The sequence below is a fragment of the Dama dama genome, chromosome 26 (assembly GCF_033118175.1).
Source record: "Dama dama isolate Ldn47 chromosome 26, ASM3311817v1, whole genome shotgun sequence".
In the NCBI taxonomy this organism is placed as follows: domain Eukaryota; kingdom Metazoa; phylum Chordata; class Mammalia; order Artiodactyla; family Cervidae; genus Dama; species Dama dama.
The window spans coordinates 42,952,262-43,398,121 of NC_083706.1; the positions used below are offsets into that span (position 1 = coordinate 42,952,262).

Here is a 445,860-nt window from a genome sequence, read left to right on the forward strand (position 1 = left end):
AGTATTCTTGCCTGGGAAATCCCATGGACAGAGGAGCCTGGGATGCTACAGTCCATGGGGTCACAAGGAGCTGGACACAGCTGAAGCGACTGAGCACAGTGTTATTTCTAATGTAGACTACTTAAACAGGGCCTTCCCCAGCGGCTCAGTGGTAAAGAGTATACAATGCAGGAGCCACAGGAGACGTGGGTTTGATCCCTGGATTGGGAAGATCCCCTCAAGGAGAGCATGGCACCCTACTTCAGTATTCTTTCCTGGAGAATCCCATGCACAGAGGAGCCTGGAGGGCTACAGTCCATAGGGTCGCAAAGAATCGGACATGACTGAAGTGACTTAGCATGGCATGGCACCTTAAGCAGAGAGATTTTGGGGTGCCCTGTGGTAAGATCCAGGGTTAGACTAGCTTCAGCTTGGCTAGATCCAGGGACTATACATTGTTTTCTGATTCTTTTGGCTTTTATCCATCTTTTGTCTATGCTTGATTTGTTTGTCTTTGTACATTGGGCTCACTTGCTCCTTTTGGAGATGGTTTCTCTAGGCTGCCAAGAAAGATGCCCATAAGCAGTTATAAGATCTTCATAATTGAGAAACTGAGCTGAGAAAGGGAGATTCTCTGCCTCTAACATTCGTGGAAGAAATCTCAGGGAATGGTCTGATCATCTCTTCTTAGTCATATACCTACCCCTGAGTCAACCACTGTAGCCAGAAAGATGAGTTCACTGACTTGCACCTATGCCAGCCCCAGCAGTGAGGGTGGGGCGAAGCTCCAGGATAATCTGTTCAACAGGAACCACATGTGAAAATAGAAAGCTCCCCAGAGAAAGAGAAGCTGGAAGGAAAGAGAGCACAATCCATTGCACATGGCCAAATTGAGGACCTTCTAATCACCTAGAACTTCTCCACCTCTGAAATCTTAAGTTCTCCAGAGCCTCTTATATCCCAGAACTCTGTCTTTTACTCCCAAATAGCTGTTCTTTGTGATCCCTTGGTCCTCATATTTTTTTCTTCCTACTAGACTTGCTAGTCTTCACTTCATTTGGAGCCAGCCATTTCCTCAATCAATCATTGGGGAAATGATTGATTTCCTCAATCATTCTCTTCCTAATACCTTAAACTTCTTGTTCCCTTGCCCTTCTTCCCTTAACTTGGAATTAATCCCAACCAGCAATGTTTTTGCTGCTTTTCCTGCCCCACTGAGTGAGACAGGAAATCACACGAAAGCACGGCTAAGTGTTATGCTGGATCCATGGCCTCTGATCTCACTTGAGCCCTTTGCACTAACTGGTAATCCTTCACCATTTTCCTGGTTAGATCTCACTGCCATTTTCCAAAATGACAGTTGCAGATATTCTCCATTCCCTCAAGGCTCTTATCTTGTGTCCTCCTTCACTATCAGCCAATAATCTTGTTTTCTAATTCACCCAGAAAATAGAAGCCATTGTAGGAAATACCTTTACTATCTGATCCTAACACAGCCCAGTACATGTGCCCAGCCATCCTTGCCTCCTTCTCTCCTCCTGCCTTGGGTGGTCTCTTATATCTTCAGCAACTTACCCCTGTTAGTTGTTTTCCTCTCTCAACTGTTTTCAACCTCACCATTAGTAGCTTCTTTCCATCAGCATTTGAATATACTCAAATCTCTTTGTCTTAAAAAATGTCACTCCTCCTACTCCACCACTTAGAGCCTTGATTTTCTCTCTCTCTTCACAGTTGAACGATTTGCAAGTGTGGTTTTTACTGCTGTCTTTCTGGTCTTATGTCCCATTCATGCCATCATCCATGGCAACCTGGCCTCTGCCTCCCCTCAGGTAGCTCTTAGATTTTTTGTTAACAAATCTGTTTCTTTTGAAGTGTTGTCTTACTTGATCTTTCTGAAACATTTGATGTAATTGACCATTTCCTTCTTGAAACATTCTCTTCCATTAACTCCCATACCGTGACATTCAACTCCCTTTCTTTCTGCCTCTCTGGGCACTTGAGTTAGGTTATTTTAAGGTTATCAGACACAAATGAGAGATCCGTGTAAGGATAAGTGTGGATATAACTGTGAATGGGAATCTTGACCTCACAGTCAGAACTCAGTGGGGTAGTCATGCATCCCATCAGCTGGAACAAGTTGTTAATCCAGGCACTGGAGTGCCAGTTTCTGGGTACCGTGTGGCTGCCATGGCTGGATTCTCGTCGCGTGAGTGCTGGTGTCCTTCGATGCCACAATGATTCAACCTCTCCTTCTGCTCATACCGCCATCCTCTCCTTGTTCTCCTGTCAGCCTTTAGCATCTACTTCTGCTTCTTCCGGGCTTCCCCTTGTCTCTCTTTTCTAGTACTTCCTGGCTTTTCAGCGTATCTTCCCACCTCGGCTCCCACCATCAACTCCCCTCATTCTCTCTCTCTCTGATTCGCTTCCTAGGGAGAGCTTGGTTGGTGTAGTCAGTCACTCTTCAGTATGAGGAGCACGTTTACACAGGGACAAGCTTGTAGATCGGTTTCCCCTCAGATCAGGCCCCCATTTCTGGTCCATGTACTGTGGTCACAAAAGTGGGGTCTCCTTGTCTGTCTCTTGGATGTAAGTGTTCCGTCAGTCCCTAGTCTCCTTTCCCCGTAGTTTATATACTCTCCGGTGCATTAGCCACTGGCCTCAGGCAAGTTACTTTTCTCTTTGTGCCTCAGTTTCCTCATCTGTAAAATGGATATAAAATACCTGCCTGCTATGGGTTGACTGGTGTTCCCCACGTCAGAGATGTTAAAGTCGTAACTCTCAGGACCTGTGCATGACATCTCATTTGGAAATGGAGTCTTTGCAGATGAACAAGTTAAGATGAGGTGATCAGGGTGGACCTTGATCCAATGTGATTGGTGTCTATGAAAAGGGGAAATTTGGGCACAGGAAGACACACACACAGGGAGAACACCAAGTGAGGATGAAGGCAGAGATTGGGGTGATGTGGCCACAAGCTGAAGAATGCCAGACATTTCCAGCACAACGCCAGAAGCTGGGAGAGAAACATGCAACAGGTTGTTTCTCTCAACCCTCAGAAGGAACTACCCTGCCAACACCTTGGTTTCATACTTCTGGCCTCCAGAACTGTGAGTCAGTGAATCCTGTTGTTTAAGCCACCCAGTTTGTGGAATTTTGTTAATGAAGCCCTAGGAAATGAATGCACTCTAAAACTGCTATAAAGAATAAATAACGGAAAGTCTTTAGAAAATATTCTGGAACGTGGGGAATACTTAATGCATGTGAGTATCACTAAGCAGTTCCTCCATTTCTCATGGCTTTAATGATCATTTACGTGATGATGATACCAGCTTTTATCTCTCTAGATAAGAGCTTTGTCCTGATCTTCACACTGACCTAGGCAGCTGAGTGGTGTGAAGCGTATACATACAGGATTTGAGCAAAATAGACTTGGATTCAAATACAGGCTCTCCTGAATGACTTGAGCTCCTTGATTAAACTCTGAGCACTATGGTGCTTCAGGACTATAATAGGAATGGCAAGCGTAGTTTCCTCATAGAGTCCTTGTAACAGTACAATGAGTTGACATATGTAAAGTGCATAGCTTGGAACATGGGTGTTACAAGAGCTCATTGAATGTGATTAAATCCTGTCTGTTCCACCGCCTACCTTCTCCCTCATCTACCCATTATACCCCATTAACACCACAGTTGTTTACACATCATTATCTCTTACTCAGTCTCTGCTTTAATGTTCCTGGCATGAGGCATTTCCCCCTCCCTTCTCCATTGTAGTCTGAGGGATCTCTTAAAAAGTACAAATAGGATCCTGGGACTTCTTGCTTTATGCCCATCAATTGTTCTAACTGCTCTTTGGATGGAGGCCAGCCTTGCTGACTCAGCACACACGGCTCTATTCCTCCTCTTCTTCTCTATGAACGTCTTACTTTCTATAAAACCATGCTTCCAGTCCCCACAGTGCTCTTTTCCCTCTAGGGCTTTGCAACTACTGACCTTTGGGACTGTCTTTTCTTCCCTCACTTGACTGATTCCTGCTTATTCTTAGGGTCTCTGTTACCCCCACCAGAGAATTAGCTCATCTGCCTATGGGTTTCCGTGGTATCTTGTGCATAACTCTACCGGCACTTAATTACAATAATCCTTATGGTTACATCTCCTTTCATGGACAAAAGAAACACGAAGACTTAGAGAAGTGAAGGTTGTAGCCACCTCAGCTGGAACTGAAAGCTACATTAATCTTATTTCTAAATCCACAGTGTTCATTTTCAGCCATGCTGCCTCCTGAAGGCTTTTTCATTGTATGTCTAGTGTTTGGCCCAGAGCTGACAGTCAATGAGCATTTGTTGGATGTCTGAGTGAATCAGCCAATGGAATGAAGTTTGACTGTTAAAGTTGGCTGGCTCTTCTTCTCTTTACATACCGAAACATTAACTGTATGCTGATGGGATGGGTTCTCAATGCATGCTGATTTGAATGAGTAATTTTAAAGTGGGCAGATGACTATTACTGATAAGAGTCTATAGACTCATGGACACAGAAAATAAACTCCAAGTTATCCAAGGAGAAAGGCAGGGGGAGGTACAAACTGGGAATTCAGGATTAACAAATACATACTACAGTATGTAAAATAGATAAGTGACAAGAACCTATTGTATAGCACAATTATTTTCAAAATCGTATAATAACCTATAATGGAAAAGAATCTGAAAAAGAATATATATATATATATATATATAAATGAATCACTTTGCTGCCTATACTTGAAACATTGTACATCAACTACAATTTAAAAAAGAGCTTTCAAAAGTACTATAATTCTTGCCACACTATTTCTATGTGCAGTCTGTTGTTTTGATGTATACAGTGTGGCAGGTATGGTTATTCTTAGGAAATGAGAGAGAGACTGAGACTCGGCCTTCAGTTTTCCTGAGTCGTAGTCCCAGAATTTTCCCTGTCTCGTGGTTAATTCTTAGCGGAAGGTAGAGTAGAAGATAGCATAGAAAGATGCTGCTACCCAAAATTGAAATGGGCCACAAATAAAAGTGGAGTAATCATATCTACAGTTGATCTGGAAACAGAAGATATGACATAGAGCTTACACTCATGCTTTCTGGCTCCAGACACGAGTTCTATTTGAAAAACATGCTTAGTTGGATAATAATAGATTTTATTGTTACAGTCATGCATGCTAAAAGTCATTTATATACTGAAAACATACTTTTCCTGTTTTCTTACATGGACTGGGCTGAATGTCTTGACAAGACATTTAGGAAGCTGCAGGACATGATTAAACTCCCCTGGGTTCTGAGCAAATGCTTACCACCCGGGTCCCCGCTTCAGAACTGATACACTCATTCTCCAGCTGCCCAGAGCTATTGGCTCCTGACAACCAAGGCTGGGTCCCTTGCGAGGACCTGACCTTGGCTGAAAGGATTCGGCATCCCGGGTCAGAGGTCCTTTCCAAGGGCAGCCTGAATCCTGTGACTGGTCAATGTGGGGCTGCAAAGACCTGGTCTCCTGTCCTCAATACAGGGCCATTCTGAAGGGTCATCTCAGAGTCAGAACTCCCCCAATAAGATCATTGACGAAGGTCTTTGTTGTAACCACATCCCAGTGCAGCTACTTCCTCTGCCCAGTTCTGCTTTCTTATTTTCTTACAGGCTTTGTTCTAAATGTGCAGTTCAACAAACTCCCTGCATTCCCATTCCCATCTCAGAGTCTTTTCAGGAAACCTGACCTAAGACAGATTCGTTCATTCTCTCTGCAACTAGTTATGAAGATACTAAGCCATTTTGGTATTTTCCATCATGTAATTTTTATCAAGCAATCAGTCAATCAACAAGTATTGATTACCTGGTGATATGGAATATGCAAAACACAAAAACAACAAAACAAAATGGAAAATATCTATGACTTTCAAATTACTTGTTTTTCTGTTTCTTTCCAGAATTCTCTATAGAAACTTATAACTAGATTCCAGTATAATGTTGAATATAAAAATATTTTATTTTTTTCCATTTCCTATTGGTCTCAAATTAATATTGATGCTTTTGAATTGTGGTGCTGGAGAAGACTCTTAAGAGTTCCTTGGAGTGCAAGGAGATCAAACCTGTCAATCCTAAAGGAAGTCAAACCTGAATATTCATTGGAAGGACTGATGCTGAAGCTCCAATATTTTGATTCCACCTGATTCAAAGAACTGACTCATTGGAAAAGACCCTGATGCTGGGAAAGATTGACAGCAAAAGGAGAAGAGGGTGACAGAGGATGAGATAAATAGATAGCATCACTGACTCAGTGGACCTGAATTTGAGCAAACTCTAGAAGACAGTGGAGGGCAAAGAAGGCTGGTATGCTGCAGTCCACGGGGTCACAAAGAATCGGACACGACTTGACGACTGAACAACAATCAGTCTCAATAGGGTACGGAACAGACACTTTTCCAAGTAGCGTAAGCAAGAAGGGATTTATTATAAGATGTTAAGTTGCTTGTAGAATCATGTGGAGGCTGAAGGAATAGACTTGAGGTTGAATGTCCATAGCAATTCCCAAAGGCCCATCACAGAACTAAACCACCAAGAGAGCTGCTGCTACTGCTACAACCAGGAAGTCAGATGGAGGCAGAATCCCGTTGCTGTCTCCAAACTCTGGAAGCCACCGTTTTCAGGTTTTCAGAGTGCCTCCCCCACTGCGGTTAACTCCAGAACCTCTCTCCCCTGCAGCCGTCTGGGCCAGGAAGTGGGTGCCTTGTGTCCTTCCTCTTACTACCCAGGGATCTTGTGACCGTGTGCTGAGACCTCTGCTAATGATGCCCCAGAAGATGCAAAGTGTCAGGGACATGCTTGATAAGGGAGACAGTTGTGGCAGTAGCACTCTGACCACTGCCATCTTCCACATCTCACCCTTGGGCATCTGGTCGACCAAACCCAAATTATACCCGAAATCTTTTATTTCGGGGCACAGAGTACTTAGCTTCCCAAAGCTGGATGTATAGAAAGACATGTCAGGACAACGTTTTTCACATTTTGGACATACTCTGCTGTAAAATTCATTTGATTCACACATATACAAAATCACATTCATGTCTAACTGAAATAAAAGATTCACAAGACAATGTGATGCCCCCAATGGCTTCTATTCTAGTCTCTGCTGTGCAATTCTATGCTAATCTAGGCTACTCCAAGAAATGCTAGTCTTGACCCACCAAGTTGATTTCATGACCGACTAATGGATGGCAACTGGTAGTTTGAAAAATACTACACCATAAGAAGGGACAAATGGATGTTAGAGTCAATCCACAGTATCTACTCTACTCTACTGTTCCCTCCCTTGCCTCTGAATGAACAGAATGGATTTAAGGCTGCTCACAGAAGGGATTTAGTAATCTGATACAGAGTACAGTGGGTTGAGAATCAGGAGAGCAGGTTCTAGTCTTTGGGGTAGCAATTTCTCCTTTTGTAAATTTGTACTTTGCAATAGCTCTGTGTGCTTAATAACCTGGTTGACACTTGTCTGGAAAAATAGAGAAAAAGAGTGATTGGTCCCTTGTAATTTTTCAGTAGAAGCTGGATTAAGCTCACAAGGCAGTCTTTTTTTTTTTTTTTTCATTTATTTTTAGTAGTTGGAGGCTAATTACTTTACAATATTGTAGTGGTTTTTGTCATACATTGACATGAATCAGCAATAGATTTACACGTATTCCCCATTCCGATCCCCCCTCCCACCTCCCTCTCCACCAGATTCCTCTGGGTCTTCCCAGTGCACCGGGCCCGAGCACTTGTCTCATGCATCCAGCCTGGGCTGGTGATCTCAAAAGGCAGTCTTGATGGCACTTGTGGATCAACCGTTGTGCTACTAAAATTTAGTAGCAGTTCCAGCTTTAATTAAGTTCCTGGTTATACATGTAGGTGTAAAATCTAAGGATTTATTCTAAGAGTATGATGGTGTGTATTGAATGTGAAGTGTAAGATTAGTTCACCTGTGGCATGTTTGAAGGTGATTGTTAATTTCTGTTAAGGTGTGTAAAGAACTTAATCCGTTAATGTAGAGCTTTTAAATAAAAGCTCATATTTGCCCGTGACTGAGGCTTTCAAGAACTTTTTTTCTAATTCAGTGTAGGTTGGAAGGTAATTGATTTTAAGAAAGAAAAGCCTATTGAGAAGACAGAACAAATAAACATTTAACAAATGCCTATTCTGTGCCAAATAGTGTGCCAAACATTTCATTTGCAATAACTCTTATAATCCTTGCAACAATCTTTAAAGGAGGAATTATGATTCTCATTTTTTGCATATGAAAAGAAAAAAGGTTAAAGTGATTAAGAGCGGCTCATTCAAGGTCCTTAAACCAGCAAGGGAAAGAATGTGGAATTTGCATTCAGTTCTGGCTGAGGTACGGCTTTTGCTTTTCTTACTGTACCAGAATGTCTCTATTGCTTTCATTATTTGTTCAAGGTGAGTGTAAGTGAAAAATACTCAAAACATTTTACAAAGCAGACTGAGATTTCATGTTTTAGAAAAAGAGACATTCTAATGGGTGCTTAAACTGCCCGTTTTATCCAATGCTTTCTAAGACATACTTTGCTCTTTCCAGGGCATCGATGTCCAAAAGCAACTGGGAATTGTGAAGATTATTTGCAAGCATTATTTTAGCATCCTTTGGTTTCCTTGTGTTTGTGATAGTGTTTAAAGAAACTAACTGGGAGAATTTATCATGCATGCTTAGTCACTCTTTGCTGCTCTATGGACTGTAGTCCACCAGCCTATTCTGTCCATGGGATTCTCCAGGCAAGAATAGTGGTGTGGGTTGCTATGCCCTCCTCCAGGGGATCTTCCCAATCCAGGGATCAATCCCAGGTCTCCCACAGTGCAGGTGGATTCTTTACTGTCTGAGCCACCAGGGAAGAATTTGTAAGTAACCTAAAAGATTTCCCTAGGAATCTCCATTTTGTGAACTTAACATGATGGCTTATCATGTGTATGGGACTTTAGTTGTGTCTGGTTGTAGCAGAGTGAGGAATGTCAAGCTTGTAAAACATGGGAAAAACATCCACAAAGTGTTTAGGCCTCTTTAAATATCTTAACTAAGTATTTGTTTTTGATTTTTTCCTTTTTTAGCTAAAATACATAAAATTAAGTAAATATTCGATTAAGAAGAGCACATTTCAATGTGATTCTTCACCAATGCAATTTAATTTTTATTACCCTCAGTACAGAGGTTGAGATGACATATAAACCAACAGGATATGTAATACATGGCTTTGGGACATGTGATTCACATGCTTTCAAGAATCACATGGCTATTCCCCCCCACCCCAGCTAAGTGTCTTATTTAAAAGTTTTCTTTGATTATTTCTAATAAGTAAGCTAATGTATAGTCCAAAGGACTCTGCTGTTAGTTCTGAGGAGGTCCTCCACAGAGGTGATAAAGGCTCTTGGATGCTCTCTTCAGAATATGTGATAAGTTGTAAAGAAGTTCTGAAAAATACTTAATCTTTAAAAAAATCTTTTTTTAATTAAAAATTATTTTTGTTATTAAATTTTTTAATTTATAATGGAGTATAGTCAATTAATATAGGGATTAGATCTGATAGAGTGCCTGAAAAACTATGGATGGAGGTTTGTGACATTGTATAGGAAATAGGGATCAAGACCATCCCCAAAGAAAAAGAAATGCAAAAAAAGCAAAATGGCTGTCTGAGGAGTCCTTACAAATAGCTGTGAAAAGAAGAGAAGTGAAAAGCAAGGGAGAAAAGGAAAGATATACCCATTTGATTCCAGAGTTCCAAAGAATAGCAAGGAGAGATAAGAAAGCCTTCTTCAGTGATCAGTGCAAAGAAATAGAGGAAAACAATAGAATGAGAAAGACCAGAGATCTCTTCAAGAAAATTAGAGATACCAAGGTAACATTTCATGCAAAGATGGGCTTAATAAAGGACAGAAATGGTATGGACCTAACAGAAGCAGAAGATATTAAGAAGAGGTAGCAAGAATACACAGGAGAACTGTACAAAAAGGATCTTCATGAACCAGATAAACATGACGGTATGATCACTCACCTAGAGCCAGACATCCTCAAGTGTGAAGTCAAGTGGGCCTTAGGAAGCATCACTACGAACAAAGCTAGTGGAGGTGATGGAATTCCAGATGATGCAAGTTAAGCTTCAACAGTACATGAACCAAGAACTTCCAGATATTCAGGTTTGTTTAAGAAAAGGCAGAGGAACCAGAGATCAAACTGCCAACATCCATTGGATCATAGAAAAGGCAAGAGAGTTCCAGAAAGATATCTACTTATACTGCACTGACTACACTAAAGCCTTTGACTATGTGGATCACAACCAACTGTGGAAAATTCTTCAAGAGATGGGAATAGCAGACCATCTTACCTGCCTCCTTGAGAAATCTGTATGCAGGTCAAAAAGCAACAGTTAGAACTGAACAAGGAAAAACAGACTGGTTCCAAATTGGTAAAGGAATATGTCAAGGCTGTATATTGTCACCCTGCTTATTTAACTTATATGCAGAGTACATCATGTGAAATGCTGGGCTAGATGAAGCACAAGCTGGAATCAAGATTGCCGGGAGAAATATTAATAACCTCAGATATGTAGATGACACACCCCTCATGGCAGAAAGTGAAGAAGAACTAAAGAGCCTCTTGATGAAAGTGAAAGAGGAGAGTGAAAAAGCTGGCTTAAAACTCAACATTCAAAAAACAAGATCATGGTATCCGGCCCCCTCACTTCATGGCAAATAAATTGGGAAACAATCGAAACAATGACAGATTTCATTTTTTTGGCCTCCAAAATCACTGCAGATGGTGACTGTAGCCATGAAATTAAAAGGCGCTTGCTCCTTGGAAGAAAAACTATGGCAAACCCAGACAGCATATTAAAATGCAGAGACATTACTTTGCTGACAAAGGTCTGTCTAGTCAAAGCTATGGTTTTTCCAGTAGTCATGTATGGATGTGAGAGTTGGACCATAAAGAAAGCTGAGCACAGAAGAACTGATGCTTTTGAACTGTGGTGTTGGAGAAGACTCTTGAGAGTCCCTTGGACTGCAAGGAGATCAAAGCAGTCAATCCTACAGGAAATCAGTCCTGAATATTCATTGGAAGGACTGATGTTGAAGCTGAAACTCCAATACTTTGGCCACCTGATGTGAAGAATGAACTCATTGGAAAAAATCCCAATGCTGTGAGTGATTGAAGGCAGGAGGAAAAGGGGATGACAGAGGATGAGATGGTTGGATGGCATCACCAGCTCAATGGTCATGAGTTTGAGCAAGCTCCGTAAATTGGTGATGGACAGGGAAGCCTGGCGTGCTGTAGTCCATGGGGTCACAAACAGTCGGACATGACTGAATAACTGAACTGATAGTTGACTAACAATGAATGTTGTGATAGTTTCAGGTGGACAGCAAAGGGACTCAGCCACACACATACATGTATCCACTCTCCCCCAGACTCCCCTCCCATCCAGGCTACCACATAACATTGGGCAGAGTTCCCTGTGAAAAGCACTTAATCTCAACCCCAGTGGTAATCATTTATTTATGTATCAGAGACTGCTGTGTAAGCTTTATCTAATGTAATCTTCCCCTAAACTCTCCGAGGCAGACACTGTTATTGGCCTCACTTTAAAGCTGAAGAAATGGTCTAAAGCTCCTTAAGGGACTAGGGTCAGGGGGCACTGCTGGGCGCTGGGTGGTCTAAGCATGCTGTCCCTCCTGCACTTTCCTGAATTCTCCATGGAGGAGCCCCTTGCCAGTCCAGAAGGTGGGGGTCTGGCTGGTTGTGTCCTGTTCTAAAGGACAGTGAGAGTGGGTGTGTCTTGAAGGCAGATTAGCCAGAGAATCCTCTAGGTGGATTAGCCTAGAGGAGCGGACAAGGTAGAAGGGATACGCTCAGCAGCGATCTTTGTGTGGATAGGAGCTCACGCGGACTCACCGGTTAGGGAGTTGGGACCAATGACTTCAACTGAGTGTTAAACGTTAGTTTTAAAAGACATGCTACTCTAGCAGTTATGTTCTATTGTTGTTGTTGTTCAGTTGCTAAGTTGTGTCCGACTCTTTGCGACCGCATGGACCGCAGCACGCCAGGCTTCCCTGTCCATCACCAACTCCTGGAGTTTGCTCAAATTCCTGTCTGTCGAGTTGGTGATGCCATCCAACCATCTCCTCCTGTCTTCCCCTTCTCCCTTTTTCCTTTCACTATGTCCATGCACTGTATTTGAATTGTAAGAGCTAAGAGCTACTCTGAGTACATTTTGGGAGAATAGTGAAATAAATCCCCAAAGACTCCTTTCTCATGCATTAAGACAGAAAATCCTATGGAATTAGATCCATGTTTACTTCCTAAATTATAACAAAATCTCAATTTTATTAAGTATAATCTGCCTAGCCTTGCATAAAATTAAATACTTAGATGTTAAAAAAAAGACATGCTACTGCCACTACCATGGGGACCTCTGGACCATTTGTTTAGAAGTCTGATAACATGGGGATTAATAGCTTGGACTTTGGAGTCGTACTCATTGGACTCGCAACTGAACCATACCTTTGACTCTTTGCTTCCATATTCAGGCATCAGTTCTCTCCTCTGTAAAATGAGGAATCACAATGGCACCAAATGTTCTACAGTTGCTATGAAACTCAAGTTAAATAACAGTGCAAACTGTTTAGTCCAATGCCCGGTATAGCATAATAGTCTGTATATTTACTAGTTATATTAATTAAATTACTTAATTTAATTAAAATACTTTAATTAAAATACTTACTATGCCCAGTTATCATGTTTTCATATTTAATACTTTTGTTCCTAGATTGAATCATTGTCATCAAAGACTGGTTTTTTTCCCTCCCTCTGGATGACGTTATATGGATGGCCACCCATGAATCATGTCTCTTGATACTGATGCCCTTGTACAATATTCCCCCTCCACAATGACTGTGGTCTTGGCTATGTGACTTGCTTTGGACAGTGGGGATGTCAGCAGGCATAATATAACCAGAGGTTTGATATACACTCGCATATTGGGGCCCATCCTCTTGAAACCTAGTTGCCATGCCTGAAAGACCAGATCCTGCTAGTCTTCTTGGAGAGACATCCTCACACCCTATGAGGAGAGAGGCCCAGCCATCCCAGTGTTCTGGGTGAGCCAATCCTGAGTCCATTTTCCAGCTGAGTGCAACTACCCAGGGGACCCTAGTGGTGAAGAGAACCCACAGAATCAGGAGATTAATAAATTAGTATTGTTTTCAGTTACTGAATGTTTTAAAAATAGCTGAATTAATTGATTTTATTTTTGGCTGTGCCAGATCTTCGTTGCTGCGTGGGCCTTTATCTGGTTGAGGGAAGCAAGGGCTACTCTCTAGTTGCTATGCCTGGGCTTCTTGTGAAGGTGGCTTCCCTTGTGGCAGAGCTTGGGCTCTTAAGCACGTGGGTTCAGTAGTTGCAGCTCCTGGGCTCTAGAGCTCAGCCCCAATAGCTGTAGCACACAGGCTCAGTTGTGCCGAGGCACGTGGGGTCTTCCCGGATCAGGGATGGAACCCCTGTCTCCTGCATCGGCAGGCGGATTCTTTACTGCTGAGCCCCCAGGGAAGCCCAGCCACTGATCTTTTGGGGGTTGATTTGTGATGGAGAAATAGATGATTGGCTTATCCTCTGTGACGTCTGCATAATACTGTGGGACCTCACCTTTCATGAAACCTACGGTGATAAGCATGCAGCGCAGATACTGTGATCCCAGTGACGAGTGAACAGCTGTGGGGAAAGAACTCAGAGCAGCACCTCTTGCGTCCTGTTGCCAAGGAGTCCTCAGGAGGTGCCCAGGCAGTTGCCAGGACACGGGCCTGATGGGAAAGCCGTCCCTGTGGCCTTGGGCCTGTGGAAATATGAAAAAACTCCACCGGCACTCCAACTGCTTCACCACAATAACTGCTACTCACATTTCCATTTGCCGACAAAACCAGTGTTTACAACAGAAAAATAAGACAATTTATATTTTCAGAAATGCATGTTTTATTTGGAAAATGTCAGTGCTAGTTGCCCCCTGATGGTGTTTTTCCAAAACATGTGGTTAGTATGGAGAGTGGAGTAAGGACTTGGGTTATTTTAGGGAGCTCTAAGAAGTTGACTAAATAACGTTGAATGTTACTGTATTTGAAGGGATGGGAGCCTGTTTGTACTGTGGCTGCCAAATAGATGTGACATGCGACTTACTCTTTCTACGTGGGCCAACCGAAATATCCACACAGACGCCGCTGTGTTTCAGTGACTCAGCTTCCCTTCCTGGACCTCTTTTTATTCTTTTCATTTAGATGAAATGAATTGAGTGGTTTGGACATTGGAGAGGATGATACATCTTCAGGGGAAAATACATTTAATCCACGACTAGGATGGAATAGATAGAATTAATTTTGAATGGATATTAAAAGAAAATTATTTTTAAGAGCTGTTTTAGGTTCACAGCAAAACTAAGGGAAAGGTACAGAGATTTCCCGCATAACCTCTCCTTTCTACATGCATCGCCTCACCACTGTCAACATCTTCTGTCAGAGAGGTCCATTTGTCACAACTGATGAGCCTACATCACCCAAAGCCCCGTTAGCTTTACAACTCGTGGTGTTGTACATTCTATGGGTTTTGACAAATACATAATGACACATATCCATCAGTATAGTATCATTTACAGTAGTTTCACAGACCTAAAAATCCTCTGTTTGTCTATGCAAACCTCCTACCTCTGAAAATCACTGATCTTGTTAGTCTCCATAGTTTTGTTCTTTCCAGAATGTCATACAGTTGGAATCACACAGTATATAGTCTTTTCAGATTGGGTTCTTTTACTTAGTTATCTGCATTTAAGTTTCCTACATGTCTTTTGGTGGCTTGACAACTCATTTCTTTTTTAGTTCCGAATAATATCCTATTATCTGTATGCACCAAAATTTATTTACTGATTCATCTACTTGTAGGATATTTTGGTTGCTTCCAAGTTTTGGCAGTTAGGCTACAAACATCTGTGTATAGGTTTTTGTGTGGACATAAATTTTCAACTCACGTGGGTAAATACCAAGGAGCATGATTGTTAGACCATATGGTAAGAGAATATTGCTTAATTTTGTCAGAAACTGCCTGTCTTCCAAACAAGTCATATTGTTTTGCATTCCCACCAGCAATAAATGAGATTTCCTGTTGCTCTAAACCCTCGTCAGCATTTGTTGTTGGTGGTGTTCCAGATTTTGGCCATTCTATTGGGGTATAGTGATATCTCATTGTGGTTTTAAATACAGTCTCTTAATGACAAATAATGTGGAGCATGTTTTCACATGTTTATTGGCCACCTTCATATCTTCTTTGGTGAAGTTTCTCTTTAGATCTTTTGCTCTTCTTAAAATTGGGCTGTTTGTTTTCTTACTGTTGATTTTTAAGAGTTCTTTGTATATTTTGGGTAATAGTATTTAATCAGATATGTTTTTTTACTAATTTTTTTTCATAACAATTTTTAAGGTAAATAATCTTTGGGAGATTTAAGTTAATCTTAGCATTGTATTATCAAATTAAAAAAGTTAAGAACAAATAAAAATACATTAGCTATCATGATCAAATTTGGGGCAAAAGATTGGTAGATTGTTAGTTCTTTAATGAATCTGATAATTTTATGTGCAGGAAGTATTATAATAAAAATCTTTGTGCAAAAATGTAGTTTTGAAAATTATGAAAGAATAGGTGATCTGATTAAGGCTGAGAAATAGGAAATGTTTGTAGAGAAGAGGGGAACTGTCAATGTCTTTCCATAGCGTCACTTCTGTCTAATGTATTGTGGTTATTTATGTGTCTGTCTCTTCTGCTTAGCCTATGAGCTCCTGAGATAGTATCTTCCTAATATGTGAATCTTTGTTGCAGCTGAAATGACACATAGCAGAACTTAAGTAAATGTTTCTTTGATGAATGAATGTATGAATGAATGTAAACAGACTTAATATTCTAAGATTTCCATGTAATTGGATTTGTCAGAAATAATCTTAAATGTCATTTGATGACCATCTTGTGGCACTAAAACATTGGAGATCTTATTACACAGGGGTTGAGAGCTTGGGATTTAAAATCAGAAAAATCAGAGCTGAGTGCTGATTCTCCACTTTAAAGTTGTGTGATCTTGGACAATGTATCGCTATTATCCTTAGTAAAATGGGACAAAACATAATGCCTGTCTCATGGAGTGGTTGTGAGGATTAAATAAGAACCTGGCTGAAAAGTGCCTGGCAAAGGAATGGGACTCAGGAGATGTTAGTCAAGCTTATGTTAAATAAACTAAGTGATGCACAAACAAGATTGTGTTTGAATAGCAAAGGGAGGAATGCCAAGTCCTGCTGGTAGAGACAGGGCACCCCTGGAATCCAGAAGCACAACTAGATTAAGGTGGTGGTGCTGGGCGGCAAGAGTGAGCCTTGCTTTGGCACAGGGTGCCCTGGGCTACAGTGTCTCTCTGTTGATATTCTTTCTCTGTATTGTGGTTGGTCTAGGCCAAGGACACTTACATTTAAGGATCCCTACAGGCACATTCAGACTGTAGACAGGTCATGAGTGGGTAAAGAGATGAGATTCAGGACTGACTCCACGTCTAGATGGCCAGCCTGTAGCGATCTGCTAGTCCTTATAGACCCTCCACAAGGCTCCTACAGGGCCCCAAGTCCCCAGTCCTGGGATTCAGATTGATTCATAACAACCGGTGGTCTCTTGGTTTGCTATCAACAACCATAAAACTGCAAGCACTAAGAAAACATTGTTGCTGACATGATTACTAAATCCTGCTCTATGGTTTACTCCAAGGGCTAACACGGAAGAGGGCGCTAAGGGTGACAAGAACTTAATGAGGAGAGTTACTGTTGTTCTTGAAGGGAAAGCAAAAACATGAGCTCTGGCTGCTCTTAGGAACTGATGTCCAGCTCATGTAGTATTAAAAGGTTTCACTGGAGAGATATTAGGAGCAGATGGATAACTGTGGGTAGATAAATAAACTATCCCATCTTTGGTAAACAGTTCCTACAAAAGTGAGGCTAAGTGGAAAAAGGAACAGGCTCTTGGCCGGGGTGAGGTTCTTTGGTTCCAGGCTCAGTCTTCACAAAATGTTTTATCCAGTTCTGAGTCTTGAGGACAGAAGTAGTCACCATGTTCAAAGGAAGATGGTTCTTAGAGCTCTTGGTAATCTGTCAGTTCCCTTTGTAAAACCTCCTCTGAAAATGTAGCAGATTTTTCTCCTTGATGCTTAGTCACATTGACTGCAAACAGCAAACAGTAGTGTGATGTATATTTTGATACATCTAGGCAATTATTGAACATATGTATGTTTATTTCTTCTTGTGTATCTATCAGTCATCAATCAAGCTATCCATCTATCATGAATGAGTTCTGTCTTATCTGTTAGAAAGTTTACTGGAAGTAATGTTTTATGGACTCTTCTCCAATAATTATGCAATGCTTTTCTGTGGAATTGGTAGAAACAAACCCCCCAGATAATGTGATTTCTTTGTAACCTTAATCTTTGGAGGCATTTCTAGATCCTACCTATATAATACATGCCAGCATAGCCAATGTTTAGGGGGCCTCAGATATTGCCCTGTGGCCCATAAGGAGAAAAAAAAAAAGAACTGTTATGATTTGAATTTTTAAAAATATACATTTTTCCATGAAAAAATATATGAATAGATTATTTTCATGGATATTAACAGAAAACCAGGTAAAGCTAAAATTTCTTTCACCACTCCTAATTGCATTCTTCTATCCAAATACAATCAGTTGATAATGAGTTTATAAATATATGTATGTGTGTGTGTGTATGTGTGTGTGTATATGGAGATATAATGGGAAAGAGAAAAGCTTTTGGGAGTTTTAAACATAAATGGTGTTACATGGTATGCATTACTCTAGATCTTGTTTTTATCCCTTACTAGGATATCTAAAGATCTTTCAATACATACAGATTTATCTTCCCTCCCATGATATCTTGTGTGGTATTTCATAACATGGATATTTCATAATTTATTTAATCATGCTGTTGGATAGTCTCAACTTTTCACAATCATAAACAGCATTGCAATGAAATACCTTATATATGTGTTACGGTATATATTTCAAGTATTTCTTCAGAATGATTATATGAGCGTAGAGCCTACATGCAAATGACAGGGCATGTGTTCCAACACAACTTTATTTGCAAAAGCAGATGACAGGACAACCTATGCTGTGGTTTCCTGACTCCTGGTCTGTGAGATGACTGGTTATATAGATCTGGTTCTTGAGAGGTTTCTAAAATTTGCCTGTAAAGATATTCAGACACAGTACTTCTCTTAGGAGAAAGAGTTTGACTAACTTTCTAATTTATTTTATGGTTACTGGTATAGTTAAGTTCATTTACCTTGCACCAGTATTGATACTTCATATTGTTCTTAGAAGATCAGACGTATTATGTAGATTTCACTTTCCTTACTACCCATTTTTACCTAGTTTGCCCTTACTTTTCAAAATTTCTGTATCAAGTTTTTTATTCCATGTTTTAAAAATTGATGTTTTATTTTGGATAAACTACACGAGATTTTTTAAAAAGCCTTTAGACAAATAAATAGAAATCAAATAACTGTACAGAACTCAAGGTGATATCAATTATTTGTCTAAATCTTGATTGTTCTATAGATAAGGAAGTGAATAGCCAGTTATGAGGACATCTTACCAATCTAGCCAGATTTGTTAATACTTTTCTTTTTAAGAGCCATCCATAAATAAAATCATTTACTGAGTCAAGGTATCCACCCAGGTTGCCACCCAGACTCATGTATTAAAAAAAAATATTATAGTGGCTAAGGGCATAGATTCTGGAGTTAGAATGTATGTGTCCAAATACTCCACCATTGATGAGAATTGTGAACAAGAAAAAAGAAACTCTTCTGCCCCAGCTGCTTATTTGTATAGTGTTGATCGCTCAGTCGTGTCTGACTCTGTGTGAACTCATGGTCTGTAGTCTGCCAGGCTCCTCTGTTCATGGGATTCTTCAGGGCAAAATAAATTGGAGTGAGTTGCCTTTCCCTTCTCAGGGAACCTTCCCAACCCAGGGATTGAACCCCGGTCTCCTGCATTGCAGGCAGATTCTTTCCCATCTGAGCCACCAGGGAAGCCCAATTTTTGTATAAAGGAGTTCATAATATTTGTACAATGGAGTACAAAGCACATATTTGTATAATGGAGTTCATAATCATTCCTGCCCTGCAATACTGTGATAAGTAAAAGAGTTATGCATGTAGAGAACTTAGAAGCATGTCTGACACCGGTAAGTGGTACTTATTGTCAGTGTATTATTAGTCCTAGGTGATTATGTGCTCACTTTGTTCCACAGCTGTGCTTGTAAAGGTTTTACTCTGAATGGCTTCACTCCCTGGAGTCTGTTTTTGGGAATTTTTTAAAAAAATTGGAATGTAGTTGCTTTACAGTGTTGTGTTGGTTTCTGCTATATAGCAAAGTGAATCAGCTATACATTTTTTTTAAATTACACCATTTTACTATGAGGAAATAGTTGGACTATTTCCCCCCCAATACCAAATATGAATTATTATAGCTTGTATATAGACAATTTTTATATTTGTATTTTCATTTATTTTTAAAATACCTTTAATTGCTTTGCTATGTTGCGTTAGTGGCCACTGTACAGCAAAGTGAATCAGTTATACGTAAACACATATTCTCTCTTTTTTGGATTTCCTCCCCATTTATGTCACCACAGAGCGTCGAGTAGAGTTCCCTGTGCTATACAGTAGGTTCTCATTCGTTGTATAGATTATTAAATGACACAAGAAAGGTGATAGAAATGGCACGATGTAGAGACAAAATTCATATTCTGGATTCCAAGTCTTGAAAGCTTTCTACCATCTTACTTACTGTGTCTTCATGGGCTTGGAAAGCCTGTTCATCTCTCTGACCTTCAGATTCATGACCTAACAATGGGTAAAGGGGATAGTGGTTAAGGTAATCATTTCTAAAGTTCCCTCACCAAACATTTTATGACTACTTGGGTTGGGTTAATACCTTCACTTACAGATTAAACATTTTGATAAGTTCACTATGGGCTTGTAATTCTATTATTGAAATTGTGATGAGAGCCAGCTGTATTCTATGGTAGAATGTGTTTCCATTCATTGTTACAGTTTATTGCAGTGATACATTTGATAGAATTATTTGCTTTCTCTACCCTATATTGGATATTGTCAAAATCATAAAATACAAAATATGGTGAGAGGTTTTTTTCTTCTTCTTTTTTTTTACAAGACCATGTTTTCTCTAACAGAGAGAAAGAATAAGTCAGATTTTGTCCTATCATAATACTGTCTCATAGTCAAATGTCTGTGTTGATTTGAAAGCTGTTGCAGCTCATAATGATACATCATAAAATACATATATTATTTTGTCCTGGCCTGACACTGTCCCATGGTCAAATGCCAGTTGAGTACCACTGCAGTCCATTAGGTGACATAGTCTGAACTATTTTGCAGATAGCTGTCCTGATTTTATGACTTGATTTAGGGAACAGTTCTCATATCTGTCACTTTTATGCACATATAGTACTTTTTCTCTTGCACCCCTAGCCTAAATGATTTTTCAGGTTATAACACCAGTGACAGTCTTATTTTGATTTTTGGCCTGGGAGGGAGACAATTCTGAACCAGGCATTGTTGGTGGCATCAATAAATATTATTAAAAAAGTGGATCAGGAAGAGGAAATCACAGGGCCTGGGTCAGAATTTTAGCTGTTGGGCCTGGCACCTTCCCCTACTCAGCACAATGCCTCAGTTTCCACTTATTACAGCAGGGGAAAGAATATCGCTTTGTCGATTTCATCAGTCTGCTGTGAGGATACAAGGAGATGATGTATATAAAGTTATACAAAAACATAAAGCTGTCTCCATCCTGTTGTCTTTACAGTAGAGGAAGGAGCACAATTCTCCCCTTCTTTTCTTTTCCCCTTCTTCATCCTCTTTTTCTTTTTACTCTTCCTTCTGTGGTTTGATGCACAGCCGAAGGCTTAATGACTCTCTTGCTTTGTGCCTGACGCAATTTCAGGTGTAGTACAGAAACTGTTGCTTAATTTTCCAAATGATCCACGACGCAGTGATACTGTCTTTCATTTTTGAAGGAGAAAACACAAGTTCAAAGAGGTCAGCTAAGTCACACAAGCTCTGAACCACCAGCACACAATGGAGAAAAGCTTCCAGTCAGCTCAGCCTGATTCCAAAGTCTATAGTCTTACCTGCAATCAATTTCTTGATGTCCTTTGTCTAAATAATGTTCCAGAGAATTGCGAGCACAAGTCTTTTAGTTTTGACAGAGAATTTCCCTGAGGTGAAACCAACTATCTTAAGACTGTCTGGCTGAAAAATTGATCTGGTAGACAAAATGCTCTGTGAAAGGATCAGTCTGGAGACCAGAGACAGAGATGAGAAGAATCTATTAAATTTTGGCAGAGTTGGGAAAGATTTTAATTAGAGCTATTATTCAAAGAAACAAGAATCTGTGAACACTCGTCCCTAATTTGAAGTGAGTTCACAGAAGGACACATTCACTTGAGTTTATTTAAAATGTACATGGATGAGACAGCATTTATTGAGTTATAGTTCTTTGTTTACTGGCTTCAGTAAACTCAAACACAAAAGGATTGTATTGGTTCAGTGCCACGTAGATCATAGAGTAACAAGCCATCGGACCAGGACAACAAGAGTTATTTGGGCACTTGGGAATGAAGAGTCTCCAACCATCTTCCTTTTTTGCGTCACTCTGGTCAGAAGAAAAGTCCCTCGAGAGAGGATCTGATGAGACCAGCTCGGGCTGTGTCCCTAGGCCTTGGCTATGAGAGGAATTTTCTTGCTGAAGTCATCTGTGATGGATCTTGTGGATGAATTTGGCTTGGAAATTCGAGTCTCCTGCATTAGAACTCCAAGACTGTCTGCACACGGTGGGGGAATATTTACACTTTTATTCTCCAAAAGGAAATGAAGTGATCCTAGAAAGGACGAATGGCTGCTAAGCAGGATTACCCCCACCCCCCGCCCCCTAAATTCTGTTGCAATGTGTACTTTAAAATAAGTTCAGACTCATAAGAAGTTACAAACACAATACACAGTTCCCATGCAAACTTCACCTAGCTTCCCCCAATGATAATATGTCATATAACTATTATTAAAATAAGGAAACTGACATTGGTAAAATACTATCAAATGAGCTGCAGACTTATTCTGGTTTTGCCAATATTTACATGCATTCTGCTATTCCTATTTGTATGTGAACATGTGCTTGTGTACATATGTGTGTATATATTTTATATATATATATACATATATGTGTATATATATATATATACACGGAAAGAAACTACAGATAGGCAGAGAGACAGAGAGAGAATTCAAATCATATTGCAAGCTAGTTTTGTAAACTGGTTTTAAAAATTTAATCAACTACTAAAACTGCTTTCCCACACCATTTGCTGTTTTTTCTACAATATAATTTAATGGCTACTTTGTGTTCTATCTTACAGATACATTAAATCTATTTATTTAAAAATTTACTATGAGTTAAAAAGAAAACTGTTTCAGTGTTTTAAAGATCCTGTGATGGACATTTCTTTCTTTTTCTAAAATATTTATTCGGTTGCACTGGGTCTTAGTTGTGGCACATGGGATGGTCAGTCTTAGTTGTATCATGCAGGATTTTTAACTGCAGCATGCATCTCTTCGTTGTGGCATGTGGGATCTAATTCCCTGACCAGGATTGAGCCCGGACCCTGTGCATTGGGCGTGCAGAGTCTTAGCCACTGGACCACCAGGGAAGTCCCTGTGATGGACATCTCTGTACATTACTTTTTCTGAGATTTGAGTTCTTATACAATGCTGAACTAGCAGAGATTACTGGTTCTCATCTTCCACATCTGGACAAATTATAGAAGGAAAATATTAAGATTTAGAAAAAGAACTGAGAACATTGCTTTGAACTGGGGTGTGTGTGTGTGTGTGTGTGTGTGTGTGTGTGTGTGTGTGTGCGTTAGGGGTGGTGACTGCAGCCAGGTTTGTCCGTGGGATGATTAAACAGGAGATGAGATTTTGGAGTTCTGCTTTAGCCTGGAGCATTTAGTGTCTGCCCCCACGGCTGTGGCTCAGACTGCCGCAGTGTGTATCCTCAGAAGCAAAGTCTGGGCAGTGAGGAAGCATCCTGGGAGAGCAGGAGGTTGAGAGAAAGAGGAGGTGGTGGGCTGTAATTTAAGGACTGCCTCATTTTAGTGCTGCCTGCCCGTAGGTAGCTGAGGATGAAACGCTGACACGAGGAGGTGTTCAGTGGGGCAGGAAATGATTGTAATTTCTGGTACCCAGACTCTTCGCCGTCACATGCACACAAGAGATGTGTGGAATAAAGATGATCAAGTGTCTCAGTAAAGTTTGTTAACTTAAAGATATAATCAATAGCAAAGAATACAAAACGGGAAACTTTATTCTTGATTTCCCAGGCTTAAAATGCTAGATCAACATAAAGAGAACTGATGAAGATGTAGGGAAAGATAAGGGATATCAGATCTGTTCAATTCTTAACTTGTTGGGAGAAGAAAAAAATAAGAAAGGGTTAAAAAAAATGTAAAGCAGAATCAAATTGAAAGAGTAAAATAAGATGATAGAAAGATACACAAATGTATCACTAATTACAATAACTACAAATGGATTGAGTTTACCAATTCAAAGGAACTATTGGATTATAAATATGTCAGACCTATGTTTTTCATATGACTATAGCTGGAGGATAAATACACACAAAACCAGAAAATAGGAGGTTGGAGTAAATGAACAATTATTAACCAAAGGAAAGCTTCTAGAGCTACATTAACATCAGACAAAACTCATTTTTAGACAAAAATCTTTATTAGTAATAGAGAAAAGAAATAAGTTTCAACTCACCAGGAAGATGTAGTAAATTCTAAACACATATACACCCAATTAACCACCTCAAAATATATGAAGCAAAAAATGTGAGAACTATAGATTTAAGCATAAGGTTTGCAAAGAAAGAAAGAAATCTATTTTCAAATTATATTCTTATTTACATAGCAAAAAATAACCTTCCAAAAATTACTAACATGGCTGAATATACAAAAGTCACTATCATTTCAATGTACTAGCAAAACTGACCAGAAAAAAAGACTCTGACATTAGAGAATACCAAGAATCTGAGAACAGTATACAATGCTAAAAGTTCTTGTAGAAAGAAAAAGTCATAAAACTTCATTGAGATATTAAAAAGACTAAGAAGGTTCATATCATATTCATCCATGAGAAGATAATATTTTGAGAATGTCAATTCTCAAATTGGTCTATAATTTCAATGAAAGTCCAATAAAAGTCCCAACAAGGTTTTTCATGATATGTGATAAATTAATGAATAAATTTTTGTGAAAAAGTAAAGAGGTAAGAGTAACTAGAACATTTTAAAGAAGAAAAATAAAAAGAGAGTCTTGCCCTATTAGATATTAGGATTTATTCTGAACCTATCATAAAAAAGCCATAGAAATAAGCAAATTGACAAACAAAATATAATACGCTTGACAGCCCATGAACTGAAGTTTGCCATATAACAGGGGCGATATGCTAGATTATTGGGGCAAGGATGGGTTATTCTACTGGGTAAAAATGGTTAAATATAATAGGAAAAGATAAAACTGAAAATTGAATTCCAGTGTCATGAAAGTGAAAGTGGCTCAGTCTATGTCTGACTCTTTGCAACTCCATGGACTGTAGCCCACCAGGCTCCTCTGTCCATGAACTTCCCCAGGCAAGAATACTGGGCTGGGTAGCCATTCGCTTCCTCAGGGGATCGCCCCAACCTGGGGATCGAACCTGGGTCTCCTGCATTGCAGGCAGATTCCTTACAGTCTGAGCCACCAGGGAAGCCCCGTGTGTCATACCACATACAAAATCCAACTCCAGACGTCTCAAGGGCTTAAATGTCAAAAACCAAAGTTTAAGTTTTTTGCAGAAAATTCTGTGACTTGTATATTGAACTTTTGGTAGGGAACAATATCTTTTTTTTAAAAAAAAGTGCTAAATATGAAAGAAAAGATTATCATTATTATTTTTAGAAACTCTTTGCTAGTTTGATGAGTACAAACTGTATCTCATTCATTAATTTGTATTTTCATTACTGCTGTGAAGTTGAATCTTTTTCATGTCCTATGGCCATTTTAATTTCTTCTTTTGTCAATTCATGGCTACTTTTTGACTGTGATATTTGTTTCTCATTGATTAATAAGAACTCTTTACATTAAAAAAATTCTTTGTCTACTGTATATGTGGTAAATATTTTCCTTCACTTGTGGTTTTACATTTAGTTTTGCTTTTTGTATTTTTTGTTATATAGGATTTAATAAACAGAACTACACATGAATTGAAGTTTGGTAAATGAGACAGATAAGATGATACATCAAATGATATTTTACTGCTTAGAAAACTCTCCCTTCCCTCAAGGTTATATTTATTTTTCTTCTTTTACTATAAAAATGCTTTTCATTAAAAGTGAAGACGAACCAAGGTGTTCTAGTTTATGCTTTACAATACAGCTACAAATTATGAACTCAAAATAATTCATTTTCTCCCAATATGTGAAAAGTGAAAGTGAAAGTAGTCCAACTCTGTGACCCCATGGACTATACAGTCCATGGAATTCTCCAGACCAGAATACTGGAGAGGGTAGCCTTTCCCTTCTCCAGGGGATCTTCCCAACCCAGGATTGAACCCAAGTCTCCCGCCTTGCAGGCGTATTCTTCACCAGCTGAGCCACAAGGGAAGCCAATGTTATTCCAAAATAATTTGTTGAACTAATCCTTTCCTCACTGAGTTGATTAGGTCCCATTTGATTTTTTTTTTTTTTTTTGCTTTTATTTATATTGCCTTGAAAGGCTGGTCTAAGAAAACACTGATACAATTTATGTCAGAAAATGTTTGGCCTATATTCTCTTCTTTCCTGAGTTGAAAGGCCATTTTCATCACGTACTAAATTATCAAATATCCTTCATCTTTGTATTTCAGTTTGCTGGGGCTACTGTAACAAATGCCACAGACCGGCCACAGAAATTTATTTTCTCACAATTCTGGAGGCTAGTAGACCAAGAAGAAGTTGTCAGCAGAGTTTGTTTCTGTTTGAGGTCTTTCTCCTTGGCCTCCCTGTGTCTTGGCATTGTTTTGTGTGTGTGTGTGTGTGAATTTCCTTTTCTTGTAAGGGTACCAGTCATTTTGGATTAGGGCCCACCCTAATGATGTCATTTTAATTTAATTGCTTATTTAAAGACCTGATCTCCAAATACAATCACATTCTGAGGTATTGGGTAGATAGGAATTTTGTGGGGGCGGGGAGACACAGTTCATCTCATAACAGTGCTGTTTTAGAAGTCCAATGGGTCCAAGAGACTGTTCTATACATCTGTGTCTCTTTTGCTGTCAATGTATGGCAAAACCACTAGAATATTGTAAAGTAATCAGCCTCCAATTAAAATAAATAAAAAAAAACATAAAAGTGACTAAAAAAAAAAAAAAGAAGGAGTCCAATGGGCTATACCCATTGCATGACAGAGCCTGACATAGCAGTACTGTTTGAGACTTGTAATTTGGTGTATTAATGAACTGTTTCATACTAAATCAATATTAGTTTTAAAATAATACTTAGTAAAATGTGTAGGTTAACTTTTCTCCTTTCTTCTTTGAGATATATCTAGGCTACTCTTATGTGTTTATTCTTCCAGAAGACCTCAATGCAGAGACTGATTTTGGAATTAAGATTACATTTGCAGTATTAAGTTTCTGAGTCTGTAATATGATGGATACTTTAAGATCTTTTATTCTTTAAGGAAGAATCCTGGAGTAGGTAGCCATTCCCTTCTCCAGAGGATCTTCTCCACCCAGGGACTGAATCCCAATGCAATTCCTGCATTGAAGGAAGATTCTTTACTGTCTGAGCCACCAGGGAAACCCTATAAAGATTTTTGTTTGTTTGTTTTCATGAGTGGGATATTTTTTCAATTATTTTTCCTGAATTGTAGATGAGACAATCAGAAAGGTTTTCTGATTTATTCTGCCCCCAGCTCTGTCCCATAGGGCCTATTTCCTGCATCGTCAGCACTATAAATATTATTTCAAAGCTGTTAGCATATGGTTTTAAAAATTTGTAGGTCTTTGATTACCGATGAGGTAGAGCTTAAAGAATTATATTTATTGGCCTTTAGTATTTTGTCTTTTGTAGATCTTTAGTTAGTTTTCCTGTTCACATATTCCATTTAAAAAATAGATTAAAAAAATTAATTTTTATTGGAGTATAGTTGATTTACAGTGTTGTGTTAGTTACAGGTGTATAGCAAAGTGAATCTGTTATACATACACACGTATCCTCTCTTTTTAAGATTCTTTTCCCATATAGGCCATTATGGAGATTTGAGTAGAGTTTTAAAGAACTCTTTATATGTTATGAATATTAACTCAGTGTTTATTATAATTAGTATCGAGTTGGCCAAAAAGTTCCTTTGGATTTTCTGTCACATTTTGGAAAAACTTGAACAAACCTTTTGGCCAGCCCAATCCTTTACAGGATCTCTTTTCTAAATACATTTGTTTTTGCTTTTAGTTTTTAGCTAAGGCTTGGAATGCAAGCTGGTTATTTGCTATATATAGCGCTTTTTCAGTAACTAGTGATATATTGACCATGAACACCAGCGACAGTCAATAGTCCCTTCACTGCGAATATTTGCCAGATTTTGGAAAAATTACTGACGGCTTTTGAGACACTTGTTCTGTGCTTTCTTTCAGTAAACGAATTTATCTTAAAGCAGAACTGACTCTGCCAGACATACTATCAATGCCTAAACAAACTGTGAGTTTTGTCCAAAAAAATTTTGGTTAATAGATTTTATTTTGGTAGCTCTAAATTTCTGATAGGTAAGATAAATGAATGTCTAGCTTCAAATGTCTTCAGAATCTGATACCAATTCATTTGATTGGGAATTATATATACTCTAGCTCTCAAAAATGGTTGAGTTTTAATTTTCCTACTTGATGAGATAATAGTCTCCAAAAATCTAATATACTAGGAAAAGATATAATCAGATCAAGACCTCACATTATGGGTTACAATCATACAAGACAGAAAGAATTTGGTTCTTATAAAGTGATGCCAAGACACGGATGTGGGCTGCGTTTGGTGTCTTCAAGTGCTTGAAAATGCAAGGTTATTAGACTTTCAGAGTCCTAAATTATAATGACAACCTTTCACATTAGGAGAGTTTTTAGTTTGTCAGCAAATGATAGAAAAGTAACTCTTCAATTACATTAGTCTGTCTCTTATTTACAGGGAACACATTTTGACTGTTTTTTTAAATCTTTCTTTGTGTATTCAGATCAGGTTATCATGTCTTCTTAATAACTTGGATTTTAGATGTATGGTTGTAAGTAAGTTTAATGTTGTGTAGGAATTAAAACTTATTTTGAAAATACATGGCAAAATATAGATGCATTTCAAATTTTGAGATCCCCTGTACCATGACAAAAGGGACTTTGGTTAGACTGGACAACCTCTGAAGACATAAAGCTTTAAAAATAAAAATTTCTCCATTATATTACATTGAAATTATTTATAATCTGTTGTGAAGTTAAATATTTTGGGTAGAAACAGTAGCCCACAAGTGTTTGCAATCTGCATAATCTTCTAAGCAAAACAAGTCCTTTATTGGGGAAAATTATTCTTAAATCTGATTGTTAGTTAATTTCACTCCATTGTACTGTGTCAATAACTGGAGTTACTGAAGTGACTCTACCAAGCACATTGGCACTTTTCCCTTTAGGAAATGTATTGAGTGAAACTTCATGCATCACTAATCAACTTTTTATGCTAGTTCATCAATCCCCTGAGTTTAAATATCATGTAATTTTTTTCTCCCCAAATTTACTTTGAATCTGAAAAAGCCCCAGAAGAAATAAGCAGGAGTTTAGAGTGGGTAAAATTTATGGGTTACACACTGGCCAATATATATCTGAGTTTAAAGAATGGCTCACTGAAATTAAACCATAAAAAATTTCTGGTTATGCATCTTAAAAAATGGTTGAATATTGACATTTCCATATCATTTGATCTAAATCTTTCTTTTTAAGGTTATTGGCCAACATTTTGTGAAAATTAGAGAATTCTTTACTGTCTTCCCTCATCATAAGCTTTGTGTTTTAAAATATTTTTCAATATTAGAGTAATCTGGCCACATTTTAAAAAAAACGGAAAATTTTGTAGGCTATTTTTTGTCACTTTTTAAAAAATAGATGTATGTTTATGCTACCTTCTGTCTGCTCAATTAGATTTTAATCATCCAAGACAAGTACCCTATTGTATACGCCTTAGTAATTTTTCATATCAGTTAGCCATGAATGCAACCCACACTGCAGTGCCTTGAGTGTGGTAGGCACTTTGGTAAATATTTGTTGATGGTTCTGATTACAGTGTAATGAAATATGCTAAAAGTAACTTAAACTCTTGTCAATAAAATTGTGCTTCAGGTTAGTTTGACCTTTTTGGTTTCTCTAAATATTTTCTTTCGTGGAGATGAAATGACCCACATAAGTACTTATTGATTATGAAATCCTTTTTCCCTTCTATATTTTTTTTAGGAATTAATTAATTTTAAATCGAAGTTTAGCTGATTTACAATGCTTTGTAAGTTTCAGGTGTATAGCAAAGTGATTCAGTTATATATATCTATTCAGATTCTTTTCCCATACATGTTATTACAAAGTATTGAGTATAGGTCCCTGTGCTATACTGTAGGTCCTTAATTATTATCTATTTTATATATAATAAAGTACAGTATACATACAGTAAGAGTATACACTATTTTATAGTTGTATGTGTATGTTATTCCCAAATTCTTAATTTATCCCCACCCCCACATTTCCCTTTTGGTAACAATAAGTCTCTAAATTTTTGAATTCCGAATTTAACAAAGATTTCATAATCTTTACTTACAAACACAGTTAGTGCTGTTACTTGCTAATTTTATTAAAATCGTGCTTATTGACACCCCTTATCTAATAAAAATAGTTGATTCCCAGTATGCACAAAGCACTAGTCTAAGGACCATTAGTTTCAATGAGTCAGCAACCTCGCACTATTTTCCCTTCCATGCAAAATTCAGATGCCAATATTAAATATGTGTTTATAAATAATATGTGCTTACAACATTTTTATTTAAAATGGTAATAGATGTCATATAATAAGCACCTCCTATGTGGTAGGCACTGTTCTTAGTGCCTTAAAGTTATTATCTCATTTAATCCCTACATAATCCTGAGAGAAAGGAATATCAATCTCACTTTACAGATAAGGAAACTCAGGCTTAGAGAATTTATGTCTAACTAAGACTGCAGAGCTAGGAAAGCAGCCCAGCCTGGGTCTAAATCCAGGTTTTAAATGCCATAGAACATATGTGCATAAGTCTACTAGGAGAGGTTTCCTGAAAACAGCCCACCTAGGCTCCCAAAGGAAAGTCCCAGGAGTCTGTTCCAAGACTTGAAGGCAATGGCAAAGCCCTGACTGGCAGCGGGGGTGACTGGAACCCCAGACTCATTCAGCCCCAGGGGGAGTCTTTCCTACATAGAATCAGCCAGCAGCTCTCTCCTTTTTTGGTTCCATTGTTTATCCTGCAAACTTCCATTTATAAAATGGTTTGCCCAGTGATGCGAGTGTCCCAGCCCTTTTTACCATCGAGATCTTATGACTAAGGAATAAACTGGTGGTTTCCAGGCTAAGCTATAGGACTCTGTGAGCTAGCCTCTGAAACAAAGCTCCACGTTCTGGTTGTTGGCAAAGTCTAGGGATTGGACCCTTGATAGGGGTAAGTCATCAAGGCCAGCGTCTTCCTTACCAATACTCCAACCTCACTAAGAGCTTTCTTTTCAAAATAACAGTTAATAGTGTGAATCTCAACTAAGCTAAAAGACAAAGAACAGAAAAAGAACGTGTGTGATATACATGTTAATTCAAAATGTTTACCCCTAAAATTTATAGCAGATTTTGGCTGATCATTAAAGCCAAATTAAGGTGACAACAGGTACGGAAACATAAGAAACTATTAGGCATAATTTGTCTTGAAAAATAACACATTTCTACTGACAGTTGTTTGTGGGAAAGACATCTTTATTTATGATGGTGAAAAGAATAAGAGAATTACTAGCTTGTTTCTATGTGCAACATGCCCATTTTATAATAGATGTGTCTGCATACTCATAAGTTCAGCACTTTGGAGTTCAATACTTTCAAAGAAATCAGAATGGAACCTCAGTTCTGTATACTTACCTAGTTCAATTTAGCTCAGTGCAGTCGCTCAGTCATGTCTGACTCCTGTGACCCCATGAACCGCAGCACGCCAGGCCTCCCTGTCCATCTCCAACTCCCAGAGTCCACCCAAACCCATGTCCATCGAGGCAGTGATGCCATCCAACCATCTCATCTTCTGTCGTCCCCTTCTCCTCCTGCCCCCAATCTTTCCCAGCATCAGGGTCTTTTCAAATGAGTCAGCTCATTGCATCAGGTGGCCAAAGTATTGGAGTTTCAGCTTCAACATCAGTCCTTCCAATGAACACCCAGGACTGATCTCCTTTAGCATGGCCTGGTTGGATCTCCTGGCAGTCCAAGGAACTCTCCAGAGTCTTCTCCAACACCACACTTCAAAAGCACCAAGTCTAGGAGCAATGAATGTACATAATGTGAAAAATGTATATAAAATGTATTTAATTCCCTATAATTTCTGCAAAGAACTTTATGACGTGCTCTGGCAACTTCAGTGACCATTGCATAGCTAAGGATGATAGAATCGTATAAATCTGTGTCGTTCTTAAACTCAACCTGGTTATCCCATGATTTCATTTCTCACATTTTTTATGAATCTGTGGCAAGTTCAGTATAATGGCTGGTCAGTATAGCTCAGTAGCTAAACTTTGAGATGAACAGACCTATGTTCTGAACACACTGCTGTCACAGAACATGACTCTGGTCAAACTCTTTTCCCTTTTAAGTGTGTATTTCCTCATCTTCCAAACCTCATTTATGGGGTTATTTGTGAGGATTAAATGAAAAAGGCATGTAAAATTCTTCAAAATATGAATTTGAGCTAAAAGTAGGAAGTCTTGTAAGAATGTATCCAGTAGGAATTCAGTCATAGCTAAAAACTCCATTTCTTTAGCTGCCAGCATACAGTTTATGGGCAACAACCCAGTTTTACTTCCACTCTAGGAAATAATAGTGGCTAATATGTTTTGAGAACTGATTTTCATCTTTTCATATCGACCTTGGGGATAAGCACCATGGTAAAAGACAAGGAAACAGAGGTTAATAAACTGTCCTCAATCAATGGTTGCGAAATGAAAGAACCAGAATCCAAACCCAAGTCTGTCTGAGTCTTGGGCTGAGCTTGACATCTGTGCCATATTGCCCAGGACTCCTGCTACCAATTCTCTCCATCTCCTCATCCCTGACTTCTGCATCAGCAAATCCATGGATCGTGACTTGAAAAGCAGAGAAGACCACAGGTGAGCAAGTGGCACCAACCAGAGGATATGGGCCACGAGAAAGTGTTTGGAGGTTCTGCTTCCTCTTCTGTGAGGCAGCTCTCAACCCCAGGGTCCAAAGGAGTCCCAAGTCCACCAGTTCTCAGTTTCTGTTCCACATCAATTGCAAAGAAGAGTTTTAAAAGTTTTTAGTGTGTTATTTGGAAGATGAAGGAGTTTGTTTATAAGAAAAAATATGTGGAGTGTTGTTCCATGCTTCTCTGGAAAATTCTTGTTAAACTTTTGTGCAGCTAATAAATTAAGTCATTGTTTATTCTATAAAGGAAAGCATGCCTCAAGTGTGACTCAGGAGACCTGGTTCTAGGAATGGTTTGGCCCTGAACCCAATGTAATGGTGGGTAAGTCTCTAAAACTACCTGAGAGTCATGATTCTCACTGTTTAACAGATGGTTTGGGCTACTCCACTGGAAAGGTGGATTTTGGCTGCATGCTTTTGAAGACATGTTCTCACCTGTTTGAGCCTCAGTTTCCTTTTTGGTGATTATTCAATTACATGTGGCATATTTTGTATAGCACCTGGGACACATGGTGTCTGAGATTGTGTCTCTATTGCAGGAAGGCGTTGGTTTAGAAATTAACTTGGGCCTGTAGATCTCCCAGTGGGTTGGGTACTTCAAAATCTCATTTATAATATTCTACTCAACACTTTTATTTTGAGACCTTTTCTTCCGCTGTGACTAAGTGAGATTTCTGGACCTCAGTCTAAATGTCAGCACTTTCCTCAATACATTTAGTAAGAACTGAGGAGTATAGACTCAGGGTTAGTACTCGCCAGTGGATTGGTGTCGTTGGTTTCGATTGTTATTTTTTTTTTTCCAGATTGATTGCCCATAGTAACTGAAGGATTAGTGCCTTCAATTGGTGCCTAACTACCTCAAATTGTGGTTACTGTAATGACGGAAACGCATTGGTTTCTTTGGGTTATGAATCACTGACCTGAGAATTAGGTTTGCGTCCCTTCTTTGTTCCATCCCATCCATTTCCTGGGAGAGCTTTCACCATGTCCCCAGGACTGAGAGGGGTGCTACAGTGGCTCAGAAACGTACAGTCTGATATTTGGGGAGACAACAGTCTTTTTGGAGAAAAAGGCTTACACAGGTGATGATTAGAGGCCATAGGAGAACAATACACAAGGGAAGCTCTGACTATGTGTTTCATGGCTGTGGTCTAAAACAAAGCACCCATTCTTCCAGACAGTGAAAAAACAAGACTGTGAAAGAATCAGCAACATAAAAGTGAAGGAAGTGAACTCCAAAGGGAACTCAGAGCGTGTAGGTTTTCACCGAAACCCTATTACTTGGTGGGGTTCTCTCTGAGGTGGTGGTTTTGACTCACTGCCTCAGACCCTGTTCGTCAAAGATGTCCACTCCAGGAAGGATCCTGGGTGTATTTTAGCATCTTCCAGGGCTTCCCTAATAGCCCAGTTGGTAAAGAATCTGCCTGCAAGGCAGGAGACCTGGGTTCGAGTCCTGGGCTGGGAAGATCCCCTGGAGAAGGAAATGGCAACCCACTCCAGTACTCTTGCCTGGAGAATCCCATGGGCAGGCTACAGTCCATGGGGTCACAAGAGTTGGACACGACTGAGTGACTAAACCACCTTCGCTTCCCTCTGGTTGCCTCTGATGTCATGCCAGTTGCATCACACTCTTGGTACGTGGATAAAGGTTACCATGATTTGAAGTAAAAAGAAGAAAAGATTGAACTGATGATTTAGCAGTGAGGCAATATATCCTGCAATAAGCCATAATGGAAAAGAATATTAAAAAGAACCTGAATATATGTATAACTGAATCACTATGCTGTATGCCAGAAACTAATACAACATTGTAAATCAACCATACTTCAAAAGAAAAAGAAGTGTTGAGATATAGATCCCACAGAGAAAACCATACTTAGATTGTAGGACACGCTGAAAACTCCTGTTACCACCAGATGGAAGTGAACACTGCTTTTACGGATTACTGGGAGAAGGTCAGACTTCTCTGAGAGCACATTAAACCAGGACGCCATTACCGTATGTTCAAGTAAATTAATTTAGAGAACTTAATACTGGTATTGACTTAGTTTCAAAATGACCTACTATTAAACCCAATAACATATTTAAAAAAGGATTACTAAAGAAATAAGTATTAAAAATGTATCAGGTATGATAAAGATAATGTTTCAGATAACACGAGAAGGTAGTTTTTCTTTAGGCAGAAAAATACCAGGCACAGATTTATCTTTGCCGGTGTGACCTGCCAAACACCCAGCTCTTCAGCCCATCTGATAAAGGTCAGTGATGGAGCACCCAAACAAGTCCATACACACAGCACCTGCCTGACAAATACAGTGAAATTATTTTTTTCAACCCGAGCTGCACCATTTTCTTAAAGTTTGAAAAACAGTCTAAATCTCCCTTGCCCGTCTGTAAAGTTTTATTTTCTATTTTTTCCATGTGTGAAACTGATCAGTGTGGTTGCTTAAAGTCAGTTGAGAGAAATATGATGTCTTTTTTTTCTGCCTTTGAACCCTTTCTTTCCCTCAACAAAACTCTCTCACTGCTAAACTTAGAAGGAAATAGGAAAGGAAGGCAGAGTTGCCTTGAAGATGGTCTTAGGAGAAACAACGACAACACTCAGAATCCTTTTATCGTAACGATGAGTTTGGGTTTACAAAGCAGTAGAGGAGCTTGTCGGGCTCCAGTCCATGGGGTCGCAAAGAGTCGGACATGACTGAGCAGCCAAACACAAGTATTTTCCAAGTTATTGCTTTCGATTATAGATTAGGTAGAAGCCATGCCAAATCTAACTGCCAAAAACTTGTAGTCCTCAAAATATGTTTTTCTTGTATTACTATTATTATTATGAACAGAAATACCAGTGATAAAAATCAGAGCGAGCTTCACGAACATCCAAAATCCTCTTTGTGGGAGGGGGTGTAGTTCAGAATGAGCAGAATTAATATTCTCCCTTGCTTGCAGCTGTGTCCTGCGCGGTCGCTTTTATGCTCTTATTTTCCTGGCTGGGAGCCTCCTCTATTAAACAAGAAAATGAGGTGGGTTGGGTCAGAGAAATAGCAGGGTAACAGGGAATTGGACTTGAACCCAAGCTCCATCCAGTCCACTGATTTTTTTAAAGTGGTTTGTTTTTTAGAAGCGTCTGTCATGACACATAAATCATTGTTAATTTCATCATTAAATCTGGCCTCGGAGAGATTTTTGTTTTAAAGAGACAATGCAGGAAAAGGATTGTGAACTCGGAACTTGGATGCCACTGGACCAGCGAAAGCCCGCAGCCTTCCGTGGTCTGGTGGAGGGGGGGTGGGGGCGGCTTTTGGCTGCTGTCTGTGTGGCCTCCTCTGTCTTCTGCATATGAGCCTGCTCATCGCTGCCCTTTCTTCTCCCCTTTTCTTTCTTGGGCCACTTGGAGCTTACTGAGAGTAAACACTGATATTTTACTTTCAGGCTGAACTCTGATTTTGGCAGATATGGAACAAGTCCCTTGATGCCCTAGCTGAAGGTGAAGGGGCTGGGGAAGGGGTGACAGCTTGCTGATCCCAGAGAGAGGGATGAGCAGCCTCACAGTAACTGTGCTAGGCCAGCACTATTCTTTCCATCCTTTCCTCCAGCCTTCTCTTTCTTCTCCTTTTAAAAAACAGATCTACCCTCCCTTTTCCCATGCCAAGACTTAAAAGGTTTCAAATACTTCAAGAATAAATGATTTCTAAATCATCTCACACAGCTAACATAAAATGTTTTATCACATTTTCTAAAACAGAATGGCATATTAAGAAATGATTTCATTCTTACCCGTATCTTCTTTTAGGGTTGTAGAGATATTATCTCAAATGATTACTCCAAAGGGACAGAGACAAGAATTTTGCCCCATTTTAGTTCTCAAATCATTTAGGTTATTTTATTTCAATTCCCCTAAATCTCTTGGACAGTTATTTCCTGCTGTATTTCCTTGTATCACTTAAAAATTACATTTTACTTTGTCAGGGTCTAAAGAATTGCATTGAAAAACTAAGAAATTATTGAAAAAATTCCATTAGTACAACTATAGTCATCAGAAGAAATTGGCTAATTTCAGTGTCTTTCTTTGGGCTCTTCACAGAAAATTGTTGAAAGGGGTCCGCCATAAGTAACTGGCATTCTGGAATTGATTTAAAGCTGCAATGGGGAAGAAAAACTGCACTGAAAAAAAATTAAGCCTGAGATTTGGAGATACTATAAAAAATAAAGTCCCTTTCCCAGGGGATCCCAAATCCTGGTCCTCTTTTTTTTTTACCTGTTAGAAATGAAGAAAAGAAGTTGCCCAACTGGCCTGGAGGGAAAGGCAGGTGCATCTTCTGGCCACCATCGTACTTTAAGAGCATCTTTGGTTGACTATTAAAGAGTGTCAACTACTTCTGTGGTGAAAACTACGTGCTCCCCCCCATCCTGTGGAAGCAGCGATCATGTTCCCAGTAGATGAGTATGACAAAAGAGCCCACAGCTCCTGGACCACTTGTCCCCTCATCCAGTCTCCACTGAGCCGGCCAGGCCCACTGCAGTATCCTCCTTGACCTGCTCCAAGACCCCTCAGTTCTATAGGAGTCAGAACAGATCTCTGAGCAGGGTGCTGGTACCAGATGCACTCCAGAGACATTCGCAGCATTGGTGGGGAAGTTGTATGGGAGGTGGGAAGCCTGGAGGGGTTGCATTAGTGGAGAAGCTGCTGTCCTGAGATCTGGGTGTGGTGCTAATTTCTGGAGATGGGCTTAGTGTTCCCAGGAGGAGAGAGCAGGGGAGAGGAGACAGAGGAGGAATGAGTCCCACCACAGAGAAGGTATTCAACACTATGAAGTTGACAGAAATTTAGGAAGGTAGAGGAAGAAGGGACAGTGACAGCCTTGAAAAAAATTGCTTGAGGGACCCGAGGAGACAAAAATTTGCTTCAAGGAGCAAGCCCCAGGGGCACCGGGTTCAGATTAAGAGGGGAAGACGCTGGAAGACTCCCACTCAAACCAAACGTTTGAGTGGGAATCTTGGGATTGCCACTTGTTAGTGGGCTGAACTTGGGTAAGTTATTAACTACCCCCACCTCAGGTTTCTTCATCTGTAAAATGGGCATCACCAGATAACCATTGATAAAGTTGTTGTGAGGGTTAAAATAGTTAATAAAGATAAGGCTGTGAGAACAGAGCCTGGCATCATAAGTATTATGTGTGTTTGACATCTTTAGGAAGTTTTACAGAGGTGTAGTGAAAATGGATATAAATGAGACTGGTTGGAGTGAGGAACAGAACCCAGGGAAGTTTATTTGTTCTAGTTAATGGGAGATTTTAAAGCATGTGTCAAGTTGAAGGAAAGGGCATGTGAGAGAGGGAACAAATGGAAGATATTGAAGGTAAACTTAGACCAGAGGCTATAGAACAAGTGCATTGAAGGGTGTGTGTGTTGGGGGGGGGGGCAGTTAGTATTGCAGGGAGGAAAAAAATGGCCTTGCTTTGCACTTGGCCTTGCTTTGCACCTGGAATAAAATCTAGGCTCTTTTCCTGGACCTCGTGAACTGACTCCTATCTGTCTCTCTAGCTATACTTCCCCCTATTCTCTCTATTGTCTTTTACACTCAGCCCTTCACGTCCACAGGTTCTGTATCCATGGATTCAACCAACTGCATACCCAAAATGCTTTTCAAAAGTTTCCAGAAATCTCCAAAAAGTAAAACTTGAATTTTCCCTGCACTGACAACTATTTGCATTGTATTAGGTAACCTAGAGATGATTTAAAATATACAGGAGGATGTGTACTTCCAGATGTGAAAATTTGTTTTAGAAAAGGCAGAGGAACCAGAGATCAAATTGTCAACATCCGTTGGATTATCGAAAAAGCAAGAGAGTTCCAGAAAAACATCTATTTCTGCTTTATTGACTCTATGCCAAAGCATTTGACTGTGTGGATCACCACAAACTGTGGAAAATTCTTCAAGAGATGGGAATACCAGACTGCCTGACCTGCCTCTTGAGAAATCTGTATGCAGGTCAAGAAGCAACAGTTAGAACTGGACATGGAACAACAGACTGGTTCCAAATAGGGAAAGGAGTACGTCAAGGCTGTATATTGTCACCCTGCTTATTTAACATATATGCAGAGTACATCATGAGAAACACTGGGCTGGATGAAGCACAAGCTGGAATCAAGATTGCTGGGAGAAATATCAACAACCTCAGGTATGCAGATGACACCACCCTTATGGCAGAAAACAAAGAAGAACTAAAGAGCCTCTTGATGAAAGTGAAAGAGGAAAGTGAAAAAGTTGGCTTAAAGCTCAACATTCAGAAAGCTATCTGGTCCCATCATTTCATGGCAAATAGATGGGGAAACAGTGGAAACAGTGTCAGACTTTATTTTTTTGGGCTCCAAAATCATTGCAGATGGTGACTGCAGCCATGAAATTAAAAAACGCTTACTCCTTGGAAGAAAAATTATGACAAACCTAGACAGCATATTAAAAAGCAGAAACATTACTTTGCCAACAAAGGTCCATCTAGTCAAAGCTATGGTTTTTCCAGTAGTCATGTATGGATGTGAGAGTTGGACTTATATAAAGAAAGCTGAGTGCTGAAGAATTGATGCTTTTGAACTGTGGTGTGGGAGAAGACTCTTGAGAGTCCCTTGGACTGCAAGGAGATCCAACCAGTCCATCCTAAAGGAGATCAGTCCTGAATATTCATTGGAAGGGCTGATGTTGAAGCTGAAACTCCAATACTTAGTCCACCTGATGTGAAGAACTGACTCCTTGGAAAAGACCCTGATGCTGGGAAAGATTGAGGGCAGGAGGAGAAGGGGGTGAAAGAGGATGAGATGGTTGAATGGCATCACCGACTCAATGGACATGAGTTTGAGTAAAGTCCGGGAGTTGTGATGGATAGGGAGGCCTGGCATGCTGCAGTCCATGGGGCTGCAAAGAGTTGGACACAACTGAGTGACTGAACTGCACTGAACATTTTATTTTGTTTATTATTTTTAATTGGAGTAGAGTTTCTTTACACTGCTGTGAGTTTCTACTGTGCAGCAAAGGGGATCAGCTCTACATATACATAGATGCCCTCTTGTTTTGGATTTCCTTCCCAATTAGGTCACCAGAGAGCCCTGAGGAGAGTTCCCTGTGCTATACAGTCGGTTCTCATTAGTTATCCACGTTATACATTCTGGCGTATATATGTCAATCCCAGTCTCCGAATCCATTATTCCCTTTCCACCCCCTTCCTCTCTTGGTGTCTATACATTTGTTCTTTATGTCTGTGTCTCTATTTCTGCTTTGCAAATAAGTTCATCTTTGCCATTTTTCTAGATTCCACATATATGCGTTGTTACAGTATTTGTTTTTCTCTGTCTGACTTACTTCACTCTGTATGTACCATTTTATGTAAAGGACTTGAGCATCTGAGGATTTTGGTATCCATGGAGGTCCTGAAATCAATCTTTCACAAATCCAAGGGATGACTGTGTGTTTCTTGCATTATTTCACCCCCGCCCAGGCTGTGCTCACCTGGATCTTTGCTCCAGCAAGTCCATCTTCCCGCAGTTCTCCGTGCTCAGACCCTTTCTTGGCTGGCTCCTTTGTAGCACCCAGATCTCACTTTAAATTCATCAAGGCCTTCCATGACCATCCAACCCAAAGCAGCCAGTGTCCATTCCAATACCCACATATCCATGTCTCATTGCATTTATTACCACCTGATGTTCTCTTGTTTATCCATTGTCCGCCTCTCTCCACGGGCGCACAAGCTTCGCCGGGGCAGAGACCCCTTCTGCTCCATCCGCACAGTGTCCTTTGCTCCCGGCACACAGTAGGAGCTCAATGAAATGTCTGTTGAATGAATGAATGCTTCCTTCTGTAACAGGTGAGAAAAATGGGAGGCAAGTCCAGGTGAAGAACATACATATTGGAGAGGAAGGAGTTGAGGAAATGGCTCATCTTACCCGTCTTTTACCTTTTTCACAGAAAAAAGTGTAGTAAAATAACATGTAGAAAGTGAGGTGGGATGGAGCTCAAAGTAGATCTCAGAGGAATGTGTTAAGGACTCAAGCAGGAAGCGGAACAGAGACAAGAGAAGAAGATATGGTATAGCTATGCCCCCAGGGAATGGGAGAAAATTCTTGGAGAATTCCCGGCACAAGGTGAGCAGGAGTTAGAAGTCCTTGTTCTTTTAAATTTTTATTTATTTTTGGCTGTCCTGGATCTTCATTGCTGCGAGCGGGCTTTCTCTAGTTGCAGAGAGCTGGGGCTACTGTCTTGTTGCTGGTGTGGGCTTCTCAATGCAGTGGCTTCTCTTGTTGCGGAGCATGGGCTCTAGGGTGAGTGGGCTTCAGCAGTTGTGGTGCATAGGTTTAGTTGCCCGGTGGCATGGGGCATCTTCTCGGACCAGGGACCGAACCTGTGTCCCCTGCTTTGGCAGGTGGATTCTTATCCACTGGACCACCAGGGGAGTCCAGAAGTTCTTGCTCCTGACGGCAGCTGTTCTCTTGTTACTTCTTGCTCTCTTTTATTTGTGAATTTATTTTTGTAGTTTTCTACAAAATAATCGTTAACACTTTCTGAACGTGTCATGTGCCTGGCATGGTGGTAAATCTTTGCATGTGTTTACTGCTCATCTCATCAACACAGTAACCCCTGAAGTGGGCACCTCTATTAGTCCCATTTTATGGATGAGAAATGGAGGCTTTGAGCGGTTGTGGGAACACCAGGAGCCAATCCCAGGCCCAACTACTGCACCTACTGTCTTAACCACTCTGCTCCACCAGCTAGCTGTATTTTTCCAAAAGTGGTCGGGCAGGCTTTCTGGCTGCTCCTCCTGGGGGCCTGGCTTCAAGCTTCACTGCTGCTTTGGTGCCACCAAATAAAGATGGGAATGTAGGAGTGTTTGCTGTCTCTGATCCCACCAGACCCCAGCTCCGTGCCTCTGGCCTGCGAGCCGTGGGGAGCTGACCAGGGTTTTAAGGGAATGAATTCGTGTTTCCTTTATGTGTTAAATAGGACTCAGCTCCTTTTCTTTTCCTCTTTTGTCTGCGCTGGCTCTTCCTTGCTGCGCTCAGGCTTTCTCCAGGTGAGGAGACAGGGGGTCACTCTCTGTCGCCATGCGTGGGCTCCTCAATTCGGCGGCTTCTCTTGTCCTCTTGTTGCGGAGTACGGGCTCTAGGGTGCTGGGCCTTCAGTAGTCGTGGTGCGCAGACTCAGTGGCCCTTCGGCATTAGAGGATTTTCCTGGACCGGGGATTGAACCCTGGGTTTCCTGCATTGGCAGGAGGGTTGTCGACCTCTGAGCCCCCAGGGAAGCCCCTCAACCCCACTGTATGTTAATTGGCCTACTCAACTTTCCCACAATTTCTTGGGTCAATTTGAGTAATTTATATTTTTCCTAGGAAGGCCTGCCAGGACATTTTTTATATTGTTTTAGGTTTGTATGTGTAGTTCTTTTAAATACTACTGTTTTCTCATTGCTAGTTTGACATATTTTAATTCTTTCTCTCTCTCTCTTTTTTTTTTTCCAGTATCAGGTTTACAAGAAATTTATCTATTTTATTGGTCTTTTCAAATAAACAGCTTTCAGATTTATTTATTCTTTCAATTTTTTGGGTCCTTGCTTAACTTCAGGTTCTGATTTCTCTTAAAATTTTGGATTTATTTTGCTCTTCTCTGATTTCTTAAAATGAGTATTAAATTATATATTTGTATATCTATATATAATATATAATGATTTATGTTTGCATACTGATATATTGTATTATTTTATATTATTATGTATGATTATATATAATATAAAATCACATATATAATTATAATGTCTATATAATATAGATATAATTATACAGATAATTATAAATATATTATATAGATATCATTATAATTATGTATGATTTATAATATATAAAATATATCATTATATATGATATATAAAAAAACTTCATATAAGTCAGATATTTTTGTGGCCCATAGGTTTTGGTCTGAAGCATCTTTTTGATTGCCTTCAAGATAGTTTGAAGTTTGAGTATCAGCTTTGATTTCCTCAATTCTAAAGGTCAGTTAAGCTTATATATCTTAAAAAGTGAAAGTGAAATTTGCTTAGTCATGTCTGACTCTTTGCAACACCATGGACTGTATAGTCCATGGGATTCTCCAGGTCAGAACACTGGAATGGGTAGCCTTTCCCTTCTCCAGGGGATCTTCCCCACCCAGGGTTCAAACCCAGGTCTCCCACATTGCAGGTGCATTCTTTACCAGCTGAACCACAAGGGAAGCCTTTATATATCTTAATTTTTAAGTAAAAACTTTATCTTTTTTATTCCAATTATATTGGATTACTATCAGATTTATTTCTCCTATAGACCTATACTTTCTCTGAAAAAAATTTTTTAGCACATTCTTTGTGCCTAAGTTCATAATTAAGTTTTATAAATGGTTAATGGGAAAACATTCTGTAGTTGAATCTCGGGGTCTCTATATCACTATCAAATGTAGATAATTGAATGTAACACTGATTTTCTCCTACTAGAGATCTATTGACATCTTCCATTATAGCTGCATTTTAATAAAATTCTTACACTTCTAAAGAACTTTTGCTTTGTATATTTAGCTATTACATTGTTTGAGCCCTTCAGTCTACTGATTGTTATATATCCTTTATAAAAGTATACCATTTATGTTACATAAAATCTCTATCTTTTTTTAAATCAGTTTTCCCATAAATATTTAAAATGCCATGGTATTAACATTGCTTTTTCAAACTAGCATAGGCAGCTCTGCTCCCTTCATGTTGTACTGGGCCTTTGGGTTATCTTCCTAAGACATACAGACTCAATCTTGAGCCTATCAAAATAAACTGTAAAAAATTTCATGTTACTTTTTGCCATTTAAAAGACCTATCTATCACTGATGTACTTAATTTGGATGTTAATTAAAGCCAAATGGTTTTTCTCTGTTACAAAAGATAATGAATAATTTTCTATTGAACCTAAGTTGCAGTTCTGTCCTTATCTAAGATCATCAGACTTACCAACCCCACTAAATACCTTCTAGATCTGCAAGGTCTTGGTGCAAGGACCTGCCAAATGCAATATTAGTAAGACTGCATTAGATTTCCATTGAGAAATACTATGCTTTCTAAAGGACAGGAAATGTAGAGATGTATTTTTAGATCACTGTCTTCTGAGTCACTGTCTTCTGAGAACACTATCTTTGAAATGCTTTGGTGATTTATAAAAATAAATATTTTTTCTACTCCTAGGCCCATTTTTTTATAATTGAAGTATAGAGTTAATGTATAACACCACATAAGTTACAGGTGTACAATAAAGTGGTTCACAAATTTAAAGGTTATACTCCATTTATAGTAGGGCTTCCCTGATAGCTCAGTTGCTAAAAAAATCTGCCTGCAATGATGGAGACCTGGGTTTGATCCTGGGGTTGGGGAGAATCCCTAGAGAAGGGATAGGCTACCCACTCCAGTATTGTTGGGTTTCCCTTGTGGCTCAGCTGGTAAAGAATCTGCCTGCAATGTGGGAGACCTGGGTTCGAACCCTGGGTTGGGAAGATCCCCTGGAGAAAGGAAAGGCTACCCACTCCAGTATTCTGGCCTGGAGAATTCCATGGACTGTATAGTCCACGGGGTCACAAAGAGTCAAGACACGACTGAGTGACTTTCACTTTCCATTTATAGTTACTATAAAATATTGACAATAGTCTCCATGTTTCACAATGTTTCCTCGAACTTATTTTATACATAATAATTTGTACCTCTTAATCCTCTACCCCTGTATTTCTCCTCTCCTCTTTCCTCATCTCACTGGTAACCACTAGTGTTCTCTCTCTTCATCTGTGAGTCTGTTTCTTTCATGTCATATAGACTAGCTTGTTGTATTTTTTAGATTCCATGTGTAAGTACAATCATACAGTATTGGTCTTTCTCTGCCTGGTTTATTTCATGGAGCATAATAACCTCCAAGTCCATCCATGTTGTCTTAAATGGCAAAATTTTGTTCTCTTCATTGCTCAGTAATATTCCATTGTCTTCTTTATCCATTCATCTGTTGATGAATGCTTAGTTTGCTTCTACATCTTGACAATTGTAGATAATGCTGCTTTGAACATTGGGGTACACATATCTTTTCAAATTAGTGTTTTTGTTTTATTTCAGGAGGGAAACAGATGGGTCATATTGTGATTCCAGTTTTATCTTTTTAAGAAACCTCCACACTGTTTTCCACAGTGGTTTTGCCCATTTACATTCCCATTGACAATGTAAGAGGGTTCCCTTTTCTCTACATTTTTGCCAACATCTGTTAATTGTATTTGTTTTGATGATAATCATTCTGACAGGTGTGAGGTAATATCTCATAATGGTTTCGATTTGCATTTCCTTGATGGTAAATGATGTTGGGAATCTTTTCATGTGCCTGTTGGCCACCTGTATTTCCTCTTTGGAAAAATGTCTGTTCGGGTCTTCTACCCATGTTTTAATTGAATTGTTTGTTTTGTTTGCTGAATTGTATGAACTGCTTATATGTGTTGGATATTAACCCTTTATCAGTCATCATTGTTGTTCAGTCACTCAGCTGTGTCCGACTCTTTTCAACCCCATGCACTGCAGCATGCCAGGCTTCCCTGTCCTTAACCATCTCCTGGAGCTTGCTCAAATTCATGTCCATTGAGTCTGTTATGCCATCCAACCATCTCATCCTCTGTCATTCCCTTCTCCCCCTGCCCTCAGTCTTTCCCAGCATCAGGGTCTTTTCAAATGAGTTAGCTCTTCACATCAGGTGGCTAAAGTATTGGAGCTTCAGCTTCAGCATCAGTCCTTCCAATGAATATTCAGTCATATCATTTTCAAATATTTTCTCACATTCAGTAGATTTTCTTTCCATTTTATTGATGGTATCCTTCTCTGTGCAAAAGCTTTTAAGCTCTAGGTCCATTTTTGACTAGTAATAGAGAATGTGAAGGTAGGAGTAACTAAGGCCGTAAGATGAAGGATCACGGTGCATGTAACTGTTGTGCATTTGTGCATATGACAGGTAGGCCCGTCATTTCCAGGCTATATGAATTAACAAATAGAGTTTACTAAGTGAAGGTTTGGATTACAAAGTGCTGCTAATTACCTATGAGTTCATCGATCTGTTCATTTACGTATGAGTTCATCGATCTATTCAACAAATACTTGTTCAAAGTCTACTGTGTACAAGACTCCAGTCACATGCTGGTGATGTGTCGGTGAACATGTTTATGCTCCCGCTGTTCCTCTGGTTGTGAATAGTGGTGTGGTTAACTCAGTGGCTTCAGATGCTGAAAGTTATTCTAACAAGTGTCTGAGCTGCTTCACAAACCAAGAGTCTTTCTTCCTCCTCCTTTCTCTTTCTTCTTCCCACCCTGTTTATTACTATCATAGGAAATTTGAAGTACAAGGAAAGAAAACCCCAATGTTACATAAATGTCCCTTTTTGGAGTTACTCTCCATTTTATACAGTCTGTCCTCATGATTTTAAAAAAGTCATCATTTTAAGCTGGACTTTTCAGGGTGTTCACCACGTTACTGGTATTCAGCTGTTACTTTAAAAAATAGAACACTTCCCCTAAAGTGGCTCACTCATTTAACATAACTTGTCCATTAAATATGTGATTCCCTGGTAGCTCAGATCGTAAAGCATCTACCTGCAATGCAGGAGACCTGGGTTTGATCCCTGAGTCAAGAAGGTCCCCTGGAGAAGGCAGTGGCTACCCACTCCACTATTCTTCCCTGGACAATTCCCTGACAGAGGAGCCTGGCGGGCTACAGTCCATGGGGTCACCAGAGTCAGACATGACTGAGCGAACTTCTTGGAGCCCATACATTAAGCCAGGTTATGGTGAATAAGATGAAAACATCTCGAGTTGGTGGTCAGAAATGGATGAAGCCTGTGTTGGATAAAGGGCCAGTTCGTCAGATTACCATCTGCGTATGCTGCTGTGGACCAGATGGGGGCAGCAGAGAGCTGGCTGAGGTCCAGAAGCCCAAGTCGCAGGTGGAGGTGGCAAAGGGTTAGAATACAGAAGCAAAGTTTTGACCGTGCCTAAGAGGAAGGGAGGAAAGCAAGAGAATTGGAAATGCCACAGAGGTCAGAATTCAGGGAAACAGGGATTGAACAGGGCTGATGTAAGTCAAGAACTGGGTGATGAAAGCCAAGGGAACAGGTGAAACAAGAGGGTTAGAATGGGTGGGTAGACAGTAGGTGCCGCTGGGAGGCCAGCCTGCTCCCCAGCAATGCTTCCAGAACCTTCTCAGCACAGGTCCCCGCTTGGTCCTGCCTGGTCTTTCAAGGGCAGTGGCTCTTAATGGACTGAGATATGGAGGCACCAGCCACTTACCTTTCTGGAGCTGAAATGGTAATTAAATTTTTTGTTTTATTAACAAAAGCTAAAGTATGTTGAATGCATCTGGGGTGATTTGGGAGTGATCAGAGCATCTTCCTTTTGGCTATTCCAGAGAATGGAAGCCCTCAGCATCCTTCTGTCCATCTTTTGGAAGATTTTTCACAAGCACCCAGGAAACAGGGTTCCATACTCCTGTTTACTTAATGGTCTACTCTGCTTGAAACATCACGCTCTCCCTGTGTGGTCATGTCATAATTATCTTCAAATGGCGCTAATTAACAGAGCCAACACATGGGCACCATTCCCGCCCCTGACTTGGCTCCCTCACACACTGCATTTAGCACTCCCTGTGGGAAGGCATTCTGGAGACCCCTTATCTGCACCCTCTCCGCATTGACCCCTCACCACTCAGGGAAGCTGCCTCTCCAGGGCAACCACTAGTCAGTAAAGAATATTACTAAGCCCTAGCAGATGGCTGCTTATCTCAAGACACATCTATTCACCAAAACCCTAGCAGAAGAAAAGCCTTTTTGATCGTCCCTTAGAGCTAATTATAACAGAGTTTGAGCCACAAGAGGCAATTGGGAAATGGAGATGGAGTTTGGAATTGGAGACAGAGTATGGAGGAAGACCAGGGGAGAGAACAGGAAAGAGCTCCTCGAAAAACAGGAACATTGGAGCGAGAATGTGAAATGATAGGCACTGATTTGCTTGGGAAAATGGATGGACATTTTTTGGTGTGTGATGATACCGGGAAACCATCAGAAATGGGCGCCTCCCACTCTTAACTGTGCTGAAGGCTAAGCCACTCAGTTTGATTGGATCCTGCCTTTGTCTTGCTTTCTGTAAAATGGGGATGTGATTGCTTGCTGACAGTGTTTCCAAAAGTTGTTTTAGAGGACAGGGACTATCACTGACAGCCCAGTGGTTCTCGGAGAGGCTGCTGTGAGTGGGTAAAGACACGCCGAGCGCTCCATTAATGAACGTCAGGGTGTCCGGCTTTCCCTTGGAGAGTAAACACACACACCGTGGGATCCACTGGGTTTGCATTGCATTGTTCTGTCTTGTTGTTTGTAAATCTTCGGAGTGATTACCCAGTATTTGTTCTCTATTGTTCGAAATACTCTTTTAAAAGCTGAATGTAGAACTTCAGTCCCTGCTGGTTTGTTCTTTTCCACTTGGCAAGGATTGATTGATTTTATTTTTCTTTTGGCCTGTGTTTCTCAGTGGCTTGAAATGAGCATGGCTTTTTTTGTTTATTTCCTTACCCACATTGTCAATAAGAGAATTGCTCTTGCTCTGGGAGCGGGGTGCGCCATGTAATTTCTGCAGCATAGTTTGCAAAGGGAAGAAGTCTTGGCATAAACTTGGAATATTGTATTGTTCTAGTTTTCTTTTTTCAGGCACTTGGATGGTTGCCCAGCAGGTATTCTCTTCGGCTAATGAAAGTTCACACGTTCTCTTAAGCAATACTGTTCAACATAGCAAACTTGTAAAAAAAATAATAAAAAATAAGTTAAAGCCAATATAATGAAAGAAACAGGAAGTAAATGTATAAAAATAGTAATGGGAGGAAATGGCGATGTCATGGTCTGGTTGGATTGTATGTCTGTGAGACATAGGAACGGCCTCGATTGAGACAGATTTATAGAAATGGTGACAACAGATTAATCTAATCCAGAGGAATCAATCCTAAAGGAAATCAACCCTGAATATTCATTGGAAAGATTGAAGCTAAAGCTCCAATCCTTTGTTCACCTGATGTGAAGAACTGACTCATTGGAAAAGACCCTGATGCTGTGAAAGATTGAGGGCAGGATGAGAAGGGGGCAACTGAGGATGAGATAGTTGGATGGCATCACTAACTCAGTGGACATGAGTTTGGGCAAGCTCTGGGAGATGGTGGAGGACAGGAAAGCCTGGCATGCTGCAATCCATGGGGTTGCAAAGAGTTGGACACAATTTAGCTACTGAAGAGCAAAGGGGTTTGATACTTTTGCATCATATTGAATTCACCTGGAGATTAAAAAAAAATGATGCTCTGGTTTTTCTCAGAAATGAGAACATCTGAGGGTGTGGTTTAGGCGTAGACATCTGTAAAGACTCCTTAGTTGACCGTCAAGTTTGCAAACTACTAGTAGCCAATGGAAAAATGCTTCTTAGAAGTGTCTCCAGGCAAGGCATAACAGCCTAGTACCAGACACCTGTCTGGGCCGACACACATTTGTGATTTTTTTTTCCAACTCTCAATAGGCCTCTTCTTCTGGCACTGTTCCCATGCTATCTGATTCTTCCCAACTTTCAAAATAATAAGCTTTTCTCCATTTGAATTTCTGAAGCATTTAGGATGCTATGAAAATGCTGAATGAAATAGTATAAAATAGTATGGATTGCCTTTACTTAAACTGTGGTTGGAAATATATATATTTCAAAGGTCCTGATCTAGTTGCAGAAAGATTGTTTTTGAGAGTGGATGCAATGTCTGTTTTGTGTCTCAAGGGCAATACCTTCATCCTTGGAGCCAGCTGTCTTCCCGTATGCAATTCAAAGGATGCCACGTGTCCCAAATGGGACTTCTGACATGGCCTAAAGTTCCCTATTAAAAAGAATTCACATTCGCTTGAAAGGTGATTTCCAGACATTTAGACCTATTAATTTAGTTTATATCTGCTGGCCTGTCGCATCTTAAAAAGAGCTCTCTGAGGGCATGGGGTTCATGAAAAGCAAATAAATACATTTAGGATGAAGAGGGAGGTAACAGCCAGGAGTAAGGAAAGCAAACTCAGCTGAAGACATAACAGGGAGATTATAGGCAACTGAGAATAGGGAGGCTGGGACTCTGGGAAGCTGAATCAAAGAGAAGAGATGTCAGGTCCACTGTCGCCAACCTGGAGCCACTGTATTCAGAAAGTCTTAAATACCATCTATGCACTGATGAGCCCCTTATTTATATGTTCATCCAAGCACTTTCTATTGACCTCAATTGTCAACATATCCATTTGTTGTTTTTGTTTTCAGTCGCTAAGTCGTGTCTGACTCTTTGTGAGCCCATGAACTGCAGCACGCCAGGCTTCCCTGTATTTCACTATTTCCCGGAGTTTGCTCAAACTCATGTCCATTGAGTTGGTGATGCCATCCAACCATCTCATCCTCTGTCTCCCCCTTCTCCTCCTGCCTTCAATCCTTCCCAACATCAGAGTCTTTTCCAGTGAGTCAGCTCTTCATTTCAGGTGGCCAAAGGATTGGGGCTTCAGCTTCAGTATCAGTCCTTCCAATGAATATTCAGGACCGATTTCCTTTAGGATTGACTGGTTTGAGCTCCTTGCTGTCCAAGGGACTCTCAAGAGTCTTATCCAGCACCACGGTTTGAAAGCACCAGTTCTTTGGCGCTCAGCTTTCTTTATGGTCCAACTCTCACATCCATACGTGACTGCTGAAAAAACCATAGCCTTGACTATACAGACCTTTGTCTGCAAAGTGATGTCTCTGCTTTTTAATACCCTGTCTACATTTGTCATGGCTTTTTTTCCAAGGATCAACTGTCTAAATTGGCACCTCAAACTTAACATGTCTGAAACTGGACTCTAGAGCCCTCTCTTACCCCCAACCTGGGCCTACCGGGGTCCTCCTTGTCTGAGTAAATGGCTGGTCCATTACTAGGGTTCTGGAGACCACAGCCTTGGGGGTGGTTCTGGCCTCCTTTCTTTCTCTCACTCCTTGGACATCAGCAAACATGTTGTACCTTTCAAGTTCACCCAGAATGTAACCACTTGGCCCTCTTACCATCACTGCCCTGGTAGAAGCACCCTGGCTTCTCCCCTGGACTCTGGGGTGGCCTCCTCCCTGGTTCCTGGCCCTCCTGTCTTCTCCCGCCATCCCCCCCACCCCACCCACAGATCTATACTAATCAGGTACGGTCGGGCCTTATAAAACGAGTCAGATCATGTCACTTCTGCCCAAGGATCTCCAGAGGAAGCCAGTCCCCTTTGGATGGTCCTTCACAACGTGGAGCTCCTATTTCCCCCTCCCACCTCTCCTCCTCCTTCTACTCCTGTGGGTACCAGTTCAGCCCCTCCAGCTCCACCCTGTTCCCCAGACGTGTCTGGGGCACTCCTGACCTTGCACTTGCTACTGCTCGGGCTGTGGCAGACTCAAGATGCTCATCCCTCCCCATCTTTGGGTGGTTGCTTAATGTCATCTCAAAGGTCACCTGTCTGATTGCCATGCTTAAAGGTCAACTTTGCTCTTATACTCCTTGTCCCCACTCCCTGGTTAATCTTTACCTTTACGCTTGGCAGTGTTTGACTGACTCTATTTTCTTTATTGGGCTTCCCAGGTGGCTCAGTGGTAAAGAATCCACCCGCCAATGCAGGAGATGTGGGTTCGATCCCTGGGTCAGAAAGATTCCCCTGGAGAAGGGAATGGCAACCCACTCCAGTAGTCTTACCTAGACAGAGGAGCTTGGGGGGCTACAGTCCACAAGCTCACAAAGAGTTGGACACGACCGAGCAGCTAAACACACACGTATTTTACTTATTGGAGAAGGGCAAGGCAACCCACTCCAGCACTCTTGCCTGGAGAATCCCATGGACAGAGGAGCCTGGCAGGCTATAGTCCATAGGGTCGCACAGAGTTGGACATGACTGAAGTGACAGCATACACACACACACACACACACACACACATTTTACTTTACTTATTGGTTTATTGTTTTCCTCTTCTTCTTTCTCCACTAGAACATACACTCCATGAGGTCAGGGATTTTGGTCCATTTTGTTTACTAAATACAATGTTCCCAACACCTAGAACAATATCTAACATGTTACAGGTGCTCAGTAATTATTAGATGGAAAAAAAATGAATGGGTTTCCTAACTAATCTCTCAAATTCTGCCCAGATGACTGGCTTTGCCGAGCTTTGTGGCCGAGTCTTGGCCTTCTTCCCCAGCCTCCCCAGGGGTGGAGCGGCCCACGTCCTGGGTAACCCGAGGCTCCCTGGCCTATTGTGTGACTCCGCACCTGTCCTGCCCACCTGCGGCTCTGCCCACTGCCTGGGTCGGCTGCTGGTCACTTGCTTGTCTCCCCTCCTCCATCAGCCAGTGGGGGTCCCCCTCACTCACACTCCCTCTGTCCCTTCCTCTCCAGACCCATCTCCCCGGCTGACACCTCACTTAGGCTCACAGTTCTTAACTTTTTCCTTCTGCAAACCATCTCCGGCCCTCCCCAGCCTGGAGTTTTGGTATGTTGGTCAACCTCAGGCTTACTGACGCATCCCTTTTAATAATTCTTAATGAGACTTCAGACTGACTCTGTGCAGCAGACCCATAAATCATGATTCTTTCTAAGGTTGCGTCAGAGTGTGAGAAGGTGGGAAAAATGCTTCCGGATGATTGGAGCGCGGTTGTTCTGGAATGACTGCTGAAGGCGTGTGGTCAGAGGTTCCCACGGCCCTGATGAGCTCCAGACGGGGGAGGGGGCCGCCAGAGATAGGGGGAGGGTCCTGGGCCCACCAGTTCCCTGGCTTCCCCTAACCCTCGCCCTAACCCCAGAGCCCAGGGCTCTGACTGTTGATCTGGTGATATAGAAGCTTCTAGGGGGCAGGAGTGACCGTGGAAACCGAAGGCTGTTTCTGGACTATTTCGCAACACTTTTCTCCAGGGGAAAGAAAAAAAAAAAAGCCTCATTTTCTTCATCCCCAGGGTTACATAACCTAACATTTCCCTCACTGGCTGAAATGAATATCCTCCCTTTGCTTGAATAAATAGGACACAAACTCTTCGGGACGGGCGGCTTCCTCTGCTGAGAGCTTCTGAGGGCTCCGCTGCTTCGGCTGGCTTAGCGGTGACCCACAGCTTGGTGGGGGCCGGTTCTCCTCCTTGGAGTGGGAATTCCACCAAAACACCTTTTAAATGTTTCAATAAACAAAGACCCTCCTGTGGTGACTCTGGAAGACTCCCCGTGAGGTGCCCGGGGTGGTGTTTGTAGCTGGAAATCTACCGTCGCTCCTCACACACATCTCCTAAGAAACACCATAAAAGGCACAGAACAAAAAAGGAAAGATTAAAAACCCCGTTACAAACCCTCACATGCATAGCAATTTTCTATCCCGCCTTTATTGAAAAACTATTTACCTGCTAGGTTATTATTCAGCCTTGATCTCCCAGGGTTCATTCTGAATGCCAGGAGCGGCTCCATGTTACTACTTGGGAATTACTGGGATGGATCCAAGGTTTAAAAAATCAAGATTTCTTTGGACCTTTACAAGTAAATTGTTCAACAGTGAGAAGTGACTCTTCCGATTTAGTTTAGAAGAAAGGTACAAACTATAAAACTTTACTGATTTAGTAAAAGGTGTTAGTTTTGAAAAGAAAAGTAATCTTAACGGCAATGTTAAACATTTCAAGGAAACTTAATAGTATATGCGACAGCATGTTTCAATTTACAATGATAAGTCCATGCCTTTAGTAGTGCTTAATCTTGTTAGGCTTCATGAAGAATCACATGAAGTTTCTGTTTTCCTTTTTTTAAAACTTTTTATGTTGTATTGGGATATAGCTGATTAACAGTGTTGTGATAGTTTCAGGTGAACGGCAAAGGAACTCAGCCGTACGTGGACATGGATCCATTCTCCCTCGAATTCCCCTCCCATCCAGGCTGCCACATAACCTTGAGGAGGGAAAGAATCACATGAAAGTTTCTAGACTCTCTAGAATCTCTTCTAGACTCTCATCAACATGTGTGGATGTAGCTAAAAGGTTGGCTATGATTTCAGAGGATTCCAAATTCCCTGGAACCATCCATGGGGATCTTTGCTTTGAAAAGTAGAGGAAGCAAACCAGAAAAGGCTAAATAATTTTATAAGAGAAAAACTTGATATATAGTGCTCAAACAAAATTTGATTACGGAGAAAATGATTAAACACATTCATTGTCCAACTGATGGCAACACAATTATATTCATATTAGTATCCATTTTAAGCACATTTCACACTTACAGTGATCTAGTAATCTAAATGTTGTCTTATTGTTGCCCCTTATCCTCTCATTTTACTTAATGCCAAAACCAAGTAATTTAAACAATCTATGTCTTATCTCTGATGTAATAATCTAGTTTTGTTCGTTGGTTTCTATGTTTTATTTTTGCTTCCTGTCCTTACCTCAGAGACCTTAAAGGTATTAGGCCTTGAGGGAAAATAGTTTCCAGTGCAGATTTTTATATTGTAGAGGAAGTTTTGGAAACCCCAACAGGGATGTCCTTGGGAGTTGAGACTACTCGGTACCCATGTGCATGGTTAAGCTGTATGGTTTCTGCTGCTTGGAAAGCCAGATGAATGTAGGTCTCCTAGGCCACTAGGGATGATGGAGGGTTGGGGAAATGAGGATAAACAGACCTTATGTCTCTTCTACTCTAGTTGAAATTCACTTGAATGAAAAAAAAAATGTGTCTGGTGCTGTGTGAATTATTGCCATGGATCTAGGTGGAGAAGACACATTCCCAGGTAACCTGCAATTGACTGCAATCAGGCGGTGGTAGGAGGTGTGGGAGACACACAAGGAACTCAGGACCAGACTGAATTTCATTTCCCTAAGAGTGTTATCTAGTGTTCAGTGAGAGTGTGTTTCAGTTCTGAAGCATCAGTTATGCTGTCTTACAATTCATCTGTTGACGTGTCTGTTCCTTCCAAGCCTCCTGCAAGGCTCTGTCTGTCCATCCCTGCCTGGCACACAGGAGGTGCTTCCTCTGGGCTTGTTCCTGGAGCGGGGAAGTGCAGAAAATACACAGTGGGGAATGCAGGGGTGGGTGAGAACAGGGCAACGGTGGGCAGTCAGGCAGGGCTCCATGGAGAAGGTGTCCTTTGAGATGAACTTTGAAGATGTGATGAGATCATAGCTAACCCAGATGGGGAGGAGGTCATTCCCTGGAGCAGGGAGTGAGGCCGCCTGATCAGAGCTTGAGTCTGGAAAGGTGGGCTGGCACTGGAGTATCAGGGAGATGGTGAGTGATTTGCAACTTAATTTGCATGACGGTGATGGTTAGTGAGGAAGGTAATCTGGGGAAGGAGTGTTCGATGGATTAGAAATAGGAGAGGCTGGAGGCAGCCAGACGAGATAGGACGCTATTGCAGTTGTCCAGTTCAGAGTGGAAGAAGTCTTGAGTAGTAACATGGACAAGGAAACAGAAGTGGGGGAGGCTAGGGGAATTTGGGAGATAGAGTCTGAAGTTCTTGTAATCCATAGTTCCCTAGAATAAACCAGCCCAGGGAAGAAAGTACGATAAAAACAGTAACAAAGCAGTACTGTCTCACTCCACTCTCCATCAACTCTTTTTTTTTTTTTTTTTACAACCTGAAGGCCTTTCAAATTCTTCCTTCCTGTTGTGTCCCCAGGTGAGTAAGCAGATGCTGCTGAACTTGCCCTAGGGGTTGAGAATCACTGCAGGCCTGCTAAAGCCACCACTGTCTGCCAGAGGTGCCAAGGAGGGCAGGGTTCACTTGCCGCTAAGTGGCCCACGTCCTTAGTTTGGAAGGGCTGCTCACTCCTGATGGTCATCTGGTTTAGGAATCAAGGCTTCCCTTTGTTCTGTTTTTCTTCCGCTGTTCTTTCACCGAAGTTGACAAACTTAGTGACAAAAATCTGTGCTGTATTTAAAAATTGTTTTTCTCTGGCACTGGCTCCTTGGCCTTGGGTGACATTTGTGGAGTTCTTTCTTCCCCCCAGAAGTTCTCCTAATAGGCCATGAAAATCAGCTCCTGGAAGGGCCCACCACCTCCAAATCCTAGTTCAGACCTTGCTTCCCACCAAGAAGAAGAGTGTGTGAGTTTGTGTGTCCAGCAACTGAGATGGATGGAGTTGGGCAGTGGTTAGGGGCTGGTGTTTTGGGAGAAGAGGGGAGGTGCAGGGCCTCATGGGAATGAGGAGGATCACAGGTTTTCTTCGCTCAGCAGAAAGCTTTGCCACTTTATTTTTTATTTACTTTTAAAGATTTGTTTATTTTTGGCCGCGTTGAGTCTTTGTCTTCGCTGGGCAGAGACTTTCTCTAGCTGCAAAGAGCAAGGACTACTCTCTAATTGGGGTGTGCAGGCTTCTCATTGCAGTGGCTTCTCTTGTTTGGGTGCAAGGCTCTAGGGCATGCAGGCTTCAGTAGTTGCGGAGTGTGGGCTTAGTAGTTCAGAGCGTGGGCACATAGTTGCATCTCACAGGCTAAGTTGCTCTGAGGCAAGTGGGATCTTCCCAAACCAGGGATCGAACCTGTGTCCCCTGCCTTCGGAGGCAGATTCTTAACCACTAGACCCCCAGAGCTTTACCAGCTTAAATCATGGTATCCTTCAGATGTTGTTCCCTTTGTCACCCTTATCAGTATGAAACCCCATTGATTCTCCTAGCAGAAGTCTTTTCAATAATTACTTCTTCACGTGGGATGTGTGTGTCTTGCTATATATCTTATTCTAAAGAAAGAAGAGGCATGTGATTTATGCAGGGAGGTTTTAAAGGCCTTTCTGTAGGTGAAGTGTAAGGTTTAATTGAATTTGCTATCTTTTTGCATGAGTGTTTTCTGCCTAACATCTTTGTTATCTAAAGGAAGTTAGTCCTTTTATTCTTTTTTTTTTTAAGAAAGAGACTATCTTTATCCCTGTAAGCTTCGACTAGAGAGTTTCGGTTGGAGTCACTAACCCTGGGAAGAGTCACCAGATGTTGGTGCTATCATGCTGAAAACAGGACTCCTTGTGCGTTGTGACTTCTGCTGCAAGCTCACACTTGTGATCCAGGATGAGTGTCTTAGTTACAGTTTTTGATGGCAAAGAACAGACTCCCTTAAATACCTGGTAATAGGGTTATGGGAGACTTGCGTGACTTCACAACTGCCCAGTGACCAGCGCAGCTGTATATCCTGCCGTGTGCTCATGGGCCCAGAGCCCCATATTTGTTGATCTTGGTCACTCTCTGTTTTCATGTAACTTCCTTTCCGACAAGCCTTTGCTTGTGATGGCCTCCAGTCTACCCCAAGACGTTCTTCCTCCCTGTGTGTCTCGATAGCTTAGTTGAGGTTTCCAAAATTCACACTCCTGAGAGCTTGAGCGTGATTGGTTTTGTTCATCCTTTCATATTAGGCATGTCCTTGGTCCCTGCCTATCTGGGTTAAATGCCTATCCAATGAGCTCTGATCTGAGGTGGGGACTGAGGGTCCTATGGATGTAACTTGGTTGTCTAGGCAACAGGAGCTGAGCACAGGGCAATTTTCCTGAGAGAGATGAGTGAGTGGGTGCTCGGGCATTGACTGGTATCTCAAGGCAAGCAGAGTTTCAGTTGTGATTGCTTTCATTAAGCAAACAAAATGCAGAGCTGCCTTCATAAATGTGATGAAATCATACTTAAAGCGGTGCCCAGAGGAAACATCTTTGCTAATAAGGACAAAGAATTTGGGCAATTAACTGTGTAATTGAGTTATAAACTCTGCTATAGCCTGGGGCACCAGACAGAAACACTCCAAATCAAAAACTTGGGTTTTATTTTAACCCGAATCAGCCAGAACACAGCAAAATTTTGCTGGAATGACCCAGACAGATTGCATCAATTTTCTGCTATACTTTGCTTGTGAAGACCAGGCTATTAGTGATCACTTCTGGAATGAGAAAAGTACTAAAAAAAAAAAAGTTGGAATCTGGAAAGATTCTAGAATTTTCTTGTTCTGTGCTTCTGAATAAACAACATGCCACTATGAAGGAATGTGTATGTTGGCTTAAAAAATAATAAAGATATTGTGGGTGATATGATTTCAGTGAAATAAAAGGCTTTATTTTTCATTTACAAAATGAGGGAATTAGACTTAAAGGTATGATACTACTCTTTGAATTATGTGATTAAATTTGTGCTGTGTTTGTTTCAACTACACTGTTTCACTCTGCTTCATTAATTTTGTTCTGTGTTCATCTGTAGAAACATATTCTTACCCATTCAATGATAACTTCTCAACTTTCCCTTCCAATGATACATGTAAAACATTTGTGTCCTATATGGATGGATCCAGAGATTGTCATATGGAGTGAAGTAAGTCAGATAGAGAAGGAGAAATATTGTATGACATCCCTTATATGTGGAATCTGAAAAGAAACTTTACAAATGAACTTCAAAATAGAACAGATTCACAGATTTAAGAGATTGAATTTATGGTTGCCAGGGGGAAGGATGGGGATGGAATAATTAAAGGGTTTAAATACACTGCTGTATTTAAAATAGATAACCAGCAAGGACCTACTGTATAGTACGGGGAACTCTGCTCAATGTGTGTGGCAGTCTGCTTGGAAGAGGAGGTTGAGAGAGAATGGATACAGTAATATCTGTGGCTGAGTCCCTTTACCATGCACCTGAAACTATTGCAATATTGTTAATTGACTATATTCTAATATAGAAGAAAAAGTTAAAAAATTTGTGTTTCCAAAGTGTGCTCCTGTATGCTGATTTTGATTCTGTAGTGGAGAATTAAAAGTTTTGGTGATCGAGTCACACCACCTGTGTTTGAACTGTGACTCCAGCTGGTATCCCATGGTTTCCTCATCTGTAAAATGGGTCTTCAATAGCACTTACCTCACTGAGTTGTTGTGAAAGTATATAGAATAGTCCTGGCCTCTAGTACATGCTTGGAAGGCAAAATAGCAAAAGCTATTATTTTCCCAGTTAAGGAAGCACATGTTGGACTGCAAATATATGTCAATAATAGTCTTTCAAGAAGGATTGGTTCAATTTTTATTTTATCTGAATTGTATACTACATTTATATTTCTAGTGGGTAGAAAATAATCTATAACATTCAGTTCAGAGTTCATTGGATGTCTAATTTTGAGAATTATTGCTCTAAATAATTTTCTTCTTTGTCATGATGTGCACAACTGATTTTGACAGGAAACTAAATGCTGTTTGAAAAGTGTACTTCACCCATTCTGGCAAATCAAATAATTGAAAGATTTAATTAATTTAGAAAAAAATGTTTTGCTTTCAAAATGTTCTAAGTGTTCAAAATATTTTAGTAAATGATTTACCTTTTGCCACAGATCATAATAAAAATGATAAAAAACTAATAAAACTGGGACAATGCATCAATATATATGATGGTTCTTTTTGTGAGTGAATCTTGTTACAATTTTGTTTCTTTAGTCAAAATGAAATACTTCACATACTAGCTAAAATATGTCCTGCTCTATGACCAACCTACACAGCACATTAGAAAGCAGAGACGTTACTTTACCAATAAAGGTCTGTTTAGTCACAGCTATGGATTTTCCAGTGGTCATGTGTGGATGTGAGAGTCGGACTATAAAGCGGGCTGAGCACCAAAGCATTGATGCTTTTGAACTGAGGTGTTGGAGAAGACTCTTGAGAGTCCCTTGGACTGCAAGGAGATCCAAGCAGTCCATCCTAACAGAAATCAGTCCTGAATATTCACTGGAAGGACTAATGTTGAAGCTGAAACTCCAATCCTTTGGCCACCTGATGCGAAGAGCTGACTCATTGGAAAAGACCCTGATGCTGGGAAAGATTGAAGGTGGGAGGAGAAGGGACGACAGAGGATGAGATGGTTGGATGGCATCACCAACGTGACAGACATGAGTTTGAGTAAATTCTGGGAGCTGGTGATGGACAGGGAAGCCTGGTGTGCTGCAGTCCATGGGGTAGCAAACAGTCGGACATGACTGAGTGACTGAACTGAACTGAAATGTCCTGCTCTATGTGGAAATTAATCTCAGACAATTTGCATATTCAAATCACTTTACAGGCTAACTCGCAAGTATAGAGAAGACAGAAGCAATCCTGTGTGTGTATTCAGTCATGTTTGATTTTTTTGTGACCCAATGGATAGTAGCCTACCAGACTCCTCTGTCCACGGGATTTACCAGGTAATAATACCGGGAAGGGTTGCCATTTCCCTCTCCAGAGGATCTTCCTGATCCAGGGATTGAACTCCTGCATCGGCAGGCAGATTCTTTACCACTGAACCACATGAGGATGATCATTAAGAGCCTTTATTTCAAAATGTTTTAAAGCATGGACTATGAGAATTTTGATTTTCTTTCTGAAGCTGATTTTGAGATGCATGGGTTGCCCAATAGATGTCAACATGCACTTGGAGATTCTAGAAGGCCCAGGAGCAAGACAGAACTCCTCCTCTTACCTGTCCTCCACCATCCTCACTTGCAGAAAACCAGCCTTCTTCAGATTTGAGTAGAAAAATCTAACATGCTTTTAAAAGATCCATTAAAATACATATTACATATGCAAACGAAAAAATAAACACTCCTCATGGCTCAGACAGTAAAGCGTCTGCCTGCAATGTGGGAGACCTGGGTTCGATACCTGGGATTGATTCGTGGGTCAGAAAGATCCTCTGGAGAAGGAAATAGCAACCCATTCCAGTACTCTTGACTGGAAAATCCCGTGGATGGAGGAGCCTGGTAGGCTACAGTCCATGGGGTTGCAAAAAGTTGGACACGACTGAGCAACTTCACTTCTTCAAACTCTTAAATGGCTGGAGGAAAAGCCGGCTGGGTCATGGGATGATCAGATAGCAGAGGAACGGCTTCAGAGTCAGAGAGAAGCTAACCTTGCAGGACACTGAAGTCAAGAACCTAACTGATCAGGGACCAGTAGTGCAGAGCTGTCGAGCCAATGCTGAATGAGAAAGTTACTAAAACGCTCACTGAACACACATCCTCACTCCTGCTCTGAGCTGTAACAAAATTTATTTGCCCAGTGAATGCTTGATTATTATTTTTCCAACCCAAAATGCCTGTCTAGACTTTAAGCTTTATTAGTAGTGAAGAGAAGTGAGCTGGTATTCATAAAAAAAAAAAAAAATCCAAGCAGATTAACAGATGACTTATACCTTTGTGAAATGTCTGTCTTGACCCAAGTGCTAGGACAGTGAGAATCAGGCCTCGTGGAGAAAGAAAGGCCACCCCCTCCTCTATTTTGTACAGAAGATTTTTCCACTCCTAGTCAAATGGTGGTGCTAGTTCTTTAGTTTTGAGTTTCTGCATTTCCTAATTTCATGGTCATAACAGCCTCTTGTCTACTGCCTCAGAACGGATTTCACCAAAACTGAAAATAAAGGCTCCATGCTCAGAAGTTCCTTAACGGACTCAAAAGGTTAATGTTCCTTTTCCTTGCCCTCCTATAGCATAAGAAGACAGTCTTTCAGGGACATTCTTCTCCTCAAGCAGGTACTCCTATTTCTTCTTCTCAGTATACATGTGTATATATATATACTTCTTTTTTTCTTTTTGTTATATGTGCTACTATTTACAAACGTGATGTAACTTTACAGCTTCCCTCTCCTGTGAAAAGATGTTCATTTTTCTCTTAATGCTCCAGGGATGCTTTGCAAAGCTGCTGGCAAGTATTAAGTATGACGTTAAAATGTTAAGTCTAAACTTGGTACAGTGAAAATTCACTTTTCAAATAATATTCAGCTGAGTCAGAGGGCAACCCGACTACCCTTTTCTTAGCACTGCACTGACAGGCTGTCTGCTTGCTCCAGATAACGCCTATTTATTTGATCCAGCTCTAGCTAGGAGGTTCTGGATTATCGAAACGTGGCAGAATTTCAAAAATTATTAATTGGACTGATCACGGGCTAGCATGAACACGCTACCTGTTTTCGTCATCTTTGGGTGCCGTAACTTCTGTGAGTTGAAACTAAGCAATCTGAATAAGCCATTACTTGTTTCCTGAAGGCAGTCAAGTTTTCTGAAAAGCTACGCCATCTAGCAATCCAAAAGTCAGCCACCCTGTCTTGAAATTGCCCTGTGATTTCAGGGCAAGTTCTCTTGGGTCTTTCTGCCTCAGTTTGTTCTCCTGTGAAAAAAAACTCCTGGGCACTTTTTACAGGGGGTTGATGTGTATATAAGTGTCTCCCCCCACCACAAACAGAGTGCTACTTAAATAATGAGGTGGCAGTCACAAAAGACAGGGCAGCATACTTTCATTTTGGCTAGAGGCATGCCACATGTTTTAGGAAATGCGCGTTACGTTCTAAGTTCTGTGCTGTGTTAAGAGGGTAACCAGTCTTCGCTCTCCCAGACAGGCCCATAGTGGCCAACCTGATTTTTTTAAAAAAATGTTAATGTAAGGATTGAGCTTTATCAGGACTTGGGATCATGGCACTGATTTCTGTTCAAAGAAGCCAGATTTTTATTGGCTTTCTGGGCCAGATATAACAGACTTGCAAAGTAACTCCATGCACAAGATTGCTGGGAAACTCATGTGGTTTTGAATATTATATGTAAACACACACACACACATATATATATTTATCTCACATTTGTGATGTAATATTACACATCACACATTGTGATGTATATATTAATGGTGTAAGTGAACTTATCAATATGAGGTTGCAGTATTTGAATTTTATCTTAAATTACACCGAGAGAAAAAAGAAATGAAATTAGATGAATACTTATGAGATGTAGGCTTCAGAACCTGTTTCTACTCTATATAATCCTTTCCTATTTCTCCAAAGCAAATGTTTGCTCCAATTTTGTTAATATCCTATGAAGATTGCCCACTAGGCTTTAGTACATGTGACTATACTATTCCAGTGGTTAGATATAACACTGTACAGGGTATTAGGTTTCAAAGAAACTAGCAATAAAAATAACATAATCATTAGAGACAACAACATGGAAGGAAAAAAAGCAAAACTTTTGAATATGAATGTAAGCGCCATATTTCCTAGCAGGATATTTTTTCTTAGACTCTTGGAGATATTGGTTTTGTTTTATGGCAATGACAGTCAAGGAAAGGGATAAAGCTCATGTTCTCAAACTTGTAGCAAGAACGAAGTCAAACACTTATCTTTCAATTAACTCGGTATCTTTCATTCAGTTTAAGATTTAGAGTTATCGACTCTCTTCCTTTCTGCTAACATCCACTCTCAACCTCTGTACAAGGTAAATATTTGTACTGCAGGTCTGCTAAACAGTTTCATGGTTTTCTGTGGCTTCTCTCAGCATTTGTCCATATTCATTTAGTCCAGTTGATCAGGACAACCGCAGAGCCTCAGGGCCTGCTGCTTAGGCTTTAGTTTGCCCAAAACAGAGACCAGCACTGGTTTATGGTTGCAGGCTGGCTACAAAGATTAGTAGGCAAGAATGAGAGTGACCCAGCTCTGAGTAAGTCACCCATATTGGTTGTAAAATATTCATAGCATAAGTTTCCCCCATAGTGGTTGAGAAGTGGTCCTGCCATTCGTGTCCATCATGGCTGTGTCTCTGTCTTTCATCCCCCTGTTGGGCTCCCTACACAGAGTGTAATAAAGTGCTAGTTTTAGAGGGAGATACTTGTATGTATCAGTTGCTCAGCTGTGTCCGACTCTTCGTGACCCCATGGACTGTAGCCTGCCAGGCTCCTCTGTCCATGGGATTCTCCAGGCAAGAATACTGTAGTGGATTGCCATACCCTTCTCCAGAGGATCTTCCCAGTGCAAGGACTGAACCCTGGTCTCCTGCAATGCAGGAAGATTCTTTACAGTTTGGGCTACAGGGAAGTCTTAGCAGCTGGCTTTTGATGAAGGTGATGGTGAGGAAGGTGATCTTGTCTTCTAGGCACCAGTTCAGTTGACTTCCTCTGGATCATTCCCACTGGACCCTGACAACACCTTGCACATCAGTGAGTTTATGATTCTTTCTAAGGAGTGTAAACTTTTTTTCCTTTCACACTCTGAAACAGAGTCAGGATGCAGAGGCTTGCATTATCCCTGCCTGCATGCTAAGTTGCTTCAGTTGTGTCTGACTCTGTGAGACTCTATGGACTGTGGCCCACCAGGGTCCTCTGTTCATGATTCTCCAAGCAAGAATATTTGAGTAGCTGGCCATGCCTTTCCTCAGGGGATCTTCCCAGCCCAGCGACTGAACCAGCATCTCTTACATCTCCTGCAATGGCAGGCAGATTTTTTACCACTAGCACCACCTGGGAAGATCCTTGCATCATCCATTTGCCCCTAAAAATATGTTGCTGGAAAGCATCTGCTTCTGCTCAAGTCTCCTCTAGCAGACCTCTCTGGTGAAGATTCAGATGTTCAGCAGTTTTGATTCAAAACCACAGGAGATGGCTGAGTCCAAGCCAGCATGCCCATCACTTTCTAGTTGTGTGATTTAACCTCTGGCCTCAAATTCCTCATCTGCAAGGTAGGGATAATAGGAGTGGCCCCTGGATTTAATTGTGTGGAATAAATGAGATTAAACCACTTAATAAACCACTTGTAGTCTTCACATGTTAGAAACTCCATAGGATGAAGTCATTTTTATTCCAAGCTTAATTACACTGCCTGATAGTAAATGTTGGTGGAATAAGTGACTAGACCTCATGGTCAGTATCACAGCCTCTAGGAGTTTGCATCCATTGGGCCAAACAAGGAACTTGACCTAGAAAAAAAAAAATCAAAAGCAATCAGCTGAGCCTAACATGGGTGCAATGCTGCTGTGTCTGTAATGAGCATAAAGTATTGGAAGAGAAGGTGCAGAAACCCCTAACCTCCTATCCTCCATTATGACTTCTCCTTTGTGACCCTAAGGGTAGTTACATCCATTTGTTTTTTTTTAATATAAATTTATTTATTTTAATTGGAGGCTAATTACTTTACAACATTGTGTTGGTTTTGCCATACATTGACATGAATCAGCCATGGGTGTACATGTGTTCCCCATCCTGAACTCCCTCCCACCTCCCTCCCCATCCCATCCCTCTGGGTCTTCCCAGTGCACCAGCCCCGAGCATCCTGTCTCCTGCATCGAACCTGGACTGGTGATTCGTTTCACATATGATAATTTACATGTTTCAATGCCATTCTCCCAAACCATCCCACCCTCGCCCTCACCCACAGAGTCCAAAAGACTATTCTATACATCTGTGTCTCTTTTGCTGTCTCACATACAGGGTTATCGTTATCATCTTTCTAAATTCCATATATGTGCGTTAGTGTACTGTATTGGTGTTTTCCTTTATGGCTTACTTCACTCTGTATAATAGGCTCCAGTTTCATCCACCTCATTAGAACTGATTCAAATGTATTATTCTTTTTAATGGCTGAGTAATATTCCATTGTGTATATGTACCACAGCTTTCTTATCCATTCGTCTGCTGATGGACATCTAGGTTGCTTCCATGTCCTGGCTATTATAAACAGTGCTGTGATGAACATTGGGGTACACGCGTCTCTTTCAATTCTGGTTTCCTCGGTGTGTATGCCCAGCAGTGGGATTGCTGGGTCATATGGCAGCTCTGTTTCCAGTTTTTTAAGGAATCTCCACACTGTTCTCCATAGTGGCTGTACTAGTTTGTATTCCCACCAACAGTAGAGGAGTAGCAAAGAAAATGGGCAAATTCTTGCTGAGACAAGTATGAGTGAAACTTGGTACAAATGCTTCCCATTCATTTTGCTGTCAGGAGAAGTGTTTGGTTTGGTGGTTGGGCCAAGCCTGAGTCTGTACATGTGTACAGTTGTACCCTGATTTCTCATTCAATGTGATGCCAGAGACCTGGGGTGATTTCGCCCTCCGGCTTTATAACAAACATTGTCCATGAGGCGGAAGGAACAGCAATTGTATTAGCATTTCCATTTTAAGGAGCTCTGATTTTGTACCATGCTTTTTATAAGCATGATCACATTTAATCCTAACCTCCCCACATGGTAAACAACAGTATGGTTCCAGTTTTACAAATGTGGACACTAAGGCTTTGCAAAGTTAGGTCACGTGCCTAATGTTAGGTGTCTTTATAAATGACAGTTCTAAGACTTGAAGATAAGCTTCTCTGTTTCCCAAGTCCACGCTTTCAGCCATTCCTTGATAGAACATTCATCTGTAAAGTTTTGGATCCATATGATCCTTGCCTAGGAGATCTAACCAGTCCATCCTAAAGGAAATCAGTCCTGAATGTTCATTGGAAGGACTGATGTTGAAGCTGAAACTCCAATACTTTGGCCATCTGATGCGAAGAGCTGACTCATTTGAAAAGACCCTCATGCTGGGAAAGATTGAAGGTAGGAGGAGAAGGGGATGACAGAAGATGAGATGGTTGGATGGCATCACTGACTCAATGGACATGGGTTTGGGTAAACTCCAGGAGTTGGTGATGGACAGGGAAGTCTGGTGTGCTGCAGTCCATGGGGTCGCAAAGAGTTGGACACTGAACGACTGAACTGAACTGAACTGATCCTTGCCTTGGAGGAGCAAGCTGAGCACCTAGGCTGATAAGAGATAAGAGCACACAGCCTCCGAGTCAACGTATCTTCATCTGCTAAGGGAATAATGATATCTGACTCATAGAAGCTTAATGGCTCTTCATGGGGATTAAATTAAATAATGTAAGTAAAGCGAAAGTGAAGTTGCTCAGTCCTGTCCGACTCTTTGCGATCCTACGGACTGACTATAGCCTATCAGGCTCCTCCATCCATGGGATTTTCCAGGCAAGAATACTGGTGTGGGTTGCCATTTCAAGAATTTTGTAAAAAAGTTCAGCTTTATGAAGCATAAGTGTTAGATGCAGAATGCATAATGATTTTGTTGCATGTCACCACGTGAGTGAGCGTGGCCCTGGTGTTATGCCATGAAATGGGGATGAAAGGTGGGTTCATTTGTGCTTTAAAGACCTGAGAGTGTGTGCAGTGGTGGAGGTGTGGGCGGAGACGTTGGGGCCCCCCTCCCCCCTCCCCCCCGCCCCCCCACCGCCCTGGGGCAGGTGGGAAAGGTTGTAAGTAGGGCAGGCAGAGGGGTAGGGCTCTGGCGGGATAGTGGCAGACGGGCTGGGAGTCAGCCTGTTCCCTCCCTGTAATCCTGTCCTTGGGGCATCCCAGTAGTCCTTGGGATGCTCTCTGACTTGTCTGAGAAGCCAAGCGGCCAGGAGCTGCCCTCACAGTTCTGTTGTAAAAAAACCACAAACATGGGTTCAGCCTCACACCTGGCGCTTCATTTTACTAACCCTGGCCGTCAGGAGCTTCAACTGGCTTCTCTCTTCTATTTATAGTCATCAGCGACTCTCGGTTCTTTGAGGTTTCCTGCTAAGAATGAATGCAGATGGAGGCACAGCCTTCCAGCTTCCCTTTCTCACTACCTTGAAGACAAGACACAGCCCTGGGTGGGAACTGGCAGTCATGAGGGGGAAGAGAGAGACCCCGACTGAAGGACAACCTAGGGAAATGGACAAGTCTCTGCAGTCACGGCCCCTGGTCTGGGTCCCTGCCCTTTGCTGGGACAGTAGATTGCCACTGGGGTTTTGGCATTTCTTTTTCCTCGGGTCCCATCAAACTGTCCTCTGATCAAATAACCAGCAGCTGAGCTCTCTAAACATGCTTATTTCCCCTAGATTCATTCAGAAGACCGGAAAGCCTTTCTGCAAATGGATGAACTACATTTCTGAGACCCTTCTTCCCTCTGCTGTTCGTAGAAATAGTCTCAGTGGGGTATTTCCTTTCAGAAGTTCGAAAAAGGTGCAAAGAAATCCACAAGAAATTTTGAGTTTATCTCAGAGAAAGCTGTCTTTTATACTCTCATCTTTACTTACTTTTGGGGCTTCCCTGGTGGCTCAGATGGTAAAGAATCTGCCTGCAATTCAGGAGACCCGGATTTGATCCCTGGGTCGGGAAGATCCCCTGGAGAAGGGAATGGCAACCCACTCCAGTATTCTTGCCTGGAGAATCCCATGGACAGAGGAGCCTGCTGGGCTACAGTCCGTGGGGTTGCAAATGAGTTGGACATGACTGAGTGACTAACATACACTTACTATAGCCAATCATCTCTCAACATTCATTTCCTTAAAACTATGTACTATAAAGTAATAGAGATGATGACATCATATATGATAATCCATTTTATTATATTTCACTTTAAAACTATGTGACAAATATAGATTTCTTTGAAATTTTGAAAATTCTACTTACATTTTTTTTTTTTTTTTTTTTTGCTTATTTTTGTTTCTACAGTCACCAAGTGAAACTGGTGCCACTCGAGACAAAAGGACATGCACTGCTGCCCTGGTACCTTTTTAGCAAGAAACCCAAAGCCCTTCCCCAAAGCCTCTACGCCTGCCCTGCCCCCTGGTTTCCCTGCATCAAATTTTACTAAAGGATATTTAGAGATTACTTAGAATCCAATATATGTCAACTTGACACACACTGTTCAGTTTTTTTTTTTCCCTGATTTTATTTAAGGAATGAGTAATATTTACAAAGGCCCTGCTGTGGTTTATTAAGGTCTGTCCAGAGTCTCTGCTCCCAACCAGACTGAAAGTGTCTCAAGTGCAATGACGGGCTTTGTGCCTGCCTCACTGTAGCGCCGTGGGGGTTCTGGGATGCCCTGGGTGGTGGTGTTGTTTAGTCCTCAGTCGTGTCTGACTCTTTGCTACCCCGTGGACGGTAGCCTGCCAGGCTTCTCTATCCAAGGGGATTGTCCAGGCAAGAATACTGGAGTGGGTTGCCATTTCCTTCTCTAGGGGATCTTCCCAGTCCAGGGATCCAACCTGCATCTTTTGCATTGGCAAGCGGATTCTTTACCACTGAGCCACTTGGGAAGCCCTGTACTAGGTGTTGGGGACATAATTGTGTGTGACAGAGCCTAACCTATTCCTAGATCCTGGGACATTCACTATAAGTTATGGTCACTAAGGCACGTGATAGGATATATGATTATTACACAATGACCATCATGTCACATATTATAATGTGGCAAAGTAGAATGTGATGAGTGCTTCATGAAAAGTCAACACGCGGTGTGGGAGCAAAGAAGGGAATCTATTTCTGTGGGAGGGGTAAAGGGAAGGAGGGGTGGAGAGGGAGGGGATGGTTAGGGATGGTTTCACATAGGAAGTAACATTTGCCCATGGCTTAATGGATGGGTAGTGTTTACATAGGAAGATTTGAGGGAAGACAAGCGCATAAGTAAAGGCATGGGGATAAAGGATTTGAGGACTCATTAGCCAGCTTGTGGGAACATGGGTGAGAAGGGTGCAGGGGAGTGGTGTGAGATTATTTTGTAGTTGAGAGGTAACTCTCAGACTTCTGGACTGATGGTGTAGACATTCTAGAGTAGGGTTGGAATGAAATGAAAACTTAACCTTAGGAAAATGCTGTGTAAATTGTAGTTCTCAGATGAAGGGTGAGCATGTCACTTTGGAGGTGATCAAACCTCACGCGAAGACTTGACTCATTGGAAAAGATCCTGATGCTGGGAGGGATTGGGGGCAGGAGGAGAAGGGGACGACAGAGGATGAGATGGCTGGATGGCATCACCGACTCGATGGACATGAGTTTGAGTAAACTCAGGGAGTCGGTGATGGACAGGGAGGCCTGGCGTGCTGCGATTCATGGGGTCGCAAAGAGTCAGACACGACTGAGCGACTGAACTGAACTGAAACTAGTTCAAGAGAAAGTGAAAAGTGAAAGTGAAAGTCACTCAGTCGTGTCTCTTTGTGACCCCATGGACTGTTATAGTCCACGGAATTCTCTAGGCCAGAACACTGGAGTGGGTAGCCTTTCCCTTCTCCAGGGGATATTCCCAATCTAGGGATCAAACCCAGGTCTCCTGCATTGCAGGTGGATTCTTTACTAGCTGAGCCACAAGGGAAGCCCAAGAATACTGGAGTAGGTAGTCTATTCCTTCTGCGGCGGATCTTCCCGACCCAGGAATCGAACTGGGGTCTCCTGCATAGTAGGCGGTTTCTTTACCAGGAAGCCCCAGTTCAAGAAAGGTGTGATACAATTTAAAAAATCTTGATTGTTTATGGCTGTAAAGAATATTTTTGTTCCCCAAATGACTAGCGGAAAAAGAAGAAGGTTAGGCTTCAGAAGATATAACTCTGCCACTGATGTACTGAATGATCTCAGCAAACAACTTGCTTGCTCAGGGCTCTGTTTTCCCAACTGTAAAATGGGCATAATAACTACCAAACTGATTAAAGATGCTCCTGGTGATACAATGAAGATTCAGTGACAGAACTTGAAAAGTTATATATATGTGTTACTCATATACGTGTAAAATGCTATTAACTTGGAATATTTTTCTAGTAAAATTATTTTATTTAAACAAAATGTAGATTTAGAAGAGAATGGTTCATATTTCTATTATATTAGATTAAGGTTGTTTTAATGTGTTTGTAGTTATTAAATAGGTACTTTGTACTAGATACTGAATAGTCTTTTAAAAAATATTTTATTGTGGTAGGAACCCTTAACATGAGGTCTATTTTCTTAACAAATGGAAGGAAGTCCAACAGGGAGGAATACATGTATATATATGGCTGATTTACTTTGCTGTGCAGTAGAAACTAACACAATGTTATAAAGCAACTCTATTCCAAAAAAAATTGCTTAGCCCTGCATATACCTGTATCCATTTGTGTGGCTGAATCCCTTCACTGTTCACCTGAGACTGTCACAGCATTGTTAATTGGCTATACCCTGATACACAACAACAAGTTAAAAAAATTAAGTAAAAAACATTGTTGTCAACTATAGGTGTTGTTCAATAGATCTCTCGGCTAAGTCGTGACTGACTCTTTGCGACCCCATGAACCGTAGCACGCCAGGCCTCCCTGTCCATCACCAACTCCCAGAGTTCACCCAAACCCATGTCCATCAAGTCGATGATGCCATCCAACCATCTCATCCTCTATCGTCCCCTTCTCCTCCTGCCCTCAATCTTCCCCATCATCAGGGTCTTTTCCAATAAGTCAGCTCTTCACATCAAGTGGCCAAAGGATTGGAGTTTCAGCTTCAACATCAGTCCTTCCAATGAACACCCAGGACCGATCTCCTTTAGGATGGACTGCTTGGATCTCCTTGCAGTCCAAGGGACTCTCAAGAGTCTTCTCCAACACCACAGTTCAAAAGCATCAATTCTTCAGTGCTCAGCTTTCTTTATGGTCCAACTCTAACATGCATACATGACCACTGGAAAAACCATAGCCTTGACTAGATGGACCTTTGTTGACAAAGTAATGTCTCTGCTTTTTAATATGGTGTCTAGGTTGGTCATAACTTTCCTTTCAAGGAGTAAGCATCTTTTAATTTCATGGCTGCAATCACCATTTGCAGTGATTTTGGAGCCCAGAAAAATAAAGTCAGCCAATAGGTTTCTAGAGTGTATTTAATTGAAACTTTATGTCTATTGATTAATAACCCATTTCTTCCTCTCTCAAGCCTCTGGTAACCACCATGCCAGTCTTTAATTTTATTAATTTGACTAGTTAAGATATCTCATATAATTAGAATCATGCAGTACTTATGTTTCTTATGTTCTATGGAACATAAGTACTTATGTTCTATGGCTTATTTTCTATAGCATAATGTCCTTTTGGTCCATCCATATTGTCACATACTAAAAAATTTACTCTTTTTAAGACTGAATAGTATTCCATTATGCATATATACCACATTTGCTTAATCAGTTTATTTCTGGATGCACATTTAGGTTGTTTTCACACTGAACAAACTACTTTGAATAGTGCTGCAATGAACATGGGAGTGCTAATATCTCTTCCAGATCTTGATTTCAGTTCTTTTGGATGTAGACCCAGAATTGGGATTGCTGAGTCATCTGGTAGTTTTATTTTCAAATTTGAAGAACCTCCTACTGTTTTGCATAGCAGTTGAACCCATTTTGCATTCCTACCAACAGTATGCAAGGGTTCCAATTTCTCCACATTCTCACCAGTACTTGTCTTTTTAATAATAGCCATCCTGAGAGGTGTAAATGATATTTCATTGTGGTTTTGATTTGCATTTCTCTGTTGATTAGTGATGATGAGCATTATTTCATGTATCCATTGGCCATTTGTATATCTTTGGAGAAACGTTTATTCAAGTTCTTAGCCCTTTAAAAATTGGATTATTTATATTTCTGATATTAAGTTATATGAGTTCCTTACATATTTTGTAGATTAACTCTTTTCGGCTATATGGCTTGCAAATATTTTCTTTCATCCTGTAGGTTGTCTTTTCATTTTGGTGATTTTTTTCTGTGCAGATGCTTTTTCGTTTGATGTAGTTCCACTTGTTTATTTTGTTTTTTGTCGCCTGTGCTCTTGGTGTCATAGGTGTTAAATCATTGGCGAGATCAACGTCATGAAGCTTTCCCCCTTTTCTCCTAGGAGTTTTGCAGTTTTAAGTCTTATGTTTGAGTCTTCAATCCATTTTGAGTTGATTTTTGTGTACTGTGTAAGTTAGTATTCAATATCATTGTTTTTCGAGTAGAATCCAATGTTCCTAACACCACCTATTGAAGAGACAATGCATAAGACAGTACATCATTGTGTACTCTTGGCACCTTGTTGAAGACTAATCAACTATGTAAATGTAGATTTATTTAGAACTCTCTTATTCTGTTGGCCTATACATCTGTCTTTATACCAGTACAATACCGTTTTGATTGTTATAGCTTGATATTATTTTTTTGAAACCAGAAAGTGTGATGCCTCCTGCTTTGTTTGAACAAGTCCAATCTTAAGATTCCATTTCCCTCATCAGTTAAATGAAGGCATTGGATTAGGGGTGCCCTGTGCTCCCTGTTGCTATGCCACTTTACGACTCTATAACTCTTGCCCTCAGCAATCTCCACTTAGAACAGTGAATTGAGATACTTATATAAGCACAATCAAACCCATGGGCATCTATGCTGGGAATAAAAGACATGTCATCATTCTATTGATTTAGGCCTCTAGTCAGACAAAGAAGACTCTGATATCTCTTGCAGCTGCCTGACTTGCTTTGTGCTTATGGATCCTGTGATTTGAGGATAAAGGGAAGGAGTCAGTTTGCGCTTTCTTTTTTGCCTTGTTCTAAGGAGAAATAAAAGGAAGGATACCAATTAAAAAAAAAAGGAAAAGGCAAAGACTTATTGGGGATTGGGAGTTGGGGGGGAAGGCCAAGCACACTAAATAATTTAATTTCAGTCACAATTAATCTCAAGTGATAATACTCCACTCCTGAGGATGCTCCCTGGTGGGCAATGTTGGGGCATTTTATTTTAAGCATAAAAGTACAAGGACAGGGTGACATCATAGCATTCATCATGAGGAACATTGCTCACATTGGTCTGTGGGTCTACCCCTCCAAATTATTTAGGCTTCACAAATCAAGCCAAGAGGTATTTCCAAATCTAGTTTGTGAGGGAAAGGTTTCATAGAAGAATGCTGTTTTCTAGGAAATGAAAAAGCAGAAAGCAAAGGTCTCCTGCTTACTATGGCACTCATGTTGCATAAGCAATATTAATAGAGTTGAGTATTAATCATTCAGAGCAGCTCACAAATTATCTATGTTCAGACTATACAGGGCCCTTGCTTCACTTTCTTCTCACCATCTGGAGTCTGTCCATTTGAGTCCTCCCTCGGCACTTGGAAGAGAAGCAAAACTAAAGTGCTTGCCAATTTTCTACTTGTTAGCAGCCATGGTAAAAAGTTCAGTAGGGGAAGGGATTTATACTGTTAAGCCAAAGGAAGTTTTTGGATTGCTTAAGGCTCTGATTTGTTGATGGGATTTCTAGAATTCACCATCACTGATATTTGAGAACTAAGTACTCTAGACAAGTTTGTAGATTTACGAAAGTGTAACAACAAGGGCTGTCCTTAAATTTCTTATCCAGCTCTTCAGTTCTAAATTTATTGCCAATTTTGTTTATCAAACTTATTCTCAGAGGAGTGGTATTTGCTGTGGCCACAAGGAAACATCTGTGAGCTTAAACCTTAGAGGCAGATAGCCAGTTAGAACATTTGGCATTTAAGGCTTAGATTGCAGAAGAGAAAAATTATTCAAGGAAACCCTTAAAAATATTGAAAAGGCAACTTAAAAAAAAGTCTTATCACTGATGAACTGAAGTACTGAGTTCATGTTAATTAAGAAATGTCAGGATTTATAATGAATCAATGAGGAGTGTCATATTATGGCAAGGTTGGAAGTTGATGTCAATCTCTTTTGCCAGGATTTATGGCAGATTATATAATGGAATCCTGAGCTCTGTAAGATCAAAGGAAAATGCTGGCTCTTTCTTCATCCATTCTCTTAGGTCAAGCCTACCCAGCAAGAAGCCAAGTCGAGAGTTGAGCAATTATCTGAAGTGGGCAGTAAAGACGGCCAAAACCAGATAATACATAACCAGAAAGTCACCGTGGAGGGAAAATGTGGACTGAAAATAGAAGGGAAGGGGGTAAAATGTCAAACAGTTTGGTCAGTGTCCACAATCCAAAGTCACTGGAGAACAGCCAATTCCTGGCTTCATGTAATTATCTAGAATGAGTATAAAGACTAGAGTTAAAAAAAAAGATGAATTCATTACCAAGGTTGTTGTATATTTGTGCAAAATTTCTCTGTATCTGTATTACTATCTGTGACATGTCGATTTCTGAGTATTTCCAGGGACTTTACTATTTTAGATTAGTATGTCGAGGTGACTGAGGAAGCCCATGCACTCTATTGTCTTACATGGAGAACAAATTTTAGATTAATTGAACGTTATATTTAATTAACCTTTTCCACCTACAGCATAGGCTTATGAATTTTCCATTGAAAGCTTTTGATTCTCTCTTACCTTTATCATTTCCTTATGTGGTAAGTTTTGTATCTCCTTGATGTTCATAGAATTTATCAAGGAATTGTATAAACCCACTGGAATAGAGTTTGCATTATCTTTGGTTAAAAGATAAAAAATAAAACTACCAAAGTCTTAGATCAACGCCATTTTTTTCTTCTATTTGAAATGGAAACCATAAACTACTTACTCTGAGCAGATGTTTCCTAGACCTAAAATATAGTTGTCATTCCTTGACCCCTATAAATCTGTCATTGTGTACCTGCTAATCTTGAAAACTCCTTAATTCAACATTAAATTTTCCATTTGTTGTTTCTTTATTGAGAAAAAGTTCATAAATTAGATTCTCTGCTGCTTAGAATTAACAAAAAAACAGAGTCAGGCTAGTATTACAGAGAGAAAAACAAAGTTAAGAAGTTAATATTTTTTTCACTCTATCATGTCTTGTACTTTGAAAGCCGTAGTATACAGCATTTTGAAAAAAAAAAAAAAAAAAAAACCCAAAAAATAACCCAGGGCCTTTTTTCGATAGCTCAGGCTGATATTTGAAATTCACAGTGAAAATTGCCCATGGAATATTCTTGAAGTACTGCTAGGGAGACCATTGGAATACCTTATATAAAGTAAAAATTCAAGAAGAATTTTGCATGAAGTAAGGATTAAGAAAGTTTTTTTTTGGAAATAATATGAAAGTATGTATTAAGTGGATTGTTAAATTTCTCACCTACTCTGTGTAGTGGCTGCTTTTCCTGTTATAGAGCAATGTCTGAATCTCTGGGATAAACCCATACAACACAGCCACGACAGGTTCAAGTCTGCTACTGTACTCATGTTTGGAGATGCTGTGGGCTAGCACTTTTTGCTCTAATAGCAAAATTGATCTACAAAAACAGAATTCATCCTATGGACCTGAGTTGGTAGGGTGGGTGGTAGTCTATGAATTTTCATGTGATTGCTTGCTAATGGCATCTATGGCAAATATCTTATGCCTTCCTTAGCTTTGTAAAAAAATACAATCAGGGAGTCATGTGCAAGATGTGAGAGTTGGACCATAACGAAGGCTGAGCACTGAAGAATTGATACTTTTGAACTGTGGTGTTGGAGAAGACTCTTGAGAGTCCCTTGAACAGCAAGGAGATCAAACCAGTCAATCCTAAAAGAACCAACCCTGACTATTCATTGGAAGGACTGATGCTGAAGCTGAAGCTCCAACACTTTGGCCACCTGATGTGAAGAGCCAGCTCACTGGAAAAGAACCTGATGCTGGGAAAGATTGAAGGCAGGAGGAGAAGGGGATGAAAGAGGACAAGAGATGCTTGGATGGCACAACTGACTCAATGGACATGAGTTGGAGCAAGCTCCGGGAGTTGGTGACGGACAGGGAAGCCTGGTGTGCTGCCCTGCAGTCCTTGGGGTCGCACAGACTCAGACACGACTGAGCAACTGAACGGCATGAGCAATGATTAGGGAATTTTGAGCTGAACAGTCATATGAAACACTGATTCACCAAAACTTACTGATAAGTGAGACTGCTTTTATCTTCAACCACCTTGTTTAATTTATGCAAATAATCAAACCAGTTTTAATTATGAAAATCTCTAGAAACCACCCACACAAGCCTTTCCCTCCCTATTAAAAATAAAATGAGGAAGCAAACTAGGAGACTCAAGCATACAAACTTCTTCTCATTATCTAGGATTGTAGCACCACATCTTAGCAAGCTCTTTTTGAGAAAGGATGTAGCTATTAATCTGGATTTGGAATCACCACTGAGACATGTGAATATTTTAGTTTTTTTTTTTTTCTCTCTCCTGTCTTCTTCCGTGAATATGTTAGACCTAATTCAGCCATTCGGTTTGAAGAAGGGTTTTTCATTTAGTTTATTTGATTACCAAATGTGTTTTACCAGGGGCGGAGCAGTAACTGATCAGGGTAACTGATGTGTTTCTTGAGACCAGGTTCAGGATACAGTCTATAAGCTACATCCCCTGTATGCACTGTGTGATCCAAGTTTTTTTATGTGTGATCTGGGATGTTAACCAATGTATCTACAATGTTCAGTAGTCCACTTTACATACAGAAAGTCCAAACATTTTTTTTTAAAGCTCTTTTATTTTTCTTTTCCTCCTCAGAGCTCTACCATAGCTACTAGTAAGTAAGAACATTTCCTGATTTGAATTTCACAAACTCCTTTTTCTTTTGCCAGTTGTACTGTGCTAATAGGAAGCAAAATGTGTGTGTGCTTAAATGTTTTATTGAAGCGTAAAACATTTACAATTTTGTGTTGTTTCAGATGTATAGAAAGTGATCCAGTTATACATGCAAATATATACATAGAAATTATATATATATATATTCATTTTCAGATTCTTTTCCCTTATAGGTTATTATAAAATATTGAGTTTAGTTCCCTGTGTTATACAGTAGGTCCTCATTGATTATCTATTTTTATCTATTTTATATATAGTGGTGTGTATATGATACTCTGAAACTCCTAATTTATCCTATATCATTTCCCCTTTATTTGTGAATAAACTTTATTTATTCAATTACCTACCTCAAAATAGAGACATGATTCTTATATTCTCAGTCATTGACAATCCTTTCTACTGAATTCAGTTATTCAAACTGTCAACTGGCAGGTTCATAAGGGGAAAAAACAGCTGATATTAGGTGGAAAGTAACCATTTCAGTTTATTTGTGATCACCAAGTAATTGCATTGTGTTTTATTTAAAATTTAAAAGAAAAAATAACTGGCTTTCCAGCCCATTCCTCATTTTTTCCATGGAACATTTCTAAACTAGTTAGCAAACCTCTTGAAAAGCTGTGCATACACTACGGTGAAAATACAAATTGTCACCATTGCCTAGAAGCCAATCTGAGAGGCTATTTATTTAGCAGTTTGTGAATCCAGTTCAGTTCAGTTCAGTTCAGTCGCTTGGTCATATATGACTCTTTGCGACCCCAGGGCCTGCAGCACACCAGGCCTCCCTGTCCATCACCAACTCCTGGAGTCCACCCAAACCCACGTCCATTGAGTCGGTGATGCCATCCAACCACCTCATCCTCTGTCGTCCCCTTCTTCTCCTGCCTTCAATCTTTCCCAGCATGAGGGTCTTTTCAAATGAGTCAGTTCTTCACATCAGGTGGCCAAAGGATTGGAGTTTCAGCTTCAACATCAGTCCTTCTAGTGAATATTCAGGACTGATCTCCTTTAGGATGGACTGGTTGGATCTCCTTGTAGTCCAAGGGACTCTCAAGAGTCTTCTCCAACACCACAGTTCAAAAGCATCAGTTCTTCAGCACTCAGCTTTCTTTATCGTCCAACTCTCACATCCATACGCGACTACTGGAAAAACCATAGCCTTGACTAGATGGACCTTTGTCAGCAAAGTAATGTCTCTGCTTTTTAATATGCTGTCTAAGTTTGTCATAACTTCCCTTCCAAGGAGTAAGCATCTTTTAATCTCATGGCTGCAGTCACCATCTGCAGTGATTTTGGAGCCCCCAAAAATAGAGTCTGTCACTATTTCCCCATCTATTTGCCACGAAGCGATGGGACCAGATGCCATGATCTTAGTTATCTGAATGTTGAGCTTTAAGCCAACTTTTCACTCTCCTCTTTCACTTCCATCAAGAGGCTCTTTAGTTCTTCGCTTTCTGCCATAAGGGTGGTGTCATCTGCATATCTGAGGTTATTGATATTTCTCCTGGCAATCTTGATTCCATCTTGTACTTCCTCCAGCCCAGCATTTCTCATGATGTACTCTGCATATAAGTTAAATAAGCAGGGTGACAATATCCAGCCTTGACGTACTCCTTTCCCTATTTGGAACCAGTCTGTTGTTCCATGTCCAGTTCTAACTGTTGCTTCCTGACCAGCATACAGATTTCTCAAGAGGCAGGTCAGGTGGTCTGGTATTCCCATCTCTAAGAATTTTCCACAGTTTGTTGTGATACACACAGTCAAAGGCTTTGGCATAGTCAATAAAGCAGAAATAGATGTTTTTCTGGAACTCTAATCCAGTACTAGCATGTGATATAAAAGATCAAAAGCTCCTCAGGTCTGTAAATACCATGCTATCCTTCAAAATGTTTAAAACCACAGGAAGTCTGAGTCAATGGAGTAATAGTGGAAGGTTTATTTTTATGTAACCTGCCCAAATTACAAGGGAGGGCTGGGGGGCGGGACCCAGGTCTGTCTGCAAATCAGCTAGAGATGCTGGTGGAGTAAACCCTGATTTCTCAAAGGATCAAACCGGCATATACTTCTTAGTGAGGTCACTTCTTCTTTGTAGAATTGGCCTGTTTTAATGAAGTATTTCAGGAAAATTTTCCATTGGACCGGCTGTATAGGAAACGAAGGTTTCTGGGTGAAGACTTTATTTCGTGACTAACCAAAGTGTTAACATCACCAATGCCAGGCTTGGCCACTGTCCTCAGAAGTGCAGTGGGACTGGTCAGGCCAGTCTTCCGAGAGTGGGGGTGCACTATCGTTCCTGGGTCCACGGAACCTACCGAGCCTGTCTGCAAGGGCCTGGCTGTTTACCTGCTGCTGCTCAGACACTCAGCTGTGTCGACTCTCTGCGACCCCATGGACTGTATCTCTCCAGGATCCTCTGTCCATAGGATTCTCCGGGTGAGAATATTGGAGTGTCAATTCCTCCTCCAGGGGATCTTCCTGACCCAGGGATCAAACCTGAGTCTCCTGCGTCGCCTGCATTGGCAGGCAGATTCTTTACCACTAGCCCCACCTGGGAAGTCCACTGCCTATTTAGAAGCCCTGAAAAGCCTCCTCTGGCTTTGGAATTCTAAACAACTATAGTTCTAATCCTTTATTAAGAGTCTGAGTACCTATGAAGGAACTCTCATGTGAATCAGAGAACTGAGAACAGGACGAACTGCTGGAGCCTCTTACTTCCAACGAGACAGTGCTCATAGCTACTCGGCAGCCCAGTGCCGACATCAGTTTGGAGAACAAGGGGATAGACAATGAGGAGGAAGAAAGAAAAAGGTTTTTAACCAAAAAAATGAATCCTCTACTCAGCTAGGGCTGTAGAAAGTAGAGCTAATGCAAACAATTGAGTATTTGGTTCCTACACAATTTTCAAGGCTATTACGTCTTTCCGTCTATAATTTTCCAGGGCTTCCCTGGTGGCTCAGATGGTAAAGAATTTGCCCACAATGTAGAAGACCTGGGTTCAATCCCCGGGTTGGGAAGATCCCCTGGAGAAGCGAATGGCAACCCACTCCAGTATTCTTGCCTGGAGAGCTCCATGGACAGAGGAGCCTGGAGAGCTACAGTCCATGGGGTTGCAAAGAATTGGACACGACTTATTAGTGACTAATACACACACACACGTTCCTTTCCTCAACTGTTGTATTTCTACATGCTTGTCAGTCTCAGAATGGTCTTGAATTTCTCTTCACACTTTGAGGTCCTGGATCAGAAGCTGATTATCTTGGAAAGGCCTGAGATTGTGCCTTTGCTGGGTCTATGAAAGCAGTCTGAACAAAACCACTGAGGTTCTAGAGGCCGTGAACCTGGGGCTTATTATTTGCATATCTTGTGTCTCTTGGGCAATAACACCAAAATCACTCCTCCCCATTTTTTATTGCCTTTCTAGTTGTAAACAACATAGAGTATCAGTGTTTCTCCCTCTCCCAAAGTTATTTGGCTTTATGAACAGTAAATGTTGGTCTTGAAAGAATCTAAAGCCTAAAAAATAAAATGCATAAAATATATTAGTAGGTTAGTGTAGTGCCCACATGTGGGGTTGTCTGCTACCATTGTTTCTTTCATTTTTAGAAATTTTAAAATTTTCTTTCTTTATTTTTGGCTGTGCTGGGTCTTTGTTGCTGTGTGTGGGTTTTCTCTAGTTGCAGTGCTCCAGCTCCTCATTGCAGTGGCCTCTGATTGCCGACCACGGGCTTTAAGGCATATGGGCTTCAGTAGTTGTGGGGCTCAGGCCTAGTTGCTCTGCTGCCTGTGGAATCTTCTGGACCAGAGATTGAATCCATGTCACCTGCATTGGCAGGCAAATTCCTAACCACTGGACCATCAGGGAAGTCTTCTTTCTTTTTCTTAAAGATCCAACTCTCCAATTTAAGTAATCAATTCTTTAAAGGCTTGTTTCTTTTATGATCTTCTTTGCTCATCCCTGGGGTCAGTCAATCAAGTAATAGTAATAGTGACAGTAATACCACCTATCCATGGATGGATCCCTTTTTCTGCCCATCATAGTGTTTGCACCTTAACAAGAATACCTCAGTTAGTCACTACAACATCTCTAGGAATGGGTATCATTACTCCCACTTTCTAGGGAGGGCTCGCTCAGAAACCAAGTGATTTGCCGAGGATCATCCAGTTATTAACAAGACTTGAACTTATAAAAGTAACTCCAGATCTTGACCACTATAAACATGTCTTTTCAGACGATGCTTGCAGGCAAAGGGCTTCAATACTGACGGAAGTACAGAAGCAGTATTTTAAAAAGTCCCTTCCCTTGAGAACCTTATAATCACTGAAATGAGGAATTCAAATTTCCACTGTGAAATATCTGTTTCCCTATTGCCTGGAACAAATTCTTATGATTTCCGCTTTTTTTTTTTTTTTTTTTACTGTTTAGAACCCATACACTCACGTCAAGAGCTCTGAGTGTGAGCCTTTACAGGCTTTGGGCAGTGACTTTTCTGATTTTCATCAACCATGAGAATGCTTTCCTGCCTATAAATAACACTTAATGGAGCTGACTGATTATATCTGGGTCAATTTAACTTAGCAAAGAGACAGTAGGCGAGGATTAGTTGACTGGTATCCTCATTTACCTACTTCAATTCCCATTCTGACTTCTCTCTCATGAGTGAACATGTGTCATCAGATTTGATTTCTAGAGAAGTGAAGGGGGTCTTTGGTCAGTAAACCACAGCCATACCATCAAGTTTGCTTTGCTAAGTGAGTTTGAAGTAGGTTAATGATAAACATTATTTTGGGGTCCCCTGGGCATGTAGGAATTAAAGATGGCAGGAGATTACTCAGCTGCATGTATGAAGACTGGCAAAGGAAAGGATAATCCACAAAATTGGTAAATTATACATGAATAACCAAGAATTGAATACCATATAAAAATATGTGCTCATTTTCACTATCAAATAAGCTACCTTTATCCTCTCTTCACTCTCCATTTGGGTCAAATTACTTTTCTGCTCTATTTCCATTCTTACTGGTACCTATTTGCTATGATTTCTCTTGGTTTTGACTCAATCTTTTGGCTTTAATCTTGTCTCTAAGTAAATTGCAACCCAGTAAATATACTCTAGTATCGTTCATTGTAATTCCTGGCTTTATGCCAGGAGCAAAGAGAAGGGACTTCTTTTATTAATTTATCTGTCTGGATATGTGCTAACAAGAGCCCTAAATACACACTTTGATTATGGTTGGTTAAGTCTAAAAGATCCAATTTGGTTCATTCAATTTATTTTGACCTGTCTACATTACAATCTTACACAGCTAATTATAGTAGTTTTCTATTCATATTGTTGACCTGACACACAGTAGCAAGTAAGATGAATTAGAATTTTCTATCCAGTGTGAAGCTATATGTATACAACAGAAACATGTTCTCATAAGAAGTGAAAATCTTAGTCATATAGAAGTTTGGGTTCTATGATACCAAAGACAGTCAGATGCTGGGGGTTAGAATCAGTTGAGGAAATATCCATTTCCACATTGTCTTCCCATTAAAACATGTAGCCATTGTTTGGGCATCTATTTAAGTTCCCCCAGAGAAATGAATGGCTACTCACTCCAGTATGCTTGCCTAGAGAATTCCATGGACAGAGGAGCCTTGTGGGCTCAGTCCATGGGGTCACAAAGAGCTGGACACGACTGAGTGACTAACTTTTTTTTTTAAGTAGTGATGTTATTGCCCATGAAAGTGTAAATATTTTGGTATTTTGTTGTTCAGTTGTTAAGTCATGTGCGACTCTTTGTGATCCCATTCGCTGATTCCTAAGATGTTGATGTTCACTTCTGCCATCTCCAGCTTGACCACGTCCAATTTGCCTTGATTCATGGACCTAACATCCCAGGTTTCTAGGCAATATTGTTCTTTACAGGGTCAGACTTTACTTTCACCACTAGACACTCCACAACTGAGCGTTGTTTCTGCTTTGGCCCAGCCACTTCCTTCCTTCGGGAGCTATTACCAAATGCCCTCCACTCTTCCTCAGTAGCATATTGGACACCTTCCAGCCTGGGGTGGGGGGCTCATCTTCTGGTGTCGTATCTTTTTGCCTTTTCATACTGTTCATGGGGTTCTCCCAGCAAGAATGCTGGAGTAGTTTTCCATTTTCTCCTCTAGTGGACCACGTTTTGTCAGACCTCTCCACTATGACCCGTGTATCTTGGGTGGCCCTGTAGAGCATGCCTCATAGCTTCAACTGAGTTACACAAGCCCATTTACCACGACAACGCTGTGTCATGAAGGGGATTTTGCTACTAGTTGAGTACTAAAAAGATTTTCAAAAGAGTTTCTTGAATTTGCTCAGCACAGGTATGTCGAACACAGTTCTTACAATTGCTTTGGCAACAGAAGAAATTGGCTGGTGTGTTTTAAAGAAATCCACCCGTGTTTCTGTTAATCTTTCTTCAATCCTGCTAGACCATGGGAACAAGATGTAGCCTGGAATCTTTGTCAGTGTCTTGGGTTGATGTTTATCTTGTTGGCCTGTTAGGGAAGATTTTCTGGGATAAGAACAGAGCCTATTGGTTGTCCTTGCCATGACACGAGACATCACTAGCTCCTTTTGCTACAGGCTTGTTTGTCTTAACACCAGGGCCTTTCCCTTATGATTCAGCTGAAATCTTTCTACCCAGGAGGAAAACCAACGGAGAAAGAACAGAGGAAGTGTTCCCAATTGTGAGAGCTCAGATAGAACTAGAGATATCTGCTCTAACCGGAAATCTGAAGAAATAAACTACGAATGTTATTCACTAATATCCAGTCGTGTCCAACTCTTTGTGACTCCATGGACTGTAGCCCACCAGGCTCCTTGGAAATTGAACCTCTCTTGTACCTCCTGCATTAACAGGTGGATTCTTTAGCACTGAGCCACCAGGGAAGCCCCCATACTACATTTTATCTTAGCCAAAAGGCAGAGAAGTGAGAAGTTCAGTAAGGGTAGTATAAAAAATGACGTCACTGGTTTTTCATAGGAAGGCTTTCTGCGTAGCATCTCTGGGCACTGGCTATGTGTGTGATTCATCCTCAAAATTTGAGCATGTGTAGTATCCTCAAATCCTATAGATGCTACCTGAGGGGCAAGTAGGGGACGCTGGGCTTTGACTTTTGTCCAGGAAATGTAGACTCAGGGTTAGGTTGCTGAGAGCCTTGGCACTAGTTTCTAATGTTGAGGAGCTTTGGAAGAAGGTTATGATTCTGAATGTTGAATTGTCTAGAAGTGCCATTTTTCATTTTTCAATTAATTCTTTGCCTTTCTTTTGCTTCCATTTAAAACCAGCTCTTGTGTGTGCATATTGTAGAATGCATGTTAGTTTTAATCTGCTTTGAAAAAAAGAAAGAATAAAGTTGTATTTATAAATAAGAATCACCGACTCCCCAGCTGTAGAAATCACTAACAATATTTTGATATGTTTTCTTGTAGTCTTTGCTTAGCGTTTATGTATGTGTATATGTACATGTAATTATTTGCATATATTTGTATATTAAATAAGAATTTTAAAATACCACAGTGTAATGTTAATGTGTGTGTGCTAAGTTGCTTCAGTTATGTCTGACACTGTGCAACCCTGTGGACTTTAGCCTGCCAGGCTCTTCTGTCTATCAGATTCTCCAGGCGGTAATACTGGAGTGGGTTGCTGTGCCCTCCTGCAGGCGATCTTCCTAACCTAGGTATTGAACCGGTCTCTGTTATGTCTACCTGCATTGGCAAGCAGGTTCTTTACCACCAGGGCCACCTGGGAAACCCCATAATGTTAAAAAAAAACACCAAAATACAACACAAATTTCCATTTGCAAAAATCATACTTATTACATATACATACACAAAGTATATCTTTTATGGATTAAAATTATGTTGTATCTTGGATTTTCATTAACATATTTGTATAGTATTTGTGTATAACATATATACAAAATCTGCACACATATGTATAAACACATACACAGAGTATGGATTTTGCAAATTGAAATTATGTTTTATCTTGTAGAATTTATTTAATTACTCAGGTGTTGCAGCATGCATTTTTTCAACAGCTCTCTTTATTTCCTTAAAAGTAATTCCTAAAAGTGAAAATATAGGGTCAAAGATCCAAGCTACTTTTAAGGTTCTTGAAGGGTACTGCCAGATTTCTCTTATTTCCTTCTGAAATATTATTTTATTTCAGAAACTCTCCTAAAAAATTCCAAGCTAAAATTGTCTTAATCCCACCTAGAAATCAAATTATTATTTTGTTTGGCCACATTACCCCTGGTCCTTGTCCATGAGCTTACCCTATTATTCATTATTTCTATTAAGATAATGGATAGAATTTTATTTCCTACATTTTCTTATGTTGTTCTGTCATGTGTAGTTTCTATTATTTTTTGTCTTTCTTCTTTCCTTTTTCCTTTCTTTTTTGCTTTGCCTACACTCCTTCAGAGAAACCAGTAAATACAGCGTGGTGTGTTCTTCTACGCATTTTTCCATGGTCACACACTGTAATATACACGGTTACACAAGGGAATGTTTCCTACTTATCTTAAAATGTGGATCAGGCTATATACACAGTACATGCATGTGTGTGTATGTGTGTGTGTATGTGTATGTGTATTACTCTGTCTTGATTTTCTCACTTTGAAATACATCTTGGAGATTCTGAGTCTGAGAAAGATACCTTATTCTTTTCCATAGTTGTATGATGTACGAATTTGCTAAAACTTACTCAGGTATTCTGCTATTAATAGGCAGTCTGTTGTGACTAGTGTTCAACACATAAAAAATGTTTTCACTACAAATATCTATAGACACATATTCTTAGCTCTTGGTGGTTTTATTTTTATGGTCTAATTCCCAGAAGTAAAATTACTGGTTCAAAGGATATGTGTATTTTTAAATTTTAATGGGTTTTCCCATATTATTTTCTAAAAATATAATAGCAAATCACATCCCCACTAACAATGTTTGACAATATAATTTTCCTCACATTTCCACCAACTCTCCTATTTCTCTACTTTCTAAGTTTTGCTAGTCTAAGGAGTAGGCCTTATTAATTTAAATTTTCTTGACTTCTAATGAGGTTGAGCATCTATTTATACTATTATGATTCCTATGGATTTCCTTATCTGTCAACTACGTAAGTGTATCCTTGGCCCCCTTATATGGTTGCTTTTTTTCTTATTAATTTTTAAAGCCTCTTGAATATTATAGATTTTAAAGATTATGTTAGTTATTAACATCTTTCCCCTTCAGCAACTTGTTCTTTGATTTTATTTTTTAATTTTCTTCCTCCACAGAATTTTTAAAAATCTTATGATATCACATTTATCTCTCTTTCTTTACAGAATCTGGATTGCCTATCTTATTTTATAAGATCTTCCCACTAATTTTCTTAAATTTGCTTCTAATTTAAATTCTAAATTCTATTTTTTCTATTTTAAAATATTTTAGTATTTTCCCATCTGGAATTAATTTTTCTATAACGCTTGCAGTTCTAACTGTATTTTCTTTTAGATGGATAGCCAATTGTTTAAACACCACATAGTCAGTAAACTGTCTTTTCTCTAGTAAATTAAATTTTCACATATACTAGTATGTGTTTAAAATTTTTTTCTCTATTTATCTATTGCCAGGCCTGGGACATATTGCTTTGTGTATAATAGTTGTGTAATTTGTTTTAATGTCTGGCAGGTTAAAGCCTCTCCCCTACATTCTTCTTCTTCTTCTTAATTTGGTCTAGTTTTCAACATGTATCATTTTCCATATATATAGAGAGAGTTCCATATGTATTTTAAAGGAATTCTATTAAAAATAATCAAATAAAAGCAAAATATACTGATTTTTAGTTATAATTAACTTATATATGTATTCTAATTTTCAGTGATTTGACAGTTTTGTGGTCTTTACATTTGTTTAGACCTTGTGTTGGTTTCTTTGACAGGATTAATTTCTTTATACAGGTTTGGCCTTATATCTTTCTTGTTATATTTCCTTTTAGAATAAAAGTAATCCAGTAAGAGGAATAAAACTGGAAGGAAATGTATCAAACCATTGACATTAGTTGATCCTGGTGGACTACGGATGAATAATTTTAGCTTCTTCCACTTTTATTTCCCAACTTTTCCATGTTGATCATGCACTATTTTTATTTATTTATTTATTTTTCATTTATTTTTATTAGTTGGAGGCTAATTACTTTACAATATTGTAGTGGTTTTTGCCATACATTGACATGAATCAGCCAAGGATTTACATGTGTTCCCCATTCTGATCCCCCTTCCTACCTCCCTCCCCATCCAATCCCTCAGGGTCTTCCCAGTGCACCAGCCCTGAGCACTTGTCTCATGCATCCAACCTGGGCTGGTGGTCTGTTTCACCCTTGATAATATACATGTTTCAGTGCTATTCTCTCAGATCATCCCACCTTCTATTTTTACAATGGTAAGAAGTCAATAAAATTTATTTTTTGAAAGGAATTGAAATAATAGTGTCTTGGAAAAAATCTCTTTGTTAGAAAGAGTTTTTAAGAAAACATTTGCCTTATCATTCACCATCTTAACCATAGCATCTAACTGGTATCTCGAAGCACTCTGAATATTTGGTGAATGAATGAATTTTATAAAACATTATAACAAAATGTTGTAACACTTTTCATTTGCAGAAGAAATGAAAAATCTATTGGTTTCACAGTATGAAAAGAGAAAATGAAATTCAACAAAAATGTCTTGGTGGTGGTGAGAATATACAAATATACGTCTGCACTTCTATGAATCAGTAATAGGATATACAGAGGAGGCCAATTCTTTCCAGAGCGTTCTATCTGGAGAGGAAGCATGATATCGATCTCTATACAAAGGATGAGAAACAACATTGAATTGCAGCTAAAAGTCACATCTCATCATCTTACTGCTACAACACCTAGCACAGAGACTAGCACTTAATAAGGGCTTATGGAGTACTAGCAGAGTAATTAAAAATATTGGATTGTTTTTGGTGAGCAAAGAACTGAGCATTATTAGACTGCTGCTTAGTTGCTCAGTCGTGTCTGACTCTTTGCGACCCCATGGACTGTAACCCACCAGGCTCCTCTGTCTATAGGATTTTCCAGGCAAGAATACTGGAATGGGTTGCCATTTCCTTCTCCAATTATTAGGCTTCTCTTTTTAAAAACATTGATGAGATTTCTATCTATTACTAATATATTATACTAGTGAGAAGTATTATTCAAAGACTTGGAGAAAAAGTCCTCATTTGTTCTTGCCAGTGTGTTGAATGTAGAGGTGATGGAGTGGTTTTACTATCTAAATGACTGAAAAATAGGTTATGGTGCCCCAAGGACGTTTCTGTTGCTTGCTGACAGTTAGTGGTGTCTGTTTAAATCACACAGTTTTATTGGGCCTTAAAAATATCTTTCAGTTTCATTTTCATCAGAACAAGAGACAAGCTGAGGAGGGTGGATTGTGGCTCACTATTTTGTTGGAAGATTTCAACTTCACTCCACCCCTTTCCAGATGAGGGCTCTTTGTAGTTTTTCCTTTCCTCTTTCTCATCCTACCATTTTGCTTCCTTCTTCTTCCTTATATTCAAGCTTCTTTCCTTGTTCCTCATTTTTGGAAGGGTGAAGAAGCAGCCTGAATCAGGAAGGGGTGGGAAAAAGAGAAAAGAACCCTAAACTTGCTGGTTCTTCATTCCTCCCTCGTTTTCATCAAACTCTGCCTTTATCTACAATCTCAGAAAATCCAGTTTATAGTATTCAATCTTTCATTCAGTAGGTATTGAGCTCCTACTGTGGTGGGTGGTGTTTTGGAAGCTCAGCTCCAAGAGCAAGACAAAGATCTTGCTTTTATGGAGCTTACATTTTATGGCAGAGGGAGGCAGATGATAAACAATAAGCTTGACAATCGGGTATAGATGTCAGAGGTGGTAAGTACTCTGGCAAAGAGCAAATAAGGAAGGTAGAAACTAGAGGGGCTAGGTGGGTGTGGAGGCAGGATGTGGCAAGTTCACTGAGAAGGGAGCACTTGAACAAAGACATGGATGAGATGAGGAAGTAAGATAGTGAGTATCCAGGGAAGAACTTCCCAGGCAGAGGGAAGAGCTGGTGCTAAGCCTTGAGGAGTAGCATTCTTCATCAGAGGCCAGTGCGCTTGGAGTCCAAAAAGGGAGAGAAGGTCAAAGGAGTCAGGAGAGGATGGATAGGTAAACTGCTTTTCAACTGGGGAGCTGAAAGAGTAATGCTTTGGATAAATTTAAAAAATAGGTTTCTTAAATTTATTTTCACATTATCTATAAAACTTACTTTCATGTAAAAACTTGATTAACAAGCAGATGGCTATATGGTTGACCTTCCTTCAGAGCTCCTCTTGATGAAGGTGAAAGAGGAGAGTGAAAAAGCTGACTTAAAACTCAACATTCAAAAAACGAAGATCATGGCACCTGGTCCCATCACTTCATGGCAACTAGATGGGGGGAAAGTGGAAACAGTGACAGATTTTATTTTCTTGGGCTCCAAAATCCCCGAGGACAGTGACTGCACAAATTTAAAAGACCCTGCTCTTTGGAAGAAAGCTTTGATAAACCTAGACAGCACATTAAAAAGCAGAGACATCACTTTGCTGACAAAGGTCTGTATAGTTAAAGCTAAGGTTTTTCCATTAGTCGTGAATGGTTGTGAGAGTTGGACCATAAGGAAGGCTGAGCGCCAAAGAATTGATGCTTTTGAACTGTGGTGTTGGAGAAGACTCTTGAGAGTCCCTTGGACTTCAAGGAGATCAAACCAGTCAATCGTAAAGGAAATCAGTCCTGAATATTCATTGGAAGGACTGATGTTGAAGCTGAAGCTCCAATACTTTGGCCACCTGATGTGAAGAGTTGACTCAATGGAAAAGACCCTGATCCTGGGAAAGATTGAAGGCAGGAGAAGGAGGTGACAGGGGATGAGATGGTTGGTTGGCATCACTGACTCAATGGGCATGAGTTTGAGCAAATTCCAGGAGATAGTGAAGGACAGAGAAGCCTGGCGTGCTTCAGTCCACAGGGTCACAAAGAGTCAGACACAATTTAGCAACTGAACAGCAAAAACAAAGCTCCAGGTAAACTTTGTTTTGTAAATTTCTCTTGCATTTTTATTTACCAATAGAATTGTAAGGGAGTCACGAAAAACCAAAGCTGTGTTCTCCCAGAGCAACTGAGATAAAAATGTGTTCAAGTTATCACTGACTATAGTTCTGTATTTCTCTTTAATGTCTGAGGGGGTAGAAGTACAGGACCTAGTGATTGTTCAGAAATGTGACTCACCTAGTTTCATGACTCAACGAGTAGCTTTCAGGGAGAATTTAAGGTCAGAATCTAGTGGTTGATAAGAGGACAGAAGAGAGCACAGATGCACACATGTCTAGCAGGAGGACCAGGGTAAAATACTAGAGGTGAGTTTTCAAGGAAGAGGCAACAGGAAACATGTCTGGGTAACAGGATAGTAGGGGTTAGCCGGTGGTTCATCACAGCTGGAGCTCAGGATTCTGTTAATAGACTGGGAGTAAGCTGATCACTCAGGGGCTTGTGATGACCCAGGAGGTTACCAAAACTCAAATTAAGAAAAATCAGATACAAGTCTAGAAAGAGCGCTCCACCTGGAGTATGAGCATGATGGAGTAGATAATTGATGGAGTGAGATTCTTGAGGAGACAGGAGGAGATTGGACCATTTAAGTTCTCCTGCTGATATTTTAAAGCTATGAAAAGAAATTTTCAGCAGCAAAATCAGAACAGACATACCAATCCTTTGGAAATGAGGAGACTAGAATGTTTGGAAAAGAAGAAGTCAGATCATTCACTTGTTTATCGTCTATGCATTGAGCGTCTCTGCTCAGACCCAGGTGGCTGTCCAGTGCTCCGAGTATAAGTCAGTGTAGAAAATGCTGGATTCCGACTGCTCCTTCATAGAACCGCAGTTCAGCTGACTCAGTGGTTTAGAGTTGCAAATATGGGCTTTTGGTGTATCCATGATAACAGGAATGCACCCTTGTTCAATAGCGATTCATTCCTCCAACGAGTGTTTGTTGGATAAATGTACATGGCACCGAGGTAGGTTTTCAGGGAGCTAGCTGTATATGCCAAGGATGTTTCACTTTATTTGAAGTGAGTCACAGACAGAAACTAGTCAAGTATAATTCCAGGCGAAGTCTGATTTGCTTTCCAAAAGAGAGTGACACATTAGTTTCCTGAGATTGACCTGCCCTGGTGGCATTGGGAGAGTCTTGTTTGGGAGACTGATCATAGTGAGGACCTTGGGAAATAATTGGGAATAACTGAGGCAGAGGAGGGGTATATCTGAGAGGATGGCGACAGCTCTTGAGCAGGAGATGGGTAGCTTTGGGGTGAGCACAGAGGGTGTAGGGTACTAGGAAGGACGCGAGGAGTGAGGGCTTATTCTGGAGCAAGTACATGGGCTCTGATTGTGGAAACTTTGACAGACCTGCCTGCTGAGACGTGTTGACTTCCTCTGGAGGTGACAGACAGTCATTAGGGCTCCTCAAACAAGAAAGTGACACGCCAAAGAGCCAGCATTTCCACTGAGTAGTCCCCAGATATAGGGAGGGTGAGATTAGAAAGAGCCGGGCCTCAGGAGAAGGCAGGGACGATGTGGAGAAAAAGACAGATGTGGATGAAGACAGAAGAAAGAGCAAAGCTCCGTGAGTCGGGAAAGCCTTTGGTAGAAAAGAGAGTGAGAACATTTGAATGAGCCTGGCCGAGAGGGAAGTGCGTTCGGATGAAGCACCCTAGACCCTCCACCAGTAATAGCTCTGGCACTAACATGCCCACGTGTCTGTAAATCCCAGTTTATTTCTGGGCTTGAGCAACTTCAGAGTCTTGCTATATTGAAATGCAAATCTTGAATTCTCTAAACCCATTGTCTTTCTGTAAAGCAGTAATATCTCTTATAGGTATTGTGTATCTTCACCTGAAACCACTGAGGCGAAATCCTGCTGAAAATCAATTCATTATCTGAGTGACATGTCACTTTATAGTTGATGGGCAGGAAGCTTGGGAGGCAGAGTGTTAGGACTTTTAGCAATGTATGTTGCATGACATTTATTATAGGCCATTCTCTACCCTGGAAAGCTCATATAAATGTGGCAATAACATAAGCTAACATATCACACTAATGTAGAAACAACATCCACAAAGTGTTAAAGGTTAGATAGTTCCAGGCTCTCAGTGATAAAGAACTTTGAGTGTGTGCATGCTCAATCACTCATTCGTGTCTGACTCTTTGCAAACCCATGGACTGTAGCCTGCCAGTCTCCTCTGTCCATGGGATTCTCCAGGCAAGAATACTGGAGTGGGTAGCCATTCCCTTCTCCAGGGGATCTTCCCAACACAGTGATTGAATCCACATTTCCTGCATCTCCTGCATTGGTAGGCGGATTCTTTACCACTGAGTCACCTGGGAAACAAAGAACTATGTAGTTCTTTGAAAAGGTGCTTTTCATATCTTGCCAATGTCATACATTTTTGATCTATGGATTAGGAAGGGGATGAAGGAAGGGTGTTGGGCGTATGGAGCTGTTTCAACAGATAGAAGCCCTTTAGATTACATAAAATGTAACTAGGAGTTTTTGGCTTAATTGAGAAAATCCACTTCTTGAGAAACTGCTAAAACAACAACAGAGGGTTGAGAAAAACGCACAAATCCATAAGAACAAAGATTATGAGAGAGGAGATAACAGCAAGCTGGAGTGAGACATGAAATTCTAGGATGTGAAAGCTGGTAGATGACTGGTAACCAACCAAGCCTGTCCAGGGGCAGCCACTGAAAAGCAAGTCCATCAAATCATGAAATCCCAGAAAGGGATGGGATTTGGAGGCAGCCATTCTCCCTGAAGATGAGGGTTGGGATGGGGCTGAAAATAGAACTGGTTGAAAATCTTCACAAGGAGAAATGAGAGCCACAGATGCCCTTCTGATTTCTGATCATTTACAGTTTAGTGGAGAAGGGGAAAGGTCTTCCTGAAAATAGAGTGAAGGCTGTCACATTGAATGTGAGACCCTTCACCCCTTACATCTCAATACTGACAGCAAGGCTTGTACCATCCAGACAACAGTTTGTAGGAGTTGTCTCTGAGGGAACAGTCCAAGAGAAAGTACCCTCAGAAACTGACATCAAGAGAAAGGACCCTCAGAAACTGACATTGAGTCTCTCTATGAGATGGTGACGCCCCACCTGATTAGAGATGCACATGTAGAAATACGACTTGGATAATCAAGGAACACCAGACAACACTGGTAACCTGAAAAATAGACACCCAAATACACAAATAAATGCACACACACACACACGCACACACACACACACGCACACACTCCAGTTCTGTTGGAGGAACTATGTAGGATGAATAAAGTCTTGTATCTTTCTTGAGCTACTCTATGCCCAGAGGAATGGTTGCATGTTTGTGGCCAAGCTAACTGTAAGACAGATCTTTGTGAGGCAGAGAAAATCTGGTTGGTTTGAGCAGCATCAGTGCTTGGACTGGTTTCTTCCTGGTCTCAGTACCTGGCTCCTTCTCATCTTTTGATTTAAATCCAGAGTTATTATGGGTGGTAACACCTGGAACAAATCTATGGATGTTTTCGTAATCCGTCTTCTAGGAATCCCAGAAAACCTAGGAGAAGGCTTTTATTTTGTTATACTAAAAGCTAAATTTTCTGATTTTAAGTATTTTATTCTGTGTTCTTGACAAATGAAGTGAGAAAACACATTGGCTGTCATCCTACGCATTTTGCCTCATACTTTATCATTGTCATTCTGAGTATTTGTGTAATGGATCATATTCAAAATGAAGGATTTAGAAGGATGAGCTTTCATTTTGTGTGTGTGATCCCATGGAAGGCTTTCTGCCATAAACTTATTACAATTTTCCACTTCTGGCCCCTGATTAAGGAATTGTAGGCTCTTCATGACAATTCTTCGCTGAACAATATTGCTGTACCACCATTCAAGTGTTTTGAGGTCATGAGGAGGTGGTACACTTAATTGGATCCCTCTAGTATCATAAAACTCTAAGAACACAGAATTTATTCAAAAGTCTTGAGTCTTTTTGTTTGCTTTTCCAGGAAACCTTATGGCTATATCCTTTGATTTGAGACTATAGAATTTCTGGGTAAAGTCTCTAGTTCTTAGTTTTCTGGGTAAATTCTTGGGAGTTGGTAAGACTCCCAAGACCAGTCTTTATCATACTTTTCCAATTAACAGGGGAAAAGTTATTTATATAAGGATTATTGCCTCTACTTGTCTATTTCTTATCCACTAATTGTGGCAACATACTGTGTTTAAAACAAATCACATTTTTACATGTGCATCGAGCATTTCCTATGTGGAAGGCATTATCAAGAGGAAAGCAAAGAAATATAAATTAGGAGTACTTGTTGTCTTAGAGTGAGTGTTCTAGTTGGGGAGATGAGTTGTGAAAAGTAAAATAACAAATATTTACATAACACACACAGTTGGTAAACATTATTAAGACTAACTATATGTCAAAAAATATTATAGAATTCAAGGCAAGAGAAATGAACTTAAATTGAGTTGCATAAAGAGACACTTATGAAAGTGTGTAATTGTGTTGGAGGAGTGGATTTGGGTAGCAGGAGAAGGAAGGGCAGAGTAAAAATAAACAGGTGGAAGACCTTGCAGTGTATTTGATAAACAGAGGACAAGGAAATCAGGTATATGGGGGAGGGGCACCCTCAATCCTAACCTTCTGGACTCTTCAGGGTGCTTCTGTCTTAAGAAGCTGAAACCAAATCTGACTCACTTGGGCAGAAAAGTAATTTACTGTATTGGACCTTCCAACCCATGAAAATGATATATCAAAAGAAGGCTGAGCACCGAAAAATTGATGCTTTTGAATTGTGGTGTTGGAGAAGACTCTTGAGAGTCCCTTGGATTGCAAAGAGATCAAACCAATCAATACTTAAGGAAATCAACCCTGAATATTCACTGGAAGGACTGATGCTGAAGCTGAAGCTCCAATATTTTGGCCACCTGATGGGAAGAGCTGACTCATTGGAAAAGACTCTGATGCTGGGAAAGATTGAGGGCAAGAGGAGAAGGGGGTGAGAGAGGATATGTTGGTTGGATGGCATCTTCGATTCAATGGACATGAGTTTGAGCAAACTTTGGGAGATAGTGAAGGACAGGGAAGCCTGGTGTGCTGCAGCCCATGGGGTTGCAGAGTTGGACACTACTTAGTGACTGAACAGCAACAAATCATTTATTTAGGTCTCATTTAATTTCTCTTTAATATTTACAGTTTGAATATTTTCTATAAACTAGAAGATTTAAAATCTTTTAAATCCTTTCAAAATTTATTTTTATTGAGGTCTAGTTGAATTACAATGCTGTGTTAGTACTGCTATGCAGCAAAGTAACAGTTCTACATATACATACATTTTTCATATTTTTTTCAGTTATGATTTATCACAGGATATTGAATATCCTGTGTCCCCTGTGTTATATACAGTAGAACCTTGGTGTTTATTCATTCTATACATACCAGTTTGCATCTGCTAATCTCAGACTCTGACTTCTACCTTCTCCCACCCCACACCCACTTGGTAACTGTCTATTCTCTGTGTCCCTGCTTTAGTTTCTGTTCATAGATTGGTTCATTTGTGTTATATTTTAGATTCCACATATAAATGATATCATATGGCACTTGTCTTTGTCTTTCTGAGCTACTTCATTTAGTATACTAATCTCTAGATGCATCCATGTTGCTGAAAATGGCACTTTTTCATTCTTTTTTAGTGGCTGAGTAATATTCCATTGTATATATATATATATATATATATATATATATATGTATATACCATTTATACTTCTTTATCCATTTGTCTGTTAGTAGACATTTAGGTTATTTCCGTGTCTTTGTAATAAATTCCTTCTTGATCCTCTGCTTTCCTGCTAGTCTAGTTTTTACATCCTGAATTTTTGAGGACCCAGACATTGGGCTCCTGCCTTCTCCCTGTTCTTTTTCCTAGGGCCAGGGTCAGGCATCATGGTGCCCAGCTCTGTCACTGGAGCTTCTCTTCCTGCTCCCTTGGGGCCTTGATGCTAACCATCTGCTGGTTCTGCCCCGCCTCCTGCCTCTGTTCCTGTTCCCCATCTCAGATTCTGCCTGCTCATCACTCTTGACAGGAACTCCCTTCCTTGTCTTATTGGCCTGTTCTGGCCTGTTCCCAGGTCCTGCTCTCCCTGGCCATCTTCTTTTATTCTGGTCCAGCCTTTAATTACCCACAGCTGATCTGTCCTCAAGGTCTACCTTCTCGGAGGGACTCAAGTTCCGGCTTCAAGTCCTGTAGCTGGCACCTGTCTCGTGTGCATCATCTGAATTCACTACTACTGCCTTTTTGGTATTTCTCTCCTTTCTTGATGTAGATTTGGACTTACTGCATGGATCATTAACAAATAAATATGTGTCTCCACAACTAATCACTTCCAATTTGGAATTCAGTCTAGTGGATTACAAGGAAATAACAGCTCATATTGAATGACTTGACCTCACCAACAGGAACCAGGATCCCTGTGTTTCATATGATGTTTATTAGAATAAAATGTGGCACTTAAAACATTCCTACTTGTCTTCCCTGTTGAAATGTTCATCCTAATCTTTTCTTTTATCTCTGAGACCACTTTTACACAATTTTAATAGGTCATTAAATTAAATAGATTCAATTTTCTCTGTCTAGCCAAACTGCAAATAGAAGAATCTTTGTATAAAACTAATAATGAAGGACATTTTGCTTGCCTCTTTTCTCTAGAAGGGTGCCTGCATGTCACCCATAAACGAGGGGCACATTTTTTCTTTGTACTTTCTTTCTCTGTTCCAGGGAAATTGATTAGCAGACACAACTGTGGGTGCAGATGTGGTTTTTAATTTTTTTTTTTTTTAAAGAAAGAATTGAGCTTGGCTGGCACCTGGACCCATGTGGAAATGGAACAGCTCCTTGCAGCATGCACATGGCAGCCTTGCACAGAGTCACACCAGAGGTGGTTTGAGATGTTTTCAGGTCTCTGCATCTTGGAGGCAGTGAATCCCATCCTCCCTCCACTACAACCCACGGCCCCCGCCCCCGCCCCCCGCCCCCTACCTCCGCCATCACAATCTTTGTATAAACTCTCTGGGAGTTTACTCAGCAGCAGTGCCTCAGTCAGGACTTACCCATGATGGAATACTAACTATATTTTAGCCAGACTTCATGGGATAGTGCGCTTCCCAGGTGGTGCAGAGGTAAAGAATCTGCCTGCCAATGCAGAAGACACAGGAGACACAGGTTCGACTCCTGGGTTGGGAGGATCCCCTGCAGAAGGGAATGGCAACCCTCTCCAGTATTCTTGCCTGGAGAATCCCTTGGACAGAGGAGCCTGGTGGGCTACAGTCCACGGGGTCACAAAGAGTCGGACACTGAGTACAGACACACACGCACACGTGGGATACTAGCCATTAATCCCTGTAAGATAGAGTTGCAGGGTCTTTGGTTTTTAATAACCTTTACCTTCTGCCTTCTTCCTTTATCAGGGAGATAACATAAGGTGTCTATATTACCACGGTCATCATGCAACTTTAAGGATGGGATAGAAGTTAAATCTCCAGTTGTGCTTTGATAGGCTGTAGTGGGTATCTGTGGAAGATGCTGTTTTCCCACTCATCAGGCAAAGAAATCGCCAGTCCTAGTGAAATGGGCCCTCTGTGAACTGGAAGACAGGAAACAGACTGGTTATGTGGAATTTTGAGCGATGAGAGAGAACCGCCCCCTTCATCCAATACATTAGACCAGTGTTATCAGCTGGGCTGCTGTTTACTTTGAAAGGGAAATTGTCGCTCAGACATGTCCAACTCTTTGCAACCTCATGGACCGTAGTCCCCCGGGTTCCTCTGTCCATGGGATTCTCCAGGCAAGAATACCGGAGTGGGTAGCTATTCCCTTCTTCAGGGGAGCTTTGAGAGCCAGGAATAGAACCTGGGTCTCCCGCATTGCAGGTTGTTTACTTTGAGCTTTTTCATAATTTCTTTTTAGAAAGATAAAATCTAAAAATGTTTATATATGGTAATGTTTTAGAGCAGAGTTTTAGAAAGCTATGCTTCTTTTTATAGGATATTTTTATTTCAATTATAAAATTGTCACTATAAATAGCCAGTCAAGTTCATAGGTAGTCAGTCTCATCAGGCAGTTAATTTACATTGTAAAAATAAGTGAATCATTAACCTAAATTTAAAAAGTAACTGATATCTCCTTGTCACATATTGGATATGATACCTTTTGTCAGAGAGGTGAAAAGTGGTTTCACAGCTTTGCCAATAAAATTCCAAAGAAGTAAGAACTTACTTATGTCTGCTAATTGAAGTTATTCTGGTTATGACCAAGAAACCATGGCTATGTCTCTGAGGAAAATAGAAGGATTTTTCACTTTCAGGATTTTCTTAAGGGTAAATAGGGTTCCCTTGATTTTTCTGGTGTGTAGATAACTATATGGGATGTATACAACTCATACTTTTATGCTGCTGCTGCTGCTAAGTCGCTTCAGTCATGTCCGACTCTGTGTGACCCCATAGACGGCAGCCCACCAGGCTGCTCCGTCCATAGGATTTTCCAGGCAAGAGTACTCGAGTGGGTTGCCATTGCCTTCTCTAACTTTTATGCTAGTGAGTGTTAATTCAATTTGGTTATCTTTTCGGTCTGCTTATTGCATTTAAAGAGAATTTTTTCATAGTGCCTTAACCCAGAAAATTAATTCCAATGATAAAAAAAGACTTGGGTTTTCACGGAGGTTGCTGCTGCTGCTAAGTTGCTTCAGTTGTGTCTGAGGTTAGCCGGGGGCATATTTCGGGAAAGGGATTTTTTTTTTAAGGCATCAGGTCCAATTTTGCAGATTGTGGCTACTTGAAGCATGACCTGTGATGGACAGTATTAAACATGATACTGAGCTTGAAAGGGATGACTGCCTTTGGATAAGAGAAGAGCTAAGTCTGATGTTCTAGCCGCATCTCCCAGGGCTGCCCGCCCATAAGCCCTGTGCTCCAGGCCAGCTTCCTCCTCCTGTGAACAACACCCTTTGTTTCTCTCGTTCCTTCATCTTGGCATTCTTATCTCCTCTGGGCCTGTGAAAAGCCTAGATAAAAACAGCAGACGACATTCACTTCTGAAGCATACTATATATTGTGAGGTGTTCCAGGTACTTGACACATACTGATTCTTGCAATCTTCACAATAACCCAGTGATAGAGGTTTGAGTCACACCCCCATTTTACAGTTGAGGGAGTTGGGGCCTAAAGGGACTAAACAATTTGTCCAAGATCACATGGTTAGCAAGTAGTGGAGCCAGGACTTGGACCCCGGAGTCTAACGCAAGAACCCATGCTATTGGTCACCACACTATTGTGCACCTTGAACTCACATCCAATATATAGCACCATCATGGCATAACTAGCCAGCAGCATGTTGATCTCTTCTGCTTAATTGTTCCTACTTATGATGAAGAAGAGGCACCATTTCCAGTACCTGGAGTCATACACATAGTAGCTGCCATATAACCTTAATGTCATTATTGTCATCCTCCTCCTCTTCATCTCCCACAAGTTCGATTTAACTTTCACAATGAGGTTCATCTTATCCCTATTTTATTGTTGAAAAGATTTTGCCTTTAGGAAGTGGCAGAAATAGGAGTTTAAGACCCCTCTGGTGAGTTGCAGAATTCTTTCCCTTAACCATTGTACATTATATGCTCAATAAATTAAGAAAATTAAAAAGGAACTGAGTAGGTAAGAAAAAAGCCAACGATGTGACAAGTTTTGCTTCCCCAGGTTTTAGGATTTCTTCCTTACTTGTGTTAGATTCCAGAGCACTCAGATCATGTGTAGCTGTGTCCCTCAAGGGATGGGCCAGGGTATTCACCCTGGCTTTCTTGGACTCATGATCCTTCTGTCCTCACTGGATTCTTCCACCTTACACAATTATTTTCTTCCACACATTCTGTTGATTACATATTCACCAGAGATAGCTGGTTTACCCCTTCTATTTTGGAACTGTAAGGCAGTTTAGTTTCCCACTTAGTATGGAACTTTTCAGTTAGACTGTTTTGCTTATAACACCCTAGCTTAAACCAGTGCAGAAATGTAAATTTTCATTGGTCGTAGAATTAAGAAGTTATTTTGGAGCATGGGGGTACTTTAAGAAAGACAAACAGGTATTTAAATAATGAAGCATTTCCCTGGGCTTCCTTGGACAGCCAGCTGGCCATATAAGAAACCTGACTGCTCATGAGGGGTGATCGTGTACAAGAGAGATGCAGAAAAAGACTTAGGCGCACTCCAAAGTCAAGTTCCATCTTCTTTGTGGTCCAGAGTGGCAGCTATGACTCCAAGGGTCACTGAAAGGCATTTTCCCCTGAAATGACTTAAGATGCCAAGTTGTGACCACCTCAGCTGCTATAATAAGGTTAACCTATGCAAACTGAAAAGGAATTGCCTTGCTTCTAGCTCACCAAGTCCCACCTGAAGCTTGATGCTCCCCTGGTGTCTGAAGCAGTCCACTCCTACCCTGCCAGGGGAGGACCTCAAGCTAGATGAGAAGGTCTGGGGCTTTTTGCTGCACTTTTGGCAGCTTGTTGCTCTCTATTTAGGGACAAAGCCAAGTTCTAAAAAAAAAAAAAAGGAATAAAAAGAAAAGTGTAAACTGAAATAAAGTCTAGGTCCTAATGGGCTTTGGGAGGATATAACAAAAATTGTCTAAAATAAAAATGTGTATAAAGCAGACTGTGAACAGACACATTATCGTCTTTGGCCATTATTTCTTTAGAGGAGAATCCTAGTTTCCATGATTGTGTTATTTTTGGGATTGCTGATAGCTAATAGAACAAATGTAACATCTACAGGTTTTTTTTTTCTTTTTTTTTTTTAGAGTTCTGGACTAGGTTTCTTAGCATAATGTGTCGTGATGCTCATGGTCTCTAATTCTTTTGTGCCAGGCCTATTTTATCAGTCCCCCGGTGTCCCACAGATTTTTGAGGCATTGGAATCCTAGCAACGGATTTTTCATTTAAGTAGGATCATCTTGATCACCAGCCTCCCACAGGTTGGTAAAAGTTTTGTGCTGCTTCCTAGCACTCACAGAGCATCCCTAGAGCATATTTTGTTGAGCCTCCTCTCACACCAATTTAGCAGAAAAATATAACTTGCTTGTGAATTTACAATCATGTGTCAAAACAAGATGGCCTTCTCGGCGACAACACTGCCTTAGTGGGGAGCTGGTTTTTGCTGGTTCATTTGTTTGGGAGTTGATTTTGTATAAGGATATGAATAATAGAAAAGCTTTTAACTTTTTAAAATTGGGGAGGCCAAATTAATAGAAGTCTGTTCCATTCCAAGAATTTTCTGATTATTTTTTATTCATTGTCCCTCAAATTTATATATATATATATATACAAAATTCTCAGCAACATAAAATCAAGTGAAAGTTGAAATGTATACTAAATCATACAGAATGAGTTTTTGAAAGATTTCCCCAATTCTAAATGTAGAAACAATATTAAAATTATGTTCCACTTTCCAGTAGCAACAACAGTATTAAAAGCTTATAAAGCAGTTCACTTCTATTAGCTCACTGAACTCACAATGATGTTTTGTTCTGGTAACTATTATTATCCCCATTTTATAGACAGAAAAGTGAAGCACCCTGAAGCACAGAGAGGTGAGGCACAAAATCTCAACACAAGTAACACTCCCTGCATCTGAATCCTGGGAAGTTAATCATTAGCTCACATTGCTAATAATTGATCTGTGTTCAATGTGGAGAACTTCAAAATCTTGAAGAAACTGCCCATTTCACCACCATTCATAGATCTGGTGAGAGTGGAAGCCACTCAGTCGAGTCTGACTCTCTGTGACCCCACGGACTGTATCCTGCCAGGCTCCTCTGTCCACGGGATTCTCCAGGCAGGAATACTGGAGTGGGTTGCCATTCCCTTCTCCAGGGGATCTTCCCAACCCAGGGATTAAACACAGGTCTCCCGCAGGGCAGGAGGATTTTTTACCATCTGAGCCACCAGGGAATGGAAACAATGAAAGCTTAGCTATAGATACATGTATGAAACCATCACGTTGTATTCAGGGAGCTCACACAATGTGTTACGTCAATTATATCTCAATAAAGCTAGTAAAAGACTGAGCTACATTTGCTTTCTGAATTTTCATGTGCATATAACTTAAAAAAAGATAGTTTATTTGCACATACTGTTTTGTACCCCACCCATACCTCTCCATGTCAAAACTCATTCTTCTTGACCATGAATTTTTGGCTGCATAATGATCCATTGTATATAAGTACATAATTTGTATAATTAAATTTCTTATTAAAAACATTTATGCTATTTCTTCAGTGACCCTTTCTCTTTTTTTGTGAGTGTATCTATTATAGGTTTGTGGTTTCCATGAGGTTCATATATAAACAACATCCATAAATAAATGTGAATATTTTTAAAAAAATTGATGATCTCAAGTTTGAACACATTCTAACAACTCTGCTTTTTTCCTCTGCCTAACCCAAATTTAATGTTTTTGCCATAATATTTACATCTTTTTGTTTTGTGTTCCCTTAGCTACTTATTGATGATTTTACCATTTTTGTCTTTTTAACCTTCCTGCTAGCTTTATAAGGGGTTAATCCATTACTTTTACTTTATGCTTGCCTTGATCAATGAATATTTTCCTTTCTTAATTTTCCCAATTCTACTTGTGGTCCTTTTCCTCTGAGAGAAGTCCCTTTAACTTTCTTTTTTAAAAAATCTGTTTATTTTTAACTGGAAGACAATTGCTTTACAATATTGTGTTGGCTTCTGCCCTAGTTTCCCTGATGGCTTAGACAGTAAAGAATCTGCCTGCAGTGCAGGAGACCCAGGTTTGATCCCTGGGTTAGGAAGATCCTCTGGAGAAGGGCATGGCAACCCACTCCAGTATTTTTGCCTGGAGAATTCCATAGACAGAGGAGCCTGGTGGGCTCCAGTCTCGGGGTCGCAGAGTCAAACATGACTGAGCAACTCACACTTTCACTTTCTGCCATATATCAACATGAATCAGTCAAACGCATACATATATCTCCTCCCTCTTAAACTTCGCTCCCACTTCCTACCCCATCCCACCATAGTATTCTAGGGTATATATGTACCACAACTTCTTTATCCATTCATCTGTTGATGGACATTTAGGTTAATTCCATGTCCTAACTATTGTAAATTTCTTGTAAAACTAGTTTAGTTATACTGAACTGTTTTAGCTTTTCCTTGTCTATAAACTCTATATTCCTCTTTCAAATCTGAGTGATAGCTTTGTTGGGTAGAGCATTCTTGCCAATAGATTTTTTTCTTTTATCACTTTGAATGTATTGTGCCACTGTTCCCCGACCTTCAATGTTTGCTGAAAAGTCAGCTGATAGTCTTTTTTTTTTTTTTCCATTTATTTTTATTAGTTGGAGGCTAATTACTTTACAATATTGTAGTGGTTTTTGTCATACATTGACTTGAATCAGCCATGGGTTTACATGTGTTCCCCATCCCGATCCCCCCTCCCACCTCCCTCTCCACCCGATTCCTCTGGGTCTTCCCAGTGCACCAGGCCTGAGCACTTGTCTCCTGCATCTAGCCTGGGCTGGTGATCTGTTTCACCCTAGATAATATACATGTTTCGATGCTGTTCTCTTGAAACATCCCACCCTTGCCTTCTCCCACAGAGTCCAAAATTCTGTTCTGTACATCTGTGTCTCTTTTTCTGTTTTGCATATAGGGTTATCATTACCATCTTTCTAAATTCCATATATATGTGTTAGTATACTGTATTGGTCTTTATCTTTCTGGCTTGCTTCACTCTGTATAATGGGCTCCAGTTTCATCCATCTCATTAGAACTGATTCAAATGAATTCTTTTTAATGGCTGAGTAATATTCCATGGTGTATATGTACCACAGCTTCCTTATCCATTCATCTGCTGATGGGCATCTAGGTTGCTTCCATGTCCTGGCTATTATAAACAGTGCTGCGATGAACATTGGGGTGCACGTGTCTCTTTCAGATCTGGTTTCCTCGGTGTGTATGCCCAGAAGTGGGATTGCTGGGTCATATGGCAGTTCTATTTCCAGCTTTTTAAGAAATCTCCACACTGTTTTCCATAGCGGCTGTACTAGTTTGCATTCCCACCAACAGTGTAAGAGGGTTCCCTTTTCTCCACACCCTCTCCAGCATTTATTGCTTGTAGACTTTTGGATAGCAGCCATCCTGACTGGCGTGTGATGGTACCTCATTGTGGTTTTGATTTGCCTTTCTCTGATGATGAGTGATGTTGAGCATCTTTTCATGTGTTTGTTAGCCATCTGTATGTCTTCTTTGGAGAAATGTCTGTTTAGTTCTTTGGCCTCAGCTGATAGTCTTATGGGAGTTCCTGATTGGTTGCTCTTCCCTTGCTGCTTTTAAGATTCTTTATATTTAATTTTTCCATTTTAATTATAATGTATCCTGGCGTGGTCCTCTTTGGGTTCATCTTCTCTTTGTGCTTCCTGAACTTGAAGTCTGTTTCTTTTCCCAGGTTAGTGAAGTTTATAGCTATTATTTCTTCCAGTAAGGTCTTTGACACTTTCTCTCTTCTCCTTCTGGGACACAAATGTGAACATTAGTATGCCTGATGTTGTCCCAGTCGTTGCTTAAGCTATCCTCATTTAAAAAAATTCTTTTTGCTTTTAAGCTTGGGTGATTTCCAGTACTCTTTCAGTTCATTGATCTGTTCTTTTTTAACATCTAATTTACTATTGACTTCTTCTTGTGCATTTTTTATTTCAGTTAATTTTTTTTTTTTTTTTAGCTCTGTTCAGTTCTTCTCTGTATTTTGTTTGTTGTTGTTGTTTAGTCACCAAGTCATGTCTGACTCTTTTGAGACCCCATGGCTTACCCACCAGGCTCTGTTGTCCATGGGATTTCCCGGGCAAGAATACTGGAGTAGGTTGCCATTTCCTTCTCCTGGGGATCTCTTACCCAAGGATTGAACCTGAGTCTCCTGCATTGGCAGGTGGTGTCTTTACCATTGATCCCCCAGGGAAGCCCCCTGTGTTTTGTAACTCTTTGTTAAACCTCTCATGGCATTCATTCATTCTCCTGAGTTTGCTGAGCATCTTTATGATTAGTGCCTTGAATTATATATTGGGTAGATTGCTTGTCCCCACTTCACTTAATTCTTCTCTGAATTTTTGTTTCATTCCTGTGTTTAGGACACATTCCTCTATCTCCTCCTTTACACTAATTCTCTGTGTTTATTTCTATGTAATATGGATGTCAATTACAACACCTAATTCCGCTGAAATGGTCTTATGTAGGGTCAGCAGCACACATCCCTCTAGTCACCAGAGCTATATGCTCTAGGGATGTCCCTGTGTGCGCTGCGTGGGTCCTTCTGTTGTGGTTGGCTGCCTGCTGCGGGTGCACTTGTTGGCTGCCAGGCCCTACCTCGTGTGGTGACTGCTGGACTGCTGGTGAGTGAGGTGAAGTCCCAGCATGGCTGGTTGCATGGCTTGGGGAATCCTAGGACTGTTACTGGCCTGGTGGTGGGCAAGATTGAGTCCAGGCATGACCGGGTGGGTGGGCAAGACTGATGTTGGCTTGCTGGTGGGAGGAGGGGCAAGCCCCCAGTGCTATTAGGCTAGAGGGAAGACTCCAATATGGTGGCTGTTAGCACAAGTGTCCTCGGGGTAGAATTAGCCCCCCCAAACGGCTGCTTCCAGCTTCTATGTCACCAGAGGAAGTTCCAGTTACCTCCTGACTGTCTGGATATTCTCTGAGATCAGCAGGTAGGTTTGACTCAAGTTTCTTTCAAATTAGTCTCTGCACTGGGACACAGAATGTGTGTGTGTGTGTGAGGTTTTTGTGTGTGTCCTTACAGACTGGAGTCTCTCTTTCCTACAGTCCCTTGGCTCTTTCATATTCAAGCCCCACTGGCTTCAAAGCCAGTCATTCTTGGGGCTTGCCTTCCTAGTGCAGGACCTGTGGCCTGGGGAGCCCAATGTCTGGCTCTAACCCCTTGCTTTTTGGGACAAGCCTCTGCAATTGTAATCACCCTCCCCTTTTATGGCTGGAGGTGTGGATCTTGACTGTACTGCAGCTCTGCCCCTCATACCCATTTCATTGTGTATCCTTCTTAAGTCTTTAGTTGCAGAAAATCTCTTCTGCTAGTCTTCAGGTCATTCTCATAGGCAGTTGTTCTATAAGTATTTTTAATTTTAATGTACCTGTGGGAGGAAGTAAGATTAGGGTCTTTCTACTCTGTTGTCTTTGCCAAACCTCAGGATAAGCACATTTTAAGTTTCTTGATTTGTATTGTCAATTATCCTCCAGAAAGATCATCTCAAATTGCATTAATCCTAGCAGCCAACAAGAGAGTGTATTTGCCTGGACACTGGATACTTCTGGGCTATTATTCTTCCTATTCTTCTTATTTAGTAGACAAAACAAAAGAAAAAAAGATTTCTCATTTCAGTGTGTATTTTTTTGTTTGATTTGCAGGAAGTACAAAAATTAATAAACATTATTCATCCCTTGAACAAATATACATGGTTCAAGTGTTAAAGAAACAAAGATTATTATGCAGGTTGTGTACCTATAACACCTGCTTCCAGACATCTATCAGTAATCCTCTCAAGGGGCAGCCACTCTAGCATTTCCTTGAGTGGCCTCCCCAAAATAATTATGCACATATAAGGAAAGGGGGGCTTCTCAGGTGGCTCAGTAGTACAGAATCTTCCTGCCAAGCTGGAGATGCAGGTTTGAACCCTGGTCAGGAAGATCCCCTGGAGAAGGAAATGACAATCCACTCCAGTATTCTTGTCTGGGAAATTCCATGGACAGAGGAGCCTGGCAGGCTACAGTCCACAGGGTCGCAAAGAGTCAGACATGACTTAGTGACTAAACAACAACAAGGAAAGGAACATGAGAGCAAACATGTGTATATGTGTGCTCATGTTTTCCTCCACAAACAGAAGCACATACCCTATACATTGTTTTTTTCCTTGTTTTTTTTCACTTAGCAAAATATCTTGGAGATTTTTCCATATTAGTAAGTGAAGAACTGCCTTACTACTTTTAATGTCTATACACTATTGCATTATAAGGAAAGAGCTGAAAATATTAACATTTTTTTTATTGTCTATAGGCATTTCTTCTTTGGCAATTGCCTGTCAATATTTTTGGGGCCTTTTGTTATTGTAGTTTTATTATTTTGGTTATTGCTAATGATTTGTAAAACTTCTATGTGTAAATTGATTACTAGTCCATTTTAACCAAATGATGCAAATTTTATTTCACATTTCATTGTTGGCCTTTCAGTTTCATTTTATGATTATGGGTTTTTTATTGTTTGTTTTGGTTTTTGTTTTGGTGTGGATAGAGAGAATTATTTTTATATAATCAAATCTATCAATCTTTTTGGTTTTGTTTGTGAATAATTTCCTGGATGATCAAAACCTCCCACTGTCCCTTTGTTTACTTGAATTCTTTTGACATAGTATCATAGGATTTGCACTAGAAAGACCTTAGAGGTGATGGAGGAAAAATTTCCAGCCAGTGCAAAAAGCCCCATAGCAATACTGATAGATACAGGTCTATCTTTGCTTGAATGAATCAGTGACCCAAAACTTACCATCTAACAAAACTCATTCCATTGGCCAGCTCTCATAAAACTCTTTATTGAATAAAGTTTTAAGGTCTCTCCTTGAATCTTCTAATTTTGTCTTAATGAACATAAAACAGATTTATTTTCTCTTCTACATATAGTCATTTTATCATTTTCTCATGATTTACTCCTTTTTATTATTTTTAAAGAATCCATTTATTGAATAAAGTTTTAAGGTCTCTCCTTGAATCTTCTAATTTTGTCTTAATGAACATAAAACATTTATTTTCTCTTCTACATATAGTCATTTTATCATTTTCTCATGATTTACTCCTTTTTATTATTTTTAAAGAATCCATATGTTAGATGTATTGTTTAAAATCCGTTTAAGATAATGCTACAAGAAAAAAAACCTCCAAATAGTATGGAAGTATTACCTTATGATATGTGTGTGTGAGTTTTCGCCATCTTAACAGTTTTGAAGGGTTCAGTTTGCTGGTTTTAAGGGCATTCACACTGTTGTGCAGTAGACCTCTAGAATTTTATCGTCTGGTAAAGCAGAAACTCTGTACACATTAAACAACTTACCTTTTCCCCCTCCACTCAGCCCTTGGCAACTATCATTCTACTTTCTGTTTCTATGAATATGACTCCTTTGGAGCCATAATATAAGTAGACTCATACAGTTTTTAAATATTATGATTGGTTTATTTCAGTTAGCATAATGCCTTCAAGGTTCATCTGTGTTGTAGCATGTGACAGAATTTCCTTCTTTATTGAGGTCACATAATATGTCATTGTTGGTCTACATGACATTTTGTTTATTCCATTGCCTGTGAAAGGATACTTAGATTGCTTCTACCTCTTGGCTATTGTGAATAATGCTGCTATGAACATGGGTGTGCAAATATCTCTGAGATCCTGCTTTCAATTATTTTGGATATGTACTCAGAAGTGGGATTTGTAGATCATGTAGTAATTCTATTTATAACTTTTTTTGAACAACTACCATTTTGTTTTCTATAGAAGTTTCATCATTTTGCAGTCCCACCAATGGTGACTAAATGTTCCAGTATCTCACCAATACTTGATATTTTCTGGTTTTTTGAATAATAGTCATCATAGCAGATGTGAGAAACAATTGTTTTGAACATAATCTGTTAGAATCTGTTTTTTTTTTTTAATAGTGTGCAACTAGCAGTTCTCCAATTTCGTGTATTTCATAAAAACAATATCATAAATTAGAATGGGTCCATGAGCACATATTGTTGGAGGACTTTTGTCTTTTGTGGGTTAGTTTTATTTTATATATGCCTCACTTATACAGTAATTTATATGTGCAGAAACTAAAATTCAGTGTCTGTGGTCAAAGTGGGCTTGATTTGACTTGGACTTGATTAAGATGAAATGACTTATAAGCTTCATATTGACTTGGGAGTTGGAGGTGGCTGAAGAAGGTCCTGGGGCGATGTTGAAATCTGATTTACCTCCTACCTCTGTTAAGTTGGAATATTAGTACTGCTTTCAGCACTCAGCAGTTATTTCCTAGCCTCTTTGAGCAGCAGGACACTTCCCACCATTTTCAAAATCAAGGAATACAGACTGTTGGTAGAGATTTCTCTATCCTCAATCCCTTCTAGTATTTCATGTTTTATCTTGTTTGTAAGATGAGGTTTCACTGAGTCCCGGCTTAACTGTCTTGGCCTGAGCACTAGGTGATTGGAAATGAGGTTTCTCAATCTTGGTAATTGTTAGATTTTTTAAATCTTTTAAATAACGTTAGAGATACTTGTATCTTATTCACAGAGTCGTTGTGAGATAAAGTGAGTCTTCACAGAGAGATAAAACATGGAAAGCATTTCTCAAAGTCCTTGGCATGTAAGTTTTACATAAACAGAGTGACTGTTGATATTTGTTTTATCTTGTAATCTTGTTGTTTAGGCCACTCAGCCTTTATTCTCAAGATAAAGGTCTACAACCATGATGTGGCTCTTTCTTTAGGGTAATTTTGCTAGCTAGGATATCTTCTATTTATCTTCTGTGTAGAAGCTTTTTCTTTCTTGCTTCTCATGAAGGTGAAGGGATCCCCAGTCCAGTTTCGATTGCATATTGTCTAACAAAGTGAATAACAGCTGTTTCATCAGCAGAGTCAGGATAATAAAAGTCTTCAGTGTTGCCCTATGCAATGTATCTCAAGGATTTTTCACTGAGACACTTTCATTTACTCTCAAATGATAAAATGTCCTTATAGACTATAATCCCAAACCTCTTTGATCTCATTGGCCATGAGATCAAAATATGGCCATGCCATAGATTAAAGTAAATTATTTATTTCACCTTGTTGTTCATGCACTGACTTGATTTTTGAACATATATCTTTATAGGCACCATAGTTCAATTTCTTGGGGCAGAAATCCTTTCCTCCTTATCTTTTCATTTCATCTGTTAGCAATCTACCACAATCCCCCATGACGTGGTCCTCATTAGCTGTCTCTTCCCTCCCTCTCTCCTTCTTTCCCTTCATCCCTCTCTTTACCCGCCTTTTCTCCATTCTCCATTCACACATTATTATTGAGAAGCTGCTGGGTGAAAAGCACTGTGCTCCTTAAGATGTGGACCTGGGTTCAGTCTTTGCTGGTTCTGTCGCTGCAGATCTAACAGGTCAGTTGAGATTTATGGCTGCATAATCACTAGATTGGGCTTCCCCTGTGGCTCAGCAATAAATAATCTGCCTGGAATGCGGGAGATGCAGAAGACGTGGGTTCCTTCCCTGGGTTGGGAAGATCCCCTGGAGAAGGGCATGGCAGCCCACTCTAGTATTCTTGCCTGGGAAATTCCATGGACAGAATAAACTGGCAGGCTACAGCCCGTAGCATTGCAAAGAGTTGGACACGACTGAAGTGACTTAGCATGCATGCACATCTCACTAGGTCTCCCTGTATTTGTTGAAACAAATATTCTCTGAAGATAGATCTATTTTCTGCCTCGTGTGGACAGGCTGTGTATTCGCACCACTCCCCAGGCCCCTAATCCCCTGTGCTGTCTCAGAGCTGATAAGAGGGTCCCCCACCTCTAAACGCTCTCACCTCGGTCTTCACCTCTGTCTTGAACTTCCCTCTTATTCTCCAGCAGCCATTCTTCACATTTCATACAGCCTCCTTAGTTATAAAGGAATAAACTTTGATACTTTTCTATTTTTAAAATGAAGCAGCGTGTCACCGGAACTTGTTTCTGGACAGCGCACGATTGTGGCTGAGTTAACAGTTCTTTTGTAGTTGGGTGCCCAAACAGAATTTGGTTCACCCTGAAAATTTCTCTTCAGTCATTTACTTAGCATTTCTACCTCTTTCCCTGAAAGCCTAGGCTTTATTTTGAAAATATTGAGGTCTGTGTTCTGCTCTCAGCTGGGTGAATATGCCTCGAGGTCCAGCAGCGGGTAAGGTTTCCTCTCCTCTGCCCACTTTGACCACCTGTCGCATCCCTAGAGGCCACGGGCAGCAGGCATGGGGCTGCTGCTATGGATTTGCCTGGCTCTGGCTGTGTTTGCCTCTGGCGAGCCAGGTCTCTTTATCGGGAGAAAAGGGTTCCATTTCTGATAGGGGCGTGAGAGGTGGTCTGTCGCTCACCGCTTTTACCTAGCAATCCACAGCAATGTCAATTTTCTCTCCTCTGTGTCCTGGTGGTAATCTTTCCATTATCACAATCATTTCCTCCACCTCTTCCCTTTCTCTTCCTTTTTCTCTTTTTACTCCTTTTCCTCCCGGGGCCTTTATCAAAGCTTACCTTCAATGTGTCTCACTCTAAAGCCTTCGCATTTTTAGAATAAAATTCATTGACTCCTCCTCTGTGCTTCTACACTTACTTCTCTGTTATAGCACTTATCATTTCATATTATAGCTCCCTCTCTACCCTGCTCCCCCGTGAGCTCATTCAGGCTAAATGCAGGGTATTATTAATATCATTTCCCTTAAACATAGCCAAGTATTCATGCTGAGCAGATAGAGTAGTTGTGAGCACTGACTCTGGAACAAGCCTGCGGAGACTGATATCTTATCCTTGCCAGTTCTTAACTGTGTAATCTTGGGCGAATTGCTTATCTTCTCTGTGCCTCAGTTTCTCGACTTACAAACTGGAGATAATGATAGTGATGCTTAGAACAGTTCCTGCTGCACAACACGGCCACTTTAATGTCTGCTACTGTGTGTTGAATTCAGTTTCATAGAATCATTATAATCAAGTTCACTAGTCATGTATTTAGTGAAGGTGTCTTTGTTGTACGCTGGTGATCATTACACCTAGAATAGGGCCAAGGATGCAGGCATTCAATCAGTATTGTTGAGTAAGTGCATGAATGTGCTGGGTGTTATAGACACAAAGAAATCTCAGTCCTTATTTCTTTCCTTCAGGTCTCACATACTGGGAATACAGAAAGGACATAAGACAGTAATTGAGAGCTGTGTGAATGTACCACTTATCTGTCTGTGGACATTTGTGTTGCTTCTTTCTCTTGGTTATTGTGGGGAATGCAAGTATGGACATGGGTATGCAAGTATCTCTTTGAGACCCTGCTTTCAATTCTTTAGGATACATACCTAGAGTGGGATTGCTGGATCATATACTAATTCTGTATATTTTGCTTCCTTTTAGACATATCCTATTAGGATAATCATGAACAAATTATTGATACTACTTGAATTCCTGCCTGTGCTTTCTTTTTTAAACAGTGGAAATGCTGAAGTTAATCAAACTTGTGAACCTCCAAATACAAGTAGATTGAGCACTGTTGTTGCTGATAACCTATTGGCTAGTTCTTTATTACTCCAGGAACACACTATTCAGTTCAACAAAAATACATTATTTCAATGAAAAGGGAACAATGATCACTACTCCCTTTTTTTTTTTTCTCTTGAGAAGTACATAGACACAATGTTTGATTGATTTATTTTTTGCCTTTTAAAATTTGTGAGGTTTGTATTATTTTAGACATAGGTCCCATAGAGGATGATTATTTAAAATCGTCCCTCTACTTCCGTGGTGGTCCAGTGGTTAAGACTGCACATTTCCAACGCAAGGGATTGGTGAGATTTGATCCCTGGTCAGGGAACACTGGGAGGCCAAAAAAAATTTTTTTTTTAATTAAAAAAATTGTCCCTGTAATGACTATCCAATACAGGTTCCAATAATTTTATTAAATGGTTCGTGATGATTTTGTGTTTTCCTGTTGTTATTCAGTCACTACGTCGTGTCTGACTCTTTGCGACCCCATGAACTGCAACATGCCAGACCTCCCTGTCCTTCACTGTCTTCCAGAGTTTCCTCAAATTCATGTCCATTGAGCCGGTGATGCCATCCAACCATCTCATCCTCTGTTGTCCCCTTCTCCTCCTGTTCTCAATCTTTCCCAGCACCAGAGTCTTTTCCAATGAGTCAGTTCTTCACATCAGGTGGCCAAAGTATTGAAGCGTCAGCTTCAGTATCACCCCTTCCAATGAATATTTAGGGTTGATTTTTCTCTAGGATTGCCTGGTTTGATCTTCTTGCAGTCCAAGGGACTCTCAAGAGTCTTCTCCAGCACCCCAGTGTTGTCTTTTATAACAAACACTAAACTGATATGGTAACTCAGCTGAAGTGCTTTATGCGATGTAAATGAATCCGGTTGAGGAAGACTCAAGGTGATGAAAGGTACAAAGTTGGGTGACTATATGAATTTGATTTTCAGTTTTATTTTGACTAAAAATATTATTGGAGAAAGCATAATATGTGGCAGATCTTTTCTATATCAAACCTGTATTTAGATGAGGAGTGGGTAGACGAGGTCAAGGACACAGTTTCTGGAGCCTGAGTGTTTGGTGCTGACCCAGGCTCTGCTCCACTTGTGAGCTGTGTGACAGAGCAAGCTACTCAGAGCCTCGTGTTCTCATGTGTGAACTACAGGTAATAATGGGTTGTTGTGGCATTTATTGGAATTAATATATGCAGCTTGCTAGATCTATGCATTATGAAGAAAGTGCTATATCAGATTTTGCTATTGGTTTTCTAGCATTGGCCACAAATTCTTAGGTTGTTCAACATTCCTCATATCTCAGGCATCAATGTTGTCATCTGCAAAAAAAAAAAAAAATTTTTTTTTTTTCTTTTTACTGAATGGCTGTAAAACGTAGATTAACCAAAGGTCTAAAACCCCCTTTCCTTTTTAGTCAATTAGTAGTGCATAAATTGAAAGAGTGATGGGTGGAACATTTTGTTCCCTGAAAGCTCTTAGATGGTGGATGTGCTGGGAGAGTCAGCAAGCGTATCACAGATATATTCTGGGTGACTGCAAGAGTCTTTAATGAATGAATCACTGAACAGGCAGATGGGCTGTGGGAGGCAAACCCCTAGTAACTTTTTTCTTTTACTACAGAAATATTTCTGAGTGGTAAACACCCAGACTACTATTCATGACTACAGACTTTACATTTTAAATGTAGCTGCTATTTTTCTTTTCTGTGTTTTGTTGTATATAGTATCTCATCTGGTCTTTACAGCCATTGTTTCTGAGGACACATTTGAAGATCCAATATGATAATGTATGTGATAATGCTTTAAAAATTTTTTCACAGCTTTGTAGAGATTTATATTTATATAGTTTATGTATATTTCACATAATTTTTATTATATTTAACATAGTATAAAATCCACCCATTTAAAGTACATACAGTCAGGAGTTTTTAGTATATTCCATGTTTTATGCCACCACCTAGCACATCCACAATCTAATCTTAGCACATTTTCAATTCCTTTATTTCTCTATGGAGTTTTATTCTGAACATTTTATATAAATGAAACAGTATAATATCTGATCTTTTGTATCTTATTTCACCTACCGTAATGCTTCCAAGGGTCATTCATGGTATATCATGTATCAGTACTTCATTATTTATATTGCCAAATAATATTCCATTGTATGGATATAGTACATTTTGGTTTTCTACTCATCAGCTGATGGATGTTTGGGTTTCCACTTTTTGGCTATTGTAAATAATGCCACTATGAATGTTTTTATACAAGCTTTTCGTGTGGATATATGTTTTTGATTCTCCTGGGGATGTACCTAAGAATGAAATCGCTGAGTCATGTGGTAGCTCTATGCTTAGCATTTTGAGGAACTGCCAGATGGTTGCAGAATTTTACATTCCTACTGTATGAGGATTCAAATTTATCCACATCCTGATCAACACTTGTTATTGTCTATCTTTTGCGTTTTAGCCATCACAACTAATATGAAGTGGTGAAAATATTTTTTTAATTGAAAAAAGTGATGGGATGGGGGCAAGGTGCTGTGAGTTTCTCCTCTTTACCTCCTTCCCAGGTTTGGGCATATGTTCCCTAATAACACTGATGAACATAGAGCTTTCAGTCTTATAGGTGGACTTGCTGTACTTCTAGGTATTTTAGAAGGGATGTTTTGTTATTTTCCTTTAGAACCAGCAGAAAGATGTCTCAGATGAAGAACTTTTTCTGGGTTTCCACTGAAAACTTTTTTCATGATCAGATGCAATTTTACCAAGCTTTTCAAAGGGCTTTTCCTTCAGAGTTAAGAGATAACCATCTTACCTTCTTGAAGTAGAAGCCCTTCCTTTGCAACTCTAACCCTAAAAGCAAGACCTCTCTGACCGGTGCTTTATTTTGGCATCAGATTAGAAGACATGGGATTTGAGAAGCCATTGAAGCAGGTCAGCTCTGGTCTGGAAATCACGGCTAATTTTTGGGACCACTTTTTTTTTTTTAATCATATTCTCTCAACAGGAGAGCAAAAGTCAGAGTTCCAACTGTTCATCCTGCCTCTAGGTAGGATGGAACCAAGATGTGTTCCAGAAACCCAAGACGTTTTGAGAAGAAATCTGGAAAACAAACCCAAGTGGAGAAAAAAAAGATTTTATATGAAATGCAGTAGAAACAGGCAGTCTAGATGAACTGCAATATATTAGTATAGATGGTCTCAATACCAGTCTTCAGACACTTAAAGCAAGGTCCGATAAGCAATTAAGTTTTAAAGGAAGCAGGATAATCTGCTAGGTGTCAGTAATGAAAGTCTTAGTCGTTCTGTCATACCTGACTCTTTGTGACCCCATGGACTGTAGCCCACCAGGCTCCTCTGTCCATGGAATTTTCCAGGTAAGAATACTGGAATAGGTTCCATTTCCTTCTCCAGGGGATCTTCCCAACCTAGGGATAGAGCCCGGGTCTCCCACACTGCAGGCAGATTCTTTACCATCTTAGCCACTAAGGAGTCAGTATTAGTGAGCTCAATTTTGGCTAACCCTGACTTCATCATATGACCTTGGGCAAATTTGCTTGAAATGATGATACTAACTTCTTTAGGGAGAGGGTTGGAATTTCTTGTGAGTCATGATCTATGGGGTCCCAAGTATGAAGTAGGAAGAAGCATAATATTTATTTGTGTAATATTTGTATGTGTTTGGTCCATAATCATACTGGCCATTTAAGAGTTAAAGTCTGATTATTTTAAAGTCACTACTTCTGGATTTTTCTCTGTTCACTTATTCACTTCCGATAGCTCAGTTTATTCCTATAGACTGGGTCTAATGTAGACAGTAAGACAAAGAGAGTCTTGGAATAAGAATAAGAGTGATGATGTACCTAGGCCATTTTTATCTGACCTTGATGTTTCATGAGATTATTGTTGGATAGTATAACTGGTAGAATGTACTGAAGGTATAAATTTAGAAAAAAAATGGAAAGCATTAATATTTAAACCAGGAGATTTATGTGGTACTGGTAAATGTGGTCCAATTTTCAAAATTTATTTTTAATTGGAGGATAATTCCTTTAAAGTGTTGTGTTGGTTTCTGTCACACAATGTGAAATAGCCATAAGTATACATATATCCCCTCCCTCTTGAACCCGTGGTTCAATTTTTAATGAAGTAATTTTAGTCTTCTCAGAGCAAGCATCCTACATATACACAAATGATGATATGAGACACAGGTATAACTTCACAATATTTTTTAGAACTCAAGTCTACCAGCCAGTTGGTACAGCACACTAGAGGGAAGATACTTAAGAAAATACTAATAGCATTTCCTTTTGTAGCCCACTCTACAAGGCATGAGACTTGAAAAAACATAACAAGGAGATAATTTACTGTAATACTGTTTTAATAGGAATATGTAATGTGCATTAAGAGGCTCACAGGTTCTTGCAGTACCCTTGTAGGTGGCTCTTCACGATTTCTGTCTCTATGCATGCAAACGAAGAAGTTGGCTCGACATTTTGGTAGGCAGATTTTGCCGATGTGCCCCGTTGGCAGAGGAGAGACGGATGGTGTTGATGAGGCAGCACTACCGCGACAGTAGCTTTTAGCAGCTACCAGATTTGCTAAAAGCAGCCACATCCAATTAGCAGTAAGTGCCATACACCTGCAGTTACTAGGAATTCAGCCTCTCTAGAGGCTGAATCTTAATATAGCTTTATTTTTTTTAATAACAAAAACCTTGCCCTCTGGGAGAATAAAGAAAAATCAGCAGTGGCAAAACGGAAGCAATCTAAAATGTTTTTATTGATTTAGAATATAGAGGGAAATGTACAGCTAATGATATTTTCCAAGCTGCTTTACTTTAAAATATTGTTTTCCTAAAGATTACTTCCAAATTTTGAATTTCCTCTTCATATTAATACTGCAGTTGTTTCCTTAGAAATTTATAATGTTGTTGCAGGTCCCCCATGCATGTTTCCAAAGTATTGTCGTCAGGATAATAAAAATAACAGTTTCAAATTGCAAAGACAGGAAAAAAAAAAAGATGTTCAATTTCTTTTCAAGGTGTCAAATTCACTGCTGTGGAAAAGACTACAATATACTATTAAAATACTATTTTAAACATGGTACTTTAAAATGTTTTCAGCATTTATTTCCTTGAACATTTGATATCCCTCCTTTTTCCCTGAAAATATTTGTTTACATTCAGAAAATATTTCTGCAAGTTCTAGCAGTATACTGTTTCTTCTTTGTGCTTCACTGCTTTCTCTTTTTTAAAGGGTATCATAGGAAAATGACATCTGTTGAGTTCAGCATTTTCTGGAACTGCTAGGTTCTAGTAAGACTAATGGACTAATAAAGTAATTAATTCATTGCAACTGTAGGGTGTACCTTTCCTTTATTTTTTTAATCCTTTTGAAAGTGCCAAGAACACCAAGTAATCAAATCTATTGTAGGGCATGGTAACTTTTATTTGCTGCTCATACTATGAGATTTACCATAATGAATAAATGAGAATGTTAAAAACGCACTTTTGTAACATACTCATTAACTACTTGACATCTTCAACTGCTGATGTGCTTTAAGATTTAGGATTGTGATAACATAGCAAGAAGATCCTACAGACTCACTATTTTGGTTTGTATTGCCAACCCCTGAGAATGAGGCAATTTCTGTATACACAAATCAGTTTGAAAAATTATGCAAATAGGAAGTGTTTTTCAAAATTATTTGAGTGAATTTTGATGTTAGTTGCCAAACTATCATTATTTAAAGTGCATAGACATTGCCATGTGTGTGTGCATGTAATCACTTTGGTCGTGTCCGACTCTTTGTGACCCTACGGACTGGAGTCCGCCAGTCTCCTCTGTCCATGACATTCTCCAGGCAAGAATATTGGAGTGCATTCCCATATTCTTCTCCAGCAGATCTTCCTGATCTAGGGATTGAACCCATGTCTCTTATGTCTCCTGCATTGGCAGATGGGTTCTTTACTACTAGTGCCGCCTGGGAAGCCCTAGATATTGCCATAGTGCTTATTTATTAAATGTATGCAATTATTTAGTTTGTGTATGTGTGGTTGGACTTTATCAACATGGAATTTCTAAATCTTGCAGTTTCTGGTTTAACCTGTTTTTGTGGAAAATGATGAAAGCACATGGTCAGTTAAGCCCACCTCCTCCAGTTTCTTCTCTCTTTTCCTCTTATTCGTCTTCCCCTCACCTGCCTTTCTTCTTGCTGTCCTGTTCTTTGAATTATCATATTCTGTCAGTGACATCAATCTGCTGCTCTGAGAATATGCAGAATTTTATGATGCTCAAGATTAAATTGACTTTGATAGTGCAGAGGAATCAGAGAGTGGGAAGGGTGAGAAAGGGGAGAATTCTGAGATGCTCACAAAAGCAGAAAACCTTCAGAATTACCTGAAAGAAGAGAAAAATGGAAAAAATATCCCTCAAATCAAAATAGTCAAAGGAAATATACATTTTTTTTTCATTCCAGGTATGATCTGGAAAAAATTGCAATTAAGGAAGAAAACCATCTGTGATTTCCAAAGTCTAGGAGGCAAAAAAAAGATCTGTACTTCACGTGAAATGAAACCACCCATTGTGAATTAAGAAGTTCTACTATTAAGTCTGACTGTCACTGTAGAGAGGATAAAACTCTCCTTCTTAAGTAATATTTATGAAGCAAAGGGCCACTGAAGATGTTAAGGGTTTTTCTCCTGAAGTCTAATTAATTAGCCAAAAACTTGATCGATTTCTTTTGTTCAGGCTAGTGGCCATATTATCACAGCAGCACTCAGTCCCCCTTGACCTGACTTGGCACAATTGCTAAACCCAGTATCCATTTTCAGTCCTTATTTATTTGACCTGTCAGCCGAACTTGACCCAGTTGATCATCCCCTTCCTCTGGAGACTTCCCTTCTCTCCAGTATACTCCACTGTCCAAATTTTTTTCCTTCTAAATTGACTGCTCTTTCTTAGTGTCCTTGGCTTGTTGCTCCTAATTTCTAGTCTCTCAAAGTTGGAGCTCCTCAGGGTCTGGTCCTTGGACTTCTCTTCTTGGTGTCAGTCACATTTGGTGTCATGGCTTTAAACACCATCTATCACCTTTTCTCCCCTTGAACTCTAGACTTGTCCCTGCCTACTTGACCACTCCACCTGGATGCCTAAGAGGTTGCTCAAACTTATCATGTCTAAAAACAAACATACCTAAGCCTACTCATCTCACATTGTGTCCCATCTTAACTTAGAGCAAATTCTTCCTTCTGAGCCTGTGCCAGATATCATGGAGTAATACTTAATCCCCCTCTTCCACGCTCTCAATCTAAACACCCGAGAATCCTGTTGTTGTTCAGTCACTCAATTGTGTCCAACTCATTATGACCCCACGAATGGCAGCACTCCAGGCTTCCTTGTCCTTCACTATCTCCCAGAGTTTACTCAAACTCATGTCCATTGAGTTGGTGATGCCATCCAACCATCTCATCCTCTGTTGTCCCCTTCTCCTCCTACCCTCAATCTTCTCCAGCATCAGGGTCTTTTCCAATGAGTTAGCTCTTTGCATCAGGTGGCCAAAGTACTGGAGCTTCAGCTTCAGCATCAGTCCTTCCTGTGAATATGCAGGGTTGATTTCCTTTAGGATTGACTGGTTTGGTATCCTTTTGGGTTTAGGATAAAAGCATTTCTGAAATATAACCACTTCCTATCACTTTCATGCCCATCGCCTTGGGTCTATCTACCATCATTCTTACCTGGAGTGTTGGAGCAGCCTGGTAACTCATTTCCCTGCTTTTTTCTTTTCTGCTCATTATCTGTCAGTCCTACAACTTAAAACAGAAGTAACATAATGTCATGACTTTGTTCAAAAGCTCCCAATAATTTCCATTTACACTTACTAAAAGCCAAATTTGTGTCCCATCCATCCTTACCTCTTTGACTTCTAACTCTTACTTATTCTGCTTCAGGCATACCGAGGTCAATATTCCTTGAAAGATTGAGAACTTTGACATTTGCTGTTTCCTCAGTCATGTGGCTCACTCTTCATTTTCTTGAGGACATTATCCAAACTTCTCTGGGGAAAGGCTTTCCTTGACCACCCTATTTGACACTGCGGCCTTCTCCAATGTCCTCCGCTTTTCTGCGTGTAGCACCCTCTCCTCCTTACTTTATTTTCTCTCTTTATCCACCTTCAAACCTACTGTGTACTTTACTGATTTATTTTTCTGTCTCCCTACACTAGACTGTAAGTTCTGGGAGGGCAGGGTTTGGTGTTCTGTCCATTGCTGTATATCCAGTACTTAGCACACTGTCAGACACATTGTAGGCACTCAATGTGTTTTGAAAGAGTCAAGAATAATAAATTTTGATTGGGCAGAATCAACTAGGTGATCTCATAGTATATTGTGCCTTGATTGGAGGAGAAGCTGGGGGTGTGTGGAGGGAGATGCACAGAGTGTACTTGGCTTTAAGGTGGGAGTTCACATCAGAGTGATCGAACCTCCCTATTTGGTGGGTCCTATTTTCTCCTCCTGAGTCAAATCAAAAAGACTCTTGACTAGACCTTTTACTAGTGCTGAGGCTATTTTAGCATTCCACTAAAACCCATTTAAAATACAAAAACATGGCTGTATTACTTTAACTCTGACCTTAGAAGACTCTCAGTTTTATAACTGTTTAGAGAAAATGTGGAAAGGTTGAATATGTTTGCTGGCCTCAATCTTTTTTATTACTCATCTCTATAAAGAGGCTTTTAGGGACATATTAAAAAGTTTCCATCCCTCTTGTCTCTTGCTTCCCTTCTCATCTTTCTTCAGTGCACCCAGATGGTTGAAAGTAAGACCCCAAGAGTCTGGAGGAAATCTGCTATGGTCAGAGCAGATGGGGGTGAAGCTGGCCTAGAACCTTGGATCCTGCCCTCGGGTCAGCTACTCGAGTTGTTGCTCTCGAACAGAGTGAGCTCATGTTATTACCAAGAACTCATTAAGCTGCTTTTTCTCCAGAAGGAGAAGTTCTCATCTGGAAGCTTCACTTGTTTATGTCTTTTCCCACGTGTTTCTCTACGTCTGACTAGATCAAAGATGAAAGTTTTGGTTCTGAAATCAGGTGCCACACTAAGGAAGCAAAAAAGAGAGATATGCTGGCGTGTGGTGTATTAAACTGAGAAAGTAGGTAGTTTTCTAGACAAACTGAAAGCCAGAAATGACATCATCTTGTAATAACTTTCCTATAATAAGGCAATGGTCTGACCTTGAGGAACCTATTAAAGTCTGCTTCAAAACACAGAGGCCACTTCTAGGGCTAGATGTAGGATGGTTTTTACCCTCAATTCTATTTGGAAACAAGGCAGTTTATAAACATTAGGAAGCTTATAAAACCTTAGGAATAGAAAGTTGTATGCCATCTCTGAAATCATGGAGAGTTTTGAAGTTCAATGTTCACGCCCTGTGAATTCTTTTTCAAAAATTTCTTTTACCAAAGTATTGTTGGTTTATAATATTGTATTAATTTCTGCCATATAGCAAAGTGAATCCATTATATGTATATATACATTTTTCATATGCTTTTTATTCTGGTTTATCAGAGATATTGAATATAGTTCTTTGTGCTATGCAGTAGGACTTTACTGTTTATCTGTTCTATTATATTTAATAACTTGCATCTGCTAATCCCAAACTCTCAATCCATCTCTCCCCACCCATCTTCTCCCTTGCCAATCACAAGTCTGTTCTCTATGTCTGTGAGTCTGTTTCATAGATAGCTAATTTGTGTCATATTTTAGATTCCACGTATAAATGACGTCATATGGCATGTCTCTCTCTTTATGACTTAACTTCACTTAATGTGAGAATCTCCAGGTTCCTCATATTGCTCTAAAGGGCCTTATTTCATTCTTATTTATGGCTTAGTAGTATTCCTTTGTATATATGTACCACATCTTTTTCTCCCCCCATTTATCTCTTTTTTAAAATTTATTATTATCTTTTTTGAATTATTATTTTTTTCCATTTATTTTTATTAGTTGGAGGCTAATTACTTTACAATATTGTGGTGGTTTCTGTCATACATTGACATGAATCAGCCATGGATTTACATGTGTTCCCTATCCCGATCCCCCCTCCCACCTCCCTCCCCACCCGATCCCTCTGGGTCTTCCCAGTGCACCAGGTAAATTTATTTTTTAATTAGAGGGAAATTGCTTTACAATGTGTCGTTGGTTTCTGCCATATAACAAAGTGAATCAGCCATAATTACACATATATCCCCTCCCTCCCCTCCCCTCATCCCACCCCTCTAGGTCATCACAGATCAACAGGCTGAGCTCCCTATGTTATATAGCAACTTCTCACCAGCTATCGGTTTTACATATGGTCGTGTATATATGTTGATGCTATTTTCTCCATTTGTCTCACTCTCTCCTTCCCCCACTACCCACAAGTCTGCTCTCTATGTCTGCATCTCTATTCCTTCCCTGCAAATGGGTTCATTGATACTATTTTTCTAGATTTCATATATATGCATGAATATGCAACATTAGTTTTTCTCTTTCTGACTTAATTCACTCTGTATCGTAGGCTCCAGGCTCATCTACCTCACTAGAACTGACTCAAATTCATTCTTTTTTATGGCTGAGTAATATTCCATTGCATATACATATTACATCTTTATCCATTCCTCTGTCGATGGACATTCAGATTGTTTCCATTTCTCGGCTATTGGAAATAGTGCTGTTATGAAAGTAGGGGTCATGCCATGTGAATCATTTGTAGTTTCATATCTTGGCTATTTAGCATTCTGTAGAGACACCTGCATGATAAAAATAGGGCAGGAATTTTTGGACAGTTTTGTTAGTTATGGGCTGGTTTTTTTGTTTTTCCTGATAGAGGTGGCAAAATAGATGCTAAGAAGCAAACTACTTTCATTACTATATATGCCTCACAGGGCCTTCTTTCATCAGCGGAACTTAAAGACAGTCTTATCTCTTCAATTCTTTTTAAAGCATTTCTTTAATAGTCTTCAACCTGTTTTTTTCTTCATAAATTATTCCATAATAATTGAGCAGAAACAATAATAATTGTTCATTCAGAATCATAAAATGACAGTATGTTTAAGCTCCAGGGGGCTTAAGAGAAAGCCTAACCCAATCCTTTATATTATAGAGGAAGAAAAGGGAAGATGGGGGGAGAGGTTGACTCACCCAAGGTCTTACACTGAACTACTGGCAGAATTGGGCATTATAAAAGCTGCCTATGCTAATTTCTCAGCTGCTGTCAATATTAAATCACAAAGAGGTAATTTTTCAAAATGAAAAAAAAAAATAACATAAGGTTACTTCTCAAAGTAGCCTTTCTGTATTTTTTGGTCATATGGAAAAAATAAAAATTATTATGTATTTTGGAGTAACAACAGCAACAGTGAAAACTCAAAATAAAACCAGAATATTCCTGTGATTTCCATTGCATGAGACAGTATGATTCTGTTAATACAATATATTAAAAATCTATTTATAAGTTAGATTCTTTTTATTGTATTTAAATATTCAAATATTTCCTTGGCATGTCCAGCCCTGAGCGTCAAGCTATGGAGTTTTGCTCTGCAGAATACCACCTGGTGGCTGATATCTAAACAACTGATATCTTGGGACCCGTTTTTTATAAAAATGGCACATGTGGTTCCACTTGGTAAATGTTTTTGATGATGTGAACCAGGCGACATACCTCAGTAGGAATGGTCCTTACTCAGGGATCCTTCTCAGTGATGTGCAACCTCATTCCTCCCATCATTAGGATGCTGGGTCCTTCTGGGACCTTTCTTTATCAGAACTGGAAAAGGTTGGTGGAAACCTAAAAGTTGTAAAATCAATCAAAGCTTAATCAAATGTGTCTGAATCTATGCTACAAGTCAAGCCATGTAGAGTTTACAAAACGCTGTAACTGAATCATACATGCCTATGTGTAAACCAAGCTGTGATCAGGGTTCATTCACCATGTACAATCTAGGTAAGATTGGCTCAACTCTCAGTTTGTAAAGACCAATTTTCCTATGTCTTCAACAGACACATATTCTCAGAAAACATGTTCAATTACTTCATTCCATGCACATCATTGTACTTCCTGCACCTCTTGTCCACTGAGTGGAGTCAGAGGGAGAATTTATTCTCTTCCTTTGATTTCCACAAAAGGCCACCCAGGCAAGACCTGGTAGTTAATGCCAGATTTTACCAAAGAAAAAGTTTATAGCGCAATAAACAAGCATCTTGAAACAGAATAGAATATTAAGTATCCCTCTTCTTAAGAAGTTCTTGAGCAATTCAGACTTCAACATTCCCGGTGCTCTCAGCTTTCCTGTCTTCTTTTCTCCTTATTTCCATCTTGAGAACAATTCCAGCCTCTGTAATATTGTTTCTGGGATTGTTATTTTCTGAAAATATTCCAGCTCATCGTTTGGTTTGTTTTCTGCTTCCTGGTCTTGCTTGAGTCTATGAATTTAAAAAAGCAAAAAAACAACCCAATATGCCATTGAGTTATTTTTTTTAAGTGAAGAAAATTTTCCTTCTGCAAGGTGCCACTTGTTAAGATTTTTATAAATATGTAAATAAGTTATTTTACACAAATATACATATACAGCCCCCCAAACTTCATAGTCCTGCTGTTAATTCTAGTCCTGCTTTATTTAGAAGTGATGAATGTTTTGGCTCCAAGTGGCAAAGGGAAAATCAACTGCTGTATTTTAAATCTGGGTCCTATTCTTTTAATTGCCTAACTTCTACATCTTAAATCAACCTCCTTTGGGTTTCAAATATTTTCTCTCATTTAGTACATTTCTTTTCACTTTGATGATGGTGTCCTATGCAGATGCTTTTGACTTTGATGTAAAGCCTACTTTTTTTCTTCTGCTTTTGTTTCCTTTGCCTCTGGAGCCAGATCCATAAAACATCACCAGGACTTATGCCAGTGAGGTTATTTCCTGTGTTTTCATTTAGGAAGTTTATGGTTCAAAGTCTTACATCAAGTCATTAATTCATTTTGAGTTAATTTTGTGTATGGTGTAACATAATGGTCTAGTTTCACTCTTTGCTTGTGGCAGTCCAATTTTCCTAACATCAGCAATTGAAGAGAGTGTTCTTTCTCTATTGTACATTCTTTACTCTTTTCTTGTAAATTAATTGTCCATATTAAAAGATGCTTGCTCTTTGGAAGAAAATCTATGACCAACCTAGACAGCATATTAGAAAGCAGAGACATTACTTTGCTAACAAAGGCCCAGTTAGTCAAAGCTATGGTTTTTCCAGTAGTCATGTATGGATGTGAGAGTTGGACCATGAAGAAGGTTGAATGCTGAAGGATTGATGCATTTGAATTGTGGTATCGGAGAAGACTCTTGAGGGTCCCTTGGACAGCAAGGACATCAAAGCAGTCAATCCTGAAGGAAATAAGTACTGAATATTCATTGGAAGGACTGATGCTGAAGTTGAAGCTCCAATACTTTGGCCACCTGATGTGAAGAGCTGACTCATTGGAAAAGACCCTGATGCTGGGAAAGATTGAAGGCCAGGAGAAGGGGACGACAGAGGATGAGATGATTAGATGGCATCACCGACTCAATGGACATGAGTTTGAGCAAGCTCCAGGAGATGGTGAAGGACAGGGAAGCCTAGCATTCTGCAGTCCATGGGATTGCAAAGAGTCGGACATGACTGAGCAACTTAACAACAGTTGCCCATATATGTGGGTTTATTTCTGGGCTCTCTATTCTGTTCCATAAGTCTATGTGTCTGTTTTGTGCTAACACCATACTGTTTTGATTACCATAGATGTATAGTATAGTTAAAAATCAGGATATATGATACCTCCACCTTTATTCTTTCTAGATATTGTTTTGTCTATTCAAAATCATTTGAAGTTCCACATAAATTTTAGTTATAGTTCTGTGAAACATACCTTTGAAATTTTGATAGGAATTGCATTGAATTTCTAGATTTCTTTGTGTCGTATAGACATTTTAACAATATAAATTCTTCCAATCCATGAAAATGAAATTTCTTTCAATTTATTTGTGTCTTCTTTAATTTCTTTCATCAGTGTCTTCTTATTTTCAATGTATAAGTCTTTTCCCTCCTTGGTTAAATTTATTTTTAGGTACTTTATTCTTTCTGATGCAATTGTAAATGAGATTTAAAAATTTTTTCTGTTTTAGTTATTTCATTATTAGTGTACAGAAACACCATGAGTTTCTTTATATTGATTTTGTATCCTGTGACATTACTCAATTCATTTATTAGTTCTAACAGTTTTTTTATTTTTTTTGTGTGGTGTCTTTATGGTTTTTTGTGGATAGCATAATATCATCTTCAAATAGTGGACCCTAGACTAATTAAATTATAATCTCTGCAGGTGATAATCAGATATTATTAGTTTTTAAAGTTCCCAAGTTTCTTATAGTGAGCAGTCAAGGCTGAAAACGACTTCTAAGGTGACTTCCAAGTCAAAAATGATGATTCTAACTTAAAGGAATAAGAAACAAATCTGTCATGAAGACTCTATTGTTTACTCTTCCATGGATGGGTTTATTCCTCTAGAAATAACCATTTTTTAACTTATCTTTGGAGAATCCATTGGGACACATGTTGTGCATCTTGTGCCAAAACAGTGTGGTATAAGCTGAAATATTGCTTTGGACTTCATAGATTTTCATAAATTATTTTATAAGTTAGTTTTTCTGATATGTTAGTTTTACTTGATTTTTTGGGGGGAGTAGTGTGGGCATCTTTCTTTGCAATCCAGGGGATTGCTATCACATTTTTTAAAAAAACTGGTGAATTCTACCATTTTATTAAACATAATTTTTATAAACATTTTTAAATTGAAGTATAATTGATTAACAATGTTGTGTGTTTCAGGTATATAGCAAAGTGATTCAGTTATGCATACACATGTATATATTTTATATATCTGTATTCTTCTTTTAGATTCTTTTCCATTGTAGGTTATTACAAGATATTTAGTATAGTTCCCTATACTATAGAGTAAGTCCTGTTGTTTATCTATTTTACATATAGTAGTGTGTACATGTTAATCCCAAACTCCTAATTTATCTCCCCCACCACTTTCTCCCTTTGGTAAGTTTGTTTTCTATGTCTGTGAGTCTATATCTGTTTTATAAATAAATTTATTTATATCACTTCATTTGATATGATCATCTCTAGGTCCATCCATGTGGTTGCAAATGGACTAGAACTTTTAAGGTGTGATAAATCTCAAGTGCCAGCTCTTCCATTTACAAATCCTATGACCTTGGACTAATGTCCACACCTTGTCTGGTTTTCTCTGTGATAGGGATAACTATAAAACTAACTTCATAGGGTTTTGAGATTTATACAGCTAAAGTTATTTTACATAATTAGCACTCAACAACATTTACTTCCCAAATAACATGGGGTTTTAAAAATATGGTTGATATTGGTTTCTCATTTTGGTATTAATTTCTCATTTAAATGCTTTCTTCTCTGCAATCACTCTCTGTGTTTCTTTCAGTCTCTTAACTCTATTGAAGCTTACAATGACTAAGTCCAAGATCTCTCTTGGTAAATGTCATATTTGCACTTAAAAATATGTGGGTTATTTTTTTTTTTTTCTTATTAGTTGGAGGCTAATTACTTCACAACATTTCAGTGGGTTTTGTCATACATTGATATGAATCAGCCATAGATTTACATGTATTCCCCACCCCGATCCCCCCTCCCGCCTCCCTCTCCACCCGATTCCTCTGGGTCTTCCCAGTGCACCAGGCCCGAGCACTTGTCTCATGCATCCCACCTGGGCTGGTGATCTGTTTCACCGTAGATAATATACATGCTGTTCTTTCGAAACATCCCACCCTCACCTTCTCCCACAGAGTTCAAAAGTCTGTTCTGTACTTCTGTGTCTCTTTTTCTGTTTTGCATATAGGGTTATTGTTACCATCTTTCTAAATTCGATATATATGTGTTAGTATGCTGTAATGTTCTTTTTTTTTTATTTTTTTTTATTAGTTGGAAGCCAATCACTTCACAACATTTCAGTGGGTTTTGTCATACATTGATATGAATCAGCCATGGATTTACACGTCTTCCCCATCCCAATCCCCGCTCCCACCTCCCTCTCCACCCAATCCCTCTGGGTCTTCCCAGTGCACCAGCCCTGAGCACTTGTCTCATGCATCCCACCTGGGCTGGTGATCTGTTTCACCATAGACAGTATACATGCTGTTCTTTTGAAATATCCCACCCTCACATTCTCCCACAGAGTTCAAAAGTCTGTTCTGTATTTCTGTGTCTCTTTTTCTGTTTTGCATATAGGGTTATCATTACCATCTTTCTAAATTCCATATATATGTGTTAGTATGCTGTAATGTTCTTTATCTTTCTGGCTTACTTCACTCTGTATAAGGGGCTCCAGCTTCATCCATCTCATTAGGACTGGTTCAAATGAATTCTTTTTAATGGCTGAGTAATATTCCATGGTGTATATGTACCACGGCTTCCTTATCCATTCGTCTGCTGATGGGCATCTAGGTTGCTTCCATGTCCTGGCTATTATAAACAGTGCTGCAATGAACATTGGGGTGCACGTGTCTCTTTCAGATCTGGTTTCCTCAGTGTGTATGCCCAGAAGTGGGATTGCTGGGTCATATGGCAGTTCTATTTCCAGCTTTTTAAGAAATCTCCACACTGTTTTCCATAGCGGCTGTACTAGTTTGCATTCCCACCAACAGTGTAAGAGGGTTCCCTTTTCTCCACACCCTCTCCAGCATTTATTGCTTGTAGACTTTTGGATAGCAGCCATCCTGACTGGCGTGTGATGGTACCTCATTGTGGTTTTGATTTGCCTTTCTCTGATGATGAGTGATGTTGAGCATCTTTTCATGTGTTTGTTAGCCATCTGTATGTCTTCTTTGGAGAAATGTCTGTTTAGTTCTTTGGCCCATTTTTTGATTGGGTCATTTATTTTTCTGGAATTGAGCTGTAGGAGTTGCTTGTATATTTTTGAGATTAATCCTTTGTCTGTTTCTTCATTTGCTATTATTTTCTCCCAATCTGAGGGCTGTCTTTTCACCTTACTTATAGTTTCCTTTGTAGTGCAAAAGCTTTTAAGTTTCATTAGGTCCCATTTGTTTAGTTTTGCTTTTATTTCCAATATTCTGGGGGGTGGGTCATAGAGGATCTTGCTGTGATTTATGTCGGAGAGTGTTTTGCCTATGTTCTCCTCTAGGAGTTTTATAGTTTCTGGTCTTACATTTAGATCTTTAATCCATTTTGAGTTTATTTTTGTGTATGGTGTTAGAAAGTGTTCTAGTTTCATTCTTTCACAAGTGGTTGACCAGTTTTCCCAGCACCACTTGTTAAAGAGGTTGTCTTTTTCTCATTGTATATCCTTGCCTCCTTTGTCAAAGATAAGGTGTCCATAGGTTCGGTGGGTTATTTTTAAAATATTTTTTATATTGATTTCCAACATAATTCCACAGTGATAAGAGAACAGATGCTTTATGATTTCAACACCTTCAGACCATGAAATTTTTGCATCATGTTTTATGTCCCTGGATATGTTCCAGTGTCTCCTGGTGTATAGTGTATTGGACCTTGAATAGAATTTGTATCCTGCTGTTGTGTGAAAATTGTATAAATATTATTATGTTGAATTGGTTCATAGTGCTTATCAGGTCTAGTATCCCTCTACTTTTCTGTCTATTCATTCTACTAATTTTTGAGGGTTTAATATTAAAACTCTAACTAAAAATCTTAATTTATCTACTTAAAATTATTGTAATATATTGTGGAACTGTATGTAACTTAGTTCTGTATTTTTGAAGTCTCCTGTAAATGTGGTAGCCTACTTTCATAATTTAAAAAATAAAAAAAGAGAATAAAAAAGATTACCACTCAAAAATGAGCACCAATAATCTAGTGTTTTAAAACCTATTTAAAATGTATTTAAATATATTTTGAAATGCTGCTATATATTGCAGGCAGACGCTTTATCCTCTGAGCCATCAGGGAAGCCAAGGTAGTGGACGTCACTCAGTCGTGTCCAGTTCTTTGTGACCGTGGACTGTATAGTCCATGGAATTCTCCAGGCCAGAATACTGGAGTGGGTAGCCTTTCCCTTCTCCAGGGGATCTTCCCAACCCAGGAATCGAACCAGGGTCTCCTGCATTGCAGGCAGATTCTTTACCAACTGGGCTATCAGGGAAGCCCTGCTATATATGTTTGCTTGCTTGCTAAGTCGCTTCAGTCGTGTCTGACTCTGTGCGACCCCATAGACGGCAACCCACCAGGCTCCCCCACCCCTGGGATTCTCCAGGCAAGAACACTAGAGTGGGTTGCCATTTCCTTCTCCAATGCACAAAAGTGAAAAGTGAAAGTGAAGTCGCTCAGCCGTGTCTGACTCTTTGTGACCCCATGGACTGCAGCCTACCAGGCTCCTCCGTCCATGGGATTTTCCAGGCAAGAGTACTGGAGTGGGGTGCCATTGCCTTCTCCCCCTGCTATATATAAAGGTATGCAAATCTGATTTTACTATATTAAATGGATATGTTAAAAAAACATAACAAAATAAGTTAATACATTAACATATATTTAGTATATAACTTATTCATGTATTTAAATTTTTTGTGTATTTCTAAAAGCAATTTATTTCCTTAAGTGTTATGTAGTACTTTGGTTCAGTTCAGTTCAGTTCAGTTCAGTGGCTCGGTCATATCCGACTCTTTGCGACCACATGGACTGCTGCATGCCAGGTCTCCCTATCCATCACCAACTTTCAGAGTTTACTCAAACTCATGTCCATTTAGTAGGTGATGCCATCCAACCATCTCATCCTGTGTTGTCCCCTTCTCCTCCCACCTTCAATTTTTCCCAGCATCAGGCTCTTTTCAAATGAGTCGGCTCTTCGCATCAGGTGGCCAAAGTATTGGGGTTTTAGCTTCAACACCAGTCCTTCCAATGAATAGTCAGGACTGATTTCCTTTAGGATTGACTGGTTTGATTTCCTTGCTGTGCAAGGGACTCTCAAGAGTCTTCTCCATCACTACAGTTCAAAAGCATCAATTCTTCGGTGCTCGGCTTCCTTTACAGTCCAACTCTCACATCCATACATTAGTACTGGAAAAACCATAACTTTGACTAGATGAATCTTTGTTGGCAAAGTAATGTCTCTGCTTTCTAATATGTTGTCTAGGTTGGTCATAGTTTTTCTTCCAAGGAGCAAGCGTCTTTTAATTTCATGGCTGCAGTCAGCGTCTGCAGTCATTTTGGAGCCCAAGAAAATAAAGTCTGTCACTGTTTCCATTGTTTCCCCATCTATTTGCCATGAAGTGATGGGACTAGATGCTATGACCTTCATTTTTTGAATGTTGAGTTTTCAGCCACCCTTTTCACTCTCCTCTTTCACTTTCATCAAGAGGCTCTTCAGCTCCTCTTCTCTTTCTGCTATAAGGGTGGTGGCATCTGTGTATCTGAGGTTATTGATATTTCTTGCAGCAATCTTGACTCCAGCTTGTGCCTCAACCAGCCCAGAATTTTGCATGATGCACTCTGCATAGAAAGTAAATAAACAGGGTGACAATATACACCCTTGATGTACTCCTTTCCCAATTTGGAACTAGTCCTTTGTTCCATGTCTGGAAATAAAGTTACAGATCTAGAAAACAAATGTATGGTTACCAAGGGGGGAGGGAGGGGAGGGATAGATTGGATGATTGACATTGACATATACATAGTATATAAAATAGATCACTATTAAAAACATACTGTATAGCATGGGAACTCTCCTTAATACTCTGTAATGGCCTATATGGCAAAAGAATCTAAAAAAAGAGTGGTTAATGTGTATGTTTAACTGATTCACTTTGATGTACACCTGAAACTAATAAAACATTGTAAATCAACTATACTCCAATAAACATTAAAGAAAAAGAAATTACCCAAAGCTCAAGTGCCTTTCTAAAACACACCAACCTTCATCCACTCACAAATTCGGCTCCAGGGTGAAGAGAAGACACAAATGGATGTCATATCTGGCTGGTTGTGGCTTCAAGCAGCTCACAGTTTATCAGGGCCCCAGGGGATGGGATAGAGGATTAAAATACAATGTTAACAGTTCACCTCAGCCTGGAGGAGTAGGTAAAGAATTTGGAAGAGAAATGATTGCCTGAAGGATTAACAGAAATCAGACCAGTTAAGGGACTGGTAAGGAGAAAGGTGAATGTATGGTTAAGGAGAGGCTGGACACTGCAGGAAACACACGCAGGGAAGTGTTCCTGGAGCACAGAGCTGATGCTTCCCTCTCTCTTGCTTTTGCTGTAACAGGTCAGACTGGCAAGTAGGGTGACCAACCATCTTGGTTTCCAGCAAGGTGAGACTTTCAGTACTAAAATGGGACAGGCTTTGCATATCAGGAAGATTGAGCTCCATATCTCTGTGTGGGTATCTGCCAGCCGAATCACTACCTGTTGTTTTGTTTTTGTCTTCCAAGTAACAAAAGAACATGTTAAAGATAGGGTATGGAAAAGAATGGAAGGGGAGGTATGATTTTTGTGGCTGGGAAGAAGATATCCTCCATGAAGGATAGGGTTAGGCTATGGAGGACTACTTCCCAGCTAAAGACAAAGCAGAGACCATGGAGAACAGTCTGTGCCCTTGTGAGAAGGAAGACCAGTAGAAGATTGCTGTGGGACGATGCTTGGAATGTATAGACTGGAGATAGTTAATGGAAGAAATGGAACAGAAGACAAACTTAATTGAAATTTCTTTAAAAATGTGTGGTTTTGGTCATCAGTTCTTTCACCATGGTAGAGACGGTTCTTTAATTATACTCATCAAGGTCTACAGTGTCTACCATGTTAAGATATTTATCAATCACAGTGAGGGTCACTGAAAGTGATGTTAGGTAAATTCCCCCAAAGTTGTGTTCTATTCATACATACAAGCATCAGTGTCTACTGCATGCTTTTTATTAATCTCAGGGCCAGACAGGAATTAAACACTTACGACCTAAAAATATTTTAAAATATAGCATTTCATGTAACTCCGAACACGTTTACTTTTAAAAACAATCTCCATCTGTAAATCAGAACAATGCTGAGCAGTAGCAGTAATAATATGAGTCATAGGTGTCACTTAAAATTTTCTAGTTATCAAACTAAAAAGTAAAAAGAAACCAATGAAATTAACTGTGACACTTTTAATCTAACATTTCCAAAATGTCATAATTTCAAAATGCTATTGATCTAAAAATTATTAATGAGATAGATTACATCCTTTCACTTTGTACCAAGTCTTCAAAATTTGCTGTGCATTTTTCACTTACAGCACATCTCAATTTAAATGCTAAATTTTTATAGAAATAGTTTATCTGTATGTAAATATCTTAAAATTTACACAGTTGAAAAGGTAGATTAATATACCTAAGTAGTCACAAGCATACTTAAAAGATTCCCAATGGTTGACTTGAATGTCAGTTTTAGAACTGAAGTCACTTGAGTTAATTAAAATGAAATGAAATTAAAAAAAAAAACAACCCTGTGTTCCTCAGTCACAGCAGCTACATTCCAAGTGCTTCCTAGCCACAAATGGCTAGAAGCTGCTCTACTGGACAGCAAAGAAGTAGAATATATTTAGTAAAAGAATTGGAAAGTGGGGACGTTTTATTACTCTCCATTGTTATGCTTTCCCCTCTCCCCCTTTTTAGCTGTTTACAACTATAAAAGCCAGAAGACTCTCTCCATCTTTTTTTGTAGGCTTTAATTCCATGTACTTCCTGTAGATGGCAGCACTTTCTTCCCGAAACTCTAAGGGGGAGGAGTTGCTAGGACCTGTCACTCAGATTCTGGCATTTTTCATAGAAAGAGTCAGTTCTTTGGAAAATTCCTTGGTGGCACAGGTTAGAATCTTTTCAGCTCTATTGTCATTCTGCATAGATGGCTGCTGATTATGAAAACAGTCTCTTAGCCTCTAATCTAGAAAATTGCACATTCCTCAAGCTGAGGAAAGAGAAAAGCAACTTGAAGGTGAAAGGAGAAAGCGATGCAATTATGGGACTTTTATCAAAATGCTTTCATTTGCTCAAATCCACGTTTCAGAAATGGTGGTTCCAGGTGCCGCTTAATAAGACTTTTCTAAGCAGATGAGGGGTAGTTTTTGTTTTACAGACTGTCGGTAATGTTAATCTATTTTTTGTTTTTTTATTTTCTGTCAACTTTGTAACTGAAATTTTTGGAATGCATACATTTCATATTTCTTTTCTATGGAAGACATTTACATCTACTATTAAAAGAACTTAACAAATAAAGTTATATATATCTTTTTAAAGTTCATGGTTTAACATTTTAGCCTCCCTCTCCTCCCTTTCGCAATGTGTTTGTGATAATGGACCACAAGATAAGAGGGGTTGGAGAGATTCTGGTGTGCATTTTTGTGTAGCTCATGAGAATTCCCTGGTACAAAAGCCCAGCAAGTTGTGGTGTGTTTTTTGATTCTCTTTGAGTGGCATTTAAAAATCACAGCCTCTATTTTCTGTAATTATTACCCGGTCTATTTCCCAAAGAGAATATCAAAATATGGTTTGAATTCTCATCGTGATTTTGCTTATTTTAGTTTTATAGGTGGAATATTTGTAGTGTAACTAATATAATACATCTAATAGCTATACTTTTGATGCAAAAATTTTATCATTTTCTTAATATGCTCTTTAATTTTCAAATTCTAACATAAGCTGTGAAATGGTAGAATAGAGAAGAAAGCTTGAGGACAGTAAGAGGCAACTTTATTTAGTGATAGGTATGTGCTGGAAGATGTAATAGATTATTTTGTATGTGTTTGCTTATATTACCTTCTCTAATCTGAATAGCATTTTTTTTATGGGTAAGGAGACTAGACTTGGAGAAGTACCACATCTGTCATTTAGCAAATCTCTAGGTATAGTTCAGAAAACGTGCTGAAATAGTTACCTTTCTTATCTTTTTAGCTGAGACCACATATACAGACTTACTCTACATGAAGACATCTGAGGAATTAAAACATGGTATCATTTACATAATTTATGGTATCATATATTTCTGGTTATCTTTCTACTATTGCATTTCTCCTATTCTGTCTGCTTCCTTAACAGTTTTTTCATCTTTTTCAAAATGTAATAATTACTCAAAGTTCAGCACTTAGTTTCTTTCTCGTTTTTCTTCTTCAGTTATCATGTCCAGTCCCAAGGCTTCAACTCTCTTTCTATGCATATTAATTTCCAAATTTGCGACTTCATTCTTTCTGTTAGTCAGAATAGGATAATTGCTGAACAAATAGCATCATAAATCTCGGTGGCTTATTTCTCTCACACACAAGTTTTAATGCAAATATTCCCCACCTGCTTTCCTGTGCCTCCCCACCAAGTGGTGACTCGGAGATCAGTCCTGTCCAATTTACCCCATTTTATGTCTTGAAGCCCTTTAACAGATTGGTGATGCCCACGGGCCTCCTCTTACTGATTTTGATCAGAGTACTGTGGTTAAGTAAAATAAAATAAACACTTTTGGGGGGGATGTACATCCTGATGTTGGCAACTTGCTCCCAAATGTCTCAGGAAAAAAAGAATAAATAAGTAGATAGGTAGACCAGTGGTAGAATGATAGCAGATAGGAGACAGGATGAAAAAGTAAGTGATAAATTGTTAACATTTGAGGAATCTAGGTAAAACATACATGGGAATATTTTATAATATTTTTGCAAAATTTTACTTAAAATCTGAAATAATTTCAAAATGAAAATATTGTTAAGACCTTATTCTTATAAAACCAAGAAGAAAGGTCCAAACTTTTGTTTGCCTTGTGCTTTTCTGTTTATTAAAGGACTTAATGTAGTGACAAGCCAGTATTTTAGTTAGCATCAGAGTATAAGTCTAGGAGTCTCTGAGCCAAGTGGAAAGAATATAGTTCTGCATATTTTGATCCCTTTTCCTAAGAAGAGAACACTGTTGTGCTTTAATGTATGGATGTGTGTGCATTCATGCTTTGTCGCTTCCATCGCAGCTGACTCTTTGAGACCCTGTGGACCGTATAACCTGTCAGAGTCTTCTGTCCGTGCGGATTCTCCAGGCAAGAAAACTGGAGTGGGTTGTCATGCCCTCCTCCAGGGGATCTTTCTGACTCAGGGACTGAACCCGTGTTGGCAGGCAGGTTCTTTACCGCGAGTATCACCTGGGTATGGCCTAATGTGTGGATACTGTCTATTAATTTGCATCCCAATCCTGCAGATTCTGAAACACTTTATTATCTTGCTATCCTCTTACACATTTGGGTAGGTTTGGATGTCCAAATTGTCAATGGTTTTCCAAAACTTCATTGGAAAATCTGGTCTTGCAAGTTTACTTCCACAAGGCATCTCTCCAAGCATGTTTTCTTGAACCACAGAAGAAAAGATCTGATCAAATTAGTTTATTAACAGGAGCTTATAGTACTGAGTGGAGCCTCTGGGAGGAAATATCTACTTTCATTTCTTGAAAGTAAATGATTACCATTTTAATCATTTAACATGCTCTGAAAGTGATGATTACTATTAAAGTAATTCTGGTCCTTAGTATTACTGGTCTTGACTCTGACTGTGTGCATGTACCCACTGTGTTTACACACACATGCTCACGCACACACATACACACACAGCGAGGTTACAGTAATGAAGAGATTAAAGTGGAGTAAAGATTCCTATAATTTTATTTTATTTTTTATTTTTTTTTCATTTATTTTTATTAGTTGGAGGCTAATTACTTTACAATATTGTAGTGGTTTTTGCCATACATTGACATGAATCAGCCATGGATTTACATGTGTTCCCCATCCTGATTCCCCTCCCACCTCCCTCCCCATCCCATCCCTCTGGGTCATCCCAGTGCACCAGCCCCGAGCCCTTGTCTCATGCATCCAACCTGGGCTGGTGGTCTGTTTCAGCCTTGATAGTATACTTGTTTCAATGCTATTCTCTCAGAACATCCCACCGAGATTCCTATAATTTTAAAAGATTTTTTTGATGTCTCCAGATGTTAGATTTGTTGGAACCAGTCCGACTGTCATTTGCCATGGAAATCAGGTGCTGTGTGGTAGGAAAAGAGACATGCCTAACTAAAAAACCCTCATATATTTGTCAAGGCTCCAAAGCAAAATAAAATCAAGTTGAAGGTATGTGAACCTTATTAAGGTTAGATCCTCATATAAATAATTTGTCTGTTCAAAACATGTATCAAAATAAATGCCCTTGAAAGGTTTCAGGTTTATCTCTTAGATGCAGTGCTCAAGACTATTTTAATATACTTGTTCTCAGGTGTTATTTCAAGAGGAATTATAAAGATATAAATTTCTATTGATGAAGATTGATTGAACTCTGTAGCCCACTGGGGGTTCCTTTGATGAAAGCCAATTATATTTCCAAGCTAAGATATGATCAGCTAGTTACTAGCAACTTAAAAAAAGTTTCCAGGAAATGGTTTGACCCTCAAATTGTTTTTAAAATGTTTGCAAAAAAATAAAAAATCTATTTGCCATAGTAGATCTCATATAAATGAAATAAGTTTGACTATAAACAATACCAAAGAAAAAAGAATTTAAACCCTTGCAAAATCACACCATCTTTATTTTCTTTCGAACTTTTTATTTTGTACTGGAGTGAAAATAGTTCCAGGTGGACAGTGAAGGGACTTAGCCATACATATATATGTATCCATTCTCCTCCAAATCCCTCTGCCCTCCAGGCTACCACAAAACATTGAGCAGAGTACCTTGCACTGTACAATAGGTCCTTGTTGGTTATCCATTTAAGGTATAGCAACATGTCCAATATGCACATTTCCAAACTCCCTAAAACTATCCATTTCCCCTGGCAGTCATAAAGTTCATTTTATAAGTCTGTGAGTCTCTTTCTGTTTTGTAAAATAAGTTCATTTTCATCATTTCTTTTTAGATTCCACATATAAGGGATATCATACCATATTTTTCCTTCTCTGTCTGACTTACTTCACTCAGTATAACACTGTCTAGATCCATCCATGTTGCTTCAAATAGCATTATTTCACTCTTCTTAATGGCTGAGCAATATTCTGTTGTATCTATGTACCACATCTTCTTTATCCATTCCTTTGTCAATGGATGCTTAGGTTGCTTCCATGTCTGGGCTGTTGTAAACTGTACTGCAATGAACATTGGGGTGCATGTATCCTTTTGGATCATGTTTTTCTCCAGTTATATGCCCAGGGGTGGGATTGCAGGGTCGTATGGTAACTCTATATTTAGTTTTTAAAGGAAACTCCATACTGTTCTCCATAGTGGCCAAACAACTGAGGTCACAGGCCTATGGAATAATGTTTTCAAATTCACATCAATAATGGGACGGAGAAAAACTCTTTATAAAAGCATGGAATGTTAGTTGTTCCCGTCAATTTAAGCAGTATACTCACCCCTGAAGCAATGGATTGGCTTGGATTAGTTGGAGTCTCCCTCTGAAGCTGGGATTGTTGGTGCTAAGGGTGGGGGAATACATAATTTAAGTTGTGAGTCTTTTAAACTGAAGGAAAAGGATTTTGAGTTGGCATCAGCAGTTTTCACTGCAAGGAAAACATACATTTCGGACACATTAATCACTATTTGCCATGTGATGTGGAATTTATCAACTTGAAAATTTTGCCCAGAAAACTTAAAGCTATTCTCAACGCCCACTGATTTTTTTTTTTTCCAATGGCTTTTGATTTCATTGCTAGAAATAATTATGATTCAAACTATTACCTTGATTTAGAATTATTATTGATCCTTTGGAGTTTGCATCACAGTATAACCATAAAGTGAAGAGACAATGGAGCTGCGCATGCATGCATTCAGAAAATATTTACTAAGCTGTAATTACATGCTATGCTTGGTGTTAACTGCTAATGATGCAATGGGCAACAAGTCAGGGTCTTTGGTATTTCAAAGCTTGTAATTTAGTAGACCAATAAGTTCCTATTTTCAGTGGTATGAGACAGCATTCTACTGACTTCTTCATAAGCTTATACTTGAACACTTTGAAGTGAAGTGAAGTGAAGTTGCTCAGTCGTGTCTGACTCTTTGCGACCCCATGGACTGTAGCCTACCAGCCTCCTCCATCCTTGGGATGTTCCAGGCAAGAGTACTGGAGTGGGTTGCCATTACCTTCTTCAGAAGATCTTCCTAACCCAGGGATGGAATCCAGGTCTCCTACATTGCAGGCAGACGCTTTACCATCTGAGCCACCAGGGAAGCCCTGAACACTTTAGTATAGTAATAAAAAAGTTTAAGTGTTAGTTACTCAGTTGTGTCCGACTCTTTGTGACCCCATGGACTGTTGCCCGCCAGGCTCCTCTGTCCATGGGATTCTCCAGGCAAGAATACTGGAGTGGGTTGCCATGCCCTCCTCCTGGGGATCTTCCTGACCCACATCTCTTATGTCTCCTGCTTTGACAGGCCAATTCTTTACCACTAGCGCCACCTGGGAAGCCCCTTGGGCTGTAATGTGCTCCCTTGCTCAGCCGTGTCTGACTCCTTGTGGCCCCATGGACTGTAGCCTGCCAGGCAGCTCTGTCCAGGGGAGTCTTCAGGCAAGAATACTGGAGTGGGTTGCCATTTCCCCTTACTGCCATGCAAATGGCACATTCCATCTTGTTATAGGAAATAGAAGACAAGCCCTTTTTTTTTTTTCATACTAGTGGTATAAATTTGTTTGTCTTGGCTAGATATTTTGCCAAGAGGTGATTGAACTCTAGCTAATTGTTATCAGAAGGAACAGTTCAGTGTAAATTACCCAGACTTAAACTCTTAGTTTGGGGTAGATGTTCCCCAACATTTAAATGAACAGTGCCAAAACAGTTTTAGCCTGCAAGTTAATTCATTTAGCTGCACTTATAAGTATTTCAGCTGGTAAAGAATCCACTTGCAATGTAGAAGACCCTGGTTCAATTCCTGGGTCATAAAGATCCACTGGAGAAGGGCTAGGCTACCCACTCCAGTATTCTTGGTCTTCCCTGGGGGCTCAGCTGGTAAAGAATCCTCCTGCAATGCAGGAGACCTGTGCTCGAACCCTTGGTTGGGAAGATCCCCTGGGGAAGGGAAAGGTTACCCACTCCAGTATTCTGGCCTGGAGAGTTCCATGGATTGTATAGCCCATGGGGTTGCAGAGTTGGACAGGACTGAATGACTTTCACTTGGTAAACCTGATACTAATAATAGCCTCATCAATGGATAGTTTGTAACATAGACTGTTGCACAAAACCATCTTTATTTCTCCATGGGTTGTCATAATGGCAGTTGAAATTGTGAGTAATGGAATAGTGGGGAGCATTTAGAATCTGTAATTGACAGGCTTGGTGACTGATTGAATGGACAGTGAATTTCTAGCTTGAAAATAATTGAAAGTGGGGGAGGGCATGTAAAAACACAGAGAATTCTGAAGGGAAAACAGATTGAGATAGGCTGAAGGTAGATTATGAATTCAATCTGGGACGTACCAAGTTTGAGGTTTGTCTTTGTCACCTCAGGAACGCCTATAGCAAAATACCGTAGGCTGGGTGGCTTAAACAAGACATTTGTTAGATGGTTCTGGAGTCCAGGAAGTCCAAGATCAAGGTTCTGGCAGATTTGGTTCTTGGTGAAGCCCTCTTCCTGGGTTGCTGATGGCCACCATCTTTCTTTGTCTTCACATGACCTCTTTGTGTTCTTCCTCTTCTTATAAGGGCACTGATCCCTTCATGAGTGCACCACACTTGTGACTTTAACTTCCCAAAGGCCCCACTTCCAAATGTCATCACACTGCCAGGTAGGACTTCAAAAGATGAACTTTCAGGAACATTCAGTTCATAACAAGGTTTCTATAAAATGTCCATGTGAAGATGTCAAATCAGGAGTTGGTTATTTTTTGTCTGCATTCCCATCAATCAATAAGCTTCAGGGAAAATGAGCTTTTAAGCCTTCTTCGGACAACAGAAAAATAAGATCTTAATAAGATATGGTGGCATAATTGGCTATGAAAAGTTTTAAAGAAAAACATTGAAGATAGGTGGTGTAAGTCAGGTTGTATTAGCCCGGATAAAATAGAAGGGTGTAGGGACAGGGGCATGATAGCTGAGTTAAGATGGAAATTCTTTACCTCAAAAACCAACTCTGATTGTTTGTGAACCTAAATTATGTGGTGATAGGAAAAATGACTTCAACATGATGTGGTCTTAATTTTTCATTTATAAGTAATAAAAATGAAATGGCATTACCAACTCAATGGACGTGAGTTTGAGCAAGCTCTGGGAGAAGGTGAAGTACAGGGAAACCTGGTGTGCTGCAGTCCATGGGGTTTCAAAGAGTAGGACACGACTGAGCACCTAAATGACAAAGTAATAAAATATTACATACTTGCTATCCTTTTCTAAGAGCTGAAATGAGAGTGTTGATGCAATTGAAATGGAAAAAAAATCTATTTTGCTTGGAAGAAATTTCATTATAATTGTTTATTAAATTAGAGTATAATGCTCTGGAAATATTTATAATGCAGCATTAAAAATTTAATCATCACTAACAAAGGCAGAATTTTGACTGTATTATAACAGTGCAGTTGTTAAATATAATTGATAACTGTAACTAATATTTCATTTAACTCTAACATTTAATTTAATATAAATGTGATGAAATGTGATTGATAAGTATAAGTGAAAAATGTTAAAAGTAAACTATCTGAAGAGTTTTAAAACTGACCAGTTCTTTACAAGAAGTGATGATGATATGAAATTAATATGTACAAAACAAAGAAGAATTAACCCAATATAGATAATCTCAGGCAGTGTTTCTTATATTATTGATTAGTTAGTAAATAATTTTGCTATTATAAATTAGATTGAGTCTATTTTTTTCACAAAGATTCTGCCACGAAAAGTGTTAGTGTTAGTTGCTCAGTCATGTCTGACTCTGGGTGACCCCATGGATTGTAGCCCACCAGGTTCCTCTCTCCATGGATTTCTCCAGACAATAATGCTGGAGTGGGTAGCCATGCCCTTCTCCAAGGGATCTTCCTGACCTGGGGATCAAACCTAGGTCTCCTGCATTGTAGGTGGACTCTTTACCATCTGAGCCACCAGTGAAATCCAAGATTTTGCCGTAGTGGGAGGCAAAGAACGGTTAGAGAGATGAAGCTCTAAAAGTCTCTCTGCACCTCAAATTAGATCTGAAGATGATTAGCTTGCCTAATTTAGTTGTTGCTCTGAGCTTAAAGAAAGGATAAAGGAAAAGTGTTCAGATCAGAGGGGGAAATGTTTGAAGGGGGAAGAAAAAAAGAAGAAATACAAAGGATGCATCTGGATCAGTTAAAGATGCCAGAAATGCACCAGCAGCATGGATTATACTAGAATTTTCTATGAGAGTCTTGTAAATCACTGAGAAATAGTGCACAACTTATTTGCTTAAAATTTTCAGTTAATGTACCTTCAGAGTATTTTGCAGGTAACGATCCTCACTCTCTACCTTATTACAGACGCAGAGCTGTTTCTCTTTGTCTCATTCTCCATTTGTGATATACTTTTTATTGCTCAAGAGCTATAGAATCATGTCCATGCTATTGTTGTCTGCCTGATGGGAATTCACGTAATTGAAAGCGTTTATCCTCTCTTAGTAGAAAAATTGGGCATTTGGAAGTAATGAAATCCCCCACCTTTGACAACAGCCCAGGAAATACTATTCACTCAGGTTTGTTCTAAAGTTTCCACTTTTTCCCAGTATAACCTGTTGAAAATTTAGTCCTGTACAAGAAATAAAGCTGGAATTTCTTGTGGCAGGCTAGCTGTCCACCTTCATGTAGTTACACCTTTGGTTGCTATTTCACCACTGATCAAAAAATAAAATTACATTCTTTGAAAAGAAACATGGAATGACATGAAGAAAGTCTATACTATATTGTAAAGTGAGAAAAAGCAACTTATATTGCAAAAGTTGAATAAACTCTGATTTTTTTGAGTAAGCTACTTTATACATAACATTTAAGTATATATGTTCAGAGGTTTGCTTAGAGAGTGATTACCTCTGGGGAGTGAGATGAGGAAACATAAGGAAAGATGTTCACTTTTTACATTATACTTTTTATTTTATTCGCTTTTGTATTGTTTGAATTTTTAAAATGAGCAAGTGTTATGTTGTCATTAAAACAAAAACAACTGACAAAAAAACTCCAGGGAGTAAGAAATTACTTGGAATGGAATATGTTTAAATAATTGATTTGTCGATACTGCTTGACTATTATTTTCTCTTGCTAAATCAAAACTCCCCTGCTTTTCTCAGGAGGTTGCTTTAAAAAGGAAGGTAAATGTTTCTAATTAAATCAACAGCTCAACCTTCCCACCTCCAGCCTAAATTCCTCATTTTGGTTTTGTTAGTGACAAATGCTACATGCAGATTTTTTTGAAGGTAAATCAAGGAATGTGGGTGTTCAACAGGGCGGTGCACACCACCAGAGTCAATGGGAAACCATTTTGTAACAGCTGCTTTATCAGACTGGAGCAAGAAGGGAGACATGGGGCAACAGGGAGCAAAGTCTCAATAGGGGTCCCAACTGCTTAACTGTACCGGGTACTATCACATGCACCCACAAATCATGGAAGAGTGGCTCTTTGAGCTTATGTGCCAATCTGAATCTTAGCTCTACCACACATTAATAAGGACAAATTAGTTGTTATTAACTTTTGCAGTAACTTTTACATTATATAGAAAGGATGAGTTGTATCTTATGTGGTCATGTGCAAAACAAGCAACCAAACAGGAAGTTAGAGGCTGATCCTTTTTTGGTTTTAACTTTTAAGGCCAGGTTTAGCAAAATATGGGCTTTCCTGGTGGCTCAGATGGCTAAGAATCTGCCTGCGGTGATGGAGACCCGGGTTGGGAAGGTCCCCTGGAGAAGAGAATGGCTACCCACTCCGGTATTCTTAACTAGAGAATTCCATGGACAGAAGAGCCTAGAGGGCTACAGTTCATGGACACGACTGAGCGACTAACACTTTCACTTCACTTAGCAAAATATGTGGCAGATTCTCCGACTATTTGCCAAACAGACAGTATCTGCTTTTCAGGGGATTTACAATAGAGGCCCGCTTTGAGGGAATTGTGAGAGCAATGAAGCCAGAGAGATAGAAGGGTGAAGAGTGATGATTGCCCCATGATAACCTCCAGACAGGTGAGATTCAAAACAGTTCTGCCAACTTGAAAATTCAGATTTGTAAATCAATGACTGCCAACTTTGTATTCTTATCAGATGGACAGTCTTAATGCCCAGTGATTGTAAAGTCACTCTGTGGTGCTTCATTATGGTGGGCCTGGTAAACGAATATACTTTCTCCCCTGTGATGACACTCATTCTCTGGAACAATCCTTTCTCATTCTTCTGTAGTAGCAGAAAGTCTATTGATGAAGGTGAATTACCTTTGCTCAAGACTATGTTTGAAGGCCGCTACTGGGCAGCCACCCGGTGACTCCGGAAAGCGAGGGTTGTTTCCTTGCTTCATGGATCTTCCACAAACAGGAATTGAGGCATTTTCTCCTTTTCACTGATTTAGGGGGAGACCCTGCTTGTAAAGTCAAGAACAGAGTTTTCGGAAAGAGTCTAATCGTCTTTTAAAAAAGGTACAGGGATGCCTGGTGTGCTGCAGTCCATGGGGTTGCAAAGAGTTGGACACGACTGGGCAACTGAACAACAACAGTGTCTTATTTCCTCTGTTGGCAAATTATTGGGCTGTGGAGGTTCCGGTTGGAAAACTGATCCCTGGGTCGAGTCCAAAGGGTGAGTTGATTTTGGGGGTTGTTATCAGTAGTGTTACGGTGCCGTGTGTGCACGTGTGCCAAGTTGCTTCAGTTGCGTCTGAGTCTTTGCGGCCCTATGGAGTGTAGCCTGCCAGTCTCCTCTGTCCACGGGATTCTCCAGGCAAGAATACTGGAGTATGTTGCCATGCCATTCTCCAAATAGTGTTATGGCTTTCAAATAAACATACATAACATCTCTGGTAAAGAGAAAGCTTTCTACGATAAGAAAGAGGAACAGATTTAAACACAATGCTTTGCACAAAGTAGGTATCTCATTGGATGGCTCAGGGGGTAAAGAATCTGCCTTCATTGCAGGAAATACAGGAGACTCGGGTTCAATCCCTGGGTTGGGAAGAGCCCGTGGAGTGGAAATGGCAACTCCCTCCAATATTCTTGCCTGGAAAATTCCATGTGTCTAATAGCTATTTGTGGAGTTGGAATAAGTGAATTAAGCAGGGCTATTATAAGGAACATTGTCATTAGGGAGTTAGAGAAAGTTTCTGGAAAGGTTTGGTCAGTTTTGGTTCATGTTGCAATGGCGTTGTATTGAAACCATTTCACTAGCTGGTAAAATTTATTAGCAACAGGAGATAGAGACTTCCGCTCACTTGCTCTTGGTTTACTTCCGTGAGGTTGCTTTGGTTCCATTTTGGGAAGCACAGCATCTCAGAGGAAACAATGAAGTCAGGGTTGGTGGGGATGTTGAGGACAAAGGGCTGTTCTGCAATAATGAATGACTTTGACATTTTGTTTGAAGTTAAGTTGTGCTGTTTGAACTTCTCTGCCTCTGAACAAAGCATCATATGCCAAGAATGGGTAATGGTTTCTGGATCACTGGGGGCCAGTTAATCATGGCTGAGGTGTGGTGCCACTGCATGGTGATCCTCCTTCAGTTTCTGAAACCACAGGCTGCTTGTGAGGGACCTTCTGCTTAGTATTTGCACAGTATTAGGAAGGCTGGATTGTCTTTGCCTTTTACCACTAAGGAGCATCTTCAGGAGTCTGTGATGATTATAGAGGTTAGAGATGATCAGTTGACTCCGTCTGTATTTAGGAAAAATGTCTTCCTATCCATGGTGTTTAATATTTTCAGGTGTAACCAAAAGAAAACAATGCTTCTCTAGACATTTCAGTTCAGTTCAGTCGCTCAGTCGTGTCCGACTCTTTGCGACCCCATGAACCGCAGCACACCAGGCCTCCCTGTCCATCACCAACTCCCAGAGTCCACCCAAACCCATGTCTGTCGAGTCGATGATGCCATCCAACCATCTCATCCTCTGTCATCACCTTCTCCTCCTGCCCTCAATCTTTCCCACCATCAGGGTCTTTTCAAATGAGTCAGCTCTTCACATCAGGTGGCCAAAGGATTGGAGTTTCAGCTTCAGCTTCAGTCCTTCCAATGAACACCCAGGACTGATCTCCTTTAGGATGGACTGGTTGGATCTTCTTGCAGTCCAAGGGACTCTCAAGAGTCTTCTCCAACATCACAGTTCAAAAGCATCAATTCTTCAGCACTCAGCTTTCTTTATAGTCCAACTCTCACATTCATACATGACCACTGGAAAAACCATAGCCTTGACTAGACAGACCTTTCACTGGTTAACATAGTTAGCTGATTAGATGGGTAGAAAAAAACCTGGGCCTCAGTGAAGTCACTGGTAACCATTAAAGAACTATAGATTGACCCAAACTGCTTTTTTCTTGGTTTATCATTGACTTCATTTTAATGTTATTTTAATTGACTTTTCCTTCATCTTAACACAGGGAAATAAGTGAAATAATATGGCTATGATAGATCTAGAGCCAACATCTCGTCCAGTATATCCCACTGGCTTCAGGGAATGTCAAACTTCAAAATGTTACCTGCTTGACTACTCTGTAGGCATCCATTTCTGTCACTGGACAAGGCCTGACGTGTTAGGAGAGGTAAAAGGAAAAGTCAATGTCTACAAAACGTAGACATTAAAAAGAACACAATCTCTTATACAGAGCAGACATACCCAAAAACAGCAGAGCTGCTCATCGGTGGAGAAAAATACTAGCAAGTTAAAATAGCCCTGGAGGTTACAGTGTAGAGCACTTGGCAAGGGAGGAACAAAATCTCCTGCAAGAGATGGATGTTCAAGACCTGTTGATTTAAAGCCTCAAACAACACCAGCAATGGGTGGGCCAAGGGAAATCAGTCGCAGGCATCTGGTCTACCCCGAAGATGTGCTAAATTTTTATGGTTTAGAGAGCAAGGGTGGGATCAGGAAGTCAGTCACTTAAGAAAGGATATGTAAGGCCCTTAAATTCCAAAAAGGAGGCCAAATGAAGAGGATAAGGGATGGAAGGGCACTTTTAGTTGTAAGTAGAGGAGTTCTGGCCTTCCCTTGTGGCTCAGCTGGTAAAGAATCCGCCTGCAATGTGGGAGACTGGATTCGATCCCTGGGTTGGGAAGATCCCTTGGAGAAGGGAAAGGCTACCCACTCTAGTATTCTGGCCTGGAGAATTAGATAGACTGTATAGTCCATGGGGTCACAAAGAGTCAGACACGATGGAGCGACTTTCACAGAGGGGTTCCAGACTTTGGAGGCAGGGACGAACAGGTAATGCAAATTAAGGAAAGAAGCTGGGTCAGAGTGGATTTGGCAGCAGGAATCAGATCCATTAATAGTAGGATGCCTGGAGAACATAGGGGAGGATTGGAGACTAGTTTGAGGAAATAGGCAGTGCCCGGGCTGACAGAGGCCAGCACAAGTAGTTGAAACCCCTACTGAAATATTAGGAAAAGGAGCCCTGGGAATTCAGCTCATGGTGGAAAGGATTAGTAGGGGCAGTACCAGTGGTTATTGCAGCAATTTTACGATGAGAAATACCAAAGCAGAGTCTTGTCTGTTCTCTGTCCTTCCTATGAACAGACTGGCAGGGTTATTTGGCAGCTAAGGCAAACCATAGAGCTGTGGGTGCTGGTGGCTATTAATTGCAGGAGCAACAGCAATGAGTTCTCACTTACACAGATGGAGGAGAAAACGTGTTCTGACCACCGAGTGGGCTTGGTTGGAGAAGGAACTGAACAGGGAGAAATAGGGAGTCAGGTTGATGGATGGGCTAGCAGGTAAGTATTTGGGTTTTATGTGAGAGACAAAACAGTTAAAAAAAATTATTATTATTATTATTTTTGAGGATGAAAGTGGCATTTCAGAAAGGTTCATCTAGGCTTGTGGGGAAACTAGTTTGGGGTATGAAAACCCAGAGAAAATCATGTACAGCTCTGAGCTTTGAGTTTGTTTTTTCCTTTTATCTCAGCTAAGGGTTTTGGTGAGGATGGGGACTGTGGAAACTGTGCAGAAGAGGTGAAACTAGCTGAGGTGAAGAGCAAGAGGTTGTGGTCAGAATGGTGTTAATATGAGAATGGGCACATGAAGATCAGCAATCCCTCTGGTAAACAGAGGCCAGAGTGATGGGTGACTGTGTCTGCTTAAAATGCATAGTAGATTATGCAAAAGGCTTCCCCGGTGCCTCCGATGGTAAAGAGTCTGCCTGTAATGCAGGAGACCCATGTTTGATCTCTGGGTTGAGAAGATCCCTGGAGGAGGACATGGAAACCCACTCCAGTATTCTTGCCTGGAGAATCCCCATGGACAGAGGAGCCTGGTGGACAGTAGTCCATGGGACAAAGAGTCAGAGATGAGTGACTAAGCATAGATTATGTAAAACCAGGAAACCCACGTGTTGGCATTCAGCTCCCCAAGATAAGAGGATTAGAATGAATTAGACAGGTTCATTTCTGGTCTAATTTTTAAAAGTAGTTTCCACTTTCCTCTAAAATTTATGGACAAGCATCATTCTTGAATTCTACTTTTTTTGTCATGCAGGTTCCCATTTTTTTTCTTGCTTTGTGCACAGTTTATATAAAAAATCAAACACAACCAGGGCAACCCAGTACATTGCTGAGAAAAGCTTATTCTTTTTCTTTTTTTTTTTTTTTTTTGAGTTTTGGCAGTTCTCATTCCTTCCTTTTCCTCATATGATTCATTGTTTAACCCAGTGATTCTCGACTGGCAGTACATTGGAATCACTCTGATTCTAAAGACAGTGCCTACAGGTGACTCCCCAAGACTCTGACTTCATTTCTATGAGGTGGGTTCTGGCCAGGAAAATGATTAAACAGCTTCTCTCATAATTCTAAGGTGTAGCCAGGATTGAAAGCCAATGGACTTTCAGGTTTTCTCTGTTCTTCTGAAGAGGGGAAGCCCAGACTTGGGCAGAAGTCAGATGAACATTAGGCTGGCGTTTGATGCCATTGACTGTTCACGCTCGGGCCCCTCAGCGCCTTCCAGGAGGGCATTTGCCATCAAAATCTTCAGATAAAACTACCGACCCCCCGGTCAGCGTCCAACACTTAACAGTCCTGAAAGTGTTTCTGCTACTTTGTGTATATAGTCATGGTGCAGTGGACATTTCCAGCTAGATACTGTCTCATTTTTTAATGTGATTTTTAATCAAAATCTAATAAGAGAGTTCTTAAATATAAGTGGGTCATTAATATTCAGATTTTGGTTATCATTGCTTTAGGAAGCAAATACTAGCAAAACTAAGTCTTTGTATTCTTAAATTTATTTTTGCTTTTAAAGCTAGACATTTTCTTTCAAACTTCCTTTGAAGTAGAATTATATAGGTGAAAGAATTCTTGAAGATGATTTTAATATAACCTCTTAAATTTATAGATGAAGAGACTGAGAGCCCAAGAGATGAAATGATTTCTCTAGGGCACGCAGTCACTACACCAGAACCCCGATGTGCTGGTTCCCAATCGAGAATTTTCTTTCTCCTATACCTTTTCTTTCCCTTTTTGCAGTCCTTTGTTTTCATCTATTTCAACATATATTTACTAACTGATACACACACAAATTGTGTAGACAGGTCAGAACAACTTTAAGATTTTTTTTTTTTTTAGTGGAGAAAATAAAATGTTTTTCTAGTGAACAGGGGCAAATATTTGTTTAAAAAGTACTGTGCAAGAGATACATATTCAGGATAGAATTTAATTTTCCAAATAAAATTTTAGTGGAAACAGCAGAACTCTTAAAAGGAGCTGATATAACTGATTTTATTGTTACTCTGCTTTTCTGTGAGAGTCTGAAGCAGAGGTGAGTAGTAATGAAGAAATAATAACAACTAAAATCCTAAAAGATTAAATACACATGGGCAGATTGTAATATGCTATATAAATGGTATTATATGCTATATCATTAACTGTAATATGCTATAGAAATGTATATTATAGTCATGTAAATCATAAAAAAATTGAGGACTTGGATTATTGTGTTCAAACCCTTTGTTTTAAAAACAAGGACTTCAAAATTTCCTTGACTAAAGGTCAGTCAACAACCTGTTGGAACTGGAGTTTGAATCAATTCTCCATCTTTCTTGTTTAGGATATGAAAAAATGGGATGAAGGAATTTATCAGTCACTGTTTTCCTTCTATTATAAAAGTAATATATGTAGAAATATGAAATTAGAAAATATTAAAGATTATAAAGAGGCAAGTATCATGTGCATTTTTATAGTCCAATTTCTTCACTTTATACTAAGATTGCAAATCTATTTTTGAACAAATTATTTTTAAGAAAAGTATTATAATTCAATTTATAATTTTGTACTTATGGATAATGATTTATTTAGCCAGCTCCTCATTAATAGATTTCTTTTTTTAGTCGACTTCCAAGTTTTTAATATCTGTTTGTTATTTTAGTGTGTATCTTAGATTAGTTCCTTATGACAAATAACTTTAAAAGTATAAATATATATACAACTCTTGATAAATACTTCCAGATTTCCTTCCAGAAATGTGCACACGAATTTAAAAGTGTGTGGAGCTGCCCATTTCACCACTCTCTGTTATTCTGTTTGCCTTCTAGAAATCAAGCTACCCTGCTGCTATGACTCTCTGCCTGCAATCTAATCATTTAAGCACAAGAAGTATGTGTGTGAATGAACAGTTAAGTCCTGACCAAAGGTGGAAAAGTGTTAAATATAAATCCAAGTCGACTGGACATTCAATACGCCTCTAGTTTCACCACCCTGTCCACGTTCTTCCCAATATCCACTCACTGAAATTTGAAATAAAATTTAATCTTATTTCGTATGACACTTGAGATTTCTGAGCTGGTGATTGTAACAAACCATGTAACAAACCATGCAAACTGGCTTCCGCTCCAGCACCATGGCCTTCATCAGTCACCCAATAGCAGGCTATGTGTCACCCTGAGTCCCCCACGGCCACCACGACGATGCGGGCTGGGGGAAAGGGCAGAGGCTGGCTGACATCCAGCCGTCATCTGCAACCCGAACCAAAACACCTTTGCACTGGGCTGTGCATGCCTGGAAGAAGAGGCACATTCTGCCAGTTTCTGCAAAGGAACTGGCAGCTCCTTGCCCATTGCCCCCTTTCCTGGGGAGATGCTGGCTGTTTTGCTGGCTGGAACAGGAAGGGCGTTTTATTGCCAGGAGTCAGGTTCTTTAACGCTACTGGTCTTTGCAGGGCAATCAGGCAGAGGAAACCCTCTCGGGGCTTCAGGAACCTCGTAAGCCCTGAGTGTAGGCAACAACCAAAATGGAATGATTCCAGAATTGTCAAACAGAAAGTGGTCTTAGCAATTCTGTACATGTCTGTTTAGAAAGTAATTTCATATCTCCATGTTTTACTTTTTATAGAAGGTATCTGTGACTGTGTGTGTATTTAAACAGTTTTGGATTCACAGAATAAGCTAGTAGAGCTTTCCTGTATACCCTACACTCAGTTTCCTTTATTAGTAAGATCTTACATTAATATGGTCAATTTACTATGATTAAAGAGGCAATACTGATATATTATTATTAACTAAACTCCATAATTTATAACAATTTTCATAATTTTTGCCTAATATCCTCTCTCTATTCCAATATCCAGGTTGCCATATTACATTTGTTGTTATGTCTTGGCTGTGAGAGTTTCTCAGATTTTCCTTGTTTCAGTATTCTTGATAGTTTGGGGGTATTTTGTAAGAATGTTCCTCATTTGGAATTTTCCTGGTGTTTTTCTCATGCTTAGAGGGGGCTTATAGGTTTTGGAGAAAAGAAGATCACAGAGGTGAGATGTTATTCACCTTACATCTCATCAAGAGTATATACCATCAACATTTATGTTACTTATGATTTGACATTGACCTTGACCATCAGGCTGAGGTGGTTTTTGTCAGGTTTCTTCACTATAAAGTTATCATTTTTCAATGCTGTATTCTTGGGAAGAAAGTCACTATGCACAACTCACTCTTAGGGAGTTGGGATTTAACCTCTGCTTCTGGAGGGTAGGATATGTATGTAAATTATTGGGAATTCTTCAGCATGGGAGATCTGTCTATTCTCCCCCATTTCTTTTATTTATTCAATCATGTATATCAGTATGGATTCATGGATATTTATTTTATGCTTTGGGTTATAATTCACTACTACATTATTTATTTTGTTGCTCAAATTGTTCCAATTTCAGAGGAAGATATATTTTTAAATATTAAAACACTCTATCAAAGAACTAAGTCAACTTCAGTAATAAGAGAAAAACTTTTTTCCCTTAACTGATCTCAATTATACCATTCTCTAGCAAATAAAATTCTGATTGCTTATAATGTAAAGATCAGTGTTTGTTTTCTAATGTGCTAAGATCAGAGAACAGATGACAAGTTTTCAAGGATGAGGTAGGCAATATGTGACTCATTGTGACAAGAAGTACCTTCCCTGGGCCTCTCTCTAAATCTCCTTGGTGACCCCGTGGCTCCTGGGATAAAGGTAACACTCTCAACACGGTTATTCTTGGGTTATGTGGTGTGGCCACTGTTACCTCCCTCACTGGGTTCCAGTTGCTAGGACTTTTTAGAGTTCCTTTAACATATTATCATCCCCCTGAAAAAACTTTGGCATATACTCGTTTCTCTTTCTTTTTATTTTTTTTTAAAAAAATGTCTCCTATCCCAAAGCCATGCCTTTTGCACAGATCTTCAGTCATATTTATCAGTTGGTCACACAGTTGTGGTGGCTAGAAAGTCTGAAATTTATGGAGCAGGCCAGCAGTCTGGAAACTCAGACAGGAGTCAATGCTGTTATCTTCAGGCAGAATTTCTTCTCCAGGAAATGCCAGTTTTTGCTCTTTTGACCTTCAACTGATTGGGTGAGACCTACCCACATTATGAGATCTACCCAATATTATGAAAGGCAATTTTAAGTCACCTGACTATAGATGCTAATCATACCTACAGAATACCTTCACAGAAACACCGAGGCTAGTGTCAGATTCAATCACTGGGCACTATAACAGACACGTGGACATGTAAGATCAACCATTACAGGGACCGAGACAGAAAAGTACAATGAGTGGGAAAACACCCTAATGATGGTTCAGTGAGAGCCTGGAATGGGGAAGGGGGAATGGAGGATGCATTTTCATTGCAGTGTTCATGGGGGCGGGAAGGGGTGACGTTTGAGCCAAGAGATGGAAAAGTAAGGAAGAAAGAGGAATTTGTATTTGTAAAAATTCCTAGATGATATTGATGCAGTTTGCCTTGGCGACTACACTTTAAGAACCATGGGTTTTAACAGTTCACTTCTAACCTTAGGCAGTTAATCCTGGGAAGGTCCCTTATCATCGCAGAATGTTTTTCCTCAAAATGCCTTCCCTACATGCCCTAAGAGACTGAGAGTTTTGTTGAGGAGGTGAAATCTTGAGAAGGAAGTTTTGAAAGATCCTAGAACAAAGTGCAGATAAAGGGCTGCTGCAGGTAAGGACCAGGCTTCCCTGGTGGCTCAATGGTAAAGAATTCACCAGCCAAGCAGGAGACAGTGGTTTGATCCCTGGGTCAGGAAGATCCCCTGGAGAAGGAAGTGGCTACCCACTCCAGCATTCTTTTCTGGGAAATCCCATGGACAGAGGAGACTGGCGGGCTACAGTCCATGGGGTCTCAGAAGAGATGGACATGACTGAGTGACTAAACAACAATAGGTAAGGACTGGCTTTCTTGGAAGTGAAAAGAAACACAAGTTCCATCCATTTTTAATGAGTTATGAGACTGTGATTCTAGGTTATCACTCTGGGCAAGCCCCTTAACCCCATAGGAACTTAGTTCCCAGTTGATACAAAGAAGAGGTTATAATGGGCAAGCAAGTCTGAAATGCACCCTGGTAAAATTCTGTGCAGTGAGATTGATTGGGAGGTGTGATTCAGGTGCTTTGTTATCAAATGGTATATATGTGTTTTGTGCAAAGAAGAGGTTATTCCCACATTAATGTCCTTTTAATTCTCAAGTGGTTTTTTTTTTTTTTTTTAGAGTGGTGTGTTGCATAGCACTTTATTTTTTAACTGGAGGGAAATGGCTTTACAGTGTTGTCTGGTTTCTGCTGTACAAAAATGTAAATCAGCCATCAAGTCTTCTTATATTGGAGAAAAATTTTGATGCAACAAGGGTTGCAGAGAACCTGGGATTGGACAGACGTTCAAGCTTTTAAGTGTCTTCCTTCATGTGAGTGGGCAGCAGGGAAGACATTGTGGTGCATTAACCTAGGTGACCTCTAAGATCTTGTCCAGCCCTTACATCCTGGCTTGTCCCCGTGGCCTGCTTACAATGTTCTTAACTTTGACCTAACTTTATCACTAAAGTCACAAGACTGGTCCAGAGCACAGCTGCTACAGAGAAGTGGCTGGGAGTGGTCCATTTCCTGAGAGAATGTTCCTGATTCTCTGGAGCCAGGATCGATCTCCAAAGTCAGATGTTCTCTGCAAACTCGTGTGCCTGACTCTCCCATCCACTATGCAGCCGGAAGCTGCCTTTCATGGCCCTGACACAGTTCCACGTGATCTGCAGGTCAGGAAGCTGGGCTGGAGGGCGGTGGTCCCAGGAGCTCGAGACCTGGAGGAGTCTGGGGCTCTTTTAACTGAATACAACCTTTCTTCATCTCATCCTCGCTGGACTTGATTTAGAGAGCAGTTAATGAAAGAACATGCCCATTTTCTCCCAATGCTGCTTTTAAACATCAACAACAAACAACCATTTATACACACAAATGTTGCTGAAGGAGACATTTGACTTTTTACAAGGGCTAAACCTCTTTATTCAAGGGTATAAACTGAACCTCTCAGAGAGCCTTTTGTTGACTTGTTTTAAAAATCTGTAATTTGACATATGAACAGTTATTAAGACATTTTATCCTGGTAGGCACCAAGTGTGTCCTTGAAAAGAAACAGTAGATATGTTGACTTACCTGGATCAGCAAATTTCACTCTCGTTAGTCTCAACTCTGTTACGGGAGCCATTTTTTGTATTTATTAAAGTAGTGCAGGGCAGAGTGCATGAGAAGCTTCAGTTCCTTAAAGGAAAATAAATGCTACCATTATACTGAAAAGCAGGTCTCATGGAATAAGAAGAGAGTATTCACTGTGACTTCAAATTTGTAGGGTCAGTTGTTTCCTTGGATGAAACGTGAAGCAAATCTCAAGACTTTCTGGTTACTTCAAGTAATAGAGGACCCCTACTCACTAGTTAATACACCCAGTCCCATGTGAGGGGCTTCCCTGGTGGCTCAGATGGTAAAGAATCTGCCGGCAATGCAGAAGACCTGGGTTCAATCCCTGGGTCAGGAGGATCCCCTGGAGAAGGAAATGGCAACCCACTCTAGAATTCTTACCTGAAGAATTTCATGGGCAGAGGATCCGGCAGGCTAGAGTCTTTGCAGGGGTTGCAAAGAGTTGGACATGACTGAGTGACTAAACACACACACATACACATATTGCCGAGAATAGGATTTTACAGGGGTAATTTTCAACTGATGGTTAAGACTGCCCATGCTCTCATTTATGCACCTTGTTAATGTGAATATTTGTATTTGAAAAATCTCATCAATTACTTAACTGTAATTGGTGAGGAAGAACACACAAATCATGATAAATCTGTTGAGGTACTTGATATGCTTTGGTTCTAGTTAACTGTTGAGAAAGACTCCCATGTGAATGTCAAATCATGTGAGTTTCACTTAATATTCCATCTCCTCTCTTTCCCCAGTTCGTGCTCGAACAAGTTTGCTATGTGCAGTTGGCCTCTTTTTCCTTCCTTACATTATATGTCTTTGTGCATCTTGCCCGTTGAATTTCTGATCTCTCTAGGGTTGAAGGGCTTCCCTAGTGGCTCAGATAGTAAATAATCTGCCTGCAGTGCAGGAGACCTGGGTTGGAACCCTGGGTTGCAGAGACCCCCTGGAGAAGGGACTGGCAACCCATTCCAGTATTCTTGCTTGGAGAATTCCATGGACAGAAGAGCTTGGTGGGATACAAGTCCATGGGGTTGCAAAGAGTCAGACAGGACAGAGCAGCTAACACTCCCACTTTCAGGGTTGAGAGGGGTGGGTTAGAAGCAGAGGAAAGGGCCAGAAAATACTGTGGTGAGCTGGTGTTGTGATTTCTGCATCTGGCTGGTGTTTGAAGCTCATGTATGGTGCTTCTGATTCACACCCGGTACCCCAGTTCTGGGGACCTCTCACCTGTGGATCCCTCCATGCAGGTAAGGTCACATCCTCTGCCTGGTTCCCCCTTGGCCTTGGGAATCAGCAGTGCTCTTGTTTCTGAGGTCACCTCTCGGCTTCAGGCATTTCTCGTGGGCTGGATACAAACTGAAGCTGCAAGTGATTCTCTCTTGCCTGTTGCCCATTTTAGCTCCATCCTTTGCCTCCACAGACTTTGGGAGTACAGCCCAGTCCCAACACAGCCTGCTTTCCTTGCTTGCTGTCAGAGTAGTGAGCCAAGGTTTTTTGCCCCTAAGATTTCCAGTGGATCAGATGCATGAGGCCATTGTTCCGCCTGTTCTCAAGAGATACTTATCTGATCTTTTTTTTTAAGATTTTTCTGATGTGGGCCATTTTTTAAAGTCTTTGTTGAATTTGTTACAATATTGCTTTTGTTTTATGTTTTAGTTTTGGGGCCAGGAGGCATGTAGGATCTTAGCTTCCCGACCAGACGCTAATGGAAAGTAAAGCCTTAACCACTGGACCACCAGGGAAGTGGTTTGTTGAATCTTCTAAAGGTGCATTAAGGCTGCTTTCCTTGGGCTTGAGATGAGGGTGGACACATTCTGCCTCTTCCGCTTGAGGGGGAGGCCCAGCAAACCACTTTCTCCCCAAATTCTCCCTTTTCTTGACTCCTTTCAATCTCTTGATGTGTGATAGGAAAGAGTTAAGTCCTCTCTGCTAACTGCTTTGTTTTTCCAAACACTGCTTGTTGACTTAAACATGCTGTTGGATTGAGCCATCTATTATTTACGGAGCCTGGCTCACCTCTGGGACTAAATAGCTCCATTTTAACATCTTGCTTGTAGATATACGCATAAAAGTGAAAACTGAAAGTGAAAGTCACTCAGTCGTGTCCGACTCTTTGCGACCCCAGGGACTATATAGTCCATGGAATTCTCCAGGCCAGAATACTGGAGTGGTTAGCCTTTTCCTTCTCCAGGGGATCTTCCCAACCCAGGGATCCAACCCAGGTCTCCCACACTGCGGACAGATTCTTTACCAGCTGAACTACAAGGAAACCAGATACATTTGACCAAATAAACATGGGGCGGTTTTTTTCTAACCTACTGAGTCGCCAATCACTTAATTCAGTTAATAAAGAGACTGAATTAATGAGGTCAAACTTTGCACCACCAGGAGTCTCCATCATGTCATCCTGACTTGATTCCTGAACTTAGTCTCCACCTTCAAGGACTGTCTAAAATTGTCTGGCAAAATTGGCCTTATAGTTAGAATTTCTGGACTTGAATAAAAGACAGGATAGAGTTGGATATCATGAGATTTCCCAAAAGGACCGTTAATAATAACTGCTATTTATGATCATGGGAATTTACGGTGATTGAGTAGAACAGTTGCTTCTGGTCATGCACAGAGAAAGCCAGCTGGTCTGCTGCTGCGTATACGGTACCGGGGGGCCTCAGAGGCATTCTGTTCACTCCTCTTGACTTTGTCAGCAGTGTGGGGGACCTGGGGTCACTGGGCCACATTGTTATAGAGATCCTGAAGGTCTAAGAGAAGCCCATAGTGGACAGAGCTGGGACGCAAAGATCTCAGAGGTGACTCAGTGCAGCTACCACAAGGAGCCTTTGCTGAGCTGTAAGGCAAGGTGGGGACACTTGAAGACATGTGGTTTCCAGGGCAGCTGTCGATCAGAACATCTCATCTCACCCTATACTTCTTGAGGCAGAGATATTGTTCCATATTTCAGATAGTAATAAACATCTGGTCAGTGCTGTCGAGTCAAAGCTATGGTTTTTCCTGCAGTCACGTACAGAAGTGAGAGTTGGGCCACAGAGAAGGCTGAACGCCGAAGAATTGATGCTTTTGAACTGTGGTGTTGGAGAAGACTCTTGAGAGTCCCTTGGACTGCAAGGAGATCCAACCAGTCCATCCTAAAGGAGATCAGTCCTGAATATTCATTGGAAGGACTGATGCTGAAGCTGAAGCTCCAATACTTGGGCCACCTGATGTCAAGAGCTGACTCATTGAAAAAGACCCTGATTGGAAATGATTGAGGGCAGGAGGAGAAGGGGGTGACAGTGGACAAGATGGTTGGATGGCATCATCAACTCAATGGACACGAGTTTGAGCAAACTCTGGGAGATGGTGAAGGACAGGAAAGCCTGGAGTGCTGCAGTCCGTAGAGTCCCAAAGAGTCAGACACAACTTAGCAGCTGAATGATAACAACAATGCTGCGTAACTCAAAACAACAGGCTTGTTGTTGTCAGGCAGTCGCTCAGTCGTGTCCGACTCTTCACAACCCCATGGACTGCAGCACAGCAGGCTTCCCTGTCCTCCACCATCTCCTGGAGCTTGCTCAAACTCATGTCCATTGAGTCAGTGATGCCATCCAACCATCTCATCCTCTGTCGTTCCCGCCTCCTCCTGCCTTCAATCTTTCCCAGCATTAGGGTCTTTTCCACTGAGTCAGCTCTTTACATGAGGTGGCCAAAGTATTGGAGCTTCAGCTTCAGCATCAGTTCTTTAAATGAGTATTCAGGCTTGATTTCTTTAAGGATTGACTGGTTTGATCTCCTTGCAATCCAAGGGACTGTCAAGAGTCTTCTCCAATACCACAGTTTAAAAGCATCAGTTCTTCGGCACTCAGCCTTCTTTATGGTCCAACTCTCAACATCCATAAATGTGCTCCATTGTTCAGTTGTGTCCGACTCCTACGATCCAAAGACTGAAGCCTGCTAGGCTCCTCTGTCCATGGGATTCTCCAGGCAAGGAAACTGGAGTGGGTTGCTATTTCCTTCTCCATCAAACATGACTACTGGAAAAACCATAGCTTTGAGTATGTGAGCCTTTGTTGGCAAAGTAATGTCTCTTTTTTTTATAAGAAAAGTTTTTGCTTTATATTGGACTATAGTTGATCTACAATTTTGTGTTAGTTTCAAATGTGCTGCAAAGTGATTCAGTTATACACACATCTATTCTTTTTCAATTTCTTTTTCTATTTAGGTTATTACAGACTATTAAGCAGTTCCCTGTGCTATATGCTATATAATAGGTCCTTGTTGATTATCTATTAATGTGTATGTGTCAATCCCAAACTCCCAGTCTATTCCTCCCACCCCAACCCTTCATTCCTGGTAACCAAAAATTCATTTTCTATGTCTGTCTGTTTTGTAAATAAGTTCATTTGCATAATTTTTTTTTGGATCCACATGTAAGCGATATTATATGATATTTGTCTTCCTCTGACTTACTTCACTTAGTATAACAATCTCCAGACACATCCATATTGCTGCAAATGGTATTATTTCATGTTTTTTAATGGCTGAGTCTGCACTGTATATACGTACCACATCTTCTTTATCTATTTCTCCGTAGATGGAATGTCTTTGCTGTCTAGGTTTGCCATACTTTTTCTCCCAAGGAGCAAGCATCTTTCAATTTCATGGCTGTAGTCACTGACCACAGTGATTTTGGAGCCTAAGAAAATAAAGTCTGTCACTGTTTCCATTGCTTCCCCATCTATTTGCCATGATCAGATCCCATGAACCTAGTTTTTTTGAAGGTTGAGTTAATTAATTCATTTATTCATGTATTCTCTTCCAATACATTTAATGAGCAGCAAATATGTGCCAGGTGGTTAGCAAAGGACTCAAAAGCTTCTCAACATCTAGTAAGAAACACAACACAGAAACAATATGTGTAATTCAAAGTGACAAATCCTGTATTAACAGGTCACCTACCTACTCCCCATGAAGAATTAGATCTGGCTCAGATGTTAATTTTAGATCATGTACTTGTGAGATAAAAACACATTTAAACATATTAGGATAATATAATGTTATCTTTTATGCTAGGCTGTTTAATTGTCTTTTAAATTATTTCTAAAAATTGGGAATAGAATATATTTGACTATGGAAAGAAGTCATATCAAACCTCCTTTGACATTTATGCAATGGATCAGAAAGCTTATGAATACATAGCAATAGAGTTTCCTTCTAATGTAAAAATAACTATTTGGCTTCTTTTGCAAAAATGAAAAATTGGTCATAAATATAAAACCTCTTTTTTTTTTTTTATTAAAAATACATTGAAGTTCACAATGTATTCCTGTTTTCCTGTCTTTTATTGGGACCCACATTCTCCAGATTCATTGGTTGTATTTATTGATAGAACATAAATGGCAAGACCAAAACATGGTTTAAAAATGGGTGGTTTGTGGTTTCAACTTAACTGATGAATCTGTACATAAAGGGATTCTAAATTAGACTGTGGACACATTTGCCATTTGAGTCGCAAACATTTTAGCTGTATATCAAAGCGTCTTCATACCTGATATTTACAGTACTTCAAAATATTTCTTTTTATTTTTGTGAAAGCCACAGTCCTTTTCCTGTCATGGCAGCCAAGATTTTGTCAACAATCTACCACTTATTTACAGAGGTTTAAAATTTGATGATGAGTATTTACTTGTCTGTACAATGCCTCCGTGGGAGCAGTAGAAGGTGGTTTCAGCAATGAGTCTGAAAACATTGTAAAATAGTTAAAACTGGCATTTCAACAATTCATTCCTCAAACACATTGGATTCATAAGTGAGTCTCTGTTTTTCAAGTTTACATAGCTTGCTTCTGGTGTTAATGTTCTATTCCACACCTAAGGTGCCACTATGCAGAGTTATTTTTCATCCTCAGGGAAGCAGTCCTGATTTGCACCCAATTTCAATGAGGTTGTGCTAAGCAAACTGTCATTTTGGAATGGCAGTAAGCAAGGAAGGCTTCAACAACAGCTCTTTATTTCATCTAAAACCTTCTGGTACCACAACCCTGGCTTTTATCATGCTTTCTATTACTTTTAATACATCATTAGCTTTTATTTCTGGGGCCCCTGTAATTGTCAACTACTAGAAAAATAATGGTGGAAACTGGCAAGAAGAACGTGCATTTCTGACATCATTGCATTTAATCTTGCAACAATCCTTTGATCTCAAAAACTTTAATTTGTCCAAATTCACTCAACCTCTGAGTGGTCAACCTAATACTCAGACTAAAACATATGAAAAGATGCTCATCCTCACTCACAGTAAAAAAGTGCAAATTAAAACTGAACAGAGATATTTTGAGAAATATCAAAAGTTCAAAGATCCATCATATATGTGAGGGTGTAGGAGTTCAAATTGTATAACTACTTATATAGAGGGCATTTAGGCAACACTTACTAAAATGAATGGGCTTCCCAGGTGGCTCAGTGGTAAAGAATCTGCCTGCCAGTGCTGGAGATGTGGGTTTTATTCCTGGGTTGGGAAGATCCCCTGGAGAGGGGAATAGCAGCCTGCTCCAGTATTCTTGCCTGGGAAATCCCATGGAGAGAAGAGCTTGTGGGGTACAGTCCATGGAGTTGCAAGGGGTTGTACATGACTTAGCAACTAAGCAGACACAGGCTAAGATGAATATTGTGCATGTTAATCCTATAAGAATTGACTTACGTATAAGATTATTAATTGCAGCATTGTTGACAATTGCAAAAGATTGGGGACAAACTTAATTGCCCTGAATGGGGAACTGGCAAAATAAATTATGATTCTTTTACACAATGGAATACTATGCAGTCATAAAAATGAGGGATATATTTACATAGCAAAACAGAGACATATATTGTTAATGAAAACAAACATGGTACAAAATGGAGTGTGTGTTACTATTTTTAAAAAAGGATGTGGAAAAAAAAATTAAAAAAAAAATAAATAAAAAAGGATGTGGAAATGTGTGTGTTCTATATGCATGGAATATCTCTGGAAGGAGTCTTTTAAAAACAGGTAACATCTGTTGCCTCTAGAAAGGGGAAATTGGCAGGTGGCACACAGAGGTGGGAGGAGATTCTGTCAAAATGTTTATGGAAATATCTATTGAAGATTAAAACACCGTCTCCATTACATACTCAAAAATAAAGGAAAAACAAATTTTAAATAAAATAATACCTGTAAAGCACATGCTAGATGCTCAATGAACAGGCATCAGGCTTTACCTTAGTAAGATGTCAATAAAAAATCAACTCTAGAGAAAGGCTGTTTTGGGATATCGTCATTGTAGTCAAACCAATCCGAAAGAAAAGTCTCCAAAACTGAGTATCAGCTCCTACTGCACTAGCCCACTGTGACAGAAATAATCCACAACCCCGCCACCCCCCGCCACCAGCCGAGCTTACAGAAAGGCTAAGGCAATCTGATTTCTTTTGCCAACCTCTTTCCTCCCCACATACAAAGCGGGGGAGGGGCATGGGGCGGCAGATGATGAAACTTCCAAGAATATACACAAAGCTATTATAGCCATTGTGAGGCAACTACAGGCTCAGAGTCATGAGATTCTGGTTGAGTTTCTACAAAAACTTCTGTAAACAATGTGAAGAGTTTGAAACGGGAGTTGCAACTGACCAGTCAGCAAATGCTAGATTACCCAAAATGGTAATCGGGCTGGTGGGCAGAGATGGAAAAGTATGTTAAGTATAGAGTGAAGGGTGAATTTGGGCTGATTGGGAAACATTCATCTGAATGAATGCAGCATTTATTTTCAAGAATAAGCATGTCCAGATTCATGAGCAAGAGCTATATTTAGTTTGATTTTTCTTAGCCCATTCTGAAAAAGCTAAATTACCACGTCAGAAAGAGTCAAAGATCACATTTTACATGAAAGAGAAACCAATGGGAAGGGGACTGTTGGACCTAAATTTTTCCATGTTTTACACAAGCACTCAGAAAATGACTTTATTGCTTTTTATGGTCTTCTGCCTCTAGCATCTCAATGTACTGAGGGAGTAAATTTTATGTATTTGGAATAGTTTCACATTCAGTTTTTCTTTGGGAAGTAACTGCAATGGAACATATCCTATGAAAGCCACAACTTTGCTCCCAGGCACTGTGTGGGCTTGTTTATTACAGATTGCTAATTGCTTACACAAAAACAAAGACCATCCAGGTGAGAATAAAGACAAATTCTTGCTGAAATGTGAAGAACAGTTCATTCAGGCACCCTGGGGGTTAACCAGGAGATAGTTTGGAATTTTTGAAAGTCTTGAGAAAGAAAAGGGCAGGATAAGCTTTACCTACAGATGCCTCCTCCCAGGCCCTTTTGCAATTCTACAAGTAGAGATTTCTCTAGTTTAATAAGATTTCCCATTTAAAAAAAAATTCAAATACCTGCATGTGAAGTGAGAATGGAAATTAATTCAATCAGATACGTTCCTGTAAACTGCAGGCTGAAGCTAAGACTTTGAACAAGCTAGAATTTGGATGAGATGGGGTTGGGAGAATGGACAGTTGTACAACTTAAACTCTGGCACCCTGCCCCAACTCAAGGCCTGAGAGGCTTGTGTTGAAGGAGTGTTGTGACTGGGACTGTTGAAAGGGGAGGCAAGGGAGTTGAGGACACACATCACATGTGGGAGAGAACAGAACGACTGGGCAGGGTTTTTTTTTTTTTCCTGCTGTGAATTCTGATTAGAATTCTGGGTCTCACTGGGGTGATCCATGTTGATTAGGGCTGGTCTCAGAGAAGAGGCAGGCTTGATAGCTGATAGGGAAGAGGTAGATGTTTTAAGGACAGAAAATTGAGAAGAAGGGCAGGATGGAGAACACGGGAAGAAAAAGACAATTTGTACATTTTAGCCGTTCGTTAGCATTTGGCACAAAAGTTTGTGGAATTATTATTTTCTTCGCATTTATGTACAAATTTGCTGGAAAGTGTCACAAAAAGTAATGTCTTTATGTGAGAATCAACCAAAAGTTTGCCACTATATTTTTCTGAATCTAGTGTTTACAATGTTATTCCCAATAATTTTTTCAGTTCTTTTAAGAAGCTTTGGTTTTTAGGAAGGTGAGTACTTTTGGATAATGTAGTTTCCCTGATGAGTATGACAGCAAAATGGAAAGGTATTTGAATGTCTTTCAAATTAGATTCTCTTGGAAATTGGAATATGTCAAATACAGTAAAGCATTTTTTAGGTTAAAGATGTTCTATTTGCAAGTTTGTACAATTTAGAAGATACAGAAAGGATATAAAGTTTTTCTCCAGCTAGAGAGTTTGATTCAAGTGATAGACATATTAATAGGTGTCAGGGTCAGACCTTAATAAACTCTATTCTAAGAGTAATGCATGAGAATTCATTTCTTTATGTTTCATAAGGCAAGTTATTTCTCTGAACACAAATTGCTTCAATATTTTAAGCTTATATCCCCAAACCATTCTCCCCATTTCTTTATCAGTGATTTGAGAATGTGAAGCAATCTTGCTTTGTTTTCCAGAGTTGGAAAATTTTAAGACTCTAAGAATAGCCCACTGAGCCACTAAGATTACATCTTAATTTGATTATGCAGATCATGGCCCACATGAAAAGAAAGAAGGCATTATCAACATGAAGAGAATAGGGGTGGGGTAGGACGGGTGATACACCCTAAATTTGGAGATCCAGATTCCAGTTCAGTTGTTCTAGACTAGACATTCAGCAAAAATGATCTTTCTTTATAGAGACAATTCAGGCTTGGACTTGACAACCCATAAAGGGGCCAGTAATTCTAATAGCCTATTTATATAAGATAAGAAATCTGAGTTGTTCTAGAAAATATGAATCTGCTTCAGATTCTTCTCTAAGCTTTGGTTCTGAGTTCTAGTCCTTATAATCAGTCCTTTGGAATTAAGTTATTGAGGAATTGAGCTGGCAAAGCAAATGTGATATCAAGGAGAGGTTTAAATGTTCATTATTCAAATAGTATTTATTGGGGCCAACTATTCATCAGAAATTTACTAAGCAATGGGCTCATGATTTGGAAAAAGACAGTCCCTGTGTGCCTTTTAAAAATTTATAGGTCACTGGGAGGATACAGAGAAATACACAGGAAATTCCAACAGCATGATAAGAGCAATGACCAGGAATTTTTAGGGAGCAATGGGCATTTACAATCAGGCACACAGTAGAAAATCAAGGAAGGCTTCCTGGTGGCTGTGATATCTGGAGGGAGACTTAGAGTATGCATAGGAGTAAATCAGATGAAAAGGAATAGGAGGAAGATTCCAGGTAGAGCGAATCAAAAATATGAATATTTAGATTCAGACAGAGTTGAGAGAGTCTGAGAAACTGGAAAATAATTCAGTATGGCAGGAGCACAATATCTGTGGGAGAGAACTCTCGAGAAAGGAGAATAATAATTCAAGTTCCATTGCTCTTGAGATAGATTACTCTTCCCATTAGTATGGTGAATGGACAGTGGAAGAAAAAGTCTGGAGGCATATCTTGGGAGAGAAGATAGTGGCCTGAAAATAATAATGGCAAGAAAATGCAATTGACTCAAAAGAGATCAAGGAGACAGAAATAAAAAAGATTTGTGAGAGATTAAACACAGGCAGGTCAAGGCTGAAGGCTGGATGTTTGTGGCTTGCACAATTACATGAACAGCAATGCTGTCTGCTGAGACAGGAAACAGCGGGAAGAGTAGGTCTGGGGAAACGAAACAGTAATTTTGAACAAAGTGAGCTGCAGATGGCAAGTGAATAGTAGGTGCTCAAGAAGTCTTTACTGAATGAAACATGAAGGTAAAAATGTCTAAGAGGTATCTGGAAATGGCTCCTGGCCAGCAGAGACCTTTTGGTTGGAGATTTGTATTTTAAAGGCTTCAATGTACAGGTGAAACTTAGAACCCTGGGAGTGGTGGAGACCCTCGAGAGGGAGAAGTATAGAGGGGCCAAGACGGCCTGGAGCTGAACCCAGAGGACTACCAACAACTGTGGGTGGACAGAGGCAGGGATTCTCCTAAGGGAGGCTGAGTAGGAGGGGCCGTCACAGCAGGACTATATACAAAGGCCCTAGAAGTAAGCTCTTTGAGGGAATAGACATTTGTTGTTTATGTTTGGGTGGCGACTGTGGACTTAATGGTGTCTTCCCTACATTCATATGGTGAAGCCCTAACCTCCCTGCTGTGATGGTATCTAGAGATAGAATCCTCTGGAAGTAATTAAGGTTAAATGAGGTCACAGGTGGAACCCTCATCCAACAGGATTGTGGCCTTCTGAGAGGAGAGAGCTCTGCCCACCAGGGGTGAACACAGGGAGAAGGCCGTTGTCTGAAAGCCAGAAAGTGGGTCTTCAATGTGGGTCTTCAATAGACTTGATGAAGGTGGCATTTTGATATTGGACTTCTGGTGATCAGCCCCATGCGAAAATTAACTCCTGTTGTTTCAGCCATCCAGTCTATGATCTTTTGTTACGGCAGCCTGAGCTATCTAAGACAGGACCCAACACCTAGCAATGGTCCTGATAAATAGTAGGTAATTAGTATTCTTTGAGTGAACCGAATAAATGAGTTATTCTCTGGCATGTTCAATAAATATATCACTTCTTTGAGACAGTAAGATTGTAATTGAGGGTCTTGGGAGGTGGGGGAGAGAGTCCACTGGTTAGCATGGGTAGCCTGGGATCCTGGGTCCTGAAGGAGCTAGTTATCCAGATGAGTGTGGTAACAAAATAGGAAGAAAGACCTTAAAAGATTCAAAATGCAAAAATCAGCCCCCTCCCTTTAAAAACCACTTGACTAAGGCTGGTTCTGAAATTTTGCCAGGTTTCTGGTTGATTACTTGATGTATGTGTGTGTGTATGTGTGTGTGTGTGTGTCTATAAAGGGCCTCCTTAACAGTGCATGTTACTATTTGAATCAACTTGAGTTTAGGCACAATCTGAATATTGCTCTCCACAGAGAAGTAATACCCTACTCTGGCAGTGAGATTCCTCAAGTAAACAACAGATAGAGGGAGGGAGGGGGGCACAGTGTAATAATAATGGGAATAATTGGAATTCTTTCATCACTCATGGCACTTATAGAGAAAGTGCTTTCTCAGCTGTCTTATGCCACATGTCTTATATTAAATTACATTAAAAGTTTTCTAAAAAAAATGTAACATGAAAAGTTACTAAATTCTTTTAAGCTGGTGAATCAAATCTGAACCACTCATTGATTCACAATAAAGAGTAGCCATTCTGCCTGACAACCCAAAATCCAAACTACCCCGTTGAGTTCTGGGTAGAAAGACAGGGAATTGCATCTGAGGTCCTGACTTTCATGAGAATTAGGATTTGGGGTTTGATTCTAGGCTTAAAAATCATTAAATTAAAAAAAAATTTTTAGATGGGCTGTTTAAGAACATGCTAAAGAATCTTGATGTCATTTGGCTCCTCATTAGCTGGTATCTTGGCAGGCTTATGTAACACCTGATCAAGGAAAGCCTGTTATAGTTAAAAAGGTCACTGAGTAGAGTGTAAGTAAAATTCTGGGGTCTTGAGGGAGCTGATCCCAGGGAGAGGGGTCTGACTGAGAGGATAGCTATGTACCTTGATGCCCTTACATTGCTGGGTGCCCAGCATCGCGCTGTTGTGCCAGTGGATGGAAATGGGGTATATGTATATTATGTGCTCCAATATGAAAGAGGTCACGGGTCATTTTGGGCCAGAAGGCAAAATAAATCCATGATGAGAGCAATCATAGCAGTGGTTGTCTGGAGGGGTTGCATGTTGGCTAGAACAAGGCGTGAAGTGAAATTTCTTGAGCGATGGAAATACTGTATGATTTCATTGAGACAGTTGTCATGTGGGCATGTCCAAACTCATCAAGATTGTACACATAAGATATGTACATTTCCCTGCATATCAAATTTACCTAATAAGACAAAAATCAAATGTCAGTTGAAAAAAAAAAATCTAGGCGCTAATCCAAAGTCCTTAAATAGTATGAACCATTTTTAAAGGCAGAAACCTAAAAGGAAATTCTTTTTCTTCTACTTTAGAGAAAAATAAATGGTGTCAAATAAATGTGCAGAAAAACCCCCCAAACAGAGCATTTTTATCATCAAAATAATGATCAGTTTGAACAGAGCTGGAGCTCCACATCTCAGACTGAAGGAACCATTTCTAGGAGTGGAGGCTATTTTGGAAATATTTCCACATTTATTTTCTTTCATGTTTCTGTTGGAGGAATAATGTTTTTGTAAATGTAAAAAGCCTTTAATGGAGCTAGAGAAGAAACTTTGTTTGGTCACAGTATTATCTGGTTACGAACAAAAAATTCAGAGCTTTCTCGTGAAGTATGCTGCCAAGAATCGCAGGCTTAATCCTCAAGATTGTATGAATTTAAATTTTGACTTTATGGCCTCAGTCAGTATGAGTATATCTAGATAATTGTTTAGGAAAAACAGTTTGAAGATGGTAGAACGTTACATGGAAAGTTAGCTTTTAGATAGGGTTTATCCAGATAAACATAATATTATTTTATCCTTTTAAGTATCTGGATGAATAAATTAGCCAATATTTGGTGACCTAATATGACTAGGCACAGTGCTAGGGACTCAGAAAATTCCCAAATAACTCTTTGCAGACCTTGTCCTCAAGGAACTTCTGAGCAGGAGGGGATATATAATCTATATATTAATACAAGGAAGAATGTAACACACGCATGAGAAATATCACTTGTGTTCAGAGGAGAGGAAATTACCCTTGAATAAAGAATAAAAGAAGGCACTTTGGTTGTGATAGCATTTGGGCTGAACTTTAAAAAAGACCTTCCCCTGACAAGCCAGCAAAGTGGGTTCTAGGCAGAGGGGATGTCATCAGGAAAGCTTTGAGTGCTTGGAGGCTCAAGTTTTTTTGTTTTTTTGTTTTTTCCTTCAACAGAAGCACAGGTTACATATCAAGGGGAGATACATTAGACAAGATATTATGGGAAGAAAGGAGGCCTGAACTCTGGAGGAAGCTATGATCTGGGTGAAGAATGGAGCCGATCATGAGAAAATGGATCTCAAAGCTGTAAAAACCAACAAAATATAAGGCAGCAGGATCTAGGAAGAAGTGTGCATGGGCAGATGTCCCCAGGAGATCTTTTTGCCAGGTGAGGTAATGCAGGAGGGGCATAGGAGTGTCAGGGGAAGGGATAAACGGCAAAGCTAGAATGCTCAGGAGTGTCAAGGCTACACAAAGCCTACAGGAGTGCTCTGGGTGACTGCAGGGATAATGATGCTAGTCACAGACTGGGAGGGTTGGAGAGAAGCCCCATGTCTGGGGGAAGGGAGAATGATGACTCACATTTTCAACGAGCAGGCAATGCCCAGGAGACTGTTGGCAAAGTGGTCTGGTGATGCTCTCGATGGTGGAGCTACAGAAATAGACTTGACCCGAATTCCCCAGCACATGCCAGGAAGTCAAGGAGGGGAGTGTGAGCCTGTGCAGCTGGGGAGGGTAGAGGAGGGAATCAGGCTGTAAGTTTGTTTGCCAGAAGCACTAGAAGAAAACTGGCAAGGTTCGCTGTCCTTTCCCACCCACCATCATCAAGCCTGGGTGATGATTCTTACCAGGAATAGGAAAGAGAATATGGGCAAGAGAGTGTTCCAGAAAACTGACTTTATCGGACATCTGGGACTAACTTTGATGGTTAGTTGTAGAATTATCAAAGTCTGTGAAGAGATAATGAGACTTCTTATCCTTCCTATGTTCAAGGAGAACAGTTGCAAAGTTCCTTTCCTCCCTCTTTCCCTCCTTTCTTTCCTCCTTCTTTCTTTCCTCTCCTTCCTCCCCCTTCTTTCCCTTCCTTCTCCATTCTTTGCACATTCTTGTTTCATTTTGGACTGACCTAGTGCATGCATGGCCATGATTGACCTAAGGGAGGAGTTAATAATCACAGCCATCAACAACAAAGGGTTCTGTGCTGTAATACTGCAATATTTTGGGACTTTCAAAGCACAAAATCCTATTTGCATCATGACATTATTAACATTTTGGTAACTTTTTTTAAAAAATAACTTTTTACTTCTTCCTTTGTACTGGTCTTAAGAGCCACTCATAAATCTCTCGGTAACTGCATGAGGTACCAGGGCCAGAGACTGGCCACTCCTGGCATTGTTATTAGAACCATTTAATACCCAAGGCAGTGACTAATGTCTGGCAACAAAGGCTCCAGTAGGTGTCACTTGTCCTTAGACACTGGGTGAGGGCCACTAGGAGCGCTTTCTTTGTGTGTTAGTACCATGGTCAAGAGAAACGTTGAGAACCTGGTGGCTCTATGTGGACATCATTGGGAAATGAGAGACCCTCTACCCATGGTCAACACCTCTACAAACAGAAAGCCTAAAATCAGTGCCAAACAAAGGTACCTACCTTTGTCTTATCTTCCTACTCTGGGATTTTAATGATATATTTTTTCATGTTTACTGAAAGCAGTCAACTGAGCTATTCGTGGAAAGGTTTGTGGGTTTGGTTAACGAGGTGGAGGAATATTACATTTCAGTTGGAAACACATCCCTAGAATGCCAAAACATTTATTCCAAAGTCTGGTTTCCTGGTGCAACCGGGAGGCACGGCAACAGTGTGTCTGTTCAGAGACAGGGGGATGGTGAGGGGGGGGGAGCAGGGGGCGCTGGGCCCAGCAAGGCATCTGATCCAAGCGGATCCCAGAAGGCTTTTATTGTTAAATTATATTCTTCAGGAAAAACCACCCGTGTCACATTTTATAAACTTGATATCCACGCACTTTTGACTGGCATTCTATTTTAGCCATAAGCCTATGATTTTACAGCAAGCCTGCTTTCCCTCTTGCTTCGGATGGCAGCAGAAAACACGGCACACTTTCTAGGCTCCAAGTAGAAGGAGCAGAAAGGCTTGGGAGTGTCGGTTCCATCCAGTAAAGCTGACTTGAGTATGCCACCCCGCTCCCCATGAGCAGACAGCAAGCCTCTCCTCACTCTCCAATGCCATTCATCCAGCTGCTCTGCCTGCCGGGAGGGGCTGCCAAATGCCCTGCCTACTGGCTGCTTCCCGATTCCCTGCCATCCCACATGCAAACACATCCCCACACGCTCTGCCTTGCTCACACACGGAGCCACAGGCACATGGGAGCACATTCTTCCCTTCCTTCTCACTGTCTCAGCCCTTGACTTCTACAAGCCCATGGAACATTTCTGGAAAGACGCTCTTGATCCAGCAGGGTAGGACTGTTTTGATTTCTCTTTGCAGCTTTAGCATTTTGAGAGAGCAACTCACCTTTCTGACCAGTGTCTGTATCCAAGCAGGGAGATAAGGCTTTGCTGTTTTCCCTGGGTTTGTGTGTGCACCTCCTTCTGCTTTCAGGACCCGTAGGGTTCTTTGTGTAATTTAAATAGAATTCGGCAGGTTCAGATTTTTCAGAGTCCTCTGAAGTGCCTGTGCATGGTTTTGTTTTTTTTTTTCTCTTAAGATGTTTGAAAATTGAAAGTGTGATTTACAGAAACGAAGTCATCTGTAAAAAGATTGCTTTGCAAAGTAATGGTTGCTGGCCATAAAGAGAAATATCTGTGATTCACCTAATGTGTTTTTAACCCTTTTTTTGCTTATAATTCTTGTTATACTTATGGATGCCGAATTCAGTTTTGGCTTCATAGTAAATCAGCTATATTTGCATATTATCCCCAAATACTCTGTCTGTTCTTATAAGAATTAGGTAACCATGTATTTATTAGTATAAAGATATCCCCAGATATTACTATCAGTAATAGCATCTTTGGCATTTATATATGACCCAGAAATTTTGTAAGGTATTCTGTCAGGTGTTTGGGATAGCAATTAAAGCCAAGTATCAGTTGTACCAGAGTTCATTAGACTGGGGACAAGGAAGTTTATTAAAAAGTATAAACTCTCCATGATTACAGGTGCACAATGTATTTACCATAGCTTTTTAATATATATTTATACATACGCATTATATATATATACACATATACACATTATATATAATAATATATTCTAATATATTATATATACATATATGTATATATGTATATATATATATATATAATGTACTTGAGCAGGTTTAACTTTTAATTCAGTACCAAACTTTTTCCTGTTTTTCAATCTGGATATTTGAATCTGCATATCCTAATCCAAGTGAACCAAGAAGGTCCAATCGGAGAATAAAGGAACAGAAAAGCATCACTGACTTTCAAAATTTGTTGCTGAGACCATCAGTACAAGATAATTGCTAAAGATGTGGTTAATGACCTGAGGTTCTGTTTTTTTTTTTTTTTTAATGGAAGGGTCACATTTCATATTCAGTTTTCTGAAGTTTTGGTTGCATAGTCTGTGGAAAGCATGAAGACCCATGTCCTCCTAACGGAAAGGTTTTGGTAAATGGTCATTCACATTAGAATTCCTAATGGAAGCAAGTACAGCACTGTGGTCCAACACAGACAAGGTGGGCTGGGAGAATCTCGGAAGATCGCGGCTGGAGGCGACCACTTTGGGAGAATTTTTTAGACGAGGCAAACTGAGGTCAGGTAGCACTCTCCTGAAGGCAAAACTCGGCTCTTCCTATACGTACACCTTGAATCTCCGCCCCCTTTCCCCGGATGCCTGCGATCAGTCTCTGCAGCTGCTAAATATAGCTGTCTGCACCGGCAACCGCACACCCTACTCCATCTCCCATATCTCGGTTACAGAGTGGTCCTCCCCAGGGTCATTCTATGTACACACTACGTATTTCCAGCCAACGAGGAGCGTGAATCAAACAGCACGGGAGACAAACAGAGATAGATTGGAGCCTGGCACGGGGCACATAAGGTAGCACGTTAGAGAAAGCTGGCCCCGGGATGAGCCTTCCGAGTTGGTTTGAAACCCCGTCTTCTCCGGGCCACCTTTAGGAGATCCCTCGGCGCCCCCGCCCTCCTGCCGTGAAATCCAGCCTCTATCCAGCAGCGGCAAGTAAAGTAAAGTTCAGGGAAGCTGCTCTTTGGGATCGCTCCAAAACGAGTTGCGCGCCTGGAGTGATGTTGAAGGCAACGTCAGGGCCGCAGCAGCCCCTGGCCGGGGGCCAGCACCTTTGTCATGCCTATGAGCTCGGGAGAGCGGTACTTAAAGTTGGAGACCCGAGCCCGCGAGTTGGCAGAGCGCGTTCGCGCCGGGCTGCACTTGCTCGCGTCCGGCGGCCGCCGCGCTCCTCGGGACGGGGCCGGCTCCCCGGGGCCCGGCAGGCGCTCGCGTCGCGGCGGGACATGCGCTGCGCCGCCTCTAACCGCGGGCTGTGCTCTTCTTCCAGGTGGCCGGCAGGCTGCTGAGCCCTCTGCCGCGGGGGGAGACGGTCTGCGCCCGGCCCGCGGCCGCTCACCATGACCATGACCCTGCACACCAAAGCGTCCGGCATGGCCCTGCTGCACCAGATCCAAGCCAACGAGCTGGAGCCCCTGAACCACCCGCAGCTCAAGATCCCCCTGGAGCGGCCCCTGGGCGAGGTGTACGTGGACAGCAGCAAGCCCGCCGTGTACAACTACCCCGAGGGTGCCGCGTACGACTTCAACGCCGCGGCCGCCGCCTCCGCGCCCGTCTACGGCCAGTCGGGCCTCCCCTACGGCCCCGGGTCCGAGGCGGCGGCGTTCGGCGCCAACGGCCTGGGGGCCTTCCCGCCGCTCAACAGCGTGTCTCCGAGCCCGCTGGTGCTGCTGCACCCGCCGCCGCAGCCCCTCTCGCCCTTCTTGCACCCGCACGGCCAACAGGTGCCCTATTACCTGGAGAACGAGCCGAGCGGCTATGCGGTGCGCGAAGCCGGCCCTCCCGCCTACTACAGGTACCCCGCGCCGCCCGCCGCGCCCCGTCGGGGTGGCCGCCGCGCGCCCGGCGGCTGGAGGGAGCGGGGGGCGAGGGACCGCGCGGCGCGGATGGAGCGGGGCGCGCAGGCCGCGGGGCCGGGCGCCCGGCCGCAGCCGCAGCCCGAGCCGGGGCCGCGCGACCCGAGGGCTAGCGCGACGCCGGGCCTGGGGTCACGGGTGCATCTCGTGTTCGGAGAGTCAAGTTCTCTGGCCCAGCAGCTTAAAAAAAAAATTTTTTTTTTTAATTTTTTATTTTTTTCTTCTCCACTCCCCCCCCCCCCCCCGCCCCCGCAATGTCTGCTTGAGACGCAGATCCGAAACCCCGTGTGCCCTAACTAAACAAATATTGGAAAACCGTGCAAAGCAGAGGTTTTTTAGTTGGGGAGGGGGGCACCCCAGAGCCAGTACACATAAAGTGCTTTGAGTCCCTAGAAAAGGTCCCCCTTTGGTACTTAAGGCAGGAGGTGTTTGGGACTCGCTGAACTCAGTTATTTATTTATATTAGTAGTAGCATTTAACAATTTTGTTTTACTGTGAGTGCCAAAGTTCCCCGCTGCTCGACTTTCGGGTTGGAAATATGCACGCTCTGATAATGGTGAGGATGGTGGTGGCAAAGGTGATTTCCTCGGGGAGCGATTCCTGGCACGTCTCCACCTAGGAGGGCTGCGGGGGTGAAAAGCGCCCCTCAGAAGACCCTGGAGTTGGATGGGTCTTAAGGAGTTTTCTGATTTCTGAGTTACCCGGGCTGAGTCCGTGTCAGAGCCCAGAGCTGGCAGAAGACTTCTGACATCCCGAGATTTAATAGTGTCCTCTGAGTTTGAAACATGCCACATCGAAGCGCGAGTGTGTTGAAATACTTTGCTGCCAGCTAAGTTTCATTTCTGGCCTACGGGGCGCAGAATGCCCCCGGGAGTGCTGTGCCCGAATTCAGCCCGGTTCTGTGATATTCCTTCAGGGGAAGAAGCAGACGGTAGTTCGGGGCGCACAGGGACACTTTAGTGACTTAGAGGCAAATGTTTTGTGTCTTCGTTTTTTTTTTTTTTTTTTGTTTTTCCTTTTTCGTAGAGATGACACTTTGCTTCTCCCTTCTTGCTCTCATGTTCCCTTTGACAGTTTCTCCCTTCTCTTTTGGTGGACTCCGAAAGGGCTTAGGCAGGTGGTCCTGGGAAATACCAGTGCTCTAGGTGCTGCTAGACAGGGATGCCCTGGAGTGGGTTTGAGAGACCCCAGGGCACCCACGTGGGTGGGCGCGGAGTTAGGCACTGCCTGACTCTACACCGGTGTCTGGACCTGCCTGTCATTCTTAACCCAGACCCTTCTGTATTGCAAGCCGGGATGATTTTCCATTCAGCGTTCTATTTCCAGAGATATTTATAGCAGAAGCAGGAGGAGGAAGGTGCCAGGTGGCCCCAGAGAATTTGAAGGGGGATCATGGGCTATCTGAGCACACCCTACATCCTTTAGCCCCTCAAAAGGCTTTAGAACACCCCACAGCCAGGCAGGTCCAGTCTGAGTTATTCCTTAGAAGACTCACTAGGATGAACAAAACTTTTACAAGTTGGCATCTGTCAAATTCATTTAACTTGTTTTAATTCAGGGTTAAAATGGAAAATGAAAAAGAATTTATTCTGCCTGCTTTTTTTTTTTTTTAAGTTTTAGAACAAAATCGAATGATTAAATCTGATTCACACCTTTTAAACTCCTTGATGTGAAGGAAGGCATTGGTATGATGTGAGTTCCATAACCTCGGGGTAGATTCCAGAAACTATTTTCTTTTCCATTTAATTTTCAGTTCTTTTATTGCAAATTAATGCCACTGAATTTCAATGGGCACTAATGAGACTGCTTCTCAGTGGATTATTTACTGCCTTGCCAGTAATTACAAAGTGAGTATGGTCAAATGAAGAGGGGATCACATTTTATTCAAAATTGTTCATCATCCCAGTGGCAAATAATATCCCTATAATAAGCCCCATCTTAAACTTTTTGCATTAGACAATATTCTGGTACTTTTAAAAAAAGAAAAAGGGAACTTTCAAAAATAATAAAGGTAAAAAAACTCACTATGTATGGGATTCTGGATGGAAATTCATTCTTAGCATAATTTTTTCCTTTGGCGTTTGTTTTCCGTAACATCCTTTTTTTGATGTTTGAATTTTGCCTTTTATTACCCAGGGAGGAAAAGAAGTCTCTATGAAATAGAATTATTTCAATAGACAAACGTTACTTAATATTTTCCCCCCTCTCAATTTTACTGTTTGAATGACTGGGTAAAAAGAAAAGAGCTGATTAGATTCTTTTAGAAACCCTTAGTTTTCTTCAGTAGTTATCAAAAGTTTTGGGGCCAAAAGCAAGTGTTTTTAGATGGCTTTTCATGATCCAGAGACTCATGAAATTAGTGAGTCTAGAACATTTTTTTAAAGGAATAAAATATTAAAAAAAAAATAGAAAATACTCAAGTGGGTAGTATCTAATAAGAGCAGATTTTGTTTCCTGACAATTTATTTTAATTATCCATGCTTATGTGTGCTGGCTGTGATTAAAATGTATGTCTTACTCTGGTTTGAGGTAAAGAAGTTTGAAAGCTACTGACCTAAAATGTTATGGTCAGTAGAAAACAAAAAGTTCAGGTAAGTGGCTGGTTGTTTTAGAGACACAAACCAAAATACAGTTTTGATTGTTTTTATTTTATTTTTTGCTTACAAATTAGCTGGTGACTTTAGGTCAGTTAGGTTGCCCTTTATTACATAACTTTATTCTTAACTTTTCCATTTGTAAAATGCTATTGTGTGGATTGTCCAGCTAAATGTCCCACTGGGATGTTCAAAGAATTTATGTGGCGTTCACATCATTTATCATTAAGATGCTACGGGCGGTTTCTTCTGTTGGCCGTAATATGCAGCCATATCTACGTATAAAGAAATGTAATAGATAAGACTGCCCTGGGCATATAGTAATGGGAGATAGATGGTTATACATCCCAACAAATTGTTATTGAAAGGGAATAAATTTGTAAATAGGCAAGCTGTGACCTGCAAAGTATGTCTTAGCTAAAATTTCATGATGAAGGCAAGTGGGAGTTACCTTATCCTGGGTTCCTTAGCATGTTTAAACATCTTAGAAAGTTTGAATAAAACTGAAGATGAAAATTAATTATGCCCACTATGTTTTAAAAATTCAAATGAGGTGTATAATACTCCATGCTGGTTTCAGTTTTATCACTCAGTATCCTTAAAGGTGAAATATTGCCCTCTTTTCCAAAAAATTGACCAATATCCAAACTTTTACATCAAAGCCGAACTCCTAGAAATTTGTCTTCTGGCTGTATGCATATTTTCAGTGTCTAGTTTGTGCATCGGTGAACATTTAAACTATTTTTCAACTTTAAACAAGGCTCACTTCTAGAGAGAGGTTTGAATGGTTGTTTCAAGTTTTCAGTAGTTCTTTCTTTGTAGTTAGGTGATATCTTAGCACCCTTTTTTCCTGGTTTTACTTTTTTTCAGTTATTTAAATTGTTGCTGTGTACCTGATTGTGTGGGTCTAAGAATAGTTTAAGGAGCCACATATTGCTTCAAGAATGAATGTATTTTGGATTGAAACAGGATCACATCTTCAAATCCCATTTCATTTTCACCTACTCTATGTGGCTTGTACATGTTTGGTAGAAAGCCCCTGAAAGATAATTGTCACTTATTCAGTCTTCTTTCTCACACTCAGCTAATTTGGATCTCTGAATTGCTTTTGTGAATATATTTAAGATGTAACATTCATAACTTAAGAAAATTCAGGTTCAGCATTTTGATTTCTTATTAATTTTAAGGATATGAAAGACGGGGGTAAGAAACTGACCATGGCAAGAACCGTAGATACAGGAAAAACTATAAAAGATATCAAACTTTTCAATAAGGCTAAGATACTAGTACTTTTGTCAAGTGAGCTAGTTTATGTAAAAGCAATGCATAAGCTATACAAGTGATTTTATTCACATGTTAATATTTGTTCTGGTGCTTTTATAAGCTAAAAAAATACTGTAGGGAAGAACTGACTTAAATGGTCAGGAGTTTCACTACAAATATAGATTGATGATAATATAAACTCATTTTCTGTGGAAGCTAAATTTAAATAAAATCTTTATTACCATCTGCAATGTTTGTTTGCAGCCTGGGTTTTCATAATGAACATTTATCTTATACATACATTTAAAAAAAAATCAAAACCCTGATTATGTGAAAATAGTTTTATATAAGGAAGTATATGGTTTATATTTTTTCTAAAATGTGTACTCAGCCCCAAAATAATAAATCTAAATCCTTCTAGTGACTTCAGTATTATTTTTAATGTAACTTTAGAAGGACCCAGTAGAGAAGGCAGCAGGCTAAGTATATTCCTTTCTTCTCTAGATTACACTGAATGGATAAAAGCAAATTACTCATTTTGTTTAATTCCAAGTCCCAGTTAGCTTATCGAAGAAAGGAAAACAGAGTGCCAAAACTGTTTAGAACCAAAATTCATACTTCAAATAAAGTACTATGTAAGTCCCCAGAATTCAGCCACTTGAACACAAACCAGTCAAAGTGAAAGTGTAAAGAATTTTATGGAAAGGAGGCAGTCCACCAAAATCATCGAGTAGTTTTATTTTATATTTTAAACTCTACCGATGAGTTAACCCGTAAAGTCCTTTTTAAGACGTGTGTCTAAACTTCCCATACTGTATCTCTAAAACATTCTCACAGCGTCGTCTGAAATCCGAGGACTGAACTGGGCTGGAGGTGACTGCAAACACCTTTATGGTATTCTTGATCTCATGAGAGAAGAAACCACGGATGCCAAGTTCTCATCTTCGAGAATATTAGTAGGAATTTTGAGGGGGGGAGTGTTTTACATAAATCAACAACAGTTTTAAGTATGTGTATATGTTTAGACTCTGTTAAAAATACAAAGGCTAGAAAGGCAACTATTTTGGTCCCAATTGACAAAATTTTATCTATTTTAACACAGTGATAATTTAATCAGAAAGACTAGGACTGACTCCACAGGCATCAAGAATGATTGCGTGAAAGGAGAGTTATTTAGTAAGGTGTAGTAGCTAAGAGCAATGGCTCTGGACTCAAACTGCTAGGCACCCAGTCCCACCTCGACAGTGGGCCACCTGTGAGAGCTCAACCAAATTGCCCAATCCTCAGTTTCTCCTTTTTTAAAAGAAACGAGACAATCATATTCTCTTCATTTAGGATGATTGTAAAGCTTAAACAAAATACTGCAGACTTTAAAAAAAAAAAATAGTGCCTAATCCATTGTAAACTCTCAGTGACTTAGATCTCAATGCTAGAAGAAAATTATTTCACAATTCTGTAGTCAGTCATTATTTTGCACCTGAGTTAGTGAGGAAGACTAAGGATTTAATCAAAATCAGTGTTTAATATTACGCAAAATAAATCTTATACAAACTTTAGTTTGATCGTTTCAATTTGCTGAGCTTCTGAGATTCTTAAATAGTGATATGGTGGTGTGACGGTGGAAACCACAATGATGCTGGTATTGGCAGGGGAACGAGGGGATGGTAATGATGATGGTGGTGGGTTAGCAGCAGTGAGATGCTGATGTCAATTTGGGTAGGCAGTATTTCTGAATGTCTATTATGTAGCCTGGAGATAACTATCCAGACAGAAATCAAACATTTTTAATATACTTTGCTCATTTCCATGGTAATATAATTTAGATACATAGTCAAAATTTTCCATAATAATACTGTCAATGACATGGATATCCTAAATCTGTTAAGTGCCTCTCATTGCCATACAGAAATTCAAAAAGAACAATCCAAACAAGCCTGGATTGCTTTCTTTCTTTGTTTCTCTCCTGAACCTTTTAGGGGAACGTGGTGCATCCTTAGTTTGTTCCCATAACATCTTCTCCTTGAATCAAATGTGTCATCTTTCAGGAGGTAGTAGGCAACTCCGTCTTGTCATTTTCTGCTTTCTGAAACTCCGGTGGTTTAGGCTTGAGAAAATTAGAGTAGTTCAATGAAAGTTAATTAAGAAATTTTCAGGACTAGACATTTCCCAGTGAGCCCTCAAAAAATTCAGATGGGGGTTCTTCTTTTTGAGGGTCCCCCCAAAGTTATCACCTCCAAGAGGAGCCAGAGACCCCTGAGAGTTTCATGTTCAGAGTTGCAACTTCAGCTTGGCAGCTACAGAGCTGCCTGGCCCAGAGGCTCCCTGGGCAGTTGAGGTTCTGTCTAGATTGCATCCCTCACCCTCACTCCCCCTGCCCCTAACAGAGGTGGGTGCAGGGATGCAACAGTTGTCTTGTGTGTGCCTGTGAGCACTACTTCCTGGGCAGTTTTCTTGGCAAATCAATTCACGACTCACTTCTCTCACATAAAGACTTGGAGTTTCTTTTAAGACCCTGAAAGTAAAAGATAATTCTCTTGTGATTCCCTGCAACCAAATCATGTTAGAAATAGTCATTTGTGCATTGGCATCCTTTCTCTTTCTTCCACCGATCTTTGTTTTATTAGTCCCTTCTCCTATTTTGTTTCTTTGCTCTATTTTCTAACGTTCTTCTCTTTAAACTCTTCTTGGCTTCTTTTCTGCTATCCAGCTTTCTTTCTTTCTTTTCTGTTTTAGTCACTCCATCTGTGTAGTCCCAGATTTTTCCTTCCATCTCTTCTGGTTTATTTCTTTATTGACCTGTGTCATCTGTTATTTTAATAAAATTTGGAACAGGGCTCAGCAGAGTTCCTGCCTAGCCTAGGAAGGCCAGTGGTGTAAGAATATACCTTCATAACCCAGTCATGACATTAAAAGTGGCATTAGCGACAGTAAAAGTTTCAAGAACGATTTTTTTTTTTCTTGTCTCTAAGGAGAGATGCTTAACAAAAATTCAGGACAAAAATTTCACTTAGTGAAATTGCTCCGGCAGCTTATTCATTCATTCATTCATTTGGCTAACTACACACTTGTTCCAAAGTGTGTAAGTTCACCAGGGGCATAGGTGAAATAAAACGTGTGTTTATATTCCTAGCAGTTCACACATCAATGTTAGCACAGAGCAGCCAGGAGCCTTACTGCATGGATGGCTGCAATCCCAGGGCCAAAGTCTTCTGCATGTGAATTTGACAAGGAGGTGACAGAAAGTGCAGTTTTGGCTATTGTCTTCTGGTGGTCTACATTTCAGGAGCCTGTATCTAAATGAACTTACACTACCCATATAAAGCCAACTATAATTTTCCACTTTGTCAACAAAAACACTTTTTTTTTAACAGTCATAGATCCTTCCATGATTCATTTTACTTAACGTTTTTTTAAGTGTTAGTTTTTTTTTTTTTTTTTTTTGCGTAACTTTCACTGTACAACATTGTCAGAAATGTACTTGATTTTAAAGACTGTTTTGGTTGTTTGAGTTGCCGAGTCGTTCTTTGCGACCCCATAGACTTTTAGCTGTCAGGCTTCTCTGTCCATGGGATTTCCTAGGCAAGAATACTGGAGTGGGTTGCCATTTCCTTCTCCAAGGGATCTTTCTGACCCAGGAATTGAACCTACGTCTTTTACACCTTATGCATTGCAGGTGGGTTCTTTACCCACTGACCGCCTGGGAAGCTGCTAGTTTGACTTCTTTTTTTTTTTTTTGAAGACCTTCTGTTTCTGCTGAACTATTTCAGGCACTTCAGGGAGAGAAGTGCATTCTAATTTGAATGCAAGATTCAATTTAGTTATAATGAGAAGGTATTTTCTTCAGTTATCTGACAAAACCTGAGAGGTCTCCAGAAGCTTCTTGGATTTCTAATGGGAGGAATCCCTGAGCTCTGGTCTGAACAGAAAGCCGATCTTATTCATCACAGTATTTCTCTGAGCGCTTAGCATAGTGGGCAGGAAGTGCCAGTTACCCTGGCCTCTTGCAGGGAGAAAGGCCGGTCAGGAAGAGATCTTTAGATGGGATTGGAAGAATGTGAGGAGTTTGAGAATCCCCTTTCCTCCACCGGGCATTTCAAGTTCATTGATTCCCCTTATTCACAGACCACACATTGACAAATTCACCTGCTCGCTGACGCTTTTTGTCACCTTCCAATCAGTCAGTACTCGTGGCACTTTCTCGGTCATTCACAGCAGCGCGGGCCGTGCACAAAGCAGCGAAAAATTTGAGTCATCCGACCTGTGCGTTCCCAGCTAAGGTCAAACCAGGCGAGCTCTGCCTGCTTCTTGCAGATCTCAGACTGTAAACAAGTGTCCTGGTGGAGGTCTATTTGCTGCCACTTTGTGTGTGTGTGTGTGCATTTTTGTGCTTTTTATTTAGTGATTTTGCTGTTTAGAAAGCCTGGTGCTGAAGTGCCGTCTAGTGTTCCTAAGTGCAGGAAGGCTGTGACGTGCCTTATGGAGAAAGTACAGGTTAGATCAACTGCGCTCAGCATGGGTTACAGTGCTGTTGGCCATGATTTTATTGTCGACAAACCAGCGATGTATATTAAATAAGATGTCTTTAAACAGAAACACACATGCACGCGTGCACACGCACACACACACACACACAGAGATCAAGCAAGCCTGTATATTGTTTGGTTGATGAAAATGTTATAACTAGAGTCTCTCAAGAACCTAACCCTCTATTTCCCCTAGGAGTGATGATTCAGTATCCACTAATTCAGTGATTGTGGTGACTTGATAGAATGTAACTGCAAGTACTGAAATAAGATTGTATAGAATAGAGTGATGAAGGGTTTGGGACGCAAGCAGCTTGTTTCTTGATTCCTGTCTCATTGTAATCTCTGACTCCATGTGCCTGAGTTTACTTATCTGTAAAATGCCAATCAAAATAGGCCCTATATCTTTTGGTAGTTGGGAGGATTAAACGAGTTCAGAGATGTCAAGGGTGTACAACATGCCCAGCACATAGCCAGCCACAATTTTTTATTCCTTCTTTGATGGAGAATTGACTGCTCTACACAGAAGAAGGTGACTAGGAGAGCTCTTTAAGAGTCTGGAGTGTTTGTAACTTCCCTGTGTGTGTTTGTTCTGCCTTCAAGGGGCCAGCTTTAACACCCTGTTGCGATAAGAAGTTAAACTTTTCCAACCTAAAGGAAACAGGAAGCTAGTGTTTTTCGAAATGCTTAGTATATGCCAGCTACTGTGCGAGCAAAGGGAAATAAAGCAGCTGTAGTAAACCCCAAATAAATTTTTAAAAAAGTAAATTAGGTAAAAAAAAGAGCGAAAGACATAAAATACTCTGGACTGAAGCAATTCCAGAGAGGGAAGTAGTTGAAACTGAGGTAAACAGTCTATGGAAAAGCTATGACGTATAGGGTAAGGAGGGGATTTCTCTGTGATCTGGAAAGAAGGACACAGAGAGGAGAAGAGGGATGGAAGCCAGAATGTACAGAGCATCTAGAAAAGTTGATTTTCAACCTGGCTGCACATTTGGATCAAGGATGATTTCAGAATCACCCAGATGATTAAAAAAACTATAGAGACCTGAGCCGTATCCCAGCAGTGTTGATGTCTGCTCTGGGAGTGAAGCAGAAATAAGCAATTAAGAGAACAAAACAAAACAACAAAACTCCATGGGCTTTCCTCCTGGGTAGTCCGCTGATTCATGGTCTCCCAGCATTTCTGAAAGCTTTATCACATTTAATCTTCCTAGGCCTGTCCATCACAGCGGCCCCAGATTGTGTTCTGACCCTGAGGAGAACTATTCAGACCCAGGGCTGCCTGCTTTCCGAGTCTCCACTTCACTGAACCACTTGGATTTCAGAAGCAGAGAGAGAAAGGAATGCCAAGAAGAAAAATGACAGTAACATTCATTTCTACTCCTCATCTTTCCAAAATAATGTATAAAGCATGCAGTTGCATTAACAGTATGAGGCTGCAGGCTTTTGCCACTGGATATGAAGATGAAGTTAGGAAACGACCTAAAATAGGAATGTAAATACAGTTGATCCTCAAGCAACACAAGTTTGAACTGCTCACATTCACACGTAGGTGGATGGTTTCAGTATTAAGTCCCGTAGTGCTACATAATCTTCTGTTGGCTGAATCCATAGATGCCGAAGTAGGCATACAGAAGGAACCACAGATATGGAGGCAGACTATAAGTTATACCAGGAATATTTTTAATTAAACTGCAGTTGATTGGCACCCACAATCCCCGTGTTGGTTCAAGAGTCAAGTGTATGTACCTATGCCGATTAGCGGGCATGATTTGGGTTTTTGTCAAAGGTTTAGATAATTGAAGGTCACTGAAGTCTTTGAACATTCCGCTCAATAGGGTTCACTTCTCTTCAGTTCTGCTGATCGTTGCCACACACCCAGACTCTAGCATTGTTGATATAACCTCTAAATATCTGTATCAGGATAATTGATTGATTGTGCCAGATTTCCAGTTGTGTTTCTGGAAAGTTCCTCAAACATGTTCCCTGAACATGTGGAGGGCTTAATTAAAACTCTCCCTGTGTACTCCTTTCTGTTGGGAAGTATTTGCAGAATTCTTTCTGTAGGTAGAATTAGAAGACTCATTCATTGACGAGGGAAATGGGCATTCAGGCACCTGACCTTGGCACATCAGCAGTTTGGGATCAGCTTGGTAAAGTTCCCTCAGTGTTCAATCTTCCTTGTGTGACTTTGCCCAGAATCCGCTGAAAGCAAGACTTTGAAATCTCAGAAACATGCTTACTTGTAGCTCCGCAGGTTAGAAGCGAGTGTGGGGCTCCTCGGATGTCCCCACGATGCCACACCATGAGGCGCCATCCGCCCGCAGGGCCAGGTCTCTCTGGTTCTTTGTGTCTGATGCTCAGTACTTCAGATCAATGAGACCAAAGTTGCTTTTCCATAACGAGCCCAACTCTCATCACAGGCATCTGTGTTTGACATTAGAAAATGCTAGCCAAGATGTCAGGTGGCTGGTGGAAGCATTCACAGGCTCTAGTGTTTTTAATGTGGAACAACGGTATAGTTCACAGAAAGGCGTACGAGGCATCCATCTGCAGGCCTCAAAAACACACAAAGATGCTCCTTCTGCAACGCCTCTCACATCCTTCTCTCCTTTCTCTGCACTCAACCAGCTCTCTGTTATGGCTGTAAGAATTCCGTCCAGGTCTTGCAGATTTTGAGCTTACAAACTCAAATTTTCCTGTTTACCCGAGCTTCCTATCCAAAGTGTGCATTTGATTGGGTCCTTCCTCTGCTTCAAAGCCTTCAGTAGCTTCTCCTCATCACAGAACAGAGGCATGTTCTGTAGTGCAGCGTTCAAAGACCTTGTCATTTGACTCCAAGTCATCTCCTCCACTCCACTCAGCTCAGCTCCGCTCCATGAAGCTCTTGTTCAAAACCAGATCTGAACAGGCACATTCCCACTTCTGTTCTTCAGTTGTCTCCCCCGTGTATCTTCCTTTCTTCTTGTCCCACCCATGTTAGACTGAGGCTATACAAAAGTCAGAGCTCAGTTCCAACACCTCCTTCGCCAGATGAGTTTTCCACTTGGCGTTCTTTCAGTGTTATTGTGCATGTGGAGCACCTTCTTGGGTACCTCTATTATGGAAGTCACCATGGAATGCCTTTCATTACAGTTGTGCATAGATTTCTCTCCCCCATCTATTTGCTGCTGCTGCTGCTACTAAGTCACTTCAGTCGTGTCCGACTCTGTGCGACCGCACAGACGGCAGCCCACCAGGCTCCCCCGTCCCTGGGAGTCTCCAGGCAAGAACACTAGAGTGGGTTGCCATTTACTTCTCCAGTGCCTGAAAGTGAAAACTGAAAGTGAAGTCGCTCAGTCGTGTCCAACTCTTTGCAATCCCATGGACTGCAGCCTACCAGGCTCCTCCGTCCATGGGATTTTCCAGGCAAGAGTATTGGAGTGGGGTGCCATTGACTTCTCTGCCCCCATCTATTTAATTGTTACCAATTAATTATAGGGGCTTCCCTGGTGGCTTAGGCAGCAAAGAATATGCCTGAAATGTAGGAGAGCTGGGTTCAATCCCTGGGTCAGGAAGATTCCCTGGAGAAGGAAATTGGAACCCACTCCAGCATTCTTGCCTGGAGAATCTCATGTACAGAGGAGCCTGGTGGGCTACAGTCCATGGGATTGCAAAGAGCCAGACATGACTGAGTGACTAACACTTCAGACTTCAGAATTAATTATTAATAACAATAATCCTATATGGCAGAAACCAACACAACATGGTAAAGCGATTATCCTTCAATTTTTAAAAAAACTGTTCAGTTCAGTTCATTTCAGTCACTCAATTGTGTCCGACTCTTTGTGACCCCACGGACTGCAGCACGCCAGCCCTCCCTGTCCATCACCAACTCCCGGAGCTTGCTCAAACTCATGTCCATTGAGTCGGTAATGCCATCCAACCATCTCATCCTCTTTCATCCCCTTCTCCTCCTGCCTTCAATCTTTCCCAGCATCAGGGTCTTTTCCAGTGAGTCAGTTCTTTGCATCAGGTGGCCAAAGGATTGGAGTTTCAGCTTCAGCATCACTCCTTCCAATGAACATTCAGGACTGATTTCCCTTAGGATGGACTGGTTGGATCTCCTTGCAGTTCAAGGGACTCTCAAGAGTCTTCTCTAACACCGCAGTTCAAAAGCATCAATTCTTCAGTGCTCAGCTTTCTTTATAGTCCAACTATCACATCCATACATGACTACTAGAAAAACCATAGCCTTGACTAGATGGACCTTTGTTGGCAAAGTAATGTCTCTGCTTTTTAATTTGCTGTTGGTCATAACTTTCCTTCCAAGGAGTAAGCGTCTTTTAATTTCATGGCTGTAGTCACCATCTGCAGTGATTTTGGAGCCCCAAAATATAAAGTCTGCCACTGTTTCCCCATCTATTTGCCATGAAGTGATGGGGCCAGATGCCATGATCATAGTTTTCTGAATGTTGAGTTTTATGCCAACTTTTTCACTCTCTTTCACTTTCATCAAGAGGCTCTTTAGTTCTTCACTTTCTGCCACAAGGGTGGTGTCATCTGCATATCTGAGGTTATTGATGTTTCTCCTGGCAATCTTGATAGTAGCTTGTGCTTCTTCCAGCCCAGCGTTTCTCATGGTGTACTCTGCACATAAGTTAAATAAGCAGGGTGACAATATACAGCCTTGATGTACTCCTTTTCCTATTTGGAACCAGTCTGTTGTTCCATGCCAGTTCTAACTGTTGCTTCCTGACCTGCATACAGATTTCTCAAAAGGCAGGTCAGGTGGTCTGGTATTCCCATGTATTTCAGAATTTTCCACAGTTTGTGGTGACCCACACAAAGGCTTTGGCATAGTCAATAAAGCAGAAAGAGATGTTTTTCTGGAACTCTCTTGCTTTTTTGATGATCAAAAAAACTGTTAACTATCCCCCCCAAGTGACAATCATATTCAGTCATGTAGTATTAAGTCATTATTAAAATGAAATGATTGTTTTGTTAATTTTATGGGTTAATTTAGAGTAATTGCATAAAATTAATTACTGTGTATATTCATTCACTGAGCAAGCTTTATCTAGTGTCAACTATATACTAATCCCTATGGTAGTTATAGAGATTGGATACACTGTGTGTTATTAAGTTGCTCATAGTCAAGTGAGGGAGATGACAAAAGTACAGATAATCAAAAACCAGTGGAATAAGAATGGTGGTAGAGGAGGGACCAGCAGAGGCATGGAGGAGCGGCACTTAGCCAGATGGAGGGCTCCTGTCTCCTGAGGAAGAGATCCAAAAAGGTGTGAGGGAGAGAGGATTTAGGCAGTGGAAGAGGATGGGTGAGGCTGTGAAGAGATGCTGAGTCTGGTTTCCTGGTCCTCCCTAGAGTTCCAGCCCTGTTCCTTGCTGGAACGAATCCTTAATATTGGAATGAATATTGGAATATGGAATGAATCCTTAATATTTTACAGAGCCAAATTGTTGAAGGAACCAAAAAGAGTAGATTGTTAAGAATAGGAGAAATAACTTTAATTATACCAGTGGCTAGTATTTTTCTGACTGTAGTGCACTGGGCACCCTGCTGAAAGCTTTAATGGATGATCTTGTTGAGTCCTTATACCAACTATAAGAAGCTGATACTGCTATTATTCCTACTCTATGGATGAAGAAACTAAGAGAAAGAAAGTGACTTACCCAGGGTCACACAGCCAATAATGGAGAAGTTTGTGTGTGTATATGTTCAGTTGCTCAGTCCTATCTGACATTTTGTGACCTTCTGGACTGTAGCCTGTCAGACTCCTTTGTCCTTGGGATTCTCCAGGCGAGAATGCTGGGGTGGGTTGCCATTTCCTCCCCTAGAGTATCTTCCCAACCTAGGGATCAAACTTGTGTCTCTGGTGTCTCCTGCATTGGTAGGCAGGTTCTTTACCTCTGAAATACCTGGGCTGGGCCAATGGAGAGTTAAGGATTCCAAATTTGGAAGGTGAATTTTGGAGCTCAGGTTTTAACCTGCTCTATTTTGCATGAAAATGGACAGAATATCTTCTGTCACTGATTGATTTACTTGGCAGTTGATTTGTTGTGTCTTTATATTTAGTTGTGACAATGCTTTAATCTTAGACTATGTCCCAGAGCTGCTGCTTTTAGTTTTATGGGAAATGACTATTTTTATGCTGCTTGCTAAAAGTATGTTTAAACATTTTTCCATGTAGTAGGGGAGTGTTTTCCCTTCTGATATCAGAAGGAACCATTAAATAAAATCCTACAAACACTTCCTGATAGCAACCTTGTGCATTTCTCCACGTGAAACATACCCAAGGATTTAAAATTCAGACAGAATTATAGTATTCATCTGGTCCAGTCCTTTCTTTATGTAATTAAAATCATAGAATTGCAGTATTTGAAATCTAGGAAGAATCTTAGTTGTGATTCCCACCTCTTTATTTTCCAGTTGAGGAGATTCAAGTCTAGAGATGTGAAGTGACTTCCCGTAAGTTCCCCAGTTAGTGTGGGCAGAGCCAAGGCTAGAACCTATGCCTTCTGCCTCCAACCTACCACTTCATATGGCTGGAGGTGTGACCAGCTTCTGTTCACTGAGGATTTCAGGGCCATGCCCTACTCCTTGTAATTCTGTCGTGGAGAGTAGAAACGGAAGCAAAGTGGAATGAAGGAATGCCTGATGCTGATCATGACAAAACCGTAACAATGGCTTAATGCCATTGTTCCAGCCATTCCTGTCTAGACAGACCATCAATTCAATTGGTGTTTGTGGTCCTTGTGAGAATTTTTTATCTTGGTTTGACACTACAGCTTTAAGAATCTGGGAGGCTTTTATATTTAGATCATCCTGTCAGTTCTAATAATTATACAATCAGCCCTCTGTATCCACGGGTTCTGAATCCAGTTAACCCCCCATGGAACATATTGGGGGGAAAAAAGTCCAGAAAGTTTTTAAAAGCATAACTTGAATTTGCTGTTCACAGGCAACTATTTACTTGCATTTTATCGTATTCACAACTGTTTATTATATTAGGTGTTATATAGAGTCTAGAGATGATTTAAGGGTCTTTGGTAGCTCAGACCATAAAGAATCTGCCTACGATTCAAGAGACCCAGGTTCAATCCCTGGGTCAGGAAGATCTGCTGGAGAAGGGAATGGCAACCCACTCCAGTATGTGCATAGGTTACATGCAAATACTGTGCTATTTTATACGAGGGACTTGAGCATTCATGGATTTTAGGTGGGAGTCAGGGTGGAGGTGCCCCCAAATCAATCCTCTGCAGTCGAATGTTAAGGGACAACTGTATCTTGTTACTTTGTGATGGAAGGTTTCCTTTTTTGTTTTCCGTTTTTCTTTTTCCTGAGCGCAGAGGTTCAGGATTACCTTATTGGACTTCTCTGGAGACTTCTGCTGACTCCTTTCAGATTTCTAAAGCAGTTGGATGCTATTTTTGTTCCATAATTACCAAAGTGAAAATGGAACTTGAATTATTTCATAATAGATATTTCACCTCAGTATTGGCAAAATTAAAAAATAATTCAATCTGTGCTTGATCCAGCAGCCTCGTTACAATAGACAATTTTTATAACAGGGTCCCATGTTGAGTATCTTGTGTCTTCTTTGGGACTAATTGCTAAACCTAATGTTGGTTATACACTGTTTACTATTAAATTTTCCCCCTTGTAGTTAATATTGTTCCAGGAAATGAAATGTAAGATTAATAAGAATGGCTATTGATGGAACTGTATGTCCCGAGTGTAATTAATGTTCCTGATAAATGTGTTAAAGAAGGGCATGGCTGATGGGTTATAACTGTACTAAACCAAGATAATTTGAAACCACTTATTCTGTAGAAATTTGTATTTCTCAGGTTGGGATTTATAGCTAAACAAAACTATACTATTTTTTCAATTTCTTTTTTAAATGAATTAAAGAACTGTTAAAATGGTCAATTAATTAATTGTCAATTAACTATGCTTACATTAACATTCAGTGACTTTTTGTTCTTCATGGAAAGGATGACCTTTACACTTGTGAAAGAAGAGCTTGAGGTTGCAGAAGTTCCTATAGACTTCTTGAGGTTACCTTTCCCATTTCTTTTCTCTTCTGTAAAAAATTGTAGACCACAATGTATTTTGTTCCGGTTGTGAAAATGCTATCAGCAGCCTCTCGGCAAAAAGACTTTCACTGAGAAGCTGATGACAAAGCTTCCATGGTGATTTGTGGAGAGCTTTGGCCCTGCATTCTGAATTCTGGTGGCTCCTCGCAGCCTGGGGATGCTACATACAAAGGATGATCAGGTCAATGGTGGCTGTTTCTAAGTCAATATTTCTCCTGAGAATATGATCATTTTAATCTTCTCAAGGTCTAGGCTAAAACTCTCTAATTGGATCTACATGAAGGAGAACAGCAGCAGGTGGACGGAAAGTGAGAATGATCAATTAATGTGAGGCCACAGGCCTCATGGTGCGATGCGAGATCGTGCTCAGCATGGAGTGAGCGTCCCTTCGTTGACCTAATCCACGTGAATCGGATGGTGCATTAGTCTTTTGAACTCCTAAATAATTGTAGTAAATGAGTGAGCATTAATTTAATGTGAAATCCCATTGGCTCAAGAGTTAATGCATGTTCAAAATTGCCTAATTTTGTCTAAAGCCGTCTTTTGTCTCTTGACGAGAAAAGCGTGGTTAAGCCTGTGATGTAGCCTTTCCCACTGTCCTGAACTCAACTCTGTCCTTGCTGCCAAACTCATGTATCTCTGCTGCCTGCTCTTAAAAGCTTCATATTTTGGATTGTCCGGTGTATAGAGGGTGCTCAAGTGACTTTGAATTTCAGATAACAAACAGAAAAACTTTTTTAGTATAGCTTTGTCCCACATGATGTTATACTAAAAGATTCTTTGCTGTTATTCTGAAATTCAGCTTAACTGGGTGTCTTGCATTTTTATTGGGTAAATCTGGCAGCCCTGGCCATGTTGCCTCACTGTTTACTGAGTTTCATTTTTGAAGCCTGAAGGTTATGTTTTATGACTCTCTCTTCCAACTAGTACACAGATGTCTGCCTGTCTTTTCCTACCAGGAAAGGAAGCACACTGATGAGGAATCTGCACATTTAAATAGTTGTCATCATTCTTGATTATAATTAAAGACATAGGTTTAGAGTAAACCCAGAATGACATAGCTGATAATTCTGTTACTCAGAATGATAGAGTACAAGGGAAAATATTACAATACAATATTACAGTATTATAATTCTGCATGAGGAGAAAACCAAGGAGTAAGGAGCTAGTTTAAAAAAAGAGATCTGTCATCAGAATTATTAATTAGATAGTTTTTGTGAGTAAGTAATATAGTGAGTGAACTTTGCTTGGTTGTTTGGAGGGAATTCTCTTATTTTTGCAGCATTGTGATTGATTTCAGAAAATAGCAGGTTAGAAAAATTATTCTTGGAAATGCTTTCCAGAGGGTGAAAGATTTAGAAGAAAAAAATACAGCTTCTATCTAGATAGAACATTAAACAGATCTGCACTCCTTTCTTCTCCATTTCTTCATTTTTTAGCACGTTGGGATGGCTGACTCCCTAGCAGGAGAACTTGAGCTTGGCAGTGGTGGCTTGCTGCATGAGGTGCCTCGATGCATGGCTGCAAACCAGCTTGTGGGGATGGCATGTGGCTTGAGGACCTCCAAATGCATGGATACTAGGGGGCTTGTAAAGAAATCAAGGCTGAGGGGCGGTGGGGGGGGGGGAAAGAGATGCTTGGGAGGCAGTGAATTGAGGAAGTGATCTAGCCAGCTTCTGTGTATGGCTGGATAATTGTACATGTATAATTTTCTGGACGGGGGGAGTCCTCAGAAGTCTTTTGGGTGAGACCATGGGGAACAAAGTGTGAGTGAGAAGCCATGAGTCTTTGGAAACATTTCCTTTTACCCCGCCCTAACTCAAGGACATTGAACAGCTCCCAGAGGCACACGCCAAGGCATAGCTGGGGTTGGTGGGGTGGAGCGGGGAGAGTTGGAGCAAGGTTCTCAGCCGCTTGGGAAACTTGTTGCTTGAGCTGGTGGCAGCTGAGGCCACTGGCTAAGAGCTGAGGGATTTTGCCCCAACTGGATGTGAGCCAGATTTGAGCAGAGCACTGGGGATGGGAGGGGAATAAATGGAAGGTTGGCTTGATTGTTTCCTGCTTCATAACATGCTTCTACCTTGCAGAACTATGGCAGAAGAGTCAAGAGTATTTCAGAGCTAAATAGAACGAGTCATAAATACCACTTATAAGGATAGTAAAGATGTGTAATATTGACTTCCCTCTGACCAGTGCCAAGTCCTGCAGGAAGATTGAGCAAGTGGAGTAGAGACTGGGAATTTGATCCCTGTCATATTGCTTCTGACTGCATCTTCTAGAAAAACCCATCAGAGGGTACTGTCTAGAAACTGGAGGAAGCTCAAGAGGCTGCTGTCTAGAAACGAGAGGAAACTGTGAATGCAAAGGCTAGAATACACCAGCCTGTGCTGGGAGGCCTGAGACACTGATGTTTCCAAGGAGTTCCAGAGCAGCTGTTTTCTTTTTTCTTCATCTCATCGTATTTCTTAATTCAGTTTTCAGGATCAGGTCATCTAAAAATCATCTAAAAATTCTTCTCTGATAAACAATATTCCTCTAATTTATGACTATTATTTGATTATACAAATGAACCAAGTCTTTAAAAAACAAATTCTGCCTAATCCTGAGCAGATGTGTAGAGCAGATCCCTTCTGGAGAGTCATTGTCACTTCAGAACCCCAGCCCTGACCTTCTTCTCAGTCGGAGGTGTTGGGGATCTGTAGTCTGAACTCTGCACGGAAGCCACTGTGGTGGTGAGGATACAGGACAGGCCCTTTGTGACCAGTCTGTAATCCTCAGGTTTGGCCTTCAGGAGTGTCGGGATGTTCTGGAAGGTGTGGGGTGGTTGCAGGCCCAGGGTGTCCATCACATGATCAGGTAGTTGATGTCAGTGGCCAGCTGCTTGGTGGCATTGCAAAGCCCATCTCCATCTCCTGGCTACTTGAGACCCAGGCTGTAGACAACTGTGCTCTATTAACTTTGATGACTTCCTGAGCACCACACTGGACCATTGGTCCAAGGAGTATTTGAAGTCACGGTTTGCCATTCTGATCAAGAGTCACCAGTGTTGCCTGTCTGACATACTCCTACTTCACCCTGGTGATGTTGTAGCACCTCCACCTAGGTGCGCTGGATGGCTGACTCAGTTTGCCCATTCATTCATTCAGTCAGTATTTATTGGCCGTCTACCCTATGCCAGGCACTATTCTAAGCACCGGGAATAGACCAGTGAACAAATCAGACTGATCAGGAAAGGGTCCAATATGAAGACAACACATAAGCAAAGATTTGAAATAGGGGAGGGAATGGTAGCAGGGGAATCTCTCAGGGAAGAGTATTTCAGGCTGAGATCGCAGCAGTGAGAGGATCCCGAGGCAGGCGTGTGCCTGCTGTGTATGGAACAGGGAGGCTGGGATGACGGGGTGGAGTACCAAGTCAGAGGTGAGGATGGAGAGGAATGTAGGCCTCAGAGTGAATAGGGCCTTTGTGGACCATTGATGGGATGCTGGCTTTTCCTCCAAATGAGTGGGAGATTCATCAGAGGATTTCAAAGAGTGGAATGACCTGCTCTGAGCTTTTATTGTGACTGGTTTAAAACCTTTACAAAAATGGAAAAGCACAGTGACCCTTCATGTTCCCATCACCCAGCTTTGACCATTATAATATAGCTTGTCAATATTTCTGTATGCATTTCTAAAGGATGGAGACTATTTTGTAAAAATACAACTATACTATGATTACCAAATTTAAAAGTTAACAATATTTCTTTAAATATCGAGAATTTGAATTGATTTATACTTTGAAGGTCAAACTGATAGGATTTCCTGACAGCTTTGATGCAGCTTGTGAGAGAGGAGTCAAGAATTAGATAGTAATTAAAATCCTTTTTGGTGTCATACATTTATTGGAATGCTACTATATATATATATATATATATATATATATACACTTCAAACTAGGTCTTTTAAAAATTAATTTATTTTAATTAGAGGCTAATTACTTTATAATATTGTGGTGATTTTTGCTACACATCGACACGAATCAGTCATGGGTGTACGTGTGTCCCCCATCCCGAACCCCCACCCCCCCCACCTCCCTCCCCATCCCATCCCTCTGGGTTGTCCCAGTGCACCAGCTTTGAATGTCCTATTTCATGCATCAAACTTGAACTGGTCATCTATTTCACAATGGTAATATACATGTTTCAATGCTATTTTCTCAAATCATCCCACCCTTGCCTTCAACCAGAGAGTTCAAAAGTCTGTTCTTTATATCTGTGTCTCTTTTGCTGTCTCTCATTTAGGGTCATCGTTACCATCTTTCTAAATTCCATATATATGCTTTAATATACTGTATTGGTGTTTTTCTTTCTGACTTCACTCTGTATAATAGGCTCCAATTTTATCCACGTTATTAGAACTGACTCAAATGTGTTCTTTTTAATAGCTGAGTAATATTCCACTGTGCCTGTGTACCACAATTTTCTTATCCATTCATCTGCCAGTGGACATCTAGGTTGCTTCCATGTCCTAGTTATTGTAAACAGTGCTGCGATGAACACTGGGGTACGTGTATCTTTCCATTCTGGTTTCCTTTAAAGATTAACATCAGCATCTGGCTTCGGGATTTTTAGTTTCTTTTTGTAAATATTACCAATACCATAAATTCTTCAGCTAGAGAAAATATTGGTATTGCTATTTTCAAATGTGGAAAAGTAGCACAGAATTGCTCACTTGTTAAGTGACTTACTCTAAAGTCCCTTAAATGGTGGTTTAGAAAATCCTGGTAAACTGGGAATGACTTACCCAAACTTGAAGTTTCTTTTCTCTATTATCTCTTCCTCTCTAGAGGAAATTTGGGCAGACAATCAGACATATATTTGGACAGATTTCCTAATCTCTCAAGGTATTTTAAATTATTTAAAGAGCTGTCATGGAAATAGTTCCATGTATTATAACTCAGCTGAATTATTAAATTGAATTTAAAGAAAATCAAAAGATTAATTGGCTGCCTCCTATATATTGGATGTCATTTACAAGGATTTCAAGGTCTAACAGGCATGAAACCTTGGAACTGTAATTGCGATCAGTGTAAATGGAGGCAGAGAGAATACCAGGTATAGAGGTAGTAGAGGGAAGAAATGAGTCTGGATGTGATCAGGAGTTCTTCTGGCTTGCAGGGGCTGGGCAAGGATATTCTTGGCAGAAAACAACATGAGCAAAGGCATGAGAAGAGTGAAGGCATGGCAAGTTGGGAAGAGCATGCAGTTGGCTGCTGAAGTATGTGGTACCTGGCTTGTAGATAAAGGAGCAGCAGGAGATGAGTCTGGAGACAGAGGTCAAGCTTTTGCAGAGAGCACTTTGCATCTTTCCCTCAGTCAAAGAGGTAATAACAGCATCTGAAAACTCCCAAACTCTCTGCCAGTTGCAGAATCACTGCCCCCAGTGGGGTGTTTCACACACACCTACCCAATCTTGTCTGATGTTTGTCCATGAGCCCTACGTCATCTGAGGCTCCGTCAATGTCCCATGTATTCCTGGTGTCTCTGGATGACACTGTCTTCAGATGTTGTTTCTGCTACAACTCAGAGTGATCTGTGTCTTCTCAGAAGTAAGCAAATTATCAACTGCAAAAGAATAGATTGCTCATTGAGCTTGCATCCTGTAATGTGGGCATGCTAAGTTGATTCTGTTGTGTCCCACTCTTTCTGACTCTATGGACCATAGCCCACTAGGTTCTTCTGTCCATGGGATTCTCCAGGCAAGAAGACTGGAGTGGGTTGCCATTCCCTCCTCCAGGGGATCTTCCCAATTCAGGGATCGAACCTGGGTTTCTCACCTGAGTTGGCAGTGGGTTCTTTACCACTAATGCCACCTGGGAAACTTCCTGTAGAATGGATTGGAAAAAATCAAAGTAACCCTGCAGATTTGTTTCTAGCTTCCCTTTCTAAGAGAGCTCTTAGTCTCTACCCAGAGATGTCAACATTTCTGGTCACTGATTATGTTGGAGAATTTGGCCATTGAGGAAGTTTCAGTGCTAAAGAACCTCTGTTCTTTTTAAACCATATCCAAATTGTCTTCTGTTCCAGGATAGTTCATTTGCTTGGCAACTCTCTCTCCAGCCATGCATGCTAATCTAAACAGAGCCCCAGGAGATGAATTTTGTCTCCTTTGTCATTGATAGCTCAGCTATATTTTCTTCTACCCAGGTTCCCACCTCAATCACTGATAGAGCCTAGTGAACTAAGAATATGTCAAATACACAGATGTATTGAATATGTCCCTCCGTTTCTTTGTTTCTTGTCTTTTTTCCCTCTAGTTTTTTTCTGTCCTGTTTCTTCATGCCTCATATTAGTGAGAAGTGACATTTCTGTGGGCAAGCCACAGTTAGGAACACAATGGCCATCACTGTCAGCTCTCTGATGAAATGGGTGTTTGTCATCTTTGATCGGTCATGGGACTGAACACTGAGCAGGCTTAAATACAGTGCTAGGGCCTCTTACCAACTTATCTTTTACACATTTTATTACTCTTGGGAATGAGTTTTGAAAAATGGGCTGTGCACTGGTGAGACCCACTGAAGAAACCCTAGCTGCTTACAGATGTTATTGTTGGTCGGAAACATGGTCACCCAGCGTAGAGGCTGGAAAGCAATTCAGAAAACATAGTTGAGACTTCTCATTTTACAGAGAAGCAACTGAGACCCAAAGAGGTTGGGGACTTGCTTAAGCCATGCAGCTGTTACTGGCAGCTTTTTATCTAGAACCCGAGAGTTCTGACTCAGGGTAGAATTTTTCCACCACAATACCCTGCCTCCTTAATTGAAGTTTATTACATTTGCAGCTCTGTGATCCCTAATGACATACAGATGACATACAGATTCCCAAATAATTTTTGTAAGGAAAACTTTCCATGTGCAACTCTAGACATGTTTGTGTGGTCTTTTTATGTGATGATATATTATCGTTCTATCTCTTGGATGGACTCATCAGTTTACAATTTATGGAATGATTTATGGATCACATTCAAAAGCAAACCAGAGGCCAGTGGTGGAGCTCCAGGACTGTTTTTGGTGTTTTGTGCCTGGAGGGCCTTTTCCCAAAGGCCCAAGTCTTCCTCCTTGAGCTTGAGCTGTTTGCTTTCCTGGGAAAAAACCTATCCTTCTTCTCTTCTTCTGTCCCTCTCTCCTTCCTGTTCCTCCTCCTCCTTTTTAATCTGTCCTATGTCCTAGGATGCTCTGTGGCTGGTAATAAGTGGACACTTTCCCAGTGCTATTGAATGAATGAATGAATGGATTTCTTAATGTTTCTGCCTGCGAGTAGATTAGTCCTCTGCTGACATAGTGTCCTGTCTTCTATGGAAATTAGACTGGGAGTCAAGCTTGTTTTAAGGAGTGAAAGTTGCTCAGATCCCATGGACAATACAGTCCATGGAATTCTCCAGGCCAGTATACTGGAGTGGGTAGCCTTTCCCTTCTCCAGGGGATCTTCCCAACCCAGGAATTGAACCCAGGTCTCCCGCATTGCAGGTGGATTCTTTACCAGCTGAACCACAGGGGAAGCCCTTGTTTTAAGAAGGTGTGGTGTCAAGCCTCTCTCCTTAGTTACCTCCCTCGTGTTACCCATGTTTCTCGTTCCTTGCTTCTTCTTTGGACTCCTCGTCCTCACTCTTCATTAGCACTTGCAGCTGGTTGGTACAAGCAGAGAATGGAGAGGTGACGAAACGCTGATCACATCGATGGGTGGCACATTAGTAACTGATAAAAGATAAAAACATATTGGCTAAATGGTTGGTTTTTTTTTTAGGGAATTTTATGCCAGGTTTTTCTTGTTTCCCATTAGTGTGGAAAATCAACACTTGCTTGTATTGTGGGGGTGAAGATTTTTCTTAAGTGAGTGGGAAAACCTCTTGACATTTTACAGAGAGACTTAAGTTTTGAATAGCAAATGCTAATATTCTTTGTGCATTAAGAATTTCAGGACTCTTGTATATGAACACTAATGACACCTCGCTTTTTCTTTGTTTGTGAGTTAAAACAGGCATTTTCTGAAATCGTATTTTTAGGAGATATTAAAACTTTCGTCAAGATGTTCTTCTGTATGACTGTCAGCTCCATTAGCTCTGTTTTCATGGAACTCAACAGAGTTCTCAACCTTCGCACTACAAATTGAATTGGCATTTTCCCTTAAAAAAGTGTTACTGGCCTTGTAATAAATAACTGTGGACAATTTCTAATGGGATTGCTATTTTTGAGTTTGGCGATGAGATATGAGGTAATGACTTTGTTCCTAGTTGTGACACTTGGCTTGGGTGAGTTGGGGTGGAGTTCTCAAGGATTCTCTCTTTTCTTCGGGGAGTAGGGCTCTGGGATCAGACTGCCTGGGTCCTTGACACCATCCTTTTCTGATTGGATGACTTGGTGAGTTAGCTAATCTCTCTGTACCTTGGTTACCTCATTTTAAAAACAACTGCAGTTACAATTGCATTGCTTGGGATAATTTTGAGGGCCAAATGATTTAATTCCATAAAAGCACTTAATATAGTGCCTGCCATAGCTATCAATTTTTGTGTGAAATTTTGCTTGCCTATTCCTCCAGCTCCTCTTATCTTGCTAGACCAAGGGTCACGCTGGGTTTTCCAGAAGTCCAGGGTGTGGTCTGAACTTTGGGCTGAAGCTGAAATAGCAGCTATAACTCTCTCCCTGGATAATTTCATAGTGTTGAAGTGAACTGCATTTATCTCTAGTCATTTTTTGGGAGGAGTTTTCTTTTGTACTGTTTAGGGAAGGACATTATCTGCCTCTGTTTATTAACCAGAAGATACAACAAATACAAATAAAAATTATACTCATTAAATGGATAGTATGAGGCAAGAGATAGAGTAACTTTGCAGATAAGCAGTGTAAATGAGCTAGAGTCTTTCTGACAGAGCTGAAAAGACCTACATTTGTCATCCAGAAAATAATTTTTAACCAGTGTGTGTATGTGCTCAGTTGCTCAGTTGTGTGGACACTTTGCAACCCCATGGACTGTAGCCCACCAGGCCCCTCTGTCCATGGGAGTTCCCAGGCAAGAATACTGGAGTGGGCTGCCCTTTCCTTCTCTAGGGATCAAGCCCATGTCTCTTGTAGCTCCTGATTGACAGGCAGGTTCTTTATCACTGAGCCACTTGAGAAGCCCCTTTACTAGTCTATCAGAACATAACTACCCCCTGTTTTACTGGGCTGCCCAGATGTGACCCAGGACTTATTTAACTCTAGCTTTTCTAAAAATGGGATTCAGGGTTTTTGTTCTCTAGACTCTATGATTTTATATCAACTTGTCTATTCTTTTCAAGAACATATATGTACTGCCATGGAAAAGAAATGGAAATCATATTAAAATCTAAATAAAAAGTTGCCTAGAGAGTAAAAATACCCATAAGTAAGTTCTGGCCAAAGGCATGAACCACCTCTAGTTGATACCCATTTATGCTGATATTTAAAGCAGAGAGAGGTACATAAAGAACCATGTTCTGATTGATTTGTATGTTGGTACACACACAGGCATCAATCATTGGTTTCTTGTTCTCTTGATACAGCATTCTGGTACTGCAATAGCTGTGTCTCTTGCATAGTTTTTCTTAATTCTGTACTGATTAATTTGTCCAGTAAATTTTGTTGGATACTTTCTTGCAAAGTACCATACCAAGTGCTTTGGGAGGTGGAGATGAAAATACTTTGGCTTCCCTGGTAGCTACCACTGGTAAAGCATCTGCCTGCAATGCAGGAGACCCCAGTATGGTTCCTAGGATGGGAAGGTCCCCTGGAGAAGGGATAGGCTTCCCACTCCAGTATTCTTGGGCTTCCCTGGTGGCTCGGATGGTAAAGAATCCACCTGCAATGTGGGAGACCTGGGTTCAATCCCTGGATTGGGAAGATGCCCTGGAGGAGGGCATGGCAACCCACTCCAGTATTCTTGCCTGGAGAATCCACAGTGGACAGAAAAAGCCTGGCGGTCTACAGTCCATGGGGTTGCAGAGTTGGACACGACTGAGTGACTAAGCAAAGCACAGCACAGAAAATAGAGGATAGTTTCCATATTGTTGAAAAGCTTACAGCCTAGTTGAGAAGGCAAGACATACAATATGGATCATGTAATCCTACTCATTCACAGTCAGCTATCAAATGCTTACTACTAGTTGTCATTACTGTGCTGGAAACTCGGAAGCAAAGATGGTACAATTAGGATCTCTTTCCTGGAGACTCACAGTGAATACATATAATGAGGAGGAGGATTTCAGAATAGTTATGGATGTGATACTCTAGGAGTGTATGTTGACTCTATTGAGAAATTCAGTGGTTGCTACCTGAAAAGGGGCCATTTTCACTAAGGAGATTTTTGCTATTTGGCCAAGATAGGAAGCAGTGTGGACAAAAGCTCAGACATGTGCTAGTCTGTTTGGGGAAGTCAGACACTTAAAGTTAGCCCAGGGAGGAATAGGGAGACTGGACAAGTCAGAATGTCTGATGTTAAGGAACCTGCATTTCTCCCATAGACCTGGGGTGGGCACTCTTAGTTTAAAGTCTTTTAAGACCTATCATGGACTTACTGGTGAGTCTGTCTGTTGGTGGCTCAGATGGTAAAGAATCCGTTTGCAATGCAGGAGACCTGGGTTTGATCCCTGGGTCGGGAAGATTCTCCTGGAGAAGGGAATGGCAACCCACTTCAGTATTCTTGCCTGGAGAATTCCATGGACAGAGGAGCCTGGTGGGCTTCAGTCCATGGGTGGCAAAGACAAGACTGAAAGGGTAACACTTTCATTTTTCATGGACTTCAGCGCGCCCATGAACACCCCAAAGATTATAAGCAAAATCTGTGTTTCTATAAATAAGGGCATTTTCCTGGAGTCCACCCAGAGGAAGAAGGTTAAGAAGCCTTATGATAGATGCTGAAGAGATGTGATGGATTTAAAATCGAGTTCCATTTTGCTCTTGCTGTGATATGGAGGACAGGGTTGTGTTGTGGGGGTTACAGGCAGCAAGTTGGGAAAACTTTCCAGAAAAGTCACTGCATCTGTACCTTAACTCAGATGACAGATGTTTATCAGTCACTTACCTGTGTGTCAGACTGTGCTAAACATGAGTTGGGAGAAACCACATGGAGTAAGGTCGCTGCAGTTCTGCCAAGGGGGACGTTACAGTGTATGGGGTAAGACAGGTAATTAACAGAACACAACAAAAGTGTTGGTCCTTTGCTTCAATTATTTATTTATGTACTTGTTCATTCAGCAATTCTTTCTTTGCCAGGCTGTCTTCAAGGCTTTGGGGAAAGGAAGCTCATGTTCGGGAAAGACACATATTATGTTAATGTTAGCATTCGGTTTGGTATCAGGTGGCTGTAAAGAACAACCAAACCATCATTAGGGTGAGCAGTAATAGGAGGCTTATGTTAGGTCAGGAGAGGCTTTCTGAGGTGAGAAACCCTGCTGGAGGGAGGAAGCATGTCAGGAAAAGAGTGCTGAGACGTGTATGCGCTTGGTCTTTGTGGAGCAGCAGTGATTTCAGGACCTGGAACTTGGTGAGTGAGAAAAGGAGTGTGAGGAGTCAGGTGAGAGTGCAGCTGGGAGACAGACGGTGCTGGACCTTTGAATTTTATTCTTGGTGTGGTGGGAAGCCATGAGGGTTTTGAATCAGTTCAGTTCAGTCGCTCAGTCTTGTCTGACTCTGCGACCTCATGGACTGCAGCACGCCAGGCCTCCCTGTCCATCATCAACTCCCGGAGCTTACTCAAACTCATGTCTGTTGAGTCAGTGATGCCATCCAACCATCTCATCCTCTGTCGTCCCCTTCTCCTCCCACCTTCAATCTTTCCCATCATCAGGGTCTTTTCAAATGAGTCAGTTCTTCACAGCAGGTGGCCAAAGTATTGGAGTTTCAACTTCAGCATCAGTCCTTCCAATGAATATTCAGGACTGATTGCCTTCAGGATGGACTGGTTGGATCTCCTTGCAGTCCAAGGGACTCTCAAGAGTCTTCTCCAACACCACAGTTCAAAAGTGTGATTCTGACTCCACTCTGGATGTGTGCGTGTTTTAGCACACCACCAATGCCACGAACTCAGTTTTGACACTCGCTCCCTGGAGGTGACATCAGATCCCATAGGTTAAGGGTTCCGTCTCATGAGACCCCCTCACTTTAAATGCCGGTCACAGGCAAGCACCGGTCATCACCTGTGTTTCTGACCAACTGGCTTTAAATCCAGGGTTCTGCTTGGGTTTGATTAATTTGCTAGAAAGGTTCAAGAAGTGAGAGAAACCTCTTGCTTGCTGAATTACTGGTTTATTATAAACGTTTGACTCACTAGCTCAATAGCCAGAAGGAAGAGATGCATAGGGCCAGACATGGGGGAGGGGCACAGAGCTCCCATGCCTCTCTAGTCACCCCACTCTCGCCAAATCTCCATGTGTTCGCCTACCCAGAAGCTCTGAACCCCATTCTTTTGGGTTTTTATGGAGGCTCCATTACATAGACACAAGTGATTAAATCATTGGCCATTGGTGATATATACAACCTCCAGACCCTCCCTTTCCTCCTGAATCAGGTGGGTAGAACTGAAAGTTCCAACCCTCTAGGTTTGGCTGGTTCCCCTGGCAAACAACCCCCCTCCTTAGGTGGGGTCCAAAAGTCACTTCACTAACATAGCAAGAGAAACCTTTTTTGCTTTCATCACTTGGGGTTTTAGGAGCCCTGTGGCCTTGCACAGACCAACTATATCTTTCTTATAAAAAAAAAATCACAATATCATAGGGAGTGAAGATGTCTACTACAATCGGGGAGTGTGGGGTCCATCTAACCTACCTCATGAGGGTCAGCAAAGCCCCCTGGAGGAAGTTAAGTTTAAACTTTTAACTGGAGGATGAATATGAGTTCTTCAGCGGGTGAGGAAGAGACTGTTCTAGGCAGAGGGAACAGTGTGCTTGAACGCCTCAGGTGGATCACTAGGCCAGGGGCCAAGACTGGGAATGCAAGGGTAAGAGCAACATTTGGGGGAAAGATCCCGACTTCAGTTTTGTACACATTAAGGTTGAGGTTTCTTTGGGTAGATCAATAGGAGCTGCAGTGGCCATTAGCATCTAGGTCTGCTGTCCAGGAAGAGTATGAGATGGCAGTTTCGTGTGGCCACACTCAGGGCTGAGATACCCACGAAGAGCTGTCAGCTGAGAAGGTGAGGGCTGGAGGCAGAGATTCAAGGAATGTTGACATTTAGGAGCCTGGTGAGGGAAGGAAATGCATAGGAAGTATTAATAGTGGTGGACTAGTCGCCAGCGAGATCTAAGTCGGTGTCCAGAGAAGTGGTGAAGACTTTACCTGCTGTAAGAATTTAAAGCTAAGCCAATATGAGCTAGGATACATAAAATAAGCCTTATGGAATGTGGGAAGGAAGCTTGGTTTTATCTGATAGCTGAGATGTCTAGATGATAGGCAGTGAGTATGTGGGGAGCATAGTGTGAGCAGTCTCTCAGAGGTGGATTTGACAAAATTTTGCTCAGGAAGCTACAAAGAGATCAGTACTGATTGGAGCAGGGAATTCAGGCACTTGGGCTTAATTTTATTTGCTGATGATTTTTTAACTAGAATTTCGCTGGTTTATGACTCCCCTAAAATTATATGTAGAAGTTTGAGAATTTGTTTATGTGTGTTTTCTAGATAGTTTCAGAATTTTCATTAGATCATCAAACAGGTCCACAAACCCCCAGAAGGTAAATGATCTTTGGGTATAGGCAATGAGAAGTCATTGAGAGATGAATGTTGTCTTTTATGACAGTTCTTTGGGCGTTGGTTGGCAGGGTGAGTTTGAGGAATGATGGGAAATTGAAACTGAGACTATTAGTTGCCCAGGCATGTCTGACTCTTTGTGACCCCATGAACTGTAGCCTGCCAGGCTCCTCTATCCATGGAATTTCCCAGGCAAGAAGATTGGAGTGAGTTGCCATTTCCCTCTCCAGGGTATCTTCCGACCCACGGATCGAGCTCCAGTCTCCTTCATTGCAGGCAAATTTTTTATCTTCTGAGCCACTAATAGGAGACAGACATAAATTGTAGTAATTGAGACATGGAGTATTGTTTCTCAGGCAAGAATGATGAAAACCAGGAATGTAAAGAAGGATAGGCCTTGTGTTTTGCAGAAACGATGGACTAAATTTGATTATGGATTGGATGCAGGAGGTACATTTAGCAAATATTTATTAAGGACCTACTGTGTGTCAGTTAAAATTGGGAGTTTTTAATTGCAAGTGAGACATGGTCCCCACCTTCATGGACCTTCATGGCCTTCACAGGGAGCATATATTTGTCAATAATCACTCAAACATAGGGCTGGAAATTGTGGTAAATGCCATGAAAAGAAAGTTCAGGGAACTTGGATCACAATGTTGGGAACTTGGTGAGGGAAGCTCATGAAATTATTCCACTAGCACTCAATTACTCCCACATTTCTAGAGAGTGGGTATTTGTTGGTTTCTTTAGTTTAACTTTGCAAAAATATTTCCTTTAGAAACCAAGTCTTTAAATTTTTTTTTTTTCTTTCAGTGCTTGGCTAATCAGGGGAATAGAACTTTTGGATGGCTGGTACCATGATTTATGGTTGGAAAAACAACAGTATTTGATTACACTGAGCTTCAAACTTTTCCTTTGATTAATGAAAATCTTCCCGGCAAATACTTTTTATTAGGCTCTGTTTTTCACTTGGTCCAAGAAAGTCCACTCTCTGACCCCAATATGAATGCCTTCCAACATCTCTCTTAAATCATATCAAATATGTAATATCAGTGGGGCATCCATTTGGAAATATCAGGTTGGCCAAAACGTTCCTTTGGTTTTTTTAAGTAAAAACAAAAGACACACATGCCGAAAATGTTGCTTTTTTTCTTTCGTCTAAAATGGCTGACCCCAAATTCACCAGTTCTAATAAAATTTTTTAAAAATGCTCACTGATATGACAGCTGTTGCATTACTGTCTAGCAAAATTGTTTCAAATGATATTAAAGAAAACAGCTAGAGCTAGTTAAAGGAAAAAAAAATCGAACTTTTTAGCCAACCAGATATTTAGTTGTCAAACTGATGTAATGAAAACGGAACTAAATCTAAATCAGTTGCGTTTCCAGTTTCCATAGGCACAGTGGTGGTGTCTTTTGTTATCTGATGCTCTCCAGCTTCTGCTTTCCCCCTGCCTTTCTTTATTCCACTCTTTAGTCATTTATGTGCATCAGAGTTGCAACTTTATGTTAAGTCACTGATGCGAAACATTCCTCCATGTCTCACTCCAGCGTCTACCCTATTTCTTTTCAGAGAATTCTTATAGGTATTCTGTAGGGCTAAAGAACAGCCACAAGACTGGAAAAGGTCAGTTTTCTTTTCAATCCCAAAGAAAGGCAATGCCAAAGAATACTCAAACTACTGTACAATTGCACTCATCTCACACACTAGCAAAGTAATGCTCAAAATTCTCCAAGCCAGGCTTCAACAGTATGTGAACTGTGAACTTCCAGATGTTTAAGCTGGATTTAGAAAAGGCAGAGGAACCAGAGATCAAATTGCCTACATCTACTGGATCATCGAAAAAGCAAGAGAGTTCCAGAAAAATATCTACTTCTGCTTTATTGGCTATGCCAAAGCCTTTGACTGTGTGGATCACCACAAACTGTGGAAAATTCTGAAAGAGATGGGAATACCAGACCACCTGACCTGCCTCTTGAGAAATCTGTATGTAGGTCAGGAAGCAATAGTTAGAACTGGACATGGAACAACAGACTGGTTCCAAATAGGAAAAGGAGTACGCCAAGGCTGTATATTGTCATCCTACTTATTTAACTTATATGCAGGGTACATCATGAGAAATGCTGGACTGGATGAAGCACAAGCTGGGATCAAGATTTCCAGGAGAAATATCAATAACCTCAGGTATGCAGATGACATCGCACTTATGGCAGAAAATGAAGAAGAACTAAAGAGCCTCTTGATGAAAGTGAAAGAGGAGAGTGAAAAAGTTGGCTTAAAGTTCAACATTCAGAAAACTAAGATCATGGCATCTGGTCCCATTACTTCATGGCAAATAGATGAGGAAACCATGGAAACAGTGAGAGACTTTATTTTTTTGGGCTCCAAAATCACTGCAGATGGTGACTGCAGCCATGAAATTAAAAGATGCTTACTCCTTGGGAGAAAAACTATGACAAATGTAGACAGCATATTAAAAAGCAGAGACATTACTTTGCCAACAAAGGTCCGACTAGTCAAAGCTGTTTTTTTTTCCAGTAGTCATGTATGGATGTGAGAGCTGCACTATAAAGAAAGCTGAGCACCGAAGAATTGATATTTTTGAACTGTGGTGTTGGAGAAGACTCTTGAGAGTCCCTTGGACTGCAAGGAGGTCAAACTAGTCCATCCTAAAGGAGATCAGTCCTGAATGTTCATTGGAAGGACTGGTGTTGAAGCTGAAACTCCAATACTTTGGCCACCTGACATGAAGAATTGACTCATTTGAAAAGATCCTGATGCTGGGAAAGATTGAAGGTGGGAGAAGGGGACAACAGAAGATGAGATGGTTGGATGGCACCACCGACTCAATGGACATGGGTTTGAGTAAGCTCCAGGAGTTGGCGATGGACAGGGAAGCCTGGCATGCTGCGGTCCATGGGGTGGCAGAGTCGGACGTGACTGAGCAACTGAACTGAACTGAACTGAAAGCACAGCTGATCTCTTAATACTTAGCTTGATAGACTCATCAACTTCTCATCTAAGTCTTATGAGGAAGTGTCCAGGATAAGAAATGATAAGGTTTAGTGACAACTGCGGGAGAAATATGAGTTTTACAAAAAAGGAGATGCTTTGGCAATTCAGCAAAAGTAAATTAAATCATCACTTAAGATAAAGGGAAAGAGCGTGGTTAAGGCTTCTGAAGTCTCTTATTAGGAAGGCAGAAGCTGAAGACACTTAGAACAAGTTAAAGAGAGTAGGTGACGTTGGTCCTGTGGAAATAAAAAAGCCCAAGGCAGATAGAGGAAGAGGAAGAAAGATTGCCCTAAGTGTAATAGAGGCACTTGCTACTGGCGAGGCATGAGGTTAAGAGTTCTGGGTCTGTGACAGTTGCAGTCAGGCAAGACCAGGCAGAGGACAGCCGGGAGAGATGAGTCCGGGATCCGTGAGTAAGCTCATCCCTGGGGACTGGTCTCACCTCGGGTTGGTGCCTGGCCCACTCTTGTGAGTCCACTCTTGTGAGTCCACTCTTGTGACTCTTGGTCTGAGTCCAGACACGGGCACCTCCCACTCTGGGCCTTTCCACTGCAGTTTACCCGGCCAAGTTCGTCTGCATCCTGAGGACACAGATCTCTATCTGGATGCAGTTGGGCCAGATGAGCTTGGCTTAACTCAGCAGCTTTGACTGTTGCATTTTAAGGTGCGACAGGACTTCATGGCCTGTGAGAGCATCTCACTTACCTTTTTACTTGATCCGGATTATATTATTATTATTTTTTCATGAAACCCTGGCTTGAGAGTCTCTGTAGAGCAGGGCTGAGCTCAAATGATGATTGATAGTGTTATACTCGTGAATTTCCCAGTTGGATAAAAACGTTGCCTAATGGAGAGGAGATGTGGCCTGTGCAATTTCCCCCTCACCTTCTCTGAAGCCTTCTGATCTCACGCCCTATGTCTACAGTGAATTTTCAGTACTCTAGGAATATCTCAAAGATAAAGTGTAGACAAAAGACATTTTGCTGACAGCACACCACTGTGCTGGGTCTGGGAAAAATGGGCTTTTGCTCTTACACCTTTTACCAGTATTCTTAAAAACAGTATATGCATAGCCTATTATATTATTTTGAAAATTGTCACATTATTGACTCAGCCATTGATTAATTCATTTGATATCAATATTTATTGAGTTCCTATTCTGGAAGAGGCTTTGTGCTCTGAACATTCAGAGTTCCAATGATGAATAAGACACAGGGAACTTAGTGGACAGCAATGAAGGTGAGAATGAACAATTGAAGGAGTGATAATGTTGTAAGTAGCAGAAGAGAAATGAAGGCCGGCTATTGAATTCAAAACAAGGATATGTTACCTCCAGTGTGTGGGCATTAGGGGTAGCTGATAAGAGAGGAATTCATACATAGATGATGCTAAGTGAAATAAGCCAGTCACAAAAAGACAAATACTGTGTGATTCTTCTTATGTGAAATGTGTAGAGTCTCCAATGCGTAGAGACAGAAAGTAGAATGGTGTTTGCCAGGGGCTGGAGAAGAAGAAACGAGGAGTTGTTATTTAATGGGTAAAGAGTTTCCGTTTTGTCAGATGGAAAATTTCTGGAGATTGGTTGTACACCAATGTGAATATACTTATCGCTGAATGGCACATTTAAAAATGGTTAAGATAATCGATTTTATGTTATGTGTATCTTACCACTATTTAAAAAAAATATGGTATCTTATTAGGCAGGGATGGGTGGAGGATACTTAATACCTTGGAACTTTTGCCCGTGCACATACTATTCATTCATTCATTCATCAAATGTATATTGAATGCTTCCTATGTGTTAGGTGCTAATGTAGTTATTAATATAGGGCTCAGTACTTAAAGTGCTTCCCTCATAGCTCAGTTGGTAAAGAATCTGCCCGCAATGTGGGAGATCCCGGTTTGATTCCTGGGTTGGAAAGATCTGCTGGAGAAGGGATAGGCTACCGATTCCAGTATTGTTGGGCTTCGTTTGTGGCTCAGCTGATAAAAAAATCCTGCCCAGTGCAGGAGACCTGGGTTCGATCCCTGGTCTGAGAAGATCCCCTGGAGAAGGGAAAGGCTACCCACTCCAGTTTTCTGGCCTGGAGAATTCCATGGACTATACAGTCCATGGGATAGCAAAGAGTTGGACACGACTGAGCGACTTTCACTTTCAGTACTTAAAAAGCTTTATAAGACACCAAGTTTGTGAATGTCACGCTTGCTAACCACCCCTTCCCTCTCTAGATGCTAAGCTTCTATAGTGAAATATTCACAGCTGCTCTCTGCTGACTTAACTTGTGCAAGAGACATGAGTAAACAAACAGTAAAAAGATTTGAGGTTATGTAGGCGGGTGTGGATGGCATGGTGATGAAATGGAAAGAGATGGGTAAGAAAATATGAGCTACAGGCAGTGCTTTCTAAGGATATTAAAAAATAAAGAACTCCTATTTGTGACTGCCAACCCAAGAGCTAAGTCATTTAGAATGGAAAAAAATTGACAAAGTCAAACGTACTCAACCCAAGGAGCTAGTTGTTTTGTGAATATGGCAAATGTAGTTTGAGAACCACTGCCACGAAATTGTGGATAGTATTAATGAGTGAGGAGAGCAGGGAAGGACTGCAAAATTTGAACTAAAAGGAAAGATGTGCATGCTAAGTTTAGTCGTGTCTGACTCTTTGTGACCCCAAGAACTGTAGCCCTCCAGGCTCCTCTGCCCATGGGATTTTCCAGGCAAGAATACTGGAGTGGGTTGCCATTCCCTTCTCCAGGGGATCTTCCCAACCTGTGATTTGAACCCAGGTCTTCCACATTGCGGCCAGATTCTTTACCATCTGAGTCACCAGGGAAGCCCTAAAAGGAAGGTCAAGGCTTGTGAACAGAAGGAATGGTGATCGTCAGGGTGGTCTGGTTATTTGGGCAGGCAGTGGAAAGCAGGAAGTGTGAATTTCCTTAACCAAGAGACCCTGGAAGTTCTATCTTCACTTCACTTTATCTCATCTTATTTTCTTTTTCTTTTAAAATGTCATAGGCTTCATTTCATTTCTCCTTCAAATATTTTTCTACTTCTTTTTTTCCCCCTATATACCCTGGAACACTGTTCATTCATTTCAAGATAGTATAGAGTGCCAACCACATACCAAGCACTGTGCTGGGCTCTGGCCACATGCTCCCCAGCCCTCTATCTTTATTCTGTTGCACATGCCGAGCAAATCCTGGGGCCAGGGTAATTTCTGCTCCTATACTTGGTTCCCTGAGAGATACAAACCTAGTCTCATCTACTCCTTTCCTGATCTTGTTTCTCCCTGTCTTCTTCAAGGTATCTTCAGTGAGGCTGTTCCTTCTATCTGTGTCTTTAATCCCGATTGCTTTACTTCCCTTCCTGACTTTATTCTCTTTTCCTTTCCTGTTCCTTCCACCATTCCCTGCCTGCTGGCCCATTCTTTTCAATCTCCATGACTTCTGAAGTTCCCTCCAGGGAGAAAATCCTTTCTTGTCTTTATATTCTTTAGTGACAACCCTATCTCTTTCTCTTCCTGTTTGCATCAAGTTCTCAAAGAAATGGTCCTCATTTATTTTTATTTCCTTACATTCCATCCACTCTCCACCTACTGGGTTGTCTTGTACTGTCTACTGAAACTCCTTGCCAAGTGTTCTTCATGTCAAATCCAACTTCACTTTATCAGTCTCTCTTTCTTTAAACTTTTTGCTTCCCCATTTCCTTGGGTCTCCCAGAACTTTTTGTTTGTACTTTCTCAGTTTCTTTTCTGGGATGTGCTTCCTCCCTAAAAATTTTCAAGGCTAGTGTAATCACTTGTATTCTTTTGTTCTTCTCATTCTGCATGTTCTTGAAGAGGAATATTGAATATTGACTAATATGCTCAAGTTATAGCCGAGTCCAAACAACTGATACCTAGGGTTATCTGATAACAGTGACATAAAAATTTGAATTATCTTTCTGCACTTGTTCTACGTGGCTCATTGGTTCATCTGAGTTTCAAATGTTCCCCTTTTTTATGCTTTGTCTCCATTTTCTAAAAACCCTTAGCATGGTCTGGAATTGGAATGAGCATTGGTCTCAAATGGTTCTGAGTTCATTGTGAACCCCTAAAAAAATGAATAAATCTAATAGAAACCAGCTAATTTCATTTTGTCATTTTCTGAATAATATATTCCGGTGTAGGCAGTCCACTTTTAAGCAGGTTTGCAATAAACAATTTCCCCTCAAGGTTAATATAATAGGCAAACACCTTTTGCTGCAACAGACAGTTGCAGAGGTAATGAAAGATTAGCTTACATTATGATTCATTATTTCAAAATGTCAGAATAAAGTGGATCTGCTACATCTTCCAAGCCTCTTATTCTTTAGAGGATAGTGCATGTTTTACTTTTCTAATGTTAATGGATTCACTGTGTTTTTTTTGTTTTGTTTTGTTTTTTTCTCCTATTCTTTTCCCCAGGCCAAATTCAGATAATCGACGCCAGGGTGGCCGAGAGAGATTGGCCAGTACCAGCGACAAGGGAAGCATGGCCATGGAATCTGCAAAGGAGACTCGCTACTGTGCAGTGTGCAATGACTATGCCTCAGGCTACCATTATGGAGTTTGGTCTTGTGAGGGCTGTAAGGCCTTCTTCAAGAGAAGTATTCAAGGTAATAGTGTGTTGCAAACAACTTATCCCATATTTTAATCCTAAGAGGGGAAGCAACAGAGGAAGACATACGATCAGCCATTTGTATAAAACACTAATACCTAGTGAGCCCACTAGTCTCTATGATAGAAACATGGAGAAGAGGTAAGGTCCCAGGAGAAGGAGTTGGCAAATGTCAGGGTAGTTGTGGCTGAGTAATTATGCTTCCTCCATCTGGCAAGATCCCAACAGTCGTGAGCAATCTAGAGGAAGAGGATTTCAATAGCTGGTTCTCTGAGATGTTGTCCGTGCCATGATTGGGGGATGGCAGGTGGATATTTGTGTGTTGTAGGCAGCTCGACTTATGTGATGTTGTGTGATATTAATTATCCATACATAGTTATTTCTCCAACTTGGCTTTGCCTAGATATGCATTGTGTTCTGATCTCTGCTCCAGACCAGTTCTAATTTAACTCGATCTTCTCTTGCTCTTCTTCCATTTCTTTGTTGTCTCAATGGATAACATGACCTTTTGCTAAAATGAGAAGACTCAGTAATAAGGGATGTATTATTTGTACCAAACAGTTATTAAGTATGCACCCGTAACATTTCATTCATTTCATTCACTGTGTCTGCTTTGACCCTTTTCTTGTATATAGTTTTCCAAGTGCAGTTTCTCTGATAGACTGCCAGCTACATTTCATTTCTACTCCAGGAGTGTCTATACTTTTGCTTTATTGTCTATAGGGGATGCACTGGGGGTGGGACACCAGTCATTTTTATTACCTAAAATATCTATACTAAAGATCCTTTGACAAGAACAGAGGTCTGACAGCAGTTTAGCTGGATTAATCATTTGTCTTAATACTGGACCATTTTTCTCTGTTCTTGTTCCTTTACCTTTTCAACTTAAGCAAAGTTTAGTATATAAGCACTAAGAATATTTCTGGTGGAGTTTTTATGTGATTCCCTGTATGGAAACTGAGACGAAGTAACTTGTTGAAAACCAGACTCTACTAAATTAAGAGGTACTGATTGCAGACACTTTTGAATAGAGAATGAATCACTATTCTCACAGACTTTTTGCTGTAGCTCTTCACTGCCCTAATGTGGGATGAAAGCTGGGGAATGATACACACTATTTATTTTTCCTTCCATTGCCAGTGGATGGATTTTTTTAAAGGCTATTCAGATCTTAATAGAGCAGTGTGTGAGGTCAACTTGGTCCATTTTAAAAGCACTTGTTTTGGACAGCTCTTACTTTCAACATCTTTTAGAAATCTACAGTAAGGCTTGGACCTTTTTTGTCAGCATTTTACTAAAATTTATAATATATGCAAGTAAATTTTTATATGAATATACATATCAACATAGACTATTTAATTTTTACCAGCAGACAGTATTTCATTTAGGAAAATGCTATCTGTATTTTGGTTTAAGTTAGTATAAATCCTTAAAGGTCTTTTGACAGCCATCTTCATTTTTGGTCCTCTTTTTTATTTACTTTTATATAATCTAAGATATCATTCTTTTTATCAGGCATTTAATCTGATATGGAAAATCATCTGACAGAGGTAGATTTGGTGGATAGGTTCAACTGCAGACTTGGGCAAGTCATTTATCAGAGACTGAGTTCCCTCATCTATAAAAATGATTTAGAAGAGTGGTCAGCAAAGGTTTTCTGCAAAGAACCAGAGAGGAACTATTTTGGCTTTGCAGGGCATGCAGTCTGAGCCGCTGTGTACCTTTGGCATTGCAGCAAGAAGTCATAGGCACTATGTAAATAAATGGATGTGTGCCAACAAAACTTTATATACACAGACAGGTAACTAACTAGAACTGGCCTGTGGGCCATAATTTGCTGACTCCTGATTTAATGTATGGAAAGAGAAATTGATGATTTCCAAATCTAATGTTTTATCTGTTCATGTTTATTGAGAACTTACTCTGTACCTGTGCTAGATGTTCTGAGGGAAATAAAAATATGTGTAAGAAATAATCCATAATCCCACAAAAATGGCTGATTCATATCAATGTATGACAAAACCCACTGAAATGTTGTGAAGTGATTGGCCTCCAACTAATAAAAAAAAAAATGTTAAAAAAAAATAGAATTTGTTTGGGGAGGAGGCAAAGGTATTTGTTCTCATGAGAGAATTAGAAAGTCAGTATAAAGAGCTATGCTATGATATAGATAGGGAAAACAATACATAAATATAGGGAAAGAAAATATTGGCAGTTATAGATGTAAAAAGACTGAGATTGGAAGTAGAAATGACCTTCCTCCGAGGAACAATGGCAGTATTTTCATATAGTTCTTTTTATCACATGTGTTCAGCATTTAGGATTGTGCTATGTAACACCTTGTTGAACTTAGTATTGTCTGTAGACATCAAGGCATCAGAACAGAAGACACAGAAAAAAGATTTTTAAAGATGGGGGGAACCTTTATAAGGTTCCACTAACCTTTATAAAGTCCACTAATTTATTAGTTTGTTTATTGAATGCCCCTACTAGGCAAAACACTATGTGAGGCCCTGGAGATAGTTATAGGCAAGACATAGTCCTTATCTGCATGGAGCTTAAAGGTAGTAGAAGAGAGGGACAAATAAACCAGCAGTTAAATTACAGTATAATAAGTACCAAGACAGTTGAATGCAGGTCTTATAGGGTCCAAGCTTCACTCCTTCCTGGTGGGGGTTTAGTCAGGCTCTCAGAGAATGTTTCCTGTTTTAAAATTGTCTGGAGGATTTTGCAAGTAAGCAAAAAGAAGGGCAGGATGAGTATTCAGGCATGTGAAAATAGAACAGAGTATGTGAGCAAAGACGAGGAGATAAGATAGAGTTTGGGGAGTTCCATGAATAAAAATTAACAAAAGTAATATACCATTTGATTAAACAAAGGCATTCCTGGGCCATGTATTTATTCTTAGGCTCTGTAAAAACAAAGTAATGTATTTCCTTTTTACTTTTGTGGCATTCCCATCTATTTGATTTGTTTGTGAACATAAGAGGAAAACACCAGAGCAGTAGAGTCTTTCTCAACCTAGTCTTGTTAACTTGGAGTTAAAAAGTTTTACTGAACTTCTATGACTCTTTATGAATCACACTGGCCCTCAAACCTATTTAAGGACAGTGGAGGGTCTGACATGTTGCAGGTAGAAAGTTCTGAAGATGCTGTAGCTCTTCCTGTTTTTCTTCTTACTTAAGGAAAGAGCTAGAAATGAGTATCCATCAGATTACTCTAGTGCTGTAAGTGTTTAGTTGAAGAGGTAAAGTGTTTGACTTGAAAGCATACAGAGTTTCATCCCCTACTTAGTGTGTGAGCCTTATTACTCAAGATATTTAGTAATGGCTTCCACTCAAACATACATTTTTTTTTTTTTAAAGCAAAGTCAAAGGCGAGGGTGGGATGATCTGAGAGAACAGCATCAAAACATGTATATTATCAAGTGTGAAACAGATTGCCAGTCCAGGTTGGATGCATGAGACAAGTGCTCAGGGCTGGAACACTGGGATGACCCAGAGGGATGGGATGGGGGAGGGAGATGGGGGGGGGATCAGGATGGGGACCACATGTAAATCCATGGCTGATTCATGTCAATGTATGGCAAAAACCACTACAATATTGTAGAGTAATTAGCCTCCAACTAATAAAAATAAATGGAAAAAATAGTAATAAAATGACAGATTTGCCGAAAATTTTTTAAAAAAAGGACATGACTTAAAGGAGATGGGTGAAATTGGATATTCTGTGAATTTATTAATCATTGCAGGTAGAGAGGCAGTGTTCCTTAAGATGTGTTGTAGGCAGAGACTCTTAGATGAGTTATATAAACTCATATATATATATATACACTAAATACATAATAAATAATAAATAAAATAAACTAAATAATAAATATATAAATAAATAATCATTTATATATAAATATATAAATAATAAATATATTATATATGTAAATATATATATATAAATAATATATAAATAGATTCAGCAGCCAGATACTAGGGCTTCCCTGGTGGCTTAGATGGTAAAGAAACTGCTTGCAGTGCGGGAGACCCAGGTTCGATCCTAAGTCAGAAAGATCCCCTGGAGAAGGGCATGGCAACCCATTCCAGTATTTTTGCCTGGACAATCCCATGGACAGAGGAGCCTGGTGGGCTGCAGTCCATGGGGTTGCAGAGTTGGCCACGACTGAGTGACTAACACTTTCACTGTCACTTTCAGCAACCAGGTACTTCCTTTGAATATTATTTGGAGGAAAAAGGACTCCACAGAACATGCTGCTTGGTCATAGTATTATAAATAATTGTTATAAAGGCCCGTATTATAAATGGTCATGAGGCACAGTGGAGGCTCAAACCTATTATATACCCCTAGCTATGCTGCCACTTGCTCTTTTCTTTCTAAGGCATCTATGGAAGATGCTTAACATTACATCAAATGGACATGGCCCAGGCACACCCTGGGGCTTAAAGGTTAGCTAAGGCCAGAAGGACATGGTACCAATGTTCAACACAGCGGGGGCCTTAGGTCCCACAAGGACAACGGATACTCTGACCCACCAGGCCTTAGAAAGCTTCGGGGTGAGAGTCCAGCACCCTGGATAGCTCCCTCAACAGCAGGGTTGAGCAGAGACTGACTTTCAACAGAACCTCCAGCCTGTTCAGCTGGTCTGTGAAAAGATAACTTAGTTCATTTGTGCTTAGGAACTCACTGTTGTTTGCCCAAGATGGTTTAGTTTTTATATTTCGTTTCCCATTTCCAGTTGCCTTCTGTCTTGACATGTGCTCCCCTGTCTAGAAAAGGCCAGAGGATAGGGTAGAAGTGGAGGCTGCTCTCTCGTTACAGAGCTGTCTTATCTCTGGAGTCCTTTCAGAGATGTGGCTCAGAGTTGGTTCTGGCGGTACATTCACACAAAATTCCTACACCTTTGGTCTCCATATTTCCCCACTTGCCCCTCCACAGTCTAGTTTCCACGCAACAGCAGTAGAGGTCTTTCAGATGCATTAATCAGGTCACATGCTCTTGTACTTCAGACGCTCACTGCTGCTAAAGTCCAGGTCCCTTTCCATGACTTAAAGTACTCTGCATGGTCCTATCCCTGCTCACTTCTCTCCCTATCACTGTAATCCAGCCAGGTTGGCCATACTTCTCTTCCCCCAACACACCACATGCACTCCTTCTTCAGTACATGTGGTTCCCTTTTATTTTTTTCTTTGCTTTCAGCTCTCTACTTGGTTGGCTTCTTATCATTCAATTCCTGTCCAAGATCGTGTTCTCAGAGAAGTGTCCCCTGATTATGCCATCAAAAATAACTCTACAAATCTTTGCCTTCAGTTTTTTTTTAAAGTACTTTTCTTACTTTTCTTTAAGGCCCTTAAACCCTTAATGAACTTTAAAATTTATTCACCTGAGTGATTATTATCTGTCTGCAACAAGTGCCAGGCTTCCCTGATGGCTCAGTGGTAAAGAACCAACCTGCCATTGGAGATGATAAGGGTTCGATCCCTAAGTCAAGAAGATCCCCTGGAGAAGGGAATGGCTGCCCACTCCAGTATTCTTACCTGGGAAATCACATGTTCAGAGGAGGCTGGAGGGCTGCAGTACATGGGGTCACAAGAGTCAGACATGACTTGGCAACCAAGCACACATGCGTGCAACAGGTGCCATGGTCAAATATTCCTGCCCATACTTGGTTGGAAGCTCAGTGAGAGCTAATTTCCAGCCCTGTTTGTTGCAATATCTCCCATGACTATAGTCATGTTGAGCACACATCTGTTAAATAAGAGAATATGGCAAGAAGTCAAAAGAATGACAGATAAAACCTATAGGAAGGTCCCAGAAAAGGGAGTTATTTCATTGAGTAAGACCAGCAAGAGAAGTGTTAATGCAAGTGGTATGTTTGATATAGGCCTGAAAAGAATGGGAGGATTTTCATCGGCATTAAGAAGCTTGGAGAAGAATTCCAGAAATGTGAAATAGCATAAACCAAGAAATGCACGGTGGAAGTTGAGTAAATTGACTGTGAAAGACCCAAGGGCTTCTTGTCTTCTCCCTGACTCTTTGTTTTTCCCTCTTCATCTCTCTATGTGCAGGCATTCCCCAGAGTTTTCAGCCTCTGTTCCTTTCACCTTCTCATCCATTTCTCCGCCCAGCTTCCTAAGCACTGTCATATATATCTGTTATGGTAGGGGTCTGCAACTCCTGGGCTCTGGACCAGTACTACACTCAGCAGGAGGTGAGTGGAGGGTGAGCGGCCAAGCTTCATCTGTATTAACAGCCGCTTCCCATCACTGACATTACCGCCTGAGTTCAGGAAAAAAAAGTTCAGGGAGCCCACTGATTCTGCATTATGGTGAGCTGTCTAATTATTTTGTTATACATCCCAATGTAATAATAATAGAAATAAAGTGCCCAATAAATGTAATGGGTTTGAATCATCCTGAAAATATCCCCCTCCCCTGGTCCATGGTAAAATTGTCTTTCACCAGAATGATCCCTGATGCCAAAAGGTTGAGGGCTGCTGTGTTATGAGTTGTATTGTGTCCCCCCAAGAGATACGTTGAAGTCCTAATCCCTCAGGACCTCAGCATGTCACCTTATTTGGAAATAGGGTCATTGCAGGTACAATTAGTTAAGGTGAGTACTCCACCATACTAGAGCAGGGTGGAGCCTTAATTCAAGAGGACTAATGTTCTTATTGGAAGAGGAAATTTGGACAGAGAGGCAGAGATGATGGAGAGAGATATTGAAGTGATTCATCTACAAGCCATGGGATCATCAAGGATTGCTGGCAAACACCAGAAGGCAAGTAATTCTTCCCTGCAGGTTTCAGAGGGAGCATGACTCTGCTGACACCTTGATTTCAGACTTTTAGCCTCCAGAAATGTGAAGTAATACTTAATGTTGTTTTAACAATTTTGTGTTAGCAACTTTGCTTCTTCATGACTCCTGGGTGTCCCCAACACTAGCTCCTCCTCCTGCCCACCTTTATATCAGTTCCCTCAACATTCCCCCAGGTGTCCACACTTAGAAGCATGGAGCTTGTTATCCTCACTTTTCAGTTTGCACTCCTTTGCTGTGATGGTTCCCATCAGAGGTGTTGTGTAATCCTGTTGAGTCTCTCTCTTTAATGTCTATCCATTCAGCTCCCACTACTCAGAGTTTGCCCCTTTAACTTTCACCATGATCATTGCAGTGATTTAATTTTTTTCTTCTGCCTTCTGCATTTAAGTCATTTACTTCATTTGGTTTCCTTCTTCTAAACCCATCTGCACACTGACAGCCTGTTAATAGTAGCAAATCACTAATCATGTCAACACTTTGCACAGAATTCTCTAATGACATTCATGGCCCACAGAATAATCCTTTGACATCCAAGCATTCAAGGATTTCCACAGTCTTGCCCTAGCCTGTATTTCTAGTTGTTTTAAAGTCACCATTTCTACTTCTGAAGTCGACTGTCTAGAATGGACTACTTGCTGTTACTCAAACATGATCATCCCATTTCTTTGCTGGGACTTTCTTTCCAGATCTATCTGTAAAAGTTCTTCTTGTCAAAAGTGTTTATATCAAACCCCTGATGTTAATGCAGAAGTTCTCTCTCTCCTATGACCCTCCATATTACAGTCAACACTTTGTGGATTCAACTAACTCCAGATTGAAAATAGTAAAGAAAATTTCCAGGAAGTTCCAAAAAGCAAAACTTGAATTTTTCTTATGCCAGCGAACTATTTACATAGTATTGACATGGCATTTACAACTATTTGCATTTACATCATATTGGGTATGATAAGTAATCAGGAGATGATTCAAAATACTGGAGGATTTGTGTGGCATATATGCAAATGCTGTGGCTATTTTATATAAGGCACTTGAACATGAACAGATTTTGGTATCCGAAGGGGATCCTGTAACCAATTTCCCAAGGATACTCTGGGATGACTATATTTTGTTCCCATTGCCTAGGATGGCAGGTGTAGACATACCTTGTTTTATTGCACTTTGATTTATTGCTCTTTGCAAATACTGTGTTTTTACAAATTGAAGGTTTGTGGCAACCCTACATCAAGTGTCTTATCTGTGCCATTTTTTGAATAGCATTTGCTCACTTTGTTTCGCTTTATTACATTTTGTCAATTCTCACAATATTTCAAACTTTTTAATTCTTACTATGTTTGTATGGTGATCTGTGATCAGTGGCCTTTGATGTTACTATTGTAATTTTGGGGGCATCATGAATTGGATCCATATATGATAATTAACTTAATTGATTAATGTTGTGTGTTCTGACTGCTCCAATGATGACCTGTTCCCTACTCTCTGCCCTTCTCCTTGGGTCTCTCTATTAACTGAGACACAACACTATTAAAATTAGGCTAATTAATAACCCTGAAGAGGCCTCTGATTGTTCCAAGACAAAGGAAAATTCAATCAGCGTAGCAAACTTTGTTGTTTTATATTAAGAAATTGTCACTTTCAGCAGCCACTACCCTGATCAGTAATCAGTCATCAACATTGAGGCAAGACCCTCCACCAGCAAAATAACTGTGACTTGCTGAAGGCTCAGATGACGGTTAGCATTTTCTAGCAATACAGTATTTTTTAATTGAGACATGTTCATTTTTTAGACATAATGCTATTGTACACAATAGACGACAGTATAGTATAAACATAACTTTTATATGTATTGGGAAACAAAAACATTCGTGTGACTCCTTTTATTGTGATGTTCACTTTATTGCAGTGGTCTGGAACCTAGCCCTTAATATCTCCAAGGCTTGCTTATGTTTGTGTGTGTGTCTTTTCTCTGTGAGTCTCCCAAAAGCAAGATCCAAATCAAGACTTAATATTACAGGAGTCACTCAATGAATATAAGAATGAAAGGAAGGTTAGGATTAGGCAATATAAAACCATTACATTTTTTTCAATCATGGGAGAGGGATGACAAAACACTCTTTAATTAAGATTTATCTGCCAAAGGCAAATAGTAGAGACCAGAGAAGGGAGCATGAGGATGAATTTGTCTCTTTTTCACATACTTTAGGCATACTACATATGAAATCTTGACTTTGGTATTTGTGAAATGGGAAAAGGAATAGCATGAAGGATATTATAAATGAAAGAATTAACCTTGTTTTAAGATGATTCAATATGAAATATCTGGAAAAGAAGGAAGTTGAACAAGTTAAAAAACAGAGGGAAAATGATGGTGTCATTACCTGAACTGGGACGATCAAGAGGAAGGCTGATTAGAAAGGAGTAGTCCTCATGGCGCAGTAGTAAAGAACCTGCCCACCAATGCTGGAGATGTGGGTTCAATCCCTGAGTGGAGAAGATCCCCTGAAGAAGGAAATAACAACCCACTCCAGTATTCTTGCCTGGGAAATCTCGTGGACAGAAGAGCCTGGTGAGCTACAGTCCATGGGGTCCCAAGAACAGTTGGACGTGACTTAGCGACTAAACAAGAGAAAGTTACATTCCAGACATACTGAATTTGACATGATAATTGGATATCCGGATAGAATTATCCAGCAGCTACAGAGACAGAAGCAGTAATCTCTTCTGGTGGGAGTTGGAATCGATTTCCTCAATAAATTTTTAAGAAACTTGATGACATGAATGTTTTAACTACTTCCTCACGGTCGTCCATTAATAATGAAGAAGAAACTCCAGAAACGCCGTCTTGATTCTCAGGATAATATGAGTTCCTGGATCTTACCAAAACCTTATAAGAAGCACTCTCATTATTAAAAGTTTATGTTCAAGTCCCTTCTAAGTAGGAAAATCACAAATTAGCCCAATAGGACCAAGTGCTGCTCTCCAGGATCTTCCAGTTTGAGAACATGCTGGTACCAACACATTAGCTATAAAAATAGTAAACAGCAGGAACAAATATAAGCATTTTTATGATGTTCAAATAAAAAGCATGCTTTCCCCCCACATTATGAATACTGTGGGAGTCCATAGACATCTTTTTTAACCCAGAAACATGCAAATTTTGCAAGAGAATCAAAACTATTGGGGCCAAAAGGCCAAAGAGTTATTAGTGTGTATACATATGAGCTATCATGTAGTTTTCAAATGAAAGCACTTATAATGAAACTTTCTAAAAGTTTTACCTCCAGCTGTTGATAAATTTGCCAGATGCTTGGCTCCTGGTTCTCAACAGAGAAAAAGGAAGGCACAGCCCTAAAATTTAAGACCTAAAAACCTCCTTCAATAAGAATGCCATCCCTATTACCAGTTTTAAGTGCTAGTTACTCTTAAATGCTACAGTATGAAAATTAGAGGTGCGTGCACAAGTGCATGTATGCGTTTGAAGAATGGTTCAGAAAAGCAAAATCATAGTCTTTCTACCTGTGAAATAACACTGGATTTTTTTTTATATATATATCCTTCGGCCAAGAAATCTTTATCTTGGAGATAATTAAGACAAAATGCATTTGACAAATAAAATCAGTATAGAACCCCTATTTCTTGGCAGCTCTTGTGGACACAGCTGAAGCTTTCAGAGGTCTTTAAAAACCATGGCAACAAATGCCTTTGAAAGGTAAGCAAAGGTTCCAAATGTTTTTAATCGCTGGTGTTTTTTATGCTACCACTTCAAGCATTCTTTTTCGTCTTTTTGTTCATCTGATTGAAATTAAATTTCCAATTTCTCTACTAAATGGTTCTGTTCTGGTCATGGCATTGACTGTTTCCATTAAAGGAGTAGACTTTATGCCCATATATAGTGATTAAGCTTATCATCAATTCCATTAGAAAGCCTTGTTTATGAGCAGTAATGATTTCACACTAAAATTATAGATAGCCTTTAATAGGTATGTTTTCTAAGAGCGTTAACTAGCCCTCAAAATTCTGCTGTTACAGTTCCTACTGATGGTGGCCCATGGCCTAATGCTGCCTGAATTGCCCTCTCCTTCATAGAAAGTTGCTGTTGATATCTTTAAAATGCTATTTCCTTTTTTTTGGTTTGTTTTTATTTTTATTTATTTATTTATTTTTATTAGTTGGAGGCTAATTACTTCACAACATTTCAGTGGGTTTTGTCATACATTGATATGAATCAGCCATAGATTTACACGTATTCCCCATCCCAATCCCCCCTCCCACCTCCCTCTCCACCCGATTCCTCTGGGTCTTCCCAGTGCACCAGGCCCGAGCACTTGTCTCATGCATCCCACCTGGGCTGGTGATCTGTTTCACCGTAGATAGTATACATGCTGTTCTTTTGAAACATCCCACCCTCACCTTCTTCTTCCTGTCCTTTCAGAGAGAATGGCCTGATTCTCTCATGCTCATTCAGAGAAAAGTATACTTCGAGAAATATAGTCTGCTCATTTCTGATCTCTATATTATACTTTGCCATTTCAGAACTGTGTATACAAGTTATACAATAACCTTGACTGAAAAATAACAACATTCAAGAAAAATCTATTTCATAGATCTGCCATCCACTTTGTAAAGCTTTTTCTTGCAATTATGTTAATTCTCTGCTCATGTGTAAGTTTTAGAACAGATTTAATGTTTTCAAAGAAAGGAAATGCTTTGCTTGAGAAAGATTATAGTGGGGGAAGGATTTCTGTTATTTTCTTCACATTTTCATCTTCCTTTAGCTGCAATAGCAAGAGATTTCATTTTTTTCAGTTGTTAATAAAGGGACAAAGAAGTAAACAATTTAGTTATTAAATTGTAATTTCTCTCTGCCATAGGTACTGTTCTCTCTCTTTTCTTTGAGAAAGAGTATGTAGGCTTTAAATTTTATCCAAACAAGCATATTTATCTGATTCATTTGGCAGTTTGAAAATCATGTATTAGAAAGTGTGGAGTGAATGAGTAAAGAAATTCTTAAATCGCCCCCCAGGAGTGAGTGGCTAGGTTACATTTATAAATATGCATTTTTTGTGATTCAAATTTAAGCAGAGTGATTTAAAAGAATCCTGCATACACTTTAATGTATTTCATTAAGCGAACTGAAATTCATTTAATGAATTTCACAATATTTTCCTTATACACCAGAGAAGAGAAATTACAATTCTTTGGCATCACTGACTCAATGTACGTGAGTTTGAGCAAGCTCTGGGAGTTGGTGATGGATAGGGAAGCCTGGTGTGCTGCAGTCCATGGGGTTGCAAAGAGTCAGACACGACTGAGTGACTGAACTGAACTGAAGATAATCAGAGTTTACCATTGTTTTGTCCCTTTGACACAGCAGAGTTCCTAATGAGAGATTTCATTTGAAAATTATGTAAAAGTGCACTTACCACCACTGCTAACCAGCGACATGACGGTTGATAGTAGTCACCTTGGAGATGGTTTTCCTCTCTGTTTTGTTTTTCTGATTGCTAGCACGTTGATCACTCTTCCCGTCACACAAGTGCCTGCAGACCAGCCCCGTCTCTGCTCTCTGGACAGACCTCATCATGTGCAATTCCTCGTTCTGGCCTCTTTCTTATCAAGTTAATTTGGTGGATGCCTTCACCAGCCCCTTGTGGGAGTTGTTTTCCTTCTGCTTGTGTTATCTGGTACAAGCCATTCTCTCCTCTCTTGCCACCCAACCTGACTTGTAAGAAGCATGGTCTCTCAAAGCAGACCGGTTCTTGCTTTGCCTTAATGCACTCTTCTTAGCTCATGTTTTCTTATTCTGCAGACCTCCCTGTTCAAGTTTCTCACAGCTTCTCCACCTAAGAGGGCTAGCTCTTTGAGCTCAGACACTTAGAACAAGATTTTTTATGCAACAGATACTTCTTGAATGGCCATTTTATTTTAACCCTGGGAGAAATGCAAAACTATAAATGCCATAGACTCTAGATCCAATTAAAAATTCAGTTTGTACAGAAATGGAAAGATTATAACAATATACACTAAACCACAGAAGCATTTAACTCGGTGCCACAGGAGATGCCTCAGAGCAGTAAAAAGAAACAAAAGGGTGGGTATCTGAGAAGGTAAGGTTCTGAGTTGAGAGGAAGGCATGGGCACTGTGCACTGGAATAAACTTGAAAACATTTTGGTGTTTAAAGTGGTCCTCTGCATCAGAGGGTCAGGCTGAGTTCTACTTCACTGTAAGGGCTTCATGATTTACATTGTGATTGCATGGCTCACTTCTGCATGTTTAATACTACACAGCATTATAGAATATTTTAGGGGAGTGTGAGTTTTTTTATTTTTTAAACTTTTTAAAAGTTTATCTGTAGTTTACTTTTTAGCTTTTATTGAAATTTAGTTGATTTACAGTGTTACATTAGATTCAGGTGTACCGCAGATTGATTCAGTTATATATATATATATGTACATATATATATATATACATTCATACACGTGGTTTTTTTTTATTATTTGTAACATATTTTAAAAACATATCCCATGTGTATATCTGTACTGCTGGCGTTACTAGTAAGTCTGGCATATATTCAGAAGTTGATAATACTTTACTCATTTCCAGGATAATGTGCTAGTACAGTTTGCTTTTAAAGTTGGACATGGGAGTAATAATAAAAATCTGAAGCTGTTCCTCTGTTGTAATATATAACGTAGCTATTATACAGGCAAATACATTTGATATTTGATGTAGAAGAAAACAATTGGTCCCAAGCTAAGATGTATTTAAGTAGGCTTAACTTAGATTCTGTCATTTTTATGCTTGCAAGTTTCTTTATGTTTTTTCCTGGTTTTAATTTAATGAGATGTTTATGAAAGGGTGTTTTTTTTTACATTTTATTTTATTTATTTTTTTCATTTATTTATATTAGTTGGAGGCTAATTCTTCTAAGCCATGGCATAAACTTCCCTATGATGTGAACCACTTCTAAGATGCATCCTTTAATTTTTAGAATTGTGGCAGTAAACCAGATCTTAGAGAAGAAAAAAAAAATGATTTGATCACCTTTTATCAGTTTTGCACAGGGCATTTAAAGGATTTTGATTCCTCAGTCCTCCATTCTTTCTATACAATACTTTACCCTAAGATTAGTACTGTTGGTGCAATTGATGTAAAGACATGAGATGACATTAATATGTAAATTTAGATCCCAGAAATGGGCTTTAAAAAAAAAAAAACAAACTCTGCCCCCTGTTCTTGCTGTGTTCCTGACTTTTTGTAATCCACGTGAAGACAGGAGGAGCAGACTGGCTGTTAGGTCAGCCCTGGGACTGAGGTACCCTGCTTCTTTTTCTTGCTTTTGTATTTCCTTCCTGAACCAAATGAATGGATCAGTCACAATCCCTGACTTTGGATCCATTTTCCTAGAAATACAAGTACTGCTAAGGACCCTGTAGACCATTCATGACTCTAATTAAATGCTTCTTAGAGAGTCACTTTTTCTGAATATAAGGCAGGATAAAGTCTTGGCATCAGAGCTTTCTTGTAAATACTTCCTTTTGTCTGTGTGCGTGCCGTGTGCATGTTCACATACATATGTCCATACACGTGGCTGGCTGGCTTAGTCACTAAGTCATGTCTGACTCTTGCAACCCCGTGGACTGTAGCCCGCCAGGCTTCTCTGTCCATAGGATTTCCCAGGCAAGAATACTGGTGTGGGTTGCCATTTCCTTCCAGGGATCTTTCTGACCCAGGGATCAAACCTAGATCTCCTGCACTGCAGGCAGATTCTTTCCCGACTGAGCTACCAGGGAAGCTCTCATGTACATACACATAGGTATACACATAAAGACCATATTTACATGCACACATATATAGAGAGGGACAGAAGTACTTAAGAGACTTTAGAAGTACTTACTACAAAATATTTTCAGTGGCTATCTCTGAGTCATTAAAAGCATGACTACATTTTAATCTTTTTGCTAATCTGTATTTTAATTTTTCTAATAAGTATCTTTACATGTGTAATAAAAAATGTTTTAAAGATTGATGTCGTAGTTGATTCTTTTCCCACTAGTAGAAACGTGTTCCTTCAAAATTGGCTTTGTTTTGGTGACCAATTAAGTAGGGTGAACTATTATAAAAAAGGCCTAGGAGCAGGTTACAATAGCATTCTTTTAAGAAAATCTTTACGGGAGCAGCCATCATGGGGCTATCTGCCTCATACCTGCCAATGTAGCAGTGGATCCAGAATGGTCAGAAAAACAAAGCTCTAGTATGGAATCAGAGGCAAACACTTTTCAAATTATACTTGTTGGATGTGTAAATTATTGGAATCAACTTTCTTTTATGATTTGCTGAGCTGGAATGGTCCATTTTAAATATTGCTATGTCCTGAGAGTGATACCAAGAATATAATCTCTATGAGCACATTCCCAAAGAGTTCTGCCTCCAAACTAAACAGGCATTTTGCATTAAAGTCAAAGTGTTCAGTTATGTCCGACTATTTGTGACATTTTGGACTTTAGCCCACCAGGCTACTCTGTCCATGGGATTTCCCAGGCAAGAACTCTGGAGTGGGCTGTCATTTCCTTCTCCGGGCGATCTTTCCAACCCAGGGATTGAACCTGGGTCTCCCACATTCCAGGCAGATTCTTTACCTCTTGAGCCACCATGGAAGCCCCATTTTGCACTAAAGTAGGAAAAAAAATCCACAATAACCCTGTATTAATAATTTCTGCTTCAAAATGGGAGTTTGGAATGGCAACAAATTATTAATCAGTTAGAAAGAATAGATTTCAAAAAAAGTAATTATACTAAATCTAGCACTTCTTGAAATATATTCTGTTAAATAAAATGTAGTCCTTCTTCCATGTTCTCATTTGTAAGCCATGAGGCTAATTCAGGTATCAGAGAATCCGGAATCAGAGTATAGGTTAGCTTAGTAGTTTGGGGCTTATTAACCAGATGACTTTTGTACTTTACCTTTTTGGACAGAAGAGGTAGCCATGTTCACTTTCAAGTCCAGAGGTGAATTATTTTTGAGTTTAGTTCTTTTCAGAGACATGTTATGACTTTTTTGCATTCTTGGACAGTTAGACTGTAATTCTTGGTTGTTTAAAAAGGTATTTGAATGTGTTTTGTTAAGAGGCTCGAATAAATAGCTATTTCTCTTACATTTTCAGTTTCTTTTTCAAGCCTTAGAATAGTTTCCAGCTCTGACAGTTGGCCTTTTGCTGGCTGAAGTGAACTTTTGGACAGGATGAAGTGGATGAAGTATTCTGGATGATTTACACTTGACTGCATAAATGTAGCCTAGCATGCTACATAATGTGAAGAGAATTACTTAAGGGTAAAAAAGATTTTTTTAACTATTAGGAAATGATAGGTTATTACAAATTGGTTTGAAGATATTGTCATTTATATGCTGTCCTTACAAAGTTGAGCTCTGCTGGTCTGGAGACTGAGTTTTTAATAAGAATGGTGGTTCATATTTAATGAGTACCTGCCCTGCACCAGGCTTTATGTTAGGGTTTCATATGAAAGTATTAGTTGCTCAATAGTGCCCAACTCTTTTCAACCCCACGGACTGTGGCCCACCAGGCTCCTCTGCCCATGGAGTTCTCCAGGCAAGGTTTCCATTTCCTACTCCAAGGGATGTAGACCCAGGAGTCGAATTCGGGTCTTCTGTGTTGCAGGCAAATTCTATAGGGTTTCATATGCATCATCTCTCCCTGGAGTAGGAAATGGCAACCTACTCCAGTATTCTTGCCTGGAGAATCCATGGACAGAGGAGCCTGCTGGTCTATAGGCCAAGGAGTCCCAAAGAGTCAGACAGGACTGAGCGACTTAGCACACACAACACACATATCATCTCATTTAATCCTCCACAAAAGTCTAGGAGATCAACACTAAAATTACTCTTGTTTACAGATGAGGAAACTGAGGTGTTTAAGAAACAAAACCAGTATTGAACCCAGCTATGGGACTACAGAACTCATTGTGTTATATTAGCCACTGTATTGTTTTGCATCTCCCAAGGGAAGAATTGATTCCAGGGGGATGCTGAAGGTGAGGATTGTCACTGACTGTCACTGGCTTCTTTTCCCATTAGGTTAACAGGCAAGAAAAGCGAGGTACAGAGTTGACTGGTGTTAGTCCTGTTTGCCAGGCGAAAATGGGGCTGTATTACTATCCTGTATCTGCGTGCCTGTGTATGTGATTAGTTATGACTCTTTGCGACCCCATGGACTGTAGCTCCCCCGGCTCTTCTGTCCATGGGGTTTCCCAGGCAAGAATACTGGAGTGGGTTGTCATTCCCTTTTCCAGGGGATCTTCCCAACCCAGGGATGAAACTCAGGTCTCCTGCATTGCAGGCAGATTCTTTACTGCTGAGCCCCAGGGAGGACCACCCTCTGTGCCTACTTATATCCTATTGGCATAAGATAAAAAAGAATGATGACTCTATACTCAATATGGGGAGTGAACCAAAACCCTTTCAGGGTAAAGGTTTGTGTCGGCAGAAAGCAAGGGATGCTAGACCCAGGGAGGAGCAGAAGAGATAGATACTCAGGATGGCTTCGAAACAGGAGCGTCTGCCTGTGGTTTGGGCGTCTGCTACTCATTCTCTGCTGGAGCATCTAAAGACCAAAACGTAGCTCACAATTAGCCTTTTCCCCATTCTTTATAAAAGAGATGTGATGTTTTCTCTTGCCTAGTGAGGTTCTGGTGGTTAAGTTTATTGCTTGGTGCATGAGTTGCTGAGTAGAGAGAAGTAACCACTGGATGGAAATCGTAGCAGAACCAGAAAAGAAATGAAGATTGTTGACGCCGGGCTGATGTTGGTTAGATATTTTAAAAATATTTTTTTTCTTTTTTGATTATCCCCCCAAAAACCCGATGAATACACAAATACACATAGTTATATGTTGCACAGTACAAAATGGTGTATGATGAAAAGTTAAGGTCTTCCTCTGGTCCCATTTCAGAATCCATACTTCCTTTCTTGATAGGTAAACACTGTGTTAACAGCTTCTTCCAAAAATTACATAAATGTGTGTACACATACACTTACTCACATACATATTTTTTGGTAACATATGTCTGTGCTGTTGTGTCTGACTCTTTGCGACCCCATGGACTGTAGCCCATCAGGCTCCTCTGTCCGTGGGATTTCGCAGGCAAGAATACTGGAGTGGGTTGCCATTTCTTTCTCCAGGGGATCTTCCCGACCCAGGGATGGAACCCATATCTCTTGCACCTCTTGCATTGACAGGCAGATTCTTAACCCCTGCACCACCTGGGAAGGCCCTTGCTAACATAAATGGTATTCTACTCTTCACATTATTTGGTGCCTAGTTTTTCTCAGTGTATAAAGTATAGTGGAGATTTGTCCACATTAGTATGTACTAGTTTCATTTTATTTGAATGGCTGTATATTAGTCCATAGTAGTGCCTCCATTGGCACAGAGTTTTATGATTGATCAAGTGTTTGCATATATTATCTTTCTGGGCCTCACAGAAGCCATGAGGGAAGGTATCAGATGGTCCAGAGGGGTTGCCAGCTTCACCCAGGATGGCATGGTGCCTGGGACTCAAGGAGGAGTTCTGTGCTCCTAACACTTTGACATTCCCTGCTGCTACTGCTGCTAAGTCACGTCAGTAGTGTCGGACTCTGTGCAACCCCATGGATGGCAGCCCGACAGGCTTCTCTATCCCTGGGATTCTCTAGGCAAAAATACTGGAGTGGGTTGCCATTTCCTTCTCCAATGCATGAAAGTGAAAAGTGAAAGTGAAGTCTCTCTCTCAGTCATGTCCAACTCTTAGTGACCCCATGGACTGTAGCCTACCAGGCTCCTCTGTTCATGGGATTCTCCAGGCAAGAGTACTGGAGTGGGTTGCCATTGCCTTCTCCTTGACATTCCCTAAATATGCTCATATTCCTTCCATTTAGTTCCATGACCACCAGTGGAGGTCAACTCTTGGAAGCTGTAAAGAAAAATCTTCAATCTAGAACCTCAAGAAGCCAGGTGACAAGGAAATGTAGAAGAAGAAGTGTTAGTTGCTCAGTCGTGTCCAGTTCTTTGGACTATAGTCTCCCAGGCTCCTTTATCCATGGGATTTCCCAGGCAGGAATACTGCAGTGGGTAGCCATTTCCTTCTCCAGGGGATCTTCCAAACCCAGGGATCAAACCCAGGCCTCCCGCATTGCAGGCAGATTCCTTACCATCTGAGTCATCAGGGAAGCCTAGACAAGGAAATGTATACTTCATTAAAGTGACAAAAGAGAATAAAAAGTTTAGTACTAGAATGGGCCCCCATTATCAACACGTTCGGCCCTTTCCTTATACAGATGAGGATCTGAGGCCAGGACATCAGAAAGCTTGTTCATACCCTACAGCTATGCCATTTCCTTTCCTAAGGCTAGTTCTGGAGAGTGGAGGGAAAGGAGATTCTTTGTTTTTCCAGGCCCTCTCGTTCTCATCAGCCACAATGGGGCATGGACAGCATATAGACATCTGAGAAATGAGAAAACTTGACAAGCACAATGAGGTGATTTGTCTAAGAGAATGCTCCCTCCGGGGCAGTATAACAAAGTAAACTTTAATTATCTGGATGCCCAGGCAATGTGCATTTTAATACCACTTCTGCTTCCCACTCATTCATTTATGGAGCGTCTAATGTACGCATAGCTCTTTGCCAGGCTGCAGGGCTCTTGAAGCATATGGTGAAGAAACTATCCCCCATCACAAGGACCATAAAATGCTTGAGATTGATTATCTGTGCTATTTTGGGTTAAATTTACCATGGAAATAAGTACAGTTCAGTACAAAACAATTCTCCTTGTGCGTAGGTTGTGTTTTGTTTTATCCAATAACCATCCTGCAAAGGTTCACTGGTAACATAATGAATGAAAAGCAACATCCATTTATTTCTTTATTTGTTAGGAGAAATTGTTATTCAAGCTGAGACAGAAGACTAAGTCTGACAGATTGTCTTTTGGTTTATTTCCATGTTTTTGAACTGAACTTCAGTTTTTAAAAAATGACTGAATTCATCTGTGAAAGCATGCTAGAAGCAACCTCTGACCATGGATTCAGAAGCTTCTGCTGCTTCTTTGATTACATTTGCCAGGATGCCCGAGAGGAACTTCCTCCTGGGTATTCATTTTGGAGGCCTCCTGAAGATGGATGAAACTCCCCATTTAGCAGTTTGATGGTCAGATGTCTCCAAGGGAACATTCAGATGTGGCAGCTTGAGGGATGTTCCTATTCCGCATCCCACCAGATCTTAGTAAATAGTGTTTCCTTTCTCTCCTTAAAGCACCACAATGACCCAGGGACAGGAGGGTAGGACAATGCACTTTTTTGCAGTTCTAAACATCCCTGATGTTGGGAAAGATTGAGGGTAAGTGGAGAAGGGAGCGGCAGAGGATGAGATGATTGGATGGCATCACTTGACTCAATGGACATGAGTTTCAGCAAGCTCCTGGAGTTAGATAATGACAGGGAAGCCTGGTGTGCTGCAGTTCATGGGACTGCAGAATTGGACATGACTTAGCAACTGAACAAGTCACCCAGGACAACAACAGTGACAGGACATCCAGGACCAGAAGCACAGCTCTGCTCAGGGTCTCTTGAGTTTTACCCTCTTGCTCTGATTGCTCGTCTATTTCACTTGCTCTCCAGCTTGAGACCAGAACAGTTTGAAATTGTTTCTACTGCTTTTGGCAACCACTGTGTGGACTTTAAGTGACTGCAAATAGGAAGAAAGCTTAAAGAACTGTCTGGAAACAGAGCCTAGTGAGTTTCTGGTGGTTAAGTCTGCTTGCTTGGTCTGTGGATTGCGGAGGAGAGAAAGGTAGAGGAGAGGTGAGCTGAAGGCAGCCTGGCATGGAACTCTTTGCTTCAGTTGGCACTCTGGTCTCCTCTTCATTTGAAACTTGTCAGTTTTTCCAGGAGAAGCAATTTCAGAAAGTCCTTCTCTGGGCTGTGAAACAGCACTTGCTTTTGTGTTGAGCCCTAAGAGGCATTCCGGAAAGTGATTCATTGTCTCTGGGCTATGACAGTGAGCTGGTGGTTATTGATTTCATTGTGTTTTTCTTTCTTACAGCTGTGGGTTTGATCCTGTGCCAAGGGCTTAAAACAATTGTGGTTTTGCACATCATACACGAAGCTGGACAAGGAGATGGGTCTTGTTGCTACCTTGGCAGAAATGTTTGGGGTCTGACGAAGGCAAATAGATTGAAGAGCTTCCCTTACTTTATTTAGAAAAAGAAACTTTGCGGGACAATTATCTTTCTTAGAATTCCTTTAAAATTTGTCTTCTTTAAAGCTAGACTGAGATATAAATAATGCTTTTATTTAAAAATACTTTCATTAAAAATTAAAAGTAAAATGTCATTTGCAGGTGGTTGTTATCATTGATAAGATATATTAGAATTGATTAGCTATGAAAATATATTGGGGATGAGTATGAAGGCATACTGTTTTTATTTGCATGACATTACATACAGATGTGTTTGTGAAATTGTTCAAATCATGGCACATTGAATATCCTCACTGGATTTTTAGGAATGTGTTCACTGAGACAGCCAAGTTCTATTCCATTTTGTTTGGCTCATTGCATTGGCTGTAAATCACTAAATATTCTCTTTAATATCTGAGTCAAGCTTTAGTTCCAAACTCAATATTTTAGTTGTTTTTTCACAGAATGTAAATTTTTTATTTACTTCCTCAGCACTTGACTTTCTACTTTCTCTTTCTGTCTTTATTTTATGCTGGTGTGTGCTGAAAGGTTTTCCAAAAATATATTTTTTTGTAATGTGTTATAACCTACCAATGAATGTATTTCATGTGATTAAGTTCACATAGCTTTATCTGTGGAAGTATTAGGAATGACAGATTTTTTTAAATTTCATTGCTGCTTCTGAGATGCCCTCCCAAAGGCATAATAGTAATAGATTGATTACGTTAGGTAATGATATTTTTATTACAGTGTCAATTGTAACAATATTTAGGCATTCTGATTCAGTAGTTCTTGCATTTTTTTTCCATTTCACCAACCCTATTATGGTGTTACTTGGGGAACCAGGATTTGTGAATGACACAGACCTGAATTTCAGCCAGGGTTCCTCCTGTTATCAGCTGAGTGACTTTCAGTAAGTAATCCAGTGTTTTGGAGTCTCAACTTCTGCTTCTATTACATGGGAATTGCCTTACCTACATCCCCAGTTATGATGCTTCGATGTGCTAAAGTCACTTAGCACAGTGTCTGGTTCATGGGGAGTACAGCTAGTTCTACTGGCAGTCCTGCCCCCAGTCATGCAGAAGGAAATCTGAAAAGGCCAACTAAAAATACACAACTCTGATTCCTTTTCTACCCTGCGTGCCTCATGTAGATGCTCTTTACACCTCCAGCTTCTCATTTATTTATTTATTTATCTTGTCGGTCTACAACATGATATAAGTTGCATGTGTACAATACGACATTTCGGCTTCCATATGCACTGCATGTTCTCATCACCAGAAGTTTAGTTTCCATTTGCCACCATACTATTGACTCCTTGTACCCATTTTGCTTTCTCCCTTCCCCACTTCCCTGCTGCTAACCACTACTCTATTCTTTATATTTGTGTGCTTGTTTTTGTTTAGTTTGGCTTAATTGATTAATGGATGGATAGATTTATACTCCACATACGGGTGAGATCATATGATATTTGTACTTCTGTCTGAATTATTTCACTTAGCATAATACCCTCAAGGTCCATACATGTTGTCGCAGATGGCAAGATTTCATCTTTTTATGGCTGAGTAATATTCCATTGTATATATACATCACCTCTTCTTTATACATTCATCCATTAATGGGCACCTTAGCTTGTATCCATATCTTGGCTATTATAAATAATACTGCAGTCAGAGAAGAAAAATAAAAGGGATCTAAACTGGAAAAGAAGTAAAATTGTCACTGTTTGCAGATGACATGATACTATACATTGAAAATCCTAAAGATGCTAGCAGCAAAGTACTAGAGCTTATTAATGCAGGATACAAAATTAATACATAGAAATCTGTTGAATTTCTGTACACTAACAAAGAAAGATCAGAAAGAGAAATTAGGGAAACAATTCCATTTACCATTGTATCAAAAAAAAAAAACAAAAAAAAAAACCAAAACCTAGGAATAAATCTACATAAGGAGACAAAAGACCTGTACTCTGAAAACTATAAGAGCCTGATGAAAGAAATTGAAGATAACACAACAGATGGAAAGATATGCCATGTTCTTGCTTTGGAAGAATCAATATTGTCAAAATGACTATACTACTCAAGGCAATGTACAGATTCAATATAATCACTGTCAAGTTACCAATAGCATTTTTTTTCAGATGTATAATAAAAAATATTAAAATTTGTATGGAAACACAAAAGAGCCAGAATAACCAAAGTAATCTTGAGAAAGAAAAGCAGAGTTGGAGGAATCAGGCTCCCTGACTATACTATAAAACTACAGTAAGAAAAACATTATGGTACTGGTATAATGACAGACTTATAGATCAATAGAATAGGTTAGAAAGCCCAGAAACAAACCCACACACCTATGGTCAATTAGCCTACAACAAAGGAGGCAGGAATATACAATGGAGAAAAGACAATCTCTTCAATAAGTGGTGCTGGAAAAACTGGACAGGCACATGTAAAAGAATTAAAACATTCTCTAACACTGTACACAAAAATAAACTCAAAATGAATTAAAGATCTAAATATAAAGCCAGATACTATATAAAACTCTTAGAGGAAAATATAGGCAGAAGTCTTTGATGTAAATTGCAGCAATACCTTTTTGGATCTACCTCCTAGAGTAATGAAAATAAAAATATAAAAACAAAAAATTGGACCTAGTTAAACTTAGAAGCTTTTGTACAACAAAGGAAAACAAACAAAATGGAAAGACAACACATAGAATGGGAGAAAATATATGCAAATAATGGAACTGACAAGGGGTTAATTTCCAGAATACATAAATAGCTCATGCAGCTCAATATCAAAAAGAACAAAAAACCCAAGCAAAAAAAAAAAAAAAAAACAGGCAGAAGATCTAAATAGACTTTTTCTCAATAGAAAACATACAGGTGGCCAAAAAGTACATGGCAAGATGCTCAACATTGTTAATTATAGAAATGCAAATCAAAACTATAATGAGGTATCACCTGACACCTGTCAGAATGGCCATCATCAAAAATCTGCAAACAATAAATGCTGGAGAAAAAGAAACCCTCTTACAATGTTGGTGGAAATGCAAATTTGTGCAGCCACTATGGAAAACAATATGGAGGTTTTTTAAAAAACTAAAAATAGAGTTGCAGTATGATCTAGCAATCCCAAGCCTGGGCATATAGCCAGAGAAAATCGTAAAAGAGACATATGCTCCCATGTTCACTGCAGCACTGTTTACAATAGCCAGGACATGGGAGCAACCTAAATGTCCAACAGATGACTGGGTAAAAAAGATGTAGTACATATAAACAATGAACTACTACTTGGCAATAAAATAAAAAGAAATAATGCCATTTGCAGCAACATGGATGGACCTAGGGATTATCAATGCAAGTGAAGTAAGTCAGACAGAGGAAGAAAAATATATGATACTGCTTATATGCAGAATCTTTAAAAAAAATAATACAGATGAATGTATTTACAAAATGGAAACAGACTTATAGACTTAGAAAACAAATTTATGGTTAGTAAAGGGGAAAGGTGGGAGGCAGGGATAGATTATGAGGTTGGGATTAACATATATACACTATATAAAATTGATAATCAGCAAGGACCTGCTGCATAGCACAGGGAATTCTACTTAATTCTCTATAATATGGAAAAAGAATCTGAAAAGGAATAGAATTTTATATATGTATACCTAAATAACTTTGCTCTACACCACAAACTAACACAACACTGTAAATCAACTATATTCCAATATAAAATAAAAATTTTAAAAAATCTTCCTTTTTAAGCTTGAATATAACTCCATTCTATGTATAGTAGTCCCTCCTTATCTGAAATTTTACTTTCTTTGGTTTCAGATATCTCTGTGGTTAACCTTGGTCTGGAAATATTAAACAGAAAGTTCCAGAAATAAACAATTCACAAGTTTTAAGTTGTATGTAGTTGTGAGTAATGAGATGAACTGTTTTGCTGTCCAACTTTGTCCTGCCCAGTGATGTGAATCTTCCCTTTATCTAGTGTATCCCACTGTTAGTCACTCAGCAGTCATCTGGCATATCAGGTTGACTGTCGAGGTACTGTGGTACTTGTATTTGAGTAACTCTTATTGTACCTAATAATGGTTCTAAAGAGCAAGAATATAGATGCTAGTAATTTGGGTATTCTCTTACTGGGCCTAATTTATAAATTAAATTTTATCATAGATTTGAATGTATGTAAAAAAAAAAAAAAAGCATGGTGTATATACTATCTGTGGTTCAGGCACCCGCTGGGGTTCTTGGAACTTATCCTCTGTTAACGGTGGGAGGATTGCTACATATACCACATTTTGTTTATCCATTTGTCTATTAATGGACTTCTGGATTGTTTCCACTCATCGGCTGTAGTGAATCATGCTTCTGTGAACATGGGTGTACAAATATCTCTTTGAGTCTGCTTTTAGTTCTTTTGGGCACATACCTGAAAGTAGAATTTCTGGATTATATAACTTCCAGCTTCCTTTTGACTTGGCTCCCAAGCTTCAGTACTGCATTTGTAATAGCTTGCTTGGTAGTTGTTAATTGGTATGCTACTGAAATCTTAAATACAGTGTGTTTAAACTTGTTCTATACCTCTTTTTCCCATCTGCCTCCAAAATCAGATCCTCTTTCTAATTAATAGAATAGATTTCAAGACACACTGGTACAAACCGCGAGTATCTTTGACTTCTTCCTCCTCTTCTTTAGCCCTAAGAATTTGCAAAGCTATTTCAAACCTCTTCACATTTCTCTCTGCTTCATCTACTTTACTACTCAGAGATGATTAGTGCATATTTTGGTATGATTTTTTTCTCTTGGTATGACTTTGAATAGTTTTAAATTCTTCATTTTTTAGTGAAAATCATACACCCCCATTTTCATTAAAAACTCTTTTGAACTTTCATTTTGACAACAGATTCCCTGCCAGTCTTCTTTTCCCCTTTGCTGGTAGATCCCAACAACATCAATGTTTGGACTGATTCTTCAGTGCTACCCAGCAACTCTTGTAACACTTCTTTCCTTTGGTCACAGTAAATGAGTGTGCGGGGAGACTGCTAAGCAGAGATCAAGCTTCAGTCCTGACTCAGGGTTGGAGTAGATGGCGATAATACAGGAAGTCAGTGTTTTCCTTGGAGTGTAAGGGATGGTTAGATTTCTCTTCCTCTGTACACTCATGTCCAAGAGAGTTGGACCATTCATTTCATCCCAGTCATCTAAGTCAAATGTTATTGCCAAAAGAATTCAATATTGGTTTGGCCTTGCACAGTCTTTTTCTTGCAGATGTATTAAATAGAAGACAATAACATTGGTTCTGTTAATTCCTCACTTTTTACTTCCTCATGCATGAGCTACCTAAGAAGGAGAACATACAGTGCTCCACCAGCTGCAGAGAATCCGATCATTATTGCCTCTGGAAAGTAGACATACAGTTCCCCAGTGAAGGTCTTGCCCTTTTGGGATGTTGAGCTCTCCACGTATGCAAGAGTTCAATCTCTGGAATAGGGAGGCTTTGCTTTAAAACCTGTCTGTGCCGCTTGCTTGCTCTGTGGTTTTGAACAGAGTTTATAACATTTATCATAGTTTTGCATCTGTAAAATGGAGATTGATATAATCCCTTCCTCATAGAGTTGCTGGGGAATTAAATGAACTAATCCATGTATAACACAGTGCCTGGTGCATCATAGTCAGTACCAGTCTCCTGCTTTGCAGGCGCATTCTTTACTGTCTGAGCAACCAGGGGAGCCCAGTCAGTACTGAAATGGGTCAGTTTTCTTAGTCTCTAGGCTGTTTTGTCAGACAGTCTCATGAATGAGTGTGAAATGAAGAAACTGAGGAGGGGCAGTACCTGAAGGCCTCCTCTCAGGTCGAAGTAGTTGCTTGTTTAATTTCAGTGCTTTGAAAATTCATGGTCAAACCCTTATTTTCCCAGTGCTAAATCTCAAAACTGTATTTTGACATGTTTTCTGTATCTGAACACCTCAAGAAAAATACCATCTTTCACTGATAAAATGAAAAGTTAGAGGCTTCCTTTGGGCCATGCATGTATCACATTGATGTGATTCCTATAAAATTTGAAACTGTATAAGTGTATGTGGATTCTTAGAAGGAGAAAGAAATACTGATTTTTCCATCTTATTTGGCACCTTAGTTTGTGTATGGCTCTTGGATACTTCAGATTTTAATAAATGCTAGTTAATTTTATGCAAATAGTCAGTGAAAGCCTTTAATGAAAAGACTCTAAAGCTAACTAAGCTTTATAGATGTTAGCTAAATTTATGGATTAACCAGGTATAAAAGAACAGGACTTTGAAAATGAAATACTGTTTTGTTGGAACCTTCCAATGAGGCTTTTAAATAGGATTGGCTATATTTGGGCCTTTTTTGGATTTGTGGTTGCTTAAACACTGAAGATTATCTTTGAGAATTCATTTTCATATCTTAAAAATATGAATAATTAGTTAAATGCTCATACGTGAGATAAAAAATGTTAAGTGCTTATTCCTTACCTTTCACTACCTTCCATATTTGACTTTTTGCCTGACCTCATCAGAGTCTTCTTGATTTTAATGCATTCCCCCCCCCCAGAGTACTGTGTATATCTTATTGAGCTCATTTATTAAAAAAAATCATAAAATAAGAGTTGATGTGTAGTTTAAAGTTTTCTGGTTATGACTTAAATCTGTATGTGTGCTTTCTTCAGACTTTTGAAATGTGTCTGTAAGAGAAATAGTTGGAAAGGACAATTCAAATACAACTTCTGATTCCACAAATTAGAAAGTAGAAGAAGAAAAAGTAATTATACTACATACATATCTTGGAACTGCTATTGAGGCAAATTGATGTTCTGATTTATGTAATATGATTGAAGCAAATATTTGAAGTGTCTTTATTTTCAACTGGTAAGCCATGAGTAGTATCCTTTGTATATTAGCTTCAATTACTGAAGAGTCCATGTATTTTATATGCAGGAAACCCTTCAATTAAGGTGTGCCTCCTTCCACACTAATAATTAACAATTCATTTCTAAGGATTTTAATTTTCTTTAGGAAATAATAAAAGAGGCCCATTATTTTCTCAGCTAAATCTGTTTTTTTTTTTTTTCTCTCTCTTTTTTTCTTAGTCATGGCAGTGGAGGGGGGAAATGAGTGGAAAAAAATTGTTAATCACCTTGTAGGACTGAATTTCAGAAAAGTCATAAAGTAGAAGTTCAAAACAAGTTAAAACACTGAAAAGAAATCACTATTTGTAAAATGAACTGTATTAAGCTGCACCCAATATATTAGAGGAAAAAATAACATTTAAATTCACAAAGGCGTGTCTATAAAGAACAAGTTTTGAAATGATTAGAATATATGGATTTTTAATTTGTGGGCAGTCATAAAATATGCTCATCTTAGAAAACCAGCAAGGCATCAGAATAGAAATAGTGGTGGAAATAATTCATGGGTAATCCAAGATCTTACTTCTCACTTCTTGACCTGTGGCATCTGTGAAGAACTGCTCCTCTATGTTTATGTCTGGCCGAATCCAGTGTTGAAGAGCAGACTTGCTCCTTAGGACCAAGCCTTGTTTTTATGGACCTAAGTTTTGCCTCCTCAGGAGGCAAATGCTCCATGAAGGGGGTTGGGAGGGTGAGGGAGACAAACGCAGAGCTTAGTGATTCCATTTTGTTCAGGTAGCAGATACTGATTGAGCTCCACTGTGTGCCTGAAAATGTGCTGGGCACAGAATAACTGGTGACAGATGAGACAGATGTAATCCATTCCTTGTCAGAGCAAAGTGACCTGAGGTTTGAAATAGCAATTAAAGTGCAATGGTAGGTATTATTACAGGAGAAAGGCAGACATCACTGGAGGGCAGAAAGAATTTTCGAGAGGAGCGCTATCTGACTGACACCTGAAATATGAGTAGGAGTCAATTGGGTTGAGTAGGAAAAGTGTGTTCCCACCAGAGAAACGGGCACGTGCAAAGTCCTGGGGGTTAGAAGGCAAACGGAGTGTTTGAACAGAGAGACTCAGCTAGACCGGGGATGTGACTTGGATGGTGGCGAGGGATAAAACTAGGAGAGGAGGTAAGGGCTGGTCAGGAACGGCTTGGTGAGCTGTCTTGAGACTTTTAGATGTTATCATTAGAGCCGTGGGAGCATCAGATTGTTACAGCAGGATAGGGTCGTGGTGGTGTGTGATTTTAGAAAGATGCTTTTGGCAATATGGTGGGTCATGACTGGCAATGAAGACTAGAGGTTGGGGGGTGGGGCAGGCAGGAAGTGATAGCGGTTACGGCAGTGATGACAGGTCCGGGACAAAATGGATTTTGCTCTGAAAAATAACTTTAACGGATTTAATAGGTGTGTGTGTGTGTGTGTGTGTGTGTGTGTGTGTTGGGGGAGGGGGCGTTGAGTGAGGAAGAGGGTAGAGTTGAGAACAACACCCATGTTTCAGGCTTCATGGTGTGGTGGTGAAGAGGAACAGGTGGGTGAGGAAAGAGGATGGTCAGTTATGTTTGGGACACATCCCTCTTGAAAAGTCTGTGAGATAGTTGAGTCTAAATGGACGGGGGTTGGCACAACATTGTAAATCAACTATACTTCAATTTGTTTAAAAATTTTTTTAAAAATAAGTAAATGAACTCGGGGTAGGTGGATATAAGTGTGAAGCTTAGTAAAGAGATTTGGTCCAGAATGTACTGAGGGCCAAGGGTGACCAAGGGAAATATATACACTATTAAATTCTTCTCAGGCTACTGCTTGTTTTAATTTTTCAGCTTTATTGAAGCATAATTGACAAAGAAAATTGTGAGATATTTAAAATGTGCATTGTGATTGTATGATACATATGCTTTGTGAAAGGATTTCTCTCCTTTGAATTAGTTAACACATCCTTCACCTCATATATTTACTTTTTATTTTTCTGTTATTTTTTTTCCTTTTTGTGAGAATATTTCAGTTGTACTCTCTGAGAAAATTTCAGTTCAACAAGAAACAGCACTATCAACTATAGTCACCATATTGTACATTAAATCTGGAGACCTTATTCATCTTATAACTGAAAGTTTGTTCTCTTTTACCAGCTTCTCCCCATTTCTCTCTCCTCTGGCCTCTGGCAATCACTTTTCCATTCTGTTTCTATGAGTTTGACTTTTTTTCTAGGTTCCACATATAAGTGATACCATGCAGTATTTATCTTTCTCTGTCTGGCTTGTTTCATTTAATTTAACACCCTCCACCCCCACCTCCCATCCAGGCTCATCCATATTGTTGAAAATGAGAGTATTTTTATTTATTTATTTATTTTCATTTATTTTTATTAGTTGGAGGCTAATTACTTTACAATATTGTAGTGGTTTTTGCCATACATTGACATGAATCAGTCATGGATTTACATGTGTTCCCCATCCCGATCCCCCCTCCCGCCTCCCTCCCCATCCCATCCCTCTGGGTCTTCCCAGTGCACCTATAAGGGCAGAGAGTATTCCACATTTTCTATTTTTTCATCTTTTTATCCTTTGGCCATGTCCTGTGCCATGTGAAATTTTAGTTCCCCCACCAGGGATTGAACCTGCACCCTCTGCATTGATAGCATGGAGTTTTCACCACTGGACTACCAGGGAAGTCTCTGTTGCACATTCTCCTCATCCGTTCATCTGTCAGCAGACATAGGTTGTTTCCATACTTTGGCTAGTGTGAATAATGCTGCCGTAAACATGTACAGATATTTCAAGATAATGATTTCATTTTCTTTGCATACATGTCCAGAGGTGGTATTGCTGAACTGTAAGGTAGCTCTATTTTAATATCTTGAGGAACCCCCACACTATGTTTTCCATGGTGGCTGCACCAGTTTGCATTCCCACCAACAGAGCTTGAGGGTTCCCTTTTCTCCACATTGCCCTTGTTTTAATTTGGTCTGGTTTTATATTTCTCTTCATTCTCTGAATATGGACCATTGCTTTGTTTTGTAACTAATAGGCTTTTCTTTATGCTGATAATAATGCAAAAATAGCTGAAAGAGGGAAAATAAAAAGAAAAGGGAAAAGAAAAAGTCACGGGAAAGAATCCCAGAGAGTCTTGGGGGGAAGCTCTGTGTTAACCCTTCTGTTGCCCCTAGAGCTGAGGGTGAGTCTGGTGATTCCTGCTCACAGGTTATTCCTGCTCACAGGTTATTCCTGGTGATTCCTCTCCCCACTCTGCCTGCTCATGGTTCGTTAGCCTTATCTCCTCCCCATTTCCTATTTTTTTTTTCATTTTTTAAAATTAATTAACTTTTTTCAATTGGAGGCTAATTACTTTACAATATCGTGGTGGTTTTTGCCATACATTGACATGAATCAGTCACGGGTGTACATGTGTCCCCCATCCCAAACCCCCCTCCCAGCCCCCTCCCCATTCCATTCCTCTGAGTTGTCCCCAGTGCCCTGTTTCAGGCATCGGACTTAGACTTCCTATTATTCAAACCCTGCATTAGCCCAAAGGCTTTGTTTTTCCTTTTTTGTAGCCAAGACAATAATGAGATTATTTCTCCAAACCTTCACCTGCAGCTCACATCATGGATCTGTCCTCTTGCACTTCATATTCTGTACAAGAGGAACTTTTGGGCTGATTTGGTCATAGGTACACAGAGTTCTTCAGTCTCTTTGGCAGACACTGTATGTTTCATCAATACAGTTGTTGTGAGTATTAAATGAACTCGATTTCCGTAAGATTTTTCTCTTGCATTATTTTCACAGGATCAAATAATAACCTTTAAACAGAAGTTTCTTCTTAAAGAAACTTTAATCAGTTGCTTTAAGAACACATCTTGACCAAATTATACTCATTAGGCAACAAAAATTTTTGTTTTTCTTTTTTCTGATGTAAGTTGAAGACTGACAAATAGTGGTTAATGGCGTTTGGTTAAGAAAAATTTGTTTTAAATGTATAGATCAAAGACATACTTATTAATTATTTCTTGTTGCCAATTTGTCAATTCTAAATTTTAATGTAGTTTAGGCAGGAGAAAACCCAGCTTTGTCACAAAAGGTTGGCATTACAACTGTGATTCTATTGTGCCTCTATTTTAATTCTTGTTAAGGGATGAATTTGATTGTACAAACCCAGAATGTTTTGCCTATTAAACATGTTAGTTCAAGAACTTCATTTGGTTTTGTAAAGGTACATATCTATGATGCCTGGCCAATCCAAACATAAGATTTAACCAAGTGACTTCTAACCCAATTCAGTTCTCCCATCTTCTGGCTTGCAAAACATCTGGCTTTTGGGAGAGAAACTGAATCAAAGTAATTTTTTTATTCAAATGAGTGTTGACTGTTTTCTTCTGAGGCTAAATATAAACTAATTTTTAAGAGTTAAAATAAGTCAACATGTCCTGCACAAACATCATAGGAGATGAAACACTAAGAGTTTCTTTGACGTGTCAGAAGAATATACCTTTTACTTAGAGTTTACATCTGCCCAGGTAAATTTTATTTCTAGATCTATTATCTCTTCAGTTTGTCTCTGTTAATAGGGAAGATTCTAAACATAACTATGCTTGGGTGTTTGAGACAGTGTGTGGTCTTTTACTAAAGTTACAAAATTTCAACTCTGTTGACTAGTTTGTTGTTTCATATTATGCAATAGAGGAAAATGCACATGTTAATTTAATCTGAAGCTTGTTTATACAATGGCTTTTATAATGTATATCTGAAGATAGAGAATCAAGTCTTATGAGACCAGTATTTCTTGTCAATTCCCCACCGCACCCTACTTTAATTGGACTGACCGTTAAATTAAATAAAGAACAAAGAGGTCTGCAGTTTCACTACATGTTCTGGCTTGCCCTTAGTAAATGAGAAAATAGAAACTTAGAGAATCTGAATTAGAAGGTCATATATACACTTACCTTTTTTGTGAATGGAACACATTTAAAAACTGTACATATCATCTATTTAGTCTCAATTCTGGTTGTTTTCCAAAGAGGCATAAGAATTTAGACTTATATATAAAAGGGCTTCTTTATATAACTATGCTCATGATACTTTTTGATTTGTGAAATTTAATATTCTGCACATTATCAACAGACTTCTTCTGATGGGTAGAGGAATGGAGATGACTTCCAAATCTTAGAGCAGAAACTTCATGTGGCAGTTTAAGTCTGTGAGTCATCTGCGTTTAGTGGCGATGAAAGCCGTAGATGTGGGGCAGAATTTTCTGGTGGGAGAATTCAGGGTCACAGGAAGAGAAAAGGGCTGGATGTTGAGCCCCAGGCATCTCTGGATTATTGTTGGATGGAGGGAGGCAAATCTCCAAACTCTGGGAAGCCCCAGCCTGGGAGGTAAAGAGAGCGCTAGGAGCATTTTGTGTTACAAAAGCCGAGGGGAAACCATATTTCAAGAGGAAGGAGGAACTGTCAGACGCTTCTGATGGGTCAAGCATGAAGTGGGTTGAAAGTGGCTGTTGAACTCAGCCACTGAAGTCGTGGATGGTTTCTAGGAAGCTGTGTTTGTGGAGCAACAAAAGTGGAAAGCAGATGGATGTGATTGAGGCAGGCAGGAGAAAAAGGAGGAAGAAGACCTCTGGTGTAGACATCTGTGAGGAGCTGAGCTGAGAAGGAGGGGCAGGATAGAAGTTGGCGAGTGTTGTGGGTTCAGGGGGAACATTTTTGTGGGACAGACCTGCCTGATGTGATAAAAGCCAGTGAGAAAGAAGCCTTTGAGTGAGAGAGATTCAGTAAACAAGAGAAAAAAAAGAGGATTTAGAGTGAAATAGCAGCAGCAACAACTAAATATTCATTCAGTGTTTGCCAGACCCAGGGCACCAGGCTAAAAATTAACTGGGACATGTGTTCTCATAGTATGTGTCTTACTTTATAATGTATATGATGTTATATAGTGGGTGCCATTGTATTTTCTAGGTTAGAGCGGGGAAGTGTGATTTAGGGATATTAACTAACCTGTTCAGTGTCCTTCAGTTAGTAAGTGATGGACAAATTTATTAATTTAAAGGATGAACTTGGCCACTGCCCCAGTCTACCATTCCTGACTTAAATTTAGGTGTTCTGTGCTGCATTTGGAGAGCTGCTTAGTTCAGTTCAGTTCAGTTCAGTCGCTCAGTCGTGTCTGACTCTTTGTGACCCCATGAACTGCAGCACACCAGGCCTCCCTGTCCATCACCAACTCGCAGATTTCACCCAAACCCATGTCCATTGAGTTGGTGATGCCATCCAACCATCTCATCCTCTGTTGTCCCCTTCTCCTCCTGCCCTCAATCTTTCCCAGCATCAGGGACTTTTCAAATGAGTCAGCTCTTTGCATCAGGTGGCCAAAGTATTGGAGTTTCAGCTTCAAAATCAGTCCTTCCAAGGAACACCCAGGACTGATCTCCTTTAAGATTGACTGTTCGGATTTCCTTGCAGTCCAAAGGACTCTCAAGAGTTTTCTCCCACACCACAGTTCCAAAGCATCAATTCTTCTGCACTCAGCTTTCTTTACAGTCCAACTCTCACATCCATACATGACTACTGGAAAAACCATAGCCTTGATGAGACGGACCTTTGTTGGCAAAGTTATGTCTCTGCTTTTTAATATGCTGTCCAGGTTGGTCATAACTTTCCTTCCAAGGAGTAAGCGTCTTTTAATTTCATGGCTGCAGTTGCCATCTGAAGTGATTTTGGAGCCCAGAAAAATAAAGTCAGCCACTGTTTCCACTGTTTCCCCATCTATTTGCCATGAAGTGATGGGACCAGAAGCCATGATCTTAGTTTTCTGAATGTTGAGTTTTAAGCCAACTTTTCCACTCTCCTCTTTCACTTTCATCAAGAGGCTCTTTAGTTCTTCACTTTCTGCCATAAGGGTGGTGTTATCTGCATATCTGAGGTAGAGCTGCTTAAAGAATCTTTAAATTATATTTTAAGAAAGAGCGTTTTGAAACTCTCTGTCTGAAAGTTCTAACGACTTTATTGGGACAACGATTTTGATGGGTGGCCTGAGACAAAAAAACCAACCAACCAAACAAAACTTTATCTACTAAGAAAGCTTAACTTTGTGGATATATATAAAACATTATGCCCCCAAATATAGGCTATGTGAACCAAAGTGAATTTTCACAAAGAACTCTCAAAGCAAGTGGGAGAGGCAGAAATTCAGTCTAGGAGAGGTGTTTTTTTTTTTTAACCCTTCAAAAAGCAATGGGTTGAGGGTAGCAACATGGGAAAGTCAAGTAAGTGATGATGGAAAACCTCCTCCTGACAGCTTCCCTGTACATTCCCTATAGATTCAGACCAGGTAAATTTCCTGAAATAATACTAATTCTGTCCTCTTGCTTTTCATAGGACATAATGACTACATGTGTCCGGCCACCAACCAGTGCACAATTGATAAAAATAGGAGGAAGAGCTGTCAGGCCTGCCGGCTACGAAAGTGCTACGAAGTGGGCATGATGAAAGGGGGTAGGTACCTTGGACCCAGGGCACCCACCTTCCCACCTGCCACGATGTCCTTGTCCATCACCCACTGCTGGCTGTTTCCATTCTGGTAACTGTGGGAGTGGAGTGATTTCTCTTCTAATTAATTTTTTTCCTATTCTTATTTTTCTTTGCAATGAAAGTATTTTATAACACATGTTCTTAAAAAAATAAGAAATTTGAGCATGCCATTTTGTGTTTCATATTTTTAATGTAAATAATGATGTTTAAAATCAAAGATGTGTGGGAGGTGGTGGTGGAAGGAAAGGAAAACTGCTTAATGAGTTGTTCTAGAAATATTTTTCAGTTACTGTTTTATATTGCTAATGCCAAATCATGATATCTGGGAAGCAACTTTCACTTCGTTGAGACTTGTCTATGTAAAAGCCAAAGAGCTAATTTATAATCTTTCAATCCCTTCATACTCCTTAGGAAATTTGAATTTCAATTGACAGGCAGCTTTCTTCTGTGTAAGTTGAGTTAGCCAGCTGCTCCCATGATCTCAGTGTCTAGCGTGGTGCTGGGGACAATGCAGTGATTTCCAAGCACAAACCATCACGAGGTAGCTGGGACTTGTGCTTGTGTCTCTGTGTGTATGCATGGCTTCCTGTCTCCTCATGTATCCAGTCTTCCAGGTTTCTTATACAGGAATCCAGTGTCTTGTTCTGGGGGTATTAGGTGCCCCATAAATATGGTAGCCTCATTGATCTCCTTGTATTCTTTGGAATCTGCTTTTGAAGAGCACTTTTAGTCTTGAATAGCCTTCAAAATACTGGGAGAGAACAAAGAGGAAATGTGTAAATAAAGGAATGGGCGCATCCAGTGTTTTAGGGTAATATAAGGCTTCCCAGGTGGCGCTAGTGGTAAAGAACCCACCTGCCAATACAGGAGATGTAAGAGACACAGGTTTGATCCCTGGTTCGGGAAGATCCCCTGAAGGAGGAAATGGCAACCCACTCCAGCATTCTTGCCTAGAGAATCCCAGGGACAGAGGAGCCTGGCGGGCTGCAGTCCACGGGGTGGCAAAGAGTCGGACATGACTGAGCGACTTTGCACAGCATGCACAAAGAGAGACAGACCTCTGATGGTGCTGCCTGCTGAGCATAATGGGGAAAAGCTTTCTGGAGAGGAGGCTGGAGATTAGTTAAGGAGAGCAAAGTTGCCATGACAAAGATTAGTGATTGTGCAGATAGAGGACAGCTAACCTTTAACTCATTAATACTTGAACAAAGTGGGAGGCAGTGGAAAAACCAGCAATCATGCTTGATGATTATATAATTGAGCTTATAGGCAAAGATCCCTTAGTTAGTGGTCATTAATAAACCTACTAGGTTGAGATTTTTGAATACAACCTTTGGAATAAATTCTCTTGATGAACAGATGAAATGTTGAATTTACACATTGTGTGAGCTGTGACTATATGTCTTGAGAGTCTGAAAAAGCAACTTTAATTCAAAGGGTAATTAATTCCAAGAATTTAGCAGTCACATTCAGAAAATGACACTTTGAGTCATAAAGGGATTAAATATTTAAGGAATTCCTCTTTCTTTGTACTGTTGGAGAATTAGTCAGGCTTAATTAAACTCACAAAAAGCTTCTTAAGGTGACTTAATAAGTGACAGGAATATAACAGCTACATGTAAAAAGTTTAATTTGAAAGAGTGAGTCCAAGTTTAATATTCTTCTTTGGCAATTATAGGTAGATTAAGCCCAGCCTCTTTTTTTTTTTTTTATTCTTTATTTTTTTTTTAAATTTTTTTTATTAGTTGGAGGCTAATTACTTCACAACATTTCAGTGGGTTTTGTCATACATTGATAAGAATCAGCCATAGATTTACACGTATTCCCCATCCTGATCCCCCCTCCCACCTCCCTCTCCACCCGATTCCTCTGGGTCTTCCCAGTGCACCAGGCCCGAGCACTTGTCTCATGCATCCCACCTGTAAGCCCAGCCTCTTAAATTCTCTCTAAAAGCCGGAATAATCAACTTGTAAATAGGTCCAAGACATTTTTTTTTTCCTTTGAGGGTACCCATACATTGACCCCACTTCATAGAAACAATTCTGTTTTTCCTAATTAACATCCAGATACAGTCTGGCTGCATAAATATAAATTATGCATACCCATTTTTAATCTAACAAAAAATCTGACATGCAAAGACATAATAAAAATCTCCCCACTGTTTTCAAATGGGACTTTGGATAATTACTGCACATAGTCAATCTAAGTGCATATGCATATTCTTGTACATGTATATTTATGGCTGCAAAATATATATGTGTTAGTCTGCTACTGTATCAGTTTTCTGAGCCTGCTATAACAAAATCTATAGACTGGGTGGCTTAAACGTAGAAATTGATATCTCATGGCTCTGAAGACTGGAAGTCCAAGATCAAGCTGTTAGCAGGTTTGGTTTCACCCTAGACCTTTCCCCTTAGTTGAAGATGGTCCCCTTCTCTCTCTGCCCTCACATGGCCTTTTTCTCTCTGTGTGTGTATCCCTGGTGTGTGTGTATGTGTGTGTGTTTTCTCTTCTTTTAGGGACACCAGTCGTGTTGGATTAGGACCCCATCCTTAGGGCCTCATTTAATCTTCATTACATTTTTAAAGAGCCTATATCCAAATTTAGTACTGTTTTGAAGTACTAGGGTTAAGGCTTCAATTTGATTTTTTTGAGGAGACACAATTCAGTCCATAACAATTTCCCATAAGATTCCTTAGCATTTGTTAGTAGCCGTCTACATAAAATGAAAACATGTGTCTTTCTGGCAGTTTATAGATGTGTATAAGTTTTATGGCAGGCTTTAAAATTATAAAACCATAGACTGTGAGAACATCTCATTTTAATTATGTGTATAGTGTTTGCCATAAAGCAATGTAATTTATATTACTTTTAAATTATGGGCTAGCACACATAACCTTATAACATCTTGTGTAACCCCCAAATCCCACCCAATAAAGACTTAATTTACAGCTGGAAGTACAGTTACAACCAACTATAAAATCAGAAACTACTTGTAAAGAACAGCTGTGACTAAGTAAATCTTTACAATGTTTTCCTACTGGTTTCACAAGAATCCAGTTTCTGAACCACGCTAGAGACCAATTATAGTATTGAATCTCTACATATGAAATAAAATGTTTCATTTCAGATAAAAGAGAGAGAACCACAAACTTATCCCTTACTTTTAGAGCAAGGCTTAATATGTTTATTATTTTTTAGAGATCCAAAAGAGTGCATGGTTTATCTACACAAAGAAATTATTTGAATCTCTTATGATACCTGCTGTACCCTAAAAATCCCAACATCATTGTTAGATTTGGTCCTGAGGCAAAATGGTTCGGTAGGATGCAGGATTTAAGAGGTGCTTTAGGGGATGCTCTTGCGCATCATAGTACCAGTGCTGGTTTACTCTGCCTAGCTTGCATTTTCCTTTTCATCTGTCTCCCTCCTCTTCAACCTTAAGTGGCAGATTAAATGTCTGTTCTTTAGGGAGAGGCTTTCTGTTGCATTGGGCTTCCCTTGTGGCTCAGCTGGTAAAGAATCCACCTGCAATGCGGGAGACCTGGATTCGATCCCTGGGTTGAGAAGATCCCCTGGAGTAGGGAAAGGCTACCCACTCCAGTGTTCTGGCCTAGAGAATTCCATGGACTCTATAGTCTATGGGGTCGCAAAGAGTTGGACACGACTGAGCGACTTTCACTTTCTTTTCTTCCCCTGTTGCCTCACTCTACATTAGCCCCTTGTATTCTCCCTTTCACAGCAGACAACTCTTGCCTGAATTCTCGTTACTGTTATTGTTCGTTGTTCAACATCTGTTCATGACCTCCACAGTGGTGAGGGCTGCTCTCTCTGTCCTGTTTACTGATCTAGCACTAAACAAGTCACAAAGTGAGTGTTCAAGAATTTTCTTCCCCATAAATTAATGGCATAGTTCATTTAAATAGTTATTAGTTTAGGACTGTTTAGGGGTGAGCTACTACAGAGACTGCAAACATGAATAAACACCCAGTCCCTTGCATCAGTACCCTCACTATACAAAGAGGACGTTTGCTCATCAAGTGGCAAATAAAAGTCCCTAAGGCAAGGTAAGACCAGGATGGAAGATAGATGAGAATGGAAGACCATCGGTCAGTGGAAGCTCAGAGTTTTGGCCAGTCACTACTGGGTTTAGTTCAACCCAGAGTGTTACTCAGATCATCTGACTTTCAAAGTATATGTTATTATACAAGAACTTGGCATTTCTATCTTGGTTTGATGAAAGGGGAAAACTTCAGAGATGGAATTCTTGGTCCAAATACTGGCTTTTCCTCAGACTTGCTGAGCAATCCTGTTAACATTTTTATTGAGTTTCATTATCCTCAGATGTAAAATAAAAATAAACAATTTGTACTTAACAAGTTTCTTGTAAAGATCACAATTCCTGTGAAGTACTTATTAAAGTACCACACAAGTGTTAGTTAGTGGTTACAGGCAGCCCTTGGAGATATTTCAGGGTTGGTTCCAAACCGCTACGATGAGGTAAATATCACAATAAAGCGAGTCACAGAAAAAAAAATTTTTTTGGTTTCCAGTGCATGTAAAAGATATGTCTACAGTACAGTCTACTCTATTAAGTGTATAATAGTATTATGTCTAAAATAATGTACATACCTAGTTAAGAAATGTTCGTTGTTATTTAGTTACTAAGTTGCATCTGACTCTTCCGCAACCCCATGGACTGTAGCCCACTAGGCTTCTTCGTCCTTGGGATTTCCCAGGCAGGATTACTAGAGTGGTTGCCATTTCCTTGTCCAGGGGATCTTCCTGACCAAGATGTCTACTCCATGTCTCCTGCGTTGCAAGTGGATTCTTTACCACTGAGTCACCTGGAAAGCCCAATTAAGAAATACATTAGTGCTAAAAAAAAAAGCTAGCCATCCTCTCAGCCTTTCAATTCAGTTCAGTTCAGTCGCTCAGTCTTGACTGACTCTTTGAGACCCCATGGACTGCAGCACGCCAGGCTTAGCTGTCCATCACAACTCCTGGAGCTTACTCAAACTCATGTCCATCAAGTCCATCATCCTCTGTTGCTCTGTCATTCCCTTCTCCTGCCTTCAGTCTTTTCCAGCTCAGGGTCTTTTCCAATGAGTCATTTCTTCGCATCAGGTGGCCAAAGTATTGGAGCTTCGGTTTCAGCATCAGTCCTTCCAATGAATATTCAGGACTGATTTCCTTTACGAGATTGACTGGTTTGATCTGGCAGTCCAAGGGACTCTCACGAGTCTTCTCCAACACCACAGTTCAGAAGCATCAGCTCTTCAGTGCTCAACTTTCTTTATGGTCCAACTCTTACATCCATATATGACTACTAGAAAAATTGTAGCTTTGACTAGATGGACATTTGTTGGCAAAGTAATGTCTCTGTTTTTTAATGTTTTCTATGTTGGTCACAGCTTTTCTTCCAAGGAGCAACCATCTTTTAATTTCATGGCTGCATTAACCATCTGCAGTGATTTTGGAGCACCCCCCCTCCCAAAAAAAACCTCTCACTGTTTCCATTGTTTCCCGATCTATTTGCCATGAAGTGATGGGACCAGATGCCATGATCTTAGTTTCCCGAATGTTGAGCTTTAAGCCAACTTTTTCACTCTCCTCTTTCACTTTCTTTCCCCCCGCCCCCCACTGGTATTTTGATTTGATTTGATTTTTTTTAATTTTTAAATTTTTTTTCATTTATTTTTATTAGTTGGAGGCTAATTACTTTACAATATTGTAGTGGTTTTTGTCATACATTGACATGAATCAGCCATGGATTTATATGTATTCCCCATCCCGATCCCCCCTCCCACTTCCCTCTCCACCTGATTCCTCTGGGTCTTCCCAGTGCACCAGGCCTGAGCACTTGTCTCATGCATCCAGCCTGGGCTGGTGATCTGTTTCACCATAGATAATATACATGTTTCGATGCTGTTCTCTCGAAACATCCCACCCTCGCCTTCTCCCACAGAGTCCAAAAGTCTGTTCTGTACATCTGTGTCTCTTTTTCTGTTTTGCATATAGGGTTATCATTACCATCTTTCTAAATTCCATATATATGCGTTAGTATGCTGTAATGTTCTTTATCTTTCTGGCTTACTTCACTCTGTATAATGGGCTCCAGCTTCATCCATCTCATTAGAACTGATTCAAATGAATTCTTTTTAATGGCTGAGTAATATTCCATGGTGTATATGTACCACGGCTTCCTTATCCATTCGTCTGCTGATGGGCATCTAGGTTGCTTCCATGTCCTGGCTATTATAAACAGTGCTGCAATGAACATTGGGGTGCATGTGTCTCTTTCAGATCTGGTTTCCTCGGTGTGTATGCCCAGAAGTGGGATTGCTGGGTCATATGGCAGTTCTAATTCCAGTTTTTTAAGAACTCTCCACACTGTTCTCCACAGTGGCTGTACTAGTTTGCATTCCCACCAACAGTGTAAGAGGGTTCCCTTTTCTCCACACCTTCTCCAGCATTTATTGCTTGTAGACTTTTGGATAGCAGCATCCTGACTGGCGTGTAATGGTACCTCATTGTGGTTTTGATTTGCATTTCTCTGATAATGAGTGATGTTGAGCATCTTTTCATGTGTTTGTTAGCCATCTGTATGTCTTCTTTGGAGAAATGTCTGTTTAGTTCTTTGGCCCATTTTTTGATTGGGTCATTGATTTTTCTGGAGTTGAGCTGCAGGAGTTGCTTGTATATTTTTGAGATTAATCCTTTGTCTGTTGCTTCGTTTGCTATTATTTTCTCCCAATCTGAGGGCTGTCTTTTCACCTCTTTCCCTTTCATCAAGAAGTTCTTTAGTTCCTCTTCACTTTCTGCCTTAAGGGTGGTGTCATCTGCATATTTGAGGTTATTGATATTTCTCCCGGCAATCTGGATTCTAGCTATTGCTTCATCCAGCCCAGCATTTCACATGATGTACTCTGCATGTAAGTTAAATAAGCAAGGTGACAAAATACAGCCTTGAAGAACTCCTTTCCTAATTTGGAACCAGTCTGTTGTTCCATGTCCGATTCTAACTGTTGCTTCTTGACCTGCATACAGATTTCTCAGGAGGCCAGTTGGTGGTCTGGTATTCCCATCTCTTTCAGAATTTTCCACAGTTTGGCGTGATCCACACAGTCAAAGGCTTTGGTGTAGTCAGTAAAGCAGAAGTAGATGTTTTTCTGAAATTCTCTTGCTTTTTTATTATCCAATTTGATCTGAGTCTTTAGCGAGTCATAAAAGTGACATCGAAAATCACTGATTACAGTTCACCATAACAAATATAATATTAAAGAAAAAGTTTGAAATATGAAAATTACCAAAAAGGAACCCAGAGACAGAAAGTGAGTAAATGCTGTTGAAAAAAATGGCACTAATAGACTTGCTTGTGTTACCACAAGTCGTTAACTTGTGAAAAATACAGTATCTTCAAAGTATAGCAAGATGAAGTATGCCTGTATATCTTCCATCCTAAAAATAATCCCTATCACAGATGTGTTTTTTTGGGGGGATGGAGGGAAGGAAGAGAATGGCAATTTTATCACTAGTACTAGGTATAAATATCTAATTCTTTTGTAGAATGTTGAACCCTGGCTAAGCTACATCTGCTTTTTCTTTTTGACTTTTTGGTGTCATATGCTGAGTATATCTTCACGAGTGGGATTTGTTTTTTTCATCATTTTATGATGCCATAGATTTACATAAACTGGCTAAAATTCCTCACATAGACTCAGAAGTGTGTTGGTGGAAAGGTTTTCATTTTTTAGATGAGGAAATTGGCATCAGAAATTAATTGATGTGCAAGACTCATGCACTGCCCATCCTGGTCGCACTTCCTTTTTACATATTAAGAAGAACTTTAAGATAAAGTAATAATTGTCACTACCATTTACTTTGATGACAATGTTGCAGTTTAATTTTGAGAAATACTCCCAAACAATAAATAAATTTAACTAACATTACAGTCTTAAAGTGAGGAAATAAGATACTAATAATATAGATGGAGAAATGTATGTTATGTGTCTCAAGTAACTGAGATGCCGAATGAAGAGCTGGAAAATAAAATGTTTCCTGTTTTTCTGAGCTTAATAATTATAGTCCTGAGTAATTATAATTAGTTTCATTGATAGGATGGGCTTCCAGTCCAGAAAATTAGGTTTCTTTTAATCCTACACTGGCTATTTTTCTTTACCAAAATAGTCAAGTGTTTATTAAAGTTAATAACAGAGAACCAAATCAATGAGTTAAAAATGTAAATGTGAATTTCTTGCTAGGGATAGTCCAACAGTTCTTGGGAGAACTGTAGCTGCATGTGAATCCAAGCTTTTTCAGAAGGCAGGGTTGAGAATTCATGTTTAGGAATTGATTTAAGAAAAATGTTAAGGGAAAGCCAATTGCTGTTGACCAAAGAGATTCTGGGTGTTTTAAGAAGCAACTTAGATATTTATGACATTAAACATATCTTTTACTAATTTATATTATGAATAATTAATTCATGCAAAACTTCTTGCTTATTATCCTTTTTCATTTTCAAACAAAGAAATACACTGAATCACATTCAGGACCTTAAAGATGAATAAATTCAGGTGAGTGAAACAATATAGCAGTCATCCCAGTGTTTCTGTCCTTCAGATCTTTTCATGTGGACTAAGCAACTTTCTTAAAAATTTGGCAGAATATGATGGGATCATCTCAGTTCAAAGACTATTGCCCTACTGATTAGTGATTTCTTCCATCAGAGTTACCAATGACTTTCAAGCTGTTATATCCAGCAGTCAATTCCTAGTCCTCCTCTTGATAGATTAGCAGCATTGGACACAGTAGATAATTCTCTCCTTCATGTGCTGATTTTACTTACCTTTCAGGACAATGTATTTTCTCCCCCCTTCTACCCGATTTGTCTCTTGCTCTAGATCTTTGGGTGTTTCTCATCTTCTTTCCCGACCTCTTATTATTGGAGTGGCCCAGGATTCAGTCTAGGGAACTCTTCTATTCTCTGTTCTCACTCCACTTTGGTATTACCTAGTCCCATGGTTCTAAATACCATGTATATGCTGATGACTGCCCAGTTTATGGGCTTCCCAGGTGGTGCTAGTGGTAAAGAATCTGCCTGCCAATTCAGGAGACGCAAAAGACGTAAGTTAGATTCCTGGATTGGGACGATTCCCTGGAGGTGGGCATGGCCACGCACTCCAGTATTCTTGCCTGGAGAATCCCATGGAGAGAGGAGCCTGGTGGGTTACAGGCCACAGGTCGCAAAGAGTCAGACACGACTGAAGTGACTTAGCATGCACATGTGTCCAGTTTATACCTTTAGCTCAGACTTTCTCCCAAGTTTATGACTTCTATATACAATTTCTCATGTGTCTTCCTCACTTGAGTGTCTAATAAATATCTCAAATTCAATATGTTCAAACCTGAATTTCTTCTCTTTATCCTCCAGTATGCTTTATCTGTGATCCTTCTCATCTTAGCTGGTAACTTTATCTTTTGAATTGTTCAGACCTCAAAAATTGAATTATCCTTAACTCTTTTCTTTCTCCCATACCTCACATTCAGGAAGTTCTGGTGGCTCTGCCTTCAAATGTTTTTGGACTCTGACCACTTCTTACCACCCTACCACTTGTTGCCACTCTGGTCTGAAACAACATCTTTCTCCCACTTTATTGCTGAAGTCCTACTTGCTTTTTTCCTTGCTTCCCTGTAATCTTTTTTTCCCTGTAAAGATATGTTAAAAATAGAAAATAATCAAAGAAGTGAAGTGAAGTTGCTCAGTCGTGTCTGACTCTTTGCAACCCCATGGACTGTAGCCTACCTGGCTCCTCTGTCCATGGGATTCTCCAGACAAGAATACTGGAGTGGGTTGCCATTTCCTTCTCCAGCAGATCTTCCTGACCCAGGGATCGAACCTGGGTCTCCTGCATTGTAGGCAGATGCTTATACCGTCTGAGCCACCAGGGCAGTCAAATAACCAAAGCACTTCTCAAAACCTTGCATTGCTTCCTGGTTCACTCAGCTGATGTCGTTACAGTGGCCAGAAGACCCTGTCTCCTCCCTCTTCTTACTTCTTTCATCTCTTTTCCTATTACTCTCTATCCTGCTTCCTTTACTCCAACCATGTGAAGATTCTTAAATGCCAGGTGCACTTCTGTCTTGAAGCATTTACTCTAGCTTTTCCTTCTCCCTGGAATGCCATTCCCCCTAGTGTTTGTGTACCTAACTGTGTAACCTCTCTCAAATTCTGCTGCATTATCAATTTATCAGTGAGGTTTATCCTGACCATTGTATTGATAGTTTGCTTCACCCATGCATCCTGCAGTTCTCTCAGTTTTCCTATGTCCCCATCCTGCATCTCCACTTTTTAATACATCACATAATTAATTTCAGATGATTTATTATTTGATATCTGTCTCCCTAAAACATAAGCTCCAGATGGGAGCTTACAAATAAATAAAACATGCTTGTTTGTTCACTGATGACGTTTCAAGCACTTAGGTCAGTGCCTGCATCTAATAGACAATCAAGAAATAGTTGTAGCATACACAACTTAATAGAGTGAATGAGTACAACCGAAAGTGCATTGTTAAGTGTTGAGCTATGAATAGGTTGAGTGTCAAGAGTCCTGTTTTTCTAATTAAGACTATCTGCTTGGAAATTAAAACCTGTGTAGGAGTTAGCTTTTACTGCATAGCAGAACCTCACCTCAGCACCTCAGTGGCAGGACAACAAGAAGCATCTCTTACTCACATGTCAAGGAGATGGCCTAGATGCTGGCATTGGCTGGGCTCCCTCCAAGGTCTGGAGGTCAGCTGGCTGTTTTGGCTGGAGCTCCTGGGATGACTCAGTTTTGCTTCACATGTCTCCCATTCTCCAGCAGGCTTGTCCGGGCATGTTCTCATGGTAATGGCTGAGGCGTGGACAAGAACAAGCCCCAGACTGCAAGCCCATTCCAAACTTTTGCTTGCACTATCCGTTGATGTCCAGGGACCCAAGCCAGTCAAATGGCTGGGTCTTAGGCTTCGTGAGAGGGGCCTTCAGAGTTGTGTGGCAAAGGCTACAAAGTTGGAACCATTTTTGTAATCTATCACAACCAGAGATATGAACTTTTCAGATTTTGGACTCAAGAATAGAGAATCATGAACTCTTACACTTGGAAGGGACCTATGGTTCATTTATTCTTCTTCCATTCTCAGTGTAGGAACCCCCATCTAGCACTGCTAACAGCTGAGTTGGGGTGCTGAATGCAGATGTGAATTTTGTGTTCACACCTCATACACATGATGAGTGGACACAATTGGGAAAAAAAAAAAAAAAAAACAGGAGTAGATATGAGCCAGTAATTCTGGAAAAATAGGGGTTTGTTTTAAATATGCCATATTTCACTAATTCATTTAGATGTAGGTTTGGACTTCCCTAGTAGCTCAGATGGTAAAGAATCTGCCTGCAATGCAGGAGACTTGGGTTCACTCCCTGGGCCAGCAAGATCCCCTGGAAAAGGAAATGGCAACCCACTCCAGTGTTCTTCTCTGGAAAATTCCGTGAACAGAGGAGCCTGGTGGGCTATCGTCCATGGGGTTGCAAAGAATCAGACAAGACTGAGCAACTAGCACTTTCAATTGGTTTTTAAAGGACAGAAGGAGGGATCTTCATTTACCTTTTCAAGGATAACCTTGTCTCACCTTGAATGAGACATAATTCAAAGACATGCTGACAGATATTTATCAAAATTCCAGAACTGGGTCTTTCTTATATATTCCTATAATTTGCTTTTGCAAAAACAAATCATTCTTGAGATGATGTAAGGACCCTTTCTGTGGATAGAACTTACAAAATGCAGAAATTTGGGGGCAGTAATTGTATGAATAACTTGCTATTTTTTAAGTTCTGTAAGCCTAAGACTTCATTTGTTCATGTGTTTACTTTTTGTTTCAGTGATTGTGATTAGGATAATAAATGGTGTTTAGGGCTGAAAGAACTTAAAGATTACTTAGTCAACCTCTTTGTTTTTCAGCTCATTGTTCTTGTCCAAGTTCCACAGCTAGGTAGCTGCTCAGACTGGAAGCCAAGACTCCTGACACCTAGCTCAAGGCTCTTTTCATTCAGCACTGCCTCGCTGACCTAGAGGACTTATAGCATCATAAGAAACAGACACAGGCATGAGCAACATGCTAATATCACACAGACCAAAATTATGACTTAGGAAACCTTACTGTGGGCCCCAACCTGTTCTTCTTCAACAAAAATACTAACACATTTGGCTTAATTGCACAACAGAAGCACCAAAATAAATTTATATAGAAAGTGTGCTGATTATTTTAAAAAGAATTACTTAGTATTACTTCCTATTGCTTAATAAAATTTAAAAAGGACATTTTCTCCTTCAGGCCAAGGGTTTTCACTGTTTTGAGATAACAATGGCAATATTTGTTGAAAGCCCATCTGTTTCCTTTTTTTAAATATTTAGACTATTCTAGTATAAAAAATGGTAACTTTGCCAAGTAAAAAGGAGGGCTGGCTAAGGGTCCAGTCTGAACCTGGCTCTTTCAAGGACTCTTGGGCAGATCATTTAATTTTTGTGAACTCAATTTTCACTTGTGAAAAATAGGAGCTTAGCACTGAGTGGTCTCTAGAGCATCTTTTGAATCTTAAATTTTATATTTTATGGAGAGTCAGAATCTAACGCTAAAGTTATGTATATAAATGTCCCATTATGAAGAACATATTGGGAAGTAGCTATCATATCAATATTTATATTTCAATCTAAATTTTCAAAGTAGCTAGCAACTGGAAAAACCTGTTGGAATGGACAAAGCTATTCTCTTCATTGATTAGCATGAAAAGTGAATGTCTTCAGAGTGAAGAGTGTCACCAAAATGAGTTTGATGTTCATGGTGATAGGAGCAGATAGCTGTAACACCACTACATCAAACGGATTGAGAGTAAAGTTTGTTGATAGATAGGGCTTTGAGAAGATAACTAATTTCTTTTTTTGGTATTCAGTTCAGTCGCTCAGTCATGTCTGACTCTTTGTGACCCCATGGACCGCAGCACGCCAGGCCTCCCTGTCCATCACCAACTCTCGGAGTTTACCCAAACTCATGTCTATTGAGTCGGTGATGCCATCCAACCATCTCATCCTCTGTCATCCGCTTCTTCTCCTGCCCTCAATCTTTCCCAGCATCAGGGTCTTTTCAAATGAGTCAACTCTTCGCATCAGGTGGTCAAAGTATTGGGAGTTTCAGCATCAACATCAGTCCTTCCAATGAGCACTCAGGACTGATCTCTAGAGATGTATTAATTATAGGTGGGCTTCCCAGATGACACTAGTGGTAAAGAATCTGCCTGCCAGTGCAGAGGTGGGTTCAATCCTTGGGGTGGGCAGATCCCCTGGAGAAGAGAATGGTAACTCACTCCAGTATTCTTGCTGAGAGATCCCATGGACAAAGGAGCCTGGTGGGCTATAGTCCATGGGGTCACAAGGAGTCAGACATGACTGAGCAACTAAACAACAACAAAGTTATGCTTAAAACTTGAGTCCCAAGAGCTGAAACTTTACAGTGTCTGCTTTGTGGAATAGAGAAAGGAAAAGGCTGAAAAGAGTGTTTTGAGAAGTTCCTGATTAGATACCAGACAAATGAGTCTGGTGATTTTGGCTTGAAAACTTATCCAGTAGGTATAAACTGACACACATGAGATGAGATGTCTTAGAAATCTTGAAAATATATGCCAACCCTAAAAGAGATTTAAAGGTAAAGTGATGAGACATGTGGAAAGAAAGGTTCTGGTTACACCTGGAGACAACACATGGTTTAGTTTAAGCTTGACTGAGCAAATAAAAGTAATGAGAAATATGAAAATTATACTTAGGGGGTTGTATCTTTAAAAGTTTTCTTAAGACTAGTTACTATTATATTTATTTTATATTAATTTTCTGGCAGTCTTTCTTAGAAAATTTTATATAACAAATGTGAGGCCAACTCCAAACTTCTTGCCTAAATAATTTAAAATAAGGGTAACCTTAAATGAGCATTTACTATGTGGAGGTGTTTGGAGACACAAGGGTAAAACATGATCACTGAACGCAGTGTCTAGGCAAGCTAATGATTCAAAGAGACCTTTCACTTAAAAGTTGACCAACTCCCTTCCTTCCCTCAAAAGACCTGGAACTTAAGTTGGCCTAAATATTCCTGCTGTCTCAGTTTATCCACCAGTTCCGACCTTAGTGATATCTATTAAACTTTGTACTCCCAGGAATCAAGCTCAAGTTTGCTGGCTGACCTTTCGTATTTTGTGGTTTCAAGTTTTGGCTGATATTCATGGGGACATGTCCTATTGCCAAACTAAGTCCTGCCCATCCTAGATTTATTTCCATCTCTTTGTGGGTCCCAGTCTCACAGAAAACATTCCTATATGAATCCATTAACTGCTTCATCAGGCTCTCCCAAGAATCAAAGGCATGAATTATATTTTGATAAGTAATAGTTGGTACACAAATATTAGGTTTTATTTTTCATTTATGATGTAGTATGATGTTTATGTCTTTAGCTTTTTGAATCAGTCTCCCTGGCTTCAAAATTTTGCTCTGCCTGGAAATGAATGACCATGAAAAAGATACTTAACCTCTGCAGATCTCAGTGGACCATAATATACCTACCTAATATGGTTGTGCAAGAATTAATCTATAGTTTTTATTATTGTATTTGGCCTGTAGTGAGCCCTCCATAACAGTTGGTTGCAACAATGTTAAGAGTACACTCAAGGCCAGGAGTTTTCACCACCGTGTGTAGCTGTTATAATGATGAGCTGCACTTCTTGGAAAAGATCAATAAAAACTGCTGGAGAATCAAGAAGGGCTTCATGACCAACATGCAGGTTGAAGGAGTTTGCTATGTGAATGATGCTTTGGAAAAATTAATGTTTGAAGAATTAAGGAATGCCTGTCGAGGTGGTGGTATTGGTGCCTCCCTGTCAGCCATGAAACAGATTGGCACTGTGGCCCTCCCTGGGATTGTTCATCAATCTGTTGGTTTTCCTGATGTCCATTCAAGTTATGGGTTTGCTATTGGGAATAAGGCAGCCTTTAATATGAATGACCCTGAAGCAGTGGTATCTCCAGATGGTGTCGAATTTGATGTTAACTGTGGTGTCTGCTTGCTGAGAACCAATTTAAATGAAAGTGATGTTCAGCCTGCGAAGGAGCAACCCGTCCAAGCTATGTTTGACCACAGTCCTGTTGGGGTGGGATCAAAAGGTGTCATCCCAATGAATGCCAAAGACTTGGAGGAAGCCTTGGAGATGGGTATAGACTAATTCCTGAGAGAAGGCTATGTCTGGGCAGAGGACAAGGAGCATTGTGAGGAGTACAGAAGGATGCTGCAAGCTGACCCCAATAAAGTCTCAGTGAGGGCTAAGAAAAGAAGCCTCCTCCAGTTGGGGACTCTGGGAGCAGGCAACCACTATGTAGAAATCCAGGTTGTTGATGAGATTTTCAGTGAGTCTGTTGCTAAGAAAATGAGCATCAGCCATAACAGACAGATGGGTGTGACGATCAAAAGTGGAAGCAGAGGCTTGGGCCACTAAGTAGCCACAGATGCTCTCGTAGCTACGGAAAAAGCCATGAAGAGAGACAGGATCATCGTCAACGATCATCAGCTGGCTTGTGCTTGAATTGCTTCCCCAAAGGGTCAGGACTACCTGAAGGCAATGGCAGCAGCTGAGAAAGGAAATCAGTCCTGAGTATGCATTGGAAGGACTGATGCTGAAGCTGAAGCTCCAATACTTTGGCCTCCCGATGCGAAGAACTGACTCCTTAGAAAAGACCCTGATTCTGGGAAAGATTGAAGGCAGGAGGAGAAGGGAATGACAGAGGATGAGATGGTTGGATGGCATCACCAACTCAATCCATGGACAAGAGTTTGAGAAAGCTCTGGGAGTTGGTGATGGACAGGGGAGCCTGGCATGCTGCAGTCCATGGGCAAAGAGTTGGACAGAACTGAGCAACTGAACTAAACTGAACTGAACTGAGAACTATGCTTGGGTCAGTTGCTCTGCCATGACCTTCTTAACCTGTCAGGCTTTTGTCAAGGTCTTCAACACAACCCCTGACAACTTGGCCCTACATGTGATCTATGATGTTTCTCACAATATTGCCAAAGTAGAACAACATGTAGTGGATGGGAAGGAACGGACTTTGTTAGTACACAGGAAGGGGTCCATCTAACGCTTCCCTCCTCACCATCTCCTCACTGCAGTTGATTACCAACTCACTGGACAACCAGTGCTCATTGGTGGCACCATGGGAACCTGTAGCTGTTTTCTTACTGGCATTGAGCAGGGCAACTGAGACCTTAAGAACAACTTGTCATGGAGTGGACCTTGCATAGTCCCAAGCAAAGTCAAGACATAGTTTAGATTTCCAGGATGTCCTAGACAAATTGGCAGATGTGGGAATTGCAATTCAAATTGCCTCACCCTGGCTGGTCATTGAAGAGGCACCTGAGTTCTCTACGAGCGTGACAGATGTGGTGAACACCTGCCATGATCCCAGAGTCAACAAGAAGGCCATTAATCTGAGGCAAATTGCTGTTATCAAAGGATAGAATGCTGACTGCCGCCCCCGGACACCGCTGATCCTCACTGAAGTGGAAATGGATGAAAACACTCTTCAGACATCAGACTCGAGACCTGAGAGGTTCTAGGGTGTGCTGCTTTAGCTGCCTGTTTCAGAATGGCTGGTGGGGCGGCTTCCAATTCTGGAGTCAATGTTGTCAACTTTCCTTCTGGAAGGAGTCATGTTGTCCCCATTTGGAAAGGAAGGCACATGCTTCCTCTCTGATTATCCCACAGATTTTTAGGAAAATCTGTTGGTGGGTGGGGCTAAGTAAAAAAATTGCCTTACTCAGTCACACAAGTCTTCCTTCACCAGAATGAAATTCTTTACATCAACCTCTTTTTCCAGCCTGAGAGGTGTTGTGAAGAACATTCCATTAAATAGGAAGGGTTTGGAATATTTCTTTTTTCCCTCTGTTTGTCACTTTGTTCACTTAGCCTCTTTTTTTACCCCCTTGCCCTGCACTGAGCAAACCCCTAAAAACCATTCTTGCTTGGTGGATACAAATGGGTCAAAGCAGGATGTTGAAAAGATGGATAATGGTATAAGTTATAGAGGGGGGATGTATGTGGAGGTGTTGGGATGGGTACCCAAAAGAGAAAATCACTCTTCATAGACTTGTTACCTTTGTCACTCTAAATAGAAGGCTGAGTTTTGACTTACCTGTAACAATGGCATCAGCTGGTGTCTGTCATTAATTAGGCCTGGTCAGGGAGACTTTTCTTGAATAATAACTTGGCACGGCTGCATCAGAGAGCCCCCACAAAATACTGAGTATCTTTACATTTGTGATTGACATTATTATAAAACATCAAATGGCCACAGCTGTGATGCTAACAGTTACTCTGTGTTGATAGGTTGACTAGTCTTGTGCTACCTAATCAGACGAGGTGCTATGTACTGTGACGCCCGAAGATGTTAAAGTTATAGGCTACTAAGGCCACAATTGAGCCCAAATAGTAAAACAGAAAAACCTAATAAACTTGTAATACATTGTCTATATGTCATCCTTAATATTTTATAGCTTAGGACAGTTAGTATTTCTACTTGATTCTCTTTGGTCACTGGTCCTGTTTTCTGATTTTCTTCCTGGTTGCTTTCAGAGATGTACCTTAAAAATATTCTTTTCTAACACTTACTCCTCAAAGCCTGGTGTGTTGCAGTCTATGGGGTCACAAAGAGTCAGACTCAACTGAGCGACTGAACTGAACTGATCTCTTAACTTATAATAAACCTCCCCCCTCCACTGGAGTATCTTCTAAATGCAGAGTCTCTTCTAGAGGCTAAAATAAAGCAGACTTCCTCTGAAAAAATGTGACATGAAATAGCATGTCTTTACTTTGAAAACTTAGTAACTTTAATGATTTTGATGGTAGAGTTTGAAAGGTATCAACAAGTTATTAATATTAATGCAATAGTTTATAATTATTCATTATAATTTATAATATATAATTACATATGCCTCTGGGTTGGACCAGTGACCATTGTGCACAGATGACTTGATGATGCAGGTTACCTGTGAACACTGGAGGGCATTTGAAGATGAGAAAGAGGCTTCTGGCAGGTGGTAGGTTCTCTAGAGATGAGACAACACTGACTATCTGTGTGGACTCCGTCTAACTGGGCTTTCCCATGATGTCATTTAGCAAAGTCCACTGCCAAAACTGTGATGTCAGTGTAAGAAATGCTGTCGATCATCCTGGGCACATATGTTACGTCCTATTGGATGCTTTGAAAGTCACTATTTGGGGAGGGGAGAGGGGAGCAAATGAGGAAGAGAAATAAAGAGGAATGGTTTGTGCCATTGTGTTTCTGTATTATAAGCTTTTCTGATATGTAGCATTTCTCCCAAACTTGGCCCTCTTAATGACCTTGGGAAATAATGGTTAATATTTTGGGTTCAAAAAGAAAACTGCAAACATTGTTTTCGTTGTTCTAAAGATGTCATTTTCCCATTTGAAGCAAAAAGCCATTTTAAAATGAATGTTCAAATGAAGTTGAAAAAATAAAGAGTACACTCAATTTTTGCCTTGTCTACTTAATCTAATCTCCATATAAAATGCAATTCCACTATGCTATTACAACTAATCAAGAATTATTAGTAATCAATTATTATGTATTTAGTTCAGTTTGGAAAATCAGCGATATGTAAAATGTAGTTGCTTCACCCCAAGGAACCTGTAATTTAACCTCCTGTCAACCTTGGCGTTCAGAGTTCTTGCCTTCTCAGTTCAGTTCAGTCGCTTAGGCGTATCCAACTCTTTGTGACCCCAAGGACCACAGCACCAACTCCCAGAGCTTGCTCAAACTCATGTCCATTGAGTCGGTGATGCCATCTAACCATCTCCTCATCTGTTGTCCCCTTCTCCTCCTGCCTTCAGTCTTTCCCAGCATCAGGGTCTTTTCAAATGAGTCAGTTCTTTGCATCAGGTGGCCAAAGTTCAGAGTTTCAGCTTCAGCATCAATCCTTCCAATGAATATTCAGGACTGATTTCCTTTAGGATTACTTCTTTGATCTCCTTACAGCCCAAGGGACTCTCAAGAGTCTTCACCAACACCACTGTTAAAAAGCATCAGTTCTTTGGCTTTCAGCTTTCTTTATAGTCCAACTCTCACATCCATACATGACTACTGGAAAAACCATAGCTTTGACTATACAGACCTTTGTTGGTAAAGTAATGTCTCTGCTTTTTAATATGCTGTCTAGGTTTGTCATAGCTTTTCTTCCAAGGAGCAAGCGTCTTTTAATTTCATGACTGCAGTCACCATCTTTAGTGATTCTGGAGTCCAAGTAAATAAAATCTGTCCCTGTTTCCATTGTTTCCCCATATGTTTGTCTTAAAGTGATGGGACTGGATGCCATGATCTTTGTTTTTTGAAGGTTGAGTTTCAAGCCAGCTTTTTCACTCTCCTCTTTCACTTTCATCAAGAGACTCTTTAGTTCCTTTATAGCTTTCTGCCATAAGGGTTACCTTCTGAATCACATCTATTTTTAAAAATTTATTTTAATGTATTTCTTGGAGAATAATTGCTTTACAATGCTGTGTTGGTTTCTGCCTTACAACAAGGTGAGTTAGCCATAAATATTCCCTGGTATACATATATGGTATATACCATATATCCCTGGTATACATGTCCCCTCCTTTTGAGTCTCCATCCCACCCACCCCCATCCCACCCCTCTGGTCCTCACAGAGCACTGAGCTGAGCCCCTTGTGTTATACGGCAGCTTCCCACTGGCTCTCTGTTTTACAGTAATTTATATATCTCAATGCTATTTTCCCAATTCGTTCCATCCTCTCCTTCCCCGACTGTGTCCATAAGTCTGTTCTCTATGTCTGCACCTCTATTCCTGCCCTGCAAATCGATTCATCAGTACCATTTTTCTAATTCCATGTTATTATACGATAGTTGTTTTTTCTCTTCCTGACTCACTTCCCTCTAACAGGCTCTGTGTTCGTCCACCTGTGATCTGCTGTCAGAATCCTGGTGTTAACCCAGGTACTGAACATCTTGATCCTTGCCAGTCTAAGGACAAGCTCGATACGGTGGTGGGCAGTCAGTTCCAACTGCAGGAGACCAGTTTCTGCCATCTTGGCACTTGATGCTTGACCTCACTGCCTTTGACTTTAACATATATTTACTTCATTGTGTGCCTTCTGCCTCCTCACTTTCATTTTGACTCTTTGGCATGATCCCATCTACATAAAGCTTTGATTTTTGACTACTAGATCATATATCTAACTGATCATTTCTCATTGCTTGAATCATGTCTAGACTTTGCTGTCACTTACCCATGGTTATGCATACCACTCAGCTCTTGGCCTCAATACTTTCTTGGAATCTTCTCCCGAGTGGCAGACTGTCCATACCCCTTAGCTTTGGACCCTTTTTGATTGTGCTGTTTCCCAGCAGCCAGCTAGCTGCCTGGCACTGCACTTAATGTATCTTTGCTTATTAAACACTTAATTGAATAGTATATAGATTTCATCTTCTAGGTGCCAGGTTGAGTTGAGCCAAGTTAATGACTTTAGTATTTTATTTTAAAAATACATTCATCTCATATCTATGTGTGTGCTTAGTCACTCAGTTGTGTCCAGCTCTTGCGACCCCATAGACGGTAACCTGCCAGGCTTCTCTGTCATGGGATTCTCCAGGCAAGAACACTGGAGTGGGTTGCCATTTCCTTCTCCAGGGGATCTTCCCAACCCAGGAATCGAATCCTGGTCTCCTGCATTCCAGGCATATCTATGCAGTTGGCTTTTTAATTTCTAGAAGCAGAGACTGTCATATTCTTGTTTTATTCAGAGCACAGTGATATCTTATAAATAGTTGTTATTGATGGTGAGTTTAATGATAATGGAAAAAGGAGAAGAGGTGGTTTATCTTAGTGTTTAGATAAGTCATTTTCTTGGCATTAGTCTGTTGTACAGATCCCTAAGCATGACTGAAGTAGCACCACTAATCATAAGGACCTCTCCTCCCCCTTCTTTCTCTCTCTTTTTGCCTAGTGCATAGACCTGTGGAAAATTATTATGTAGTTTTAGGCATAAAAAGTAATGACACAAAATACTATTTATTTGAAATTATCATGACAAATATATATAACTACACATTAAGAAAGTCAAAGAAAAGAAATTTTTAGGAAGTAAAAAGAAGCCACTTCCAAGTTTATTAAGTTAAGATTTCTTCATTATGGTATTATTTTGGTAGTATTCAGTATCACAGGTATGAACTATTTTGTTGCTTGTTTTATTGTTGTTGTTGTTGTTTAGTTGCAAAGTTGTGTCCGACTCTTTGTGACCCCATAGACTGTAACCCACCAGGCTCCTCTGTCCATGGGAATTCCCAGGCAAGAATATTGGAGTGGACTGCCATTTCATTCTCCAGGGGATCTTCTCAACCCAAGAGTTGAACCCATGTCTTCTGCATTGCAAGCCAATTCTTTACCGATGAGCCACAGGAAACTTTTTCTAGATATTTGTGTTAAGAAGTTCTAGGTATAGCATCTTTACTGTTGGATAATCCATGTTTTTCCTTTAGCCAATACTTTTATGTTCATTATTGTGTTTCTTGAGTATTCAAAGTATACATTTTGCTATACATGGGAATTTTCTATAAAATATTAGTTGTAGTATGGTGGTTTCATGATGAATTTTCCAGGTATTCTTTCTTGCAGGCAGATGTTAACTATATTTAAAACAAACAAACAAACACCCAGACTATATTTATGCACATTTTTATTCTCTCCCTCTCTCTTTCTCTCTCTCAATATGGTTTCAATTCATTAAATGAAAGATTTCTTTAAAAATAAGTTTTAAGCATTTTCCTTAATAATAATTGATTTTGGAATAACTTTGCTATTTTTGCTCCAGGGATTCAGTTCACCACTTATTTACTCCAGCCCTTCCCAAAACTAACTGTTGTACATGTGGAACTGATTCGCTTCACATGGATGTGCTGTTTACTCCCAAAGCAATGTCAGTTTTTGGCTTTTAGTAATGGTAATGGGTCAGAAAAGTGCCCATCACGTCTGTCAGATAATCGACATTTTTGAAATGTAAGCCGCTGGGAAGGTAGGGAAATGAATACTCAGTGACTTTTTTATTTAAGCTAAGAGAAAAATTAGAGAATCATCTGATACAAAGATGGGCTTCCCTGATAGCTAGTTGGTAAAGAATTCATCTGCAGTGCAGGAGACCTTGGTTCGATTCCTGGGTCGGGAAGATCCCCTGGAGAAGGGAAAGGCTACCCACTCTGATATTCTGGCCTGGAGAATTCCATGGACTGTATAGTCCATGGGGTTGCAAAGAGTTGGACACAACTGAGCGACTGTCACTTTCACTGATACAAAGACAAATAACAAGACAAACCAAACAGCAAAACTCTACTAAGGTAAATTTCAAAAATACTAAGAATATTAGAAGAATAAAATTCAGTCAGTCCTTTGTATCGTGGGTTCCACATCCACAGATTCAACCAACTGTGGATGAAAAATACTTGGGAAAAAAATTCAGAAATTCCCGAAAAACCAAAAGTAAGAATACAGTTTTATTTTGTTTGCATTTGGATAATCACATTGTCACAGAGCTACTAATTGAATAATACATTATTTCCCCATTGATTTGTAAAGCTGCTTCCTTTTTATATGAAGATCCTGCATAAAAGAGAATCTGATTCTGAGCTCTCTTTGCTATTTCTTTCCTCTGTTTGTCAATAAAATCATAGTTTTAATTTCTATAACTTTATAACTGTTTTCACTTTTTGATCCTTCTTGAAGAAACTTTGTTCTACTTCAAAACTGTTTTGGCTATTTATGGCCACTTTTGCTTCCAAAGGAATTTTAAAATAAACTTTTAAAGAAATTGCATAATTATAAATTAATTTAGGGAATTTTGACATCTTTATGAAATCTTCTCACCCATTGACATATAATTCTCCATTTATTTTAGATATTTTAAAATGATTTTTGATAAAAATTTAAAATTCTCTCCAAAAGATCTTACATATTAAAAAAAATTACTCCTAGCTATTTCATGCTAGTCATGTTTTAAAGACATACCTTTTTTAAAAAGTTGCTTTATTTTATTGTTTTAGACATGTAAGTTTTAAAAAATTTGCAAATTCAGGGTTGCATTGCTTATTCATGTAAAGTTTTCTCATATTATTAAGTATCCTTCACCATAAGATTTTTGGGGTCTCTGCATTAATATTCCAAAGTAGATATGCTATAATTTAATTATTTCCCTGATTATTGGTGTTTACATTGTTTCTAACATTTGCAATTTTAAACAAGACCATAAACAACTTTCTTGATAAATCTTTGCACCCCAAAATAATTATTTATTTATGATTCATTCCTAGAACTCAAATTGCTGAGTTAAAAAGTATGCTCTTTTCCTTTGACTTTTGATATAGTTAAAATCATCCAGCAGTGTTGGTTCAGAAATCATAATATCACATAAAAGAACATGGTATAAATTACAAAATAAAATATATTTCTTGATGTGGACTATGTCATGAAGAGAGCAGATTATAAATGATATTTAAGTATTTTATTTTACTTATGCTTATATTGAGCAATAAAGAGGAGAGTGAATAAGTGAGTGAATACATGATTCTGGAAGGGTACTCAACAAGAAGGTAGTAATAGTTAGCCCTGCCTGGGTAAGGGCATTTGCACGGTTTTTATTTTCTACTTTTTTTCTTCTCTTTCTTATTTTCAACAATGCACATGAATTATTTATAAATAAAAAAATTTAAACTTTGATATCTTTATATAGGTTTAGTGGAATAATATTTCTCCTTCATTTCTTTAATATTTAATATTTAGGAAGCTTTCTTCATGGCAATATTTTTTTCTTCATGACAATTTTTTAAATGTGTTTCTTTTGCTCTTTTAAGAATGAGGTTGACCAGCTGTATTACTGTAACAACTGTGTACATTATGATCATTGTCTTTAGCTGCTAGATTTCACAACTGTAATTATTTTATTCCCCATTAGATACTTAACTATATTTTAAGCGAGCTCAGAAATATCATCGAATGAGTTCATTCAACATCAGCATTATAATATTGAAATGTCAATAACCAATGACTATTTTGTATGTGTATATTAGTATGCTTGTTGGTTACGAAGGTAGCCACTACTGCAAGTGAAAAGAATACATGAAATCCACTACTGCCTACTCTTTCCGCCTCTTTGCTTAAAACCGAATCACAAATGACTAGTGTGATTCACTCTTGAGGTACTTCATAAAGCTGTAGAGAAATAAAGCTAATTTTTCCATTCCTTATCAGAATGTTTTCAATCCCTCTTGAAGGTAAACAACAGAAAGAGATTTTGTGAACAATAAAAGCTTTCCAAACAATTGAGAAAAAAGTTGTTCTGAGACAATAGCATGTGCCCCATCCTTTTATTTGAGTGTGTTTTCTTAAGGCAATTACCGGCAGTTTGATGATTTTATGTTGAAAGTTATCTTCTTCTCAGCAAGGCATCCCAGTACCATTGGGTTTTCTTTCAGAGAGATTTGTAGCTGACACGTGGTAGTTCATTCTGATTGCTTGCTCCACATTCGCTAAGCAGCACACCCCATTCTGAAATATTGCAATGCTGAAATATTTTTATTTTGACACCTTCTGCAGTCAAGGTAATTCACCCCATCTTCAAAGAATAAAATGGAAAAAGGCAACCCAATCTCTGTGACCTTAAACTTTCACTGAAACTTAAGAGATGGGTTAGCTCAGCTGAGGAGAGCTTGGTGCTAATGATACCAAGGTCGTGGGCTCGATCCCATTACAGGTGGTGAAACTCAAAGGAAAAGCTGCAAGGCCTTGACACAGACTCCTTGCGGCTTTTGCTAGCCATTCAGAGTGGGGCAAAGGAGTGTGGATTTTTTTAAAAATTAATCATGTCATAATTTTTTTTTTTAAGTTGCTTAGTCGTGTCCAACTCTTTGCGACCCATGGACTATATAGTCCATGGAATTCTCCAGGCCAGAATACTGGAGTGGGTAGCCTTTCCCTTCATGATTTAGGGAATCTCCAACTTGAAGCTGGTTGTGGGATCAGGGAAGAGGGCTAACTGAGGCTGGAAGATAGGACCGAGAGTGCCTTGGGCCAGGGCACAGTGGAGGGTGAGGAAAGCTACATAGGATTCAGGAAGTGGGTGTCAGGCCAGGCACTGTATTTAGTGGGTGAAGCAAAGAAAAGTGAGTTCAGCCACCAGGAATGTTTTCAGATGGAGTCATTGCATAAGCTGGTGTCAGGTCTCTGCCTGTAAGGAAGACAGCCATGGCAGGCAAGGGCCGAGGTCCATGCTAGAAGATGCGCCGGCAGATGTCATAAGTGGTTCCCCAGCCACCACTGAGTTCATGGCTGACGCTCACTTCTGAAATGCTTGGGCAGAAGCCTGACCTCTAGAATGTGATCAATCAAGCCGTCAAGGAGTGATGTAAGTGAGGGAAGGAGGACGTTTGGTGAACTACGCACCTATCTTCTAAGGTCTTAGATGTGGTTGTGGAATATATGCTGTTCTGTGTCTGGGAGCCTGATTTAACCACAAGCTTCACCAGACCGACAGGTAGGAGTTCTGACCCACTGTCTCTGTCTGTACTGGCTGGCTTGGGGCCAGGGAGAAACTGAACTGTAGGTGTGGGCCACAAACAAATCCAGCTGTCAGATGCTATGAAGGAGGAGAGAGAGGACAGGAGAAGGGGTTGTGACGAGGTGTCATGACTGCAGAAACTAGGTGGAGAGAATGTTCCATTGGCAGTAACATCCTTTTCATCTCTGGCATAGTTCCCAAAGGATATACTACACATTTCATGCAGACTGTTCAGTTGGGAATTTCTGCAAAGATGGAAATGTTCAGTTCTGCCCATTTTGGTAGCCAGTAGCTGCATGTAGGGGCATCCCTGGTGGTTCAGATCATAAAGAATCTGCCTGCAATGCAGAAGACCTTGGTTCGATCCCTGGGTTGGGAAGATCCCCTGGAGAAGGAAATGCTACACTCTCCAGTATTCTTGCCTGGGAAATCCCATGGACAGAGGAGCCTGGTGAGCTACAGTCCATGGGGTTGCAAAGAGTCGGACACGACTGAGTGACCAACACTCTAACACACAGCTGCATGTAGCTGTTGAGTACTTGAAATGTTGCGAGTATGACTGAGGAACTTTTTAATTCAAGTTCAGTGTAGAAGGCAACATGTAGCTAGTGGCTGCTAAATTGGACAGAGCAGAGTTAGATGCTAGGGTAAGTAGTAACAAACCCTATACTTAGAAGAACAAACTGATAATTATAAATAAATGAGCAGGGCAGAGCCCAAATGGTTCTTTCCCTTTGGCCTTGACAATGCCCCCAACCCCAAATAAGTAGCATTCATTTTAAAAATTTTTAGACTGTAAACTCATCTGTCTATAGTGATCAAATTCATCTTGTTGAGATTTTGCACAGAGAAGGTATTGAATTCATTTTCTAGATCTGTATTGTACCACAGTTGGTCTTTCTGTAATACGGTGATTAAAAATCATATTGGTATTTATAATAAGCATTAGGTAGTTAATGTATCAATTTCCAAATATTCCTGTCCAGTGGTATAGTCGTTTTCCAAGTAGTTTCTGAAGCAGAAAACTCAAATCTATTCAAGTACAGGAAGAAAATAATTTTTTTTTTTTTTTTGGTCTCATTGCTGCTGCTACTGCTGCTGCTAAGTTGCTTCAGTTGTGTCTGACTCTGTGCAACCCCATAGACGGCAGCCCACGAGACTTCTCTGTCCCTGGGATTCTCCAGGAAAGAATACTGGAGTGGGTTGCCATTTCCTTCTACATTGGTCTCATTAAGAAACTTGTATTTCAGCTTGTATGTTTTAGTCGCATAATATATTAGCACAGTAGTGCGTGCCTGCGTGCTCAGTCGGGTCCAACTCTCTGTGACCCTGTGAACTATAGCCCTCCAGGCTCCTCTGTCTATGGGATTTCCCAGGTAAGAATACTGGAGCAGGTTGTTATTCCCTCCTCCAGGGCATCTTCCTAACCTAGGGATCAAACCCGCATCTCCTGTGTCTCTGTAATTAAAATATGTACATCTGTTAGGGATGCTTGCTCAATTATTTTTTCCTAAGAAATATGTAGTCAAAAAAACATACAGCTCTCTGCTCAACAGTATATCCTACAGACAAAACTAGTCCTGGGACTAAACAATATGGTTGAATATCCTAAACTCAGATATTTTGATAACAGAATAACAAGGAAAGTACAGTTACTGAAAGCTTTTCTCTTTCAATAACTCTGTTAACCAATTCCCTGAGAGCTCAGTTGGTAAAGAATCCGCCTGCAATGCAGGAGACCACAGTTTGATTCCTGGGTCAGGATGATCCGCTAGAGAAGGGATAGGCTACCCCCTCCAGTAATCTGGCCTGGAGAATTCGGTGGACTGTATAGTCCATGGGGTTGAAAGAGTTGGACACAACTGAGCGACTTTAACTTCAATATTAACCGATTCACTTATTGTAAGTTTCATAGCTCTTTTATGCTCAGTGAATTTTCCTGTTTCCCCCCATGTCTGTATCTCTCCAATGTTTCATTTCCTGTGTCTTTATAGTGCCCTGTAACAATCACCGACTCGATGGACATGGGTTTGGATAGACTCCGGGAGTTGGTGATGGACAGGGAGGCCTGGCGTGCTGTGATTCATGGGGTCGCAAAGAGTCGGACACGACTGAGCGACTGAACTGAACGATTGAACTGAACAATCTCTGAAAATCAGTCAGAGGCTTTAAAATTGTGTCATCTCACTTTATAACCTGCTGTGACTTGGAAAGGGCCTCTGTCACAGCTGCCTCCACGAGTGGTGTAAAATGAATACAGTGTCAGAAACTAGTCCTGGGAGCATCTTCTTCCTTAAGCACATGTATCATTCTGATTTTGAGATAGCAATTGTGCTTCCACTGTGTCTTCCCAAACCAGTTAGGTTAGACACTCTGAGAGAGGCTACCAGAATTGTTTTCAAAACTCTCCAGGTGATTCTAATACATGCTATTTGTTTTCCCTCTAGCACTGTTAAGCACCACCAGATATTGCGTAGTTTTTGCACACTTGTTTACTGCATAACCCAATAGTTACCCACTAATCACTTGTGGCCATCTAAACTTTGATGAATTAAAATCAAATAATATTACAAATACCACTCCTCAGATGCACCAGCCACATTCATGAGTGGCTAGTGGCTACCACATTGTCCAGCCCAGCAACATAACATTCCCGTTATCACATAGAAGTCCACTGAGTTAAGTTACCAACTGGGAAATGTCATATTGGAGAAGTGAAGGAGGGAGCATACAGTGCAATAGAAACTCCAACCTTTCTGGATGGTTGGTAGATGCTGGATCTTATACTACATTTGGAGCTTCGTTTATGAATCCCTTAATTTTTAGATTCAGTTGAAATGAGTTTTAGTTAATTTAAGTGAAGTACTGGTTTGATTTTATATGATTTGCTTAGCCTTGGAAGTGGAAGTTTTAGTCACTCAGTCATGTCCGACTTTTTGCGACCCTATGGGCTCAAGGCTCTTCTGTCCATGGAATTCTCCAGCCAAGAATACTGGAGTGGGTATCCATTCCCTTCTTTCTCCAGGGGATTTTCCCAACCCAGGGATCGAACCCAGGTCTCCTGCATTGCAGGCAGACTGTTTACCATGTGAGCTACCAGGGATTCCAGTTGCTTAGCTACCTACTTATCTCCCCTGTTAGCGTGCTTCTAGCAACATCTCACTTAATCCCTGTCTCAGTTTTTGTTGCGTGTTTCATTTAAAAACAGTTGAATCACAGAAGTTATCCCCTCTGAAATCTGTATTGTTTTACGGAAAAGGTGAACAGCTGGTGAAAATAGCCCCAAGGTTTCTGATCCCACCAAAGGAAAATATGGTGCCAGTCACTGCCTTGTACTGGGACATTTGTGAAATCCAGGGATGGATTACTTGAAATCCAAATTTCAAATTACCTGAAATCCTATTCATGACCTGATGCTTGTACTCACACCATTGTGTAGATTTTCACCTGTATCTCGTGTTTCACTTTGTATGCCCTCCTGCTCTTTCGGACACTTTCAGAAAGTCCCTTCCTTGCCTGTAAACAGGACACATCAGTCCATTAATGGAACTCATTATGCTCGTTTGTCTTTGCCAAGAACTCTTGGAAATGATCGCAAATGACTATGTAATTATAATTAAGATTGCGGAGATGTATTCACTTTATTTTTAACAAGTTCATTCTGTTAAGTTTCACCCTATTTCAGATAATGACATTTGCTGGTACAAAGAAGAATTATTAAAATGACAGTTTAACTCATATTTTTGGCAGATAAGCTGGTTATTATATTTGATCATTCTAATGAGTAGCTGATAGTATGTAGGTAATAAAATGAGGAAGTTTATTCTCTTAGAATATCTATGAGCAGCTTCTTCTGATAGGACCTGGTAACCAAAGTGATCTCTTTTTCCCATTTTTTATCCACTTATCTTCAGTTTTAATTTTGTTCTCCCAAAGACGGATGAGTCTTTCCAGTGTGATATTTTAGAAATTGTAACACTGTGAATAAGAATAACATATATCAGATCTTCTTTTCACTTACCAAGCTAAAAAATTGTAAGCATCACTAAATTACCAGAAAATTCTTTTAACAATCAGGTCCTTAGTTCAAAAATGATTCCTTTTAAAAAGTTGTGATAATCTTGTAATTTTCAAAGTAGCATCTTTAGAAACCCCCCGTCTGCCCATTATTCTCCTTGTTTCCATTTAGGATATTTCATCAAAACTTAAATTTTTCTTTCTCCTGCTGCGTGTGGTCTTTATGTGCTTTCACTGTGAAAAATAAAATCTTTAGTTTCAGGAGCTCTGTGTTCTATTCCTTCACTTTAAAATCATGGGAAAAATAACTGTCATTTCTTTATCCCTGTCTTCAATTCCCTCATCATTTTCAGACAGCCAATTTTCTCTCTTTTTTTCCTATCTACTTTAAGGAACTTTTTACTTTGCTCCATTCTCTGCAATTCAGGGCTCACAATTTATTTGAGCTTCTCAGATTATCCTTTGTCCTTGTGTATACTTTTTTTTTTAATTAAAAAAACCCCTTCAACCTTCTTTGGACTTCATCATATGTATATCGCCATATTGAAAATTCATCTGCTTATTGACCGAAACTAACTTTCTGTCCTGCTTAATCATATTGGATGTGTATCTTCTGAATGAGTTAAAAAATCATCATGTACCTTGAAAGAATTTTCTAGCATATCCATGTTATTGCATAATATGCAGTGAAGCCAAAGTAAAATAACTCATAATGAATATACTATCAAGAAATAATAATGGGGATCTGCATATCCTGAGGACTGAATCAACAAGCCCATAAGACAAATCATCATGACAGTTGACAAATCATAGCAGTATTGGGGATGGTATAATGAGACCCTGATGCTGGAAAAGATTGAAGGCAGGAGAAGAAGGGGATGACAGAGGACAAGATGGTTGGATGGCATCACCAATTGAACGGACATGAGTTTGAGCAAGCTCTGGGAGATGGTGAGGCACAGAGAGGCCTAGCATGCTGTAGTCCGTGGGGTCACAAAGAGTTGGACACGACGGAGCAACTTAATAACAACAATAGTGAGTAAAAGGACAAGGACATTGAGATGAACAGTCTTGAGTTCTGATTGTCAATTCCTAATTGTGTGCCTCTGGGTAAAGCCATCATTACCTCCCTGAGCGCTTTCATTTGTAAAATCAGAATTAATAGCTCAGATGCTTCAATGAAGTGCAGTGTCAAGTGTCCTCCCGAGAACATAGTATAATTGCCCTCTGTAATGATAATTCTCTTCCTCCCAGAAAACGGACACTTCTGTTCTGAAATCAGGATTGGTGAACTTCAGCCTAGATAAAACCATTTCATTGTCATGACCTCTCTGGTGGCTCAGATGGAAAAGAATGGTACAACGCAGGAGACCCGGTTCAATCCCTGGGTTGGGAAGATCTCCTGGAGAAAGGAATGGCAACCCACTCCGGTATTCTTGCCTAGAAAAATCCCATGGACGGAGGAGCCTGTTAGGCTACAGTCCACGGGGTTGCAAAGAGTCGGACACGACTGAGCGACTTCACTTTCACTTTCATTGCATAAATGTACTACATGGGTAGCTACACTCCCTTTCATTTCATCTACCGGCTAAAGCCTTGGTATCAGCTCTTAAGAAAGTGTTAGATGGAATATCCCATATGATCAAATCTCAAATAAATATCCTTTGTAGTTTTAAAAACATCTCTTATTCAAGTTACAAAGCATGTCTATCACCTGACTTGAAACAATTTCTTCTACCTTTTCTCTAGTCAGACCATACAGGCAGTCATCACTACCTTAATGCTTTGTTGTTGTTGTTCCTTCACTGTCTCCTGGAGTTTACTCAAACTCATGTCCATTGAATTGGTGATGTTATCCAACTATCATCATCCTCTGTCGCTCCCTTCTCCTCCCATCTTCAATCTTTCCCAGCATCAGGGTCTTTTCCAATGAGTTGGTTCTTTGCATCAGGTGGCCAAAGTATTGAAACTTCAACTTCAGCATCGATCCTTCCCATGAATATTCAGGACTGATTTCCTTTAGGACTGACTGATTTGATCTCCTCCAGCACCACAATTCTAAAGCATCAATTCTTCAGAGTGCAGCCTTCTTTATGGTCCAGCTCTCACATCTGTACATGACTACAGGAAAAACCATCACTTTGACTGTACATACATCTGTCGGCTAAGTGATGTCTCTCCTTTTTAATACTGTACCTAGCTTTGTCATAGCTTTCCTTTCAAGGAACTTAATGATTATGTAAGCTTTTTCTGGAAGACTGGAGGCCCTAGCCAATGAGATATTCCCATGATAGACCTAAAAGTCCATGTGTTCAATTTTGATAACTTCTTTCTTAAGTGAATCAAAGCCCTGCCAGCTTAAACAGGATAACTTCAGGTTGTTTACCGAAAATTCTGGAATCACAACAAAAATATATTCACATATACTATAACCATTTCCAAAAGTAGAGTAAGCTTGAAAGAAGTATGCACTTACCAGTTGTCAAGAATCAAAGAATTTGATGAAGTTGATTGTGTATGTGGCACTACCCTTCATGAGAAAGGGCAGAAGTCCCCCTGTGTTCCCTCCAAAAGAGACAGTATGCTTCGGGAGAAGCACTTTCCTTACCGAGAAAGCTTGGAAATCTGCTATGAATTTTCCACCTATATCTTCCTTTGAAATATATCCCAATTACCTATAGTATCTTGAGCTACAAATAGTGCCTAGGAAATTTTCTCTGAAGTTGCAGCAGTAGGGGTATTTTTTTTTTCCCCCCAGTTTGGACTGCAATCTTTATTCTGGTGCTCAACCCTTTATCTTTTATAAAAACTTTTAATTTGCACTAACCATGGGCAAAAGGACTGGTGTTTGGAAATGATACAAATGCAAATTGGACAAGGCCAGGGAACCACGTAACTGTCGTCACAAAGTATTAGGACTTCAAAGAATCACATGATGAAATGGACCTCACTCTGCAAGTTAGATTTATGATGGTTCTGTTAATCATACTTGATGAATTATCCAAGTCTTCAGCTCTTTGTATAGATTTTTTTTTTAGGTTTGCACATGTATATTATCTGGGTTTAAGAGTCTTCTGGCCAGCTTATTTTGGAATTTCTTCTGCTATCCCAACTACTGATATAAGTTTTTGCATTCTAACTGAGGACTTCATTCTTTTTCTCTCTCTTCTTCCATTCCCAGTTGTGAAAATCTAGGTTATGTAGGAAACCAATAGTTATGCCATGTTGCTAAGTATCTTCCCACTGAAGGACAAGTATTCTGGAGAAGCATATATTTAGCATTTGATATTTGATAAATAAGCTTGCTTAAGATATTTTCAATAGAATTTCAACACTGGCAATTGAAAGCAAAGGATACAGTTGAAATTTGGTGAAGCAAACAGATGTGAACACACTTCCTGCATTGAGATGCATTAATTTTTTTCCCTGAAAAGTAGATAAGAGCTTGTGAGAGTAAATAATAGAATTAAAATCATATGGGGCAAGGTATTTGATATTCAGGAATAAATCACAGTAAAATAAATTTGTTACTTTGTTTGATTTGAATGAGGCATTGCTAATACTGAAATACAGTCTAAGAAAAGGAAAATGGAGATTCTATAGAGGAGAGCCTGACTTGGGATGATGCTTCTATCTTCAGTGGACTGTTGTCTTCTTTGAAAGGCTCTGGTTCAGGTCAGTACATGAGACATTCATTGATCATTACCTAGGAAAGCTAGTTTATTTACAAGGCACAGAGTTAAGTCTGGGGGGAATACCGAGAACTAGGTACAGTCCTTACCATTAAGAAGCTTTCAATTCGTGGCATTTTTCAGAGAGAGAGACTTTGGCATTGGGCAGTAAGCGCCTCCTTTGGCTTCAGTATGGTGAGAAAGAATTGCTCCTGTTTAAAAAAAAAAAAAAAAAGAATTGCTCCTGTTATATAAGTGATAAGAAATAAAGATTTCCTTTTGCTGTTGTCCAGTCACTAAGTTGTGTCCGATTCTTTGTGACTTCATAGACTGCAGGACACCAAGCTCCTCTGTCCTTCACTATCTTCTGGAGTTTGTTCCCGTTCATGTCCTTTTGCTGAGCTCTCTATTAATGCGGTGGTAGAATTTTGTGATCCTTAAGGCTGTGGATAATTCTGTTGTCTCCTCCTCTAACATTAGTACTTGTTCAGATCAACATTTTAGGAAAGGACCCCCAGTGCTATCTGTTAGCTACCAGGTTAAGTAATAAATTCATCATTTAGGATATATTTGTTCAGTTCAGTCACTCAATCATGTATGACTCTTTGCAACCCCATGGACTGCTGCAGCATACCAGGCCTCCCTGTCTATCACCAACTCCCGGAGTTTACTCAAACTCATGTCCATTGAGTTGGTGATGCCATCCAACCATCTCATCCTCTGTCATCCCCTTCTCCTCCCACCTTCAATTGTTCCCAGAATCAGGGTCTTTTCAAATGAGTCAGCCAGTATTGGAGTTTCAGCTTCAGCATCAGTCCTTCCAATGAATATTCAGGACTGATTTCCTTTAGGATAGACTGGTTGGATTTCCTTGCTGTCCAAGGGACTCTTAAGAGTCTTCTCCAACACCACAGTTTAAAAGCATCAATTCTTTGGTGCTCAGCCTTCTTTATAGTCCAACTCTCACATCCATACATGACTCCTGGAAAAACCATAGCTTTGACTATACAGACGTTTGTTGGCAAAGTAATGTCTTTGCTTGCTGTCTGGGTTGGTCACAACTTTCCTTCCAAGGAGCAAGCGTCTTTTAATTTCATGGCTGCAGTCATCATCTGCAGTGATTTTGGAGCCCAAGAAAATAAAGTCTGCCACTGTTTCTATTGCTTCCCCATCTATTTGCCATGAAGTGATGGGAACCAGATGCCATGATCTTAGTTTTATGAATCTTGAGTTTTATGCCAACTTCTTCACTTTCCTCTTTCTCTTTCATCAAGAGGCTCTTTAGTTCTTCTTCCCTTTCTGCCATAATGGTGGTGTCATCTGCATATCTGAGTATGTATTCATATTTCTCCCGGCAAACTGGATTCCAGCTTGTGCTTCATCCAGTCTAGCATTTCTCATGATGTGCTCTGCATAGAAGTGAAATAAGCAGGGTGACAATATACAGCCTTGACGTACTCCTTTCCTGATTTGGAACCAGTCTGTTGTTCCATGTCCAGTTCTAACTGTTGCTTTCTGACCTACACACAGATTTCTCAAAAGGCAGGTCAGGTGATCTGGTATTCCCATCTCTTTCAGAATTTTCCACAGTTTGTGGTGGAAAATGGTGGAAAACACAGTCAAATGCTTTGGCGTAGTCAATAAAGCAGAAGTAGATGTTTTTCTGGAACTCACTTGCTTTTTCCGTGATCCAGTGGATGTTGGCAATTTGATCTCTGGTTCCTCTGCCTTTTCTAAATTCAGCTTGAACATCTGGAAGTTCACAGTTCATGTACTGTGAAAGCCTGGCTTGGAGAATTTTGAGCATCACTTTGCTAGCTCAATTTTAAGCTCACTTTGTGAGGTGGTTTGAGCATTCTTTGGCATCCTTTCTTTGGGTTTGAAATGAAAAGTGATGTTTTCCAGTCCTGGAAACTTAGGCCACTGCTGAGTTTTCCAAATTTGCTGACATGTTGAGTGCAGTACTTTCACAGCATCATATTTTAGGATTTGAAATAGCTCAACTGGAATTCCATCACCTCAACTAGCTTTGTTCATAGTGATGCTTCCTAAAGCATCACCAGTCTATGCCCAACCAGTAATGCTGAAGAAGCTGAAGTTGAACAGTTCTATGAAGACCTACAAGACCTTCTAGAACTAACACCCAAAAAAGATGTCCTTTTCTTTATAGGGGACTGGAATGCAAAAGTAGAAAGTCAAGAGATACCTGGAGTAACAGGCAAATTTGGCCTTGGAGTACAGAATGAAGCAGGGCAAAGGCTAACAGAGTTTTGCCAAGAGAATGCACTGGTCATAGCAAACACCCTCTATCAACAACACAATAGTAGACTCTACACATGGACATCACCAGATGGTCAATACTGAAATCAGATTGATTATATTCTTTGCAGCCAAAGATGGAGAAACTCTATACTGTCAGCAAAAACAAGACTGGGAGCTGAGCTGTGGCTCAGATCATGAATTCCTTATTGCCAAATTCAGACTTAAATTGAAGAAAGTAGGGAAAACCATTAGACCATTCAGGTATGACCTAAATCAAATCCCTTGCGATTATACAGTGGAAGTGACAAATAGATTCAAGGGATTAGATCTGATCGAGTGCCTGATGAACTATGGATGGAGGTTCATGACATTGTCCAGGAGGCAGTGATCAAGACCATCTCAAGAGAAAGAAATGCAAAAAGGCAAAATGGTTGTCTGAGGGGGCCTTACAAATAGCTGAGAAAAGAAGAGAAGCAAAAGGCAAAGGGGAAAAGGAAAGAAATACCCATTTGAATGCAGAGTTCCAAAGAATAGCAAGAAGAGATAATGATATATTTATTGAGCCCCTAATTTGCCCAGCTCTGGGCTGTAGGGCATATCAAAGATTTCCAATATATTTAAGGTGATAGAGTTCATGAATGAGTTTATAGAAAGGAATAGACCCTTTTTAGCCTCAGGAAATATGACATGCACCCACTGGAGGATTTGTGAAATCACCAGTGAGGGTGAACTAGTTTGTTGATCCAATCGTAGGATTGTTGTAAGATGACTGTCCCACTGGCAAGACTTCTTGTCCAAGAGAATGTAATTGGGTGGTGGTGACTCAAGCAAGGCTGGGAAGACTTCTCCATGACCAAATTAAAGACAATAGGAATTCTGCTTGTACCCAGCTCTGCACAGATCAGCATGAGACAGAGAAGAGACCTATGGGGAGGTGGGGAGACAAATTGTTTCTTTTTACAAGTTGAAGGAGGAAAACTGCAGGTCTGAGTAGCAGCCCTGCTAAGAAAAGGGAGAAAAGCAAAGAGCTTCACAGGCTAAACCTTGGTGTCTTATTTATTCCTCTTGGCTACAGAATGCCTGCCAGCAGGAGACTCATCACTAAGATATTACAGGGAAATGAAGCCAGGCAAGAAAAATATGTATTGCTTTTCTCCTCACCCCATAAATTTTGTTATTAATAAATCAGATTCTTATAGAACAGCCTGCCACAGCTGTCTCTCTAGAAACAAGATTTTATTAGCTGCATTTTTATTAAAATGCACAGTAGTTTTATGGGTGAACATTATACTTTTAAGTCAAAACTGATGTCATCGAGAACACTTGGGATTGGGACTTGCTTCATACAGTTGGTTTGTGGCTGGGATAAGGCAGCATGATGTGACATGCAATGAAAGGTGTGGCAACCTTGGTTGACTTCCCTTTCTTGGCACTCCCTGCCTAGACCTTTGGGAAAATTCCAAAACAGTGCAATTCCTATATGAGGGCTACCTCTCTGGTCGCTTTAGCTTCCAAACGGGACATTTTTAAACCAATTCTACAACACGTCAGAGCAGGAAAAGTGCAATCCATTTTTAAGTTCAATTTCATCAAAGTAAATTTGATAAATTGTCAAATATCATTAAAGCCAATTATGGTTTTCCAAGATGATTTGGTGAAGAGGGAGACATACTCTCTCCCCACTTGCTTTGCAGAAGGATTCCTTGTAAAAACAATAGCATGTATGGATATTGTCTTCCAGGTTGTAAATGTAAATACATGGTAATTGCAGAGAAGAATCACTGTGTACTTCTGCAGTTGGTGTTTGTGATTTTCAGGCAGACAGCTCCAGCTCAACAGGGCAGAAACGTGGGTTGTTGTCAACTTCTGGGCACACACTCTGCAATGGAGCAGGCATGACCAGGCAGGGCTGACAGCATATTAATTAAGTTTTCTTCCATGGTAGAGCTGCAGCTGCTCCCTTCCATCATTGCTGAGTCCTTCCTGTCATAGCAAAGAAGAATCTCGCTCTATGGGACCTGGGAGGAAGGGTGAAGTCTGGGATGGGGCAGCATGATTAACCACCATGGTGGGCTCTGATTACCCTTATGCATATGAAATAATTAGAGCAGGCACAAGTCGAGTCCTAGTTTAGAAGGAAAGGGGGGGAAATATGCTCTTTGCACCCACGGGAGGAAACATTGCTCATCTGTACACAAGTTTACTTATCAAGGACAATTAAGTCACAATAGTTAATCACCCCAAAGGAACTTGCCGGTTTATTTGAATTTGGGTGCTGGCAGACAGTGCCATGGGATACTGTGATTCCTCCTGAGTACTGCAGTTTGTTGAGAAGTTGATAGGCCCCTGGTCTGGAAGAGAAGGACAAAATGAGTTGGTGCACAGCACTTGGGACAATTGAGGTTAACTGGTGGTGGTTACAGTAGTATGGTGGAAAAGTTGGAATTCACTACTTTCAAGGAAAACGGAACTAATCAACCAATTTTGTCTGGGTCATATACATAACCCTCTCTCCACTACTAACAGAGTTATCCCGAAGTTATATAAGATAATGAGAAAAAAAACTTAACAATGTGGGGAGGAGACAGAGGAATCAAGTCATGAGCCTAGACTGATCCCTACTTACTTCTTTTATTTAGCAATTTATTTAAGACTCTTGTTACTTAAATTGATTATAGAAAGTGAATTGCCTTACCAGAAAGACCTATTTTAAAGACTGCTATAATAAAATTGCAACGACTGATGGTGGCCAAGATGTTTTAATATACCAAACTTGTGCTTTTAGCATACTCAATGTGATTCTAGGTCATGCCAAGACTCATTTATGTATTCCACCAACACATCTATTGAAGCCTAGTAGGTAATTATGTCTAATGGTAAACAAGACAGATACAGTCTCTGCCTTCAAGTGGTTTGTAATTCAGTCATCTTTGTTACTTTGTTGTGATGGTTGTATGTCTTTAACAGGAGACTCAGAATTTTAACTTGTGCTAACACTGAACATAACTAACTCACTCTCTCTCTCTCTCTCATGTCTCTCTCTCTCTCTCTATGTATATAAATAAAGTGAAAGTGTAGTGGCTCAGTTGTGTCCAATTCTCTGTGACCGCATGGACTATAGCCTGCCAGGCTGCTCTGTCCATGGAATTCTCCAGGCAAGAATACTGGAGTGGGTTGCCCTTCCCTTCTCCAGGGCATCTTCCCAACCCAAGGATCGAACCTGGGCCTCCTGCATTGCAGGCAGACTGTTTACCATCTGAGCCACCTGGGAAGCCCTATGTATATTTTAGGAACAGATAAAAAACTACAACACTGTTAAATTTATGTGCCCAATTACAAAGCTTATTCTGCATCCTGAAAACTTTTTAAGCCGGAAAGATATAATCTTTGTAGTTTCAATTCATTGGCCAGTGTTTCTGACAGCCTTAAAATTTCCTATTAATCAACTCTATGGTCTTCTCCATACACAATGCTATCATGAATGTGGAATTATACTTTGACTCAAGCTCTTGGGTAAGATGACTCAGCTGTCCTCCTTCCACATAGCAATCTGAATGGCAGTGACTAGTTATCCCAAACAATCAAGGGGAAGTATAAAATTAAATTTCATATTATATAAAAACTGTTCTTGCTCAAGGTTTTGCACGTGACTTTTAAAAACGAAACTTTTCACTTTAGATCAGTTTTAGATTTACAGGATGACTGCAGAGATGGCACGGGGAGTTCTCAGATGCTCCACACTGTTTGCTCTTTGATTAAGGCCTTGTGTTACTGTATAGTACTTTCATCACCATGAATGAAACAAAATTGATATTTTATCATTAACTGAAGTCTGTAATTATTCAGATTTTCTAAGTTATTACCTAATACTTTTCATCTGTTCTGGGATCCCATCAGGATATGTTATGTTTGGTATTCATGCTTTCTTAGGTTGCCCTTGGTTGTGACAGTTTCTGAGACGTTGTTTTTGATTACCCTGCCCTTTTTGAGGATCACTGGTCAGATATTTTGTGGAATATCTCTCAATTTGGATTTGTCTGATGTTTTTCTTATGGTGAGGCTGGGGTTAATGAGTTTTGGGGAAGGAGATCACAGAGGTAAAATGCCATTGACATCACATCATTTCAAGGGCACACACAATCAGTACGAGTTATCACAGTTAATGTTGACACTGATCATCTGCCTTGAGGCAGGATTTGTCAGGTTTCTATACTGTAAGGCTATTATTTTCTTCACCTTTTCCATACATTTTGCTTTGAAAGGAAGTCCCTAGCTGTAGCTCATACTTAAAGAATAGGGGTTATGCCTTAAGGGTATAACTTAAAAAGAGAGTACTTACATAAATTAATGGAGTCATCTATTCTCCATTAATTTTTTATTCAATCATGTATTTATGTTAGTATAGATTCATGGATGTTTATGTTTTGGGGTGTAAGCCAACTCATTTATTTTGCTTCTCACGTTGTTCCAGCCTTGGCACTGGGAAGTTTACAAGTTAAAAAAAGAAGTATTCTTTTGACATACACATCATTATGCAATTTTTTTTTTTTAGCAAGTTCTTCCTTTTCTGTCACTACAAGATGGTTCAGACTCATCTTGCGTATTTCCTGCCCCAGACCTAGAATAAGCCATTTTTCCATGGAGACATGGTTCTCTTATTCAGAACCAAGATCTGGGTATTAGATGTACTTGCTGTTCCTGGGAGTATTGTTATTTCTAGAGCCTCTAAGCTGACAGTGTATGGAGATATATGTTTTTATACTACCCCATGTGTATACACCTATTTATAAATATTTTATTTATGTTTTTTATACAGCTTAATCTGTATCTGTTAAGTTCACCATGAATACACACTGATGTCTTCAACTCTAATCAATTGTAGCAGGAATCATTCTAAACTTCTCTTACCTTCCACTTCTTACTCCAACAGTGTGAAACCTGGCTGTAATCATGTGCCATTCATTTACTTCATTAATTCCAATATGCCTAATAGTGGTTTCACAATTGTTATAACATTTATAAAAGGAGCTATACATAAACCCCATACTCTAGTTAGTAGAGTTATAATAATTAAGGAACTTTTTATGGCTGGCCCAGAATATGGTCTGCCTTGGTGAATATTCCACTGGAGCTTGAGAATAATGTGTATTCATTTGTTATTTGCTGGTGTCTTCTATAAATATCTATTAGAGCAAGTTGATAGTATTTTTGAAGTCAATTCCATTCATATTGATTTTCTGCTTACTTAATCAGTTATTGATAAGGAGATAATGATGTTTCCAACTGTAATAGTAGATTTATCTACTTTGCTTTTCAGCTCTAACCTTATTGCCTCCCTAAAGAAGTATCTTAAAAAATGGATATGATATATGAAACATATCATATGTTTTAAACCTTAGATATCAGGCACTGTGGGGCAGTGTTTCATGAGAAAGGAAAATAAATGAGATGAGTCCTGCTGCTGCTCCAGCTTCCTACCTGAAGAGAAATTCAAAGCCATAGTCAGGGGGTGGAACTCGGGTGTAATCAAACACAGAAATTAAAACATGGTGGTTATCCAATGAATGACAAAGGAAAGAAAAGCTATAAGAAGGAAGGAGCTAGAGCCAGTAGGCTGGGGTGGGGTCCAAGATTGACTATGGAGGAAATGAGTTTTTACTTGGGATTTGGTGGCCTATGTCAGAGGAGTAGAAATTGCTCATGGTGGTGATATTAGAAAGTATTATAAAAGTGGCACGGCCCAACCCTATTTCATTAAAAAAAAAAAAAATCGTGGAGGGGATTTGTAAAGAGAGCTTGGAAAAGCACTTTAGGATTATTTGCAGAAATACGTGAGTCAGTGTCATGTTTGGTTTTATTCCGTAGGTTAGTGGTTTTTTAAATTTAAAGTATAACCGGTAAACTCTTTTAAAAGTAAGTTATTTCTCTAATGTGTGTGTGTGTGTATATATATATATATATACACACAAGCAACTGATTTAGACAAATGGGGGGAATGGGACAACCAGAAGCCCAACCACACTGCCTCTGATACCTGCTTAGAATTGCCAAGAGTTTTCAGAGAACAGTTAAACCACCCTTGAGGTTTTGAGAGCTTTCAATGGACAATAAGAGGATACAGTGTGTGTGTAAGGGGGATTAATCAGCTGACAGTTGATTTGATTGGAAGGGAGATTGAAGGTAGGCAAGGAGACAATTTAGAAGCTGCTGCATCAATCTAGGCAGAAAGGGAGAAAGGTGTGAACTAGGGTGGTGGCAGTGAAGACAGAGAGAAGGGGAGTAACAGAAGTCACCGTTCAGCTCAGATAGTCAGTGGAGGCAAAATGGGCTGCTTCCATTGTTGGCATGCATCTTTTTAAGTCCCACAGTTGAGCAGTGGGAACCAAGGGAGTGCCTGGGCATTGGTCTTTTCTATCTCTCCCCATTGTTAGATATGTAGGGAAATACAGGTAGGGGTGATATGCTAGATGCTAAAAGAGGAAGAGAAAGAGCATTAAGTAACTTTAAATGAACTAGGTAATTCATAGCCTCTATGCGTATCATCTTTTTGCCTTTTCATACTGTTCATGGGAGTTGATGATGGACAGGGAAGCCTGGTCTGTTGTAGTCCACGGGGTCACAAAGAGTCAGACACAACTAAGTGACTGAACTGAACTGAAATGTATCATTGTAATGATACACTTAGAGGCTATGATAATAATAATCTGTAATTGCACTAGGGTTGAAATCTCTGTGATGCCCTTGGTATGACTTTGGGGAATGATAGTTACTGTATAAGTCTTACTTCTATTAAGTGAGGACTCTAACAGTGCCTACTTTACAGGCTTCATTTCTAGTATTTGAAAGGAAAGCATTCAAATTGATGCAGGGGAGTTTCTCTGGCTGAAGTTTCATTAGTTATTATCATTATTTAATTCTTAACTAATCACCACTTCTGTTTTCTTCAACATGTTGAATTAGAAAGCTTTTAGCGTGTTTCTCTGTCTGGCTTTGTAGTACCTCATGAATAATGTGGAATTCTTGAGAAACAAAAGAAAGGTGATTATGCAAGTGTTTGAAATATTTAATAATACATTAAAGTAGTCTTGGGAAATTGGAGAAATAGCTTTACTGAAGTTATAGTAGCTTTTTGTAGAGGCAACGGGTATTAAGAAGAAAAAAGATCATTTCAGGAAAAGAAAATTTAAAAAGCAGAATGCATTAGAAGCAAATGACCCAATAAATTCAATTAAGTAATGAATATTCAGATGGCATTCATTTTTCCTGAGATATAATGGCCAAGCCAAAGAGTTTAAAGAATGAAAAAAAAAAAAAGGATGATTGAGTAAACTCTAAAGTATTAGAAGTAAGTCTTTTGAAACTCCTAGTTGGACGCATTAGGACAGATATTTTTATTTTAGGGCCAGGGTGTAAGCAGTGAATATGTCTTCAGACCCTTTCTCCCTTCCAGGACTTCACCCCTACACTGCCTTACCATGGACTTCCCCAAGTCTAGGCAGTCTTAAATTCCTTAGGGATCTTAGAGAGTGCCCTGGGCATCATCTCTCTCCCTTTCATTTTCATTCCAGTGATCTGTGCTTATTAGTTTAATAAATTCTCTTCAATTAATACTTCCTTGTGGATTAGAATCTCTCAAATTCACATTGAGTACTACTAAGTGGAAGTTCTATACTTGGCTTCTAAATCCTTAAGAACAGTGCAACAAAGATATTAAAGGCTTAAAACAAGGGCATGTAATTCAAAGTGGTGGCATTTCACATGTATGGTGGGCTTGCTGGATGAGAGAGTTTGTATCTCAAGCCTGAGGGTAATCCTTGAATTTTGCAAGTTAAAATTTTTTTTTTAAAGGAATGTAAAGAAATTTGCTGTGATATAACTCTTGTCTAGTCAATGACACAACTTGAGATCTAATAATGTTTGTCCACTAGCAAATCTGTTACATGGCGTCTGTATTGCGTTGCTAAATATTTTGCTCAGTCATTCTGGGAATTGACATTTTGGGGTGCTGAATACATCTGCTTATATGGTGCTACAAGCCAAAGTGCTATCTGTTACAAATAAACATCTCAACTGTCAAGGAGTTTGTTTAATATTTGCATGATCTAAGCTAGTTGGTTTTTTTCCTCTCTGCTTTGTGAACATTTGTTAAAATACCAAAATGGTTGAAATAATTTAGACAAAGGAAAATGAGCTTAAGTAAAATAGTTATTAATCTATGTTGTCTGGGAAAATCCTTGGTAGGGAACATAGGAGTTTTTTAACTTTATTTGGATTTCAGTTACGCATGCCACTCCTATACTCTGTCACTATATATAATTAGGGACTGGCTGTATATTCCATAGTGACACAGCTTGTAATTATTGGCTGTGATCTGCAATTCTCATTTGACCTTGGTTAAAATAGAATTGGAAATTGTCCATTTTTCACCTATTGCACTCAATTCCAGTTTGAAATTTTTTGAACTACTGTAAATATGCATTATTATCACTGGCATGTCACAGCTAATATGACCATTACTACTTCCAAGTAGACATGGTTGCTTTCCTCTTGGAGTTGTGCCCTGGGATCCTATCTTTGTAGTCAGGCACACGATATGTACAGCTTCCTAATTTTGCTCTGTTTGTGCATCTTCCTGAGCCCTTGGCATTTGAAAAATATAGAGCATTTGGGGTCAATTTAAGAAAATATTTGTAAATATTTTCTAACTGAATCTCAGTTCAGTTCAGTTCAGTCGCTCAGTCGTGTCTGACTCTTTGCGACCCCATGAACCGCAGCACGCCAGGCTTCCCTGTCCATCACCAACTCCTGGAGATTACCCAAACTCATGTCCATCGAGTCGGTGATGCCATCTAGCCATCTCATCCTCTGTCATCCTCTTCTCCTCCTGCCCCCAAACCCTCCCAGCATCAGGGTCTTTTCCAGTGAGTCAACTCTTCCCATGACGTGGACAAAGTATTGGAGTTTCAGCTTCAGCATCAGTCCTTCCAATGAACAGCCAGGAATGATCTCCTTTAGGATGGACTGTTCGGATTTCCTTGAAGTCCAAAGGACTCTCAAGAGTCTTCTCCAACACCACAGTTCAAAAGCATCAATTTTTGGGCGCTCAGCTTTCTTTACAGTCCAACTCTCACATCCATAGATGACCACTGGAAAAACCATAGCCTTGACTAGACGGACCTTTGTTGGCAAAGTAATGTGTCTGCTTTTTAATATGCTGTCTAGGTTGGTCATAACTTTCCTTCCAAGGAGTAAGTGTCTTTTAATTTCATGGCTGCAGTCACCATCTGCAGTGATTTTGGAGCCCCAAAAAATAAAGTCTGACACTGCTTCCACTGTTTCCCCATCTATTTGCCATGAAGTGATGGGACCAGATGCCATGATCTTCGTTTTCTGAATGTTGAGCTTTAAGCCAAATTTTTCACTCTCCTCTTTCACTTTCATCAAGAGGCTTTTAGTTCCTCTTCACTTTCTGCTGTAAGAGTGGTGTCATCTGCATATCTGAGGTTATTGATGTTTCTCCTGGAAATCTTGATTCCAGCTTGTGCTTCTTCCAGCCCAGCGTTTCTCATGATGTACTCTGCATAGAAGTTAAATAAGCAGGGTGACGATATACAGCCTTGACGCACTCCTTTTCCTATTTGGAACCAGTCTGTTGGCCCATGTCCAGTTCTAACTATTGCTTCCTGACCTGCATATAGGTTTCTCAAAAGGCAGGTCAGGTGGTCTGGTATTCCCATCTCTTTCAGAATTTTCCACAGTTTGCTGTGATCCACACAGTCAAAGGCTTTGGCATAGTCAATAAAACAGAAATAGATGTTTTTCTGGAACTCTCTTGCTTTTTCGATGATCCGGCGAATGTAGGCAATTTGATCTCTCGTTCCTCTGCCTTTTCTAAAACCAGCTTGAACATCTGGAAGTTCACAGTTCACATATTGCTGAAGCCTGGCTTGGAGAATTTGAGCATTACTTTACTAGTGTGTGAGATGAGTGCAATTGTGCGGTAGTTTGAACATTCTGTGGCATTGCCTTTCTTTGGGATTGGAATGAAAACTGACCTTCTCCAGTCCTGTGGCCACTGCTGAGTTTTCCAAATTTGCTGGCATATTGAGTGCAGCTCTTTCACAGCATCATCTTTCAGGATTTGAAATAGCTCAACTGGAATTCCATCACCTCCACTAGCTTTGTTCGTAGTGATGCTTTCTAAGGCCCACCTGACTTCACATTCCAGGATGCCTGACTTTAGGTGAGTGATCACACCATTGTGCTCATCTGGGTCGTGAAGATCTTTTTTGTACAGTTCTTCTGTGTATTCTTGCTACCTCTTCTTAATATCTTCTGCTTCTGTTAGGTCCATACCATTTCTGTCCTTTATTGAACCCATCTTTGCATGAAATGGTCCCTTGGTATCTCTAATTTTCTTCAAGAAATCTCTAGTCTTTCCCATTCTGCTGTTTTCCTCTATTTCTTTGCATTGAATCTACCTTGCCATATTTGACTCTGATAGTTTTATAAATATTCTCATCTCCACCTCTCCAGTTGTGTTTAATTGTTCTGCATGCCAAGTCTGTGGTCATTTTTGACTTGTGTTCAACAATGTGAATCAAATATTTGAGACTCAAAGAGGTGTGGTGGTTCAGCTCACTGCTGTAATAGTGGTATACCTAAACCTTCTGAAGAGTCTACTTCTAAATTTCTCCAAGAAAGGAAATCTCATGTATTGGCTCAAACGTAACATTGTCTCCTAGAGATACCTTCTTTGTCTCCTCTTCTTAGCTTTACTTCCTCTCTTCCATTGTGTTTTGGGCAGTTCATTCATTCATTCCACAAATAACAGAACAACTTTTGATTCATGTCTTTCTCCCTCCAAGCTAAAGACTTCATGGAGGGTACCATAATCTGTCTTTGTTTAGCATCGCATCATCTGTGAATATACATTGTTAGTATTGAGCAAATGTTCACAAAATGAATACTTTGATAAGCAATTTTTAATAACTGTCACTTTTAGAACCTGAAGTTTAAAATTATTCTAGAAAATAGATTTGTCTATTTGTCTATAGTGTGACTGCTGGGACCTTTTAAAGTGGGGGCAATACTGTGTTTTGTTTTGCTTAATTTACCTCATGTCTATTTGTCTTTATCTTGGAAATATTTTAAAATGAAGATAAATTGCGATGATAACAGAAAGCATCAGCTTCATTTTTAAAAAGTAAAATGCGTGTGTATAGTCATAACTTGATTACTTAGGTAACTTTGTTTTGTCTTAGGGTGAACAAAATCACCTTTAATTATTTCTTCTTTGTTCAGATCACCTGCCTTTATCTTTCCATGTAGATCTGACATTAAAAGATTGTATTGTTTACATCTGTTTACATTCTCTGTTTACATTCTCTCTCTCTTTCTAAAGTTATAGAGAGGGAGTCAAAGAGTATTTGAGTTATACACATACACTGCCTAATATTGAAGAACAATGCATTTTTTCACCCTAGTTGCCACCCAAAGTAGGTAAATAATAATCAGCATCATCCTGTCAAGAGTCTGACCTCAAAAGTTTCTAAGAGATATGAATCTCTAGGAATTCTTTGCTTCTGATCTTCCTTTCCTGTTTTTCATCCATGGCCATGGTCTTACATTCTAAAAGGGAGATCGTGGAGTCCTACACTCTCAGGAGAGAAAGTACATTGAAAGTCATGTAGTACAAATACTGGGAAACTGAATGCCTTTGGTAACACCCCTGTAAAGTCTTCATCTAGCCTATTCTTGGAAACCTCCAGTGACCCAGCACGTCCTTTCCTGTGGCAGCAGAGTCTATCTTTGTTGTCAGCTTTGACTATAGACTGAGTCTTTGTAGCGAGCTCTGGCTTCTCATGATTTCCACATATTTCTTCTGTTTTACCATTTGGACTCGTAAGGAGCAGGTTGAGCCCATCTCTCTTAGTCAGTTTAAGGTGCTGGAATAGAAATACCGCAGGCTTCATGGCTTAAACAGCAAACATTTCTCACACTTCTGGAGCTCGGGAACTCCAAGTTTGCCCGCAGATTTGGTGTCTGATGAGTTCCTGCTTCCTGCTTGTAGACAGCTATCTTCTCACAACCTTACAGAGTGGAGAGAGCAAGTTGGCACCCTGGCCTCTATATATAAGGGCACTAATCCCATTTGTAAAAGTTCTACCCTTGTGACCTAATGACCTCCCAAAGGCTCATATCTTTGGGATGGTATTCAAAGTGTGAATACCATCACACTGGGGATTAGATGTCAACATATGGATTTGGGGGAGACACAGACATTCAGACCCCAATGCCATTTTATCAGGTAGAGCCCATGTGAAGGTGACACTCATGTTTCCTCTAAGTCTTTTTTTCTCTCTGGCTAACCCCTGTTAGTGCCTCAGTGGTTCTCTGTGTGACCTGGTTTCACCTCTCCTCACCATCCTCGTTACTCTGAAAAGGTTTGCTTTGCTGGTCTCTGCCCCATCCAGCACTGCGTGTGATAGTCCGGGTGTGCTCTGATGAGCTGAGAGTAGGGTGTGAGTTTCGCTTCCTTAATTCAGATATTATACTCACATTAGCACATCTAGTGATGAAAAGAATTGACTTAGGACAGCAACTGGCCAAAGATTACTCTCATTTGACCTATTTTATTTCTTTTTTGTTTTGTTTAATCACTAAGTCATGTCTGACTCTTTTGCGACCCCATGGACTGTGGCCCACCAGGGTCCTCTGTCCATGGGATTTCCCAGGCGAGAATACTAGAGTGGGTTGCCATTTCCTTCACCAGGAGATCTTCCTGATCCAGAGATTGAACCCATGTCTTCTGCATTGGCAGGTGGATTCTTTACCGCTGAGCTACCAGGGAAGCCCATTTTACTTGTAGATGTCCTTAAATTTGTCAACTATGTGGGATACAATTTTGAAACTCTGGTAACTGGGGAAAAAAACACAAGCTTCATTTAGAAGCTTGGATCTTGGATCATACTTAATAGAGAATGGCCCTGGACCAGTTCATGAATCTTTCTAAAGGAGCAGTTTTCTGGCATTTACCTTACAAGGTTATTGTGAGGACTAAATTAGTTGTAAAACGAGTACATGTAAAGTGTATTTAAAGTGCTTAAGCAAATGGTAAGTGCTCAGTGTATGTTAGTGATAAAAATCTTTATGATCAATGTATGACAAAACCCACTGGGAAAAAAAAAAAAGAAGAAACAGGACTGATACTATAACTGACATTATCTTCTTATGTTTTGTTAGTAATATTAGAAATCATTTACACAAATGTGAGTCACATTATAATATAGCCAATCTGATGTGCAATATTTGATCTCATTTGAATTTCTATTCCAAAGATATTAAAAATGTTCAAAATAAAAGGAATCATAAACAAACAAACAAAAAAAATCTTTATGACTGTTACTTATTCCAAGAGTTCTGAGAAATGCTTACTTTGATACTGAACAAATAGGGAAGGGTCTGTGGCACCATTATATTTTTAATATCATGTAACATATCTAATCTAGATCTATAAGAATAAAACCAATGCATAAAAACTCACCAGTGAACATTTGTCCAAACTCCTTGACAGAACAAAATAGAGCAAAGTTCTAACATTAGTTATTCATTTGTATTGGAATCAGAGGACAGGTGATCTGTTACAAAGAATTTTACTTCTCATGTCTTTAATATTAAAAGTAATTATATTAGATTTTTACCAAAATTATTATTTCTTTTATACAAATCTAAGAAATGTGGCTTTCTGGTCTATTTTGGAGAGATTCGAGTTTTTGAAAATATGAACCCTTGTGTTCATTTTTGTCTTTTAAAACATTTGTTTCTGCTGATACATTTTAGTACTATAGCCTGGCGTTTTCTAGGTTAAGATGCTGAACTAAGCCTCAAAGCATCTCTGCGAAAAAAACTGGAGTCTCTCTCCTCCTTTAATTAGTTAGGGGGAACTACAGCTGGTAAATCTTTGGGGGAAGACTATTTACAACTATTTTAAAACTTTAATATTAGGAAAATAGAAAGACATTTGTGACGACTTAGAACCTAGTCAACAAGTTGAGGGTCTTGGGTCAATTGCTCAGGTGATGAGGTACAGCTTAGTAGCAATAAAAGACTGACTAGACATCTGTGGAGGCTAGAGACTGTCAGATACATTTCGGATAAATCATTCCTCTTTAGTGTCTTCTGTTAAGAGGTCTACTTGGGTGATAAGGACATTTATTAAGCACTTTATAAAGATGCTTTTTAAATTTGCTATTGAAAGAATATTCATAGCAGGAGCGATCTTTGATATGTCATATTTCAAGAGTAGCTAATTATTATGTTGTCTTTTTTATAGCATCTGTTACACACACACACACATCCTGCAATGGTTTGAAAGAGCAGCTTGTACTGGCTCATAAAAGCCTATTGTTAAATTTGTAGGAGTTTTGTACACTGCTTGATCTTAGACAAGAAGCTTGAAATTTGCCATGGTGGGAGTAGTTACACCATGGAAATTGGTGAATGCTACAAATCAAAGCCATTTTCTCCCCCCTCTTGTGGACAGCTGGTTGTTAAACACTTAACCGCACAACTGTGTCCCAAACTATTTCCTTAAATAAAATAAAGGCTGTTCGTGTTAAAAATGGTTTTCATGTGAAAGTTTATTTGAGCAAAAGATTAAGCTGTTGTTTGTGTGTGTTCTCAGGGATACGGAAAGACCGAAGAGGAGGGAGAATGTTGAAGCACAAGCGCCAGAGAGATGATGGGGAGGGCAGGAACGAAGCGGTGCCCTCCGGAGACATGAGAGCTGCCAACTTTTGGCCAAGCCCGATCATGATTAAACACACTAAGAAGAACAGCCCGGTGTTGTCCCTGACGGCTGACCAGATGATCAGTGCCTTGCTGGAGGCTGAGCCCCCCATAATCTATTCTGAGTATGATCCTAACAGACCTTTCAGTGAGGCTTCAATGATGGGCTTGCTGACCAGCCTTGCAGACAGGGAGCTGGTACACATGATCAATTGGGCAAAGAGGGTGCCAGGTAAGAACACTAAGCTTGACTTTTATTTTGAAGAGCCATTAACTATTTTTTTTTCCTGTATACAGAGATTTTATTCAATTTTAAAAGAAAACGAGAACTTTAGACAATGCTTTAACAAAGCAAATCTGTCCAGCTTTGAACCAAATTCCAAGAGTAGCCAGCTTCTATTTTTCAGCAGCTGGCAAGAGCACCCTTAATGAGCTCTATTGACATTTCTATCTTCTTCATCCATAAGGTATAAAACAAAAACCAATCTAGACTCCTTGATAAGCTTTATGTGGTCATTTGAGTTTTACAAATGGTTTCTCTAAAGGTAAGCCAAAATCATTTTTGTGTTCTCTCGAGACAGCTTTACTATAACACAGAGCAATGTTTATCTTGGTAGTGAGTCATCTTAAACAGTCAACCAACACTGTATGTTCAATTGCATATAGATTGGTTGCCATTAACTATTCATGAACAGGTTGCCGTATGTACCATGGGAGAGATGAAAAGTGAAAGTGAAGTTGCTCAGTCATTTCCGACTCTTTGCGACCCAGAGGACTGTAGCCCACCAGGCTCCTCTGTCCATGGGATTCTCCATGCAAGAATACTGGAGTAGGTTGCCATTTCCTTCTCCAAGGGATCTTCCTGACCCAGAGATCGAACCCAGGTCTCCCACATTGCAGGCAGATGCTTTAACCTCTGAGCCACCAGGGAAGAGATAGTGGGACACATTAGCTTGTTATCTAGTTGGTTTCAGGGTTATATCAGAATTGATTAATTTTCGGTATCTATACACTCTTAATTCTCCTGGAAGTTAGGAAATAGTGTTTTGAAATAAAAATCTAGATGATTAAAGTCTTTAATCTGACATTGTTTTTTTAGCCCATCAATATTCACCCCTAAAATCTGGGGTGAACACTAGATAATAAATGCATTTAATATTATATGTTCACTGTGGCAGAAATTTTTAGTGCTAAATGATCTATGTCCTATAAATTTTTAATGTTGAGGACTTTTGTTCAAAACACCTAAATTGTGAATCATCAATTTTACCTTACGAGATTTTATTTTAAGGTATTTATGAACTAAAGAAATAATGGTTTTTTTTTTGTTTTGTTTTGTTTTTACTGAATGCCAAATATTCATTTAACTGTCTATTAACATTTTGGGAACAAGGTAATGCAATAGAAAAATCAATTAGGTTCTCATTCCTGAGAGGAGCTTGTGGAAAGATAACAGTGACTGAAGTTATACTTGATCCTTCAGCTGATACTCTCAGAACTGGTGTTCTTATAAAACATGACTGTTGCTCTTATTGTTCAGGGAGAAGACCTCTAGTTATTATGGAAACAAGACTAGAAAATTACCTCCTCCTTACCCCATCATATCCATTCAGAAGCTAACATAGATGAATCAAGGCAAGAGGAAGTTAAATCTTCTTTTCTGGGCCTATAGACCAAACAAGTAATGAATTTAGATAGTGACTATCTTGTGAGTTTTCTTTTAGTAGATGAACTTATTATCTATGAAGCATGGGTTTTTTTAATTAAACTGAATAAAAAAGGAGTTTTGTACTTACATTTCAGAGATTATAGGCCAAGTGAATATACATCTGGCCTTAGATTTGCATTTATTAACATGTAAGTATGTCGTCCTTTGAATAACGAGTCAGCAGTGTTGTGATCCAAACTGTATAGAGGGCATCTATTTAGGTGGCAGAGGTTGGGTTACATGGAAACACGGGGATTCACAGGCATATTTAGATTTTGAGTCAGTCCTACTGGCAAATAGACTCCCAGCCATGTTTGGAATTAAGAGGTTTTTTTTTTTTTTTTTTTTTTTTTCATTTATTTTTATTAGTTGGAGGCTAATTACTTTACAATATTGTAGTGGTTTTTGCCATACATTGACATGAATCAGCCATGGATTTACATGTGTTCCCCATGGAATTAAGAGTTTTAATGAGCACTTCTCTACCTTAATATTCCTATGTGAGGCAGATCCATGATGAGTAAATATTGGAATTTAAATGTAATGTGGTTATAGGTTTTCTCTTTATATTCATTATTGCTTTCATTTTTTAGAAAGGTACTTCAGGAAGAAAACACAAACAAATAAACAACTAATGGTCATGTCCCTGAGAATCAACTCTTGGTTGCCCTTAAGTTTTATTGTTGTATAAGCATATATTTTCCCTAATGAGTTTTGGTAATATTAGTTCCAGAACACTGCTGAAGTCAAATATATATCTTTCATACTTAGCAGTAGATTTCCATCTTGACATTTTTATAAATTTAAAAATTTGAAGGACACTTGAAACAATGGGAATTAAGTTCAAATACAAAACCAGTGGGAGAAGGGCATGGTAACTTACTCCAGTATTCTTGCCTGGAGAATCCCATGGGCAGAGGAGCCTGGCGGGATACCATCCATAGGGTTGCAAAGAGTCAGACATGACGAAGTGACAGCACGCGTGCACATTACTAATGAATGAAGAATTCATGGCAAGAATCATCTGTGAAAGTGAAAGTGTTAGTCACTCAATCCTGTCCGACTCTTTGGGACCCCATGGTCTGTAACCCACAATGCTCCTCTGTCCATGGAATTCTCCAGACAAGAATACTAGAGTGGAACAATGAGAAAACAGAAAGAGAAATTAAGGAAACAGTACCATTCACCATTGCAACAAAAAGAATAAAATACTTAGGAGTATATCTTCCTAAAGAAACAAAAGACCTATACATAGAAAACTATAAAACACTGATGAAAGAAATCAAAGAGGACACAAACAGATGAAGAAATATACCGTGTTCATGGATTGGAAGAATCAATATTGTCAAAATGGCTATACTACCCCAAAGTAATCTATAGATTCAATGCAATCCCTATCAAGCTACCAACAGTATTTTTCACAGAACTAGAACAAATAATTTCACAATTTGTATGGAAATACAAAAAACCTCGAATAGCCAAAGTAATCTTGAGAAAGAAGAATGGAACTGGAGGAATCAACCTGCCCGACTTCAGACTATACTACAAAGCCACAGTCATCAAGACAGTATGGTACTGGCACAAAGACAAAAATATAGATCAATGGAACAGAATAGAAAGCCCAGAGATGAATCCACAAACCTATGGACACCTTATCTTCAACAAAGAAGGCAAAGATATACAATGGAAAAAAGACTACCTCTTTAACAAGTGGTGCTGGGAAAACTGGTCAACCACTTGTAAAAGAATGAAACTAGAACACTTTCTAATACCATACACAAAAATAAACTCAAAATGGATTAAAGATCTAAATGTAAGACCAGAAACTATAAAACTCCTAGAGGAGAACATAGGCAAAACACTCTCCGACATAAATCACAGCAGGATCCTCTATGACCCACATCCCAGAATATTAGAAACAAAAGCAAAAATAAACAAATGGGACCTAATGAAACTTAAAAGCTTTTGCACAACAAAGGAAACTATAAATAAGGTGAAAAGACAGCCCTCAGATTGGGAGAAAATAATAGCAAATGAAGCAACAGACAAAGGATTAATCTCAAAAATATACAAGCAACTCCTGCAGCTCAACTCCAGAAAAATCAATGACCCAATCAAAAAATGGGCCAAAGAACTAAACAGACATTTCTCCAAAGAAGACATACAGATGGCTAACAAACACATGAAAAGATGCTCAACATCACTCATTATCAGAGAAATGCAAATCAAAACCACAATGAGGTACCATTACACGCCAGTCAGGATGCTGCTATCCAAAAGTCTACAAGCAATAAATGCTGGAGAAGGTGTGGAGAAAAGGGAACCCTCTTACACTGTTGGTGGGAATGCAAACTAGTACAGCCACTGTGGAGAACAGTGTGGAGATTTCTTAAAAAACTGAAAATAGAACTGCCATATGATCCAGCAATCCCACTTCTGGGCATACACACCGAGGAAACCAGATCTGAAAGAGACACGAGCACCCAATGTTCATTGCAGCACTGTTTATAATAGCCAGGACATGGAAGCAACCTAGATGCCCATCAGCAGACGAATGGATAAGGAAGCCGTGGTACATATACACCATGGAATATTACTCAGCCATTAAAAAGAATTCATTTGAATCAGTTCTAATGAGATGGATGAAACTGAAGCCCATTATACAGAGTGAAGTAAACCAGAAAGATAAAGACCATTACAGTATACTAACACATATATATGGAATTTAGAAAGATGGTAATGATAACCCTATATGCAAAACAGAAAAAGAGACACAGATGTACAGAACAGACTTTTGGACTCTGTGGGAGAAGGCGAGGGTGGGATGTTTCAAGAGAACAGCATCAAAACATGTATATTATCTATGGTGAAACAGATCACCAGCCCAGGTGGGATGCATGAGACAAGTGCTCGGGCCTGGTGCACTGGGAAGACCCAGAGGGATCGGGTAGAGAGGGAGGTGGGAGGGGCGATTGGAATGGGGAATACATGTAAATCCATGGCTAATTCAAGTCAATATATGACAAAAACCACTACAATATTGTTAAGTAATTAGCCTCCAACTAATAAAAATAAATGAAAAAAAAAATAACAACAACAACAACAACAAAAATCCAAACCATTTCCTCAGCTATTAAAAAAAAGAAAAAAAAGAATACTGGAGTGGGTTTCTATTCCTTTCTCTAGGGGATCTTCCCAACCCAGGGACTGAACCCGGGTCTCCTGCATTGCAGGCAGATTCTTTTACTGTCTTAGAATCTTCTGTATTTAGGAATAAAATGGAGATGGAAATCAAGGGAAGGAAAATATCATGTCCATGCTTAGCCATTCCACTGTTAAACCCCACAAGTAAACAAATTTATGGTAATGAGAAGTACAGAAAAACCACTTTATAACTTGATTTGTTTAGGAGAACTGAACGTTTCCAAAGTCCTTGGGCCAAACTATGTCTTGTTATTTGATGGTTAAAAAAAAAAAGAATTATAAAGGCGAAAATGAAATTATATATATGCTATGGTGATAAGATGAAAAATGAGGGAAAAATAGTCTTCTGGAATCATCTTTGAAGATGATTGTCAAGTTTCTCAGAGAATTTGACAAAGTCATATTTTGAAAAGTTTTTTTACATCCAAATACCATTTGTCATTACAAAAAAAAACCCAACTCACACCTGAAATCTAAAATCTAATATAGACAATGCTACATTTATATGGTCATAGTTTGAGATTAACAATAATATTAATCTAATATAGATTTACCTTATATAGATACACTTTTTGCCTTAGTATAAAGTGTAGTAGGAAAGCCAGTTGTAGAGCCACCTGGAATTAACTATATGATACCTGCATGGAACATTTGGATATCCTCAGACGGCTATCAGTATAACAGAGATTGTGAAGTGACTTCATTTTTAAGATTTTCAGCATTGAGTATACTTGACAAATGTAATATTTAAAGTATATGTTACAGTCATTTGATAGACATTGTAAAAGAATTCCCTACATCTAGGTAACTAAATATCCATCACCTTACCTATTTACCTTTTCTTTCTCTAATGAGACCCTTAAGTTCTACTTTCTTAGCAAATCAATTATACAATACAGTGTTTTATACTAGATCCTCAGACTTTTTTCATCATATAGCTGAAAAGTTATACTCTTATCTATCTTTTTCTATTTGTCCCATCCTCCAAACCCTGGCAACCACTTGTGTACTCTCAGGAATTTGACTTTTGTTTTTAGATTCCATGTATAAGTGATAGCATGCAATATTTATCTTTTTCTGACTGGCTTATTTTTAATCATAATACCCTCAAGGTCTATTCGTACTGTCGCAAATTGCAGGATTTCATTCTTTCTCATGGCTGAATAACATTCCATTATGTATATCATTGTAGATACAGATTTATCAGATCTTTTTCCATTCATCTGTTGATGGTCACTTAGTTTGTTTCCATATCTTGGATACACGAGAGTATGAATATTTCTTTTGATATTCTGTTTTCAAACCCTTTGGATGTATATTTAGAAATGGGATCGCTGGATCATATTGTAATTCTGTTTTATTTTGGCAGGAGTGGGGATCTCTTTACTGTTTTCCACAGTGGTTGCACCAGGTTACAATCTCACCAACAATTTGCAAGGATTCTCTTATCTCCAAATCCTTACCAACACTTATTATTTGCTGTCTGTTTGATGATAACCAGTGTAACAGGTATGGGGTGATATCTCATTGTAATTTTGATTTTCATTTCCCTGATGATTGCTTGAGGCCCTTTTCATGTACCCATTGGCAATTGTATATTTTCTTTGGAAAAAAGGTCTATTCAGTTCCTCTGCCCATTTTTTAATCAGACTGGGTTTTTTTCTTTCTTTTGCTATTGAGATATATGTGCTCTTCATATACTTTGGATATTAACCTTTTGTCCAATAACGTGATGTGCAGATATTTTCTCCCATTTGGCAGGCTGCCTCTTTGTTTTGCTGGTGGTTTCCTTTGCTATGCAACAACTTCTTAATTTGATGAAGTCTCACTTGTTTATTTTTGCTTTTGTTGTTTTGCAAATAGAGACAATTTTATTTCTTCCATTTAAAATTTGCATGTCATTTATTTCCTTTTCTTGCCTAATTACTATATTAGGACTCCCAGTACTATGTTAATCAGGAGTCATGAGACTGGGTACCTTTGTTTTGTTCCTGATTTTAGAGGAAAAACTTTCTGTCTCTCACTGTTTGGCATGGTGCTAGCTATGGACTTTTTATATATGACCTTTATTATGTTGAGGTATGTTTCCTCTATACCCAGTTAATTGAGAGTTTTTATTAGGAATGGATGTTAAATTTTTCAAATGCTTTTTCTCTATTGTTGATATGGTCATATACTTTTTATTCTTCATTTTGTTAATGTTCTATATTGATTGATTTAAAGATGTTGAACCAACTTTTTATCTCTGAAATAAGTCCCACTTAATCATGGTGTGTGATTCTTTTAATATGTTGTTGAATTTGGTTTGCTACTGTTTTGTTGAGAGCTTTTGCATCTATGTGTATCAGGGATATTAGCCTGTAATTTTTTTTTTCCTTGTAATGTCCTTGTCTAGTTTTGGTATCAAGGTAATTATGGCTTTATAAAATGATTTGGGGCATATTTTCTCTTCTTCCATTTTTTGGAACAATTTGAAATTCTTCTTTAAGTGTTTGGTAGAATTCACCAGTGAAGCAATCTGAGCTTGTCTTTGTTGGTATGTTTTTGATTACTGACTCTATCTCCTTACTAGTAATGGTCTATTAGAATTTTCTGTTTTCGTGATTCAGTCTTGGTAGCTTGTATATTTCCAGGAATTTATCAGTTTTTTCCTGTTTGTTCAGCTTGTTGGCATATAATGATTCATAGTAGTTTCTTACAATTCTTTGTATTTGTGTTATATCAATTATAATATTACCTCTTTCTTTTCTGATTTTATTTTTTTTCTCTTGGTAAGTCTAGCTAAAAGTTTGTCTGTTTTGTATATATTTAAAAGAAAACCATCTCTTAGTTTCAGTGATCTATTCTGTTGTCTTTTTAATCTTGGTTTCATATTTCCAAGCTAATCTTTGTTATTTCCTACCTTCTACTAACTTTTGACTTAGTTTGTTTTTCTTTTCTATTTCCTTGTGGTATTAAATTTGTTGTTAATTTGAGTTCCATTTTTTTTCTTCAATGTAATGAGCACTTTTCTTTTTTTTCTAATGCAGCTGTAAACTTGTTAGACTGCTCTGCTGCCTTTTGTAAGTTTTGGTGTTTTATTTCAATTTTTGTTTCCAAGTATTTTTTATTTCCTTTTTGATTTTTCTTTGACTCATCTGTGGTTCAGAAGCATGTTGTTTAATTTCCAAATATTTGTGAATTTTACAGTTTTCTTTTTGTACTTAATTTCTAGTTTCATACCATTGTGGTTGGGAAAGATACTTTATGTGATTTCAGTCTTCTTAAATTTATTGTCTTGTTTTGTGGTCTAACATATGATTTATCCTGGAGAATGTTCCATGTGTGCTTGAGAAAAATGTTTTCTGCTGCTACCAGAAGTTCATCTGGCCTAATATGCAGTTTATACAGTTTAAGTCCAATGTTTTCCTTGTTGATTTTCTGTATGGGTGATCTATCCATTGTTCAAAGTGGAGTATTGAAGCCCCCTACTGTTATTGTATTGCTGTCCACTTTCTTAAGGTCTGTTAATATTTGTTTTATGTGTCTAGGTGGTCCTATGTTGGTTGCATAGATGTTTGCAAATATTATTATATGTCATCATATTGGATTAACCCCTTTGTCATTTTAAAATGATGTTTTTGCCTCTCATTAAAGTCTTTTGCTTGAATTCTATTAATATTTTGTTTGATAGAAGTATAGCTATCCCACTTACTTTTGGTTTCCACTTGTATGGCGTATCTTTTTCCCATCATTTCACTTTCAAGCTGTGTGTCCTTAAACCTGAAGAGAGTATCTTGTAAATAGCATATAGTTGGATCTTGTTTTATGATCCATTCAGCCTTTTGTCTGTCTTTGCACTGGAAAATATAGTCCACTTATGTGTAAATTAATTATTGACAGATGTTTACTTATTATCATTTCGTTGATTTCTTCTGACGGTTTTGTATTTATCTGTTTCTTTTTTCTTCTTGTGCTGTTTTCCTTTGTGTCTCGATGTCTTTCTTTAAAGGTGTGTTTAGGTTTCTTTCTTATGATCTTTTGTGTATTTAGTACAGATTTTTGCTTTGTGGTTACCATGAAACTTATATAAAAACTTACAAGCCTATTTTAAGTTGTTAACAACTTCTATTACTCTTCTTCATGTTTTATGATTGATGTTGTAATTTATATTTTTTTTACCTTGTGTATTTGTTAGCAAATTACTATAGCTATAGTTTTTCTTTTTTACCATTTTTCATACTAGATTTAAAAGTTAGTAAATACCTACCATCATTACAACATTGGAGTGTTCTGAATTTAACTCTATATTTACCTTATTATTGAGATTTATATTTTCTTTTTTTTTTAAGTTGAAGGATAATTAATTGAAGGATTGTTGATTTACAATGTTTCCAGTGTAATGTGATTCAGTTGTGTATGTGTATCTATCTATCCTATTTGTCAGATTCTTTTCTTTTTTTTTTGTTTGTTTGTTTTATTTTTTATTTTTATTTTTTTTCAATTTCTCCTTTATTTATTTATTTATTTTTTTCAGTGGGTTTTGTCATACATTGATATGAATCAGCCATAGATTTACACGTATTCCCCATCCCAATCCCCCCTCCCACCTCCCTCTCCACCTGATTCCTCTGGGTCTTCCCAGTGCACCAGGCCCGAGCACTTGTCTCATGCATCCCACCTGGGCTGGTGATCTGTTTCACCATAGATAATATACATGCTGTTCTTTCGAAACATCCCACCCTCACCTTCTCCCACAGAGTTCAAAAGTCTGTTCTGTACTTCTGTGTCTCTTTTTCTGTTTTGCATATAGGGTTATCGTTACCATCTTTCTAAATTCCATATATATGTGTTAGTATGCTGTAATGTTCTTTATCTTTCTGGCTTACTTCACTCTATATAATGGGCTCCAGTTATAGGTTATTATGTTGAATATAGTTTCCTGTGCTGTGCAGTAGATCCTTGTTTATCTGTTTCTTGGATTTATACTTTGATATGTTTTCCTGTTACTAATTAACATCCTTTCATTTAAACTTGAAGGCGTACCTTTAACATTTCTTTAAAGGCTAGTCTAGTGATGATGAGGTCCTTCGGTTTTTGCTTATCTGGGAAACTCTTGATCTCTCCTTCAATACTGAAGGAGAACTTGGCTGGGTAGAGTATTCTTGATTGGTGTTCTTTTTTTTTTTTTTCCTTCAGTTCAGTTCAGTTCAGTTCAGTCACTCAGTCATGTCTGACTCTTTGTGACCCCATGAACCCCATGAACCGCAGCACGCCAGGCCTCCCTGTCCATCACCAACTCCCGGAGTCCACCCAAACCCATGTCCATTGAGTTAGTGATGCTATCCAGCCATCTCATCCTCTGTCGTCCCCTTCTCCTCCTGCCCTCAATCTTCCTTTTCTTCAGCACTCTGAGTATATGATGCCCTGTAAAGTTTCTGTTGAAATATTGCTGATGGTCTTATCTATCTTGTATGTAACAAGTTGTTTTTCCTCTTGGTTCTTTTAAGATTATCTCCTTGTTTTTAACTTTTGATGCTTTAACTTTAGTGTGTCATGCTGTGAGTCTCCTTGGGTTCATCTTATTTGAAACTCTTTGAGAAGCCCAGATCTGGATATCTGTTTCTTTCTCCAGGTTAGGGAAGTTTTCAGTGATTATTTCTTTAGCTTTCTACTCCTTTCACTTTCCTTTTTTTCCTGAGACCACTGTAATGTGAATGTTGATTTACTTGATGTTGTCCTTATATAAATTCCTTAAACTATCTTCACTCTTTTTCATTTTTTTTTGACTCCTCTGATTGGATAACTTCCACTACCCTGCTTTTTAATTTGCTAGTCCTTTCTTCTGCTTGACCTAGCTGACATTGAACCCTTCTATTGAATTTTTCCACTGTAGTTATTAATAGTGTATTCTTTTGTACTGTGATTTCTGTTTTATACTTATATTTCCTGTGTCTTTGTTGAATTTCTCACTTTGTTCTTGCCTTGTTCTTCTGATCTTGGTATGCATATTTGTGATCATAACTTTCAACTCTTTATTAAGAGTTATCTTAGTAACTTATCTCCATTTTGAGATATCTCTCACTTATCTCCATTTTGTTAAAGTCTATTTCTGAGATTTTATCTTGTTCTTTTGTATGAAACATATTCCTCTATTTTTTCATTTTCCTTGACTCCCTTCATTGGTTTATGTGCCTTAGATAAAACAATTACCTCTCCCAGTCTTGACAGAGTGATCTCATGTTGGAGATGAACCTTAATGATCAGCCCAGCCTGAGCTCTTGGTTGTCTCTCAGACCTTTGTGATTTTCCAAGGTGACTTCTTTGTTCTTAGAGGCTTCCAGTAGTTGAGACTATGCCTAGACCTGTCAGTAACTGAAAGGGAAAGATTCAAGTGAGCATGTAGATACAAACTGATTGGAGCTGGACCTTCAGGTACCAGCTTTTAATGTATACAAATAGATCTCTTTTAGGGGAAGACTGAGTGATGGGGTTTTGTTTGCATCCTCTGTGCTGAGCCTTGGAAGGATAACCTCTTAAGAATCCTTTGTTTGTTTGTTTGTTAAAGAACTGTGGGGCTGATAAGTGCAAGCTCTGCTGGACACTAGAGCCAGATGATCAAGTTATGTTTTCCTTCGGTGGCAGCTGCAAAAGCTAGGGTACCAAGTATATGTACAAGCTCCTTCTGGAGAGATATTAGTGATTTGGAACAGGTTACAAGGAGAATGCAGAGATGGTATGTAACACTTTCCCAGTTTCTGGGGGAATCAGTCATTCATTCTCTAGAGAATGAATTCATCTAGAGAATCAGTCATTCTCTAGATAGTGCTAAATTAGAAACCTGACTCTCAGCAGCTCTTAAAGTATGCAAATGGGCCTTTTTTCAGGAAAAACTCAGAGATGAATCTATCTGTTTGCTTCTTTTGTACTGCACCCTGAGAAGATTGTGAGTCCTTGTGAGCCCATTAAGAACAATTTGCTTGCTTTAGTATTGTGAGTATGGTAGATATAAGCCCTGTTGGCTTTCAGAGCATTGTGTTTTGGGGGCATATCCCTGGGGTGCTAGATATTAAGACCAATCCTTCCCTCCTCAGGGAGAAGCTAGGAGTTGTTAGTTCCCTCCTGATTGTACAGTGCTGTACAAGGTTTGAGTGTATTTATGGTAAGAGTGTGTCTCAGTCTTTCCTACCCATTTCAGTGTGAGTATTTTTTCATTTGCCCAGAGTGAAGGAATCACTCAACTCGTTTCTGGATTTCTTTTAGGGGAAATCACTCTGCATGTAGTGGAGATATGTCCATGGGAGGTTATGAGTTCAGGGGTCTCCTACATCTCCATCTTGGACGATAACCCCCCAGTTGACTTCATTTTGCATGATGAATTTTAATAAAAAAAAAAAAACACTCAATTCATTGGACTAGTTTATTCTAGAAGTATACTTTAGTAATAAAATACTGTCCAAATTTTCACATGTTGGTGATTTTAAGTTGAATTTCCCTTTATCTTAATATCTAGGGCATATTTTTGACTTGTAATGTCTCTCTACTCAGACTCAAGATATTAAGAGCATTATGATAAAGTACATCATGCAAGAATGATAACCAAGTTCCTATCTGTAAAGTACTTATAGTTAACCTAACTAAACATCACATCATGACATTAATTTTTTTCCCCTCTGCAAAAAGCAGCAGCAAGGAGAATGATAAAAACCTACCTACCTACCCCACTCCAACAAGTTATGTTTTTTTCATAACACATGTTACATACCTGCTTTTTGCTATCTAACTATAGAGAAGGATTTTTCTCTTTATTGTTTCCACTGAATTTGTTAATCTTTAAGAAGCACTTGGGCTTCCCAGGTGGTGCTAGTGGTAAAGAACCCACGTGCAAGGCAAGAAACATAATGAGATGCAGGTTCAATCCCGAGTTGGAAAGATCCCCCGGAGGAGAGCATGGCAGCCCACTCCAGTATTGCTGCCTGGAGAATTCCATGGACAGAGGAGCCTGGCAGGGTGCACTCCACAGGGTCTCAAAGAGTTGGACGCGACTGAAGCAACTTAGCGTACATGCACGCAAGAAGCACTTTACATAATCTATCCATGGATGGAGAATTCATTTTAAGAGATTGTTAGATCTCAATTTATTATTATCATATACATGGTGAAATGGCAACAAATGCAGCATCATTACCTGAAGGTCAAAAAGGAAAAGAAGTATGACCGCAAAGTTGTTGTTTTTAATTTCTGCATCACACTCATTTGCTTCTTTGACTGGCTGATTTTTAGTTTCAGTATGAATCAAGTACATTTGATTTTTACCCCAGAAGCTTGACTTGCATCATGAAACTGTTAATTTGACTTATGAAAAATTATACATTTTCCAAAATTCACTATAATTTTACATACCTGAAGGGCAATTTCATACTTCATGTTTATGTTCTAGTTCTGTCTAATGGATATTTGGACAAACATCTAGCCCTGGGCTCTTCACTGCTGATAAGTAGAAGCCTGACAGTCTCACTGACCCCCAGGGACATCTGGGAGGGTTATGAGGATGCTGAAGCTTCTGGCCCAGGAAGAATAATACAAGGGACATATGTTGACAGTTGAGCTCAATTTCATGGGAAACATACTATATTACCCACTTCTTTCTTTCAGTAGCAAACTAGATAACTTTTCTCCTTCTCCTTTCCTGCCCAAGGCCCTCTCTACTCAATACTAGAGAGTCCCCACTTCCTTCTGAGCCCTGACTCCCCATAATTAGACTGTGCATTCCTTTCTTGCTCTGTTTGGTCCCAAGAGGAGGGGAGAGCTTCACTTTTTCTGGGTACACCCCCCATCAGCCCCAACCACAGGTTTCTCAGGAGCTTCTTATGTTGTCTCTGAGGGTGCAAGTTTGTCTTAGCTGTTCCAGGGCGCAAGGCTGTGTCTGCCCCTGTGTTTACTAGGAGTCTAGTAATTAGCTTCCTGGACTGTAACTCATCCTCCTCATTCAAATTAGAAATGAACTGAGTTCAGGACATTCTTGTTGAATGAACTAATAAATGAATGAATGAATGATGCTCTTGGAAACCCCTGATTTTTAAGAAATCTCTGAGCCTTGTTAGAACCCAGTTTTTCCACAAAGTCTAAGTGATTTTTAAGGTAAGAGTGTTACTCTTTTTTTCTTTCCTACAGAAACTGTCTGCCATTCTGACAACCCTCTCACAGCTGCCTTCATGAGTCTCATTTCCAACCTTTCTTTTTTAAAAAATTAATTTATTTACTTTAATTGGAGGCTAATTACTTTACAATATTGTAGTGATTTTTGCCATACTTTGACGCAGATCAGCCATGGGTGTACATGAGGGCCAGAGAAGTATCCACAGGCATGGACAGAGCTTGGGCTGAGGACTTTAACAGGCTTCCTTGGCCAGCAGCAAGGTAGTTTCACTTCATGAGTGTGTAATTTAAACCTTAAAATGGGTATGGCCAAGAGGAGAGCACAATACCTCAGTCTGGAAATTGGGAACATCTTTAAGGAAACGTTTCTATTCTGGGAGGTGGATTCCAGGGACTTGGCAATCCTACCCTGTATTCTGATTCCCAACCTGTAATCAGACCGGTGGACCCTACTGTAAAGCTCTCCTAGTTTTCCAGCCTGTTTCAGCGTGGCACAGTGATGAATGATAACTTGGAAGTGACTTGGAAGCATAGGTGATGTCCCAGAGAGGCAACAGAAAGTTATGTTTAAGGGTAAGATTTGTTGGTTAGATTTTGCAAGCTTTCTATAATAAGAGCCTTGGGACTGGGTTAGAATCAACCCCGCATGAATGGTGGCAGCCCCCTGGGAGCTTTCATTGGAGTGTTCCATTTCCAAGTCAGTCTTGCCCAAGTTTTCACTTCTTCTCTGGAAGCTCTGGTTGAAATCCAAGGAAAGCAGCTACTTAATTCATTTTTTCTTTCGCTTGAAACTTTGAAACCCCATGGAAGCTTGTTGGCCCAGATGCAGTTAAACCTTTAAAATCCTTTTCTCATCTTGAGAGTATTTGAGAAAAATGCTCCATCTGGGCTTCTTTGCCCCACCCTCCTCAGGGTTCTCTTTCATTAAGTCTGGGCTGAAGGCCCCTGGTTTCTCAAGCCATCCTATGGGGAGCTGTTGGTCTTTGGCTCTGTTACTTCTGGGGGAAATTTGGCATGGAGAACGTCAGGGGGTTTTTTTGTATCTATGGTTGGGAAGATCCCCTGGAGAAAGGAATGGCTATGCACTCCAGTATTCTTGTCTGGAGGATTCCCTGGACAGAGCTGCCTTGCAGGCTACAGTCTATGGGATTGCAAAGAGTCGGACATGATTGAAGTGACTTAGCACACATACACATACACACACATATATGTGCTAAACAGATGTAATGCTGTTGAAGTGTGTTGAAACAGGTGGAATTGTATCCCCCCCCACAAAATATGTGAGGACATTCTAACCACTTTATCTCAGAATGTGCTCTTATTTGGAAATAGGGTCTTATAGGGTAGATAAAGTTCAAGTGAGTTCATTAGAGTGAGCCTGAATACTTTTAAAAAGAGGAAATTTGGGAGAGAGACACATAGAGCAGGAAGGTGATGTGAAGGCTCCCAGAGAAAAGAGGGCCTTGTAATAGGAGTGATGCATCTCCAGGCTAAGGAAAACCACAGACCGTCAGTAAACACCAAAGGCAGACGAGGTCAGTAAGGACCCTCCTTTAGAGCCCTCTGAGAGAGCAGGGCCCTATCACCTTGGTTTCAGACTCATTTCTGTTGTTATTTTATAGTTTGTATGAAAGTCCTAGCAACTGATTACCAAGCATTTATTTATTCTTGGCTGGGCTGGGTCTTCATTGCTCTGTGGGCTTTTTCTCTAGCTGTGGCGAGCAGGGGCTACTCTCTAATTGCGTCCACAGGCTTCTCATTGTAGTGGCTTCTCTTGTTAGGGAACAAGGACCCCAGGGCGAGTAGACTTCAGGAGCTGTGGCTCCCAGGCCCTAGAGCACAAGCTCAATAGCTGTAGTACATGGGCTTAGTTGCTCCTCAGCATGTGGGATCTTTCCAGACCAAGGATCAAACCCATGTCTCCTGCATAGGCCGGTGGATTCTTTACCACTGAGCCAATAGTGAAGCCCACCAACAGTTATAAAAATAAAAAAGGCTGACTTTTAAGGCAAGAGAAAGAAGGAGTTTTTATTTAAAAGGATGTTGGGCTCATCTGATGGAGGCTTGGCTAATCATTTACTCTTCAGATTCTCCTTTGCCTGTTCAAGTGGTTCCCTGAACTTCTGACTTTGAAGTTGGTTTAGAGCTTCAACAGTTCTGTGCACCTACCTGGCAAATGCCTGGTAAAAGTTTTTAACCAACAAAAGAATGTTTTCATCTGGTCCTTTGATGGTTTCCTTTCTTACATGTATGTCTTTGATCAATTTGAATTCGTCCTGGTTTACACTATGAGGTGCGCTCCAACATTTTTCTACACGTGGCTGCACAGTTGTTTTGATTCCATTCATTGAACCACCTCCTACAGAAGTATTGTTAAGACTCTTTTCTTGACCTTCCAAGTTTACTATTTTTGAAGAGCTTCTATTATTTATTTTTTTAAGCTCTTTTAAAGTAGAGTGATAGATTAGTTTATATGTTTCATTATTTTTCCCCTAATTCTGAAATAAAAAACAAAGGACTTATTCACAAGCTAATTTTTGCTTAATTTATATTAGCTGAATATATAATGTGATTTGTGTATCTTGTGCAGATATATTTTGGAACATTCCATTGGTTTTATAAATAAGGAGGAAAAGTTCATGAGATGTGACACATTTAGGAAAGATTACTGCTGATAAGAGGTAATCAATAGAATTATCATGTAATATTCACAGGACAGAAAAATTGTTCCTAGGAGAGAAAAAGAAGGCTACACCAAGCTTCCCTTCTCTTTGAAGGTGTTCCCCAGATTCTCCAGTACTGGGCCCTGAGCACTTTGCTGCCTTTAACCAACTTGAAAAGCTAGTCTCCTCAGAGCCTCAGCTATTCATTTTTAGGCCTATGATTCCAGATTTCTTTCTGGAGGTTCCAACACCTAAATATTCAGTCCCCATTTTCCAATGCCCACTTTGCTACCAATGTATCTAAAATCAAACTAGTCATTTCCTCTTTCTGCCCTTGTAACAAACTCATTTGTTTCTCCTAATCCTCCCCGTTTCTGCCAGGGGCTCCAGTCTTCTTCTCCATCTAACTTTGCAATCCTCTGTGTGCCTGGCACTTCTCCACTGTGGACCATCATTTCTTCATCCTCAGCATCTCTAGATTTTTGGCTCTGTTTTCATTCACTGTCACCAGTCTAGTCCACATCCCCATTGTTTTGCAAGCCCGAATTACTATCATATCCTCCTGGCTGGTCTGTTTTTGATTCCAACCTCTCCTCCCTTCAATTCCTCCTGCTCATCCCTGCCAGAGTAATTCCCATAAATCATCATTTCAGAAGACTCCACTCCCCGTGTTAGTTTCCAACGGCTGCCATCACAATGTTTCACAAGCTGGACGGCTTAAAACGCTAGAAATTGATCGTCTCACACTTCTAGAGGCCGCATGTCTGAAATCAAGATGTTAACGGTGTTGTGCTCACTCTGAAGGTGGGGAGGAGCTCTCCGCGCATCTTCTTGGCTTCTGGAGGCTTCCGGCAACCCTTAGCATTCCTTTGTTTATAGTACTTCTCTGCAATCTCTCTCCCTCTGTTGTCACGAGATGTTCTTCTCCCCTGTGTCTGTATCCAAGCTTCCCTCTTCTTATAAGGACACCTGGGCCCACCCTAATCCAGTGTGATCTCATCCTACTTGGTTAAATCTGCAAAGGCTATTTCTGAATAAGATCGCATTCATAGATTCTGGGTGAATATGTGTTTCAGGGGAGACAACTATTCAATTAAAAATTTGGCAGTAGACTTGACTGTCTAACTTAATAATGGCTTTAACAGAAAAGTGATGGTGTTCCTTGAAATTTAAAATGCAGGGTTAGACTATGCCTCAGGGTGCCGAATCCCAGGTTAATCTTTTATAGAGCCTTGGGAAGACCCACTGGCTCTCTCTCATCTCATTTGATTTCTACTTTCCAACCCAATCTCCTTGCCTCGCCCTTTCTTCCTGCCAGTTTCTGCTCCACACGGTGTGTTCATTTTATTTTTCTTCTGCCTGAATACCTGCATCTCCCCCTGTCTGTTTCAATTCTATGCTCATTTCCCCCACAAAGGGACACTTAACTCCTACTTTCTTTCTGAAACTTCAAACGAGCTTAACCAGCATAATCTCGGATCAAGCGTGGCATCACAGGATCACCAGTCCATGGTCCAGGGTGCCCTGTCAGACGTATGTAGATGAACTAATTCAACCAGGGCCTCAAGCACACACAGTAAGAGCGTTTAAACTGTATTCTTACTTCACTAATAGTAGATTTGAGGCTGGATCATTCATTTAATACTATGGTTGGATTTCTCCTTTTAAATGGAAAGTTGAAGTTTTTGTTGGCCACTGTCCCTTTTTGTCTAGGGAACTTTGTCAGAGGAAAAGTATTTTTACAATCTGGGTTGACTGGCTTAAGCCATGTACTTGTTCTTTAAAGGTTGTATATGTGCAAAATGAATGTATATTATATTAACCATATTTTAATTGTAGGAAGTGTGTCTCCCTTATATTAAAACGGCTATAGATGCAGATATGTGAAGTGAGCCTTCCTTTGACAGACATGTGTTTTCCTTTTTGTTGAAATATGCTTCTTCAGAAATTGAGATTTCTCAGTGTTCTGATCATTTGCTGCGTTCTCAGAGTGACCCTGAAACCGTACGTCTTCTCCAAGATACATGCGGTAACTTCCTGGGTTGAGTGCACTTATCCTTTGGCTTAATCAGTTCTCTATCTAGAACCCCAGAATCCATTTATTTCTTTGTTGCTGTTGTTCAGTTGCTAAATTGTGTTTGCCTCTCTGTGACCCCATGCACTGTAGCCCACCAAGCTCCTCTGTCCAAAGGATTTCCCAGGCAAGAATACTGGAGTGGGCTGCCATTTCCTTCTCCAGGGGATCTTCCCAATCCAGGGATTGAACCCACATCTTCTGCATTGGCAGGCAGATTCTTTACTACTGAGCCACCTGGGAAACCCCCCGCCCTCCTTTATTCCTAACAGGGGTGTTTTCAGACCCACTGTGAGCTTAGCCTCCGTGCCCTGAGCATCACCATGGCCAAACAAAAGTTTCAACTTCCCTACTAGCCAGTGGAAGTTATACCTCAGTGATGTAAGATGTTAGTTTTCTTTAGGGGATTGAAGACTACAAAACTGCAAAAAGGAGAGAAAATCAGTATTGGCTCCAATGAAATCTAAGGAGGCAGAAACATCAGCAATGATGAGAACCTTGGAAGCAGTAGGGGAGTAGAATTAAAGGAATTCACCTATTTCCTACATAACTCTATATAACCAATAATTTCTAGGCATATCTCAATTAGTAGATTTGAAATTTGTTTTCATGCCACCACTCTATTATTTCATGGGAACCAGAGAGCTCTAATCAACTGGTTTATGCTGCAGCCTTTATGTTAGACTATAGTCTAACCAGATTATTTGGGGCACAATTATTCTCTCTCTCGCCTTACCTCCTCACACCCACATCTCTTAAACATTCATGTGAAGCATTTCTCTTGCCAGTGTGAAAATAAATCCAGTGCCTATGGCAAATGCTTCAACATTGCAGTAGGTTGGAAAGTATTGGTATTAATCTAGAGATATTATATTAGCAGTTATTTATAGCATGTTGTAAAACCTAGTGACCTCTTAACTTTGGGGATGAGTGAACAACCTTCAGAGTCTTGGCATGGACGAAACAGCTTGATGCTGATCTCTGGACTACTGGAATCCAGAATGAAAGTTTGATGGGTGTAGGGAGTTTGCATTGAATATCAAGGAAGACTAGACAGAGGTATTTGCTAAAGAGGTGGAGGGCTTCCCTGGTGACTCAGAGGGTAAAGAATCCAGTTACAATGCAGGCAGACCCAAATTCGATCCCTGGGCTGGGAAGATTCTCCAGAGAAGGAAATGGTAACCCACTCCAGTATTCTTGCTTGGAGAATCCCATGAACACAGGAGCCTGGCAGGCTACAGTCAACCGGATCGCAGAGAGTCGGACATGACTCGGCGACTAAGCAGCAGCAGATATAGAAATGTGTTCCTTTTCTCTAAATCAAATACATTATTTCCCAGAGAAGGTGGTGTAACTGTTCTCTTAAGGTGATTCATAGTCATTAGGTAAATAGATGCTCGAGCTATACCCTGCTACTGCACAGAGGGTGGGAATTAACAAAAGTGCTGTGGTAAAGTCCTTTTACTACTTGTGGTATTTTAACATTAATAGTAAGGTTGATCCAACCTTGGGCTTGTTTATATTTGATTTTTAACCTCACCTGAGCCACCACAAACAGCTTAGTGTTAGTTCATCTTCTTCAAAAGGATAAGTGACAAAATTAGCTGTTCCTGTTGGGAACCCCTGGTTCCAGGAAATCTTAGAGGTTCGATCCTGTTGCCTTGGTTACTAAACTGTTCCATGCAGGTTGCTCAACTTCGTATGGGTACTTCTCTGAGGAACATTCTCCTTTGTAAGTCAGTTGCTTGATGTGTTAAAATCTAATTTCTGCTTAAAAATTCTTGAGTCAAATTCACCACGATTTAGTTCCAAAAACAAATGGCCTTGTGGTTTTGGTCTAGGATTTTTCACCTAGTTGTACCTGGCAGAACCCCTAGCACAATAATATGAAAAATTAGAAGTGTGTTTGCTAAATGAAATTTAATAAAATGGCAACAGTGCTCTTCTTTAGAGTGAGCTGAACTGTCTGTTTGTAGTACAACATGTGTTTATCATGTGACCGTTTCATAAACTTGAAATCTAATAAAATGGTGGGCAGTTTCTTTCTCTGGAGTATATTAGAAGTGTATCTTCATAGAATAGCATGTCATGTAATAACATTTGGTTCTTTTTTACCTGATCAAGATGTTTGCTAAATTTGCTTAGGTGATTTGAAAGGCAGTGGATTTTTGAAAATCAGTGGACAAATGCTATTCCAGTATTCTTGCCTGGAGAATCCCAGGGACAGAGGGGCCTTGGTGGGCTGCTCTCCATGGGGTCACACAGAGTCAGACATGACCAAAGCGACTTAGCATGCAGGCATGCATTGGAGAAGGAAATGGCAACCTGCTCCAGTATTCTTGCCTGGAGAATCCTGTGGACAGAGGAGCCTTGGTGGGCTGCTGTCCGTGGGGTCTCACAGAGTCAGACATGACTGAAGCGACTTAGCATGCATGCATGCTATGAACTTGAAAAGTTGTTCAAGACCTTGAGCTGTGGCCTTGAATGTATGCATTAAGTTGTCTCTGGCAGGGTTTTTCTTCTTGTATCAATAAAGTAGAAATAGGATATAATCAGTTTCGTTTTTTTCTTCATTGCTAAGCGCAATTCAGAGGTATAACTGAAAGAGGTATATCCTTCTTGTGTAGATCTGAAGTTCCCCATACTATGATCCAGAAAAATGCTATCTTTAGATTGGGTCTGTGAGAGGAATAGGCTCCACTGAGACTGGTTATGAAAGATCTCAAATTTGAAAGGTTTACAGATGTGTAGCTATATAATCAATTAGCATCAAACAAATGTGTGTCAAAACACATGACTCACAATCTCATGAAATCAGAGTGGTCTACTTAAATATCGGTTATTTTTCCTTCCTAATAACAGACCACTTTGGTTGAATCTTTATTGTAAATATGACGGTCAGAACTGGAACATGGAACAATAGCTTCATTAATCATTTTCTGATTTGTCTTGATTATAGTAAATGGAACTTAAGGTATCCTAGAAGCTACATTTTTATAAAAGAGGTAGGTTCTGAAGATGGGTAGTGGTGATGGTTGCACAACAGTGTGTTTAATGTCACTGAACTGTACACTTAAACATAGGTAAATGGTAAATTTTATGTTGTGTATATTTTGCCACAATAAAAGAAGAGGTGTAATGCTTTTTGTAGGATACATGAAAAGGAAAGAGGCATTCCATGGCAAAAAGGTAATAGAGAAAAATGATACTAAATTCAGAGATCATATGTCTTATCCATAACTTTGCATTTGGTTTTTAGATAAGCATACAAACACATTGTAAAAAGATAAATTAATCAACCAATGAAGTGAAGTGCAACATGAACTGAACAGTTTATGTATTAGGCTCTTATAGAGTCTTCTATAATAAGAGCACAGTTTTATTCATTTTACAGTGATTTAATGAGTTCCTCCTTTCTGTTCTAGGTGTGGGAATATTCTAGAGAGCTAAAGTGACAAAATTCCTGCTTTCAAAGAGCTTCTCTTTCACTCTGCTAGCTGTTGCATGAGGAATGTGAATGCAATTATTATGGTTTGCCCATTTTTCAGATGAAGAAGAAGTGGAGCTGACTTTATCAATTTACTTGTTACAAAACAGTAGCCAACTAGGTATCAGGCTCTGTTCTAAGCAGGTAACTGATATTGACAGCTGAGTGATTTATTGTCCCCATTTATTGGAGAGGAAACTGAGGGGCAGAGAGGTTAATAAAGTTTAGTATTAGGGAAGCAGCATTCTGGAATACTTTCCGGTGTGAAATTCTTAGAGTGGGCTAAAAAAGTGATTACACAGTTTTAAAAAGTTGTACCATTTTATCACTATTAGATTAAAAGAAAAACACCTTCTACCCACCCACCCCCTTCTCATGCCATTTAATACATAGATATCATCAAGAGGGTTTGTATTAATATAATCAAAACTAATTGAGATTTGATTTTTCTTTGCCTTTGTTTTGTTTTTACATGTTGTTACAATTAAGCAAAAAGAATTCCTGAGTTATATCAGCTTCTGCCAATTTTTCTGAGTTAATATTAACTAGAGATTTTGGCTACATTTAAATGTGTTACATTATCCTACAAGCTTAAAGTATTACAGTTATTTACATGAAATTGGAAAGACTATGGGAGAAAAAAATAGTATCTATTTTAGAAGAAATTCCATTTCAAATATAATTTTCTTTTTAGGATTCGAAACCCTCCATGTAATAGTGCCCTAATACACAAAGCTTATTTTTGTCTCACATAAAATAAATCTGGACTTCTTTACCAGTCGTACGGCAGCTCCAGAGTCAAAATTATCCAAACTCTTTCTGACTTTTTTTCTCTAGCCTAGCCCAGGGCTTCCATTCTCAAAGTCAACTCTTAGTCCAGTGTGGCTACTGGAGCTTCAGCCATCATAACTGCAGTTGTGCCGACTCTTTGTGACAATCGACTAGCCCTCCAGGTTCCTCTGTCCAGGCCCGCATGTCTCTTGGGTCTCCTGCATTGGCAGGCAGATTCTTTACCACTTACACCACCTGGGAAGCCCCATAGGCAAGTGGGAGAGGGAAAAGTCAATAATGTCACACTTCACTGAAGCAATTTCCTTTAAGGAGCTCTTGGAAGCCTTACCCAGCCCTTTCTCTTAGATCTTATTGGTGGCAACTTAGGCTCCATCTGCCTGCGAGAGACACAGGGAAGTGTAATCTTTAAGCTATGCACATTGTACCTGGAATAAAATCTGAGTCTTGTTAGTAATAATAAAAGTTGAGTGGATATTTGATAGACAAATAGCAGCCGTCCTATTATAAGTTATCTTCATATAATTTGAGAATTGGACATCCTCTTTAATGAATATTCTGACTTGCTGAGCATGAATATATAACACAGATAGATCATCATTTTAAAAAAGAATCAGAATGTGAAAAAACAAAATTCATATGAAAGTCATATTGAGGCAAAGCTAATACTTACTGAGTGTTTACCTAAGCATTGGGTAAACTGTTGTCACAATATTCCTATCAGTTATGTACTATCATTGTGGCCATGTTAAAAAAAAGAAATAGAGGCATCAAGATGATAGATAGCTTTTCCAAGCAGCATAAGCTAAGAAGTGGTAGAACTTTGGGAAGTCTGATTCCTAACAGTATACCTTCAATGCCATCGCTTCATTTTGTCAGTCAGGATGTTGAAATATTTTAGGACAGTACAACAGGTCATCATGAGCATCGATGATCATTCTATGGTCTGGTGAGAAATTCTGACCATTCAAATGATTTGACTACTAGGATTCTGTACCCTTGTGGTTGTACTCTATGCATAATTTTTTAAATGCGGGCAGTAGTTCAAAATACACACACTCACATTTACCCCTGAGAATGGTTCTTGAGAGAAGATCTCCTGTATGTGAGGGAATGTTCTGAGCACAAATAGTGAACAAATATTAATACTTGTCCTCAGAGGGCTTAAGATGCTGAGCCCTCAGATGCTGAGTCCCAGAACTCAGCATCAGTGCTGGTTGAGAGCCAGCATCTGAAGTTTTTAGTTTTTGCATCCCTTCTGCTTTTGCTTGTCTTTGAGATTCAAAGATTATACATTTGAAGTAGAGTTCTACTTCTTCCATTGGAGGAGGCAAAGTTTCTGCAACTGCATGTGTGTGTGTGTGTAAAGTGTGTGTATGATTAGAGAAATTTCAAGCATTTGCAAGGAGTGCTGCCATTAGCCAGTAGAGTGGCATGGAGTGGAAAGGAGAGAGAGGAGGAGTTAGGGACCAAGACTGGCATCTCCCTGGGGCTCCAGAATCACTCACCTAGTTATATGAATGCAAACACCTCCCCCCCTCCCCAGTGTATGAGCTGGTCATCTCAGGACAGAAATTTTCAACAGGAAATGCCCCCTTCAGACCACACCTTTTCAGGAGTAGAACTTGGCTTGTTCTTCCATCTTTGTTTAAATCATCACATTAATCAACTGTAGTGAAAGATTCCCTTAGTCATCTGTGAAAGTGTAAACTCTTCATTGTTAGGAATCACTGATGTGGCACACGTCTTTTTCTACTTATGAACAAATGCAAACTCAAAAGCTGATTTTTCTCATGACTTTAAAAAAAAAAATGTTTCTTTCGCTAAATAGTCACAGCCTCTTTTCTTTCGTCACCCCACCCCACTAATCATCCTTTCTCAGTCTCTCTACTCCAACATGTCTCAGAGGAGTCATGGCCAGTGCATGCCATGGGTGACTCCTGTCTCGGAACCAGCTTTTGAGAGACCTGCAGCTCTCAGAGGTCTACACATTATTGATCTGAGCGTATTTTTATTACTAAGCATTTTGTGAATTGACACTCACTAAAAAGAGATTAATGTGTGTGCTTAGGGAAGGGGGATTGCAGATAGGTCCTCAGAGTCTACTGATGTTCCCGTGGAGTTCTGCATTTTAAAATGTGGAGAAATGCTAATGAACCTAGAGGATGGTTGGAAATGGCAGCTACTAATTTACTGATAATTTTGTTCATTTAGCGATTGTCATTGAGTCTGCTACAGGCCTGGCACTGTTCTGGATGCTTACAGTCTAGCAGAGGAGACAGAAAAAGCCCAACGTGGTGAACAAGTTAACAACCTATGTTTGGAAGGTGACAGTGGGCAAAGGAAATGGAGATAGGGGAGCAGAAGTGAGGGTGGGGGACAGGTTGGGTCAGGGAGAGAGCCTATGTGTGACATTTGAAGGAGGAGGGGAGAGAGTTATTAGTCATGTGGAGGAACAGCATTCCAGGCAAAGGGCCCAAGGAGTGCAGAGTCCTCAAAGCAAGATGGATTCTGGAATATTCTAGAAACAGGAAGGAGGTCAGCGTGGTTGGAGCAGGAGGCAGGAGTGAGTCAGGAGAAGATGTTGTCTGAGAGGTGAGGAGGGGAGCTCCTGTGAGTTCCTGTGGCAACCAAGAGTTTGGCTTTGATTCTGAGGGAGACGAGGACTCTTGCCAGATTTTGAAGGACGTTTGACTTATATTACGAGGGTTCACTGTGGCTTGCTGGTTTGAGAAGAGACCAAAGAGGACCAAGGGTGGAGACAGGGAGAACAGTTGAGTAGTAGGTGAGGAACGGAGAGTGGTGATGGCTCTAACAAGAGTGGCAGTGAGGGGTGGGTCACATCTTAAATATTTCTTGAGGAGGTGACATGATTTTCCTCAGGTTGGTTGTAGAGTGTGAGAGAAAGAACAGAGTCAACAATGGCTGCAGTTATTTTGACCTGAATAATTGGAAGGTGGGGTGGTCAGCAACTGATATGAAGTCTACAGGTAGAAGTTTTCTGGGGGGAAAAAATCAGTTTTGAGGTGTTTTCAGACAGTTCAAGCAGAGATGTCCTGGGGTTTGGAAGTGGTTCTGGACTTGATATGATGTCATGAGTCCTCAGCATAGAGATGATTGAAGTCACCAAGAGTGTGGGTATACAAACAAAAAGAGAAGGAGACTAATGTTTTCATCTTAAACTTTTATCATATGCATCTATTCTATTGTTGGATTATGCCACTTTTTCTTAACATCTAGAAATTCTCCAACATCTGAGAAAAAGTGGAGAAAATGGTACAGTTCCCTCCAATACACTTGTGTATGTATGTGTATTAAAAAAAAAAAAAAAACTTTAGATACTATATTTTTGCACCCATAAATATTAATACCTTGGTGTATAGCTCTACTAGGGACAGACTTTTAAAAGTAGAGTGCTATATCATAACTATATGTAACAGATGAAAGTGATAATTTTTTAATATTAAATTCCTAGTTTTTGCCAGCCATCCCCAATGTCCCTTTATAGTTGCTTTGTTCCAGTCAGGATCCAATGTCCAAACTATGCATTTGGTCAGTGTGACCCTCCAGTGTTTTCCTCACCATTTATTTACTGAAAAAAAACAAAAAACAAAAAAAACAAGAAATATATCCTGTAAAGTGTTCTACAGTTTTGAGGCAGTCAGCTGAATCCTTATGATGACATTTAGCATAAATCTCCTCTACTTTCTTCTTTATCTGTTACCTGTTAATTGGATCTTAAGGCTGGATTAGATTCTTGTTCAGTATTATTTGTAAGAAAAGAATGAAATTGCATCAGGAGGTGATAAGATTTGGAAACATCACTTTTAGAGATGTTAATATTAATCAGCAATTCCAATGTTAACAGTTTGTCTGTTATTAAGTTTCCTGTTAGCCTTTCATCCTGATAGTTTTGGTTACCACTAGTTGCCTAGATGCATCAAGGCTGAAAAGAAATATCAATTTAACAAGGTTGGAAAAAAAGGAGACCAAAGGCCAAGGCCTTGGGACACTCAGACATCAGGTCAGAGTGAAGGAGAGGACCTGGCCGAGGACATGGAGTTGGAGTCCTCTGTGGCATCTTGAAAGACAAATGAAGAAAATGCAGGAAGTGATCAATTATATCACTCTTAGGTCAAGTATGCTGAGAATCAATCACTGGTCATTGGAGTTAGCAACATGGAGGTCACTGGTGATCTTGTCAGGAGTTTTCTAGAGTGGTCGGGGTGAAGGCCAGTTGGAATGAGTTTATAGAAACTGGGAGGAAAGGAAATGCAAACAGGAGAGAGGAGAAGATGAGCCCCCCTCTTGGGAAACTCCAGGAACAGAGTTTCTGTGGTTGCTTGAAACTGAAGTGGGTTACCTCAGCTTATACAAGATCCACACTGTGTTCCCTGCGAGGACATGCCACAGCCTCCTGAAATGGCTTTGCTGCTCTGATATCCTTCTCTCTGCTTTGATGTGATTGCAACCTTCAGCACCTATCCTCAGGTGCGATGTAAGGCTCTTAGTTGATCAAATTCCTTTCCAAGTAGTATCTTATACTATAGCAATCTAGCAAGAATTAAACTGATTGAGTTTTCTTTCCCCTACAAACCAAACCCAAAACTATGGCAGAAGAAAAGAAAAGAAACCTGAAACAAGCAAAAGAAAACGCATAAAACATTTTAACGCCAAGAACCCTGAAATAATCCAGTCAATGCTTAAGACAAAGCACTTCACATTTATTATAAGTAAAAATTCTGCAGCACGCATGCTCAAAAGCATGCTCAAAAGCTACTAATGTAACTTTATTGTCTTTACTAAATCAAACCAGTAAAGTTTTACCCAGGAGACTCTTTGAGGCTACAGGATTTATTATTAGGAGGCAAAGGACATGGTTTTAAATGAAGCTACATGATGATTTTCAATTTTCTGCAAGAGAAGATATGCGGAGATCTTAATCTACCTCTAAACAGGAAAAAAAAAATGAGCATAGATAATTTTACTGTATATCTGTATTATTGACAAACTCTGTCATTACAAAATCATGTGACACTGGGAAACATACCAGAATGGAGCTGGACAAATGATCCGTAGATTTGAGCAGAGAATTTGGGCAAAGCTTTTAGCTACTTACTGATTGTATTTGCACAACAGTCCTTTCAGAGGTGGTCAGAAGGAGGCTCTCTGAAGCTGGTTGTTCGATGGTGAAGCATTCAAACTTGTTGGTTAGACAGATCCTGGATTAAAATCAATCTTTGCTACTAAATAGCTGATTAACCTTGTTTGAATCAGTCTCTCAAAACTTCTATCATCTATACTAATATCCATGTTATAGGTTTGGAAGGGGTTGGAAGGATTGAGACAGTACATATATTTAGTTTGGTACCATCATCTCAGGAGCTGCTCATTAGAAACAAGCTTCCACTTGGTTTGCCATTTCCCTGCTGTCAACAGCTACAGTGATACAGAGAATATTTCTTGCTGTTCGTTGCTCCGTTGTGTCCAACTCTTTATAACCCCACAGGCTGTAACACGCCAGGTTTCCTGTCCTTCACCATCTCCTGGAGTTTGCTCAAAATCATGTTTGGACTCATGTCCATTGAGCCGGTAATGCCACCCAACCATCTCATTCTCTGTCACCCGCTTCTTCTGCCCTCAATCTTTCCCAGCATCAAGATCTTTTCCAATGAGTCAGCTCTTCATATCAGGTGGTCAAAGTATTGGACTATGTCTTCTTTAAAAATTTTATTGATGTTTGATTGATTTACAAATGTAACACAGCTTCTGCTGTATAGTAAAGTGATTCAGTTATACATAAATAAATACATAGATACTCTTTTTCATATTCATTTCCATTATGCTTTGTCACAGGATATTGAGTATAATTCCCTGTGCTATATAATAGGACCTTGTTTATCCATCCCGTGTATAATAGTCTGCATCTGCTAATCCCGAACTCCCAGTCCTTCCCTACCTCACCCCCCTCCCACTGGGGACCACACATCTGTTCTCTACATCTGTGCATCTGTTTCTGTTTTGTAGATATGTTTGTTTGTGTTGTATTCTGGATTCTACATTTATAGCTCTTATGGGAAGCAATGTGAATTAGATATGTTCGCTTGCAGCCTCTAACACTCTGAACCAATTTAAACTAGTAATTTTAGGTGATAAGACAAAAAGTGTGTAAATACCTGCAAAGTGTGTGAATACCCTGCAAAGAAGATAATTATTTTACAGATATAGTTTAATTTTTTCATGCTAAACAGAGTAGCTCATTACTTATGAAATTGTTAGGACTCTTGATAACATGCAATCAATGCTATCCATTTAGAAATAAATGTTGTTTTGCCAATCACTGTGTTGATGTTAACCTAGCAATTAAATCATACACTGTTGTAGGACTTTTCATACTAATATGGAGAACTTTCTTTGTTCAAGAGTAATAGATCCTATTCTCTATTTTCTTAATTATTTGGTACATGCTGGCTTGTTGAAAAAAATCTAAGTGATGAGAAAGTTTATAAATTAAGAAGCAAAAGATATGGTGTCTTTTCCAAAACCACTCTCCAGTAGATAAACATTGTTGAATAGTGTTATGAAACTCTCTCCAGATATTTTCTAGGCATTTTCACACATATACACACCTAATTAATTGTTATACAGTTGAGATCATATACCATCTGATCTGCAACTTGCCATTTTTCACTTAATATACTCTGACTGTCTTTCCAAGCCATGGTCTGTATCTCTAAATTTTTTTTAAACTGCTATAGTTTTTAAGCATTTTAATATCTTCATATACTTGTGTGTGTGTAAATTGATTACTTACTTATATCTTTGTTTATTTTTTCTTGTTTCTGTTGCTGTTTGGTCACTGAGTCATGGTCTGACTCTTGCGACTCCATGGACTGTAACCCGGCTCCTCTGTCCATGGGATTTTCCAGGCAAAAATGCTGGGGTGGGTTGCCATTTTCTTTTCCAGGGGATCTTTCTGACCCAGGGATTGAACCCGAGTCTACTACGTCTCCTGCATTGACAGGTGGATTCTTTACCACAGAGCCACCAGGGAAGCTGTTTCTCTCTTTGTTGTTGGTGGTCAGCCACTAAGCCGTGCCCGACTCTTCGTGACCCTGTGGACTGCAACATGCCAGGTTTCCCTGTCTTTCACCATCTCCCAGAGTTTGCTCAGACTCATGTCCATTGAGTTGATGATGTCATCCAACCATCTCATCCTGTCATCCCCTTCTCCTCCTGCCCTCAATCTTTCCCAGCATCAATGTTTTTTCCAGTGAGTCAACTCTTTGCATCAGGTGGCCAGAGTATTGGAGCTTCAGCTTCAGCATCAGTTCTTCCAGTGAATAAAAAGGGTTGATTTCCTTTAGGATTGACTAGTTTGATATCCTGCTGTCCAAGGGACTCTTAAGAGTCTTCTCCAGCACCACAGTTTGAAAGGATCAGTTCTTTGGTGCCCAGCTTTCTTTATGGCCCAACTCTCACATCCATACATGACTACTAGAAAAACCATAGCTTTGACTATATGGAGCTTTGTCAGCAAAGTGGTGTCTCTTCTTTTTAATATGCTGTTTAGATTTGTTATTGCTTTCCTACGTTCAAATTATTTCTCCCTCAGAACTTTGAAGATACTGCCCAAGTGTGTTTTGGAATCTGTTGCTGCTAATGAGAAATTTGGATGTCAGTCTGAGTCATTTCTTTTAGATCAGTTGATTTTTCCTTCTAGGAAACTATTATTTATCCTCTGAATGATGAAACTTTTCTGTCTCTAGGTATGAGTATTTCTTTTGTTTAAGTTCTGTAAATCTTCAAAACGTCTTTGAAATAAGCTCTCATTTTCAACTTGGAAAAATTTTCTATTATGTTTTTTTTCTTCCCCCTACTGTCTGTCTTTTCTCTTTCTTGAATGCCTTTTTTTTTTCCTATTTCCCAGTATCTTTATTTTTTTTTATTATTATTTTTTTATTAGTTGGAGGCTAATTACTTCACATTGAATGCCTTTTTGATAGATATTGGATTCTGTACTTTTCTCCTCCATGTCTTGGAGATTATTTCATATTTTTTATATCTTTGTTTTCTTTTTACACTACATTCAGAATACTCTTTCACCTTGGGATACCACCTGTTAGATCTTTAGTCATGTCAATTTTATTAGTAAATCTATCTTTGAATTTTTAATTTCAGTTATGGTTAACTATATTTTTAATTTCTAAGAATTTGTTGCTTGTATTCTACTTTTCCCTGAAGCCCTGCTTTTATATCCCACAATATCTGGAAAGAATTTATTCATAGGTAAGTAGGAGTACACTCTGAGTGCAGATACAATGGGGCAAGCATTTTATTTGTTTCCCTACCAATGTCCAAAAGTTATCATGTCCCTCCAGATCCTTTTTTCTCTTTTTCTCTATGTCTCACCACCATCACTCTTTGTACTGGGGCTAGTGGACTTCCGTTTCATGCTTTCATCCCTCAAACCTTCATTGTCAGTACTGCTTTGCATTCCCTTATTTAGAGTGAGGTGAGAAAAATAGAGACTGTGAAGGGAGATGAATTCAGTCCCACTGTACTCCTTTTTCATTGCAGTCTTCGCCCATTTTATGAATGAAACAACCTGTTTCAGATCTCTCTGAGGACAGAGAAGGCAATTTTAGAAGTACTCTTTTATTCCCAGAATCATCTCTATTTTCTTTCTTTCATGACTCATTAATTTCATTTGTTTATCTTATGTCCTCTATTTTTTTTTTTTTAGCCCTTGCTTTTCCTCAAACATCCGGTGGTCCATGGTGGTCTGTTTGTTGTGTTCTCATTTATTAGTTAGAGTCAAGGTTGAAACAGGCAGCTGGTCAGTGGCTCCTCTGCAGTTGTGGGAATCTGTTCTCCCACTGCACCTCTCCCCATTCTGGGCAAGCTGATCTGGTTCTGGGTCAGTGGATGGAACATTTCCTCTTGTAGGCATACTTCAAGCTGATGGATGGGAACCTAGCAGGGAGACAGGCTGGAAAAATGTCAAGTTAGAGAAGACTTCCTCTGTGCATGGTCCTGGGCAGAGTTGCCTTCTTGATTTATTTTTTCTTCTTCCTGTCTACAGTTGATCATCTAATTTCTTAGTCTTTCTCTGGCATCAAAACCCCTGGCAGGAATGTTCTTCAAACAACTCACCCATATTTTTAACAAACAGAGCTCAGTCTTTGGGTGGAGGCTTAAAGGCTCAGGTTTATTGGGTGAGAGGCAAGAAGAATATGGTTTTCCAAGCTGTTCTGAATGCAGTTCTTAATGAACTATTCTGATAATTGCTCCAGGGTGCTTAGCATTTGTGAACTTCTAGCTCTCAGCAAGAGCCCCATTAGCTCTGATGTGTTCAGTTCAATTCAGTCACTCAGTTGTGTCCGACTCTTTGCGACCCCATGAATCGCAGCACGCCAGGCCTCCCTGTCCATCACCAACTCCCAGAGTCCACCCAAACCCATGTCCATTGAGTTGGTGATGCCATCCAACCATCTCATCCTCTGTCATCCCTTTCTCCTCCTGCCCTCAATCTTTCCCAGCCTCAGGGTCTTTTCCAATGAGTCAGCTCTTCGCATCAGGTGGACAAAGGATTGGAGTTTCAGCTTCAACATCAGTCCTTCCAATGAACACCCAGGACTGATCTCCTTTAGGATGGACTGGTTGGATCTCCTTGCAGTCCAAGGGACTCTCAGGAGTCTTCTCCAACACCACAGTTCAAAAGCATCAATTCTTCAGCACTCAGCTTTCTTTATAGTCCAACTCTCATATCCATACATGACCACTGGAAAAACCATAGCCTTGACTAGACGGACCTTTGTTGGCAAAGTAATGTGTCTGCTTTTTAATATGCTGTCTAGGTTGGTCATAACTTTCCTTCCAAGGAGTAAGTGTTACCTCTGCTCTAATTTCTGCTCCAGTTCAACTCACCTGCTTCTGACCTTGGAGAGAGGGGAGACATATGGGTGTGCTCTATCCCTTCCCCTGAACTGGAAACCCTTCTGGTATATTTTAAATAAGATTTTTATTTTTACAGATTCATGAACTTTACTATTATAACTTATTAGTGTTTGGGTCCAGAGTCAAACCTTTATAATTCTGTAATTTAAAAAATCAGCTTTCATTTTCATATGGAAGGCAGGAGCAGACTGAAATGATGTTCTTCTGTATATTCCAAAATGTTTTGGGATGTTTTTCTAAATGAGTCATTTGGGTGTACAGCGGGCATGAGTCCCTGTGAAAGAGTGTGTACACGCAGGTGTGAACACACACACACCCCACCACCACCATTTCTGCATGTCCCCTCTCATCTCACCTTGCCAGCAGGCAGAGGCAACTGAGGGGTGGCTGGTGGTAGTAATTTCTCCATTTGCAGTGCCATGCTAGGAATGGCTATGGTAGGAATTGTACACGAGCCAGCCATATCGACAATAGGAGTGCCATACTGAGTCATCAGGAAATGACTTTCCCTCTCACTTACCTCTTCTCTTGCAGCTGACAACTCCCCCAAATAGTCATGAAGGCAGTTGTGGTTGACTTGCTTAGCCTGTGTCCACTGGGAGCCACAAAAGCCTTAGAGAGCCTATTTCAGGATGCTGGACCTCATGAAACGCAATGAAACTCATGGTCTCTTCCCACTCCTCAAATCCTGTTATATGCCTCTTCATAAGTGGTCCTTTCCCTCCCCACTTGACTTTCCGTTTGAAACATACGCTAGTTTTCCCTAACTTTAGCTTACTCATTGTCACCCTTGTGGATCTCCTCCTTTCTGGAGACAGTGCTATGGCACAGTCCCCATAGTCTTGGACTCTTACCCTAGTCTCTGCAGACCTTCTGCCTTCTAGTTGCTTCTCCTTCCCATGATTTCCAAATTTGCCTCCACAGAAGCCCTTCCAGTGCGTGGCTCTGATGATGACCAGATTAGACCCTTTGCAATGAGAACATCTCTGTTCAATACCCTTTTCATCCCCTGCAGGCTTACATGTTTGGCATTCAGTCATTCAGGGTAATGAGGATCAAGGATACAGAGCTGGCCAGTTAATGAGGGCTTGCATTCTTCTATTGCTATTCGTGCTCTGTGCCTCCTTCACCACTGGCCCCTTGCACCTCCGTCTTCCTATCACGACACGCCTGGCCAGGGACACTGATATGTGAGAAGCCCTCTCGTGAACAGATGTCTGTTTTATAGAAACAGACATAAATCTGTAAGGATCCAAATCCCTCTGGGGCTTCTTCTTTCTGGGATCCCTGAAGATAAGCCTAGTGATGGAGTAGTCCCAGCCTTGGAACTTACAGGAAGTGGGCTTCTTTCTCTCCTACTTAAAAAGCAGAGCTGAGATAATGAAAGATGTTACTTCAGGCAGTGCTGTGGAACTCCTCGAATTTATATTTTAAAGGGAATCTTTCACAGTTTATTGCTAGTAACTGATTACATGGGGAAACACTGGATGGCTGACCAGGCAACTCTGCACCTGAATAAATGAAACATCGCACTTAGCAAGGTGGTGAGTCTTGTGCAGTGGCTCATCCACACTCTCTGTTCTGCCCAACAGGATGACTTCCTATCTTGTTGAACTCACTCCTTTTTCTGTATCTTTGCCACACCATTCTCTCCCCTTCAAGTGCACACATGTGCATGCATCCTTAGTCTATCAGTCTTGTCTGACTCTTTGTGACCTCATGGACTGTAGCCCGCCAGGCTCCACTGTCCTTGGGATTTTTCAGGCAAGAATACTGGAGTGGGTCATCATTTCCTTCTCCAGGGTATCTTCCCAATCCAGGGTTCGAAACTGTGTCTCCTGCATTGGCAGGCGGATTCTTTATCCGCAGAGTCATCAGGGAAGCCATCAAGTGTACCTAAGATCCTCCAAAACAAGCTTAAATGCTACTTTTTCTGTGACATTCATCACCCCTATCCAATCAAAAACTTTTATCCATCTAGCTATTTGTTTACATTTTTATTAGAATATATAATTATATCAGAATTTTTAGTGGGTATGTTTTATTTCCTTTATTTCCTCCAGGCTCAGTGTATTTCATTCATTTTTGTACTCTCTATAGTGTCTGGTGTTTTACACCATAGATGAGCAGTAGATTTTGTGGAATGGATTTATATTAAATTGGCATCATTTGTTTGTCCTGGATAGTAGAGGTTTTAATCCAAAGGAGAATGTCTATAGTTAATTTTTAATTGTGGCTAGTAGGCTACAAGTGGCACTAGTGGTAAAGAATCTGCCTGCAATGCAGGAGCCACGAGAGACCTGGGTTCAATCCCTGGATTTCCTGGATTGGAAAGATTCCCTGGAGGAGGGCAAGGCAACCTACTCCAGTATTCTTGCCTGGAGAATTCCATGGACAGGGGAGCCTGGGGGGCTATAGTCCATAGGGTCACAAAGAGTTGGACATGACTGAAGTGACTGAGCATGCAAGGAAAAATAGATAGTAATAACAACAGTAAAATCTCATTTAATCTTTATGACAACTTGGTGAAGTAGGTATTTGTTTTCATTTTACTGAAAGGGAAACAGGCCTGGAGAAGTTGAGTAACTTGCCAAGGATACACTGCTGATAGGAAAGAGTAGAGCCACTGTGTTCTGTGTGTGTTTGTGTGCGCGCTGGCTTATTATTGTCTGAGTTGTAAACAAACTAAAGAATATAGCTGGATTTTCAGTCTACTCCTATTTTGATAGCTTGGTTCACCATACTGTTAGGCCAAAAAGGGGGACTTTCCTCGAGTGACTTTCTGCACTGAGAGTTTGGGATGCCCAAAGCTGTTACTATGCTGTCCATGTATATCATCATTTCCTGGGTACGGATCGTGTTAGAAGCTGGAGTTAAGAAAGTCGTGTAAGTTACCGCAATTTGCCAGATGCTTTTGGGAATAAACACAAGTTCATCAGAGGGCCAATGAGCGCGTCTTGTTGGTTAGAACGTAAAGCTCCGTGTGTTGTAAACACTCAGTGAATGTTTTCAGGGGAGAGAAAGTGTTAGTCACTCAGTCGTGTCCGACTCTTTGCAACACCATTTACATATATGTTGGCGAATAGAAAAATATATAAGGAAATATAAATTATGTGTGCCCATGTGCTCAACTGCTCAGTTGTGACTGAGACTCTTTGAGACCCCATGGACTGTAGCCCGCCAGGCTCCTCTGTCCATGGAATTCTCCAGACAAAAACACTGGAGTGGGTTGCCATTTCCTTCTCCAGGGGAGTTTCCCAACCCAGGGATCAAACATGGGCCTCCTGCATTGCAGACAAACTCTTTACCATCTGAGACCAGGGTGAGACAGGACAGGAAAACCTGGCTTTCTAGATTCACAGATGGTTCATGGACCCTTCCCATCTTTGTAATTCTCTCTACTTCCCGACAGATACCTCGTAGAGTTATTTACTTGCTTTGTTTTGTTTGAATTTTCATTATTGAATGAAAGCAGAAGTTGACGAACTTGTTTTGTAAGGGCCAGAGCGTAAGAGCTTTCAGCTCTGTGGCCTGTTCCGGTCTCTGTCGCTCCCACTCAGCCACGCCACAGACAGGAAAGCAGCCGAGACAATCTGTGCACAAGGGACGTGCCAGTGGTCAAATCCGACCTGATTGGGAAAAAATGAGGGGATCGGCCTGGCTTGTGGCTTTTTCACCCCTGATTTGAAATGTGCTGTGTTTCTGAGATGCTTCCATGTTTGAGTCTGTGTTCTTTGCATTTTTCTAAAATTTACCAGGCAGGAAATGACTAAATTGATGACCCAGCCATCTAATTTCATCATTGAGATAATAGCGGCTCACACGTATTGAGTGTTTGCTAGTGGCAGGCACTTTGCGAAGCACTTCACAGGCTTCATATTATTTCTAAAGCAAGTACTATCATTGTCTTCTTTTACAGCCAAGAATAAGCAGTCTGGGTGGCTCAAATGGTAAAGCATTTGCCTACAATGCGGGAGACCAGGGTTCGATCCTTGGGTTGGGAAGATCCTCTGGAGAAGGAAATGGCAACCCACTCCAGTACTCTTGCCTGGAAAATCCCATGGACGGAGGAGCGTGGTAGGCTACAGTCCATGGGATCGCAAAGAGTCGGACACTGAGCGACTTTGCTTTCACTTTCACAGCCAAGAAAACTGAGTCACAGAGCGCCTGCCAGGGGTTACATGTCGCCAATGTGTTAATGCAGGCGGTCTGATTACAGGATTCATGAGCATCTACGCAGATAACAATAATACTAAACTGAGAGGGAAAAGCATGGGACTTACAGTTGGAAATGGGGTTTATATTCCAACTCTGTTCCGTGGCAAATTACGGGTAGGCTGAGCCTTGGTTTTCCCACCAGTAAAGGGGGAATACTAATAAAAATTGTTCTTCCAACCTTAGAGACTCCTGGGAGGATAAGAAAATATATGAATGTGCTTTATGAACTGTAAACATTCTACCATTGTTAGTTACTAGTCCGTTGTTTGGATAATTCTTAGTCTTTTTGATTGAAATGTTAGCTTTAAGTGTACAGCAAAGTGATTTGGTTATACATAGGTATATATCTGTATTCTTTTGGGGATTCTTTTCCATTATAGTTTATTACAAAGTATTGAATATAGTTCCCCATGCTAATCAGTAAATCCTTGTTATCTGTTTTATATATAATAGTAAGCATCTGTTAATCCTATACTGCCAATTTATCCCTTCCTTCCCCCCACCCCCAACCCTGCCCTGTGGAGAAGGACAAATATGATATCATTTACATGTGGAATCTAAAAAATTGTACAGATGGACTTATTTGCAAAACAGAAACAGACCCACAGACATAGAAAACAATCTTAGTCTTTTTTTTTTTTTAATGTGTAATAACAAGTAAAAGTTTTTAAGAAAAGCTGTGAAATTCTTCAACTTTAAGAGGGTTATCAGGGTGTTGACACCTAAAGCAATTTTCATGGTTTTTCTTCTAGATCTCTCCCAGCCCTGGAGCACTTACCTTTTCTAGGTGTTTGTGGTTGTGTATCTAGACTCCTCTCTGCTATAAAGGAAAGCTGTACCATTCATTCTTTTCTTAAAAAATTTTTATGGGAGTATAGTTGCTTTACTATGTTGCATTAGTTTCTGCTATACCGCAAAGTGAACCCTCTATACACATATCCCCTCTTTTTTGGATTCCCTTCCTCTTTAGATCACCACGGAGCATTGAGTGGAGTCCCCTGTGCTAGACAGTAGGTTCTCATTAGTTATCTGTTTTATGCATAATAGTGTATATACGCGCTGTGCGTGCTAAGTGGCTTTAGTTGTGTCCGACTCTGTGTGATGCTATGGACTGTAGCCTGCCAGGCTCCTCTGTCCATGGGGTTCTCCAGGGAAGAATCCTGGAGTGGGTTGCCATGCCCTCCTCCAGAGGATATGTCAGTCCCAGTCCCCCAGTTCATCCCACTGTCTTCTCCCCTCTTGGCGTCCATACGTTTGTCCTCTTCATCTGTGTCTCTATTTCTGCCATGCAGTCTTTCACTCCTTTGCTCTGTTGAGCAAGATTAAATTTTTTTCAAAGGGCTTTTCCTAGATCACTTAGGCTGGGTGGATATAGGGTGTGTAGAATGAGGCTGGAATGCAAAGAAAGAGATCCAAGCGCACAAAATATAGTTAGGTTTTTATGGAGTTGAAATGTGTGATTCTCAGGTAGCCATATCTTGTTAAAGATTGACTTGGCTGATACAGTTCTGAGGCTTCTCTTTCCCAGTGCCTCCATCTCTCTTCACAGCCTCTGGCCAGATGTTAGTAGCTGACTCACGGGGATGCATGCGTGCTACATTGCTTCAGTCCTATCCAACTCTGTGTGATCCTGTAGACTGTAGCCTGCCAGGCTCCTCTGTTCATGGGGTTCTCCAGGCAAGAATACTAGAGTGGGTTGCCATTTCCTTCTCCAGGGGATCTTCCCAACCCAGAGATTGAACCCAGTCTCTCGCGTTACAGATTCTTTACCATCTGAGCCATCGGGGAAGCCCTGACTCACTCCCAGGGATGGAATGGTACATCTCTCTCCATCTGGAAAAAAACAAAAACAAAAACACACAAAGTAAAAGGGTTGGTATAACTTTAAATGCTACACCTTTTCCCACCCAAGCACCACCTTCACAGTACTATGCTTAGTAAATCCCCCTTTAGTTTTTCCTCAGCTCTTTTATCAGCTCTTTATGGAGCAAATGTCTGTATCAATTTATTGTATTAGTCAGGAGTCTCCAGAGAAATGAACCAATAGGATCTATGTATCCATCATCCATGGGCTTCCCTGGTGGTTCAGATGGTAAAGAATCTGCCTGCAATGCAGGAGACCTGGGTTCAAACCCTGGGTCGGGAAGATTCCCCTGGAAGTTGGCATGGCAACCCACTCCCGTATTTTTGCCTGGAGAATTTCATGGACAGAGGAGTCTGGCAGGCTACAGTCCATGGGGTTGCAAAGAATCAGACATGACTGAGCAACTAAGCACATCCATCATCTATCTACCTATCCACAGAGTGATACTTATTTTCAAATAACTGACTTTTGGGATTATGGATGCTGGCAACTCCTGTGGTGCAGGCCAGCATGGTGGAAACTCAGGGAGGGTTTCAGTCTTGAAACAGAATGCCTTCTGTCCAGACCTTGCTCTTAACTCTAGCTGATTGGGCAAAGTACATCCAGGATAATCTAGAGGATAATCTGCTCTGTTTAATTTCCTGACTGTAAATGTTAATCACATCTAAAAAAGATATGTTCTTGATAACATCTCAACTTGTGTTTGACCAAAAATTGAGCACCATAGTTTAACCAAGTTGACACATGAATTTAGCCATCTCGCTTGATATCAGTAACCTGCCGTTATAGCTTATATATAGACCAGAAGTAGAGAGAAATGCTGGTCATGCTGAACAATGTCCTGCAAAATGCTGAGATCAAGGAACCTCCTCTTAAGTCAGAGGCAACAAGAGACATCTGGAGTGTGCTTCTGTCTACAATTTACCTGACTGGTAGATGCTTCCCACAGTTTGACTTCAGGCATATAATATCATACTGACTAATTTGAAAGAACTTTTGTCAGTGATGGGGATGATGGTGTATGTATTATTTTTACCAGCTCAAGGATTGTAAAGAACTCTTCTTTTTTCAATTAAAAAACTTCACTCTTAAAAAAAATGGGGAAAAAAAGATAATCTACAGAAGTGCGATTGCCTGCTATTTGATAGCATCATAACTTTGTTTTCACCTACAGTATTCTGTTCTGCTTATGAGAAATCTTGGCCGAGTTCAGTTACTGTCTATATTAGTTTCAAAATAAAATAATAAATTTATCAACCAGTTCCATTTTCATGAGAGGAGTTTAACACAACAGTAAGCCAACAATTAACGTTTGCACAGAGACTTGATTTAATTGATCGCTAACTATGGCACCATAATTAGTTATAGAACCTTTCTTTTCTCTTATCTGAATTCTTTCTTTTAATGACCATAAAGTTGGAAGAGCATGCTCTGATTGAATTCATTTATGTGTTTGAAAAGTAAGAGTAGACAATGTTAACAAATGCTTTCATAGTTATCTCAGAATAATAAACTGGTAACAGGATATCCAATGGGAATTTACCCATTCTTAGATTTTTTTTGGGGGGGGCGGGGGTTGGGGGGAGGGGTTTCCCAATGGCTCAGTGTAAAGAATTCACATATAATGTAGAAGACATGGGTTTGATCCCTGGATTTGGAAGCCCCTGGAGGAGGAAATAGCACCCCACTCCAGTATTCTTAAGGCGGGAGGAGAAGGGGACGACAGAGGATGAGATGGTCGGATGGCATCATCGACTCAATGGACGTGAGTTTGAGTAAACTCCGGGAGCTGGTGATGGATAGGGAGGCCTGTCATGCTGCAGTCCATGGCACCGCAAAGAGTCAGACATGACTGAGTGACTGAGCACACACAGATTTTTTTTCTTTTTGTTCCCCCAGCATTTATAGTGCATTCATTTATGCCACAATATAACCTCTATAAATTCTGATAAATCTGGTCTGAAGTGCACATTTATTTCTTGAAATGTAACACCACATCAATTTAAAAGATTCTTTAGATTTTACAAAGCGTGAAATTTATTCAAATATAATTTACATAGGTATTTTAATGTCTGTTTGATAATGGTTGCAGTGAAGCTCTTCATAGTTGTGTTAGGTAACTTTTACATTAAATATCAACACTTTAGAGCTCTCTGCTGAAAATGTCATTAAAGTCTGCTTCTAAAACTATGATGGAGGCAATAGGTCCTGGTAAAAGTAACACAATATGCCATACCATTCTGTACACAATTCAAGCTTTTGATAAGCTTTCAAAATGTGTCCCCTTTCTGAGGTAAATAAATAATATGGGTGCAGTGTGAATAACCATAAGAACTAGAAATGGACATAATCAAATATAATATCTCTGAAGAATAGAACTAGGAGGTTTTCACTTTTAATTTTGTACCTTCGGCACTCTTTGAGTATTTATTTCTGCATGCATAACTCTAACAATAATAGTTCCAACAGTAGTAGCTAAAGGTTTGTCTTTTCAAATGTACAGTTGAGTGAAAAGTAAAAGGCAGTAACTTAAGATATAAAATTATGAAACTGTTCTAAGTGATTTTTATGTGAATGAAAATTCCTCCCTTTTAAATGACTTCAGAACATTATAAAACTTTCCCATCTTTTCCCCTAGCTTTATTAAGATAGAATTGACATATAACATTTGTGTAAGTTAAAAATACAAAATGTGATGATTTGATACATGTATCTATTGTGAAATAATTACCACAATAAGGTTATTAACACTTCTGTTGTCTTACATAATTACAGTTTTTGTGGTGAGTACATTTAAGATCTATTGTCTTAGCAACTTTCAAGTATTGCTAACTGTAATCAGCATACTGTACATTAGATTCCTTGGAACTTATTCATCTTATATCTGGAAAATTGTACTCTTCAACCAGCATTTCTTGATTTCCTCTACTCTTCAGCCCCTGGTAGCCATCATTCTATTCTGTTTCTGAGTTCAACTTTTTCAGATTCCATGTGTAAGTGAGATCATACAGTACCTGTCTTTCTCTGTTTGACTTTTTTCACTTAATATAATGTCTTCAGAGTCCATCCAATTTGTTGGAAATGTCAGGCTTATTTCCTTTTTCTGGCTAAATAGTATTCATATATATGTATATATTGTAAATATACAAATATATTATTTAATCCATTTGAGTTAACTTTTCTCAGCAGTGTAAGATAGGGGTCCAATTTTATTCTTTTGCATGTGGCAATCCAGTTTCCCAGAGCCATTAATCAAAGAAACTATCATTTCTTGGCTCCTTTGTCAATTTTAGTTGACATATATACATAGATCCATTTCTTGGCTCTCAATTCTATTCCATTAGTCTATATGTCTCTTTTCATGCCGGTACCCTACTGTTTTGATTACCATAGATTTGTATTATGGTTTGAAACCATGAAGTATGACGCCTCCAACTTTGCTTTTATATCTTGGGAGTGCTTGGACTCTTTTGGGGTCTTTTGTGGTTCCATGTGAATTTTAGGATTCTTTGCTCTATTTCTGTAAAAAATGCCATTGACACATTGATAGGAATTGCATTGACTCTATAGATGTTTGGGGAGTACTATGGACATTTTAACACTATACCCTCGGTGTTACAATACATGAGAAAACAACTCTCTCTGCAGAAAGAACAGTAACAAAACTTGCCTGGCAAAACCATGGTTCTGGATAGAGGAAAGGAAAATATCTTCCTTGTGAAATGCTAACCACAAGCTGGCCCTCATGTGAGTGTTCAGCTAGGACTGTAGTCCAGACGAACCACAGACAGACTTTGTTCTTTAATGTGGACCCAGGTTGATAGTGACCACAGGGCACTGGGAAAAGGAAACACAAATCCTCATGGGGGGATGGAATTTCACGTTGGGCCTCAAAGAATTCCCACTAGAATGTTTCAAAGAGTATGCGTCCACAGTCAGAAGTCACCAAACACCCACCCCTGCCAAAAACAAACCACTATGAGTAAGCCCTCAGGGGAAAAGAAAGAGAGACAATAGAATTGGACTCAGAGACTTCAGATGTTGGAGATTTAGACACTTAATACAAAAGATATATGTTTAAGAAGCAAAGGGGCATTGAAAATATTTGCAAATAGAAGTTATAAAAATGATGATGCATATTTAAAAATAGAATAAAATAGAGAGCTTTTGGAAGTAAAAATAATAATTATAGTGAAATAATTGCTGGATGAGCTAAAGAGTAGAAAGGATATAGCAGACATTTAATGAACTGAAAAATATATTCGGATAGTTGATCAGGAATGAAGTTTAAGGAGATAAATAGATGGCAGGTGTGATCTTCAATTTAAGAGACATGGAGAACAGAATATGAATATGATATTATTCATATGAATAATCTAACAATGATTAGAGGAGATAGTGAAGGGATTGGAAACATAATATTCAAGAAATATAATGGCTGATAAGTGTCCAGAAACGTTAAAAGTCACTGATCTTCGAATTCAGAAACCTAGTTTGCTACCTTAAGGAAAAAGATTCTAGAAAGAATGTTTGATATACAAGAAGAAATCATAAATAAAATATTAAGAAGTATGTGAGTAAATAAAAATAAGCATGGACTAATTAAGCAATGGAGCAGCGGCTGCGTGGGTGCAGGAGGGCTGAGAGGAGCTACTCCACGTTCATGGTCGGGAGGGGCGGCCGTGAGAAGATACCCCTCGTCCAAGGTAAGGAGCAGCGGCTGCGCTTTGCTGGAGCAGCCATGAAGAGATACCCCACGTCTGAGGTAAGAGAAACCCAAGTAAGACGGTAGGTGTTGCCAGAGGGCATCAGAGGGCAGGCACACTGAAACCATAATCACAGAAAACTAGCCAATCTGATCACAGGACCACAGTCGTGTCTAACTCAATGAAACTAAGCCATGCCGTGTGGGGCCACCCAAGACCGCCGGGTCACGGTGGAGACGTCTGACAGAATATGGTCTGCTGGAGAAGGGAATGGCAAACCACTTCACTATTCTTGCCTTGAGAACCCCATGAACAGTATGAAAAGGCAAAATGATAGGATACTGAAAGAGGAACTTCCCAGGTCGGTAGGTGCCCAATATGCTACTGGAGATCAGTGGAGAAATAACTCCAGAAAGAATGAAGGAATGGAGCCAAAGCAAAAACAATACCCAGTTATGGATGTGACTGGTGATAGAAGCAAGGTCCGATGCTGTAAAGAGCAATATTGCATAGGAGTCTGGAATGTTAGGTCCATGAATCAAGGCAAATTGGAAGTGGTCAAACAGGAGATGGCAAAAGTGAATGTCGACATTCTAGGAATCAGTGAACTAAAATGGACTGGAATGGGTGAATTTAACTCAGATGACCATTATATCTACTACTGTGGGCAGGAATCCCTTAGAAGAAATGGAGTAGCCATCATGGTCAACAGAAGAGTCTGAAATGCAGTACTTGGATGCAATCTCATAAACGACAGAATGATCTCTGTTCGTTTCCAAGGCAAACCATTCAATATCACGGTAATCCAAGCCTATGCCCCAAACAGTAACGCTGAAGAAGCTGAAGTTGAATGGTTCTATGAAGACCTACAAGACCTTTTAGAACTAACACCCAAAAAAGATGTCCTTTTCATTATAGGGGACTGGAATGCAAAAGTAGGAAGTCAAGAAACGCCTGGAGTAACAGGCAAATTTGGCCTTGGAGAACGGAATGAAGCAGGGCAAAGGCTCATAGAGTTTTGCCAAGAGAACACACTGGTCATAGCAAACACCCTCGTCTAACAACACAAGAGAAGACTCTACACATGGACATCACCAGACGGTCAACACCGAAATCAGACTGATTATATTCTTTGCAGCCAAAGATGGAGAAGCTCTATACAGTCAGCAAAAACAAGACCGGGAGCTGACTGCGGCTCAGATCATGAACTCCTTATTGCCAAATTCAGACTTAAATTGAAGAAAGTAGGGAAAATCACTAGACCATTCAGGTATGACCTAAATCAAATCCCTTATAACTATACAGTGGAAGTGAGAAATAGATTTAAGGGACTAGATCTGATAGACAGAGTGCCTGATGAACTATGGACAGAGGTTCGTGACATTATACAGGAGACAGGGATCAAGACCATGCCCATGGAAGAGAAATGCAAAAAGGCAAAATGGTTGTCTGAGGAGGCCTTACAAATAGCTGTGAACAGAAAGGAAGTGAAAAGCAAAGGAGGAAAGGAAAGATAATCCCATTTGAATGCAGAGTTCCAAAGAATAGCAAGGAGAGATACGAAAGCCTTCCTCAGCAATCAATGCAAAGAAATAGAGGAAAACAACAGAATGGGAAAGACTAGAGATCTCTTCAAGAAAATTAGAGATACCAAGGAAACATTTCATGCAAAGATGGGCTCGATAAAGGACAGAAATGGTATGGACCTAACAGAAGCAGAAGATATTAAGAAGAGGCAGCAAGAATATACAGAAGAACTGTACAAAAAAGATCTTCACGACCCAGATAATCACGATGGTGTGATCACTCACCTAGAGCCAGACATCCTGGAATGTGAAGTCAGGTGGGCCTTAGAAAGCATCACTATGAACAAAGCTAGTGGAGGTGATAGAATTCCAGTTGAACTATTTCAAATCCTGAAAGATGATGCTGTGAAAGAGCTGCACTCAGTATGCCAGCAAATTTGGAAAACTCAGCAGTGGCCACAGGACTGGAAAAGGTCCGTTTTCATTCCAATCCCAAAGAAAGGCAACCCCAAAGAATGCTCAAACTACTGCACAATTGCACTCATCTCACATGCTAGTAAAGTAATGCTCAAAATTCTCCAAGCCAGGCTTCAGCAATACGTGAGCTGTGAACTTCCAGATGTTCAAGCTGGTTTTAGAAAAGGCAGAGGAACCAGAGATCAAATTGCCTACATCCGCTGGATCATCGAAAAAACAAGAGTTCCATAAAAAACTTCTATTTCTGTTTTATTGACTATGCCAAAGCCTTTGACTGTGTGGATCACAATAAACTGTGGAAAATTCTGAAAGAGATGGAAATACCAGACCACCTGACCCACCTCTTGAGAAACCTATATGCAGGTCAGGAAGCAATAGTTAGAACTGGACATGGGCCAACGGACTGGCTTCAAATAGGAAAAGGAGTACATGAAGGCTGTCACCCTGCTTATATTGTCACCCTGCTTATTTAACTTCTATGCAGAGTACATCATGAGAAACGCTGGGCTGGAAGAAGCACAGGCTGGAATCAAGATTCCCGGGAGAATGGTGATTGCAACCATGAAATTAAAAGGCGTTTACTCCTTGGAAGGAAAGTTATGGCCAACCTAGACAGCATATTAACAGAGACATTACTTTGCCAACAAAGGTCCATCTGGTCAAGGCTATTGTTTTTCCAGTAGTCATGTATGGATATGAGAGTTGGACTATAAAGAAAGCTGAGTGCTGAAGAATTGATGCTTTTGAACTGTGGTGTTGGAGAAGACTCCTGAGAGTCCCTTGGACTGCAAGGAGATCCAACCAGTCCATCCTAAAGGAGATCAGTCCTGGGTGTTCATTGGAAGGACTGATGCTGAAGCTGAAACTCTAATACTTTGGCCACCTGATGCGAAGAGCTGACTCATTGGAAAAGACCCTGATGCTGGGAGGGATTGGGGGCAGGAGGAGAAGGGGACGACAGAGGATGAGATGGCTGGATGGCATTACCGACTTGATGGACATGGGTTTGAGTAAACTCTGGGAGTTGGTGATGGACAGGGAGGCCTGGCGTGCTGCGATTCATGGGGTCGCAAAGAGTTGGACATGACTGAGTGACTGAACTGAACTGAACTGAATTAAGCAATGATAATGTCTAATTGGAAGGTTAAATAGCTAAGTAGAACTAAAATATGGGACCATAATAATATCTAAGTTGGAATGATGAGACTTGAAGTGGTCTATGAACCTCGTGTCCCTGGTACCTCTTTTATGCCCAGACTTCATCTTCTTATAAGGAGAGGGGTCAGATTGGATTAGGTCCCATCCTAATGGCCCCATTTTAATTTAATCACCACTTTAAAAGCATTATATCCTAAAGTAGTCATACTCTGAAGGACTTGCGGTCAGGATTTCAACATAGGATTTTTGGGCGGGATACCTCTCAGCCTGTAGCCACACAACTTTTGTAATAAAATCCCATTTTCTGAAACAGGAAGAGACCAAAGTTATTTTGGAGGATATTTTGGTTTGGCTATTTAATCTAAGATGATTTTTGAGAATATGAATATTAAATATGTCAGTTCTCCTCTTTTTTTATTTTATTAATGATATTGAAGGTGAAACTCCAATACTTTGGCCACCTGATGCGAAGAGCTGACTCATTTGAAAAGACCCTGATGCTGGGAAAGATTGAGGGCAGGAGGAGAAGGGGATGACAGAGGATGAGATGGTCGGATGGCATCACTGACTCAGTGGACATGGGTTTGGGTGGACTCCGCGAGTTAGTGGTAGAGAGGGAGGCCTGGGGTGCTGTGGTTCATGGCATCGCAAAGAGTCAGACATGACTGAGCGACTGAACTGGACTGAACTGAATGACTAGACATGTTTTAAAAATTCAAGAAAATAAACAATAGGCTTATAATCATAACTCAATTATGTGCTTCTTACTTTAGTCTTATAAAACTATCATTTCTAGGAATAACATCATGAAAAATAGTATTTTAATTTATTTTCAAGCCTGTATGGTGACTCACATTAAGAAAGCAGAGTGTGAAACCTCCTTTCAGGAGCAACTGATAATTGAAAATTAATCAATAATTCCAAAGTTCTTGAGAATAATTTGTTTTAACCACAGTGAATATTCCTCTTCTTCAGTATTGTTTGCAATATTGCATTGCTTGATTAATCTGGGTTTATTTCTAAATAATGGAACATAAATCTTGGACTCATTTGCTTTCTAAACACCGAATTGCATGTGGAATTAAAGCTTACTGAGCTTTTAGGATTGTACTCTCAACAAGCATAATCCATAATCTCTGTTTGCTGTTGGTTTTTCGATAAGAAATATTTTGTGATATAATGAGAAGGCGTTAGTTACTCAGTCCTGTCTGACTCTTTGCAACCCCATGGACGGTAGCCCACCAGGTTCCTTTGTCCTTGGGATTTTTCAGGCAAGAATACTGGAGTGGGTTGCCTTCTCTTTCTCCAGAGAATCTTCCCAACCCAGGGATCAAATCTGTGTCTCCTGTTTTGGCAGGCAGATTCTTTACCACTGAGCCACCAAGGAAGCCCTTTGTTGGGTAATACAATGGGTCATCTAAGAACTATAAAAATAATCAGGAGGACAGATTTCCCAAGTTGCATAATGTTATTGCCCAGTTCATTGAACATAATTTTTTCATGACAGCTATTTTACTCAGTATTTGCGTGTCGGTAGTTGAAAGATTGCAGAGAAGGCAGTGGCGACCCACTCCAGTACTCTTGTCTGGAAAATCCCATGGACGGAGGAGTGGGCTGCAGTCCATGGGGTCTCGAAGAGTCTGACACGACTGAGCGACTTCACTTTCACTTTTCACTTTCATGCATTGGAGAAGGAAATGGCAACCCACTCCAGTGTTCTTGCCTGGAGAATCCCAGGGACGGGGGAGCCTGGTGGGCTGCTGTCTGTGAGGGTCGCACAGAGTCGGACATGACTTAAGCGACTTAGCAGCAGCAGTTGAAAGATTGAGACAAACAATGCACTTTTAGTTGTCATTTTGGAAGGGTTCTTAGGAAACATAATAGCCCTTTGGTTGGTTAGTAAGTGATGGGTTTCTTAGAACACATTGCTTGCTAATTTTATTAGACAAGCAAATAAATTCAAATGGTCAGCTACATTCCAATTTGTATTCTTCTAAAAGTCCTCCCCTTTTTCATTCTTGGATTTTGACACTCCTACACACCAGTTAAAGAACTTGTTAGAGTGTGTTCAAAAGAAACTGTTGCGATTAATTTCCTGGTCTCTTCTCTCTTTGATGTGTTACTATAATGCTTTGAATACTTTTCATCGTCTGGCATTTGTTCAAGGACAGTTTCTTGTCTTGGAGGAGGGGAAGAAGAAATGAAGGAAAGAATATATAGTCTTTCTTAAATAGAAGACAAAAATCAGTTTTGTCTAAATAGTCTAAAGCATTTTGCTAAGTAGGTGACGAAAAATGGATAACTATTTGGCATAGTCAGTTACCATAAAGATCTTTTCTTTGGTATAGTCATGAAGGGAAGAATTAGACCAGCAGTTGTTAATATCCAACATGTCTAGATTATCTTGTCCAAAAGAAATTCAGATAGGTGAGCTTTGCAAACTGGAGCCATCTGAAGTTTTAAAATGGCTGCAGGTGTCTTAGTGGGAGACTAATTTTATTTTCTAATAATTAGAAAGGATGACCAGACCATGAACTCTAGGGTTATGCTTCGTCTCTCAAGTCCTGCAGAGGATGTTCTGAGCAGTTTCTATGTGTAAATTGTACAGTGGGTCTACTCTTCCTGTTCACTCTATACTTGCATTTTAAGGTTTAGAGGTATTTGACCTTTCCTTCCTTCTTTACAAACTTGTTGTATGTTTTCTTCCATATTTCCATTCCTAAAGTAATGACAAATTTTCAGTAGTGGGTGAGAATGGAAAGAAATGATAAAACCATTGATCTGGAGGAGTTTCTTATTCATGACCTTGTTCACTTTTTAATAATCAGCCCCTAGGACCCAGGAGGTATTTGGTCAGTTTTTGTGGGGTTGAATTGAATTCTTTACAGAGTAAATGACAATAATGAAAATAGTGTTACAGAAGCTTTTCATCTAAGGGAAACATCAAGACTAAAATTTCTATATGTCCTTCTTCTTATAGATCACGAGCTTTACCTTGTAAACCAAATCTACATTTAAGCATGAAACTCCTTAGTGACAGATCAAGGCCAACAGAATGAACTTGAGAAATATGTGTCAAATGTTTATTTAAAAGTCTGTTGTGAAATATAAATCTAAGAGTATACGGTTCTTCTTTTCACATAAAGTTATTGCTGCTCTAGCTTGAGCAGGTTCAACCATATTGAATTTAAAAATTCAGATGTGTGAAAACTTTTAGTGTCTCTTGCTTTCTTGGTAGACCTTTGCCCAACTTGCCTTCTCAGCAGTTTATCCATCTGTCATTAGGCTTAACCTTTCATGTTCATAATGAACATGTTTTCCTCAAAAGGATTGTATGTCTTTGGTCAAATGTAAACATCAAAACTAAGAAGTTCTTCGGTGTTTCCAGGCAGATCAGATGTGTCTTCATCCTCTACATATTGTTAAACTTGAGTTTAACATTATGTAGATTTTTTTCATATGATACTAATATATTTACATAGATAATCCCATTTAATTCATTCACTTTGTGTTTCATTCAGTCAACAAGCATTCACTGGTTGCCCGCTGTGTACAAATTGAGGAAGACAGAAATACGATTAAGGCAGGTTCTGTGCTCTGAAAGACCTCACAGCTTAATGGGCAGGCTAACATGTACTGGGTATTCATTAGAAGGACTGATGCTGAAGCTGAAACTCCAACACTTTGACCGCCTGATGCGAAGAGCTGACTCATTTGAAAAGACCCTGATGCTGGGAAAGATTGTGGGCAGAAGGAGAAGGGGATGGCAGAGGATGAGATGGTTGGATGGCATCACCAACCCAATGGACATGGGTTTGAGTGGACTCCGGGAGTTGGTGATGGACAGGGAGGCCTGGCATGCTGCGGTTCATGGGGTCACAAAGAGTCGGACACAACTGAGCAACTGAATTGAACTGAACATGTACACACCAGAAACAAAGAGCAGGTGAGGGCTGGAACTCAGAAGCCATGGAGACCTGGGTCAAATCCCACTCTAGCTTTGCTCCAGGGGATGTTACATGACTTTTATTTAGGAGCCTCTGTTTCCTTACTGGTAAAACAGGTTTAACATATAAAGTGCTTATCTTAGTGAATAGCATTTAGGAAGTGTTCATAGAATAGTCTAGAGTAATGCTTATCCAATAGAAATGTAACCTAGGCCACATATGTAACTTAAATTTTTCTAGAAGCCACATTAAAAAGGTGAAAAGGAATCAATGAAATTAATTTCAGTGATAGCTTTTATTTAATTCAGTATGTCCAAAATCTTCAGTCATGTCCAACTCTTTGCAACCCCCATGAATCATAGCCCACCAGGCTTCTCTGTCCGTTGGGTTCTCCAGGCAAGAATACTGGCGTGGGTTACCATGCCATCCTCCAGGGAATCTTCCTGACCCAGGGATTGAGTCTTCTGTATTGACAGATGGGTTCTTTACCACTAGCGCCACCTGGGAAACCCTTTATTTATTTCAGTATGTCCAAAATATCTTTTCAATGTGTTATTGGTATAAAATATTATGAATCAGCCAGTTTGCATTCTTTGTTTTGTATCTGAAATATGCTTTGTATTTTACACTTTTAGCATGGATGGTAACTTTTCATTGAGGGTATTTGAATCTTTATTTAGATTTCATAAACTTTAGGGTGGAAAAAAGTAGATTTACATACCCAAGTAGATCCAAATAAGAGGTTTTTGCAAACTGAATTGAGCATCAGTTTTAAAATTTAATCCAATCAAGATTAAGTTAAAAATTCTGGTCCTTATTCACACTAACCACACTTTAAAGGCTCAACAGCTTAGGGGGCCAGTGGCTATCATAGTGGGTAGTGCAGTTCAAGAATGACAACTCAGTAAGATAAGTACTATAGCAGAGGCATGAGCAGAGAGCTCTAGGGAGTTAAGGAAGGAATCTGTGAAGTGGATCTTGAAAACCCAATAGAAACTTACTAAGGAGAAAGGAGGAGGGAAAACACTTCCATCTGATCTCTTGGAAGCGTGTGAAGTAGCAACAGTAGACTCATTTAATCGTTCAACAGCGAGTCATTGAACACACATCATGTGAGATGCAGGGGCTAGGTGTTGGGGCTTCAGTTAGCTAGACATGGCCCTTGAGCTTAAGGAGCTTAGAGTCTAACTATGATTCATGGGCCTGTTTTTCAGAGAGAGAGAGAGATGTAAGTGTCATTTTGGGTGTGCCAAAATGCCTAGCCTCTGTAGCTCGGATTTCTAGCTTGTCACCTTCAAAGGATTCTTGTGAATAGGACTTTTTCGAGCTGTAAGCAAATTTACTTTGGTTATTCACTTCCAGTGAAAAAAGCTGTTTTGTTGTTGTTTTATTATTGCTTGTGATAGGCATGGCCTGTACTGAAGGTTTCCTGTGGCATCTAGCTCTAGTAGTCATTTGCTTGTTGGTATTTCAACTGTCAGCTGTTGGGTTGAGCTAAATCTCGTTCCTGTCTTTGGCTCTTTTAATACCTGGGCAGAGGTGGGAGTGGTTGCTGTTCTGTTGGCTGTCTGGGATATTGGACCTGTCCCTGAGGCAAACAGAAGATGACTTAGATTCAAATGAATCATTTCTGCTGCTAGTGAAGACACTCATAGAGTCGTCAACACTTTACTTAATTTTGCAATTCTGAGTCCTTAGTATGGATCAAGTCAGCTCTCAAATTTGCAGATTTCTATCCAATTGACTGTAGATTTTGCCTGTTGCTTTGTCTTCACCAACTCTCCTTGAACATTTGGCAAAACAAACAAACAAAGACACCAGCAAAACAGACAAGAAACAGCTGGGTAATTCTAGAAAGATTCTCAAGAAAAACTATTTTCTACAAGGTAATTGTCTACTCCTTAGAATATTCAGTAAAGGAGACTTCTATGGCATCCCTGATTATGTTTTTCAGTATCTCATAATCCTTCTGGTTACAGGAAGCTTTTCCTAAAATCTAATCCATATGTCTGTTTTCTCACTGGATGTCTTTATTTTTTTTCCCATTAGATGTCTTTAATAAGGCTACTTCCCATCAGTAATAGAGCTCTCTTATCTTCTGAGAAATGTGGGCTGAGATGACATTCAAAACCAACTGTGAGAAATTAAAATATCTAAGTAGAATTCAATTTGGGACCAAAACACTAGAAGTAGCAAATTTGGTAATTGATTCTGGCATTGAAAGCGAGGCTAAAGAGAGCAATTATAACATCTATGTGTACAAATGCAGTTTTTTACACAAAATGATTTTTGACTTCTGTGGCTAAGCTGCAGCCATGTTTGAGCAGACAGTTGGATTCAGAACCTATTGTCCACTCTTGGTTGTAATAATTTGAGCACTGAGGGGCTACTATTTTCAAGTATTGTTTCTAAGATTAAAAGTGATTTTAAATCAGTAAATTACATATTTCATGGGCTAAGTAGTTATTTTTAGAAAATCTATTTTTGAAAACCTCATTAGGTATAATGTAAAAGTCAAAAAATTAAAGTGCATGTGGGTATTACATTTTAGAAATGTAAGAGTCCCTTCTCACCTTTTCTTCACTCCTTCATTAATTCATCAGTTCTCCTGGCAGCTATGAAAGTGAAAGTGTCAGTTGCTCAGTCTTGTCTCTTTGTGACCCCATGTACTGTAGCCCGCCACACTCTTCTGTCCATGGAATTCTCCAGGCAAGAATACTGGAGTTGCTTTGCTATTTTCCCCTCCAGGGGATCTTCACAACCCAGGATCGAACTCAGGTCTCCTGCATTGCAGGCAGATTCTTTACTGTCTGAGCACCAGGGGTTATGGCCGTATTTTAAATGATTTGCTTGTATCTCTCACAGCAAACAGAAAGTCCTGACTTCCTGCTGTGGAAGATTAAGAATATACATCATTTGTTCTATTCCTTCTCCCTTCCCCTTTCTCCACCCATCAGTTTTTGTTTCACACATAAGTGTGTGTGCATGTGCTTGTGTGTGTGTTATATGCCTGCTGTTGGGTTTATTTTGTCTAGAAGATAGTTCAGGAATAAGACAGGTCAGAGTTGCTGCCTGCCCATCTTCCCTACAGGGAAGGATTCTCATGCTGGAAGCCTTGACCTTTTCCAGGAAGATCACCTACATTTCCTAGTGGATTGTTTCTCGTCCCTTGACCTAAATACTGATGGGCTTTGTTGTGAGCAGCGGCCCTAGGATTTCAGATCTCTGCTAGGCTTCTATTACCCTGCTTCATCTCATTTCACCCATCAATCATCTGTCTTCCAGGAATTCTGTGAAACATGTTTGGTTGGTTAATGTTGTATTCCTCCAGTTGGCAGCACTTTTAAGAATGTGTCCCCCCTGTATATCATTATCATTTTAATAGGCTCTTGGATTATTAGTATAAATTACAAAAACTATACCGTATCTGTCTTTTAAGCATCTATTTCTTTGCTACTTGGGTGTCTCATAAATGCATATAATAGTTCTTTTCCCAAATAATATGAAGAATGGAAATACATAACTATCTTCTTTGCTTGTTGTGCTGTGCTGAGTCACTCTGTCCTGTCTGACTCTTTGTGACCTCATGGACTGTAGCCCGCCAGGCTGCTCTGTTCATGGGGATTCTCCAGGCAAGAATACTGGAGTGAATTGCCATTCCCTCCTCCAGGGGATCTTCCCAATCTAGGGATCGAACCCCGGTCTCACACACTGCAGGCTGATTCTTTACCGTCTGAGCCACCAGGAAAGCCCAAGAATACTGGAGTGGGTAGCCTATCCCTTCTCTAAGGTATCTTCCTGACCCAGGAATCTAACTGGGGTCTCCTGCATTGCAGGTGGATTCTTTACCAGCTAAACTACCATGGAAGCCCTCCTTGGGAAGGCTTGGGTTTAATGGAAGCTAATTGGGTTTAATTGTGAGGTCAATACAAGTAAAGGCTCCAACTTCAGATAGTTTTAAAGAATATGCTTATATTTATATATGAATCTCCAAATATAATCTCTGGTCTCCTCTTTTTATTTCCTGGTGAGCACCAGAAACCTGTGTGTGTGTGTGTATGTGTGCTAAGTTGCTTCAGTTGTGTTTGACTCTTTGTAACCCTATGGACTGTAGCCTGCCAGGCTCCTCTGTCCATGGGATTCTCCAGGCAAAAATACTGGAGTGGGTTGCCATGCCCTCCTCTAGGGGATCTTCAAGACCCAGGGATCAAACCCATGTCTCATTATGTCTCCTGCACTGGCAGGAGGATTCTTCACTACTAGTGAGACCTAGGAAGCCCACAAGAAATCCTAGGCACATATATACTCAATAAAAAGTTGTTAAATTAAGATGGAAAATAGTCCTCCCAATAAAGTGAAAGCAAAGCATAAGAGCCCACTAAAGTCCTAACACACTCCTCAAGCTGCTGATCCAGGACCTGTGGGTTTTAAACTCCATCCCACTTATTATTTCATGTGTGACAACAAGCAGCTTCAAAAGCCCTCCATCAAAAGTGAGTCCAGGAAACTATGTCAAAATAAGTAAAGAGGATTTCTTGTTTTCTCTTTATGCAGTAAGGTATGTTGTGACCAGTAGTGGAAAGCTTACTAAATCACATTTAAAAAAAAATCTTTGTAACCAGGAGAGAGGTGCTCATTGAGAAAGAGGCAAGAGAGAGAACAGGAGAGAGACAGATTCATCAAGCCTGCCCATTTCTTGCTTAGGGTACATTTATTTGAGAATTTATCATTGAAAGGATTAATTTCCCCACTTTCCAAGGCAGGTTTCTTACCCTGACTTAAAATGAATCTTTAAAAATGCTATTTAAATAATGTCATTTTCCCAGATGCAAAGAAGAAATCTTTAGGCCTTTCACGTGCCCTCACATATCCTCAGCATTTCACAAACTCCAGCATGGGATCTTATTGAGGGGATCCACAAGTAGAGAAGGCACAGATGGGCACACACTCAGAAGCCACAGTGTGCTCATATGTCAGCTTCTGTGTTCTCAAGGTCAACATCTGCGTGAAAATTAGCCTTTAGTAGCAGGGGTGTTTGCTCTAGATACCTAACTCCTGAGTCTGTCAAAGGGTTTTTGACTTCCCATGCTGGAAAAGCAAATAACTCTTACCTTACTGATCAGCCCAACTGCTTGTCTTTCTTCCTTCTGACCATCTATCATCCATCCATCCAGGATTTATTGAGCACTTAGGTGCCAGAAGGCATCTAGGAGATAGCAAAGAGAATTGTATACAACTTTTCTAGGTGCATAAGCTCATAATTAAGAGACAGTTTCAAATGGGAAATGATATAAGATTATAATTTAAAATGTATGTCTATTATTTGATGAGAGCATTTTAAAGTTCAGCATTGAAATTCTAAATATACTGTGTTCTTAAGTTAATTTTTTTGGTCAAACCTTCGCAAACTGAATCATCCATACGGTTACTTTACTGGATTTATTTCACCTAACTGGCAAGAATTGTAGGGGAAACTGAATACCTTTGCAACAAAATTCCTTACATGGCAAACTGATTCTCTCACCTTGAATCCTAGTGAGTACTGTAATTATTAATAAGTTCCCACTTAATGAATGGTTACCAGACAGCGGGCACTATTTAAGCACTTTCTATTTATTGGCTTGTTTCCTCATCATGGCAACTCTATGAGGAAGGGGCTTTTTTTTTTTTTTTTTTTTAATTCTCTTCTTTTCAGATGAAGAAACCGAGGCATGGAAAAGTTAGGTAGCTTTCTCAACGTTTCTCCACTATGAAGTTGATGAGTCAATATTCCAGAGGTCACACTCTTAAGGGCTCACACCTGTGTCACACTGAATATTATCTACTCTACTGAAGTTTCCTCTGAGGAAAGACATTGCCTATCAAGAACAGTAATATCTTCTCATAAACAGCTCATCATATTAGTCCTTACAGTATGCTTGAACCAATGTTCTTGTCCATAAAAAAGGAGAACATCATGACTGCCGGCCGTGGTTACCACTGTGGTTAGCACAGACTCGCATTGAAATTTCTCTGCACAGTATTGAGATGCTTCTCAGTTTGACTGCACTCCCCTAGACAAATGCTTCCTTCTCTCAGCACACACCCTCGGCTTTAGCCAGAGCAGCCACCTCTCTGTCTCTCTGTGTGTTATACTCACGCCCGGGCAAGTCTCTGCTTGTGTGGTTCCCATGTTGCTTCTTCTGTCCCCCTGTCTTCTTTTGTGTCATCATGTTCTCATTGACGTCTCCATCATATCTGATGGTCTGCACCAACCCCCTCTGCCTTAATACACCCCTTCTCCATTGCTTTTCCTCTCCTCAAAATGCTTTAAACTTGTAGGTTGTGCCTCAGGATTGGGTGCCAAGTCTTGCAGTGCCTCATTTTGACCCTATGAGACCTTGTTATATATATATATAACTCTTTATAGATGATTTACTTCCTAACAGTTGAATAATAAACATGTCCATAGAGGCAAAATTAGAACTTTGGGGTCTAACCCAATGTGCAAAATAAATTAAAGTGCACTAATTTCAGTCCCTAATACATGCCTTGAACTTAACAGATCATCAGTGAATATTTGGGGGAATCACATTTGTTGTATTGGTTTTCGTGAACATATCTCCTAAGTGTCACAGTTGGAGTAAGGTACAGAGAAGCTGATCCTTTGAATCATCTTAAACAGGTGGGAAGCCACTGTCTCCTTAGTAAAGACAAAGGAGATTTGAGTGACAAGAAGGTTTTCAACCCATCCGAGGGTATTTATTCTAATACTTGATCCCAGCTGACAAAATGGGACAAATAATCTTTCATAAGCAGGTGCTATTTTCTTCCTACCCAAATGCCCTTCCTCATCCTGGCCAAAGGAAGAGCAAAATGGTAAAATAAAAAAACAAGCAGACAATGTGAAGAGCATCTCCCTGTTGATTCTTTTGCCCAATCTTAATAAGACTAGATTTGATCATTCTTTGGGGGAAATCAGTATTAATATATATTTGGCTCCTTAGTTTTCTCATTATGTACTCATTTATTTTTTGCCCATTCAATTAACATATAATTTACCAATCAACTAGTACATGAAAAGATCTGTGGTAGCCCATTCACGGAATAGAAACTAAGACATCAAATGTCTGTAAACCCAAACTGTTGTGCTCAAATTCCACAATCATTTTTTGGTAATAACCTTAGGAAACTTAGAATGCTTTTACACTCTGATCCAAAAAAAAAGTTGTTTTCTTCTTTTCAGTCCCAGTCCCAGTGTTGCACAAGGAGACAGAGGACATAAAGAATCCCAGAGGGTTAACACTGTAGCTTGTAAGAACTTCAAGTGGACAAGTATAACCCATTACAAGCTCTAATATTGATGAATCACAAGAAAACTGTCCCCTGAGAAGTAATGTCCAGAATAACTATGATTGCTGGAAGCTGATTGATCCAGGAATTTAAGTTATTTCTCAACAAACTGTCATTCCACTGTCTGCCTCTTTCTTGACACTGACTGTGCTTTTAGTAGGGCAAAAGTATTTGAAATTTTTGTTAGAATTCAAAATTCAAATCGAGCTCACTTTGCTAAAAGTCCATTGGATGGAGTAGCAGAAGAGAAAAACATAGAAATGAAGCAAAGGGAATGGAAAAACTTTAGAGATGCCACCACCATCCTGAAAAGATTAACAAACAGGCCACTGAAAGCCAGGGGGAGGGAAAGGGCACTTGGCGGTGTTCCTGAAGTCTTCTGGAATTGCTGAGGGGATCCCAGCCCTCCTTGGTATTTGCTAGGATTTTGTTGTTAGGAAGATTATTTGCTTTCAGATGTACTGCTTTCATATTTTCTGTGTAGTTAAGACTATTCTTTTTCTCGTTGTTATTTCTCTGAATCATTCCAAAAGGGAGGTAGTAAATGGCTAGGTAAATTGAATGTGTAAACATGCTATTTACATATAGCCACAAAGATAATGAGGCCTAGCCCGAGAGACTCTACCATTAGGATATTATAGTTGCCGATGAAATCAGCATTATGTTTTTTAATTGATTCGTAGACCCTCGCAAGGGGAATTCCCTGGTGGCTCAGTTGTAAAGAATCCACCTGCCAATGCAGAAGATGTGAGTTCAATCCCTGGGTTGGGAAGATCTCCTAGAAAAGGAAATGGCAACCCATTCCAATATTCTTGCCTGGGAAATCCCATGGACAGAGGAGCCTGGTAGGCTGCAGTCTATGGAGTTGCAAAGAGTTGGACATGATTTAGTGACCAAACAACAGCAACAAGACCCTTGCAAACATTTACTCAGAATCTTTTTCAATGTTAGTTTTGTGAAAAGCACTGTTCTGGGTTCTTTTGGGGAAAACAAAGATGAGTGAGCCTGCATCTTCCTCTCCAGTAAGTTCATCCGTTAGAGGGGTGGTATCTTCTAGAACTGGGCAAAGGCTGACAGAAAGGATAAAAAACCTGATATAAAATGAAAATCAGTTCCATTTTTCTGAAGCCATGTCATTAATCACGCACAGTTTTGCAAACTTCAGATAAAGATGACATCATTGGTCCACTTAGCCAAATATAATCAGTTCTCCTAAGACTGAGAACTGTTTTTTTGTCTTCATCTTTTTATGACTAAGAACTGTTTTCTTCCCGCCAGCTCACATTCTGAAGTTTAGGTATTCTTCACATTCTCCTTGTATTTCAAGCAGAATCCTATCACACACCTGCATATCTTTCAGATGATTTGGCCTCACTCTCCGTTTCTAGTCCTAAAATTTGAATTTTATTGGTGTCTAAGATGCCTTGGACAGGATATTAGAAGTCCTTCAAAGTGGACTGGGTGGCCATTTCTTACCTCATTTGTCCTGGCCACCCCTTATAATGGTTGTGTCAAAGTTAATAACCAAGTGGGTGGTCCTGTCCTCCTGACCAGTTCTCAGCTGGCCACTTACATTTGGAGAAAAACTCACACATCTGAGATGTCTTTATAAGAGATATGAAAGTTGAAGAGCATGTATTTTTGAGGTTTTGCCTATTTTGTGTATAACTTCTTGGTCGATTTTACTCTCTTAGAAGTAAATAGAAGGTGCTTTTTGATATCTCAAAGTCATTTTATAATTCATTAAACTACCTCTTTATTTTAAGACCTGCCATTTGCCTGTCCTCTTCAAATCCTGATAAATTTTTCACAGACATTCTTTAGTTAAGTAAGGGTACAAATGGTTTCCCTTAGTATTAATAGCTTATGAAGGGAGTCACTGAACATGAGTCATTAAGGCCAATTCCTGTAATGCTCTTAAGTAGCAGTTTGTTTGTTTGTTTGTTTTAATAGATCCATATGGACAGAGGCGCTTGGTAGGCTACAGTGCATGGGGTTGCAAAAGAGTCAGACATGACTTAGCGACTAAACAACAAGATCTGTATTATAACTTTTTTCCTCATTTCTTTGTCTCTTATGCACAAAGCATTCCAATAGTTTGTAATATTCTTGCTCTTCAATAATGTTTTGAGAGCATCCCAAGAAAAGTAGGGGATGAAAGAGAACTTCCCTGCTGTTACGTGATGTGCTTGAAATTATCAGCAGCCTCTGTGTATCTGGGAAGTCACTGGCTGCTGTCACTCCCCTACCAGGGTTTCTTAACCCAGGGTCCATGGAAACACAGAGTTCTTGAAAAAGAACTGAATGTCAGTCTTGTTTTGTTGTTTAGTCCTGAAGTCGTGTCTGACTCTTTGTGACCCCATGGACTGTAGCCCACCAGGTTCCTCTGTCCATGGGGTTTCCCAGGCAAGAATACTGAGGTGGGTTGCCATTTCCTTCTCCAGGGGATCTTCCCGACCCAGGGATCAAACCCACTTCTCCTGCACTGATAGGCAAATTCTTTACCATTGAGCCACTTGGGAAGCCCAATTTCAGTGTAACGGGTTTTATTTTGTGATTTTTAAAGTATCTTCTTTTATGTATTTAGAACTTTATTCTGAGAAGAGTCCATGGACTTTATCAGACTTCTAAATTGAGCAAAATGTTTAAGAATCCTGTCATAAATGTATTTCAACCTACAAATTTAGATGATGGAACTCATGGGCATGGTGTAAAAAGAAAATATGTCATAATATTTGTGGCATATTTTTTTATCATTCAAAAGGAACCAAAGCAATGATAGCTACTATTTGTCAACTGCCAGTATTTTCCAGACAATGTCAATTTTTTTTAGTTTTAACCACAATATACTGTAGGGATAGTATCATTCCCATTTTCTAGGTGAATTAACTGAAGCCCAGAGCAATTCAGTTATTGAAACAATACATTAAAAGCAGGCATTATGCTAGGCATTAGGGATGAAATAATTCACCCAAAGTCACATTGCTAGGAAGTGGCAAAGTTGAGTTCAACAAAGCCTATTGCCACCCCCCACCCCCCATCTCACATTGCATCTTCATAGTCCTAATTCTGCATTGGAAAAGTAAAAAATCCTATTGAAAAACACAGACCTCTAAGAAAGTAGCCAACAGATATTTTTTTCCTTTGTACAAATATGAAACATAATTAAATAATCCTGCAGAATATTAGTAATTCTGCTTATACTTTTCTTCGTTCTAGCATTGCCTGAGCAAACCAGAGTCCAATGAGCAATTTCCTGGAATAAGCTCATTCTTTTCTAGGACCTTCACTAGTCTGTCATCAAGAGAGAGAATGATACATCATTTTCAGTGATGGTATCTGTATGTCTGTGAATCCAAGAAAACATTTCTACTCCTCTGCCTCACTAAATAGTCATAAACCTTGCCTCTAATTTGGCGCATGTGCCATTGGTTTGTGTATGGTGGGGAGGGAAAGGCATGGAGGAGTGGTTTTGAATTTGCTAGTGATCCCATGATTTTCTCTTTGTCGTCTGGAACAGTTAGAACAAGAGACTTTACAGTCTTGAAGACAGATTATATTTTCCTTGTGGAGTGTTATCCATGTTTATGATGATAAACACAATTTCTTGGAATCAAAAGAGCCACTTCACGCCCTTGTCCAATTCTGGCTCAACTCTTCTTTGTGGATTGGAGGCTGATTTGAGAAGCTGATCTTGACACCAGCAGCAGTTGAAAGTACGATGAAGTTTTAGCCCATTATAGCCTGGAGGATACCCTAACTACTTCATAGGTGGTAAGAAGAGAAAAGGGAAAAAAAAATCCTTTCCTTTGGGTTTATGACGGGGGTTATAGATTGGACATCTGACTAATCCAGACTTAGTGGGCATGGATATTCTCTTGAATTTTAATTTGTAAAAATAAAGACAACTTCTCCATAAAAGTGCTTCCCAGCTGGCTCAGTGGTAAAGAATCTGCCTGCAATGCAGGAGATGCAGGTTCAACCCCATGGACAGAGAGAGGAGTCTGGCAGGCTGCAGTCCATGGGGTCACAAAAGAGTCAGACATGACTTAGCAACTAAACAACAATAGTCTCCACAAGAAGAAGAAATAGTTATGTTCAGAATATGTTTAGTTCCAAGAATTCAAAATAGACAAAGCAATTTTGAGTTTCCTTTTCCTCGAACGTCATTCCAGGTTGATACGTTGGTTGCCAGGTTTGTAAGAAAAAAACCACCGCATCGGCTCTGCCTGCTCCCCTCTGGGACGAGCAGTGGACAGTTCCAAGGCTGGTGGCCCCCGCAGTGCAGTCAGACCATCTCTCTTGTCCCCAAAGAGGAAGCTGGTGCAGGGTCTGCTGGGAGGCATGAGGTGACAACATCGCATAGGCTGGGGCTGCATTTGCAGTCTCAGTGGACTTTCCCAGGGTCCTGGGGGAGGGAGAACACAGCTGCAGGGGCTCCTTGAGGCTGGGACCCTGTCTGCCCTCAGGATTCCCTTGGGATTAGAGAAAAAGAACACATGTGATCTTTTCATGCTCATCTCCTAATGTGAGAAAGTGGATGGAAGTGTTGCTTCTCAGCCAGCAATGACCAGGCAGCAGTGTATTTTATGCCATTTTCGAATTCTTATTATTGAAAATATTTTGATAAAAAGTCACAAGCATGGCCAGAGTTGTTTTTTTTTTGTTTTTTTTTTTCCGGAATCAGTAAATAACAGATGTTTATTTTTCCCTTTCTGGACATCTGTTTAACAACTTTGGACATAATGAGTACAAAGAAAAGGAAGCATATGCCAGTCCCATGCTGATTTTTATTTTCTTTTTTAAAGTTATCAAGTCATTCTTTTCAGTATGGGGGAACAAACAGTTATCTTTTTGATGCACTGGCATTTTTCATGGCATCTTGGTGTCCTTTTCTCTGCACATCCTTTCTCATCGATGCTATCAATCACATGATTTCAATTCTCACCTACTTCTTGATAAAATCCAAATTTATGATTTCGGGCTGCCCTAGGCTTCTTGGCCTCAGACACTTATTTCAGCAATCCGCTAGACTTGATCCTTTCCTGGTGGCTTAGTAATAAAGAATCTGCCTGCAATGCAGGTGATGCAGGAGACCAGAGTTCGATCCCTGAGTCAGGAAGATCCCCTGGAGGAGGAAATGGCAACCCACTCCAGGATTCTTGCCTGAGAAACCCCATAGACAAAGTAGCCTGGTGGGCTACAGTCCATGGGGTCACAAAGAGCCAGACACGACTGAGAGACTGACCACCACTTTTCCACATGGTTGCACCTTAAGAAGCTTAGACTAAGTATGTTCCACCCAGCGCTTACTGCCTTCCCCTGAGAACCTCCTCTTCCTTCTGTCTGCCCATCCCATGGCCAACTCCACTATCTAGATCCTCCAGAGATGCTGGGCCCCTCCTCTCCCTCTTTTCATCTCATCAGTTGCTAAATTCATTTTATTCACTGTCCTTTATATCTTCTCAGTGGGTCTCTTTCAGTTCATTCTCATGGAATGAAGTCCTAACGAGTCACCCTAGTTAATACTCTTATTTTTAAAATCCTCCAGTGGCTCTTCTTTGCACCAGAGTGAAGCCTAAGCTCCGTGGCAACCATGTGGCCCTGTCTTTCTTCTCCAGCCCCATCTCTGACCACACCTTCCTCTCCTCTCTGCCCCAGCTTGTCTGGTCTAGGGACACTTCCAGGAATGTTGCACCCTCTCTAATCCCTCAGTAGGTTTGCCTCCCCTTTATCAAGTATGCCTTCAAAACCTGAACCAGAAATATGAGGAAGGCTTGCCGCTATGGATTAGCTGCCAGTCCTGTTGTGTCCAGTAAACCCTGGACAGTCCTCTAATGTGATCTTAGATACTACTCTTTTATTTTATTTTTAACCATTTTATAATTGAGGTATAGTTAATTTACGAAGTTGTATTAGTTTCAGGTGTATAATAGCAAAGCGATCCAGTTTTATTCATATATTTATGTATATATTTATACATATATATGTATATATACTCTTTTTCAGATTCTTTTCCATTATAGATTGTTACAAGATATTGAATATAGTTCCTAGTGGGTCCTTGTTGTTTATCTATTTTATATATAGTAGTGGTTGCAATCTTTTAAAAAATTGGACCGTCTTTTCTTTTAGCTTTGGTGTCAGAGACCAAGACATATTAAAATTTTTGTTCATAACATTAATATTGTGCCTGACACATGGTAGATGTTCAAAAACGTGAAGAAATTTATTTTTCTGTAACTAATTTATGTTTGTAAGTACTCCAAAAATACTCTATGTGCGATGTGCATTTTTTTTTTTTTTTTTTTAGTGATTGGATTGGGTATTTAAATTTCACTTCTTGTTCCTTAAAAAGTTGGGTTTGTGCAAAGATTTTACGGACTTTTTAAGACTGAGGCAACACTGTACTCAAAAGGACAAAATCCCAATTAAAGGGAATGATACATTCCTATTTTACTCCATGATCACGTTTAGACTTATTTTTAGAGATTGGAAGGTCTAACAGTTGAATCCTCCAAATATTCTTCTTGTCTCCTTAGCATGTTCTGTCTCCCTTTGTCTCTGTCTCTGTCTCACTCGTCCTCCCGCCCTGCTTTCTGCCTGTTCCACAGCAATTATTTCAGTCCGATGCCCTTGGTACTCCAACACCTTGTCATCTCCTTCTCCCCTCTAGAGACTAGCTCCCCTTCTTTTCCCCTGAGATACTGGATACCTTCTTACAGGAAGTCCTTCAAATTGCTACACCTACTACTGGAAGATAGTTCACTTACACTCATTATCTCATTCATTGACTTGTCTGCCCACCCTACCTCTATTCGTTTGAGAAATGTTTATTAAGGGCCTTTTCTCAGCCAGGCACTGCATGAAGTACTGCAGGTAAAATGTCATCAAGACATAGTCCCCGTGTTCAATCCGTTTCCATTCTGATGAGTGATGCTAAAGAGCATAGGCATTCACACAGATAAGAGCAACCCTAGGAATAAGAACTTAATCTCGAGGCTGTGAGCACTGAAGTCCTTGGAAGAGTGTGCTGGGAGGAGGGGAAAGCGTATGCAGTAGCCCAAGGAGTAGCCTTCTCTCCAACCTCAAGAGATTAAAGTGTCTGTGCCTCAGATATTTTCCTATGTTTTGGCACTAGACACCTGCTGTTATTAGCATATGTTCATTTTCTTTGCTTCCCCTGTAGACTAGGAGCTTTTTGAGAATGAGAACATTGTCCCATCTCTGTACCCACAGTACCCAGCCTCCTGCCAGGTTTATATATATTGGAGATGCTCGAGAAATAATTGGTGAATATTGAGCATGACCAGGTAAGAGGTAAAATGTTAGTTTCTTATTGCTGTGGGTTGAATTGCATCTTCCCACAAAAGATATGCTGAAGTCCTCACCCCCAGCACCTGTGAATATGCCTTTATTTGAAAATAGTATTTTCAGATGTAATCAAGTTAGGATGAACTCCTGCTTGATTAATGTGGACCCTAATCTCATATGACTGGTGTCTTTATAAAAAGAGAAAAGACGCAGAGACACACAGAGAAAACCATGTGATGATGGGGGAAAGAATGGAATGACCCATCTGCAATCCAAGGAATGCTAAGGATTGCCAGCGACACCAGAAGCTGAGAGAAAGGCCTGGAACACTGCTGCTCCAGAATCTTCAGAGGGAGCATGGCCCTGCTGCAACTTTGATTTCAATTTCTCGTTTCCAGAACTCTAGTTTTCTGTGTTGTGATTTTAAGCCACCCAGTTTGTGGAACCTTGTAATTGCAGCCTTAGAAAACCAATGCAGCTTCTCTTTACTTTTACTGGAAAATATTGTTGTAGTTCCTGTTGTAAACCTTAGGCAGTCAACATTATTGATGAGACCCAATACCACGCCATGAGCTGTATTGAGTTAGCATAAACATGGAATCATTCTTGCTTTGAAGGTAACTGGCATTTAGAGAATCTCTCTTTCAGGTTTGCTTAGCGACCCACTTTATTTTTAGAGTGGTTATTTAATGGAGTGGCAAGAACGGCTGTGCTTATAAAAGGATCCACCGTGGATGAAAGGAATATATTCTCTGACTTTCTTTCTCCTTTTGGCCTCTCTCAACACCGGTGTAGCTAAGGTCAGTGTTCATTGACTTCAGATACAGGGTGGAAAAGGCTGACTTCAGATATGGGGTGGAAGAGGCTGAAATCTGTTTTTTCCCCTTTTTGTTGCTTGTTCTCTCTGGGGCTGAAATTTGTGTAGGATAATGGAAAGATGTGGGCCGTAGGCACTTTGAGAAGACCAGAGGAGAGGGAGCAACCTTGTCTAAATAAATCCCCCCACACGCTTGTGAGACCCTCAGGCCTCCACATCCCCAGACTTGCAGCCCTGCCTCTTCTTGTTTCGGGGCCCTGGACCTTGTCCTCTGATTTCTCAGCAGAGGTATTCTTATGTGAATTGATGCTCAGCAGTCCTTTTACTTCTTGAAGATTTGGGCTTGCAAAACTCCCATTCTAACCTTCCAATTTAAAGCAAAGGGAGATTAAGCCTCTTTTTTTGTTTGCTTTTTTCTCCTAATTCATTCATTCTAGAACTAGATGTCCTTGGGTAATTGGCAACAACAGGTGTTCCTCTAGCTTTTAAATCAAGTGTGTATGTGTGTATGTGTATGAGGAAACACCCCCCTACAATGATCAGGGTCAATTTGGGTTTCACTGAGGGATTTGAGCAGGATGGATGTAGGAGGAAATCATCATTTTTCATTTGTTTGGGGGATTTGCCCTTAAAAGGAGATTGCTTCCCTCTCGGTCTTTGCATTGATGACATTTGTAGTGTTTACTGGGAACCCACGGTTATCCGGAAAACTCAGACTGATGACAATAGTATTTGAGATGCTTCTGTAGGTCTGCTTTGAGGTAGACAGGAAAAAAAATGTATGTTCCAAGGTACAAGTGCTTGTTGACTTTTAAACGAAGCCAGCCCTGCTCTTTATCAGGGAACTCAGAATCGCTGCACAGGGCTGCCCTTTCTGTCCATTTGACAAGCATGTCAAAGGACAGTCTTAAGTACTTATAGTTTATTAATTTTCTTCCTTCTTTAGTTTGCCTTCTCCTCTCAGAAACTGGAAAATAATTTCTTCAACTCCCCCCCCTCACCCCCACCTCTTTCTCATTTAAACTGAAATTGATTTCTTTCTGAGCTTGGAAGGAAAAAAAAATTAAGCTGTAGTTAATACAATTGCTTGGCTGAATAAAAATAAAAGACCAGTTTACGTTCAAGCTGTGCTGTATCAGAGTGAAAAGCTGTTTTGTCCCTCCAAGGAGGATTTTGACATGAGAGAGTGCAAAATTTGATAGCATCAATATAGGATATGGTTTTGTAGCCAATACGAGAAGTAATAGAGTTGTTTATTTGGAGGATGAGGGGGATGGGATTTTTGTGTGTGTTGGGAAAATTGGGAAGCTAGGAGACACTCTTAAATCCATCAGCTTCTCCAGAACTCTTCTCAAATGCTTATTGTCATGACAACCATCTCTTCGTGAACCGAAGCTTCGAGTATAATACAGATGGGATTGGTAACAAGGTACAGTTGCCATCTGCTTTGTTTTCTCTGAGGGACATTTTTTTTGATCCCCAAGTATGATCCTCATATCTGAAAGTCTTGACTTATTTTTCTTTCTAGAGTCAGATATAGTTGTGAGATTAATCTTTTCTCCTGATGAACAACTTCTTTGTCATCGTATACCTTACTTATTGTTAAAAGTATGAAAAAAAAAGGATAATTATTGTCTTTGGATATTCTGTCTCAGTGAGTAATCTACTCATTGTATGTAAGATATTTTCAGAGGAAAGACAGTCTTCTGCACTTACTCTTTCTCTCATGTATGCATTGTAAGAGAGACATCTGGGAAATATCTCAGGTCCTTCCAAGCGAGCTCTCTGTGGGTTCTCTTTCACTTAGATAAAAATGGGGAAGATAAAAATGGGTAATAGAATAACCACAAACAGCACTGTATGTTTTTCTTTTGGAGGTACCATAAACAGAAGCTTCGAATCTGTGCATATAAAAATAATTCTCAGCACAAGATACATTAAGCTCTGTTGTCCTGTTCTGAAGGAAGTACTAATGATGTCATAGTGTCTTCATCATGTATGTCAGCTTCAACACAGCACCCTTGTCAGGTTGCAGAGTCAAAACTGGGAAGTTCATGGATTTATACAGATACCTTGACTTTCATTGGGCTTCTTTGGTGGTTCAGTGGTAAAGAATCTACCTGCAATGCAAGAGATGCCAGTTCGATCCCTGGATCGGAACGATCCCCTGGAGAAGGAAATGACAACCCACTCTAGTACTCTTGCCTGGAGAATGCCGTGGACAGAGGAGGCTGGCGGGCTGCAGTCCATGGGGTCACAAAGAGTCAGATACTACCGAAGTGACTGAGCATGCACATGACTTGCATCATCTCTAATTCTTTCAGTGTATGGCCATCTATCTGAGTAAGGGGTGTCTGAAGGATGTACCAGTAGCTTGAAAAGACAGTACCTTTGTTACCTTAAAACCTCTGGACTGAATTCTTCAATCTTTACTCAAAATTAATTTGGCTGTCAACTATGCTAAATGTGACATATTTTAAAAATATCAACTTTGTCACATTCAATTCTTCACTTCCCACTGGTTGTTACTGCCTAGCATTGCCTTGAGAACACCACTTTATTTCCCAAGGCAGGCAGTTACCGCAGGGTAGGATCCACTGTCTCTACCCCAAGGTGAATAAGGGGCAGTGCATTGTGGTTTTCTGAATTCAATAGAAAATCATCAGCCATTTATATTGGGGGTGCACAAAGACAGCTGCATTCTGAATTTGCTAAACATCTTGAAATGCTTTGCGTATAACAAAACCCCAAATGTGCTTTTTTTTTCATTTTTTCCCACATATGTATTTTAGGAGAAATATAATCCACATGCTCTTGTTCCCTCCACTTTTAAATCATGAAAATGTTGTTTCATAAGAGACGTTTGATGTCTAGAAAGTCTTTTATTTTTTTTTATTAGGGTTTTTTTAACATATAAATAGAAAAAAATAAACAAAAAGCCCAATGTGCATGACTTAGGACAAACGCAAAGTACCTAGTTGAATTTCAAAGTTCTAAATCTACAACATCTTAAAGCCTATCATTTCTCTTGGTGCTTTGCAAAAGCAGTCTTCCCTTCTATTGGATGGGAAGTTTCAGAATGCCAGGGTAAAGTAGTGAGAACAGATGTTCATTGAGAAGCAACTGTGGTACTCGGGGACATCTGCTAACTCCTTAATGTTAACAGTAGCCCTAAGTGGTCATTTTACAGATGGGAAGAGCTTTCAGAGACCTTAAATAACTGGCCATGGGCCACAGAAGAATTTCAAGCTAGGTCTGTGACTTTTCACTTTATACTCTTCTAATTACATCTGTCCTCCTCATTCTGTTGCAGAGCACTGAGGAGGTATAACTTCCAGAAAGTCTCATCTTGGGAGGTGACTTGGAAATAACTAATAACCAGCAGGCCTGAGGATAAGGATAACCTCTGGAAAGTGGCCACTTGCTATTGGCAAGGTGGATGTTTAGGACAGTGTTTGCATAAGGGCTTTGGATACATGATATTGTGCCAGACAGGCCTGGGCGCCTTCTTTTTATTATAGGGGAGGAAAGCCAAAATATACACGGGATGGGAAGTGGGGCAGGCTCGGTCGGAGGCCCATTTCTTGCACTGTGATGCAGTGTCAAAGTGATACTCGATTGCCTCTTATTTTGTAACCGTGGTACATATTTGGTGAGAGTGGTACATGACATTACTTAAATGGCTTAAACTCTTTTCTTTGAAAAGAATTTTTCAATGCTTACATCTTAAAGTATATAGGGTGAGGATCACAGTTCTAATAAATCCTTCCATAATGAGGCCACACATAAAAAAGAATCCAAAATTTTATTTGGAGGGGAAGGTTATAGTTGGCTATACCGTGGGTACATGATTCATAGTATGGCATTAAGTTACTATCTTCTGGAGAAAAGGAAAAATAAACTACAAAATGGAGGACGTGAGACCTAGGATCTCGGCTCTTCTGATATTACCTGTTCTATCCCAGAAATCCTGTTTTATTCAGTGTGGAGCTGTTTTGTGCTACAACCTCATGTTCCATTATGTTCTTCCTTCCTTTCTTTTTTTTTAACCTTATTTTATTTTGGTACCAAGGGGGAAAGAGATGAATTATTTAAATCTTCTTTCATTGAGTCAGGGCAATACAGAAAGAATGCAACGAGCAATTTTATAACTGACATTTTGGAGAACATTGGAGTCATCATATGACTGAGAACATGATTAATTTTTTGAAGGTCAGGACACTAATATTTTTTCCAGTGGATTTACTAAGGGAACCAACCACCTGGTTTCAAATTTTGAGAGAACTGTTCCCCAGGAAAAAGTTGCTTTTTTCTTCAGAGAGATTCTACTTTGTTTTGCATCTCAATGGAGTGTATCCCCTGGAAATAAGAAATATAATTACTGTAGCATTCTTTTTTTTCTCATGCCTCTACTGAAGAGCCACACTGGTTTATCTTTTACACAACCGCAGTGCAGAACTTAACCCGCATTCATATCACATTAGTCATTTTGCCTTAGGCTCTCAGCACACTTTTCAATGTCTTGCCACACCCGGTAAGAGTGGGTAAGGCTTTAAATGTTTCTTGTGTGCCAAGGCAAATTAAGCAATTAGTATGGCACTCCTTAGCAGAGTGGGGAAGAGGATCTTCTGAGGCCCAAGGGAGGGGGTGGGGGAGACATGCCACGAGCTCTTTTCATAGTCAAAACTCAGTTAAAAATCCTGGAGGAAGAACAGTTACTTTGCAACCAAGAAAGAAGGCAGGAATATCTTTACTTGGTGATGAGGCTGGAAATAATAAGCTGGTTGACTGTACAGAGAGAATTTTTTTGCTCTGAAAGAAGGCTCCCTCAGCTTCATCAGATCTATGTCCACATAGCAAGTGGGGAATGGGACTTGAGGCATTTCTGTTTCCAGTATATCCTATCTGTGGGTACTCTACGACTAGACCTGTGAATGCAGACTAGAGGAAAAGGCCCTTGTTCACTGTCTTTTAAAATTTCATTTTATAAAATGAGATTTCCTTACATATGACTTCACTTGCTCTCAATCAACTATTGTTATTACTCTTGACAAGTGCATTCGGTCCCACTGGTGTGGACTCCATAGCCCCAGGGGGCCCTTGTCACTGTCACTAAGATAAGGGTCCCCAAGTGATGGGTGTGAATCACATGTGTCAACTGCAAGGAGATCTGTCACTGAAGCCTCTGTTCATATCCCGTAGATGCTATAAGCTCCCAATTCATATTGGTAATACTTTCGAGTGTTCAAGAAAGGCATAGAAACCAATGCAGTACTCTAAAGCAATTATCCTTCAATTCAAAATAAATTGAAAAAAGCAATAATAAAGCTCTTGGTGTTCTACTACTTAAAAAAAAAAAAAGCATTGTTGGATGTCTCTAAGTTAGGATAGGAGATTCCGCTGAAGTTGCATATTAGATTATTCTTCCTGTTTATAAGGAAAACAAGCCAAAGGATCAAAACCTGATGTCTACAGATAGTTGTTTAGTCGCTAAGTCATGTTCAACTCTTTTGCGACACGATGGACTCCAGCCCATCAGGCTCCACTGTCCATGGGATTTCCCAGACAAGAATACTGGAGTGGGTTTCCATTTCCTTTTCCAGGGGGTCTTTTCCAACCCAGGGATTGAACCTGCATCTCCTGCATTGGCAGGTGGATATTTTACCCCTGAGCTACCTGGGAAGCCCCTTTAGATAAGTTGGCCCAGGACAATTTTGTGTGGAATTTATTACGTTATTTTTCTTCACTGGATATGAATTTAGAGTATTCAAGGACATTTATTCTACACCAAAAGAACATTTAGCTTCTGTGTGGTTAAAATAATATTGAGGTCAGTATATTGGAAGAAAGGAGACACTCCATCCAGTAACCCTCTTTGGAATCCCTCACGTTTATTGGGAAGGTTAATTGACAGTCTTTGCACACTTCCTGAAGTCCTGCCCCAGGAACTTGCACAGGATCCTTTGCAAGAGACATAGTAACCCTTGTCTGCAGGCAGTGTGCACAGCTGGGAAAGATAATTAAATCAACTATTTCTTTTTTGAGAGATATACATCATTTCAGCAGAAGGACCCAGCAACTCTGCTGGATTCAGGCTGAACACTATTACTAGCAGATGTACTTAGGACAGGTTTCATAATCACCAGAATTCTGTGGTACAAATAGTTATGGTGAGCTTTTGAGGCTCCTCAAAGGCCACTAAAATTGTCCGACTTAAATAGCACTGAAGTTTTGATGTGAGAATTGGAAAGTATGACTCAGTTTAATCTGTAAGGTTGGATACCAGAAAATCTCCTTTGGTTTTCCAAACTTTGGTTTTCCAAAGTGGTTCAATGGCTACCATTCTCGCGTGAGATGGCCCCTAAATCTCATCCTGTGTGATTACTGGGGACTCGTGGAGGGTATTGAATAACATGGATTGGGTTTCATTATGGGTGACATTATCACATGAATACTTTCCCCCCCATGTCAATTAGGGAACGTCATGAGAAAAGAGAGAATACCTTTTGAATGTTAACACTTCTGAAAGTGAGTTGGATTTACCGGGTAGTTTATTTATTTATTTTTTTATGTAAAATAGATAGCCAATGGGAATTTGCTATCTGGCTCAGGAAACTCAAACCAGGGGCTCTGTATCAACCTAGAAGGGTGGGTGGGGAGGGAGGTGGGAGGGAGGTTCTAAAGAGAGGGGATACATGTATACCTGTGGCTGATTCGTGTTGAGGTTTGACAGAAAGCAACAAAATTCTGTAAAGGAATTATCCTTCAATTAAAAAAAAAACAAAACTACTCCGAGAATTTACTCAAAGATTGGGGTGAACGTTCAAAGAATTAAAACTTCTGTATGAGCTTTCCTTTTAAACACTGCTCACTAGCGTTGGTTTATCCCATTAAATGTTGGCTACTGATAAAAAGAAGCATTCCTTGCTGCCCCAGACAGTGCTTTTTCTAGCAAGGCTGGTCTATTTTGACCCAGTGCACACTATGGGTGCAAGACTGTAGGGTGTAGGGGTTTATTCCCCAAAGTCCTGAAACCCAGTCACAGTTTTTTAATCCTTTAGTTTTTCTTATGAACAAGAAAGGCCCATTTTCTCTCTGGTTACAAGTCAGAAATGAGTGAAACCCACTCTTTCCAGGGAGAAGACTCTTTCTCTGGTAAATGCTACAGTGTTATTGGACTTGGCGTGGCTGAATGATGTAGCAGAAGGGGTAATAAATTGAGACTTTTAAAAAGCATAATTTGATAGAATCATGCATTTTGTGCTTCTAATGAATACATAGTCTAGCAGAATTTACAGATACATGCATAATTAATGTGAATATAGTATAAGATAATGACCTGTTAGAAGCACATGAAAAGATGCTCAATATCATTAATTTTTAGGGAAATGCTAATTCAAATCATAGTGCCAGTGTGAAACCTCTGTATATCTACTAGAATGACTAAAATGAAAAAGACTGGCCATATCAATTACTGGCTAAAGAGGTAGGGTAACTTATTCTCATCTATTGCTATTGGCTGGGGGCAGGGAGAGGGGGGAGCAGGGAGGCTTCCTAGGCTTCCCTAGTGGTAAGGAACCTAAGAGATGCGGGTTTGATCCCTGGGTTGGGAAGATCCCTGGAGGAAGGCATGGCAGCCCACTCCAGTATTCTTGCCTGGAGAATCCCATGGACAGAGGAGCCTGGCAGACTACAGACTACAGTCCATAGGGTCACACAGAGTTGGACACACAGTGCTGTTAGGGATGTGAAATGGAACAATCACTTTTGAAAACAGTTTAGCAGTTTCTTAAAAAGTTAAACATATACCTACCCCATACCTTCTATATACTACAGTCATAGTACATTTAATATTTACCCAGGAGAAATGAAAGCATACGTTCATACAAAAAATTGTGCATAGGTTGCTCATGGCAATTTTATTTGTAATAGCCCAAAGTAAACAAACCAAATATTCAATGAAAAGATAACAAAATTGTATTTATTGATTGGCTATATCCGTACAATGAAATATTCAACAATGAAAAGAGTCAACTACAGTGTTTCTGTATTCAACAACATAGGTAAGTCTCAGAACAATTACGCTGAGTTAAAGAAGTCAGGCAAAAAGGTGAGAGCCTCTTGGGAATTAAATAAGTAGAGTAGTGGTGAACATATAGATTGAACAAAAATAATTTTATCATTATTTGAAAGATAAAATTTATGAGGCTTGGTTTATGGAATAGTGGCTAGAGGGTCTTTCTCTAGTCTGAGTTTTTCTCTGTGGATCATCATCTATTTAGTGGTAAGGATTTCATGAAAGAGGACACTTAAGTATGAAAGAAATGGTGAGTTAATTGTTTAGTGCTGATTCTTTTAACCAACACCCCCAAGAAGAAATGTTCAGTAGGCAAAACATCAGTACTGCTGCTTAAAGAAAATGAGCTTACATTTTGACTTTTTAGTAAATACAAGCATAGATAACTAATAGAAGTATAATATTAGTGAGAAAAGAATAAAGAAGACAGAGAAAAATGGAAATCCTAGACCCACTCTCATGGATGAGAGAGAACAAAAGAGCTGGGGGCAGAGAGGGAGAGGAAAGAAATGTGATGGGATGTCCCCGGGCAAAAGCATAGGGAACTGGTTTAGAAAGCAGCAGACTTTATGGACATCTCGTTTATGCAATGCCCTGGTCACTCACTCTGGCATGTCTTAATTTGTGTGGTTAGGTTTATTTAGCCACTTGATCCAAAGTCTCTAATTACTTGCAGCTCACGAGAAGTGGTGGCACTTGTGGTCAAGGGCATAGGTTCTGGAGACTCTATTCCTGTCTCTGACCTTAACACATATCTAAGCTCTCTGAACGTTTGTTTCCTTATCTGTAAAATGGTGTCCCCGTGGGTTCCTTTCTCTAGAAATTATTGTATTAGTAAATACGTTTAAAAATTGGCATGGTGGTACTCAGCATGGCTTCTAACCCATAGTGGAGGTTCAGTGAATTGATCTTCCTCTTCTTTCTCCCTCTTCTCCTTCTCATCCTCCTCCTCCTCCTCTTTCTCATTACTAGTAGGCATCCACCATATTGTCAGTGATGATTGGAAAAAGCTTTACTCTCCCAATAAGCCATTAGAAAATAAGAAATCAGAATGTCACTTTTTTTTTCCATCTGACCCATTCTCTCCCAAGTGATCTATGTACATATACTATTTTATTGGTCGTTCTTTTACATGGTGTGAAAAAAAAGAGCATGACTTAGTGATGCAGCAAAGAAGTAGAAATTGAGTGACTTTGGTCCTGCCTGTTCTTCAATATCTCTTTGGTTTAGTGCAAGTAATTTAAATTTCTTACACCTAAATATCTTCAACTGAAACAGAAATGAAGTATAATAATCACATAAGGCTATTAGAAAAGCCTAAGTAAAAAGCATACACAGGTAAACACCATTTACGTTCAGAACTTTATAGAAAGCTAAGTGGCTTACATAAGTTAGTATATTTTTGCAAAGGTGACTCTAAGGAAATGCCACATTACTGTTCGTTGATATACAAGGCTTAAAAAATAGTTGTTTGATTTTTCTAAGTGAGCTTCTATTTTGTGTTTTAACATCTAATAAAAAATAGACCCTAACCATTTAAATCCCTAGCTGCATTCATTTCACCAGCAATTCTTTTTCATTGGAGTCAGGGGAGTTTTCTTGTCTCGTTTCAGGATTTGTGGATCTGGCCCTTCACGATCAGGTCCACCTACTGGAATGTGCCTGGCTAGAGATCCTCATGATTGGTCTTGTCTGGCGCTCCATGGAGCATCCAGGGAAGCTCCTGTTTGCTCCTAACCTTCTCCTGGACAGGTGAGTGATCTGGCTGTAGCTTGGGGAAAGTACATCCCTGAGAATCACCAGTTTTGTACTGAAGCTTCTTTATTCAGCATTCCATGAAACTTCTAAGAACTTTATCAGATATGTTTACAAATGGGTGAATTCGAGTGAGGTCGGGTACCTGAGTTCACGGATAGCTAAGGTTAACTGTCTGCCTGATGTCTCCACAGGTTAGCTCTATCGTTTCTAACATAGACATATGAATATTATATATGTGTTTATAATATACATATATGGATTTATGTATGCACATGTATTTGCTTGTATTTATAACATTATGGGGGCTTCTCAGGGGGTGCTAGTTGTAAAGAACCCGCCTACAAGTGCAGAAGATCTAACAGACATGGGTTTGATCCCTGGGTTGGGAAGATCCCCTGGAGGAGGGCATGGCACCCCACTCCAGTATTCTTGCCTGGAGAATCCCATGGACAGGGGAGCCTGGTAGGCTGCAGTCCACGGGGTCACACAGAGTCAAACACTACTGAAGCGACTTAGCACGCATGCACATAACATTATGAGCTGTAATTTTCGAACTCCATCTTCATCTTGTGTTATATAAAAAAATGATGAGTAACTTTCCTGTAATTAAAATATTTTTTTGGTTCACGTACATCCAAACCACAATAGTCTTTTCATTTCCTCTTCCAATTTTTCCATCATTAAATGAGGAAATTTGATCAGAGTTCCAAAGGCCCCTTCCAGTTTTATGAATTCATAAAAGCTAACTTGCTTATGTTTGAAAATGGAGATTTCAGTTTTCAAATGCGCTACCTTATTTCACGTTTTCTATTTGGGTTGACTGGGAATGTGAGTCCTATTGTTCTTACTCAGTCATTACTTAGAGTAATTGGATTTAGACATTATTTAACAGCAGCTACCCCTGACAGAGTTCCTACCCAGCACCAACTGCTGTGCTGAAGGCTTTCCATACATGATCTCATTTAATCATCAGGGCACTCCTGGGAAGCCTTATCACTCCCATTTTCCCAGAAAGGAAGTTCAGTTTCAGACACATTCTGCTGCTTGCGAAAGCATGGAATGAGCCCATGGTGGAGCTAGGATTGGAATTCAAGATCTGTCTGGCTCTGGCATAGCATGTTGCCGCCTGCGTTGTGCACATGTTCTTCACATTCCCTCCTCATCAGTGATGCCTTCTTTGGTCTTGGGACCTTTTCTTTCCAGGTATACCTTGTCTTTATGGATGGCATAAACATGTGAATGGGAAAGAGCCATTTTCTAGATTCTTGCTGACTTTGTATGGCTCTGCTCAGCAGTCCAAGGTCGCCAGGTTGCTCTCAATGCATCTCTGTGCTTTCCTTCCTTTCAGAGCCAGACTGCCTCCCATCCCCTGTCATGCTCTGGTTCCCTTCCTTATACCTGCCAGCCCCACCCCCACCCCGGAGCAGACTTCTGACAACTTTTATTTAATTCTGGAGAATTGCATCAGTATTGGTTACCATTTCATCATTTTGCATTACTATAGCTTTTGAAAGACAGTGATGATTCTGTTTAAGAAGCAACTCTCTCTTTCCATGGAATATAATCCCATATCACAGTTTTTTGGAAAGATTGAGGATGGCCACTGGTCTTGTTCCATAGAACTTCCCTCATGCAGTGTCCTGTCTGCCTTAAAGGAGGTCGCTACAGTGCTTCTCACTTCTTTTTTCTTCCTTTTCTTTCCTTTCCCTTCTCTTGTTTCTCTTGTCTTGTCATGTTTCCCTTCCACTTCTCTTCTCCTTCTTCCTTTGCTTTCCTCTTAGCTTATTTTTTCACCTGTCTCTTCCTTCTTTTTTCCCCCCTCCTCTTCCTCCTTCTACTCTTAAAAGAAATTTTTTTTTCTCCTGTTACAGTTGTGTGGTTCTGTGACTGAGTTACAATAAATTTGCAAATGAAAATCACAGACCACATATAATATTTCCCCACTACAGACTGGAAGGTATCTTGAAGGTTAAGGATTTGGGGGACATTCATGACTGAATTGATCTGTCTTATGATTTCATGATGACTACCTAGTCCGTGTTTATCTTCTTGGGTACACACTTCCCGAAAGCAGTCATCAGTTGTTGCATTTTAGATATGACTTCATCCCAATGAACTCACTTTGCCATGAGGTGATATTGCCTAGTTTTATCATGCATCTGCTTATCTCTCTTTTCTGCATATTCTCACTGTGGTTAATTTTCTCCCCTGTCTCTCATTGCAGTGTGAGTGACTAAGAGTCCTCATCTCTCTCCACTCATACTTTCTAATATTCCAGATGTGCAGTTCCTACCACCTCTAGACCAGGATTTCTCAGCTTCTGCACTATTGACATTTTTGGTTGGATTGTTCTCTCTTATGGGGAACTATCCTGTGTGTTTTCGGATGTTTAGCAGCATCCCTGGACTTGACCTAATAGTTGCTCTCATAGCAGCATTCCTTTCCCCAGAGATAACAACCCCAAATGTCTCTTCATGTGTGCTAAGTTGTTCAGTTGTGTCTGACTCTTTGGACCCCATGGACCATAGCCTACCAGGCTCCTCTGTCCATGAGATTTCCCGGGCGAGAATACTGGAGTGGGTTTTTGTTTCCTTCTTCAGAAGATCTTCCTGACCCAGGGATTGAACGCTTGTCTCTTATGTCTCCTGCATTGGCAGGTGGGTTTTTTATCACTAGTGCCACCTGGGAAGCCCATCTAGACATTTCTAAATGTCCCCTGTGTGTGTGGCAGGAGGGAGGCACAGAACTGTCCCTGGTTGAGAACCACTACTCTAGATTTTCCTATTTCAATAGCCTTTAAACTCTTCAGACTCACAAGAACCCTCACTGAATCTTCCTCATCAAGTTTGTTCCTTTTCTTTATTGCTGTCGATTAGTGGCATCAACATTCACCTAGACACTGAAGTTGTCAAGTTCAAATTAACCATGGATTCCACTCCCCCAACCCCCACCAGATTATTGTCAAGTCCTTCCTTCTGTGTTTCTGAAATCCACACTCCCCTTTGTCTCCACGCCTCCCCTAGCACAGATCCAAATCAGCCCTCCCTGAAGTGTGGCCTGGCCACCACTATGTCTCTTTCTCGGCCATCAGCCCTCTTTCCTTCAGTCTCTTCCCAGAGGGCTGCCAGACACTTCTCTGAAAGGCACAGCTGTGATCCTGATGCTTCCTGACTCAGCTTTCATTGGCTTTCTCTCTTCTTTAGTAAGTACTCTCTAGACTTTTTATCTTGATAATCATGAATCCCTGTTGCAAGTGTCATAGACACAGACATCTGCAGAGCCGGGCCGATGATGTAACGGGGAAGGCCAGTCATTGTGAGTCCACAAAGGAGCTCTGGGGATTAAGTGAGCCTGGTGAGCTCTTGTCCAGGCTGAAAATGCCTGGACCCTGACTTCAGCCTGAGAGCCGCGAACTTAATTTCACTCTTCAAGGATTTTTTTCCACTGCTTCTGAAAGGCCCTGTACCTTTAGAATTGTCAGAATCTTGGGACCTTCTTTAAGGCTCTCTTTAGTTGTCACTCTTCTGGAAAAACCTACCTTTAGAGTCTCTCCTCTTCAGCCAGAAATTAGCCTCTCCTTTGTCTAAGTTCTCAGTAGGTTTGGTTTCTGCTCCTCTTCTTCTCCTTCTGTCTGTAAGTTATGATCATATGTCTTATCTTCCCTTCAAGCTCATGAACTTCTTGTGGGTAGGAACCAGATCTTATTTGTCTTTTTTGCCGCCTCCAGTGAACAAAGTCTTCGTGATCCCCAATAAGTATTTGTTAATTTCACTGGCCAAGGCCCCTCGGGTGGCTCATGACAGAGTCAGGAGAAGCCACATCTTGTGATGGTCATTTCGACCGTTCTTGTCATCATACTCACTCACCTCTTGTTCAGAGCTACTCAACAATTCCTGGCTTAGACCCTTCTAGACTTTGAAGAAATTAAGATACATATGTTTTGAGAGGATTTTTCAAATTGCTAAATGTACTTGGTTCATGCTTATACTTCTGCTTGTATTCTGCAGACCTGTTAAATTCTGAATGAGGATAAACAAAGGATCTTGCTTTTCTTCCATCACTAGACCCACTATCGAGTAAAATCCTCAAGATCTACATACATTTACATATATGTTAGTGAATAGAAAAATATATAAGTAAATATTAATTATGTGTGCATATGTGCTCAGTTGTGACTGAGACTCTTTGAGACCCCATGGACTGTAGCCCACCAGGCTTCTCTGTCCATGGAATTTTCCAGGCAAGAATACTGGAGCAGGTTGCCGTTTCCTACTCCAGGAGATCTTCCTGACCCAGGGATTGAATCTATGTCTCCTATGTTTTCTACATCGGCAGGTGGATTCTTTACCACTGTGCCACCCCCTGGGAAACCTCATGAGTTATATAAATAATTAATATTAAATATGTTAAAAATTATGGCCTATAGTATAAAATTTTCTATACTTTTCTATTTATCATCTACCTAAATATGAAAAAATTGTCAATATCATTAAATTACTCTCTTGGTATTAGAAGATAACTCCTTTTGATGATGTTGATATAGTCATAACAGTAAAAAATATTGTGACCAGGAACTCACTTGAAATTTTATACATTTGGAAGATCGCTTTTGAGTGAAAGATGAGAACACTGTTTATTTTTTTGACTTCTGGGCTCCCAACCCCTCTGATAACATTCAGCTCTCTGATTAGCCTCAGTCATCCTGATTTCCCTTTTGCCCTTTTCCCATCCTTTTGCACATTTTAAACACTTTTTGGTAACAAGCTGTAGAAATCCATGAGTTTCAAAACCAAGTGTTTGAGAGCTGGTAAGCGAAAGATGAGTGTTAGTTGCATCATTTTTGTTTTATCTCAAGCTTGGTGATACCACCTTTGCCAAGTCAGTCTCCCTTGGCTGCTTACATCCTCACGGACACAGGGATGAGTGAAAGCTGGAAGTCCCAAGGAGTCCTGTCACCCTTGGATTACCAACGTTGCTAACTAGAGACAGGGATTTCTCTGTGGTAGATCATATTGATGTCCTGTTTTCTCAAACCTTCTTTGCAAATCCAGGCATTTGTGCTTTCCAAGGCTATCAAGAGGATAGAATGTACCCCAGCCTTTCCTTGTAATTACTCAAATATTAGCACTAGTAAGTGGGGTTTAGCGATTATAGGAATATTAAAAATCTGCTGGGTTGCCATCTCATGTTTGTGAGCAGAGGACGTATTTCCTATCTTACATCCATTTAAAAAGAGTTATTGCTTGATTTACGCCCTGATGACACGCCATGATATCTTGATTCTCGTAGTTTGTAACTTTCCTGGTAGTCATATGCTCGAAGGCTAATTTTATCCTTGCCATGGTTAACCTACCCACAATTTCCAATTCTTCCCCCATAGCCTGCAGGAGTGAGTTCCAAACACTTAATGCAGTCATCTCTTTCTGCGAAAACCAAGAAATAAAGCTTATTATACAGTATTAATAGAGAACCCAGTAATCTCTCTTAGTGTGTGTGTGTGTGTGTGTGTGTGTGTGTGTGTGTGTGTGTTTTACAAGAGGAGAGTTAAAGATAATAAGAACGCCTGTGAAAGTCATCAGGAAATGGAGAAAACTCATTTTCCATTCTAGCACCTAATCCTTTGGTGTGTTTTGGCACCAGAAAACACAAAATATGTCCTCTGTGTCAACTAGGAATGCGCCTCCTCATTGAGTCCTGTTTGAGCGCTCACCCTGGAAAAATAGAGACCAAAAACAGAAGCAAAAGCTTCAAGATATGTCATTCCTTGTGGGATCTCTTTGTTTTCGCAGGAGTAAAGTTTACTATCGCTGGAAGACAGATGTGATGTTAGAGGAAACAATGTGAATTGCCAGTTCAGTAAGACCATCCAGTTTCCAGAGCACTGTCTAATTCTGTTTTGCTGGCGCCATCCGTGCTAACAAATTCTGAGAAATATTTGTGGATTTCTCAGGGAGGCCAAAGCACTCTCTTTCGATTCCTATTCATTCTCAGGGTAAAAAAAAAAAACAAAAAACAAAAAAAAACTATTCATCCATTTAAAAAGCAGAGTTTAATCCGACAAGCAGAATATTCTCTCTACCAAGTGTCTGGCCAAAAGGTTGTTGATCTGGCTCTTTCCATCACTCCTGCATCAAGAGGCTCTGCCTGTAGGAAATAATATTGGACAACAGAAAGTTCTTTGACTTGTAGGCATGGAATAGGAATAAGTTCTCTTCCTTAAGAGAAAAACAGGTTGCTGCCCTGGGAGAGGATATTTTGCTTCTTCTACTAAATAGCTGACTGTTTTCAGACCATAAATTAATTTTAAATAGAGAAACAAGTCATTTTCTAGAAGCAAGAACACGCTTGAGTTATTTATTGTCAGTATTTCAGAAAACAAAGCATGCAAATAAAAACATGCAAATGAAACAATGCTTCCAGCAATGCTTTTACGGGACCTTTTTTTTTTTTTTATTGGCCTTTTAAAGTTTTTTCCTGTGTAAAATTTGATGTAAATTCTTTGCAGATTTTTTTTTTTTTAAGTTGGAAGAGTGAAAAAAGAAAGTTCTGGAATAAGCTGATAACTTCAGAATGTAATTTGTTTAAAGGTTTCTTGGGTGTAAAGAGGAGGACCTCCCTTTACACTCCCGTTTTAGATTTCTCTTCTCTGAATTGTGTGCTCTGCTGAAGGGGGATGTTTTAGTAGCAGAGGCAGCAAGTGGGTGGGGATGGCGGAGTGGTCGACTCACCAGCAAAGTGAGTCTTGGGTTAGGGTTTTGATTACTGCAGTGGCTTTGCTGATTCCCTCATAACTTTCCAGGTGTGCAGTGGTTTGCACGCCTGTCTGGCTCACTCAGATCTCAAGGACTTCGTTCATAACGTTTTTTTTTTTTTGCTCTACCTTGTAGAATTGGATGAAGAAAGAAAGGAAGCCAACATTTATGTAACTTCTTTAATCTGTACAGTAGTGTGTTGGGTTATCTTTTATACTGTGTTTTATTCATGATATGAGACTCCAGGGAGCAAAGGGTTTTACCAGTTTATATTCTGGCTATGTATCCGTTGGTTCTTTCCAGTTACGAGTCCTTCATTACTCAACAGTAGATGCTACCAGGTTGACGTGTAAAAGTCTTTGGTGTAGCATTCTGACAAACCCTGGAAATATGAAACTGTAAATTGCAGAGAGAAAAATGGAGGCCAAAAGAAGAGAGAAATTAGAAAGAAATCAAATTATCTATTGGACTAAATCTCAGTTGCATTATACAGTTTAAGTGGGTCAGTTATGTGATATGTGAATTATATCTCAATAAAAATATTAAACACACACACACACACATATTGGAGTTTTAGAAAAAATCAATTTGCCCAACAAGACCTTCAATCATGAAAGCACATGTAGGGGTTCTACTGGAGAAAGGTGAAAAACAAAATATTCAAATCATGATTGCTCCTTAAAAACAAAAGCAGTTGAAGAGAACAGTGTTATAAGCCTGCTAAGCCACAAGTCTTTAACTCCTCAAGAGGAATAAACCTATAAATGGTAAAGATCCATTTAATATAAAATCCCTCCAGAGGAAAAGGCATAATTCCAACCAAAGAGTTAATCCTGTGTAAGAGGCTTGCTTTGACTTTTCTTACGTGTTTACCTACCACATTGTATTTGTATTTGCCATATGTTGTTAATAATTAAACCTTGCTAATTGATCTAAAATGTAATCAGCATAATGTTTTTGACAGTTTAATTCTAAAATATCTTGATGTTATTTAAGTCACACATGCTCCGTAGAGGTAATCATGTAATCCCCCTCTCATATCTGTTTTAATCTCAGCTGCCTTCCCATAGTTGGCCTTGGAAAGATCCTCATTTGTTTGAATGAGTGCAGTTAAAATCCAGTGATAAAAGGAGATAACACAGCTTCAACTCTGTGAGTTAGGAGTCAGTTTAAGTCAACTCAGTAGATATTTGTTGAGTTTGACCATGTCTCTAGGGTTCTGTCTGACACTGGAGAGTATGGAAAAAATGTGTAAGAGGCAGATCTGGCCTCAGGGAATTCAGTGTCTAGTGGAGGAGTAATATTGGTGTACAAATGAATACAAGCAAATACAAGCAAAAGCAAGATACTGTAAGCAAACCTCCTCCACATCCCACATCATCCCTGTCTAGTTTGTCCTCCTTCATCACTTTCTCTTTTCAGCTGAGATATAAGTGACATGACATTGCATTGTATAGCATATGTATACAATATATGATTTGATATATGTATATATTATAAAATGTTCACCATAATAAGTCTAGTTAACATTCCATCACCACAAATAGTTACAATTTTTTTCCTATAATGAGAAATTTTAAGTTCTACTCTCTTACCAACTTTCAGCTATACAATAAAGTTTTATTAGCTATAGTCACCATGCTGTATATTGCTGGGCTTAGTCACTCAGTCATGTCTGACTCTTTGTGACCCCATGGACTGTAGCCCACCAGGCTCTTCAGTCCATGAGATTCTCCAGGCAAGAATACTGGAGTGGGTTGCCATGCCCTCCTCCAGGGAATCTTTCCAATCGAGGGATGGAACCCAGGTCTCCCATATTGCAGGTGGATTCCTTACCATCTGAACCACCAGGGAAGCTCAGGGATAGAATACTGTACATTACCATCCCCAGAACTTATTTATCTTATAACTAAAAGTTTGTACCTTTGGACTGTCTTCACTCAATTTTCCCACTCCCCACTTCTGGCAAACACCAGTTTGTTCTCTGTATCGTTAAGCTTGGTGGATTTTTTTTTTTAATAAGATTCCACTGTGATGTGTCTCTCCCTATCTGACTTATTTCATTTAGCATAATGCCCTCAAAGTCCATGCATGTTATCACAAATGGTGGGATTGGATTTCCTCCTTTTTTATGGCTGAATAATATTCATTATATATATATACACATACTTTTTCTTTCTCTGTTCATCTATTGTTGGACACTTAGGTTACTTCCGTATCTTGACTATTAATAATGCTACAATGGACATGCAGAAATCTTTTCAAAGTAGTGTTTTCATTTTCTTTGGATAAATGCCCAGAAGAGGAATTTGTTGATCACATGGTAGTTCCACTTTTAAATTTTTGAGGAAACTCCACCCTGTGTTCCATAGTGGCTGCACCAATTTACATTCTCACTAACAGTACACAAAAGGGTCCTCTTTTCTCCACAACCTCACCAACACATGTTATTTCTTCTCTTTTTGGTAATAGCCATCTGACAAGTATGAGATGGTATCTCCAGGTTTTGATTTGTGTTTCCCTGATGGTTCATGGTGTTTGAGCACCTTCTCATACACTTGTTGGCCATCAGTATATCTTCTTTGTGAAAATGTCTATTTAGATCTTCTGCCTATTTTTTGATCAGATTTTTTTTTTTTTCGCTATTGAGTTGTATGAATTGTGTACACATTTTGGATATAAACTCCCTATCAGATACATGATATGCAAATATTTTCTGCTGTTTGGTAGGTTGCTTTTTCATTTTGTTGATGGTTTTCATTGCTATTTATAAAAGCTTTTTAGTTTGGCCTAGTCTCTCTTGTTTAGTTTTGCTTTTGCTCCCTTTGCTCTGGTGTCAAATCCAAAAAAAAATATTGCCAAGACCAATATCAAGGAGCTTACCACCTATGTTTGTACTTTCAGGTATTATTTTCAAGTCTTTAATCCATTTTGAGTTAATTTTTGTGTATGGTATAAGATTGTGGTCCAGTTTAATTCTTTAGCATGTGGTTGTTTAGTTTTCTTAACACCATTGACTAAAGAGTGTCCTTTTCCTATTGTATATTTTTGGCTCCTTTGTCAAATTAATCGACCTCATATGTGTGGGTTTATCTCTGCACTATCTATTCTGTCCCCTTGATCTATGTGTCTGTCTTTATGCCAATACCATACTGTCTTTGTTACTATGGGTTTATGGTATAGTTTTAAATCAGGAAACATGATGCCTCCAGCTTTGTTCTTTCTCAAGATTGTTTTGGCTGCTTGGGGTTTTTTGTGGTTCAATACAAATTTTTGGACTATTTTTTCTCTTTCTGTGAAAAGTGCCATTGGAGCTTTTATAGGGATTTCATTGAATCTGTGGATTGCTTTAGGTATTATGGACATTTGAACAGTATTAATTCTTCCAACCCATGAGCATGGATATGTTTCCACTTATTTGTGTCTTCAGTTTTATTCATCAATGTCATAATTTTCAGTCCTTCACTTCCTTAGCTAAATTTCATCATAGATATTTTATTGTTTTTGTTACAATTGAAAATGGGATTATTTTCTTAATATCTCTTTCTAAATAGTTTAGGTCAACATAGAAACTCAACTGATATATTGAGTTTGAAGATTGCAACTTTAAGAATTCATTTATTCTAACAGTTTTTTGGTCTTTAGGATTTTCTAAATATAATATCAGGCTTCCCTGGTGGCTCATATGGTAAAGAATCTGCCTACAGTGTGGGAGACCTGGATTTGATCCCTGGGTCAGGAAGATCCCCTGGAGAAGAGAATGGCTACCCACTCCAGTATTCTTGGAGATTATCATGTAATCTGAAAATAGTGTTAGTTTTACTTCTTCCTTCCTGATTTGGATACTTTTTATTTTTTTTTCCTTGCCTGATTGCTCTGGCAAGGACTTCCAATACTATGTTGTATAAAAGTGATGAAAGCATCCTTTTCTTATTTCTGATCTTAGAGAAAAAGCTTTCAACTTTTCACCATTGAGTATGATGTTTGCTGTGGGTTTATCATAGATGGCCTTTACTATGTTGAGATATTGCACCTATTTTGTTGAGAGTTTTAATCATAAATGAATATTGAATTTTATCAAAAGCTTTTCCTGCATTTATTGAGAAGATCATGTAATTTGTGTCCTTCATTTTGTTAAAGTGGTGTATTATGCTGATTGATTTGCAAATGTTGAACCATTCTTGCATCCCTGGAATAAATCTCACTTGATTCCATTGCTAATATTTTGTTGAGGACTTTTGCATCTCTGTTGGTCAAAGATACTAGCCTGTAATTTTCTTTTCTTGAGTGTCTTTGGTTTTGGTACCAGAGTGAAACTGGCCCTATAAAGTGAATTTGGAATTATTCCCTCCTTATATTTTTTGAAAGTGTTTATGAGAATTTGGTATTAATCTATCTTTAAATGCTTGGTAGAATTCACCAGTGAAGCCATCTGGTCCCATCCCTCTGTTGGGATGTTTTTGATTACTGATTTATTCTCCTTAGTAGTAATTAATTTGCTCAGATTTACTATTTCTTCATGATTCAATTTTGATACATTGTATACTTCTAGGAGTTTATCCATTTCTTCCAGATTGTCCAATTTGTTGGCATGTAATTGTCCGCAGTAATTTCTTATGATTCTTTGTTTATCTGTTGTATCAATTGTACCTCTGTCACTTTCTAACAGCTATGAATTCTAAGGGGAAAATCAAACTCTGATTTACACTTACATTTATAAACTGATTCATTTTCGACATTTCCATGCCATCATAACTCTACTCATTTTACATTTATCTTGCCTAAAAATGCATGCTAATATAGATAGCTCTAAAAGATCATTCCATATGTTGATCCTTTGGGACTGGGAGGAGGGCAACATGTGGTTTTAGCAGAGATTTGTCAGGTCTCTGTGCTTGGCAACCACAATTTACACATTTTTGAAATATTACATATGACAAGGTATTAATACTACTTGGATGTTTTTCTATGATTACAGCTTTTAATTTTATGACTGGCTAAGGATTTAGAATTTCACTTCAAAGCAAATGAAGTTAGTATGCCTATTTCCATTTCTTAAAGTTGTAATTGTTTTTATCATTAGTGTCATGGTTATATACCCTTATGATCTATAATTGAGTTCCAGTCTCTTCTTTGGTATTATTGACTTCTCCCTATGGGCTCCTAATCCAAAGATTAAGGGTCATATTTCTCTTGTGATTCTTCAAGAAACACTTCTAAGTCATTTTATGTTTGTATTCATTATTTTACCTGTGTTTTTATTTTATCAAACACAAGAGAGGTGAAAAGGTCACTGTCAGTATTTTCTTTGGTCTTTTGCCACGGCAGAGAATCAGTTGTTTAACCTGCTATATATTGTGGGCTTCCCTGGTGGTTCAGATGGTAAAAAATCTGCCTGCAATGCAGGAGACCCTAGTTCGATCCCTGGATCCGGAAGTTCCCCTGAAGGGAATGCCTACACCCACTCCAGTCTTCTTTCCTGGAGAATCCCATGAACAAAGAAGCCTGATGGGCTACAGTACATGGGGTCACAAAGAGTCAGACGTGACTGGTGACAAACGTAGCAGCAATATTGACCACTCTCCACTGGCACAGATTCTAAGATCCATCATGACTTCATCATTGGAAAATATGATGCCTTGGACATGTTACGATAATAAGGAAAGATTACCCATGTCCCTGATAAGAAAGGGGCTTCTTCTGTATCTCCAGGTGTGATAGGACAAACTTAATCCTGTGTGAAGCCTAAAGGCTTCAAAGGCTAAAGTCCCTCTTAGCCTTTGAAGAGAGCAGAGCCTGAGGGAGAGCTAAATTTAGTGTGAGTATGGCGGGAAGTTCGGGGGATGAAGAAAGTTTCAAGATATGTGGTCCTAGGAATTGAAAGGATGGCTATGCTGTTGATAGGAGACAGAAAAAGAATAGATGTTGGAGAAATCTGATGAATTTTTCCTTATATATATTGGACTTAAGGTAAAGGGAGGGTATACTGAAGGCTGTGTCCTTCAGAAAGTTGGAGCTCAGAAGAGAGATGGAGATTAAAAGCTGGAGATAATTTGAATCATCTCCTTAGTTGAAAGTGTGGAATGCATGAGACAAGTAGGCAAAATATTGGAGAAAGTAGTATCCAAAAGGTTGAGGAAAGACTTCTTAAAATGCTCAGCTTTAAGAGTTATAAGTGAAAAAAAAAAGAAGAGTTATAAGCGGAAAAGAATCCTAGCCTGGGGTTTGAAGCAAAGTTGTTTTAGAGGTAGGAGCCCAAAGTCTCTGGTTCCAAGTGAAGGATGGCTTTCCAAAAGGTTTTTAAATTTATTGCGTTGAATTGGACAAAGTAGTTTCTGATGATTTAGAAAATTTTTTTCTCTAGGTTGATGGTTACTTCCACCTTGTAATTTATTTTGTATGTTTATCTTTTTTTAGAACTTAAGTCAGCTAGTGGTTTCCCCATTTTGTCAATTCTTTTCCCCTTGTTTTTTTTTTTTTTTTTTATTAGTTCTACTGGTTTTCTACTTTCTAATTCACTTATATTTTTAGATTTATTGAGACCTTCCTTTTGCTTCCAGTCAGTTAACCTTGTAATTCTTTCTCTAGCTTTTTGAGGTGATGTTTAACTCATTTATTTTCATTTCATAATATAGGTAATTAATGCAAAGAATTTTCTCAGAGCTCTAGTTTTGCTTTAATTATGTGTAGATTCTGATATACTTGCTCACATTTTTCTTAAGTAACTTTTAAATAATTGCTTCTTAGTTTTTTTGTGTGAAATGCTGTTGTCAAGAAGTTGGGTGGCAGTCTGACTTACTTTCCTTTGTTAGCGATTTGGACTTTTATCTGAATGCTTAGATAAAGTTTGTTTTTTCATACTCTTAAATTTCAGTAGTATTTATTAAGATGTATTTATTAAGTTTTATTAGGATACGGCCTCTTAATGGTCTCTGTGTTTCCATTTTAAGTTACTTATCCCAGGTACATGGTGTGTCTTTTTGAATATATTGATTGAAATCTTCTGTTACTTCTCAACTCTTGATTTATAGCTTTGAGTAACTTTTGCTATATTGCTTTGGTTTGCTTCTTCAGGGGCTCATTTATACATACAATGGGGATCCTTTACTGTACTCTATAATTAAGGCTTTATTCTATGGAGAAGGAAATGGCAACCCACTCCAGTAATCTTGTCTGGAAAACCCCATGGACAGAGGAGCCTGGCAGGCTATGGTCCGTGGGATCACAAGAGTCAGACACGACTTAGCAACTAAACCATCCACCACTACAAAGTGAATATATGCCTAAAGATAATGTGTGAAAAGGATATTTGCCATATACTAGCTAGCTTTTTGGTGGGAGGGTGGGAGTCAAGGAAGACTTGGGTTATTTTTTCATCAACTTCCATTTTATACTTATTTATAATGGCCATTATTTTTACTAATACTGTAAAACTATGAAAATGAATAAAATACTAAAACTTTCATATAGCCAAAAATTCATAATATGATGACTTTATTTTATATGATAATATGAATTAAAACATGTATCTGTCACAGATGTAAAAAAAAAAAAAAGACTTTATTCTAAATCTTTTTATTCTTTTTTTTTTTACTCTTTATCTTTCCATCCTTTATTCCCCTCACTGTGCTGTCCATGGTGTCTATTTGCTGTTATACCCTCCTTAATTTAGTCTATCTTTCTGAATGTTTTTCTTTTATTTTGAAATTTATTTCCAAAATGTCTCAGTTCTTTATTTTTTTTTTTCTGTTGCCTGATCCTATCATTTCTGCATTTTCTGTTTCTGAAATATGCAACTCTTCCAAAGCTTTGATTATTGTCTCCAGTATTTTTAACTTAATCTTAAAGATTAGGCTATCAATGAATCATAGATCTCAATCACACCAAGTTTTTACTAACAACTAGCAAAGATACATGTTAAAAATGGGCATTAAACAAACATATCATCATCCTTCATTAGAAGGACTCTGAACCATCAGATGGAGCTTCCAAAAGACCCTTTTTCTTTTCTGAAATGTGTTTTAAATTTTGGAGCAATAGATGATTGCTATATGTGTGGTAGAAGTTCACTCAGGAGAAGTCATTTAGATTTCAAGTTATTCAGTTTTTATATTTTGTTAGGCAGATAGAAAGCCTATGGGATTAACTTGCATTCTCTAGCAGCTGCCTCCCATAAAATTGAAAACTCCAGGTTTTTTGTTTAGCCGGGAGAAATTTAGACAGACTTGATTTATCTGGTTTAAAACATTCCTAGATAAGAATTTCCCTTGCTATCTTTCTGATATTCAATGCCATCAGAATGTTTACAAGAAGGTTTAGTTCAGTTCAGTCACTCAGTAATGTCCAACTCTTTGTTTCCCCATGGACTGCAGCACGCCAGGCTTCCCTGTCCATCACCAACTCCTGCAGCTTGCTCAAACTCATGTCCATCGAGTCAGTGATGCCATCCAACAATCTCATCCTCTGTCATCCCCTTCTCCTCCTGCCTTCAATCTTTCCCAGCATCAGTGTCTTTTCTTTCTTTCTTTTTTTTTTCATTTATTTTTGTTAGTTGGAGGCTAATTACTTTACAATATTGTAGTGGTTTTTGTCATACATTGACATGAATCAGCCATGGAGTTACATGTATTCCCCATCCCGATCCCCCCTCCCACCTCCCTCTCCACCCGATTCCTCTGGGCAGTGTCTTTTCTAATGAATCAGTTCTTCACATCAAGGGCCAAAGGATTGCAGCTTCAGCTTCAGCATCAGTCCTTCCAATGAATATTCAGGACTGATTTCCTTTAGGATTGACTGATTTGACCTCCTTGGAGTCCAAGGTACTCTCAAAAGTCTTCTCCAACACCACAGTTTAGTTAATCAATATGAAAAAACCAAGTCTATTTCCATATACCAGCAATAAATATAAAATATAATTATATGTATAAAATTATGTAAACATTTCATATAATTATATACACTTTTTACAGTAATAATAGGATGTTTAATGTATTTTGGAATAAATTTCATTGAGAGATTTCAGGAGTTTTGTAGACATAATTAGAAAATTCTGTTGAAATATACTGAAAACATAAAGCATTAAAACAAAAAATATACTATGTTAATGGCTAGGAAGATCCATTATTGAAAATATACCAGTTGTCCACAAATTATTATTATTATTATTCACTGATTTATTAATTCAGTGAATTTATAATCAAAATCTCAAGTTAATTCTAAAATTTATATGGTAGAGGTCAAAGACTAAGTATAGCCAAATGTTTCTGAAGACTGAATTGAGGTGGGGAAGATTGGGTTAAAAATGATAATAATTGAGTTACAAAGTCATAAAGCTATTATAATTAAGACAATGTGGTACTGGCATGAAAATAAGCACACTGACAAATGAAATAGAAAAGGGTGTTCAGAAACTGACATTTATGAAAAATTGACATCAGATAGAGCATTGAGATTGGAAGAGAAAGCAAGAAAGCATTGATTGTTCTGAGACAACTGGTCATTTACAAAGGAAAAAAAAGAAAGAAATCTGATTTGATTTCATAGCATATGAAAAAAATAATTCCAAATGAATGAAGGATTTAATTGAGAGATAAAATTTAAAGTTTTCTAGGAAAATATCTATCTCAGATTTGAGAATGAATTTGAGAATTCAAGAAGGACAGTACTTTTTGTGCTCTGTCTAAGCAGGGCACAAAAAGTACTAATGCTGTAAGAAATATTGCTAAAGTTGATCTCTCTAAAATGAGCAACTTTATAAAGAAAATAAAAATAAGGTGGGTTGCTGGAGAAATGGGTATTTATTTTTTCATTAAGTTTTACAAAACATATATGATCAAAATTCTGTCGTCTGAGTCAAATATTAGGCTAAAAATGAAGTCAGGAAACAGAGAACAACCTAAACAGCCCAGAATGAGCACCCCTTTACATCCATCATCAGCTCATTCAGGAACCTGGGCCACTCTTAAGTTTTCTGAAATGTGAAATGGAAATACTTGTGAAGGGCCCTCACAGATGCATTTAGAAATGTATGTTCAGAAAATGGAATTGAAATGTTTTAGTAAGAGTCATGGGCTCAATCCTTGAAATAGATGATGGTTGAATTTCCTATAGTATATAATTACAACACAATAAGACTCAAAAGCAGTTTCAATAAAGGATGGGTGGAAGAGAGGCAGCCTGCTTCTAGGGCTTCATTAGCTTCTGCCGTCTGGAGCTCTCCAGGCTATGGGAGGAACCCTGTTTACCTTGGTTCAGAATCAATTTTAACCATCACTGAGGCCCCAGGGGTCAGAGTGCAGCACGAAGTCCTTGGAAAGAAAAGATAAAAATGTTTCTCAAACAGCCCCGAGATAGGCTGCAGTTTTGTTGACCAGTTGTTACCAGAACAATGTGTTGTAGTGCCAGTCAATGATGAAATGATGCTTAGACCCCTACTTTAGTTTCTTCAAGAAGTTTCTGGTAAATTAGAGCGATGCTATTGGCCTAGTTTAGGCTATTCTGTCAGATGAAAGATACAATTTCTACATGTTCTGCAGCCCTGGGAATATTTAATAAGGGGAGAGAGGCAGCAAAAAAGAAAGGAGTATCATAAAAACAAATGAACAGCAGAATAAGAAACAAAACCTTGCCCTTTATGGTAAGGATGCTGAGAAAGACGCACTTACCCATAAAGGACATGTAGGTAATTTCTCATTTCTCTCCTGAAAATGCCAGCACACACTGCTCTGGTTGGAGTAGAATTGGTTCATCTGGCCTTTGAGGTCACATTGATGATGTCATGTCTTGCTGTTAATGAAACTCTGTGAATTATTCTTAATTTTTACTTCAGTTCCTAATAAGCATTCATGAGCTATAACCTTTCCCTCTCCTAGATTGCATTGCTTCAAAAAAAATCCTTAGAATCCACCCTTCTAGAAAATAAGGTTATGTTTTAAGTAATAATTATAATTCGACAGTGTGTTACACTGGTGGTTTCTAATGTGCTAACCTCCACATTCTCTCATTATCCCTGAAATGGCTCTTTGAGGATATTAAGATAGACATTATAATGTTCACCTTTCCTCTGGGAAAATGGGGTTTATGGCTGTTCATGTATCTCCTTACAGTTGTAAGGCTCTCTAGTGGCAGGAATCAAAACTCCTTACTTCAGCATCAGTGTTTTTTGGTTGTTGTTCAGTTGCTCAGTCGTGTCCGACTGTTTGCAACCCCACGAACTGCAGCACCCAGGCTTCCCTGTCCTTCACCATCTCCCGGAGTTTGCTCAAACTCATGTCCATTGAGTTGATGATACTATTCAACCATCTCATCTTCTGTCACCCCCTTCTCCTCTTGCCCTCAGTCTTTCTCAGCATCAGGGTCTTTTCCAGTGAGTTGACTCTTCCTATCAGGTGGCCGAAGTATTGGAGCTTCAGCTTCAGCATTAAGCCTTCCAATGTATGTTCAGGGTTGATTTCCTTTAGGATTGACTGGTTTGATCTCCTTGCTGCCCAAGGGATTCTCAAGAATCTTCTGTAGCACAATATGGTGCCAGAATGTTTTTTCACTCCACCATTGATGATCTAAATTAATAAGATCAACATATACCTGGGAATTAGAAATATAGAGAAAAATAAGATACAATCCTGTTCTCTGATAGCATGTAATCTATTAGAGGTGCGGGCTGTAGTAAGACATATATATTCATGAATATATAAGGCTTAACATGTGTCAGTAACAAGTAGCTAAATGTCAAATGGGGCTTTCCTAGTGGCTCAGATGGTAAAGAATCTGCCTGCAATGCAGGTAGCCCAGGGAGTCCCTTCTGGTATGTAAATTGGCCTGTAGGTGGAAAGTGTGAGAAACCTCCCCCAAGCCTGAGTTGGGAGAATCCCCTGGACCCCCTAGAGAAGGGAACAGCTACTGACTCCTAGAGGTGGTAAGTGCTGCCTATGGGTATGTACTTAGTTCAGAACTCATCTTGGGAGAGCTGCCGGTGGGGAGTGATAGATGGAGAAGCAGGAGGGATAGTTGCTGTAGGAAGATGCCTGGTTCACTCCCCAGGGACACGAAGAAGATGGAAGTGCAGTGGAAGTTTCGGTCCATGAATTTGGTGCCAAGCTCCCAAGTCTTAGTCCCAGAACTGGCACGATGTCCTTGACACTGAACAAACCTTTGGAACCTTTGTTGAAGAGAGGGTTGTAGGAGTTTGTAAAGTTTCAGAGCAACAGAAGCTTCTCCAGGCTCATGTTCAGATACATTGGTTCAAGGGGAGTCCCAGAAAGGGAAGACCCTCTGGGAAGGGTTGGATGTGGGCAGGGGTGCGGTAGAGATAAAGACACATGAAAGTGAGCCTAATTGAAGAAGGGGATGGTCGGGGGGTGGGCTTGGGGCTATTCAGTGTGGTGTTTGAAAGCCCAGGCTCTGGAGCTAGGTTGCAGGTTGACCACCCACCAACTGTGACTTTGGGTAGTCACTTAACTTCTCTGTGCTTCAGTTTCTTTCCATGGAGGTTTTTTTTTTTTTTTTTAGATTTATTTATTTACTTGTTTATTTATTTTTGGCTGCACTGGGTCTTGGTTGCTGCACTTGGGCTTTCTCTAGTTGTGGTGAGTGGGGAAAACTCTAGTTGCCGTGCATGGGCTCCTTATTGCAGTGGCTTCTCTTGTTGCAGAGCGCGGGCTCTAGGCACGTGGCTTTGGTAGTTGTGGCTCATGAGCTTAGTTGCTCTGTAGTGTGTAGTATCTTCCTGGAATGGGGATTGAACTGGTACCCCCTGCATTGCAAGGTAGATCTTAACCACTAGACCACTTAGGGAAGCCCTCCATGAAGTTTTATAAGGATTCAAGGAGTGAATGCCAAGTCTGTAGACCATGTTTATCATCACATAGTGAGAATGGAATAGACATAGGCTTTCACTGCCATTCTGTTATTGTTAAGACTCATAGTGGAGGTAAGTTACATCATGGTCCAACCTAGGAGACTTCATTGGTGCCAAGAGTAGCTGTATTTGAAGATGTTTCATCACCAAAAGTGGCACTTAGTATTATAATTAAAGGGCTGAGTGAACCCTTTTATTTTCTCGTTGAGGTTAGTAAGTATACAAACTGTTGATTCTGTGAAGTATGATTTTGGAAACTTATCTTGTTTGCACTTAGAACTGAAATAACATTTAAGACCTAGGACACTGCTTTTTAAATTCCTTCTGTGGGTCTTTCCCAGGAAGTAACTAAGAAGTTGCCTTGGAGAAAGGAAGATGTGGTCTCCTGGGCATCCTTAGAGTTCTTCCAAAGCAGATGCACTTTATTCTGTTTTATAATTGAAGTGCCACATAGTATTTCATTTAATAAGGATACCATTGCTAAAAACAGTTTGAACACTATTGATTCACCCCAGCCTCCTTGTTTAAAGTGAAGTTGCTCAGTCGTGTCCGACTCTTTGTGACCCCAAGGACTGTAGCCTGCCAGGGTCCTCTGTTCATGGGATTTCCCAGGCCAGAATACTGGAGTGGGTTGCCATTTGCCTAAGGTTATACAGCCAACTACTGCCAGAGGGCCAAAAACACAAGGCCACTCCTTCTGGTGCTTGTCACGAGTTACATAATGCTACCTACTGTGTAATAAAAAGAAAACTTCAAAACAAATCAGCACCCATGTGTAAGAGCTACACAGAACAAGTCCAGTCAAGAGCACTTTAGTATTAGGACTCCCCTGGTAGTCCAGTGGTTAAGACTCTGTACTTCCCTACAGGGGGCATGGGTTCAATCACTGGTGGAGGAACTAAGATTCTATATGCCACATGGCATCGCCAATTTTTTTTTCAAAAACTAGTATTTATCTCCACGCACACATATCCCAGCACACTGGAAACAGCTCTCAGTGTCAATTTGCTGTTGTTCAGTCACTCAGCTATATCCGACTCTTTGTGACCCAAGAACTGTAGCCTGCCAGGCTCCTCTGTCCATGGGATTTCCCAGACAAGAATACAGGATTGAGTTGCCATTTTCTTCTCCATGGGATCTTCCCAAGCCAGGGATCAAACCTGCATCTCCTGCCTTGGCAGGAAGATTCTTTACTGCTGAACCACAAGAGTTCAGTGTCCATTACCCTTCTTCAAATTAATGTTTTCTCTCCGTATTTTTATTTGGCTAAACCTAAGATTGAAATAAATGAAATGAAATTAGAAAGTAGAAATTATATGGTGAAATCAGGGCAAAGATCATCCATAATAAAAGAAAAGATAAAATTTTAAAAATGAAGTAAACCAAAGAACTCCATGCGAGTTGTCAACATTAAAGAAAGATGAATTCTGTCAAACAGGACTGGTTCCAATGTGAGCTAAGAAGTACCGCCGCCACCTTCTGTAGATTGATCATGGGCTGTTTGTGAACTGGCTACCAGGGAAAACCATTCTTCTCCTAACAGTTGTAGGTCCAATTTTAGCATGAAGAAGACTGGAGCTTCTAAGAGGAAGGCAGTGCTCTGGGCACCTCTAATTCTCCTTTTTCAATTCCAGTTTCTTGGATTATTTGACACAGTGCTTTATCTGCGCAGATCTGCCTTATTGGGTTGCAAAGCCAGAATACTTTTTCCTAGCCTTAAAAGCAACCATTAAAATGACTACCTTAATTCTTGTTCTGATGAAAAACACTTGAAAATTTTCTCTTCTACAATTAGAGTCTGGGTTATCTCAAAACATCTTGTCACTTGGGCCTCAGTCCAGATGTCACCGCCCGGAGGACAAGCTAGCTGGAGGTGGCCCTCTGCCACACTATACTGCTCCCTGGTTTAGTTCCTGGAAAAGCACGTCTCACAGTTAGAGTTATCCTACTCATTATTTGCTTTTCTTTATCTGCCTTTACCATGTGAATGGAAGCTCTTGGAAAGTGGGGACTTTAACTAACTTGCAAAGTGCTTGGGATCTAAATAAGAGCTTGATAAATCCTAATGAAATGACTCTAGAATCCCCATGAGAATTCCTAGGTCATTAGTTTAGTTCTTGGCGTGTGTATTGAATATGTGTCATTTGTCCTAAAGGATAGTGAACAGATTAAGGTTTTCCATGTAAGAAAGGCGAGGCCCTATAGCTCAGGGATTAGAGCACTGGTTTTGTAAACCAGGAGTTGCAAGTAAAAGATAGGATAAGAAAGGAATTGCTTTTTCTTCGGACATTTAAATGGCCATAAGTGATTATGCTGCATTTAATTTCTGCACCATAAGCAGCATTTGGTGGTGCATTTTGGTTTGTTTTTTGTGTGTGTATGTGTGTGTGCATAAGAACTTTTGCAATTAGAATGGTGAGGATAGGAAATATGAATTGTATTCTTCTTGCTAAGAATCTGCTGCAGTTCAGGAGACCTCGGTTCGATTCCTGGCTCGGGAAGATCTGCTGGAGAAGGGATAGGTGACCCGCTCCAGTGTTCTGGCCTAGAGAATTTCACCGGCTGTATAGCCCACGGCGTCACAAAGAGTCAGAGATGACTGAGCGACTTTCACTTTCACTTCATAGAGACTTGGGGCTTCCCTGGTGGCTTGGATGGTAAAGATGCAATTCAGGAGACCTGGGTTTGATCCCTGGGTCAGGAAGATCCCCTGGAGAAGGGAATGGCTGCCCACACCAGTATTCTTACCCAGAAAATACCATGGACAGAAGAGCCTGGCGGGCTACAGTCCATGGAGTGATAAAGAATCAGACATGGCTGAGACTTTGAGGCTGAGACTGATGAGTTTTTTCATAGAGACTTGAGGAAATGTTACCCCTGTGAGTCTGGTCTTTGAAAAACACAAATCTTGGTCACTCTTAAGTTATCCTCGGCATTCTCTTAAACCTGCAATGGCCTCTCTTGGCCTGGGACTGAAGATCACCCTCCCGATCTAAGCCTGAAGGCCTTGTTTCTGTGACTGCCTCTTTAGCCTCCTCAGGACCACTGTGCCTAGGATCACAGTGCGTTCCGGCTTTCCAAAGTGTTGACCTTCTTTTTGGTGTCTCAAACGCATCAAGCACTTTGCTCTTGCTTCCCAAACCTACGTACACTTCTCTCTCTTTGATTCACTCTTCCCAAAGTTTTTCCTGACTAATTCCAAGTTCTGTAGGTTTCAGGTTAAGTGTCACCTCTTTAAAAAGGTCTCTGAGACCCACCTTTCCTCTGGGTTAAGGCAGTCAGCCCTCTTGTTGCTCTCTTGTAAGACCCTATACTCTTCCTTCTTGGAACTGATTGCAGTTACTAGTTTTATTTCGTTGTTGCTGTTGTAGTTGTGTGTGTGTGTACTTAATATCTGTCTACCTTACTAAATTGTCCGCTGTAGGAGCATAATGTTTTGCTTATTGTTAAACCCTCAACACTCAGCTCAGTGCACGGAGCACAGTAGATTCTGATGCAGTAAATATTCACTGAATGAATAAAGGAATGAATACATTTGATCTTTGAGTTCCTAGTGTCTAGCACTGAATCCGACATATATAATAGACTTAAAAAATAGTGTATAACTAAAATCAAGTTAAGGAAGAAGTGTTTATCATACACAGCGAAACAATTATTGGTTTATCAAAAATAGAAACCCTGCTCTCATACAAACCACATTCTCTCTGTTCATTTGTTTGCCTTCATTTCAATTAATAAAATCTGTTTGTTGAAGTACATGCAAGAGAAACTACCTAACTTCTTTGTGTAATTACAGCGTTTTCAAATGAGAAGTGAATAACCAGGGAATTCTTCCCAATGTTTTACATACTTGATGTGGACATCTTAAAAGATTGATCGACTCTCTTTTCAATTGGATATTTGAATAGACACAACCATTAGAGAATTTTCTGCTAGAGACTTACTTTAGCTCTTAAACTGTATACACTGAACAAGCAAACTCAAGTGGATCATTATCTATAGAAGTGCAGAATTCCATCTCCCTTTGGGAAACCATTCAAACCCAGAAGTGTGTTTTACACATTCTGACAGAAGCACCTATAATAGCCAAGTGTAACCTTCTTCCTTGCTATGTTAGCACCCAAAAGTATATGAAAAGAGTGCATGTTAAGGCTTTTTCTGTTTATTAGAAAACATCTCTTGGCTTCAAAACTCTTTTGACTATCAACCTACTAATGTGAGAAAAGTAAATAAGCAACGAATTCCATAGAGTTTTACTCCTGTGTGAGAGGTGGCTTAATAAAGATAATTGGACATTAGATGACTAAGTGTCTGAAGCTAATATACAGACACATCTTTCAGATAGGCCACTGTAATGTTCCCTGTGTAATTTTCATGACAACCATTTGCACCAGTATGAATAGAAAGGGTCTGGATCCTTCTGCGTGAGTAATAGGCATGTCAATTATCTGTACTCTGTATCCAGGATTAGAGATAGGCTCACAGCGACTCTTTTGAGCCTGAAGTCCCCCCTTAGTGACTGAAATGGAGAGGAGAGTCCTCTTGGCCTTGTGTCAGGACATGATGTTGGGGGGTGGGGGGTGGGGGGGACCATGAGTAGAGTCTTCCTTCTAGAAAGGATTGGATATATGATGTGATATGTGTGGATGGCCAGTCATTCTAAGACTTCAGTCATCAATGAGTTAGTGTCTCAGCAAGGCAAGTCTCTGAATGAGAATGACTTTTCTCTTTTTAAAAATATTTATTTATTTGACTGCATGGGATCTTAATTGCAGCACGCGGAATCTTTGTTGTGACACAAGGGGCTCCAGAGCTCATGGGCTTAGTTTCTCCGTAGCATATGGGATCTTAGTTCCCCAACCAGGGGTCGAACCTGCGTCCCCTGAATTGGAAGGTGGATTCTTAACCACCGGACCACAAGGGCAATCCTAAAGAATTATTTTTTTTCTTGAGCTGAACGTATCCTTCGGACACTGCCTGAAAGAAAGCCTCATTCCTCTCTTTGATTTTAATGAGCGTGGACTTCCTTATGCTGAAAGAGTCTTTTTGGCATTTTTCCCAGTTTATTGAAAGTCTACTTACTGGGCACCACTGTTGACTGGCTTCTCTTGGTAGACTCCTTAATGTTTCTGAGGAAAACAGCAATAGCAGCAAAGATTCATATGTATTGAAACAGAAAAACAGACCTAAAAACCTTCTTCCTACTGTTAACCTCTCCTACTTCTTCAGGAAGGTCTGCTTGACTTGCAATGTGTCGTCTGAGAGCTTTCCGTTTCTAAAATGTTCCCAAATTGTCCCATGCATTTAATCCTCCAGCTCTCCATGAAGACATCACTGGCTTTCAGTTTCATAGCAACTCTCCTCAAGGTAATGGACCACTTGAAATCCAGTTCTTCCAAATGAATCATAGAACATAGTTTTTATCTCCGTTTTCTCAGAGTAACTCTAAGAAGATGATCTTTTGGCCATATTCTTAAAATTTCCCCTATTGGTTTTTATTGTATTCCACTTTTCCTTTCTCTGCCTAAACACTATCCTTTCTAAGGGAAATGACATTTTTGCTAGTTATCATTATGTGTTCTTAGCTTATTTGCCTTGACATATAGCCTATGATAGGTAAAGTACGCTCACATATAAAGCATAGACTTTGATCCAAAGCCACATGGGTTACATGTTCTCAGGTACACAGAGGGGTGGCTGAGCCCTAAGAGAAATATGCTGTCCTTCTAGTGAGTTTGTTCAGCATATCCTTGCAGACATCAGATCATTGCTTTTATTCAGAATCATTTTCAGAATAAAAGCCTTTAAACCTGGGATGTCTTTGAAGAGTTGGAAGCAAATGAGTCCTGGGTAATTTTTCAAAACACTCAGACCTTTGGTCAACTCCAAGTCAGTCACTTAATACTAGATTTTGCTATAATGATAGGAACCTTGATCTCAGTAATCATAAGATTCTTGTTGTTGTTGTTTACTTGCTAAGCTGTGTCTGATTCTTTGAGATTCCGTGGACGTTAGCCCACCAGGCTCCTCTATCCACAGGATTTCCCAGCGAGAATTCTGCAGTGGGTTGACATTTCCTTCTCCAGGGGATCTTCCTAACCCAGGGATTGAACCCAAGTCTCCTGCTTAACAGGCAGATTCTCTACCACTGAGCCACCTGGGCAGTCCTTGTAAGAGTCTACATTTCAGTTATTTGGTTTCTTCACTCCTTGAGTGGATGTCACCAGCAGTATCATATTTTGGAGGCTCCCTCTCCAGGAATACAGCCCCTGGAGCCTTGAATTTCTCCATCCCTTATGGCACATGCTCATCAACCTCTTTCCTAATGATACCAGCTAGAAGTGTCTGGTTTCTCTAAAGCAAGATGTCACGGAGATACATTTCTTATATCCCTTTGGTCAGTTGTTCGTAGTCACCATGTCTCAGAAGAGCACATCTTTGCATCCTAAGTGTATTTGTGTGTCAGCTGTTGTGTCCTGGGTGGCTTGGAGCACAGAGGATGCACCTATGCATCTATTCTGTGTCATGGGGTAGAGGCTAAGTATTGTCACGGTTCTCCCTAAAATGTCTGCTGCTCAACACAGTGAAAATCTGCTTCCTACTGAGGTTACCATCCAATGCAGGCATTTTCCTTGGCAGGTGACCTTCCAACTCAAGGACCCAGGGTCTTTCTAATCTCAGGCTCTGCCCTCTGCTAGGTCCGTGGAATGCTCTGTATTCAGGCAGTAGGTGGGGACAGGGACTGGAGAGGCATGTCTGTTTCTTATCTATCCACTTTATCACAGAAGTGGTCCCAATTGCTTCCCCTCACTTTCCACTAGCCAGAACCCAGGCCCATGTCCACTTTTAACTTCCAGGGAATATTGGGAAATGTTTGTATGTCTAGGAGGAAGCCCAGGAGGGAAGGGAAATGTGTTGTGATCAATACAGCAATCTTTCACTTCTGATCACCAAATATCCACTCCCCCCATACCCAAAATTCACACTGTTCCTCTCCAAGAGAGAGAATTCAGAGTTCAGCCACGTGCTTGGTTCCAAGTCAGTCCTGCACACTGATTTCTCAGGAATGTGTGGTCCCCTCTGTCCAGCACGGATATGGTTTCTCCTGGTTTGGTTACCTCGATCCATAAATACATTCAGTATCGCCCGGTGGAGTAGGGGTGAAAGAACAGCAATAAAAAGTCAGTTGAGAAACAAGGAAGTAGGAATCAGTTCAGTTCAGTTCAGTCGCTCAGTCCTGTCCGACTCTTTGCGACCCCATGAATCACAGCACGCCAGGCCTCCCTGTCCATCACCAACTCCCAGAGTTTACTCAAACTCATGCCCATCGAGTCAGTGATACCATCCAGCCATCTCCTCCTCTGTCATTCCCTTCTCCTCCTGCCCTCAATCCCTCCAAGCATCAGGGTCTTTTCCAATGAGCCAACTCTTCGCATGAGGTGGCCAAAGTATTGGAGTTTCACCTTCAGCATCAGTCCTTCCAATGAACACACAGGACTTATCTCCTTCAGGATGGACTGGTTGGATCTCCTTGCAGTCCAAGGGACTCTCAAGAGTCTTCTCCAACACCACAGTTCAAAAGCATCAATTTTTCTGCGCTCAGTTTTCTTCCCAGTCCAACTGTCACATCCATACATGACCACTGGAAAAACCATAGCCTTGACTAGACAGACCTTTGTTGGCAAAGCAATGTCTCTGCTTTTTAATATGCTATCCAGGTTGGTCATAACTTTCCTTCCAAGGAGTAAGCGTCTTTTAATTTCATAGCTTCAGTCACCATCTGCAGTGATTTTGGATAGCCTGTGTCATTTGTCAGACAATAGTCAGTATCGAGACTGCAAAAAACCAAGAGCTTTATCTCACATCTTAAGAACTGCAATTCAGGGGATACAGATTCAGATAAAGCTGAGACTGTTCTGGGAAAGAGAGTCGGGAATTTCTAAAGGCAGAAGTCACCAGGCTGTCCTCTGATACGAGAAAAGAAATATTTATTTTTAAGGGATAGGCTGTCATGAGTTGCTTTAGAATAAGAATCTGATAAACATTTTGAGTTTCTGGCAAAGGTTCTGGATATCTTCCTTAGGACAGTGAGTGGTCAAATGTCAGGTTCCATCCAGGCTGGGATGTGCTCAAGTTCCACTTCCTTCAGGCCTCCTGGCACCATCGGTCTCTTAGCAATACTGGCTCCATTTTGATTTTCTTGTCACATACTCTTTCATACCAGTCATACCATCATACTGGATAGAATGTGTATGCATCCTAAGTCACTTCAGTCGTGTCTGACTCTTTGTAACCCTATGGGTTGTAGCCCACCAGGCTCCTCTGTCCATGGGATTCTCCAGGCAGCAATACTGGAGTGGATTGCCATGCCCTCCTCCAAGGGATCTTCATGACCCTGAGATCAAACCCATATCTCTTAGGTCCTCCTGAACTGGGAGGCGGTTCTTTACCACTAGTGCCATTGGGAAGCCCACTAGACAGAATGTGGAGGTTTCTACTCTGAGGAGTCTGAAAGTTCTTTAATTAGTTCCTAAATTTGCTGGCTGGGGAGAAGGAACTTTCCATTCTTCTTCGAGAACCCTGACTTCACCTTCTGGGAGGTTCTTTCTTTCCATCATCCACATTGGCTACAGCTAAAGTGAGCGCGAGACTGCTTCTCCTTCAGTGACCTCTGCCATATTCATAGCACATCCTGTTGGCACACGTTCCGAGTCTGCCTGAGTCCTTTCTCCATCTCCTGTCTGAATGAAGAGCATTTCAAGGACCTCTACAGGGCAGAGCTAGAGGTTAGAGGGATCCTGAGTCCCTGCATGGGAAGTTCATTTACCAAGGAAGATGCTTACATTAGACAATGATCTGAGACGGGAATACACTTTTATTGTGGTGAGCAGCCTAAATTTTAGGGTTAGAGACTTGAACAATCAAAGGCTTTTGTTTATTAGTTCAGACTTGTGATTTCTTTGGTAGTACAGTTGTCTTAAAAAAAAAAAAAAGAAGAGTAGGCTTCTATTCCATTTGCTCTTGTCAGTTTCATCTGCTTGTAACCACACCCAAGGTCTTTCCTCGACACAGTTCTCAAGTCTGATGTTCTCTTTTGCTTCTTTGTCCTTTGGCCTCTCCCCCATGATTTATTGGTGACAACCTTGAGGCTATTTGAAACCACAGGCTTGGATGAAGAGGTAAGACCCTCTTGATGTCACCCTTTACCACCTGAGGTGCTTTAAACACTGAATCTAAACCTTGTAAATCAAAAAGTCTTACTGGGCCTTTCAAATACAGAATGCTTTTTGACTTCATCTCTTTAATATTTCATAGCCAGGAACATTTGGCTTTTCCAAATTTGTAAGACTATTTATCTTTGGGATTTCCCCATTTCCATCAGTTTCTGCTTCAGAACCACTCATTCTTGCCTGAGTTCACTTCTTTTTTGTATGGACAGCCACATACCATCTACTTGGACTCCCTCTATCCACTTCTCCAGGTGAGTGGTCTGCCTTCCAAGTTCTTTCAGACCATGGTTTTACCTGGTAATTTGCCAACAGGGCTCTCTAGCTTGCTATATCTGTTTCTTATTACTTAGTATCAAGGGGGTAAATATTTCTATATCAACACCTCACTTCCAGGGCCAATTTCATTATTGATTCTCATAAACCAACCACTATATCAAACAATCATATATTAATGACTTACTTATTTCTTATTCAACCTACAGTCCACTGTGAGTATATACTCATTCAGGCACACAGAATTTAAGTAACTGGTTCAAGGTGACATAATTGGTAAATAATGGTCTCAAGATTTGGACCTGGCAGTCAGATTCCAGAGTCTTAGCCACGTTCCTCTCAAGTAATCAGCTTTAAGATATAGCCATTCCAATGTTGTATCTCTCAAGATACCTTACAATTTGCCATCTTTAGTATTTTTTTTCCATACATCAAAGGGTTGTATATGTAAACCTCTTGATCATACAAATATTTATGGAGTCATAGCATGTCAGAGCATGTGCTGAGAGATTTAGTAGCATCAAAGATACAGAAACTATTTTGTTATTGGAGTATAATTGCTTTACAATGTTGTGTCAGCATCTGCTGTACAATGAAGTGAATCAGTTATATGTGTACATATATCCCCTCCGTGTTGGAGCTCCCTCCCACCTCGCCACCCCCACCCATCTAGTTCATCACAGAGGACAGGCTGAGTTCCCTTTTCTTTACAGTAGATTCCCACTAGCTATCTATCTCACACATGGTAACGTATACATATCAACCCTGACCTCCCAGTTCATCCCACCTTCTTCCCCCGCTCTGTTCACATGTCCATCCTCTACATCTGCATCTCTGTTCTTGTGCTAGAGGTGAGTTCATCTGTGCCATCTTTCCACATATATAAGTTAACACTCTTGATATTCAAAAGCATCTTAATTTTTAGCCTTTCTCTAACCATGTTGTAATTTTTCAGGATAGCTCACTTGAATGTCATATGTTGATCTCCTGGGTTTTCTGTCTCCATCTATCAATGTTCATTTATACAGAGAGAGGCTACGAGGTGGGCTTCCCTAGTGTCTCAGTGGTAAAGAATCTCCCTGCCAATGCAAAAGACGTGGGTTCAATGCCTGGGTCGGGAATACCCCCTGGAGAAGGAAATTCCAATCCACTCCAGTGTTCTTGCCTGAGAAATCCTATGGACACAGGAGCCTGATGGGCTACAGTCCAAGGGGTTGCATAAGAGTCAGACACGACTTAGCAACTAAACAACAATAACAACAAAGTCCAAGGGGTAGCTTTACGTTTTAAGATGACTTTTGAAGATATGCAAGTGCAGGTTTGCATCAAGTTTGCATATCCTCATTAGAGTTCTTTATTTCACCTGTGGAAGAATGAATACTTAAGGGCTTCTGTAAAACGGGCATTCATTTCTGTAGAGGAGAACCTTCCATGAGCAAACGTGCTTTCCATACCTGTTTCTTCCCCTATAACTTAAGTGCACTGGATTGCATTGGGAGAGAGGGTAAGGAGAAGAATGAGGTTTTCCCTCAAGGCAATTCTGGGGTGATCTGAACAGCAGACTGTGTGATGAAGAGAGTTGGTCACTGCAGGCTGACATGTCTCACAGTGGGAGTCATGGACTGGTCTGCCTGGTAAACTACTTGGGTGATCTATGCCTGAAGCTGGGCTTCTTTAAAAAAATATATCTTGTTCTTTAAAAGCCCACATGTCTCACAGCCTCAGGCATACCTCAAGGATTTAGGCTAATCCTGTCTTATTGTAGTCAGGTTACCTCCAGATTCTTAGCAATCACCCCATGGCTGGCGCCATTGACTCATCTGTTTTCTCTGATATTGAGTTAACTGTGCTAATCTAATTGGCTCCTCGACGTTAGTGCAGGGTATTTCGTCAGGGATTGAAAATGAATTGCTGACCCCAGTGTGTCATGACCTCTGTGGATAGTAAACGATACTTTTGTGTCAGGCAGGTGACGGGCGTCTGTTAACCTTCCAAATCCTTGTGGATTTGTATCTGATCTTAGGGTGAGAAAACATCTGTCCACTGGCTCACTCAGCAAACCTTGTCACCTGGTGATAATGCCAATGGGAGATCCTCATGTATCATGAAATCAGTCATTTCCATGCAGCGGACATTCTAGTGATTCGCTGAAAATATCATCAGGGCTATCAGAGTACATGCTTTTTATTGATTATACAAACAATGGATTGGCTGAAGCGTTTAGACCAAATGAAGTTTTTCCACTGAAAGACAGTGAGTTCATTCTTATGGAGACATCAACATCAAGTTTATCCAGACTCTTAGAGCACGGCTTAGAAAATTGCAGCTTCACTGCAGTGAATATTCCGCCAGGAACCTCAGAGTTGAAACTCACACCAGCACATATGAAGCACTTCTATTTTCTTGGAAGATTAGACCCAGGGTCCTTCTATCAAACTGTCTCAGTGATTTATACTTAATGTATGCTCCCTCCATGTCCTCTAAAAGAAAGCATGCAGGTGCGTGCAAACACACATGCAAATACACACACACACACACACAGATACACATTAAGAACCGAATTGAGAGCCGTGGGTGTGCGCCGTGGCTGAGGGCTTGGTCCTAAAGTGTGCTGAAGTGCCAGCATGGTACTGTGGCCGGGTAATAACTGCCCCTTAGAAATGCCAGGATCGCATCCGATGAGAAGAGGCTGAGAAGAATACACTTGCACTGTCAGAGTGAAGAACAAACTCCTCATGAGAAAATGTAGGAGACTGTCATAAGGGGTGAGAAGAAAAGAGGATTGTTAAAGACTCCACTATCTCAGTTTCTGAACTGAACTTTTGCTCACAGCAGGCAAACACAGGCTCCCTCCCACACTGAGAAGCTGTCCCCTGCCTGGTGTGCAGTCTGTTAAGTAAACAAAGACTTTATACTGAGAAAGGAACATTTCTCTATTTTGGCTATGAGTTGTTATTTTTAAAGCTTTAGCCTCCAAACATTTCCCCCTCTCCTTGTTTATTTTTTCACTAGAAAGAGAAAAAAACAAAACAAAACAACCAGCTACAGGACAGAAAAGCTCACTTCTAGATTAAAGCCACTTTTGGTTTAAGGCTCACTTGGGCTTGAGGCCCACTCACCTTTTGTTGTAACCACCAGCTCATTCCTCCCATGGAGCAATATATCTTTTCAAGATTCTCCGCTTACGTTGAGCTTTCACGAACCCAGATTTCCACAAAGCAGAATGCACTTTGGGAATTGTTTCCTGGATACTTCAGGTAAAAAGGCCAGGCTCTACCCTGATGTCTATGGCTCTACCTATTTATCACTATGTCTGTCAGTTCAGTTCAGTCGCTCAGTCGTGTCCGACTCTTTGAGACCCCATGAATCACAGCACGCCAGGCCTCCCTGTCCATCACCAACTCCCAGAGTTTACCCAAACTCATGCCCATCGAGTCAGTGATACCATCCAGCCATCTCATCCTCTGTCATCCCCTTCTCCTCCCGCCCTCAATCTTTCCCAGCATCAGGGTCTTTTCCAATGAGTCAACTCTTCGCATGAGGTGGCCAAAGTACTGGAGTTTCAGCTTCAGCATCAGTCCTTCCAATGAACACCCAGGACTGATCTCCTTTAGGATGGACTAGTTGGATCTCCTTGCAGTCCAAGGGACTCTCAAGAGTCTTCTCCAACACCACAGTTCAAAAGCATCAATTCTTCGGTGCTCAGCTTTTTTCACAGTCCAACTCTCGCATCCATACATGACCACTGGAAAAACCATAGCCTTGACTAGACGGACCTTTGTTGGCAAAGTAATGTCTCTGCTTTTTAGTATGCTCTCTAGGTTGGTCATAACTTTCCTTCCAAGGAGTAAGCGTCTTTTAATTTCATGGCTGCAGTCACTGTCTGCAGTGATTTTGGAGCCCCCGAAAATAAAGTCTGACACTGTTTCCACTGTTTCTCCATCTATTTGCCATGAAGTGATGGGACCAGATGCCGTGATCTTAGTTTTCTGAATGTTGAGCTTTAAGTCAACTTTTTCACTCTCCTCTTTCACTTTCATCGAGGCTCTTAGTTCTTCTTCACTTTCTGCCATAAGGGTGGTGTCGACTGCATATCTGAGGTTATTGATATTTCTCCCAGCAATCTTGATTCCAGCTTGTGCTTCTTCCAGCCCAGTGTTTCTTATGATGTACTCTGCATATAAGACATATACTATGTCTGTAGCTAAGACTTAAATATGGCCCCTACATGCCATTTAAGGACTTTACATAAAAACTCATTTACCCTTAACTGAGAACTTTATGACAATTGCTTCAATATTGATGTGAGTTAAATATGGAGAGACTGTTATTCAATGTAACACACCTCTTCTGGGGAATATGCCTTGTTGTGTTGCCCTCATCTTTTTCCTTGTCTGTCTTGACTCTGTTTTGAATCTGTTTAGAGTTTATATTGAAGTAAAGTTGATATACAATATTGCATTAGTTTCTGGTGTACAGCAAGTGATCCAGTTATATATATGCACATATATATTCATTTTCAGATTCTTTTCCATTATAGTTAATTGCAGGATATTGAATGTAGTTATACTATACTGTGCTATACAGTAGTATCTGGTTGTTTATTGTATACATAGTAGTATGTATTTGCTAATCCCAAACTTCTAATTTATCTCACCCCCACCTCAATCTCTATATTAACAAGGTTCATGGTTTTCTTCTCTGTACCCTAATGTTAACACAAAGCCTCGTATATAATGGGCCCTCAATAAGTCATTTTGAATGTGCCTGGCCATAAACATAAGTATAGTCATTGCATGAAATGTTTGTGACAGCACAGTACTTGAAATGAAACTAAATGTCAAACAACAAAAAACTGATTAAAGAAATAAAATCATTTTGTTTGGTGAAAAACTGTGCTGCTGTTAAAAACAGTTGATGAACTCTAAAGTATATCAATTAAAAACAAAATAAAGTGCTGGACAATGTGTTTATTGTTCATGTCTTAAATTTTTATATATATGTCACAAACATATGTTTGCATATGCATAAAATATCTTAGCTTCTTCCTATGCCCCAAGCTCATCATGCCCCAAATTCAGTTAATAAATAGCAGGATGAATGCATTCCTTTCACATGTATCATCTCTGCATTTAGTTTTTGTACCAATCCTGTTGAAAAATATACTAATATTTTCTTTTGAAGATATTGTATGTTTTGAACCTTTGAAAGTGAAAACTGAAAGTGAATTCACTCAGTCGTGTCTGACTCTTTGCGACCCCATGGATCGTAGCTCACCAGTCTCCTCTGTCCATGGGATTTTCCAGGCAAGAATACTGGAGTGGGTTGCCATTTCCTTCTCCAGTGGATCTTCCTGATCCAGAGATCGAACCCAGGTCTCCCACATTGTAGGCAGACGCTTTACTGTCTGAGCTACCAGGGAACTTCCCTTTAGGTTTGCTTATTTAATAGTTACAACTACTAATGTTAAATCCTTGACACCAAAGCTGTGTTGTGCAGGGAAAATGCTTAAACTTCTTATAATGATGTAAGCCCTCTTTCATCTTCTTTCCCAGACTACTGCCCTATCTTCTTCTCCCTCCAGATTTTTTCACATTGTTCCTCTGTTCCATGTTTAGGATCTCTTCCAATGATGCTTTCATACCTCAACTCAATGAAATCCTACATTTTCTTAAAGTGTCCACTCAATGCCACCTACTCAGCATCTTTACCTGTCATCCTAGGCAACATTAATGGTTTCCACACAACTACAGCTCATAGTTTTCATAGTTGGTCCTGTATCTCCAAATCATTTTATATAAGTTTATTAATACAAATTGTATTATCTCAAGGTCATGAGCATATTGATGTTAGAGCCCTATTTTTATTCTTATTATTATCACAACAACTAGAATATAGTAAGTGATTGATAAATATTTATTAGAAAAATGTATTTACCTGAATTAAAATCATGTTTAATTATCCATAGGTTGAAGAACTTCATATTTAACATAACAGATTTGGGAACTGAACAAGACATCTTTTCTAAGAATTTGAAATGGGAGTCTTTTTATTGATGGAAAATCTTTTTTCATCTTGCCTTATAGAATTCAAGTGAATGTTCATGCTCCATGAAGAGAATGGGCTGTGGTTTTTTGTTACAGATTTGGAACCAGTAGATTCTTATGCATGTGAACCTTATCATGTCTTCTGGAATTTTTTTGTCCTTTAATATTTTTGTCTGTGTGTATTTTCATAGGAACCAGGGAAAATGTGTGGAAGGCATGGTAGAGATCTTTGACATGTTGCTGGCTACATCTTCTCGGTTCCGTATGATGAATCTCCAGGGAGAGGAGTTTGTGTGCCTCAAATCCATCATCTTGCTTAATTCTGGTGAGTGAATCACACGAGAAATTTAATGCCAAGTTACTGGAGAAACATTTATTTGTATTTTTCAACCAGATACAAGCTACCTATTACAAAGGCATAATCACACATTGAAAACAGCAACTAATGTACATTTAAATTAGTTATCTTTTTGGTGCTAGGGATAAAGAATCTGCCATTTTGATTCCTCTGTCAGGAAAATCCCCTGGAGGGGGAAATGGCAATCCACTCCAGTATTGCCTGGAAAACCCCAAGGACAGAGGAGTCTAGTGGGCTAGAGTCCATGGGGTCTCAAAGTGTCTGGCACAGGTGAGCACAGACACATCTTCTTTGTAGATGACTTATGGAGGCAAAACCATGCTGATCAAATAAGACGAATGAAAGCAAAAATTCAACATTGAATCAGGTGGCCTTGTTGAAATATTAGCATCCTTCCACAGATATGGGTTTATTTATTTATTTTTATTAAAGTGACACATGTATATGGACATAAGTCTATTGTTAGTTGTATGTGTCAGAAAGTAAGTAGAGTGGTTGACCCTGTTAGGATATTGTGACTAGTTCCAAGCTTCAGATCATAAGGAAAGAGGCTTATTTGAGACAGACTATGTTTCTGGTCAAAACTGATTAGCTGAAAAATACCATTGACTCAGAGATAGAAAAACCTAATTCTAAAACCAAGGAACATGGAATTTGGTATGTTGGTCCAGCTAAAAGAGTGGTTTTCATTTGATCCATGATATCCAATTCAACTGTCCTTTCCTATTTATTCATTTGAGAAATCTTAGCTGAGAGTGGCATCTTTTTATTTTTTTTGCTAGTGAGGTTGGCTGTTGCATTATGAGTCACTCCAGGTCATCCAGATGGAAACTATGGCTCAGCCTGAATTAGCACCCTGACTCGTCCCAGCCTCTTCAGCAGTCAAATCTAAGCACTTGATCTCCAGCCTATAACACCTGATGCTTGACAATGGGGTGTCAGCTGCACAGTTTAGATGCCCTTAACCTTGACCTTAGCCCCCCAGCCCCAGGCCAGCCTCCTGCTGGAGACCTCATTCTTACACAGAAATCACAGCTGCCTTGAAGCCCTGGACCTGATTTTAGATTTAGCTTCTTACACCCTTCGATACGGTCTCAAATTTCCCAGTAGCTGAACTAGAGTCTGTGTTGATCCCCATTTTGGGAGAATCGGCACTTGCTTGTCTTTTGAGGTGTTTTGCTGATGAATGTCAATCCCTTCCCACCTCCCCTGACAATTTTCCACTTCTCCCCACCAGTGCTTGTAACCTGTATTGCTTAATGGGTCTGAGAGTAATCATTCTCCTTTATCAACTGATAAATGGAAATCTGTACCATTACACTAGGCAAGGACTGAATTGCAGAATGAAGTTGTGTGAAAAATAATGGTGTCTCTGCTAAGGAAGTGATTACCACGCCATTCAAGTTTCAGGTTCCACTCACGTGCATTGTGCTTTTCATTTGAGTCGTTTGTCCTGTTGGTTGAAGGGTCCAGAGCCCACAATGGCTCTTTATTGGAGGACAGTTCTGGGAGCAGTGCCACTCGGCTGCACCGTGCCAGGTCCCGAACCTGCTCCTTTGCTGGAGGGCTGGCACACGCCAACGGCTCTCGTGTGGACAATCTGTTAATTTCAGGGAAGGCAGGCCTATAAAGTGCTGGGACTTTTTCCCCTACTTTTACTATGAAATAATACCCTGGACAGGAAGTGAAATTAACCAGAGTCATATAATCAATGAAAGTAGAAGCTCTGACCTTGGTCATCAAAAATATTTCCTTCGGATACATATCATATTTTCCTGCATTACTGGTCTGTGCCTGTGAGAGGGTGTATTTTATTTTTTCATATTATATAATAGAAAAGGGGGAACTTTTGCCATCAAAATATTGGATTTATAGGCCTGAGTCTTTTAAATCCCAGAGGGAAAAACTTTCAGCCCTCACAAGAAAGTCTTTTATTAAAAGACTGGCACTGGCATCTCAAAAACAGTACTTCTTGCCACAGAATTTGGACCTTCACCTGCTGCCTCCTGACACCAGTTAAACTTGCCGGCTCCATCCCTGTTCCTTCACCTCTTTCTCAGGATGTTCTGTGAGCTGCCTTGCACCGGGAGGGCTGGAATGCTATTTTGGAGAAACAAGGCACCATCTCAGTGACAGTTTGTAGTTGTCTTTTTTGTGAGACGCCAGTAGCTCATCTTTTCTCTCAAGAGCAGTACTGCTGGCTCAAGGGCTGTAGCAAAACAGAAGCTGTCTCTCAACCTGGGAAAAGTGAAATCACTCTTTCCACCCCCAAAGTGATTTCTGTTTTGGAAAAGTGGATCTGCCTGCACAGCTCCCGACGTCTCATATTGTTCCTGAAAAAAACAGAATCAAAAAGGACTTGACTCCAAAATACAGTGGTGTGGTACTCTGGGCCTTTTTCAGAGCAGTGATCAGTGATATGAGGGTCACCATGATCAATACCTTTTTCCAACCACTGGAGGTGTGGACTTTTCTTAAAACCCAACCAAGCCGTAGCTCTGATCAGGGGCCATTCTTCACCTGTCATGAGACAAATTACAAAGTGACACTAATTCCTGGAATCTCTGACAGAAGGCAAGCTAGAAATGATTCAGGAAAACTGTGCTAGAAGATGCTTTCCTGATACCTGGGAAACAAAACCTCAGTGTGTAGAGAAACCTGGGGTTTTTTGTTGAGCCCCTGTCACTAAAGTCTGAGAAGGGTGTGTTTACATTGGCCTTGACTTTGGCACAGAGGCACAGGGGGAGTTGAATGGTTGTTATGAGGACCTGGTAGGAATGTGTTTCTGGAAGCCTTGAGAAGGTCTCCCAGGTGCCAGCGTTTCCATGGGAAGGCCTCTTCACAGCTATTTGGGAGTGGGAGATTTTCATCATTTCTGCGATAGAAGAATTTATTCCTTTGCTTGCAAAAGTCTCCAATCATCCACAGGACAAGCACTGTTTTTACACTCCCCACCAAAGGACAGAGGCATCCCTGGTTAATCCAAAGATGTCTTCGCCCAAATCATTACTAGCATCAAGGGATTCTGAGAGCTAGCTGGACAGGGTTCAAGGTAGGACAAATGCAAACAGGGCAGATGAACTCAGGGCAAAAGGCTATTGAGGGAGCAGCAGTGGAAGAAGAGGATGGAGCTTGAGCTATAGAGGGGAGGCGGTTCTGTGCCCATTTACAGTATTCCTGCTATCCAGTGGGACTCTAGTTCTCCTTTGTAATTCCAGTATTTCAAATTCTTCAAGCCCAGTTCAGATCTCACCTCATTCAGGAAATCTTGCTGTGACCCAAGTCCATAATGAGTTTTTCTTCTTTAGACTATTTTAGTTCTTAGAGCTAATATCTCACACTCTAGCATTTAGTCAGTTGGTTGGCTGATTTCATTCACTGATTCAATCATTTCATGCATTTATTCAAGAACTCATCAGTGATGGAATTCCCACTGTAGGAACTTTATGCCAAGTATACGAAGATGTATAGGGCTTCCCTCGTAGCTCAGTTGGTAAAGAATCTGCCTGCAATGCAGGAGACGGGGTTTGATTCACTGGGTTGGGAAGATTCCCCTAGAGGAGGGAATGGCAGCCCACTCCAGTGTTCTTGCCTGGAGAATCCCATGGACAGAGGAACCTAGCGAGCCACAGTCCATGGGGTCACAAGAGTTGGATGGGACTTAGCAACTACACCACTACCAAACAAAAATGAATGACGTGGTTTTTTGGTTTTGGTTTTCCAGTTTTGTTTTGTTTTTTAACCCAGGTGGAGTCTTTACGCATGTGTCTTAACTTCTTTATAAATCATTAATGCTTTCTTTGTATTCCTCAGAGCCTGTGAACTGCCAACAAGTATTACACCATCCAGTCACTTAATAGATGCTTATCTGCTGAGTGTGACCAGAGGCACCTAGAAAGTTCCCATTTTTCCTGTACTGTGCCCACCATGATGAAACATGTCATTCTTTTCAGTTTATTAAAGATGTAGATAATGGGAAAAAATGATGTCCATCTCCTCAGGTTATTGTGAGATCTAGGGGAAACTGTGTATAAAGTGTGTAATGCAGGGACTTCCCTGGTGGTCTGGTAGCTGAGAGTCCACCTTCCAATGCAGGGGACACAGGTTTGATCCCTGGCAGGGGAACTAGGATTCCACATGCTGCAGAGCAGCAAAGTCCATGCCACAAGTAGAGAAGTCCATGTGCAGCAACAAAGAGCCAGCACAGCCTAAATAAATAAAAAGTGTGTAATGCACTTCCTGGAACATAGTAGGTCCTCAGTCAGTGACAATTATTATCACTTAAGAGAATCTCTGACTTAAACGGAGTCAGCTCATACCTCTTTTCAACATAATTAAGTACTTTTGGGCTTCCCAGGTGGCACCAGTGGTAAAGAACCCACCTGCCAATGCAGGAGACAAAAGAGACAAGAATTCAATCCCTGGGTTGGGAAGATCCCCTGGAGGAGGACTCGGCCAACCACTCCAGTATCGTTGCCTAGAGAATCCCATGGACAGAGGCGCCTGGCGGACTATAGTCCATAGCGTCACAAAGAGTCTGACAGGCTAAAGTGACTTATCATGTACAAGTGCTTTTAGTTTAAAAGCTTCCCTCTCACTAGGCTTGAAAAAATATGCAAGGACAGGAGGGTAATAACAATAGAGTTTGCAGCTGTTCTCCTGAGGCTTTGTTAATTGTGCTATTTAATTTTATTTAGAGAAATTTTAGAGCAAGATTTATCTGATAGATAATAATGAATTGTTATTTAATTTTGGCTAACCTTAATGAAGACTGGTGGTGTCCCTGTTCCCTCTTGGTTGACTCTGCCTTCACTTCCTCTCTCCCCACATATGTGATCCTCATAAAGCTTTCAGGACCCATGCCCATTCAGAACAGCACCCTTTTAGGGAGTTTTTCAAGACCTGGAAAAATTCAAGAGTCAAAGCTCAATATGTATAAACGTAAACGTACAGTCCCTGATAAATGTTGGATTTGGCTTTCAAATTCAATTTAATAATTATTTCTATCCATTTTCTTAACTTTCTTCTGAAAGTTTGTATGTCTCAATAATTCTGAAGCACCTCACCTACTTTGCTCCCTGGTAACTTTATCCAACTGGCTCCCTGGAGAGCCTGTCAGACCCCTGACTCCAGCTCCTCGGCCTTTTCTGTGTTACAGTGGATCTCTTTACTTCTCCTGATGCACAAACTAACTGGTTACTCCAATTCTATGTCTGCTGGATCCCCATGGTATCTTTGGCAGGCCTGTTGGTTACTCTTGGACAATCTCCTGCTATAGAAACGCACCCTTGATTATCTGTTCATCCAAAATTGATCTTCAGACATTTCTCTTTCAATTGATGGAATATTAGAGAGCAGAAGAGAGCCAAAACCATAGGGACTTAAAACCCAAAGCGGAAAATTAAAGGGAAGTGAAAAGTCAAAAAGGAAGAATTATGAACACATCTCTAAAGTGTGTATCTTGGTGTTCATCTAAAGAAAAAAGTATGTGGAATATCACACAAGTGCATATATAGTAAGCATAAACATAAAAATGGTGCCAGCTCTTATGTATCACTCGGTTCTTTGTTAATATGGCACATCTTGTCATCTTGATGACTTGATGAAACAGATCTGGTGCTGAAGGTGATGACATTTGCTTTGTGCATGTTCACCAAAGGCTGCACTCTGCTCAAAGAAGCATTTATAATCATGATTAATTACAACAGGCTCCCATCATAAAGAATATTTCCTCTCTCCAGACCCGAATTCTTTGCACTCTTTCTGTTAATTATTAGACATTAGGACACTTAAGAAACATACTGACTATAAACACGAAGGATCATTATTTCTTAACTGTTAAAGTTCTCCGATAGGAAGAAGCCTTGGAATCTCATATAGACGCATTGTCAGGCATGCCCATTGCTGTCACAGTGGAGAAGATTTGATTGTATTGTCTCTTGAGTTCTTTGTAATGCCAAACTTCCTCTCCGGGGAGCCTGCCTATCGTCTTGTCATAATTTTGAGATAAATGGCTCTTTATAGTTATTAAGTTGTTCACTGTCTTCTTGCTGGCTGATAGATTCTGTTGGCAGTAGATTCAACTCTTGAGCCTTTCCTCACTCCCACCTTCTGGTGTGGCCTTAAGCCTCATGGCCTCTGTTAATTTCTTTTTTTTTTTTTACAGTTTATTTTTATTTATTTCTTTGGTTGCACAGGGCCTTAGTTGCAGCATGCAAGATCTTCAGCATGTGAATGCTTAGTTGTGACATGTAGGATCTAGTTCCCTGATCAGGGATGGAACCTGGGTCCCCCACATTGGGAGCATGAGGCTTACCCACTGGACCACCAGGGAAGTCCCTGCCTTCATTAATTTCTTGAACACTTGGTGTGCCATGGACTTTGTCTTAGAAAGGTTAGTCATTCAGGAGAAGTAACGCTGCCACTTAGCAGATAATGGATGCCCTTTTATAAGCCACTTCCCTGAGACATATTTGTACAATGGAGATAATGATACCTAACAGACAAGAGTGCTGTGACTATTGAAACTATGCCTGCCTGGCACATCATAGGTCAGTTTGTAGACTCTCCAAATACAAAAAACCTAACCATGTTGTTCTTCAGTTCAGTCATTCAATCGTGTCTGACTCTTTGCAACCCCATGCACTGCAGCACAGCAAGCTTCCCTGTCCATCACCAACTCCCAAAGCTGACTCAAACTCATGTCCATTGAGTTGGTGATGCCATCCAACCATCTCATCCTCTCTTGTCCCCTTCTCCTCCTGCATTCAATCTTTCCCAGCATCAGGGTCTTTTCCAATGAGTCCGTTCTTCACATCCCGTGGCCAAAGTGTTGGAGCTTCAGCTTCAGCATCAGTCCTTCCAATGAATATTCAGGACTGATTTTCTTCAGAATTGACTGGTTTGTTCTCCTTGCAGTCCAAGGGACTCTCAAGAATCTTCTCCAATACCACAGTTCAAAAGCATCAATTCTTCAGTGCTCAGCTTTCTTTATGGTCCAACTTTCACATCCATACATGACTACTGGAAAAACCTTAGCCTTGACTAGATGGACATTTATTGGCAAAGTAATGTCTCTGCTTTTTAATATGCTGTCTAGGTTGGTCATAGCTTTTCTTCCAAAGAGCAAGTGTCTTTTAATTTCATGACTCAGTCACCATCTGCAGTGATTTTGGAGCCCAAGAAAATAGTCTGTTGTTGTTTCCATTTTTTTTCTCCATCTGTTTGCCATGAAGTGATGGGACCAGATGCCATGATCTCAGTTTTTTTAAATGTTGAGTTTTAAACCAGCTTTTTCACTCTCCTGTTTCACTTTCATCAGGAGACTCTTCACTTCCTCTTCACTTTCTGCCATACGGGTGGTGTCATCTGCATATCTGAGGTTATTGATAGTTCTCCCCGCAATCTCAATTCCAGCTTGTGCTTCATCCAGCCTGGCATTTCACATGATGTATTCTGCATATAAGTTAAAGAAGCAGGGTGACAATATACATCTTGACATACTCCTTTCCCAATTTGGAACCAGTCTGCTATTCCATGTCCAGTTCTAACTGTTCCTTCTTGACCTGCATACAGATTTCTCAGGAGGCACATAAGGTGGTCTGGTATTCCCATCTCTTGAAGAGTTTTCTACAGTTTGTTGTGATCCACACAGTCAAAGGCTTTGGCATAGTCAATGAAGTAGAAATAGATGTTTTTCTGGAATTCTTTTGCTTTTTCTATAATCCAACGGATGTTGACAATTTGGTCTCTGGTTCCTCTGCCTTTTCTAAATCCAGCTTGAACATCTGGAAGTTCACAGTTCACATACTTGTTGAAGCCTGGGTTGGAGAATTTTGAGCATTACTTTGCTACCGTGTGAGATGAGTGCAATTGTGCGGTAGTTTGAACATTCTTTGGGATTGTCTTTCTTAGGGATTGGAATGAAAACTGACCTTTTTCAGTCCTGTGGCCACTGCTGAGTTTTCCAAATTTTCTGGCATATTGAGTGCAGCACTTTCACAGCATCATCTTTTAGGAAATAGCTCAACTGGAATTCCATCACGTTTACTAGCTTTGTTTGTAGTGATGCTTCCCAAGGCCCACTTGACTTTACATTCCAGGATTTCTAACTCTAGGTGAGTGATCACAGCATCGTGCTTATCTATTTTAGTCATTAAGATCTTTTTTGTATATTTTTTTCTGTGTTTTCCTATCACCTCTTCTTAATATCTTCTGCTTCTGTTAGGATCATACCATTTCTGTCCTTTATTGTGCCCATCTTTGTTTGAAATATTCCCTTGGTATCTCTAATTGCACAAAATTTTAAAGGGCTAAGAGGCAGTTTAGTACCTTTGAGAATCCACCTTTAATTCTCAGAGGTGTGTGGAAATTAGTTTGAAAACTACTGCTGTAGGTGAAAAATGTTACCTAATTAAACTGGTTCTCTAGTATATTTTAAAAAGAGCCATTTCGCAAACCATGAGGGAAAACTGCTCCAAAGCGTGCTCAGCACTGGGGACAGGAATTGTGGGCCTGTCTTTCACACACTGGCTTGGGCAGGGGACACAGGCAGTTAACAGATCATTTCCACGTCAGGAGATAAGGGGATGTCACGATGAAAGGAAGCAGAGTGATACAGAGACAGACAGCCAGGTCCTTACCTGAGAAGGAGGCTTCAGCTTTAGCTTGAGTTGGACTTGGCTAGAGGCAGAAGAAAGGCATAGAGGGTGGGGGTAGTTCTGGCTGCATCATTAAACTAACAGGAAGCCGCTGGACCGCTCTTCCCTGGTTGCCTCAACTATAAAATATATATAATAATTCTAGGAGCTTCCCTGGTGGTCCAGTGGCTAAGACCCTGCACTCCCAATGCAGAGGGCCCAGGTTCGACCCCTGGTCAGAGACCTAGATCCTACATGCTGCAACTGATAGTTAGTATGCTGCAACTAAGACCCAGTGCGGCCAAATAAATAAATATTTTTAAAAAGGCATAATAATTCTAAACAGTCCTATTAACCCTATAGGTTTGTTATGATATAACAAGATAGCTTTAAAACATGAGCTAATATCATCATTACTAATATAGTCTGTTACTTTTAATAGGGAAAATATTATGTAACCTAATACTGTACAGGGATTATGGTGTTCAGGATCTCCCTGTTCTAATCATAGGATGAGAATTACACTCAGGCCCTATATTTGGAAGGGCCTTAAGTGTCCTCTGTCTGCCCTCATGCCTGGAACACTGAACTGTAAATCTAAAAGTGTGTCAACCCTTGAACTGAGGGAAACCATGAGAAAACAGCAACAAACCCCCACTAATTTATTGAGCTCAGAAGTAAAATGCAATATTGTTTTTTTGTTTTTTTTTTTACAATATTGTTTTTTAATGGAGTTTTCTTTCCCTACATGTTACTCACTGAACAAGTAAAAGCCAAAATGGAATATATATGTTTCCTTCAATCTTTCCATGGAAATTCAGACTGTAAAGTTTTCAGTCTAAACCAGACATCCCTACACTTAGTTGGAAGACCTACCTCTGGGCCTTGACTTTCATGCATGGGCCCACGGTTACATCTGCCTGCTTCACTTGGGTTGAAAGAAAGATGGAAAGACAAACTCTCTGCCTCTTGTTTGGAGTCCTGGTCCTTGAACACTGCATCAAGCTCAGCTTTCTTCGGTGCTTTCCTGCAGGGAGTGGATGGCTATGTTTTCCTGCAGGGAGTGGATGCCTACATTTTCCTGCAGGGATTGGATGGCTATGCTTTCCTGCAGGGAGTGGATGGCTACTTTTGTATGTTGGGGTAGCTTGAGGGTTGCCTCGGTTCTAATTTCTCTGAGTTTTTAATTTTATATCTACTTTTCTTTCCATTTTTCTTCTAATGAAAGAAAGACAGAGATCTCCTGAAGATGGAAATGGCAACCAACTCCAGTATTCTTGCCTAGGGAATTCCCATGGACAGAGGAGCATGGCAGGCTACAGTCCGTGGGGCCCCAAAGAGTCAGACATGGCTGAGCGACTAACACATTCACTTTCATTGATTTATAAGCTACTGTATATTAGGGTCTGCCCAGGTAGCACTAGTGGTAAATAATCTGCCTGCCAGTGCAGGAGAAGTAAGAGATGTGGTTTTGATTCCTGGGTTGGAAAGATCCCTTGGAGGAGGGCATGGCAACTCATTCCAGTAATTTTGCATGGAGACTCTCATGGACAGAGGAGCCTGGCAGGCTGTAGTCCTTACGGTCGCACAGAGGCACAGAGTCAGACACAACTGAAGTGACTTAGCACCACACATACACTAGCTTGCATTTCTCTGGTAGATCAGTGGTAAAGAAACTTCCTGCCAATGCAGGAAATGAGGGTTTGATCCGTGGGTGAGGAAGATCCCATCAGTTCAGTTCAGTCACTGAGGCATGTCCGACTCTTTGCAAGCCCATGGACTGCAGCACACCAGGCTTCCCTGTCCATCACCAACTCCCAGAGCTTGCTCAAACTCGTGTCCATCGAGTCAGTGATGCCATCCAACCATCTCATCCTCTCTTGTCCCCTTCTTCTTCTGCCTTCAATCTTTCCCAGCATCACGGTCTTTTCCAATGAGTCAGTTCTTCACACGCCGTGGCCAAAGTGTAGGAACTTCAGCTTCAGCATCAGCCCTTCCAATGAATATTCAGGACTGATTTCCTTCAGGATTGACTGGTTTGATCTCCTTGCAGTCCAAGGAACTTTTAAGACTCTTTTTGAACACCACAGTTCAAAAGCATCAATTCTTCAGTGCTCAGCTTTCTTTATGGTCCAACTTTCACATCCATACATGACTACTGGAAAAACCCTAGTTTTGACTAGATGGACCTTTGTTGGCAAAGTAATGTCTCTGCTTTTTAATATGCTGTCTAGGTTGATCATAGCTTTTCTTCCAAGGATCAAGCTTCTTTTAGTTTCATGGCTACAGTCACCATCTGCAGTGATTTTGGAGCCCAAGAAAATAAAGTCTGTCACTGTTTCCACTGTTTCCTCATATATTTGCCACGAAGTGATGGGACTGGATGCCATGATCTTAGTTTTTTGAATGTTAAGTTTAAGCAAGCTTTTTCACTCTCATCAAGAGGCTCTTTAGTTCTTCTTTGCTTTCTGCCATAAGGGTGGTATCATCTGCATATCTGAGGTTACTGATATTTCTCCCTGCAATCTCAATTCCAGCTTGTGCTTCTTCCAGCCCAGCGTTTCTCATGATGTTCTCTGCATATAAGTTAAATAAGCAGAGTGAGAATATACAGCCTTGACGTACTCCTTTCCCTATTTGGAACTAGTCTGCTGTTTGGTTTCCGGTTCTAACAGCTACTTCTTGACCTGCGTACAGGTTTCTCAAGAGGCAGGTAAGGTGGTCTGATATTCCCATCTCTTGAAGAATTTTCCACAGTTTGTTTTGATCCACACAGTCAAAGGCTTTGGCATAGTCAATAAATCAGAAATAGATATTTTTCTAGAGCTTTCTTGCTTTTTCTATGATCCAACAGATGTTGACCATTTGATCTCTGGCCTCTGCCTTTTATAAATCCAGCTGGAACATCTGGAAGTTCACAGTTCATGTACTTGTTGAAGCCTGGGTTGGAGAATTTTGAGCATTACTTTGCTACCGTGTGAGATGAGCTACCTCCATCCATAGTTCTTCAGACACTCTGTCTATCAGATCTAATCCCTTGAATCTATTTGTCACTTCCACTGTATAATTGGAAGGGGTTTTATTTAGGTCATACCTGAACGGTCTTGTGCTTTTCCCTACTTTCTTCAATTTAAGTCTGAATTTGACCATAAAGAGATCATGATCTGAGCCACAGTCAGCTCTCAGTCTTGTTTTTGCTGACTGTATAGAGCTTCTCCATCTTTGGCTGCAAGGAATATAATCAATCTGATTCTGGTATTGACCATCTGGTGATGTCCATGTGTAGAGTCTTCTGTTGTGTTATTAGAAGAGGGTGTTTGCTATGACCAGTGTGTTCTCTTGGCAAAACTCTGTTAGCCTTCCCTGCTTCATTTTGTACTCCAAGGCCAAACTTGCCTGTTATTCCAGGTACCTCTTGACTTCCTACTTTTGAATTCCAGTCCTCTATGATGAAAAGGACATCTTTTTTGGTATTAGTTCTAGAAGGTCTTGTATATCTTCATAGAACCATTCAGTTTCTTTGGCATTAGTAAAAGAGTATAAGGTTCATTAAATCTTTTCATACATATTGCCTACGGCCCCGAAAGCTGTGAAGACCCCCAGGCAGGAGTTTCTACACAAAGCATATTATAAACATCATATTGCAAAAATCTCAAGCTCACTGCTTTTGAAGCAATCTATTGTTTCAGAGAATGTTACCACATTTTATGATCTATGTGTGTAGTTGTTTGTTGCATCATTTTTCAATTTTACGACTTGCACAGACATGGTGCTGGTGAACTCTTACTCGAGGCAGTCAAGATGCACAGAGGGCTGGCGTTTAGTTTCTTCCCTTCTGCCTTTGATCCCTTTGCCACTGTTTTTATTGAGGGGTATTTAGAAACAGAAAGTCAAGAGGCTGAATGGCTGTAAGTTTAACCTCCCTTTAAAATCTCATCTCTGGAAGGAGAACCTGGCTCTCCCAAAGCTTTCATGTGCTCTGGGCTCTGGGTTTGTGTGATTGACATGGCCCTTCCTTGTCAATAACCAGCTCGGACGAACAGCTTACCACGTGACCCCACGGCTGCTCTATGCTTAGTTGCTCAGTCATGTCTGGCTACAGTCCAACTCCATGGACTGTAGCCCACCAGGCTCCTCTGTCCATGGAGATTCTCCAGGTAAGAATACAGAGTGGGTTGCCAAGCCCTCCTCCAGGGGATCTTCCCAACCCAGGGATCAAACCCAGGTCTCCTGCGCTGTAGGCAGTTTCTTTACCATCTGAGCCACCAGGAAAGCCCCTCTAGCTGTGCCCTGCTCTAGTGATCAAGAAGCTGCTGGTTCCAAGAATGCCTTGTCTGATCTCACGGATCCCAAGGACTAAGTGTAATCTAGTCTCCAGTTCTTACAACTGGAAGCGGTCAGGCAATGGGCTGTTGGACCAAGGAGCTGAGCATGATTGCCAGGAGGGGGCACTGGCAGCAACAGTTCGTTTAGTTTTTAAAATTGGCAGCAACAAAACTGATAAATTCAATCCAGAATGCAAAATTCATCTTCATCTAGACGGTGAAGCATCTGCTCTTACTTACTCTTGGTAGAGCATATGTTACTCTTTGAGTGAGAGAATATAACCTTCATATTCAGTGAAAGCCAGGCACTCAGCTCCTTCTGGTAAGACCTTAATGTTCTGCTTCCTTTGCAATTCAACTTGCAAGTCCTGGAGGAAGATGGGGTTACCAGTCTTTTGAAGCTGATCTTTTTTTGTACTTAGATAAGTAACTCAGGTTATGGATGGCATGTCAGAGGTATTTCCAACTAAGAAAATTTTTCTCAGAAGCTTTTGTAACAAATTTGTTAGTTCCATTTTCTGCCAAAATGGCAAACTTAGAAGTTTCTGAAATGTGAACAGCCTTACAGACGATAGAAATATTATGAAAATAGTAACAAGGAATATCTCTACAGCAAGCTCCTTAGTCCTTGGGATACCCATTCATCAGCTCTGGTTTCCCTCTCATCAGTCCAGGCGTTGACAAAGCTTGTGAAATAATGGAAGTGAAAGACACTTTGATTTTATATTCGCAATAGCATTTTGTTTCACCAGATTATGAAAGGCATGCATGCCCAAGGCAGGGAACTTGGAAAATACAGAAAAGCCACCCAGAAAAATAAACTCCCAAGTAATCAGTTTCACCACACAAAGGTAACCATTGTTAACATCTTGAAAAACATTCTTAATTAAGGAGGCAGAGGAGTCCTCAGTCCATCAGCACCTCTGCTCCATGCCATCTTGCATCTAATATTTGGAAATTCTGGAGTGCTCCTAAATCATCCCAGGGAGATTGTTAGTTTTCTCAAATATCTCTGGAGGTGAGACTCTTGTTGGCAGTCATTTCCAGTTTCTCACAAACTGAAAGTTAGGAAATTCTTTGTGTAGCCTTTGACCACTGGCCGGGAATGAGGGGAATTGGAGTGTTAGTTCCAACTTTGCCATTTATGCCCACAGGGTGACCTCTGGCAAGTCCAGCCTTATGTTCTCTCTGAAAACCCTCCCAGCAACAGCATCCACTAGCCCCAGCTCCTTAATCTCTCTGAGCCTCTGTTTCCCAGCAAGTAAAATAATGAATGGATCCGTTGGGGGCCTTTTTACATTAAAAATAATTTTTTTTGGTGGTCCAGTGGTTAAGACTTCCCTCTTCCAATGCAGAGGTCATGGGTTCCATCCCTGATCAGGGAACTAAGATCCTACATGCTGTGCAGTGTGGACCAAGAGAAAAATATAGAAAGAAAAGAAAAGAAATATTTATTTAAAGAATTTCTATATGTGTTTACCTGAGTCGCTTTACTGTGCTGCAGAGATTGGCACAACATTGTAAATCAACTATACTTCAATTTTAAAAATTAATAAAAATATTTCTTTGTAAAATTTATTTTTTAGAGCAGTTTTAGGTTCATAGTAAAGCTGAGGGAAAGGTACAGATATTTCCCATATAACCCCATCCCCACCCCACCCCCAGCTGCCTTCACTATCAAAATCCCCTACCAGAGATGTATCAATGATTTGTTCGAATTGATAAGCTTATGTTTACATACATTTATCACCTGAAGCTTGTAGTTTAAGGGCCACTTTCACATGCACGTGCTTGGTGTTCTGTATTCTGTGGGTTTTGAAAAATGCAAAATGACATGTATCCTTCAGGACAGTATTGTACAGAGTAGTCTCCACTCTGTATGATGTTTAAGACAGTGAGGACATTTTGGCCTAAAAATCTTCTGTGCTCTATTCACCCCACCCATTTCCCTAACCCCTATAAACCACTGATATTTTTTACTGTCTTCTTAGTTTCGTCTTTTGCAGAATGTCGTGTAGTTGGAATCATACATTATGTAGTCTTTTCAGATTATCTTCTTACATGTAGTAATATGAATTTAAGATTCTTCCATGTCTTTTGATGCCTTGATAGCTCATTTCTTTATAGCCCTGAATAATCTTCCATTGTCTGGATTTACTGCAGTTTATCCACTTACCTACTATAGGACATCTTGCCTCCAAGTTTTGGCAATTATGAATAGTGGTGCTATAAATGTCCATGTGCAGATTTTTGCATAGACATAACTGTTCAACTCATCTTGGTAACTATCAAGGAGCATGATTGCTGGCTTATATGCAAAGAGTATGTTTAGTAAAAATTTGCCAAATTGTCTTCCAAAGTGGCTACACCATTTTTCATCTCTTCCAGCAACGAGTGAGAGTTTCTGCTACTCCACATCCTTGCCAGCATTTGCTGTTGTCGGCATCTAGATTTTGGTCCTTCTAATAGGTGTGTAGGTGTATCTCACTGTTGTTCTCATTTTCAATTCTCTACCTGATGCGAAGAGCTGACTTATTGGAAAAGACCCTGATGCTGGGAAAGATTGAAGGCAAGAGGAGGAGGGGGTGCAACAGAGGATGAGATGGTTGGATGGCATCACCGACTCAATGGGCATGAGTTTGAGCAAGCTCCGGGAGATGGTGAAGGACAGGGAAGCCTGGCGTGCTGCAGTCCATGGGGTCGCAAAGTGTTGGATATGACTGAGCGCCTGAACATTAGCAACAACAACTGACATATGATGTGAAGGATCTTTTTATTGGCCTATTTTCTGTCTCTTCTTTGGTGAGGTCTCTGTTCAGGTCTTTTGCCCATTTTTTAATTGGGTCATTGATTTTCTCTTTGTTGAGTTTCAGGTTCTTGTTTATTTTGCTAAGCATCCTCTAGCAGATGTGTCTTTTGCAAATATTTTCTCCTGGTCTGTGGCTTGTCTTCTCATGGTCCTGAGATCAGTGGTTTTTAAACCTTCTGCTTGAGCCTTGTGTGTCAGAAGGAGCCTCCTCTGGTCACCAGAGGATGGGGGCCTGAATCAGAGAGGGAGAGGCTGAGAGACCAACTTTCAGTCTCCCCTTCCTCATTTCTTCTGCTTTAATCAGAGAGATTTGACTTCATTCAGTTTCTATGTGAGAGTTTCACAGGAAGTTCACTCTTTGAAAAGGATTTTGTTCCTCCAAATGGTGTGAAAAACTACGAAACTTAAATTAAATCCACAGTTCTAGAATTCTGTGTCTTCTTTTTACAATGTAATACATCCTTTCACAAGGCCCTGTTAAGGAGAAACAAGGCAGACCTGTCAGTCATGTGACACTTTTTCAACACAATTTTCATCTACTGCAGAGCTCTCTTGAAATGATGGAACTGATATATCTGAAGAATAGGTATCATCTACATGTCCACTTATCTTTCTGAAACAGTAATTTTGGACAGTAATTATCTTTTTCAAAATAATCAGTGAGAAGTGTCAGCCATTTCACCATGTTCATTCTCTATCTAGGAAAAGGGGAGAGAATATATCTGAATCTCTGTGGCTCTAAAGATAAACATGCAAACCCAAACCAGAAGGGGTGGCCTTTACAATCACACAAGAAGGTGTCACTTCACAGTGGCCAGCGTGGATCATCACAGGATTTTTAAACAGTTCTGTTCAACTCAGGATGACAAGAACTTGTGCATTCAACCAGCTGTATATTCTTAGATCATATATCATTTTTTTTGGCTTTGCGGTTAAGTCAGATGAATGTTTAATGATGTTTTATAAACATTTGTATTGACACTAACCCTGTTTATTGCTTTGACAGAGGAGGGTGGGGTGTTCACTAGTTTGTTTATGTATTGTCTTTGTTCCACAAAGGATTTGAAATGGCCTACTGAATTTCATGTGATATAAAACGAGGAAGGCAGTAATTGACACAATCTGAAAAAAGGGAAAATAATGTGAAGAAAATAATAAATTCAGGAGTCAGATTAGCACACAGAAGTCCACCTATACAGTTCTTAGAGTGGGCCACAAATTTGGCTCTCAACTTCCTTCGCTGGGCCAAAGCAAAGAGAACACACTCCATTATAAGGTCTACTGGCTTTTAATAAAAATAAAATAAAATAGACTAGTTGTTCAATGTAAAAACTCTCCTTTAGGCAAATCTCTACAAGGTCTATTTATTACAACCAGCACCTGATAAGGATGCTGCAGCTGAGAATTTGAGTGTCCTCTTCTCTTGCCATGCCCTCCTCCAGAGGATCGTCCCGACCCAGGGATCGAACCCACGTCTCTTATGTCTCCTGCATTGGTAGATGGATTCTTTATCACTAGCATCACCTGGGAAATCCTCTGATAAGAAAGTAGGGTGCCGATATATGAGGTTGCCAGTTAGGGGAAGACCCACTTATTTTGATCATCAACTGGGCAGTTGTTAGGGGTAAATACCTCCTATGAAATTTGTTAACTGTGCATAGAGTCTGATAGGATGAGCTCAAGCCCTGACCATTGTACTAACGAGAGTGGAGATTCAGGGCAGGGCTGAGGCATCAGGAGTTGGGAGGATTCCTCATGTGGAGTAGGAAGTACTCACAAGCTGTCTTATCTCTTGATGCACCAGCTCAGGAGGCTAGTCTCTACTTTGCCTGTCTCATGCAGACACCTAGGTGTGCTCTGCTGACTGTAGCCATGTAATATGTTACCCCAAAACTGAATGGTTAAAAAAAGAGAAAAAAGGGTTTGGATTCTATTAATCATGGATTTGAATAGAGCACAGAGGGCATGGACTGTTCCTTCTCCATCATGTCTGGGGCCTCAGGTGAGGGTCATCCACTAAGAGTAACTTGATAGTCATTGGCTAGAGACATCTTAAAGGTCTTTGCTCACATGCTGCCTACTGATGCTGGCTGTCGGCTGGAACGTCAGCCAGTAGTCAACTGTGATGCTTATCTGTGGCCTTGGCTTCTTCGTGGCCTGTTGCACGGTACCTCTTACAAGGCCGTGAGGGCTCCAGAAGGAAGTGTCCCAGTTGACAGGCAGAAGCTATATGCCTTATATGACAAGCATATTGTACCTTGGAAGCCAGGCAGTGTCATCTATCCCATTCTACTGATTGCAAGCAAGTCACGGGTCCACCCAGCCTCTAGGGAGGGGCATAACTCACACATCTCCATGACAGGAGTGCCAAGATCACACTGTGGAAACCCATGTTGGATGGGAGATATTGCTGTGGTCATTTTTGGAAAATGAGTCTGCCCCTGTGTGTGTAAAGAGCTGCTTCCAGCTCTGCACTATCGCTCTGTTGTCTTTGAAATGGCAAGTGTGAAGAGGTGAGATGCAGGGAAACAAATCCATTCAGACTGCTCTAACCTACGTTTTCTGGGGAAAAAAGAAACCCTCAAGACCTCTTGAGACCAGGCCAGCTCACCTGGAGTAGGAGTTCCACATGCAACTGGTGAACAAACTCCATTGTGTTAGACAGGCCACCCATTTTCCATCAAGTTATCTCTTCAAACTGTCTTCTTCTTGATCTCAGAAAGGTAGCAATTGACTGAGGAATAGGAAAATCAGAAACCTGGCTGTTTCTTCATATATTACAGACATAACCAACAAAAAAGAGGCCCCTAAGCAATATAAGGCTTCCCTGATGGCTCTGGTGCTAAAGAATCTGCCTGAAATGCAGGAGATGGGGGTTTGATCCTTGGGTCAGCAATATAGATTCGTAATGGCTCCATCCTAAAAGGTATAAGACTAAGGGACTATTTATTACAAAAAGTAAAGACAGTGATTTTATGTATAGGAGTGAGACACATGGATACCACTAAAATTGTTTTTTTTTTTTTTTTTAGCATTTTATTTATTTTGGCTGTGCTAGATCTTCGTTGCTGGGCAGAGGAGCAGAGGCTCTTGGCGAGGGCTACAGTACTTGTGGCACATTGACTCAGCAGTTGTGACTCATGGGCTCTGGAGCGTAGGCTCAACTATTGTGGAGCACAGGTTTAGTTGCCCTGAGGCATGCAGGATCTTCCCAGGCCAGGGATTGAACCTATATCCCCTGCAATGGTGAATTCTTAACCACTGGACTGGCAGGGAATTCCTTAAAAAAATTTTTTTTAAGTACACTTCGGAGATTTCTTTTCAGGTCAGTTAAATCAAGTCATCAGTTTCACCATCTGAAATCATTTAGAGAGTTGTCCTGTGAGTCAGTGTGAAGGCATGGATATACTAAGTAGAATATCTATTAGATTTCACTAAAAATCATGCTAAGTTGATAAATGTCACTGAATCACTCATGGATGAGTTCATAGTCATCGGTGCCAAGGGAGTACTTGTGGGTATTATAAAGTGATGCCAAAATGAAAGGACTGCTGTGGTCCCTGTTGTGTTATGACAAGAATACTTATCTTCACTGTGATCCCTCTCACTATGAGACCACTTAGAAGATGACTGGAGGAGTGTGTGATCTTACAAAGGCTAGAGTAATAGTAAACATATTTGCTCAAGGACTGGGAGTTATGAAAAGTTCTTCACCTTTTAGTAAATAATCACACACTGGTAGAAGGATGGACGTTTCCTGCCTCTGAACAAATATTACTCAAGGCAATACTCTTTTTGTTCAGTTCATGAAAGGAGAAGTCAGTTCCTGCATGGTACAGTGCAGTCTCTGAAGCCTTAATAATGTTGGGGGCTGCATCTTTGAATGATAACTAACTAAACATTCTGACATCCTGGGCTTCCCTCTTGATTCTTTGAACTTACTGGCTGCTATGAATTATGTTAGTATTCAGAATGAATGGTTAGCATGACAGGAGATGATGAGGTGGTTCTAGAATCTAGATCATGCTTTCTATAGCAAAATATGGCAATATTGGCATTTGGGAAGAGAAATGATTTATAAATATGCAACCTGAGTTATAAATCATTTCTCTTCCCAAATGCCAATATTGCCACATTGTGTTACAATTTATAACTATGCAACCTAAGGACTTCCCTAGTGGCTCAGTCAGTAAAGAATCTGCCTGCAATGTAGGAGACCCAGGTTCGATCCCTGGGTCAGGAAGATCCACTGGAGAAGGAAATGGCAACCCACTCCAGGATTCTTGCCTGGAGAATTCCATGGATAAAGGAGTCTGGTGGGCTACAGTCCATGGGATTGCAAAGAGGCGGACCTGACTGAGTGACTAACACTTTCACTTTCATGCAACCTAAGGCCTTAGGAATGCAGAAAATGGCAACAAAAGGAGGTGTACCAAGCATCACTCTGACTTTATCTGATTTATACAATTTATTCATTGATACAGTCAGTAAGTCATAAAATACTTCTCATCTTGCCTTAGAGTAGGACAACTATAACAAATAGGCTCCAAAATGTATAATGGTGCAAACACATGAAGGTTTGTTTCTTGTTTACGTAATATCGCTGGGTGCTTGAATAGGTTGGTGCCAGAGCCTTCTTCCGTGTGGTTGTGCAAGGACTCTGCAGTATTAATTGGGTGACTTCCTTGGTCATCCTAAGAGTTATCTCCATTCTAATCAAGCCAGCCAGAAAGGGAAAAGAAGCATAAAGGACCACAACATGATGAGGAAGTTGGAAAGGAAATTCTCAAAGCAGATCAGCATTGGGATAAGATGCTTTTCACTAAAGATATAGTCCATGTTTCTAAGAGCTTACATAGTAGTGGCCATAAAAGAGCAAATCAGGGTAATTGTGTGATTCTTAATCCTAGCTGGGCATCAGACTCATCAGTGGGGAGGTTTTAAGAAGCACAGATATAAGAGCTCCAACCCCAGCTTTCGGTCAGCAGATTTGGCTGGAACTTGAACTAGTTGGAAAACCCCACAGGAGAGACTGAGAGACAGCCAGCCACGCTTGGGAATGACAAACTCGAGGTAAAACTCTTAGAGTTGCCGGGAACTCCAAATGAAAACCTGTCATGCAGCACAGGGGATTCTGCTCACGGCTCTGTGGTGACTGAAACTGGGAAGGAAATCTGAAAAAAGAAGGGATATATGTATACGTGTATGTATATCTGTTTCACTTTGCTGTAAGGCAGAAGCTAACACAACATTGTAAAGCAACTATACCGTAATAAAAATTAATTTAAAAGTAAAACTGTACTTAAGGAAAAAGCCATTACATATACAATAAAGCTTGAATGCAGGAAAAAAAAAAAAACAAAACAATTGCCAGGAACCAACACCAGTTCAATAAAACATGCATATTCCTTTGACTAGCCTAAAACGAAGTAAATAATAGTCTATACATATACATCCTTTTTTTTTAATGAAAATATAATTTCAGGTAATTTCAAAATGGTCATAAAGGAGGAATAATATTTAACTAATTTAAAATAAAATGCTATATCTTTCAATGCAGATGCCAAGGCTTGACTACAGTACAAAAACCAATAAAGTAGTAAAATGCTTACATGTATTTATAATGCATGGGCTTCCCAGGTGGCACCAGTGGTAAAGAACCCACCTGCCAATGCTTGAGACATAAGAGATATAGGTTCGATCCCTGAGTCAGGAAGATTGCCTGGAGGAGGGCATGGCAACCCACTCCAGTATTCTTGCCTGGAGAATCCCATGGACAGAGGAGCCTGGTGGGCTACAGTCCATGGGGTCACAAAGAGTGGGACACGACTGAGCGACTAACACTTTCACTTTGATGCATGCGTGCATGTGTGTGCTCAGTTGTGTAAAGTAATTATCCTCAATTAAAAATTTAGAAAAAGGAAAACTCTGCCACGGAACACACACACACACACACACAGAAATTGGAACTCAAAAATCTTTGATGGTTAACGCATCTTTAATGATGGATGGTATCCATTTTGTTGAGGTGAATTTCTAACTTTAAATACGAAATCATCTGCCCTTTAAAAAAGAAAAAGAGAAGAAGTCCTTCATTCTCTGGGGCTGTCCCACATATTGTAGGACATCCCGCACAGCCCTTCTCAGTAAGTGGCTTCAGCCACCACGAGCCGTCCAACACCCCACAGGACCCACAGTGCCGGGAGGAGGAGCGGCCAGCAGACGCGATGCCTAAAACGAATGCAGTGCTCGTGAAACTGTCTGCCGTGAAGGCACTTAAGAGCAAACTTTGATTTGTAGAAGCCACGCCCAGCAGCGCACCTAACAGGCTGGTCTGCAGATAAATCCCTGGATCCTTCATGTGCCATGTCCCCCCAGAAGTTCCTTTTTTATTCCAGCTGAGCGGCAGCTTCCAGGTCGAGACCACGTACAGCTGGGGGTTTAAGGAGTTTTCTTCCCTCTCATCTTTCTTTGAGTCATTGCCTTTGCCTTTCTGGTCAAGCTGCTATGGACACAAGGACTCTCCCAGGACCCACTGTCACATTCGTCTTTCTGGAAAAGAAAGAAAACAATAAAAACAAAAATGGCCACACTTGAAGACGTCGTCCTGAAGCATCAGTGTCTTCCTTCCTCGCTTCTCCAAGGACAGTTGGATGCGCCCCCCACCCAGTGGAGATCAGTGCCCGGGCGCGTGGCCCCGGGTCCTGCTAGTGTTTCCTGTGGATACAGTCACGTGCAGGTGTGCACTGCCGTCTCCATATCTGCATTCTTCCAGCTTCCCGAGGAGAAGACTGCATCATCTGGAAAAGTGATGAAGGGGTAACAAGGGCGTTCCCGCGGGATGGAGCGGAAAGGAGGAAGGAAAGAAGGAAGGAAGAGCATGTCCAAGCAGAGCAAGCAGAGGAAGGAGAGTGCAGAAGCCCGAGGCAGTGAGAGGCAGAGACGGAGAAAGGCTGAGCTCTCTTCTCCACCAGGTGTCCATGCACTTCTGCTCCCCCTTCCTTTCTACCACCAGATTTTTCTCCATAGAGTCTTCCCGAGACTCCCAGTGTTGGCTACAAGATTCAGAATACGTAGAAGCTCAGATTTGCCAACAGTGCTTCAAGCCTGGATAATGACATACAGATTGTTTTTTCCATCTTGGGGATTTGGAGCAGCCTGAGGAGTTGCAAAAGCCTGCCTTGTTGTAAGACCGTTTCTGAAGGCCCGCACTGTCTGATCACTGGCTCCCTGCTGCTGGGAACAGTGGCACAGCTGTCCAGGGTGGCAGGGACCACCTGGGGTATGGAAATTACCAGAAGCCCTGTTTGGCTCTTGCCAGAGCACCTGAAGCCCTCTTGGAATTAGGATTTCTGGATTTCTGTTGTTTCTCTCCACCAGCCCCTTAGGAGCAATAGATAACAGACCGGGACCACTTGTTTTGTTTTTTTTTCTTGCCAGAAAAGCCCCCAAAGAAGATTGCTGCTGTTGTTGATTATTGGCATTTCAGCGGGACCATATATTTATTTCTAAGTATATTCGCACAGCTAGGAAGCATCTGTTGACAAGGATGAGATGATAAGCTGCATTGGTGCCAAAACAGGTCTAGAAAAACCAGCTTGCTCTGAGAATGGCAGGTATCCAGAAAGTCAGTAAAGAAAATCAACCCTCCACAGGCAGCTGCTGCTATTAAGACATTAACACTTAAGAGAGGGCTTGGAATCCCTGTCTCCTAATGCAGCGCATGCACACAGTAGGTTCTCAGGGAGAGCAGGCTGGAGGGAGGACCAGTACAGGAGGGGGAACCCACAGTGGGAGGTGGGCTGCACTTCCAGGAGCCTGTGTGCCAGGGCTCCGGCCTCCCCTGGCGAGGGGGAGCGAAGCGGGCGGGGTCTCAGCGCGTCCGCAGCTCTGTACCGGCCACGCTCACCCCGGGCGCACATGCAAGATGAGCAGGTGCAGAGGCATGGACGCTCCTCCGTCCTGTGGTTTCCTTGAACAAGAATGGGAAGATTGGTGAGCGAGGCCAGCATCCTGGGTGGTAACAAAAAAAAAAAAGGGAAATTGGTAGAAAGTGCATCATCCAAGTTGGATTCAGCCAGCTCTGTGGCCTGGGCAGATTCCCAGGGTATTCCAGCCAGACGGCAGGGCTTCTGAGAGACACCAGGCTAGAATGTGTGTGATGACATCAGGGCCGGGAGAGGCAGGGCCGTGGGGCTCAGCAGGGGCTGTCCCGGGCCCCCCGACCCACTGGTGCACACCTCCCCGGCCACCTGTTACCTCCGGGTCCACCCCAAGGCCCCTGGACCTCTGCCCTTTTTTCTAATGGGCACAACCTTTCTCTATCAGAAAGCCACAGGGAACACAAGTAATCCAGCAATTTCTTTCTCGTCCCACTGCCTGTCCACTGCTTACTTATCCTGAGCGCTGTTTCCTTTGGACAAGAACGCCTCCGGGTACCAAAAGCTACATTATTCTGTTCTGCAGCCAGTAAGCCAGGAGCCTGGCTGTTCTGGTTTTGTTGTTGTATTTGTTTTGAATATTAGCCGCTTCCCATTCTGGGCCGTTCCAACCGTGTTTACTATGAGCTCCTCCGTGTGGGCGTTTCCCCCATTTTCATCCTACAGGCCGCGGCGTGAGCAGTTAACTCACCACGGCGCCCCCGGCCCAGAGTCGGGGATTCATACACCGGGGGGGCCTTTAACTTGAAAATACCCAGTGAGGATGGGGGGAGGAGAGAAGAAGAAATATATTTATGGGAGGGCCAGTGGGCTAATAAGACCGAAAATTATGTTGCTAAATAGATGTATATCTGGAGGTAAATACCGCGTCATCTGCTCTCTTCAAGGGGATGTACTTTGAGGAGGTTAAGTTGGCTTCAGCAGTGCCCACTTGATAGAACTGCTCCATCCTGCCTTCCTTTTGCTTTCAATACTTCTCACCTCTTATCACTCAACCTTCCTCGTCTCCTGAACTCCCAACTTAAAGAGTCCGGATTCTTCCAGTTGCAAGTCACAGAAACCCAACTCACACTACCTTAAGCAAACAGGGGATTTATGGATCTGTGTGTTAAAAAGGATACGATGGAAGCATTAAGGCCAGATGAAAGAAGTAGGGACGAGGATCTTATGAGGGGAACCAGGATTTCTCCCCTCCCTCCCCGCCCCTCCCCCACCCACGAACTATCCCCTCTAATGGTTGTTACTTGGCTCCACTCAGCAGGGGGCACTCCTCCTACTGGGAAGGTGGCACTTAAAAGCCCCATATCCTCATCCTCCAAGCACCTCCACCCTAGAGGAAGGAATTTCCATCCTCAGCTTCCGTATTTGTTGTTGTTGTGCTCAGTCGTGTCCAACTCTTGGCAACCCCATGGACTGTAGCCCATCAGGTTCCTCAGTCCATGGAATTCTCCAGGCAAGAACACTGGAGTGGGTTGCCATGCTGTTTTCCAGGGGATCTTCTCGACTTAGGGATCAAACCTGCATTTCCTACATTGTAGGCAGATTCTTCCCCATCTTAACCACCAGGGAAGCCCAAGGAAGCCGTATACAAGCCCAGAAAAAGCTCTGATTTTCTAGTGTGAGGCTAGTACTATCCAAAAGAATCGAGTGACCCAATTGTCTAATTATAGTCTGAAGTCTACCTGTGGCTGCAAGAGCAGGGTTTACTACCAGAAGAAAGGCAAGAGGGCATAAATCCACACTTGGCGATGAAAAACAGCGCTTCCCAGGGTCCTCTTGCCTCTCCTATCATAAACCTTTCAGCTGAGCTTGAAAGGTAGGAAGGCCCCAAACCTGACCTGAAATGTAGCAGCAAATTAAGCCCTACCTGCAAATGTTACCTGTCAATCACTTAGCAAATCCCTTTTACTTCTTCACCGAGGGACGTGTCCCGTGTCTTCTGAGAGTTTCCATTATAAGACAGGATGTGGAGTCAGCACATTGGGGTCATTCGCAACCTTGCTCTGTCCTGTCGTGTTCACTCCACAAGTTAATACAGTTTTTTTTTTTTTTTGCACTTTTGTTTCCTTGTGTGAAATGGAGCGATAATGCTGCCTGCCTGGAGCTATCATCAGTGTTAACAGGATAGTTAGCATTGGCAAAAGGCCTGTCAGAGGAGAGATGGCTGGTATAACTGCCATGGCCCCAAGGCAAGCAGTGCCTTTCTAGGAAATCTTGCTGACAAACCCTGGAAACTGGCTCACACAGGAGGAGACATGAGTTTCCTAGACACATGCTCTCTGACATGTATATTCATGAGGAGTTTTGCATAGCTGCCTGGACCAAATAGATCCTGAGCTTCTCAGTGGTTGGACGGGGAGGGTGGGGACTGTAGAGGGGCAGTGGCTCAGCGTCACTCCCCACGCATCCTGGACCTTACCCTCTTTGAGTTTCTCTCTCTCTCTCTCTGCACATTCAGGGGTGTACACATTTCTGTCCAGCACTCTGAGGTCTCTGGAAGAGAAGGACCACATCCACCGCGTCCTGGACAAGATCACAGACACCTTGATCCATCTGATGGCCAAAGCGGGCCTAACTCTGCAGCAGCAGCACCGGCGTCTGGCCCAACTCCTCCTCCTCCTGTCTCATTTCAGGCACATGAGGTGAGTCCTCCCTGGGTTTCTCTCGTGGCAAAGACATAAAGGAATCCAGCCCCCAACGCTGTGTGGCAGCGGGCCCAGGAAGGGCTGATACCTGCATACAGATAACACACTTGGGGCAGTTCTGGGCCCACGATGAGCCTGAACACCATGGGGGGATGCTGGAGGGAGGCCGTGGATCTGTCTGGGGTGTGGGTGGGCGTCAGAGAAAGCTTCACAGAGGAAGTTTTAACTCAGACTCAGTTTGGAGTCTATGCAGCATCTTACGTGGCGGGGAGAGTGTACGGCGTGCAGGTCAGGGGAGTGGGGCATCCTCTTTGGTTGTTCACTTTGTCCTAACCAGTCACGGGTAGTCTGTGACCACACTCATCCTCAGAAGGTGCTGGGCACATCTGTTACAGCTCCCATTTCACACCCTTCTTACTTCTGGGTGTAAATTCTAAATGAGACACTCTGGGTCCAAACCCCCCATGGACGGTCAACCGCGACTCTTCTAGCCCTCTCAATCCATTCTTGTCGCCCCCTTTGCCATGACCCAAGTCCGAGCCTCCATCATTTCCTCCTAGATGTCTGCCCCAGCTGCCTAACCTATCTCTCCAGATTTAATTTCAGATCCATTAACAGCCTTTCTGATCCACTCTCCACAGTAGAGCCAGCGTGATCATTCTGATACCAAATCTGATCGCACTGTTTTCCCACTTAAAGCCTTGAAATGGCTTCCCGTTGCTTTTAGATGAAAATATAAATCCATTTACTTTGCTTCTGTTGCTTCTTATCCTCTGCTGCACCTGCTACACTTGAGTCGTTAAGGCGTCTCCGATTCTTTGCAACCCCATGGACTGTAGCCCACCAGCCTCCTCTGTCCATGGGATTTCCCAGGCAAGAATATTGGAGTGGGTTGCCATTTCCTTCCCCGGGGGATCTTCCTGGCCCAGGGATGAAACCTAAGACTCCTTCTTGGCAGGCAGATTCTTTACCACTGAGCCACCTAGGAAGCCCCTGTTATGCTGCAGCCTTACTTAACTTGTAGGACTTCCTGGTAGTCTAGGCTCTGGAGCTGATCAGCTATTCTCTGAGTCAAAGGGGAAGTGCTGCAGGCTGGCTGCACGGCTGTTTTACTGCCTCTGGACTCACGCATCTGAAGGTCAGGTGATGGAAGCTGGGTACAGCTGGAGGTTCTGAAGGTCAGCTGGGTGACTAACCTGAGTGCCTTTTGTCCTCCTTGTACCAACAGGAGAGCTGGGACATGTTCTTCTCATATTGATGGCAGAGGCACCAGAGGGAGAGTCAGTTTGGCGAAGTGCATTTTAAATCTTTTAGTTCAGTCCCTGTCCACGAACATCCCATTGGGCGAGCAAGTCATAGAATAACACCCAAAGTCAAGGATCATGAACACAGGGCACAGAGAGTGAATCTTCTTGGACAGTAAGCAAGGCTGTCATAGCTTAGATATGACTCCTTGCAGGAAGCATCTCCCGACCCTTAACACATAGATGGGATTGATACCCTGTTTTTCCAGATTGTTATTGCCCATTTTATTATCTTTCAGCACCATTAGACTACAAATGTAAACTCTGTGAGGCAGTTCTCACAAGCCATTTTGCTTACTCTGAGGACCCAGTACCCCGAAGCATGGGGCTTGGCACGGAGTAACTATTCAATAAATATTTTCTACAGGAGATAAGGAAGGTTGATAGCAGAGAAAATAAAGCCTTTCTGCACCAGAAGGAGAAAGTGGCTTTGTTTCTATTCTAAATGCCTGGCCAGGGACTTAGTGGGTACTGTTCCCATGAGCAGAACCTATCCTTCAGGGAACAGATGAAGAAAGTATTAGATTCTTTACTCCAGAAAGATCACAACAAAAAAGTGATGATACACCTGCATGATGAAGTCCCTATGACCTTGGGCTTACATCCGGTCTCCAGGAATGAAATAGAGATTCTGTTTCTCAGTGGCTCTGAGGGAAGGGCCAAGGTGTTGGGAAAGAGATTAATTTTTTTGGGGGGTCTTCAAACCTTGAAAAACTGTGAGTCAGGTGGCAAGAAGTTCATCCCATCAGAGTCCCAGGCGCCTCCTCTTCTGGAGCTAACTCCACAAATTGTTCACTTCTTGAGAAGATAAATGTATCTTTCTTTCATTGTCATCATCTCAGTGCCATGTATGAAGTCTGAGATGCGGTATATGAGCATAACTTTATCACTGAGTGAAGGAGTTGTCACTCATAAAGGAACAGACACATTACCTGAGGTCTTCCCCATGAATTTGAAATTCACAAATGATGGCTCTCACTTGTCAAAGTGACTGCAGTCTGTGTTCCCAGGAGTCCCCGAGAATTTGGCCAGGTTAAGTAGGTTACTGCATTTGGAGTATACATTTTCAGTCCTTTCCCGTCCATTTCTTTTGATGAATATTACACAGAGGGAAGAGGGGGGTGGATCAGAATAACATAAGACTCTACCAAATTTCCTGGCTGAGAGAGTAGCCTTCCTCTTGAAGAAAATATATTAGCTTTACTCTGAGCTAGGAATTTGATGGAGAAACCGTGTATCACAGATGAAGGATTTTTTTGTTGGTGGGGTGGTGGTTGGAATTGCTGAATTTTCAGATCCATTAATTGCTTGTCAGCATTAGGAAGCCTCATTAGTTAATACCAAAGCATATTTGTGCTGAATATACAAGCTTTGCTAGTTTTACTGGCAAAAAGTGGCCAAGGGCAATGGCAGTGGGAGTTTCTGTTTGAACTGTGTGAAGGGCTTAAGAGAAGTTGCTATTCTGTTGCAAGCTTTGAGCTGGCTTGCAGACTGTCTCTCTCTCTCTCTCTCTCTCTCTCACACACACACACACACACACACACACACACACCCACCCCAACACCGACAACAATATTGTGGTACCTCATTACAGCCAATCTAAATTACAGAACTCTGTTGTGTTAAGCTTGGCCCTGATTGTATGTTGTCATTCAGAGCATTTAACACCAGATTTCATCTCACGGTAAATGTGATTCATCAGGTTGCAAGAGGAGGACGGTGTCAAATCCAGGGGCATTTAACTTTAACAGCATTTTAAATTAAAACAAACAAACCAAAAAAAAAAAAAAAAACCCCACAAAATCCCACTTACAAACGTAATTTTGGTGGCAGTTATATGGCCCGAATTGCTCTGAAGCCCGATTGTTTTCATGGCACGTCTCCAACAAGGGTTGACTTTTCCTTGACTGAAAACGCAAGTAATTTTTAGGAGGCTCTTGGTCTGCCTACTCATGACACATGATTCTTTCAAAAGAAATTTCAAGCTGGATAATAGTGTTTGGGTTTTTTTTTTTTTTTTTCCTTTTTGTCTCCTGCTGGTGGTGTGGTGGAGGAGACAGGCAGAAGTGTGGCTGGTGGAGAAGGACCGTAGGGGAGAGTGGTCAAAAGGAGAAATGCTATTTGCCTGCATCTCCCTGGCTATCCCATATTTTCTGAGGATTTACCATGTCTTGCCACGGTGCTAGGCCTAACAGGGTGGACAAATTGCTACCCCTCATGGAATTTGCACCGTGTATGTTGGGTCTGTGTGTGTATGTGCTTGCGTGTATGTGCTTGCGCTTAGGGAGCAAGAATGAAAATACAGGAACTTCCCTGGTGATCCAGTGGTTAAGAATCTGCCTTGCAGTGCAGGGGACAAGGGTTCGAATCCTGGTCGGGGAACTAAGATCCCGCATGCCGCAGAGCTACTGAGCCTGTGTGCCGCAATTAGAGAGTCTGCACACCACAGCCAAAGATCCTGCATGCCGCAACTAAGACCCAAGGCAGACAAGGAAAGGCTTTTTATAAAGAATGAAAATACATATAATCATAGATACATACATAGAAGGATTTCAGGTTGACATGCATGCTGGGAGGAAAACGGATGTTGAAAGACGGGAGACACCCAGAGATCTGGGAGAAGTGCCTCCAGGTGGGGGCAGGGAAGAGCCAGTGCAAGTTCCCTGAGTCTAGGCATAAAGAACTTGGTATCTTTAAGGGGCAGCATGAAAACTCGGCTGGCTCAAGGTATGGGTTAGGGAGGAAGGAGAAAGTCTGAGAAGTGGGTGGGAGGCATGTCAGTCAGGCCTTGCACAGCACAGATAGAAATTTAGGTTTTATTCTGAGTTAAATGTGAAGCAGCTGGACAGTCGTGAGCAAGGGAACTTGAACTGTTTTGCGTATTTGAAAAGTTCCTTCCTGGACCTCCTTGGAAGTCTTAGTGTTTAAGACTCCATGGTTCCAATGCAGGGGGCCTGGGTTTAATCTCTGGTCGGGGTACTAAGATCCCACAAGCCAAGCGATGTGCCCCCACCCCGCCCCCATAAAAAAACCTCTTTCCTACTTGGTGGCTGGCAACCCACTCCAGTATTCTTGCCTGAGAAATCCCATGGACAGAGGAGCCTGGCAAGCTACAGTCCATGGGGTCGCAAAGAGTCAGACACGACTTAGCAACTAAACGACAAGCGACTAAACACAACTGCTCTCTATTTAGATGTAGCAGTGATAGAGGAGGAGAGAAAGTCGCCTGTATAGTAAGCCCTAAACTGGCTCTTGAAGCAGGAAGAAAGGTTGGCATATCAGTGTCCTGGGGCTTTTCTTAGTTGCCCTTCCTCAGCGTTTCAGCTGTCCTGGGTCTGAGGCTGGTCTGAGCAATCCTATCTGTCTCCCCTCCTGCAGCAACAAAGGCATGGAGCATCTATACAACATGAAGTGCAAGAATGTGGTGCCTCTCTACGACCTGCTGCTGGAGATGCTGGATGCCCACCGCCTGCACGCCCCAGCCAACTTAGGGAGCGCACCCCCGGAGGACGTGAATCAGAGCCAGCTGGCCACCACTGGCTGCACTTCATCACATTCCTTGCAAACATATTACATCACCGGAGAGGCAGAGAATTTCCCCGGCACAGTCTGAGAGCTCCCTGGCTCCCACCACCCCCCCCCCCCAAGGTTCTGAGAATCCCTGTTGCACTTTACCCACATCATGCATCACTCTAGCCGAATTCTGCCCCTGCACACGCTCTTGGCATGCACCCACCACTGGCTTTCTGACATGGATGGCCATTCATTGGTTCGCTCAGTTCTACGTGGCACGCCTTGTTTTGGGAACAGCCAAAGGGATTCCAGGGCTCATTTCTTTGTAACTGTTCTCTCTCTCTCTGCCTTTGCTACCTTATTCAGCACGAGGATTCACCTAGCGCTTCATGACTGAGCTCGGTCTCCGAGCTGGGTTCAGATGACTGTGCACTTTAGCTACTTGTGACCCAGGCCTGGAGAGTGGACATTTCACCTCCGTGAACGTAAAGCACTTTTTAATGGATCTGAGCATCAGCCACAGGAAAGAACTGAAAGTGACTCCTTTAATTGCTGAGTTGGAGAAAGCGAAGCCCAGGGTTCATTATAATGTCCTCTTGTATTCCTATAGGTCCATATCATTTTATTAAGGCTTTTGCTCTGTTGCATGGCTGTAGCAGAATATTCAGTGATTGTCCACCCACGTCCCCTATAGGAATACAAGATGCACACAGGGAAGGAAGGCCCCTGATTGTCAAGACTTTGTCAGCTTAGTACACTGCACCTTCAAATTCGCTAGATGCTTTACCATTGAGAGCACTAAATACATATAGGTCATGAGTTCCAATTAATTCTTGCTTCCCATGGATCCATGGAAAGCAGCAACGTTAATCCCGGTTAAGTAACCTCCACATCCACCAGTTTAGATAGATACTTGTGTTTTGTTTTCATTTTCATTTTATAAACGAAAGCCTCCCCTCCCCCTGCTCCCCGCCACCCCCCAGGACTTGCAGTAAATGGACTTCAGGACCTGTTCTAGTGTGATCTCACTCCTACCAGCAGAGGGCGCTCTACACGGCTCTTCCCGCTGTGTCACTTACAAGGTGAATTCCTAGTGCCTAGGCCAATACTCTTGCCTGGAAAATTCCACGGACTGAGGAGCCTGGTAGGCTATAGTCCATGGGGTCGCAAAGAGTCGGACACGACTGAGCGGCTTCACAGGCACAGACAGGCTGCGACCAAGGGCAAAGGAGCAGGCATGCTGGTGACACTTTTAACCCCCGGGCACTGGTCTTAATAGTAAACGTGCATGATTCTTGTAGGGGCTAGAGACCAAAGAGGTTAACAGGGCAGAAACTGGATAAAACTGTGAGGCCCAGGGTGGCCCCGCCACAGGCTGCAGGCGCTTAGGAGTGCTACGGGCTGACCCGACAGTGCAATACGGGGCTGCCCTGGGATCCGTGGAGGACTGTCCTCCTCCGCCGCCTCTTCCCTTCTGTGCTCCCAGTGACCTTGGTTGGAGGCAAGTGCTCCGTGGGGGAGGAGGGCCAGGATTGGAGCTTTCTGAACTCAGGCTGCCGGGGGCCTGGTTGTTTAGAGCTCATGCAAAAAATCAGGGTTTAGCCTCGAGGGGAAAAAACAAAACGAAACTTCTCCAGACTCTGCTTCATTAAACTTCCTAAACCAAGAGAGAAAGACTAGAATTGGGCCATAGGAATCCATTGGACCTATAGGCTAAACAAGAAAAGCCCACTCCAATTACAGGGCAGGCTTCCCTGGGTCTTTGCTTCTCTAAGGCAGTTATGAATTAGTTCCCCTTCTCAGCTATAAAGAAAGTTTGGTTTCCTCTGGTGACCGCATTGTCTGTAACTCGAATCCTGTTGATAGGCAATGTGTTAGTCAACAAGCCCAGCCAAGCTTCTAGGGCTTCTCTTGGGATGCCTGTTTCAAAAGTGGATTTCACTCATCTGATTACCCAGTAAGTGATCACCAAAGGGCCGGGAACCTGGGAAGGCCAAAAAAAAAAAAAGATTTTTCACAAGTGCATCTAAATTTGGGGGCGATTTTATGTATCTGCAGTAAGAATGTTTAGAACATAATTCTTTTGTTGTTTTTGTTTAAGAAGCACCTTATATAGTATAATATATATTTTTTTGAAATTGCAGTGCTTGTTTATCAGACAACTGAATGTAGTGATTCTGTTTTGGATTTAATTTGACTGGGTTAACATTCAAAGCCAACGAAAAATATGTTTACTTTTTTTGTATTACTACCTTGTCATGTAGTCATTGATGCCTAAGGCCTGGTGATTATTCATTTAAATGATGATCACATTTTCATATCAACTTTTATATCCACAGTAGACGAAATAGCACTAATCCAGATGCCTATTGTTGGATATTGAATGATAGACAATCATATGTAGCAGAGATTATGCCTGAAAAGGAAAATTATTCAGGGCAGCTAATTTTGCTTTACCAAAATATAAGTAGTAATATTTTTGGACAGTAGCTAATGGGTCAGTGGGTTCTTTTTAATGTTTATACTTAGATTTTCTTTTAAAAAAATAAAAACAAACAAAAAAAATTCTAGGATTCTAGATGATGTAATACCAGCTAAATCCAAACAATAATCCAGCGGAGGGTTTTACATTATTCACATAAGATGTTTGTATTCATGTAAAGACACTATTACATTTGAAATGGGCAGAGAACACCAGATGGTTGGTATGTTAGCCCAGGAGTTTCAAGTAATTTTAGAAATCTCTTATTCTTATACGAAGTGCCACTAATGGAGAGCTGATACTTTGCAGCTGATGTTACTCGGATGTAGGGAATATGCTGTATTTTTTCCCCCCTACTCTGATACAGTTTAAAGTTTGAAAGACATGGTCAAAGTGGGAGTGGATAGGTTAGAATAGAGTGGGGAAATGGGTTTGGGCATTTTAAGAATGCAAAATATCGTAATAAGAGTCTTGAAAGCATTTTGAGGCAGATCAGCACTGGCGCTTGGGGCACGCACCAGGGTTCAGCATCTCACTTGTGTCCTGTTAGCCATGAATAACTAGCTGTATATGACAGTCGATCCGATAATGGCAGCTTGAGTTCTGGGGCAGAAGTAGAGGCATGTGCAGTACAGTCCAAGAAATAGCTAGTGGTCTGCGTTTCTTTTAGCCATTGCCTAGCTCCAGGCTTGCGGTCATGATTCCGTAACGCTGTCACGCAACCATCAGAGAGGCTAGTTCATCCAAAGAGAAGACCCTATGTAGGTTGCAAAACCCAGCCCCTGAGGAAGTGTAGTCACTGATTCAATTTCCCTACTAACCTTGCAACTATGTTTAACCATGCCATATATAAGGGACTAACTGATAATCCAACTTCTGATCCCATTAAGATGTTCTTGCATTAAAATCTTTATACACTGAAATGGCTGTTGGTTTAGGCCATTGGTTTAGACTACCCCTACATGAAACCTATCCCAAATCCCTTCCTAGTCACACTCCCCACCTCTGAGATGGACTGTGGGTACTGGGAGTGATCACTAGGACCATAGTTAATGTCTGATATCCACAGGCAGATTTGCTTCCAGAAACTAGTTATTAGAAACACACGTAGAGTCATAACATAGCTTCTGAGACAACCATGATTCTCTTGGGTTCAAGTCTTGGGATGATGAGCCAGATGACACTGTACACTTCCTGGGTGAACTCCCTGAAAACTTAACTGTCAACTGGAGCAAATGACTTTAAGTGTGGTCCCACACATCCACCTTTTCATTAGTGTTATTTCTCCATTTCTAACTGCAGTTCCTTTCCATTTGGATTAAAGTGAATGTGGCCTCCTTTTAAGTCACTGAAAATTGTTTTCTAAGTAACTGCTGCCTCTATTATGGCACTTCAAGTTTGCACTGTCTTTCAGAGATTCAAGAAAAATTTCTATTCTTTTTTTTTTTGCATCCAAATGTGCCTGAACTTTTAAAATGTGTAAATGCTGCCATGTTTCAAACCCATCTTCAGTGTGTTTTTACAGAGCTGTGTACCCTGGAAACCACATACAACCCCATGAACGGGTGCCTGCGGCACGGGACCCCTTTGCATTCACAGAGAGGTCATTGGTCACAGAGACTTGAATTAATAAGTGACATTATGCCAGTTTATGTTCTCTCACAGTTTATAAACAGCGCTTTTTGTGCACTACATATTCTTCAGTGTAGAGCTCTTGTTTTTATGGGGAAAAGCTCAAATGCCAAATTGTGTTTGATGGATTACTACGCCGATGCATACTATTATTGATGTGATTCTGTTTTGTTGCAGCTTTGCTTTGTTTAATGAAACACACTTGTAAACCTCTTTTGCACCTTAAAAAAAAAAAAAAAAAGAATCCAGTGGGATGCTGAAGCACCTTAAACAATTTTCTCTACCTATTTGATGTTCAAATAAAGAATTAAATGAAAGCCTTTTGTTTCTTTGTTTTTGTGTGAGCCCCCTTCTTGCTGGTGGTTTAGCGCTGGCTGCCCAAGATCAGAGTTGTGGCATGCATCTTCAGAGTGCAGTGAATTCAGGTGGACAGTGATGCCAGGCTCCCCTCCAACCCCCACTGACCTCCCGCCCCAAGCACAGAAGTGACCCTGTGGTCCCTGGAGTCAGGCAGGCCTGGCCGCACTTCTTGGCTCCGGCCCATGCAAGTTTTCTGACCATTGGTCATGAATTTTCAGAGCCTCTGCTTCCTCATCAGCAAGGTGATAACAGTAACACCTAATTCACAGACAACTGTGAAGATTATATGAGATGCTCATGAAAATAGTAGTTCTTTTCCTTTTTCTTTAACTATGTTGACACATGTA

The 445,860-nt window shown here is 40.2% G+C and overlaps 1 protein-coding gene across 1 annotated transcript; it reads left to right on the forward strand.

The window, feature by feature from the left end:
• Window positions 1–173,733: 173,733 nt before the first annotated feature.
• On the forward strand, window positions 173,734–445,470 carry ESR1 (estrogen receptor 1). The gene is made up of 8 exons (XM_061130593.1): window positions 173,734–174,246; window positions 211,984–212,174; window positions 247,533–247,649; window positions 298,028–298,363; window positions 374,204–374,342; window positions 409,698–409,831; window positions 436,036–436,219; window positions 440,905–445,470. The coding sequence occupies exons 1-8, from the start codon at window positions 173,792–173,794 to the stop codon at window positions 441,137–441,139; spliced, it is 1,791 nt and encodes a 596-aa protein (XP_060986576.1). The 5' UTR covers window positions 173,734–173,791; the 3' UTR covers window positions 441,140–445,470.
• The last annotated feature ends 390 nt before the right edge of the window (window positions 445,471–445,860 follow it).

What these genes read in the sequence shown, in the direction of transcription:
- ESR1 (XM_061130593.1), top strand. Translation starts at nt 173,792, where the DNA reads ATGACCATGACCCTGCACACCAAAGCGTCCGGCATGGCCCTGCTGCAC. An exon ending in AGTGGGCATGATGAAAGGGG is followed by an intron (nt 247,650 to 298,027) that starts GTAGGTACCTTG and finishes GTGTGTTCTCAG; the next exon opens with GGATACGGAAAGACCGAAGA. An exon ending in TCTCATTTCAGGCACATGAG is followed by an intron (nt 436,220 to 440,904) that starts GTGAGTCCTCCC and finishes CCCCTCCTGCAG; the next exon opens with CAACAAAGGCATGGAGCATC.